This window comes from Callithrix jacchus, chromosome X, assembly GCF_049354715.1.
Source record: "Callithrix jacchus isolate 240 chromosome X, calJac240_pri, whole genome shotgun sequence".
NCBI classification, from domain to species: Eukaryota; Metazoa; Chordata; class Mammalia; order Primates; family Cebidae; genus Callithrix; species Callithrix jacchus.
Genome location: NC_133524.1, coordinates 57,318,725 through 57,876,403, shown reverse-complemented (window position 1 = coordinate 57,876,403; position 557,679 = coordinate 57,318,725). Strand labels below are relative to the sequence as shown.

The 557,679-nt window shown below is 39.8% G+C and overlaps 2 protein-coding genes and 2 pseudogenes across 4 annotated transcripts; all 4 read right to left on the bottom strand.

The window, feature by feature from the left end:
- Positions 1-32,764: 32,764 nt before the first annotated feature.
- Positions 32,765-38,281, bottom strand: ZXDB (zinc finger X-linked duplicated B). Its single transcript, XM_002763815.6, has one exon. The coding sequence runs from the start codon at positions 38,218-38,220 to the stop codon at positions 35,770-35,772; it is 2,451 nt and encodes an 816-aa protein (XP_002763861.3). The 5' UTR covers positions 38,221-38,281; the 3' UTR covers positions 32,765-35,769.
- Positions 38,282-114,084: 75,803 nt separating this feature from the next.
- LOC100406346 (G1/S-specific cyclin-E2 pseudogene) lies at positions 114,085-115,327 on the bottom strand (annotated as a pseudogene).
- Positions 115,328-219,025: 103,698 nt separating this feature from the next.
- On the bottom strand, positions 219,026-516,603 carry FAAH2 (fatty acid amide hydrolase 2). Of its 3 annotated transcripts, none has more exons than XM_078362584.1 (11): positions 516,293-516,603; positions 504,085-504,167; positions 480,602-480,738; positions 430,234-430,443; positions 417,291-417,410; positions 403,298-403,433; positions 381,227-381,344; positions 327,005-327,124; positions 282,512-282,623; positions 280,771-280,965; positions 219,026-219,465 (listed from the first exon to the last, which is right to left on the bottom strand). In XM_078362584.1, exons 1-11 carry the CDS (start codon positions 516,482-516,484, stop codon positions 219,290-219,292), a joined length of 1,599 nt encoding a protein of 532 aa, XP_078218710.1. In that variant the 5' UTR covers positions 516,485-516,603; the 3' UTR covers positions 219,026-219,289. The 3 variants fall into 3 exon arrangements, with proteins under 3 accessions (XP_078218710.1, XP_078218712.1, XP_078218711.1); XM_078362585.1 differs by lacking the exon at positions 219,026-219,465 and adding an exon at positions 230,709-230,823; XM_078362586.1 differs by lacking the exon at positions 430,234-430,443.
- On the bottom strand, positions 469,250-479,377 carry LOC128930614 (large ribosomal subunit protein uL30-like 1 pseudogene; annotated as a pseudogene).
- Positions 516,604-557,679: the final 41,076 nt, after the last annotated feature.

Genomic DNA, 557,679 nt, shown 5'->3' with positions numbered 1-557,679 from the left:
CCTTGCTAGGTTGGGGACATTTTCCTGGATAATATACTGAAGAGTATTATCCCACTTGGATTAGTTCTCTCTGTCACATTCAGGTACACCTATCAAATGTAGATTAGGTCTCTTCACATAGTTCCACATTTCTTGGAGACTTTATTCCTTCCTTTTGCACTTTTTTCTCTAATCTTGCCTTCTCGTTTAATTTCATTGAGTTGATCTTCGACCTCTGATATCCTTTCTTCTGCTTGGTCAATTTGGCTGTTGAAACTTGTGCATGCCTCGAGAAGTTCTTTTGTTGTGTTTTTTAGTTCCATCAATTCACTCATATTCCTCTCTAAGTTGTCAATTTTTGTTATCATTTCATCAAATCTTTTTTCAACGTTCTTAGTTTTTTTGCATTGAGTTAGAACATGTTCTTTTAGCTTATGGAAGTTTCTCATTACTCACCTTCTCAATTCTGATTCTGTCATTTCATCACACTCATTCTCCAGCCAGCTTTGTTCCGTTGCTAGTGGGGAGTTGTGATCCCTTGTAGGAGGAGAGGTGTTCTGGTTTTGGCTGTTTTCCTCCTTTTTTGCTGGTTTCTTTCCATCTTTGTGGATGTGTCCACCTATCGTATGTGTAGTTGCTGATTTGCAGATTGGGTCTCTGAGTGGATGTCCAGATTGTTGATGATGAAGTTATTTTTGTTTCTTAGTTTTTCTTCTAATAGTCTGGCCCCTCTGCTGTAGTACTGCTGAGGTCTACTTCGGGCTCTGCTTGCCTGGGGATCACCTGCAGCAGCTGCAGAACAATAAGGGTTGCTACCAGTTTCATTTTCTGCTATCTTTGTCTCAGAATGATGCCCACCAAATGTCAGTCTGATCAGTCCTTTGTGAGGCAACTCTTCGGATACACGGGGTCAGGGAGCTGCTTGAGGAGACAGTCTGTTCTTTATAGGTGCTCAAGTGCTGACCTGTGAGCTCCATTGTTCATTCAGAGCTGCTAGGCAGGTGCATTTAAATCTGCTGCAGCAGAACTCATAAACTCCCCTTTTCCCCCCTAGGTGCTCTGTCCTGGGGAGTTAGGGCTTTATTTACGAGTATCCATTGTGCTGCTGCCTTTTTTTTTCAAAGCTGCTTTGCCCAGTAAGTTGGCACCCTAGTCACTGCCTGCAGAGGCTTTGCTGAGTTGGGATGTGCTCTGCCCTGCTGCCCTGTGAACTTCCCTGCAGTCCTGTTTACATGGCTGTGGTTAGAACTGCCTCAGCAATGGTGGCCCGCCTCTGTATTGGCAGACTCTCTCTGTCATGGCGGATTGCCTCAGCAATGGCAGGCTGCCTCAGCAACAGTGGACTACCTCCGTAGGGGTGGAGTGCCTCAGTATTGGTGGACGCCCCTCCCCCATTGAGCTGCATCATCCTACTTGCCATGAAACTCAACCCCGAGTGTTTTCAATTGCTGTTTTCTTTTGTTTGTTTTTTTGTTTGCTTTTGTGGGAGTGAGACCCACCAAGCCTGATCACCTGGCTCCCTGCCTCAGAGCCTTTTTTTTTTAAGGTGAATGGTTGACTCTTTCTCAGATGTTCCATTCACCTGCTGAAAAGGTGCCGGGATCTGTGTGATTTCCCATGTGGTGACCCACTGTGCTGGCTGAAACAACAGTGCTGCCTGGGAATCTCCTGGCCTGGCTCTTTGTTTCAGACCCATTTAATCAGATGAATGGGTGAATCTGCCTTCTCAGAGTGCCAATGGCCAGCTTAAAAGGACAACCTGACCAGTGTATTTTGTACAAAGACCCGCCATGCCAGGGCACCAGCAAAACAGCCACACCGGCTGGATCAGCCACGCTTGCCAAAACAGCTGTGCTGGTGACCCATAGGGCTCCTCCACCTGGGAATCTCCTGGTCTGTGGGCAATAAAGATCCATCTGGAAATGTGGCGTCCACTCACCCTCTCTGCTTGTACTGGGAGCTGCAATTTTGAGCTGCTCCTAAAGAGCCATCTTGCCTGTCTCCATCCCAGAATATACATTCTTCTTAGCACCACATTGCACTTACTCTAAAATTGACCACATAATTGGAAGTACATCGATCTTCAGCAAATGAAAGAAAGTCAAAGTCATACCCAAAAATCTATCAGTCACTGTGCAATCAAATTAGAACTCAGGATTAAGAAACTCATTCAAAGTTGCACAACTACATGGAAACTGAAGAACTTCCTCCTGAATGTCGACTGGATAAACAATAAAATAAAGGCAGAAATAAAGATGTTCTTCGAAACCAATGAGAACAAAGACACAATGTACCAGAATCTCTGGGACACATTTACAGCAGTGTCTAGAAGGAAATTTATAGCACTAAATACCCACAGGAGAAGTGAGGAATAGACAGACAGCTAGCCAGACTAATAAAGAAGAAAAGAGAGATGAACTGAATAGATGCAATAAAAAAATGATAAAGGGGATATTACCACTGATGCCATGGAAATACAAGTGACCATCAGAGATTACTGCAAACAACTCTATGCACATACACTGGCAAATCCAGAGGAAACTGTCAAATTCCTGGACACTTACACACTCCCAAGACTAAACCAGGAAGAAACTGAATTCCGATATAGACCAATAACAAGGTCTGAAGTTGAGGCAGCAATTAATTACCTACCAATTAAAAAAAAGTCCAGGTCAGATGGGTTTACAGACTAATTTCACAAGATGTACAAGGAGGAGCTGGGATTAGTCCTTCTGAAACTCTTCCAAACAATACAAGAAAGGGAAATCCTCCCTGACTGATTTTATGAGACCAATATCATCATGATACCAAGTCCTGGAAGAGACTCAACTTAAAAAGAAAATTTCAGGCCAATATACAGGATAAACATTGATTTAAAAAACTTCAATGAAGAGAGGACTCAAGATGGCACTGTGAGAACAACCCAGGATTGAAGCTCTCGGTGAATCCACAGAGAGGTGAGTCACAGCTGCATTTCCAGACTGATCTTTGTTGCCCACAGAACGGGGAAACTCCCAAGTATAAAGGAGACAAAGCCAGCAGCCAGGGTGGCAGAAGCTGGCCCTACCCAGTGCTCCCCACTGGGTGTGCTTCTCCGGGTGCCCTGTTGAACTGGCAACCTAAGACTTGAGAGGGCTGAACTTGAGACTGAACGGGATTTGGACACTGGGCCAGCCCAGGGGATTGCAGGGACACAGCGTTGGGGGTAGCGCAGTAGGACAGACAAAATGGCGATTCCAAATGCTCCCCGTGCAGACGGTCCCTGAGATGCTCCGTGGGGGACGGGCGTCCACCATTACCAAGGCAACCTGCCCCTACTGAGATACACGCCCACTGCTGACACAGTCTGCCATTGCTGACGCAACCCGCTACAACAGAAAGACTCCACCGCAGGGCGTAGCCCGTGGTGGAGAGTGCAGCAGAAGAGCAGAGCCTGCAGCAACAGGGCGAATCACACAACAGGAGGGTGGAGGCTCGGCAAAGAAATAGTGACTAGACTGCCTCCTAGCAGGGCAGGACACCTCAACGGACATCCAAAAATGAAGCCCGAACCCCCCAAGACAGAGCATTTGAGAAAAAAAGGGGTTTTTAATGAGCTCTGTTGCAGCAGAATCAAACATAGCAGCCTAACAGCCCTGAATGAACAACAGAGCTCACAGCTCAGCAATTGAGCTCCTATAAAGTACAGACTATCTCCTCAAGCAGCTCCCTGACCCCTCTATATCCAAAAGACTGACATTAGGCAGGCATCATCCTGGGACAAAGATAGCAGAAAAAGAAACTTGTAGCATCCCTCACTGTTCCGCAGCTGCTATAGGTGCACCCCAGACAAGCAGGGCCTGGAGTGGACCTCAGCAGTCATACAGCGAAGGGGCTAGACTGGTAGAAGGAAAACCAAGTAACAGAAATACTTTATCACCAACAATCTGGGAGTCCACTCAGAGACCCAATCGAAAAGTCAGCAACTACGCAGACGACAAGTGGATAAATCCACAAAGATGGGAAGAAACCAGTGCACAAAGGAGGAAAACACCCGAAACCAGAACATCTCGCCTCCTAGAAAAGACCAAAACTCCTCACCAGCAAGGGAACAAAGCTGGACGGAGAGTGACTGTGATGAAATGACGAAATTAGACTTCAGAAGATGGATAATGAGAAACTTTTGTGAGCTAAAAGAACATGTATTAAATCAATGCAAAGAAACTAAGGAACTTGAAAAAAGATATGAAAAAAGATTCGAGGTAATGATAACAAGAATGGATAACTTAGAGAGGAATATGAATGAATTAAAGGGGCTGAAAAACACAATACAAGAACTTTGCGAAGCATGCACAAGTTTCAATAGCCGAATTGACCAAGCAGAAGAAAGAATATCTGAAGTCGAACATCAACTCAATGAAATAAATGAGAAACCAAGATCAGAGAAAAAAGCGCAAAAAGGAATGAACAAAGTCTCCAAGAAATGTGGGACTATATGAAAAGACCTAACCTACGTTTGATAGGTGTACAAGAATGTGATGAAGAGAATGAATCCAAGCTGGAAAATACTCTTCAGGACATTATCCAGAAAAATTTCCCCCACCTAGCAAGACAGGCCAACACTCAAATGCAGGAAATACAGAGAACACCACAAAGATATTCTGCAAGAAGAGCAACCCCAAGGCACATAATCGTCAGATTCAACAAGGTTGAAATAAAGGAGAAAATACTAAGGGCAGCCAGAGAGAAAGGTCGGGTCACCCACAAAGGAAAGCCCATCAGACTCACAGCAGACCTCTCGGCAGAATCACTACAAGCCAGAAGAGAATGGGGGCCAATATTCAACATTCTTTTTTTTTTTTTTTTGAGACGGAGTTTCGCTCTTGTTACCCAGGCTGGAGTGCAATGGCGCGATCTCGGCTCACTGCAACCTCTGCCTCCTGGGTTCAGGCAATTCTCCTGCCTCAGCCTCCTCAGTAGCTGGGATTACAGGCATGCACCACCGTGCCCAGCTAATTTTTTGTATTTTTAGTAGAGAAGGGGTTTCACCATGTTGACCAGGATGGTGTCGATCTCTTGACCTCGTGATCCACCTGCCTCAGCCTCCCAAAGTGCTGGGATTACAGGCTTGAGTCACTGTGCCCGGCTCAACATTCTTAAAGAAAAGAACTTTCAACCCAGAATTTCATATCCAGCCAAACTGAGCTTCAGAAGTGAAGGAAAAATAAAATCCTTTGTGAACAAGCAAGTACTCAGAGATTTTGTCACCACCAGGCCTGCTTTACAAGACCTCCTAAAAGAGGCACTACACATAGAAAGGAACAACCAGTACCAGCCATTCCAAAATCACACTAAATGCTAAAGAGCATCAACATAATGAAGAATCTACAACAACTAAAGGGCAAAACAGCCACTTAGCATCAAAATGGCAGTATCAAATTCACACATAACAATATTAACCCTAAATGTAAATGGACCAAATGCACCAATCAAAAGACACAGACTGGCAAATTGGACAAAAAGCCAAAACCCATCAGTGTGCTGTATCCAGGAAACCCATCTCACATGCAAGGATACACAAAGGCTCAAAATAAAGGGATGCAGGAAGATTTACCAAGCAAATGGAGAGAAAAAAAAGCAGGAGTTGCAATTCTCATCTCTGATAAAATAGACATTAAAGCAACAAAGATCAAAGGAGACAAAGAAGGACATTACATAATGGTAAAACGATCGATACAACAAGAAGAGCTAACGATCCTAAACTTATATAGACACAATGCAGGAGCACCCAGATACATAAGGCAAGTTCTTAATGACTTACAAAGAGACTTAGACTCCCACACAATAATAGGGGGAGACTTTAACACCCCACTGTCAATATTAGACAGATCAACCAGACAGAAAATCAACAAGGATATCCAGGGCTTGAACTCAGACCTGGAGCAAGCAAACCTGATAGACATTTACAGAACTCTCCACCCCAAATCCACAGAATATACATTCTTCTCAGCATCACAACACACCTATTCTAAAATTGACCACATAATTGGAAGTAAAGCACTGCTCAGCAAATGCAAAACAACTGAAATCATAACAAACGGCCTCTCAGACCATAGTGCAATCAAGTTAGAACTCAGAATTCACAAACCAACCCAGAACTGCACAGCTTCATGGAAACTGAACAACTGGCTCTTGAATGTTGACTGGGTAAACAATGAAATGAAGACAGAAATAAAGAAGTTCTTCAAACACAATGAGAACGAAGACAAAACATGCCAGAATCTCTGGGACACATTTAAAGCAGTCTCTAGAGGAAAGTATATAGCAATAAGTGCCCATATGAGGAGAATGGAGAGATCCAAAATTGACACCCTATCATCAAAATTGAAAGAGCTAGAGGAGCAAGATCAAAAAATCTCAAAACCCAGCAGAAGACAAGAAATAACTAAGATTAGAGCTGAACTGAAGGAAATTGAGACACGAAAAACTCTTCAAAAAATCAATAAATCCAAGAGCTGGATTTTTGTAAAGATCAAGAAAATAGACAGACCACTAGCCAGATTGACTAAAAAGAAAAGAGAGAACAACCAAATAGATGCAATAAAAAATGATAAAGGGGAAATCACCACAGATTCCACAGAAATTCAAACCATCATCAGAGAATATTACAAACAACTCTATGCACATAAACTAGTAAACCTGGAAGAAATGGATAAATTCCTGGACTCCTGTGTCCTCCCAAGCCTAAACCAGGAGGAAGCTGAAACTATGAATAGACTAATAAGAAGGTCAGAAGTCGAGGCAGCAATTAAGAGCCTACCACACAAAAAAAGCCCAGGTCCAGACGGCTTCACAGCTGAATTCTACCGGACACACAAAGAGGAGCTGGTACCATTCCTTCTGAAACTATTCCAAATAATCCAAAAAGAGGGAATCCTTCCCAAATCATTTTACGAGACCCAACATCATCCTGATACCAAAACCCGGCAGAGACCCAACAAGGAAAGAAAACTTCAGGCCAATATCCATAATGAACATAGATGCAAAAATCTTTAATAAAATATTGGCAAGCTGATTGCAACAGCAAATAGAAAAACTTATCCATCATGATCAAGTAGGATTCATCCCGGGGATGCAAGGCTGGTTCAACATACGCAAGTCTATCAACGTAATTCACGACATAAACAGAACCAAAAACAAAAACCACATGATTATTTCAATTGATGCAGAGAAGGCATTTGACAAAAGTCAACAGCCCTTTATGCTAAAACCCCTCAATAAACTCGGTATCAATGGAACGTATCTCAAAGTAATAAAAGCTATTTATGACAAACCAACAGCCAATATCATACTGGATGGGCAAAAACTGGAAGCATTCCCTTTGAATCCGGCACTAGTCAAGGATGCCCTCTTTCACCACTCCTATTCAATATAGTACTGGAAGTTCTAGCCAGAGCACTCAGGCAAGCAAAAGAAATAAAGGGTATTCAAAAAGGAAAGTTGGAAGCCAAATTGTCTCTATTTGCAGACGACATGATAGTATACCTAGAAGACCCCATCGCCTCAGCCCAAAAACTCCTGAAACTGATAAACAACTTCAGCAAAATCTCATGATATAAAATCAATGTGCAAAAATCACAAGCATTCGTCAACACCAATAACAGACTTAAAGAAAGCCAAATCAAGAACGAACTACCATTCACAATTGCTACAAAAAGAATAAAATACCTAGGAATACAACTCACAAGGAACATAAGGGACCTCTTCAAGGAGAACTACAAAGCACTGCTCAACAAAATCAGAGAGGACACAAACAGATGGAGAAACATTCCATGTTCATGGTTAGGAAGAATTAATATCATGAAAATGGCTATACTGCCCAAAGTAATTTACAAAATCAATGCTATCCCCATCAAACTACCATTGACTTTCTTCACAGAACTGGAAAAAACCACCATGAACTTCATATGGAACCAAAAGAGAGCCCGCATAGCCAAGTCAATTCTAAGCAAAAAGAACATAGTGGGGGGCATCACACTACCGGATTTCAAACTATACTACAAGGCTACAGTAATCAAAACAGCATGGTACTGGTACCAAAACAGAGATATAGACCAATGGAACAAAACAGAGGCACCGGAGGCAACACAACATATCTACAACTATACAATCTTTGATAAACCTGACAAAAACAAGCAATGGGGAAAGGATTCCCTGTTAAATAAATGGTGTTGGGAAAACTGGCTAGCCATGTGCAGAAAACAGAAACTGGACCCTTTCCTGACACCTTACACTAAAATTAACTCCAGATGGATTAAAGACTTAAACATAAGACCTGGTACGATAAAAACCCTAGAAGGAAATCTAGGCAAAACTATCCAGGATATAGGAGTAGGCAAGGACGTCATGAACAAAACACCAAAAGCATTGGCAACAAAAGCCAAAATAGACAAATGGGACCTAATCAAACTCCACAGCTTCTGCACAGCAAAGGAAACAGTCACTAGAGTGAATCGGCAACCACCAGAATGGGAAAAAATTTTTGTAGTTTACCCATCTGACAAAGGGCTGATATCCAGAATTTACAAAGAACTCGAACAGATTTACAGAATAAAACAAACAAGCCCATTTAAAAGTGGGCAAAGGATATGAACAGACACTTTACGAAAGAAGACATATATGAGGCCAACAATCATATGAAAAAATGCTCATCATCACTGGTCATCAGAGAGATGCAAATCAAAACCACATTGAGATACCATCTCATGCCAGTTAGAATGGCGATCATTAAAAAATCTGGAGACAGCAGATGCTGGAGAGGATGTGGAGAAAAAGGAACACTTTTACACTGTTGGTGGGAGTGTAAATTAGTTCAACCATTGTGGAAGACAGTGTGGCGATTCCTCAAGGCCTTAGAAATAGAAATTCCATTTGACCCAGCAATCCCATTACTGGGTATATATCCAAAAGACTATAAATCGTTCTACTATAAGGACACATGTACACAAATGTTCATTGCAGCACTGTTTACAATAGCAAGGACCTCGAATCAACCCAAATGCCCATTGATAATAGACTGGATTGGAAAAATGTGGCACATATACACCATGGAATATTATGCAGCAATCAGAAATGATGAGTTCGTGTCGTTTGTAGGGACATGGATGAATCTGGAGAACATCATCCTCAGCAAACTGACACAAGAACAGAAATTGAAACACCGCATATTCTCACTCATAGGTGGGTGATGAAAAGTGAGAACACATGGACACAGGGAGGGGAGTACTAAACACTGGGGTCTATTGGGGGGAAAAGGGGAGGGCCAGTGGGAGGGGGAGGTGGGGAGGGATAGCCTGGGGAGAAATGCCAAATGTGGGTGAAGGGGAGAAAGGAAGCAAAACTCACTGCCATGTGTGTACCTATGAAACTGTCTTGCATGCTCTGCTCATGTACCCCAAAACCTAAAATGCAATAAAGAAAAAAAAAAACTTCAATGAAATACTGGCAAACCAAATGCAACAGCACATCATAAAGCTTATTCCTCACGATCAAGTAGGATTCATTCCAGGGATGCAAGTCTGGTTCATCATACACGAATCTATAAATGTAATCCATCACATAAACAGAACCAAGACAAAAACCACATGATTATCTCAATAGATGCAGAGAAGGCCTTTGACAAAATTGAAAAGCCATTTATGCTAAAAAAAGAAAACTCTCCATAAATTAAGTATTGGTGGAACATATCTCAAAGTAGCAAAAACTATTTATGACAAGTCCACAGCTAATATCGTGCTGAATGGGCAAAAACCAGAAGCATTCCCTTTGAAATCTGTCACTATACAAATATGCCCCCTCTCACCATTCCTATTCAATATAGTATTGGAAGTTCTAGCTAGAGAAATCAGGCCAGAGAAAGAAACAAATGTAGTGAATTAGGAAAAGAGGAAGTCAAATTGTCTCTATTTGCAGATGACATGATTGTCTATTTAGAAGACCCCATCATCTCAACACCAAATCTCCTTAAGCTGATAAGAAACTTCAGTAAAATCTCGGGATGCAAAATCAGTGTGCAAAAATCACAACATTCCTATACACCAATAACAGATAAACAGAGAGCCAAATAATGAGCGAACTCCCATTCACAATTTCTACAGAGAATAAAATATCTAGGAATACAACTAACAAATAATGTAAAGGACCTCTTCGAGGAGAGCTACAAACCACTGCTCAAGGAAATAAGAGAGGACACAAACGAAAGAAAAAACATTCCATGCTCATGGTTAAAAAGATTCAATATTGTAAAAATGGCCATACTGTCCAAAGTAATTTATAAATTTCATGCTATCCCCATCAAGGTACTGATGACCTTCACAGAACTGGAAAAAACGACTTTAAACTTTATATGGAACCAAACGAGAGCCTACATAGCCAAGACCACCCTACACAAAGAGAGCAAAGCTGGAGGCATCATGCTACCTGACTTCAGGCTATACTACAGGGCTACAGTAATCAAAACAGCATGGTTGATTTGATACCTATCAAAACAGAGATATAGACGAATGGAACAGAACAGAGGCCTCAAAATTAACACCACACATCTACAACCATCTGATCTTTGACAAACATGACTAAAACAAGCAGTGGGGAAAGTATTCCCTGTTAAATAAATTGTGTCGGGAAAACTGGCTAGCCATGTGCAGAAAACAGAAACCAGACCCCTTCCTTATACCTTACACTAAAATTAACTCTAGATAGATTAAAAATTTAAACATAAATTCTAACACCATAAAACACCTAGAAGAAAACCTAGGCAATACCATTCAGGACATAAGCATAGGCAAGAACTTCATGACTAAAACACTAAAAGCAATGGCAACAAAAGTCAAAATAGACAAATGGGATCTAATTAAACTTAAGCGTTTCTGTGCTGCAATAGAAATAATCATTAGAGTCAACCAGCAAACAACAGAATTGAAAAAATTTTTGCCATCTACCCATCTGACAAAGCTCTAGTACCCAGAATCTACAAAGAACTAAAACAGATTTATAAGAAAAAAACAAACAAACCAATTCAAAAGTGGGTAAAATACATGAACAGACACTTCTCAAAAGAATACATTTATGAGGCAACAAACATAAAAAAATGCTCTTTAGAGAAATGCAAATCAAAACCACATTGAGATTCCTTCTCATACCAGTTAGAATGGCGATCATTAAAAAATCTGGAGACAACAGATGCTGCAGAGGATGTGGAGAAATAGGAACACATTTACACAGTTGATGGGAGTATAAATTAGTTCAACCATTGTGGAAGACAGTGGGGCGATTCCTCAAGGATCTGGAGATAGAAATTTGATTTGACCTAGCAATCCCATTAGTGGGTATATACCCAAAGGATTGTAAATCATTCTATTATAAAGACACATGCACACGTATGTTCATTGTGGCACTGTTTACAATAGCAAATACCTGGAACCAACCCAAATGCCCATTAATAATAGGTTAGACAAAGATAATATGGCACATATACACCATGGAATACTATTTAGCCATTAAAAACGATGAGTTCATGTTCTTTGTAGGGACATTGATGAATCTGGAAACAACCATTCTCAGCAGACTGACACAAGAACATAAAATCAAATACCACATGTTGTCACTCATAGCTGGGTGTTGAACAACAAGAACGCATGGACACAGGGCAGGGAACGTCACACACTGGGGACTGTTGGGAGGAGGCTAGGGGAGGGACAGTGGGGTTGGGGAGGTGGGGGAGGAATAACATGGGGAGAAATGCCAGATATAGGTGATGGGGGATGGAGGCAGCAAACCACTTGCCATATATGTACCTATGCAATAATCCTGAATTATCTGCACATGTACCCCAGAACCTGAAGTATAATTAAAACAAAAAAGAGGTCCATGAAAAAAAATGAATGCTCATCTGCCTTAATTTGACACAGGTGCAACTGTATCTTTTATACATCCAAATTTATTTAGAAACTCCATTCCTCAGTGTAATAAAAGTATTAACATGGTTGGTGTATCTAATCAAACTTTCACATGTTTATAAATCCATATCTATACCTTATAATTTTGTTGGATTGAGCTTTTCCCTTGAGGGCTCTAAATGCGACACCCTTAGTCCCATCTGTTTCTAATATACTGTTGTGCCTTCATCAACCTTTTGGACTATGATCTCCTCAACAGCCATAATTCCCATATATCTTTTTCATCCAAAGGTAAACTTGTTTTTAAGAATTGGAGACAGAAGACCAAAAATGCCAAATTAAAAACACGTTCTGACAATGTACCAGGATTTAGTACTCATGATTTTAAAACATTTTCTTCTGGCTGGGAATATAAAATAGTGACAAAAATTAAATATTACAGAAGAGAGAACATTGGAATAAAGGGCTGGGAATGGTAAACTTTTTTTAGCCTCCCCAATCTTTCTATTAACTCCAGAAGCAGAGCATTTACTTAAGGGTATGCTGTCTAACTGAAGGTCCTAGTCAAATACAGACATGGAGAAAATATTCTCAGGACCCCAGAAAAGGTTGAGATACACTGAAAGAAACCACTACTCAACTGTAAACAATATCCTCTATGACCGAAAGCCATAGTTGGAATTGCCCCATTATAATATATTATCTCAAAAAGGGGCTCATTATTCTTTGTGCTTGTCCCTGAAATAGCCCAATATTCTTTGTAAAGCAAAAAGTGAAACAAACGGGAGAGGAGGAAGATTTATACAGGACTTGAGGGCAGTAAACAATATCATAATACCCAGACTCCTAGTAGTCCCCAACCCACGTAACCTATTAGTTATATTGACTACTAGCCAATATTTCTCAGTTACGGATCTCTGCATTGCCTTTTTTAGTATTCCTGTAGATTCAGAGAACCAATATTTGCTTGCCTTTACCTGGAAAGAATGATGATATATGTGTGCTGTAACACCACAAGGCTAAGCAGAAAGTACCACTTATTTTTTCCAAATATTAAAGACTGATTTAGAGGATTTAATTTTTCTCAAGGTGCAACAGTCATCCAGTATGTGGAAGACCTTCTCACTTTTTCAGACACATATCTACTTTTCAGGAAGATATCTAGATTTACTCAGCCACAAAGAAACACAAAGTGTCTAAAGACAGACTTCATCTATACCTGCTCCAAGTTAAGTATTTGGGGCATATTGTCTCAGTCAAAAGACTTAGTGTTATTCCTGATAGAGTAAAAGGAATTTAATCTTTTCCAATGCCTATTACTAAAAAACAACTTAGAGGATTTTTGGAACTGGCTGGCTACTGTGGGAATTGTATTCCGAATTTCTCTCTTATGGCTCAACCTCTGTATGGTTGTATACCTATACAAATGAACAACTTGACTCCAACCATGTGGTCTCCAGAGAAACAATCAACTGTACAACAATTAAAGAAAACCCTTCTAAATTTTTATCATATTCAAAACCTGTCTGGCTGGCCTCTTATGAAGCTTCACTTTTATCATCTCCAAATATTAAAAGTTCCTTCTGTAATAATCTTAATCTGGGCACTCTATTTCTGGGACCTTTTGACAAAATCTGTTGTGACTGTGTTCTTATGACTGCCTAACTTCTCACCATGAAGACAGACCTACAAGAGATGCCACTGCATAATGCTGTGATAGATTTATATATAAATGGGTCTTATTTAAGAGGGGAGCATGGAAATTTTAGAGCAAGATATGCTGTGGTTTTCTTACTAGAGGTAACTGAAGCCACTCATTTTCCCTAAGCAAGATCAACTCAAGTGACCGAATTGATTGCCCTGATCTGAGCTTGTCAATTGGTAAAAGACAGGACTGTGAACTGATAGCCATTATTCATTTGGGGTTGCTGATGATATTGGGATGCTAAGGAAGAAGAGAGAATATTTAACCTAAAGAAAACCCATTAAAAATAAAACAGAAAACAAGTATCAGAGCTGTTAGGAAATATTCTAAACCCAGAACTTTTGGCAGAAGTAAAAATCCCAGGTCACTCTACATTGAACATCACTGAAAGTTGTGGTAACAAATTTCCTGATTCTAGAGTTTAAAGAGCAGCAGTAGAGCCACCAGCCTAAATCTGGGAAATGGCCATAAAATCCAAAGCACTTAAGAACACATTGAAGGAAACTCAAAGCATTGCCACAACTAAAGATATATCTACTTGGAAACAGAAGGACACCTATCTCCTGAAACTCAAATATGGTGTAAACCTAATAATAAGCCCATTATTTCAATGGGATGTTAAGTGCCTCTTACAAAATATGTTCATAATCTAACCCATTTGAATTCATATGAAATGATATCTTGTTGTAGATAATATTTTGTGCTATATTGCTGTAGAAATATACCACAAAATGTTTACTCCCAATGTGTTATTTGTTCCAAATATAACCCAGGGAATTTCCTACATAGGGAACAGGATTATTTTCCTCTTCCAGCTGACCTTTTGAGGTATGGCATCTTGATTTTATTCAGCTGCCATTATCTCAAGGTTACAGATATGTTGTAGTGATGGTCTGCGTGTTTTCCCGTTGGGTTGAAGCTTTTCCCTGAAGGCAAGTAACAGCAATGTCAGAAAAATTATATTAGAAAACATTTGTTTCATTATGGGGAGTCTTCTGTTAACTTCACAATGTTACTGTGAAGTTTTACTGGCAGGGTTATTAAAAATATTTGTAAAATTTGGTCTATATTTTAATATATTCATTGTACCCCTTATCTCAGTCCTCAGGACTGGTGTAAAGTACCAATGGAATAATTAAAACACAGTTCGCTAACTTAATAGAGGCATTTCACCTCCTGTGGCCCAAAGCACTCTCCCTCATGCTGCTTACATTCAAATCCACCCCTTTTGGAAAACATCAGCTATCCCCATATAAAATTATAATGGGAAGGCCAATGTGTATGGGAAGCAAAATAACCAACCCAACTTTTTTAAAGGGAGGTATATTGCAATATTGTAAGGTAGTCATTCATCATCTTGTTTTATTAAGCCAGGATTTGGCTTATTTGAATTTGTAGCTTCCTTTCACAGTCGACTACCTAAAGACAGGGTACCTGGTCATAATCTGTAGCCTGGAGACTTTGTCTGTTAGAAGAAACATTTAATAAAAGACTCCCTTCAACTCCAATGGAAGGGCCCATACCAGGTACTATTGACTAATCCATGTGCCATGAAATTAGTGGATATGGACTCAGAGAATCACAGCTCTTATCTTAAAAAGGCAAAATCCCCAGAGCGGTCTGTAACTTTAGGCAAGAATCTTCATTTTCGGTTTACTAAACACTGATTTGATCCAGGATGAGAATCAACTGAGAACTGTTGTGGACTGTGTAAACAGACAGAGAATCAGGCGTGTATACAAAAGAACACCTATGTTTATAGCATAATAGTCATTACAATTATTGTCCAGGAGATACTGGCAATTGCTGTTTTATGCAAAAGAGGGTGCTTGCCTTTTCTTATTTAATATCCTCTTAGTAGTTAAATCTACAGACTTCCACCAAGATGGCCAAATAGGAACAGCTTCAGTCCACAGTTTCCAGTGAGAGTGACCCAAAAGGCAAGTGATCTCTGCATTTCCAACCGAGGTACCAGGTTCATCTCATTAAGAATGATGAGACAGTGAGTGCAGCCCAAGGAGGGCAATCCAAAGAAGGGTGGATCGTCCCCTTGTCTGGGAAGAGGGGGCTGGAGAACTCCCACTTCTAGCCAAGAGAAGCCATTAGGGATGTTTCCTGACACTATGACACTCTGTCTCAGATACTGTGTTTTTCCCATTGTCTTCACAACCTACAGACCAGGAGATTCCCTCCAGTGCCTACAACACCTGCACCCCAGGTTTTTAGCACAAAACTGGGTAGTCATTTTAGCTACAGCATTTTTTTTCTCATACCCCAGTGGCTCCTGGAATGCCAGCGAGAGAGAACTGCACATTTCCCTGAAAACGTGGGCTGAAGCCATGGAGCTAAGTAATCTGGCTTGGCAAGTCTCACCCCGGCAAAGACCAGCAAGCTGAGGTCCACAAGCTAGAAATTCTTGCAGCCAGAACGGCAGACTGAACTCGACCTGGGACATTTGAGTTCAGTAGAGGGAGGGACGTCTGCCATTGCTGACATAGGTTATATTAACCTCCCCTGTGTAAATAAAGATGCCAGGATGTTTACACAGCAACTGGGTGGGGTCCACAGCAGCTCAGCAAGGCCTCTTCAGGCAGACTGTAAACTAAACTCCCTTTCTTCTGGGCAGGACATCTCTGACAAAAGGCAGCAAGCCCATCATGAACTTATAAATAATGCCTCCAACTTCCTGGGATAGAGCACCTAAAAAAAGGTGTTTGTGGGTTCCCCTTCAGTGGACATAAACATCCCTGCCTGGCAGCTCTGAAGGGAGCAACAGTCTCCCAGCACAGTACTTAAGCTCTGATAAGACACAGACTGCCTCATCAAGTGGCTCCCTGGCCCTTGTGTATCCTGACTGGAAGACATCTCATACAGGAGAGATCTGGTTAACATCTTTTGGGTACTCTTCTGAGACCAGAGGAAGAAACAGGCAGCAATCTTTTTGCTGTTCCACAGCCCCTGTGGGTGATTCCCAGGCAAGCAGGGTCTGAAGTGGACCTCCAGCAAACTCCAGCAGACCTGCAGCAGAAGTGCTTGACTATTAGAAGGAAAACTAGTGAACAGAAAGAAATATCATCAACATCAACAGAAAGGATGTCCACTCAGAGATCCCATCCAAAAGTCACCAACTTCAAAGACCAAAGAATAAGTCCATGAAGATGAGAAGAAACCAGTACAAAAAGGCTGAAATCACCAAAAACCAGAACAACTCTTCTCCAAGGGATTACAACTCCTCACCAGCAAAGGAACAATACTGGATGGAGAATGAGTTTGATAAACTGACAGGAATACACAAGTGCATTTGCCTTTCAAATAAAGGAAATTGAAGGAATTCAAATATTGAGACTTCTTGTCTTTTCCTCAATATATCTTATGAAATTTCCCCAAACTGTGCTATTTCATTTTAAGTACTGCATGACTCATTCACACATATACACACAAAACACACATACACACACATACACACAGTTTCATATATTTATTTATTACTTTCTTACTCCTCTCATAAAAGTGAAATTCTGGGAATTTTTTAAGAAAAGAATTGTGTAGTATAGATGACAAAGGCTCATTATAATTCTACATTTTATTTTACAGCATTCTCTGAGAGACTCCAAAGTCTGTACTTAAGATTTAGCTTGCCTTTTTATAATTTTTACATTTCTATTTAACATATTTTATTAAAATGTTACAGAACATTTTAAGAAATGCAACTGTTCAACATAAAAATTATATTAATGTAAGAGGATTAAATAATCAATTATGTTTTAGATAGAGTAGTTGTCAAGGGAGTAGGAATGGTAGTAATATGTTACCTGAAGGTAAAATTCATTCAATTACAGGAACCGTTGAGGTTACTTGGGTTGTAGTTGCGAAAAAGAAAAGGATAATCTTTCCTCTTAAAGAGCCTGTGCTTTGGTAGGAAACAAAGATAATGATAAGATATAACATGATAAGAGCTATGGTATGGTGGTATATTAGGGTTCTCCAGAGAAACAGACCAACAGCCTATTGCTCCTAGGCTACAAAATTGTACAGTATGTTACTGTACTGAATATTGTAAGCAATTGTAGCACAATGGCAAGTATTTGTGAATCTTACCATATCTAAATATAAAAAAAGCATACTAAATATATTGTATTATCATCTTATGGGATCACCATTGTGTACGTAGCCTATCACCGACTGAAATGTTACATGCCACATGACTGTATATATACATATATATCTAGAGAGAGAAAGACAGAGAAATACTGGTAGAGACACAGAAATAGAGACAGAGAAAGATAGAAACCAAAAGAGATTTATTGTAAGGAATTGGCTTACACAACCATGGAGGCTGGGAAGCCCAAATTTCTGCAGTGTGGGCAAGCAAGTTCAAGACCCAGGAGAGCCAGTGGTGCAGTCCCAGTCCGAAGGCTGGCAAGCAGAGACCCAGGAGAGCTGATGGTGTAGATGAAACTCTGAAGGCCATCTACTGAAGAATTTCTTCTTGCTTGGGGATATTGGTCTTTTTCTTCTATCTAGACCTTCAACTTATTAGATGATGCTCATCTGTCTTATGGAGGGCAATTGTTTATTCTGAGTTCAATGATGTAAATGTTAATCTCATCTAGATAAAATCAGCTATCACAAATGAAGACGCCAAATTCAGACTTGCTAAGCATCGGCCAGCAAAGGTTTTTCCTGGATGAAGATCATTCTTTGCTGTGATGACGAAACTGATTAGAAGGTGGCCAACAAATATTGGAGGCAGGGGAAGCAATGTGTCTGAAGTGCCAGAAATAAAAGAAGTTCATTTCAAGAAATAAAATAAGTTCAATGTTATATATTCATGGATAAGGGGAGAAGAAGCTAGTGACATAAAAAATGTAAGCTTTACTCCAAGACTAACAGAAAAGAATACGTCATTCTTGAGTTAATGACAAACATGGAGAAGTGTGGACACTTTCCAGGGATAGTTAAGATATTTAAGTGACAGACATGGTGATGACTAATTGTGAGGTTGTGCAGAGAGGGAGTCAGGCAATGGTGATGTCGAGTTTTGGCTTGATAATTGGAGAGACATAATAAATATACCATTAAATGAGATAAAAATACCTTTACTTTGTCCATATTCAGTTTGAGGTATCTTCTGTGAAGAATATGAACCTATATAATTGACACTGAAAAGACAAAACAAAAATTATAATTTCAAGTAGATTATTATTATAGAAAAACATAAGTAGATAAAAACGGGATTTGAATTACAGAAAAATTTGGGAAAATTGCATACAGATATCCTCAATATATTTTATAGAGTAATTCCTTTATTTCATTATTGCTACTTGTACAAGCTCATTTGAAAGGAGCCTAGAAATCTTTTTCAGTTAGTCTGACAAAGTAGAACTAAATACATGTTGACTATACATTTTTGTTCTTTTGTTCTTTATATGTTTGTACATATCAACATATTTGTGTAACATTGCAGGACAAAGTATAAACTATTGAGTTCATTTACTCCTCTGAAATTTGTATATGACAGGTGACAGTAATTAGGCCTATTCTAAAGCATGAACATGTGTCACAGAGGTAATGTTTAAAAAGTAGAAAATGTGAGGAAAACACAATAGATTTTTAAACCATGAAAAGAATGTACAAAAAAGAATGCATTGGACATTAGTGGATAATAATTCAATGAATGTAAGTTTAGTAGATACTGAGCTTTCATGTAATTGGAATCTAATTCAGCAGACATTTATTCATGGCTAAAATTTTAGACACAAAACATTTCTACTTTATTCATTTTTAACTAGGTTCTGGGAGCTGGGAAAGCCCATAATGCTAAAATCTTTTAACACAAATGGAGTAGATAACTATTCATCTGAATCCTTAGAACAGGAAAACAGGGATATTTCTTTTGTTCATTTCTATAACAAACATCTTAAAGTATTCTTTAAGACTAATGTAGAGGTATAAGAGCAAGCTCTCCTGACCAAAGGCACCGAGATTAAATACAATGAGACAGAAAAACCCATATTTTTTATTGAGCATGTTTTAGTTAATAATATTTTATGTAACAATTTTATTTGAGTCTATTATTTAGTACACATTTGTAAGCAATGTCCTTCTCATTCCATCCCAATAAGAAGCACTGACACATCTAGATACTAAAAACATCACAATAAAAATCACGTCTTCTTATTTTAAGGAATTGCTGCATTGTTGGAGAGACAAACAGAATAATTTTGTCAAAATATTTGCTCATACTTTAAAGATCATGTTTTCCTTCATGCAGCATATAAAAATTTCAAGTGAAAAGGAATTAAAATATCTCATTTAATATAATCTACAAATTTACAGAACTTAGTTTGTCCAGCATTATACTCCATAAAAAAGAAAAATAAGTATTAAAAATGTTTGTTGAAAGTATCAATATTATATCAAAATAATTTTCACAAAATATCTGATTTGGATACAGAAATACATTAACTGTTAAGACACATCCAGAAAAATAAGTGGTGTTTATTGTTATTTATCCAAAAACATTAGAAATAGTCTAATGTTAACCAAAACACCAGTAAGCACCATTTCACAAATTGTCTTGAGATCAAGGACTTGAATTAAAGAACAACAAAAACAGAATGAAAGGAGTCTATAGTGATATGTGTCAGGGCTAAACATTATACTGTAATATGAGAAAAAAAAGTTTTAAAAATATTCAAATTTGTGCAAATCTCTACAGATAAAAATATACACATACACACACACACACACAATGAGGTAAATGAAGAAACACCTAAATGGAGGGAATATACTATGTTCATAGATTAGAACACTCAATACTGAATCCCAAATAAAATCCAAGTAGTTTTGTCATTGAAATGAACGAGTTTATTCTAATTGTATATTAAAAAAAATAAAAAGAATGGGTCAATAGCGGTCAAGAAGAACTTATAGAAGAGAGTTAGGGAATTTATACTACCAAATATCAAAATTGTTATAAAACTAACGTATTTAAGACTGTGTGGTACTGGTGCAAGGATAGATAGAGAACAAAACAGAGAGTACTGAAGCAGACTTAAACATATATTGACACTTGATTTATAATAGAATGGTCATGATCATGGCAGAACAATCAGGCCAGAGTAGTGTTGTTGTTGTTGTTTGTTTGTTTGTTTGTTGAGATGGAGTCTTGCTCTGTCACCAGGCTGGAGTGCAGTTGTGTGATGGCTCACTGCAACCTCCGCCTCCTGAGTTCAAGCCATTCTTCTGCCTCAGTCTCCTGAGTAGCTGGGACTACAGGCATGAACCACCATGCCCAGCTAATTTTTGCATTTTTAGTAGAGATGGGGTTTCACTATGTTGTCCAGCATGGTCTCGACCTCCTGTCCTCGTGAACTGCCACCTCAGCCTCCCAAAGTGATGAGATTACAGGCCTCAGCCACCACTACCGGCCCAGAGTAGTGTTTTTTAATAAATAGGAATGGGTAAGTCAGATATCTAAATGGTGAAAAAATGGTATAGCAGCCTACCTCCTGCAATTTATGAAAGTTAATTCCAGGTGGATTAAGAATAGAAATGAGAAAAGAAAAACAAGTTTCTAAAAAGCAGTGACAGGAAAATATCTGCATAGTCTTTGGATTAGCAACATTGTTTTTAAAGGCACAAAAAGCACAAACCAAAAAGGAAAACACTGTAAAACTGGAGTACATTAAAATAAAAAAATTTCATCAAATCCACCATTTACAAGAGTAAAAGGAGTAGAAGAGAGGGAGGGAACAAGATGGCTGAGTAGAAACAGCTCTGGTCTGCAGCTCCTACCGAGATGAACGTAAACATTGAATGAATTCTGCATTTCCAACAGAGGTAGCCAGATCCTCTCATTGGGACTGATTAGTCAGTTGGTGCAACTCATAAAGAGCAAGAAAAAGCAGGGTGTGGTGATGGTTCACCCAGGAGCTGCATTGGGTGAACGGATTTCCCTCCCCTAGCCAAGGGAAGTGGGGAGGGATTGTGCTACCTGGCCAAGGAATGCTTTTCCCACAGATTTTTGCAACCCGCAGATCAGGATATTCCCTCGTGAGCCCACACCACTATGGCCTTGGGTCACAAGCACAAAGCTGTGCAGATCCATGGCAGCTGCAGGGGCTGGCAGCTTCTCAGTTAGGCACTGAGCTGCAGGAGTTTTTGCATACCTGGGTGGCTCCTGGAACTCCAGTGAGGCAGGAGATCCATGCACTTCTGTGGAAAGGGGGCTGAAGCCAGGGAGCTAAGCAGCCTGGCTCAGTGTGTCACAATCACACAGAACCCCATAAACAAAGACTCACTAGCTTGGAATCCCCACTGGCCAGCATAGCATCCTGGAGTCTGCCTAAGATGACCAAGTTCCTGAAGGTAGGGGCGACCACCATGACCATGGCTCCAGTCAACAGTTTTTCCCTACCAGTGCTAGGAAGACTGGGCAGAATTTTCCACAGAGCAGCACAGCTGTTGTGGCAGATGGTGGCCAGACTACTTCTTTAGATGGGGCCCAGATGTATCCCTACTTATTGGGCAGAGCCTCCTAGCTGGATTTTAGCAACTCCAGCCAGGGGTTTATAGACAGAAATATAATTTCCCCAGGACAGAGCACTTGCAGGGAGAGTCGGCTGTGCTCTTGGTTTCAGTGAACTTAATCTTTCCTGCCTTCTAGCTTTGAAGAGTCTGGGAGATCTGGCCAAGGGAGATTCCTGTACACCAGCTCCACTAAGGGTCAGCCAGACTGCTTCCTTAAGTGGGCCCCTAATCCTATGCCTCCTAACTGGTGAGACCTCCCAACAGGGGTCACCAGACACCTCATAAAGGAGAGTTCTGGTTGGCATCGGGTTGGTACCCCTCCGAGATGAAGCTTCCAGAGGAAGGAACAGACAGAAATCTTTGCAGTTCTGCAGCCTCCACTGGTGATACCCAGGTGAACAGGGTGTAGAGTTGACCCCCAGCAAACTGCAGCAGACCTGCAGAAGAGGGACCTGCCTGGTAACAGGAAAATAAACAGAAAGCAAAAACAACAACATCAACAAAAAGACCCCACAGAACTCCATCCAAAGGTAAACAGCCTCAAAGGTTAGATATAGATAAGTACATAAATATGAGGAAAAACAAATGTAAAAATATTGAAAATTCCAAAAGCCAGAATGCTACTTCCCGTCTAAATGATTGCAACACCTCTGCAGCAAGGGCACGGAACTGGGCTGAAGCTGAGACAGATGAACTGACAGAAGTAGACTTCAGAAAGTGGGTAATAATGAACTTACACTGAGATAAAGGATTATGTTCTAACTCAAAGCAAAGAAGCTAAGAACAATGATACAAGATTGCAGGATCGGTTAACTAGAATGAACAGTTGACAGAGGAGTATACATGACCTGATGGACCTGAAAAACACAGCACAAGAATTTCATGATGCAAACATGAGTATCAAGAGCCGAATTGAACAAGCAGAAGAAAGAATATCAGAGCTTGAAGACTGTCTTGCTGAATGAAGTCAGGCAGACATGATTAAAGAAAAAAGAATGAAACAGAACAAACAAAACTTCTGAGAACTATGGAACTACATGAAAAGACTGAACCTATGACTGATTAGAGTACCTGAAAAAGATGGGGAGGATAAAAACAAGTTGGAAAACATGCTTCAAGATATCATGCAGAATAACATCCCCAACCTAGCAAGACAGGCCAACATTCAAATTCAGGAAATCTAGAGAACCCCAGTATGATACTCCATGAGAAGATCACCCCAGGACACAAAACCATCTGATTCTTCAAGGTCAAAATGAATGGAAAAATGTTAAGGGCAGCTAGAAAGAAAGGCCAGGTCACCTACAAAGGGAAGCCCATCAGACTAACAGTAGGAATCTTGGTGGAAACCCCACATGCAAGAAGAGATTGAGGGCCAATATTCAAGATTCTTAAATAAAAGAATTGTCAACCCAGAATTTCATATCTGGCCTAGTGATATTTCTCTTTTTGCTTCTTAAGTGAAAGAGAAAGAAAATCCGTTTTGGACAAGAAAATGCTGAGGGAATTCGTCACTGTCAGGTCTGCCTCGCAAGAACTACAGAAGGAAGCACTAAACATGGAAAGGAAAAACCATTACCAGCCACTAAAAAAACACACTTAAGTACTCAGGCCAACAACATTATGAAGCAACTATATTAACAAGTCGGCAAAATAAACCAGCCAGGATCGTAATGAAAGGATCAAATTAGCATATAACAATATTAACCTTAAATGTAAATGGGCTGAATGCCCCAATTTAAAAACACAGGATGGCAAGCTGCATAAAAAGACAAGACTTATCAATGTGCTGTATTCAAAATAAACATGTCACCTGCAAAGACACACATAGGTTCAAAATAAAGGGATAAAGAAAAATTCATTAAGCAAATAGAAAGCAGAAAAAAGCAGAGGTTGAAATCCTGGTTTCTGACAAAATAGACTTTAAGTCAACAAAGGTCTCAAAAAAGATAAGGAAGGGCATTACATAATGGCAAAAAGTTCAATGAAACAAGAACAGCTAACTATTATATATATATATATGTACACACTCAATACAGGAGCACCCAGATTCATAAAACAAGTTCTTGAAGACATACAAAGAGACTTAGACTCCCACACAATAAGAGTGGGAGCCCTAGTTAGATTAATAAAGAAAAAAGAGAGAATATTAAAATAAACACAATTAGAAATAATAAGGGGCATACCACCAGTGACCACCCAAAAATACAATCATTAGAGAATACTATGAATGGCTCTATGCAAATAAACTAGAAAATCTAAAAGAAAAGGATAAATTCCTGGACACATATATCCTTGGAAGATTGAACCAGGAAGAGGGTGAATTCCTGAATAGACCAATAATGAGTTCTAAAACTGAGGCTGTAATAGCCTACCAACCAAAAACAAAACAAAACCCAGGTCCAGAAGGATTACACTTGAATTCTAGCAGAGGTACAAAAAGAAGCTGGTACCATTTCTTCTGAAACTATTCCAAAAAATTGAAAAGGAGAAACTCCGCCGTAACTCATTTTATGAGGCCTACATCATCCTGATACTTAAACCTGGCAGAGATACAACAAAAAAGAAAACTTCAGGCCAATATCCTGGATAAACATCAAGGCAAAAATCCTCAATAAAATTCTGACAAACTGAATCCAGCAGCACATCAAAAAGCTTATTCACCATGATAAAGTCAGCTTCACTCCTGAGATGCAAGGCTGGTTCAACATATGCAAATCAATAAATGTAATTCATCACATAAACAGAACTAAAGACAATAACCATATAATTATATCAATAAATGCAGAAAAGGTCTTCAATAAAATTCAACATCCCTTCATGTTAAAAACTCTCTGTAAACCGGGTATTGAAAACATAACTCTAAATAATAAGAAACATATCCAGAATCTAATAATAATATACAAAAATATATTGTATTCAACCATTGTAGAAGACAGTGTAGTGATTCCTCAAAGATTTAGAACTGGAAATACCATTTGACCCACCAATCCTATTACTGGGTATATACCCAAGGCAATATAAATAATTCTATTATAAAGATATATGGACACATATATTCAATGCAGCAGTATTCACAAAAGCGAAGACATAGAATCAACCCAAGTGCCCATCAGTGATAGACTGGATTAAAAAAATGTGGCACATATACACTATGGAATACTATGTAGCCATTAAAAGAAGCAATATCATGTCCTTTACAGGGACATGGATGAAGCTGTAAGCCATTATCCTTAACAAACTAATGCAGGGACAGAAATTGAAACACCATGTTCTCACTTATAAGTGGGAGCTGAACAATGAGAACCCATGGACACAGGGAAGGGAACATCACACACTGGGGCCTGTCAGAGAAGGGCGGTGGGGGGCAGAGAGCATCAGGAGAAATAGCTAACACATTCCAGGCTTAATACCTAGGTGATGAGTAGATAGGTGCAGCAAATCACCATGGCACACATTTACCTATGTAACAAACTGGCACATCATGCACATGTATCCCGGAACTTAAAATTAAAAAAAAAAATAAAAGGAGTAGGATAATAATTTTGTCATATATATCTAATAAATGATTTTACCTTGAATTAATAAGGAACCACTAAAAATCAATCGAGAAAAAAGAAAAAACCCTCACCCACTTAAATAACACAAGACTGGAACAGACACTTCCAAAATAAGATATCCAAATATCCAATAAACATGAAAAGATTCTCAAGCCCATTAGTAATCACAGATATGTACATTTAAAACTACAATGAAATACTATTAGAGAACCAGTAGGAATGGTTTAAATTCCAAAGATGAAAATGCCAATTTTGGAAAAGACATGGAGCAATTGGAACCATTACACATGCTACTACATAACCTTTCAATTCTTCTAGGTATTGACTCACAGAAATCCATATGGAAATGCAATAAAACATATATTGAAGAATAGTGTTTTCTGTTACAGCCAACATCAAGAAACAATGCAAATACTCACTGACATGTAAATGAATATCATGTGATTCTAGAGAAATTCAAATGAATGAACTGCTACACTCAATAACATGAATAAATCTCACAACGTTGAGCAAATGAGTTCAGATGCAAATTATTACAAATGATAATAATATCAAGCAGAATACCATGCACCAGTTACCAATTCTAGAGGAGGACTCCAAACACTTCTGCTCACTGCATCTGAGTATTGGAGTCACCAAAAAACAAACAAACAAACAAACAAAAAACAAACCCACAACACAGTTAAGCACTGGATGGAGCAAGCTTTACTACATAGAGAGCATGATAAGCTTCAATAGTGTGCATTGATGTCCTGTGACTAGCTGATCTCTCTTGGCCATCAACAAGGAAATTTGCCTATGGCATACCCCTCTCCTGCTGCAGAGAAAGGATCCTAATCCTTTCCTAGGGAGGCCAGGTATGACAGTGAGGTTTGCCAGGTGCCATGTAATCCACATGCTTAAGCAGAAAAATAGGCACACATTTAGCTTGCACCAGAGAAAGATATTCCTGCATAGGTGGTAAGTCCAGCACAGGTCATGTGGGCATTTTATCTCTTGGCTAGGGAGTGTTCCAGGCCCAAGATCCATAAATAAGTCGCTAAGTGAGAACCAAAAACTGCAGACATGAGATTGCCTTTCCCAACAAATAATAATAACAACAATAGAGAGGACAGGCAGAAATTTTACGAGAGTGAATTAGCAATTTTCATTATCTGAATCAAATATTCACTGTAAGTGGAAAACTCCTTTGAAGAGTATTTCTTTGTAGAAAGCACCATCTACTCTCAGTGTCAAGTAAAATAACATTTAATCTGACAACTTTTGACATTTCATATGCAAGATGTCAATTAAGGAAATTTCTGTCTTCACTAGGTATTATGTACCCTGGATGATTCTTCATGTAGTTAATGTTAGACAATCATTAAATATTGCAATAATGTCTATTTCAAGTCTTTATATTGCTCAGTATAAACGGAAAATACTGAAGAATATTTAACACGTGTCTCTCATCTTTCTTTCCAGATGCTGTTGATCAAAGGCTTTCAAGAAAGTAAAAATCATGTGGCTCTATTGTAAAATCCTTCTTACGTTTTGTAGCCATAGTATATCCTGTTTTCTATCTTTGAAAAGAATTCTCAATGCTTTTTACTATTGTCTTATACGAATATATGAGTGAAAAGTAAATGCAATGTTGGCTGTGGATGCTTATGATATTTTACCTTTGTAAAATATTTTTGTTGTTGTTGCAAAAGAATCTATTATGAATCCTAGTCAAAATTACCTTACAAAATTATGAAATGTTATATTTAATGATTGTATATATTTTGTATTCAAATTTCAAAGTCTAAATGCTACCAGATACCCATTGTAAAAATAAAATATAATACCAGTTAGCCTATTTCTTAAAGTACCAATTAATGACATAATACTTCAAATGGAGTTTTAAAAATTAGCTTCTATGCATTTATATGATATATAAGATTATACTCAGCAGCAAACTTGATAAATATTATGAACAACTTTAAATGACAGAATCAAATAACCTTTTTTCTTGTGAATTTGATCTTAACTCTAAGATCTACTTAATGTCTCACTTGTCAAATTTTTCCAGGGACTTTATCACTGATCTATGAACGTGGGGGATGCCTGCCTTCCTTTTTCCATTTTCAAAGTAGCCAACATTCTAAGGCTATATTTCTAAACATTTATCTAAATAAATGTTAACAGAGCTCTAAATTGTATTGCTTCCAAAATACAGAGATGACTGAAACATACTCAGATAATGTAGAAAAATGTACCCCTATGATAAGAAAAATTTTAGTCAAAACAATTTTTAAATGAAGATAAAATATTAAAATGTAATTATAATCATAAGACATGCCAACTGATTGTCAAAATTATAATGAGATAATTAATAATTAGCACCAGGAAGCCCACAATCATAGATGAATTGAAGAAGAAAATGCTAAACTTTCTTACACATAGCAACTGCTAAAACTTGACTGTAATTTGTGTTAACTAGCTAATGTTGGCACTTTGGACAGGAAAGGACTCACTAACCCAGCACTCAAGTTGGAACTAGCTTGGGATGAACTGCTGATGCTCCTTCAGTAGTATTTCCACTAGGGTTCTCTGTTCTGGAAAATTTCTAAGCAGACAAGTGAACAGTTTCTTTCTGTCACTTAAAGAGAGAAGATAATTCTGAAGTTAGCTTCTATGCTGTACTGTAAACAGAAAAGAGAAGTTAGTCTTGTTTAAAATAAATCGCTTTCTTTTGCTATTATGCTATAAGAAAAATGTCTGAGATTTGAAATTCGGTTTATTTTTTTTATCCTTTGTGAGTGTTTTACATCTTGAATATAAAAATCTCTTAGCATTAAATAAAGTTTTATTTTGCTATTTTGAAACAAACTTTTTCCTAATTTTCAAAGATGTTAAGCTAGTATTTTTTACCAGAAATCAAAACACTTAACTTGTTTAGAGAACCCCCACCCCAGAGCACTGGTGAACTCTTAGGTTCCTCCATATTTAACTCTAACTTTCAGCCCGAAATGTTACCTAAAATTAATTACTATTTCATTCTTTACACCTAGCGTGTTTATATAATACATTTATCTTCAAAATAATGTCCTTATTTTTCCAAAGAATTACATTTTGCAATAATGTCTTATAATAAGAAGAAAATTAATTTAAACACAAAGTGTAGGCTTAATACTTTCCTTATTCCTAAAATAAGGGAGGTAAGTACACAATCCCCAGGATCACATATGGCTATAAGATTCATCAAACCAAAAGTTGCAATGTAAAAATAAATAAAAATAAAATCTGTTTCATAATTGATTTTCATATTTTGCTATAGTTTATCAAATCTACTCAGAAACCTGTCAAAGTTTTAGTTTAGAATAATTTTGTTCCAATATTTATACTTTAAACAAACTTGTAGTTTCTGATGAAATACGATATTTCATGATATTGTGTACATTGGTTTTCCACCACCAAAATTTATGCTCACTTACAGAAAATGATACTTCTTATTCTGGTAAATCTGTAATGTACCTTTTAAAGCTGTGTTATACATTGGTTTTAATAGTTTCCCATATAGATTGTATCTTTAAACATAAGGACAATACTTGTTACATATTTGATACTGAAAAATATTTTGTAATGGATTAATGAGTCATACTTTAGGTGCAATAATTCACAATACCTCATATATTAGGTACTCAATATATAACTGGTGATTGATAACTTAGTAAACAAATAGAAAGAATGGTCTTAAAGAATTCAGAAATTGTTGGTGCTGTTAGGTATCTCTGTATGGCTTGTTTTAAAATAGCAAATTAGAATATTGTCTTTAGAAAAATAAAAATTAAAAAAGTTTTGTATGTCTTTAAATGTCAGCAATTGTCAGAGTGAGAAATTATCCTACGTGACAATGTGGGACTCCTATCAAATTTACCATCAAATACAATATAATTCCTGGAGAGTTATTTACACTCCTTCTTTACTTTTTTACCCCTTATTTTTGTTTCATTCCTTCTAGAGTTGTCTCTTTTGGTGGACAGGGAAACTACAAAATGGAAAGATTGTTGTAGGGGTTCTCACGCTATCACTTGGCTGATGATTCTCTTTAGTGACAGAAGAGATTATGAGTAAGATGCCCCAATGAGGCAATCTCCCAGAGATCCAGGAATATTGGACTTTTCACAAGCCTACTCTTCCTGGCTCCAACTGAGAAGAATGCAGGTAAAACTCATTTCTATTTTAATAGTGAACTGCTGAAATTCATGACAAAATACTGTTCCTGAAGCTATGGTGCAGTCCTTTATAATACATAAACTATTATACCCTAAACATAAAATAGAATAGCCAGTGAATCTTAAAAATTATTATACAGCACAGAAGGCATAGAGTAGTCTCAGGAAGTGATGTAATGTCCAGATGGTATTGTCCAAAGGAAATATAATGAGAGCTTATCTATAATTTTATTTCTTAAAACAGTCATATGTTTAATTTTAAATTTTCTTTTCTTTATTTTATTTTATTTTTTTGAGATGGAGTTTCGCTCTTGTTACCCAGGCTGGAGTGCAATGGCGCCATCTCGGCTCACTGCAACCTCTGCCTCCTGGGTTCAGGCAATTCTCCTGCCTCAGCCTCCTGAGTAGCTGGGATTACAGGCACGTGCCACCATGGCCAGCTAATTTTTTGTATTTTTAGTAGAGACGGGGTTTCACCATGTTGACCAGGATGATCTCGATCTGTTGACCTCTTGATCCACCCGCCTCGGCCTCCCAAAGTGCTGGGATTACAGGCTTGAGCCACCGTGCCCGGCCTACTTTTCTTCTTTTTTATGGAGATAGGGTCTCACTCTCTCACCCAGGCTGGAGTGCAGCAATGGAATCATAGCTCACTCACTGCAACCTCCTATTCCTTGTCACAGTCATCCTCCTGCCTTGGCCTCCTAACGTGGTGGGATTATGGGCATGAGCCACTGTGCCCCACCTTAATTTTAGATGTTTTAGTAGCCATTTAAAAAAGTAAGGAGAAACTGGTAAAATTAATTTGAATATTTTCTTTTCAAAACATTATTCAAATCTATTCCAAAGATCATTCAAAACATTATTCAACATGTAATTAATATTAAAATACTAATGAGATATTTAATTTTTGTATTAAGCCTCTGAAAACTTTTTGTATTAAGGTTTGTATTTTACATTCATAGCACATCTCAATTTAGATACTAAATTTTCAATGGCTAAAGTGAAATTTAGTCCTGCCAAAACAATAGAATTGTGTCTAACAGAAAAATATTTTATACTGCTTTGGTTTTAAAATTTAAATTTAAATAAGTTAAATTAAGAATTCAGTTCCTCTGTTGTACTAGACACATTTCAAATACTAAATAGGCACATATGACTAGTAACTACCATATTGACCAGTGCAGATCTGGATCATTCAAGATAAGATGGGGAGGTGTCTGGTAATTCAAAAGGAGGTAAGAGGATCACAACTGTGTAGGTAGTTCTGAGAATGCCTAAAGAAAACTGCTGCCAAAAAAAAAAAAAAAAAAAGAAGTAGCCTTTTGCTGTCTTCTAGAAAGTGGATAGACCACAATGTGGACAGCTCATGCAGGATAACAACACTTTAACAATTATTATTTAACTAAGCACACCATCTTTCTACACTGCTTCTGAAAAAAAACTCTCCCTGACTTCCCTCATTCTGTTAGCAAAAACATGATTATTATACTCCCCAAGAAACCTTGAGTTACCATTCCTGGTTTCTATGATAATCTGTCTCTCTCCCTTCCTTCTTCCCACTCTAATGAGGCACTAAGTAATACTCCCTCCTCTCTTCAGTATTTGAAGAGATATTTGAAATTATCTGATATTTGAAATCTGTCTTCAAATACTGGAAATATTTAAAAATATTTTTCAATATCTCTTTCTTCTTTTTGATTTCCACTGACTCTATCCTAGTCCTGGCTTCATCCTTCATATCATACCTTGATAGCTGCAAAAGCTTTCTCGTTAATTTTCTTATTCCAGTTTTTCCCATCTAATCCACATTGTACACTTCCATGACATTGTACACTTCCATGACATTGTACACTTCCATGACTTGAATCTTCTATTAAAATATACTTGCTGGCTCATCTCTGTGTCCAGAATAAACATCTCACTATTCTTACTGCTTTTATTTTTCACCTCTTAATCATTTTCATTTTGGTACCCAAGTAAACATTTTTCTGTTTTTTGTCTCCAAGTTTTAGATATATTATTTTTCTATCTCTTCCCATCAACAGTGATCTCCTTAAAGGTCAGGGTCATATTGTAGACCCCTCAGTATGTTATGGTATCATAGACCATAACCTACTTCTATCATAGACCCCTCAGTATGTTATGGTATAATCTGCACAATGATGTTCAGTAAATATTTGTTAATTTGAAATATATACAGTGTAATCTCCAGCTTACAAATTACTTTCTCATATGTTTCCCGGATATGAACATGAAAAATGTAAGTCACAGAGACAAACTTCATAGACTATCCATGTTTTCATCTACTGCTCAAGCATTTTGTTGTACTAATTATACTAACTGGTTAAAAAAAACCCACCAATATCAGTATATTTTTAGCATATGGCAAACATGATAAATGGAGCCCCTACAAACAATTGTTTTTAAGCCATTATGTTACTGTGTTTTCAATTGATGAGAAGTTTTAATAAGTCAATGCCAGAGGTGAAGCAGAAAGGAAACAGAATAAAATTAAAACAAGTACCATTACTTAAAAAGAGGGATGGCAAATTTTTTTCAGACCAGTCATGTGCATCCTGTCACCACCAACAGAATTAAACTTATTACCTCGAAAGTGTAAAGCTGTTCTCCACGATTTTGCTAGAAAATCATGTTGAAAGAGAAATCATTTGAAGAAATCTGTTCAGTGAAACTTTGTGAGCCCATGAACAAATAAAAGCTGTTCCCTTTGAGAATGTAACATTTGTCTTTTGACAATTCAAGGAATAAGTAGGAAAATATATAGTTTATAATTTTTTATTGGGAGAAAGTTGGTTTAAAGAATTTAAAAAATGAAGTCACAGCATTAAATTATCTTTATGTTTATATATTTATTTAATTTCAATGACTTATGTGTTCATCTCAATCCTTGACATACTTATCTGCCAGACACAAAAAACAGTGGTCTATTTAAGAGGCCTTAATGAATGACAACATTTTTTGAAATATGCTGAGTACAAATATTTCCAGAGCAAAGAGGGAAAACTGTTGAATTGGTAGACACAATCAAATTCCAAGCATTTATCTGATTTACAAAAGTATGTCTACTTTTTGTTTTTTACTAAATGAATACAACCACTTTTAATATATATGTGAGTGTAGCTGTGTGTGCATCTCAACACACACACAATACAGAAACTTTTCATAGTGGCAAATTTTTAGTGCACTGCCAAAGTGCCACAATAACTGTCATCCACAGACATCCACATGCAAACACTACTGGACTAGTACACTAGAACAAATAAGAGAGTATTAGCAAAACTCTCTGGCAAAAACTTAAAAATGGAAGTAATGAAACAGAAATCCACTTCTCATTTGAAGGGTATAGAAAATAATCTTCATCATTTGAATCACATATACACATAGTATTACCTAAGCTCAGAAAATAATTTCTTCCTATATGCACAGAACTCCAATATACACTCTTAGTAAATGTTAGCGTTTGAAGAAAATGTGCCATGAGGAGAATGTCTGAGGGATAATGGCAGGAAAAAGATATATCCATTAAAAAAAAGGACAGAAAGGCATGGCAAGGACGTGAATGTGCAGAAAAGGGAGTGGAGAAGAAAGTAAACCGACCATAAGAGAAACCAATTCAAATGGAAAATAGCAACTAATGTTGACACAAGAATGAATCATGAAGGCTGGATAGGTAGACTAGGATGGGTGAAAAGAATGTAACTTCTTTGTTTTAAGCTATATAGAGAATTGTCAGATTTAGTCAAAGCCGAGTTGGAATGGGAGTTGGCTAAATTACATAAAACATAACATAGACATTGCCAAAACTACTTCCCAGGGTCGTTCTGAACAACAATGAGACACAAGATGTAAAGATGCTCCCCAAATTGCAAAATGCTACACTAATGTAAGACAGACAGTTTACACAATATTTCAATTCAATCTTTCCTTTCAACTCTGGGAAACTGCAAGTGCAAACAATGAGATCTACAGAACACAGAAAGAAAGAAACCTCCACAGCTCCATTATCAGATTTTCAGGGAACAGGAGGCTTTACAGTTACAGAGAAGCCTTACTTTCAAAACAGAGCAAAGATGGTGACAAATTGATCGAATGGAGAGATATGCTGTTATGCATGTGGCAATGTCTCCACTCCTGGTATTTCCCAGAACAATTCTTGGAGAGAAAATTATTCGGTAGAGGTAAGAGGGAATAAATAGATTCCCTTTGCTACTCATAAAGATCTTTTGCCTGTACATGAATAAGATTAAAATACTCCAATTACTGCCTTATAGAAGGAAGCACTGAGAAAGTAAAAATGGTACAAGTTTACCAAAATATGCCAAAACATATAGTATTTTTCCTTAACGTAAGAAACAGGAAAAGAAGAAAATTTAACAGTGTCAGGTATGTGTGTGCACTGCTATGATCAGTTAAAAGTTAGAAAACTGAGGCTTAGTAACTAATTTATTCAAGGCCACTTATCCAACACCACAGAGCCAAAATTTAACCCTAGGTCTATTTCATGTCAAAGTCTTGGCTGATAATTTCCACAAAACAGCCTTCCATCATCAAAAGAATCAGGAAGATAAACAATGAGAACAGCCAACACATTTTTTGCTATCTATTTTTTTCTTGTTAGTTCTTTGAGTATTTAAGAAAATATTTTGGCATTGAATAATATTTCTATTACATAGCATTTCCTCCTCCCCTAATGATTAGTAACAACACCAGGATGATTCATCATATCAGAAGCATCATGAATTAATGCATTTATCTGAAGTAGCTTCTAATACCACAAAGAGAGGAAACCAGATTATGTGCCACCTAGTAAATGAACACAACATAATCTATGAAACATTCATGCCAAAAGCCATGTTTCAATCTCATCAAGTCTCTAGACATAACCAGCAAATTAAAGAAACAGAGAATAGAGGACAGTAAACATTACCATAGGGATATAATTAGCAAAACTTAAATTGTGGCAAATGCTACATGTGAAACAACCTCATTTGATAAAATGGCAAGAAAAAAAGAAAGATGAAGGGGAAACATAAGGATTAAAAAGACACTTAGGAGATTAACGGGATTCTACTAATTAAAAATAATAAAACAAATAGCATTTATGAAGAAATTGAAAGTTTCAACCCTCACTGGATATTTACAGATATTAAAGCATTACTGTAAATATCACTTATGATAATGGAATTATCATTTTTCCATATCAGCTGACAGCTTTCAGATATATATATATGTATATATATACATATATAATATTTATGGATAAAATGATCAGATATCTGCTATTTGTTACAAAATAATGCTACAACGGGAGATTGAGTAGGGCTACTTTAAACAGATTGTTCATGGATTCATAATTGCTGAAGTTGGGTGAAAAGTACATGGATGTTCATCATAATATGATGCAACATTATGCATGTTTGCCAACAAAAGAACATGCCAGGGGTGGGGAGCAGTTAAAAAAAAAAGACATGCCACATCACTGAAAAGCGTTCTCATATTTTTCAAGGAAAGAAAAGTATTATCAAGGGATCACAGAGCAGCAACACCTTACAAGCAATCAGAGCAGCAACACCTTACAAGCAATCGGTTCAAACCACCTCAATTTATAAATAAGGAAATTAAGGCTCAGATAGGTTAAGTGACTTGCTCAGGGTCACACAACTTGTCAGTTCCAGACTCAAGGTCAGAATTTAGACCTCCAAACTTGTATTCCAGGGCGGTGCTCTTTTTGAAAACCACAAATAAATGACTGCACTTAAACATTTAGTCCAGAATATCCTCAAAATTGACTGTAATAAAAGTAAGCCACATGGCGAGGAATGAATAGAGTCGGTTCATACCAAAAATGAGCAGCTGCCAGTCACAGTGATAAGATCTGTTTCTTTCTGAGAACCGTGGTTTCCTGCTGCATTGGGGAATCCGAACTGGGTCTCTCCCTCCCGTCCAAAGAAGTCAGAGTCAGGATGTACGTTCCACTCCGCTTTGGTTGGTGTCAGTAGTTCCGAGACACTGTTTTCACAAAGGGTGCTGGAAGGAGTCAGAGCATCTGTGTCCACTGTTAGCTTACTGCTGGGTGTCAAAGCCTGGGGCTCTGGACTGGAGTTTTTCATGGCCAAAGGGCCCAGAGATACCAGTGGCCCCACAGTTACACTTGAGACCTCGTCCATATCTAAGGGGCTCTGCTGAAAACCAGTGGCGGCCGTTCCAAAAAAGAGAGAGGTATCCAGACTTTGAGGAGGGTCGCTGGTGGCCACCAAGGCCGGAGGGTCCACAGCCTGCCCTACGGAATTATTATTATTAGCAGGGAGGTTCCCTGCCAGAGTCGAGCTCACAGAAGCCACGTCAATAGTCAAGATTCCCGAGTTCACCAATGCCGTGTCCAGCACTGCAGCAGAAGTACCATCAGGTATATCAGAGAAGAGAGACACTATCTCTGCATCACTGAGATCATTCTGTCCCTGGCTGGTAAGTTCACTGCTGGGTGTAAGAGAATTTGCTGCTTCTAGCTGAGCTAAGAGATCCTGGCCAACCTTGTGCCTTTTGGCCATGTGCGTCTTCATGCTGTGCTTGGATGTGAAGAGTTTATTACAAGTGGAGATCGGGCAACGGCTTTTCCAAGTGTCCACATCCTGCAGGTGTTTCTTGGAGTGAATGTAGAGGCTACTGCGAGCGGAGAACCTGGCACAGCAGCCTTCCACAGGGCACACGAAAGGCTTCGTGCCCAGGTGGGTTATGCTGTGGCCTTTCAGATGTTCGGCCCTCGTGAAAGATTTCCCACAGCCTTCCACAGGGCAGGTGAACCTCCGGTCATCGTCGTGCTTCCTTTTGTGCCTTAAGAGTTTGGACATGCTGGTGAAGTTCCAGCCACAGCCATCAAAGTCACAAAGGAAAGGTCTCTCGCCGGTGTGACTCCGCAGGTGAATTTTCAGCCTACAGGCCTTGTCATATTGTTTGCTGCAGCCCGGAAAAGAGCAGGAGAAGAGTTCCTGTTCCCTGAAATGGGCGCGGTTATGGGAAAACAGAGCACTCACTGTGATAAACGTCTTCTTGCAGCCGGAAAACGCGCACTGGTAAGGCCTCTCGGGCTCAAAGTGGCTGCGCTGGTGGGCGCTGAGTTTGGCCTGCGTGGGGAAACTCTCCTCGCATACCTCGCATTTGAAAGAGTTCTCCTGCTCGTGGCCCTTCATGTGCGCCTTGAGGTTGTACACGGTGGTGAAGCTCTTGCCGCAGCCCTCCGCCGGGCAGCCGAAGGGCCGCAGTTTGTCGTGCGACTGCAGGTGCCTCTTGAGCTTGTAAGAGGTGGTGAAGGTCCAGCCGCAGCCACCCAGGGGGCATTTGAAGGGCCTCTGGCCCTGGCTGCTGCTGTGCGTCAGCAGGTGCACCTTCAGCTGGTGCTTCTTGGCGAAGGTTTGCCCGCACTGCGCCTCGGGGCACAGGTACAGCACCACGCCTGGGGCAGAGCCCAGCGGTCCGCGGGGGCCCCGGGCGGCGGCCGGGCCCTCCGCCTCCTCCTCGGGCGCCGGAGCAGGCGCGGGTTCGGCCGACTCGGCTAGCAGGAGGGTGGGCGGCAGCTCTGGGCAGTCACCCGACTGCACGGCCTGCGGGAACCCGGCTTGCGGGGCGATCAGACACCCGGGCTGCTGGGCAGGCGCGGCCCCCGGGTCCCAAGCGTGTGGTGGGGGCGTGGCCAGGGTGAGGACGCCGTTCTCAAAGCGCAACAGCAGGTCCTGGTTGTGGATAGTGACTGTGCCCGCGAAGGCCGCGGCGGGGCCGGGGGCGGAGATCGGGGCCGGAGTGGAAACCGCGGACAGGCAGCGAGGGCCCAGCGCAGGGCGGCCCGCGGGGTTCGCGCCGCTCTCGCCCCTCTGGAGCCCTAGGCCCGCCTCGGCCTCCTCCCTCAACACAGGCCCTGCGGCCTGACCCGAGCCCGCGGTCTCCAGGTTGCCACCCACCGGGTCAAGCAGCACCAGGAAGAAGTCGCCGCCGCCGCCGCCGCCGCCGCCGCCGCCGCCGCCGCCGCCGCCGCCGCCGCCGCCAGGTTGATCGGGCCTCGGCGCCAACAGGCTCGGGCCAGGGCCCCGTGAAGCCGTGCGGGCCTCCTCGCGCCGCCGCCCGGGCCCGCCATCTTGGGGGCCCCGGAGCAGCAGGAGGCGGCGCGTGGGGACCTGGCCAGCCAGCGGGTCAGGGCCTCGGTGGACCCGGCCGCCGCCCGCGGGGATACCGCCGCCGCCGCCGCCGCCGCCCTGTAGGGTCCCGCGAGCCGGGAGCAGCTTCGGGATTTCCATCTCTGCGTCCGTGAGGCTCGGCTGGAACCAGAGCCGCAGCGGAGGCGCGACCCCGCCCCCTGCCGCGGGCCCGAACACGTTCCTGAAAGGGAAAAAAAAAAATGTGCAATGCGCAGAAACTGGCCCTATCAGATATTAAAACGTATTTAACGCCACAGTGATTTAAATATTCTGGTACTGGGTCTCTGGAACAGAAGAGAAAGCCCAGAGGTAGAGCCTGGTATGCGTAAATACGTTCTACCATTAATATAAGTAAGCAACTAAGGAGGTCTTCTGAGGTAATGGGGAAATGACGACAGCTTGTTCATTAATGCTGTGGAACACCTAGGTAGCTATCCGCTAAAAGCAATTTTAATCCGTGACTCATTGTATATACCCAAATAAACACAACCCAGCCCCTCCCAGTGTTAGACGTGTTGCTTCGTACTTTTCGTGTGTTAAAATTTGTTTACTAGCTGGCTGGCTGGATTGATGGATGAAAGACAGTTCCTGAGAGAATAAACTGTCTGTGTCAGCGTTAGACCACCATAGTGTTGGCATTTCTGCTGAAAATGTCCTTCCCCTTCCCACCTCCCCGCGGGACAACTTCCATACTCACGATTGTCTTGAGCAAAGTCCTCGGTAAAATTTGCCACATAGTTCAATTTTTGTCTTGCTGATACAGAGATTAGAACGAGTGAGCGATGCGGCCAAAACATATTAGCACTGTTCAGTGTAGAAATGCAAAGCCTGGAGGATGAAACAATTTATATCGAAATCCAGAAAAAAACCCAACCCACTCCAGGCTTCTCCCTATACAGTGCACAACGTAAACCAACTCTTTGCCCTTCCACCATCGGTTGTACCATGATAAATTTCATGTCCACGCTCAAAGCACAATGAGGGCATTCCTCAGTTGACTCTGCATTCTCCAGCACACGGAGGCCTCTGGGCAGGAGTTCCAGTTAAATGTGTTAAGGTTAAACCCTCAGTCACTGCAATGGACTCTGCCAAGTAAGAGGCACACACGATCATGTCCAATCGCCCTGGTGTACCTGCTCGCATTTAAGTGTGGCGGCCCAGGCTTGCTGGGCCTGTGGTGCCTAATGATCTTATTAATGATGACGACAATCCTCCAATTTGTATGTCAGGAATGAGTTGGGAATTGACACAAATATAGGGTGGAATATCTGAGATGAGAAGACTTAGAGAGATGACTAGATTGGTGGTGGTGGTGGGGCGGGGGGCGAGTAACCCGTTGTTTAACTACTCCCAGCTCTCTCGCCCTCTTTTAATGACAGTGGACACTTGGTCTCTTGACTGGAAGATCAAGTTTTTCATCGATAACTATTCAAACCTCTTCAAAATGTCTACTCCACATACTTTTCTTTCTGGTACTTTTCCTGGAGGAAGCGTTTGTCAAATCCGAGCTATAGAAGAGTGCATAAAATGTATCTGTATGGTTTAGATTATTTTACAAAAGTAGACACCTATGTAACCGGAACCAAGGTCAAGCAATAGGCCACTGCCAGCCTTCCAGAATACAGCCACCATATTCCTCCCAATCACAACCCACACTCTCCTATATGGATAGAGTCACTGCCCTGACTTTGTAATAATCATTTCACCACTTTCCTTTATAGCTTTATCACTTTTGTATGCATCCCTAAACAATAGAGTTGATATGCAGTTGTATAAATGAAATCATAAGGCATGCTTCCTTTTATAGCTTGCTTCTTTCACTCCGTATTATACTTGAGAGACTCGTCCATGTTGTTCATAATAGCTGTAAGTAAGCACAGCCTTTGTCTCCATCGTTGACTGTCGTTCCAGCATATGCTTATAGCAAAGTGATTGTGGTATGATTATGCCACTCCATTCTACAACGGATGGACATTAGGATTGCTTCTAATTTTCAAGGATTATCATGCACATTCTTGCACATTTCTCATGGGACACATGTGTAAAAGTCTCTCTAGGGTATATATCCAAGAATAGAATCACAGGGCCATAGGATATGGATATCCTTAGCTTTACCAGATGATGCCAAATTGTTCTCTGTAGTGATTGGGCCAGTTGTCAATCCCACCAGCAGCACAGAGAGTCCCTACTGCTCCACATCTTCACCTACACCAAGTATTGCCAGAATTTAAATTTTGCCGGTCTACTCTTGAGCAATACCCAAATTACTATTAAGCTTTAGCACATTTTCGTGTTTATGAGCCTTTTGGAGTTTCTATTCTGAGGAAGACCTATTCAGATTTACCTCTTTTAACCCATGTTTCTATTCTATTTTTCACCTGGTACTTACTGACTTAATGAGTCTGTTAAATATTCTAAATACTAGTCCACACCTGTGGCCAAAGTATTCCCCGGCTCTGTTTGTGTTTTCCCTTGCACTGTGCTGTGTTTGGTGAGCAGAAGATCTTAACTGTAATATAGTCAAATTCATCATTTTACCCTGATGGTTAGGGATTTTTTAAGAAATCTGTTTTAATAAATCTTTTCTTTTTTAAGAAACCCTGGGCCATGAAAGCAATCTCTATATTTTCTTCTAAAATATGTATGCTATTGCCCTTCACAGTCAGGTCTTAATCCAACCGCAATTGACATCTGTTTGTGTATTGTGTTGAGTAGAGTTTATTTATTTATTTATTTATGTGAATATCCAGTTTTCTCAGAAACCACTTATTGAAAAGTCTGCCTTTTGCCAAGTGATTTACAGTGCTGTAAATGAAGTATCTACACACATATGGGCCAGTTTCTATACTCTTTATTAAATGCTCGGCCTCATTTGTCTGTTTGAAATACCACACTGTCTTAATTACTACAGACCGATAGTCAAGTTTGATATTTGAATAGGGCAAGTCAATTCCACCTTGTTCTTCAAAAGTGTCTTGGCTAACTTTGGCCCATTTCAATTCCATTTAAATTATAAACTCATCATGAAAACGTCAACCAAAAGCTAGTTTGGAGTTCTAATTCAGATTGTGCTGAAATTGTAGATTTGACTTCTCAATACTGAATGATTCATGGTTATGGTCTGCCTCTCCTTTTAATAAGATATCCTTTAATACGCCCAAATAACATTTTATATTTTTCCCACAGGCAATTTTTTTTATCCTAGGCATGTCATAGTTTGCAAATCCTATGTTTGAAATTTTCGTTGTCTAAATTTGTAGCTGGTAAATAGGATGCAACTGGTTTATGTTCATTAACATTTTATCCTATGAGTGCATAAACTCTTCTATTGATCCTAATAATTGGTCTGTAATACTTTGTAGAATTTGATGTACACTGTCATATCGTCTGCAAATAGTGCCAGTCTTTCTTCTTCCTTTCCAAATATCTCATTCCTTTTTCTTGCACCACTGCTCTGTTTGGAACCCCACCCCCACCCCCACCCCCAGCATACTATTGAGTAGAAGTGGTGGTAGTGGACATCCTTACTTGATGCAGCTCTTAAAGAGAAAGCTTTCAGTGATTCTCCGTTAAGAATAATGCTTGCTGTAGATATTGCGTTCTGTAGCAGTATGGATCCAGTCAGGAGATAGAAAGCACACAGTGATCTAGAAGGGGAAAGTTTAACATAAAGAATCATTAAACTATGAAAAAAGATCTTATATAGGATATAAGAACAACTCTATCTGGGGTTTTCTGGGGCTGGGGGCGAGTACCCAAGGAAAGACAAATTTAGAATGAAAACTTCTCCCAAAGGCTGGATTTTACACCACATTGGAGAAGAACCCACTGGATGGCAGAGAAGTTCCACTGGTTTGCCAGTCAGTACCTGAGCTGATCTGCAAAGCCAAAACTGGTCTACAGTCTAAGAGGAAGCAAGAAGGCACCCTTTGGAGCATGGTAGTGTGGACAAGCCATAGCTGGTGTCTAGTATATGGCTGTGAAGTAGGGATTGGGGGGTCCTGGCTCAGTTGGAGGCCTGGAGTAAACAATGACCCATGCACAGGATCAGGGTGGGAGCTCCGTATTGAGAGGTATTGAAAGGATTACAGGAACCTGGTCGTGTGTGTGTGTGTGTGTGTGTGTGTGTGTGTGTGTGGCTATGGAGCAAGTGAGCAGAGGGAAGCAGTGGACAAATGGCTTGGAGTACAGGATGTCCCTCTCAATAGGGCCACAAGAAGCCGATCATCAGGCCACACCAGGACTGAAGGTTTGCTGAGCGACAGTTGTTCTGGGCCGAGGCCTGGGACAAAGCATCCTCAATGTCCTCACCTCTGCACCTCAGAGAGTCAGAAATCATAGAAGTACCACTTCCGTTTTCAATGCCTGTCCCTCCAGAGCCCTCTATTACATAAGTGTAACATCCTGCTCTTTGGTGTTACTTTAAAGGAGAGATACTTTTAAAATCTCTCTATTATCAGAGAATATATATCGAAGGGTGAATTTGGAGGTGAGAGGCAACAAATTGATAACCAGCTTCATATCTTTTATCAGGTTAGAGAAGTACATGCTCTCTGTAGTCGGTATGAACAGTAGGCACCCTACCTGCCACGGTTACAGCTGTTGGCTGCACAAGGGAGATGATCTACCACCCTGTTGTTGCTCTGGCAAGCCTAGACTTCACCACTGGGTAATATGTCCATGTAACAAAACTGCATTTGTACCCCCTAAAGGTATACAGATAATGCTAATGATTAAAGAAATAGGTCTGGCTATTTCAGGGGGTTTAGTTGACTACTTAGGTTTCTTGGTAGACCCAGTGCTCCCTGGCCTGGACTGAGTTTGCTACAAAACCCAGCCTCTGGCACAAAGGAGCATCACTGGCTTAGGGCATTAGAGCCTCTGAGCCCTGTAGTCTCACCCTACCCAGGGCTTGCCTGCTCCACTCACAAGGAGAGCTTTGTTGTGTTGTGAGATTGCTTCTTCCACCACAAATGTGACTAGCAAATGTTCTCTTCAGGAATAGACTAATTTCATTTATACCTTAAATGCTGATCTGTTCTCCTGCACTGGAGCTAAACAGATAGAGAAAAGGTGCTTGGATTTCATTTAAAGTCCTGCCTTACAGAGCCCTATCCATGGAGAAGCAGGGCAGTAGATTCTCGAGTTAGTCTCACAAAGTGTATACATGTTACTATATTGGCATTTTGAGTGTTTTAATCGTGCTTTTCTCAATTTGGTTTAGGGTCTAAAATAGGCAAAAATTCATGGGAGCAAATAGCCCATGATTTTGCCCTTCTTATGTGGCAAATAATCCATCATTTAGTCATTGAATTTGCAACTTGTATTGAGAAAGAGAGACATTTTAGTAACCAAAAAAAAAAAAAGAGGAAAAAGAAGAAATCAACAAACCAAAATAACAACAGAAAGAAAGCAAACGAAAATTCCCTTTTCTTTTGGTGTGTCTATAGTCAAGAGATATAATGAGATACCACCAAATCATGAGAAAAAAAAATACTAAAATAGTACTCAATCTTGAATACTCTCTTCCTGGGGCTGTACAGAGCATAGTCACCTCTTGTGTTCAGAAGGCACAGATGACAAATTAACCCACAGCCTTCCACTCACATGCAGGACTGCGCTGGCTTCCCGCATATTGCTGCATGACCTTGAACACAAGGACGTGTATATGAACTGGGAGTTTATCTTTTAAATGTTGGTCCTGCCTGCTGCCAGGTCCAACTCTCTTAATTGTCACTCTGGCAATGCTGCAATGCAAATGTAAAATCTGAAATTCGTTCACTACCAGGATAATCCACTACTTAAGCCTGACCCCTGGGTAGCTGTCACCATTAGGCTTCCAATCAGTCACTCTCACTTGCTAGAAATGGCTCAGAACTAGGTTCTGTGGAAAAACAGACCTCCAATCTGCAGTTTCTAAAGGAGGGATGCACAGCTGTGGTGTCTTTCCTTACAGGAAACGGGAAAGGGGAATTGGGAGCCTCCCATGTTGAACTGGCTGGGAGGGACTAACCAGGGGTTGCATCCTCCCACTGACAATCTTAGTGACCCCTGCCTAGTAACCTCTGACCCCACACGTAAGAGCAAAAGGCGAAAAGAGGAAGTGCTAGCAGCGCGTGGGTGCAGTTCTTGTTCACCCTGTTCCTCACTCCAACTTTCCTTTCTGTGGCCGAGGATGTGGAGCTAGAGCCAAGGTTTGGTAATTTCTGAAAATTTAAGTAGTTGTTTTTCTCTCTGGTCCAGGTGGAGCATGAGGGTGGGGTTAGGGGTAATTCCGCATTTCTGCCAAGGGTAATTCAGTGATTCTGTAGGAATTTGGGGAGCTTGACAATTACTGCAACACGGAAACCAGCCCACACACAGAACCCTGGGACCCCTCCCGAGAATGTAATAAAATTTCCTAGCGTGACTGGTCTCTGTTACATTAAGCTCCAGCTTTCTCTCTAAGTTTGTATGGGTGCAGAGTTTTTCTTTCTCCCTCTGCTTCATCTTAGTGAAAACACTCCGAACCACATTCAGGGATCATTCGACCACTCCAAGATTTTGCCCAGGTTCTGATTCCTTTCATCTGCAAACTTGTCATCTTCTGGCTGCCTTAGAAGAATTTCTAAAAAGGGAATCATTTGTGCAATACTCTCACTATGGAGGATGTTCTCTTTGATCAGCCTCTTTGTGGGGCCAGAAGATGGACCAGGGACTGATGGTCTGAGCCTTCTCCAGGAAAATTCCACACTGTCTGCCAGTAGAGCACATCAGTGGTAAGAACTGTCTCTGTCATTTGCACACTGGGGGACTTTACAAGACGTGGCCCCCTGCCTTCCATGTCTGTGGAACAATCAGCCATCTTTGTGTCCTGACTACCAGCTTCTGTTGTCTTTCATCCATGTGACCCAGTGAAGATAGAATATCCACATGTATCTTTACCTTCTGGTCATTTCACTGTCATCCTCCCCTCTGCCCTCCTAATGCCAGGAGTGTGGTCCCTGGGACCCCAAACAGCAATCAGATGGCCTCACTTGGGCCTGGGCTTTGACTCTGGGTTCTCCAGCAGGTGAACTGTGGACTCAGGCTCAGCTCAAGGATCAGGGCCTGGTGCAAAATGAGGTTCAACAGCCAGATGGTCACCTTGATCAGAAGAAAAGCCTTTCCCTGCAGCTGGTTCAGCAGCAGAGTTAGTGGTTTTCACATCATTTATCTCACATGGACAGATGCAAGACCCCTGCTTCAAAGCCCAGTGGACTCAGATGGTTGGCTTTTCTTCCTGAGCTTTTCCCAAACTCTCAAGGCCCAGGAGGAGGAGAGGTCTTTAAGTCCTGACCGCTGGCTGCATTTTGCCTCACTCTGCTCTGCACATGACTTACCTTTCAATTAAAAAAAAAAAAAAGCACGTCCCCAAAGGTCTGACAAGCTATGAGACCTTTGAGTGGGACCTTGTAGGATGAGGAGGCATTAGGAATGAGAGTTTACAAACTGTCCACAGAAATTGATTGGAATATTTTGATAATAGAATAGTCTAAACCCAGTTAGTATGTCTGAGTACTTGACTCATCACGTGGTATTTAGATAAAGTGCTCATCACTTTTTCATTTTCTCACCAGTGGAAAACTAATCCAGAGTGTTCCTTACATATCAGACTTCCCACCCATAACTCTGCCCATGAGTGGCTCATGTGTGAGTCAAATATGCTTTCATACCATTAAGGTAGAAAGCAGGACCTTGCTTGAGATGCTCTTTATTAATAGTGGGGGGAAAAATCCCATACATGTACAGAATGTGAAACGATACTTTGAAAATATGACCCGGGATGTGAAAAAGCAATAGCACACTAAAATAAACAAATAGAAACAAACAGGTGCTCACAACTTTTATTTATTATTGATGTTTAAAGAAAAGTTAACTGGTGAATAAATCATGTTAAGGTGTTGTTTTGAGGGTTCTTTGACACAAGACATTTTGCCACTCCTTAAATTTAAAACTAAATGAAATTATATGTAATTTATATAATTTATAACACATAAGTTATAGTTTTATAAGCATAAGCCCTTACCACAGTCAAAAAGATGATCATTTCCATCACCTCCAAAGCTTTTCTCATGCCCCTTCATGTTACTTCCCTCCCTACCCATCCCCATCCCTGTCCCTAGGCAACTACTGATCTGCTTTCTCTCACTTTAGTTTGTGCTTTATAGAGTTTTATATAAAGAGAATTATATACTATATACTCTTTTTTGTCTTCTTAAAATCAGCATAGTTATTTTCAGATTCACCCATGCTGTTAATTCTATCAATAGTTTATTACTGTTTGTCGTAGTATAGTATGTCACTATATGGTTATTTGGGTTGTTTCCAGTTTTCCACTAGTACAAATAAAGTTGCTATAAACATTCACCTGCCAGTCTTTATGTGGACCTATGCTTTCATTTCTCTTAGATAGAAACTCAATAACAGTATTGTACATGTGCTCTTAAGGTTTTAACTTTGGGTTAACAATGCTGCAGATTGATCTCACCTTGCTGCTTAGAGTTCTGTTGATAGTACAAATTGAGTGGATCTCATCTCAGACCACGCCAGACAGGTTAATCAGATGGCTGAGGAAGTGGCATATTGCTATAGCAGTGGGTTAAAGATGGCCTCCATATATTGGCCTCTGTGTTGCCATTATACATCCTCACAGTGGGCTCAAAGACTGCCAGTGCCAAACTCAATGTTTTACACATGCAATTGCTTTAAATATAGCTCAAGTAAGCATATGTGTGGCCATTTAGGGCTTGCCTGCTTTGCATGCCCCACAGAAGTGCACCGACATTTGCTAGCCACAGTTAAGGCAAATCCAGGGGCTATAAATGACCCCATGCCACTGCTTGCCTCCAGAGCCCTCTGACCCAGAGACTCCCTCTTTTGCTGCCGAGTCATATCTCCCAGACACAAAAGGTTCTCTCCTATTCTCCTCTATCCCAGGAGTTGCTTTGCCCTCTTCCCCTTCTGGGCAGTGGCCCTTTGCTGCTGCCTCTGGAAGGTCTCCTGATGTGACAGACTTCCCCTCTCTGGCAACCTGTCAAAGCACCGCCAAAATCAAAAGCTTCTGGACTGGGCGCGGTGGCTCACGCCTGTATTCCCAGCACTTTGGGAGGCCCAGGCAGGTGGATCACCTGAGGTCAGGAGTTCAAGACCAGCCTGGCCAACATGGTAAAACCTCATCTCTACTGAAAAATATGAAAATTAGCTGGGTGTGATGGCAGGCGTCTCTAAATCCAGCTACTCGGGAAGCTGAGGCAGGAGAATCCCTCAAACCTGGGAGGCAGAGGTTGAAGTGGGGGGAAATCTCCCCACTGCACTTCAGCCTGGGCGATAGAGTTGAGACTCCTCTCAAAAACAAAAACAAAAATCGAAAACGTTCTTGTGTGCTGCTGCCATCTCATGGTCATGTGGTTTTTCTTGATCAGCCCAGAAATCTTGGAACTCACTGCAAGTTGTGAGAGGGATGGAATTTTGGGGAACAAGAAATTGGCAGGCAGTCTACCCAGTCAGTAGGACAGTCGATTGGAAAGTCAGTCCTAGGCAGCCTTAAGTTCTAAGACTCTACATTTAGAATATCTCTGTAGCACTTTGGCTTAGCATCGCTTATGACTGTACTGCAACAATATACTTTTTGCAGTCTCGTCCTATGCCTCATTGACCTGGCCTAGAGGTAGCACCAGTAGTTGAGTGAATCCACACCATTAGAACTGACTTTTGGGGTATGATATGCCAAAATACTGGGGAAGGAGGTCAGCCCACTGGCCTGGGTCCTCCCCCGCCCCTCAGTAGACATTGGACATTGTGCACCTGGGTAGAAAAAGAGAGGGAGTGCATGCCTCTGGAATGAGGGTGAGCTACTCTGGACTGCATAACAGGCTATAGTGGGAAGAGTTCCCTGTGGCTGACTTGAGAATTTCGGGTAGTCTGAGATGTGAGGATGTCCTCCTCCCCGGAGACAGCTAGGCAAGTAAATGAGCCAATAAGGCAGAGACATCAGGCCAAGGCTTGTCTCTTAAGGGCAGCTGGTGGAGAGGTCTTTGCAAGCAGGTATAGCATGTATCTGCTGTTGTGACACTCAGTTATGATGTTGCAGTTGTCACCATGCTATCCCCTGCCCAGAGGGATATTAATATCCCAACCTTTGGGCTGAGCCACCTAGAGTGTTATTCATAGTGACTGAAGGCAAAAATGTTTATATCCGTGCCCACCCCGGGACTCTGCAGAAGGCTGCTCTCAGGTCGAACAGGCATTCCTAACCATGAGGCATGTGCTGGCCTTGCTGGCAGTAACTTATCACCAGGTTCCACCCAAAGAGGAGGTAAGAGCCCAAACTCCTGGGAGAGACAGTTTGGACGAGAGGTCTCTGGAGAGGAGAATAGGTGCTCTCCAGAAGAAAAGGCAGCACAGCGTCACCATGGTAGGGACTGGGATATTTACCCTCTGCTTTGCCTGCAGCCACCCAGAAAGTAATAAAAATGGGGGGGAAAAGGGGGAGCGCCAAGAAGGAAGGGTCAGTTCTAGCTCTGAGAAGGAGTCCCATCCTCTCTCTTACCCAAGGCCCAGCCTCTCTTTAACCGAGACATGAACCAAACAAGGGGCTGCTTGGCTCTATTGAATGTGACCGGCAGGGAGTGAATTCCACCTAATGGGGAACGAAACCAATTGGCAGCGATAGTACATGATGGAAAAATTGTGTCCCCACTGAAGGATCCTGTATAATTAGCGCAGAATTTGGGAAGACGCCACACAGAGGCATTGGACCTCTGTTCACATTTGTATTGCTGATGTGTATTTTTGTGGCTTAGAAGGCTGCCCACCCTACATTAGACCTCATGATGGCCTGGGAGGTCTGTCAACGGAAAAGTTTAGCCAAGGCCAAAGATCTCCTCCACCAGTTAGACATGTTGGAGTGAAGGCAACTAATGAGGTGGGGCAGGATGACTTGACAAGACTGGAGGAGTCTGAATCCAGTCCTGAGTCCACTTGATTGGTTCTCGGTGGGCAGGGCTCCTAAGAAAACCTTTACTAGGTGTGGTGGTTAGTGCTTAAATGATTCAAGAGACCATAGCTGCACTGGATTTAATAGAAACTCATGAAAGACAAACTCAGAGTCAGGTGTTGCCTACTAACACTACAATATCTTACCTGGCCTAAATCAAAGTTACTGTCAACACTGAGGCTGCCCGCTCCTGGGCCAAACAAACCACCTACGGCCAGGCCTTCATGTATGCATCAACCCTGAGATGAACAAAAGAAGTTATGTTAGACTCTAAGGCACAAGAAGGTCCCAAGTTGGATGATCTCTGGTGAGATCATCTTGGAGCAATTGCAATACTTACTAGGATTAGATTACGATCCCCCAGCTGGCTTTCCCTTCAGAGGCAACCATATATTCCATACCTGTCTCTGATCACTGCCAAGTGCCTAAGAATCCTCTTCCATACAGGGATCCTGCAGTGTGGGAAGGTCCCTTCTGACAGACAGTTGCCCTTTTACCGTATTAACTGTGGCTTGGGCTCCGAGGAACAACTCTGGTTAACTCTGTCAGTGAGGGGTGACCAGATCTCCCTAATGCCAAGAAACATTCATGCTTCAAAAGGAACTCCCTCTCCCTCCAGTAGATTACCCGCTAGGGAAGGGGTTAAAGGGTTAATTCTCCTCTTAACTACTAAAATTGACCCAGTTTTGCTAAATATATGCTTCTGTCCTGCTCGCCGCCCCCCCCAAGATGATCTGTTTCCCCATTATTGGAACAGACCTCCCGAGGCAGTAGATAAACTCATGACACAAGACTAAAGTTTTTATGCTACTGGTGGGCACCTCCTGGTGGGAACCAGTTAACCTTCCCCTACTGGTTCATACACCACAGCAGAAGCTGAGGCAAGACACTGAAGGATTATGGCCTGTCACAGGTGACATAGATAAACGAGCACTGATTCCTACTACCTCCCCTTTCAATTCCCCATATGACCTGCACTAAGAGACACTAGCAGTGAGTGGAAACCAACTGTAGACCATAGAGAGTTCAACAGGGCTATTCCCTTTATTAGAGCACCTCTATCAGACATTGTTGCCATAATGGGTGTCATTCAAAATATCAGTGGTAAGTTTCTACTAATCCAGGGCATCTAACACCCCCTGAATTTGAATCTCGAGTTATAGATTTGGCTAACGTGTTCTATTCTGTACAAATTTCACAGCTAAGTCAAATACATTTCACCTCCACCTTTGAGAATCAATAGTACATCTTCACCCACTTGCTTTTGGGGTATTTATTTTGTTTTCCCTCATCTTCATTGTGATGCTAGCTTGATTGGGGTTGCTTAAATGGCCCTCCAATTGCACAGCCTTTCCAACAGGACATAGACACCTGCTCCACAATTTCACCAGAAACTAAGCTTTGGCATTATATCGGTGACATCCTCCTAGCAGAACCTGACCAAGACTCTGTTTCACGGTTCATCACAAGCCTGAGTAAACAACCTCTCATTGGGAGTGGATGGGCAATACCTACACCATGTGAGGTATTCGTCTGTAAAATGTGGGGACTACACTAGGAACTCAGAAGGGTGAACCATTTCCAATCTGATAAAAGACAAGCTCCTCGTGCTTAAACCACCCACATCAGTAAAGAAGCCCCAACATTCGATCGGAATGATAGCCCAACCCATCCCTCACCTCCAATATTTGCTGATCTTTGCCGAATGTCTACCAAGACACCTGTAAAGCTTCCCTTTTGCAGTGGGGACCTAAGCAGCAACAGGCACTGGGTGACCTAAAGGAGGCTAATACTTTGGCTCTCCCCCTAGTGCTCCCAAGGACAAGATTTGCAATGACAAGTTTCCACCGCTCTCAAATTTGCTTCCTGGAGCCTCTGGACCAATTGGACAAGTAAATGCCCATCCATGGGCTTTTGGTGTAAGTAGCTCTCAGACTCAGCCTAAAGTATTCACTAAACAGACACCCATGGCAGCATACGGGGCACTTATCAAAACTGAAGAAGCCCTCACAGAGCAGAGACAATACCCTATGAACTGAGATTCTTGTTATGCCCTGGGTAATGGACAGAACTGCCTGGTAAACTGAATCAGCAGCAGAAGCTTCTTTATTAATATGAAGATGATATCTACAGGATAAAACTAAACCTGGCCCTCCTGGAGTGCCACAACTGTGTGAGGAAAGAGCCGCACACTCTGTCAGTGAGGTTAACTTGCCAAAACCCCTGGAAACGCACCTGGCTCTTGCTCACTGGAGAATGGAGGGAAGATGGCCAGCACTCTCAAAACAAGAAAATTAATGCTTTTCTTTACCAATGGAGTGAGCACAGGGTATAAGAGAGCCAGATAAAGGACAGCCACAGCCTATCACCCTTATTCAAAGACTGCAATTTCCATATGGGGATGGGCCAAAGTGCCCAATGGGCCAGGCTGTGTGCAACACTGCTAGAAATAGAGAAGGCCTTTGACAAACATTTTACTAAGCTTCACATTTTTGGCAACTCCTGGTCAGTGGCTAATGGGCTCTTCTGTTTGGATTTGGGCAAAATCGGGGCTGGAACATACAAGGTTGAGACATTTGAGGTAACGAGATGTGGGGGGGGAAATATCAGCACATTGGCCTCCACCCTGCACATCTTTATATACTATACCTCAGCTCACACCAAATAGACATGGAGAAGGTGTGATACAACGTGGAAGCTGACAAACTAGCTAAACTACCAGAGCAGTCAATGCTCTTGAAGGGAGGGGAGACACCGGAACTTTGGTAAGAGCTACCCTATACCCTGCACAGGAGAGGTCAGAGCATTTCGGCATCATGAGAATATGAAAATCAACTCATAATGAAAGATAGACCCAGCAAAGAGACATTTACAAGAAACTGTTAGGGACTATACCACAGACCACAAATCTAGAGACTTGGACCTACTGCACGACGGGAGAAGGTTCGTATCAGAACTGGCAAATCCAGTCAATTTCATTGGGCCTCTCTCTGAAGCAGCAGGAACTATTACATATGCCACAACAATGTATTAATACCTACACAGGCTTACTCTTGGCTCACCCACGAAAGGCACCAACCTCCGTTAATATTATTGAGGAGTTGATAAAATAATTTGTATGGCCTTTGCGTGTACAAAAGTTATACAAAGTTACTCAGTGAGAGCAAGACTCTCACTTCTGTGCAAAGAAGATTCAACCGTAGGCATTACCAAACAACACTGCTTGGATTTCTCATTTATTCTCTGGTCCTACAGTAACAGGTATCACAGAACGACACAATGGGCTTTTTAAAACAAGGGATACTGGAAGAACATGCCAGACAATAGCATTCCCAGCAGCCAAAGATACTGCCCATAGTCATGCTTACATTAAATCCGTACCCTTCTGGCATAACCGCACCATGTTTTAATTCACAGAAAATGAGGAAACCACCAACAGAGATGCTGCAACCTCTGCTGATATATGTACCCACTGGACACAATATGATTTACCAGGATTAGCGAACATGGGGGGCCCTGACGTGACCACTCCCAGCAAAGAAACTTGCCTCTTTCACCTCTTCCTTTTTTCCCTCATAGAAAATCCAGAGACTGGCCATTTCTTTTCCCCTTGTCCCCTTTCTCTTTTCTCCTTATCCCCTCCAGGACAAGGACCTGGAATGAACTATGGGTTCATTCTCAGTCTTAGTCTGCTCATCATCCAGCATAAACCTAGCAAACCACCTACCAGTATCTAGAGAGGGAAGCTTCCTCATTTTCTGCCCATGTGCTTTGCTCCACTAAGGGCACTGTGGAGCAATCCTTGACCTATGCTGTTGCTCTGCCCTTTCCTTACCTGAGAAAGTTCCTACCCTCATCAATGTCAATTTTACCTTGATTGGTGGATCGCCCTCGCCCTGGAGATCCACACCCTACTGCAGGCAAAGTATGTATGGGAACAGCATGCCACATACACACCACAGGGAGACCCAACATAGGTCAGACTGGGGACAAAGGGAAACATGCTCCTGTTTCACTGGGTCAGTCCACAGACATCAGCACTGAGGCTAGCACTTCTCCTCCTCTCTCTGCCACCACTTAGTACCATCCTTCCAGCTAAGTCAGATTCTACAATTTCGCTTGTGACTCATAGATGCCTTCTAAGCTCTGTGGGTCACCTTTTCCTCCGCATCAGATGAAACCCACTATTATTAACTCATGTGCCATTAAACAAATGGAGTAATGGGCCACTATCTGTGGAGCCTCATTTAATGAATGTCCAGTGATAGTATGCACCAAATATTGCAACCAGGATGCTTGTGATTGGTGCTAATGTTATTAATGCTAATGTTTTATTGCATTAAAAATACTGTAACCCAGATCCAATAACCACAAGCCCTATGGGATTGCAGACATAAAATGATAGCTTTTTCTGATGCCTGGAATGAAAATAAATGCAATCACCACCCACAGTGTGTACCTTTACAACTGTTGGCTTCTTTTTCTATTAATTATAATAATCTTTCTCTCCCTCCAATAGAAGCCCCGCTATGGAGATGGAAATAAATTGTATTAGCCAAGCAGCCAAGTAAACCTTACCATGGACCTCCTCCCTGGTTGCTAATCAATGTATACAATGAAGGCAATGCATACTACACGACATTACCTGGCCAAGGCATTTCTTAAACACACACACGGACATGCACACACACACGCACATACACACCAGCTTGGCAAGTCTTTCCTAATGTAATCTCAGTATACTAACTGCGAGTTTCACTTAACACTCAAGGGAAGTGGACTCTACAGCAATTGCAATGCTGGCTGCTCACAGTGAACAAATCATAGTTCATGGGTGTCACAGCAAAGACAATTCCTACAAAAAACATATTTGATCCCATGGAGAAATCTAACTAACTACTCTTTGCATGGGAGTTTCTCCAGCCACATTGACAACTATCTGCTTGTGGCTATTATGAAATTTGTCAGGCCTACCAAAACCACAATTTTTAAAAACTTAGAAAATATTTGAGGGAAGCTGTTGCTCAATGTTACTTTCCTAGGGGCTCCTTAAAAATCCATTCACACGCTAAAGCTGCAGAGGCTAGAAACAGTAATGACAAGATCTGTAGTGAAACTAACTTGGGAGGAACTTTTAAAATCTTTATTAAAACATTTTTATGCCTTGTCATTTCTTTTTCAACTTTTATTTAAGATTCAGTGGGCACATGTACAGGATTGTTACCTGGGTATATTGCATGATGCTGAGGTTTGGGGTACAGATGACCCCATCACCCAGGTATTGAGCATAGTACCCAACAGTTTGTTTTTCAACCCTTGTCCCCTTTCCCTGCACCCTCTAGTAGTCTCCAGTGCCTCAATAGACACCTTATGTCCCTGAGTACTTGGGAGGAAATGTATCGGTGTGGTCACACTGCCACCTCCCAAGGGGCCACTCCTGAGGTTATTAAAGGTATACAAACCACTTCCTTATGAAAGTTTCCTCTGAAATGGAGTCCGTGGAGCATTTGGTCCCACACTGAAACACCACAATGTTGCAATACAAAGGAGCATAAATGAGACAAATGTCATGATACAATTCATATTTCTTTTTCCTTTTTTTTTCTTTTCTTTTCTTTTCTTCTTTTTTTTTGAGACAGAGTCTCTCTCTCTCTGTCACCCAAGCTGGAGTGCAGTGGCACGATCTCGGCTCACTGCAACCTCTGCCTCTCGGGTTCAAGTGATTCTTCTGCCTTAGCCTCCTGAGTAGCTGGGACTACAGGAACACGCCATCACTCCTGGATAATTATTTTTTTTTGTATTTTTAGTAGAGACGGGGTTTCGCCATATTGGCCAGGCTGGTCTCGCACTCCTGACCTGATGATCCGGCCGCCTCAGCCTCCCAAAATGTTGGGATTACAGGTGTGAGCCACCAACCAAGCCAATATCCATTTTAAAAAAAATACTTGGTTCACCTGTTTTGTTCGCTCATATGTGAGTGCCTCATAATTCAGGATCTAATTTGGTGTGTCGCTAGACTAACAACTTTTTTCTTGGACTGCCCAGAGCACCTGCAAAACCTATCCTACACTTATGAGAGCACCCCAAAGCTATTGGCAATCAGCAGAAACTCAAGTACAATGCACGACAGTCACAGCAAGGAGGAACATAGAATCACCGATTACACCGAATGTGCCTATAGCCTTAGCCACAGCAACATATAACATGGTGCATCTAACCTAATGCAGGGCTTACTTTTGCCAACCTGATTTTAGAAAACATAGCGTAATACTTCTTCTCTGGCCATGCTCCATTATATACCTCACTTATCTATAAGAGACTTTTCCCCTAGACTCTGACATTCAACAACCTTATCCAGAGGCTTATCTCACAGAAATATATAGGGAATGGTGGGATGAGTTCACAACAAATTTAGTCAACCCAGGTGCTGAATGCAAAGTCAAGATTTTTTGACTATAACATTTTCTGCTCCTATTAACAGAACCTCAAACTTCTGGAACTTCACGAAGCCACATGAACTTCCCTTCAGTGGAACACAGAGAATGCAGGCAGCAGAGGGAGCCTGGTGGTCCTGTAAAGGAATCAAATGGCTTCCCCATCACAATCTCCTCCTCATCCAACCCTGAAGAATATTTCCTGCACTTGGAATTGGTGCAAAATTCCAGTAGAATTTTGTTCAACAGTAAAACCCCCTCCCCCAAGTACCTGCCCCCACCAAATCATGCTAGCTGTGACTCTTCAGTGTCACAAATAAGCTTTCTAAATAGTTTGTTATGGTACTAACTTCCCTAGGATCACTAATTTTGGAGGCAGTAGGAACCGCGTATGTGTGGAACAGCACACCAAAATTAAAAGATTCACAGATAGCCACGTTGAAGGAATCACCAACATAAATTAGATAAACAGCCCAAGGACTGAAGCACTTGACTGAATCTCACTGTACTAAAGTACCATGGGGCCATGGTGTGAGATAACTGCATAGCCCTAGGTCAGGTATTGGCTGCTGGAGGCGGCGAAGGGCACAGGGGCTGTAAGCTTGCTAAAATTATCTTGCTGCATGTGCGTAGATAACACCAAGTTTTACAGATAGCTGGGGCCATGTACCAAAGGGGATATAAATGCCACTCTATCGACTAAACGGATTGGACAAATCAAAATTCTCTCCTTTTCTAATCTATTCTGCTGGCTGATCAAGTGCACAGACTGACTGAGAACTAGCTTTAAAATCTTACTTTGTAGTTTTATAGCGTTCTGGGTCTTGAGGACGCTTCATCGCTGGCTCCCAACTCGAACTCTGTGAAATAGCATACAACTTATATTGTAGAACCACAAGGGGCCAAGGCATGGACTGTTATATAAGTGGGCTAATACCTTAACATGGTGCTGTGTATCTTGTTCCCTGTATTCAGAGAAGGGTAAGACCGTTAGCTCAAAGTCCATTGGAACCAAAATCAAGTGTTTACACATCCAATTGCTTTAAATATGACCCCCCCATAAGCACATTTAGCCATTTAGAACCCACCCACATTGCACCCTTTCTAAAACTAGACAGAACATCTGCTAGCCATAGATAGGACATACTCCAGGGTTGGAAGAAAGCCCCAAGCCTCTGATGCTCATGGGAGCTCTATGGCCCAGAGACTCTACACCTGGCTGCTGAGTAACATCCCATAGACAAGTAATTCTCCTGTCTGGTTCTTCTCTCCCTTGGAAGTTGCCTTGCACTCTTCCTCTTCTGGGTGGTAGCCTCTTGCTGCTGCCTCTGGAAGGTCTCCTGCTGTGAGGGAAGTTCCCCTTTCTTGAAATCTTTCAAAGGGCTGCCCAAATAAAGCACATTGTGTGATACTGCCATCTCGTGGTCATGACAGTTTCTTTGCTAGGCCCTGATATCCAGAAATTCATCACACACACTTCATGGCAAAATTTGTCAGAAGCCTTTTCTTTTTGCTTTGAATTGTTTTGGTTATATGTGCTCTTTTTTGCTTCCATATGAAATTTAAAGTAGTTTTTTCCTAATTCTGTGAAGAAAGTCAATAGTAGCTTGATGGAGATAGCATTGAATCCATAAATTACTTTAGGCAGTATTGCCATTTTAACAATACTGATTCTTCCTATCCGTGAGCATGGAATGTTTTCCCATTTGTGTGTGTCCTCTCTTATTTCCTTGAGCTGTGGTTTGTAGTTGTCCTTGAAGAAGTCCTTCACATCACTTGTAAGTTTCATTCCTAAGTATTTTATTCTCTTTGTAGAAATGATGAATAGGAGTTCACTCATTATTTGGCTCTCTGTTTGTCTCTTTTTGGTGTATAGGAATGTCTGTGAGTTTTGCACATTGATTTTGTATCCTGGGACTTTGCGGAAGTTGCTTATCAGCTTACAGAGATTTGGGGCTGAGAAAGTGGAGTTTTCGAAATATACAATCATGTCATCTGCAAACAGAGTCAATTTGATTTCCTCTTTTCCTGTATGAATATGTTTTATTTCTTTCTCTTGCCTGATTGCCCTGGCCAGAACTTCCAATACTATGTTGAATAGGAATGGTGAGAGAGGTCGTCCTTGTCCTGTATTGGTTTTCTAAGGGAATGCTTCCAGCTTTTGCCCATTCTGTATGATATTACTGTGGGTTTGTCATAACAGCTCTTATTATTTTGAGATACAGTCCATCAATACCCAGTTTATTAAGAGTTTTTAGCATGAAAGTGGTGTTGAATTGTATCGAAGGCCCTTTCTGCATCTATTGAGATAGATAAACATGTGATTTTTCTCATTGGTTCTGTTTATGTGATGGATACATTTGTTGATTTGCATACGTTGAACTAGGCTTGAATCCTAGGGATGAAGCCGACTTGATCGTGCCAGATAAGCTTTTTGATGTGCTGCTGGATTTGGTTTGCCAGCATTTTTTTGAGGATTTTTTCATCAATGTTCATCAGGGATATTGGCTTGAAATTTTCATTTTGTTGTTGCTGTGACTCTGCCAAATTTTTGTATCATAAAATGAGTTAGGGAGGAGTCCCCTTTTTTCTATTGCTTGGAATAGTTTCAGAAGGAATGGTACCAGCTCCTCTTTGTACCTGTCGTAGAATTCAGCTGTGAATCAATCTGGTCCTGGGCTTCTTTTGGTTGTTAGGTTATTAATCACTGCCTCAATTTTAGAATTGCTATTGGTCTATTCAGTGACTCAATTTTTTCCTGGTTTAGTCTTGGGAGGGTGTATATGTCCAGGAATTTATTCACTTCTTTTAGATTTTCTGATTTATTTGTGTAGAGGTGTTTATAGTATTCTCTGATGGTAGTTTGTATTTCTGCAAGATCAGTGGTGATATCCTCTTTATCACTTTTTATTGTGTCTATTTGATTCTTTTCTCTTCTTCTTTATTAGTCTGGCTAGCATTCTATCTATTTTGTTAATCCTTTCAAAAAACCAACTCCTAGATTAATGGATTTTTTGAAGGGTTTTTTGCATCTCTATCTCCTTCAGTTCTGCTTTGATCTTATTTCTTGTCTTCTGCTAGCTTTTGAATTTGTTTGCTCTTGCTTCTCTAGTTCTTTTAATTGTGATGTTAGGTTGTTGGTTTTAGATCTTTCCCACTTTCTTCTGTGGGTATTTAATGGTGTAAATTTTCCTCTTAAGTCTGCTTCCCCTGTGTCCCAGAGATTCTAGTACATTGTGTCTTTGTTCTAATTGGTTTCAAAGAACTTACTTATCTCTGCCTTAATTTTGTTATTTACCCAGTAGGCATTCAGAAGCAGGCTGTTCAGTTTCTATGTATTTGTGCAGTTTTGAGTGAGTTTCTTAATCCTGAGTTCTAATTTGATTGCACTGTAATCCAGAAGACTGCCACAATTTTCATCCTTTTGCATTTGCTGAGGAGTGTTTTACTTCTAATTATGTAGTCAATTTTACAATAAGTGTAATGTGGTGCTGAGAAGTAAGTATATTTTGTTGATTTGGTGTGGAGAGTTCTGTAGATGTCTGTTAGGTTCACTTGGTCCAGAGCTGAGTTCAAGTCCTGAATATCCTTGATAATTTTCTGTCTCATTGATCTGTGTAATATTGACAGTGGGGTGTTAAAGTCTCCCACTATTAAAACTGTGTGAAAGTCTAAGTCTCTTGTACGTCTGTAAGAACTTGCTTTATGAATATGAATGCTCCTGTATTGGGTGCATATATATTTAGGATAGTTAGCTCTTCCTGTTGCATTGATCACTTTATCATTATGTGATGTGCATCTTTGTCTTTTTTTATCTTTGTTGGTTTAATTTGCTTGGAAAATATCACTCTAACCCTTTATTTTGAGCCTATGTTTGTCTTTGCACATGAGATGGGTCTCCTGAATACAGCACACCAATGAGTCTTGACTCTTTATTCAGTTTGCCAGTCTGTGTCTTTTAATTGGGGCATTTAGCCCATTTACATTTAAGATTAATATTGTTATGTGTGAATTTAATCCTGTCATTATGATGCTAGCTGGTTATTTTGCCTGATAGTTGATGCAGTTTCTTTATAGTGTCTATGGCCTTTACAATTTGATATGTTTTTTGCAGTGGCTGCTATTAATTTTTTCTTTCCACATTTAGTGCTTCCTTCAGGAGCTCTTGTAAGGCTGGCCTGGTGGTGCCAAAATCTCTCAGCATTTGCTTGTCTGTAAAAAAAAATATATTTCTCCTTTGCTTACAAAGCTTAGTTTGGCTTGATATGAAATTCTGGGTTGAAAATTCTCTTCTTTAAAATTGAATTCTCTTCTTTAAAATGTTGAATATTGACCCCCAGTCTCTTCTGGCTGCAATGTTTCTGAAGAGATTCACTATTAATATGATGGGCTTTTCTTCGTGGGTAACCCGACCTTTCTCTCTGGCTTCCCTTAATGTTTTCTCCTTCATTTCAACCCTGTTGAATCTGACAATTATGAGTCTTATGGTGGCTATTCTCCGGGAATATCTTTGTAGTGTCCTGTATATTTCCAGAATTTGAATGCTGGATTGTCATGCTAGGTTGAGGAAGTTCTCCTGGATAATATCTTGAAGAACATTTTCCAACTTAGTTCCATTCTCAGCATCATTTTTGGTACACAAAGCTGTAGGCATCATGCTACCTAACTTCAAACTACATTACAAGGCTACTGTAAACAAAACAGCATGGTACTGGTACCAAAACAGATATATAGACCAATGGAACAGAATAGAGGTCTCAGAAATAATGTCACACATCTACAACCATCTGATCTTTGACAAACCCGACAACATCAAGCAATGGGGAAAGGATTCCCTATTTAGTAAATAGTGTTGGGAAAACTGGCTAGCCATATACAGAAAATTGAAACTGGATCCCTTCCTTATTCCTTACACAAAAATTAACTCAAGATGGATTAAAGACTTAAACATAAGACCCAAAGCCATAAAAACTATAGAAGAAAACCTAGGCAGTTCCATTCAGGACATAGGCATTGGCAAATACTTCATGACTAAAACAACAAAAGCAATGACAACAAAGGCAAAATCAACAAATGGAACCTAATTAAACTAAAGACCTTCTGCACAGCAAAAGAAACTACCATCAGAATGAACAGGCAACCTATAGAATGGAGAAAATTTTGCAATCTATCCATCTGACAAATGGCTAATATCCAGAATCTTCATGGAACATAAACAAATTTACAAGTAAAAGGAAAACAACCCCATCAAAATGTGGGTGAAGGATATGAATAGGCACTTCTCAAAAAAAGACATTTGTTCAGCCAACAAACACATAAAAAAAGATTGTCATCATTGGTCATTAGAGAAATATAAATCAAAACCACAATGAAATAGTATCTCATGACAGTTAAAAGGATGAACTCAACTCCTTTGCATGGATGAAGCTGGAAACCATCATTCTCAGCAAACTAGCAAAGAAATAGAAAACCAAACACCACATGTTCTCACTCATAAGTGGGAGTTGAACTATGAGAACCCATGGAAACAGGGAGGGGAACATCATACACCAGGGCCTGTCAGGTGGTGGTGAGCTATGGGTGTGACAGCAGTAAGAAAAATACCTAATGTTGATGAGGATTGATGGGTGTACCAAACCACCATGGCACGTATATACACATGTAACAAACCTGCACGTTCTGCACATGTATCCCAGAACTTTAAAAATATAATTTTTAAAGGACACTGTACTAGTAAAATCAAAGGAATGTGCTATCAGTTATAAAATCATTCAAAATAAATTAAAATAAATATATTTATAAACTAAATATTTTCTTGATAGTAATTGAATATCTGATTAATTTACCATAATTGTTATAGGTAAAATGTTATTGTGAAATTTAAACATCAAATGAAGGAAAAAACCTTTCTAAATAAACACATTTCTTAACTCTGAAAAGGAAGCAAAAGGGAATTTCTAGTTGTGAGGATTGTGGTTTTCTACTTCTGGCTCCAACTAATTCTCTTTACTTAACTGGGAATCTTGTGACCAGTAGCAAGCCATAGTACTAAATATGTATTCCTATATGAGATAAAAATTAGAGGTGTGATGAACCGTTTTTCAACCTCTGAATTCAAACAGATTACCTGGTTACCTCTAGCTATCCCTACTAAACCAGTAACCTACTGTGGTGATTAATTTTATGTGTCTACTTGACTGAGGTAAGTCTAGTTACCTCTAAATAAATAAATAGATACCACTACTTATCAATGATACTAACAAACACTCTATTACTAAAAAATGAAAGTCAGATTTCAGAAAAAAAGTGTCAGAAGCAAAGATAGTGGAGGAACAATGATCTGATATTCTTGAGGTAATTCTCCATGGCCTTTCTACATTTATTGTAACAGCTTTTGTCTCTAAATTTAGTTTGAAGAAGATTTGTATGTCAACATTTGAATGACTGCTCCTCATTTGTCCTGTGGGATTTGGGGCAGGGGGCAAAGGAAACTAATGCAAACATGAACCAAAACAAACTCTGACACAAGAATTATATATTCTGCTAACATCTATGAAATTATGGTATGCCAATTCATGAGCTTGCAAGTAGGGTACAGTCTCAAACTCTTCACATTTCTTTCCAGGTTTGGTAATAGGGATGAAACATAACCTTCTGGAAAGTGATAATACAAGGGTATTTAACTGGCCAGATTAGGGAATATGAGAAGACTCCTCAGGAATGGAGAGTGAATGCTTTTTCCCAAGCAGATTGGCACTAAGTGGAGTAAGGCCTCTTGCCCCCTCACTCTCCTACCTATTAATGAAGTTGAGGGGTAGAATGCAGAATTAAAGCAAGCTGCTTGAATCATGGTTTGGTTGTTGTTCCCTCTCCTCTGGGTGGGAGGAAGAAGGGATGGTGTCATGCTGCTGAGTCAATTACTTGCCAAACCTGAATAAATAGTGTCAGCAGTGAGGTTACAGAGTTTTCACTGGAACAAAACCATCCAAAGTTTGTTTAGTTGAACCACACTTCTGGCCACTGGAAAGCAAATGCAAACATGCTTTGCTTACTAGTATAGACAGTCTTCTCTCTGTCTCTTACTCTCTGCATTTCCTAACTCCTGGTTCTCTTCCTTTTTCTCACTTCAGCCGCTATAAGGAGAAAGATGATTAGTGGTGAGCCTGAGGTCTCTCTGTCCTCAAAAGAGACTAAAAGGCACATATGCATGGTAGAGTACTTCAGGAAAGGGTGGGGCTCACATGTTTACAGAGCTGTTAGATATAAGCTCCCAGGACACTATCTTACCTGAGTTTCTGGAGGGTGGGGGAGGGGATACTAGCTATTGGGGTAGATGAAAGCACCAAGACTGTGGAGCAGAGCTGCTGGGGCAATCAAGGGACAGAATGGAAGAATCCCTGAGCCCTTACACTTCTACACAAATGGAGGTACACAGAAGAGGATTTAGCATACGACCTGGAGCAAAGAGCCAGAGGGATTACAGAAAAGGTTTACAATTCTCCCCTCAACCCTGACTCATCCTGAAACTCCCCCACAATCCCTATATTCTGGTGAGGATATAGGGGAATCCCCTAACAGCTCTTGCTGTAACCCCCTGAAATACCTGTGGTGAACTCTAGGCCTGAATTCTTTTGAGGGAAAAAAAGTCGACCAAGGCAATTGTTGGGGTTTAGGCATGGTTCACAATGGGGTTTGGAGCCAGTATGACTTTGTGTGGGGGCGCCTTTGGGACAGTTCAATAAATTGTTCTTGTTGCTTCAGGATTTGATGGATTGTATGGTTGTAATTTCTCATTCTACAGATCTCAGATGAAGTCTTCCCCATCGTGGAGAGACAGAGCTAGAGGAAGTGTTTGTGGAACAAACTCCAGTGATATTTGTCACCAGTGGTTGTCTCAAAATTTAGTACTAGTGCCTCTACCCTCTAATGTTCAACATTTTCACTATATAAATGATAATTCTGTCAGTTGGCCAGTTAGAATTCTCAGTCTCAAGAGTCCTCAATGCAGTGTTCTTACATATCTGTCAGTAAGTGTCAGATTTATGCTCCCAAATACAGGGGCCTGCTTGCCAAGTGATATCTTGGGACTAAGTGGGCAAATTCACAACATATGATCCCTCTGACAATTAAGAAAAAATTGACATCTCTTCATACAACCTGCCACCGAAAAAGACGCTCAGAACCTTAACCAACTCCTTGGATATTACATACAGGACAAATCTCTGTAACTGATGAGGGCAGCTGGCAAAGGGAAGCTGTCAAGACCCAGAGACATCCCTTGGGGAATTGGACGTGTTGCCTCCCAGATATGGCTACACAGTACATCCATTTTGAAAAGCAGCTAATGGCTTGCGATTGGGTTTCTGTCAAAACTGAACAACTGATTCATGGATGACTTGTGACCATCTGGCTTGATATTTCCATCTTTGAGTTGGTCAACTCAGACTCAATGACTAGCTAGGTGGGAAGGGGTCAATAAGCTTGGTTTATCAAATGGAAATGGTAAAATCAAGAACAGTAATGTGATTCCATGGACATTTATTTTTTAATTTAATTTAATTTCTTTATGTTTGAGAACTATTTTATTTCAAGATGTTTCAGAAGGCAGCATTTTAAAATTGGTCTATCAATAATATAACATTTCAGATAAACTTGCCTTTCAAAGTGAATCAGACCCTTGCAAGAGGAGAAGCGCCCGAGAGGTTTTTTTTTTTTTTTGTCTTATACAAAACAGTTAACTCCACTTTGCAAAATGCATAAAAAATACAACATACCAAAAAAGACGGCCCAACATAATACACAACAGAAGTTTATAAAACCAAGCTATTCATGTAAGACATTCATAACCTACACCTGGCCTGTCCTCCCTCCATAGATAATTCCAGAAGTCAGTTGATTTCTGTAAACCACCATGCTCCTGAAGGGTAAAGAGGCTATTTCTTAACATCTCCTGGGATTCTCTGAGGCCAACAATCAACATCAAAAACAAACCATTATGGACAATAGATTTGAAAGTAGTAGCTGGTTTTCCAGAGCTACAGATAGTACTTACCATCCCCCACCCCTTTCCAAATCCAGAACCATCAACCACCTGCTATTTTGGGAAGAGTTCAGAAGAGACTGGTCCTTCTTCCAGGACAGGATTAGGAATTCCTGAGGTTACCCACATGCTGGGCTGGATGACTTTACCAGATTGGAGGCTGCACCTAGATTCTACCTGTATATGCAGAGTCCAGCTGGGGCAAAAATCCATCATGGTTGGTAAAGCAGAGCTCCTGAAAGCTCCTTTAAAAACTACCAGAAATCAAGTCCACCTTCTAGAAAAGAAATATGACTCATGGCAGGCTGGTGGGAGCCCAAGGGTGGCTGCAGAACCAACAACTTTCTTGGAGATGAACAAGCTGGACATGTTTGCATGGTTCCCATAAAACTTCAAGCTCATCAGTCCAAGATTGAGATGAGAGGCTTGTGGAGAAGAGGAAGTGGTACAGTTCTCCCTTCTGAGGTACCGTACGTCTGCCCCGAGAAGAGATTAAAAGATGGGTGGCCTCAAGTTCCCCTAGGAAAACACCTGGGCAGGGAACAAGTTTAGGAGCCAGGACTCCAAGCTTTCCCCAGGCCCCAGGCTAGGACCTCTACTTCTGTGTGACTTGGGGAAATATTTCTGACCTGTGGAAAAGGATGCTGTAAAGTCCATTGTACAACAGAGGCAAAATGAAACAAAAGTCTCTTGTGAGGATAGAAGGGTCCCTGTCTCAGAGGAGAAGGCCCAGAGAGCTCTGAAACAAAGAACATGGAGGGCAAGCTCTTTAAATGTTCCCAAGGTCTCAGCATTGAGAGTGGGAGGAGGGTTGTCAGCTAATATCACATTATATACATTAAAGGTTTCCAACTCCTCACCTACTAAAAAATTCTGATGGTGAAGTAATGATTCATGTTGATCAAATCTTCAAGTTTGTCTCCACTCAAGACAGCTTGTGTGTCTCCTGGAAAAAAAAAGCCACCGGGAGAGCATTGTCCAGGCCCAGTTGTCCTTTCATCACCCCAGAGATAGCAGGGAACATTCTATCCTAGCCTAAAGCTCACATGAATGTGAGATTTCATGCAGGCTGGAGTGCCCAACAACATACACCACCTGCTGCATGGCATCTGTCAGCCTTTTCTTCAGAGTTAGTGAGCTAGACAGACCCCAAAGCTCCTCATTCAGCTACTTGCTGAGAAGCCAAAGGCACCAGAGAAGGCACAGCATCTTCATGAGTCAGGGAAGAGGAAGAGCTGGGTTTCAAGGTTTCTGAGACTGCAAAGCCTTATTGTGTGCATATCAGCTGCAATACTTTCTGGGAGTTACTCCAAGACTGTGTTGTCATAACCAAAATGTGAAAATTACCAAATGAGAGAGGGAGGTCAAAAAATAAACTTGCGTCTTTGTAAGATAGAACAGTCAGGCTTTTGGGTCAGTTAGTAGCCACTGAGGTACACAATTCTTTTCTGCCATTGCTGTTGCTGATGTCAGAGCTGCCTTTTCTCCACAACCATCAACTTCTTGGTTCTGCCATGGCTTGCAAGTAGCCCAAGGTCTTGCTTAGGCTCACTGGCCTTAGAGAAGCTGGCCAAGATGGGTACCTGGTCCCTCAGAGACAAGAACTGAGAACTCACAGGTAATTCCACCTCTTGCATTCGAGGAAGTTGTGGTTTTTCCTCTAGGTCAAATCCTCAGTATCAGATCTGGCAGAACTGGGCAGCCTCGCTTTCTATAGGTGAGGAGCTCACAATCCCTTCATCCTCCTCATCTTTCCTTTCCCCTGGAGCATCTCCCTCCAGAGACTCTTCTGGGAGACTCCTCTCTGGAATCTCTTCTTGGGAGCAACTTTCTGGATAAATACGGGCAGTGCAGTTGCGTTGTTGCTGGTGGATGGAGGTGTGGAAGTGTTTCATGTAGGGGTTCGGATGGTCAGCTCACACCATGATGGTGATCCATTTCTGTAGACCCAGTCTGCCTCCTCTACTATCACAAGGTCAATTTCTTCACCCTGTGTCATTTGGGCTCTCAGACCTGGAGCAGACCTGGGTCTTGGACTTGCCCAGACTCCAGGGGTCAGGGGGAACTGGGTTGCAGGCTTCAAGGCTGGGAGTCCAGTCTGGGAGTTACCCTTGGGGCATGCTGGCATTTGGCCAGTCGCTCACTGCTCTCTCCACCTGTTCCCAGGCCAAGTAGACTGCTCCACATACAGTCACGACAGACAATGGACTCATGGTTCCTGCCCCAAGCTTTCGAGTAACCCCAGGATTCCACTTTGTCGTGCACCTTCAGAATCACTGCTCCTGGGACCAATGTTGGGGGCTGGGGCTTCTGGTATGGGGACCCGAGCCCTTGGGCAGTAACTCAGGGGTGGGGAGCAATGGCATGAACTCGATTTTCTTCTGCATCTCCACTTCATATGTAAAAGTAGCAACTATCTCTCTGGGAGAAACTTAACCTTTAACTCTCCTGCTTAAAACAATACCACTAGCTCAATTATACCCTCTGTTTACAGAGATTTCCCTATGTATCTGGGCTTGGTCCAGTGAAGGATTGGCTAAACTGAAAACTGATGGTGTTCACTAACAGCTGTGGCTATTTAGCCTCTGAACTACCCATACAGAGATAAAAAAAGAGGATGTGCTTACTCTGCTCAATAATCAGAACCCAATTCTTGGGACACTGTCAATGTCCAGTCTGTAGTATGCCCCTTGGAAATTTAGTCTGGCAGATTAAAGACTCTTCTTTGGGACTACAAAATTTGGAAACAAATCTAGACTGCTGATTGAACTGCCTAATTCATCATTTATAGATCTATGACAAGGGTTCATTATCTGATGAGACTAACTGAAATCAAGGGGATGATTGAATCTGACTTCATACATCTAATGCAGAATCTCCTGCTGCATGCCAGATCTGTGACTCCTGGTAAAAGCTGATACATGCTTTCTAAGTTGTGCATGCAGCAGTGGCGTGATAGGGTGCATTAGCACCATAGGGTGAGCTAATGGACTTTGCCTTCCCTTCCCCACAAGCACTGCACGCTTGTGGGGAAGGGAAGGCAAAGTCCATTAGCTCACACAATCCTGAGACAAGCAATGTGGCATGTGGCCATAGGCAAGTTCATGCAGGCAAAGTGGCATGGAGGAGGTTTCATTGGGGCCCGGGCACATGCAGGCTCATGCATTTCTGCAAGACCCGCTCTGCTGGAGTTCTCTGCTTGTCAGGCATGGGTCACCAGTGCAGGATCTATGATGTGGACCCCTAGGAGGTATCTCCACTGGACACTCAAGGCTGTACTGCAAGCAGGACCAAACAGTCTGGGACCCCAGAAGAGGATGGCAGACTGAGGGATGCTCAGGTTGGACTGGCCCTATCTTATAGGCAAGACCACCTGGCACTGTTCAGTTCCCTTAGGGCTAAAGTCTCCTTTGGGAACAAGTCAAGCCTAGGGGATTGGGTTTCCCTGATTCTGCTCCACTACAGATGTTTCCACACCAAACCCTCTGGTCTCTGCACTGGCTGTAGTTATGCCCCTACCACTTCTCTAAGCAGCTGTCCCTGACAACTGAAGTGTCTCTGGTGGTTGTGGGATCTTCTGCTGTGTTTACAGTGTTCCATGGTAAGAGTGTAGTGTTCCTTGACTGTTCAACTTACCCTTTCCCCAAGAGTTACTGGAGGCCAGGAATGCATCCTGGCACATGGTGAACAGCAGCCTCTAGTAGGATTGCCAGCTGACTCTCCCTTCAGCCAGGCATTTGTGTTTTCCTTCCATCCATCCTCAATGCCTTCCCTCTGAAGTCATGCTAGAAGCGTACCAGTCTTCCTGATTTCCCACTCCCTTGGTGGCAGATGTTTCTCCTGGTTATGTCTAGTTGACCATCTTGCCACAAATTAAAATTCTTTTCTTTAAGAATTCTCAAAATGGGTTGTCGATCTATTCTGGCAAAAGTTCCTGCTTAGAAGATCACTGTTAGTCTGATGGGATTCCATTTATAGGAAATTGAGCTCTATTCTCTAGCTGACTCTAAGATTTTTCTTTTATGGTTACCTTGGATACTCTGACATATGCCTTGATGGTGGTCATCTTGTATAGTGTCTCACAGGAGTTCTCTGTATTTCTTGCTACTACATGTCAGCTCTAGCAAGATTGCAGAAAATTTTCTGAATTAAACGGTCAAGTACGCTTTCAAAGTTTCTTACTCTGTCTTCTTCTCACTCAGAAATACCAATATGTTTTAGGTTTGGTAATTTACAAAATCCTATATTTTTGAAGACTTTGTTTATTATTTAAATGCCTATTTTATTGTTTTAGTCTGGCTAGAAACTGTTCTTCAAGGTTTGATATGCTTTCTTCTGCTTGGTACAGTCTGGTATTAAAGCTTCTAACTGTATTTTTAAATTTCTGTAGTAAAATTTTCAATTCCAGAAGTTCTATTTAGTTCTTTATTTTTATTTTTCCATAGGTTATTAGGGTACACGTGGTATTTGGTAACATGAGTAAGTTCTTTTTTTAATTGAATTTTAGGTTTTGGGGTACATGTGAAGAACATGAAGATAGTTGCATAGGTACACACGTGGCAGTGTGACTTGCTGCCTTCCTCCACTTCACCTATACCTGGCATTTCTCCCCATGCTCTCTCTCCCCAACTCCCCACCCACAACAGTCCTGCCCCTATTCCTCCCAACAGACCCCAGTGTGTAGTACTCCCCTCCCTGCATCCATGTGTTCTCATTGTTCTCACCTATGAGTGAGAACATGCGGTATTTCATTTTCTGTTCTTGTGTCAGTTTGCTGAGAATGATGGTTTCCAGGTTCATCCATGTTCCTACAAAGGACAGGAACTCATCGTTTTTGATTGCTGCATAATATTCCATGGTGTATATGTGCCACATTTTTCCAATCCAGTCTATTATCAATGGGCATTTGGGTTGATTCCAGGTCTTTGCTATTGTAAACACTGCTGCAATGAACATTCATGTGCATGTGTCCTTATAGTAGAATGATTTATAGTCCTTTGGATATATACCCAGTAATGGGATTGCTGGGTCAAATGGAATTTCTATTTCTAGGTTCTTGAGGAATCACCACACTGTCTTCCACAATGATTGAACTAATTAGCACTCCTACCAACAGTGTAAAAGTGTTCCTATTGCTCCACATCCTCTCCAGCATCTGTTGTCTCCAGATTTTTTAATGATTGCCGTTCTAACTGGCATGAGATGGTATCTCAATGCAGTTTTGATTTCCATTTCTCTAATGACCAGTGATGATGAGCATTTTTTATATGTTTGTTGGCCTCATGTATATCTTCTTTTGTAAAGTGTCTGTTCATATCCTTTGCCCACTTTTCAATGGGCTTGTTTGATTTTTTTTCTCGTAAATCTGTTTTAGTTCTTTGTAAATTCTGGATATTAGACCTTTGTCAGATGGGCAAACTGCAAAAATTTTTTTCCATTCTGTTGGTTGCTGATTTTGTGGTGCAGAAGCAGTTTGCACCACAAGAGTGCAAACAAGAGTTTGATTTGGTCCCATTTGTCTATTTTGGCTTTTGTTGCCAATGCTTTTGGTGTTTTGGTCATGAAGTCCTAAAGCCTACTCCTATGTCCTGAATGGTTTTGCCTAGATTTTATTCTAGGGTTTTTATGGTGCCAGGTCTTATGTTTAAGTCTTTAATCCATCTGGAGTTAATTTTAGTGTAAGGTGTCAGGAAGGGGTCCAGTTTCTGCTTTCTGCACATGGCTAGCCAGTTGTCCCAACACCATTTATTAAACAGGGAATGCTTCCCCCATTGCTTGTTTTTGTCAGGTTTATCAAAGATTGTATGGTCATAGATATGTTGTGTTTCCTCCGATGCCTCTGTTCTGTTCCATTGGTCTATATCTCTGTTTTGGTACCAGTAACATGCTGTTTTGATTACTGTAGCCTTGTAGTATAGTTTGAAGTCCCATAGTGTGATACTTCCCACTGTGTTCTTTTTGATTAGAATTGACTTGGCTATGCGGGCTCTCTTTTGGTTCCATATGAAGTTTAAGGTGGTTTTTTCCAGTTCTGTGAAGAACATCAAAGGTACCTTTATGGGGATAGCATTGAGTCTGTAAATTACTTTGGGCAGTATGGCCATTTTCATGATATTGATTCTTCCTAACCATGAACATGGAATGTTTCTCCATCTATTTGTGTCCTCTCTTATTTCGTTGAGCAGTGGTTTGTAGTTCCATTTGAAGAGGTCCCTTACATTCCTTGTGAGTTGTATTCCTAGGTATTTTATTCTCTTTGTGGCAATTGTGAATGGCAGTTCGTTCTTGATTTGGCTCTCTTTAAGTCTGTTATTGGTGTATAGGACTGCTTGTGATTTTTGCACATTGATTTTATATCCTGAGACTTTGCTGAAGTTGCTTATCAGTTTCAGGAGATTTTGGGCTGAGACGATGGGGTCTTCTAGATATACCATCATGTCGTCTGCAAATAGAGACAATTTGGCTTCCTCCTTTCCTATTTGAATACCCTTTATTTCTTTTTCTTGCCTGATTGCTCTGGCTAGAACTTCCAGTACTATATTGAACAGGAGTGGTGAGAGAGGGCATCCTTGTCTAGTGCCAGATTTCAAAGGGAATTCTTCCAGTTTTTGCCCATTCAGTATGATATTGGCTGTTGGTTTGTCGTAAATAGCTTTTATTATTTTGAGATATGTTCCATCAATACCTAGTTTATTGAGGATTGTTAGCATAAAGGGCCTTTCAATTTTGTCAAATGCCTTCTCTGCATCAATTGAGATAATCATGTGGTTTTTGTCTCTGGTTCCGTTTATCTGATTAATTATGTTCATAGACTTGCGTATGTTGAACCAGCCTTGCATCCCCAGGATGAATCCTACTTGATCATGGTGGATCAACTTTTAGATGTGGTGTTGCACTTGGCTTGCCAGTATTTTATTGAAGATTTTTCTGTTTATGTTCATCTTGGATATTGGCCTGAAGTTTTCTTTTCTTGTTGAGTCTCTGCTGTATTTTGATATCAGGATGATGTTGGTCTCATAAAATGATTTTGGAAGGATTCCCTCATTCTGTATTATTTGTAATAGTTTCAGAAGGAATGGTACCAGCTCCTCTTTGGGTGTCTGGTAGAATTCGGCTGTGAACCCACCTGGACCTGGGCTTTTTTTGTATGGTACACTCTTAATCGCTGCCTGAACTTCGGATCTTGTTTTTGGTCTATTCAGGGTTTCGACTTCTTCCTGGTTTAGGCATGGGAGTAGGCAAATGTCCAGGAATTTATCCATTTCTTCCAGGTTTTCTAGTTTACGTGCATAGAATTGTTTCTAATAATCTCTGATGAAGGTTTAAATTTCTTTGTAATCTGTGATTTCCCCTTTGTCATTTTTTATTGCATCTATTTGGATATTCTCTTTCTTTTTTTATAAATTTGGCTAATGGCCTGTCTATTTTGTTGATCTCTTTGAAAAATCAGCTCCTAGATTTATTGAATTTTTGAAGGGATTTTTGTGTCTCTATCTCTTTCAGTTCTGCTCTGATATTGGTTACTTCTTGTCTTCAGCTAGGTTTTGAGTTTTTTTTATCTTGCTCCTCTAGCTCTTTCCATTTGATGATAGGGTGTCAATTTTGGATCTCTCCTTTCTTTTCATGTGGGCACTTACTGCTATATATTTTCCTCTAGGGACTGCTTTAAATGTGTCCCAGAGATTCTGGTAAGTTGTGTCTTCATTCTCGTTGATTTCGAAGAACTTTTTTATTTCTGCCTTCATTTCATTGTTTATCAAGTCAACATTCAAGAGCCAATTGTTCAGTTTCCATGAAGCTGTGCCGTTCTGAGTCAGTTCCTGAATTCTGAGTTCTAACTTGATTGCAGTGTGGTCTGAGAGTATGTTTGTTACGATTTTCATTCTTTTGCATTTTCTGCGGAGTGATTTACTTCCAATTATGTGGTCAATTTTAGAGGAGGTTTGATGTGGTACTGAGAAGAATGTTTATTCTGTGGGTATGGGGTGGAGAGTTCTGTAAATGTCTATCAGGTTTACTTGTTCCAGGTCTGAGTTCAAGTCCTGGATATCCTTGTTAATTTTCTGTCTGGTTGATCTCTCTAATACTGACAATGGAGTGTTAAAGTCTCTCACTGTTATTGTGTGGGAGTCTAAGTCTCTTTGTAAGTCGTTGAGAACTTGCCTTATGTATCTGTGTGCTCCTGTATTGGGTCCATATATATTTAGGATCGTTAGCTCTTCTTGTTGTATCGATTCTTTTACCATTATGTAATGGCCTTCTTTGTCTCTTTTGATCTTTGTTGCTTTAAAGTCCATTTTATCAGAGATGAGAACTACAACTCCTGCTTTTATTTCCTCTGCATTTGCTTGGTAAATCTTTCTCCATCCCTCTATTTTGAGCCTTTGTGTATCCTTGCATGTGAAATGGGTTTCCTGAATACAGCACACCAATGGATTTTGGCTTTTGATCCAATTTGCCAGTCTGAGTCTTTTGATTGGGGCATTGAGCTCATTTATATTTAGGGTTAATATTGTTATGTGTGAATTCATTCCTGCCATTTTGAAGCTAGCTGGCTGTTTTGCCCATTAGTTGATGCAGATTCCTCATTTTGTTGATGCCTTTTACCATTTGGTCTGTTTTTGGAGTGCCTGGTACTGGTCGTTCCTTTCTATGTTTAGTGCCTTTTTCAGGAGCTCTTGTAAAGCAGGCCTGGTGGTGACAAAATCTCTGAGTACTTGCTTGTTCGCAAAGTATTTTATTTCTCCTTCACTTATGAAGCTTAGTGTAGCTGGATATGAAATTCTGGGTTGAAAGTTCGTTTCTTTAAGGATGTTGAATATTGGCCCCCACTCTCTTCTGGCTTGTAGGGTTTCTGCTGTGAGTCTGATGGGCTTCCCGTTGTGGGTAACCCAACCTTTCTCTCTGGCTGCCCTTAGCATTTTCTCCTTAATTTCAACCTTGGTGAATCTGATGATTATTTGCCTTGGGATTGCTCTTCTTGAGGAATTTCTTTGTGGAGTTTTATATATTTCCTGGACTTGAATATTGGCCTGCCTTGCTAATTTGGGGAAGATTTTCTGGTTAATATCCTGAAGAGTATTTTCCAGCTTGTATTCATTCTCTTCGTCACATTCAGGTACACCTGTCAAACATAGAGTAGGTCCTTTCCCAAAGTCCCATATTTCCTGGAGACTTTGTTCATTCCTTTCTGTGCTTTTTTTCTCTGATCTTACCTTCTTGTTTTATTTCATTGAGTTTATCTTCGACCTCTGATATCCTTTCTTCTGCTTGGTCAATTCAGCTGTTGAAACTTGTGCATGCTTCGTGAAGTTCTCGTGTTGTTTTTCAGTTCCATCAATTCACTTATATTCATCTCTAAGTTGTCTATTCTCATTAGCATTTCATCGAATTTTTTTTCAAGTTCTTAGTTTCTTTGCATTGGGTTAGAACATGTTCTTTTAGCTCAGAGAAGTTTCTTATTACCCACCTTCTGAAGTCTGATTCTGTCATTTCATCACACTCATTCTCCATCCAGCCTTGTTCCCTTGCTGGTGATGAGTTGTGATCTTTTGTAGTGGGAGAGGTGTTCTGGTTTCAGGTGCTTTTCTCCTTTTTGTGCTGTTTTTTTCTCACCTTTGTGGATTTGTTCACCTGTCGTCTTTGTATTTGCTGATTTTCAAATTGTGTCTCTGAGTGGATGTCCCATTTATTGATGATGACGTTATTTCTGCTTCTTAGTTTTCCTTCTTACACTCTGGCCCCTCTGCTGTAGGACTGCTGAGGTCCACTGCAGGCTTTGCTTGCCTGGGGATCATCTGCAGCAGCTGCAGAACAGTAAGGGTTGCTACCAGTTTCTTCTTCTATCTTTGTCCCAGAATGATGCTCGCCAAATGTCAGTCTGATCAGATTTTTGTGAGATGATTCTTTGGATATACAGGGGTCAGGGAGCTTCTTGAGGAGACAGTCCCTCCTCTATAGGAGCTCTGTTGTTCATTCAGAGCTGCTGTGCAGGTATGTTTAAGTGTGCTGCAGCAGATCTCATAACCTCCCCCTTTTTTTCCGGGTGCTCTGTAAAATGGAGTTAGGGCTTTATGAGTTTTTGTTGTGCTGCTAATTTTTTTCCCAGGGCTGCACTGCCCAGCAAGGAGGCAGCCTAGTCACTGTCTGCCTGCAGAGGCTTTGCTGAGCTGCTGTGGGCTCTGCCCTGCTGCATTGTGAACTTTCCTGCATCCTGTTTATATGGGTGTGGTTAGAACTGCCTTGGCAATGGTGGCCCACCTCTGTAATGGCAGACTCTCTTTGTTGTGGTGGGTTGCCTCAGCAATGGCGGGCTTCCTCAGGAATGGTGGACTACCTCCATAGGGGTGGAGTGGCTCCGTGGTGGCATATACCCCTCCCCCACAGAGCTGGACCATCCTAGGTTCAGCTGTACTTGCCATGAAACTCTCAACCCAGAGTATTTCCAGTTGCTGTTTTTGTGTGTGGGGAGGGGTGGGACCTGCCGAGCCTGATCACCTGGCTCCCCGCCTCAGAGCATTTTCTTTTAAAGTTGAATGGTTGACTTACTCCCAGGTGTTCCAGTTGCCTGCTGAAAAGGTGCCAGGATCTGTGTGCTTTTCCTGGTGGTGACCCACTTCGCTGGCTGAAACAAGGGTGCTGAGGTTCATGGCACTCTTTTGTCTGGGAATCTCCTGGCCTGGCTCCCTGTTTAATCAGATGAATAGGCAATTCTGCATTCCTGGAGCACCTATTGCCAGCTTAAAAGGGCAACCAGATTAGTGTATTTTGTACAGAGAACCGCCGTGCTGGGGCACCAGCAAAACAGCTGCGCCAGCCAAAACAGCCGTGCTGGTGACCCATGGGTCTCCTCCACCTGGGGATCTCCTGGTCTGTGGGCAATAAAGATCCATCTGGAAATGCGATGTCCACGAACCCTCTGTGCTTTCACTGGGAGCTGCAATCCTGAGCTGCTCCTAAACCACCATCTTGGATCTTCCCCACCCTGAGTAAGTTCTTTAGCAGTGATTTGTAAGAGTTTGGTGCACCCATCACCCAGCCAGTATACACTGCACCCTAGTTGTGCCTGCTGACCCCTGGCATCTGGACAAGTCCAAGACCCAGGTCTGCTCTGCATTCCAGAGGTTTTGATAACTTGTATCACTGTTATTGTTTAAAGAATTTTTTTGAAACAGAGTCTTGCTCTGTTGCCCAAGCTGGAATGCAATGCCATGATCTCGGCTCACTGAAACCTCCATTGCTTGGGTTCAAGCAATTCTCCTACCTCAGCCTCCTGAGCAGCTGGGATTACAAATTCCCACAACCATGCATAGCTAATTTTTGTATTTTTAGTAGAAACAGGGTATCACTATGTTGGCCAGTCTGGTCTCAAGCTCCTGACCTCGTGATCCACCTGCCTCGGCCTCCCAAAGCTCTGAGATTACAGGTGTGAGCCACTGCACCTGGCTAAATCATTTTTTAATTTCCATTTTGATTTCATAGTTGACTTGGTGATTATTCAGGAGCAGGTTTTTTAATTTCTATGTATTTGCATGGCTTTGAAGTTTCCTTTGGAGTTATTTCCAGTTTAATTCCACTGTAGTCTGAGAGAGTACTTGATATAATTTCAATTTTCTTAAATTTATCAAGACTTGTTTTATGACCTTTAATATGGTCTACCTTGAAGAAAGTTCCATATGCTGATGAATACAATGTATATTCTGCAGTTGTTGTATAGAATGTTCTGTAAATATTTATTAAGTCCTTTTCTTCTGAAATGTAGTTTAAATCCATTGTTTCTTTGTTGACGCTCTGTCTTAATGACCTACCTAGTGCTGTCAGTGGAATATTAAATTCTCTCACTACTATTGTGTTACTGTTTATTTCATTTCTTAGGTATAGTAGTAATTGTTTTATAAATTTTGTAGATCCAGTGTTAGGTGCATATATATTTAGGATTGTGATAATTTCCTGTTGGACAAGGTCTTTCATCATCATATAATGTCCCTTTTTGCCTTTTTTAACTACTGTTGCTTTAAAGATTGTCTTGTCTAATGTAAGCATAGGTACTTCTGGTCACTTTTGGTGTCCATTTGCATAGAATGTCTGTTTCCACCTCTCTAAGTATACATGTGTCGTTATGTATGGTGAGTCTCTTGAAGGCAGCAGGTTGTTGTTTGGAGAACTCTTTTCCATTCTGCAATTTTGTATCTTTTAAGTGGAGCATTTAGGAAATTTACATTCGACATTACATTTACATTTAACCTTTTTTTCTTTAAAGATATGAGGTACTATTTTATTCGTCATGATATTTTTTGCCTGTATACCTTTTGTTTTTTTAAATGTATTTTTATTACATAGGTCCTGTGAAATTATGCTTTAAAGAGATTCTGTTTTGATGTGTTTCCAGGATTTGTTATAATTGTTAGAGCTCTTTTTACCAGATCTTGTAGTGCGGGCTTGGTACTGTTGAATTCTCTCAGCATTTGTTTGTCAGAAAAGACAGTATCATTCCTTCATTAATGAAGCTTAGTTTTGCTGAATACAAAATTCTTGGCTGATGACTGTTATTTTTAAGGAGGCTGAAAATAGGACCCCAATCTCTTCTAGCTTGTAGGGTTTCTGCTAAGAAATGTGCTCTTAATCTGATAGGTTTCCCTTTATAGGTTACCTGGTAACTTTGCCTCTTACTAGTATGGAATGTTTTCCCAGGCATTTATGTTATCTCTGATTTCATTCAGCGGTATTTTGTAATTCTCACTGTAGAAATCTTTCATCTCCCTGATTAGCTGTATTCCTAGTTTATTTTGTTTTGGTGAATAAAACAATGAAATATTCATCTTCTGCATATTGGTAGCCAGTTGTTTGTGACTATTGTGAATGGGATTGTGTTCTTCATTTGGCTCTCAGCTTGAAAGTTATTGCTGTATAGTTATACTACAGATTTTTGTATATTATGTTTGCCTCCTGACACTTTGCTCAAGTTGTTTAGCAGATCTAGGGTTTTTAGGCAAAGGCTGTAAAGTTATCTAGGTATAGAATTATATTGTTTGGGAAGATAGGTAGTTTTACTTCCTCTTTCTACTTGGATGCCTTTATTTTATTTTTCGTCGGCATCACTTCTCTGGCTAGCACTTTCAGTACTATGTAAAATAGGAACAGTAAGAGTAGACATCCTTGTCTTATAGAAATTCTCAAGGGGAATGCTTCCAGCTTTTGTCCATTTAGTATTATGTTGGCTGTGGGTTTGTCACTGATGGTTCTTATTATTTTGGTGAGGTATGTTCTTTCAGTCCCTAGTTTGTAGATGGTTTTTAACATAAAGAGTTATTAAATTTTATTAAAAGGCTTTTTTGCATCTATTGAGATGATCATGTAATTTTTCTTTGTGGTTATATTTTTAATAAATCACATTTATTCATTTATAAATGTTGAAAGTATCTGCATCCCATGAATAAATCCTCCTTCATTTGGTGGATTAGATTATTCATGTGCTGCCAGCTTTGGTTTGCCAGTATTTTTTTTTTTAGGATTTTTGCATCTATATTCATCAGGTATATTGTCCTGAAGATTTCTTTTTTTACATTTTGTCTATATCAGGTTTGGGTAACAGAGCAATGCTGGTTTCACAGAATTAGTTAGTGAGAAATTCCTCCTTCTAAATTTTTTGTTAAAGTTTGGGAAAGATCGGTAAGATGTCTTCTTTGTACATCTGTAAAATTTGGCTGTGAATCTGTCTTGTACAGGGCTTTTTCTAGTTAAGTTTTTTTTCTTTTTTTTACTTACTGATTGGATTTTGAAAGTCATTATTGGTATGTCAGGGATTTAATTTCTTCTTGGTTCAAGGCTGAGAGGTTGTATGTCTTTGTATTTATCCATTTCTTCAGATTGTTTGGCGTAAATTTTCTGTGAATTTGTGTGTGTTTCTCAATTTTATTATGTTCAGCTCTAATTTGTCTTATATCTTTTCTATTGCTAATTTTTATTCGAGTGTAATCTTGTTTTTCTAGATGCAGGTACAATGTTTACTTGTTAATTTGATATCTTTCTATCTTTTTCTTTTGAGTATATGTGACTGTAATCTTTCCCCTTAATATTGCTTTAGCTGTGTCCCAGAGATTCTGATATATTGTATTAATTACATTATCCTTAGAATCAATTTTTTATTTCTACCTTAATTTTATTGTTTACACAGAAGTAATTCATAATTATGTTTTAAATTTTGATGTATTATATGGCTTTCACAAATTTTCCTGTTATTGATTCCTATTTTTATTGTGCTGTTGTCTAAGAGTGTGGTTGGTATAATTTCAGTTTCTTTAAATTTCTTGAGAACTGCTTTATGTCTGAGAATGCAGTAGATTTTAGAGTAGGTGCCATGTGCACATAAAAAATGTATAATCTGTTGTTTGGAATAGAATGTTGTATAGATATCTGTTAGGTCCATTTGGTCAAGTGTTGAATATCGGGCTTGAATATCTTTGTTTGTTTTCAGCTTTAATGATCTATCTAACACTGTTGATAGGGTTTGGAAATTCCCTAGTCTTATTTGTATGGTTATCTAAGGCTGCTCAAAGATTTTATGACTTCTTTTATAAATGAGGGTGCTCCAGTGTTGGGTGAACATATATTCAGTATAGTGAAGTCTTCTTGTTGAATTGAATCCTTTACAAGTATGAAATGCCATTCTTTGTCTTTTCTGATCATGATTGTTTTAAGTGTTGTTTTGTCTGAAATAAGAATAGCAATCCCTGCTTATTTTATTTTTTATATGCTTAATTAACTGATCTTCATCCCTTTACCTTTAGCCTACGGCTGTTACTGCATGTTGGATGGTTCTCCTGAAGAGAGAACAGAGTTGGATCTTGTTTCTTTATTCAACTTGCTGTTTTTGCCATTATTTATTAAGCTAGTTAAAACAATTTTATCTTTTTAATTTTTTAATCTTTATGGATACATAATGGGTGCACATATTCATGATTTACAAACAATGCTTTAATACAGGCATGTAATGCATAAAAATCACATCATGAAAATGGGATATTCATCCTCTCAAGCACGTATCCTTTGAGTTGTAAATAATCCAATTATACTATATTAGTTATATTAAAAAATAAAATTAGGCCAGGCATGGTGGCTCACACTGGTAATCACAGAACTTTTTCCAGAGGCTGAGGAAGGCAGACCCCTTGAGGTTAGAAGTTCAAGACAAGCCTTGCAAACATGGCAAAATTCAGTCAATAAATCCAAGAGCTGGTTTTTTGAAAAGATCAAAAATAGACAGACCACTAGCCAGAAGAATGAAAAAGAAAAGAGAGAACAACCAAATAGATGCAATAAAAAATGATAAAGGGGAAATCACCACAGAATCCACAGAAATTCAAACCATCATCAGAGAATATTACAAACAACTCTATGCACATAAACTAGCAAACCTGGAAGAAATGGATAAATTCCTGGACTCCTGTGTACTCCCAAGCCTAAATCAAGAGGAAGCCAAAACTATGAATAGACCAATCACAAGGTCTGAAGTCGAGGCAGCAATTAAGAGCTTATTACACAACAAAAGCCCGGGTTCAGATGGGTTTACAGCCGAATTCTACCAGACACACAAAGAGGAGCTGGTACCATTCCTTCTGAAACTATTCCAAATAATCCAAAAAGAGGAAATCCTTCCCAAATCATTTTATGAGACCAACATCATTCTGATGCCAAAACTCGGTAGAGACTCAACAAGAAAAGAAAACTTCAGGCAAATATCCATGATGAACATAGATGCAAAAATCTTCAATAAAATATTGGCAAACCGAATGCAACAGCAAATCAAGAAACTTAACCATTATGATCAAGTAGGATTCATCCCGGGGATGCAAGGCTGGTTCAAAACATGCAAGTCTATAAACGTAATTCACCACATAAACAGAACCAAAAACAAATACGACATGATTATCTCAATTGATGCAGAGAAGGACTTTGACAAAATTCAGGAGCCCTGTATGCTAAAAACCCTCAATAAACTCGGTTTTGATGGAATGTATCTAAAAGTAATAAAAGCTATTTATGACAAACCAACAGCCATTATCATACTGAATGGGCAAAAACTGGAAGCATTCCCTTTGAAATCTGGCACTAGACAAGGATGCCCTCTCTCACCACTCCTGTTCAATATAGTACTGGAAGTTCTAGCCAGAGCAATCAGGCAAGAAAAAGAAATAAAGTGTATTCAAATAGGAAAGGTGGAAGCCAAATTGTCTCTATTTGCAGAGGACATGATGATATATCTAGAGGACCCCATCGTCTCAGCCCAAAATCTCCTGAAACTGATAAGCAACTTCAGCAAAGTCTCAGGATATAAAATCAATGTGCAAAAATCACAAGCATTCCTATACACCAATAACAGACTTAAAGAGAGCCAAAGCAAGAACGAACTGCCATTCAAAATTGCTACAAAAAGAATAAAATACCTAGGAATACAACTCACAAGGAATGTAAGGGACCTCTTCAAGGAAAACTACAAACCACTGCTCAACGAAATAAGAGAGGACACGAACAGATAAAGAAGTAGGATTCATCCCGGGGATGCAAGGCTGGTTCAACATACGCAAGTCTATCAACGTAATTCACCACATAAACAGAACCAAAAACAAAAACCACATGATTATCTCAATTGACACAGAGAAGGCCTTTGACAAAATTCAACAGCCCTTTATGCTAAAAACCCTCAATAAACTCGGTATCGATGGAACGTATCTCAAAGTAATAAAAGCTATTTATGACAAACCAACAGCCAATATCATACTGAATGGGCAAAAACTGGAAGTATTCCCTTTGAAATCTGGCACTAGACAAGGATGCCCTCTCTCACCACTCCTATTCAATATAGTACTGGAAGTTCTAGCCAGAGCAATCAGGCACAAAAAAGAAATAAAGGGTATTCAAATAGGAAAGGTGGAAGCCAAATTGTCTCTATTTGCAGACGACATGATAGTATACCTAGAAGACCCCATTGCCTCAGCCCAAAAACTCCTGAAACTGATAAACAACTTCAGCAAAGTCTCAGGATATAAAATCAATCTGCAAAAATCACAAGCATTCGTCTACACCAATAACAGACTTAAAGAAAGCCAAATCAAGAGCGAACTGCCATTCGCAATTGCTACAAAAAGAATGAAATACCTTGGAATACAACTCACAAGGAACGTAAGGGACCTCTTCAAGGAGAACTACAAACCACTGCTCAACGAAATCAGAGAGGACACAAACAGATGGAGAAACATTCCATGTTCATGGTTAGGAAGAATTAATATCGTGAAAATGGCTATACTGCCCAAAGTAATTTACAGAATCAACGCTATCCCCATCAAGCTACCATTGACTTTCTTCACAGAACTGGAAAAAACCACCATGAACTTCATATGGAACCAAAAGAGAGCCCGCATAGCCAAGTCAATTCTAAGCAAAAAGAACACAGCGGGGGGCATCACACTACCGGATTTCAAACTATACTACAAGGCTACAGTAATCAAAACAGCATGGTACTGGTACCAAAACAGAGATACAGACCAATGGAACAAAACAGAGGCACCGGAGGCAACACAACATACGTACAACTATACAATCTTTGATAAACCTGACAAAAACAAGCAATGGGGAAAGGATTCCATGTTTAACAAATGGTGTTGGGAAAACTGGCTAGCCATGTGCAGAAAGCAGAAACTGGACCCCTTCCTGACACCTTACACTAAAATTAACTCCAGATGGATTAAAGACTTAAACATAAGACCTGGCACCATAAAAACCCTAGAAGGAAATCTAGGCAAAACTATCCAGGACATAGGAGTAGGCAAGGACTTCATGAACAAAACACCAAAAGCATTGGCAACAAAAGCCAAAATAGACAAATGGGACCTAATGAAACTCCACAGCTTCTGCACGGCAAAAGAAACAGTCACTAGAGTGGATCGGCAACCAACAGAATGGGAAAAAATTTTCGCAGTCTACCCATCTGACAAAGGGCTGATATCCAGAATTTACAAAGAACTCAAGCAGATTTACAGGAAAAAAACAAACAAGCCCATTCAAAAGTGGGCAAAGGATATGAACAGATACTTTACAGAAGAAGACATATATGAGGCCAACAATCATATGAAAAAATGCTCATCGTCACTGGTCATCAGAGAGATGCAAATCAAAACCACATTGAGATACCATCTCACGCCAGTTAGAATGGCGATCATTAAAAAATCTGGAGACAACAGATGCTGGAGAGGATGTGGAGTAAAAGGAACACTTTTACACTGTTGGTGGGAGTGTAAATTAGTTCAACCATTGTGGAAGACAGTGTGGCGATTCCTCAAGGCCTTAGAAATAGAAATTCCATTTGACCCAGCAATCCCATTACTGGGTATATATCCAAAAGACTATAAATCGTTCTACTATAAGGACACATGTACACGAATGTTCATTGCAGCACTGTTTACAATAGCAAAGACCTGGAATCAACCCAAATGCCCATTGACAATAGACTGGATTGGGAAAATGTGGCACATATACACCATGGAATATTATGCAGCAATCAGAAATGATGAGTTCGTGTCGTTTGTAGGGACATGGATGAATCTGGAGAACATCATCCTCAGCAAACTGACACAAGAACAGAAAATGAAACACCGCATATTCTCACTCATAGGTGGGTGATGAAAAATGAGAACACATGGACACAGAAAGGGGAGTACTAAACACTGGGGTCTACTGGGGGGAAAAGGGGAGGGCCAGTGGGAGGGGGAGGTGGGGAGGGATAGCCTGGGGAGAAATGCCAAATGTGGGTGAGGGGGAGAAGAAAAGCAAAGCACACTGCCATGTGTGTACCTACGCAACTGTCTCGCATGCTGTGCTCATGTACCCCAAAACCTATAATCAAATAAATAATTAAAAAAAAAAAAAAAAAGAAACATTCCATGTTCATGGTTAGGAAGAATCAATATAGTGAAAATGGCTATACTTCCCAAAGTAATTTACAGATTCAACACTATTCCCATCAAGCTACCATTGACTTTCTTCACCGAACTGGAAAAAACCACCGTGAACTTCATATGGAACCAAAAGAGAGCCCACATAGCCAAGTCAATTCTAAGCAAAAAGAACACAGCGGGAGGCTTTACACTACCATACTTCAAACTATACTACAATGCTACAGTAATCAAAACAGCATGGTACTGGTACCAAAACAAAGATACAGACCAATGGAACAGAACAGAGGCATTGGAGGCAACACAACATATCTACAACCATACAATCTTTGATAAACTTGACAAAAACAAGCAATGGGGAAAGGATTCCCTGTTTAATAAATGGTGTTGGGACAACTGGCTAGCCATGTGCAGAAAGCAGAAACTGGACCCCTTCCTGACACCTTACACTAAAATTAACTCCAGATGGATTAAAGACTTAAACATAAGACTTGGCAAGATAAAAACCCTAGATGGAAATCTAGGCAAAACCATTCAGGACATAGGAGTAGGCAAGATTTCATGACCAAAACATCAAAAGCATTGGCAACAAAAGCCAAAATAGACAAATGGGACCTAATGAAACTCCACAGCTTCAGCACAGCAAAAGAAACAGTCAGTAGAGTAAATCGGCAACCAACAGAATGGGAAAAAGTTTTTGCAGTTTACCCATCTGACAAAGGGCTGATATCCAGAATTTACAAAGAACTCAAACAGATTTACAGGAAAAAACCAAACTTGCCCTTTCAAAAATGGGCAAAGGATATGAACAGACACTTTACAAAAGAAGACATACATGAGGCCAAGAAACCTATGAAAAAATGCTCATCATCACTGTTCATTAGAGAGATGCAAGTCAAAACCACACTGAGATACTATCTCACACCAGTTAGAATGGTGATTATTAAAAAATCTGGAGACAACAGATGCTGGAGAGGATGTGGAGAAATTGCAACACTTTTACACTGTTGGTGGGAGGGTAAATTAGTTCAACCATTGTGGAAGACAGTGTGGCGATTCCTCAAGGCCTTAGAAATAGAAATTCCATTTGACCCAGCAATCCCATTACTGGGTATATATCCAAAGGACTATAAATCGTTCTACTATAAGGACACATGCACACGAATGTTCATTGCAGCACTGTTTACAATAGCAAAGACCTAGAACCAACCTAAATGTCCATCGATGATAGACTGGACTGGCAAAATGTGGCACATATACATCATGGAATATTATGCAGCAATCAAAAATGATGAGTTCGTGTCGTTTGTAGTGACATGGATGAATCTGGAGAACATCATTCTCAGCAAACTGACACAAGAACAGAAAATGAAATACCACATATGCTCACTCATAGGCGGGTGAGGAAAAATGAGAACACATGGACACAAGGAAGGGGGTACTACACACTGGGGTCTATCGGGGGGAATAGGGGAGGGACAGCAGAAGTGAGAGCCGGGGAGGGTTAGCCTGGGGAGAAATGCCAATTGTGGGTGAATGGGAGGAAGGCAGCAAAACACACTGCCATGTGTGTACCGATGCAACTATCTTTCATGTTCTGCACATGTACCCCAAAACCTAAAATGCAATTAAAAAAATATGAAAAGTAGCCAGGCACGGTGACATGTGCCTATAGTTGCAGTTGCTCAGGAGGCGGAGCATGAGAATTCCTTGCACCAAGGAGGTGAGGGTTACAGTGAGCTGAGGTTATGCCACTGCACTCTAGCCTGGGTGACAGTGCAAGAGTTTTTCCGAAATAATAAAATAAAATATACAATTAAATTATTTTGACTACAGTCAACCTGTTTTTCTATCAAATACCAGGACTTATTCTTTTTTTTTTTTTTTTTTCATCACAGTATAGCCATAGAATCACGGTACACAGGATACCAGGTCTTATTCATTCTTTGTAACTGATGTTTTTGTACCCATTAACCACCCCCCTTCCCCATCCTGCCTCACTACACTTCCCAGCCACTGGTAACCATCCTTCCAATCTTTATGTCCATGAGTTCAATAATTTTGATTTAGAGATAACATAAATAATATTTGTTTTTCTGTGTCTGGTTTATTTAATATAAAATAATGACTCTATTCTATCCTTTCTTTTTTATTTTTTTCAAATGACTCAAACTCATTATTTTTAATGACAGAATATAGTACTACATTGTGTATAGGTACCACATTTGTGTGTGTGTATGTCTGCATTTTCCAACAGAACTTTATTTATAAAAATGGTTACTGGGCTGCTTTGGCCCAGTAAGCATTTGGTCATTGTTTGCTGATCGTTGATATGAGGAAAAAAAATATTTTTCTTTTAATTACTTTTTGTTTATGTTTTTTATTTGTATTTTATTTTTATATTTTTATTTTTTCTTTCCATTCTAGAAATATTTATTAAGCACAGACTGTGTTCTAGCACTGTAGGGAATATAAAGATAAAGCAGATATGGCCCGGAACTTCTAGGGGCTAAGAATATAGTGGGGTGTGGGGGGGTCATCCACAAACTCTCAACAAACCTGAAATTCGGTGTCATGATTCTACGAGTTAATGTCATGAAAGCGCAGATGGAACTCATGTCAGCCACATCATTAATATAACCTGCTTTCCTTCATAAAAATGAATGCTAAAAGAACTATTGCCTAATTTAAACAAAGATTTAAACAATGTAAAGAAAGTAATTTCAGTTGCAGGATTGGTCACAGCCCCTTCCGAGTCTGCCTGACAGCTAGCAATGCTTTTCACCCTTCCTCTCTCTCTTTGCGCTTCTCCAGCCTACTTCCTGCCCAAGAAAAGGAAATACAATGTGCTCATCCTAGTTTGGAGCCACTGGGTTGGGCCACATTTACTAGATAGCACGGTCACTGTGCTGCAAGTCATGCATCCCTTTATGGCCTCTTCCTAGTCTTCCTGGGTCCTTGCTACTCTCACTTTAAAAGAGGAGCGTAGAACAGAAACAATGAGCATTCCTGTAGTGTGTAAATACATCCCATTCATTATTCCAGCTCCATTCCTGCCTTTAGGTTACACGACACAGAGATATCTCCCAGGCTTATTCACATCGGATCCATGCAATGATAGTGTCTTTGGGGTCCAAGTTCAATCTGAGAGGGGTGTCTCCCTGCTGTGACTTGTTTGCCATAAAGAATATGAACAATGGAGAAGTGTGTTACATGGAGGTGAACTCATAGTTGTCATTCATTACTGGGAAGGTGCAATTGGCAGGGTGCAAATTCTTCAATTCTACTTGTTTTTCTCCCTGTATTTTAATGGTACCAATGTGAATGAAGACCACCAAATCTTCCAGTAGACACTCATCCATCTTTGTTTCTCTAGGTTCTCTTGAAATTGATCATTGCTGCTTCTTTTCTTTCTCAGAACTCCTTCCAAAGCTGTATATCTGTCTGAAATTCTTCTTTTGTGCTCCAGACCCATATATATAACGCTTTCTCCACTTGATTTCCCAAAAGCTGTTTGAAAATAACAGGTGCAAAACCAAATTTACCACTTCCTCTACCAGATTTCCCTTCACACCTAATCCTTTTTCCACACTTTCTTTCCTGAACTTTCCTGCTCATTCCAATGAATGGGGAAAAGTAGCCGCCTAATTACTGGTTTAGGGAAGATGGCCACAATCTACATTTCTGCATTCTCTCCATCCTCAATCGATCATGATGCCACATCCATTCTCTCCCTAAATACCTATTGAATGTACCTCCTTTACTTATCCCTAATGCCTCTTCCTTACTTCAAACTCTTATTGATTTTTTTCCCCTGGTTTTTTCCATGTGTCCATTGAGTGGTCTTCTTCCTCTTAGACTTTTTCTGTTCCAGTCCATCTTCCATGCTCTCATCAAAGTGATAATCCCATATCATAAGCCGGATCACGTTGCTTTTGCCTAAACTCTTTCGGCTCTCTTGTGCCAAATGATAATGTCCATGCTCCTACGTGTGACATGGAAAGCCGCATGTACTATGGCCCTTTTTAACTTCTCTTACTTTATTTCCTCCCCTTTCTCCCCAACTTTTTTCTCTTCATACTAGCAACAACAAATAGTTTTAAAACACACACACACACTGAGAGCTCTTCTATTTCTTCTGTACCTATGATGTAGATGTTTCTTTGGCCTGAAATGTCTTTCTTCCCCCTCTCTATCTAGAAATATTCTATTTATGCTTTAAAAACCATTTCAGACTTTATCTTATTTAAGAACTCTTCTTTGACAGCTCAAACACAGTTATTATACTCTCTTTGCTTTGCTGGTTTTTCTGTCTCTCACATGTTTGTGTCGCTCTTTCTTTTTCTTTCTATTTTCTTCTCTCTCTCCTTCTTTCTTTCTCTTTCTCTCTCTCTATCTTTCCTTCTTTCTTCCTTTTTCTTTCTTTCTTTCCTTCTTGCTTTCTCTCTCTCTTCCTTCATTCTCTCTTCCTCTCCCCCTTTCTCTCCTTCCTTCCCTTTCTCCCTCCTTCCCTCCATTACTGGGTAGGTGCAATTTCTTCCTCCCTCCCTTCCTCCTTTCCCCCCTTCCCTTCCCTTCCGTTCCCCTCCCGTTCCCTCCCTTCCCCTTCCTTCCCTCAATCTCCTCCCCTCCCCTCTCCTCCCCTCCCTTCACTTCCCTTCCTTCCTTCATTTCTCTCTCTCTCTCTCCCTCTCTCCCCCTTTGCTTCCCTTCCTTTCTCTCTCTCTGTCTCTCTCTTTCTTGATGAAGATTCACTCCTGTTGCCCAAGCTAAAGTGAAATAGTGTGATCTTGGCTCATTGGAACCTCCGCGTACTGGGTTCATGTGATTCTCCTGCCTCAGCCTCCTGAGTAGCTGGGATTACAGGCACCTGCCACCAGACCTGGCTAACTTTTTTTATTTTCTGTAGAGATGGGGTTTCACCATGTTGACCATGCTGGTCTTGAACTTCTGAACTAAAGTGATTCACCCGCCTCAGCCTCCCAAAGTGCTGGGATCACAGGTGTGAGCCACCACACCCAGCGTGTTATTGCATTTTTAAAGTCTCATCAATTATTTTTATTTTTTAACTTTACTTTTTTTAAAAAAAATTTTATTGCATTTTAGGTTTTGGAGTACATGTGCAGAACATGCAAGACAGTTGCATAAGTACACACATGACAGTGTGTTTTGTTCCTTTTTCCCCTTCACCCATTTGGCATTTCTCCCCAGGCTATCCCTCCCCAGCTCCCCCCACCGCTGGCCCTTCTCTTTTACCCCCAATAGACCCCAGTGTTTAGTAATCCCCTCCCTGTGTCCATGTGTTCTCATTTTTCATCACCTGCTTATGAGTGAGAATATGTGGTATTTCATTTTCTGTTCTTGTGTCAGTTTGCTGAGAATGATGTTCTCCAGATTCATCCATGTCCCTACAAACGACATGAACTCATCATTTCTGATTGCTGCATAATATTCCATGGTGTATATGTGCCACATTTTCCCAATCCAGTCTATCATCGATGGATATTTGGGTCGATTCCAGGTCTTTGCTATTGTAAACAGTGCTGCAATGAACATTCATGTGCATGGGTCCTTATACTAGAACGAATTATAGTCCTTTGGATATATACCCAGTAATGGGATTGCTGGGTCAAATGGAATTTCTATTTCTAAGGCCTTGAGGAATCGCCACACTGTCTTCCACAATGGTTGAACTAATTTACTCTCCCACCAACAGTGTAAAAGTGTTCCTTTTCCTCCACATCCTCTCCAGCATCTGTTGTCTCCAGATTTTTTAATGATCGCCATTCTAACTGGCGTGAGATGGTATCTCAATGTTGTTTTGATTTGCATCTCTCTGATGACCGGTGATGATGAGCATCTTTTCATATGATTGTTGGCCTCATATATGTCTTCTTTCATAAAGCATCTGTTCATATCCTTTGCCCAATTTTGAATGGGCTTGTTTGTTTTTTTCCTGTAAATCTGTTTGAGTTCTTTGTAAATTCTGGATATCAGCCCTTTGTCAGATGGGTACACTGCAAAAATTTTTTCCCATTCTGTTGGTTTCCGATTCACTCTACTGACTATTTCTTTTGCTGTGCAGAAGCTGTGGAGTTTCATTAGGTCCCATTTGTCTATTTTGGCTTTTGCTGCCAATGCTTTTGGTGTTTTCTTCATGAAGTCCTTGCCTACTCCTATGTCCTTGATGGTTTTGCCTAAATTTCCTTCTAGGGTTTTTATGGTGCCAGGTCTTATGTTTAAGTCTTTAATCCATCTGGAGTTACTTTTAGTGTAAGGTGTCAGGAAGGGGTCCAGTTTCTGCATTCTGCACATGGCTAGCCAGTTTTCCAAACACCATTTGTTAAACTGGGAATCCTTTCCCCATTGCTTGTTTTTGTCAGGTTTATCAAAGATTGTATGGTTGTAGATATGTTGTGTTGCCTCCGGTGCCTGTGTTCTGTTCCATAGGTCTATATCTTTGTTTTGGTATCAGTACCATGCTGTTTTGATTACTGTAGGCTTGTAGTATAATTTGAAATCTGGTAGTGTGATAACCCACGCTGTGTTCTTTTTGCTTAGAATTGACTTGGCTATGCGGGCTCTCTTTTGGTTCCATATAAAGTTCATGGTGGTTTTTCCAGTTCTGTGAAGAAAGTCAATGGTAGCTTGATAGGAATAGCATTGATTCTGTAAATTACTTCGGGCAGTATAGACATTTTCACGATATTAGTTCTTCCTGACCATGAACATGGAATGTTTCTCCATCTGTTTGTGTCCTCACTTATTTCGTTGAGCAGTGGTTTGTAGTTTTCCTTGTTGAGGTCCCTTACGTTCCTTGTGAGTTGTATTTCTAGGTATCTTGTTTTTTTTGTAGCAATTGTGAATGGCAGTTCGTTCTTGCTTTGGCTCTCTTTAAGTCTCTTATTGGTGTAGAGAAATGCTTGTGATTTTTGCACATTAATTTTATATCCTGATACTTTGCTGAAGATGCATATCAGTTTCAGGAGTTTTTGAGCTGAGATGATGGGGTCTTCTAGGTTTACTATCATGTCGTCTGCAAATAGAGACAATTTGGCTTCCACCTTTCCTATTTGAATACACTTTATTTCTTTTTCTTGCCTGATTGCTCTGGCTAGAACTTCCAGTACTATATTGAATAGGAGTGGTGAAAGAGGGCATCCTGGTCTAGTGCCAGATTTCAAAGGGAATGCTTCCCGTTTTTGCCCATTCAGTATGATATTGGCTGTTGGTTTGTCATAAATAGCTTTTATTACTTTGAGATACATTCCATCGATACCGAGGTTATTGAGGGTTTTTAGCATGAAGGGCTGTTGAATTTTGTTGAATGCCTTCTCTGCATCAATTGAGATAATCATGTGGTTTTTGTTTTTGGTTCTGTTTATGTGGGGAGTTACGTTTATAGACTTGCGTATGCTGAACCAGCCTTGCATCTCCAGGATAAATCCTACTTGATCATGATGGATAACTTTTTTGATTTGCTGTTGCAATCGGCTTGCCAATATTTTATTGAAGATTTTTGCATCTATGTCCATCATGGATATTGGCCTGAAGTTTTCTTTTCTTGTTGGGTCTCTGCCGGTTTTAGTATCAGGATGATATTGGTCTCATAAAATGATTTGGGAAGGATTCCCTCTTTTTCAATTATTTGGAATAGTTTCAGAAGGAATGGTACCAGCTCCTCTTTGTGTGTCTGGTAGAATTCGGCTGTGAACCCATCTGGACCTGGGCTTTTTTTGTGTGTGGTAAGCTTTTAACTGCTGCCTCGACTTCAGACCTTGTTATTGGTCTGTTCATAGTTTCAGCTTCCTCCTAGTTCAGGCTTGGGAGGACACAGGAGTCCAGAAATTTATTCATTTCTTCCAGGTTAACTAATTTATGTGCATAGAGTTGTTTGTAAGATTCTCTGTTGATGGTTTGAATTTCTGTGGAATCTGTGGTGATTTCCCCTTTATCAGTTTTATTGCATCTATTTGGTTGTTCTCTCTTTTCTTTTTAATCAATCTGGCTAGTGGTCTGTTTATTTTGTTAATCTTTTCAAAAAACCATCTCTTGGATTTATTGATTTTTTGAAGGGTTTTTCATGTCTGTATCTCCTTCAATTCAGCTCTGATCTTAGTTATTTCTTGTCTTCTGCTGGGTTTTGAGTTTTTTTGATCTTGCTCCTCTAGCTCTTTCAGTTTTGACGATCGGGAGTCAATTTTGGATCTCTCCATTCTCCTCATATGGGCATTTATTGCTATATATTTTTCTCTAGACACTGGTTTAAATGTGTCCCAGATATTCTGGCATGTTGTATCTTCATCCTCATTGGTTTTGAAGAACTTTTTTATTTCTGCCTTCATTTCATTGTTTATCCAGTCAACATTCAAGAGCCAGTTGTTCAGTTTCCATGAAGCTGTGCGGTTCTGGGTTGGTTTCTGAATTCTGAGTCCTAACTTGATTGCACTATGGTCTGAGAGACTGTTTGTTATGATTTCAGTTGTTTTGCACATGCCGAGGAGTGCTTTACTTCCAATTATGTGGTCAATTTCAGAGTAGGTTTGATGTGGTGCTGAGAAGAATGTATATTCTGTGTATTTGAGGTGGAGAGTTCTGTAAATGTCTATCAGGTTTGCTTGCTCCAGGTCTGAGTTCAAGCCCTGGATATCCTTGTTGATTTTCTGTCTGGTTGATCTGTCTAATATTGACAGTGGAGTGTTAAAGTCTCCCACTATTATTGTGTGGGAGTCTATGTCTCTTTGTAAGTCATTAAGAACTTGCCTTAGGTATCTGGGTGCTCCTGTATTTGGTCCATATATGTTTAGGATTATTAGGTCTTCTTGTTGTATCGATCCTTTTACCATTATGTAATGGCCTTCTTTTTCTCTTTTGATCTTTGTTGCTGTAAAGTCTATTTTATCAGAGGTGAGAATTGCAACTCCTGCTTTGTTTTGCTGTCCATTTGCTTGGTATTTCTTCCTCCATCCCTTTATTTTGAGCCTTTGTGTATCCTTGCATGTGAGATAGGTTTCCTGGATACAGCACACTGATGAGTTTTGGATTTTTATACAATTTGCCAGTCTGTGTCTTATAATTGGTGCATTTAGTCCATTTACATTTAGGGTTAGTATTGTTATGTGTGAATTTGATACTGCCATTTTGATGCTAAGTGGCTGTTTTGCCTGTTAGTTTTTGTAGATTCTTCATTATGTTGATGCTCTTTAGCATTTAGTGTGATTTTTGAATGGCTGGTACTGGTTGATCCTTTCTATGTGTAGTGCCTCTTTTAGGAGCTCTTGTAAAGCAGGCCTGGTGGTGACAAAATCTCTGAGTACTTGCTTGTTCGCAAAGGATTTTATTTTTCTTTCACATATGAAGCTCAGTTTGGCTGGATATGAAATTCTGGGTTGAAAGTTCTTTTCTTTAAGGATGTTCAGTATTGGCCCCCACTCTCTTCTGGCTTGTAGGGTTTCTGCCAAGAGATCTGCTATGAGTCTGATGAGCTTCCCTTTTTGGGTGACCCGACCTTTCTCTCTGGCTGCCCTTAGTATTTTCTCCTTTATTTCAACCTTGTTGAATCTGATGATTATGAGCCTTGGGGTTCCTCTTCTTGCGGAATATCTTTGTGGTGTTCTCTGTATTTCCTGCATTTGAGTCTTGGCCTGTCTTGCTAGGTGGGGGAAATTTTCCTGGATAATGTCCTGCAGAGTATTTTCCAGCTTGGATTCATTCTCTTCATCACATTCTGGTACACCTATCAAACGTAGGTTAGGTCTCTTCACATAGTCCCACATTTTTTGGAGACTTTGTTCATTCCTTTCTGCGCTTTTTTTCTCTAATCTTGGTTTCTCATTTTATTTCATTGAGTTGATCTTCGACTTCTGATATTCTTTCTTCTGCTTGGTCAATTCGGCTGTTGAAACTTGTGCATGCTTCACGAAGTTCTCGTATTGTGTTTTTCAACTCCTTTAATTCATTCATATTCCTCTCTACGTTATCCATTCTTGTTATCATTTCCTCAAATCTTTTTTCAAATCTGTTTTCAAGGTTCTTAGTTTCTTTGCATTGATTTAAAACATGTTCTTTTAGCTCACAAAAGTTTCTCATTATCCACCTTCTGAAGTCTAATTCTGTCATTTTGTCACAGTCATTCTCCGTCCAGCTTTGTTCCCTTGCTGGTGAGGAGTTTTGGTTTTTTCTAGGAGGCGACGTGTTTTGGTTTCGGGTGTTTTCCTCCTTTTTGCACTGGTTTCTTCCCATCTTTGTGGATTTATCCACCTTTCGTCTGTGTAGTTGTTGACTCTTCAATTGGGTCTCTGAGTCGACGCCCAGATTGTTTATGATGCAGTATTTCTGTTACTTGGTTTTCCTTCTACCAGTCTAGCCCCTCCACTGTATGACTGCTGAGGTCCACTCCAGGCCCTGCTTGTCTGTGGTGCACCTATAGCAGCTGCGGAACAGTGAGGGATGCTACCAGTTTCTTTTTCTGCTATCTTTGTCCCAGAATGATGCCTGCCAAATGTTAGTCTTTTGGATATAGAGGGTTCAGGGAGCCTCTTGAGGAGACACTCTGTACTTTATAGGAGCTCAAGTGCTGATCTGTGAGCTCTGTTGTTCATTCAGGGCTGTTAGGCTGCTACGTTTAATTCTGCTGCAGCAGAACTCATACAAAAACCCTTTTTTTCTCAGATGCTCTGTCTGGGGGGGGGGCTTTCTTTGTGAGTGTCTGTTTTGCTGTCCTGCCCAGCTAGGAGGGAATCTAGTGACTATTTGCCTGCTGAGGCTCCGCCCTGCTGGGGTGAGGTTCACTCTGTTGCTGCAGGCTCTGCCCTGCTGCTGCGGTCTCCGCCCTGCTGCCACGGGCTACGCCTTGTGGCGGAGTCTCTCTGTTTTACCAGGTTGCTTCGGCAATGCAGGCTGTGTCAGCAATGGTTGTGTACCTCAGTAGGGGCAGATTGCCTCGGTAATGGCGGACGCCCCTCCTCCATGGAGCTGCACTGTCCTGGGTTCAGCTGTGCCCGCAGGGAACCTCTCCACCCAGAGCATTTGGAATCGCTGTTTTGTTTGTCCCACTGCGCTACCCCAAACGCTGTTTTCCTGGAATTTCCTGGCCTGGCTCACTGTCCAAGTCCTGTTCAGTCTCAAGTTCAGCCTTCTCATGTCTCAGATTGCTGGTTCAACAGGGCACCCATACCAGTGTGCTTTGTGCGGAGCGCTGCCGGCTGCACCAGCCAAAACCTCTGCCTGGTGTTTCATGTCTCTTTTATACCTGGGAATTTCCCCATTCTGTGGGCAACAAAGATCCGTCTGGAAATGCAGCCCTTACTCACCCTCTCCGCACATTCACTGAGAGCTTCAATCCTGGGTTGTTCTCACCGCACCATCTTGAGTCCCCCCCTGTATTTTATTTTAATAGTTTTTGTGGAAGAGGTGGTTTTTGGTTACATGGTGCTCTTTAGTGGTGATTTACAAGATTTTGGTGCATCTGTCACCTGAACAGTGTACACTGTACCCAATGTGTAGTTTTTCATACCTTACCCTCCTCACACCCTTCCCCCTCACATCTCCAAAGTTCAATATATCATTCTTATGCCTTTGTGTCCTCATAGCTTAGCTCCCACTTACAAGTGAGAACATAACAATGTTTGGTTTTCTATTCCTGAGTCACTTCGCTTATAATAATGTTCTTCAACTCCATTCAGGTTGCTGCAAATTCCATTATTTCAGTCCTTTTTATGGCTGAGTAGTATTCCATGATATTATTTGTCTGGTTATATATATGCCACATTTTATTTATTCACTCGTTGCCTGATAGGCATTTAGGCTGGTTCCATATTTCTGCAATTGTGAATTGTGTTCTGTATAAAAATTTGTGCCAGTGTAAGTGTCTTTTTTGTATAATGACTTATCTGCCTCTGGGTAGATACCCAGTAGTGGGATTGCTGGGTCAGATGGCAGTTCTACCTTTAGTTCTTTAAGGGGTCTATAGTTGTTGTACGAGTTTACATTCCCATCAACAGGGTAAAAGTGTAGCCTTTTCAGCACATGTATGCCAACATCTATTTTTATTTATTTATTTTATTTATCCTAATGCAATCCCTCCCCAATCCCCCAACCCCCTGATATCCCTCCCCTAACCCTTTCACCCCCAACTGGCCCTTGTGTCTGATGTTCCCCTCCTCGTGCCCATATGTTCTCATTGTACAACAACCATGTATGAGAGAGAATATGCGGTGTTTGGTTTTCTGTGCCTGTGTCAGTCTGCTGAAAATTATGGTTTCCAGCTTCATCCGTGCCCTGCAAAGGACATGAACTCATCCTTTTATATGGCTGTGTAGTATTCCATAGCGTATATTGCCACATTTTCCTTATCAAGTCTATCATTGTTGGGCATTTCGGCTGGTTCCAGGTCTTTGCTATTGTAAACACTGCCACAATAAACATATGTGTGAATGTGTCTTTACAATAGCATGTTTTATAATCATTCAGGTATATACCCAATAATGGGATTCCTGGGTCAAATGGTATTTCTAGTTATAGATTCTTGTAGATTCGGCACACTGCCTTCCACAATGATTGAACTAATTTACACTTCGACCAACAGTGTAAAACATTTCTATTTCTCCACATCCTCTCCAGCATCATTTGTCTCCTGATTTTTTAATGATCACCATTCTAACTGGTGAGAGATGGTATCTCAATGTGGTTTTAATTTGCATTTCTCTAATGACCAGTAATGATGAGCATTTTTTTCTATGTCTGTTGGCTGCATAAATGTCTTCTTTTGATTTTTAAATTATGGCCATTCTTGCAGGGATAAGGTAGTATCTCATAGCGGGTTTAATTTGAATTTCCCTGATAATTAGTGGTGCTGAGCATTTTTTTTATGTTTCTTGGCCATTTGTATATCTTCTTTTGAGAATTGTCTGTTTATGTTCTTTACCCACTTTGTGATAGAATTGTTTTTTTTTTTCTTGCTGATTGTTTTAGTTCCTTGTAGATTCTAAATGTAACTCTTTTTTGGATGCATAGTTTGTAAATATTTTCTCCCACTTTGCAGGTTGTTTGTTTACTCTGTTGATTATTTCTTTTACTGTGCAGTAGTTTTTTTAAATTTCACTAGGTCTTATTTATTTATTTATTTTTGCATTTGCTTTTGAGTTCTTGGTCATAAATTTGTTGCCTGACCCAATGTCTAGAAGAGATTTTATGGTGTTATCTTCTAACACTCTTATGGTTTCAGAACTTAAATTTCAATCTTTGATCTATCTTGAATTGATTTTTGTATAAGGTGAGAGATGAAGATCCAGTTTTCTTCTTTGACATGTGGCTTGCAAATTAACGTAGCATGATTTGTTAAATAGGGTGTCGTTTCTCTCTGTTTTATTTTGCTTTGTCAAAGATCAGTTAGTTGTAAGTATCTGGCTTTATTTATGGGTTCTCTATTCTATTTCACTGGTCTATATGCCTACTTTTATATCAATACCATGTTGTATTATAGCCTTATAGTTTGAAGTAATGTAATGCCTTCAGATTTTTTTTTTCTTTTGCTTAGTCTTGCTTTGTCTATGCAGGCAATTTCTTCATTCCATATACATTTTGGGATTGCTTTTTCTAGTTCTGGGAAGAATGATGATGGTATTTTGATGAAAACTGCATTGAATTTGTAGATCCCTTTTGGCAATGTGGCTTTTCTTTTCTTTTTGACGGAATCTGGTTCTGTTGCCAGGCTGCAGTGCAGTGGCATGATCTTCACTCACTGCAACCTCTGCCTCCCGGGTTCAAGTGATTTTACTGCCTCAACCTCCTGAGTAGCTGGAGCTACAGGTGTGCACCACCACACCCACCTAATTTTTGTATTTTTAGTAGAGATGGGGTTTCACCATGTTGGCCAGGATGGTCTCGGTCTCTTGACCTTGTGATCCACCTGCCTTGGTCTTCCAAAGTGCTGAGATTACAGGCATGACCCGCTGCACCCATCTGGCAACATAGGTCACTTTTGCAGTATTGATTTTACCCACCCATGGGCATTGAGTGTCTTTCCATTTGTTTGTGTTATCGATGATTTCTTTCCGCAGTGCTTTTTAGTTTTCTCTCTGTTAGAAAACTAACATAGAAAAAACTATGTTTAGATCTTTCACCTCCTTGGTTAGGTATATTTCTAATTATTTTACTTTTTTTGCAGTGGTTGTAAAATAGATTGAGTTATTTTATTTGATTATCATCTTGGTCATTGTTGGTGTATAGCAGGATTACTGATACATTGATTTTGTATCCTGAGCTTTACTGAATTCATTAATCAGATCTAGAATATTTTTGGATGAATCTTTAGGGTTTTCTAGGTATGCAATCTTGTCACTGGTGGACTGTAAATATTTGACTTTCTCTTTACTGATTTGGATGTCACTTATTTCTTTCTCTTGTCTGATTGCTGTAGGTATGAATTCCAGTACTTTGCTGAATAGAAACGGTGAAAGTGAGCATCCTTGTCTTGTTCCTTTTCTCAGGAAGAATACTTTTAATATTTTCCTATTCAGCATACTGTTGGCTTTGGGTTTGTCATAGACTCCTTTTATTACCTTGAGGTATGCCTCCTTTATGCCAATTTTGGTAAGGGTTTTAGTCATAATGCAATGTGGAATTTTTGTCAAATGCCTTGTCTGCATCTATTTAGATAATCATATAATTTTCTATTTTAATACTGTGTATGAGATATATCATATTAATTGACTTGCATCTGTTATATCATCCCTGCATCCCTGGTATGAAACTCACTTGATTATGGTAGATTCTTTTTTATATATTTTTGAATCTGTTTAGTTAGTATTTTGTTGAAAATTTAGCATCTATGCTCATCAGGGATATATGTCTGTAATTTTTTTTTAAATTTTTTATTGGATTATAGGTTTTGGGGTACATGAGCAGAGCATGCAAGACAGTTGCGTAGGTACACACATGGCAGTGTGCTTTGCTTTTCTTCTCCCCTTCACCCACATTTGGCATTTCTCCCCAGGCTATCCCTCCCCACCTCCCCCTCCCACTGGCCCTCCCCTTTTCCCCCCAATAGACCCCAGTGTTTAGTACTCCCCTTTCTGTGTCCATGTGTTCTCATTTTTCATCACCCACCTATGAGTGAGAATATGCGGTGTTTCAATTTCTGTTCTTGTGTCAGTTTGCTGAGGATGATGTTCTCCAGATTCATCCATGTCCCTACAAACGACACGAACTCATCATTTCTGATTGCTGCATAATATTCCATGGTGTATATGTGCCACATTTTTCCAATCCAGTCTATTATCAATGGGCATTTGGGTTGATTCCAGGTCTTTGCTATTGTAAACAGTGCTGCAATGAACATTCGTGTACATGTGTCCTTATAGTAGAACGATTTATAGTCTTTTGGATATATACCCAGTAATGGGATTGCTGGGTCAAATGGAATTTCTATTTCTAAGGCCTTGAGGAATCGCCACACTGTCTTCCACAATGGTTGAACTAATTTACACTCCCACCAACAGTGTAAAAGTGTTCCTTTTCCTCCACATCCTCTCCAGCATCTGTTGTCTCCAGACTTTTTAATGATCGCCATTCTAACTGGCGTGCGATGGTATCTCAATGTGGTTTTGATTTGCATCTCTCTGATGACCAGTGACGATGAGCATTTTTTCATATGATTGTTGGCCTCATATATGTCTTCTTCTGTAAAGTATCTGTTCATATCCTTTGCCCACTTTTGAATGGGCTTGTTTGTTTTTTTCCTGTAAATCTGCTTGTGTTCTTTGTAAATTCTGGATATCAGCCCTTTGTCAGATGGGTAGACTGCGAAAATATTTTCCCATTCTGTTGGTTGCTGATCCACTCTAGTGACTGTTGCTTTTGCCGTGCAGAAGCTGTGGAGTTTCATTAGGTCCCATTTGTCTATTTTGGCTTTTGTTGCCAATGCTTTTGGTGTTTTGTTCATGAAGTCCTTGCCTACTCCTATGTCCTGGATAGTTTTGCCTAGATTTCCTTCTAGGGTTTTTATGGTGCCAGGTCTTATGTTTAAGTCTTTAATCCATCTGGAGTTAATTTTAGTGTAAGGTGTCAGGAAGGGGTCCAGTTTCTGCTTTCTGCACATGGCTAGCCAGTTTTCCCAACACCATTTGTTAAACATGGAATCCTTGCCCCATTGCTTGTTTTTGTCAGGTTTATCAAAGATTGTATAGTTGTATGTATGCTGTGTTGCCTCCGGTGCCTCTGTTTTGTTCCATTGGTCTATATCTCTGTTTTGGTACCAGTACCATGCTGTTTTGATTACTGTAGCCTTGTAGTATATTTGAAATCCGGTAGTGTGATGCCCCCCGCTGTGTTCTTTTTGCTTAGAATTGACTTGGCTATGCGGGCTCTCTTTTGGTTTCATATGAAGTTCATGGTGGTTTTTTCCAGTTCTGTGAAGAAAGTCAATGGTAGCTTGATGGGGATAGCGTTGATTCTGTAAATTACTTTGGGCAGTATAGCCATTTTCACGATATTAATTCTTCCTAACCATGAACATGGAATGTTTCTCCATCTGTTTGTGTCCTCTCTGATTTCGTTGAGCAGTGGCTTGTAGTTCTCCTTGAGGAGGTCCCTTACGTTCCTTGTGAGTTGTATTCCAAGGTATTTTATTCTTTTTGTAGCAATTGCGAATGGAAGTTCGCTCTTGATTTGGCTTTCTTTACGTCTGTTATTGGTGTAGACGAATGCTTGTGATTTTTGCACATTGATTTTATATCCTGAGACTTTGCTGAAGTTGTTTATCAGTTTCAGGAGTTTTTGGGCTGAGGTGATGGGGTCTTCTAGGTATACTATCATGTCGTCTGCAAATAGAGACAAATTGGGTTCCAGCTTTCCTATTTGAATACGCTTTATTTCTTTTTCTTGCCTGATTGCTCTGGCTAGAACTTCCAGTACTATATTGAATAGGAGTGGTGAGAGAGGTCATCCTTGTCTAGTGCCAGATTTCAAAGGGAATGCTTCCAGTTTTTGCCCATTCAGTATGATATTGGCTGTTGGTTTGTCATAAGTAGCTTTTATTACTTTGAGATACGTTCCATCGATACCGAGTTTATTGAGGGTTTTTAGCATAAAGTGCTGTTGAATTTTGTCAAATGCCTTCTCTGCGTCAATTGAGATAATCATGTGGTTTTTGTTTTTGGTTCTGTTTATGTGGTGAATTACGTTGATAGACTTGCGTATGTTGAACCAGCCTTGCATCCCCGGGATGAAACCTACTTGATCGTGATGAATAAGTTTTTTGATTTGCTGTTGCAATCGGCTTGCCAATATTTTATTGAAGATTTTTGCATCTATGTTCATCATGGATATTGGCCTGAAGTTTTCTTTTCTTGTTGGGTCTCTGCCGGGTTTTGGTATCAGGATGATGTTGGTCTCATAAAATGATTTGGGAAGGATTCCCTCTTTTTGGATTGTTTGAAATAGTTTTAGAAGGAATGTTACCAGCTCCTCCTTGTGTGTGTGGTAGAATTCGGCTGTGAACCCGTCTGGACCTGGGCTTTTTTTGTGAGGTAGGCTCTTAATTGCTGCCTCGACTTCAGACCTTGTTATTAGTCTATTCATAGTTTCAGCTTCCTCCTGGTTTAGGCTTGGGAGGACACAGGAGTCCAGGAATTTATCCATTTCTTCCAGGTTTACTACTTTATGCGCATATAGTTGTTTGTAATATTCTCTGATGATGGTTTGAATTTCTGTGGAATCTGTGGTGATTTCCCCTTTATCATTCTTTATTGCATCTATTTGGTTGTCCTCTCTTTTCTTTTTAATCAATCTGGCTAGTGGTCTGTCTATTTTGTTGATCTTTTCAAAAAACCAGTTCTTGGATTTATTGATTTTTTGAAGGGTTTTTCGTGTCTCAATCTCCTTCAGCTCAGCTCTGATCTTAGCAATTTCTTGTCTTCTGCTGGGTTTTGAGTTTTTTTGATCTTGCTCCTCTAGCTCTTTCAATTTTGACGATAGGGTGTCAGTTTTGGATCTCTCCATTCTCCTCATATGGGCACTTATTGCTATCTACTTTCCTCTAGAGACTGCTTTAAATGTGTCCCAGAGGTTCTGGCACGTTGTGTCTTCGTTCTCATTGGTTTCGAAGAACTTCTTTATTTCTGCCTTCATTTCGTTGTTTACCCAGTCAACATTCAAGAGCCAGTTGTTCAGTTTCCATGAAGCTGTGCGGTTCTGGGTCGGTTTCTGAATTCTGAGTTATAACTTGATTGCTCTATGGTCTGAGAGGCTGTTTGTTATGATTTCAGTTGTTTTGCATTTGTTGAGCAGTGCTTTACTTCCAATTATGTGGTCAATTTTAGAGTAGGTGTGATGTGGTACTGAGAAGAATGTGTATTCTGTGGATTTGGGGTGGAGAGTTCTGTACATGTCCACCAGGTTTGCTTGCTCCAGCTCTGAGTTCAAGCCCTGGATATCCTTGTTGATTTTCTGTCTGGTTGATCTGTCTAGTATTGACAGTGGAGTGTTAAAGTCTCCCACTATTATTGTGTGGGAGTCTAAGTCCTTTTGTAAGTCATTAAGAACTTGCCTTATGTATCTGGGTGCTCCTGTGTTGGGTCCATATATGTTTAGGATCGTTAGCTCTTCTTGTTGTATCGATCCTTTTACCATTATGTAATGGCCTTCTTTGTCTCTTTTGATCTTTGTTGCTTTAACGTCTATTTTATCAGAGATGAGAATTGCAACTCCTGCTTTTCTTTTGCTTTCCATTAGCTTGGTAAATCTTCCTCCATCCCTTTATTTTGAGCCTTTGTGTATCCTTGCATGTGAGATGGGTTTCCTGGATACAGCACACTGATGGGTTTTGGATTTTTATCCAATTTGCCAGTCTGTGTCTTTTGATTGGTGCATTTAGTCCATTTACATTTAGGGTTAATATTGTTATGTGTGAATTTGATACTGCCATTTTGATGCTAAGTGGCTGTTTTCCTTGTTAGTTGTTGTAGATTCTTCATTATGTTGAAGCTCTTTAGCATTCAGTGTGATTTTGGAATGGCTGGTACTGATTGATCCTTTCTATGTGTAGTGCCTCTTTTAGGAGCTCTTGTAAAGCAGGCCTGGTGGTGACAAAATCTCTGAGTACTTGCTTGTTCGCAAAGGATTTTATTCTTCCTTCACTTCTGAAGCTCAGTTTGGCTGCATATGAAATTCTGGGTTGAAAGTTTTTTTCTTTAAGAATGTTGAATATTGGCCCCCAGTCTCTTCTGGCTTGTAGTGTCTCTGCCGAGAGATCTGCTGTGAGTCTGATGGGCTTCCCTTTGTGGGTGACCCGACCTTTCTCTCTGGCTGCCCTTAGTATTCTCTCCTTTATTTTAACCCTGTTGAATCTGACGATTATGTGCCTTGGGGTTGCTCTTCTTGCAGAATATCTTTGTGGTGTTCTCTGTATTTCCTGCAATTGAGTGTTGGCCTGTCTTGCTAGGTGGGGGAAATTTTCCTGGATGTTGTCCTGAAGAGTATTTTCCAGCTTGGATTCATTCTCTTCGTCCCCTTCTGGTACACCTATCAAACGTAGGTTAGGTCTTTTCACATAGTCCCACATTTCTTGGAGACTTTGTTCATTCCTTTTTGCGCTTTTTTCTCTGATCTTGGTTTCTCGTTTTATTTCATTGAGTTGGTCTTCGACTTCAGATATTCTTTCTTCTGCTTGGTCAATTCGGCTATTGAAACTTGTGTTTGCTTCGTGAAGTTCTCGTATTGTGTTTTTCAGCTCTTTTAATTCATTCATATTCCTCTCTAAGGTATCCATTTTTGTTATCATTTCCTTGAATCTTTTTTCAAGGTTCTTAGTTTCTTTGCATTGATTTAATACATGATCTTTTAGCTCACAAAAGTTTCTCATTATCCATCTTCTGAAGTCTAATTCCGTCATTTCGTCACAGTCATTCTCCGTCCAGCTTTGCTCCCTTGCTGGTGAGGAGTTTTGGTCTTTTCTAGGAGGCGAGGCGTTCTGGTTTTGGGTGTTTTCCTCCTTTTTGCGCTGGTTTCTTCCCATCATTGTGGATTTGTCCGCTTGTCATCTGCGTAGTTGCTGACTTTTCGTTTGGGTCTCTGAGTGGACACCCAGAATGTTGATGATGAAGTATTTCTGTTGCTTGGTTTTCCTTCTACCAGTCTAGCCCCTTCGCTGTACGACTGCTGAGGTCCGCTCCGGACCCTGCTTGTCTGGGGTGCACCTCTAGTAGCTGTGGCACAGCGAGGGATGCTACCAGTTTCTTTTTCTGCTCTCTTTGTCCCAGGGTGATGCCTGCCTAATGTCAGTCTTTTGGATATAGAGGGGTCAGGGAGCTGCTTGAGGAGACAGTTTGTACTTTATAGGGGTTTAATTGCTGAGCTGTGCACTCTGTTGTTCATTCAGGGCTGTTAGGCTGCTATGTTTTATTCTGCTGCAACAGAGCTCATTAAAAAACCCTTTTTTTTTCTCAAATGCTCTGTGTTGAGGGGTTTGGGCTTTATTTTTGGATGTCCGATCAGGTGTCCTGCCCAGCTAGAAGGCAGACTAGCCTCTGTTTGGCTGTCGAGGCTCCGCCCTGCTGTTGTGTGATTCGTGCTGTTCCTGCTGGCTCTGCTGTGGTCTCCGCCACGCCCTGCGGCGGAGTCTCTTCGTTGTAGCGTGTTGCCTCAGCAACGGCAGGCTGCGTCAGCAGTGGGCGTATATCTGAGTTGGGGCGGGTTGCCTCGGCAACGGCTGGCTGCGTCAGCAGTGGGCGTGTATCTCAGTTGGGGCGGGTTGCCTCGGTAGTGGTGGATGCCCCTCCCCCACAGAGCGTCTGGGACCATCTGCTCAGGATAGTTTGAAATCGCGGTTTTGTTCGTCCCACTGGGTATCCCAATCCCTGCAATCCCCTGTGCTGGCCTACTGTCCAAGTCTCGTTCAGTTTCAAGTCCAGCCCTCTGAAGTCTCAGGTTGCTGGTTCAACAGGGCACCCGGACAAGCGCGCCCTGTGGGGATTGCTGGGTAGGGCCGGCCGCTGCTGCCCCGGCTGCCGGCTTCGCCAGGCAGACCTACTGCCTGGCGTCCCGTGTCTTTTTTATACTTGGGAGTTTCCCCGTTCTGTGGGCAACAAAGATCAGTCTGGAAATGCCGCTCTGACTCACCGTTTGCAGATTCAACGAGAAGAGCTTCAATCCTGGGTTGTTCTCACAGCGCCATCTTGAGTCCTCCCCTGTATTTTTTTTTCTTTCCCTTCTAGGTTTTGGTATTAGGGTGATACTGGCTTCATAACATGATTTATGGAAGATTCCCTTTATCTTTTGGAATAGTTTAAGTAAGATTGGCACCATTTCTTCTTTGAATGTTTGATAGGATTCAGTTGTAAATCCATTTGATCTTGAACTTTTTTGTTGACAATTTTAAAAAATATTGTTTAAATCCCACTACTCACTATTGGTCTGCTCAAAGTTTCTATTCCTTTCCGTTTCAATCTAAAAGGGTTGTATATTTCCAGAAATTTATCCATCTCCTCTAGATTTTCTAGTTTGTGTGCATAAAAGTATTCATAGTACCCTTGAATTGTGTTTTTTATTTCTGTGGTGTTAGTTGTAATATCTCCTGGTTTGTTTCTAATTGAGCATATTTGAATATTTTCTCTTCTTTTCTTGGTTTGTTTTGCTAACGGTGTATCCATTTTTTAAAATCTTTTTGAAGAATCAGCTTCTTGTTTTGCCTTTTTTTTTGTTCTGCTCTTGTCTTTGTTACTTTTTTTCTTCTTCTGGGTTAGGGTTTTGTTTGTTCTTTTTATCCAGTTCCTTGAGGTGTAACCTTAGATCTTTGTTCTTTCACGGTTTTTTTAAATGTTGGTATTTAATGCTAAGGACTCTCATGTTAGCATTGCTTACTGCTTTTTCTGTATTCCAGAGGTTTTGGTAAGTTAATCATTCAGTTCAAATAATTTTTAAATTTCCATCTTGATTTCATTGTTGACTCAATGATCATTCAAAAATAGATTATTTAATTTTTATGCATTTTTGGTTTTGAAGGTTCCTTTTGGACATGATTTGCAGTTTTATTTTACTGTAGTCTGAGATAATACATAATAGAATTTCAATGTTTTAAATTTATCAGGGCTTGTTATGTGACCTATTTTATGGTCTGTCTTGGAGAATGTTCCATGTGCTGATAAAAAGAATGTATTTTCTGCAGTTGTTGGACAGAATGTTCTGTAAATATCTGTTAAGCCCTTTTGTTCTTGAGTATAGTTTAAGTCTATTGATTCTTTGTTGACTTTGTATCTTGATGCCCTGTTTAGTACTGTCAGTGTAGTATTGAAGTCCCCTACTATTATTGTATTGTCATTTATTTCATTTCTTAAGTCTAGCAGTAACTGTTTTATGAATTTGGAAGCTCCAGTGTTAAAGAGCTATATTGGAAGCTGCATATATACTTGGGATTGTGGTATTTTCCTGCTGGACTAGTCTTTCTATCATTAAATAATGACCCTTTTTGTCTTTCTTTACTGTTGTTGCTTTAAACATTATTTTGTTTGATATAAAATTAGCTATTCCTTCTTGCTTTTAGTTTCCATTTGTGAGTAATATCTTTTTTCACTCCTTACCTTAAGTTAATGTAAGTCCTTATGTGTTAGGTGAGTCTCTTGAAGACAACAGATACTTAGTTGGTGGATTTTTATCTTTTCTTCCATTATGTATCATTTAAGTGGAGTGTTTAGGCCATTTATATGAAACATTAGTATTGAGATGTGAGGTATTGTTCTATTCATCAAGCTCGTTGTTGTCTTTTGTTACTGTTTTATAGACTCTGGTAGATGTGTGCTTTGAGGATCTTCCATTTTGTTGCATTTAGAGGTTTTGTTTCAAGCTTTAGGATTCCTTTTTAGCATTTCTTGTAGTGATGGCTTAGTAGTGGCCAATTCTCCAGCATTTATTTGTCTAAAATAGATTTTTCACTCTTTTATGGTGGTTGGTTTTGCTGGATACAAACTTTTGGAATTTTCTTAATCTATTCATCTGCCGGTAGGTGTTTAGTTTGCGTGCGAATCTTGTCTGTTGTAAATCGTTTTATAATAAACATGAGAGTGCAGACATCTCTTCAATAAACTGATTTCCTTTCTTTTGGGTTTATATTCAGTAGTCAAATTGCTCAATCATATGGAAACTCTATTTTTAGTACTTTGAGATTTCTTTAAACTGTTTTCCATAGTGGTTGTACTCATTTACATTCCCGCTAACAGTGTATAAGTGTTCCTTTTCTTCCCATCCTCACCAGCATTTGTTATTACCTCTGTTTTGGATTTATGCCATTTTAACTGGGGTGAAATAATATCTCATTGCAATTTTGATTTACATTTTATGATAATTAGTGATCTATATGTGTTGTTTTTAAAAATGCCTTTTCAAATATTTTGCTCGTTTTTAAATCAGATTATTATATTTTTTCCTACAGATCTGTTTGAGCTCCTTATATGTTCTGGTTATTAATCCCTTGTCAGATGGGTAGTTTGCAAATATGTTCTCCCATTTTGTAGGTTGTCTCTTTACTATGTTGATTGTTTCTTTTGTTGTGCAGAAGCTTTTAAACTTGGTATTATCTTTTTTTTCTTTCATTTTTACTTTGGTTGCTTGTGCTTGTGCAGTAATACTCGGAGAATATTTGCTACTACACTATCCAGAAGAGTTTCCATCATGTTTACATTTAGAATTTCCAAAGTTTGGGGTTTTAGATTTTAGTCATTAATCCAATTTGATTTGATTTTTTATATGGTGAGAGATGGGAGTCTAGTTTCATTCTTCTACATATGGATCTCCAGTTTTTGCAACACCATTTAGTGAAGCAAAAATAAAACTAACAAAAATTATATACTTCAACTTCATCTCCATACATTTTACTATTTGTTGTTTCTCTTTTTTATTTTTATTTTACTTTAAGTTCTGGGATACATGTGCCGATCTTGCAAGATCGTTACATAGGTATATACATGCCATGGTGGTTGGCTATATCCATCCCCCTGTCACCTACATTAGGTATTTCTTCTAATGTTATTCCTCCACAATCTCCTCACCTTCTGCTATCCCTCCCCTAGGCCCCCATCCCCAAAAGATCCTACTGTGTAATGTTCCCCTCCCTGTGGCCATGTGTTCTTATTCTTCAACATCCACTTACGAGTAACAACAAGCGGTGTTTGGTTTTCTGTTCTTTTGTCAGTTTGCTGAGAATTATGGTTTCCAGATTCATCCAGTTCCCTGCAAAGGACATGAACTCATCCTGTTTTATGGTTTCATAGAATTCCATGGTGTATATGTGTCACATTTTCTTTATCCGGTTTATTGTTGATGGGCGTTTGAGTTGGTTCTGATCATCACTGGTCATTAGAGAAATGCAAATCAAAACCACATTGAGATAGCATCTCACACCAGTTAGAATGGTGATCATTAAAAAATCTGGAGACAACAGATGCTGGAGAGGATGTGGATAAATAGGAACACTTTTACACTGTTTGTGGAAGTGTAAATTAGTTCAACCATTGTGAAAGACAGTGTGGCAATTCCTCAAGAATCTAGAAATAGAAACACCCTTTGACCCAGCAATATCATTACTGGGTATATACCCGAAGGATTATAAATCATTCTATTATAAAGACACGTGCACATGTATGTTGTTTTTGTACTAAGTCTTGAAAATTGTTGTAGTTATTTTGATAGGTTCATCTGTTAGTCTTTCTACTTAAGTTCGGAGTAGTTTGCATATCACAATTACAGTGTTATAATATTCTGTGTTTTCCTATGTAGTTACTGTTACCAGTGAGTTTTGTACCTTCAGATGATTTCTTATTGCTCACTAACATCCTTTTCTTTCTGAATGAAAAACTCCCTTTAGAATTTCTTGTAAGACAGGTCTAGTGTTAATGAAATTCTTTGCATCTTATTTGTCTGAGAATGTCTTTATTTCTCCTTTGCGTTTGAAGGGAATTTTCACTGGATATGGTATTTTAGGATGAAAGTATTTTTTTTCTTCAGCACTTTAAATATGTCATTTATCTCTCTCCTGACCTTCAAGGTTTTCGCTGAGAAGTCTGCTACCAAGCATATTGGAGCTTCTTTGTACCCTATTTGTTTATTTTCTCTTGCTGCTTTTAGGATCTTTTCTTCATGCTTGATTTTGGAAGTTTGATTATTAAATTACTTGATGGTGGTTTCTGACAAGATGGCTGAATAGGAGCAGCTCTGGTGCACAGCTCTCAGCAAGAGCAATGCAGAAGATGGGTGATCTCCACAATTCCAACTGAGGTACCTGGTTCATCTCATTGAGACTGTTTAGACAGTGCACGCAGCTCAAGGAGGGGGAGTCAAAGAAGGGTGAGGTGTCACCTCACATGGAAAGCACAAGGAGCAGAGAACTTTTTCCCTAGCTAAGGGAAGCCATTAGGGACTTTTCCCAGCACTCTGGGATCCTGGCTCAGATCCTGCCATTTTCCCATGGTCTTCACAACCCACAGACCAGGAGATTCCCTCTGGTGCCTACAACACCAGCACCCTGGTTTTTTGGAACAAAACTGGGCAGCTGTTTGGAAAGACACTGAGCTAGCTGCAGTAATTTATTTTCATACCCCAGTGATGCCTGGAATACCAGTGAAACAACTGCTCATTCCCCTGGAATAAGGGGGCTGAAGCCAGGGAGCCAAGTGTTCTGGCTCAGCAGGTCCCACCCCACAAAGGCCAACAAGCTAAGATCCACTGACTTGAAATTCTTTCAGCCAACACAGCAGTCTGAGCTCAGCCTAAGATGTTCAAGCTTGGTGTGGGGAGGGGTGTCTGCCATTGCTGAGGCTTGGGTAAGTGGTTTTAACTTTATCTGTGTAAAGCAAGTCACTGTGAAATTTACACAGTGATTGAGTTAAGTCCATCAAGGCCGCTTCAGGAAGACTGTGTCACTAGACTCCCTTCTTTCTGGAAGGGGAATCTCTGAAGAAAGGCAGAAGCCCATCAAGGACTTATAAATGAAGCCCCCACCTTCCTGGGACAGAGAACCTGGGAAAGAGGGTGGTTGTGGGTTCAGCTTCAGCAGACTTAAATGTCCCTGCCTGACAGCTCTGTAGTAAGCAATGGATCTCCCTGCACAGTGCTCGAGCTCTGATAAGGGACAGACTGCCTCCTCAAGTGGATCACTGACCCCAGCTATTCTGACTGGGAGACACCTACCAGCAGGAGCTGTCATCTTACACAGGAGAGCTCTGGGTAGCGTCTGGCAGGTACCCTTCTGGGATGAAACAACCAGAGGAAGGAACAGGTAGCAAAATTTGGTGTTCTGCAGCCCTGCTGATGATCCCTGACAATCAGGGTTTGGAGTGGCTCTCCAGAAGACTCCAGCAGACCTGCAGAAGAGAATCCTGACAGTTAGAAAGAAAACTAACAAACAGAAAGAAAGAGTTTCAACATCAACAGAAAGGACATCCACTCAGACAGCCCACCCAAAGGCCACCAACTTCAAAGACCAAAGGTAGATAAATATGTGAGGATGGAAAGAAACCAGCTCAAAAAGACTTAAATCTCCAAAAACTAGAACACCTCTTCTCTAAGGCATCACAACTAACCAACAAGGGAACAAAACTGGATGGAGAATCTGTTTGACAAATTGACAGAATCATGTTTCAGAAGGTGGGTAATAACAAACGTCTCTGAGCTAAAGAAGCATGTTCTAACCCACTGCAAGGAAGTTAAGAACCTTAATAAAAAGTTAGATGAAGTGATAACTAGAATAACCAGCATAGATAAGAACATAAGTAATGTGTTGGCGCTGAAAAACACAGCATGAAAACTTTGTGAAGCATCCACGAGATTCAATAGTCAAATCAATCTAGTGGAAGAAAAAATATCAGAGACTGAAGATCAACACAATAAAATAAAGTGAGAAGGCAAGATTAGGAAAAAAAAGAGTGAAAAGAAATGAACAAAGCCTCCAAAATATATTGGATTTTGTGAAAAGATAAAATCTACATTTGATCAGTGTACCTGAAAGTGACGGGGAGAGTGAAACCAAGTTAAAAACACTCTTGAAGATATTATCCAGAACTTTCCCAACCTAGCAAGGCAGACCAACATTCCAAATTTAGGAAATACAGAGAACATCACAAAGATACTCCTCAAGAAGAACAATGTCAAGACACAAAATTGTCAGATTCACCAGTATTAAAATGAAGGAAAAATGCTAAGGGCAGCAAGAGAGAACGGTCGAGTTACCCACAAAGGGAAGCCCATCAGACTCACAGTGGATATGTCAGCAGAAACCCTACAAGCCAGAAGAGAGTGAGGGCCAATATTCAACATCCACCAACAGGCCCCAGTGTGTGATGTTCCTTTCCCTGTGTCCATGTGTTGTCATTGTTCAACAACCAATTATGAGTGAGAACTTGCTGTGTTTAGTTTTCTGTTCTTGTGTCAGGTTGCTGAGATTGATGGTTTCCAGCTTTATCCATGTCCCTGCAAAGGACATAAACTCATCCTTTTTTATGGCTGCATAGTATTCCATGGTGTATATGTGCCACATTTTCTTTATCAAGTCTATCATTGATGGGCATTTGCATTGGTTCCAGGTCTTTGTTATTGCGAAGAGTGCTGCAATAAACATAGCTGTGCATGGGTCTTTACAATATAATGATATATAACCCTGTGGGTATATACTCAGTAATGGGACTGCTGGGTCAAATGGTATGTCCATTTCTAGATCCTTGAGGAATCGCCACACTGTCTTCCACAATGAATGAAATAATTTACACTTCAGGGCAGTGGTGGAAACTTCAAGAGGCTGATTTTTGGTCTATTCCACTGTGGCTGAGATAGTACTCAAGCTACAGGAGAGGCATCTTTACTGTTTCCTCTCTTTTCCTCAGGAAGGAGTCTCTCCATAGCCACCACAGCTGGTAATGTGCTGGGTCACATCTAAGTCAGCGTGGTTCTGAGTCTTACCCAAGGCCTGAGGTAAGTATGGCCTGGGTATCACTGCTTATTATTCAAGCACAAAATGCTCTTTAGTCAGCAGGTGGTTAATTTTGTCATATATGCATCCTTCCCCTTGAGGCAGAGTTCCCTTCTGGCCCAGAGTGTGTTTAGATATGTTATCCTGGAGCTAGGGCCTCATGAATCTGCCTGGTTCCCTATTCTACTGTACCTGAGCTTGTATCCAAGTTGCAAGGCAAAGTCCTCTTGATTCTCTACCAAGCAGAAGAGAAAAGTTTCTCCTGGAGCTGTAAACTGCATTGTATAGGGTTGGAGAAGTGAGGCAAGCACTACCTTGTCCGTACCAGCTGGTATCTCATTAAGTGACATGCCCCCATGTCCACTGATTCTGAGCTCAGCACAGCACCAGGACTTGCCCATAAATTGCAGCCCTTGTGGCCTAGACTGTATTTCATTCAATAAACTTGAGTGAGCCATAGCTTATCTAGGATGTTGGAGCATTTAAGCCCACAGTGGGAGGGCTTGCCAAAACTAAGTTTTCAACTGCTGAGATTAGCAATTTGCCTCCCAAGGGCTGGTCCAGATTCTCCCTTGGTGGGCACTGGCTGAGTTCTGCTTCATCTTGTTTTCTGCATTGTGAATTTCAATGTAATATTCCACAATCACTACACTCACTCTCCCTTCCCCAAGTGCATAGAGTCTTGTCTCCACACCACACAACAACTGCTGGGGTATAAGGAAGAGAAGCATAAATGATTCAAGACTTTATCTTCTACCCTCTTCAGTACCTATTTACTTAATATGATGTTAAGGTACTGTAATTACTCAATTAATTTTTTGGTCCTTATGAAGGTGCTTTTCTTGTGTACATACTGCATGACTGATAATCACTAGAGACTTCTATTTAGCTATCTTGCTCTGCCTGCCCCCTCACTCAATTTTAGCAGCTAAACATTGTCGTCCCACAGGCTGCTTGCCAACCTGCTCTTTCCTGAGATCTGAAGTGTCCTTCCGTTTTCAGGTGAATTCCCATGTTTTTCTTGAATGAAAGCTCGCAGTGTCGATCTTTATGCACAATTTTGTTATTTCTGAATGCATGAGGCACTACTTTGGATTTAATTTGCTCTTCATTTTCTAGTTTTCTAAGTTGGAAGTTTAGATTGTTAGTTTTTAGACCTTTGTACTTTTCTACTATTTGGTGCTCTAAATTTTTCTCTAAGCACTATTTTTGCTTAATTCCAAAAATTTTAATAATATATTTTTATTTCTTTTTTTTCTTTACAGTATTAAAAGGTTAAGTTTATATAATACATATGTACACATTTACTGGTGTTTTCTTTTCAGACAAAATACTGAAACAAATTAGTTTGAAAACAAACTATACAGAAGACTTCATAACAATAGCTTAAATTTATAATTTTTTCAAATGAAGAAGAGATTCACATATCATATAATAAACTAGCAATCTAGTTTTCTAATTAAATCTACTTTATGAGGCTGGATTTTGTAACAAAATGCTAATTTAAAATATGTAGAAGTAGCTAGCCTATGTACAGCAAGTTTTGTGCCTTAATAAATAGATTCTAGGAGTCAGAATATATTTAATACTCTTCTTCCTTAAGAAAATAGAAGTTTAGGTCAAGTGTTAGGCTTTTATCATTTTGACACTGTCCTTATCTCACAATGTAGGAATTTAAAAAGGACCTTAACTGTTTTACAAACATAAATAAAGCCTTAGTCACAATAAATTAAAAAAAATGATTTAGGGATATCTTAGAGTAATAAAGTGACTTCCTCATATAAATAGTTTGAAAGGGTACTTAAGTTTTTCACCCAAATTGTGATATACAAAGAGGTTATTATCAAGCAACCTACATGTCAATAAAGCCCCACATAGGAAGGAGCCATAGCATTTATCTTGTTGATAATTTATTTGGTACTCCCACTGTTTAGAGCACAGGTTGAAGACCATGTTCAACTAAGCCTTATTAAAAAATGTGTTATGGCAAGGCAAATAAACTAGTTAAAAAACATTAAATTTCACCATTTGTAGAAATTCAAGTTTTAGAATAGCTTGCTATAGCAGCTATAAATTAATCACCTTATTACAAAACTAAACCTTTGTAAACAAGTTTAATTTTCAAGAACCAAATTGGACTAGTCAAGAGTGTAGGAATTTTGAGAATCTAAGAACTAGATTCAAAGTACTGTATCATTTAGTATACCCTTTAAAGTAGCACTTACCCAGTCCAACACTCCAATGGTAAAATTTCTAGTTTATCATGATAAACACAGTAACACTGGATCAAAGGAAAAACATTGCTATGGTATAAAATGTGGCCAGCTTCTATCCAGTAAACCTTGGGAATGAAGTCACATTTTTGTAAACAAGTCCTGCTGTTTCTTTACAGCTGACATAGGAATTATATTCTTTAGTGCCAATTTTAAGTTTTAAAATCAAAGAATGGCAGTGTAACTTCTGAATTGGCTAGGACAATCACAGCACTATTTTCCTGTAAAACTACTTGAGTAGTTCAGTGATACCAGTTTTACCCAATACATGGTAAATTCCAACGTGTTTGCTTAGTATCTCCTTCAGTGTTTTCCTGGTGGTTTTTTGGTGCTCTTTGGTGGTGTCATAATGCCTCATTGCACACTGGTGACAACTGTCCCCCTTTTCTGAAAGTGTTTATGTAATTTACTTCTTCCAGCATAGCCAGGTAACTTGTATGTGTCCGTATATTATGTCTGTCTTCCATAGGAATCTTCTTAAAAGTCTTCAGCTTCACTGGACTAGTACTTTTTACTACATTGACAAAAGGTACCATCCAATCTACACATTCTGAAATACTGTCCCACTGCAAACCTGAGGCTTTCTTAACCACTTCAATGGAGGTTAAATGGCATAAGGCAGCAGGAGTCAGTATTCTGTATTGCAACTCTAATGAATCAATGGCTAGAATACACAGATCTAAAAGCTGAGCTATTTGAATGAATGTTTCCTGAGAATACTGAGGTAGAAGAAATTTAGGAGCATCTTTAAGAGCATCAACTTGGAGAAAAAGATTTAACCAGGAGATGACTGTTACAGGACAAAGTTCCCATTTTAAAGCCTCTAATATAATGAGTTCCATCTTTAAGACATCCTCTTCACTGCAAGCACCATCAGTGACATAAGCAAACTCTTGGAGTTTAGGAGCATAGATTTCCTCAAGTTTGGAAGCAATGAATAATCAGGTAATTCCAATGAGTTGAAGCATATTTTTATTTATATCCTTTTGTGTCAACATAAATCTATCAAAAAAGACTTGTGCAAGATAAAATGTTTCCCTATGCAGTGTGTATACTTCACATACATCTAAAAGCCAGTCTAGAAGTACGGACCTCATCTGTGGTTCCAAGTCAGAATGCAGAACTTCAAAATGTTTGTCATGAACATATCTGTTCTCCTTTTTTAACATGTTTAGCCAGACTTCCTTTGAACATCCCCAGCTTAAATCAGGCAAATATGAAGGATTAATAAAAAGATTTTTAAATCTGTAATTTGTAAATCTGGAGAAATCACTTGTTCCTATTTCTTTGTGAGGTGTTTCAATGATAATGCAAGAACTGATCCTCCCAGATAATACAGGTGGCCAACAATTCCTAATTTCATACTGATATTTCTTGGTGACCTCCTGTCTTCTTTTTTTGACATCCTGGATTGTTTTCCTCTTCTTGGCCTGGATTATTTGGGCTTCTTGGGGGGATTCCGTCTGGCTGGGCTGGGGCTGCTGTTTGGCCTGTAAACGGCTACTTCGTCTTGACATTCTCTTCTTTCAGGTGTATAAAACCTCACCAAACCCGCTACTGCTCAGCTCTAATATATTTTTATTTTATTCAAATATTTTAATATTTCTCTTGACATTTCTATTTTACTCATTTGTAATTTTGGAGTGTTTTGTTTAATATCCACGTATTTTGAGATTTTCTCAACACTTTGTTATTGATTTATGGTCCAGAATGTGGTTTATAATAATGAATAGGCCATGTGAACTTGAAAATGTGTATTCTGCTGTTTTGGATAAAGCATTTTATGAATGTTGTTATATACTTTAAAAAATATACTTTTGGTTTTTGCCTTTGGCTCATGGAATACAGCTCCTAGAACCCCTGGAATCTTTGGAGTAATCACACTGCCACTTGTGTACCTATGCAATATCTTGCATGTTCTGCACATATACCCCCAAACCTAAAATGCAATAAAAAATAAAAATAAAAATAAAATAAAAAGAGTGTCTTACATACGCTAATAAACTCACAAGAAGGTTGAGGATTCCTAGAAAACTTCAAAATGGAACTTGGTTACCAGAAAGACAAAACCATGTGATTATAAGTTTGGTACCTTCAGCTCCACCCCCTCTGACCTTTGGGGAAGGGAGAGGGGCTACAGGTTGAGTTCAATTACCAATGGCTTCTGATTTAATGAATCAATCTTCTGTAATTAAGTTTCCATAGAAACCCTAAATAATGGGATCCAGAAAGCACCTGGGATGTTGTGCACATTGAAGTGCTAGGAGTGTGGTATACCCAGAGAAGGCATGAAAGCTCCACAGCCTTTTACCTACACTTTGCCCTATGGAACTTTTCAATTTGACTTTTCATGAATTGTATTCTTTATAATAAACCTGTAATAGTAAGCAAAACATTTCTGAGTTCTTCAAGTTGTTCTAGAAAATTTTTGAAACTTGGATAGCAGGAATAAAAAGCCATGGGAACCTCTGCATTTACTCTCAGTTAGAAATATGGGTGGCTTAAGATTTGCAATTCAAGTCTGAAGTGGGGGTAGTGTTTTAACTTGTAAGATCTGATGCTAACCTCAGATGCCAGAATTGAACTGAATTTTGAAATATCCAGACTTGGTGTCAGTAACTTGGAAAAGTGGTATGAGAAAAACCCCACATATTTGGTATTAGAAAGAAAATAAAACCTTTTCTCATGTCAGCAAGATGGTAGAGTAGAGGATCCTGGCCTTTCTTTTCCCCACAACAAATAACAACTTGGGAGCTATTTGCTGTTGACATAAAAGGAAGGAGATGAGGCAAAAATTAATATGAATAGAGAGTTTATTGGGGCCAAACTTGACAATTGCAACCTGGGAGCATAGGTTCAAATTGGCCTAAAGATACACTCTGATTAGCAGCAGTTGCATGTGAATATTTAAAGGCAAAAAAGGAGGACAGAAAGTAGATGAATACAAAGTTGTTTCTAAGGGATTGCCATTGATTTACAGAAATAACATTGATTACTGATTGTTTATAAATTTTCAAGCTCTAGGATGTGGGTTATAGTGTCTGATGTGGCATTATTAGATTAGTTTATAGCAAGTTACGGCAATAGAAAGCAGTTCTAAGAGATGAATACATAGCTCTAAGGGGAAGTAGAATGTGCTGGTTTCTTTTTTTAATGTTTGTATAAGACTGAAATTAGGAAAAAACTCTTACATTACTCAGATATAGGGTTTTGTTTTTTCTTTTTTCAATAAGTGGCTCAGTGGCCACTTAAGGAGCTGCAACAATACAGTGAGAAAGAAACTCAAGAATAACTACACAAAAAGGGTAGAAAAAACAATTTCATTTTGCATGAATTACCTCATCCTCCAGGCCAGCACAGGTCAGCACTGAGAAGGAACTCCCTGACTCACTGGTTTCCCTTGCAGAGAAAAGAACAGTGTAAATTATACACTTCCCTGGCCTTTCAGGCCATTTCCTGAATGACCAGCTTCTGTTTCAAACTACCCAGGTTGTTGGGGGAAATGATAAAGCTGAGATATCTAGAGATGACAGAAAACAAAGCAGAGAGATGGAGTCAGATAGCTTAAGGCACTCAGCAAGAGTCACTATACTCCCCAGTTGCCTGATCTGTACAGGACTAAAGCAGCTTATTTTGCTGAAGACTTCTACAGCCCTAATGGCCACTGTACATCCTCTGAAACTTGTACTACCAATAGCATTCATGTTATTTGTTGTTGTGGATCTCAGTGGCTTGCTCAGCAGAGAATCCCAGCAGCTTTCACTGCTGAGGGAAACTACGGCAAGCATTGGTGCAGTAGACCCTGTGCAGCTTTCACCACTGGGATCCCTGCAGTTTTCTGCCCTACAAAGACCCCAGTTGTTTAAGTCACCCCTTGTCTTTCTCTCCCTTCCTTGGAGCTTCCCCAGCTGCTGCTGCCACAAGTGCCCCAACCCATGGAATTAAAAGAACAGCCTTTAGTTTCCATGTGCCTGAACCACCATCCCTCTCTATATATTCTCTGTTAAGTCACTATACCTGCTATAACTACAGTGTCTGTAGCCATCACAGGCATTCTTTCAAACATCCCCAGGCCACCTACTGTAGGCTATAGCTCCCACTGCTGCACATATACCAATTTGACCCTGCAGCTACACCTACTTGCAATCTCCAGTTTTTGCCACAGTGGCACAGACACATGCAACCAGCAGGAACATTATTAACAGCCTGCATCTAGTTTCGACCACCACACACACACCTGTAGCTGGTTCCTGCAGCTTAGTGTGTACATACTGACACCTCTGTCCAGTGCCACTGCCTGGCTTGACCCCATGTCAGAGACATGGCATAGAGGCACTGCTGAGGACATAGAGGCACTGCTGAAGACACTTACAGTAGTCTCTACTGTCATGGAAATTCAATAGCTCTTGTCATCAATTACCATGTAAAAAGCTCACCACTCCTCCACATCTGGAGCCACTATATGAGCTCATATTTGGTGCCCTGTACCACTACAACCTGCACCATAGTGTGTGCCAGTGTACTCATGTCCCAGGTGCAAGTCATTACTTACCAAGGTCATTTCATAAATTCTGGAAGAGGTATCCACTGATTTAGTTACACAGACTGTTATACAGACTGTTGCAATGCAAGGTGGATCACAAAGAATCGGGTGAAAATGACATCATGAAAGAAACACAAATTCAGTAACCAACTCCAAAGAATTATAGATTTGATTCAATGTCATTTATCATGAAATAGAAAAGAAAATCTTAATATGTACATGGAATCACACACCCAAAAAAACAATTAGCCAAATCTTCAGCAAAAAGACAAAAGTTGAAGGAATCACACTGCCTTACCTTAAAACAAATTACAAAGCTATTGCAATCAAAACAGCATTGTACTGGCATAAAAATGAGAACATTAAAAAAAAATGAGAACATTGACCAGTGGAACAAAATAGACAGCACAAAAATAAATTTATAAAATTATGGTCAATTGATTTTTGATGAAGGTACTAAGAACATACAATAAAGAAAGAACACTCATGATAATAAATGGTGTTGGGGAAACTGAATATTCACAAGCAGAAGAATGAAATTGGACTCTTATCTTTACCATATTAAAAAATCAAGCTAAAGTTGGCTAAAGACTTAAGTGCAAAGCCTAAAATTGTAAACTTACAAAAAAAAGAAAAAGAAGGAGAGAAAGAAAGACAAGAAAAAAAAACAGAAAAAAAGTTTCCATGCTAGTGGTCTAGGCATAGATTTCTTGTACATGACCCCCGAAGCATAGAAAACAAAAGCAAAAATAAACATAAGAATTTAGATAACAGTGAAAAAAACTACTGCACAGCAAAGGAAGCAACTAATAGAATGAAAAGACAGCCCAAAGATTGAAAGAAAATATTTTCAAGTCATTCATCTGATGAGGGAAAAATATACAAACTATATAAGAAACTCAAAGAACTCAATAAAAAGAAACTAAATAATCTAGTCCAGATAGGCAAAGGGCTTAAATAGGCATTTGTCATGAAACTCAAAATACATACACTTGTTATTTGCTCATGAAAATTTAAAAAATTAAAGAAAAAAGAAAAGTAAATCAAATACATGGAAAAAGCCAACACAGATTTAAAAAAATGCTCATCAAAACTGATCATACAGAAAATGTAAATCAAAACTGCAATAACATGTTACCTAATGCCTATTAAAATGACAATTAATAAAAGGTTAAAGGTAAGTGTTGGCGAGGGTGTGGAGATAAAGACACTCTTGTGCCTTTTGGTGAAAATGTAAATTAATACAACCATTTAGGAAAACAGTATGGAGGTTACACAGAAAATGAAAAATAGAATTACCATATGTTTTAGCCACTAGATATATATTTAAAAGGATTTAATATGTCTGCTTTTGGATATATATCAAAAGTTGCACATGTCCACTTGTGGGGTGGGTATATATCCAATGGAATTGAAACCCATATGCTAAAAGTATATCTGCACTCCTATGTTCTTTGCAGCATTATTTGCAATAGCTAAGATATAGATGCAACCTAGGTATTCATCATGAGAAGAATGGATAAAAAATGTGCCAAATGTGGGTGAAGGGGAGAAAGGAAGCAAAACACGCTGCCATGTGTGTACCTATGCAACTGTCTTGCATGTTCTGCACATGTACCCCAAAACCTAAAATGCAATAAAAAATTTTTTTTAAAAAATGTGGCATATAAATGCAGTGGAATAGTATTCAACCTTTTAAAATGAAAAAGTTATGTCATTTGCAACAACCTGGATGAATCTGGAGGACATTATGCTAAATGAAATAAGACAGGCACAGAAACACAAATACAGCATGAATTCACTTACATGCGGAATCTTAAAACATTGAACTCACAGAAGGAGAGAGCAGAATTATGGTTACCAGAGGCTGGGAGAGGTGGATGGATGAGAAGAGGAAAAATGTTAATCAAAGGGTAAAGGTTTCAGTTAGGCAATAGAAATAACTGTATATCCTTGTTCTACTGCTGCCCTTTCTTGATTAATATGACTTTGTGAGTCCTCTCACTTTATTTTCTATTGGAAGATTTTTTAAAATTTATTTTTATTTTTTATTTTTTTATTCTTTTTTAATTACATTTTAAGTTTTGGGATACATGTGAAGAACATGCAAGATTGTTGCATAGGTACACACATGGCAGCGTGATTTGCTGCCTTCCTCCCCTTCACCTATATCTGGCATTTCTCCCCATGCCATCTCTCCCCAACTACTCCCAATGTCCCTCCCATATTTTTCCCCAACAGATCTCAGTGTGTGATGCTCCCCTCCCTGTGTCCATGTGTTTTCATTGTTCGATACCCACCTATAAGTGAGAACATGTGGTGTTTGATTTTCTGTTCTTCTGTCAGTTTGCTGAGAATGATGGTTTCCAGGTTCATCCATGTCCTTACAAAGGACATGAACTCATCATTTTTGATGGCTGCATAATATTCCATGGTGTATATGTGCCACATATTCCCTGTCCAGTCTATCATCAGTGGGCATTGGGTTGGTTCCAGGTCTTTGCTATTGTAAACAGTGCTGCAATGAACATTCATGTGCATGTGTCCTTTATAGAACAATTTATAATCCTTTGGATATATACCAAGTAATGGGATTGCTGGGTCAAATGGAATTTCTATGACTAGGTCCTTGAGGAATCACCACACTGTCTTCCACAATGGTTGAACCAATTTTACACTCCCACCAACAGTGTAAAACTGTTCCTATTTCTTCACATCCTCTCCAGCATCTGTTGTCTCCAGATTTTTTAATGATCGCCATTCTAACTGGCGTGAGATGGTATCTCAATGTGGTTTTGATTTGCATTTCTCTAATAACCAGTGATGATGAGCATTTTTTCATATATTTGTTGGCCTCATGTATGTCTTCTTTTGTAAAGGGTCTGTTCATTTCCTTCACCCACTTTGAATGGGCTTGTTTGTTTCTTTCTTGTAAATCTGTTTTAGTTCTTTTGTCAGTTCTGGGTCTCTTCTATTTCTACAGAAATTTTGTAATCAATATGGCAATTTCTTCAGAAATTTCACCTAGACTTCTGATTGGTAAGGCATTTAATGTATAGATCAACTTTGGGAGTGTTGCGATCTTAACAATAATACAACTTCTGGTCCACAAATACATGGTATTTTCAAGTATATTAAGATATTTAATTTGTTTCAGTATTTTTGTAGTTTTCAGAGTATGTTTCTTTTGTTAATTGTGCTATTATGCTGCTCTTTTGATACTAGTAAATGCAATTTTGATACTAGTAAATGGAATTCAATATTTTGGTGATTCATACCAAGTGTATGCAAATATATTGACTTTGTTGGATATTGATCTTGTGCCCTACAACCATGCTTAACTCATTAACTAGTTTTAATAATTTGGGTGGATTCCTTAGGCTCTTCTATGTACAAGATTATGCCATCTGTGAATAGAAATAATTTGACTTCTTCCTTTCCAGTTTGGATGCTTTTTTTCTTTTTAACATACCTAGCTTCCCTGGCTAGAATTCCCACTACCATGGTACTTGTATTGTGTCTGATTTTAAGGAAAAAGTGTCCAGTTTTTGCCTTAACTATGACATCAGCAGTGAATATTTTGCAGATGCCAGCTGTTCCTTTTCAGAATGTTTGCTTATATTCCTAGTTTCCTGGGTGCCTTATCATAGAAAAGTTATTGAATTTTGTCAGATGCTTTTTTTACATTCATTTAGACAATTATGTGACTTTTCTTTTTTATTGCAATGATATAATGTATTACATTAATAGATTTTTAGTTATGAAGCCAAATTTGCATTTCTGGGTTAAATTTATTGTATAGTAATGTCTAATTTATCTTATGTGTTGCTTGATTTGATTTGCAAGCATGTTGTTGAGAATTTTTGTACCTATATTTAGATGACATTTTCATCTGTGGTTCTCTCATGATATCTGGGTTTGGTATGTAAAAATAGCACACATAGGAATTTCTTTAATATTTCTATGAGCTAGTTCTGCCAGAAACAAATTTGCTTAGCTTTTTGTTTTTGATTTGTGAATGTTTATTGAACCCAAATTTTTGAAAGTTAGTGTAGCTTGGTGTTGGACTGTTGGTTCAGAGTTTTTGTCTTTTAGCACTTTTACTATGTAATCTTATTGTCTTCTGACCACAGGTGTTTTGACAGACAAGTTATCTTTTAGTCTACTGAAGTTCCCTGAAACAATGAGTTTTCTTGTAAGCAATGAGTCATTTTTACCTTGCTCCTTTCAAGATTTATTTATTTTTATTGTCGTTGACTTTAGGCATTTTTACTTTGTAGATCCCTTTGGGTTTATCCTATTTTGAGTTTGCTGAGCTTACTGAATATGTTGTTTTTATCGTTTTTCAATAAATTTGTCAAGTGTTCAGTCTCTATTGCAAATTTTTTCATGCTGTTTTCTTTCTCTTCTCTCCTTCTGTTTCTCCAATTATATGCATTTGGTGTCTTTAATGGTGTCCCATATTTCTCTGCAGTTCTGTTTATTTTTTAAATGTTTTCTTTCTCTTTATTGGATCTTCATGTTCACTCATTCTTCTACTAGTTCACATGTGCTATTGAGTCACTCTAGTAATTTTTTAAATTTATTCATAATTTTAATGCATGAATTTCCATTTTGTTCTTTTTTTCTATCCCACATATATCCCTTTAATGATATCTGTTTGATATGACAATGTCATCATAACATCATTTGCCATATTCATATTTTAATTTAGCATATATATAATAATTATGTTAAAGTAATTTACTCAAAGCAACATCTGATTTTTCTCATAGGCAATTTCTGTTTTCTGCTCATATTCCAGGATGTGAGTCATACTTTCCTGTTTGCTTTCACGTTTGTGGTTTATTGCTAGAAATTGGATATTATGTCAACTCTGGGTACTGTCCCCTGGGGTACTTTCTATTGTTGTTTGCTTATTTATTTGTTTTAGGGTCTTGGAGGATTATTTTTGTGAAGTCTGTCCCTCATGTCCCTGCATTGCACTTGCTGTGTAAAGCTGTTAAGTGGAGAAGGGAAGTTATGGGATAAAAGACATTTATTTTTTCTTATGTTAATAACTATTTTTCTCACAAAATAAATGATTTCCAAATATTCTTGATATGCCATGTATATGAGCAAATTATTGCAAATCTTCTTCCCCTCTACTAAATGCATTTCACTATGTTTCTGAGCCTCATTTTTCTCTTCCTAGAAGAATTTTGTATGGTGCATATTGCACTGATTTAGAAAACATAAATAATGATGCACAGGATATATTCAGTTTGCCAAAGACTGAGCAGTCAAAGTTTCTGTTCTTAACTATTTATACAGAAAAATATGAGAAAATGCACAATTATGTTGCTATCTAACTCAAGCTTTTAGAAAAACATAAGGTAAATTTATTTTTTAGTTTCTGAAATCTTTCTGGGAAAATTAAAATAATGTCACCAGGACCAACCAAAAGCTAAATAGAAAGATCTGATAGTCTTTTTTATTATTCTCTTATGATGATTACAGTAATGAGCTCCATTTACAATAAATGGAAATCTTTAAATACCTACAAAATATACTTTTCTTTTAGTTCTAAAAATATGATCAACTCCACTATTTATACTTTCAAATTTTACAATTATCACAAAGAAATCTGATGTTTAAATATCAACTTGTCAGTAGTAATTACCTTTAAAGTTTAAATCATGCCAAACTGTCCTCTGAATTATATAAACAAATCTCAAAACTTCTCATTCATGCAGTGTATGGTGCATATTTGGAGAAGAGAAAAGCATTTTGTTACTGATAACTGAGGAATAGCTAAGCAGTCTAACTTGCAGGGATGCAGCTACATAACCTAGAAAGCATGAGTGCAGAAAACAACTGCCAATATGGAATTTAGGTTTCATGAATATTTCTGAGAAATATGAGGAGTGAGGGTCTCAGACAGAATTTCTGTAGGCTCATACTGGAGAAGATTTGTGTCCCAGCGCCTAGGTAACAATAAAAGTACAGAATATTTCTGTTATTTTATAAATTTCCTATTTTGTGTGGAACCTGTAGTTGAGGAAATGGGAGAGCAAAGAGTGAGTGCTATACAGGTTATGGTAGAATAGTCCCTTTGGAAATACTATTCCAGCATTACACATGGACAGACACTCTTCAGTGCCCTTTATATTTCTGAAGATATCACATGACTTTAGTCATAGTTTCTTGCATGTGACAATTTTTAAAGTTTTGCACAGAATTTTTCCAGTGGCAGTAATGTTTTCAACATGCTTTATTACATCAAAGATTTTCTCCAATTTCGTATAAATTAATTGTCTGATAAGACTCTCAGATTTCCCTTTTGTTTTTTTATAAACTTCGCTTGTTCCTGTAAACCCCCACTTTCACAATCAGAATATATTTCTTTGGAATCTTATAACAACTTCATCCTTATCACTTGCATACCTTTGTCATAAACTATGGTTCTAAATACTTTTGGATAAAATGTAAAAATTGCAGATTGAGGGCCCTGGGCAAAGTGATAGGACATATTTTCCAGAGATATCCAATCTGAGGAAATCAATTACAGTGAACTCAATGACTGAGCACAAATATTTAAAACGTGCTTGCTCTGCTCTGCTGGGTGACAGGCCATAAGATAAACATTTGTCGTCTGTCATGTTCAACACTGGAAAAATATATATAAATATATCAATATACATATGAGATTTATATTTTTAAATATAAAAATATTTCTGAATATTTGTCCTATAATGCATCAATATAGCATTAAAGCAGGCTTATCAACATTTTACCATCTGCTGTTGAACACTTAATTAAAGAAGTAGAAAGGAATCCACATAATTCAGAATTTAAAAAATATATTCAGAGTTTTTGAGTTAAGATGGCTGACTAGGCATGGCCAGGAAGAGCTTCTCCCATCAAGAAAAAACAGACCATCAGGTAGCTGCCTCAGCTGCCCAGCCAAAGTGCTTGCCAGGGACCACTTCCATAGCTTTTCCACTGGCAGAACCTACCTACACACCAGAGTACTTTTTCTGATGGACTCCTGCCAGCACAGTCTCATCCACAGCCTTCCACTGCCAAAGTGTGGTGGCCTGGCCACTACCCCACCAGAGCATTATTGGTGACAGCCACCATTGGAATGTTGTTCTCAGTAAACTAGCAACACCTCGGCCCCTCCAGTGCAGCAGATGCTTAATCTTGGATCCCAGAGAACAAAGACACAGGACTGATTCCAGTGCACTATGAGTAGAGCATGTAGCCCAGGAGAGCTGAGCTGAAACTTGGCCCCCTAAAAGCATCCAGAAAGGAAACCAATTGACTAAACCTAACTTATGCCACAGTCAAATCCTCAAGAACACCAAATAATATAAAGGCAAAAAGCCCCATCCAAAAGACAGCAATTTCACAGATTAGAGATATATCAGCCCATGCAGATGAGAAGGAAACAGTGTAAAAATTCTGGCAACTTTAAAAGCCAGAGTGTCTTAACTCTGAGTGAGCACACTAGTTCCCCAGAAATGGGTCTTAACCAGGTTGAAAGGGCTGGAAAAAAAAAATCTTACAGTCAGATAGAGAGAAGGGGCTGTTCATATGAAAACAGAACCCCATCAGGCCAACAGTGTAACTTTCAGTAGAAACCCTACCAGCCAGAAGAGATTAGAGGACTGTATTCAGCATCCTTAAGTGAAATTCCAACTGATATTTTTGTATCCAGCCAAACTAAGCTTCAGAAGCAAAGTAGAAATAAAATTCTTTTCAGACATGCAAATGCCAAGGAAATTTGTTACCATCAGACTTGCTTACAAAATGTCCGTAGGGAGTGCTAAAAATTGAAATAAAAGATTGTTACTTACCACCACAAAAACACACTTAAGGACATAACCAACTGACACTGTAAAGCAACTATGCAATCAAATCTGCAAAACAACCAGTTACAAACAGAATGATTAAAACAAATCCTTACATATCAAAACTAACCTTGAGCTGAAATGGGCTAAACAGTATGCCTAAAAGACACAGAGTGGCAAGTTGTATAAAAAAGCAAGACCCAACTGTACACTGTCTTCAAGAGACTCATGTTATGTGTAATGACACTCATAGGCTCAAAGTAAATCAAGGTCTATCAAGCAAACAGAAAACATAAAACAACATGGTTTGCTATTCTTATTTCAGAAATAAAAAACAGACATTAAACTAATAATGATCAAAACGTGCAAAGAAGGGCATTACACAATAATAAAGAGTTCAATTTGACAAAAGGCTTAACTATCCAAATATATATGCACTCGACATTGGAGCACCCAGATTCACAATAAAGCTTTTAGAGACCTACAAAAGACTCAGATAACCACACAATAAGACTGGAAGACTTCTATACCACACTGACAGTGTTACATCAATGAGACAGAACACTTGACAAAATGTCTAACAGACATCTTCAGAACACTGCACAACAACAGGATGTACATTGTTCTCATCTGCATGTGGCACATATGCTATGTAAAAAGAGATCTCTCAAAACCATACGACTATATGGAAATTAAACAACCTGATTCTGAATTATTTGTGTGTAAACAATGAAACCAAGGCAGAAGTCAATAAATTCTTTGAACTGAGTGAACAAAAAGATACAACATAAATGAATCTGTTGGATGCTGCTAAAGTATTGTTAAGAGGAAAGTTTATAGTTCTAAACATCTACAACAATGAGTTATAAAGATCTCAAAGTGGCAATCTAATATTGCACCTACAGAAACTAGAAGAAAAACAGAACAAACTAACTCCAAAACTAGCAGAATAAAATAAATCAGTAAAATTAGATAACTGAACAAAATTGAGATGCAAATATCCAGACAAATGTCAATCAAGCCAAGAATTAGTTTTTCAAATGAATAAATAACATTGATAAACCACTAGCTATACTAACAAATAAAAAAAAGAGATCCAAATAAGTGCAATCAGAAATGGCAAAACAACATTACAACTTTTTCCACCTAAATACAATAGATCCTCAAAGGCTAGTAGGAATGCCTGATTGAACACCAATCCAAAAATAAAAATAGAGGAAATTGATAATTCCTGGAGACACAACCTCCCAAAATTGAACCAGAAAGAAAGTTAAAACCTAAACTGACCAATAACAAATTCTGAAATTGAATCAGAAATAGAAAAACTATAAGCCAAAAAAGTCTTGGGCCAGATGGATTCACAGCTGAATTCTACCAGATGTACAAACAAGAATGGATATGTATTCTACTGAAGCTAAACCAGAAAAAGTGAGGAAGAGGAGTTCCTCCCAAACTCATTCTATAAAGTCTGCATCAGCCTGATACCAGAATGTGGCAGAGAGACAAAGAGAACGATAACTTCAGGCCAATATCCCTGATAAACATAGACACAAATACCCTATTTTTGCAAATAACAAAATACTGGCAAAGTGTTTCCAGCAGCACATCAGTTATTAAAGCATAATTGACTAGGCTTTATTCCTATGTTGCATAGCTGATTAAACATATGAAAATCAATAAATGTGATTAACTACATAAACAGAATTAAAAGCAAAACTCATATGATTATCTCAATAGATATCAAAAAGGCTTTTGGTAAAATCCAACATCTCTCCATGAAAACCCCCAACAGACTACACATTGAAGGAAGTTGCCTCAGAATTATAGGCGCCATCGCTGATGAACCCATAGCCAATATTATACTGAATGAGCAAAAGCCAAAACCATTCTCCTTGACAAATGTTACAAGACAAGAATGCCTCCTCTTAATCCTCCTATTCAATATAGTAATGGAAGTGCTAGCCAGAGAAATAAGGCAAGAGAAAGAAGTGACAGGCACTCAAAGCAGAAAAAAAGTCAAACTAGCTTGATTCACTGACAAAACAATTCCATTGTCATTGACCTAAGAATCCCTAAGGACTCCACCAAAAGTCTCCAGAAACAGATAAATGACATCGGTAAAGTTTCAGGATACAACATTAATGTACAAAAATTAGTGTACAATTTCTACACACCAATAACATTGAAAGTGCAAGTCCCTTTGAGAACATGATCACAGTTAAAAATAGCTACCAAAATTTATCTCAGGCACTGCGGTTCATTCCTCTAATTCCAGCACATTGGATGGCTGAGAGGTGGACAGATCACCTGAGGTCAAGGGTTTGAGACCAACCATGGCAACATAGTGAAACCCAGTCTCCACTAAAAATACAAAAATTAGGCAGGTGTGATGGCACAAGCCTGCAATCCCTGCTACTCAGAAGGCTGAGGTGGAGAACTGCTTGAACCCAGGAGGTGGTGGTTGTGGTGAGCTGAGATCGTGCTACTGCACTCCAGCCTGGGTGACAGAGCGGGACTTCAACTAAAAAGAAAGAAAAACAAAGGAGGAAAGAAAGAAGGAAAGGAAGGAAGGAAGGAAGGAAGGAAGGAAGGAAGGAAGGAAGGAAGGAAGGAAGGAAAAAGAGAGAAAGAAAGAAGAAAGAAAGAAAGAAGAAAAAGAAAGAAAAAAAAAGAAGAAAGAAAGAAAATAAAATAGCTACCAAAACCATAAATATTTAGACATACAGCCTACCAAGGAGATGAAAGATCTCTACAAAGAGAAGTGCAAAAGATGCTGAAGGAAAATATAGATGACATAAACAAATGAAAAACATTCTATGCTCATAAATTGGAAAAACAAAATCAGTATTGTTAAAATAGCCACAATGCCCAAATCAATTCACAGATTCAGCACTAGTCTTATCAAACTACTAACATCATTTTTTAAAGAATTAGAAATATATAATCACAAAATTTCCATGAAATCAAAGAAGATTCTGAGTAGAAAAAGCAATTCTAACCAAAAAAAAACAAAATGCCAGAGGCATCAAATTACCTGATTTCAAACTATACCATAAGGTTGCAGTAACCAATACAACGTGGAACCTGTATGAAAACAGACACATAGACCAATGGTACAGAATACAGAACTCAGGTATAAAGCCACACACCTAAAACTACCTTCAATGTTGAAGAAAACAAGCAATGAGGAAAGGACTTTCTGTTTAGTTAATGGTGCTGAAATAACTGGTTAGCTATATACAGAAAAACGAAACTAGATTCCTACCTTTCATTACATACAAAAATAAATGCAAGATAGATTAGACATTTAAATGCAAGACCTTAAGTAATAAAAATTCTAGGAGAAAACCTAGAAAATGTTCTTCTTAACATAGGTGTTGGCAAAGAATTTTTGATCAAGTCCCCAAAAGCAATTGCAACAAAACCAAAAATTGAAAGGTGAAACCTAATTAAACTAAAGAGGTTCTGCACAGCAAAAGAAACTATCAACAGAATAAACAGACAGCCTACAGAATGGAAGTCAATGTTCACAAACTATGCATCTGACAGACATGTAGTATTCATAATCCATAAGAAACATCAACAAATCAACAAGCAAAAAACAAATAACTCCATTAACAATTTGGCAAATGTCCCGAACAGATACTTCTCAAAAGAAGACTTGCAAGGAATGAACAAACATACAAAAGAAAGTTTATCACTAATTATCAGAAAAATGTAAATCAAAATCACAATAAGGTAACATCTCACACCACTCAGAATAGCTATTCTTAAGAAGTTAAAAACGACAGATGCTAATGAGGCTGTGGAGGAGAGGCAATGCTTATACACTCTTGATGTGAAGGTAAATTAATTAAGCCACTGTGGAAAGTAGTGTGGAGATTTCTTGAACTTTAAGTGGAGCTACAATTCAACCCATTGTTGATAAATAACCAAAAGCAAATAAATAATTCTACCAGAAACACACAGGCACTTGTATGTTCAATGCTGCACTATTCACAATAGGAAAGACATGGAATCAAACTTGGTGCCCATCAATGGTAGCCTGGATAAAGAGAATATAATACATTTACACATCAAATACTAGGAAGCCACTAAAAGAATGAAACAATGTCCTTTGTAGCAACATGAATGCAGCTAGAGGACATTATACTAAGCAAATTAACACAGGCACCAAATTCCACATGTTCTTACTTATAGTTGGGAGCTAAACACTGAGTACATGTGAGCATTAAGATGGAAAAAAATAGACACTAGAGACTATTAGAGTAGGAAGGGAGGGAGGAGAGTGTGGGCTGATAAACTACCTGTGGGGTACTATGCTTACTACCTGTGACAGTATCCTCTATGCTGCAAACTTTAGCATTATGCCACATACTCATGTAGAAAACCTAAACATGTAACACCTACCTCTAAATAAAAGTAGAAATTATTTTTAAAAGTCAACTTTAGGGAGATCTGGCAAGATGATCAAATAGGAATAGCTTCGGCAAGACAAATACAGAAGGTGGGTGTATTTTTCATTTTCAACTGAAGTAGCCAGTTCATCTCATTGGCACTGGTTAGGCAGCAGGTGCAGCCCACGGAGAGTGAGCAGAAGCAGGGTGGGTTGTCACCTCACTGGAAAAGTGCAAGGAGGGTACATCCATTCCCTCAGCCAAGTGAAGCTGTGAGAGACTGTACTATCCGGCCAAGATACTACACTTTTCACATGGTTTTTGCAATCCACAGACCAGGAGATTCCCTCATGTGCCTACACCACCAGGGCCCTTGGTTTCAAAACTGGGAGGCTATTTGAGTAGACATGGATCTGACTGCAGGAATTCTTTTTTCTTTTCTGGTTTTTCATATTCCAGTGGTGTCTGGAACCTTAGTGAGACAGAACCATCACTCCCCTGGAAAGGGGGTTAAAGTCAGGGAGCCAAGTGGTCTTGCTCAGTAGGTCCTACTCTCACAGAGCCCAGCAAGCTAAGAATTACTGGTTTAAAATCCTCACTGCCAGCATAACAGTCTATAGCTGACCTGGGATGATTGAGTTTTGTATGAAGACAAGCATCAGTCATAACTGAGGCTTGAGTAGGTGGTTTTTTCTTGAGTGTGCTAAGGAGGCTGGGAAGTTCAGATTGGGTGGAACGCAACACAGTGCAGCAAGGCTGTTGTGGCCAAACTGCCTCTCTAGATTTCTCCTCACTGGGCAGAGCATCTTCGAAAGAAGGCAGCAGCGTTAGCCAGGGGATCATAAATAAAACTCCCATCTCCCTGGGACAGAGCACCTGGGGGAAAGTGCTTTTGTGGGCACAGCTTCAGCAGACTTAAACATTCCTGTCTGCTGGCTCCGAAGAGAGCAGTGGATTCTGACAAAAAGGATTCTCCCAGCAGAGTATTCAAGCTTGGCTAAGAGACAGACTGCCTCCTAAAGTGAATCCCTGACCCTCCTGCCACCTGACAGGGAAAGACCACCCAGCAGAGGTTGACAGACACCTCAAACAGGGGAGCTCTCACTGGCATCATGGCAGTGCCCCTCTGGGATGAAACTTTCAGAGGAAGGAGAAGTCAGAAATCTTTCATGTTTTTTAGCCTCTGCTGGTGATACTCAGGCAAACATAGCCTGGAGTGGACCTCCAGCAAACTGCAGCAGACCTGCAGAAAAGGGGACTGTTAGAAGAAAAACTAACAAACAGAATGCAATAACATCAGCATCAACAGAAAGAACTCCCACACAAAACCCTATCCATAGGTTATTAGTCTCAAAAATCAAAGGTAGATAAATCCGCAAAGATAAAGAAAAACCAGGTCAAAAGAGGTGAAAATTCCCAAAACCAGAATGCCTCTTCTCCTCCAAATGATTAAAACTTCTCTCCAACAAGGGAACAGAACTACACAGATAGTGAGTTTAATGAATTGACAGAAGTAGGCTCCAGAAGGTGGGTAATAACACACCTCTCTGAGCTAAAGGAGCATGTTCTAACCCAATGCAAGGAAGCCAAGAACATAGATTAAAGGTTTTGGGAACTGCCAATTAGAACAGTTTAGAGTAGAACATAAATGACCTGATGGGGCTGAAAAATCACATGAGAACTTCATGAAACATACACAAGTATCAATAGCCAAATCAATCAAGCAGAAGAAAGGATATCAGAGATTAAAGATCAAGGTTGAAATGAAGGAAAAAATGTTAAGGCCAGCCAAAGAGAAAGGTTAGGTTACCTACAAAGGGAAACCCATTAGACTAACAGCATATCTCTCTGCAGAAACCCTACAAGCCAGAAGAGAGTGTGGGCTACTATTCAACATTCTCAAAAAGAAGATTTTCTTGTGTGTGTGTTTGTTCACCATGTACAACATGTTGTATTGAAGTATATATACACTGGTAATGATTAAATCTTGCCAGTTATCATGTGCATTACCTCCAATAGTTATACTTTTGGTGAGAACATTACATTCTTTTTCCCAGCATTTTCATGCATACAATATATTCTTAACTATAGTTACCATGTTGCACAATAAATTTCTTAAACTGATTTCTCTTATTTAACTGATATGTTTTTTATTTTTAGTAGGGAGAATTAAGCCTCTTACTTTGAAATTTTAAGTGTTCTTATAATATTTATGTTATGGTTAACATTGTTTTAATTTTGATTTACATGCAGGTTTTGTGTGTGTGTGTGTGTGTGTATGTGTGTGGATGGGAGAGGGAATAAAATGTACTATTTTCAGAAATTAGTTTGGCACTAGAATGAGACAGGGCCTGGTATCTGTCCTTGGCTTTGAGGGACAGACTCAGAGTGGGGAGTGGCTGTGGGAGCCAGGGACTGTATAATCTGTAACACTTGATTAGCACTAGGAGGCTGGGATTAGGGAGCTGGAGGGCTCATCATGGGGTGGAACTAAGGAACTAAGTCCAGAAATGTTTTGGGAACAAACCCCAAGTCCACAGGAGCAAGCAGACTTGTCATTCTATCTGTGGGTCTCAAGCCCCCAGTCACTGGAAGGAGACTCACAGACAGGACTCTAGACCTTCCAGTGAAACTCTAATGAGAGCAGAGGAGGGTATGGTCAGTGGAGGGAGACTGGAACCTCAAAACTTAAGGTAGGATGAAAGTAACTAATTCAATTGCTTCCACTCTGTCTGCCACCATCAGTCCATCACCAGAAACATCATGCTTGCATTGAGTTCAAATGACAATTTTACATAGTGACTTATAGGCTACCCTTTTAATTACTACTCATGTTTTCTGATTGTAGAACTACCACATTTTTAGTAAATATTACTGTGGAAACAAATAACTCCATTAACAACAGGGAACAACTCAAACTGGCCTCAGCCAGAAGGAGAATTGATTTAGTAAAAGGGAGAGAGGAGCTATCTTCAACAATAAACCCAGGGGTTCAGACAATACCATCAAATTACTATCTCCCCTTTTGATTTCTTTTTTATTTTTAATTGATATACTAATTTTATAGACTTATGGGTATGGTGTTTCAATATGTATAAATATTGTATAATAATTCAGTAAGAACATTAAGTATATCCATCACTTCAAATATTTATCATTTATTTGTGGTTATAACAAACATAATTCTTCTAGAAATTCTGAGATATACAATACTATATTATTGACTCTAGTCACCTAACTATGTAATGGAATACCAGGATGTATTCTTCCTTTCTCATTGTAACTTTGTACCTATTAACTATTTTCTCCCTATTCCCACCTTCCCCCACCATCCCCAATCTCTGGTAACCACTCTCTATTCACTAATTCTATGAGATCAACTATTTTAGATTCTGCATTTGAGTGTGAACATATAATATTTATCTTTCAGTGCCTGGCTTATTTTACTCAATATCATGACCTCCAAGTTCATCTTTGCTGCCAAAAATGACAGAATTGCATTTTTTAATGGGTGAATAATATTCCACCATGAATATACATCATACTTTCTTTATTCTTTATAAAAATTTATATACTTAAAGTTTTGGGCTACATGTGCAGATCGTACAGGATTGTTACATAGGTATATACATGCCATGGTAGTTTGCTGCATCAGTACCCCCGGTCATCTAAGTTAGGTATTTCTCTTAATTTTATCCCTCCCCAATACCCACACCACCTGCTATCTCTCCCATACCCCCATCCACCAACAGGCTCTGGTGTGTGATGTTCCCCTCCCTAGGACCATGTGTTCTCATTGTTCAACACCCACTTATGAGTGACAACATGCAGCATTTGGTTTTCTGTTCTTGTGTCAGTTTGCTGAGAATGATGGTTTCCAGATTCATTCATGTCCCTGCAAAGGACATGAATTCATCGTTTTTTATGGCTGCATAGCATTCCATGGTGTATATGTGCCACATTTTCCCTGTCCAGTCTATCATTGATGGGCATTTGGGTTGGATTCAAAGCTTTCCTATTGTAAACAGTGCCACAATGAACATATGAGTGCATGTGTCTTTATAATACAATGATTTCTAATCCTTTGGGTATATACCCAGTAATGGGATTGCTGGATCAAATGATATTTCTATTTCTAAATCCTTGAGGAATCGCCACACTATTTTCCATAATGGTTGAACTAATTTACACTCCCATTAACAGTGTAAAAGCATCCCTAATTCTCCACATACTCTCCAGCATCTGTTGTATCCAGATCTTTTAATGATCACCATTCTCAATGACATGAGATGGTATCTCAATAAGGTTTTCATTCACATTTTTCTAATGAACAGTAATGATGAACATTTTTTCATGTGTTTATTGGCTGCATAAATGGCTCTTTTGGGAAGTGTCTGTTCATATCCTTTGCCCACTTTTTGATGGGGCTGTTTGATTTTTGTGTGTGTAAATTTGTGTTAGTTCTTTGTAGAGTCTGCATTTAGCCCTTTGTCAGATGGGTAGATTGCAAATTATTTTCCCCATTCTATTGGTTGTTGGTTCACTCTAATGATAGTTTCTTTGGCTGTGCAGAGGCTCTTAAGTTTAATTAGATCCCATTGGTCCATTTTGGCTTTTGTTGCCATTACTTTGGGTGTTGTAGTCATGAAGTCCTTGACTATGTCTATGTCCTGAATGGTATTGCTTATATTTTCTTCTAGGGTTTTTATGGTGTTAGGTCTTATGTTTAAATCTTTAATACATCTTGAATTAATTTTTGTATAATGTGTAAGGAAGGGGTCCAGTTTCAGATTTCTGCACATAGCTAGTGAGTTTTCCCAACACCATTTATAAAACAGGAAATCCTTTCCCCTTTGCTTATTTTTGTCAGGTGTGTCAAAGATCATATGGTTGTAGATGTGTGGCATTACCTCCAAGATTTCTGTTCTGTTCCATTGGTCTATATCTCTGTTTTGGTACCAGTACCATGCTGTTTTGATTATCGTAGCCTTGTAGTATAGTTTGAAGTGAGGTAGCGTGATGCCTCCAGCTTTTTTGTTTGTTTGGTTTTTTTTAGAATTGTCTTGGTATAACCATACAAAGTTTATGGTGTTTTTGGTTCCATATAAAGTTTAAGGTTTTTGTTTTCCAATTCTATGAAGATCAATGGTAACTTGATGGTAGCACTGAATCCATAAATTACTTTGGGAAGTATGGCCATTTTCAAGATATCGATTCTTCCTAACCATGAGAATGGAATTTTTTTTCATCTGTTTGTATCCTGTCTTTAGCAGTGGTTTGTAGGTTCTCTTTGAATAGGTCCTTTGCATTCTTGTAAGTTGTATTCCTAGCTATCTTATTCTCTTTGTAGCAACTGTGAATGGAAATTGACTCTCCAAGAGAAGAATTAACCCAGAATATTATATCAAGCCAAACTAAGCTTCAAGTGAAGCAATGAAATACCTTACAGACAAGCAAATGCTAAGGAATTTTTGTCACCACTAGGCCTGCCTTACAAGAGCTCCTGAAGACATCACTATATATTGGAAAGAAAAAGCCAACACCAGACACTTCAAAAACACACCAAAGTATAAAGAACAATAACACTAGGAATAAACTGCATCAACTAATGTGCACAATAACCAGCAAGTGTCATGATAACAAGATCAAATTCACACATAGCAATATTGACCTTAAATGTAAATGGGCTAAATGCCCCAATTAAAAGACAGAGACTAGCAAATTGGATAAAGAATCAAGACCCATCAGTGTGCTGTATTAAGGAGACACAGGCCATATGCAAAGACACACATAGGCTCAAAATAAAGGAATGGAGGAATATTTACCAAGCAAATGGAAAGGGAAAAAAAGCAGAGGTTGCAATCCTGTCTCTGACAAAACAGTTTTTAAAATAACAAAGATAAAAAAAAAAACAAAGAAAGGCATTACATAATTTTAAAAGGATCAATGCAACAAAAAGCTTACTAACCTAAATATATATGCACTCAATACAAGAGTACTTAGATTTATAAAAGAAGTTCTTAGAGATCTACAGAGAGACTTATACTCCTACACACTAATAGTGGGAGACTTTAACACCCCGCTTTCAATATTAGACAGATCAATGAGACAGAAAATTGACAAGGATGTTCAGGACTTAAACTTAGCTCTGGATCAAGCGGACCTAGTAGACATCAGCAGAATTCTTCACCCAAATCAACAGAATATGCATTCTTCTCAGCACCACATAACACATATTCTATAATTGACCACAAATTGGAAGTAGAACACTCCTCAGAAAATGCAAAAGAACAGAATTCATAACAGTTTTTCAGACCACAGTGTAATCAAATTAGAACTCAGGATGAAGAAATTTACTCAATACCACACAACCTCATGGAAACTTGCTTCTGAATGACTATGGAGTAAATCACAAAATTAATGCAGAAATTTAAAAAAAAGTTTTTTGAAAACAAAAAGAAAATGTACCAGAATCTGTGAGATACAGCTAACGCAATGTTAAGAGAAAAATTTATAGCAATAACAGCCCACATCAGAAAGCTAGAAAGATCTAAAATCAACATCCTATTATCACAATTAAAAGAACTAGAGAAGCAAGAGCAAATGAGTTCAAAAGCTAGCAGAAGACAAAAAATAACTAAGATCAGATCAGTACTGAAGGAGAGACACAAAACATTCTTTAAAAAATTAATAAACCCAGAAGCCAGTTTATTGAAAGGATTTTAAAAAATAGATAGACCACTGGCCAGACAAATATAGAGGAAAAGAGAGAAGAATAAAATAGACACAATAAATTATTAGAAAGGCATATCACCACTGATCTCACAGAAATGCAAACTACCATCAGAGAATACTAAAAAAAAATTGATGCAAATGAACTAGAAAATCTATGAGAAATTGATAAATTCCTGGAGATATACACCCTTCCAAGATCAAACCAGGAAGAAGTTCAACCCCTGAATAGACCAATAACAAATTCTGAAATTGAAACAGCAATTAATAGCCTACCAAACAAACAAAAAATAGACAATCAGATGAATTCACAGGTGAATTCCACCAGAGGTACAAAAAGAAGCTGATAACATTTTTCTGAAGTTATTTTTTTTTTCAGTTTTGCATTTTAGCTGTGAATTTATTTTTTTTTATTTTTTTTTATTTTTTATTGGATTATAGGTTTTGGGGTACATGAGCAGAGCATGCAAGACAGTTGGTTAGGTACACACATGGCAGTGTGCTTTGCTTTTCTTCTCCCCTTCACCCACATTTGGCATTTTTTTAAGAGTAGAAAAAGAGATTTTCCTCTCTAACTCAGTTTTATGAGGTCAGCATCATCCTGATACCAAAACCTCACAGAGACGCAACAAATAATGAAAATTTCTAATAAATATCCCTGATGAACATCTATGTGGAAATCCTCAGTAAAATACCGGCAAACCAAACCTAGCAGCACATCTAACAAAAGCTTAACCACTAAGATCACATCAGCTTCATCCCTGGGATGAAAGTCTGGTTCAACATACACAAATCAATAAATGTAATCGATCACATAAACAAAACCAATGACGAAAACACATAATTATCTCAATAGATGTAGAAAAGGCCTTTGATAAAATTCAACACCTCTTCATGCTAAAAACTCTCAATAATTTAGGTAAGGATTGAACATATCTCAAAATAGTTAGAGGTGTTTATGACTAACCCATAGTCAATATCATACTGAATGGTCAAAAGCTGGAAGCATTCCTTTTGAAAACTGGCACAGTACAAGGGTACACTTTCTCACCAACCCTATTCAACGTAGTGTTTGAAGTTATGGCCAGGAAAATAAGACAAGAGAAAAAAGAATAAACTTTTCAAATAGGAAGAGAGGAAGTAAAATTGTCTCTATTGGAAGATAACATGATTGTATATTTAGAAAATCCTACTGTCTCAGCCCCAAATCTCCTTAAGCTGTTAAGCAACTTCAGCAAGGTCTCATGATGCAAAATCAATCTACAGAAATCACAAGAATTCCTATACACCAATAATAAACAAAAAGAGAGCCAAATCATGAGTGAACACATTCACAATTGCTACAAAAAGAATAAAATACCTATGAAGAAAACTTGCAAGAGATGTGAAGGATCTCTTCAAGGAGAAGTACAAACCACTGCTCAAGGAAATAAGAGAGAACAAAAACAACGGATAAACATTTCATGCCCATGGATAGCAATAATCGATATTGTGAAAATGACCGTACTTCCCAAAGTAATTTATAGATTCAATGCTATTCCCATCAAGATACCATTAACTTTCCTCACAAAATTAGAAACAATTACTTTAAATTTCATGTGAAAAAAAAAGAGCCCACATAGCCAAGACAATCCTAGGCAAAAGGAACGAAGCTGGAAGTACCACATTATCTGACTTTTAACTATACTGCAAGGCTACAGCAACCAAAACAGCATGATACTGGTACCAAAACAAATATATAGATGAGTGGAACAGAACAAGGGCTTCAGAAACAACACCACACATCTAAAACCATGTGATCTTTGACAAACTTGAAAAACAAGCAACATTAAAAAACCCCTATTTAATAAACAGTGTTGGAAAAACTGGCTAGCCATATGCAGAAAATTGAAATTGAAACCTTACACCTTATACAAAACCTAACTCAAGATTGATTAAAGATTTAAAGGTAAGACCTAAAAGCATAAAAATCCTAGAAGAAAACCTAGGCAGTACCATTCAGGACATAGGCATGGAAAGAGACTTCATGACTAAAACACCTGAAGCAATGGAAACCAAAGCCAAAATTGACAAATGAGTTTAATCAACTAAAGAGCTTCTGCACAGCAAAAGAAACTATCATCAGAAAACAGGCAAATCTACAAAATGAGAGAAAATTCTATCCACCTGACAAAGGACTAATATCCAGAATCTACAATAAACTTAAACAAATTTACAAGAAAAAAAACCCAACAACTCCAAATTAAAACCACAATGACATACCATCTCATGTCAGTTAGAATGGCAATCACTAAAAAGTCAGAAAACAACAGATGCTGGAGAGAATGTGGAGAAATAGGAATACTTTTACACTGTTTGTAGGTGTAATTCAATCATTGTGGAAAACAGTGTGATGATTCCTTAAGAATCTAGAACTAGAAATACCATTTGACCTAGCAATGCACATGTATGGTTATTGCAGCACTATTCACAATTGCAAAGACTTGGAACCAACCCAAATGTCCATCAATGTTAGACTGGGTAAAGAAAATGTGGCATATATACACCATGGAATACTATGCAGTTAAAAAAATGAGTTCATGTCTTTTGCAGGACACAGATAAAGCTGGAAAGTATCATTCTCAGCAAACTAACACAGGAACAGAAAACCAAACACCACACGTCCTCACTCATAAGTGGCAGTTGAACAGTGAGAACACAAGGACGCAGAAAGGAAAAAATCACATACCAGGGTTTGTCGGAGGGGCAGGGTGCATGCAATAGGAGGGAACGCATTTGGAGAAATATCTAATGTATATGATGGGTCGATGGGTGCAGCAAGTCACCATGTCGCATGTATACCTATGTAACAAACCTGCACGTTCTCCACATGTATTTCAGAACTTAAATAATAATAATAAATATAATATTACACCTAGGGAATCTAGAAAAAAAGAAAACTAACACCAAAGCTAGCAGAAAGAGAGAAATAACAAATTTCTTAACAAAAGTAAATAAATTTGAAATACAAAAAACTTATAAAAAGAATCGATGAAATTACAAGTTGTTTTTTTAAAGGATAAACAAGATTTATAGACCACTAAATACATTAACAACAGCAACAACAACAACAACAAAAGATGGGAAGACTCAAATAAGTGTAATCAGAAATGACAAAGGTGACATTTCAACCAATCTCATGGAAATACAAGAGATTCTCAGGGAAAACTATGAACACCTCTAAGCACACAAAACAGAAAGATGAATAAATTCTTGGAAAGACAATATCTCCCAAGACTGAGTCAGGAAAAAATTGAAACACTGAACAGATCAATATCAAGTTCTAAAATTGAATTGGTAATAATAAATCTACCAAAAAGAGCTCCAGAACATATGGATTCACAGCCAAAATCTACCAGATGTACAAAAGACTGATACAAATTCCACTGAAACTGTTCTAAAAATCAAGAAGTAACTCCTCACTAACTCATTCTACAATACCGAAAATGGTCAAAGATATAATAAAACAAAAAACTTCAGGCGAATATATTTCATAAACATAGGTGCAAAAATCTTCAACAAAATACTCTCAAACCAAATTTAACAGCAGGTGAAAAAGTTAATTTACCATGATCAACTAGGCTTCACTTCAAGGAAGTAATATTTGCTCAATTTATGCAAATAAATATGTTTTACCAAATAAATAGCACTAAAAACAAAAATCATAATCATATTTTGGTAGACGCATAAAAAGCTTTTGATAATATCTAACATACTTCTTGATTAAAAAAAAGAAAACCTTCAGTGAACTAGACATTGAAGGAACATACTTCAAAATAAGAAGAGTCATTTATAAAATATTGACAGCCAACATCATACTAAATGGATAAAATCCAGAAGCATTCCTCTTGAAAACTGGAATGAAACAAGAATGCAGACTCTCAGAACTCCTTTTCTAGATAGTATAGGAAGTACTAGCCAGAGCAATCAGGCAAGAGAAATTAATAAAGTGCACACAATTTGGAAATAAATTATTTAGACTATCTACTTTCACTGACAATATGCTAAACATAGAAAATCCTAAAATGTCTGCCAAAAGACTTCTGGAACCGAAAAAAAAGACTTCACTAAAGTTTTAGGATACAAAGATAATGTACAAAAATTAGTAGCATTGCTATACACCAATTATGTTCCAACTTAGATCCAAATCAAGAATGTAATTACATTTACAATAGACACAAACAAAATAAAATACCAATGAATAAAGCTCATTAAGGAGGTAAGTAATCTCTACAAAGAGAATTGTAAAACACTGCTGAAAGCAATCACGGATAACACAAATAAATTTAAAAATGTAATATTCTATGCTTATAAATTGTAAGAATCAATATTCTTATAATAACCATGTTGCCCAAAGCTATCTACAAATTCAACACTCTTCCTGTCAAATTATTCATGTCATTTTTCACAGAATTGGATAAACAAAAAAACTTATTCTAACATACACACACACAAAAAAAAAATCACTTGAATAGACAAAGTAACCCTTACCAAAAAGACCAAAGCAGCAAGCATCACATTACCTGACTTCAAACTACACTATAAAGCTACAGTAACCAAAAGAGCATAGTACTCCTAAAAGACAGACACACAGACCAATGGAACAGAATAAAGATATCAGAGACAAAGCCATACATCTAAAGCCACCTTATCTTTCACAAAGTTGACAGAAATTAGCAATCAGAGGACTCCCATGTCAATAAATTGAGCTGGGATAGTTGACTAGCCATATGCAGAAGAAAAGTACTGGACCTCTTTTTTTAATGCTGCAGAAAAATTAACTCAAGATAAATAACAAAAATAAATGTAACAAACTGAACCATAAGAATCATATAGTAGGAAACTTGATTTTGAGACATTGGCCTTGACAAAGAACTTATGACTAAGTACTCTAAAGCAATTACAACCCACCCCTGTCATTACACAAGTGGTACCTAATTAAACTACAGAGCTTCTGTGCAGCAAAAGGAACTATCAACAGAGTAAACAAACCTCCTACAAAGTGGAAGAAAATATTCACAAACTAAGCTTCCAACATAAGTCTAGTATCAAAAATCTGTAAGGATTTAAACAACTGAACAATCATAAAATGTAACAAATAAATAACGACATTAGAAAACAGGCAAAAGACATGAACAGACGCTTCTCAAAAGAAGACATACATGCAGCTAACAGACATTTTAAAATATAGGATATAGGTTATGGGGGGATGGAGGCAGCAAAACACCTTGCCAGGTATATGCCTATACAACAGTCCTGCATGATCTGCACAAGTACCTCAGAACCTAAAGTACAATAAAACAAGAAAGCTTCAAATTACTAATAATCAAAGAAATGCTAATCAAAACCACAATGAGTTACTATCTCATACCAATCAGAATGTTTATTGTTTTTATTTTTTAAAAAGTCAAAAACCAACAGACGTTGGAGAGGGTGCAGAGCAAAGGGAAGTTATATACTGTTTGTGGAAGTGCAAATTAGTTCAACCACTGTATAGAACAGTTTGGATATTTCTGAATGAACCCAGAACAATCATTCAACCCAGCAATTGCATTACTGGACATAAATCCAAAAGAAAATAAATCGTTCCACTGAAAAGATACATGCATATGTATGTTTATTGCAGTACTAGTCACAATAGCAAAGACATGAAATCAACCTAGGTGCCCATCAAGCATGGATTAGATAAAGAAAATGTGGTACATACACACCATGAAACACTATGCATCCATAAAAATATACAAAGTTGCGTCCTTTGTGGCAACATGATTGCAGCTTGAGGCCATTATCCTAAGCAGATTAACACAGGATCCAATAATAATAATATATTAAATACCACATGTTCTCTCTTATAAGTGGGTGCTGAACATTGAATAAACATGGACATAAATATGGAAACAACAGACACTGGGGAGTACTAGAGGAGAAAGGTTTAGAAAAGGTATGGGTTGAAAATCTGCCTGCCTGTTAGACACTATGCTCACTGCCAGGGCAATGGAATCATTTGTAAACCTAGTCTGAGCAATACAGTTTACATATGTAACAAATCTACTGATGTACCCCCGAACCTAAAATAAAAGTCAAAAAATAAAAGAAGGAATTCTCTCTCTCTGCCTAATTGTCTTTTAGCTGGGACATCTGTCTTCTCCTGCATCTAGACTTAGACTCTGGAAATTATATTATTGTTTGTCCTGTTTCTTGGGCCTTTGGACTCAGATTGGAACTATATCATCAGCTTTCCTAGGTCTCGACTTGGTCTCCATAGTAATGTGAACCAATTTTTGTTGTATGTAAATAAATCATGTGTTTTGCAGCAACATGGATAGAATTTGTTACCATTGTCTTATGTGAAACAAGTCAAGCACAGAAAGATGATTGCATCTAATGTTTTTACTTATAATTGCGCTCTAAATAATGTGGATACATGGACATAGAGTGTGGAATAATAGACAATATTGTGAAAATGTCTGCACTACCCAATGCAATATGCAAATACAACACTCTCCTTATCAAAATTTCTATATTTTTCCCAAAGGAATAATAAACTCTTTTAAAATTGGGATAAAACCACCAAAGACTTGAATAGCCACTTAATCATGAGCAATAAAAATAAAGGTGGAGGTATAACAGTTCATTATTTCAAATTATCTTACAAATTCATAGTAATTAAAATGATGTGGCAATAGCATAAAAGCTGACACAGAGATCCATGAAGCAGGATAGCCCATAACTAAACCTAAATATACAGCCAACTAAGTTTTGACAGTTATTGAAATTAAGTTTATTAAGCAAACTTCAACTAAATATGAAATATGGTAAAATTTTAAAGAAATATAAGCTTGAAAATAAACATTCTATTTATAAGATGCTATATTAATCAACACACTTTCTTGGGAAATGAAATGTATTTACTTCTAGAAAATGTTTTGTATGAAAGTGAGTAGCATTTGTAACGGTTAATTGTCTTGCTTTAAAACTTTAGTGGGCAGAAGGAAGGCTCTCAGGTAATTTTCAGTCTCTTTGCTTCCTATGTTTGACGACCTTCTCTCTTAGTGGTGGGGACATTCTTTTTTGTTCTCCAAATGTATGACCAGACACATTTATCTGGAAACACCGAGATTTCGTGCCTGTGTCAGCACTGAAAACCAAGGCCAGCAATCCGTATCAGTATATGGAAAGCTAAGTATGTTTAGACCAGCGTGGTAGGCCTGGAAGTAAGGGTGGACGCTGAGAATATGCTAAGAAAAGGAGAAAAATCCAAAAGGCAAATACAGTGGCCTTATTTTTGCTTGTGTAGTTGAAATGAATTCCCTCAGCACTTGCTTGTCTGAAAAGGTTTTGATTTTGCCTTCACTTATGAAGCTTAATTGGGTGGCATATAAAGTTCTTTGAATTTCTTTTCTTTAAGGGTGCTGAAATGCAGACCCCAACTTCTCCTGGCTCATAAGGTATCTGCTGAGAGATGACCTGCTTGCCTAATGATGTTCCCTCTGTACATGACCTCACTCTTCTCTTTAGCAGCCTTTGAGATTTTAAATTTCATGTTGACCTTCATGAATCTGATGATTCTACTTATTGAGGGAAGTCATCTTTTATAGTATCTCACAGGGGTTCTATACATTTCTTGAATTGTTATGTCAATCTTTCTAGTGAGATTGAGAAAATTTTCAGGGACTACATTCTTAAATATGTTTTCCACATTGCTTACTCTCTTTCCTCTATCAGGAATGTCAATGAGTCATAGGTTTAGTCTTTTTATAGCATCCCACATTTCTCAGGTTTTGTTCATTTTTCAAAATTCTTTTTATTATTATTTTTTATTGCATTTTAGGTTTTGGGGTACATGTGCAGAACATGCAAGACAGTTGCATAGGTACACACATGGCAGTGTGTTTTGCTGCCTTCCTCCCCTTCACCCACAATTGGCATTTCTCCCCAGGCTATCCCTCCCCAGCTCCTTCCCCCCTGCTGTCCCTCCCCTATTCCCCCCAATAGACCCCAGTGTTTAGTATTCCCTTCCCTGTGTCCATGTGTTCTCATTTTTCATCACCCACCTATGAGTGAGAATATGCGGGGTTTCATTTTCTGTTCTTGTGTCAGTTCTTTTTTATTTTTATCTTAATTGATTTAAAGATTTGTTGTTTGAGCTCTGAGATTTGATACTCTCCTTTGTCTATCCCACTGTTAGGACTTCTTACTGTATTATAAAATTCTTTAAGTAAATTTTTTTTCTCCTCTTTATCATTAATGGACATTTAGGTTGATTCCATGTCATTGCTTCTGTGAATAGTTCTTCAGTGAACATATGTGTGTATGTATCTTTGTAATAGAATAATTTATATTCCTTTGGGTAAATACCCAGTTATGCAATTGCTGGGTCAAATGCTATCTCTACCTCTAGGTCTATGAGGAATTTCTACACTGTCTTCCACAATGGTTGAACTAATTACACTCTCGCTAACAGTGTATAAGTGTTTCATTGTATTTACAATCTCACCAGTATCTGTTATTTTTTGACTGTTTAATAATAGCCATTCTGGCCAGTGTGAGATGTTACCTCATTGTGGTTTTTATATTCATTTCTCTAATAATAAGTAATGTGAGCTTTTTTTCTTTTATATGTTCGTTGGCCACATGTATGTCTTCTTTTGCTAAGTATCTGTTCATGTATTTTGCCCACTTGTTACGGGGGTTGTTTGATTTTTTTCTTGTAAATTTGTTTAACTTCCTTGTAGATCCTGGATTTTAGACTTTTGGCAGATGAATAGATTGTGAAAACTTTCCGCCAATCTGTAGATTGTCTGTTTACTCTGATGATGGTTTCCAGTTTTGTTCACAAGCTATTTAGTTTAATTAGATCCCAGTTATCAATTTTTTATTTGGTTGCAATTGCTTTTGGAATTGACATCATAAAGTATTTGCCCATGCCTATGTCCTGAGTGGTATTGTCTAGGTTTTCTTCTAGGGTTTTTATAGTTTTGGATTTCACATTTACGTATTTAAGCCATCTTGAGTTGATTTCTGTATAAGGTGTAATAAAAGGGTTCAGTTTCAATTTTCTGCATAAGGCTAGCCAATTGTCTCAGCAACATTTATTAAATAGGTAACACTTTATTCATTGCTTGTTTTTTTTTCAAGTTTGTCAAAGATCAGATAGTTGTAGGTGTGCAGTCTGATTTCTGGGTTCTATAGTCTGTTTCATTGGCCTAAGTGTCTGTTCTTGTACCAGTACCATGCTGTTTTGGTTACTGTAGCCTTGTAGTATAGTGTAAAGTTAAGTAGTTATTTGGGGCTCTTTTTTGGTACCATATGAATTTTAAAATAGTTTTCTAATTCTATGAAGAATGTCAAAGGTAGTTGAATGGGAATAGCATTGAATCTATATATTACATTGGGCAATATGGTCACTTTCAAAATAGATTTGACAATAGATTCTTTTTATCAATGAGCATGTAATTTTTTTTTTGTAGGTCGCCTTGAAGAGGTTCTTTACTTCCCTTTTTATCTATATTCCTGGGTGTTTTATTTTTTTGTGTGGCAATTGTGAATGGGAATTTGTTCATAATTTGGCTCTTGGCTTGCCTGTTTTTGGTGTATAGGAATGCTGGCTATTTCTTCCATTGATTTTGTAACCTGGGACTTTGCTAAAGTTGCATATCAGCTTAAGAAGCTTTTGGGCTGAGACGATGGTGTTTTTTAGATATAGGATTTTGTCATCTTCAAACAAAGATAGTTTGACTTCCTCTTTTTCTATTTGAATACCCTTTATTTTTTTCCATTGCCTGAAATCAATTGCAAGAATTTCCACTACTATGTTGAATAGGAGTGATGAGAGAGTGAATGCCCTTTATTTCTTTCTCCTATCAAATTGCTCTGGCTAGGAATTCCAGTATTACATTTCATAAAAATAATGAAAGTGAAAATCCTTGTCTTATGTCAGATCTTTGAGAAAAGACTTTGTTTTTTTCCTCTCAATGTGATATTGGCTGTGAGTTTGTCATATATGGATCCTATCATATTGAGGGGTATTCCTTCTATAGAGAATTTATTAAGACTTTTAGAAAGGGGAGTACTAAACACTGGGGTCTATTGGGGGGAAAAGGGGAGGGCCAGTGGGAGGGGGAGGTGGGGAGGGATAGCCTGGGGAGAAATGCCAAATGTGGGTGAAGGGGAGAAGAAAAGCAAAGCACACTGCCATGTGTGTACCTACGCAACTGTCTTGCATGCTCTGCTCATGTACCCCAAAACCTATAATCCAATAAAAAAAAAAAAAGACTTTTGGTCATGAGGGATTTTGAATTTTATGAAACGTTTTTTTCACATCTGCATTTATCATTTGTTTTTGTTCTTTATTCTCTTGATGTGATATATTTCATTTATTGATTTGTGAATGTTGAAATATCGTTGCATTTCTGGTGTGAATTTTACTTTATCATGATGAATTATCTTTTTACCGTATTGGTAAATTCAGTTTGGTAGTACTTTTGAGAATTTTTGCATCTATGTTTATTAGAGATACTGTGTTGCAGTTTTGTTATCTTTTGTGTCTTTGTCTAATTTTGGCATCAGTGTAATACTGGCTTTGTAGAGTAAGTGTAAAAGCATTACTTCCTCCTAAATTTATGGAATAGTTTGAGTATAAATGATATTAACTTTTATTTAAATATTTGACTAAATTCATTAGTGCATCTTTTAGGTCCTGGGCTTTTCTTTGATGGGAAAGTTTTATTACCGGTTATGTGTCACTACTTGCATTGGACTATTTAAATTTTGTATTCTTTCTAGCTTCAACCTTGATTAAGTTGTATGTGTCTAGGAATTTATCCATTTCTTATAGATTTTCTAATTTATTGGCTTATAATTGCTCATAGTCTCTAATAATTCTTCATATTTTTAGTATCAGTTATAATTTCTCCTTTATTTCTGATTTTATTTTAATCAAATTGCTTTTTTGCTTAGTTACTGTGGCAAAATGTGTGTTCATGGTGTTTATTATTAAAATAACTACTTGTCTATTCTTTGACATATTGTGGGGGTTTTGTCTCAGTTTCTTTTATTTGTATTCTGAGCTTTATTATTTCTTTTGTATTATTAAATATAAATTTGGTTTGTTTTAATACTTTTCTACTTTAAGATGCATTATTAGGTTGTCTAATTCATCTTTCCACTTTTTGGATGCAGGTATATATTGCAATAAACTTTTCTCTTAGTATTCTTTTCCTGTATCCCATAGATGTTGGTGTGTTATGCTTGCATTTTAATTTGTTGTAATAAATTTTCAATTTGACATTTTAGTTTTTTATTAACTTAATGGTCATTCATTAATATGTATGTATTTGTATAGTTTTCAAAGTTTCTCTTTATTAATTTTGAATTTTATTTTATTGTTGTCAAGAAAAGTACAGGATATGATGTTATTTTTTTTGAAGAATGTTCAACAATTTTTTGTGGGGCTTGCTTTGTGGTCTATTTTAAAGGCATTCCAAGTGTTGATAAGAAACAAATGTGTATTCTGAAAAATAAAGTTATTTTCATGTTGATTAAGTCCATTTTGTCTTGGATGCAGATGAAGTCCAGTGTTTCTTGATTGATTTTCTGTCTTCATTATTTATATAACATTTTGGTGAATTTACTCTATTATCATTATTTAATGACAGTATTAGGGTTTTCTAGAGGGACAGAACTAATAGGATAGATGTATATATACAAGGAGAGTTTATTATAGAGTATTAAGTCACATGAACACAAGATGAGGTACCACAATAAGCCATCTGCAAGGTCCGAAGCAAGGAAGCCCTTTATTTCTTTTCCTTGCCTAATTGCTCTAGCTGGCACTTCCAATACTATACTGAATCAGAGTGGTGAGAGAGGGCATCCATGTCTAGTGCCATATTTTAAAGGGAATGCTTCTAGTTTTTGCCTTCCCAGCATAATATTGGCTGTGGGTTTGTCATAAATAGTTTTTATTATTTTGACATATGTTATATCAATGCCTAGTTTATTCAGTGTTTTTACCATAAAAGGCTGTTGAATTCTGCCAAAGGCCTTCTCTTCATCTATTGAGATAATCATGTGGTTTTTTTTGTAAATTTTTTATTGGATTTTAGGTTTTGGGGTACATGAGCAGAGCATGCAAGACAGTTGCGTAGGTACACACATGGCACCGTGCTATGCTTTTCTTCTCCCCTTCACCCACATTTGGGATTTCTCCCCAGGCTATCCCTCCCCACCTCCCCCTCCCACTGGCCCTCCCCTTTTCCCCCCAATAGACCCCACTGTTTAGTACTCCCCTTTCTGTGTCCATGTGTTCTCATTTTTCATCACCCACCTATCAGTGAGAATATGCGGTGTTTCATTTTCTCTTCTTGTGTCAGTTTGCTGAGGATGATGTTTTCCAGATTCATCCATGTCCCTACAAACGACACGAACTCATCATTTCTGATTGCTGCATAATATTCCATGGTGTATATGTGCCACATTTTTCCAATCCAGTCTATTATCAATGGGCATTTGGGTTGATTCCAGGTCTTTGCTATTGTAAACAGTGCTGCAATGAACATTCGTGTACATGTGTCCTTATAGTAGAACGATTTATAATCTTTTGGATATATACCCAGTAATGGGATTGCTGGGTCAAATGGAATTTCTATTTCTAAGTCCTTGAGGAATCGCCACACTGTCTTCCACAATGGTTGAACTAATTTACACTCCCACCAACAGTGTAAAAGTGTTCCTTTTTCTCCACATCCTGTCCAGCATCTGTTGTCTCCAGATTTTTTAATGATCGCCATTCTAACTGGCGTGAGATGGTATCTCAATGTGGTTTTGATTTGCATCTCTCTGATGACCAGTGACGATGAGCATTTTTTCATATGATTGTTGGCCTCATATAAGTCTTCTTCCGTAAAGTATCTGTTCATATCCTTTGCCCAGTTTTGAATGGGCTTGTTTGTTTTTCTCCTGTAAATCTGTTTGAGTTCTTTGTAAATTCTGGATATCAGCCCATTGTCAGATGGGTAGACTGAGAAAATTTTTTCCCATTCTGTTGGTTGCCGATCCACTCTAGTGACTGTTTCTTTTGCCGTGCAGAAGCTGTGGAGTTTCATTAGGTCCCATTTGTCTATTTTGGCTTTTGATGCCAATGCTTTTGGTGTTTTGTTCATGAAGTCCTTGCCTACTCCTATGTCCTGGATAGTTTTGCCTAGACTTCCTTCTAGGGTTTTTATGGTGCCAGGTCTTATGTTTAAGTCCTTAATCCATCTGGAGTTAATTTTAGTGTAAGGTGTCAGGAAGGGGTCCAGTTTCTGCTTTCTGCACATGGCTAGCCAGTTTTCTCAACACCATTTATTAAACATAGAATCCTTTCCCCATTGCTTGTTTTTGTCAGGTTTATCAAAGATCGTATAGTTGTATGTATGTTGTGTTGCCTCTGGTGCCTCTGTTTTGTTCCATTGGTCTATATCTCTGTTTTGGTACCAGTACCATGCTGTTTTGATTACTGTAGCCTTGTAGTATAGTTTGAAATCCGGTAGTGTGATGCCCCCCGCTGTGTTCTTTTTGCTTAGAATTGACTTGGCTATGCGGGCTCTCTTTTGGTTCCATATGAAGTTCATGGTGGTTTTTTCCAGTTCTGTGAAGAAAGTCAATGGTAGCTTGATGGGGATAGCGTTGATTCTGTAAATTACTTTGGGCAGTATAGCCATTTTCACGATATTAATTCTTCCTAACCATGAACATGGAATGTTTCTCCATCTGTTTGTGTCCTCTCTGATTTCGTTGAGCAGTGGTTTGTAGTTCTCCTTGAAGAGGTCCCTTACGTTCCTTGTGAGTTGTATTCCAAGGTATTTTATTCTTTTTGTAGCAATGGCTAATGGCAGTTCGCTCTTGATTTGGCTTTCTTTAAGTCTGTTATTGGTGTAGACGAATGCTTGTGATTTTTGCACATTGATTTTATATCCTGAGACTTTGCTGAAGTTGCTTATCAGTTTCAGGAGTTTTTTGGCTGAGGCGATGGGGTCTTCTAGGTATACTATCATGTCGTCTGCAAATAGAGACAATTTGGCTTCCACCTTTCCTATTTGAATACGCTTTATTTCTTTTTCTTGCCTGATTGTTCTGGCTAGAACTTCCAGTACTATATTGAATAGGAGTGGTGAAAGACGGCATCCTTGTCTAGTGCCAGATTTCAAAGGGAATGCTTCCAGTTTTTGCCCATTCAGTATGATATTGGCTGTTGTTTTGTCATAAATAGCTTTTATTACTTTGAGATACGTTCCATCGATACCGAGTTTATTGAGGGTTTTTAGCATAAAGGGCTGTTGAATTTTGTCAAATGCCTTCTCTGCGTCAATTGAGATAATCATGTGGTTTTTGTTTTTGGTTCTGTTTATGTGGTGAATTATGTTTATAGACTTGCGTATGTTGAACCAGCCTTGCATCCCTGGGATGAATCCTACTTGATCATGATGAATAAGTTTTTTGATTTGCTGTTGCAATCGGCTTGCCAATATTTTATTGAAGATTTTTGCATCTCTGTTCATCATGGATATTGCCCTGAAGTTTCCTTTTCTTGTTGGGTCTCTGCCGGGTTTTGGTGTCAGAATGATATTGGCCTCGTAAAATGATTTGGAAAGGATTCCCTCTTTTTGGATTGTTTGAAATAGTTTTAGAAGGAATGGTACCAGCTCCTCTTTGTGTGTCTGGTAGAATTCGGCTGTGAATCCGACTGGACCTAAGCTTTTTTTGAGTGGTAGGCTCTTAATTGCTGTCTCGACTTCTGACCTTGTTATTGGTCTATTCATAGTTTCAGCTTCCTCCTGGTTTAGGCTTGGGAGGACACAGGAGTCCAGGAATTTATCCATTTCTTCCAGGTTTACTAGTTTATGTGCATAGAGTTGTTTGTAGTATTCTCTGATGATGGTCTGAATTTCTGTGGAATGTGTGGTGATTTCCCCTTTATCATTTTTTATTGCATCTATTTCGTTATTTTCTCTTTTCTTTTTAATCAATCTGGCTACTGGTCTGTCTATTTTGTTGATCTTTTCAAAAAACCAGCTCTTGGATTTATTGATTTTTTGAAGGGTTTTTCGTGTCTCTATCTCCTTCAGTTCTGCTCTGATCTTAGTTATTTCTTGTCTTCTGCTGGGTTTTGAGTTTTCTTGATCTTGCTCCTCTAGTTCTTTCAATTTAGATGATAGAGTGTCAATTTTGGATCTCTCCATTCTCCTCATATGGGCACTTATTGCTATGTACTTTCCTCTAGAGACTGCTTTAAATGTGTCCCAGAGGTTCTGGCGCGTTGTGTCTTCGTTCTCATTATTTCGAAGAACTTCTTTATTTCTGTCTTCATTTCATTGTTTACCCAGTCAACATTCAAGAGCCAGTTATTCAGTTTCCATGAAGCTGTGCGGTTCTGGGTTGGTTTCTGTATTCTGAGTTCTAACTTGATTGCACTATGGTGTGAGAGGCTGTTTGTTATGATTTCAGTTGTTTTGCATTTGTTGAGCAGTGCTTTACTTCCAATTATGTGGTCAGTTTTTGAGTAGGTGTGATGTGGTGCTGAGAAGAATGTGCATTCTGTGGATTTGGGGTGGAGAGTTCGGTAAATGTCTATCAGGTTTGCTTGCTCCAGGTCTAAGTTCAAGCCCTGGATATCCTTGTTGATTTTCTATCTGGTTGATCTGTCTAATATTGACAGTGGAGTGTTAAATTCTCCCACTATTATTTTGTGGGAGTATAGTCTCTTTGTAAGTCATTAAGAACTTGCCTTATGTATCTGGGTGCTCCTGCATTGGGTCCATATATGTACAGGATCGTTAGCTCTTCTTGTTGTATCGATCCTTTTACCATTATGTAATGGCCTTCTTTGTCTCTTTTTATCTTTGTTGCTTTAAAGTCTATTTTATCAGAGATGAGAATTGTAACTCCTGCTTTTTTTTTGCTCTCCATTTGATTGGTAAATCTTGCTCCATCCCTTTATTTTGAGCCTTTGAGTATCCTTACATGTTAGATGGGTTTCCTGGATACAGCACACTGATGGGTTTTGGATTTATATCCAATTTGCCAGTCTGTGTCTTTTGATTGGTGCATTTAGTCCATTTATATTTAGGGTTAATATTGTTATGTGTGAATTTGATACTACCATTTTGATGCTAAGTGGCTGTTTTGCCTGTTAGTTGTTGTAGATTCTTCATTATGTTGATGCTCTTTAGCATTTAGTGTGATTTTGGAATGGCTGGTACTGGTTGTTCCTTTCTATGTGTAGTGCCTCTTTTAGGAGCTCTTGTAAAGCAGGCCTTGTGGTGACAAAATCTCTGAGTACTTGCTTGTTCGCAAAGGATTTTATTTTTCCTTCACTTCTGAAGCTCAGTTTGGCTGGATATGAAATTCTGGGTTGAAAGTTCTTTTCTTTAAGAATGTTGAATATTGGCCGCCACTCTCTTCTGGCTTGTAGTGTTTCTGCCAAGAAATCTGCTGTGAGTCTGATGGGCTTCCCTTTGTGGGTGACCCGACCTTTCTCTCTGGCTGCCCTTAGTATTTTCTCCTTTATTTCAACCTTATTGAATCTGATGATTATGTGCCTTGGGGTTGCTCTTCTTGCGGAATATCTTTGTGGTGTTCTCTACATTTCCTGTATTTGAGTGTTGGCCTGTCTTGCTAGGTGGGGGAAATTTTCCTGGATGATGTCCTGAAGAGGATTTTCCAGCTTGGATTCATTCTTTACATCCCCTTCTTGTACACCTATCAAACTTATGTTAGGTCTTTTCACATAGTCTCACATGTCTTGGAGACTTTGTTCATTCCTTATTGCGCTTTTTTCTCTAATCTTGGTTTCTCGTTTTATTTCATTGCGTTGGTCTTCAACTTCAGATATTCTTTCTTCTGCTTGGTATATTCGGCTATTGAAACTTGTGCATGCTTCGCGCAGTTCTCGTATTGTGTTTTTCAGCTCCTTTATTTCATTCGTATTCTTCTCTAAGTTATCCATTCTTGTTATCATATCCTCATATCTTTTTTCAAGTTTCTTAGTTTCTTTGCATTGATTTAATACATGTTCTTTTAGCTCACAAAAGTTTCTCACTATCCACCTTCTGAAGTCTAATTCCATCATTTCGTCACAGTCATTCTTTGTCCTGCTTTGTTCCCTTGCTGGTGAGGAGTTTTGGGCCTTTCTAGGAGGCGAGGTGTTCTGGTTTCGGGTGTTTACCTCCTTTTTTCACGGGTTTCTTCCCATCTTTGTGGATTTATCCACTTGTCGTCTGTGTAGTTGCTGACTCTTCGATTGGGTCTCTGAGTGGACACCAGATTGTTGATGATGAACTATTTCTGTTACTTGGTTTTCCTTGTACCAGTCTAGCCCCTTCACTGTACGACTGCTGAGGTCCGATCCAGGCCCTGCTTGTCTGGGGAGCACCTCTAGCCGCTGTGGCACAGTGAGGGATACTACCAGTTTCTTTTACTGCTATCTTTGTCCCAGAATGATGCCTGCCAAATGTCAGTCTTTTGGATATAGAGGGGTCAGGGAGCTGCTTGAGGAGACTGTCTGTGCTTTACAGCAGCTCGGTAGCTGAGCTGTGATCTCTGTTGTTCATTCAGGGCTGTTAGGCTGCTATTTTTGATTCTGCGGCAACAGAGCCTATTAAAGAAAACCTTTTTTTTCTCATATGCTCTCTGTTGGGGGTTCAGGCTTTATTTTTGGATGTTCGTTGAGGTGTCCTGCCCAGCTAGGAGGCAGACTAGCCACTGTTTGCCTGCCGAGGCTCCGCCCTGCTGTTGTGAGGCTCGACCTGTTAGGGCAGGGTCTGCTGTTCTGCTGTAGTCTCTGCCACGCCCTGAGGCAGCATCTCTCTGTTGTAGCGGGTTGCCTCGGCAACGGCAGGCTGCATCAGCAGTGGGCGTGTATCTCAGTAGGGACGGGTTGCCTCGGCAACAGCTGGCTGCCTCAACAGTGGGCGTGTATCTCAGTTGGGGCGGGTTGCCTCGGTAATGGTGGACCCCCTCCCCCACAGAGCATCTCAGACCGACTGCACGGGGATCGCTTGAAATCATGGTCTTGTTTGTCCCACTGGGCTAGCCCAAACGCTCTGTCCCTGCAATCACTTGGACGGGCCCACTGTCCAAGTCTCGCTCAGTCTCAAGTCCAGCCCTCTCAAGTCTCAGGTTGCCGGCTCAACAGGGCACCCGGACAAGCGTGCCCTGTGGGGGGTGGTGGGCAGGGCCGGCTGCCACCACCCCGGCTGTTGGCTTCGCCAGGCAGAGGCACTGCCAGGCGTCCAGCGTCTCCCCTATACTTGGGAATCTCCCCATTCCGTGGGCAACAAAGATCAGTCTGGAAATGCAGCTCCGACTCACCTCTCCGTGGACACAAAGAGAGCTCCAATCCTGGGTTGTTCTCACAGCGCCATCTTGAGTCCTCCCCCCCATCTCTGATTTCTTTAAGCAGTGTTTTGTAATTCTCTTTCTAGAGATCTTTCACCTCCCTAGTTAGCTTTATTTCTAGGTGATATACTTTTGGCAACTATTGTAAATGACATTACATTTTAGATTTGGCTCTTATCTTAGATGTTATTGATGTATAGAAATAGTACTCATTTTGTATATTCATTTTGTATTCTGTAACTATTCTAAAATTTTCTTTGGTTTTATTTGTCTTTTTTAATTATACATTAAGTTCTTGGGTACATGTGCAGAACGTGCAGGTTTGTTACATAGGTATACACGTGCCATGGTAAATTGCTGCATCCATCACCCCATTATCTCCATTAGGTATTTCTCCTAATGCTGTCCCTCCCCTAGCCCTAGCCCCCTACACCCCTGCTGTCCCTCGTGTAATTCCCCACCCCCTGACAGGCCCTGAGGTGTGATGTTCCTCTCCCCTTTTCCATGTGATCTCATTGTTCAACAGCCACTTGTGAGTGAGAACATGCGATCTTAGTTTTCCGTTCTTGTGTCAGTTTACTGAGAATGATGGTTTCCAGTTTCATCCATGTCCCTGAAGAAAACATAAAGCAGTCTCTTAAAAAAAGTATAGAGCAATAAGTGCCCATGTGAGAAGAATGGAGAGATCCAAAATTGACACCCTATCATGAAAATTGAAACAGCTAGAGGAGCAAGATCAAAAAAACTCAAAACCCAGCAGAAGACAAGAAATAACTAAGATCAGAGCTGAACTGAAGGAGATTAAGACACGAAAAACCCTCCAAAAAATCAATAGATCCAAGAGCTGGTTTTTTGAAAAGATCAACAAAATACACAGACCACTAGCCAGATTGATTAAAAATAAAAGAGAGAACAACCAAATAGATGCAATAAAAAATGATAAAGGGGAAATCACCACAGATTCCACAGAAATTCAAACAATCATCAGAGAATATCACAAACAACTCTATGCAAATAAACTAGTAAACCTGGAAGAAATGGATAAATTCCTGGATTCCTGTGTCCTCCCAAGCCTAAACCAGGAGGAAGCTGAAACTATGAATAGACCAATAACAAGGTCAGAAGTCAAGGCAGCAATTAAGAGCCTACCACACAAAAAAAGCCCAGGTCTCGACGGGTTCACAGCCGAATTCTACCAGACACACAAAGAGGAGCTGGTACCATTTCTTCTGAAACTATTCCAAATAATCCAAAAAGCAGAAATCCTACCCAAATTATACTACGGGACCAATATCATCCTGATACCAAAACCCGGCAGAGACCCAAGAAGAAAAGGAAACTTAAGGCCAATATCCATGATGAACACAGATGCAAAAATCTTCAATAAAATATTGGCAAGCCGATTGCAACAGCAAATCAAAAAACTTATTCATCATGATCAAGTAGGATTCATCCCAGGGATGCAAGGCTGGTTCAACATACGCAAGTCTATAAATGTAATTCACCACATAAACAGAACCAAAAACAAAAACCACATGATTATCTCAATTGATGCAGAGAAGGTATTTGACAAAATTCAACAGCCCTTTATGCTAAAAACCCTCAATAAACTCGGTATCGATGGAACGTATCTCAAAGTAATAAAAGCTATTTATGACAAAACAACAGCCAATATCATACTGAATGGGCAAAAACTGGAAGCATTCCCTTTGAAATCCGGGACTAGACAAGGATGCCCGCTGTCACCACTCCTATTCAATATAGTACTGGAAGTTCTAGCCAGAGCAATCAGACAAGAAAAAGAAATAAAGCGTATTCAAATAGGAAAGGTGGAAGCCAAATTGTCTCTATTTGCAGACGACATGATGGTATAGCTAGAAGACGCCATCTCCGCAGCCCAGAAACTCCTGAAACTGATAAGCAACTTCAGCAAAGTCTCAGGATATAAAATCAATGTGCAAAAATCACAAGCATTCGTCTACACCAATAACAGACTTAAAGAGAGCCAAATCAAGAACGAACTGCCATTCGCAATTGCTACAAAAAGAATAAAATACCTTGGAATACAACTCACAAGGAAAGTAAGGGACCTCTTCAGGGAAAACTACAAACCACTGCTCAATGAAATCAGAGAGGACACAAACAGATGGAGAAGCCTTCCATGTTCATAGTTAGGAAGAATTAATATCGTGAAAATGGCTATACTGCCCAAAGTAATTTACAGAATCAATGCTATACCCATCAAACTACCATTGACTTTCTTCACAGAAATGGAAAAAACCACCATGAACTTCATATGGAACCAAAAGAGAGCCCGCATAGCCAAGTCAATTCTAAGCAAAAAGAACACAGTGGGGGGCATCACACAATACCGGATTTCAAACAATACTACAAGGCTACAGTAATCAAAACAGCATGGTACTGGTACAAAAACAGAGATATAGATCAATGGAACAGAACAGAGGCATCAGAGGCAACACAACATAGCTACAACCATACAATCTTTGATAAATCTGACAAAAACAAGCAATGCGGACAGGATTCCCTGTTCAAAAAATGGTGCTGGGAAAACTGGCTACCCATGTGTAGAAAGCAGAAACTGGACCCCTTCCTGACACCTGACACTAAAATTAACTCCAGATGGATTAAAGACTTAAACATAAGACCTGGCACCACGAAAACCCTAGAAGGAAATCTAGGCCAAACCATCCAGGACATAGGAGTAGGCAAGGACTTCATGAACAAAACACCAAAAGCATTGGCAACAAAAGCCAAAATAGACAAATGGGACCTAATGAAACTCCACAGCTTCTGCACGGCAAAAGAAACAGTCTCTAGTGTGAATCAGCAACCAACAGAATGGGAAAAAATTTTTGCAGTTTACCCATCTGACAAAGGGCTGATATCCAGAATTTACAAAGAATTCAAACAGATTTACAGGAAAAATCAAACAAGCCAATTCAAAAGTGGGCAAAAAATATGAACAGACACTTTATGTAAGAAGACAGGGGAGGACTCAAGATGGCGCTGTGAGAACAACCCAGGATTGGAGCTCGCATTGAATCCGCAAACGGTGAGTCAGAGCTGCATTTACAGACTGATCTTTGTTGCCTACAGAACGGGGAAACTCCCAAGTATAAAAAGACACGGGACGCCAGGCAGTAGGTCTGCCTGGCGAAGCCGGCAGCTGGGGCGGCGGCGGCCGGCCTTACCCAGCAATCCCCACAGGGCGCGCTTGTCCGGGTGCCTTGTTGAACCGGCAACCTGAGACTTGAGACGGCTGGACTTGAGACTGAACGAGACTTTCACAGTAGCCCAGCCCAGGGGATTGCAGGGACAGATCTTTTGGGATACCCAGTGGGACAAACAAAACCGCGATTTCAAACTATCCCGAGCAGACGGTCCAAGACGCTCTGTGGGGGAGGGGCATCCACCACTACCGAGGCAACCCGCCCCAACTGAGATACACGCCCACTGCTGACGCAGCCAGCCGTTGCCAAGGCAACCCGCCCCAACTGAGATACACGCCCACTGCTGACGCAGCCAGCCGTTGCCGAGGCAACCCGTCCCTACTGAGATACACGCCCACTGCTGATGCAGCCTGCCGTTGCTGAGGCAACACGCTACAATGAAGAGACTCCACAGCAGGGTGTCGTGGAGGCCAGAGCAGAGCCTGCAGGAACAGGGCGAATCACAAAAGAGCAGGGCGGAGCCTCGGCAGCCAAACAGTGGCTAGTCTGCCTTCTAGCTGGGCAGGACACCTCATCGAACATCCAAAAATAAAGCCCAAACCCCTCAACACAGAGCATTTGAGAAAAAAAGGGGGTTTTTTAATGAGCTCTGTTGCAGCAGAATCAAACATAGCAGCCTAACAGCCCTGAATGAATAACAGAGCGCACAGCTCAGCAATTAAGCCCCTATAAAGTACAAACTGTTTCTTCAAGCAGCTCCCTGACCCCCCTATATCCAAAACACTGACATTAGGCAGGCATCATCCTGGGACAAAGATAGCAGAAAAAAAAACTGGTAGCATCCCTCACTGTGCCACGGCTGCTAGAGGTGCACCCCAGACAAGCAGGATCTGGAGCGGACCTCAGCAGTCGTACAGCAAAGGGGCTAGACTGGTAGAAGGAAAACCAAGCAACAGAAATACTTCATCATCAACATTCTCGGTGTCCACTCAGAGACCCAAACGAAAAGTCAGCAACTACGCAGACGACCAGTGGACAAATCCACAAAGATGGGAAGAAACCAGCGCAAAAAGGAGGAAAACACCCGAAACCAGAACACCTCGCCTCCTAGAAAGGACCAAAACTCCTCACCAGCAAGGGAACAAAGCTGGACGGAGAATGACTGCGACGAAATGACAGAATTAGACTTCAGAAGATGGATAAAGAGAAACTTTTGTGAGCTAAAAGATCATGTATTAAATCAATGCAAAGAAACTAAGAACCTTAAAAAAAGATTTGAAAAAAGATTCGAGGAAATGATAACAAGAATGGATAACTTAGAGAGGAATATGAATGAATTAAAGGAGCTGAAAAACACAATACGAGAAATTCGCAAAGCAATCACAAGTTTCAGTAGCCAAATTGACGAAGCAGAAGAATGAATATCTGAAGTAGAGGACCAACTCAATGAAATAGAACGAGAAACCAAGATCAGGGAAAAAAGCGCAAAAAGGAATGAACAAAGTCTCCAAGAAATGTGGGACTATGTGAAAAGACCTAACCTACGTTTGATAGGTGTACCAGAAGGGGACAAAGAGAATGAATCCCAGCTGGAAAATACTCTTCAGGACATCATCCAGGAAAATCTCCCCCATCTAGCAAGACAGGCCAACACTCAATTGCAGGAAATACAGAGAACACCACAAAGATATTCTGCAAGAAGTGCAACCCTAGGCACATAATCGTCAGATTCAACAGGGTTGAAATAAAGGAGAGAATACTAAGGGCAGCCAGAGAGAAAGGTCGGGTCACCCACAAAGGGAAGCCCATCAGACTCACAGCAGATCTCTCGGCAGAAACACTACAAGCCAGAAGAGAGTGGGGGCCAATATTCAACATTCTTAAAGAAAAGAACTTTCAACCCAGAATTTCATATCCAGCCAAACTGAGCTTCAGAAGTGAAGGAAAAATAAAATCCTTTGCGAGCAAGCAAGTACTCAGAGACTTTATCACCACCAGGCCAGCTTTACAAAAGCTCCTAAAAGAGGCACTACACATAGAAAGGATCAACCAGTACCAGCCATTCCAAAATCACACTGAATGTTAAAGAGCTTCAACATAATGAAGAATCTACAACAATTAACAGGCAAAACAGCCACTTAGCATCAAAATGGCAGTATCAAATTCACACATAACAATATTAACCCTAAATGTAAATGGACTAAATGCACCAATCAAAAGACACAGACTGGCAAATTGGATAAAAATCCAAAACCCATCAGTGTGCTGTAACCAGGAAACCCATCTCACATGCAAGGATACACAAAGGCTCAAAATAAAGGGATGGAGAAAGATGTACCAAGCTAATGGAAAGCAAAAAAAAGCAGGAGTTCCAATTCTCATCTCTGATAAAATAGACTTTAAAGCAACAAAGATCAAAAGAGACAAAGAAGGCCATTACATATATGGTAAAAGGATCGATACAACAAGAAGAGCTAACGATCCTAATCATATATGGACCCAATGCAGGAGCACCCAGATACATAAGGCAAGTTCTTAATGACTTATAAAAGGACTTAGACTCCCACACAATAATAGTGGGAGACTTTAACACTCCACTGTCAATATTAGACAGATCAACCAGACAGAAAATCAACAAGGATATCCAGGGCTTGAACTCAGACCTGGAGCTAGCAAACCTGATAGACATTTACAGAACTCTCCACCCCAAATCCACAGAATACACATTCTTCTCAGCACCACATCACACCTACTCTAAAATTGACCACATAATTGGAAGTAAAGCACTGCTCAACAAATGCAAAACCACTGAAATCATAACAAACAGCCTTTCAGACAATAGTGCAATCAAGTTAGAACTCAGAATTCAGAAACCGACCCAGAACCGCACAGCTTCATGGAAACTGAACAACTGGCTCTTGAATGTTGACTGGGTAAACAACGGAATCAAGGCAGAAATAAAGAAGTTCTTCGAAACCAATGAGAACGAAGACACAACGTGCCAGAACCTCTGGGACACATTTAAAGCAGTCTCTAGAGGAAAGTATATAGCAATAAGTGCCCATATGAGGAGAATGGAGAGATCCAAAATTGACACCCTATCGTCAAAATTGAAAGAGCTAGAGGAGCAAGATCAAAAAAACTCAAAACCCAGCAGAAGACAAGAAATAACTAAGATCAGAGCTGAGCTGAGGAGATTGAGACACGAAAAACCCTTCAAAAAATCAATAAATCCAAGAGCTGGTTTTTTGAAAAGATCAACAAAATAGACAGACCACTAGCCAGATTGATTAAAAAGAAAAGAGAGAACAACCAAATAGATGCAATAAAAAATGATAAAGGGGAAATCACCACAGATTCCACAGAATTTCAAACCATCATCAGTGAATATTAGAAACAACTCTATGCGCATAAACTAGTAAACCTGGAAGAAATGGATAAATTCCTGGACTCCTGTGTCCTCCCAAGCCTAAACCAGGAGGAAGCTGAAACTATGAATAGACCAATAACAAGGTCTGAAGTCGAGGCAGCAATTAAGAGCCTACTACACAAAAAAAGCCCAGGTCCAGAGGGGTTCACAGCCAAATTCTACCAGACACACAAGGAGGAGCTGGTACCATTCCTTCTAAAACTATTTCAAACAATCCAAAAAGAGGGAATCCTTCCCAAATCATTTTATGAGACCACCATCATCCTGATAGCAAAACGCGGCAGAGATCCAACAAGAAAAGGAAACTTCACGCCAATATCCATGATGAACATAGAAGCAAAAATCTTCAATAAAATATTCGCAAGCCGACTGCAACAGCAAATCAAAAAACTTATTCATCATGATCAAGTAGGATTCATCCCAGGGATGCAAGGCTGGTTCAACATACGCAAGTCTATCAACGTAATTCACCACATAAACAGAACCAAAAACAAAAACCACATGATTATCTCAATTGACGCAGAGAAGGCATTTGACAAAATTCAACAGCCCTTTATGCTAAAAACCCTCAATAAACTCGGTATCGATGGAACGTATCTCAAAGTAATAAAAGCTATTTATGACAAACCAACAGCCAATATCATACTGAATGGGCAAAAACTGGAAGCATTCCCTTTGAAATCTGGCACTAGACAAGGATGCCGTCTCTCACCACTCCTATTCAGTATAGTACTGGAAGTTCTAGCCAGAGCAATCAGGCAAGAAAAAGAAATAAAGGGTATTCAAATAGGAAAGGTGGAAGCCAAATTGTCTCTATTTGCAGACGACAGGATGGTATAGCTAGAAGACCCCATCGCCTCAGCCCAAAAACTCCTGAAACTGATAAGCAAATTCAGCAAAGTCTCAGGATATAAAATCAATGTGCAAAAATTACAAGCATTCGTCTACACCAATAACAGACTTAAAGAAAGCCAAATCAAGAGCAAACTGCCATTCGCAATTACTACAAAAAGAATAAAATACCTTGGAATACAACTCAGAAGGAACGTAAGAGACCTCTTCAAGGAAAACTACAAACCTCTGCTCAACGAAATCAGAGAGGACACAAACAGATGGAGAAATATTCCATGTTCATGGTTAGGAAGAATTAATATCGTGAAAATGGCTATACTCCCCAAAGTAATTTACAGAATCAACGCTATACCCATCAAGCTACCATTGACTTTCTTCACAGAAATGGAAAAAACCACCATGAACTTCATATGGAACCAAAAGAGAGCCCGCATAGCCAAGTCAATTCTAAGCTAAAAGAACACAGCGGGGGGCATCACACTACCGGATTTCAAACTATACTACAAGGCTACAGTAATCAAAACAGCATGGTACTGGTACCAAAACAGAGATATAGACCAATGGAACAGAACAGAGGCACCGGAGGCAACACAACATACGTACAACTATACAATCTTTGATAAACCCGACAAAAACAAGCAATGGGGAAAGGATTCCATGTTTAACAAATGGTGTTGGGAAAACTGGCTAGCCATGTGCAGAAAGCAGAAACTGGACCCCTTCCTGACACCTTACACTAAAATTAACTCCAGATGGATTAAAGACTTAAACATAAGACCTGGCACCATAAAAACCCTAGAAGGAAATCTAGGCAAAACCATCCAGGACATAGGAGTAGGCAAGGACTTCATGAACAAAACACCAAAAGCATTGGCAACAAAAGCCAAAATAGACAAATGGGACCTAATGAAACTCCACAGCTTCTGCACGGCAAAAGAAACAGTCACTAGAGTGGATCGGCAACCAACAGAATGGGGAAAAATTTTCGCAGTCTACCCATCTGACAAAGGGCTGATATCCAGTATTTACAAAGAACTCAAACAGATTTACTGGAAAAAAACAAACAAGCCCATTCAAAAGTGGGCAAAGGATATGAACAGATACTTTACGGAAGAAGACTTATATGAGGCCAACAATCATATGAAAAAATGCTCATCGTCACTGGTCATCAGAGAGATGCAAATCGAAACCACATTGAGATACCATCTCACGCCAGTTAGAATGGCGATCATTAAAAAATCTGGAGACAACAGATGCTGGAGAGGATGTGGAGAAAAAGGAACACTTTTACACTGTTGGTGGGAGTGTAAATTAGTTCAACCATTGTGGAAGACAGTGTGGCGATTCCTCAAGGACTTAGAAATAGAAATTCCATTTGACCCAGCAATCCCATTACTGGGTATATATCCAAAAGATTATAAATCTTTCTACTATAAGGACACATGTACACGAATATTCATTGTAGCACTTTTTACAATAGCAAAGACCTGGAATCAACCCAAATGCCCATTGATAATAGACTGGATTGGAAAAATGTGGCACATATACACCATGGAATATTATGCAGCAATCAGAAATGATGAGTTCGTGTCGTTTGTAGGGACATGGATGAATCTGGAGAACATCATCCTCAGCAAACTGACACAAGAACAGAAAATGAAGCACCGCATATTCTCACTCATAGGTGGGTGATGAAAAATGAGAACACATGGACACAGAAAGGGGCGTACTAAACAGTGGGGTCTATTGGGGGGAAAAGGGGAGGGCCAGTGGGAGGGGGAGGTGGGGAGGGATAGCCTGGGGAGAAATGCCAAATGTGGGTGAAGGGGAGAAGAAAAGCAAAGCACACTGCCATGTGTGTACCTACGCAACTGTCTTGCATGCTCTGCTCATGTACCCCAAAACCTATAATCCAATAAAAAATTTAAAAAAAAAGAAAGTTAATTGTTTTGGTAACAATAAATTATATGAAGAAAACAAAAAAAATAAAAAAAACAAAAAAAATAAATAAAATAAAATAATAATTATAAATAAATAAAATACTGTATACAATTGAACATAAAAAAAAGTACATGAGCTCATCTATTTTAATGGCTGCATAGTATTCCATGGTATATATGTGCCACATTTTCTTTATCCAGTCTATCATTGATGGGCGTTTGGATTGGTTCTAAATCTTTGCTATTGTTAACAGTGCCACAATAAAAATACATGCACATGTGTTTTATAATAGAATGCTTTACAATCCCAGTAATGGGATTGCTGGATCAAATGGTATTTCTAGTTCCAGATCCTTGAGGAATTGCTCCACTGTCTTCCAAAATGATTGAAATAGTTTACATTTCCACCAACAGTGTAAAATGTTCCTATTTCTCCACTTCCACTCCAGCATTCATTGCTTCCTAACTTTTTTAATGATCACCATTCGAACTGGCATGATACACTATCTCAATGTGGTTTTGATTTGCATTTCTCTAATGATGAGTTTTTTTCATATGTTTGTTGGCTGCATGAATGTATTCTTTTGAGAATTGTCCGTTCATATTTTTTGTCTACTTTTTCTTGGAATTCTTTGTGTTATTTTTTCTTGTAAATTTGTTTAAGGTCTTTGTAGATTCTGGATATTAGCCCTTTGTCAAATGGGAAAACTGGAAGAAAATTTTCCCCACTCTGTTGGTTGACAGTTCACTCTAATGATAGTTACTTTTGCTATTCAGAAGCTCCTTAATTAAATTAGATCCCATTTGTCTATTTTGGCTCTTGTTGTCGTTGATTTTGGTGTTTTAGTCATGAAGTCCATGCCCATGCCTATGGCCTGAATAATATTGCCTAGGTTTTCTTCTAGAATTTTTATGTTGTTAAGTCTTATGTTTAAATCTTTAATCCATCTGGAGTTAATTTTAGTATAAGGAGTAAGAAAGGGATCCAGTTTCAGCTTTTTGCATATGGCTAGCCATTTTTCCCAACATCCCAATTGCTTGTTTTTTTTTCAGGCTTGTCAAAGATCAGATGGTTGTAGATTTGTGGCATTATTTCTGAGTCCACTGTTCTGTACCATTGGTCTGCATCACTTTTTTGGCACCAATTCCATGATGTATTGCTTACTGTAGCCTTGTAGTATAGTTTGAAGTCAGATAGTGTAATGCCTTCAGCTTTTTTTATTGTCATTGTTTGGATTGTCTTTGCTCTGGGAGCTCCTTTGTGGTTACCTATAAAATTTAAGGTGTTTTTCTTTTTTCCAATTTTGTAAAGAAAGTCAATGGTAGCTTGTTTGATGGGAATAGCATTGAATTTATAAATTACTTTGGGCAGTATGGCCATTTTCATATTGATTATTTTTAACCATGAGCATGGAATGTTTTCTTATCTGTTTGTGCCCTCTCTTATTACATTGAGCAGTTGTTTGTAGTTCTTGAAAAGTTCTTTCACATCTCTTCTTAGTTGTATTCCTAGGTATTTTATTGTCTTTGTAGCAATTGTGAATGTGATCTCACTCATGATTTGACTCTCTGTCTCTTATTGGTGTAAAGGAATGCTTGTAATTTTTGAACATTGATTTTGTATTCTGAGATTTTGGTAAAGTTGCTCATCAGTTTAAGAAGATTTGGGGCTGAGATGACAATTTGACTTCTTCTTTTCCTAGTTGCATATATATATGTATATACATATATATATATATATATATTCTGTTTGTTCTAGACAGAACTTCAAAAAATATGTTGGATAGGAATGCAAAGAGAGGGAATCCCTGTTTTGTGCTGGTTTTCTAAGGGAATGCTTTCAGTTTTTGCCTATTTAGTATGATACTGCCTGTAGGTTTGTCATAAATAGCTCTTATTATTTTGAGAAACATTCCACTGATAACTAGTTTAATGAGATTTTTTTTAGCATAAAGAGCTGTTGAATTTTGTCAAAGGACTTCTCTGCATCTATTGAGATAATCATTGGTTTTTTGTCTTTTGTTCTGTTTATGTGATGCATTATGTTTATTGATTTCCATATGTTGAACCAGATTTTCATCACAGGGATGAAGCCGACTTGATTGTAATTGATAGGCTTGTTGATGTGCTGTTGGATTGGTTTGTTGGTATTATATTGAGGATTTTCACATCAATGTTCATAATAAATATTGACTTCAATTTTTTTTTTAGTTGAGTCTCTGCCAGATTTTGGCATAAGGATGATGTTGGTCTCAAAAAAATGAGTTAGGGAGATTTCCTTTTTTTTCTATTGTTTGGAAGAGTTTCAGAAAGAATGCTATCAGCTCCTTTTTGTGCATCTGGCAGAATTTGACTGTGAACACGTCTGTTCTTGAAATTTTTTTGGTCGATAGGCTATTAATTCCTGCCTCAATTTCAGATCTTGTTTAGGAATTTCACTTCTTCCTGGTTTAGTCTTGGGAGGATGTAAATGTCCAGGAATTTACCCATTTCTTCTAGACTTATGCTTCGTTTGCATAGAGGTGTTTATAGTATCCTCTGATGGTAGTTTGTATTTCTATGGGTTTGGTTGTGATGTTTTTATCATTTTTTATTGTGTATATTTGATTCTTCTCTTTTCTTCTGTAGTAGTCTGGCTATTGGTCTATTGATTTCGTTGATCATTTCAAAAAACCAACTCCTGAATTCATTGACTTTTTTGAAGGGTTTGTAGTGTCTCTATCTGCTTCAGTTCTGCTCTGAGATTACTTTTTTCTTGTCTTCTTCTAGGTTTAGAATTTGTTTGTTCTCCTCTAGTTCTTTTAATCACGACATTAGGGTGTCGATTTTAGATCTTTCCTCCTTTCTCTTGTGCACATTTAGTGTTATAAATTTTTCTCTACTAGCTGCTTTAAATGTGTTCCAGAGATTCTGGTGCATTGTGTCTTTGTCCTCTTTGGTTTCAAAGAAAGTCTTTGTTTCTGCATTTTCATTATTTACATAGTGGTAATTCAGGAGCAGGTTGTTCAGTTTTCATGTACTTGTGCAGTTTTGAGTGAGTTTCTTAAACCTGAGTTCTAGTTTGATTGCACTGTGGTCTGAGAGGCTGTTTGTTATTATTTCCATTTTTTTATGTTTGCTGAGGAGTGTTTCACTTTTAATTATGTGGCCAATTTTAGAATAAATGTAATGTGGTGCTGAGAAGAAGGTACATTCTGTTGATTTGGGGTGGAGAGTTCTCTATATGTCTATTAGTTTTGCTTGGTCCAGATCAGAGTTGAAGTACTAGAAATCATCGTTAATTTTCTGTCTTGTTGATCTGTCTGATATTGATGGTGGGGTGGTAAAGTAGCCCACTATTATTTTGTGGGAGTCTAAGTCTCTTTGTAGGTCTATAAGAACTTGATTTATGTATGTGAGTGCTCCTGTTTTGGGTGCATATATATATATAGGATAGTTAGCGCTTCTTGTTGCACTGATTCCTTTACCATTAGGTAATGCCCTTCTTTGTCTCTTTTAATCTTTGTTGGTTTAAAGTCTGTTTTATCAGAGACTTAGACTGCAACCCCTGCTTTTTTTTCTTTACATTTTCTTGGTAAATCTTCCTCCATCCTTTTATTTTGAGCCTTTGTGTATCTTTGTACATGAGATGGGTCTCCTGAATACAGCATACCAATTGGTATTGACTCTTTATCCAATTTGCCAGTCTGTGACTTTTGATTGTGGTATTTAGTTCATTTACACTTTTAGTTTAATATTGTTACATGTAAATTTTATCCTGCTATTTTTTATGCCAGTTGGTTGTTTTGCCTATTCATTGATATAGTTTCTTCATAGCATTGATGGTCTCTACAATTTAGTATGTTTTTACAATGGCTGGTACTGGTTGTTGCTTTCCATGTTTAGTACTTCCTTCAGAAGCTCTTGTAAGGCAGGCCTGGTGTTGAGAAAATTTCTCTGCAGTTGCTTGTCAGTAAAGGATTTTATTTCTCCATCACTTATAAAGCTTAGTTTGGCTGGATATGAAATTCTGGGTTGAAAATTCTTTTCTTTAAGAATGTTGAATATTGGTCACTACTCTCTTCTGGGTTATATGGTGTCAAGAGATCCACTTTAGTCTGATGAGGTTCCCTTTGTGAATAACCAGCCATTCTCTTTGGATGCTTTTAGCATTTTTTTCTTCATTTCAAACCTGGTGAATCTGACAATTATTTGTCTTGGAGTTGCTCTACTCAAGGATTATCTTTATGGTGTTCTCTGTATTTTCTTAATTTGAATATGGGTTTGCCTTGCAAGTTTGGGGAAGTTCTCCTGGATAATGTCCTATAGAGTGTATTTCTATTTGGTTTCATACTCTCCTTCATGTTCAGGTACACCGATCAAATGTAGATTTGGTCTTTTCACATAATCCCAACGTTTTTGGAAGATTTCTTTATTTCTTTTACTCTTTTTTCTCTAATCTTGTCTTTCACTTTATTTCATTGAATTGATCTTCAAACTCTGACGTCCTTTATTCCACTTGATTGACTTGATTTTTGAAATTTGTGTATGTTTTATGAAGTTCTTGTGCTGTGTTTTTTAGCTCCAGAATGCCACTTTTGTTTTTCTCTACACTGGTTATTCTAGTTAGCATTTCATCTAACTTTTTTCAAGGTTCTTTTCTTCCTTACATTGGGTTAGCACATATTTCTTTAGCTCAGAAAAGTTTGTTATTACCCACCTTCTGAATCTTGCTTTCGTCAATTTGTCAAACTCATTCTCCATCCACTTTTGTTTTCTTGCTGGTGAGAAGTGGTGATTCCTTGGAGAAGAAGAGGTGTTCTGGTTTTTGGAATTTTCCGCAATTTTGTGCTGGTTTCTTCCCATCTTTGTGGATTTATCTACCTTTGGTCTTTGAAGTTGGTGACCTTTGGGTGGGGTCTCTGAGTGGACATCCTTTCTGTTGATGTTAAAATTATTTATTTATATTTGTTACTTTTTTTTTAACAATAGGGCCCTCTTCTGCAAGTGTGCTGGAGTTTGCTAGAGGTCCACTCCAGATCCTGGTTGCCTGGAAATCACCATCCGAGGCTGCAGAAAGGCAAAGATTGTTGCCTGTTTCTTCCTCTGGTAACTTCATACCAGAAGGATACCCACTAGATGCCAGTCAGAGCTGTACTGTATGAGGTGTCTTTCGGCCCATGCTGGGAGGTATCTCTCAGGCAGGATACACAGGATTCAGGGAGTCACTTGAGAAGGCAGTCTGTCCCTTATTAGAGCTTGAATGCTGTGCTGGGAAATCCACTGCTCTCTTCAGATCTGCCAGGCAGGGACGTTTAAGTCTGCTAAAGCTGAAACCACAACCACCTCTTTTCCCAGGTGCTCTGTTCCAGGAAGATACGGCTTTATTTATAAGTCCCTGATGGGCTAATGCCTTTTTTCAGAGATGGCCTGCCCAGCAAGGAGAGAGTCTAGTGACACAGTCTGCCTGCAGAAGCTTAGCTGAGTAGCCATGGGCTCCACCCTGTTCAAAATTTCTGGTGACTTTGTTTATACAGGTGAGAGTAAAACCACCTACTTGAGCCTCAGCAATGATGGGCGCCCCTCCCCCCATCAAGCTTGAATGCCCCAGGTCAAGCTTAGACTGCTGTGCTGGCTGAGAATTTCAAGCCAGTGGATCTTAGCTTGCTAGTCTTCGTGGGGTTGTGACCCACCAAGCCAGATAACTTGGCTCCCTGGTTTCAGCCCCCTTTATTCAGGGAGTTAATAGTTCTGTCTTACAGGTGTTCCAGGTGTCATTGGGGTATGAAAAAAAAATGCTGCAACTAGCTCAATGTCTTCCCAAATGGCTGCCCAGTTTTGTGCTGGAAACCCAGGGCACTGGTGTGTAGGCACCACAGGGAATCTTCTGGCCTGTGGGTTGTGAAGACCATGGGAAAAATAAACTATCTGGGCCAGAATGCCAGGAACGGTCCCTAATGGCTTTCCTTGGCTAAGAGAGAGGGTTCCCCAACCCCTTGCACTTTCTGGGTGAGGCAACACCCACCCTACTTCACCTTGCCCTCCTTGGGTTGCACCCACTGTCCAACCAGTCCTAGTGAGATGAACCAGGTCCCTCAGATGGAAATGTGGAGATCACCTACCTTCTGCATCACTCTTGCTGGGAGCTGCACATTGTAGCTGTTTCTATTCAGTCATATTCCCAGAAAAATTTTATTCTAAATTTTTTAACTGATCAAGGAGCTCAAGGAGCTATAGGGCAGACTATGGGATTTTCTGGGCATAGAATAGTATCAGCAAAGAGGGATAGTTTGACTCTCTCTTTCTATTTGGATGCATTTTATTTTTTTCTCTTGCCTGATTGTTATGGCCAGGACTTCCAATACTATGTTGAATAGGTATAATGAGAGAAGGCATTCTTGTCTTGTGCCAGTTTTCAAGAAGAATTCTTCCAGCTTTTGCCTATTCAGTATGATGCTGGCTGTGGGCTTGTTATACATGGTTCTTATTCTTTTGAAGCATATTCCTTCAATGCCTAGTATTTTTAATGTTTTTAAACTATGTTGAATTTTATTGAAAGCATTTTTTCTATCTATTGAGATAATCATGTGGATTTGTTTTAAGTTCTGCTTTTGTGACAAATCTCAGTTTTTGATTTGCATGTGTTTTACAAGAGTTGCATTCCAGGGATAAAGTTGATAATTATGATGGCTTAACTTTTTGATGTACTGTTGGATTTGCTTTTTATTATGTTGTGACTATTTTTCATCTAGGTTCATCAAGGAGATTAGCCTAAAAATGTCTTGTTTTTTGTGTGTCTCTGTCAGTTTTGGAGATAACCAGGATGCTGGCCTCATAAAATGCATTAGATTGACCCAGGTCAATATTGGGAGGTCGTATGTGTCCACAAATGTATCTTTTTATTTTGGGTTTTTGTAGTTTATTTGAATAGAGGTGTTCATGAAACTCACTAAGGATTTGGGCATTTCTGTGGGGTTAGTGCTAACATCCCATTTGTCATTTCTGACTGATTTTTTGGATTTTCTCTTTTCTTTCTTATTATCTTAGTCAGCAGTCTATGGATCTTATTAATATTTTTAATGAAACAACTGTTAGATTTTCTAATATTTTCTATGTTTTTAGCATCTCAGATTCCTTCAGTTTACCTCTAAGTTTGATTATTTCTTGTCTTCTGCCAGCTTTGTGGTTTGTTTGCTCTTATTTCTCTAGTTCCCCTATTTGTGATGTTAATAGGAGACTTCATAAATTTATATATTTTTATTTTTTTATTATACTTTAAATTCTGGGATACATGTACAGAACGTTCAGGTTTGTTACATAGGTATACTTGTACCATGGTGGTTTGCAGCACCCATCATCCCATCATCTGCATTAGATATTTTTCTTAATGCTATCACTCCCCTTCCCCACCGCCATTGTGAACAGGCCCTGGTGTGTGATGTTTTTCTCTCTGTGCCCATTTGTTCTCATTGTTAAACTCCTACTGCCAAGTGAGAACATGCAATTTTAGGTATTACGTTTCTATTCATTTTGTTAATTTTTTCAGAATCTAGCTTCTGGATTTATTTGGTATTGCCAAACACCTGAATGATATCGCCTAGGCTTTCTTCTAGGATTTTTATAATTTTAGGTCTTATGTTTCAATCTTTAATCCATTTGGAGTTAATTTTTGCATAAGTGTTAGGAAGGTGGCCAGTTTCAGTTTTCTGCACATGGCTAGCCAGTTTTTTCAACACCATTTATTAAATAGGGAATCTTTTCCCCCATTGCTTGTTTTTGTAAAGTTTGTCAAAGATCTTCCCTGTCTTGTGCTAGTTTTCAAAAGAAATGATTCCAGCTTTTGTCCATTCAGTATGATACTGGCTGTGGGTTTGTCATAAATAGTTCTTATTGTTTTGAGATATGTTCCATTAATACCGAGTTTATTGCGTTTTTTTAGCATTAAAGGCTGTTGAATATTATCAAATGCCTTTTCTGTATCTATTAAGATAATCGTGTGTTTTCTGTTATAGGTTCTGTTTATGTGATTGATTGCATTTATTGTTTTGGGTATGTTGAACCAGCCTTGCATCCCAGAGATAAAGCTGACTTGATCTTGGTGGATAAGATTATTAATGTGCTGCTGCATTCAGTTTGTCAGTATTTTTTGAGGATATTCACATTGATGTTCATCGGGAATATTGGCTTGAAATATTTTTGTGGTTTTTGGGTCCCTGACAGGCTTTGGTATCAGAATGATGCTGGCCTCATAGAATAATTTAGGGAGGAGTATCTTTTGTTCTATCGTGTGGAATAGTTTCAGAGGGAATGGTACCATCTCCTCTTTATACCTCCAGTGTAATTCAGCTGTAGGTCCATCTGGTCCTGGGTTTTTAGTTTGTAGGCTATTAAGTACTGCCTCAATTTCAGAAATTCTTCTTGGTTTATTCAGGGACTCGACTTCTTCCTTGTTTAATCTTGGGAGAATGTATGTGTCCAGGAATATATCCATTTATTTTAGATTTTCTTCTTTATCTGTTTAGATGTGTTTATAGTATTCTCTGATAGTGGTTTGCCTGTCTGTGGGGTCAGTGGTGATCTCCCCTTTATCAATTTTATTGTACCTATTTAATTATTCTCTTTTCATTTGTATTATTTCTTTATTGGTCTGGGTAGCAGTCTACTTTGTTAATCTTTTCAAAATCCAGCTTCTGGATTCATTGAGCTTCTGAAGGTTTTTTTGTGTATCTATCTCCTTCAGTTCAGCTCTGATCTTAGTTATTTTTTGTGTTCTGCTAGCTTTTTAATTTGTTTGCTCTTGTTCTCTAGTTATTTCAATTGTAATGTTAGGGTGTTAATTTTAGATTTTTCCTGCTTTCTCCTGTGGGCAACTAGTGATATAAATTTCCCTCTAAACCCAGCTATAGCTGTGTTACAGAGATTCTGGTATATTGTGTCTTTGCTCTCATTGGTTTCAAAGAGCTTATTTATTTGTGTGTTAATATTGTTTAAACTCAGTAGTCATTCAGGTGCAGATTGCTTCGTTTCCATATAGTTTTGCAATTTTGAGTGAGTTTCTTAATCCTGAGTTCTAATTTGATTGGACTGTGATCTGAGAGACAGTTCGTTATAATTTCTATTATTTTGCATTTACTGAAGAGTGTTTTACTTTTAATTATGTGGTTGATTTCAGAATAAGTGCTATGAGGTGCTGAGAGGAATCTACATTTTGTTGAGTTGGGGCAGAGAGTTCTGTAGATGTCTATTAGGTCCACTTGGACCAGAGCTGAGTTAAAGTCCTGAAAATCCTTGTTGATTTTCTGTCTTGTTTATCTGTCTAATATTGGCAGTGGGGAGTTAAAATATCCCATTATTATTGTGTAGGAGTCTAAGTCCCTCTGTAAGTCTCTAAGAACTTGCTCTCTGAATCTTGGTGCTCCTGTATTGGGTACATATATATTTAGGATAGTTAGCTCTTCTTGTTGCATTGATTTATTTACCATTATGTAATGTCATTCTTTGTACTTTTTTATCTTTGTTGGTTTAATATCTGTTTTCTCAGAAACTAGGATTACAACTCTTCCTTTTTAATTTCCTTTCCATTTTTTTTGGTGAATCTTCCTCCATTCCTTTATTTTGAGCCTATGTGTGTCTTTGCACGTGAGATGGGTCTCCTGAATATAGCACATTAATGGGTCCTGACTCTATACAATTTACCAGTTTATGCCTTTTAATTGAGGTACTTAGCCTGTTTACATTTAATGTTAATATTGTTATCTGTTAATTCAATTCTATCATTATGATGCCAGCTGGTTATTTGGCTCATTACTTGATGCAGTTTTTTTTTAATGTGTCAATAAGTCTTTTCATTTTGGTTTGTTTTTACAGTGGCCGATACCAATTTTTCCTTTTCATGTTTACTGGTTCCTTCAGGAGCTCCTGTAAGGCAGGCTTGGAGGTGACAAAATGCCTCAGCATTTGCTTGTCTGCAAATAATTTTATTTGTTCTTCACTGATGAAGCTTATTTTGACTGAATATAAAATTTTGTGTTGAAAATTCTTTTCTTTAAGCATGCTGAATATTGGCCCCCACTATCATCTGGCTTGTACAATTTCTGCAGAGAGATCCACTGTTTTTCTGATGGGCTTCCCTTTTGAAGTAACCAGACCTATATCTCTGGTGGCCCTTAACATTTTTTTTCTTCATTTCGACCTTGGTGAATTTGATGATTATGTGTATTGCGGTTGCCTTTCTCTAGGAGAATCTTAGTGATGTTCTCTGTATTTTCTTAATTTGAATGTTGGCCTTATTTGCTAGGTTGGGAAAGTTCTCTTGGATAATATCCTGAAGTGCGTTTTCCAACTTAGTTCCATGCTCTTCTTCAGTTTTAGGTATGCCAATTATATATAGGTTTGGTCTTTTCACATAGACCCATATTCCTTGGAGGATTTGTTTGTTCCTTTTCATTCTTTTTGCTCTTATCTTGTCTTCATGCTATACTTCATTAAGTTGATCTTCAATCTCTGATATTTCTTCTTCTGCTTGACTGATTTGATTATTAATGCTTGTGTATGCTTCATGAAGTTCTCATGCTGTGTTTTTTAGCTCCATCAGGTCATTTATGTTCTTTGGTAAACTGGTTATTCTAGTTAACAATTCCTTTAACATTTTATCAAGATTCTTAACTTTCTTGCATTGGGTCGATACTGCTTCTCTAGCTTGGAGAAGTTTGTTATTACCCACTTTCTGAAGCCTACTTCTGCCAATTTGTCAAACTTATTCTTTGTCCACTTTTGTTCCCTTGCTGGAGAGAAGTTGTGATTTTTTGGAAGACAAGAGGCATTCTGGTTTTTGGATTTTTTTAGCCTTTTATTCTGGTTTATTCTCATCTTCCTGGATTTATCTATCCTTTGTATTTGCTCTTGGTGAACTTTGGATGGAGTTTTTGAGTGGCAGTTTTTATCCAGACCCTGTTTCCCTGGGTATCACCAGTAGAGGCTGTAGAACAGCAAAGATTGCTGCCTGCTTTTTCCTCTGGAAGCTTCATTCTAGAGATGTCAGCCAGAGCTCTCCTGTATGCAGTGTCTGTCAACCCCTGCTGGGAGGTATCTCCCCATCAGGAGGCATGAGGGTCAGGGATCCACTTGAAGAAGCAGTCTGTCTCTTAGCAGAGCTCGAGCACTGTGCTGGGAGATCCACTGCTCTCTTCAGAGCTTGGATGCAGTAATGTTTACATCTGTTGAAGCTGGGCCCACAGATGCCCCTTTCCCCAGGTGCTCTGTCCCAAGGTGATAGGAGGTTTATCTATAAGGCCCTGATTGGGGCTGCTGCCTTTCTTTCAGAAATGCCCTGCCCAGAGAAGGAATCTGGAGAGGCAGTCTGGCTACAGTGGCTTTGGGGCTCTATGGTGGGCTCTGCCCAGTTTGAACTTTCAGGCAGCTTTGTTTAAACTGTGAGGGAAAACTACCTACTCAAGTCTCAGTAATGGATAATGTCCCTCCCCCCACCAAGCTCAAGCATCCCAGGTTGACTTCAGACTGCTGTGCTGCCAGAGAGAATTTCAAGCTAGTGGATCTTAGCTTGCTTGGCCTTTTGAGGGTGGGGATTTGCTGAACAAGACCACTTGGCTCTCTGGCTTCAGCCCCCTTTCCAGGGGGAGTGAACGATTCTGTCTTTCTGGTGCTCCAGGTGCTGTTGGGGAAACAAACAAACAAACACTCCTACAGTTAGCTTGATGTCTGCCCAAATGGCTGCCCAGTTTTCTGCTTAAAACCCAGGCCCCTTGTAGTGTAGGCACCCGAGTGAATCTCCTGGTCTTTGGGTTGCAAAACTATGAGAAAATCATAGTTTCTGGGCCAGATAGCACCATTCATCTTGGCAGGGTCCCTCATGGCTTTACTTGGCTAGGGCAGGGAGTTCCTTAAACCCTTGCTCTTCCCTGGTGAGGTAACATACCAGCCTGATTCTGCTCACCCTTCATGGGCTGCACCCATTGTCTATCCAGTCCCAATGAGATGAACCATGTACCTCAATTGGATATGCAGAAATCACCCACCTTTTGCATTGGTCTCACTAGGGGCTGCAGACTAGAGCTGTTTTTATTTGGCCAACTTGCCAGGAAATCCCAAATGGAGATCTTTAAAACTTTTTGATGTGGGCATTTAGCCCTATATAATTTTATCTCAACACTGTCTTATAAGTGTCCAAAGACTCTATGATGTTGTATCTTTGTTCTAATTAGTTTCAAAGAATTTCTTAATTTCTGCCTTAATCTAATTATTTACCAAACAGTCATTCAGAAGCAGATTATCTAATTTCCATGCAATTTTGTACTGTTGAGCAGTTTTCTCTGTATTGATTTCTATTTTTTTTTGTGCTGTGGTCCAAGGGTGTGGTTGGAATGATTTTAGTTTTAGGTTTTTTTTTAATTTGCTGAATAATACTTTGTCTGAGATTGCAAGGACAAGTTGAGAGCATGTGCTATTTGTTGATGAGAAAAAATGTACATCCTGCTGTTTTTAGGTAACGTGTTCTGTAGGTGTCTACTAGGTCCATTTATCCCAGCATTTATTACAATTCTTGAACATATTTATTAATTTTCTGCCTTGATGATCTGCCTAATACTGTCAGTGGGATGTTGAAATCTCCCTACCCCCACTTTACTGTGTGGAAATATAAATCTCTTCTTAAATCTTTACAAACCTGCTTTATGAATCTGGTTGTTTTTATATTAGGTGCATATATATTAAGAAGAGTTAGGATTTCTTGTTTAATTGAACCCTTTACCATTATGCAATGCCCTTCTTTATCCTTTCTGATCATTGTTTGTTCAAAGCCTGTTTTCACTGAAATTAGGGTAGCAACTATTCCTTATTTCTGTTTACCATTTACCTGATAGATTCTTCTCTATCACTTTATTTTATTTCTATGGGTGTCATTCCATATAAGCTGGGTCTCTTGAAGACAGCACACCATTGGGTGTTGCTTCTTTATTCAACTTGCCACTCTGTGCCTTTTATTTGGGGCATTTAGCCAATTTACTTTCAATTTTAATATTGGTAAGTGTGGACTTGATCATTCATTGTTTTGTTAGCTTGTTATTATGCAGAATTCTTTGTGTAGTTGCTCTGTAGTATCAATGGTCTGTGTTTTTAACTGTGTTTTGTAATAATCTTTCCTTTCCATACTTAGAACACTTTTTCAGGACTTCTTCTAAAGCAGGTCTGGTAGTATCAAATTCCCTCAGCATTGCTTGTCCTAAAAGAATCTTATTCTCCATCCACATATAATGCTTAGTTTGACAGGATATGGAATTATTGGTTGGAAATTACTTTCCTTAAGAATGCTGAATATAAGCCTGTAATCTCTTCTACCTTGTATGATTTCTGATGAAATGTCCACTGTCAGCCTGATATGTTTCCCTTCATAGGTGACTAGCCCTGCCTTTCTCTCTTTGTATAATTTTTAAAAATTTGATTTCAACTTTGGAGAATACAATTATTACAAGTCTTGGGAATGGTCTTTTTCTGTAGTACCTCACAGGTGTTTTCTGCATTTACAGAATTTGAATACTGGCCTCTCTAGCAAGGTTTGGGACACTTTTATGGGCAATATTCTAAAATATGTTTTTCCAGTTTCCTGCATTATTTTAATCTCTTTTAGGGAGTTCAGTGATTTGTGTTTTGGTGTCCTTACATAATTCTGCATTTCTCAGTGATTATGTTGATTCTTCTTTATTCTGTTTTTAAATTTTATTTTTGTCTGACTAAATTAAGTCAGAGAGCCGGTCTTCAAGCTCAGAGATTATTTTTTTGGGTTGATCTACTCTGCTCTTAATATTTGCCATTGCATTGTAACATTTTTGTAGTCTGTTTTTTAACTCTATTGGATCAGTTTGGTTCATTGATATAATGGCCATTTCATCTGTCATCTCTGGTATCATTTTGTTGTAATTCTTCGATTCCTTGGGTTAAGTTCAACTTTCTCCTGAATCTCAATGATCTCTGTTTCTATCCATATTCTGAATTCTATTTCTGTGATTTCAGTCATTTCAGCCTGGTTAAGATCCCATGAGTAAAAACTAGACAATTTGTTTGGAGAACAAAAGACACTGTAACTTTCTGAATTGCCAGAGTGCATGCATTGTTTTTTCTCATCTGTGTGGGCTGATGATTATAGTATAATTTGAATACAGTTGGTAGACTTCTTTTCTGAATGTTTTCACAGAGCCAGGGCATTCTGCAGGGTCTTTATTTGTAGCTCAGTTCTTGTCCTTGTTTTCACAGTGTAGTATATTAGCAGAGTATTTTTGTTATTGATGTTTGGGCTGCATCCCAGTAGATGGCATTTGAACATATGGCCAGTAGGTAGGTTTTTGCTCAGACATGTAGCCATTTGTTTTCTCATGGTTAGAGTCAGACTTGAGTTCTGACTCCAGATCTTGGCTTGGTGCTCCCCAACAGCACACCACATTTCTGGGATAAGCTCAGGCTTTTCGTTACCTCCCCAACATGGAGGACTGGCACGGAAAGAAACCTTGGCAATGATTGTGGCAGAAGGCCTTTCACTTGTCTTTTGGTTCTCCACCATAAGGAGATACAGAGCTTCTCTCAATTGGTGTGATAAGCCAGGGTGAGACAGCTGATCTATGGGCTCAAACCAAAGGGAATCTGGTGATGAGTAGGAAAACTGGGTGTGTCACTGGGGAGACAGAATGACCTCTTCTCCTTAGGCAAACTGCAGTTTGCTGAATGTGTTAATAAAGCACTCACTATCTTTGTGCCTTCCCCGTCTGAGGGTAGCATGGGTACTACCACTGCAATGGCAGTGGCAGAGAGGTTTTTGTTTGCCTCTGGGAGCTCCACCTCAGAAAAACACAGAGCTGCTGTTACTGTGAATGTTCAGCTAATGGATGGAGTGGCTCTACTGCTAGCAGAAGCTGGGGACTCCACTTTATGAGGAGCCAAGCATAAGGCCTGAGAGATAGAGAGTAGGCTCTCCTCTGTATGGTGACTGTGGCATGCTGGAAATGCAAGTGAAGTCCACATGGTTTTTGTTTCTTCCCCAATCTGAGGGCAGCAGATGTTGAACAACTGCCATAGCAGTGGCAGAGGGGCTGATGTTTGCCTCTGGAAGCCCTTCCTTAGGGAAACAGAGAAAATATTAGTGGGTATTCTCATGCAGGGGTGGGGCAGCCATTCTATCGCTTGGAGCCAGTGGCACTGTATAGTGAAGAGTTGGGGGTATGGGATTACAGAAAAAAGAGACTAGGCTCCTCTCCATATGGTGGCTGCAGAGTGCTGGATGAGCTAGCTTAGCAACTAAGCCATTTGTTCATTCCCCAGTCCAAGGGCAGTTAGGGAAGTACCACTGTGGCTGCAATGATGGAGGGGCTATGGGTTCTCCGATTTTCTTCTCAGAGAAATGCAGAGCTGCCTCTGACTGAAGTGCTCAGATTGGGGAAGGGGAGTTGTGCTGGATTCCCATGTCAGGAGACTGCACCCAATGAAAAGAGGTGGAAATGGGGACCCACATAGAAAATAGTCTGGCTACTTTTCTGTGGATTAACTGCTTTGTTTATGATTCCTGCCCATCTCTAAGCACCATAAACCCTCCAAGGCCTAAAGGCAACAGTGGTGAGGGCTGCATGTCAGCAACAATGGTGGTCTGTCTCTCCCTTTGGGAACTATTTTTCAGAGAAGTACAGAGCTGCTACACACCAGAGAGCCAAGAAAGGGAGTGGCTGGAATACCAAGACAGGAAGACCCTCCCAATGAGGAGATGCCTAAATGATGACCAGTGTGGAAAACAATCTGGACTCTTTTCTGTGTGGTGGCTGTGCTGTGCTGGGGATCTTTGCCATATTCTAATTACCATGAACCTTCTGGAACCTGAGGGCAACAGCAGTAAGGAATGAGGGAGGGCAGTAAAATGGTGAACTGCCTCCCACTCTAGGAGCTTCAACCCAAAGATGTGCAGAGCTGTTACTGGCCCAAGAGCCCAGGTGGGGCTGGTGTGACCATGCTATGATCCCTTGACAGTAGGTCTTATCTTGCAAGGTGCAGTAAAGTCAAGGCCTGCAGTCCATTGTTGGTTAGCTCCATGAATTAAGTCTCTTTCCTGAGATTGTGCAAGGGAGCCTGACCTCCCCATTTGCCAGAGCAGCAGCTGCTAATGTTGAGATGCCTGGAGAACCAAGGCTCTAAGAAATCCATGTGTGCCTGAGAGAAGGTTCTGCCCAGACTCCAGATAACTCTACATGTCAGACTGGAGAACCTGGTAGTGGGGCTCATGGAGTATTTTCTAAGTCCAGGATTGCAAAGTCCCATTGTAGAAGTGTGAGTCTCCAGGGACTCTCACTCACCATTTCCTCATGGTGGGGAAGGGGTCTTCCCTGTCTTCCTGCCACTCTAGGGTGGGCAGTCATTCTGTCTTACTCCTCTCGATTCTCTGTGGGTCGAGTCATTTCATAGATGAATTCCAGTGTGTCCAGCTTGATGTTTCAGTTGAAAAGTTAATATAGGCCAGGCAAAGTGGCTCACGCCAGTAATCCCAGCACTTTGGGAGGCCGAGGTGGGTGGATCACGAGGTCAACAGATCAAGATCATCCTGGTAAACATGGTGAAACCCCATCTCTACTAAAAATACAAAAAAATTAGCTGGGCATGGTGGTGCACACCTGTAGTCCCAGCTTCTCAGGAGGCTGAGGCAGGAGAATTGCCTGAACCCAGGAGGCAGAGGTCGCGGTGAGCAGAGATTGCATGATTGCCCTCCAGCCTGTGTAACAAGAGCGAAACTCCATCTCAAAAAAAAAGAAAAGAAAGGGAAAAAAAGGTTAATATATACTTACCATTCATTCTTCTCTCCGTGAGTGTGACATACAATAGTTGCTTCTAGTTATTCATTTTGACCCTTCCCCCTTGATATAATTTGTATAATTTTACCCACCCAAATATCATGTTGAATTGTAATCTCCAGCATTGGAGGTTGGACCTCTTAGGAGGAAATTCCATCATGAGGGTGAATTTCTCAAGAAAGGCTTAGTACCATTCTCTTCTTGTTGTTCTTGTTAGTGAGTTTTCATAAAATCTGGTAGTTTAAAAGTATGTGACACCTCCCTTTCTCTCTCTCTTGCTCCTGCTTTTACCATGTGATGTGACTGTTTCTCATTCATTTTCTCCCATGATTGAAGGCACCCTGAGACTTCACCAGAACCTGAGCAGAGAATGGCACTATGCTTTGTGTAAATCCTACAGAATAATGAGTCAATTAAACACCTTTTCTTTTAAAAAATACAATCTAAGATACTTCTTCTTAGAAATGCTTAACACTCCTGTTTATTTCTGATTTTATTGGATCTTTTCTATTTAAAAAACTCTTTATTGTATTTTAGGTTTGGGGGTACATGTGCAGAACATGCAAAACAGTTGCTTAGGTACACACATGGCAGTGTGTTTTGCTGCCTTTCTCCCCTTCACCCACATTTGGCATTTCTCCCCAGGCTATCCCTCCTCAGCTCCACCCCCGCTGTCCCTCCCCAATTCCCCCAATAGACCCCAGTGTTTAGTACTCCCTTTCCTGAGTTCGTGTGTTCTCATTTTTCACTACCCGCCTATGAGTAAGAATATGCGGTATTTCATTTTCTGTTCTTCTGTCAGTTTGTTAACAATGATGTTCTCCAGATTCATCCATGTCCCTAAAAATGACACGAACTCATCATTTTTGATTGCTACATAATATTCTATGGTGTATATGTGCCGCATTTTCCAATCCAGTCTATCATCGATGGGCATTTGGGTTGGTTCCAGGTTTTTGCTATTGTAAACAGTGCTGCAATGAACAATCGTGGGCATGTGTCCTTATAGTAGAACAATTTATAATCCATTGGATATATACCCAGTAATGGAATTCCTGGGTAAAATAAAATTTCTATTTCTAAGGCCTTGATGAATCACCAAACTGTCTTCCACAATGGTTGAACTAATTTACACTCCCACCAACAGTGTAAAAGTGTTCCAATTTCTCCACATCCTCTCCAGCATCTATTGTTTCCAGATTTTTAATGATTGCTATTCTAACTGGCCTGAGATGGTATCTCAATGTAGTTTTGATTTGCATCTCTCTAATGACCAGTGATGATTAGCATATTTTCATATGATTGTTGGCCTCATTTATGTCTTCTTTTGTAAAGTGTCTGTTCATATCCTTTGCCCAATTTTGAATGGGCTTGTTTCTTTTTTCATGTAAATCTGTTTGAGTTCTTTGTAAATTCTGGATATCAGCCCTTTGTCAGATGGGTAAACTGCAAAAATTTTTTCCCATTCTGTTGGTTGCCGATTCACTCTAGTGACTGTTTCTTTTGCTGTGCAGAAGCTGTGGACGTTGATTAGGTCCCATTTGTCTATTTTGGCTTTTGTTGCCAATGCTTTTGGTGTTTTGGTCATGAAGTCCGAGCCTACTCCTATGTCCTGAATGGTTTTGCCTAGATGTTCTTCTAGGGTTTTTATGGCGCCAGGTCTTTAAAAGGGGACCCCTTTTAAGGAGTCCAGTTTCTGCTTTCTGCACATGGCTACCCAGTTTTCCCAACACCATTTATTAAACAGGGAATCCTTTCCACATTGCTTGTTTTTGTCAGGTTTATCAAAGATTGTATGGTTGTAGATATGTTGTGTTGCCTCCGAAACCTCTGTTTTGTTCCATTGGTCTATATCTTTGTTTTGGTACCAGTACCATGCTGATTTGATTACTGTAGCCTTGTAGTATAGTTTGAAATCCGGTAGTGTGATGCCCCCTGCTGTGCTCTTTTTGCTTAGAATTGACTTGGCTATGCCGGCTCTCTTTTGGTTCCATATGAAGTTCATGGTGGTTTTCTCCAGTTCTGTGAAGAAAGTCAATGGTAGCTTGATGGGGATAGCGTTGATTCTGTAAATTACTTTGGGCAGTAGAGCCATTTTCAAGATATTAATTCTTCCTAACCATGAACATGGAATGTTTCTCCATCTGTTTGTGTCCTCTCTGATTTCGTTGAGCAGTGGTTTGTAGTTTTCCTTGAAGAGGTCTCTTACGTTCCTTGTGAGTTGTATACCTAGGTATTTTATTCTCTTTGTAGCAATTGTGAATGGCAGTTCGTTCTTGATTTGCCTCTCTTTAAGTCTGTTATTGGTGTAGAGGAATGTTTGTGATTTTTGCACATTGATTTTATATCCTGAGACTTTGCTGAAGTTGCTTATCAGTTTCAGGAGTTTTAGGGCTGAGGTGATGGGGTCTTCTAGCTATACTATCATGTCATCTGCAAATAGAGACAATTTGGCTTCCACCTTTTTTATTTGAATACCCTTTATTTCTTTTTCTAGCCTGATTGCTCTGGCTAGAACTTCCAGTACTATATTGAATAGGAGTGGTGAAAAAGGGCATCCTTGTCTAGTGCCGAATTTCAAAAAGAATGCCTCCAGTTTTTGCCCATTCAGGATGATATTGGCTGTTGGTTTGTCATAAATAGCTTTTATTACTTTGAGATAAGTTCCAGCGATACCGAGTTTATTGAGGGTTTTTAGCATAAAGGGCTGCTGAATTTTGTCAAATGCCTTCTCTGCGTCAATTGAGATAATCATGTGGTTTTTGTTTTTGGTTCTGTTTATGTGGTGAATTACATTTATAGACTTGCGTATGTTGAACCAGCCTTGCATCCCTGAGATTAATCCTACTTGATCATGATGGATAAGCTTTTTGATTTGCTGTTGCAATCGGCTTGCCTGTATTATACTGAAGATTTTTGCATCTATGTTCATTATGAATATTGGCCTGAAGTTTTCTTTTCTTTTTGGGTCTCTGCCGGGTTTTGGTAACAGGATGATATTGGTCTCATAAAATTTTTTGGGAAGGATTCCCTCTTTTTGGATTATTTGGAATAGTTTCAGAAGGAATGGTACCAGCTCCTCTTTGTGTGTCTGGTAGAATTCGGCTGTGAACCCATCTGGACCTGGGCTTTTTTTGTGTGGTAGGCTCTTAATTGCTGCCTCGACTTCAGACCTTTTCATTGGTTTATTCACAGTTTCAGCTTCCTCCTGGTTTAGGCTTGGGATAACACAAGTGTCCAGGAATTTATTCATTTTTTCCAGGTTTACTAGTTTATTTGCATAGAGTTGTTTGTAATATTCTCTGATGATGGTTTGAATTTCTGTGGATCTGTGGTAATTCCTCCTTTATCGTTTTTTATTGCATCTTTTGGTTGTTCTCTCTTTTCTGTTTTATCAGTCTGGCTAGGGATCTGTCAATTTTGTTGATCTTTTCAAAAAAACAGCTCTTGGAGTTATTGATTATTTGAAGGGCTTTTCATTTCTTTATCTCCTTCAGTTCTGCTCTTATCCTAGTTATTTCTTGTCTTCTGCTTGGTTTTGAGTATTTTTGCTCTTGCTCTTCTAGCTCTCTCAAATTTGACGATAGGGTGTCAATTTTGGATCCCTCCACTTCTCTTATGTGGGCACTTATTGCTATGTATTTTTCTCTAGAGACTGCTTTAAATGTGTTTCAGAGATTCCTGTATTTTGTGTCTTCATTCTCATTGGTTTCGAAGAACATCTTTATTTCTGCCTTTATTTCCTTGTTTATCCAGTCAACATTCAAGAGCCAGTTGTTCAGTTTCCATGAAGCTGTGTGGTTCTGTGTTAGTTTCTGAATTTTGAGTTCTAACTTGATTGCACTATGGTCTGAGAGAGTGGTTGCTATGATTTCAGTGGTTTTGCTTTTGCTGAGGAGTGCTTCACTTCCAATTTTGTGTCAATTATAGAGTAGGTGTGATGTGGTGCTGAGAAGAATGTATATTCTGTGGATTTGGGGTGGAGAGTTCTGTTAATGTTTATCAGGTTTGCTTGTTCCAGGTCTGAGTTCAAGCCCTCGATATACTTGTTAATTTGCTGTCTGGTTGATTTCTCTAATATTGACAGAGGAGTTTTTTTTTTTAATTTTTTATTGTATTTTAGGTTTTGGAGTACATGTGCAGAACATGCAAGAGAGTTGCATAGGTACACACATGGCAGTCTGTTTTGCTTCCTTTCTCCACTTCAACCACATTTGGCATTTCTCCCCAGGCTATCCCTTCCCACCTCCCCCTCCCACTGGCCCTCCACTTTTCCCCCCAATAGACCCCAGTGTTTAGTACTCCCCTCCCTGTGTCCATGTATTCTCATTTTTTATCACCCGCCTATGAGTGAGAATATGCAGTGTTTTGTTTTCTGTTCTTCTGTCAATTTGCTGAGAATGATGTTCTCCAGATTCGTCCATGTCCCTACAAACGACACAAACTCGTCATTTCTGATTGCTGCATAATATTCCATGGTGTATATGTGCCACATTTTCCCAATCCAGTCTATCATCAATAAGCATTTGGGTTGATTCCAGGTCTTTGCTATAGTAAACAGTGCTGCAATGAAAATTTGTGTGCATGTGTCCTTGTAGTAGAAAGATTTATAGTCCTTTGGATATATACCCAGTAATGGGATTGCTGGGTCAAATGGAATTTCTATTTCTAAGGCCTTGAGGAACTGCCACACTGTCTTCCACAATGGTTGAACTAATTTACACTCTGACCAACAGTGTGAAAGCGTTCCTTTTTCTCCACATCCTCTTCAGCATCTGTTGTCTCCAGATTTTTAAATGATCACCATTCTAACTGCATGAGATGGTATCCTAATGTGGTTTTGATTTGCATCTCTCTGATGACCAGTGAGGATGAGCATTTTTTCATATGATTGTTGGCCTCATATATGTCTTCTTTAGTAAAGTGTCTGTTCATATCCTTTGCCCAATTTTGAATGGGCTTGTTTGTTTTTTTCCTGTAAACTGTTTGAGTTCTTTGTAAATTCTGGATATCAGCCCTTTGTCAGATGGGTAGACTGCAAAATTTTTTTCCCATTCTGTTGGTTGCCGATTCACTCTAGTGACTGTTTCTTTTGCCATGCAGAAGCTGTGGAGTTTCATTAGGTCCCAATTGTCTATTTTGGCTTTTGTTTCCAATGCTTTGGTGTTTTGGTCATAAAGTCCTTGCCTACTCCTATGTCCTGGATAGTTTAGCCTAGATTTCCTTCTTGGGTTTTTATGGTGCCAGGTCTTATGTTTAAGTCTTTAATCCATCTGGAGTTAATTTTAGTGTAAGGTGTCAGGAACGGGTCCAGTTTCTGCATTCTGCACATGGCTAGCCAGTTTTTCCAACACCATTTGTTAAACAGGAAGTCCTTTCCCCATTGCTTGTTTTTGTCAGGTTTATCAAAGATTGTATGGTTGTAGATATGTTGTGTTGCCTCCGATTCCTCTGTTTTGTTCCATTGGTCTATATCTTTGTTTTGGTACCAGTACCATGCTGATTAGATTACTGTAGCCTTGTAATATACTTTGAAATCCGGTAGTGTGATGCCACCCGCTGTGTTCTTTTTGGTTAGAATTGACTTGGCTATGCGGGCTCTCTTTTGGTTCCATATGAAGTTCATGGTGGTTTTTTCCAGTTCTGTGAAGGAAGTCAATGGTACCTTGATGGGGATAGTGTTGATTCTGTAAATTACTTTGGGCAGTATAGCCATTTTCACGATATTAATTCTTCCTAACCATGAACATGGAATGTTTCTTCATCGGTTTGTGTCCTCTCTGATTTCGTAGAGCAGTGGTTTGTAGTTTTCCTTGAAGAGGTCCCTTACGTTCCTTGTGAGTTTTATTCCAAGATATTTTATTCTTTTTGTAGCAATTGTGAATGGCAGTTCGTTCTTGATTTGGCTTTCTTTAAGTCTGTTATTGGTGTAGAGGAAGGCTTGTGATTTTTGCACATTGATTTTATATCCTGAGACTTTGCTGAAGTTGCTTATCAGTTTCACGAGTTTTTGGGCTGAGGCGATTGGGTCTTCTAGTTATACTATCATGTCATTTGCAAATAGAGACAATTTGACTTCCACCTTTCCTATTTGAATACCCTTTATTTCTAATTCTTGCCTGATTCCTATGGCTAGAACTTTTAGTACTATATTGAATAGGAGTGATGAAAGAGGGCATCCTGGTCTAGTGCTGGATTTCAAAGGGAATGCTTCCAGTTTTGCCCATTTAGTAATGGTTTTTCTAGGAGGTGAGCTGTTTAGGTTTCGGGTGTTTTTCTCCTTTTTGCACTGGTTTCTTCCCATCTTTGTGGATTTATCCACCTGTCGTCTGTGTAGTTGCTGACTTTTCGATTGGGTCTCTGAATGGACACCCAGATTATTGATGATGAAGTATTTCTGTTATTTGGTTTTTTTTTCTGCCAGTCTAGCCCCTTCCCTGTATGACTGCTGAGGTCCACTCTGGGCCCTGCTTGTCTGGTGTACACCTATGGCAGCTGTGGAACAGTGAGGGTTCTACCAGTTTCTTTTTCTGCTATCTTTGTCCCAGAATGATGCCTGCCAAATGTCAGTCTTTTGGATATAGTGGGGTCAGGGAGGTTTTTGAGGAGACAGCCTGTACTTTATAGGACCTCAAGTGCTGAGCTGTGAGCTCTGTTGTTCATTCAGGGCTGTTAGGCTGCTATGTTTACCTGCTGCAACAGAACTCATTAAAAAACCCTTTTTTTCTCAGATGCTCTGTCTGGGGGTGTTGGGGCTTTATTTTTGAGTGTTCATTATGCTTTCCTGCCCAGCTAGGAGGCAGTCTAGTCACTATTTGCCTGCCGAGGCTCTGCCCTGCTGTTGTGAGGTTTGCCCTGTTGCTGCAGGCTCTGCCCTTCTGCTGCGGTCTCTGCCCTGCTGCCATGGGCTACACCCTGCAGCAGAGTCTTTCTGTTGTAGCGGGTTGTCTCGGGAATGGCAGGCTGCATCAGCAATGGGCGTGTACCTCAGTAGGTGTGGATTTCCTCGGTAATGGTGGACGCTCCTCCCACACGGAGCTGCGCCCTCAGGGAACCTCTCCACTAGGAGCGTTTGGTATCACCGTTTTTTTGTCCCACTGCACTACCCCTAACGCTGTGTCCCTGGAATCTTTTGGGCTGGCTCACTGTCCAAGTTTCATTCAGTCTCAAGTTCAGCCCTCTCAAGTCTCAGGTTGCCAGTTCAACTGGGCCCCCGGATTAGTGCACTTTGTGCGGAGTGCTGTGTAGTGCCACTGTGCTACAGTGCAGGCCACTGCTGCACCGGCTGCCGGCTGCCAGCTGCACCAGCCAAAACCTCTGCCTGGCGTCCTGTATCTCTTTTATAGCTGGTAAATTCCCCGATCTGTGGGCAACAAAGATCCATCTCGAAATGCGGCCCTGACTCACCCTCTCTGTGCATTAACCAAGAGCTTCAATTCTGGGTTGTTCTCACAGCGCCATCTTGAGTCCTCTCCATGACAGAGGAGTTTTAAAGTCTTCCAGTATTATTGTGTGGGAGTCTACATCTCTTTGTAAGTCATTAATAACTTGCCTTATATATCTGGGTGCTCCTGCATTGGGTCCATATATATTTAGGGTCGTTAGCTCTTCTTGCTGCATCGATACTTTTACCATTATGTAATGACCTTCTTTGTCTCTTTTGATCTTTGTTGCTTTAAAGACTATTGTATCAGAGATGAGAATTGCAACTCTTGCTTTTTTTTTTTGCTCTCCATTTGCATGGTAAATCTTTCTCCATTCCTTTATTTTGAGCCTTTGTGTATCCTTGCATGTGAGATGGGTTTCTTGGATACAGCACCCTGATCAGTTTTGGTTTTCATCCAATTTGCAAGTCTCTGTCTTTTGATTGCTGCATATAGCCCATTTACGTTTAGGGTTAATATTTTTATGTGTGAATTTGATACTGCCGTTTTATTGCTAGCTGGCTGTTTTGCCCGTTAGTTGATGTAGATTCTTCATTTTGTTTATGCTCTTTAGCATTTAGTGTGTTTTTGGAATGGCTGGTACTGGTTGTTCCTTTCTATGTGTAGTGCCTTTCAGGAGCTCTTGTAAAGCAGGCCTGGTGGTGACAAAATCTCTGAGTACTTGCTTGTTCACAAAGGATTTTATTTTTCCTTCACTTCTGAAGCTCAGTTTGGCTGGATATGAAATTCTGGGTTGAAAGTTCTTTTCTTTAAGAATGTTGAATATTGGCCCCCACTCTATTCTGGCTTGTAGAGTTTCTGCTGAGAGATCTTCTGTGAGTCTGATGGGCTTCTCTTTGTGGGTGACCCGACCTTTCTCTCTGGCTGCACTTAGTATTTTCTTCATTTCAACCCTGGTGATTCTGTGCCTTGGGGTTGCTCTTTTTGCGGAATATCTTTGTGGTGTTCTTTGTATTTTCTGGATTTGAGTGTTGGCCTGCCTTGCTAGGTTGGGGAAATTTTCCTGCATAATACCCTGAAGAGCATTTTCCTGCTTTAATTTGTTCTCTTTGTCATATTCTGGTACACCTATCAAACGTAGGTTAGGTCTCTTCACATAGTCCCACATTTCTTGGAGACTTTGTTCATTCCTTTTCTCATTTTTTTCTGTGATCTTGGTTTCTCGTTTTATTTCATTGAGTTGATCTTCGACTTCTGATATACTTTCTTCTGCTTGGTCAATTCGGCTGTTGAAACTTGTGTGTGCTTCACAAAGTTCTTATGTTGTGTTTTTCAGCTCCTTCAATTCATTCATATTCCTCTCTAAGTTATCCATTTTTGTTATCATTTCCTCGAATCTTTTTTCAATCAATTTTCAAGGTTCTTAATTTCTTTGCATTGATTTAGAACATGTTCTTTTAGCTCACAGAAGTTTCTCATTACCCATTTTCTGAAGTCTAATTCCATCATTTCGTCAGAGTCATTCTCCGTTCAGCATTTTTCTTTTGCTGGTGAGGAGTTTTGGTCCTTTGTAGGAGGCGTGGTGTTCTGGTTTTCGGTGTGTTTTTTTTTTGCGATGGTTTCTTCCCATCTTTGTGGATTTATCCACCTGTCGTCTGAGTAGTTGCTGACTTTTCGATTGGTTCTCTGGGTGGACTCCCAGATTGTTGATGATAAGGTATTTCTATTACTTTGTTTTCCTTCTACCAGTCTAGCCCCTCTGCTGTATGACTGCTGCCGTCCACTCCAGGCCCTGCTTGTCTGGGGTACACCTGTATTAGCTGCAGAACAGTGAGGGATGCTACAAGTTTATTCTTCTGCTATCTTTGTCCCAGAATGATGCCCACCAAATGTCAGTCTGATCAGTCCTTTTTTAGGTGACTCTTTGGATATACAGGGGTCAGGAAGCTGCTTGAGGAGACAGTCTGTACTTTATCAGAGCTCAAGTGCTGAGTTGTGAGCTCCGTTGTTCATTCAGAGCTGTTAGGCTGCTATATTTTAGTCAGCTGCAATAGAACTCATAAAACCCCTTTTTTTCTCAGATTCTCTGTCTCGGGGAGTTGGGGCTTTCTTTATGAGTGTCCGTCGCACTCTCCTGCCCAGCTAGGAGGCAGTCTAGTCACTATTTGCCTTCCGAGGCTTTGCCCTGCTGGCGTGGGGTCCACCCTGTTGCTGTGGGCTCTTTCCTGCAGCCACAGTCTCTGCCCTGCTTCCACAGGCTCTGCCCTGCAGCGAAGTCTATCTGTTATGGTGGGTTGCCTCAGCAACGGCATTCTGCATCAGTAATGGGAGTGTACCTCATTTGGGGCCGATTGCCTCAGTAATGGCAGACCCCCCTCCCCCACCAAGCTACACCATCCTGGGTTCAGCTGAGCCTGCAGTGAAATTCTCCACCCGGAGTGTTTTGAATCACCGTTTTGTTTGTCCCTGTGGGGTTGAAACCCACCGAGCCTGCTCACCTGGCTCTCTGCCTCGGAGCGCCTTTTTTTTTTAAGTTGAACGCTTTCCTCTCTCCCAGGTGTTTCAGTCGCCTGCTGTTAGGGCACCGGGATCTGTGTGATTTCTCGTGCAGCCACCCACTGCGCTGGCTCAAATGCCACTTCCCAGGAATCTTCTGGTCTGGCTCACTGTTCAAGTCCTGTTTAATCAGATGGATATGCCAATCTGCCCTCCCAAATCTCAGATTGCCAGTTTAACAGGGCACCCGGATCAGTGTGTTTTGTGCAGAGTGTTGCAGAATGCTGCTGCACTGCGGCACCGGCCTAAGCAGCCGCATCAGCCAAAACAGCTGCGCTGGTGTTCCGTGTCTCTCCTACACCTGAGAATTTTTCCATTCTGTGGGCAGCAAAGATCCAGCTGGAAATGTGGCTTTGACTCACCCTCTGTGTGTTCACTGAGAGCTGCAATCCTGAGTTGTTCTTACCACGCCCATCTTGAATCCCCTCTCCAGATCTTTTCTTTTTTGGTTTTTCTAGTTGGCACTTTATCAATCTTGCTTATCTTTTCGCATTATCATCTTTTTTTGTTTTATAAATTCTCTCTCTCTCTCTCTCTCTCTGGCTGTGTGTGTGCCTGTTTGTGTGTGAGAGAGAGAAAGAGAGAGAGAGAGAGAAAGAGAGAGAGAGAGAGAGAGAGAGAGAGAGAGAGAGAGAGAGAGAATCTGTGTGTCTATTTAATTTTGTCCTGCTCTGGTTTATTTTATTTCTTTTCTTCTCATAATGTTGAGAGCTTGTTGTGTTCTTGTTTTTCCAGTTTGTTGCAGTGCATTGTTATACTGCTAATTTGCATTTAAAAAAATTTTTTTAAATGTTGGCATTTTTTGCTATAAATTTCAGTCTGAACACTGCTCTTGCTGTATCTCACAAGATTTGGTATGTTGTGTTTCCATTTTGATTTGTTCCAATAAATCTTTTAATTTCTATCTTAATCATTCTGTTAATGCCTTGGTGATTCAAGAACCTGTTATTTAATTTACATGTATTTTTATGGCTTTCAAAGTTCCTCTTGCTATTTATTTTCAGTTTTATTTCATGTGATCTTAGAATATATAATATATGATTTTAATTTTTTAAATATGTTGAGACCATTTTTTGGTCTAGCTTACAGTGTAAAATCCTGTAGAATGTTCCATGTGCTGATAAAAAATGTATACTAAGCAGTTCTTAAATAGAATGTCCCATAAATGTCTATCAGGTTTATTTGGTCTAAAGTGAAGTTTAAATCCAATTATTATTTCTTTAATTTTCTGCCTAGATTTTGTGTCTAATGCTTAGAGTGGGATGTTAAAGTCCCCAACTAGTAGAGTATTGAAACCTTTTCCTTGCTTTACATATAATATGTGCTTTATACATCCAGGCATTTTAGTGTTTAGTGCATATATGTTTATAAAATCGGCATAGACTAATAATGAATAATGAGATTACTTGAGTAATAATATGCCTCCAAACACAGAAAACTCTAGGAATAGTTGACTTCACTGCCAAGTTCTTCCAAACTTTCAAAGAACTAACACAGTACTTTTCCAAAAAATTGAGGAGGAGAGATTCTTCCTAACTCAGTCTATGATGTCAAGATTACTACAATACCAAAACAAGACAAAGAAGTTACAAAAAAGAAAACTACAGGTGAATATTTCTAATAAACATAGATGCAAATATCTTCAACAAAGCAAATTCAACAGCAAATCAAATAGATAGCATCATGATCAAGTGGATTCATCACAGGAAAGTAAGGATAGTTTAATATGCACAAATCAATAAACATGATACATCATATCAATAGAATGAAAGAAAAACACACATTATCATCTTAAATAGAAACATAAAAAGAATTTGATAAATTTTAACTTGCCTTCCTTATGCAAACTCTCAAAAAACTTGTCATAAAAGGAGCTTACATCCATTTAATAAAGGTAATGTATGAAATCTAACATCAAACTGAATGAAGAAATACTGAAAGCCTTTACTCTCAAAACTGGAATGAAGCAAGTTTCACAACTCATACTGAACATTGTACTAGATTCCTAGCCAGAGCAATTATACAAGATAAATAAAGGCACATGTATTGAAAAAAAGTCTCTCTTTCAGATTATATAATTTTATATCTAGAAAAAACCTCAAGTTTCCACCAAAAACTTCTTAGATCTGAGAAACAAATCCAGTGAATTTTCAGGCTACACAACGTACAATAATCAGTAGCATTTCTATGCACTAGTAATAAACCAGCAGAATAAAATAAAAAACCAATCCCTTTTAATTTATAGTACTTACAAAAAGCTGAAATACCTAGAAGTAAATTTAATCAGGGAGGTAAAAGATTTCTACAAATAAAAATACAAAACAGGGTGGGAGAAGAGTGTAGAGTAGAAGCAGCTCATGTGTACTGCTCTCATGAAGGAGAAACAAAAAGGCTAGTGAATGCTGAACCTGCAGGACAATGGTCAGAGAAATGACACCAGGTTCCATCAAGGCAGGAGAACACAGAGAGGACAGAGGAGAAAATCTTGGCACCAGTCTGTCTGGGCTCACCATGGAGCCAGGAGAACCTTTCAAACACAGGAGAAGGTTAGTGAGTGAAAGGCCCTGGGATGACTCATGCACTTCAGAGGGACCTACACAAGATGGGAAATGGAAGAATCTCAATGGCTCCCCCACACACCCCCACCTTGCTTTTACTGAGGAAGAGAGCCACCCAGACATTTTGCAGGGGCAACTCTTGAGTCTAAGGAGACTTCTATGCACCTTGGGCCTGGGAGCAGACCAACACTAGTGCCATAGTCCCAGTAGAGGTTGCAGCTGTGGTGCATGGGTGATGGGTGCATGATGCAGTAAGATTACTCCACCTCACCTTGCTGGATGGGACTTGGTGCCAGCTTCTGATCGACAATCTTTGTTTGGCCTAAACTTGGCTGGCTACTCCATGCAACCCAGCCACTGGTAACCAGGCAGGCAACACTTGCTAGAGTTTCTAGCCAGCAGTTCTGCTTTTGTATAAGCTCACCTATAGGGAACAGCCTTCTGATGTCATAGAAAACACTCCAACATCAAGGTGCATTACCCCAATCTTTGCCACTATTGATATCCAGGATATCAATATTGCTAGAGCTTCTGGCCTAACAGTCTCACATCTGTGCAAACTCAGTTGGAAGGAAGGCAGAGCTTCCTGTGGTCCTGGAAAGCACTTAGACGACAGAGCAAATGACTTAATTTGCCCTTGTTACTATTGGTCTGCTGGGCAACACTTGCCAGAGCAACCAGCCCAGTGGACCAACTTCCATGTGAACTCAGCTGGAGGGTGTAGCTTCCTATTGTTAAGGGAAACACCCAGACATCAAAGAATGAAACTCTACCTGCCCCCACAAGTAGCAGCAAGACAGGCAACACCTGCTAGAACTTCCATCCCAGTGGCCCCACTTCTGTGTGAGGTCAGCTAAAAAATGCAACTTTCTATTATTCTGGGCAATACTTAGATGGCAAAGCATGGGACATCACCCACCACCACAATGAGAAGCTAGGTGAGCAATGCTTACTGGCTCTTCCAACACAGCGGCTCTGCTTCTGTATAAACTCAGCTGAAGTGCATAGCTTCCTGTGGTCCTGAAAAAAAGACTGCAGAGCATGTGACCTTATCTGCCCTGCCACTGGTAGTCAGGTGAACAACACCTACTAGAGCTTCCAGCCCAGCAGCTCTGTTTCTGTGGGAGCTTAGCTAGAGGGCACGGCTTTCTGTTGTCCAAGGAAATACCCAGACAGTAGAGAGCACAACACTGCTTGTCCTTGCCACTGGTAGACAAGCAGTCAAAGCCACTTCTGTGTGAACTCAGCTAGCCTCCTGTTGTCCAAGGATGCACCCAGACAGCAGGACAGGTGACCCCACTCACACTCACCTCTGATAGGTGAGTTTGGTTAGAGATTCTGTCCCAATGTTTCTGCTTCTCTGGTACTTCTGCTGAAGGGTGAGGCCTCCTGATGTCCCAGAAAACACTCAGATGGTAGGGTGTATGACTCCACACAACCCTATTACTGATAGCCAGGAGGACAACACCTGCTAAAGCTTTTGGTGCACGGGCCCCATTTATTTGTAAACATAGCTAAAGAGCACAGGGTCATGTTATCCTGGGAAATACCTGGATGGCAGAAAATATAACTCCATCAATTCCTACCACTGATAATCAGTCGAACAATGTCTGCTAGAGCTTCTGTCCAAGGACTCCTTCTGCCAGTGGGTGCAGCCTCCTGTTTTTTCAAAAAGCATCTGGATGACCAGGAGACCATCCCCACCCACCCTCAATCACTGGCAGTCAGGTGAGCCATGCCTGCTATAACTTTCAGTTCAGCAGTTCAATTTCTGCCTGAATTTGATCAGGGGTACGATCTCCTATTGAATTGGAAACACCTGGAAGGAAGGGTGGGTAAATCCACCCACCCCTGCTTCCTGTAGCCAGATAGATCACACCTGGAGAGTTTCCAACTCAGTGGTCCTACTTCCACCTGAACTCTGTGGACAGGTACAAAGTCCTTGTTCCCCAAGAAACACACAGACAGCAGTTAGGGCCAACCTGGAAGGGATATGACTTGTTTACCAACTGCAGACCCTGCCTGAGGGAGCCCTGTAGACCAGAAAACCCCAGAAATGCAGGCATAGAGACAATGTCTAGACATTGGTCTAAGCAAATATTTTATGGCTGGGACATAAAAAGCACAGGCCACAGAAATAAAAATAGACAATAACATTACATCTGCAAAGCAAAAATAAAATTTAACCAACTGTGCAGAATGCAACTGAATGGTAGAAAATATTTACAATGGGAGGGAGGATCCAAGATGGCAGATTAGACACAACTCCAGCATACAACACCCAGCAAGACAGATGCAGAAACTTAGAGATCTCCTAGCTCCAACCGAGGTACCAGGTGCATTTCAACGGGTTTGGTCCCAGGGTGAGCAAAGCCCACTCAGGGCAGACCAAGGCAGGGAGGGGTGCTGCTTCACCCAGAAAGTGCATCTGACCAGTGAGTCTGAGGCTCCACTTCTGGTGCTCCAGTCCAAGTACAGCACTCCCCACAAAGCCTAAGCAATACACAGAGCAGGGGATTTTTGCCAGTCAAGCGCCTAGAATACAAGTGAGGAGTTGAATAAGGGTCTACAGACTGAGTTACCATGCCCTCCCCCTGCCTGGAGAGAGAGGGAGCTGTAAGCGGGAGCAGCTGGGATGCCCCTACCCCATGACCAAAGACAGAGAAAGCTGAAAGGGGGAGACTGCTGGGTGTGGCTGGGAGGGTCCCTAACCTCCCCCACATACCCCAGAGGGCTGATGCTCTGACTCTAGTGAGTTGCATAGCCAGTGCCACAGTTTGAGATGAACCCTGAATAATCTAGCCCATTGGAGGAAGTGCTAAACCCACCACTAGAGGGGTTGGACTGGACTACATGTTTTTTTTTGTTTTTTGTTTTTTGTTTTTGAGACCAAGTTTCACTCTTGTTACCCAGGCTGTAGTGCAATTGCACGATCTCAGCTCACCACAATCTCTGCCTCCCGGGTTCAGGCAATTATCCTGCCTCAGCCTCCTGAGTAGCTGGGATTACAGGCACACGCGACCATGCCGAGCTAATATTTTGTATTTTTAGTAGAGACGAGGTTTCACCATGTTGACCAGGATGGTCTCGACCTTTTGACCTCATGATCCACCCACCTCGGCCTCCCAAAGTGCTGGGATTACAGGCTTGAGCCACCACGCCCAGCCAGTGGTTTAGCAAAAAAAACAGGAAGCCTACATAGCAATAGGATGGCATTCTTGACAACCCAGCAGCATCTACAGGTCAGCGGAAGAGGATGGCCTAATCTCCCAGTACAAACAAAAAAGATACAGAAATCTTCTCTAGTAACTGGAGTTCCTAGAAACCCAGTAGCACCCCAACAGGCAGACAAGCAACCTCATCAAGCAGCTCTCTGACACCACAGCCAGGTAAATCCACAGATGGAAATAAAAACAGCGAGAAAAATGTGAAACCACCAAAGACCAGAACACCTCTTCTCCTCCAAGGGATCACAACTTTTCAACAACACAGGATCACAACTTGACCAAAAAGGAGTGCAAATAATTGACAGAAACAGGATTTAGAAAGTGTATAATAACAAACTTTTCAGAGCTAAAAAAAAAACACGTTTTAACTCAACGCAAAGAAACAAAAAATTTTGAAAAACGGTTAGACTAAATTCTTACTAGAATAACCAGCTTAGAGAAGAACATAAACGACTAGATGAAGTTGAATAACACAGCACAAGAACTACGTGAAGCAAACACAAGTTTTAACAGCCAAATCGGTCAAGCAGAAGAAAGGATATCAGATATTGAAGATCAACTCAATGAAATAAAAAAGAAGGCAATACAAGAGAAAAAAGAGTGACAAGAAATGAACAAAGCCTCCAAGAAATATGGGATTATGTGAAAAAACCTAATCTATACTTGATAGGTGTACCTGAATATGATGGGGAGAATGAATACAAGCTGGAAAACACACTCCAGAATATTATCCAGGAGAACTTCCCAAGCCTAGCAAGGCCGTCCAAATTTCAACCTCAATAAATACAGAGAACTGCAAAAAGATATTCCTCAAGAAGAGCAACCCCAAGGCACATAATCGTCAGATTCACCAGGATTGAAATGAAGGAAAAAAATGCTCTACTCACATAAATCAGTAAACCAGGAAGAAATGGATAAATTCCTAGACACATGTTCTCTACCAAAACTAAACCGGAAGGAAGATAAAACCCTGTATAGACCAATAATAAGGGCTAAAACAGAGGTAGCAATCAATAGCCCACTAACCAATAAAAGTCCAGGTCCAGAAGGGTTCACAGCTTAATTCTACCAGATGTACAAAGAGGAGCTGGTTCCATTCTTTCTGAAACTCTATCAAATAATACAAATGGAGGGAATCCTCCCTAACTCGTTTTAGGAGACCAACATCATCCTGATACCAAAACCAGGCAGAGACTCAATTAAAAAGGAAAACTTCAGGCCAATATCCATGATTAACATCGACGCAAAAATCTTCAATAAAATACTGGCAAACAGATGGCAACAGCACATCAAGAAGCGTATACAACACGGCCAAGTAGGCTTCATCCCAAGAATGTAAGGCTGGCTCAACATACGCAAATCCATAAATGTAATTTATCACATAAATGGAATGAAAGACAAAAACCATATGATTATCTCAACAGATGCAGAGAAGGCCTTTGATAAAATTCAACACCCCTTCATGCTAAAAACTCTCAATAAACTAGGTATTGATGGAACGTACCATAAAATGATAAAATCTTGCCTGATTGCTCTGGCTAGAACTTCTGGTACTATATTGAATAGGAGTGGTAAGAGACGGCATCCTTGTCTAGTGCCAGATTTCAAAGGAAATGCTTCCAGATTTGGCCCATTCAGTATGATATTGGGTGTTGGTTTGTTGTAAATAGCTTTTATTATTTTGAGATATGTTCTGTCAATACCTAGTTTATTGAGAGTTTTAGCATAAAGGGTTATTGAATTTTGTCAAAGGTCTCTGCATCAACTGAGATAATCATGTGGTTTTTGTCTTTGGTTCTGTTTATGTGGTGAATTATGTTTTTCGACTTGCATATGTTGAACCAGCCTTGCAACCCCGGGATGAATATGATGGATAAGCTTTTTGATGTGCGGTTGCAATCGCTTTGCCATTATTTTATTGAAGGTTTTTGCATCTATATTCATCATGGATATTGGCCTGAAGTTTTCTTTTCTTGCTGAGTCTCTGGCGGGTTTTGGTATTAGGATGATGTTGGTCTCATAAAATGATTTCGGAAGGATTACCTCTTTTTTGATTGTTTGGAGTAGTTTCAGAAGGAACAGTACCAGCTCCTCTTTGTATGTCTGGTAGAATTTTGCTGTAAATCCTTCTGGATCTTGGCTTTTTCTAAGTGGTAGGCTCTTAATTGCTGCCCCAACTTCAGACTTTGTTATTGGTCTATTCAGGGTTTCGACTTCTTCCTGGTTTAGGCTTGGAAGGATGCAAATGTCCAGGAATTTATCCATTTCTTCCAAGTTTACTAGTTTATGTGCATAGAGTTGTTTGTAATAATCTCTGATGATTATCTGAATTTCTGTGCAATCTGTAGTGATATCCCCTTTATCGTCTTTTATTGCATCTATTTGACTATTCTCTTTTCTTTTTTTTAACAATGGTATATGTTTTAATAGTTTTCAGAATATAAGCTGCATAGCTTTTTAGAATAAAAAATAATGATATAACTTCAGGTATATGCTTTGAGACACTTGGTTAAACAACAAGCAATCTGTCTTTGATGACAGGGTGGCAGACTTCACAGTGTAACTTGGAAACAGGGAGATAGATGATTACATCATGACATATTGCCTACGAAAGAACATTCTGACAGAACATTAAGTAGAATAGAGCACACAGTTTCAAGGATTCAAGCACTGCTTTCTGGCCACGTTTCTTTTTTATTAATCTGGTTAGGGGGTCTATTTTGCTGATCTTTCAGAAAACCCAGCTCCTGGATTTACCTATTTTTTGAAGGGTTTTTGTGTCTCTATCTCCTTCAGTTCTGCTACTATCTTAGTTATTTCTTGTCTTCTGCTAGTGTTTGAGTTTTTTTATCTTGTTTTTCAAGCTCTTTCAATTTTGACACTAAGGCGTCGATTTTATATCTTTCCTTGCTTCTCATGTGATCATTTATTGCTATGTATTTTCCACTAGAGACTGCTTTAAATTTGTCCCAAAGATTCTAGTATGTTGTGACTTCATTCTCACTCATTTCAAAGAACATCTTTATTTCTGCTTTCATTTCGTTGTTTATTCAGTCAACATTCAAGAGCCAGAGGTTCAGTTTCCATGAAGCTGTGTGGTCCTGAGTTAGTTTCTGAATTCTGAGTTCTAACTTGATTACACTGTGGTCTGAGAGACTGTTTGTTATGATTTCCATTCTTTTGCATTTGCTGAGGAGTGCTTTACTTCTAATTATGTAATCAATTTTATAGTAGGTGTGATGTGGTGCAGAGAAGCATGTATATTCTGTGGATTTGGGGTGGAGAGTTCTGTAAATGTCTATTAGGTTTGCTTGTTCCAGGTCTGAGTTCAAGTCCTGGATATTATTGTTAATTTTCCATCTTGTTGATCTGTCTAATATTGACAATGATGTGTGAAAGTCTCCCATTATTATTGTGTGGGCAAGAAAAAGAAATAAAGGGTATTCAAATAGGAAAGAAGGAGGTCACATTTTCTCTATTTGCAGATGACATCATTATATATCTAGAAAACCCCATCATCTTAACCCAAAATCTCCTGAAACTGATAAGCAACTTTAGCAAAGTCTCAGGATATAAAATCAATGTGCAAAAATCACAAGCATTCCTGTACACCAATAACAGACTTAAGGAGAGCCAAATCAAGAATGAACTGCCATTCACAATTGCTACAAAGAGAATAAAATAGCTAGAAATACAACTAACAAGGAATGTAAAGAACCCCTTCAAGGAGAACTACATACCACTGCTAAAAGAAATAAAAGAAGACACAAACAGATGGAGAAACATTCCATGTTCATGGTTATGAAGAATCAATATCGTGAAAATGGCCATACTGCCCAAAGTAATTTACAGATTCAATGCTATCCCCATCAACCTACCAATGACCTTCTTTACAGAACCGGAAAAAATCACCTTAAACTTCATATGGAATGAAAAGAGAGCCCACATAGCCACGTCAATTCTAAGCAAAAAAGAGCAAAGCGGGAGGCATCACACTACCATACTTCAAACTATACTACAAGGCTACAGGAGTCAAAACAGCATAGTACTGTTACCAAAACAGAGATATAGTCCAATGGAACAGAACAGAGGCCTCAGAAGCAACACCACACGTCTACAACCATTTGATATTTGACAAACCAGACCAAAACAAGCAATGGGGAAAGGATTCCCTGTTTAATAAATGGTGTTGGGAAAACTGGCTAGCCATGTGCAGAAAGCAGAACCAGGACCCCTTCCTGACACCTTACACTAAAATTAACTCCAGATGGATTATTGACTTAAACATAAGACCTAACACCATAAAAACCCTAGAAGAAAATCTAAGCAAAACCATTCAGGACATAGGCGTAGTCAAGTACTTCATGACTATAACACCAAAAGCATTGGCAACAAAAGCCTAAATAGAAAAATGGGACCTAATGAAACTCCAGAGCTTCTGTACAGCAAAAGTAATCATCATTAGAGTGAATTGGCAACCAATAGAATGGGAAAAAATTTTGCAATCTACACATCTGAAAAAGGGCTAACATCCAGAACCTACAAAGAACTAAAACACATATACAAGAAAAAAACAGAAAACTCCATTCAAAAGTGGACGAAGGAGATGAAGAGACACTTTTCAAAAGAGGACATATATGAGGCCAACAAATTTATGAAAAAATGCTTATCACCACTGGTCATTAGAGAAATGCAAATCAAAACTACATTGGGATACCATCTCACACCAGTTAGAATGGCGATCATTAAAATATCTGGAGACAACAGATGGTAGGGAGGATGTGGAGAAATAGGAACACTTTTACACTGTTGGTGGGAGTGTTAATTAGTTCAACCATTGTGGAAGACAGTGTGGTGATTTCTCAAGGATCTACAAATAGAAATTCCATTTGACCCAGCAATCCCATTATTGGGTATATACCCAAAGAAATATAAATTATTCTACTATAAAGACACATGCACACATATGTTCATTGCAGCACTGTGTACAATAGCAAAGACCTGGAATCAACCCAAATACCCATCAATGATAGACTGGAAAAAAAAATGTGATACATATACACCATGGAATACTATGCAGTCATAAAAAAAGATGAGTTCATGTCCTTTGTAGGGACTTTGATGAATCTGGCAACCATCATTCTCAGCAAACTGACCCAAGAATGGAAAGTCAATCACCATATGTTCTCACTCATAGGTGGGTGTTGAACAATGAGAACACATGGACTCAGGGAGAGGAGCATCACACACAGGGGACAGTTGAAGGGGGTAGGGGAGAGACAATGGAGGGTGGGGAGGGAGAGGAGTGTGGAGAGTGATAACATGGGGAGAAACGTCATAGATACTATCACCTAAAGTAAAATAAATAAATTTTAAAAATGAAAAAAAAAGAAGAGAAAATATTTACCATGTATGCATCTGGCAAGAGAATTCACAAGCAATCCAAACAAGTTATAGTAAAATATAAAATTTAAAAATGGACAAAGGGCATGAATAGACATTTCTCAAAAAATACATGAAAATGGCTAAGGGGTATATAATATAATGACCAACATCACTAATCACAAGGAAAATGCATATCAAAATCTCAATAAGATATTGAGTTATCCAAGTTAGAATGTCTGCTATTATAACAAATAAAAGTAATAGACGCTGGTAAGGATGTGGATAAATATACTCTTGGTTGAAATATAAACTGGTGGAGATCGATCCAAGATGGCCGACCACTAACAGCTCAGGATTGTAGCTCCCAGTGAAAGCTCAGAGAATGAGACTACGCCACATCTTTAGACGAATTTTTGTCACTCACTGATTAGCCGATTCCCAGTGGAGGAGCCCCACAGGTCGCCAGCGCGACTCTTGTGGCCGTTGCAGCGGTTTTGCTGGCGTCTCGGCGCAGCAGCTCTTCATGCAGAGCCAACGGGACTGCTTCCCCTACTGACCGGAGTTTGGAGCTCCGGGAAGTCAGAGCCGCTTGTTGCAGACCCAAGAGGGAAGCCAGACCAGAGATTCCTGGGCAGAAGAGCACCATCAGTCTTATCGCTGCTATTTAGGCTGCCACAGTGGGTTGCTCGGATCCCAGCACTGGGAATCAATAAGTCGGACGTCGACTCAGAAACCTAATTAGTAAGGCGGTTCATCTACAATGAAGGGAAAAAAACAGCCTAAGAAGGCCGAGCATACTCAAAATCAGAACCCATCAGCAACGGAACAAGCCCTGATGGAAAAGGACTCATCAGCAACGGAACAAGCCCTGATGGAAAAGGACTCATCAGTAATGGAACAAGCCCTGATGGAAAAGGACTGTGTTCCATTATCTGAAGTAGGCTTTAAAAGGTGGATGATAAGAAACTTCTGGAAGTTAAAGGAACTTGTTCTAACACAATGTAAAGAAACTAAGAACTTGGAAAAAAGGTTAGATGAAATGTTGAAAAGAATAGACAATATAGAAAGGAATACAAATGAACTTATGGAGTTGAAAAATACAACACGAGAACTTAGTGAAATATGTACAAGCTTAAACAGCCGAATGGATCAAGCAGAAGAAAGGGTATCAGAGGTCGAAGACCAACTTAATGAAACAAAACGACAAGACAAAAATAGAGAATAAAGGATAAAAATGAATGAGCAAAGTCTCCAAGCAATATGAGACTATGTGAAAACACCAAATATACGCTTGATTGGTGTACCTGAATGTGACGGAGAGAATGAATTCAAGCTGGAAAATACTCTCCAGGACATTATCCAGGAAAATTTTCCTAATTTAGCAAAGCAGGACACTATTCAACCCCAGGCAATACAGAGAACACCACAAAGATATTCCTCAAGAAGACCAACCCAAAGGCACATAATCATTAGATTCACCAAGATCGAAATGAAGGAGAAAATATTAAGGGCAGCCAGAGAGAAAGTTCAAGTTACCAATAAAGGTAAGCTTATTAGGCTTACAGCAGATCTCTCAACGGAAACCCTACAAGCTGGAAGAGAGTGCGGGCCAATATTCAATATACTTAATCAACAGAACTTTCAGCCCAGAATTTCATATCCTGCCAATTTAAGCTTTACATTTGAAGGAAAAATAAAATTTTTTAGAAACAAGCAAGTACTCAGAGATTTTATTACCACCAGGCCTGCTTTACAAGAACTTCTAAAAGAAGCATTATACACAGAAAGGAACAACCAGTATGACCCTTTCTAAAAATAAACCAAAAAGTAAAGAGCATTAACACAAAGAAAAATTTTTATCAACGAAAGGATAAAATAGCCAGTTAATAGCAAATGGCAGCAACCCTAAATTTAAATCGACCAAATCTCCCAATCAAAAGATACAGACAAAATCTAACGGTATATCCAAAGATATACATAGACTCAAAATAAAGGGTTGAAAAAAAAAACGTACAAACCAAATGGAGAGCAAAAATAAATAAATAAAAAGCAGGAGTTGCAATTTTCACATTTGACAAAATAGATTTCAAAGCTACAAGGATACAAGGGTAAAAGGATTAATGTAATAATAAGAGATCTTAACACAGATACATAAGACCCATAATGAGATTTAGATTCAATGAGACAGAAAATAGATAATGATATCCGGGACTGGAACTAAGATCCAGAACAAATAAACTCAGTAGAGTTCTCCATTTTAAACACACAAAATATGCATTATCCACAAAATCTAACGATATATCTAAAGATATACAAAGACTAGGAGGGAGGACTCAAGATGGCGCTGTGAGAACAACCCAGGATTGGAGCTCTCGTTGAATCCGCAAACGGTGAGTCGGAGCTGCATTTCCAGACTGATCTTTGTTGCCCACAGAACGGGGAAACTCCCAAGTATAAAAAAGACACAGGACGCCAGGCCGTCGGTCTGCCTGGTGAAGCTGGCAGCCGGGGCGGCGGTGGCCGGCCCTACCCAGCAATCCCCACAGGGCGCGCTTGTCTGGGTGCCCTGTTGAACCGGAAACCTGAGAATTGAGAGGGCTGGACTTGAGACTGAACGAGACTTGGACAGTAGGCCAGCCCAGGGGATTGCAGGGACAGATCGTTTGGGATACCCAGTGGGACGAACAAAACCGCGATTTCAAACTATCCCGAGCAGACGGTCCGAGACGCTCTGTGGGGGAGGGGCGTCCACCACTACCGAGGCAACCCGCCCCAACTGAGATACACGCCCACTGCTGACGCAGCAAGCCGTTCCGAGGCAACCCGTCCCTACTGAGCTACACGCCCACTGCTGACGCAGCCTGCAGTTGCTGAGGCAACACGCTACAACGAAGAGACTCCGCCACAGGGCATGGCGGAGACCACAGCAGAGCCTGCAGGAACAGGGCGAATCACACAAGAGCAGGGCGGAGCCTCGGCAGCAAAACAGTGGCTAGTCTGCCTTCTATCTGGGCAGGAAACCTAATCAGACATCGAAAAATAAAGCCTGAACCCCCCAACATAGAGCATTTGAGAAAAAAAGGGTTTGTTTTAATGAGCTCTGTTGCAGCAGAATCAAAAATAGCAGCCTAACAGCCCTGAATGAACATCAGAGCTCACAGCTCAGCAATTGAGCTCCAAAAAAGTACAGACTGTCTCCTCAAGCAGCTCCCTGACCCCTCTATATCCAAAAGACTGACATTAGGCAGGCATCATCCTAGGACAAAGATAGCAGAAAAAGAAAAGAGTAGCATCCCTCACTGTGCCACAGCTGCTAGAGGTGCACCCCAGACAAGCAGAACCTGGAGTGGACCTCAGCAGTCGTACAGCGAAGGGGCTAGGCTGATAGAAGGAAAACCAAGTAACAGAAATATTTCATCATCAACAATCTGGGTGTCCATTCAGAGACCCAATCAAAAAGTCAGCAACTACGTAGACGACAAGCGGATAAACCCAAAAAGATGGGAAGAAACCAGCGAAAAAAGGAGGAAAACACCCGAAACCAGAACAACTCGCCTCCTAGAAAGGACCAAAACTCCTCACCAGCAAGGGAGCAAAGCTGGACGGAGAATGACTGTGACAAAATGACGGAATTAGACTTCAGAAGGTGGATAATGAGAAACTTTTGTGAGCTAAAAGAACATGTATAAATCAATGCAAAGAAACTAAGGAACTTAAAAAAAGATATGAGGAAATGATAACAAGAATGGATAACTTAGAGAGGAATATGAATGAATTAAAGGAGCTGAAAAACACAATACAAGAACTTCGAGAAGCATGCACAAGTTTCAATAGCCGAATTAACCAAGCAGAAGAAAGAATATCTGAAGTCGAAAACCAACTCAATGAAATAAAACGAGAAACCAAGATTAGAGAAAAAATTGCAAAAAGGAATAAACAAAGTCTCCAAGAAATGTGGGACTATGTGAAAAGACCTAATCTAGGTTTGATAGGTGTACCAGAAGGGGACAAAGAGAATGAATCCAACCTGAAAATACTCTTCAGGACATCATCCAGGAAAACTTCCCCACCTAGCAAGACAGGCCAACACTCAAATGCAGGAAATACAGAGAACACCACAAAGATATTCTGCAAGAAGAGCAACACCAAGGCACATAATCGTCAGATTCAACAAGGTTGAAATAAAGGAGAAAATACTAAGGGCAGCCAGACAGAAAGGTCGAGTTACCCACAAAGGGAAGCCCATCAGACTCACAGCAGATCTCTCGGCAGAAACACTACAAGCCAGAAGAGAGTGGGGGCCAATATTCAACATTCTTAAAGAGAAGAACTTTCAACCCAGAATTTCATCTCCAGCCAAACTGAGCTTCAGAAGTGAAGGAAAAATAAAATCCTTTGCGAGCAAGCAAGTACTCAGAGATTTTGTCACCACCAGGCCTGCCTTACAAGAGCTCCTGAAAGAGGCACTACACATAGAAAGGAACAACCAGTACCAGCCATTCCAAAATAACACTAAAAGTTAAAGAGCATCAACATAATGAATATTCTACAACAACTAACAGGCAAAACAGCCACTTAGCATCAAAATGGCAGTATCAAATTCACACATAACAATATTAACCCTAAATGTAAATGGACTAAATGCACCAATCAAAAGACACAGACTGGCAAATTGGATAAAAAGCCAAAACCCATCAGTGTGCTGTATCCAGAAAACCCATCTCACATGCAAGGATACACAAAGGCTTAAAATAAAGGGATGGAGGAAGATTTACCAAGCAAATGGAGAGCAAAAAAAAGCAGGAGTTACAATTCTCATCTCTGATAAAATAGACTTTAAAGCAACAAGATCAAAAGAGACAAAGAAGGCCATTACATAATGGTAAAAAAATCCATAAAACAAAAAGAGCTAATGATCCTAAACATATATGGACCCAATGCAGGAACAACAAGATACATAAGGCAAGTTAGTAATGACTTACAAAAGGACTTAGACTCCCACGCAATAATAGTGGGAGACTTTAACACTCCACTGTCAATATTAGACAGATCAACCAGACAGAAAATCAACAAGGATATCCAGGGCTTGAACTCAGACCTGGAGCAAGCAAACCTGATAGAAATTTACAGAACTCTCCACCCCAAATCCAGAGAATATACATTCTTCTCAGCACCACATCACACCTACTCAAAAACTGACCACATAATTGGAAGTAAAGCACTGCTCAACAAATGCAAAACAACTGAAATCATAACAAACAGCCTCTCAGATCATAGTGCAATCAAGTTAGAACTCAGAATTCAGAAACCGACCCAGAACCGCACAGCTTCATGGAAACTGAACAACTGGATCTTGAATGTTGACTGGGTAAACAATGAAATGAAGTCAGAAATAAAGAAGTTCTTCGAAACTAATGAGAACGAAGACACAACATGCCAGAAACTCTGGTACACATTTAAAGCAGTCTCTAGAGGAAAGTATACAGCAATAAGTGCCCATATGAGGAGAATGGAGAGATCCAAAATTGACACCCTATCGTCAAAATTGAAAGAGCTAGAGGACCAAGATCAAAAAAACTGAAAACCCAGCTAAAGACAAGAAATAACTAAGATCAGAGCTGAAATGAGGAGATTGAGATACGAAAAACCCTTCAAAAAATCAATAAATCCAAGAGCTGGTTTTTTGAAAAGATCAACAAAGTAGACAGACCACGAGCAAGATTGATTAAAAAGAAAAGAGAGAACAACCAAATAGAAGCAACAAAAAATGATAAAGGGGAAATCACCACAGATTCCACAGAAATTCAAACCATCATCAGAGAATATTACAAACAACCCTATGCACATAAATTAGTAAACATGGAAGAAATGGATAAATTCCTGGACTCCTGTGTTCTCTCAAGCCTAAACCAGGAGGAAGCTGAAACTATGAATAGACCAATAACAAGGTCAGAAGTCGAGGCAGCAATTAAGAGGCTACCACACAAAAAAAGCCCAGGTCCAGACAGGTTCACAGCCAAATTCTACCAGACACACAAAGAGGAGCTGGTACCATTCCTTCTAAAACTATTTCAAACAATCCAAAAAGAGGGAATCCTTCCCAGATCACTTTATGAGACCAACGTCATTCTGATACTGAAACCCGGCAGAGACCCAATGAGAAAAGAAAACTTCAGGCCAATATCCACGATGAACATAGATGCAAAAATCTTCAATAAAATATTGGCAAGCCGATTGCAACAGCAAATCAAAAAACTTATTCACCATGATCAAGTAGGATTCATCCCGGGGATGCAAGGCTGGTTCAACATACCCAAGTCTATAAACGTAATTCACCACATAAACAGAACCAAAAACAAAAACCACATGATTATCTCAATTGACGCAGAGAAGGCATTTGACAAAATTCAACAGCCCTTTATGCTAAAAACCCTCAATAAACTCGGTATCGATGGAACGTATCTCAAAGTAATAAAAGCTATTTATGACAAACCAACAGCCAATATCATACTGAATGGGCAAAAACTGGAAGCATTCCCTTTGAAATCTGGCACTAGACAAGGATGCCCTCTCTCACCACTCCTATTCAATATAGTTCTGGAAGTCCTAGCCAGAGCAATCAGGCAAGAAAAAGAAATAAAGTGTATTCAAATAGGAAAGGTGGAAGCCAAATTGTCTCTATTTGCAGACGACATGATAGTATCCCTAGCAGACCCCATCACCTCAGCCCAAAAACTCCTGAAACTGATAAGCAAATTCAGCAAAGTCTCAGGATATAAAATCAATGTGCAAAAATCACAAGCATTCGTCTACACCAATAACAGACTTAAAGAAAGACAAATCAAGAACGAACTGCCATTCACAATTGCTACAAAAAGAATAAAATACGTTGGAATACAACTCACAAGGAATGTAAGGGACCTCTTCAAGGAGAACTACAAACCACTGCTCAACGAAATCAGAGAGGACACAAACAGATGGAGAAACATTCCTTGTTCATGGTTAGGAAGAATTAATATCGTGAAAATGGCTATACTGCCCAAAGTAATTTACAGAATCAACGCTATCCCCATCAAGCTATCATTGACTTTCTTCACAGAACTGGAAAAAACCACCATGAACTTCAAATGGAACCAAAAGAGAGCCCGCATAGCCAAATCCATTCTAAGCAAAAGAACACAGCGGGGGGCATCACACTACCGGATTTCAAACTATACTACAAGGCTATAGTAATCAAAACAGCATGGTACTGGTACCAAAACAGAGATATAGACCAATGGAACAAAACAGAGGCACCGGAGGCAACACAACATATCTACAACTATACAATCTTTGATAAACCTGACAAAAACAAGCAAGGGGGAAAGGATTCCCAGTTTAACAAATGGTGTTGGGAAAACTGGCTAGCCATGTGCAGAAAGCAGAAACTGGACCCCTTCCTGACACCTTGCACTAAAATTAACTCCAGATGGATTAAAGACTTAAACATAAGACCTGGCACCATAAAAACCCTAGAAGGAAATCTAGGCAAAACTATCCAGGACATAGGAGTAGGCAAGGACTTCATGAACAAAACACCAAAAGCATTGGCAACAAAAGCCAAAATAGACAAATGCGACCTAATGAAACTCCACAGCTTCTGAATGGCAAAAGAAACAGTCACTAGAGTGGATCGGCAACCAACAGAATGGGAAAAAAAATTTTCAGTTTACCCATCTGACAAAGGACTCAAACAGATTTACAGAATTTACAAAGAACTCAAACAGATTTACAGGAAAAAAACAAACAAGCCCATTCAAAAGTGCGCAAAGGATATGAACAGACACTTTACGAAAGAAGACATATATGAGGTCAACAATCATATGAAAAAATGCTCATCGTCACTGGTCATCAGAGAGATGCAAATCAAAACCACATTGAGATACCATCTCACGCCAGTTAGAATGGCGATCATTAAAAAAGCTGGAGACAACAGATGCTGGAGAGGATGTGGAGAAAAAGGAACACTTTTACACTGTTGGTGGGAGTGTAAATTAGTTCAACCATTGTGGAAGACAGTGTGGCGATTCCTCAAGGCCTTAGAAATAGAAATTCCATTTGACCCAGCAATCCCATTACTGGGTATATATCCAGAAGACTATAAATCGTTCTACTATAAGGACACATGTACACGAATGTTCATTGCAGCACTGTTTACAATAGCAAAGACCTGGAATCAACCCAAATGCCCATTGATAGTAGACTGGATTGGAAAAATGTGGCACATATACACCATGGAATATTATGCAGCAATCAGAAATGATGAGTTCGTGTCGTTTGTAGGGACATGGATGAATCTGGAAAACATCATCCTCAGCAAACTGACACAAGAACAGAAAATGAAACACCGCATATTCTCACTCATAGGTGGGTGATGAAAAATGAGAACACATGGACACAGAAAGGGGAGTACTAAACACTGTGGTCTATTGGGGGGAAAAGGGGAGGGCCAGTGGGAGGGGGAGGTGGGGAGGGATAGCCTGGGGAGAAATGCCAAATATGGGTGAAGGGGAGAAGAAAAGCAAAGCACACTGCCATGTGTGTACCTACGCAACTGTCTTGCATGCTCTGCTCATGTACCCCAAAACCTATAATCCAATAAAAAATTAAAAAAAAGAAAAAAAAAAAGATATACAAAGACTTAAAACAAGGGGATGGAAAAAAACTCACCAACTAAATGGAGAGCTAATAAATAAATAAATAAATAAATAAATAAAAAGCAGGAGTTGCAATTCTCACACTTAATAAAATAGATTTCAAAGCTACGAGGATGCAAGGGTAAAAGGATTAATGTAACAATAAGAGATCTTAACACCCAGATACATAAGACACATAATGAGATTTAGATTCAACGAGACAACAAATTGATAACGATATCCATGACTTGAACTCAGAGCCAGAACAAAGAAAGACAATAGAGGTCTCCATTTTAAACACATAAAATATGCATTAACCACTTTAAACACTCAAAATATTGATCGGCCATTATTGAAACCCATTTTAGGAATGAAGTAATATTCCTTTTTCCCTCTTTTTCTTTTTTTCCCCTTCTTTTTCTTTTTCCCTAAAAAAAAATATATATATATATATATATATAAACTGGTACAGACACTATGGAAATCAGTATAGTGATATCTCTATAAACTACAAATGCAACCACAACCACCATATGCTCCAGAATCCCACTACTGGGTATTTGTCCACAGAGAAAGAAATTCATATTTCAAAGGGATTGCTGCACTTCCATGTTTATGCAGCACTATCTACAAGAGCAAAGATATAGAATTGACTTATGTGTCCATCAATAAATTAAGTGATTTTTGAAATGGCGGTACATATGCACAATGGAATACTATTTGATCACAACAAAGAATAAAATTCTGTTATTTGTAGCAAATTGTTAGAACTAGAGGTCATTATGTTAACCAAAATAAACCAGGCACAGAAAAAAGGTAAACATTGTGCCTACTCAGGTGTAAGAGCTAAAGAATTTGCTCTTTAGGTAGAAAGTAGAATGACAGAAATAAGAATCTGGAAAGGGTGTGTGGGAGTGGGAAGGCATGAGAAAAAGAGTTATTAACTAGGGACACATATGCACTTAGTTAGAAGGAAAAAATTATAATGTTGGATAGCAGAGCAGTGTGACTATAGTTAGCAATGTATTGTATATATTAAAATAGCTAGAAGAAAGGGCTTGAAATATTTCTGAAACATAAAAATGATTAATATAGTCCAGATGCTCAATACCTCAAACACCCTCAACTGATAATTACATCTTCTATGAATATGACAAAACATCACACATAACCCATAAATATATGTAAATATTATTTATTAATTTTAAAAATCAGAGATGTGCTAAAACATCAGGTCTAAGCTTCACTGTAATTATTTATCTTTTTTCAAAATTTTCTTTTTTTTTAAATTTTTTATTGGATTATAGGTTTTGGGGTACATGAGCAGAGCATGCAAGACAGTTGCGTAGGTACACACATGGCAGTGTACTTTCTTTTCTTCTCCCCTTCACCCATATTTGGCTTTTCTCCCCAGGCTATCCCTCCACACCTCCCCCTCCCACTGGCCCTCCCCTTTTCCCCCCAATAGACCCCAGTGTTTAGTACTCCCCTTTCTGTGTCCATGTGTTCTCAATTTTCATCACCCACCTATGAGTGAGAATATGCGGTGTTTCATTTTCTGTTCTTGTGTCAGTTTGCTGAGGATGAAGTTCTCCAGATTCATCCATGTCCCTACAAACGACACAAACTCATCATTTCTGATTGCTGCATAATATTCCATGGTGTATATGTGCCACATTTTTCCAATCCAGTCTACTATCAATGGGCATTTGGGTTGATTCCAGGTCTTTGCTATTGTAAACAGTGCTGCAATGAACATTCGTGTACATGTGTCCTTATAGTAGAACGATTTATAGTCTTTTGGATATATACCCAGTAATAGGATTGCTGGGTCAAATGGAATTTCTATTTCTAAGGCCTTGAGGAATCGCCACACCGTCTTCCACAACGGTTGAACTAATTTACACTCCCACCAACAGTGTAGAAGTGTTCCTTTTTCTCCACATCCTCTCCAGCATCTGTTGTCTCCAGCTTTTTTAATGATCGCCATTCTAACTGGCGTGAGATGGTATCTCAATGTGGTTTTGATTTGCATCTCTCTGATGACCAGTGACGATGAGCATTTTTTCATATGATTGTTGGCCTCATATATGTCTTCTTTCGTAAAGTATCTGTTCATATCCTTTGCCCACTTTAGAATGGGCTTGTTTGTTTTTTTCCTGTAAATCTGTTTGAGTTCTTTGTAAATTCTGGATATCAGCCCTTTGTCAGATGGGTAAACTGCAAAAATTTTTTCCCATTCTGTTGGTTGCCGATCCACTCTAGTGACTGTTTCTTTTGCCGTGCAGAAGCTGTGGAGTTTCATTAGGTCCCATTTGTCTATTTTGGCTTTTGTTGCCAATGCTTTTGGTGTTTTGTTCATGAAGTCCTTGCCTACTCCTATGTCCTGGATAGTTTTGCCTAGATTTCCTTCTAGGGTTTTTATGGTGCCAGGTCTTATGTTTAAGTCTTTAATTCATCTGGAGTTAATTTTAGTGTAAGGTGTCAGGAAGGGGTCCAGTTTCTGCTTTCTGCACATGGCTAGCCAGTTTTCCCAACACCATTTGTTAAACACGGAATCCTTTCCCCATTGCTTTTTAAGAAAGAAATAAAAGGAGTGAAGGAGAGGAAGAAAGAGGAAGAAAAAGAGGGAGAGAGAACGGGAATGTAGGTTTATTCTAAAAATGGGTATTAATAATTGCCGATCAATAGTTTTTGTATTTAAGGTGGAGAATATATATTTTGTGTATTTAAAATTGAGAGCTCTATAAATATTTATTGAGTTTACTTGTTCCAAATCTGAGTTCAAGTCCTGGATATTTTTATTAATTTTCTGTCTCGTTGAGTCTAAATCTCTTTATGGGTCTTATGCACTGGGTGTTAGGATCGTTAGCTCTTATTGTTGCATTGATCCTTTTACCACTATATATTTGTTGCTTTGAAATCTATTTTATCAGATGCAAGAATTGCAACTCCTGCTTTTTATTTATTTATTTATTTTTGCTCTCCATTTAGTTGGTAGATCTTTCTCCAACCATTTGTTTTAAGTCTTTGTATATCTTTGGATGTGAAATGGATCTGGATGTAGCATACCATTAGGTTTTGGCTTTATCTTTTGATTGGGGGATTTAGTCGACTTAAATTTAGGGTTACTGCCATTTAATGTTAACCGGCTATTTTATCCATTTGTTGATGTAAATTCTTCTTTATGTTGATGCTCTTTACTTTTTGGTATGTTTTTAGAAAGCCTAATACTGATTGTTCCTTTCTATTTATAATGCTTCTTTCAGAAGCTCTTGTAAAGGCAGCCTGGTGGTAATAAAATCCCTGAGTACTTGCTTGTTCATAAAAGATTTTATTTTTCCTTCAATTGTGAAGCTTGGTTTGGAAGGATATCAAATTCTGGGCTGAAAGTTCTGTTCTTTAAGGATGTCGAATATCGGCCCCCACTCTATTCTGGTTTGTAGGGTTTCTGCTGAGAGATCTGCTGTAATTCTAATAGGCTTCCCTTTATGAGTAGCCTGACCTTTCTATTTATCTTTTTAATAAAGAAGTTGCAGACTTCTTAGAAAGCAGGACCAACTTCTCAGGCTCTTCTCAGTAAAGACAAATGCATAAATTAGTTTTAAGTGCAAGAAACAAAACACTCTTCTTGCCTTTTATGAGGTTAAATTTTCACTGTTGGCAGCTCCTCTAAAAGAGCTGAAACCTGGGAAAGGACACATAAAGGTCTTGCTTCCAAGCCTTGGAAAACTTACAACTCGGTAGAACATTTATTTTTAGATTTCCCCTGCTAGGAGGCACCAATAAAATAAAAAGTACAAAATACATGATGACTTTTCAGAGCCTGACAGATCTAGAATTTAAAACTAGTTTCATCACTACCCAAAAGTAAGAGTTAAGTGAGTATTTTGGGCTCTTTTATTCACAGTTTACTTATCTTTTAAGAAATCAACTATCTTTGGAATACTAATTATCAGGCAGCAAAATCTCTCTTCTGTAGTAATACAGCCACAGTGTTACAATATTCTCAAGATCTCTGATATCTGTCCATGAAATGTCCATCAGCTTATCCTGCCCTGACATTTGAGATCTTATGTCAGTATAATTTTAGGGAGAGGAACTTCTATCACTAGCATCTCTAAGTGGTGGTAGCCAGAAAAATAACCAAGAAGTAGATACGTTGTTTTCATAATAGGAAAAGTGGGAGGCAATTATGAAAGCACCCCAAGGGGACTCAGAAATAAGAAAAATTAGGTTGCCCTGTAATATTATACTAATAATTTCTGTCCAAAAATATTTTAAAACATTTTAAGAAACAAACAATTTTCTCCATCTGGGAAAGACCTAATCTTTATTAAAGATATTATAAAAGCTATCAAAAGAATTTGCCATTCTGAAGGAGAATAGTTGATTACCCTTAGAATTATAGCTGGGTAATACTCAACTAAAGCACTTTCAATCGAGTAGAAAATACAGGCCTAAAAAATGAGTTTCTGTACTTACTGGTTAAACATCACAATCTGCTGCTATTAAGCATTAAATTACATGGAAACAAGATACTAGTTTCCTCACACTCTCATTCTTTGATTTTTGTATTACCATATATCACAGTACATTTTCACAATGCCAACCTTGCCCCAGAAATTAGCCTTACTTCATGTACATACACATACACTCCACAATACACTTTGTAATATTAGTGCACTTGGTTTGTGCAGTGATCATTGGGGTTAACATTCTAAGTTCATTGTAGCCCAAAGTTCTTAGTTGAAGCCAGTCAACACACTGCCATTCCTGTTGTCAGTGACTGGCCTAGAAATAGGTGTATGATCCAGTGTTGCAAAATGTGTTGGCAGGGAATGTCTTCTGGATGAGTTTGGACTGGGAAAGGTTTCTCTTCCCATAAAGAAGAGACTCGGGCCAGGCGCGGTGGCTGACGCCTGCAATCTCAGCACTTTGAAAGGCCAAGTCAGGCGGATCACGAGGTCAGGAAGTTGGGACCATCCTGGCTAACATGGTGAAACCCTGTTTCTATTGAAATAAAAAAAAATTAGCCAGCTATGGTGGCACTCGCCTATTGTCCCAGCTACTCAGGAGTCTGAAGCAGGAGAATCTCCTGAAGCCAGGAGGCAGAGGTTGCAGTGAGATGAGATAACATGACTGCTCTCCAGCCTGAGTGACAGAGTGAGACTCAATCTCAAATAAAATTAAAAAATAAAAATGAAGAAGAAATTCAAGAAGAGACAATTATTTCTGTTCCTGGATATTACCCTAACTGGATGTGAGGGCTGTAATTGAGACATCCAATTAGGAACCAGCCTGTGGAGGAAGCCAACACTGAAAATGGCAAAGAAGAGATATGAAAGGGCCTGGGCCTTTCATATTATATGATATTTAATACACTAAAAACCACTTCTACTGAAACCCACCCAACTGCTGGCCTGTCTATTATGTGAGATTATAAAATAACTTGATTTAAGGATTTATGTTTATTAAAGACCAAATAATCTTAACATAGTAAAAATTATAGATTTTTTTGATGAAAGTACCCTCTGGGTCACAGGCCTGACAATAAGAGTTACACTCTGCCATTTACAAAGTGTTTTATCTTGGACAAAGAATTTTTATCTTTGCCTCAATTTCTTCAGCTACAAAGTGATAATAATAAACATGCTTATCTTACAGAGTTGCTCTTGTGAGCTTGAAAATGAGCTAATGCATGTTAAATGTATTTCAGTAACCTTAATTCTCATTACTATAGTTAAAGATATCTTGGAGACAGAATATGAAAAAAAAAAGTCAGTTATACATTTGTGTTGTCATTTATATCCTATTGTTTACTCTGCCATATTGTCACACCAATGCAGCAAACTCCCTCACCTGGCTCTCATTGCTCTTTTTCAAAATAAAGATTTTCTCTTCGTGTTTACGTACTTCCATTACAATTATAAAATTCAGAAATTGCCACAGTATATTATTACCTACAAAAATCCCACATTCACATTTGACCAATTGTCTTAACACTACCTTCTTTTTTGAGAAAGAGTCTCACTCCACCACCAGGCGCCAGGCTGGAGTGCAGTGGTGCGACATCAGCTCACTGCAACCTCCACCTCCTAGATTCAAGCAATTCTCCTGCCTCAGCCTTCTGAGTAGCTGGGACTACAGGCACGTGCCACCATGCCCAGCTAATTTTTTTGTATTTTTAGTAGTGTTGGGGTTTCACCATGTTGGCCTGGATGGTCTCGATCTCTTGACCTTCTGATCCACCCACCTCGGCCTCCCAAAGGTCTTAACACTATCTTTAAAAAAAAAAAAAAACACCTTATATATCCAATTTGACATCACACATTTGAATTTAGTTGTCATGTGTTTTTAGTCATCTTTAATCTGAAGCAGTTTCTTAGCCTGTCACAGGCAATAATTCTTTGACATTTTTGAATGGTAAAGGCCCTTAATTTTGTAAGATGTTTATAAAGTTTGGTTTTGTCTGATTATTTCTTATAATTAAATTGTCAGAGACATCACAGAAGTATGATCTGTCCTTCTTGGTGTATATCAACAGAATACATTTGGCATCAATTTGTCTTATTATTTGTTGTTCAGATTAATGTTGATAATTTTATTACGGTAGTGTTTACCATATGTCTGCACTCTAAAGGTAATATTCCCCACCCTTAAAATTAATAAGTGATATGTGACAAGATATTTTGCGATTATAAGTATTCGGTTTCTTAAACTTTTATCCAGTGATTTAACATTCCATTGATGAGTTATGTATGAATTAAGTATTATTTTGATGGTTGCAAAACAATGACTTTTTAAATCCATATGTAAAATGTTGTTCTGGGGAAAAATGCCAAATGTGGGTGAAGGGGAGAAAGCAAACAAAACACACTGCCAAGTGTGTACCTATGCAACTGTATTGCATGCTCTGCACATGTACCCCAAAACCTAAAATGCAATAAAAAATAAAAATTAAAAAAAATGTTCTAGGGCTTGTTGCTTCTAGGATCTCTTAGTGAACAAAATTATAAAATACTTTTAGGGTATATTGGAAGAGCTTTTCTTAATATGATCTCATTAATTATATACCCCCTTTCAGTTCCCTATCAGCAATATGAACTTACAGCAGCATCTCCTTTCCTTTTTCACTGTAGCTTCTTCTAGCTGGAATTCCCTTACTTAATGTCCTGCCTGGAAACCACGTAACTCTCCAGTTGTCAGTTTCAGCATTATATCTTCTTTTTCTTAAGATTCCCCTCCTTAGCGTTGGACGTTTCCTTCTTTGATCTCTCTAATATACCCAAAGAAGACAGGATTCCAGCATTTAAGAAACTTTATTACACTTATCCATTTACATGTCCTCTTTTTCCAGTAACATAAAGGCAGGAAGCAAATATTACCATTTTAGTAAGGCCACAGTTAGTGAAGAAAATAAAAGTAGAAAAAATAACTAAATGAGTAAATAAATTCCCCAGTTGTTTCTTCAGTTGCCTGCTGGTGTTTGATCTAACCCAATTAATAGAATATCACCACACAGACACACACACACACACTCTCACATATTAACCTTGGAAAAGATCCTCCTAAAACTTTCCTGGACAGACCCATCCCCCAAAAGTTTTCTCCAAGTACTCGGCCACAGCCAGGGTCAGGTGATCATTAAAGGGTGCAGCCACAACCTGGATGCCTAGTGGAAGTCCTTTGGCATTCAGCCCCAGTGGGCATTGGGTCACAGGAAAACCTAGGGCACTGAAGACACCTAAAGGAAACAAAAAAAAGTGAGAAATCAAGACCTGTTTCTGAAAACGTATTTCTCCATTTATTTTGTCAATAATGAAGATAATAGATGAAAACATATAATTACAATTTACTGTCTACTTAGAACTTAATAACATTTAAGAACTTTACCTATATTAAAAATTTGACATCACGAAAAGCTCATGATGTAGAAGCTATTCATTATCTCTATTTTACTGAAGAAATAACTGAAGAAAAGCAAAGTTAAATAACACGTCCAAGATCCCTTGGCTAGCAAAAGCTGTAATTGAGATCTGAATGCAGAAAGTGTGAATGAGAGCCTAAAGTGCTTTCCCATGATACTGTTTCTAACTTGTCTTCTGTAATACATTCAGAAAAACCAGAGTAAATTATAGAGTAGTATAACATATTCATAAATATGTGGATTTTCTTTTAACTTAAAACATTTTTGTAATATTACTTCACACTAACCTAGATCAGTAATTGCTCATCATTCACTTCATTCGTGTCATAAAACTTTGTTGTAGCATAATTTATATAAAATAAGATTCCCCATATCAAATATATAGTTTAATGATTGCAAATAAATTTACATAATTGTGCAACCATCACCACAATCTAGGTAAAGAACATTTTTACCACCCACTTCAAAAACCACATAGCATTTAGCAACTACTCTTCATTTCTCTATTCCCTATCCTGTAGTATCCACTAATTTAATTTTTATCTATACAGCTTTATATTCTGAACACTTTCTAGAAATTAAATCATAATATGTAATCTTTTCTGTCTGATTTGGTCTACTCTGCACAATGTTTTCAAGATTTATATAAATGGTTCTTTTTTATGAATAAAGAGTATTCCATTAAAAAAATATACCCAATTTTTATTGTCTATTCACTAGTCACTGAACAGTTGGATTAACGGTTTTGGCTATTACTAATTATGCTGCGAAAATCAGCAGTATAATTACACATTTGTGTATAAGTCTTTGCATGAATATTTGTTTTTCTTTCTTGAGCATATATATAGATATGTAGATGAATAAAATAGTTCAGTCTGATGACAAACTTACATTTAATATTTTAAGAAAATGCCAAACTGTTTTTCAAAGAGTTTGCACCAATTTCACAACACCCTTACCAGCAATGTATGAGAGTTCAGTTTCTTCACATGCTCATTAGACCTCATCCTCTTTGTTTATTTTAGTAAATGTTCATTGATAATTCCTGTGGTGTTATTTTATTTGTTTCACTTTTTTTCGTTTTGTTTCTGTTTTGTATTGCATTTTAGGTTTTGGGGTACATGTGCAGAACATGCAAGATAGTTGCATAGGTAGAAACGTGGCAGTGTGATTTGCTGTCTTCCTCCCCTTCACCGTCATCTGGCATTTATCTCCATGTTACCCCTCCCCAGCTCCCCGCCCCGCTGTCCCTCCCCTATTCCCCACATGAATCCCAGTGTGTAGTGCTGCCCTCCCTGTGTCCATGTGTTCTCATTTTTCATCACCCACCTATCAGCGAGAATATGCAGTATTTCATTTTCTGTTCTTGTATCAGTTTGCTGAGAATGATGTTCTCCAGATTCTCCATGTCCCTACAAAGGACACGAACTCATCCTTTTTGATTGCTGCATAATATTCCATGGTGTATATGTGCCACATTTTCCCAGTCCAGTCTATCACAGATGGGCATTTGCGTTGGTTCCAGGTCTTTGATATTATAAACAGTGCTGCAATAAACATTGGTGTGTATGTGTTTTTATAGTAGAACGATTTATAGTCATTTGGATATATACCCAATAATGGGATTGCTGGGTCAAATGGAATTTTTCTTTCTAAGGCCATAAGGAATCGCCACACTGTCTTCCACAAAGGTTGAACTAATTTACACCCCCACCAGCAGTGTAAAAGTGTTCCTATTGCTCCACATGCTCTCCAGCATCTGCTGTCTCCTGATTTTTTAATGATCACCATTCTAACTGGCATGAGATAATATCTCAATGTAGTTTTGATTTGCATTTCTTGAATTTCTCTGATGAGCAGTGATAATGAGCATTTTTTCATATGTTTGTTGGCCTCATGTATGTCTTCTTTTGTAAAGTGTCTGCTCATATCCTTTGCATATTTTTGAATGGGCTTGTTTGTTTTTTCCTGTGAATCTGTTTGAGTTCTTTGAAAATTCTGGATATCAGCCCTTTGTGAGATGAGTAAACTGCAAAAATTTTTTCCCATTTTGTTGGTTGCCAATTCACTCTAATGACTGTTTCTTTTGCCATGCAGAAGCTGTGGAGTTTGATTAGGTCCCATTTTGTCTATTTTGGCTTTTGCTGCCGATGCTTTTGGTGTTTTGGTCATGAAGTCCTGGCCTATTCCTATGTCTTGAATGGTTTGGCCTAGATTTTCTTCTAGGGTTTTTATGGTGCCAGGTCCTATGTTTATCTCTTTAATCGATCTGGAGTTAATTTTAGTGTAAGGTGTCAGGAAGGGGTCCAGTTTCTGCTTTCTGCACATGGCTAGCCAGTTTTTCCAACACCATTTATTAAACAGGGAATCCTTTCCCCATTGCTTGTTTTTGTCTGGTTTATCAAAGACTGTATAGTTGTAGATATGTTGTGTTGCCTCCGATGTCTCTGTTCTGGTCCATTGGTCTATATCTCTGTTTTGGTACAAGTGCTGTGCTGTTTTGATTACTGTAGCCTTGTAGTATAGTTTGAAGTATGGTAGTGTGATGCCTCCAACTGTGTTCTTTTTGATTAGAATTGACTTGGCTATGCGGGCTCTCTTTTGGTTCCATATGAACTTCAAGGTGGTTTCTTCCAGTTCTGTGAAGAAAGTCAATACTAGCTTGATGGGGATAGCATTGAGTCTGTAAATTACTTTGGGCGGTATGGCCATTTTCACGATATTGATTCTTTCTAACCATGAACATGGGATGTTTCTCCATCTGTTTGTATCCTCTCTTATTTCGTTGAGCAGTGGTTTGTAGTTCCACTTGAAGAGGTCCCTTGCATTCCTTGTTAGTTGTATTTCTAGGTATTTTATTCTCTTTGTAGCAATTGTGAATAGCAGTTCGTTCTTGATTTGGCTCTCTTTAAGTCTGTTATTAGTGTATAGAAATGCTTGTGATTTTTGCACATTAATTTTATATCCTGAGACTTTGCTGAAGTTGCTTATCAGTTTCAGGAGTTTTTGGGCTAAGACAATGAGGTCCACTAGATATACTATCATATCATCTGCAAATAAAGACAATTTGGCTTCCACCTTTCCTATTTGAATACCCTTTATTTCTTTTTCTTGCCTGATTGCTCTGGCTAGAAGTTCCAGTACTATATTGAATAGGAATTATGAGAGAGGGCATTCTTGTCTAGTGCCAGATTTCAAAAAGAATGCTTCCAGTTTTTGCCCATTCAGTACGATATTGGCTGTTGGTTTGTCGTAAATAGCTTTTATTACTTTGAGATACGTTCCATCAATACCGAGTTTATTGAGGGATTTTAGCATAAAGGGCTGTTGAATTTTGTCAAATGCCTTCTCTGCATCAATTGAGATAATCATGTGGTTTTTGTTTTTAGTTCTCTTTATGTGGTGAATTACATTCATAGACTTGCATATGTTGAACGAGCCTTGCATCCCCGGGATGAATCCTACGTGATCATGGTGGATAAGCTTTTTGACGTGCTGTTGCAATCGGCTTGCCAGTATTTTATTGAAGATTTTTGCATCTATGTTCTTCATAGATATTGGCCTGAAGATTTTTTTCTTGTTTAGTCTCTGCCGGGTTTTGGTATCAGGATGATGTTGGTCTCATAAAATGATTTGGGAAGGATTCCCTCTATTTGGATTGTTTGAAATAGTTTTAGAAGTAATGGTACCAGCTCCTCCTTGTGTGTCTGGTAGAATTCGGCTGTGAACCCGTCTGGACCTGGGCTTTTTTTGTGTGGTAGGCTCTTAATTGCTGCCTCAACTTCAGACCTTGTTATTGGTCTATTCATAGTTTCAGCTTCCTCCTGGTTTAGGCTTGGGAGGACACAGGAGTCCAGGAATTTATCCATTTCTTCCAGGTTTACTAGTTTATGTGCATAGAGTTGTTTGTGATATTCTCTGATGATGGTTTGAATTTCTGTGGAATCTGTGGTGATTTCCCCTTTATCATTTTTAATTGCATCTATTTGGTTGTTCTCTCTTTTCTTTTTTGTCAGTTTGGCTAGTGGTCTGTCTATTTTGTTGATCTTTTCAAAAAACCATCTCTTGGATTTATTGATTTTTTGAAGGGTTTTTCGTATCTCTATCTTCTTCAGTTCTGCTCTGATCTTAGTTATTTCTTGCCTTCTGCTAGGTTTTGAGTTTTGTTGATCTTGCTCCTCTAGCTCTTTCAATTTTGACGTTAGGGTGTCAATTTTGGGTCTCTCCGCTCTTCTCATGTGGGCACTTATAGCTATATATTTTCCTGTAGAGACTGCTTTAAATGTGTCTCAGATTCTGGTATGTTGTGTCTTCATTCTCGTTGGTTTAAAAGAACTTCTTTATTTCTGCCTTCATTTCATTGTTTATCCAGTCAACATTCAAGAGCCAGTTGTTCAGTTTCTATGAAGCTGTGCGGCTCTGAGTTAGTTTCTGAATTCTGAGTTCTAACTTGATTGCACTATGGTCTGAGAGACTGTTTGTTATGATTTCAGTTGTTTTGCATTTGCTGAGGAGTGCTTTACTTCCAATTATGTGGTCAATTTTAGAGTAGGTGTGATGTGGTGCTGAGATGAATGTATAATCTGTGGATTTGTGGTGGTGAGGTCTGTAAATGTCTATCAGGTTTGCTTGTTCCAGGTCTGAGCTCAAGTCCAAGTATCCTTGTTAACTTTCTGTCTGGTTGGTCTGTCTAATAATGACAGTGGAGTGTTAAAGACTCCCACTTGTGTGGGAGTCTAAGTCTTTTTGTAAGTCATTAAGAACTTGCCTTATATATCTGAGTGCTCCTGTATTGGGTCCATATATATTTAGAATTGTTAGCTTTTCTTGTTGTATCGATCCTTTCACCATTATGTAATAACCTTCTTTGTCTCTTTTGATCTTTGTTGGTGTAAAGTCTATTTTATCAGAGATGAGAATTGCAACTCCTGCTTTTTTTGCTCTCTATTTGCTTGGTAAATCTTCCTCTATCCCTTTATTTTGAGCTTTTGTGTATCCTTGCATGTGAGATGGGTTTTGTGGATACAGCACACCGATTGGTTTTGGCTTTTTCTCCAATTTGCCAGTCCGTGTCTTTGGTGTGGTGCATTTAGCCCATTTACATTTAGGGTTAATATTGTTATGTGTGAATTTGATACTGCCATTTTGATTCTAGCTGACTATTTTTCCTGTTAGTTGATGCAGTTTCTTCATTTTGTTGATGCTCTTTAGCATTTGGTATGTTTTTCGAATGGCTGGTACTGGTTGTTCCTTTCTATGTGTAGTGCCTCTTTCAGAAGCTCTTGTAAAGCAGGCCTGGTGGTGACAAAATCTCTCAGTACTGGCTTGTTCGCCAAGGATTTTATTTTTTCTTCACTTATGAAGCTCAGTTGGGCTGGATATGAAATTCTGGGTTGAAAGTTCTTTTCTTTAACGATGTTGAATATTGGCCCCCACTCTTTTTTGGCTTGTTGTGTTTCTGCCAAGAGATCTGCTGTGAGTTTAATGGGCTTCCTATTGTGGGTGACCCGACCTTTCTCTCTGGCTGCCCTTAGTATTTTCTTCTTCACTTCAACCCTGGTGAATCTGACCGTTATGTGCCTTGGGGTTGCTCTTCTTGTGGATTATCTTTGTGGTGAGTTCTCTGTATTTTCTGGAGTTGAATATTGGCCTGCCTTGCTAGGTTGGGGAAGTTTTCCTGGATAATATCCTGAAGAGTATTTTTTAGCTTGGATTCATTCTCTTCGTCCCATTCAGGTACACCTATCAAATGTAGATTAGGTCTCTTCACATAGTCCCACATTTTTTGGAGACTTTGTTCATTCCTTTTTGCGCTTTTTTCTCTAATCATGGCTTCTTGTTCTATTTCATTGAGTTATTCTTCGACTTCTGATATGCTTTCTTCTGCTTGGTTAATTTGGCTGTTGAAACTTGTGCATGCTTCGCGAAGTTCTCATGTTGTGTTTTTCAGCTCCTTCAGTTCACTCATATTTCTCTCTAAGTTGTCCATTCTTTTTATCATTTCCTCAAATCTTTTTCACATTGATTTATAACATGTTCTTTTAGCTCACGGAAGTTTCTCATTACCCCCCTTCTGAAGTCTGATTCTGTCATTTTATCACACTCATTCTCTGTCCTACTTTGTACCCTTGCTGGTGAGGAGTTGTGGTTTTTTTAGGAGGCGATGTGTTCTGGTTTTAGGTGTTTTCCTCCTTTTTGCGCTGGTTTCTTCCCATCTTTGTGGATTTCTCCACCTGTCATCTGAGTAGTTGCTGATTTTCCGATTGGATCTCTGAGTGGACGTCCAGATTGTTGATGATGAAGTATTTCTGTTTCTTAGTTTTCCTTCTAACAGTCTGGCCCCTCTGCTGTAGGCCTACTGAGGTCCACTCCAGGCTCTGCTTGCCTGGGGCACACCTGTATCAGCTGCAGGACCATGGTGGTTGCTACCCATTTCTTCTTCTGCTATCTTTGTCCCTGAGTGATGCCCACCAAATGTCAGTCTGATCAATTCTTTGTGAGGTGACTCTTTGGATATACTGGGGTCAGGGACCTGCTTGAGGAGACTGTCTGTACTTTATACTTGAGGAGACAGTCTGTAGTTTATCGAGCTCAAGTGCTGAGCTGTGAGCTCTGTTGGTCATTCAGGGCTGCTAGGAAGGTACGTTTAAGTCTGCTGCAGCAGAACTCATAAAGCCCCCTTTTTTTTCCTCAGGTGTTCTGACCCAGGGAGTTAGGGCTTTGTTTATGAGTATCCATTGCACTGGCCTGCCCAGCAAGGAGGCAGTCTAATCATTGACTGCCTGTAGTGGCTATGCTGAGCTTCTGTGGGCTCCGCCCTGCTGCTGTTGGCTCCACCCTGGTGCCATGTGTAATTCCCTGTTGTCCTGTTTATATGGGTGTGGCTAGAGCTGCCCTGGTGATGATGGCCCGCCTCTGTAGTGGTGAACTCTTTCTGTTATGACAGGTTGCCTCGGCAACAGTGGTTGCCTTGGCAAAAGCAGGATGCATCAGCAATGGCAGTGTACCTACATAGGGGTCTAGTGCCTCGGCGATGGCTGACCCCCATCCCCTTCTGAGCTGCACTGTCCTGGGTTCAGCTGTGCTTGCCATGAAACTCTCAAACCCGAGCATTTCCAATTGCTGTTTTGTTTGTTATTGTGGTGGGTGGGACCCACTCAGCCTGATCACCTGGCTCCCTGCCTCAGAGGCCCCCCCTTTTTTTTTAGTTGAATGGTTGACTGTCTCCCAGGTGTTCCAGTAACCTGCTGAATGGGTGCTGGGATTTGTGTAATTTCCCGTGCAGCAACTTACTGTACCAGCTGGAACCACGTTGCTGCCTGGGAATCTCCTGGCCTGGCTTTCTGTTTAAGTACAATTTAATCAGATGAATGTGCTAATCTGCCTTCCAGAATCTTCATTGGCTAGTTTCACAAGGCAACCAAACCACTGTATTTTGTACAGAGTGCTGCTGCACTGCGGCCCCGGCCCAAACCGCTGTGCTTGCCAAAACAGTCCTGCTGGCAGCCCGTGGGGCTCCTACACCTGGGAATCTCCTGGTCTGTGGGCAATAAAGATCTTTCTGAAAATGTGACATCCACTCAATATCTGTGGTTTCACTGGGGGCTGCAATCCCGAGTTGGTCCTATAGCACCATCTTCTTTCTCCTCCCTTCTGTGGTTTTAATGTGCATTTCCCTAATGAGTAATTTTGTTAAACATTCTCTCATGAATTTATGGGCAATTAGTATGCTTTATATAGGGAAATGTCTATTGAAATCCATTGTGCATTATAAGTTGGGTTATATTCTTATTATAAAGTTGTAAGAGATCTTCATATGTTTGGAATATCTCTACAGGTTATATAATTTGCAAATATTTTCCCCTGGTCAGTGTCTTATTTTTAACTTTATTAAAGCTGCGTTTTGAAGTAGAATATTTGGTAAATGTTGACAAATTCTAATTCATCATGTTTTCTTTTATTCCCTGTGCTTTTGAAGCTGTATCTAGGAAAACTTTTAGTATCCCAAGGTCATGAAGATGTACTCATGTTTGCTTATAAAAATATTAGTTTTAGCTTTTACATTTATGTCTTGGATTCATTTTACATTAGTTTTTGTATATGGTGTGTATGTGGCAGGGCTCCAACTTTATGCTTTTGCATGTAGATATCTAGTTGTCCTTGAACCATTTGATGAAAAGACTATTAATTCTTCATTAAATTGTCTTGAAACCTTTACTAAAAGTAAGCTGAGGGGAAAGTAAAGAGAGTGATGTCAGCAATATAATGGAATAGGAGTTCTCAAGATCCAGTCCCCATCACAGAAATCCAACTACCAAATATCCCCAGATAAGAATATTTTCATCCATATTCCTAAATTTTGGAGATAGCCCTTCCAACCATAGAACTGATAACAGCTGTACTCAAAGGATAAGAGGAATAGTTTCACTTTATATCACCCTCTCTCAAGCTGTAACAGTGCCACAGAGAATTTCCTTAGGCACATGTTTCTGCAGAGAAAAAGAGTAAATGAACATCCAGCTTCCTCACCATTGGAAGGTGCTTTACAGGATGCTCACACTTGTCTCACTCCATGAGAACAGAACATCAAACACCACATGTTCTCACTCATAGAGATAGGATCTCACTCTATTGTCCAGGCTGGTCTTGAACACCTGGCTTCCAGTGATCATCCCACCTTGGCCTTGAAATGTTCTGGAATTACATGAGCAAGCCACTACACCTCATTTTATTCACTTTAATAATTTTGATATGCTTAGTTTTATTCTATCTGAATGAATTACTTTGAACTTTTAGAATAATACTAATTATGAAAATGCAAAGAATGCCTGGCCTTGTTTTTAGACTGTAATGAGAATGCATGTAATGTTTCACTATAGTCTGATTATTGCTGTAGAGAACTGGTAAATATCACCTATCATGTAAATAATTCCTCTATTCAAAGTTTTAAAACAAGAAAGATTATCATTTCCGAAGAACACTTATAAAGGCTGAAAGAGGTAGCCATGTCCTCAAATGCATAGGCACAAAAACAAGGACACAAAAATTACAAATAATTTTTAGAAATTACAGAAATAGATTAATAAACCTCAAATATTGGACCCTGAATGAACACAGTTCTATGTAATGACTGATAATGAATTCAGAAGTAGTTAAGATAAGTTATACGTGAAAGTATTCGGGAGCTTGTCCAAGATAGTCCAAGAGCAACAGCTCTCGGGCAAATAGACACAGAAGGTGGGTGATTTCTGCATTTCCAACTGAGCTCTGAAAAAGCAGTGTATCTCCAAGCACAGCATTCAACCTCTGATAAGGGACAGATTGCCTCCTCTAATGGCTCCCTGAATCCTGTGTACCCTGACCAGGAGGCACCTCTTAGTAGGTGCTGAAAGACACCTCATACAGGAGACCTCTGGCTGGCATCTTGCAGGTACCCCTCTGGGATGAAGATACCAGATGAATGATTAGGCAGAAATCTATGATATTCTTCAGCCTCTGCTGGTGATACCCATGCAAGTGAGGTCTGGAGTGTACCTCCAGCCAACTCCAGCATACCTGCAGCAGAGGGGCATGACTATTAAAAGGAAAACTAACAAACAGGAAGAAATAGTATCAAAACTAACAAACAGAAAGAAGTAGTATGAACATCAACAAAAAGGACGTTCTCTAAGAGACCCCATCCAAAGGTCACTGACTTCAAAGACCAAAAGTAGATAAATCCATGAACGTAAGTAGAAACAAGTGCAAAAACGCTAAAAATTCCAAAAACCATAAAGCCTATTTCTCCTCGAAGAAATCACAACTCTTCACCAGCAAGGGAACAAAACTGGACAGAAGATGAGTTTGATGAATTGACAGAAGCAGGCTTCAGAAGGTGGGAAATAATAAACTTTTTTGAGCTAAAGGAGCATGCTGTAACCCAATACAAGAAAGCTAAAAATCTTCAAGAAAGTTGGACAAACTGCTAACTAGAATAACCAGTTTAGAGAAGAAGACAAACAACCTGATGGAGCTGAAAAACATAGCAAAACAACTTCATAAAGCATACACAAATTTCAATGGATGAATCAGTTAAGTGGAAGAAAAGATATCAGATATTGAAGATCAACTAAATAAAATAAAGCTAGAAGGCAAAGTTAGAGAAAAAAGTGAACACAAATGAACAAACTTCCAAGAAATATGGGATTTTGTAAAAAGACCAAATATTGTGCATAAAAGTGATGGGTAGAATGAAATCAAGTTGGAAAACACTCTTCAGGATATTATCTAGGAGAACTTCCCAACCTAATCAAGGCAGGCAAACATTCAAAATCAGGAAATACATAGAACACCACAACGATACTCCTTGAGAAGGGCAGCCCCAAGACACATTATCATAAGATTCACCAAGGTTGAAATGAAGTAAAAAAATGTTAAGAGCAGCCAGAGAGAATCGTCGTGTTACCAACAAAGAGAAGCCCATCAGACTAACAGTGGATTTTATGGCAGAAACCCTACAAACCATAAGAGAGTGGGGGCCATTATTTAACCTTCTTAAAGAAAAGAATGTTTAACCCATAATTTCATATCCAGCCAAACTAAGTTTCATAAGCAAAGGAGAAAAAAATCCATTAAAGACAAGCAAATGGTGAGAGATTATATCACCACCAGGCTTGCCTTCCAAGAGCACCTGAAGAAAGCACTAAACATGGAAAGCAACAACTGGTACTAGCCACTGCAAAAACATAAAAATCGAAAAGAGCATTAACACAATAAAGAAACTGCATTAACAAATGGGCAAAACAACCAGCTAGCATCAAGATGATAGAATCAAATTTATACATAACAATATTAACTTTATTTTTTTTATTTATTTTTTATTGGATTTTAGGTTTTGGGGTAAATGAGCAGAGCATACAAGACAGTTGCGTAGGTACACACATGGCAGTGTGCTTTGCTTTTCTTCTCCCCTTCACCCACATTTGGCATTTCTCCTCAGGCTATCCCTCCCCACCTCCCCCTCCCATTGGCCCACCCCTTTTCCCCCCAATAGACCCCAGTGTTTAGTACTCCCCTTTCTGTGTCCATGTGTTCTCATTTTTCATCACCCGCCTATGAGTGAGGATATGCGGTGTTTCATTTTCTGTTCTTCTGTCAGTTTGCTGAGGATGATGTTTTCCAGATTCATCCATGTCCCTACAAACGACACAAACTCATCATTTCTGATTGCTGCATAATATTCCATTTTGTATATGTGCCACATTTTTCCAATACAGTCTATTATCAATAGGCATTTGGGTTGATTCCAGGTCTTTGCTATTGTAAACAGTGCTGCAATGAACATTCGTGTACATGTGTCCTTATAGTAGAACGATTTATAGTCTTTTGGATATATACCCAGTAATGGGATTGCTGGGTCAAATGGAATTTCTATTTCTAAGGCCTTCAGGAATCGCCACACTATCTTCCACAATGGTTGAACTAATTTACACTCCCACCAACAGTGTAAAAGTCTTCCTTTTTCTCCACATCCTGTCCAGCATCTGTTGTCTCCAGATTTTTTAATGATCGCCATTCTAACTGGCGTGAGATGGTATCTCAATGTGGTTTTGATTTGCATCTCTCTGATGACCAGTGACGATGAGCATTTTTTCATATGATTGTTGGCCTCACATATGTCTTCGTTCGTAAAGTATCTGTTCATATCCTTTGCCCACTTTTGAATGGGCTTGTTTGTTTTTTTCCTATAAATCTGTTTGAGTTCTTTGTAAATTCTGGATATCAGCCCTTTGTCAGATGGGTAGACTGCGAAAATTTTTTCCCATTCTGTTGGTTGCTGATCCACTCTAGTGACTGTTTCTTTTGCCGTGCAGAAGCTGTGGAGTCTCATTAGGTCCCATTTGTCTATTTTGGCTTTTGATGCCAATGCTTTTGGTGTTTTGTTCATGAAGTCCTTGCCTACTCCTATGTCCTGGATGGTTTTGCCTAGATTTCCTTCTAGGGTTTTTATGGTGCCAGGTCTTATGTTTAAGTCTTTAATCCATCTGGAGTTAATTTTAGTGTAAGGTGTCAGGAAGGGGTCCAGTTTCTGCTTTCTGCACATGGCTAGCCAGTTTTCCCAACACCATTTGTTAAACATGGAATCCTTTCCCCATTGCTTGTTTTTGTCAGGTTTATCAAAGATTGTATAGTTGTATGTATGTTGTGTTGCCTCCGGTGCCTCTGTGTTGTTCCATTGGTCTATATCTCTGTTTTGGTACCAGTACCATGCTGTTTTGATTACTGTAGCCTTGTAGTATAGTTTGAAATCCGGTAGTGTGATGCCCCCCGCTGTGTTCTTTTTGCTTAGAATTGACTTGGCTATGCGGACTCTCTTTTGGTTCCATATGAAGTTCATGGTGGTTTTTTCCAGTTCTGTGAAGAAAGTCGATGGTAGCTTGATGGGGATAGCGTTGATTCTGTAAATTACTTTGGGCAGTATAGCCATTTTCACGATATTAATTCTTCCTAACCATGAACATGGAATGTTTCTCCATCAGTTTGTGTCCTCTCTGATTTCATTGAGCACTGGTTTGTAGTTCTCCTTGAAGAGGTCTCTTACGTTCCTTGTGAGTTGTATTCCAAGGTATTTTATTCTTTTTGTAACAATTGCGAATGGCAGTTTGCTCTTGATTTGGCTTTCTTTAAGTCTGTTATTGGTGTAGATGAATGCTTGTGATTTTTGTACATTGATTTTATATCCTGAGACTTTGCCGAAGTTGCTTATCAGTTTCAGGATTTTTTGGGCTGAGGCGATGGGGTCTTCTAGGTATACTATCATGTCGTCTGCAAATATAGACAATTTGGCTTCCACCTTTCCTATTTGAATACCCTTTATTTCTTTTTCTTGCCTGATTGCTCTGGCTAGAACTTCCAGTACTATATTGAATAGGAGTGGTGAGAGAGGGCATCCTTGTCTAGTGCCAGATTTTAAAGGGAATGCTTCCAGTTTTTGTCCATTCAGTATGATATTGGCTGTTGGTTTGTCATAAATAGCTTTTATTACTTTGAGATACGTTCCATCCATACCGAGTTTATTGAGGGTTTTTAGCATAAAGGGCTGTAGAATTTTGTCAAATGCCTTCTCTGCGTCAATTGAGATAATCATGTGGTTTTGGTTTTTGGTTCTGTTTATGTGGTGAATTACGTTGATAGACTTGCGTATGTTGAACCAGCCTTGCATCCCCGGGATGAATCCTACTTGATCATGATGAATAAGTTTTTTGATTTGCTGTTGCAATCGGCTTGCCAATATTTTATTGAAGATTTTTGCATCTATGTTTATGATGGATATTGGCCTGAAGTTTTTTTCTCGTTGTGTCTCTGCCGGGTTTTGGTATCAGGATGATGTTGGTCTCATAAAATGATTTGGGAAGGATTTCCTCTTTTTGAATTGTTTGAAATAGTTTTATAAGGAATGGTACCAGCTCCTCCTTGTGTGTCTGGTAGAATTCGGCTGTGAACCCGTCTGGACCTGGGCTTTTTTTGTGTGGTAGGCTCTTAATTGCTGCCTCAACTTCAGACCTTGTTATTGGTTTATTCATAGTTTCAGCTTCCTCCTGGTTTCGGCTTGGGAGGACACAGGAGTCCAGGAATTTATCCATTTCTTCCAGGTTTACTAGTTTATGTGCATAGAGTTGTTTGAAATATTCTCTGATGATAATCTGAATTTCTGTGGAATGTGTGGTGATTTCCCCTTTATCATTTTTTATTGCATCTATTTGGTTGTTCTCTCTTTTCTTTTTAATCAATCTGGCTAGTGGTCTGTCTATTTTGTTGATCTTTTCAAAAAACCAGCTCTTGGATTTATTGATTTTTTGAAGGGTTTTTCGTGTCTCAATCTCCTTCAGCTCAGCTCTGATCTTAGTAATTTCTTGTCTTCTGCTGGGTTTTGAGTTTTTTTGATCTTGCTCCTCTAGCTCTTTCAATTTTGACGATAGGGTGTCAATTTTGGATCTCTCCATTCTCCTCATATGGGCACTTATTGCTATATACTTTCCTCTAGAGACTGCTTTGAATGTGTCCCAGAGGTTCTGGCACGTTGTGTCTTCGTTCTCATTGGTTTTGAAGAACTTCTTTATTTCTGCCTTCATTTCATTGTTTACCCAGTCAACATTCAAGAGCCAGTTGTTCAGTTTCCATGAAGCTGTGCGGTTCTGGGTCGGTTTCTGAATTCTGAGTTCTAACTTGATTGCACTATTGTCTGAGAGGCTGTTTGTTATGATTTCAGTGGTTTTGCATTTGTTGAGCAGTGCTTTACTTCCAATTATGTGGTCAATTTTAGAGTAGGTGTGATGTGGTGCTGAGAAGAATGTGTATTTTGTGGATTTGGGGTGGAGAGTTCTGTAAATGTCTATCAGGTTTGCTTGCTGCAGGTCTGAGTTCAAGCCCTGGATATCCTTGTTGATTTTCTGTCTAGTTGATCTGTCTAATATTGACAGTGGAGTGTTAAAGTCTCCCACTATTATTGTGTGGGAGTCTAAGTCTCTTTGTAAGTCATTAAGAACTTGCCTTATGTATCTGGGTGCTCCTGCATTGGGTCCATATATGTTTAGGATCGTTAGCTCTTCTTGTTGTATTGATCCTTTTACCATTATGTAACGGCCTTCTTTGTCTCTTTTGATCTTTGTTGCTTTAAAGTCTATTTTATCAGAGATGAGAATTGCAACTCCTGCTTTTTTTTGCTTTCCATTAGCTTGGTAAATCTTCCTCCATCCCTTTATTTTGAGCCTTTGTGTATCCTTGCATGTGAGATGGGTTTCCTGGATACAGCACACTGATGGGTTTTGAATTTTTATCCAATTTGCCAGTCTGTGTCTTTTGATTGGTGCATTTAGTCCATTTACATTTAGGGTTAATATTGTTATGTGTGAATTTGATACTGCCATTTTGATGCTAAGTGGTGGTTTTGCCTGTTAGTTGTTGTAGATTCTTCATTATGTTGAAGCTCTTTAGCATTCAGTGTGATTTTGGAATGGCTGGTACTGGTTGATCCTTTCTATGTGTAGTGCCTCTTTTAGGAGCTCTTGTAAAGCAGGCCTGGTGGTGACAAAATCTCTGAGTACTTGCTTGTTCGCAAAGGATTTTATTTTTCCTTCACTTCTGAAGCTCAGTTTGGCTGGATATGAAATTCTGGGTTGAAAGTTCTTTTCTTTAAGAATGTTGAATATTGGCCCCCACTCTCTTCTGGCTTGTAGTGTTTCTGCCGAGAGATCTGCTGTGAGTCTGATGGGCTTCCCTTTGTGGGTGACCCAACCTTTCTCTCTGGCTGCCCTTAGTATTCTCTCCTTTATTTCAACCCTGTTGAATCTGATGATCATGTGCCTTGGGGTTGCTCTTCTTGCGGAATATCTTTTGGTGTTCTCTGTATTTCCTGCAATTGAGTGTTGGCCTGTCTTGCTAGGTGGGGGAAATTTTCCTGGATGATGTCCTGAAGAGTATTTTCCAGCTTGGATTCATTCTCTTCGTCCCCTTCTGGTACACCTATCAAACGTAGGTTAGGTCTTTTCACATAGTCCCACATTTCTTGGAGACTTTGTTCATTCCTTTTTGCGCTTTTTTCTCTGATCTTGGTTTCTCGTTTTATTTCATTGAGTTGGTCTTCAACTTCAGATATTCTTTCTTCTGCTCGGTCAATTCGGCTATTGAAACTTGTGTTTGCTTCACGAAGTTCTCGTATTGTGTTTTTCAGCTCCTTTAATTCATTCATATTCCTCTCTAAGTTATCCATTCTTGTTATCATTTCCTCGAATCTTTTTCAAATCTTTTTTCAAGGTTCTTAGTTTCTTTGCATTGATTTAATACATGATCTTTTAGCTCACAAAAGTTTCTCATTATCCATCTTCTGAAGTCTAATTCCATCATTTCGTCACAGTCATTCTTTGTCCAGCTTTGTTCTCTTGCTGGTGAGGAGTTTTGGTCCTTTCTAGGAGGCGAGGTGTTCTGGTTTCGGGTGTTTTCCTCCTTTTTGCGCTGGTTTCTTCCCATCTTTGTGGATTTTTCCGCTGGTGGTCTGCGTAGTTGCTGACTTTTCGATTGGGTCTCTGAGTGGACACCCAGAATGTTGATGATGAAGTATTTCTGTTTCTTGATTTTACAATATTAACTTTAAATGGTAATGGTCTAAATGCCCGCAATTAAAATACAGACTGAAAAATTGGATTAGAAGTCAAGAACCATCGATGTGCTGTATTCAGGAGACACATCACAGAAGCGGAGACACATATGGACTCAAAATTAATGAATTGAGGAACGTTTGCCAAGCAAATGGAAAGCAAAAGTAAGCAAGGTTTGCAATCCTAGTCTCTGATAAAACAGAATTTAAACCAACAAAGATCAAAAGAGACAAAGGAGGGCATTACATAATGGTAAAGGAATCAATAAAACAAGAAGTGCTAACTATGCCAAATATATATAGACCCAATACAGGAGAACACAGATTCATAAAGCAAGTTTTTAGAGACCTAAAAAAAGAATTAGACTCTGACACATTAATAGCAGGAGATTTTACACTTAATTCTCAATATCAGACAGACCAATGAGACAAAGAATTAACAAGGATATTAAGAACCTGAGCTCAACTCTGGACCAAGTGAACCTAATAGACATCTACAGAACTCTCCACCTCAAATCAATAGAATATACATTTATATCAGCAACACATAGCACTTATTCTAAAGTTGACCACACAATTGGAAGTAAATCATTCCTCAGCAAATGCAAAAGAATACAAATCATAACAAACAGTCTCTCAGAACACAGTGAAATAAAATTAGAACTCAGAATTAAGAAACTTACTCAAAATCACAAAATTCCATGGAAACTGAACAACCTGCTCCCGAATGACTACTGGATAAATAATAAAATATAGGCAGTAATAGAGGTTCTTTGAAACCAACGAGCATGAAGACACAAGGTACCACAATCTCTGGGATACACTTCTGAGAGAAGTGTATGGAAGGAAATATATAGCACTAAATGCCCACATGAGAAACAAGGTAAGATCTAGAATCAACATTATAACATCACAATTAAAGAAACTAGAAATGCAAGAGCAAACAAATTCAAAAGCTAACAGAAGACAAGAAATAGCTAAGATCATAGCAGAACTGAAGGAGATATAGACACAAAAAACCCTTAAAGTAAATTAATGAATCCGGGATCTATTTCTTTTAAACATCAACAACATAGATAGATTAGTAGCCAGACTAATAAAGAAGAAAAAGGAGAAGAATCAAATAGATGCGAAAAATGATATAGAAGCTATCACCACCAATTCCACTGAAATAAAAACTACCATGAGAAAACACTATAAACACCTTGATGCAAATAAACCAGAAAATCTAGAAGAAATGGATAGATTCCTGGACATTTACACCCTCCTAGACCTAAACCAGGAAGTAGTTGATTCCCTGAATAGAAAGATAACTAGTTCTGAAGTTGAGGCAGCAAGTAGTATCCTACCAACCAAAAAAAGTCAAGGACCAGAAGGGTTCACAGCCGAATTCTACCAGAAATACAGAGGAGCTGGTGCCATTCCTTCTGAAATTATGCCAAACAGTGGAAAAAAAGGGAATCCTCCCCAACTCATTTTATGAGGCAATCATCATCGTGATTACAAAACCTAGCAGAGACACAACAAAAAAAAAGTAAATTTCAGGCCAATATCTTCGATGAACATTGATGAGAAAATTCTCAATAAAATACTGGCAAACCAAATCAAACAGCACATGAAAAAGCTTATCCATCATGATCAAGTCACCTGCTTAGCTGGAGTGCAAGGGTGGTTCAACATATGCAAGTCAATAAATGTAATCCATCACATAAACAGAACCAAAGACAAGAAAAAAAATGATTATCTCAAGATGCTGAGAAGGCATTTGACAAAATTCAACAGCCCTTCATGCCAAAACCTCTTAATAAACTAGGTATTTATGGAACATACCTCAAAATAATAGGAGCTAACTATGTCAAACTCAAAGACAATAATATACTAAATGAGAAAAAGCTAGAAACATTCTTTAACAAAATCTTCACAAGACAGGCATGCCCTCTCTCACCACTTCTATTTAACATAGTAGTGAAAGTTCTGGCCAGGGAAATCAGACAAAATAAAGAAATAAAGGGTATTCAATTAAGAATAGAGGAAGTCACATTGTCTCTATTTGCAGATGATATAACTGTATATTGAGAAGTCCCCAATATCAAGAAAGATTTTTTAAACTCGATGAACGTATGGAAATTTGTTAAAATATGATCATTTGGAAAAATAAAAAAAGAAGACCCCATCATCACAGTCCAAAATCTCTTTAAGCTGATGAGAAACTTCGGAAAAGTCTCAGGATACAAAATCAATGTGCACAAATTACAAACTTTTCTATACACCAATAACAGTCAAATACAGAGCAAAATTATGAATTAACTCCCATTTACAATTGTTTCAAAAAGAATAAAATATCTATGAATACAACTAACAAAGGACTTAAAGGACCTCTTCAAGGATAACTACAAACCACTGCTCAACAAAATAAGAGAGGACACAAACACATGGAAAAACATTCCAAGCTCATAGTAAGGAAGAATCAGTATTGTGAAAATGACCATGCTACCCATAGTAATTCAGTGCTATCTCCATCAAGCTACCAATGACTTTCTTCACAGAACTGGAAAAAAACCACTTTAAACTTCATATAAAATCAAAAGAGAGCCCACACAGCCAAGACAATCCTAAGCAAAAAGAACATAGCTGGAGGCATCATGCTACCTGATTTAAAGCTATACTACAAGGCTACAGTAGTATATCAAAACAGCATGGTGCTGTTACCAAAACAGATACATAGACCAATGGAACAAAACAGAGGCCTCCAAGGCAACAACACACATCTACAATAATCTGATCTTTGAAAAACCTGACAATAAAAAGCAATGGAGAAAGGATTCCCTGTTTAATAAATTGTGTTGAGAAAACTGGCCAGCCATGTGCAGAAACAGAAAATGGCCCACTCCTGGCACCTTACACTAAAATTAACTTCACATGGATTAAAGACTTAAACATGACACCTAACACCATAAAAACCCTAGAAGAAAACCTAGCTAATACCATTCAGGACATAGGCATAAGCAAGAACTTTATGACTAAAACACCAAAAGCATTGGCAACAGAAGCCAAAATAGAGAAATGGGATCTAATCAAACTCCAGAGCTTCTGTACAGTAAAAGAAATAATCAGTAGAGTTAGCCAGTGACCAACAGAATGGGATAAGAATTTTGCAATCTACCCGTCTGTCAAAGGCTAATATCCGGAATCTACAAAGAACTAAAACAGATTTACAAGAAACAAACAAACAAACCCATTTAAAAGTGAGAGAAGGATATGAACAGATACTTTTTAAAAGAAGACATTTATGAGGCCATCAAACATATGAAAGAATACCCATCATCACTGGTCATTAGAGAAATGAAAATCAAAACTGCATTGAGATACCATCTCACGCCAGTTGGAATGGTGATCATTAAAAAATATGGAGATGACTTACTAGAGAGAATTCAAGATGGCACGGTAAGAACAACTCAGAATTGCAGCTCTCAGTGAAGGCACAGAGGGTGAGTCAAAGCCGCATTTCCAGATGGATCTTTGTTGCCCACATAACAAGGAAATTTCCAGGTGTAGGAGAGACATCGGATGCCAGCGCAGCTGTTTCAGCTGGCAGGTCCACTTGGGACAGCGCCACAGCACAGCAGCACTCTGCACACTCTGCCCAAAACACACTGGTCTGGGTGCCCTGTTAAACCGGCAATCTGAAACTTGGGAGGGCAGATTAGCATATCCATCAGATTAAACGGGACTTGGACAGTGAGCCAAACCAGGAGATTCCTAGGAAGCAGCGTTTGAGCCAGCACAGTGGGTCGCTGCACGGGAAATCACACAGATCCTGGTGCCCTATCAGCAGGCGACTGAAACGCCTGGGAGAGAGTCAACCATTCAACTTAGAAAAAAAAAGCACTCTGAGGCAGGGAGCCAGGTGTTCAGGCTCGACGGGTTTCACCCCCACAGGGACAGACAAAACAGTGATTCAAATCACTCGAAGTGGAGAGTTTCACTGTGGGCAGAGCTGAACCCAGGATGGTGCAGCTCAGTGAAGGAAGGGTGACTGCCATTACTGAGGCAATCCGCCCCTACTGAGGTACACTCCCACTGCTGATGCAGCCTGTCATTACCAAGGCAACCCGCCATAACAGAGAGACTCCACCACAGGGCAGAGCCCAGGGCAGCAGGGCAGAGTCCACAGCAAAAGGGCGAACCCCACACGAGCAGGGTGGAGCCCCGGCAGGAAAATAGTGACTAGACTGCCTCATGGCTGGGCAGAACAGTGAAACGGATACTCATAAAGAAAGCCTTAACTCCCCGAGACAGAACATCTGAGGAAAAGAGGGGGTTTTATAAGTTCTGCTGCAGCAGACGTAAATGTACCAGCCTAACAACCCTGAATGAACAACAGATCTCACAGCTCAGCACTTGAGCTCCTATAAAGTACAGACCATCTCCTCAAGCAGCTCCCTGACACCTGTATATCCAAAGAGTCACCTCAAAAAGGACTGATCACACTGACATTTGGCGGGCATCATCCTGGGACAAAGATAGCAGAAGAACAAACTGGTAGCATCCCTCACTGTTCTGCAGCTGCTACAGGTGTACCCCAGAGAAGAAGGGCCTGGAGTGGAACTAAGCACTCGTACAGTGGAGGCGATAGACTGGTAGAAGGAAAACCAAGTAACAGAAATACTTCATTAACAACAATCTGGGCATCCATTCAGAGACCCAATCAGAAAGTCAGCACCTAATCAGACGAAAGGTGGGTAAATCCACAAAGATGGAAAGAAACCAGTGCAAAAAGGAGGAAAACACCCAAAACCAAAACATCTCGCCTCCTACAAAGAACCAAAACTACTCACCAGCAAGGGAACAAAGCTGGACAGAAAATGACTGTGACGAAATGACAGAATCAGATTTCAGAAGGTGGGCAATGAGAAACTTCCGTGAGCTAAAAGAACATGCTCTAAATTGATGCAAAGAAACTAAGAACCTTGAAAAAAATTTTAAAAAATATTCGAGGAAATGATAACGAGAATGGACAACTTAGAGAGGAATATGAATGAATTAAAGGAGATGAAAAACACAACACGAGAACTGGGTGAAGCATGCACAAGTTTCAAAAGCTGAATTGACCAAGCAGAAGAAAGAATATCAGAAGTCGAAGATCAACTCAATGAAATATAACAAGAAACCAAGATAAGAGAAAAAACACAAAAAGAAATGAACAAAGTCTCCAAGACGTGTGGGACTACGTGAAGAGACCTAACCTACGTTTGATAGGTGTACAAGAATGTGGTGAAGAAAATGAATCCAAGCTGGAAAATACTCTTCAAAATATTATGCAGAAAAATTTCCCCAACCTAGCAAGACAGGCCAATATTCAAGTCCAGGAAATACAGAGAACACACAAAAAAATATTATGCAAAAAGAGCAACCCAAAGGCACATAATCGTCAGATTCACCAGGGTTGAAATGAAGGAGAAAATACTAAGGACAGCCAGAGAGAAAGGTCGAGTCACCCACAAATAGAAGCCCATCAGACGCACAGCAGATCTCTCAGCAGAAAATCTACGAGCAAGAAGAGAGTGGGGGCCAATATTTAATATCCTTAAAGAAAAGAACTTTCAACCCAGCATTTTGCATCCAGCCAAACTAAGTTTCATAAGTGAAGGAAAAATAAAATCCTTTGCGTACAAACAAGTACTCAGAGATTTTTTCACCACCAGGCCTGCTTTACAAGAGCTCCTGAAAAAGGCAGTACACATAGAAAGAAACAACCAGTGCCAGCCATTCGAAAAACACACCAAATGCTAAAACATTTGGTCAAAACATATCGGTCAAAACAGCCAGCTAGCATGAAAATGGCAGTATTAAATTAACACATAATATTAACCGTAAATGTAAATAAGATAAATGCACCAATCAAAAGACACAGACAGGAAAATTGGATAAAACGCCAAAACCCATCGGTGTGCTGTATCCAGGAAACCCATCTCACATGCAAGGATACACAAAGGCTCAAAATAAAGGGATGGAGAAAGATTTACCAAAGAAATGGAGAGCAAAAAGAAGCAGGAGTTGCAATTATCGTCTCTGATAAAATAGACTTTAAACCAACAAAGATCCAAAAAGATAAAGAAGGTCATTACATAATGGTAAAAGAATCAATACAAAAAGAGCTAACGATCCTAAATATATATGGACCCAATACAGGAGTACCCAGATATATAAGGCAAATTATTAACGACTTACAAAGAGCCTTAGATTCCCACACAATAATAGTGGGAGACTTTAACACTCCACTGCCAATATTAGACAGATCAACCAAACAGAAAGTAAACAAGGATATCCAGGGCTCGAACTCAGACCAGGAGGTAGCAAACCTGATAGACATTTAAGGAACTCTCCGCCTCAAATCCACTGATCGTACATTCTTCTCAGCACCACATAACACCTACTTTAAATTTGACCACATAATTGGAAGTAAAGCACTCCTCAGCAAATGGAAAACAACTGACATCATAACAAACAGTTTCTCAGACCATAGTGCAATCAAGTTAGAACTCAGAATTCAGAAACGAACTCAGAACCACACAGCTTCATGGAAACTGAACAACTGGCTCTTGAATGTTGACTGGATAAACAAAGAAATGAAGGCAGAAATAAAGAAGTTCTTCGAAACCAACGAGAACGAAGACACAACATACCAGAATCTCTGGGACACATTTAAGGAGTATCTAGAGACAAATATATAGCAATAAGTGCCCATATGAGAAGAGTGGAGAGATCCAAAATTGACACCCTATCATGAAAATTGAAAGAGCTAGAGGAGCAAGATCAAAAAAACTCAAAACCTAGCAGAAGAAAAGAAATAACGAAGATCAGAGCAGAACTGAATGAGATAGAGACACGAAAAACCCTTCAAAAAATCAATAAATCCAAGTGTTGGATTTTTGAAAAGATCAACAAAATAGACGGACTACTACCCAAACTGATAAAAAAGAAAAAAGAGAACAACCAAATAGATGCAATAAAAAATGATAAAGGGGAAATCACCAGATTCCACAGAAATACAAACCATCATCAGAGAATATTACAAACAACTCTATGCACATAAACTAGTAAACCTAAAAGAAATAAATAAATTCCTGCACACCTGTGTCCTCCCAAGCCTAAACCAGAAGGAAGCCAAAACTATGAATAGACCAATAACAAGGTCTGAAGTCGAAACAGCAATTAAGAGCCTACCACCAAAAAAAGCCCAGGTTCAGATGGGTTCACAGCCGAATTCTACCAGACACGCAAAAAAAACCTGTTACCCTTCCTTCTGAAACTATTCCAAATAATTCAAAAAGAGGGAATCCTTCCCAAATATTTTATGAGACCAACATCATTCTGACACCACAACCCGGCAGAGACTCAACAAGAATAGAAAACTTCAGGCCAATATCCATGATAAACATACATGCAAAAATCTTCAACAAAATACTGGAAAGCCGATTGCAACAGCACATCAAAGAACTTTTCCATCATGATCAAGTAGGATTCAACCCGGGGATGCAAGGCTGGTTCAACATAGGCAAGTCTATAAACGTAATTCACCACATACACAGAACCAAAAACAAAAACCACATGATTATCTAAATTGACGCGGAGAAGGTGTTCAACAAAATTCAACAGCCCTTTATGCTAAAAACCCTCAATAAACTCGGTACTGATGAAATGTATCTCAAAGTAATAAAAGCTATTTATGACAAATCAAAAGCCAATATCATACTGAATGGGCAAAAACTGGAAGCAGGAGGAGAACTCAAGATGGTGCAGTGAGAACAACCCAGGATTGAAGCTCTCGGTGAATGCGTGGAAAGAGTGAGTCAGGGCCGCATTTCCAGATGGATCTTTGTTGCCAACAGAACGGGGAAACTCCCAGGTATAAAAGAGATGCGGGACGCCAGGCAGAGGTTTTGGCTGGTGCAGCCAGCAGCTGGTGCAGCCGGCGGCCGGTGCTGTAGTGCAGTGGCGCTACACAGCGCTCAGTAAAAAGCGCACTGGTCCAGGTGCCCTGTTGAACCGGCAATCTGAGACTTGAGGGCTGAACTTGAGCCTGAATGGGACTTGGACAGTGAGCCAGCCCAGGAGATTCCAGGAAACACCGTTTGGGGTAGCGGAGTGGGACAAACAAAATGGTGATTCCAAATGTTCCCGGTGGAGAGGTTTCTTTACGGCACAGCTGAACCCAGAACAGTGCAGATCCGTGGGGATGGGCGTCCGCCATTACCGAGGCAATCTTCCCCTACTGAGGTACACGCCAATAGCTGATGCAGCCTGCTATTGCCGAGGCAATCCGCTACAACAGAGAGACTCCGCCGCAGGGCGTTGCCTGTGGCAGCAGGGCAGAGAACGCAGCAGAAGAAACCAGCGCAAAAAGGAGGAAAACATCCGAAACCAGAACACCTCGACTCCTAAAAAGGACCAAAACTCCTCATCAGCAAGGGAACAAAGCTGGACGGAGAATGACTGGAACAAAATGACGGAATGAGACTTCAGAAGGCGGATAATGAGAAACTTTTGTGAGCTAAAAGAACATGTTTTAAATCAATGCAAAGAAACTAAGAACCTTGAATAAAGATTCGAGGAAATGATAACAAAAATCGATAACTTAGAGAGGAATGTGAATGAATTAAAGGAGCTGAAAAACACAATACAAGAACTTCGTGAAGCATGCACAAGTTTCAACAGCCGAATTGACCAAGCAGAAGAAAGAATATCAGAAGTCGAAGATCAACTCAATGAAATAAAACGAGAAACCAAGATCAGAGAAAAAATTGCAAAAAGGAATGAACAAAGTCTCCAAGAAATGTGAGACTATGTGAAGAGACCTAACCTACGTTTGAAAGGTGTACTAGAATGTGACGAAGAGAATGAATCCAAGCTGAAAAATACTCGTTAGGATATTATGCAGAAAAATTTCCCCCACCTAGCAAGACAGGCCAACACTCAAATGCAGGAAATTCAGAGAACACCACAAAGATATTCTGCAAGAAGAGCAACCACAAGGCAAATAATCGTCAGATTCAACAAGGCTGAAATAAAGGAACAATGCAACAAAACAGAGGCATCGGAGGCAACACAACATATCTACAACCATACAATCTTTCATAAACCTGACAAAAACAAGCAATGGGGAAAGGATTCCCTGTTTAACAAATGGTGTTGGGAAAACTGGCTACCATGTGCAGAAAGCAGAAACTGGATCCCTTCCTGACACCTTACACTAAAATTAACTCCAGATGGATTAAAGACTTGAACATAAGACCTGGAACCATAAAAACCCTAGATGGAAATCTAGGCAAAACCATCCAGGACATAGGAGTAGGCAAGGACTTCATGAACAAAACACCAAAAGCATTGGCAACAAAAGCCAAACTAGACAAATGGGACCTAATGAAACTCCACAGCTTCTGCACGGCAAAAGAAACAGTCACTACAGTGAATCAGCAACCAACAAAATGGGAAAAAATTTTCGCAGTTTACCCATCTGACCGCAAAAATTCTGATATCCAGAATTTACAAAGAACTCAAACAGATTTACAGGAAAAAAACAAACAAGCCCATTCAAAATTGGGCAAAGGATATGAACAGACACTTTACGAAAGAAGACATATATGAGGCCAACAATCATACAAAAACATGCTCATCATCACTGGTCATCAGAGAGATGCAAATCAAAACCACATTGAGATACCATCTCACGCCAGTTAGAATGGCGATCATTAAAAAATCTGGAGACAACAGATGCTGGAGAGGATGTGGAATAAAAGTAACACTTTTACACTGTTGGTGGGAGTGTAAATTAGTTCAACCATTGTGGAAGACAGTGTGGCGATTCCTCAAGGCCTTAGAAATAGAAATTCCATTTGACCCAGAAATCCCATTACTGGGTATATATCCAAAGGACTATAAATCGTTCTACTATAAACACACATGCACATGAATGTTCATTGCTGCACTGTTTACAATAGCAAAGACCTGGAACCAACCCAAATGCCCATTGATAATAGACTGGATTGGGAAAATGTGGCACATATACACCATAGAATATTATGCAGCAATTAGAAATGATGAGTTCATGTCGTTTGTAGGGACATGGATGAATCTGGAGAACATCATTCTCAGCAAACTGACACAAGAACAGAAAATGAAATACCACATATTCTTACTCATAGGCGGGTGATGAAAAAGGATGAGAACACAGGGACACAGGGAGGGGAGTACTAAACACTAGAGTCTATTGAGGGGAAAACGGGAGGGCTAGCGGGAGGGGGAGCTGGGGAGGGATAGCCTGGGGAGAAATGCCAAATGGGTGAAGGGGAGAAAGGAAGCAAAACACACTGCCATGTGTCTACCTATGCAACTGTCTTGCATGATCTGCAATGTACCCCAAGACCTAAAATGCAATTTAAAAAAAGAAAAAGAAACTGGAAGCATTCCCTTTGAAATCTGGCACTAGAAAAGGATGCCCTCTCTCACCACTCCTGTACTGGAAGTTCTGGCCAGAGCAATCAGGCAAAAAAGAGAAATAAAGGGTATTCAAATAGGAAAGGAGAAAGCCAAATTGTCTCTATTTGCAGACGACATGATAGTATACCTAGAAGACCCCATCACCTCAGCCCAAAAACTCCTGAAACTGATAAGCAACTTCAGCAAAGTCTCAAGATATAAAATCAATGTGCAAAAATCACAAACATTCCTCTACACCAATAACAGACTTAAAGAGAGGCAAATCAAGAACGAACTACCATTCACAATTGCTACAAAAAGAATAAAATACCTAGGAATACAACTCACAAGGAACGTAAGGGACCTCTACAAGAAAACTACAAACCACTGCTCAATGAAATAAGAGAGAACACAAGCAGATGGAGAAACATTCCATGTTCATGGTTAGGAAGAATTAATATCGTGAAAATGGCTATAATGCCCAAAGTAATTTACAGAGTCAATGCTATCCCCAACAAGTTACCATTGATTTTCTTCACAGAACTAGAAAAAACCACCATGAACTTCAAATGGAACCAATAGAGAGCCCGCATAGCCAAGTCAATTCTAAGCGAAAAGAACACAGTGGGTGACATCACACTACCGGATTTCAAACTATGCTACAAGGCTACAGTAATCAAAACAGCATGGTACTGGTACCAAAACAGAGATATAGACCAATGGAACAGAACAGAGGCATCAGAGGCAAAACAACATATCTACAACCATACAATCTTTGATAAACCTGACAAAAACGAGCAATGGGGAAAGGATTTCCTGTTTATAATAAATGGTGTTGGGAAAACTGACTAGCCATATGCAGAAAGCCGAAACTGGACCCCTTCCTGACACCCTACACTAAAATTAACTCCAGATGAATTAAAGACTTGAACATAAGACCTGGCACCATAAAAACCCTAGAAGAAAATCTAGACAAAACCATTTAGGACATAGGAGTAGGCAAGGACTTCAAGACCAAAACACCAAAAGCATTGGCAACAAAAGCCAATATAGACAAATGGGACCTAATCAAACTCCACAGCTTCTGCATGGCAAAAGAAACAGTCACTAGAGTTAATTGGCAACCAACAGAATGGGAAAAAGTTTGTGCAGTTTACCTATCAGACAAAGGGCTGATATCCAGAATTCACAAAGAACTCTAAAAGATTTACAGGAAAAAAAGCAAACAGGGTTATTTAAAAATGGGCAAAGGATATGAACAGACACTTTACGAAAGAAGACATACAACATATGAAAAAATGCTCATCATCACTGGTCATTAGAGAGATACAAATCAAAACCACATTGAGATACCATCTCACGCCAGTTAGAATGGCGATAATTAAAAAATCTGGAGACAACAGATGCTGGAGAGGATGTGGAGAAATAGGAACACTTTTACCCTGCTCGTGGGATGCAGGAGTGTAAATTAGTTCAACCCTTGTGGAAGACAGTGTGGCGATTCCTCAAGGCCTTAGAAATAGAAATTCCATTTGACCCAGCAATCCTATTATTGGGTATATATCCATAGGACTATAAATTGTTCTACTATAAGGACACATGCACACGAATGTTCATTGCAGCACTGTTTACAATAGCAAAGACCTGGAACCAACCCAAACGCCCATCGATGATAGACTGGACTGGGAAAGTGTGGCACATATACACCATGGAATATTAGGCGGCAATCAGAAATTATGAGTTCGTGTCGTTTGTAGGGACATGGATGAATCTGGAGATCATCATTCTCAGCAAACTGACACAAGAACAGAAAATGAAATACCGCATATTCTCACTCATAGGCGGGTGATGAAAAATGAGAACACCTGGACACAGGACAGGGAGTACTACACACTGGTGTCTATTGGGGGGAATAGAAGAGGGACAGCTGGGGGGAGCTGGGGAGGGATAGCCTGGGGAGAAATTCCAAATGTGGGTGGAGGGGAGGAAAGCAGCAAAACACACTGCCATGTGTGTACCTATGCAACTATCTTGTATGTTCTGCACATGTACCCCATACCCTAAAATGCAATAAAAACATATGGAGACAACAGTTGCTGGAGAGGATATGGAGAAATAGGAACACTTTTCACTGTTAGTGGGAGTGTAAATTAGTTGAATCATTGTGGGAAGACAGTGTCGCGATTTCTTAAGGACCTAGAAATAGAAATTCCATTTGACCCAGCAATCTCATTACTGGGTATATATCCAAAGGATTAGAAATCATTCCATTATAAAGACACATGCACAAGTATATTTATTGTGGCACTGTGTACAATAGCAAAGACTTGGAACCAACCTAGTATCCATCAATAATAGAGTGGACAAAAAAAAATATGGCACATGTACACCATGGAATACTATGCAACCATAACAAATGATGAGTATGTGTCCTTTGTAGGGATTTGAATGAGTCTGGAAACCATCATTCTCAGCTACCTGACACAAGAACAGAAAATCAAACATGGCATGTTCTCACTCATAGGCAGGTGTTGAAAAATGAGATCACATGGACACAGGGAGGGGAGAATCATACACTGGGTTCTGTTGCAGGGTCTAGTGGAAGGACAGTGGGAGGTGAGGAAGTTGGGGAGGGATAACATGGGGAGAAATGCCAGATATATGTGACATGGTGATGGAGGCAGCAAACCCCCTTGCCATGTATGTACTTATGCAACAATCCTTCATGATCTGCACATGTATCCCATAACCTAAAGGACCTTTAAAATTTTTGTTTTAAAGGATGAGTTCATGTTTTTTGCAGGGACGTGGATGAAGCTGGAAACCATCATTCTCATCAAACTAACACAAGAACAGAAAACCAAAAAACACATGTACTCACTCAGGAGTTGAAGCTGAACAATGAGAACACATGGACACAGGGTGGGGAACTTCATGCACCTGGATCTGTCTGGGTTTGCAGGGCTAGGGGATGGATAGCACTAGGAGAAATATCTAATGTAGATGACGGGGTGATGGATGAAGCAAACCACCACGACATGTGTATACCTATGTAGCAAACCTGCTCGAAGTGCACATGTATTCCAGAACTTAAAGTATAATAAAATAAATAAATAAATAAAATTAAAATATATTACATAGCAATGAAAATAATATGAACTCTTGGCAAAGACAAAGCACTGAGAAAAAGAATAATAAATTTTTAAAAATTATTTAAGGAAAGTTTAATAAAGAAGATCTGAGAATTATGGGACACTATCAAAATAGCCAACTTTTAATAACAGAAGTCACACCATCCCTCTTTTGCCTATGCTAAGGAGGAATTGGGAAAGCTAGGTACTTCTGCAGCCTTCAGCACAGATACCACAAACGAGATACAAAGGAGCAGGAGGCAGACTGCAATGCACACAACTCCCCACTTCTACTGCTTCCCACCAAATAAGTCTTGCATGCTCCAGGTCACCAGTGCTCCTTCCCCTACCCCTGCTTGAACACTGTGGCCATGGCTTGACATTTCTTTGACAGTCTAACTCTCTGAGGTTGCTGCCAAACACTTTGCAGCCACCACTGCCACTAACTTTGCACCTGCCAACTCTAGACCAGGATGGGAGTAAGGAGTCCTGGCATCTACCTGTGCATGCCTTCCACAACAAAATTCAACACTGATTTTTTTAGCAGGAAAGGGTCAGTGTACCAACTACCTCACAGATTTCAGTCTCCATATTTCCAACTTCAGGGACTTGCCCTACCCAGTGAAAAGTCTACAGCATGGCTGACCTTTTCCCAACTAAATATTTCAGCTGCAACTCAGAGTTTTTGGAAAGCCCGATAATTACCAACCTGTTATCTGCCCTCAGGTTCTCACTGCCTGACTGATCTGCCTGACCTGCCAGAGAGTTCAGTGACCCAGGAAAGAACCCAACTCTCCCTGTTACAGAGAGCACTGAATTCTAGGCTGGCCCAACCCAGGTCCAGCCCCTTCAAGACTCATTAATCTCATACAGTTGCCCATTTAGGGGCCTGGGGACTGGGAAGCTATTTAGCCCAGTCTAACACAGAATCCAGTTCTTTTGGCATCTGAGATCAGACTAACCTAACGAGCTCACACAACCACAAATGACACCCACCACATTGGCTGAAAGGTAGACCTCTCCCTTATATGAAGCAGCAACATTAATATGTCGAAGAACAGGTGAGCCATAAAGCTGCCTGTATTTGGGCTAAGTAAAGATATTCTGCCTTAAAAACACCCCCATGGAGAGTTGCAAGAGAGGCATTTTCCCTGGCTCTCAGACACATTGTGGCCTAGAGAGAGACAACAATGTGCCTTTGAAGTGTACATGATGAGCCCTAGAATACGGGTGTGAAAAAGGAACACACTGTATTTCTGGCTATTTAGGAGGCAGTGCAACACCCTCACTTCCAGCAGAGGCCTAAGTGTGTGCACCAGAAGTTCCCCCAACCACCTCTACCAGGACTAGTACCTGTGCTCATTATTGGAGTATTTGTGGTTAAGTTAAGGGAGCAAAACCAGACCACGTGTGTCTCCCCAGCCACAGCCAAAAAGGAAGTTTAGGGCACTGAGAACACTACTATCCAGCTCATTACCTGAAACAAAAAAAAGCCCCTCACAGTAAATAAAGATCAAATATTCATTTGCTTGTGCCACATCTGAATCTTACCCTTAAATACTACCTCCTGGCTGGCAGATCAGATTGCATAGCCCAATAAAATAGTTGCCAGCAGAAGTGCACAGACAACAGAAGAAAAGCCAAGGACTTTACCCAGGATACTCTACAGTAACATCCTCAGGAGAGGAGAAGAAAAAATGGTGAAAGAAAAACAAACACCATCTGGGCAAAAATAAATTTCAAAAGTGACAATATCTCCAGATGATAAGGACTCATCATAAGAAATCTGACACCCTAAAAAATCTGCAGGTTGTGATATCAATAAGAATCAAACTAGCTTTCTAGCAATAAACCCTAACCAAAATGGAAAATCAGAAATGACAAATAAGTAATTCAAACTGTGGATTGTCAGGATGCTCAATAAGATTCAAGACAAGATTGAAAACCAACAAAAATAAACTATGAGGGCAATTCAGTATATGAAGGAAAAGATAAATAACTTCTTAAAAAATCAAACAAGACTTTTTGAAATAAAACGTTCGCTTAAGGAATTTCAAAATACAGTTGAACACTTTAATAGTAAACCAGACCAAGTAAAAAAAGAATTACGGAGATTGAAGATCAGTCTCTCAAACTAACTAAGTCAGACAAAAATGAAGACAAAATAATTTTTTAAAAACTGATCAATGCCTTTGTGAAATATGGGATTATGTAAAACAACAAAACCTATTACATATTGACATTCCTGAGAGAGAGGAAGAAAAACATAAGCAACCTTGAAAACATATGTAAGGAAATAATTCAAGAATATTTTGCTAATTTTGCTGGACGCCTTGTGCTATTTTTTAAAGGCAATGCTTCCAGTTTTTGCCCATTAAATATGATATTGGCTATAAGTACATAAAATAGCTTATATTTTGAATAGTTTTACATCAATATCTAGGTTATTGAGAGTTTTCAGCATAAAGGGATCTTAAATTTTTTGAACACTTTTTACACATCTATTGACATAAGCATGTAGTTTTGGAATTGGTTCTGTTTAGGTTATTGATTACATTTATTGATTTGCATATGTTGAACCAGCCTTGAATCCCAGGGTTGACGCCAACTTCATTTTGTTGGATAAGCTTTTTGATGTGCTGCTGGATTTGGTTTGTCAGTATTTTATTTGGGATTTTCACATTGGTGTTTATCAGGAATATTGACCTAAAATTTTCTTTTTCTTTTTCTTGTGTCTTGCTGGGGTTTTGTATCAGGATAATGCTGGGAGGAGTCCCTGTTTTTCTATTGTCTGGAATAGTTTCAGAAGGAATAGTATCAACTTCTCATTGTACCTCTTGTAGAATTTGGCTGTGAATCCATCTAGTCCTGGGCATTTACTGGTTGGTAAGCTATTAATTACTGTCTGAATTTCAGAATTTCTTATTGGTCTATTTAAGGAGTCAACTTCTTTCTGGTTTATTTTTTGGAGGGTGTGTGTGTCCAGAAAGTCATCCATTGATTCTGGACTTTCTAGTTGTTTTTTTTTTTTTTTTTTTTTGAGAGGTGTATATCGTATTGTCTGATGGTACTTTTTATTTCTGTGGCATCAGTGGTGATATCACCTTTATCACTTTTTATTGGGTATATTTGTTTCTTTCTTTTTTATTGTTTATTCATCTGGATAGCGGTCTATTTGTTTTGTTAAAATTTTTTAAAAACTGGCTCCTAGATTCACTGATCTTTTGAAGTATTTTTCATGTATCTAGCTCCTTCAGTTCTGGTCTGATCTTAATTACTTTTTATCTTCTGCTAGCTTTTGAATTTGCTTGCTCCTCTTTCTCTAATTCTTATAATTGTGATGGTAGAATGTCTATTTTAGAGTTTTTTGCTTTCTCATGTGCACATTTAATGCTATAAATTTCCCTCTAAAAACTGCTTTAGATATGCCCCAGACATTCTGGTACGTTGTGTCTTTGTTCTTATTGATTTCAGTGAACTTATTTATTTGTGCCTTCATTTCTTTTTTTACCCAGTAGTCACCTGGGAGCAGGTTATTCTGTTTTGATGTAGTTGTGCAGTTTTGAGTGGGTTTCTGAATCCTGAGCTCTAATGTGATTGCACTGTGGTCTGAGAGACTATTTGTTATAATTTCTATTCTTTTGCATTTTCTGAGGAGTGCTTTGCTTCCAATTCTTGGGTCTATTTTAGAATAAGTGAGAAGTGGTGCTGAGAAGAATGTATATTCTGTTGATTTGGGGTGGAGGGTTCTGTAGATGTCTATTAGGTTCACCTGGTCCAAAGCTGAGTTCAAATCCTTAATATCCATGTTAATTTTTTTGTCTCATTGATCTAATATTGAGAATGGGGTATTAAAATCTCTCACTATTAGTGTGTGGGAGTCTAATTCTCTTTTTAGGTCTCTAAAAACTTGTTTTATGAATTTAGAATCTCCTGTATTGGGTTAGTACACATTTCCCATGGTTTTTGCAATCTGCAGATCAGGAGATTCCCTTTTGTTCCTAAACCACTGGGGTCCTGAATTCAAGCATGAAATTGGTTGTCTGTTTTGGCAGACACTGAGCTAACTGCACAAGTTTTTTTTCCATACCCAAATGGCACCTGGACCCCCAGTGAGACAGAACTATTCACTTTCCTGGAAAGGGGGCTGAAGCCAGAGAGCCAAGTGGTATTTTTCAGCAGGTCCCACTCCCAAGGAGTCCAGCAAGCTAAGAACCACTGGCTTGAAATTTACACAGCCAGCACAGCAGTCTGAAGTTGACCTGGGACAATAGAGCTTGGTGGGGGTGGTGTTCACCATTACTAAATCCAGTTACTGTATACACCCAAAGAATTATAACTCATTCTAATATAAAGACACATTCACACACATGTTTATTGCAGCACTTCTTACATTACCAAAGACTTGAAACCAACCCAAATGTCCAATCAGTGATAAACTGGATGAGGAAATGTAGCACATATATACTATGAAATACAATGAAGCCATAAAAAAGAATAAGTTCACCGCAAAGATATTCCTCGAAAAGAACAACCCCAAGACAAATAATCTTCAGATTCACCAGAGTTGAAATGAAGAAAAAAGTGCTAAGGGCAGCCAGAGAGAAAGGTCGGGTTACCCACAATTGGAAGCCCATTAGACTCATAGTGGATCTCTCTGCAGAAACCCTACAAGCCAGAAGACAGTTGGAGCAAATATTCAACAATTTCAAAAAAATAATGTTCAACCCAGAATATCATATCCAGCCAAACTAAGTTTCATAAGCGAAGGAGAAAAAAATACATTAAAGATAAGCAAATGATGAGAGATTACATCACCACCAGGCCTGCCTTACAAGCACACATGAAGAAAGCAGTAAACATGGAAAGGAACATCTGGTACTAGCCACTGCAAAAACATACCAAATCGTGAAGACCATCGACGCTATAAAGAAACTGCATCAACTAATGAGCAAAACAATCAGATGGCGTCAAAATTGTAGAATCAAATCACACATAACAATATTAACCTTAAATGTAAATTGGCTATATGCAATAATTAAAAGATACAGACTGGCAAATTGGATAAAGACTAATGACCCATCATTGTGCTGTATCGGGAAACGCATGTCATATGCAAAGACACAAATAGGCTCAAAATAAAAAGATGGAAGAAGATTAACCAAGCAAATGGAAAGGGAAAAAAACAAGGGTTGCAATCTTAGTCTCTGATAAACAGACTTTAAACCAACAAAGATCAAAGGAGACAAAGATAGGCATTACATAATGGTAAAGGAATTATTGCAACAGGAAGAAATAAGTATCCTAAATGTATATGCACCGAATAGAGGAGCACCCAATACATAAAGCAAGTTCTTTTTTTTTTTTTTAATTTTTTATTGGATTATAGGTTTTGGGGTACATGAGCAGAGCATGCAAGACACTTGCGTAGGTAAACACATGGCAGTGTGCTTTGCTTTTCTTCTCCCATTCACCCACATTTGGCATTTCTCCCCAGGCTATCCCTCCCCACCTCCCCCTCCCACTGGCCCTCCCCCTTTCCCCCCAATAGACCCCAGTGTTTAGTACTCCCCTTTCTGTGTCCATGTGTTCTCATTTTTCATCACCCACCTATGAGTGAGAATATGCGGTGTTTCATTTTCTGTTCTTGTGTCAGTTTGCTGAGGATGATGTTTTCCAGATTCATCCATGTCCCTACAAACGACACGAACTCATCATTTCTGATTGCTGCATAATATTCCATGGTGTATATGTGCCACATTTTTCCAATCCAGTCTATTATCAATGGGCATTTGGGTTGATTCCAGGTCTTTGCTATTGTAAACAGTGCTGCAATGAACATTCGTGTACATGTGTCCTTATAGTAGAACGATTTATAGTCTTTTGGATATATACCCAGTAATGGGATTGCTGGGTCAAATGGAATTTCTATTTCTAAGGCCTTGAGGAATCGCCACACTGTCTTCCACAATGGTTGAACTAATTTACACTCCCACCAACAGTGTAAAAGTGTTCCTTTTTCTCCACATCCTCTCCAGCATCTGTTGTCTCCAGCTTTTTTAATGATCGCCATTCTAACTGGCGTGAGATGGTATCTCAATGTGGTTTTGATTTGCATCTCTCTGATGACCAGTGACGATGAGCATTTTTTCATATGATTGTTGGCCTCATATATGTCTTCTTTCGTAAAGTATCTGTTCATAACCTTTGCCCACTTTTGAATGGGCTTGTTTCTTTCTTTCCTGTAAATCTGCTTGAGTTGTTTGTAAATTCTGGATATCAGCCCTTTGTCAGATGGGTAGACTGCGAAAATTTTTTCCCATTCTGTTGGTTGCCGATCCACTCTAGTGACTGTTTCTTTTGCCGTGCAGAAGCTGTGGAGTTTCATTAGGTCCCATTTGTCTATTTTGGCTTTTGTTGCCAATGTTCTTGGTGTTTTGTTCATGAAGTCCTTGCCTACTCCTATGTCCTGGATAGTTTTGCCTAGATTTCCTTCTAGGGTTTTTATGGTGCCAGGTCTTATGTTTAAGTCTTTAATCCATCTGGAGTTAATTTTAGTGTAAGGTGTCAGGAAGGGGTCCAGTTTCTGCTTTCTGCACATGGCTAGCCAGTTTTCCCAACACCATTTGTTAAACATGGAATCCTTTCCCCATTGCTTGTTTTTGTCAGGTTTATCAAAGATTGTATAGTTGTATGTATGTTGTGTTGCCTCCGGTGCCTCTGTTTTGTTCCATTGGTCTATATCTCTGTTTTGGTACCAGAACGATGCTGTTTTGATTACTGTAGCCTTGTAGTATAGTTTGAAATCCGGTAGTGTGATGCCCCCCGCTGTGTTCTTTTTGCTTAGAATTGACTTGGCTATGCGGGCTCTCTTTTGGTTCCATATGAAGTTCATGGTGGTTTTTTCCAGTTCTGTGAAGAAAGTCGATGGTAGCTTGATGGGGATAGCGTTAATTCTGTAAATTACTTTGGGGAGTATAGCCATTGTCACGATATTAATTCTTCCTAACCATGAACATGGAATGTTTCTCCATCTGTTTGTGTCCTCTCTGATTTCGTTGAGCAGTGGTTTGTAGTTCTCCTTGAAGAGGTCCCTTACGTTCCTTGTGAGTTGTATTCCTAGGTATTTTATTCTTTTTGTAGCAATTGCGAATGGCAGTTCGCTCTTGATTTGGCTTTCTTTAAGTCTGTTATTGGTGTAGACGAATGCTTGTGATTTTTGCACATTGGTTTTATATCCTGAGACTTTGCTGAAGTTGTTGATCAGTTTCAGGATTTTTTGGGCTGAGGCGATGGGGTCTTCTAGGTATACTATCACGTCGTCTGCAAATAGAGACAATTTGGCTTCCACCTTTCCTATTTGAATAACCTTTATTTCTTTTTCTTGCCTGATTGCTCTGGCTAGAACTTCCAGTACTATATTGAATAGGAGTGGTGAGAGAGGGCATCCTTGTCTAGTACCAGATTTCAAAGGGAATGCTTCCAGTTTTGCCCATTCAGTATGATATTGGCTGTTGGTTTGTCATAAATAGCTTTTATTACTTTGAGATACGTTCCATCGATACCGAGTTTATTGAGGGTTTTTAGCATAAAGGGCTGTAGAATTTTGTCAAATGCCTTCTCTGCGTCAATTGAGATAATCATGTGGTTTTTGTTTTTGGTTCTGTTTATGTGGTGAATTACGTTGATAGACTTGCGTATGGTGAACCAGCCTTGCATCCCCGGGATGAATCCTACTTGATCATGATGAATAAGTTTTTTGATTTGCTGTTGCAATCGGCTTGCCAATATTTTATTGAAGATTTTTGCATCTATGTTCATCGTGGATATTGGCCTGAAGTTTTCTTTTCTCGTTGGGTCTCTGCCGGGTTTTGGTATCAGAATGATGTTGCTCTCATAAAATGATTTGGGAAGGATTCCCTCTTTTTGGATTGTTTGAAATAGTTTTAGAAGGAATGGTACCAGCTCCTCCTTGTGTGTCTGGTAGAATTCGGCTGTGAACCCGTCTGGACCTGGGCTTTTTTTGTGAGGTAGGCTCTTAATTGCTGCCTCAACTTCAGACCTTGTTATTGTTCTATTCATAGTTTCAGCTTCCTCCTGGTTTAGGCTTGGGAGGACACAGGAGTCCAGGAATTTATCCATTTCTTCCAGGTTTACTAGTTTATGTGCATAGAGTTGTTTGTAATATTCTCTGATGATGGTTTGAATTTCTGTGGAATCTGTGGTGATTTCCCCTTTATCATATTTTATTGCATCTATTTGGTTGTTCTCTCTTTTATTTTTAATCAATCTGGCTAGTGGTCTGTCTATTTTGTTGATCTTTTCAAAAAACCAGCTCTTGGATTTACGGATTTTTTGAAGGGTTTTTCGTGTCTCAATCTCCTTCAGCTCAGCTCTGATCTTAGTAATTTCTTGTCTTCTGCTGGGTTTTGAGTTTTTTTGATCTTGCTCCTCTAGCTCTTTCAATTTTGATGCTAGAGTGTCAATTTTGGATCTCTCCATTCTCCTCATATGGGCACTTATTGCTATATACTTTCCTCTAGAGACTGCTTTAAATGTGTCCCAGAGGTTCTGGAACGTTGTGTCTTCGTTCTCATTGGTTTCAAAGAACTTCTTTATTTCTGCCTTCATTTCGTTGTTTACCCAGTCAACATTCAAGAGCCAGTTGTTCAGTTTCCATGAAGCTGTGCGGTTCTGGGTCGGTTTCTGAATTCTGAGTTCTAACTTGATTGCACTATGGTCTGAGAGGCTGTTTGTTATGATTTCAGTTGTTTTGCATTTGTTGAGCAGTGCTTTACTTCCAATTATGTGGTCAATTTTAGAGTAGCTGTGATGTGGTGCTGAGAAGAATGTGTATTCTGTGGATTTGGGGTGGAGAGTTCTGTATATGTCCACCAGGTTTGCTTGCTCCAGGTCTGAGTTCAAGCCCTGGGTATCCTTGTTGATTTTCTGTCTGGTTGATCTGTCTAGTATTGACAGTGGAGTGTTAAAGTCTCCCACTATTATTGTGTGGGAGTCTAAGTCCTTCTGTAAATCATTAAGAACTTGCCTTATGTATCTGGGTGCTCCTGTGTTGGGTCCATATATGTTTAGAATCGTTAGCTCTTCTTGTTGTATCGATCCTTTTACCATTATGTAAGGGCCTTCTTTGTCTCTTTTGATCTTTGTTACTTTAAAGTCTATTTTATCAGAGATGAGAATTGCAACTCCTGCTTTTTTTTGCTTTCCATTAGCTTGGTAAATCTTCCTCCATCCCTTTATTTTGAGCCTTTGTGTATCCTTGCATGTGAGATGGGCTTCCTGGATACAGCACACTGATGGATTTTGGATTTTTATCCAACTTGCCAGTCTGTGTCTTTTGATTGGTGCATTTAGTCCATTTACATTTAGGGTTAATATTGTTATGTGTGAATTTGATACTGCCATTTTTATTCTAAGTGGCTGTTTTGCCTGTTAGTTGTTGTAGATTCTTCATTATGTTGAAGCTCTTTAGCATTCAGTGTGATTTTGGAATGGCTGGTACTGATTGATCCTTTCTATGTGTAGTGCCTCTTTTAGGAGCTCTTGTAAAGCAGTCCTGGTGGTGACAAAATCTCTGAGTACTTGCTTGTTCGCAAAGGATTTCATTCTTTCTTCACTTCTGAAGCTCAGTTTGGCTGGATATGAAATTCTGGGTTGAAAGTTCTTTTCTTTAAGAATGTTAAATATTGGCCCCCACTCTCTTCTGGCTTGTAGTGTTTCTGCCGAGAGATCTGCTGTGAGTCTGATGGGCTTCCCTTTGTGGGTGACCCGACCTTTCTCTCTGGCTGCCCTTAGTATTCTCTCCTTTATTTCAACCCTGTTGAATCTGACGATTATGTGCCTTGGGGTTGCTCTTCTTGCGGAATATCTTTGTGGTGTTCTCTGTATTTCCTGCAATTGAGTGTTGGCTTGTCTTGCTAGGTGGGGGAAATTTTCCTGGAAGATGTCCTGAAGAGTATTTTCCAGCTGGGATTCATTCTCTTCGTCCCCTTCTGGTACACCTATCAAACGTAGGTTAGGTCTTTTCACATAGTCCCACATTTCTTGGAGACTTTGTTCATTCCTTTTTGCGCTTTTTTCTCTGATCTTGGTTTCTCGTCTTATTTCATTGAGTTGGTCTTCGACTTCAGATATTCTTTCTTCTGCTTGGTCAATTCGGCTATTGAAACTTGCGTTTGCTTCGCGAAGTTCTTGTATTGTGTTTTTCAGCTCCTTTAATTCATTCATATTCCTCTCTAAGGTATCCATTCTTGTTATCATTTCCTCGAATCTTTTTTCAAATCTTTTTTCAAGGTTCTTAGTTTCTTTGCATTGATTTAATACATGATCTTTTAGCTCACAAAAGTTTCTCATTATCCATCTTCTGAAGTCTAATTCCGTCATTTCGTCACAGTCATTCTCCGTCCAGCTTTGTTCCCTTGCTGGTGAGGAGTTTTGATCCTTTCTAGGAGGGGATGTGTTCTGGTTTCAGGTGTTTTCCTCCTTTTTGCGCTGGTTTCTTCTTATCTTTGTGGATTTGTGTGCTGGTCGTCTGCGTAGTTGCTGACTTTTCGTTTGGGTCTCTGAGTCAGACACCCAGAATGTTGATGATGAAGTATTTCTGTTGCTTGGTTTTCCTTCTACCAGTCTAGCCCCTTCGCTGTACGACTGCTGAGGTCCGCTCCAGACCCTGCTTGTCTGGGGTGCACCTCTAGTAGCCATGGCACAGCGAGGGATGCTACCAGTTTCTTTTTCTGCTCTCTTTGTCCCAGGATGATGCCTGCCTAATGACAGTCTTTTGGATATAGAGGGGTCAGGGAGCTGCTTGAGGAGACAGTTTGTACTTTATAGGGGTTTAATTGCTGAGCTGTGCACTCTGTTGTTCATTCAGGGCTGTTAGGCTGCTATGTTTGATTCTGCTGCAACACAGCTCATTAAACAACCCTTTTTTTTCTCAAATGCTCTGTGTTGAGGGGTTTGGGCTTTATTTTTGGATGTCCGATCAGGTGTCCTGCCCAGCTCGAAGACAGACTAGCCACTGTTTGGCTGCCGAGGCTCCGCCCTGCTTTTGTGTGATTCGTGCTGTTCCTGCCGGCTCTGCTGTGGTCTCCGCCACGCCCTGCGGCGGAGTCTCTTCATTGTAGCGTGTTGCCTCAGCAACGGCAGGCTGCGTCAGCAGTGGGCGTGTATCTCAGTAGGGACGGGTTGCCTCGGCAACGGCTGGCTGCGTCAGCAGTGGGCGTGTATCTCAGTTGGGGCGGGTTGCCTCGGCAACGGCTGGCCGCCTCAGCAGTGGGCGTGTATATTAGTTGGGGCAGGTTGCCTCCGTAGTGGTGGACGCCCCTCCCCCACAGAGCGTCTCGGACCGTCTGCCCGGGATAGATTGAAATCGCGGGTTTGTTCGTCCCGCTGGGTATCCCAAACGATCTGTCCCTGCAATCCCCTGGGCTGGGCTACTGTGCAAGTCTCGTTCAGTCTCAAGTCCAGCCCTCTCAAGTCTCAGGTTGCCGGTTCCAACAAGGCACCCGGACAAGCGCGTTCTGTGGGGATTGCTGGGTAGGGCCGGCCGCCGCCGCCCCGGCTGCCGGCTTCGCCAGGCCGACCTACTGCCTGGCGTCCCGTGTCTTTTTATACTTGGGAGTTTCCCCGTTCTGTGGGCAACAAAGATCAGTCTGGAAATGCAGCACTGACTCACCGTTTGCGGATTCAACACGGGCTCCAATCCTGGGTTGTTCTCACAGCGCCATCTTGAGTCCCCTCTCCATAAAGCAAGTTCTTAATGACCTACAAAGAGACTTGCATTCCCACACAATAATAGTGGGAGACTTAAACACTCCTCTGTCAATATTAGACAGATCAACAGTACATAAATTTAATAAGAAAATTTAGGACATGAACCCAGATCTGAACCAAGGGAACCTAATAGACATATACATAAGTCTCCTCCCCAAGTCCACAGAATATACATTCTTCTCAGCACCACATCACACTTACTCTGAAATTGATCATATAATTGGAAGATAATAACTCCTCAGCAAATGCAAAATAATATGTCATAAGTCTCTCAGACCACAGTGCAATCAAATCAGACCTAAAAATTAAAAAAACTCACTCAAAACCGCACAAGTAAATGGAAACTAACAACCAGGTCCTCAAGGACTACTGGACAGATAATGAAATGAAGGCAAAAATAAAGAAGTTCTTTGAAACCAATGAGAATGAAGACACAATGTACCAGAATCTCTGGGACCCATTTAAAGCAGGGTAGAGGGAAATGTATAGCATTAAACGCCTACCTGAGAAGCAAGGAAAGATAAAAATTCACACCCTAACATCATGATTAAAAGAACTAGAAGAGCAAGATCAAACAAACTCAAAAGCTAGCAAAAGACAAGAAATAACTAAGATCAGAGAAGAACTGAAAGAGATAGAGACACACAAAAAAAAACCTTCAAAACATTAATAAATCCAGGAGCTGGTTTTTGAAAAAATCAACAAAATAGATAAACCACTAGTCAGACTAATAAAAAAAAGAAAGAAAAAAATAAAACAGCTGCAACTTTAAAAGGGGGATATCGCCACTGATTCCACAGAAAGACAACCATCAGAGATTACTACAAACACCTCTATGCCCTTAAAACAGTAAATCAAGAAGAAATAGATAAATTCCTGGACACTTACATCCTCCCAGGACTAAACCAGGAAAAAGTCAAATCCCTGAAGAGACCAATAACAAGGTCTGAAATTGAAGCATCAATTAATAGCCTACCAACTGAAAAAACTCTGCAGACCAGATGCATTCACAGCCAAATTCTACTAGATGTTCAAAGAGGAGATGGTACCATTCCTTCTGAAACTATTTCAAACAATATAAAAAGAGGGAAACCTCCTTAAATTATTTTATAAGACCAACATAATCCTGATATCAAACCTGGGAGAGACATAACTAAAAAAGAAAATTTTAGGCCAATATCCATGATGAACATTGATGTGAAAATTTTCAATAAAATACTGGCAAACTGAATCCAACAGCACATCAAAAAGCTTATTCATTACTATTAAGTAGGCTTCATCCCGGTGATGCAAGGCTGGTTCAACATATGCAAATCTATAAACGTAATCCATCACATAAAAAGAACTAAAGACAAAAACCACAAGATTATCTCAACAAATGCTGAGGAAGCCTTCACCAAAATTCATCAGCCCTTTAGGCTAAAACTGTCAATATACTAGGTACCAATGAAAAATGTCTCAAAATAATAAAAGATATTTATGACAAACCAACGGCCAATACCATACTGAATGTACAAAAACTGGAAGCATTCCCTTTGAAAACTGGCACAAGAAAATAATGCCCTTTCTCACCACTCTTACTCAACATTTTACTGGAAGTTTTGGCCAGGGCCATCAAGCAAGACAAAGAAATAAAGATTATTAAATTAGTAAAAGAAAAAGTCAAATTGTCTCTATTTGCAGATGTGATTATTGTATATTTAGAAGACCCATCCCATCGTCTCAGCCCTAAATCCCCTTAAGATGACAAGCAACTTCAGTAATTTCTCAGGATTCAAAATCAATATGCACAAATCACAAGCATTTAATATACATAAATAACAGACAGAGTGAACTCCCATTTACAATTACTGCAAAGAGAATAAAATCATGAGTGAACTCCCATTTACAATTTCTGCAAAGAGAATAAAATCATGAGTGAACTCTCATTTACAATTCCTACAAAGAAAATAAAATACCTAGGAATACAACTATCAAGGGATGTTAAGTACCTCTTCAAGGAGAGCTCTGAACCACTGCTCAAGAAAATAAAAAAGGACACAAACAGATGGAAAAACATTCCATAATTATGATTAGGATGAATCAATATTGTGAAAATGACCATACTGCCCAAAGTAATTTATAGATTCAATGCTATCCCCATCAAGCTACCATTGACTTTCTTCACACAATTGGAAAAAATGGCTTAAACTTCATACGGAATCAAAATAGAGCCCTCATAGCCAAGACAATTCTAAGAAGAAAAAAACACAACTGGAGGCATCCCACTACCTGACTTCAAACTATACTACAAAGCTACAGTAATAGAAACAACATGGTGCTGGTACCAAAACAGAAATACAGACCAATGGATCAGAACAGAGGCCTCAGAATTAACACCACACATCTACAACCATTTGATCTTTGAAAAATCTGAAAAAGAAAAGCACAGGGGAAGATATTCCCTCTTTAATAAATGGTGTTGCAAAAACTGGCTAGCCATATGCAGAAAACTGAAACAGGACCCCTTCCTTACACCTTATGCAAAAATTAACTCAAGGTGGATTAAAGATTTAAACATAATATCTAACACCATACAAATCCTAGTAGAAAACATAGGCAATACCACTCATGACATAGGCATAGAAAAGGACTTCATGGCTGAAAAACCAAAAACAATTGCAACAAAAGTCAAAATAAACAAATGGAAACTAATTAAACTTAAGAGCTTCTGCACAGCAAAAAATAAAAAAATATTATTAGAATGAACCAACAACCAAAAGAATGGGAAAAAAATTTTGCTACCCATCTGACAAAGGGCTAATATTCAGATTCTGCAAAGAACTAAAACAAATTTACAAAACAAAACAAACAACCCCATCAAAAAGTGAGTGAAGGATATATACAGATACTTCTCAAAAGAAGATATTTATGCAGTCAACATATGAAATAAAGCTCATTATCACTGATCATTAAAGTAGTGCAAATCAAAACCACATTGAGATACCATTTTATACCAGTTAGAAAGGTGATCATTAAAAATATGAGATTAAAGATGCTGGAGAGGATGTGGAGAAATAGGAATGCTTTTACACTGTTGGTGGGAATGTAAATTAGTTCAACAATTGTGGAGGACAGTATGGTAATTCTTCAATGATCTAGAACTAGAAATACCATTTGACCCAGGAATCCCATTTCTGGATATGTACTCAAAGGATTATAAAACATTCAATTATAAAGACACATGCACATGTATGTTTACTGTGGCACTGGTTACAATAGCAGAGACTTAGAACCAACCCAAATGACCATCAATAATAGACTGACTCAAGAAAATGTGGCAAATATACACCATGGAATACTACTATGCAGCCATTCAAAATAATTAGTTCATGTTCTTTGAAGAACATGGATGAAGCTGGAAGCCATCCTCAGCAAACTGACACAAGAACAGAAAACCGAACACTGCAATTCTCACTCATAAGTGGGTGTTGAATAATGAGAAATCAGAAACACAGGAAGGAGAACATCACACACTGGGGGCTGTTGGGGGTGCTAAGGAAGGGATAGCAGGGTCTGTGGGAATTGGCGAGGGCTAACATTAGGAGGAATACCTAATGTAGATAACAGAGTGATGCATGCAGCAAACCACCATGGCATGTGTATACCTATGTAAGAAACCTGCATGTTCTGCACATGTACCCCAGAACTTAAAGTATAATAATAATAAAAGAATAGGTTCATGTTTCTTGCATATACATAAATGAAGCTGGAAGGGATTATTCTCAGTAAACTAAAACAGGAACAGAAAACCAAACACCACATGTTCTCACTCATAAATGGGAGCTGAACAATGAGAACGCATGGACAAAGGTAGGGTAATAACAAAAACCGAGCCCAGTCAAGAGATGAGATAAGGGGAGGGAAAGAATTAGGACAAATACCTAATTAATGCAGAGCTTAAAACCTAGATGACAGGTTGATAGGTGAAGCAAACTGTCATGACACATGTATACCTATGTAATAAACATGCACATTCTGCATATGAATATTAGAACTTAAAGTAAAATTGAAGAAAATTTTACCACTAGATTGGACATACCAAAAATGCTCAACTGAGTTGTAAACATGAAACCAAATGGAAGATAATTGATGTCAGAAAAAGACATAAGTACAAAGTTCACAGATCCCACAAACAATTCACAATGGAAACTCCAAAATAACTAACACTAATATGAGAGGAAAAAATTCTCCCAGGGAGGACTCAAGATGGTGCAGTGAGAACAACCCAGAATTGAAGCTCTCACTGAATGCGCAGAGAGGGTGAGTCAGGGCCGCATTTCCAGACGGATCTTTGTTGCCCACAGAACGGGAAAATTCCCAGGTATAAAAGAGATGCAGGACACCAGGCAAAGGTTTTGGCCGGCGCTATAGCACAGCGGCACTACACAGCGCTCTGCACAAAGAGCACTGGTCCAGGTGCACTGTTAAACCAGCAATCTGAGACTTGAGAGGGCTGAACATGAGACTGAACAAGACTTGGACAGTGAGCCAGCCCAAGAGATTCCAGGGAAGTAGCATTTGGGGTAGCGCAGTGGGACAAACAAAACGGCGATTCCAAATGCTCTGGGTGCGGGCACAGCTGAACCCAGGACAGTGCAGCTCCATGGGAAAGAAGCGTCAGCCATTACCGAGGCAATCAGCCCCTACTGAGGTACACGCCCATTGCTGACGCAGCCTTCCGTAGCCGAGGCAACCCACTACAATAGAGAAACTCCGCCACAGGGTGCAGCCTGTGGCAGCAGGGCAGAGACCACAGCACACGGCAGAGCCTGCAGCAACAGGGCGAACCTCACACCAGCAAAACAGAGCCTCGGCAGACAAATAGTCACTAGACTGCCTCCTAGCTGGGCAGGACAGCACAATGGGCACTCACAAAGAAAGCCCCAACCCGCCCCCGAGACAGAGCATCTGAGAAAAAAAGGACTTATTTACGAGTTCAGCTGCAGCAGAATTAAATGTAACAGCCTAACAGCCGTGAATGAACAACAGAGCTCAAAGCTCAGCACTTGAGCTCCTATAAAGTACAGACTGTCTCCTCAAGCAGCTCCCTGACCTCTCTATACCCAAAAGACTGACATTTGGCAGGCATCATTCTGGGACAAAGATAGCAGAAAAAAAAACTGGTAGCATCCCTCACTGTTCCGCAGCCATTATAGGTGCACCCCAGACAAGCAGGGCCAGAAGTGGAACTCAGCACTTGTACAGTGGAGGGGCTAGACTGGTAGAAGAAAAACCAAGTAACAGATATACTTCATCATCAACAATCTGGGTGTCCACTCAGAGACCCAACTGAAAAATCAGCAACTACACAGACGACAGGTGGATAAATGCACAAAAATGGATAGAACCCAGCGCAAAAAGGAGAAAAACACCCAAAACCAGAACACCTTGCCTCCTGCAAAGGACCAAAACTCCTCACCAGCAAGGGAACAAAGCTGGACAAAGAATGACTGTGATGAACTGACGGAATTAGATTTCAGAAGGTGGATAATGAGAAACATTTGTGAGCTAAAAGAACATGTTTTAAATCAATGCAAAGAAACTAAGAACCATGAAAAAAGATTCGAGGAAATGATAACAAGAATGAATAACTTAGAGAGAAATATGAATGAATTGAAGGAGATGAAAAACACGATACAAGAACTTCGCGAAGCATGCACAAGTTTCAACAGCCGAATTGACCAAGCAGAAGAAAGAATATCAGAAGACGAAGATCAACTCAATTAAATAAAACAAGAAACCAAGATTAGAGAAAAAAGCGCAAAAAGGAATGAACAAAGTCTTCAAGGAATGTGAAACTATGTGAAGAGACCTAACCTACGTTTGATAGGTGTACCAGAATGTGAGGAAGAGAATGAATCCAAGCTGGAAAATACTCTTCAGGACATCATCCAGGAAAATTTCCCCCACCTAGCAAGACAGGCCAACACTCAATTGCAGGAAATTCAGAGAACACCACAAAGATATTCCGCAAGAAGAGCAACCCCAAGGCACATAATCGTCAGATTCAACAAGGTTGAAATAAAGGAGAAAATACTAAGGGCAGCCAGAGAGAAAGGTCAGGTCACCCACAAAGGGAAGCCTATCAGACACACAGCAGATCTCTCAGCAGAAACACTACAAGCCAAAAGAGAGTGGGAGCCAATATTCAATATCCTTAAGAAAAAGAACTTTGAACCCAGAATTTTATATCCAGCCAAACTGAGATTCATAAGTGAAAGAAAAATAAAATCCTTTGCAAACAAGCGAGTACTCAGAGATTTTGACACCACCAGGCCTGCTTTACAAGAGCTCCTGAAAAAGGCACTACACATAGAAAGGAACAACGAGCACCAGCCATTCGAAAATCACACTAAATCCTAAAGAGCATCAACATAATGAAGAATCTACAACAACTAACGGGAAAAACAGCCAGCTACGATCAAAATGGCAGTATCAAATTCACACATAACAATATTAACCCTAAATGTAAATGGATTAAATGCATCAATCAAAAGACACAGACTGGCAAATTGGATAAAAATCCAAAACCCATTAGTGTGCTGTATTCAGGAAACCCATCTCACATGCAAGAATACGCAGAGGTTCAAAATGAAGGGATGGAGATAGATTTACCAAGAAAATGAAGAGCAAAGAAAAGCAGGAGTTGCAATTCTCATCTCTGATAAAATAGACTTTAAAACAACCAAGATCAAAAGAGACAAAGAAGGCCATTACATAATGATAAAAGGATCGATACAACAAGAAGACCTAAAGATCCTAAACATATATGGACACAATACAGAAGCACCCATATACATAAAGCAAGTTCTTATGACCTACAAAGAGACTTAGACTCCCACACAATAATAGTGGGAGACTTTAACACTCCACTGTCAATATTAGACAGATCAACCAGACAGAAAATCAACAAGAATATCCAGGGCTTGAACTCAGACCTGGAGCAAGCAAACCTGATAGACATTTACAGAACCCTCCACCTCAAATCCACAGAATATACATTCTTCTCAGCACCACATCACACCTACACTAAAATTGACCACATAATTAAAACTAAAGCACTCCTCAGCAAATGCAGAACAACTGAAATCATAACGAACAGTCTTTCAGACCATAGTGCAATCAAGTTAGAACTAAGAATTCTGAAACCGACCCAGAACCGCACAGCTTCATGGAAACTGAAAAACTGGCTCTTGAATGTTGACTGGATAAACAACAAAATGAAGGCAGAAATAAAGAAGTTCTTCAAAATCAATGAGAACGAAGACATAACATGCCAGAATCTCTGGGACACATTTAAAGCAGTGTCTAGAGGAAAATATATAGCAATAAGTGCCCATATGAGGAGAATAGAGAGGTGCAAAATTGACACCCTATCATGAAAATTGAAAGACCTAAAGGAGCAAGATCAAAGAAACTCAAAACCAAGCAGAAGACAAGAAATAACTAAGATCAGAGCTGAACTGAAAGAGATAGAGACACGAAAAACCCTTCAAAGAATCAACAAATCCAAGAGCTGGTTTTTTGAAAAGATCAACAAAATAGACAGACCACTAGACATATTGATTAAAAAGAAAAGAGAGAACAACCAAATAGATGCAATAAAAAATGATAGCCTGGGGAGAAATGCCAAATGTGGGTGAAAGGGAGAAGAAAAGAAAAGCACACTGCCATGTGTGTTCCTGCGCAACTGTCTTACATGCTCTGCTCATGTACCCCAAAACCTAAAATCCAATAAAAAATTTTAAAAAAAATAAAAAATAAAATAAATTAAAAAAGTTAAAAAAAAATGATAAAGGAGAAATCACCACAGATTCCACAGAAATTCAAACCATCATCAGAGAGTATTACAAACAACTCTATGCACATAAACGAGTAAACCTGGAAGAAATAGATAAATTCCGGGACTCCTGCGTCCTCCCAAGCCTAAACCAGCAGGAAGCTAAAACTATGAATAGACCAATAACAAGGTCAGAAGTCGAGCTAGCAATTAACAGCATACCACACAAAAAAAGCCCAGGTCCAGATGTGTTCACAGCCGAATTCTACCAGATACACAAAGACGAGCTGGTACCCTTCTTTCTGAAATTATTCCAAGTAATCGAAAAAGAGAGAATACTTCCCAAATCATTTCATGAGACCAATATCATCCTGATACCAAAACCCGGCAGAGACCCAACAATAAAAGAAAACTTCAGGCCAATATCCATGATGAACATAGATGGAAAAATCTTCAATAAAATATTGGCAAGCCGATTGCAACAGCAAATCAAAAAACTTATTCATCATGAACAAGTAGGATTCATCCCGGGGATGCAAGGCTGGTTCAACATACGCAAGTCTATAAACGTAATTCACCACATAAACAGAACCAAAAACAAAAACCACATGATTATCTCAATTGACGCAGAGAAGGCATTCGACAAAATTCAACAGCCTTTAAGTTAAAACCCTCAATAAACTCGGTATCGATGGAACTTATCTCAAAGTAATAAAAGTTATTTACGACAAACCAACGGCCAATATCATACTGAATGAGCAAAAACTGGAAGCATTCCCTTTGAAATCCGGCACTAGACAAGGATGCCCTCTTTCACCACTCCTATTCAATATAGTACTGGAAGTTCTAGCCAGAGCAATCAGTCAAGAAAAAGAAATAAAGGGCATTCAAATCAGAAAGGTGGAAGCCAAATTGTCTCTATTTGCAGACGCCATGATAGTATACCTAGAAGACCCCATCGCCTCAGCCCAAAATCTTTTGAAACTGATAAGCAACTTCAGCAAAGTCTCAGGATATAAAATCAATGTGCAAAAATCACAAGCATTTCTCTACACCAATAACAGACTTAAAGAAAGCCAAATCAAGAATGAACTGCCATTCACAATTGCTACAAAAAGAATAAAATACCTAGGAATACAACTCACAAGGAACGTAAAGGACTTCTTCAAGGAGAAATACAAACCACTGCTCAACGAAATCAGAGAGGACACAACAGATGGAGAAACATTCCATGGTCCTGGTTAGGAAGAATTAATATCGTGAAAATGGTTATGCTGCCCAAAGTAATTTACAGAATCAACGCTATCCCCATCAAGCTATCATTGACTTTCTTCACAGAACTGGATAAAACCACCATGAACTTCATATGGAACCACGAAGGAGCCCGCATAGCCAAGTCAATTCTAAGCAAAAAGAACACAGCGGGGGGCATCACACTACCGGATTTCAAACTATACTACAAGGCTACAGTAATCGAAACAGCATGGTACTGGTACCAAAACAGGGATATAGACCAATGGAACAGAACAGAGGCATCAGAGGCAACACAACATATCTACAACTATACAATCTTTGATAAACCTGACAAAAACAAGCAACGGGGAAAGGATTCCCTGTTTAACAATTGGTGTTGGGAAAACTGGCTAGCCATGTGCAGAATGCAGAAACTGGACCCCTCACTGACACCTTACGCTAAAATTAACTCCAGATGGATTAAAGACTTAAACATAAGACCTGGCATCATAAAAACCCTAGATGGAAATCTAGGCAAAACCACCCAGGACATAGGAGTAGGCAAGGACTTTATGAACAAAACACTAAAAGCATTGGCAACAAAAGCCAAAATAAACAAATGGGACCTAATCAAACTCCACAGCTTCTGCACGGCAAAAGAAACAGTCACTAGAGTGAATCGGCAACCAACAGAATGGGAAAAAATTTTTGCAGTTTACCCATCTGACAAAGGGCTGATATCCAGAACTTACAAAGAACTCAAACAGATTTACAGGAAAAAACCAAACTTGCCCTTTCAAAAATGGGCAAAGGATATGAACAGACACTTTACAAAAGAAGACATATATGAGGCCAACAATCATATGAAAAAATGCTCATCATCACTGTTCATCAGAGAGATGCAAATCAAAACCACACTGAGATACTATCTCACGCCAGTTAGAATGGCGATCATTAAAAAATCTGGAGACAACAGATGCTGGAGAGGATGTGGTGAAAAAGGAACACTTTTACACTCTTGGTGGGAGTGTAAATTAGTTCAACCATTGTGGAAGACAGTGTGGCAATTCCTCCAGGTCTTAGAAATAGAAATTCTTTTGACCCAGCAATCCCATTACTGGGTATATATCCAAAGGACTATAAATTGTTCTACTATAAGGACACATGCACACGAATGTTCATTGCAGCACTGTTTACAATAGCAAAGACCTGGAATCAACTCAAATGCCCATTGATGATAGACTGGATTGGGAAAATGTCGCCCATATACACCATGGAATATTATGCAGCAATCAGAAATGATGAGTTTGTGTCGTTTGTAGGGACATGGATGAATCTGGAGAACAACATCCTCAGCAAACTGACACAAGAACAGAAAATGAAATACCGCACATTCTCACTCATAGGCAGGTGATAAAAAACGAGAACACATGGACCCAGGGAGGGGAGTACTAAACACTGGGGTCTATTGGGGGGAAAAGGGGAGGGCCAGCGTGGGGGGGACTGGGGAGGGATAGCCTGGGGAGAAATGCCAAATGGGTGAAGGGGAGAAAGGAAGCAAAACACATTGCCATGTGTGTACCTATGCAACTGTCTTGCATGTTCTGCACATGTACCCCAAAACCTAAAATGCAATAAAAAATTTTTAAAAATCTCCCATATTAATATTAATTTTGAATGTAAATGGCCTAACTACTCCACTTAAAGCATACAGAGTCACAAAACATGACTCAACCATTTGCAGGGTACAGGAGACACATCTGCTGATAAAGGCACTATTAGACTCAAAGTAAAATGGTGAAAAAAGATATCTCATGCAAATAAATAACAAAAGCAAGGAGTAATAACCACTTTCATATTAGATAAAAAGGACTTTAGATCAACAATGGTACTAAAATATAAGGGAGGTCATTATATATTAAGAAAAGATACAATGAAAGAAGAAGATTGAACTTTTATAATGTATATGCAACAGACACTTGAGCATCTGGATTGAAATAGACTGACGGCAATACAATAATAGCGGGAGACTTTAACACCCCACTGATATTACTAGACAGATAATGAAGGCAGAAAATCAATAAAGATTTCACTGGATTATAGATCAAATGGACTTAGTAGACATTTACAAAATAGCATACCCAACAACCACAGAATATACATTTTTCTGACTCGTGCATGGGCATTCTTCAAAACTGATCACATTGAGTACATTTTGGACTGAAAGCAAGTCTCAATGTACTCAAAAAAAAGTAAAATAATATCAAGTGTCTTCTCAGACCACAGTGGAATAAATTTAGAAAACAAAACCAAGAAGAACTCTCAAAACTACACTAATACATGGAAACTAAATAACTCACTCTTAGATAATTTTTGAGTGAACAACAAAGTAAAGACTGAAATAAAAAACAATTTGAAGTATATATAAACAGACACAATATAACAAAATATTTGCAAAACAACAAAGGAAGTGCTAAAAGGAAAGTTAATAAAATTAAATGCCTACATTAAAAAGACAGAGAGCTCTAAAATTAACAATCTAATGTCACACCTTAAGGAAATATAAAAACACGAACAAACCAAATCCAAAGCTAGCAGAATAAAAGAAATAACAATAACCAAGGTTAACTAAATAAGATTAAGACCAAGGAAACCTAAGAAGAATTCATAAAAAAGTCAAATCTTTGAAAGGATTAGAAAAATACCTGACAGACCTCAGGCAGACTAAAAAAGAGAGAGAGAGAGAGAAGAAAGAGAGAGAGAAGAAAGAGAGAGAGAGAGAGAGAGATTCAAATAAGCACAATCAGAAATGATAAAAGTGATATTACAATTCGTACCACAGAAATATAAAAGATTATCACAGACTAATATGAACAACATCATGCACACAAACTAGAAAATCTAGAGAAAATGGATAATTTCTTGGAAACATAGGACTTCTCAAGATTGACTCTGGAAGAAATGGAAACCCCGAACTGACCCCAAATAAGTTCAAAAAAAATCTAATCGGTAATACAAATCTTCCAACAAAGAAAAGCCCAGACAGATTCACAGTCAGATTTTGTGAGATGTACAAAAAAGATGTGGTGTCATTCTACTGAGTCTATTCCAATAAATCAAATGGAGAAATGCCTCTGTGAATCATCATACAAATCCCATATCCCCATTAAAGGACACAAGAACAACAAAAAACTATAGACCAATATTTCTGCTGAACATAGATGCAAAAATCCTTAACAAAATGCTAGTAAACAAAACTCAGAAGTACATCAAGAGATAATCTATCACAATCAACTGTGCTTTATTTCCGATTTTCAAGGATATAATTATGTCAACAGATGCAGAGAAAGCATTTAATATAACCCAATATTCCTTTATGATAACAAATAAATAAACTAGGCATGGAAGATACAGAAGCCAAAATAATGAGTCATCTAAAAGAAATTCACGGCCAACATCATACTGAATGGGCAAAAGATTAAAGCATTTTCCCTAAGGATGAAAATGAGACAAAAATGTCTACTGTCATTTCCTATTCAACATTGTACTTGAAGTCCTAGCCAGAGCAATCCAGCAATAGAAAATAAGAAAAGTCATCCAAATTGGAAAATAGAAATTTAAATTATTTCCATTTGCTGATGATGTGATCATATACTAGAAAACCTCACAGACTCCAATAGATTCCTGTACTTAATTCACAATTTTAGTATGGTCTCAGAATACTAAATCAACACGCCAAAAATCAGTAGAACTTCTATACAGCAAGGTGAGAAGCAAATTAAGAACTGAATCTCATTTACAATTGCCATATACACAAAATAAAATACTGATAAATATATTTAACCAAATAAGTGAAAGAGCTCTACAACGAGAATTACAAAACATTGATGAATATATACCACAAAGAATGAAAATAAGGGAGGACTCAAGATGGCGCTGTGAGAACAACCCAGGATTGGAGTTCCCGTTGTGTCGGTGGAGCGGTGAGTCTGAGCTGCATTTCCAGACTGATCTTTGTTGCCAACGGAACGGGGAAATTCCCAAGTGAAGAGGAGACGCGGGACGCCAGGCAGATATTCCGCCTGGTGAAGCCGGCAGCCGGGGTGGAGGCGACCGGCCCTACCCAGTGCTCCACACAGGGCGCACTTGTCCGGGTGCCCCATTGAACCGGCAACCGGAGATGTGAGAGGGCTGGACTTGAGAATGAGCTAGACTTGGACAGTGGGCCAGCCCAGGGGATTGCAGGAACAGAGCGTTAGGATTGGCCCAGTGGGACGAAAAAAACCGCGATTTCAAACAAGCCCCGTGCAGATGGCCCGAGATGCTCTGAGGGGGAGGGGCGGCCACCATTACCGAGGCAACCCGCCCCAACTGAGATACACGCCCATTGCTGACGCAGCCAGCCATTGCCGAGGCAACCCGTCCCTACTGAGATACACGCCCACTGCTGACGCGGCCTGCTGTTGCCGAGGCAACACACTACAACAGAGAGAATCCACTGCATGGCGTGGCGGAGAACAGCAGAACAGCTGAGCCAGGGTGAGCCTCAAAACAGCAGGACAGAGCCTCGGCAGGCAAACAGTGGATAGTCTGCATCCTAGCTGGGCAGGACCTCAACGGACATCCAAAAATAAAGCCCAAACCCCTCAACACCGAGCATTTGAGAAAAAAATGGTTTTTTTAATGAGCTCTGTTGCAGCAGAATCAAACATAGCAGCCTAACAGCCCTGAATGAACAACACAGCTCACAGCTCAGCAATTAAACCCCTATAAAATACAAACTGTCTCCTCAAGCAGCTCCCTGACCCCTCTATATCCAAAAGACTGACATTAGGCAGGCACCATCCTGGGACAAAGATAGCAGAAAAAGAAACTGGTAGCATCCCTTGCTGTGCCACAGCTGCTAGAGGTGCACCCCAGACAAGCAGGGTCCGGAGCAGACCTCAGAACTCGTACAACGAAGGGGCTAGAGCAGTAGAAAAAAAACCAAGCAACAGAAATACTTCATCATCAACATTCAGGGTGTCCACTCAGAGACCCAATCGAAAAGTCAGCAACAACGCAGACGACCAGTGGACAAATCCACAAAGATGGGAAGAAACCAGCGCAAAAAAGAGGAAAACACCCGAAATCAGAACACCTCACCTCATAGAAAGGACCAAAACTCCTCACCAGCAAGGGAACAAAGCTGGACGGAGAATGACTGTGACGAAATGACGGAATTAGACTTCAGAAGATGGATAATGAGAAACTTTGGTGAGCTAAAAGATCATATATTAAATCAATGCAAAGAAAGTAAGAACCTTGAGATAAGATTTGAAAAAAGATTTGAGGAAATGATAACAAGAATGGATAACTTAGAGAGGAATATGAATGAATTAAAGGAGCGGAGAAACACAATATGAGAACTTCGCGAAGCATGCACAACTTTAAATAGCCGAATTGACCAAGCAGAAGAAAGAATATCTGAAGTCGAAGACCAACTCAATGAAATAAAACGAGAAACGAAGATCAGAGGAAAAAAATGCAAAAAGGAATGAACAAAGTCTCCAAGAAATGTGGGACTATGTGAAAAGACCTAATCTACGTTTGATAGGTGTACCAGAAGGGGACGAAGACAATGAATCCAAGCTGGAAAATACTCTTCAGGACATCATCCAGGAAAATTTCCCCCACGTAGCAAGACAGGCCAACACTCAATTGCAGGAAATTCAGAGAACACCACAAAGATATTCCGCAAGAAGAGCAACCCCAAGGCACATAATCGTCAGATTCAATAGGGTTGAAATAAAGGAGAGAATACTAAGGGCAGCCAGAGAGAAAGGTCGGGTCACCCACAAAGGGAAGCCCATCAGACACACAGCAGATCTCACGGCAGAAACACTACAAGCCAGAAGAGAGTGGGGGCCAATATTCAACATTCTTAAAGAAAAGAACTTTCAACTCAGAATTTCATATCCAGCCAAACTGAGCTTCAGAAGTGAAGGAAAAATAAAATCCTTTGCGAACAAGCAAGAACTCAGAGATTTTGTCACCACCAGGCCTGCTTTACAAGAGCTCCTAAAAGAGGCACTACACATAGAAAGGATCAACCAGTACCAGCCATTCCAAAATCACACTGAATGCTAAAGAGCATCAACATAATGAAGAATCTACAACAACTAACAGGCAAAACAGCCAGTTAGAATCAAAATGGCAGTATCAAATTCACACATAACAATATTAACCCTAAATGTAAATGGACTAAATGCACCAATCAAAAGACACAGACTGGCAAGTTGGATAAAAAGCCAAAACCCATCAGTGTGCTGTATCCAGGAAACCCATCTCACATGCAAGGATACACAAAGGCTCAAAATAAAGGGATGGAGGAAGATTTACCAAGCAAATGGAAAGCAAAAAGAAGCAGGAGTTGCAATTCTCATCTTCGATAAAATAGACTTTAAAGCAACAAAGATCAAAAGAGACAAAGAAGGCCATTACATAATGGTAAAAGGATCGATACAACAAGAAGAGCTAACGATCCTAAACATATATGGACCCAATGCAGGAGCACCCAGATACATAAGGTAAGTTCTTAATGACTTACAAAAGGACTTAGACTCCCACACAATAATAGTGGGAGACTTTAACACTCCACTGTCAATACTAGACAGATCTACCAGACAGAAAATCAACAAGGATATCCAGGGCTTGAACTCAGACCTGGAGCAAGCAAACCTGATAGACATTTACAGAACTCTCCACCCCAAATCCACAGAATACACATTCTTCTCAGCACCACATCACACCTACTCTAAAATTGACCACATAATTGGAAGTAAAGCACTGCTCAAAAAATGCAAAACAACTGAAATCATAACAAATAGCCTCTCAGACCATAGTGCAATCAAGTTAGAACTCAGAATTCAGAAACACACCCAGAACCGCACAGCTTCATGGAAACTGAACAACTGGCTCTTGAATGTTGACTGGGTAAACAACGAAATGAAGGCAGAAATAAAGAAGTTCTTCAAAACCAATGAGAACGAAGACACAACGTGCCAGAACCTCTGGGACACATTTAAAGCAGTCTCTAGAGGAAAGTATATAGCAATAAGTGCCCATATGAGGAGAATGGAGAGATCCAAAATTTACACCCTATCGTCAAAATTGAAAGAGCTAGAGGAGCAAGATCAAAAAAACTCAAAACCCAGCAGAAGACAAGAAATTACTAAGATCAGAGCTGAGCTGAAGGAGATTGAGACACGAAAAACCCTTCAAAAAATCAATAAATCCAAGAGCTGTTTTTTTGAAAAGATCAACAAAATAGACAGACCACTAGACAGATTGATTAAAAAGAAAAGAGAGAACAAACATATAGATGCAATAAAAAATGATAAAGGGGAAATCACCACAGATTCCACAGAAATTCAAACCATCATCAGAGAATATTACAAACAACTCTATGAGCATAAACTAGTAAACCTGGAAGAAATGGACAAATCCCTGGATTCCTGTGTCCTCCCAAGCCTAAACCAGGAGGAAGCTGAAACTATGAATAGACCAATAACAAGGTCTGAAGTTGAGGCAGCAATTAACAGCCTACCACACAAAAAAAGCCCAGGTCCAGACGGGTTCACAGCCGAATTCTACCATACACACAAGGAAGAGCTGGCACCATTTCTTCTAAAACTATTTCAAACAATCCAAAAAGAGGGAATCCTTCCCAAATCATTTTATGAGACCAACATCATTCTGATACCAAAACTCGGCAGAGACCCAATGAGAAAAGAAAACTTCAGGCCAATATCCATGATGAACATAGATGCAAAAATCTTCAATAAAATATTGGCAAGCCGATTGCAACAGCAAATCAAAAAACTTATTCATCATGATCAAGTAGGATTCATTTCGGGGATGCAAGGCTGTTCAACATACGCAAGTCTATCAATGTAATTCACCACATAAACAGAACCAAAAACAAAAACCACATGATTATCTCAATTGACGCAGAGAAGGCATTTGACAAAATTCAGCAGCCCTTTATGCTAAAAACCCTCAATAAACTCGGTATCGATGGAACGTATCTCAAAGTAATAAAAGCTATTTATGACAAACCAACAGCCAATATCATACTGAATGGACAAAAACGGGAATCATTCCCTTTGAAATCTGGCACTAGACAAGGATGCCCTCTTTCACCACTCCTATTCAATATAGTACTGGAAGTTCTAGCCAGAGCAATCAGGCAAGAAAAAGAAATAAAGGGTATTCAAATACGAAAGGTGAAAGCCAAACTGTCTTTATTTGCAGACGACATGATAGTATACCTAGAAGACCCCATTGCCTCAGCCCAGAAACTCCTGAAACTGATAAGCAACTTCAGCAAAGTCTCAGGATATAAAATCAATGTGCAAAAATCACAAGCATTCGTCTACACCAATAACAGACTTAAAGAAAGCCAAATCAAGAGCGAACTGCCATTCGCAATTGCTACAAAAAGAATAAAATGCCTTGGAATACAACTCACAAGGAACGTAAGAGACCTCTTCAAGGAGAACTACAAACCACTGCTCAGCGAAATCAGAGAGGACACAAACAGATGGAGAAACATTCCATGTTCATGGTTAGGAAGAATTAATATCGTGAAAATGGCTATACTGCCCAAAGTAATTTACAGAATCAACGCTATCTCCATCAAGCTACCATCAACTTTCTTCACAGGACTGGAAAAAAACACCATGAACTTCATATGGAACCAAAAGAGAGCCCGCATTGCCAAGTCAATTCTAAGCAAAAAGAACACAGCGGGGGGCATCACACTACCGGATTTCAAACTATACTACAAGGCTACAGTAATCAAAACAGCATGGTACTGGTACCAAAACAGAGATATAGACCAATGGAACAAAACAGAGGCACCGGAGGCAACACAACATACATACAACTATACAATCTTTGATAAACCTGACAAAAACAAGCAATGGGGAAAGGATTCCATGTTTAACAAATGGTGTTGGGAAAACTGGCTAGCCATGTGCAGAAAGCAGAAACTGGACCCCTTCCTGACACCTTACACTAAAATTAACTCCAGATGGATTAAAGACTTAAACGTAAGACCTGGCACCATAAAAACCCTAGAAGGAAATCTAGGCAAAACTATCCAGGACATAGGAATAGGCAAGGATTTCATGAACAAAACACCAAAAGCATTGGCAACAAAAGCCAAAATAGACAAATGGGACCTAATGAAACTCCACAGCTTCTGCACGGCAAAAGAAACAGTCACTAGAGTGGATCGGCAACCAACAGAATGGGAAAAATTTTTGCAGTTTACCCATCTGACAAAGGGCTGATATCCAGAATTTACAAAGAACTCAAACAGATTTACAGGAAAAAAACAAACAAGCCCATTCAAAAGTGCGCAAAGGATATGAACAGACACTTTACGAAAGAAGACATATATGAGGCCAACAATCATATGAAAAAATGCTCATCGTCACTGATCATCAGAGAGATGCAAATCAAAACCACATTGAGATACCATCTCACGCCAGTTAGAATGGCGATCATTAAAAAATCTGGAGACAACAGATGCTGGAGAGGATGTGGAGAAAAAGGAACACTTTTACACTGTTGGTGGGAGTGTAAATTAGTTCAACCATTGTGGAAGACGGTGTGGCGATTCCTCAAGGCCTTAGAAATAGAAATTCCATTTGACCCAGCAATCCCATTACTGGGTATATATCCAAAAGACTATAAATCGTTCTACTATAAGGACACATGTACCCGAATGTTCATTGCAGCACTGTTTACAATAGCAAAGACCTGGAATCAACCCAAATGCCCATTGATAATAGATTGGATTGGAAAAATGTGGCACATGTACACCATGGAATATTATGCAGCAATCAGAAATGATGAGTTTGTGTCGTTTGTAGGGACATGGATGAATCTGGAGAACGTCATCCTCAGCAAACTGACACAAGAACAGAAAATGAAACACCGCATATTCTCACTCATAGGTGGGTGATGAAAATTGAGAACACATGGACACAGAAAGGGGAGTACTAAACACTGGGGTCTATTGGGGGGAAAAGGGGAGGGCCAGTGGGAGGGGGAGGTCGGGAGGGATAGCCTGGGGAGAAATGCCAAATATGGGTGAAGGGGAGAAGAAAAGAAAGCACACTGCCATGTGTGTACCTACGCAACTGTCTTGCATGCTCTGCTCATGTACCCCAAAACCTATAATCCAATAAAAAATTAAAAAAAAAAAAGAAGACAAGTGGTTGAAACTCCCTGAGCCACAGTTCTGTAAAATGTAAATACTCATATGCACTTGTAGAATTCTTGTGGGCAGATCAGATATTGGCAAAGTATCTTTCACATATGACATTAGCAACTGTTTTTTGGAGTTTTCAATCAGACGGCATTTTTATACCTGCATGTTTAAAACTTGTCCAACTGCAAAAGAAAATTATGGTTCTTTTTAAAAATATACATCTCTGTCTCTTCAGGATTTATAGAATGCAAGAAATACAATTTTGTACCTGTGTAAGCAAAGTTGAAAGGCCGTGTCAGAGGAACATGATGCTTAGGTGCCACTGTGGGATGTGAGGGGTATAAGAACACACCATCATCACCTAGCATCTCCACCAGCTCTTTACGCAGACTTTGTTCCACTGCCTTAAACTTTTGGTATTTCTCATTGTTGTATTTGAGCTTTTCTTCCAACAAAGCCAGTCCTACAGAATAATAACACATATAAAATTAAAGTAATAAACTTTATTTTAATTTCTAGTGTTCTTTATCTTATTCAAGTAATATATGCTCATTATAGAACACTGAGAAAGTGAGAAAGTAAGAAAGCAATGAAAAAAATACTTTATAATCTTACCAACCATTGTCAATCATTTAACTCCTTCTAATTTGTTTCAGTAATGCTACATATAAAATTTTTAGCCTCTGCTACAGCATAGTGTATCATAAGTATTGTTTACATTATTAAAAACCCATTATAGCTGGGCACAGTGGCTCATGCCTGTAATCCCAGCACTTTGTGAGACAAGGACCAGCAGATCACTTGAACCCAGGAGTTTAAGACCAACTTTGGAAATATGATGAAACACCATTTCTACTAAAAATACAAAAATTAGACAGGTGTGGTGGTGAACCCCTGCAGTCCCAGATTTCTTAAGCCCAGGAGGTTGATGCTAAGAATCATGATTGCCCCACTCCACTCCAGCCCAGACATCAGAATGAGACCCTTAGAAAGGGGAAACAAAAAAAAAGTTTGGAAAATTTGCAGCCTGAGGATAAATAGAAAAAGAAGAAAAGAAAGCGTTTTCTAAGGAAAAAGTCAAGGCAGCTACAGAAATTTGCATAAGTAAGGAAGAGCCAAATGTTAATCTTCAAGACAGTGGGAAAAATGTTTCCAGGGCATGTCAGAGACCTTTGTGGCAGCCCCTTCCATCACAAGCTCAGAAGCCTCTGACAGAACAGTGCAGGGTCAGAGGATTAAAAGAGTAGGAAAGATGATCTTGCCTAACAGGAAAAAAATGGTTTTATGGGCCAGGCCCAGGGCCCCACTGCTGTGTGCAGTCCAGGGAATTGGTGCCTGCATCCAAGCCCCTCTAGCCATGGCTAGAGCTATGGCTAACAGGGGCCAATATTGAGCTCAGGTCATTGCTTCCAAAGATGCAGGCCCCATTCCTTGGTGGCTTCCACATGGTGTTGGGCCTGTGGGTGAACATAAAGCAAGAATTGAGATTTGGGAACCTCTGCCTAGATTTTAGAGGATGTATGGAAATGCCTGACTGACCAGTCAGAGGTGTGCTGAAGGTACAAGTCCCTTATAGAGAACCTCTGCTATGGCAGTGCGGAAGAAAAATGTGGGGTTGAAGCCCTCACACAGAGTCTCCAATGAAGCACTGCCTACTGGAGCTGTGAGAGTAGGACCATGTCCTCCAGACCCCAGAATGGTAGATCCACTGGCAACTTGCACAGTACACCTGGAAGGGCTGCAGACACTCAATGCCAACACATGAAAGTCACTGGGAGGAAGGCTATATTCTGCAAAGCCATGGGGCGGAGCTGCCCAAGACTATGGGAACCCACTTCTTGCATCAGTGTGACCAGAATGTGAGACATGGGGTCTAAGGAGATCATTCTGAAGCTTTAAGATTTCACTGCCCTGCTGGATTTTGGACTTGCATGGGGCTTTTTTTCAAACACTTTTATAGAAATATTACAGGACAAAAAACTGGTTTAGGTAGAAGATTATTTACATACCAATGGAAGGGATGGTGTACACTGACAGACCCAGGCACCATTTGATCAACTCCCACAGAGGAGTTACATGTTTCCCATGGTCACCAAGCAAATCCACAAATTTTATGGGTTCCTGAGATAAAGACAAGAAATAAAATACAAGAGTATTTTCTCAAAATATTATTGTTAGGACAAAAACATCTATAAAAGTTTTATAGTGGGATTATTCTTAATAGCCAATACCAGTCAATTGATAAGTACATAAATAAAATTCATTGATGCAATAAAATATTATTCAGCCACACTAAATAATTAAGTACTGATAGATAATGCAATATAGATAAAACTTGAAATATTGTGCCTAGTTAAAAAGCCAGTAACAAGACATCACACATGTGTGAGTCTTTTTGCATGAAATATCCAGAATAATCAAATCTATTGAGACAGAAAGTAGATTCTTGGTTGCTTAAGAGTGTGGAGGGGCGAGTGGATTGTAGAGTGACTGATAATGAGAATGAAGTTTTTTTAGGAATGATAAAAGTGTTCTAGGCCAGGCACAGTGGCTCACACCTGTAATCCCAGGACTCTGGAAGGCCGAGGTGGACAGATCATGAGGTCATGAAATCGAGACCATCCTGGCCAACATGGTGAAATCCCATTTCTACTAAAAATACAAAAAAAATAGCTGGGCGTGGTGGCACACTTTTGTAGTCCCAGCTACTCAGGAGGCTGAGGCAGGAGAATTGCTTGAACCCAGGAGGTGGAGGTTGCAGTGAGCCAAGGTCATGCCACTGCACTCCAGCCTGGCGTCTGGTGACAGAGTGAGACTGTCTAAAAAAAAAGTGTTCTAAAATTGTGATGATTTTTGCACAACTCTGAATGTGCTAAAACCCATTAAATTGTATGCATTAAATAGGAACATTGAATGGTATGTGAATTATAACTCAATAAACCTCTTATAGGGAAGTGACAACAGAGCAGGATTGCTGAATAGAATGCTTCACCAGTCAGTCTCCCTGCAAGAACCCCAAATTAAACAACTATACATACAAGAAAACACATTCATAAGAGCCAATGAAGTGAGCAATCACAATAACTGGTTTTAAAACAATATCAATTAAAGAGGCATTGAAAAGTGCGGGTAAAATGGTCTTTCACTGCCTACAACAACCCCACCCCCCACTGCACATTGTCCATGGGCACCTCATTGAAAGAGAATTTGTATGCTTACAGGACAGTGAGTAAAATGAATGGGCTACTTTGCATTGGAACTCAGTCTTGCCCTGTCCCAGTGCAATGCAACACAGAGAAAAATTATGCTGGCACCAAAGCAGGGAACATTTAGATCAGTTCTGAATGAGAGGAAAATTCTCAGCTCCAGTGGGAGATCAGTCCTGACTGGCTCCACCACTAGCTGACTAACATGGCCTGAGGCCTGAAATAAATATGAGTGGCAATCAGGCCACAAGAACAACAGTCCTTGGAAAAACCCTAAAGCTGCACTGTTACCTTGTAGGCAGTTGATTTGGGATGCATCCAACCTAGTGCAACACCAGTTGTGGTGACCAAAGCAGTGTATGCATAATCTTTCCTTTAACTCTAGGCAGTCTAGCTGGTGAAGATACTTCTGTGGCTTTGGGAAATAAGTGGGAAGAGTACAGAGGACTTGACCTTGCAACTTGCATACCAGTTCAGCTATAGTAAAATGAAGCAACAAGGAGATTCCTGAAGCCCCTGATATGGTCAGGGCTTCTGAATGGTCTTTCTAGACCCATTCTAGCCAGAAACGAATTGACTATCCTGAAGGAAAGAACTCAGTACCAGGAGGATTCCCAACCTTCTGACTCAAGAGCACTTGAGTCTCCTATAAACATTAGTCAGGCACTAGTTGCCATGAGCCTTGTATGAGACCCAGTACTGTGCTAGCTTAATGTTTAAACCAGCACATTGCCAACTGTAGCGGCCACAGGGGTACTCATGTTACCCCTTTCCCAATTCTAGACAACTCAGCAAGAAAACAGACTCCTTCATATTGGGGGAAAGAGAGAGAAGAGAGTGAGGTATTTTATGTGGTGACCCAAAAAGTTTTCCCTTATATTACCCAATCCCACAAAGCAGTACCTTTAGGAGTTGGCAAGAGTTGCAGCATTCCTGAGCTTAAGACGTTTCCTAGTGTTGTTATGGATTCAGTGAACATATGCCTACAGGACAACACTCAATCCTCTTTGAATACATGGAAAGCCTTTTCAATAAGGATGGATAAAACCAAGTCCTGACTCTGACTATTAAAAAAGAAAACCTAACTCTTTAATGTTCAGACATTATTAAATGTCCATAAGCATCAAAAACATCCAGAAAAATATAACTTAACCAAATGAACTAAATAAGGCACCAGTGACCAATTCTGGAGTGGCAGAGATATGTGAATTGTCTGGCAGAGAATTGAAAATAGGTGTCTTGAAAAAGGTTAATGAACTTAGAGATAACACAGAGAAGGAATTTGAAATTCTGTCAGAGAAATTTTTAAAAGATTAAAATTTTAAAAGTTAAGCAGAAATTCTGAAAAATAAAAATTTAGTTGACAAACTAAAAATTCATCAGAATCTCTCAAATGCATTAATTAAATAGAAAAAGTAATTAGTAAGCTTGAAGACAGCTTGTATAAAAAGTTATTCAATGGAATAAAATTCTGTCATAAAAAGAAAGAAATTGTGCATTTTTCAGCAACATGTATGGCCTTGAGGCCAGTATCTTGAGGGAAATAACAAAAAACAGTAAGTCAAATACCTCGTGTCCTCAATTACGAGTGGGAGCTAAGTAATGTGCACCCTTAGTGAAATAATAGATATCTGAGACTTGGAAAAGTTGGAGGGTTGAAGAGGAGTGAGAAATGAGAAATAACTTAATGAATACGAGGTACATTATCCAGGCGATGGTTACAATGAAAGCCCAGACTTTACCACTAAGCAATATATTTATGTAACGAAATTATAGTCCTTACATTTATAAAAATAACACAAACAAAATTAATCAGTGAGAAGAGAAAAAAGAATAAAACACACCCACAGTATCTATAAAATAGTCTCAAAAGGGCAAATCTAAGATAATTGGACTTAAAAATGATGTAGAGAAAGAGACAAGGGTAAAAATTTTATTCAAGAAAATAATAACTGAACTTTCAAACCTAGAAAAAAGCAAAACTATCCATCTACAAGAAGATCATAAAACACCAGGAAGATTCAACCCAAATAAGACTATCTCAAGGAAAATATTAGTCAAACTCTAGAAAATCATGGATAAAGAAAAGATGCTAAAAGCAGCATAAAATGTAGCAAGTAACAAATAAAGATGCTCTGAGACATCTGGCAGTAGGTTTCCCAATGAAAACCTTAGAGGCCAGGAGAAAGTGAGAAGACATATTCAGTGTACTGAAGGAAAATAAACTTCCAAACTAGATTATTATATTGAGTGAAATTATCCATCAACCATGAAGGAGAAATAAACACACTCTCAGATAGACAAAACCTGTGGGATTTCACAACCACCAGACTTATCTTTAAAAAATGGGAAAGAAAGTTTTTCAATCTGAAAAAAATGAAATTAACAAACAACAGGAAATCATGAGGAGATATAAAACTCACTGGTAATATTTTGTACTCCAAAAAATATAAAATACATTAACACTGTAATTGCAATGTGTAAACCACACATGTGTTTAATAGGAAGACTAAAATACAAATTAATCAAAAATTAATAACTACAACAACAATTTTTATTTGTATAAACTTATGGGGTAAAGGAGTAATTTTGTTACATGTGTAAATTGTGTAATGGTATAGTCAGAGCTCTTAAGATATCTATCTCATGAATGAAGTATATTGTACCCATTAAATAATTTAGCATAATCCAGTCCCCTCCAAAACACATCACCTTTCTGAGTCTGCATTAACTATTATTGTTCATGCTACATCCATGTGTACACAATTATTGAAAACATCTTCTTGTCTTTCTGTATCTGACTTGTTTAATGTAAGATAATGGCCTCAAGTTCCATCCATGTTGCAAATGACAAAATATTATTAGTTTTTTGTGGCTGAATGTATGTTTTGTTCACAAATACCACATTTTCTTCAGACAATTATCTACTGATGAACACTTCAGTGGATTCCATATTTTGGCTATTGTGAGTAGTCCTGCAGTAAACACAGAGTGCAGTGCCTTTTTGATATGTTGATTTCTTTTCCTTCAAAATGATACCCAGTAGTGAAACTGCTGGATTGAGCAGTAGTTCTATTTTAGTATATTTGGAAATCTCTATCTTGTTTTTTGCAGGAGTTGTTCTAATTTACATTTTCACCAAAAGTATGTAACAGTTTCCTTTCTCCACTTGATTGCCAACACCTGATATTGTTTGTCATTTTAATAGTAGCCACTCTGGTATAAGAAAAAAATCTCATTGTAAATTTAATTTGCATTTCTCTGATGATTAGTGATTTTTGAGCAGTTGTTCACTTGCCTATGAGCCATTTGTATGTCTTCTTTTGAAAAATGTCTATTCATATCCTTTGCCCAAATTTCAATAAAATTGTTTGAGGTTTCCATTCTTAATGTTTTTCTGAGCTTTCTTGTAAATTTTGGGTATTATTCACTATCAAATGCATAGCTTGCAAACATTTTCTCCCATTATACAGGTTGTTCACTCTGCAGATTTTTTATTTAACTACACAGGATATTTTTAGATTAAGCATTATTTGTCGATTTTTGTTTGTGTTACCTGTGTTTTTGAGGTCTCAGTGCTAAATTCTTTGCTAGACCGATGTTCACAAGAGTTTACTCTAGGTTTCTGTCTACTGTTTTTATATTCTTAGGTCATATATTTAAGACTTTAATACCTCTTGACTTGATTTTTTCATATGGTGAAAACCAGGAATCCAGTTTCATTGTTCCATATATAGCAATCAAATTGTCACAGCATCAATTATTGAACAGTGTATCCTCTCCCAATTGTATGTTCTCAATTTTGTCAATGTCATATTGGCTATCAATATGTTGCTTTGTTTCTGGGTTCTCTATTCTATTCCATTGGTTTATGTGTCTATGTACAATGGCATAATTTCAGCACATTGGAACCTCTGCTAACCAGGTTCAAGCGATTCTCTTGCCTCAGCCTCACGAGTAGCTGGTACGAAAGGTATGGGCCATACATCGGGCTAAATTAGTGTATTTTAGTGGAGATGAGTTTTACCATGTTGCCCACGGTGGTCTTGAACTTCTGACCTCAGGTGATCTGCCTGCCTTGGCCTTCAAAAACTCTGACATTACACATGTGAGCCATTGCATCCAGCCTATTTTTTAATAGTGGCACCATGCTCTTAATTACTATACATTATAGTATAATTTGAAGATTGGTAATGTGAAACATCCAAATTTATTCTTTTTGCTAAGAACTATTGGGCTTCTGGCAACTCAGTCTCCATTTTGGTTGTATGTAAATTTTTTATTGCATTTTAGGTTTTGGGGTACATGTGCAGAACGTGCAAGACAGTTGCATTGGTACACACATGGCAGTGTGTTTCGCTTCCTTTCTCCCCTTCACCCACATTTGTCATTTTTTTCCAGGCTATCCCTCCCCAGCTCCCCCCACGCTGGCCCTCCCCTTTTCTCCCCAATAGACCCCAGTGTTTAGTACTCCAATCCCTGTGTCCCTGTGTTCTCATTTTTCATCACCCTCCTAAGAGTGACAATATGCGGTATTTCATTTTCTGTTCTTGTGTAAGTTTGCTGAGAATGATGTTCTCCAGATTCATCCGTGTCCCTACAAACGACATGAACTCATCATTTCTGATTGCTGCATAATATTCCATGGTGTATATGTGCCACATTTTCCCAATCCAGTATATCATCGATGGGAATTTGGGTTGGTTCCAGGTCTTTGCTATTGTAAACAGTGCTGAAATGAACATTCGTGTACATGTGTCCTTATAGTAGAACGATTTATAGTCCTTTGGATATATACCCAGAAATGGGATTGCTGGGTCAAATGGAATTTCTATTTCTAAGGCCTTGAGGAATCGCCACACTGTCTTCCACAATGGTTGAACTAACTTAGACTTTCACCAACACTGTAAAGTGTTCCTTTTTCTCCACATCCTCTCCAGCATCTGTTGTCTCCAGATTTTTTAATGATCGCCATTCTAACTGGCATGAGATGGTATCTGAATGCGGTTTTGATTTACATCTCTCTAATGACCGGTGATGATTAGCATTTTTTCATATGATTGTTGGCCTCATGCATCTCTTCTTTTGTAAAGTGTCTGTTCATATGCTTTGCGCATTTTTGATTGGGCTTGCTTGTTTTCTTCCTGTAAATCTGTTTGAGTTCTTTGTAAATTCTGGATATCAGCCCTTTGTCAGATGGGTAAACTGCAAACATTTTTTCCCATTCTGCTGGTTGCCGATTCACTCTAGTGACTGTTTCTTTTGCCATGCAGAAGCTATGGAGTTTGATTAGGTCCCATTTGTCTATTTTGGCTTTTGTTGCCAACGCTTTTGGTGTTTTCATCATGAAATCCTTGCCTACTCCTATGTCCTGGATGATTTTGCCTAGATTTTCTTCTAGGGTTTTTAAGGTGCCAGGTCTTATGTTTAAGTCTTTAATCCAACTGGAGTTAATTTTAGTGTAAGGTGTCAGGAAGGGGTCCAGTTTCTGCTTTCTGCACATGGCTAGCCAGTTTTCCCAACACCATTTATTAAACAGGGAATACTTCCCCCATTGCTTGTTTTTGTCAGGTTTATCAAAGATTGTATGGCTGTAGATATGTTGTGTTGCCTCCGATGCCTCTGTTTTGTTCCATTGGTCTATATCTCTGTTTTGGTACCAGTACCATGCTGTTTTGATTACTGCAGCCTTGTACTATAGTTTGAAATCTCGTAGTGTGATGCCCCCCGCTGTGTTCTTATTGCTTAGAATTGACTTGCTATGCAGGATCTCTGTTGGTTCCATATGAAGTTCATGGTGGCTTTTTGAGTTCTGTGAAGAAAGTCAATGGTAGATTGATGGGGATAGCATTGATTCTGTAAATTACTATGGGCAGTATAGCCATTTTCAAGATATTAATTCTTCCTAACCATGAACTTGCAATTTTTCTCGATCTGTTTGTGTCCTCTCTTATGTCCTTCAGCAGTGTTTTGGAGTTTTCCTTAAAGAGGTCCCTTACGTTCCTTGTGAGTTGTATTCCAAGGTATTTTATTCTTTCTGTAGCAATTGTGAATGGCACTTTGTTCTTGATTTGGCTTTCTTTAAGTCTGTTATTTGTGTAGACAAATGCTTGTGATTTTTGCACATTGATTTTATATCCTGAGACTTTGCTGAAGTTCCTTATCAGTTTCAGGAGTTTTTGGGCTGAGGCGATGGGGTCTTCTAGGTATACTATCATGTCGTCTGCAAATAGAGACAATTTGGCTTCCACCTTTCCTATTTGGATGCCCTTTATTTCTTTTTCTTGCCGGAATGCTCTGGCTAGAACTTCCAGTACTATATTGAATAGGAGTGGTGAAAGAGGGCATCCTTGTCTAGTGCCAGATTTCAAAGGGAATGCTTCCAGTTATTGCCCATAAAATATGATATTGGTTGTTGGTTTGTCATAAATACCTTTTATTACTTTGAGATACGTTCCATCGATACCGAGTTTATTGAGGGCTTTTAGCATAAGGGGCTGTTGAATTTCGTCAAATGCCTTCTCTGCGTCAATTGAGATAATCATGTGGTTTTTGTTTTTGGTTCTGTTTATGTGATGAATTACGTTGATGGACTTGCGTATGGTGAACCAGCCTTGCATCCCCGGGATGAATCCTACTTGATCATGGTGAATAAGTTTTTTGATTGGCTGTTGCATTCGGCTTGCCAATATTTTATTGAAGATTTTTGCATCTATGTTCATCATGGATATTAGCGTGAAGTTTTCTTTTCTTGTTGCGTCTCTGCCGGGTTTTGGTATCAGGATGATGTTGGTCTCGTAAAATAATTTGGGAAGGATTCCCTCTTTTTGGATTATTTGGAATAGTTTCAGAAGGAATGGTACCAGCTCCTCTTTGTGTGTCTGGTAGAATTCGGCTGTGAACCCCTCTGGACGTGGGCTTTTTTTTGTGTGGTAGGCTCTTAATTGCTGCCTCGAATTCTGACCTTGTAATTGGTCTATTCATAGTTTCAGCTTCCTCCTGGTTTAGGCTTGGGAGGACACAGGAGTCCAGGAATTTATCCATTTCTTCCAGGTTTACTAGTTTATGTGCATAGAGTTGTTTGTAATATTCTCTGATGATGGTTTGAATTTCTGTGGAATCTGTGGTGATTTCCCCTTTATCATTTTTTATTGCATCTATTTGGTTGTTCTCTCTTTTCTTTTTAATCAATCTGGCTTGTGGTCTGTCTATTTTCTTGATCTTTTCAAAAAACCAGCTCTTTGATTTATTGATTTTTTGAAGGGTGTTTCGTGTCTCAGTCTCCTTCAGCTCAGCTCTGATCTTAGTTATTTCTTGTCTTCTGCTGGGTTTTGAGTTTTTTTGATTTTGCTCCTCTAGCTCTTTCAATTTTGACGATAGGGTGTCAATTTTGGATCTCTCCATTCTCCTCATATGGGCACTTATTGCTATATACTTTCTTCTAGAGACTGCTTTAAATGTGTCCCAGAGGTTCTGGCATGTTGTGTCTTCATTCTCATTGGTTTTGAATAACTTCTTTATTTCTGACTTCATTTCATTGTTTACCCAGTCAACATTCAAGAGCCAGTTGTTCAGTTTCCATGAAGCTGTGCGGTTCTGGGTGTGTTTCTGTATTCTGAGTTCTAACTTGATTACACTATGGTCTGAGAGGCTGTTTGTTATGATTTCAGTTGTTTTGCATTTGTTGAGCAGTGCTTTACTTCCAATTATGTGGTCAATTTTTGAGTAGGTGTGATGTGGTGCTGAGAAGAATGTATATTCTGTGGATTTGGGTGGAGAGTTCTGTAAATGTCTATCAGGTTTGCTTGCTCCAGGTCTGAGTTCAAGCCCTGGATATCCTTGTTGATTTTCTGTATGGTTGATCTGTCTAATATTGACAGTGGAGTGTTAAAGTCTCCCACTATTATTGTGTGGGAGTCTAAGTCTCTTTGTAAGTCATTACGAACTTGCCTTATGTATCTGGGTGCTCCTGCATTTGGTCCATATATGTTCAGGATCGTTAGCTCTTCTTGTTGTATCGATCCTTTTACCATTATGTAATGGCTTTCTTTGTCTCTTTTGATCTTTGTTGCTTTAAAGTCTATTTTATCAGAGATGAGAATTGCAACTCCTGCTTTTTTTTGCTCTTCATTTGCTTGGTACATCTTCCTCCATCCCTTTATTTTGAGCCTTTGTGTATCCTTGCATGTGAGATGGGTTTTCTGGATACAGCACACTGATGGGTTTTGTTTTTTTTTTTTTCCAGTTTGCCAGTCTGTGTCTTTTGATTGGTGCATTTAGTCCATTTACATTTAGGGTTAATATTGTTATGTGTGAATTTGATACTGCCGTTTTGATCCTAAATGGCTGTTTTGCCTGTTAGTTGCTGTAGATTCTTCATTATGTTGATGCTCTTTACACTTTAGTGTGATTTTGGTATGGCTGGTACTGGTTGTTCGTTTCTATGTGGAGTGCCTCTTTTAGGAGCTCTTGTAAAGCAGGCCTGGTGGTGACAAAATCTCGGAGTACCTGCTTGTTCGCAAAGGATTGTATTTTTCCTTCACTTCTGAAGCTCAGTTTCGCTGGATATGAAATTCTGGGTTGAAAGTTCTTTTCTTTAAGGATGTTGAATATTGGCCCCCACTCTCTTCTGGCTTGTAGTGTTTCTGCCAAGAGATCTGCTGTGGGTATGATGGGCTTCCCTTTGTGGGTAACTCGACCTTTCTCTCTGGCTGCCCTTAATATTGTCTCCTTTATTTCAACCTTGTTCAATCTGATGATTATGTGCCTTGGGGTTGCTCTTCTTGCGGAATATCTTTGTGATGTTCTCTGTATTTCCTGCATTTGAGTGTTGGCCTGTCTTGCTAGTTGGGGGAAGTTTTCCTGGATGATGTCCTGAAGAGTATTTTCCAGCTTTGATTCATTCTCTTCGTCTTCTTCTGGTACACCTATCAAACGTAGGTTAGGTCTTTTCACATAGTCCCACATTTCTTGGAGACTTTGTTCATTCCTTTTTGCGCTTTTTTCTCTGATCTTGGTTTCTCGTTTAATTTCATTGAGTTGGTCTTCGACTTCAGATATTCTTTCTTCTGCTTGGTCAATTCGGCTATTGAATTTGTGCATGCTTCGCAAAGTTTTCGTATTGTGTTTTTCAGCTCCTTTAATTCATTCATATTCCTCTCTAAGTTATCCAATTTTTTTTTATCATTTACTCGTATCTTTTTGTAAGTTCCTTAGTTTTTTTGCATTGTTTTAATACATGTTCTTTTAGCTCACAAAAGTTTATCATTATCCACCTTCTGAACTCTAATTCCGTCATTTCGTCACAGTCATTCTCCATCCAGCTTTGCTCCCTTGCTGGTGAGGAGTTTTGGTCCTTTCTAGGAGGCGAAGTGTTCTGGTTTCGGGTGTTTTTCTCCTTTTTTCGCTGGTTTCTTCCCATCTTTGTGGGTTTATCCACTTGTCGTCAGCGTAGTTGCTGACTTTTTGATTGGGTCTCTGAGTGTACACCCAGATTGTTGATGATGAAGTGTTTCTGTTACTTGGTTTTCCTTCTACCAGCCTAGCCCCTTCACTGTACAACTGCTGAGGTCCACTTTAGGCCCTGTTTGTCTGGGGTGCATCACTAGCAGCTGTGGCACAGTGAGGGATGCCACCCGTTTCTTTTTCTGCTATCTTTGTCCCAGGATGATGCCTGCCAAATGTCAGTCTTTTGGGTATAGAGGGGTCAGGGAGCTGCTAGAGGAGACACTCTGTACTTTTTTGGAGCTCAATTGCTGATTTGTGAGCTCTGTTGTTCATTCAGGGCTGTTAGGCTGCTATGTTTGATTCTGCTGCAACAGAGCTCATTAAAAAATCCCTTTTTTTCTCAAATGCTCTGTGTTGGGGTTTCGGGCTTTATTTTTCGATGTCCGTTGAGGTGTCCTGCCCAGCTAGAAGGCAGACTAGCCACTGTTTGGCTGCCGAGGCTCCGCCCTGCTGTTGTGTAATTTGCTCTGTTCCTGCAGGCTCTGCTGTGGTCTCCGCCACGCCCTGCGGTGGAGTCTCTTCGTTGTAGCGTGTTGCCTCAGCAACAGCAGGCTGCGTCAGCAGTGCGCGTGTATCTCACTAGGGACGGGTTGCCTCAGCAATAGCAGGCTGCGTCAGCAGTGGGCGTGTATCTCAGTAGGGACGGGTTGCCTCGGTAGTGGTGGACGCCCCCCCCCACAGAGCGTCTCTGACCATCTTCTCAGGATAGTTTGAAATCGCGGTTTTGTTCGTCCCACTGGGTATCCCAAACGATCTGTCCCTGCAATACCATGGGCTGGCCTACTGTCCAAGTCTCGTTCAGTCTCAAGTCCAGCCCTCTCAAGTCTCAAGTCTCAGGTTGCTGGTTCAACAGGGCACCCAGACAAGCGTGCCCTGAGTGGATTGCTGGGTAGGACCGGCCGACGCCACCCCGGCTGCCGGCTTCGCCAGGCAGACCTACTGCCTGGCGTCCCGTGTCTTTTTTATGCTTGGGAGTTTCCCCATTCTGTGGGCAACAAAGATCAATCTGGAAATGCAGCTCAGACTCACCTCTTTGCGAATTCAACGAGAGCTCCAATCCTGGGTTGTTCTCACAGCGCCATCTTGAGTCCTCCTCCCCAGTGTCATTTTTTAAAGAATTAGAAATCACTCTTAAAATTTACATACAGAGCGGGGGTTTTCAAGATGGCGCAGTAAGAACAACTCGGGATCACATCTCTCAGCGAATACTCACAGGATGAGACAAAGCCACATTTCCAGATGGATATTTGTTGCCCACAGAACGGGGAAAGTCCCAGGTGTAGGAAAAATATGGGATGCAAGTGGAGCCGGTTCGGTTGTCGCTGCCGCTTCAGCTGACACTGCAGCGCAGGCACTCCCCAAATATCCTCACAAAACACACAGGCCCGGGTGCCCTGCTAAACTGGCAATCTGAGATTTGGGAGGGCAGTTTAGCATATCCATCTAATTAAACAGGACTTGGACAGTGAGCCAAACCAGGAGATTCCTGGGGAGTTGCGTTTGAGCCAGTGCATTGGCTAGCTGCATGGGAAATAACACAGATTCCAGTGCTCTAACAGCGGGCGAGTAAAACACCTGGGAGAGAGCCTTCCATTCACCTTAAAAAAAAAAAAAGAAAGGTGCTCTCAGGCAGGGGGCCAGGAGAGCGGGCTCGGCGGGGTTCTCCCCCACAGGGACAAACAGAATGGCATCTCAAAACGCTCTGGGTGGAGATTTTCACTGCGAGCACAGCTGAACCCAGGATGGTGCAGCTCGTTGGGGGAGGTGCGTTCATTACTGAGGATATCCGCCCCTACGGAGGTACACTTTCATTTTTGACGCAGCCTGCTGTTGCCGAGGCAACACGCCATAACCGAGAGAGTTCACTGCAGGGCGGAGCTGGGGGCAGCAGGGCGGAGCCTGCCATGGAGCCCGTGGCTGCAGGGCAGAGCTTGCAGCAACAGGGCCCACACCACATCAGCAGGGCGGAGCCTAGGCAGGCAAATAGTGAATAGACTGCCTCCTAGCTGGGCAGGGTAGTGCCATGGTCACTCATAAAGAAAGCCCCAACTGCCCCGAGAAAGAGCATCTGAGGAAAAAAGGCGGTTCTAAGACTTGTGCTGCACCAGAATTAAATGCACCTGCTTAACAGCCCTGCATGAACGACGGAGCTTACAGCTCAGCACTTGAGCTCCTATAAAGTAAAGACTGTCTCCTCAAGCAGCTCCCTGACCCCTCTATATCCAGAGTCACCTCAAGAAGGACTGATCATACTGACATTAAACGGGCACCATTCTGAGACAAAGAAGGCAGAGAAACAAACTGGTAGCATCCCTCACAATTTTGCAGCTGCTACAGGTGTATCCCAGACAAGAAGGGCGTGGAGTGGACCTCAGCAGTCGTATAGCAGAAGGGCTACACTGGTAGAAGAAAAACCAAGTAACAGAAAGACCTCATCATCAACAACCTGGGCATCCACTCAGGGACCCAATTGAAAAGTCGGCAACTACACAGACGACAGATGGATAAATCCACCAAGATGGGAAGAAACCAGCTCAAAAAGGAGGAAAACACCCGAAACCAGAACACCTCGCCTCCTAGAAAGGACCAAAACTCCTCAGCAGCAAGGGAACAAAACTGGGCAGAGAATGACTGTGATGAAATGATGAAATTAGACTTCAGAAGGTGGGTAATGAGAAACTTCTGTGAGGTAAAAGAACATGTTCTAAATCAATGCAAAGAAACTAAGAACCTTGAAAAAAGATTCAAGAAAATGATAACAAGAATGGATAACTTAGAGAGGAATATGAATGAATTGAAGGAGCTGAAAAACACAATACAAGAACTTCACAAGCATGCACAAGTTGCAACAGCCGAATTGACCAAGCAGAAGAAAGAATATCAGAAGTCGAAAATCAACTCAATGAAATAAAACGAGAAACCAAGATTAGAGAAAAAAGCGCAAAAAGGAATGAACAAAGTCTCCAAGAAATGTGGAACTATGTGAAGAGACCTAACCTACGTTTGATAGGTGTACCAGAATGTGACGAAGAGAATGAATCCAAGCTGGAAAATGCTCTTCAGAATATTATCCAAGAAAATTTCCCCCACCTAGCAAGGCAGGCCAACTATCAAATTCAGGAAATACAGAGAACACCACAAAGATATTCTGCAATAAGAGCCAACCCAAGTCACATAATCCTCAGATTAAATAGGGTTGAGATAAAAAAGAAAATACTAAGGGTAGCCAGAGAAAAACGTCAGGTCACCCACAATGGGAAGCCCATCAGACTCACATCAGATCTCTCGTCAGAAACTCTGCAAGCCAGAAGAGTGTAGGGGCCAAAATTCAACATCCTGAATTAAAAGAACTTTCAACCAAGAATTTCATATCCGGCCAAACCGAGCTTCGTAAGTGAAGGAAAAATAAAATCCTTTGCGAAAAAGCAAGTACTCAGAGATTTTGTCACCACCAGGCCTGCTTTACAAGAGCTCCTAAAAGAGCCACTACATATAGAAAGGAACAACCAGCACTAAATGCTAAAGAGCATCAACATAATGAAGAATCTGCATCAACTAATGGGCAAAACAGCCAGCTAGCATCAAAATGGCAGTATCAAAATTACACATAACAATATTAACCCTAAATATAAATGGACTAAATGCACCAATCAAAAGACACAGACTGGCAAACTGGAAAAAAAAAAAAAACAAAACCCATCAGTGTGCTGTATCCAGGACACCCATCTCACATGCCAGAATACAAAATGGCTCAAAATAAAGGGATGGAGGAAGATTTACCAAGAAAATGGACAGCAAAAAAAGCAGGAGTTGCAATTCTCATCTCTGATAAAATAGACGTTAAAGCAACAAAGATTAAAAGAACTAATATCGTGAAAATGGCTATACTGCCCAAGGTAATTGACAGAATCAACGCTATCCCCATCAAGCTACCATCGACTTTCTTCACAGTACTGGAAAAAACCACCATGAACTTCATATGGAACCAAAAGAGAGCCCGCATAGCTAAGTCAATTCTAAGCAAGAAGAACACGGCGGGGGGCATCACACTACCGGATTTCAAACTATACTACAAGGCTACAGTCATCAAAACAGCATGGTACTGGTACCAAAACAGAGATGTAGACCAATGGGACAAAACAGAGGCACCAGAGGCAACACAACATATGTACAACTATACAATGTTTGATAAATTTGACAAAAACAAGCAAGGGGGAAAGGATTCCCTCTTTAACAAATGGTGTTGGGAAAACTGGCTAGCCATGTGCAGAACGCAGAAACTGGACCCCTTCCTGACACCTTACACTAAAATTAACTCCAGATGGATTAAAGACTTAAAACTAAGACCTGGCACGATAAAAACCCTAGAAGGAAATCTAGGCAAAACTATCCAGGACATAGGAGTAGGCAAGAACTTCATGAACAAAACACCAAAAGCATTGGCATCAAAAGCCAAAATAGACAAATGGGACCTAATGAAACTCCACAGCTTCTGCACGGCAAAAGAAACAGTCACTAGAGTGGATCGGCAACCAACAGAATGGGAAAAAATTTTCGCAGTTTACCCATCTGACAACGGGCTGATATCCAGAATTTACAAAGAACTCAAACGGATTTACAGGAAAAAAACAAACAAGCCCATTCAAAAGTGGGCAAAGGATATGAACAGACACTTTACGAAAGAAGACATATATGAGGCCAACCATCATATGAAAAAATGCTCATCGTCACTGGTCATCAGAGAGATGCAAATCAAAACAACACTGAGATACCATCTCACGCCAGTTAGAATGGCGATCATTAAAAAATCTGGAGACAACAGATGCTGGAGAGGATGTGGAGAAAAAGGAACACTTTTACACTGTTGGTGGGAGTGTAAATTAGTTCAACCATTGTGGAAGACAGTGTGGCGATTCCTCAAGGCCTTAGAAATAGAAATTCCATTTGACCAAGCAATCCCATTACTGGGTATATATCCAAAAGACTATAAATTTTTCTACTATAAGGACACATGTACACGAATGTTCACTGCAGCACTGTTTACAATAGCAAAGACCTGGAATCAACCCAAATGCCCATTGATAATAGACTGGATTGGAAAAATGTGGCACATATACACCATGGAATATTATGCAGCAATCAGAAATGATGAGTTTGTGTTGTTTGTAGGGACATGAATGAATCTGGAGAACGTCATCCTCAGCAAACTGACACAAGAACAGAAAATGAAACACCGCATATTCTCACTCATAGGCGGGTGATGATAAATGAGAACACATAGACACAGAAAGGGGAGTACTAAACACTGGGGTCTATTGGGGGGAAAAGGGGAGGGCCAGTGGGAGGGGGAGGTGGGGAGGGATAGCCCGGGGAGAAATGCCAAATGTGGGTGAAGGGGAGAAGGAAAGAAAAGCACACTGCCATGTGTGTTCCTACGCAACTGTCTTGCATGCTCTGCTCATGTACCCCAAAACCTAAAATCCAATAACATTTTTTAAAAAAAAATGACACTGATATTATGTTTGCAATCGTATAAAATCTGTAGATTGTTTATAGCACTATGGTAATTTTATTTACACTAATTCTTCCAATCCACGTGCATGGAATGTTTCTTGATTTATTTGTGTCATATACATTTTTTATCAGTATTTTGTGGTTTTACTGGCATACATCTTTCATCTTCTTGTTAATTTATTAACAAGTTCTACTTAATTTATTTTTTTTTTGCTATTGTAAATGGAATTGCTTTTTTGATTTTATTTCTTTCTTTTGCCAGGTTGCTCTGGCTAGAACTTCCAGTACTATGCTGAATAAGAATGGTAAAAGTGGGCATCCTCGTTTTGTTCTAGATCTTAAAAAGAATGCTTTCAACTTTTCTCCATTCAGTGTGATGTTAGATTTGGGTTTGTTATATGTGGACTTTATTACATTGAGACATGTTCTTTGCATGCCTAGGTTTCTGAGAGTGTTTATCATAAAAAGATGCTACATTTTCCCAGGTTTGTCAAATATCAGATGGCTGTAGGTGTGTGGCATAACTTTAGAGGCCTCTGTTCTGTTCCATTGGTCTGTATCTCTGCTTTGGTACCAATACCATGCTGTTTTTATTATTGTAGACTTATAGTATAGTTTGAAGCCAGATAGTGTGATGCCTCCAGCTTTGTTCTTTTTGCTTAGGATTGTCTTGGAGATGTGGGCTCCTCTTTCGTTCCATATGAAGTTTAAGTTAGTTTATTCCAGTTCTGTGAAGAAGGTCATTGGTAGCTTGATGGGGATAGCATTGAATCTATTAATTACTTTGGGCAGTATGGCCATTTTCATAATATTGATTCTACCTAACCATGAGCATGGAATGTTTTTCCATCTGTTTGTGTCCACTCTTACTTCCTTAAGCAGTGGTTTGTAGTTTTACTTGAAAAGGTCCTTCACGTTCTTTGTTACCTGTATTCCTAGGTATTTTATTCTCTTTATAGCAACTGTGAATGGGAGTTGGCTCATGATTTGGCTCTCTATATGTCTTTTATTGGTGTATAGGAAAGCTTGCAATTTTTGCAAATTGATTTTGTATCCTGAGAGTTTTCTGAAGTTGCTTATTATCTTAAGGAGATTTTGGGCTGAGACAATGGGGTCTTCTAAATATACAATCATGTTGTCTGCAAATAAAGACAATTTAACTTCCTTTTTTTAATTAAATAAGCTTTATTTCCTTTTCTTGCTTGATTACTCTGGCGGGAACTTCTAATACTATATTGAATAGGAATAGTGAGGGCCCACTTATCCAGTGACAGTCTTCTAAGGGAATTCTTCCAGCTTTTGCCCATTTAGTATGATATTGGCTGTGGGTTTGTCATATATAGTTTTTATTATTTTGTGATACATTCCATCAAAACTTAGTTTATTAAGAAAGGTTTCCTTGTTTAATAAATGATGTTGGGAATACTGGCTAACCTTGTACAGAAAGCTTAAGCTGGATCCACTGGTTACACATTATACAAAAATTAACTCCAGATGGATTAAAGATTTAAACATAAGGCCTAAAACCATAAAAACCCTAGAAGAAAACATAGGCAATACCATTTAGGACATAGGCATAGACAAGGACTTCATAACTAAAACACAAAAAGCAATGGCAAAAAAAGTCAAAATAGACCAATGGGATCTAATGAAACTGAAGAACTTCTGCACAGCTAAAGAATCAATCATTAGAGTGAACCAGCAACCAACAGAATAGATAAAAAAAAGTTTGCAAGCTACCCATCTGACAAAGGGCTGATATCCACAAAATACAAAGAACTAAAATAATTTACAAGAACAAAACAAATAACCCCATTAAAAATTGGGTGAAGACTATGAACAGGGACTTTTCAAAAGAACACACTTATGCAGCCAACAAACATATGAAATAATGTTCACCATCACTGGTAATTACAGAATTGCAAATCAAAACCACATTGAGAAACAAAATCATGCCAGTTAGAATGACAATCATTAAAAATTCTGGAGAGGAGGGACTCAAGGTGGCGCTGTGAGAACAACCCAGGATTGGAGCCCGCGTTGAATTCGCAAACGGTGAGTCAGTGCTGCATTTCCAGACTGATCTTTGTTGCCCACAGAACGGGGAAACTCCCAAGTATAAAAAGACACGGGACGCCAGGCAGTAGGTCTGCCTGGCGAAGCCGGCAGCCGGGGCGGCGGCGGCCGGCCCTACCCAGCAATCCCCACAGGGCGCGCTTGTCCGGGTGCCTTGTTGAACCGGCAACCTGAGACTTGAGAGGGCTGGACTTGAGACTGAACGAGACTTGCACAGTAGCCCAGACCAGGGGATTGCAGGAATTGGGATACCCAGTGGGACGAACAAAACCGCGATTTCAAACTATCCCGGGCAGACGGTCCGAGACGCTCTGTGGGGGAGGGGCGTCCACCACTACGGAGGCAACCTGCCCCAACTGATATACACGCCCACTGCTGAGGCAGCCAGCCGTTGCCGAGGCAACCCACCCCAACTGAGATACACGCCCACTGCTGACACAGCCAGCCGTTGCCGAGGCAACCCGTCCCTACTGAGATACACACCCACTGCTGACGCAGCCTGCCGTTGCTGAGGCAACACGCTACAACGAAGAGACTCCGCCGCAGGGCATGGCGGAGACCACAGCAGAGCCGGCAGGAACAGCGCGAATCACACAACAGCAGGGTGGAGCCTCGGCAGCCAAACAGTGGCTAGTCTGCCTTTGAGCTGGGCAGGACACCTGATCGGACATCCAAAAATAAAGCCCAAACCCCTCAACACAGAGCATTTGAGAAAAAAAAAGGGTTGTTTAATGAGCTGTGTTGCAGCAGAATCAAACATAGCAGCCTAACAGCCCTGAAAGAACAACAGAGTGCACAGCTCAGCAATTAAACCCCTATAAAGTACAAACTGTCTCCTCAAGCAGCTCCCTGACCCCTCTATATCCAAAAGACTGTCATTAGGCAGGCATCATCCTGGGACAAAGAGAGCAGAAAAAGAAACTGGTAGCATCCCTCGCTGTGCCACGGCTACTAGAGGTGCACCCCAGACAAGCAGGGTCTGGAGCGGACCTCAACAGTCGTACAGCGAAGGGGCTAGACTTGTAGAAGGAAAACCAAGCAACAGAAATACTTCATCATCAACATTCTGGGTGTCCACTCAGAGACCCAAACGAAAAGTCAGCAACTACGCAGACAAGCAGCGGACAAATCCACAAAGATGGGAAGAAACCAGCGCAAAAAGGAGGAAAACACCCGAAACCAGAACACATCGCCTCCTAGAAAGGACCAAAACTCCTCACCAGCAAGGGAACAAAGCTGGACGGAGAATGACTGTGACGAAATGACGGAATTAGACTTCAGAAGATGGATAATGAGAAACTTTTGTGAGCTAAAAGATCATGTATTAAATCAATGCAAAGAAACTAAGAACCTTGAAAAAAGATTTGAAAAAAGATTCGAGGAAATGATAACAAGAATGGATACCTTAGAGAGGAATATGAATGAATTAAAGGAGCTGAAAAACACAATACGAGAACTTCGCAAAGCAAACGCAAGTTTCAATAGCCGAATTGACCAACCAGAAGAAAGAATATCTGAAGTCGAAGACCAACTCAATGAAATAAAACGAGAAACCAAGATCAGAGAAAAAAGCGCAAAAAGGAATGAACAAAGTCTCCAAGAAATGTGGGACTATGTGAAAAGACCTAACCTACGTTTGATAGGTGTACCAGAAGGGGACGAAGAGAATGAATCCCAGCTGGAAAATACTCTTCAGGACATCATCCAGGAAAATTTCCCCCACCTAGCAAGACAAGCCAACACTCAATTGCAGGAAATACAGAGAACACCACAAAGATATTCCGCAAGAAGAGCAACCCCAAGGCACATAATCGTCAGATTCAACAGGGTTGAAATAAAGGAGAGAATACTAAGGGCAGCCAGAGAGAAAGGTCAGGTCACCCACAAAGGGAAGCCCATCAGACTCACAGCAGATCTCTCGGCAGAAACACTACAAGCCAGAAGAGAGTGGGGGCCAATATTCAACATTCTTAAAGAAAAGAACTTTCAACCCAGAATTTCATATCCAGCCAAACTGAGCTTCAGAAGTGAAGGAAGAATAAAATCCTTTGCGAACAAGCAAGTACTCAGAGATTTTGTCACCACCAGGCCTGCTTTACAAGAGCTCCTAAAAGAAGCACTACACATAGAAAGGATCATCAATCAGTACCAGCCATTACAAAATCACACTGAATGCTAAAGAGCTTCAACATAATGAAGAATCTACAACAACTAACAGGCAAAACAGCCACTTAAAATCAAAATGGCAGTATCAAATTCACACATAACAATATTAACCCTAAATGTAAATGGACTAAATGCACCAATCAAAAGACACAGACTGGCAAATTGGATAAAAATCCAAAACCCATCAGTGTGCTGTATCCAGGAAACCCATCTCACATGCAAGGATACACAAAGGCTCAAAATAAAGGGATGGAGGAAGATTTACCAAGCTAATGGAAAGCAAAAAAAAGCAGGAGTTGCAATTCTCATCTCTGATAAAATAGACTTTAAAGCAACAAAGATCAAAAGAGACAAAGAAGGCCATTACATAATGGTAAAAGGATCGATACAACAAGAAGAGCTAACGATCCTAAACATATATGGACCCAACACAGGAGCACCCAGATACATAAGGCAAGTTCTTAATGACTTACAGAAGGACTTAGACTCCCACACAATAATAGTGGGAGACTTTAACACTCCACTGTCAATACTAGACAGATCAACCAGACAGAAAATCAACAAGGATACCCAGGGCTTGAACTCAGACCTGGAGCAAGCAAACCTGGTGGACATATACAGAACTCTCCACCCCAAATCCACAGAATATACATTCTTCTCAGCACCACATCACACCTACTCTAAAATTGACCACATAATTGGAAGTAAAGCACTGCTCAACAAATGCAAAACAACTGAAATCATAACAAACAGCCTCTCAGACCATAGTGCAATCAAGTTAGAACTCAGAATTCAGAAACCGACCCAGAACCGCACAGCTTCATGGAAACTGAACAACTGGCTCTTGAATGTTGACTGGGTAAACAACGAAATGAAGGCAGAAATAAAGAAGTTCTTCGAAACCAATGAGAATGAAGACACAACGTGCCAGAACCTCTGGGACACATTTAAAGCAGTCTCTAGAGGAAAGTATATAGCAATAAGTGCCCATATGAGGAGAATGGAGAGATCCAAAATTGACACCCTATCATCAAAATTGAAAGAGCTAGAGGAGCAAGATCAAAAAAACTCAAAACCCAGCAGAAGACAAGAAATTACTAAGATCAGAGCTGAGCTGAAGGAGATTGAGACACGAAAAACCCTTCAAAAAATCAATAAATCCAAGAGCTGGTTTTTTGAAAAGATCAACAAAATAGACAGACCACTAGCAAGATTGATTAAAAAGAAAAGAGAGAACAACCAAATAGATGCAATAAAAAATGATAAAGGGGAAATCACCACAGATTCCACAGAAATTCAAACCATCATCAGAGAATATTACAAACACCTCTATGCACATAAACTAGTAAACCTGGAAGAAATGGATAAATTCCTGGACTCCTGTGTCCTCCCAAGCCTAAACCAGGAGGAAGCTGAAACTATGAATAGACCAATAACAAGGTCTGAAGTGGAGGCAGCAATTAAGAGCCTACCTCACAAAAAAAGCCCAGGTCCAGATGGGTTCAAAACCGAATTCTACCAGACACACAAGGAGGAGCTGGTACCATTCCTTCTAAAACTATTTCAAACAATCCAAAAAGAGGGAATCCTTCCCAAATCATTTTATGAGACCAACATCATCCTGATACCAAAACCCGGCAGAGACCCAACGAGAAAAGAAAACTTCAGGCCAATATCCATGATGAACATAGATGCAAAAATCTTCAATAAAATATTGGCAAGCCGATTGCAACAGCAAATCAAAAAACTTATTCATCATGATCAAGTAGGATTCATCCCAGGGATGCAAGGCTGGTTCAACATACGCAAGTCTATCAACGTAATTCACCACATAAACAGAACCAAAAACAAAAACCACATGATTATCTCAATTGACGCAGAGAAGGCATTTGACAAAATTGAACAGCCCTTTATGCTAAAAACCCTCAATAAACTCGGTATCGATGGAACGTATCTCAAAGTAATAAAAGCTATTTATGACAAACCAACAGCCAATATCATACTGAATGGGCAAAAACTGGAAGCATTCCCTTTGAAATCTGGTACTAGACAAGGATGCCCTCTCTCACCACTCCTATTCAATATAGTACTGGAAGTTCTAGCCAGAGCAATCAGGCAAGAAAAAGAAATAAAGGTTATTCAAATAGGAAAGGAGGAAGCCAAATTGTCTCTATTTGCAGACGACATGATAGTATACCTAAAAGACCCCATCGCCTCAGCCCAAAAACTCCTGAAACTGATAAACAACTTCAGCAAAGTCTCAGGATATAAAATCAATGTGCAAAAATCACAAGCATTCGTCTACACCAATAACAGACTTAAAGAAAGCCAAATCAAGAGCGAACTGCCATTCGCAATTGCTACAAAAAGAATAAAATACCTTGGAATACAACTCACAAGGAACGTAAGGGACCTCTTCAAGGAGAACTACAAACCACTGCTCAACGAAATCAGAGAGGACACAAACAGATGGAGAAACATTCCATGTTCATGGTTAGGAAGAATTAATATCGTGAAAATGGCTATACTGCCCAAAGTAATTTACAGAATCAACGCTATCCCCATCAAGCTACCATTGACTTTCTTCACAGAACTGGAAAAACCACCATGAACTTCATATGGAACCAAAAGAGAGCCCGCATAGCCAAGTCAATTCTAAGCAAAAAGAACACAGCGGGGGGCATCACACTACCAGATTTCAAACTATACTACAAGGCTACAGTAATCAAAACAGCATGGTACTGGTACCAAAACAGAGATATAGACCAATGGAACAGAACAGAGGCACCGGAGGCAACACAACATACATACAACTATGCAATCTTTGATAAACCTGACAAAAATAAGCAATGGGGCAAGGATTCCATGATTAACAAATGGTGTTGGGAAAACTGGCTAGCCATGTGCAGAAAGCGGAAACAGGACCCCTTCCTGACACCTTACACTAAAATTAACTCCAGATGGATTAAAGACTTAAACATAAGACCTGGCACCATAAACACCCTAGAAGGAAATCTAGGCAAAACTATCCAGGACATAGGAGTAGGCAAGGACTTCATGAAAAAAACACCAAGAGAATTGGCAACAAAAGCCAAAATAGACAAATGGGACCTAATGAAACTCCACAGCTTCTGCACGGCAAAAGAAACAGTCACTAAAGTGAATCGGCAACCAACAGAATGGGAAAAAATTTTCGCAGTCTACCCATCTGACAAAGGGCTGATATCCAGAATTTACAAACAACTCAAGCAGATTTACAGGAAAAAAACAAACAAGCCCATTCAAAAGTGGGCAAAGGATATGAACAGATACTTTACGAAAGAAGACATATATGAGGCCAACAATCATATGAAAAAATGCTCATCGTCACGGGTCGTCAGAGAGATGCAAATCAAAACCACATTGAGATACCATCTCACGCCAGTTAGAATGGTGATCATTAAAAAATCTGGAGACAACAGATGCTGGAGAGGATGTGGAGAAAAAGGAACACTTTTACACTGTTGGTGGGAGTGTAAATTAGTTCAACCATTGTGGAAGACAGTGTGGCGATTCCTCAAGGCCGTAGAAATAGAAATTCCATTTGACCCAGCAATCCCATTACTGGGTATATATCCAAAACACTATAAATCGTTCTATTATAAGGACACATGTACAGGAATGTTCATTGCAGCACTGTTTACAATAGCAAAGACCTGGAATCAACCCAAATGCCCATTGATAATAGACTGGATTGGAAAAATGTGGCACATATACACCATGGAATATTATGCAGCAATCAGAAATGATGAGTTCGTGTCGTTTGTAGGGACATGGATGAATCTGGAAAACATCATCCTCAGCAAACTGACACAGGAACAGAAAATGAAACACCGCATATTCTCACTCATAGGTGGGTGATGAAAAATGAGAACAAATGGACACAGAAAGGGGAGTACTAAACACTGGGGTCTATTGGGGGGAAAAGGGGAGGGCCAGTGGGAGGGGGAGGTGGGGAGGGATAGCCTGGGGAGAAATGCCAAATGTGGGTGAAGGGGAGAAGAAAAGCAAAGCACACTGCCATGTGTGTACCTACGCAACTGTCTTGCATGCTCTGCTCATGTACCCCAAAACCTATAATCCAATAAAAAATTAAAAAAAAAAAAAAAAAATTCTGGAGACAAAAGATGCTGGAGAGCATGTGGAGAAATAGGAATGCTTTTATACTGTTGGTGGGAGTGTAAATTAGAGAAACCATTATGGAATAAGTGTGGCAATTAGTCGAGAATCTAGAAATAAAAATACCATTTGACCCAGCAATTCCATTACTAGGTATATACCCAAAGGATTATCAATTGTTCTGTTATAAACACACATGGAAATGTATGTTCATTGTGGTACTGTTGACAATAACAAAGACTTGGAACCAACCCAAATGCCCATCAATGATAGACTAGATTAAAAAATTGTGGCACATATACACCGTGAAATACTATGCAGCCATCAAAAAAAAATGAGTTCGTGTCATTTATAGGGACATGGATGGAACTGGAAACTATTATTCTCAGCAAACTGACACCAGAACAGAAAACCAAACACTGCATGTTCTTACCCTTAAGTGAATATTGAACAGTGAGAAGACATGGACACAGAAAGAGGAACATGTGACACTTATGTCCATTGGGGGTGAGGGGACTAGGGGAGAGACAGCAGGGAATGGGGACGTTGTGAAGGGTTAACATAGGAGAAACACCTAATGTAGGTGAAGGGGGAATGCAGGCAGCAAATGAACATGGTATGTGTATATATATGTAGCAATCTTGCAAGATATACACGTGTATCACAGAACAAAGTATAATAAAAAATGCTACATTTTATTAAATGCCTTTCCTGCATCTGTTCAGATAATTATACAGTTTTGTTTATATTGCTGTTTATGCAATATATCACTTTATTGATTCATATATGTTAAACCATCCTTACATTGCTAATATGAAACCCGCTTGTTTACTGTATATTATCATTGTGATGTGCTGTTGAATTTTGTTTTCTAGCATTTTGCTGAGGATTTTTGAATCTATGTTTTTCCAGATGATTGATCTGTAGTTTCTCTGCAGTTGTTGTGTTCTTGTATGATTTTGGTATCAGGGTGATAGTGGTGTCATAGAATGAGATACAAAGAATTCTGGCCTCTTTGAACTTTTGAAACAATTTCAAAAAGTTGTTTATGATTCTTTGTATATATGGCATAATTCATCTGTAAATCCATTTAGTTCTGAAAAGTAAAGTTGATAATAATAATTATTGAGAATCTTTGTATTTATGTGATAAAATTTATAATGTCTTCTTTTGCATTTCTGATTTTGTTGTAATCTCTCTTTTCTTATTTCTGAATTGGATATAATCTCTTTTTTTCATGTTTAATCTGGCCACTGTATTATATTTGTTTAGTTTTTAAAGAACTAACACTTCTTGTTTCACTGATCCTTTGTATCTTTACCTTTTCTTTTTGATTTCTATTTTATTTAGTGTTACTGGGATTTTTTTTGTCATTTTCTTACACTGACTTTTGGTTTCTTTTTTTATTGTATTTGTAGTTTTTGGTAGTCCATAATTAAGTTGTTAATTTGTAATGTTCCTACTTTTTTAGTATAGGCATTTAATACTACAAACATCCCTCTTGGAAATCCTTTTTCTGTGCCCCACAGAATTTGATGTGTTTTGTTTTCCTTTTCATTTCTTTCAAATATTTCTATCATTTCCACCTTAATTCCTTTATTGACACAATAATCATTAAGAAACATGTTTAATTTTTACATATTTGTATAGTTTCCAAAGATCCCAAAGGAAGTGATACTCAGTTTTTTAAATAGTGGTCTGAAAAGATTATTAATTTTTTTTAATGTTAAAAAATTTAGGGAAATGAATCCAAGATGGCTGAATGGAAACAGTGATGGAGTGCAGTTCCCGGTGGGAACAATGCACAGGGTGAGTGATCACTGCATTTCAAAATGAGTTATTACTGCCCACAGACCAAAATATTCTTCAGCTGAAAAGGACCATGAATTTTCAGCAAAGTGGAACACTCGGTCTTCACACAAAAACACAAATCTGGGAGGCCATTTCAACTGGTGCCTGGAACGCCTGGGAGACAGAGATGCCCATCCAAATAAAAAAAAACAGGGCTGAAACAGGGAGCCTGGTGATCTGGCTCAGCAGGACCCACCCACACAAAGACCAGCAATCTGAAAAGCTCTGGATTGAAAGTTTCACCACAAGTACTGCTAGACCCGGGACAGTCCAGCTTTCAGGGAGGAAAAGAATCTACCATTACCGAGGCAGTCCACCATTACCAAGGCAGTCCACAATTACCGAGGTAGTCTGCCATTACAGTGGCAGTTTGACATTACTGAGGCACACTACCATTACAGAGGAAGTCCGAAATTACTGAGGCACACTGTCACTAACAAGGCAGTTCTAACTATACCTCTAGAAAATACACACAGCAAACCTCAAGAAAGTATACACAGCAGATAAGCAAAGCCCACAGAAGTGCAACCACGCCTCTGCTGGCAGACTGTGACTAGGCTACCTCCTAGCTGGGCAGGGCATCTCTGAAAAAAGGGAGCAGCATGTCAGGAACTTAAAAATAAAGCCACAACTTTTCAGGACAGACAAAAGGGAAAAAAAAGCAGTTATAAATTCCACTGCAGGAGACTTAAACATAGCTGCCCAGCAGCCCTGAACAGAACAACAGAGATCAGCTCAGAAATTGAGTTCCTATAATGGGCAGACTGTCTCCTCAAGCAGCTCTTTGACCCTCATATATCCAAAAAGACACCTCATAAGAAAGAGCTCAGGCTGAAATATGACTGGTATCCTTCTGGCACTAAGATAACAGAAGAAGAAATTGGCAGAAACCCTTACTGTTCTGCAGCTGCTGCAGGTGATTCCCAGGCAAGCAGGGTCTGGAGTGGACTTCCAGCAGTCCTACAGCAGAGGGACCTGACTGTTAGAAGGAAAACTAAAAAAACATAAAGAAATAACTTCATCTATATATATTGGGGATTTCCAAGATGGCATGGTAGGAACAACTCAGGATTGCAGCTCTCAGTGAAGGCACAGAGGGTGAGTCCTAGCTGCATTTCTAGACGGATCTTTGTTGCCCACAGAAAGAAGAAATTCCCAGGAGTAAAAGAGACATGGGACACCAGTGCAGCCCTCTCAGCTTGCGCCACCATTTCGGCTGGTGCCGCAGTGCAGCAGCACCCTGCACAAAACACGATGGTCTGGGTGCCCTGGTAAACTGACAATCTGAGATTTGGGAGGGCAGATTAGCATATCCATCTGATTAAATGGGACTTGCACAGAGAGCCAGACCAGGAGATTCCTGGGAAGTGACATTTAAGCCAGTGCAGTGGGTCACTGCACGGGAAATTGCACACATCCCGGTGCCCTTTCAGCAGGCGACTAAAAAATCTGGGAAAGAGACAACCACTCAACTTAAAAAAAAAGAGAGAGAGAAAAAGGGCTCTGAGGCAGGGAGCCAAGTGATCAGGCTTGGCGGGTCCCACCCCCACAGGGACCAACAAAACGATAATTTGAAACGCTCGGGGTTGAGAGTTTCACCGCAGGCACAGCTGAATCCAAAATGGTGCAGCTCAGTGGGGGAGGGGTGTCGGCCACTACTGAGGCATTTCACCCCTACTGAGGTACACTCCCATTGCTGATGCAGCCTGCCATTGCCGAGGCAACCCACCATAACAGAGAGACTCCACCAACTAGGAGGAGCCTACGACAGCAGGGCAGAGCCCACAGGCAACAGGCTGGAGCCCACAGCAACAGGGCAAAGCCCACAATAGTACGACAAAGCTCACAGCAGCAGGGCAGAGCCCACAGCAGCTGAGCAAAGCCCACAGCAACAGGGCGGAACCCACAGAAGAAGGGTGGAGTTTCGGAGGCAAATAGGGACTAGACTGCCTCCTAGCTGGGCAGGACAGTGCAACGGATACTCATAAAGAAAGCTCTAACTCCCCAAGAAAGAGCATCTGAAAAAAAAATGGGATTTATAAGTTCTGCTGCAGCAGACATAAATGCACCTGCCTAACAGCCCTGAATGAACAATGGAGCTCACAGCTCAGTACTTGAGCTCTTATAAAGTACAGTCCGTCTCCTCAAGCAGCTCCCTGACACCTGTATATCCAAAGATTCACCTCAAAAAGGACTGATCAGACTTTTGGCGGGCATCATTCTGGGACAAAGATAGCAGAAAAAGAAACTGGTAGCATCCCTCACTGTTCTGCAGCTGCTACAGGTGTACCCCAGACAAGTAGGGCACAGAGTGGACCTCAGCAGTTATAAAGCAGAGGAGCTACACAGTTAGAAGGAAAACTAAGAAACAGAAATACTTCATCATCAACAATCTGGGCATCCAATCAAAGATTCAATCGAAAAGTCAGCAACTACTCAGATGACAGGTTGATAAATCCACAAAGATGGGAAGAAACCAAAGCAAAAAGGAAAAAAACACCGGAAACCAAAACACCTCCTCTCCCACAAAGAAACAAAACTCCTCACCAACAAGGGAACAAAGCTAGGAAGGAGAATCAGTGTGATGAAATGTCAAAATCAGACTTCAGAAAGTGGATAATGAGAAACTTCCGTGAGCTAATAGAACATGTTCTAAATCAATGCAAAGAAACTAAAAACCTTAAAAAAAGATTGGAAAAAAAGATTCGAGAAATAATAACAAGAATGGACAACTTAAAGAGGAATATGAATGAATTGAAGGAGCTGAAAAACAACACGAGAACTCCACGAAGCATGCACAAGTTTCAACAGCCGAATTGACCAAGCAGAAAAAAATATATCAGAAATCGAAGATCAATTCAATGAAATAAAATGAGAAACCAAGATTAGGAAAAAAGCACAAAAAGGAATTAACAAAGTCTCTGAGAATTGTGGGACTATGTGAAGAGGCCTAACCTACGTTTCATAGGTGTACCAGAATGTGATGAAGAAAATGAGTCCAAGCTGGAAAATACTCTTCAGAATATTATCCAGTAAAATTTCCCAAACCTAGCAAGGCAGGCCAATATTCAAGTCCAGGAGATACAGAGAACACCACAAAGATATTCCACAAGAAGAGCAACCCCAAGGCACATAATCGCCAGATTCACCAGGGTGGAAATAAAGGAGAAAATACTAAGGGCAGCCAGAAAGAAAGGTCGGGTCACCCACAAACGGAAGCCCATCATACCCACAGCAGATCTATTGGCAGAAACACTACAAGCCAGAAGAGAGTGGGGGCCAATATTCAACATCCTTAAAGAAAAGAAATTTCAACCCAGAATTTCATATCCAGTTAAACTGAGTTTTATAAGTGAGGAAAAAATAAAATCCTTTGTGAACAAGCAAGTACTCAGAGATTTTGTCACCAACAGGCCTGCTTTACAAGAGCTCCTGAAAGGGGCACTACACATAGTAAGAAACAACCAGTACCAGCCATTCTAAAAACATACCAAATGCTAAAGAGCATCAACAAAAAGAATCTACATCAACTAATGGGCAAAACAGCCAGCTGGCATCAAAATGGCAGTATCAAATTCACACATTACAATATTAAACCTAAATGTAAATGGGCTAAATGCACCAATCAAAAGAAACAGACTGGCAAATTGGAGAAAAAGCCAAAACCCATTGGTGTGCTGTATCCAGGAAACCCATCTCACATGCAAGGATACACAATGGCTCAAAATAAAGAAATGGAGGAAGATTTGCCAAGCAAATAGACAGCAAAAAAAGCAGAAGCTGCCATTCTCATCTCTGATACAATAGTCTTTAAAGCAAGAAAGATAAAAAGAGACAAAGAAGGACATTCCATAATGGTTAAAGGATCGATACAACAAAAAAAGCTAAGGATCCTAAATATATATGGACCCAATACAGGAGCACCCAGATGTATAAGGCAAGTTCTTAATGACTTTCAAAGAGACTTAGACTCACAAACATTAACAGTGGGAGACTTTAACACTCCACTGTCAATATTAGACAGATCAACCAGACGGAAAATTAACAAGGATATCCAGGGCTTGAACTCAGACCTGGAACAAGCAAACCTGATGGACATTTACAAAACTCTCCACCCCAAATCCACAGAATATACATTCCTCTCAGCACCACATCAACCCTACTCTAAAATTGACCACATAATTGGAATTAAAGCACTCCTCAGCAAATGCAAAACAACTGAAATCATAACGAACAGTCTCTCAGACCATAGGGCAATCAAGTTAGAACTCAGAATTCTGAAATTAACACAGAACCGGACAGCTTCATGGAACCTGAAAAACTGGGTCTTGAATGTTGATTGGATAAACAATGAAATGAAGGGAGAAATAAAGACAGTCTTCAAAACCAAGAAGGACAAAGACACAACATACCAGAATACCTGCGACACATTTAAAGCAGTCTCTAGAGAAAAATTTACAGCAATAAGTGCCCACAAAAAGAGTGGAGAGATCCAAGATTGACACCCTATTGTCAAAATTGAAAGAGCTAGAGGAGCAAGATCAGAAAAACTAAAAACCTAGCAGAAGACAAGAAATATCTAAGATCAGAGCAGAACTGAAGGAGATAGAGACATGAAAAACCGTTCAAAAAATCAATCAATCCAAGAGCTGGTTTTTTGAAAAGATCAACAAAATAAACAGACCACTACCCAGATTGATTAAAAAGAAAAGAGAACAACCAAATAGATGCAATAAAAAAACAATACAGAAGAAATCAAAACAGATTCCACAGAAATTCAAACCATCATCAGAGAATATTACAAACAACTCTATGCACATAAACTAGTAAACCTGGACGAAATGGATAAATACCTGGACATTTGTGTCCTCCCAAGACTAAACCAGGAGAAAGCCGAAACTGTAAAAAGACCAATAAAAAGATCTCAAGTTGAGGCAGCAATTAAGAGCCTACCACACAAAAAGCCCAGGTCCAGATGCGTTCACAGCCGAATTCTACCAGACACACAAAGAGGAGCTGGTACCATACCTTCTGAAACTATTCCAAATAATCCAAAAAGAGGGAATCCTTCCCAAATCATTTTATGAGACCAATATCATCCTGATACCAAAACCCGGCAGAGACCCAACAAGAAAAGAAAACTTCAGGCCAATATCTATGATGAACATAGATGCAAAAATCTTCAATAATATATTGAGAAGCCGATTGCAACAGCAAATCAAAAAACTTATCCATCAAGATCAAGTAGGATTCATCCCAGGGATGCAAGGCTGGTTCAACATGTGCAGGTCTATAAACATAATTCACCAAATAAAAAGAACCAAAAACTAAAACTAAATGATACTCTCAATTGATGCAGAGAAGGCATTTGACAAAATTCAACAGCCCTTTATGATAAAAACCCTCAATAAACTCGGTATTGATGGAACGTCTCTCAAAATAATAAAAGCTATTTATGACAAACCAACAGCCAATATCATACCGAGCAAATGGGCAAAAACTGGAAGCATTCTTTTTGAAATTAGGAACTAGGCAAGAATGCCCTCTCTCACCACTCCTATTCAATATGGTACTGGAAGTCATAGCCAGATCAATCAGGCAAGAAAGAGAAATAAAGGGTTTTCAAATAGGAAAAGAGGAAGCCAAATTGTCTCTATTTGCAGACGACAAGATTGTATATCTAAAACACCCCATTGCCTCAGCCGAAAAACTCCTGAAACTGATAAGCAACTTCAGCAAAGTCTCAGGATATAAAATCAACGTGCAAAAATCACAACCATTCCTATATACCAATAACAGACTTAAAGAGAGCCAAATCAAGAACGAAATGCCATTCACAATTGCTACAAAAAGAATAAAATACCTAGGAATACAACTTACAAGGAACATAAGAAACCTCTTCAAGGAAACTAAAAACCACTGCTAAACTAAATAAAAGAGGAAACAAACAGATTGAGAAATATTCCATGTTCATAATTAGAAAGAATCAATATCGTGAAAATGGCCATACTGGCCAAAATAATTTACAGAATCAGCGCTATCCCCATCAAGCTACCATTGACTTTCTTCACAGAACTGGAAAAAAACACCATGAACTTCATATGGAACAAAAAGAGAGCCCGCATAGCCAAGTCAATTCTAAGCAAAAAGAACACAGCAGGAGGCATCACACTACCGAACTTCAAACCATACTACAAGTCTACAGTAATCAAAAAAGCATGGTACTGGTACCAAAACAGAGATATAGACGAATGGAACAGAAGAGAGGCATCAGAGGCAACACAGCATATCTACAACCATACAATCTTTGATAAACCCAACAAAAACAAGCAATGGGGAAAGGATTCCCTGTTTAATAAATGGTGTTGGGAAAACTGGCTAGCCATGTGCAGAAAGCAAAAACTGGACCCCTTCCTGACACCTTACACTAAAATTAACTCCAGAAGGATTAAAGACTTAAACATGAGGAGGGGACTCAAGATGGCGCTGTGAGAACAACCCAGGATTGGAGCCCGCGTTGAATTCGCAAACGGTGAGTCAGTGCTGCATTTCCAGACTGATCTTTGTTGCCCACAGAACGGGGAAACTCCCAAGTATAAAAAGACACGGGACGCCAGGCAGTAGGTCTGCCTGGCGAAGCCGGCAGCCGGGGCGGCGGCGGCCGGCCCTACCCAGCAATCCCCACAGGGCGCGCTTGTCCGGGTGCCTTGTTGAACCGGCAACCTGAGACTTGAGAGGGCTGGACTTGAGACTGAACGAGACTTGCACAGTAGCCCAGCCCAGGGGATTGCAGGGACAGATCGTTTCGGATACCTAGTGGGACAAACAAAACCGCGATTTCAAACTATCCCGGGCAGTCGGTCCGAGACGCTCTGTGGGGGAGGGGCGTCTACCACTACGGAGGCAACCTGCCCCAACTGATATACACGCCCACTGCTGAGGCAGCCAGCCGTTGCCGAGGCAACCCGTCCCAACTGAGATACACGCCCACTGCTGACGCAGCCAGCCGTTGCCGAGGCAACCCGTCCCTACTGAGATACACGCCCACTGCTGACGCACCCTGCCGTTGCTGAGGCAACACGCTACAATGAAGAGATTCCTCCGCAGGGCGTGGCGGAGACCACAGCAGAGCCGGCAGGAACAGCGCAAATCACACAACAGCAGGGCGGAGCCTCGGCAGCCAAACAGTGGCTAGTCTGCATTTGAGCTGGGCAGGACACCTGATCGGACATCCAAAAATAAAGCCCAAACCCCTCAACACAGAGCATTTGAGAATAAAAAAAGGGTTGTTTAATGAGCTGTGTTGCAGCAGAATCAAACATAGCAGCCTAACAGCCCTGAATGAACAACAGAGTGCACAGCTCAGCAATTAAACCCCTATAAAGTACAAACTGTCTCCTCAAGCAGCTCCCTGATCCCTCTATATCCAAAAGACTGTCATTAGGCAGGCATCATCCTGGGACAAAGAGAGCAGAAAAAGAAACTGGTAGCATCCCTCGCTGTGCCACGGCTACTAGAGGTGCACCCAGGACAAGCAGGGTCTGGAGCGGACCTCAACAGTCGTACAGCGAAGGGGCTAGACTGGTAAAAGGAAAACCAAGCAACAGAAATACTTCATCATCAACATTCTGGGTGTCCACTCAGAGACCCAAACGAAAAGTCAGCAACTACGCAGACGACCAGCGGACAAATCCACAAAGATGGGAAGAAACCAGCGCAAAAAGGAGGAAATCACCCGAAACCAGAACACATCGCCTCCTAGAAAGGACCAAAACTCCTCACCAGCAAGGGAGCAAAGCTGGACGGAGAATGACTGTGATGAAATGACAGAATTAGACTTCAGAAGATGGATAATGAGAAACTTTTGTGAGCTAAAAGATCATGTATTAAATCAATGCAAAGAAACTAAGAACCTTGAAAAAAGATTTGAAAAAAGATTCGAGGAAATGATAACAAGAATGGATACCTTAGAGAGGAATATGAATGAATTAAAGGAGCTGAAAAACACAATACGAGAACTTCGCGAAGCAAACGCAAGTTTCAATAGCCGAATTGACCAAGCAGAAGAAAGAATATCTGAAGTCGAAGACCAACTCAATGAAATAAAACGAGAAACGAAGATCAGAGAAAAAAGCGCAAAAAGGAATGAACAAAGTCTCCAAGAAATGTGGGACTATGTGAAAAGACCTAACCTACGTTTGATAGGTGTACCAGAAGGGGACGAAGAGAATGAATCCCAGCTGGAAAATACTCTTCAGGACATCATCCAGGAAAATTTCCCCCACCTAGCAAGACAAGCCAACACTCAATTGCAGGAAATACAGAGAACACCACAAAGATATTCCGCAAGAAGAGCAACCCCAAGGCACATAATCGTCAGATTCAACAGGGTTGAAATAAAGGAGAGAATACTAAGGGCAGCCAGAGAGAAAGGTCGGGTCACCCACAAAGGGAAGCCCATCAGACTCACAGCAGATCTCTCGGCAGAAACACTACAAGCCAGAAGAGAGTGGGGGCCAATATTCAACATTCTTAAAGAAAAGAACTTTCAACCCAGAATTTCATATCCAGCCAAACTGAGCTTCAGAAGTGAAGGAAGAATAAAATCCTTTGCGAACAAGCAAGTACTCAGAGATTTTGTCACCACCAGGCCTGCTTTACAAGAGCTCCTAAAAGAGGCACTACACATAGAAAGGATCAATCAGTACCAGCCATTCCAAAATCACACTGAATGCTAAAGAGCTTCAACATAATGAAGAATCTACAACAACTAACAGGCAAAACAGCCACTTAGAATCAAAATGGCAGTATCAAATTCACACATAACAATATTAACCCTAAATGTAAATGGACTAAATGCACCAATCAAAAGACACAGACTGGCAAATTGGATAAAAAGCCAAAACCCATCAGTGTGCTGTATCCAGGAAACCCATCTCACATGCAAGGATACACAAAGGCTCAAAATAAAGGGATGGAGGAAGATTTACCAAGCTAATGGAAAGCAAAAAAAAGCAGGAGTTGCAATTCTCATCTCTGATAAAATAGACTTTAAAGCAACAAAGATCAAAAGCGACAAAGAAGGCCATTACATAATGGTAAAAGGATCGATACAACAAGAAGAGCTAACGATCCTAAACATATATGGACCCAACACAGGAGCACCCAGATACATAAGGCTAGTTCTTAATGACTTAAAGAAGGACTTAGACTGCCACACAATAATAGTGGGAGACTTTAACACTCCACTGTCAATACTAGACAGATCAACCAGACAGAAAATCAACAAGGATACCCAGGGCTTGAACTCAGACCTGGAGCAAGCAAACCTGGTGGACATATACAGAACTCTCCACCCCAAATCCACAGAATATACATTCTTCTCAGCACCACATCACACCTACTCTAAAATTGACCACATAATTGGAAGTAAAGCACTGCTCAACAAATGCAAAACAACAGAAATCATAACAAACAGCCTCTCAGCAATCAAGTTAGAACTCAGAATTCAGAAACCGACCCAGAACCGCACAGCTTCATGGAAACTGAACAACTGGCTCTTCAATGTTGACTGGGTAAACAACGAAATGAAGGCAGAAATAAAGAAGTTCTTCGAAACCAATAAAAATGAAGACACAACGTGCCAGAACCTCTGAAACACATTTAAAGCAGTCTCTAGAGAAAAGTATATAGCAATAAGTGCCCATATGAGGAGAATGGAGAGATCCAAAATTGACACCCTATCGTCAAAATTGAAAGAGCTAGAGGAGCAAGATCAAAAAAACTCAAAACCCAGCAGAAGACAAGAAATTACTAAGATCAAAGCTGAGCTGAAGGAGACTGAGACACGAAAAACCCTTCAAAAAATCAATAAATCCAAGAGCTGGTTTTTTGAAAAGATCAACAAAATAGACAGACCACTAGCCAGATTGATTAAAAAGAAAAGAGAGAACAACCAAATAGATGCAATAAAAAATGATAAAGGGGAAATCACCACAGATTCCACAGAAATTCAAACCATCATCAGAGAATATTACAAACAACTCTATGCACATAAACTAGTAAACCTGGAAGAAATGGATAAATTCCTGGACTCCTGTGTCCTCCCAAGCCTAAACCAGGAGGAAGCTGAAACTATGAATAGACCAATAACAAGGTCTGAAGTTGAGGCAGCAATTAAGAGCCTACCTCACAAAAAAAGCCCAGGTCCAGATGGGTTCACAGCCGAATTCTACCAGACACACAAGGAGGAGCTGGTACCATTCCTTCTAAAACTATTTCAAACAATCCAAAAAGAGGGAATCCTTCCCAAATCATTTTATGAGACCAACATCATCCTGATACCAAAACCCAGCAGAGACCCAACGAGAAAAGAAAACTTCAGGCCAATATCCATGATGAACATAGATGCAAAAATCTTCAATAAAATATTGGCAAGCCGATTGCAACAGGAAATCAAAAAACTTATTCATCATGATCAAGTAGGATTCATCCCGGGGATGCAAGGCTGGTTCAACATACGCAAGTCTATCAACGTAATTCACCACATAAACAGAACCAAAAACAAAAACCACATGATTATCTCAATTGACGCAGAGAAGGCATTTGACAAAATTGAACAGCCCTTTATGCTAAAAACCCTCAATAAACTCGGTATCGATGGAACGTATCTCAAAGTAATAAAAGCTATTTATGACAAACCAACAGCCAATATCATACTGAATGGGCAAAAACTGGAAGCATTCCCGTTGAAATCTGGCACTAGACAAGGATGCCCTCTCTCACCACTCCTATTCAATATAGTACTGGAAGTTCTAGCCAGAGCAATCAGTCAAGAAAAAGAAATAAAGGGTATTCAAATAGGAAAGGTGGAAGCCAAATTGTCTCTATTTCCAGACGACATGATAGTATACCTAGAAGACCCCATCGCCTCAGCCCAAAAACTCCTGAAACTGATAAACAACTTCAGCAAAGTCTCAGGATATAAAATCAATGTGCAAAAATCACAAGCATTCGTCTACACCAATAACAGACTTAAAGAAAGCCAAATCAAGAGCGAACTGCCATTCGCAATTGCTACAAAAAGAATAAAATACCTTGGAATACAACTCACAAGGAACGTAAGGGACCTCTTCAAGGAGAACTACAAACCACTGCTCAACGAAATCAGAGAGGACACAAACAGATGGAGAAACATTCCATGTTCATGGTTAGGAAGAATTAATATCGTGAAAATGGGTATACTGCCCAAAGTAATTTACAGAATCAACGCTATCCCCATCAAGCTACCATTGACTTTCTTCACAGAACTGGAAAAAACCACCATGAATTTCATATGGAACCAAAAGAGAGCCCGCATAGCCAAGTCAATTCTAAGCAAAAAGAACACAGTGGGGGGCATCACACTACCGGATTTCAAACTATACTACAAGGCTACAGTCATCAAAACAGCATGGTACTGGTACCAAAACAGAGATATAGACCAATGGAACAAAACAGAGGCACCGGAGGCAACACAACATACATACAACTATACAATCTTTGATAAACCTGACAAAAACAAGCAATGGGGCAAGGATTCCATGTTTAACAAATGGTGTTGGGAAAACTGGCTAGCCATGTGCAGAAAGCAGAAACTGGACCCCTTCCTGACACCTTACACTAAAATTAACTCCAGATGGATTAAAGACTTAAACATAAGACCTGGCACCATAAAAACCCTAGAAGGAAATCTAGGCAAAACTATCCAGGACATAGGAGTAGGCAAGGACTTCATGAACAAAACACCAAGAGCATTGGCAACAAAAGCCAAAATAGACAAATGAGACCTAATGAAACTCCACAGCTTCTGCACGGCAAAAGAAACAGTCACTAGAGTGGATCGGCAACCAACAGAATGGGAAAAAATTTTCGCAGTCTACCCATCTGACAAAGGGCTGATATCCAGAATTTACAAACAACTCAAGCAGATTTACAGGAAAAAAACAAACAAGCCCATTCAAAAGTGGGCAAAGGATATGAACAGATACTTTACGAAAGAAGACATATATGAGGCCAACAATCATATGAAAAAATGCTCATCGTCACTGGTCATCAGAGAGATGCAAATCAAAACCACATTGAGATACCATCTCACGCCAGTTAGAATGGTGATCATTAAAAAATCTGGAGACAACAGATGCTGGAGAGGATGTGGAGAAAAAGGAACACTTTTACACTGTTGGTGGGAGTGTAAATTAGTTCAACCATTGTGGAAGACAGTGTGGCGATTCCTCAAGGCCTTAGAAATAGAAATTCCATTTGACCCAGCAATCCCATTACTGGGTATATATCCAAAAGACTATAAATCGTTCTACTATAAGGACACATGTATACGAATGTTCATTGCAGCACTGTTTACAATAGCAAAGACCTGGAATCAACCCAAATGCCCATTGATAATAGACTGGATTGGAAAAATGTGGCACATATACACCATGGAATATTATGCAGCAATCAGAAATGATGAGTTCGTGTCGTTTGTAGGGACATGGATGAATCTGGAGAACATCATCCTCAGCAAACTGACACAAGAACAGAATATGAAACACCGCATATTCTCACTCATAGGTGGGTGATGAAAAATGAGAACACATGGACACAGAAAGGGGAGTACTAAACACTGGGGTCTATTGGGGGGAAAAGGGGAGGGCCAGTGGGAGGGGGAGGTGGGGAGGGATAGCCTGGGGAGAAATGCCAAATGTGGGTGAAGGGGAGAAGAAAAGCAAAGCACACTACCATGTGTGTACCTACGCAACTGTCTTGCATGCTCTGCTCATGTACCCCAAAACCTATAATCCAATAAAAAATTAAAAAAAAAATGAGTGCATGTCCTTTGCAGGGAAATGAGTTAAGCTGGAAACCATCATTCTCAGCAAACTATCAAAGGAACAGAAAACTAAACACCACACATTCTCACTCATAAGTTTGAGTTTAACAATGAAACAATGAGAACACATGGACACAGGGAGGGGAACATCACACACTGGGGCCTGTCAGTAGGTGGGGAGCTAGGGGAGGGATAGCATTAGGAGAAATACCTAATGTAGATGATGGTTTGATGGGTGTAGCAAACCACTACAGCACATGTATGCAAACCTGCACATTCTGCACATATACCCCAGAAATTAAAGTATAATAAAAAAATAAAAGAAAGAAAATCAGTGCATCAAACAGATATATGCCCTCGTGTATGTGTTTATTGCAGCACTTTTCACAATAGCCAAGATGTAAAATCAACCTAAGTGTCCATCAGCAGACGAATGGGTAAAGAATATGTTGTACATATACACAATTCATTAGTATTCAGCCATCAGTACTAACAGAATCTTGTCATTTGTAACAATATGAATGGAACTAGAGGTCATTATGTCAAGTAAAGTAAGCCAGACACACAAAAAAACATATAATGCATGGTTTCATTAAAATTTGAGAGCTAAAGAAAACCCTCATGGAAATAAAAAGTAGAATGATGATTACCAGAAACTGGGAAGGGTAGCTGGGAAAGGGGGATTAATTGAGAATAACTAATTCACAATAGGCACAAAGAGAATAAATATCTAGAAGTAGAGCTAACCAGGGAGGTAAAATATCTCTACAGTGATAATTCAAAAACTCTGCTAAAAGAAATCAGAGATGACACAAACAAATGGAAAACCATTCTATGATCATGCATAAAAAGAATCAACATGGTTAAAATGGCCATACTGACCAAAGCAAATTATAGGTTCAATACTATTCTTTTTTCTTTTTTCACTATATACAAAAAAGTTTTAATTGAAATACCTGTATAAAAAATATGATCTCCAGACATCTCACTTTTGAACTGAAAGAACCCCCAACTGCGATGCCCACACACACCGTGTTCACAGAAACACAGGTGCTGAATAAATTAAACGCTCGGGCTCTGGCCCCACCCCAGCCTTCAGAGCCAACAAGCGGACCGTACAAAGTCAATAATTTAAAACCCACACCGCAGGTACAGTGCTTGGAAGTGCGGGGTCACCCTCTCCTTTTAAATTAGTCACTGTACAAGTTCATCTTCTGACAGGCCGGGCCAGGACAGACACCAACTGCAGGGACCAGGGCCTGGGATCCGGGGACCATGGCCACCCCCTCCCCTACACTCCCCACTGTCCCCTGGGCTCTGGGGGAGGCAGGCTGCTCAGAGGAAGTAACCTCGACGAGTAAATTAAAACAATAAATAGCCCCAGTGGGCCGACGGCGCCTCCAGGGGGTCACACCATAAATAACAGACATGGGCGGCAGACAAGGCTCATGTTGATGGCGGGCGCGGAGACCCAGACTTGCATTGTGTATGCAGGACGCACCCCCATGCACACCGCAGGACTGAGGCTGGAGTTGGGCTCGGGACCCTGCGCTGTTGGAGAGAGTTCCAGGGCGACAGGCAGATGGGAAGGCAGCCTCTGGAAACAGCAGCACGTAGGGGTGTCTGGGGTTCAAGTATCCACCTGGGGCAGGTGGGACCTCAACCAGAACGTCTTTGGACAGGCAGAGCTTGAGAAAACTAAGTCCCGTGGGACCAGCATTCAAAAAGCACTCAAAGCAATACTATTGTCATCAAACTACCAATGTTACTCTTCAGAGAATTAGAAAATAAATATTTTTAAATTCACATGGAACCAATAAAGAGTTTGAATGCCAAGGCAACCCTAAGCAAAAAGAACAAAGCTGATCCAACTTCAAATTATACTAAAAGGCTACAGTAACTATATTGTGGCTATATTATTTGATCTAACTTTAAACTATACTACAGGGCTACAGTAACTAAAATAACATAATACTGGTACAAAAACTGATGTATAGGACAATGGGAAAAAATACAGAGCTGAGAAATATTGCCAAACATCTACAGTCCTCTGATTGTAAGCAAACTCAATAAAAACAAGCAATAAAGAAAGGAACCCCTACTCAATATATAGTTCTTGGAAAACTTGCTGGATACATGCAGAAGGTTAAAATTGGACCACTTCCTTATGCCATACACACACACACACACACACACACACACACACACACACACACACACAAACACACACATAAACCCTCCAGACAGATTAAATATTTAAATGTAAAACTTAAAGCTATAAAATCCCTGAAAAATAACCTGAACAAATTACCTGAATAGGAAAAACCATTATGGATGTAGATTTGGAACAGGTTTTAGAATTAGGAGGCTAAAAGCAATTATAAAAGAAAAAATTGCCAATTGACCAAGTAAAAAATTGACTGAAAACCATAAGAAACTACCCACAGAGTAAACAGACAACCTATAGAATGGGAGAATATATTTGCAAACTATGCATCCAACAAAGATTTAATAGAAGAATCTATAAGGAACTTAAAAATTAACACACAAGAAAACAAACAACTCCATTAAAACGTGAACAAATTACCTGAATAGACACTTCCCAGACAAAGTTCAATACATGGTCGATAAGAATATAAAAGTGCTCAATATCACAAATTACTAGAAACATGCAAATCAAAACCACAATGAGATACTATCTCACCTCGGTTAAAATGGCTATTAGTCAGAACAATAACAGATGGTGGTGAGGTTGTGGAGAAAAGAAAATGCTTATGTGCTTATACACAGTGGGGAATGTTAAGTTTTGCCAGCCATTGTGCAAAGTGGTTTGGTGATTTCCCAAATAACTTAAAACAGAATTACCACTAGATCCATCAGTCTCGTTATTGGGTATATACCCAAAGAAATATAAATTATTCTACCACAAAGGCACATGCACATGTATGTTCATTACAGCACTATTCACAATAGCAAAGACATGCAATCAACTGCAATGTCCATCAGTGGTATACTGGAAAAAGAAAAAGAAATACTAGGCAGCCAAAAAAATAAATGAATCAAGTCCTTTGCAGCAACATGGATGAAGCTGGTTGCCATTATCCTAAGCAAACTAACACAAGGACAGAAAACCAAATGCTACATGTTCTCACTTATACTTGGCAGTTAAACATTGAGTATATATGGACACAAAGAAGGGAGAAATAGACACCAGCACCTATTTAAGGGCAGAGGATGGGAGGAGGGTGAGGATCGCAAACTATCAGGTACTCTGCTGATTACCTGGGTGATGACATAATCAGTACACAAAACCCATGCACCACATAATTTCTTTATATAACAAACCTGCACATGTACTCTTGAATCTAAGATAAAGGTGAAAAAAGGAGGATATGTTAACATGCAAATGCACAAGAAACTGCAAGAGAAGTGGGGATAATTATTGAGTAGAAAGTAAGAGGAATAATATTTAGTATTTGGTAGCACAATTGGGTAACTATAGTTTAAAGTACATTATTGTATTTATAAGAAAACTAAGAGAGTGGAATTAGAATGTTACAACACAAAAAATAATAAATGTTTAAGCTGATGTATACCCCAATTACACTGATTTCATCATTACACATTGTATGTATGTATCAAAACATTTGATATATTCCATAAACACATACAACTGTTATATAGCCACAAAAACTAAAAATTTAAAGAAAGGTCTGTAATAAAAAAGCATCCACAATGACATAAGAAGTATGGTGTAGAAAACGGCAACCTCCGTTTTTCTTTTTAAAAGCTTCAAGTACTAATCACACAGTATACCTATTTTAAGAGATTATGAATAAGATACATAATAAAGTGGGGATAACCATCATCTCTAAATCAGTAGTCATAATTTAAAGTAAGAAGAGAACAGATTTTTCCCTCTTCTTTATCTTTTTCTTCAGATTTGATATTACAGGACCAATTTTGACAGTTGGCATATATGTTAACAGTTCATTCAAATTATAAGAGGGTGTCTTCTGGAAGCAAATTCAAAATGAACGTTTTGTTTTTGATTTTTGCTTTAGTTTTGTTCTAAAGTTCTGATTATAAACTTTGATGTCAGAGCCAAACATCCGCATTGTATAGATTTTTATAAACTTTTTGTTCTGTGAGATTTCCAAAGTGTTTCTACAAAGAAAACTGGCTATTTGAAAAAATAAAAAAGTGACTGTTTATTTCATTTAAAGTAGAGGGGATCATGTGAGTTTTGCTGATGGAAGGGCTGCTGTATGTGAGACACTTTATTAAAAATATTCTTAATCCGCAAAATAAAACTGTAATGTGGGTATCAATAAATTAATTTTACATATGAGTTAACTGCAGATTAGCTAAGTAACTTGCCAAAAATAATAAAACCAGGAAATAGCCTGCACTTTGAATTTGGATATGTCATGCTCTAACACAAATATTCCATTGGCATAAAACATGCCTATATTCACAAAAGTTAAATTCTTCAAAATTTTGAATTTATCTCATATTTCTCAAAGTGTTCATATTTAAAGTGTTCAGCATGCCTGAAAAAACCCGGCCTAAGGGAAGCTTCTTTCACAAGTACCTATATCAGCTTCTAATCAGAACAGATGTGAAGAGGAAGGAAAAAATAAACAGGAGATGGGCAGATAGCTCTGTACATGTATTTTTAAAACTTCTGAGGGGAAAGGTAAAGCTAGCGGTTGACAACTGAAGTTACCTAGTCACTTTATGCTTTATTAAAACCTACATGTTTTGAGTACCTAGCATACAACATACTAAGATTAGCTTTATTCTCCTATGCCCTTGTCCATGCTCTGGTTTCCCCTTTGCCTGGCATAATTTTTTATCTCTTTTCTAACTAGTTAAGGCTTCCCAATCATTCAAGATTTGAGAGACAGCAATTCTTCCACCAAAAAGCCTTGACTGACTTCCATAGAGGAGTGCGCAAACTCTCTGTGATCACACAACCAAATGCGCGTATACCAGCAAAGCATTCACGAAACTGTCCTTTCTTTAAATACTTTACTATTTACTTATCTTTCTCATGAGTTTCTTTTCTCTACACTTCTAACATATGGCCCACAATAAAAGCTCAATAAATGTTTACACAAAGAAAATGTAAGGAAAGAAAGAAGCAAACATACCTTTCCATCATGTCCCCTTGCTGACATCATTGTGATCCACAACTGAAAAGAGTACTTCATTTTCTTCAGTTTAACATGCTGAACTGAGGCTCCCAGAATAGTTTCAATGTGAACCACAACCTTATTAAAAAAGATACAAAAACAGACAAATATTGATGAGCAGAGGAGATACTATGGAATAGTGACATCAGCAAGATGGCAGACCAGGAAGATCCAGGCCCTCATTGCCCTGTGGAAACACCAAAAGACAAACAAACAAAAACAAAGCCAAACAGCCCACAATATATACAGAAAAGTGGTTTTTGTGAGAACTCTAGAACAAGCTGAGAAGCTACAGCAACCAAGGAAATGTCTAAATAAGAAAAACTACACTCAAAATGTTAGGAAAATTTTATGTCATTTCTGCTTGCCCTTGTCCCATTCCCTCTCTGACACAGTTATAGACATTACTAAAGCCAGTTATAAACATACAAAAATTAAAAAGAAATCTACAAACCAATAATACAGATAAATATAGATGTGAAAAGTCTCAACAAAATTTTAATTAACTGAATCCAACACCATATCAAAAAGATAATACATCATGATCAAGTTGCTTTTATCCCAGAGATGCAAGGATGGTTCAACATACACAAATTAATAAAAGTAATTCACCACATAAACAGAATTAAAAGCACAATCCACATGATCATCTTCATAGCTACAGAAAATTGATAGAATTTAGCATGACTTTCATTATAAAAACCCTTTAAAAAATAGTAATAGAGAAAACATACCACAAAGTTATAAAAACCATATATAACAAGCCCATAGCCAACCTTATACTAAATGGTGAAAAGTTGAAAATATTCCTTCTAATAACTGAAAGAAGACAAAAAAGCCCACTTTAACCACTCCTTTTTAAAGTAATACTGGCAGTTGTAGCCAGGGCACTCAGTCAAGGGAAATAAATAAAAGATATCTGAATTTAAAAAGAAGTCAAATTATGTCTATTTGCTGATGATATGACCTTATATATAGAAAATTCTAAAGACTCCACCCAAAGGACTCCTAGATTTGATTACTGAATTCAGTATAATCTCAGAAAACAAAATCAATGTACAAAATGAGTAGCATTTCTTCAATTAAATAATAATAATCAAGCTTAGAAACAAATAAAGAAGTCAGTTTGTTACCATTTACAATAGCTACAAAAATAAAATACCTAGGAATATATTTAACCAAAGAGGTGAAAAATATCTACAAAGAAAACTATCAAACACTGATGAAAGGAATTGGAGATGACACAAATAAATAGAAAAACATCTTATGCTCATAAATCAGAATGAATATCATCAAAATGTTCATATTGTCGAAAATAATCTACAGATTCAATGCAATTCTCTTCAAAATACCAATGTAATTTTTCACAGAGTTAGAAAAAAATGACAAAATTCATATGAAACCACAAAAGAGCTTGTGTAGCCAAAGCAATCCTAACCAAAAGGAACTAAGTTGGCTGCATCACATTTCCTACTTCAAATTATACTACAGAGCTACAGAAATTACAGCAGCATGGTATTGGTATAAAAATAGACACATATGGGGAATGGATCCAAGATGGCTGATTAGGAGCAGCTCAGGATTGCAGCTCCCAGCAAGTGTGTAGGGTGAGTGAATGCTGCATTGCCAGACGGATTTTTATTGCCAAAAGACAAGAAGATTGCCATGCAGAGGAGCCCCACAGGTCGCCAGCATAGCTGTTTCAGCCAGTGCAGCTGTATCGGCCGGCATGGCTGTTTCAGCTGGCATGGCTGTTTTGACCGGTGTGGCTGTCTTGGCTGGTGCCCCAGCGCAGTGGTTCTCTGTACAAAGTGCACGGGTCTGGGCACTGTTTTAGCTTCTGATTGGAGTTCTGGGAACACAGAATCTCCCAAGGAACTGACAGAAAAGGGGACTGAAACAGGAAAACAGAAGGGGAGATTCCTGAGCCAAAAAGCACTAGGAATCTCAGCACGGCTGTTTCAACTGGTGCAGATGCAGTGGGTTGCCGCACGGGAAATGACACAGATCCCGACGCCTTTTCAATAGGCGACTGGAACACCAGGGAGACAGTCGACTGTTCAACTTAAAAGAAAAAAAGACTCTGAGGCAGGGAGCCAGGCGATCAGGCTTGGCTTGTCCCACCCCCACAAAAAAACAGCAATCTGAAATGCTCTGAATTGAGAGTTTCACAGCAAGCACAGCTGAACCAGGGATGGTCCAGCTCTGTGAGGGAAGGTCATCCACCATTATCAATGCACTCTACCACTATGGAGGTAGTCCACCAATGCTGAGGAAGCCCACAGTTGCCGAGGTAGCCAGCCATTACAGAGAGACTCTACCATTACAGAGGTGGACAACCACTGCCAAGGCAGTTCTAACTATACCTGTATAAACAGGACTAAAGAGAAGTTCACATGGCAGCTGGGCAGATTCCACAGGAGCTCAGCAAAGCCTCTCAGGCAGACAGTGACTAGGCTGCCTCCTTGCTGGGCAGGGCAGCCCTGAAAAAAAGGCAGCAGCACAGCAGAAACTCATAAATAAAGCCCTAACACCCAGGAACAGAGCACCTCCGGAAAGAAAAGGGGGTTTATGAGTTCCATTGCAGAAGACTTAAACGTACTTACCCAGCAGCTCTGAATGAACAATGGAGCTCACAGTTCAGCACTTGAGCTCCTACAAAGGACAGACTGTCTCCTCAAGCAGCTTCCTGACCCTCGTATATCCAAAGACTCACCTCATAAAGGAGAGCTCAGACTGACATCAGGCAGATATCCCTCTGAGATAAAGATAGCAGCAACCCTTACTGTTCTACAGCCCTGCAGGTGATCCCCAAGAAAGCAGGGCCAGGAGCAGACATCAGCACTCTTACAGCAGAGGGACCAGACTGGTAGAAGGAAAATTAAGAAACAGAAAGAAATAACGTCATCATTAACAAACTGGACGTCCACTCAGAGACCCAATCTGGTAGGCAACAACTACAAAGATGACAGGTGGATAAATACACAAAGACTAAAAAAAAAAAAAAAAAACCAGAACCAAACGGATGAAAACACCCAAAACCATAATGCATCTCCTCCTAAAAGAAATTACAACTCCTCACCAGCAAAAGAACAAGGCTAAATGGAGAACAAGTGTGATGAATTGACAAAATCACGCTTCAGAAGGTGGGTAATAAGAAACTTCTGTGAGCTAAAAGAGCATGTTTAAACCCAATGCAAAGAAACTGAGAACTCTGAAAAAAGATTTAACGAAGTGCTAACCAGAATAAACAACATATAGAGGAATATAAGTGAATTGATGGAGCCGAAAACCAAACCACAAGAAGTTTGTGAAACATACACAAGATTCAACAGCCAAATTGACCAAGCAAAAGAAAGAATATCAAAGGTCAAAGATTGATTCAATGAAATAAAAAGAGAAGGCAAGATTAGAAAAAAAAGTAAAAAGGAATGAACAAATTCTCCGAGAAATATGAGACTATGTGAAAAGACCTAATCTACGTATGATAGGTGTAACTGAATGTGCTGGAGAGAATGAATACAAGCTGGAAAACACTCTTCAGGATATTATCAAGAAAAAGTTCCCCAACCTAAAGAGGCTAACCAATATTAACGTCTAGGAAACACAGAGAACATCACAAATATTTCTCAAGAAGAGCAACCCAAGGCACATAATCATCAGATTCACCAGGGTTCAAATGAAGAAGAAAATGCTATGGGCAGCCAGAGAGAAAGGTCGGGTCACCCACAAAAGGAAACCCATCAGACTCAGCATATCTCTCTGAAGAAATTCTACAAGCCAAAAGAGAGTGGTGGCCAAAATTCAACATCCTTAAAGAAAAGAACTTTCAACCCAGAATTTCATGTCCAGCCGAACTAAGCTTCATAAGTGAAGAAAAAATAAAATCCTTTATGAACAAGCAACTACTCAGAGATTTCATCACCACCAGGCCTGCTTGAGAAAAGCTCCAGAAAAAGGCATTAAACATAGAAAGCAACAATCAGTACCAGCCACTGCAAAAAGATACAAAATGGTTAAAAGCATCAACATGAAGAAGAAACTGCATCAACTAATGGACAAAACAGCCAGCTAGCATCAAAATGGCAGGATCAAATTCACACATAATAATATGAATCCTAAATGTAAATGGGCTAAGTGCCTCAATCAAAAGACACAGACTGGCAAATTGGATAAAAAGGCAAAACCCACTGGGGTGCTGTATCCGGAAAACGTATCTCACAGGCAAGCATACACATAGGCTCAAAATAGAGGAATGGTGAAACATTTACCAAGCAAATAGAGAGCAAAAAAAAGAAGAAGCTGCAAATCTCATCTCAGATAAAACAGACTTTAAACCAACTAAAATCAAAAGAGACAAAGAGGTACATCTCATAATGATAAAAGGATCAATGCAACAAGAAGAACTAACAATCCTAAATATATATGCACACAAGACAGGAGCACCCAGACACAAAAGACAACTTCTTAATGACTCACAAAGAGACTTAGACTCCCACACAATAATAGTGGGAAATGTGAACACCCCATTGCCAATATTAGACAGAGCAATGAGACAGAAAATTAACAAGGATATCCAGGACCTGAACTCGGACCTGAAACAAGCAAACCTAATAGATATTTCCAGGACCCTCCACCCCAAATCCACAGAATATACGTTCTTTTAAGCACCACATCACACGTACTCTAAAATTGACCAAATACTTGGAAGTAAATCACTACTCAGCAAATGCAAAGGAATGGAAATCATAACGAACAGTCTCTCATACCACAGTGTAATCAAGGTAGAACTCATAATTCAGAAACTAACTGAAAACCATAAAGCTTCATGGAAACTGAACAATTGGCTCTTCAATGTTGACTGGATACACAATGAAATGAAGGCAGAAATAAAGATATTCTTCAAAATCAATGAGAACAAAGACCCAACATACCAGAATCTCTGGAACACATCTAAAGCAGTGTCTAGAGAAAAATATACAACAATAAATGCTGACATAAAAAGCAAGAAAAAATCTAAAATCGACACTGTGTCATCAAAACGAGAAATAGATAGACGGCAAGATAAAAAAAAACTCAAAACCTAGCAGAAGACAAAAAATAACTAAGATCAGAGCAGAACGGAAGAACATAGAAACACAAAATACCCTTCAAAAAATCAATAAATCCAGCAGCTGCTTTTTCGAAAAGATCAACAAAATAGACAGACCACTAGCCAGATTAATAGAAAAGTAAAGAGAGAATAATCAAATAGATGCAATAAAAAATGATAACAGGGATATCACTACAGATTACACAGAAATAAAAACCATTATTGGAGATTATTACAAACATTTTTATGCACATAAACTGGTAACCCTACAAGAAATGAATATATTCCTGGACACTTTCATTCTCCCAAGCCTAATCCAGGAAGAAGTCGAAACCCTGAAGAGACCAATAACAAGGCGTGAGGATGAGGCAGCAACTAAGAGCCTGCCGACCAATAAAAGCCCAGGTCAAAAAAGATTCACAGCCGAATTGTGCCAGACACAAAAAGAGTAGCTGGTACCATTTCTTCTGAAATTATTCCAAAAAATTCAAAAAGAGGAAATCCTTCGCAAATTATTTTATGAAACCAATATCATCCCAATACCAAAACCTGGGAGAAACTCAGCAAAAAAATCAAACTTCAGGCCAATATACACGATGAACATAGATGCAAAAATCTTCAATAAAATACTTCCAAACTTATTGTAACAGCACATCAAAAAGTTTATCCACCATGATCAAGTAGGATTCATCCGAGGGATGCAAGGCTAGTTCAACATATGCAAGTCTACAAACGTAATTCACCACATAAACAGAAACGAAGAAAAAACGTATCTCAAAAGAATAAAAGCTGGAGGGGACTCAAGATGGCGCTGTGAGAACAACCCAGGATTGGAGCCCGCGTTGAATTCGCAAACGGAGAGTCAGTGCTGCATTTCCAGACTGATCTTTGTTGCCCACAGAACGGGGAAACTCCCAAGTATAAAAAGACACGGGACGCCAGGCAGTAGGTCTGCCTGGCGAAGCCGGCAGCCGGGGCAGCAGCGGCCGGCCCTACCCAGCAATCCCCACAGGGTGCGCTTGTCTGGGTGCCCTGTTGAACCGGCAACCTGAGACTTGAGAGGGCTGGACTTGAGACTGAACGAGACTTGCACAGTAGCCCAGCCCAGGGGATTGCAGGGACAGATCGTTTGGGATACCTAGTGGGACGAACAAAACCGCGATTACTAACTATCCCGGGCAGACGGTCCGAGACGCTCTGTGGGGGAGGGGCGTCTACCACTACGGAGGCAACCTGCCCCAATTGATATACACGCCCACTGCTGAGGCAGCCAGCCGTTGCCGAGGCAACCCGCCCCAACTGAGATACACGCCCACTGCTGACGCAGCCAGCCGTTGCCGAGGCAACCCGTCCCTACTGAGATACACAACCACTGCTGACGCAGCCTGCCGTTGCTGAGGCAACACACTACAATGAAGAGACTCCGCCGCAGGGCATGGCGGAGACCACAGCAGAGCCGGCAGGAACAGCGCGAATCACACAACAGCAGGGCGGAGCCTCGGCAGCCAAACAGTGGCTAGTCTGCCTTTGAGCTGGGCAGGACACCTGATCGGACATCAAAAATAAAGCCCAAATCCCTCAACACAGAGCATTTGAGAAAAAAAAAATGGTTGTTTAATGAGCTGTGTTGCAGCAGAATAAAACATAGCAGCCAAACTGCCCTGAATGAACAACAGAGTGCACAGCTCAGCAATTAAACCCCTATAAAGTACAAACTGTCTCCTCAAGCAGCTCCCTGAGCCCTCTATATCCAAAAGACTGTCATTAGGCAGGCATCATCCTGGGACAAAGAGAGCAGTAAAAGAAACTGGTAGCATCCCTCACTGTGCCACGGCTACTAGAGGTGCACCCCAGACAAGCAGGGTCTGGAGTGGACCTCAACAGTCGTACAGCGAAGGGGCTAGATTGGTAGAAGGAAAACCAAGCAACAGAAATACTTCATCATCAACATTCTGGGTGTCCACTCAGAGACCCAAACGAAAAGTCAGCAACTACGCAGACGACCAGCGGACAAATCCACAAAGATGGGAAGAAACCAGCGCAAAAAGAAGGAAAACACCCGAAACCAGAACACATCGCCTCCTAGAAAAGACCAAAACTCCTCACCAGCAAGGGAACAAAGCTGGACGGAGGATGACTGTGACGAAATGACGGAATTAGACTTCAGAAGATGGATAATGAGAAACTTTTGTGAGCTAAAAGATCATGTATTAAATCAATGCAAAGAAACTAAGAACCTTGAAAATAGATTTGAAAAAAGATTCGAGGAAATGATAACAAGAATGGATACCTTAGAGAGGAATATGAATGAATTAAAGGAGCTGAAAAACACAATACGAGAACTTCGTGAAGCAAACACAAGTTTCAATAGCCGAATTGACCAAGCAGAAGAAAGAATATCAGAAGTCGAGGATCAACTCAATGAAATAAAACGAGAAACCAAGATCAGAGAAAAAAGCGCAAAAAGGAATGAACAAAGTCTCCAAGAAATGTGGGACTATGTGAAAAGACCTAACCTACGTTTGATAGGTGTACCAGAAAGGGACGAAGAGAATGAATCCCAGCTGGAAAATACTCTTCAGGACATCATCCAGGAAAATTTCCCCCACCTAGCAAGACAAGCCAACACTTAAACGCAGGAAATACAGAGAACACCACAAAGATATTCCGCAAGAAGAGCAACCCCAAGGCACATAATCGTCAGATTCAACAGGGTTGAAATAAAGGAGAGAATACTAAGGGCAGCCAGAGAGAAAGGTCGGGTCACCCACAAAAAGAAGCCCATCAGACTCACAGCAGATCTCTTGGCAGAAACACTACAAGCCAGAAGAGAGTGGGGGCCAATATTCAACATTCTTAAAGAAAAGAACATTCAACCCAGAATTTCATATCCAGCCAAACTGAGATTCAGAAGTGAAGGAAGAATAAAATCCTTTGCGAACAAGCAAGTACTCAGAGATTTTGTCACCACCAGGCCTGCTTTACAAGAGCTCCTAAAAGAGGCACTACACATAGAAAGGATCAATCAGTACCAGCCATTCCAAAATCACACTGAATGCTAAAGAGCTTCAACATAATGAAGAATCTACAACAACTAACAGGCAAAACAGCCACTTAGAATCAAAATGGCAGTATCAAATTCACACATAACAATATTAACCCTAAATGTAAATGGACTAAATGCACCAATCAAAAGACACAGACTGGCAAATTGGATAAAAAGCCAAAACCCATCAGTGTGCTGTATCCAGGAAACCCATCTCACATGCAAAAATACACAAAGGCTCAAAATAAAGGGATGGAGGAAGATTTACCAAGCTAATGGAAAGCAAAAAAAAGCAGGAGTTGCAATTCTCATCTCTGATAAAACAGACTTTAAAGCAACAAAGATCAAAAGCGACAAAGAAGGCCATTACATAATGGTAAAAGGATCGATACGACAAGAAGAGCTAACGATCCTAAACATATATGGACCCAACACAGGAGCACCCAGATTCATAAGTCAAGTTCTTAATGACTTACAGAAGGACTTAGACTCCCACACAATAATAGTGGGAGACTTTAACACTCCACTGTCAATACTAGACAGATCAACCAGACAGAAAATCAACAAGGATACCACGGACTTGAACTCAGACCTGGAGCAAGCAAACCTGGTGGACATTTACAGAACTCTCCACCCCAAATCCACAGAATACACATTCTTCTCAGCACCACATCACACCTACTCTAAAATTGACCACATAATTGGAAGTAAAGCACTGCTCAACAAATGCAAAACAACTGAAATCATAACAAACAGCCTCTCAGACCATAGTGCTATCAAGTTACAACTCAGAATTCAGAAACCGACCCAGAACCGCACAGCTTCATGGAAACTGAACAACTGGCTCTTGAATGTTGACTGGGTAAACAACGAAATGAAGGCAGAAATAAAGAAGTTCTTCAAAACCAATGAGAACGAAGACACAACGTGCCAGAACCTCTGGGACACATTTAAAGCAGTCTCTAGAGGAAAGTATATAGCAATAAGTGCCCATATGAGGAGAATGGAGAGATCCAAAATTGACACCCTATCGTCAAAATTGAAAGAGCTAGAGGAGCAAGATCAAAAAAACTCAAAACCCGGCAGAAGACAAGAAATTACTAAGATCAGAGCTGAGCTGAAGGAGATTGAGACACGAAAAACCCTTCAAAAAATCCATAAATCCAAGAGCTGGTTTTTTGAAAAGATCAACAAAATAGACGGACCACTAGCCAGATTGATTAAAAATAAAAGAGAGAGCAACCAAATAGATGCAATAAAAAACGATAAAGGGGAAATCACCAAGGATTTCACAGAAATTCAAACCATCATCAGAGAATATTACAAACAACTCTATGCACATAAACTAGTAAACCTGGAAGAAATGGATAAATTCCTGGACTCCTGTGTCCTCCCAAGCCTAAACCAGGAGGAAGCTGAAACTATGAATAGACCAATAACAAGGTCTGAAGTTGAGGCAGCAATTAAGAGCCTACCACACAAAAAAAGCCCAGGTCCAGATAAGTTCACAGCCGAATTCTACCAGACACACAAGGAGAAGCTGGTACCATTCCTTCTAAAAGTATTTCAAACAATCCAAAAAGAGGGAATCCTTCCCAAATCATTTTATGAGACCAACATCATCCTGATACCAAAACCCGGCAGAGACCCAACGAGAAAAGAAAACTTCAGGCCAATATCCATGATGAACATAGATGCAAAAATCTTCAATAAAATATTGGCAAGCCGATTGCAACAGGAAATCAAAAAACTTATTCATCATGATCAAGTAGGATTCATCCCAGGGATGCAAGGCTGGTTCAACATACGCAAGTCTATCAACGTAATTCACCACATAAACAGAACCAAAAACAAAAACCACATGATTATCTCAATTGACGCAGAGAAGGCATTTGACAAAATTCAACAGCCCTTTATGCTAAAAACCCTCAATAAACTCGGTATCGATGGAACGTATCTCAAAGTAATAAAAGCTATTTATGACAAACCAACAGCCAATATCATACTGAATGGGCAAAAACTGGAAGCATTCCCTTTGAAATCTGGTACTAGACAAGGATGCCCTCTCTCACCACTCCTATTCAATATAGTACTGGAAGTTCTAGCCAGAGCAATCAGGCAAGAAAAAGAAATAAAGGGTATTCAAATAGGAAAGGTGGAAGCCAAATTGTCTCTATTTGCAGACGACATGATAGTATACCTAGAAGACCCCATCGCCTCAGCCCAAAAACTCCTGAAACTGATAAACAACTTCAGCAAAGTCTCAGGATATAAAATCAATGTGCAAAAATCACAAGCATTCGTCTACACCAATAACAGACTTAAAGAAAGCCAAATCAAGAGCGAACTGCCATTCGCAATTGCTACAAAAAGAATAAAATACCTTGGAATACAACTCACAAGGAACGTAAGGGACCTCTTCAAGGAGAACTACAAACCACTGCTCAACGAAATCAGAGAGGACACAAACAGATGGAGAAACATTCCATGTTCATGGTTAGGAAGAATTAATATCGTGAAAATGGCTATACTGCCCAAAGTAATTTACAGAATCAACGCTATCCCCATCAAGCTACCATTGACTTTCTTCACAGAACTGGAAAAAACCACCATGAACTTCATATGGAACCAAAAGAGAGCCCGCATAGCCAAGTCAATTCTAAGCAAAAAGAACACAGTGGGGGGCATCACACTACCGGATTTCAAACTATACTACAAGGCTACAGTAATCACAACAGCATGGTACTCGTACCAAAACAGAGATATAGACCAATGGAACAAAACAGAGGCACTGGAGGCAACACAACATACATACAACTATACAATCTTTGATAAACCTGACAAAAACAAGCAATGGGGCAAGGATTCCATGTTTAACAAATGGTGTTGGGAAAACTGGCTAGCCATGTGCAGAAAGCAGAAACTGGACCCCTTCCTGACACCTTACACTAAAATTAACTCTAGATGGATTAAAGACTTAAACATAAGACCTGGCACCATAAAAACCCTAGAAGGAAATCTAGGCAAAACTATCCAGGACATAGGAGTAGGCAAGGACTTCATGAACAAAACACCAAGAGCATTGGCAACAAAAGCCAAAATAGACAAATGGGACCTAATGAAACTCCACAGCTTCTGCACGGCAAAAGAAACAGTCACTAGAGTGGATCGGCAACCAACAGAATGGGAAAAAATTTTCGCAGTCAACCCATCTGACAAAGGGCTGATATCCAGAATTTACAAAGAACTCAAACAGATTTACAGGAAAAAAACAAACAAACCCATTCAAAAGTGGGCAAAGGATATGAACAGATACTTTACGAAAGAAGACATATATGAGGCCAACAATCATATGAAAAAATGCTCATCGTCACTGGTCATCAGAGAGAAGCAAATCACAACCACATTGAGATACCATCTCACGCCAGTTAGAATGGCGATCATTAAAAAATCTGGAGACAACAGATGCTGGAGAGGATGTGGAGAAAAAGGAACACTTTTACACTGTTTGTGGGAGTGTAAATTAGTTCAACCATTGTGGAAGACAGTGTGGCGATTCCTCAAGGCCTTAGAAATAGAAATTCCATTTGACCCAGCAATCCCATTACTGGGTATATATCCAAAAGACTATAAATCGTTCTACTATAAGGACACATGTACACGAATGTTCATTGCAGCATTGTTTACAATAGCAAAGACCTGGAATCAACCCAAATGCCCATTGATAATAGACTGGATTGGAAAAATGTGGCACATATACACCATGGAATATTATGCAGCAATCAGAAATGATGAGTTCGTGTCGTTTGTAGGGACATGGATGAATCTGGAAAACATCATCCTCAGCAAACTGACACAAGAACAGAAAATGAAACACCGTATATTCTCACTCATAGGTGGGTGATGAAAAATGAGAACACATGGACACAGAAAGGGGAGTACTAAACACTGGGGTCTATTGGGGGGAAAAGGGGAGGGCCGGTGGGAGGGGGAGGTGGGGAGGGATAGCCTGGGGAGAAATGCCAAATGTGGGTGAAGGGGAGAAGAAAAGCAAAGCACACTGCCATGTGTGTACCTACGCAACTGTCTCGCATGCTCTGCTCATGTACCCCAAAACCTATAATCCAATAAAAAATTAAAAAAAAAAAAAAAAGATTAAAAGCTATTCAAAACAAATCAACAGCCAATATCATACTGAAAGGGCAAAACCTGGAAAAATTCCCTTTGAAATCCGGCACTAGACAAGGATACCCTCTCTCACCATTCCTATTCAATATAGTACTGGAAGTTCGAGCCAGAGCAATCAGGCAAGAAAAAGAAATAAAGAGTATTCAAATAAAAAAGGAAGAAGTCAAATTGTCTCTATTTGCAGAAGACATGATTGTATATCTAGACGACCCATTATCTCAGCCCAAAGTCTCCTGAAACTGATAGGCAACTTCAGAAAAGTCTCAGGATACAAAATCAATGTGCAAAAATCACAAGCATTTCTATACACGAATAATAGACTGAAAGAGAACCACATCAAGAACGAACTGCCATTCACAATTGCTACAAAGAGAATAAAATTTTTGGGATTACAAATAACAAAAAATATAAAGGACGTTTTCAAGGGGAACTACAAACCACTGCTCAAAGAAATAGGAGAGGACACAAACAGATGGAGAAACATTCCATGTTCATGGTTAGGAAGAAATAATATCATGAAAACTGCCATAATGCCCAAAGTAATCTACAGATTCAATGCTATCCCCATCAAGATACCAATAAGCTTCTTCACAGAACTGGAAAAAAACATCGTCAACACGATATGAAACCAAAAGGGAGCCTGCATAGCCTACTTAATTCTAAGCCACACAAAAAAAGTGGTAGGCATCACACTACCGGACTTCAAACTATACTACAAGGCTACAGTAATCAAACAGCATGGTACTGGTACCAAAACAGAGATATAGACCAATGGAAAACAACAAAGGCCTTGGGGGCAACATCATGCATCTACAACCATTCAATCTTTAACAAACCTGACAAAAAAAAAGCAATGGGAAAAGAGTCCCTGTTTAATAAATGGTGTTGGAAAAACTGGCTAGCTATGTGTGGAAAGCAGAAACTGGACCCCTTCCTGACACCTTACACTAAAATTAACTCCATATGGATTAAAGACTTAAACATAAGACCTAACACCATAAAAACCCTAGAAGAAAATCTAGGCAAAACCATTCAGGACATAGGAGTAGGCAAGGACTTCATGAACAAAACACCAAAAGAATTGGCAACAAAAGCCAAAATAGGCAAATGGGACCTAATCAAACTCCACAGCTTCTGCACAGCAAAAGAAGCAGTCATTACAGTGAATCAGCAACCAACAGAATAGAAAAAAATCTTTGCAGTTTACCCATCTGACAAAAAGCTGATATCCAGAATTTACAAAGAACGCAAACAGATTTACAAGAAAACAACAAACAAGCCCATTGAAAAGTGGGCAAAGAATATGAACAGACACTTTACTAAAGAAGACATATATGAGGCCAACCATCATATGAAAAATTGCTCATTGTCACTGGTCATTAGAGAGATCCAAATCAAAACCACATTGAGATACCATCTCACGCCAGTTAGAATGGCGATCATTAAAAAATCTGGAGACAACAGATGCTGGAGAGGATGTGGAGAAAAAGGAACACTTTTACACTGTTGGTGGGAGTGTAAATTAGTTCAACCATTGTGGAAGACAGTGTGGTGATTCCTCAAAGCCTTAGAAATAGAAATTCCATTTGACCCAGCAATCCCATTACTGGGTATATATCCAAAGGACTATAAATCGTTCTACTATAAGGACACATGCACACAAATGTTCATTGCAGCACTGTTTACAATAGCAAAGACCTGGAATCAACCCAAATGCCCAATGATGATAGACTGGATTGGAAAAATGTGGCACATATACCCCATGGAATATTATGCAGCAATCAGAAATGATGAGTTTGTGTCGTTTGTAGGGACATGGATGAATCTGGAGAACATCATCCTCAGCAAACTGACACAAGAACAGAAAATGAAACACCGCATATTCTCACTCATAGGCGGTTGATGAAAAATGAGAACACATGGACACAGAGAGGGGAGTGCTAAACACTGGGGTCTATTGAGGGAAAAAGGGGAGGGCCAGTGGGAGAGGGAGGTGGGGAGGGATAGCCTGGAAAGAAATGCCAAATGTGGGTGAAGGGGAGAAAGGAAGCAAAACACACTGCCATGTGTGTACCTATGCAACTGTCTTGCATGTTCTGCACACGTACCCCAAAACCTAAAATGCAATAAATTTTTTTTTTTAATTTTTTATTGGATTATAGGTTTTGGGGTACATGAGCAGAGCATGCAAGACAGTTACGTAGGTACACACATGGCAGTGTGCTTTGCGTTTCTTCTCCCCTTCACCCACATTTGGCATTTCTTTCCAGGCTATCCCTCCCCACCTCCCCCTCCCACTGACCCTCCCCTTTTCCCCCCAATAGACCCCAGTGTTTAGTACACCCCTTTCTGTGTCCATGAGTTCTCATTTTTCATTACCCACCTATGAGTGAGAATATGCGGTGTTTCATTTTCTGTTCTTGTGTCAGTTTGCTGAGGATGATGTTCTCCAGATTCATCCATGTCCCTACAAACGACACGAACTCATCATTTCTGATTGCTGCATAGTATTCCATGGTGTATATGTGCCACATTTTTCCAATCCAGTCTATTATCAATGGGCATTTGGGTTGATTCCAGGTCTTTGCTATTGTAAACAGTGCTTCAATGAACATTCGTGTACATGTGTCCTTATAGTAGAACGATTTATAGTCTTTTGGATATATACCCAGTAATGGGATTGCTGGGTCAAATGGAATTTCTATTTCTAAGGCCTTGAGGAATCGCCACAGTGTCTTCCACAATGGTTGAACTAATTTAAACTCCCACCAACAGTGTAAAAGTGTTCCTTTTTCTCCACATCCTCTCCAGCATCTTTTGTCTCCAGATTTTTTAATGATCACCATTCTAACAGGCGTGAGATGGTATCTCAATGTGGTTTTGATTTGCATCTCTCTGATGACCAGTGACGATGAGCATTTTTTCATATGACTGTTGGCCTCATATATGTCTTCTTTCGTAAAGTATGTGTTCATATCCTTTGCCCACTTTTGGATGGGTTTGTTTGTTTTTTTCCTGTATATCTGTTTGAGTTCTTTGTAAATTCTGGATATCAGCCCTTTGTCAGATGGGTTGACTGCGAAAATTTTTTCCCATTCTGTTGGTTGCCGATCCACTCTAGTGACTGTTTCTTTTGCCGTGCAGAAGCTGTGGAGTTTCATTAGGTCCCATTTGTCTATTTTGGCTTTTGTTGCCAATGCTTTTGGTGTTTTGTTCATGAAGTCCTTGCCTACTCCTATGTCCTGGATAGTTTTGCCTAGATTTCCTTCTAGGGTTTTTATGGTGCCAGGTCTTATGTTTAAGTCTTTAATCCATCTGGAGTTAATTTTAGTGTAAGGTGTCAGGAAGGGGTCCAGTTTCTGCTTTCTGCACATGGCTAGCCAGTTTTCCCAACACCATTTGTTAAACATGGAATCCTTGCCCCATTGCTTGCTTTTGTCAGGTTTATCAAAGATTGTATAGTTGTATGTATGTTGTGTTGCCTCCGGTGCCTCTGTTTTGTTCCATTGGTCTATATCTCTGTTTTGGTACGAGTACCATGCTGTTTTCATTACTGTAGCCTTGTAGTATAGTTTGAAATCCGGTAGTGTGATGCCCCCCGCTGTGTTCTTTTTGCTTAGAATTGACTTGGCTATGCGGGCTCTCATTTGGTTTCATATGAAGTTCATGGTGGTTTTTTCCAGTTCTGTGAAGAAAGTCAATGGTAGCCTGATGGGGATAGCGTTGATTCTGTAAATTACTTTGGGCAGTATAGCCATTTTCACGATGTTAATTCTTCCTAACCATGAACATGGAATGTTTCTCCATCTGTTTGTGTCCTCTCTGATTTCGTTGAGCAGTGGTTTGTAGTTCTCCTTGAAGAGGTCCCTTACGTTCCTTGTGAGTTGTATTCCAAGGTATTTTATTCTTTTTGTAGCAATTGCGAATGGCAGTTCGCTCTTGATTTGGCTTTCTTTAAGTCTGTTATTGGTGTAGACGAATGCTTGTGATTTTTGCACATTGATTTTATATCCTGAGACTTTGCTGAAGTTGTTTATCAGTTTCAGGAGTTTTTGGGCTGAGGCAATGGGGTCTTCTAGGTATACTTTCATGTCGTCTGCAAATAGAGACAATTTGGCTTCCACCTTTTCTATTTGAATACCCTTTATTTCTTTTTCTTGCCTGATTGCTCTGGCTAGAACTTCCAGTACTATATTGAATAGGAGTGGTGAGAGAGGGCATCCTTGTCTAGTGCCAGATTTCAACGGGAATGCTTCCAGTTTTTGCCCATTCAGTATGATATTGGCTGTTGGTTTGTCATAAATAGCTTTTATTACTTTGAGATACGTTCCATCGATACCGAGTTTATTGAGGGTTTTTAGCATAAAGGGCTGTTGAATTTTGTCAAATGCCTTCTCTGCGTCAATTGAGATAATCATGTGGTTTTTGTTTTTGGTTCTGTTTATGTGGTGAATTACATTTATAGACTTGCGTATGTTTAACCAGCCTTGCATCCCCGAGATGAATCCTACTTGATCATGATGAATAAGTTTTTTGATTTGCTGTTGCAATCGGCTTGCCAATATTTTATTGAAGATTTTTGCATCTATGTTCATCATGGATATTGGCCTGAAGTTTTCTTTTCTCGTTGGGTCTCTGCCAAGTTTTGGTATCAGGATGATGTTGGTCTCATAAAATGATTTGGGAAGGATTCCCTCTATTTGGATTGTTTGAAATAGTTTTAGAAGTAATGGTACCAGCTCCTCCTTGTGTGTCTGGTAGAATTCGGCTGTGAACCCGTCTGGACCTGGGCTTTTTTTGTGTGGTAGGCTCTTAATTGCTGCCTCAACTTCAGACCTTGTTATTGGTCTATTCATAGTTTCAGCTTCCTCCTGGTTTAGGCTTGGGAGGACACAGGAGTCCAGGAATTTATCCATTTCTTCCAGGTTTACTAGTTTATGCGCATATAGTTGTTTGTAATATTCTCTGATGATGGTTTGAATTTCTGTGGAATCTGTGGTGATTTCCCCTTTATCATTTTTTATTGCATCTATTTGGTTGTTCTCTCTTTTCTTTTTAATCAATCTGGCTAGTGGTCTGTCTATTTTGTTGATCTTTTCAAAAAACCAGCTCCTGGATTTATTGATTTTTTGAAGGGTTTTTCGTGTCTCAATCTCCTTCAGCTCAGCTCTGATCTTAGTAATTTCTTGTCTTCTGCCGGGTTTTGAGTTTTTTTGATCTTGCTCCTCTAGCTCTTTCAATTTTGACGATAGGGTGTCAATTTTGGATCTCTCCATTCTCCTCATATGGGCACTTATTGCTATATACTTTCCTCTAGAGACTGCTTTAAATGTGTCCCAGAGGTTCTGGCACGTTGTGTCTTCGTTCTCATTGGTTTCGAAGAACTTCTTTATTTCTGCTTCATTTCGTTGTTTACCCAGTCAACATTCAAGAGCCAGTTGTTCAGTTTCCATGAAGCGGTTTGTTTCTGGGTCGGTTTCTGAATTCTGAGTTCTAACTTGATTGCACTATGGTCTGAGAGAGGCTGTTTGTTATGATTTCTATTTTTTTGCATTTGTTGAGCAGTGCTTTACTTCCAATTATGTGATCAATTTTAGAGTAGGTGTGATGTGGTGCTGAGAAGAATGTGTATTCTGCGGATTTGGGGTGGAGAGTTCTGTAAATGTCCACCAGGTTTGCTTGCTCCAGGTCTGAGTTCAAGCCCTGGGTATCCTTGTTGATTTTCTGTCTGGTTAATCTGTCTAGTATTGACAGTGGAGTGTTAAAGTCTCCCACTATTATTGTGTGGAAGTCTAAGTCCTTTTGTAAGTCATTAAGAACTTGCCTTATGTATCTGGGTGCTCCTGTGTTGGGTCCATATATGTTTAGGATCGTTAGCTCTTCTTGTTGTATCGATCCTTTTACCATTATGTAATGGCCTTCTTTGTCTCTTTTGATCTTTGTTACTTTAAAGTCTATTTTATCGAAGATGAGAATTGCAACTCCTGCTTTTTTTTGCTTTCCATTAGCTTGGTAAATCTTCCTCCATCCCTTTATTTTGAGCCTTTGTGTATCCTTGCATGTGAGATGGGTTTCCTGGATACAGCACACTGATGGGTTTTGGATTTTTATCCAATTTGCCAGTCTGTGTCTTTTGATTGGTGCATTTAGTCCATTTACATTTAGGGTTAATATTGTTATGTGTGAATTTGATACTGCCATTTTGATGCTAAGTGGCTGTTTTGCCTGTTAGTTGTTGTAGATTCTTCATTATGTTGAAGCTCTTTAGCATTCAGTGTGATTTTGGAATGGCTGGTACTGGTTGTTCCTTTGTATGTGTAGTGCCTCTTTTAGGAGCTCTTGTAAAGCAGGCCTGGCGGTGACAAAATCTCTGAGTACTTGCTTGTTCACAAAGGATTTTATTCTTCCTTCACTTCTGAAGCTCAGTTTGGCTGGATATGAAATTCTGGGTTGAAAGTTCTTTTCTTTAAGAATGTTGAATATTGGCCCCCACTCTCTTCTGGCTTGTAGTGTTTCTGCCGAGGGATCTGCTGTGAGTCTGATGGGCTTTCCTTTGTGGGTGACCTGACCTTTCTCTCTGGCTGCCCTTAGTATTCTCTCCTTTATTTCAACCGTGTTGAATCTGACGATTATGTGCCTTGGGGTTTCTCTTCTTGCGGAAAATCTTTGTGGTGTTCTCTGTATTTCCTGCAATTGAGTGTTGGCTTGTCTTGCTAGGTGGGGGAAATTTTCCTGGATGATGTCCTGAAGAGTATTTTCCAGCTGGGATTCATTCTCTTCGTCCCCTTCTGGTACACCTATCAAACGTAGGTTAGGTCTTTTCACATAGTCCCACATTTTTTGGAGACTTTGTTCATTCCTTTTTGCGCTTTTTTCTCTGATCTTGGTTTCTCGTTTTATTTCATTGAGTTGGTCTTCGACTTCAGATATTCTTTCTTCTTCTTGGTCAATTCGGCTATTGAAACTTGCGTTTGCTTCGCGAAGTTCTCGTATTGTGTTTTTCAGCTTTTTTAATTCATTCATATTCCTCTCTAAGGTATCCATTCTTGTTATCATTTCCTCGAATCTTTTTTCAAATCTTTTCTCAAGGTTCTTAGTTTCTTTGCATTGATTTAATACATGATCTTTTAGCTCACAAAAGTTTCTCATTATCCATCTTCTGAAGTCTAAGTCCGTCATTTCGTCACAGTCATTCTCCGTCCAGCTTTGCTCCCTTGCTGGTGAGGAGTTTTGGTCCTTTCTAGGAGGCGAGGTGTTCTGGTTTCGGGTGTTTTCCTCCTTTTTGCGCTGGTTTCTTCCCATCTTTGTGGATTTGTCCGCTGGTCGTCTGCGTAGTTGCTGACTTTTCGTTTGGGTCTCTGAGTGGACACCCAGAATGTTGATGATGAAGTGTGTCTGTTGCTTTGTTTTCCTTCTACAAGTCTAGCCCCTTCGTTGTACGACTGCTGAGGTCCGCTCCAGACCCTGCTTGTCTGGGGTGCACCTCTAGTAGCTGTGGCACAGCGAGGGATGCTACCAGTTTCTTTTTCTGCTCTCTTTGTCCCAGGATGATGCCTGCCTAATGTCAGTCTTTTGGATATAGAGGGGTCAGGGAGCTGCTTGAGGAGACAGTTTGTACTTTATAGGGGTTTAATTGCTGAACTGTGCACTCTGTTGTTCATTCAGGGCTGTTAGGCTGCTATGTTTGATTCTGCTGCAACTGAGCTCATTAAAAAACCCCTTTTTTTTTTTTCTCAAATGCTCTGTGTTGAGGGGTTTGGGCTTTATTTTTGGATGTCCGATCAGGTGTCCTGCCCAGCTAGAAGGCAGACTAGCTACTGTTTGGCTGCCGAGGCTCCGCCCTGCTGTTGTGTGATTTGCGCTGTTCCTGCGGGCTCTGCTGTGGTCTCCGCCACGCCCTTCGGCGGAGTCTCTTTGTTGTAGCGTGTTGCCTCAGCAACAGCAGGCTGCGTCAGCAGTGGGCGTGTATCTCAGTAGGGATGGGTTGCCTCGGCAACGGCTGGCTGCGTCAGCAATGGGCGTGTATCTCCGTTGGGGCGGGTTGCCTCGGCAATGGCTGGCTGCGTCAGCAGTGGGCGTGTATCTCAGTTGGGGCGGGTTGCCTCGGTAGTGGTGGACGCCCCTCCCCCACAGAGCGTCTCGGACCGTCTGCTCGGGATAGTTTGAAATCGTGGTTTTGTTCGTCCCACTGGGTATCCCAATTCCTGCAATCCCCTGGGCTGGGCTACTGTCCAAGTCTCATTCAGTCTCAAGTCCAGCCCTCTCAAGTCTCAGGTTGCCAGTTCAACAGGGCACCGGGACAAGCGCGCCCTGTGGGGATTGCTGGGTAGGGCCGGCCGCCGCCGCCCCGGCTGCCGGCTTCGCCAGGCAGACCTACTGCCTGGCGTCCCGTGTCTTTTTTATACTTGGGAGTTTCCCCGTTCTGTGGGCAACAAAGATCAGTCTGGAAATGCAGCACTGACTCACCGTTTGCAGATTCAACGAGAAGAGCTCCAATCCTGGGTTGTTCTCACAGCGCCATCTTGAGTCCTCCGTCAATAAAAATTTTTTAAAAAAAGAATATGAACTGACACTTTACAAAAGAAGACATACATGAGGCCAACATACTTATGAAAAAATGCTCATCATCACTGGACATTAGAGAAATGCAAATAAAAATTACATTGAGATACCATCTCATGCCAGTTAGAATGGCGATCATTAAAATATCTGGAGACATCAGATGCTAGTAACCATGTGGAGAAATAGGAACACTTTTATGCTTCTTGTGGGAGTGTAAATTGTTCAACCATTGTGGACGACAGTGTGGCAATTCCTCAAGGACTTAGAAATAGAAATTCCACTTGACCCAGCAATTCCATTACTGCGTATATATCCAAAGGACTATGAATCATTCTACTATAAGGACACATGCACACGAATGTTCATTGCAGCACTGTTTACAATAGCAAAGACCTGGAACCAACCCAAATGCTCATTGATGATAGACTGGAAATGGAAAATGTGGCACATATACACCATGGAATATTATGCAGCCATCAAAAACGATGAGTTCGTTTCTTTTGTAGGGACATGGATGAATCTGGAGAACATCATTTTCAGCAAACTGACACAAGAACAGAAAATGAAATACCACATGTTCTCACTCATAGGTGCATGTTGAACCATGAGAATACATGGACACAGTGAGGGCAGCAGTACACACTGGGGTCTGCTTGGGGGAATAAGGGATGGACAGCAGGGGTAGGGGAGTTGGGGAGAGATAGCATGGGGAGAAATGCCAGATATAGGTGAAGAGAAGGAAGGCAGCAAATCACACTGCCACATCTGTACCTATGCAACTATCTTGTGTGTTCTTCACATGTACCCCAAAACCGAAAATGAAATAAAAAAAAGAAAACAAAATGTGACACATATATACCATGGAATGCTACACACCCATAAAAAAGGATGAGTTCATGTTCTTTGTAGGGACATGAATGAATCTGGAAACCATCATTCTCAGCAAACTGACACAGGAATAGAAGACCAAATACTGCATGCTCTCTCTAATAGGCAGGTGTTGAATGATGACAACACATGAACAGAAGGAGTGAAGCATCACACACTGGGGTCTGTTGGTGGGGGCTAAGGGAAGGAAAACATTGGGAAAAATGCCATGTATAGGAGATGAAGGGATGGAGGCAGCAAACTACCTCATCGTGTATGTACCTATGCAACAATTCTGCATGATCTGCAAATGTACCCCAGAACCTAAAGTACAATAAATAAAAAATAAAGAAAGAAAGAAGCTCGAGAGGAAAAAAAAGCCATCTATGACAAACCGATAGCCAACATTATACTGAGTAAGGAAAGGGTTAAAGTATTCCTCCTAAGAACTGAACAAACACAAAAATCTCCACTCTCACCACTCCTATTCAACATAGTACTGGAATTTCTAGCCAGAGGAAAGGGATTCAAACTTCAAAAGAAGTAACCTGGTAATCTCTGCTTGTTGATTACATATCTAGAAAAACCTAGTCATTCTATGTAATTCCTATGCTTGGCAAACAATTTTAGTGAAGTTTCAGGATACAGAATCAATGTAAACGGAATCAATAGAATTTCTGTTAACCAATAATATCCAAGCTAAGAAACAAATAAAAATTACATTTCATTTACAACTAGCCATTTACAAAAATAAAATTCTAAAATTCTAAAAATGTGTTTAACCAAGGAAGTTAAAGATCACTGTAAGGAGAAATAGAAAACACCAATGAAAGAAACCATAGATGAGAGAAACAGAAATAATATCTTATGTTCATGGACTAAATGTATTATTAGGTAAAATGATCATACTGCCAAAGCATTCTACAGATTAAACATAATTTCTATTGTTACAAATGTCATTTTTCACAGAATTAGAAAAAATTTCTAGAATACATATGGAACCAAAAAAAAGCCTGAATAGCCAAATAAATTTTTAGTAAAAAGACTAAAGCCAGAAGTATCATATTATTCAATTTCAAAATATACTAAAAAGCTATAGTAATAAAAAGCGCATGGTAATGGTGCAAAAAATGGAAACATAGAATGTAACCAAATAGAGAACCAAGAAGTAAAGCCACTCTATAACAAATTGAAAATTCACAATGTTGACAAAAGTAAACAATGAAGAAAGAACACAAAATACTGCTTTAGTAAATAGCAATAAAGAGTTCTGGGAAAATTGCCTAGCAATATTTAGAATAAGGAAACTGGATCCCTCTCTCTCACCACATGAGATCCAAAAATAAGGTCAAGTTTTCTTTATGACTTAAATGTAAGACCTCAAACAAGAAAAAATTTAGCAAAAAAATAGAAAACTCTTCTGACATTGCCCTTGGGAAAGAATTTATGATTAAAATCTCAAAAGCAAGTGCAATGAAAACAAAATTAGACAAATGGAACTTAATAGAAACTAAAAAGCTTTTGTGCAACAAGGAAATAATCAACAGAGAAAAAAACTGAGGACCGACTCAAGATGGCATGGTGAGAAAAACCCAGGATTGAAGCTCTCGGTGAACGCACAAAGGGTGAGTCAGGGCCGCATTTCCAGACGGATCTTTGTTGCCCACACAACGGGGAAATTCCCAGGTTTAAAAGAGATGCAGGACGCCAGGGCAGCGGTTTTGGCTGCTGCAGCCGGCGACCGGCGCAGCCGGCGGCAGACCCTAGAGTGCAGCGGCGCTCCACAATGCTCCGCACAAAGCGCACTGGTCCGGGTGCCCTGTTTAACCGGCAATCTGAGACTTGAGAGGACAAAATTGACACCCTAACGTCAAAATTGAAAGAACTGGAGGAGCAAGATCAAAAACTCAAAACCTAGCAGAAGACAAGAAATAACTAAGATCAGAGCAGAACTGAAGGAGATAGAGACACGAAAACCCTTCAACAAATCAATAAATCCAAGAGCTGGTTTTTTGAAAAGATCAACAAAATAGACAGACCACTAGCGAAATTGATTAAAAAGAAAAGAGAGAATAACCAAATAGATGCAATATAAAACAATAAAGGGGAAATCACCACAGATTTCACAGAAATTCAAACCATCATCAGAGAATATTAAAAACAACTCTAGGCACATAAAGTAGTAAACCTGGACGAAACGGATAAATTCCTGGACACTTGTGTCCTCCCAAGCCAAAACCAGGAGGAAGCTGAAACTATGAATAGACCAATAACAAGGTCTGAATTTGGGGCGGCAATTGAGTGCCTACCACAGAGAAAAAGCGCAGGTCCAGATCGGTTCACAGCTGAATTTTACCAGACACACAAAAAGGAACTGGTACCATTCCTTCTGAAACTATTCCAAATAATCCAAAAAGAGGAAATCCTTCCCAAATAATTTTATGAGACCAAAATCATCCTGATACCAAAACTCGGCAGAGACTCAACAAGAAAAGAAAACTTCCTGCCAATATCCATGATGAACATAGAGGCAAATATCTTCAATAAAATACTGGTGAACCGAGTGCAACAGCACATCAAAAAGCTTATCCACCATGATCAAGTAGGATTCATCCTGGGGATGCAAGGCTGGTTCAACACATACAAGTCTATTAACGTAATTCACCACATCAACAGAACCAAAAACAAAAACCACATGATTATCTCGATTGACTAAGAGAAGGCCTTTGACGAAATTCAACAGCTCTTTATGCTAAAATCCCTCAATAAACTCGGTATTGATGGAACGTATCTCAAAGTAATAAAAAATATTTACGACAAACCAACAGCCAATATCATACTGAAAGTGAAAGAACTGGAAGCATTCCCTTTGAAATATGGCACTACACAAGGATGCCCTTTCTCACCACTTCTATTCAATATAGTACTGGAAGTTCTAGCCAGAGCAATCAGGCAAGAAAAAGAAATACAGGGTATTCAAACAGGAAAGGAGGAAGCCAAATTGTCTCTATTTGCAGACGACATGATAGTATATCTAGAAGACCCCATCGTCTCAGCCCAAAAACTCCTGAAACTGATAAGCAACTTCAGCAGTCTCAGGATATAAAATCAATGTGAAAAAATCACAGGCATCCCTATACGCCAATAACAGACTTAAAGAGAGCCAAATCAAAAACAAGCTGCCATTCAAAATTGCTACAAAAAGAATAAAATACCTAGGAATACAACTAACAAGGAACATAAAGAACCTCTTCAAGGAGAACTACAAACCACGGCTCAAACAAATAAGAGAGGACACAAACAGATGGGAAAACATTTCATGTTCATAATTAGGAAGAATCAATATCATGAAAATGGCCATATTGCCCAAAGTAATTTACAGACTCAATGCTATCCCTATCAAGCTACCATTAACTGTCTTCACAGAACTGGAAAAAACCACCTTGAACTTCATATAGAACCAACAGGTAGCCCGCATAGCCAAGTCAATTCTAAGCAAAAAGAACACAGCAGGAGGCATCACACTACCGGACTTCAAACGATACTACAAGGCTATAGTAATCAAAACAGCATGGTACTGGTACCAAAACACAGATATAGACAAATGGAACAAAACAGAGGCATCGGAGGCAACACAACATATCTACAACCATACAATCTTTGATAAACCTGACGAAAACAGGCAATGGGTAAGGATTCCCTGTTTAATAAATGATGTTGGAAAAACTTGCTAGCCATGTGCAGAAAGCAGAAACTGGACCCCTTTCTGACACCTTACACTAAAATTAACTCCAGATGGATTAAAGACTTAAACATAAGACCTGGCACCATAAAAACCCTAGAAGAAAATCTAGGCAAAACCATTCAGGACATAGGAGTAGGCTAGGACTTCATGACCAAAACACCAAAAGCATTGGCAGCAAAAGCTAAAATAGACAAATGGGACCTAATCAAACTCCACAGCTTCTGCGTGGCAAAAGAAACAGTCAGTAGAGTGAATTGGAAACCAACAGAATGGGAAAAAATTTTTGCAGTTTACCCATCTGACAAGGGCTGATATCCAGAATTTACAAAGAACTCAAACAGATTTGCAAGAAAAAAACAAACAAGCCCATTCAAAAGTGGCTAAAGGATATGAACAGACACTTTACAAAAGAAGACATACATGAGGCCAACAAACTTATGAAAAAATGCTCATCATCACTGGTCATAAGGGAAATGCAAATCAAAACCACAGTGAGATACCATCTCACGCCAGTTAGAATGGCGATCATTAAAAAATCTGGAGACAACAGATGCTGGAGAGGATGTGGAGAAAAAGGAACACTTTTACACTGTTGGTGGGAGTGTAAATTAGTTCAACCATTGTGGAAGACAGTGTGGCGATTCCTCAAGGACCTAGAAATAGAAATTACATTTGACCCAGCAATCCCATTACTGGGTATATATCCAAAGGACTATAAATCGTTCTACTATAAGGACACATGCACACGAATGTTCATTGCAGCACTGTTTACAATAGCAAAGACCTGGAACCAACCCAAATGCCCATCGATAGTAGACTGTACAGAAAAATTTTGGCACATATACACCATGGAATATTATGCAGCCATCAAAAACAATGAGTTTGTGTCCTTTGTAGCGATGTGAATGAATCTGGAGAGCATCGTTCTCAAGAAACTGACACAAGAACAGAAAATAAAACACCACATGTTCTCACTTATAGGTGAATGATGAACAATGAGAACACATGGACACAGGGAGGGGAGCACTACACATTGGGGTCTATTGGGGGAATAGGGAGGGACAGCGGGCGGGGAGCTGGGGAGGGATAGCATGGGGAGAAATGCCATATTTGGGTGAAGGGGAGGAAGACAGCAAATCACATTGCCACTTGTGTACCTATGCAACTATCTTGCATGTTCTGCCCATGTACCCCAACACTTAAAATGCAATAAAAAATAAAAAATAACAGTTGTTGGTAAGAATGCAAAAAAAGGAATGCTTATACACTGTTGGTATATTGTAAAGTAGTACAATTTCTATGAAAAACAGTATGAAGTTTTCTCAAGGAACCAAAATAAAACTACCATTCGACATAGCATTTTCATTCCTGAGTAACCAAAAGAAAAGAAATCATTATATCAAAAAACACCTAAACTTGTGTGTTGTGTTTATTGTAACACTATTTAAAATAACAGTCATGGAATGAACCTAAATTTTTATTAATGGTTGACTGAATAAAGAAATGTGATGTATAAACACCACAGAATGCAATACAGACAAAAAAATTAAATCATGTATTTTGCAGCCCCGTGGATTTAGCTTGAGGCCATTATTCTAAGTGAAATAACTCGAAAACAGAAAGTCTGTTTATTTCACTCTTATAAGTGTGAAATAAACAATGGATATACATGGACAAGTATATGTAAATAATTGAACCTGGCAACTCCCAAATAGGAAAGAGTGGGGGGTAGATGAGGGTTGAGACATTATCAATTATATTACAGGTTCACTGTTCACATAATGGGTACACTAGGAACCCGAATCTCACCATTACACAATATATTTATGCAACAACATGCACAAGTACCTTTTGAATCTAAAATGATAAAAAGTAAAACAAAATAAATATAAGACTTGACTGAAATTTCTAGAGGAAAATAGAAAATACTTGTGACATTGGTTTTGGCAATCATTTTTTTGCGTATGTCTCTGAAAACACAGGCTAAGAAAGCAAAAATAAACAAATTGATTTATATCAAACTAAAAATCATTTGCAGAGGAAACAATATAAAATAAGGCAAACTACCGAATGTGATAAAATATTTATAAAACATATTTGAAATAGAGTTAATATTTGAAATATACAAGGAATTCATAGTTATCACTAATAAATAATTTTTAAATGGGCAAACAAACCGAATAGACATTATTGCAATGAAGACGAACAACTGACTCCTAGGTATATAAAAAAACAACAACAACAACCCTAATCATCAGTTAAATGCACATCAAAACCATGATGAGCTATCACCTCTCACCCAATAGCATAGCTATTATTTTTTTATTATTATTATACTTTATGTTCTGGGGTACAGGTACAGATTATGCAGGATTGTTATGTACGTATACACATGACATGGTTGTTTGCTCCCTCCATCTCCTCCTTATCTACATTAGGTATTTATCCAAATGTTATCCCTCCCCAATCCCCCCACACCCTCCTATTCCTCCTCCAGCCCCCCACTCCCCAACAGACCCAGTGTTCGATGTTCCCCTCCCTGTGTCCATGTGTTCTCATTGTGCAACACCCACTTATGAGTGAGAGCATGTGGTGGTTGGTTTTCTGTTTTTGTGCCAGTTTGCTGAGAATGATAGTTTCCAGATTCATCTGTGCCCTGCAGAAAACAAAAACTCATCCTTTTTTATGGCAATTTCATGGTGTATATGTGCCACATTTTTTTTTCCAATCTATCATTGATGGGCATTTGGGTTGGTTCCAGGTCTTTGTTATTGTAAGTAGTGCCACAAAAAACATACTTGTGGTTGTTTCTTTATAACAAAACAATTTATAATCCTTTGGGTATATAACCAGCAATGGGATTGCTAGGACAGATGGTATTTCTATTTCTAGATCTTTGAGGAATCGCCACACTGTCTTACACAATGGATGAACAAATTTACACTCCCACCAACAGTGTAAAAGCACTGCTATTTCTTCACATCCTCTCCAGCATCTGTTGTCTCCAGATTTTTTAATAATCGCCATTCTAACTGGCATGAGATGGTATCTCAATGTGGTTTGATTTGCATTTCTCTAATGACCAGTGATGATGAGGATTTTTTCATATGTTTGTTGCTGCATAAATATCTTCTTTTGAGAAGTGTCTGTTCATATCCTTTACCCACTTTTGATGGCTTTGTCTGTTTTTTTCTTGTAAATTTGTTTAAGTTCTTGGTAGATTCTGTAAATCAGCCCTTTGTCAAATGGGTAGATTGCAAAAATTGTTTCCCATTCCGTTGGGTGCCGGTTCACTCTAATCATCATTTCTTAGGCTGTGAAGAATCTCTTAAGTTTAACTACATGCTGTTTGTCTATTTTGGCTATTTTTTTCCTTAAGGTAAGTGTTGGTGAGGACAGAGAGAAAAAGAAACCCTTGTACACTGTGGTAGTAATGTAAATGTGTACAGCCTTTGAAAACATTAAAAATAGAGCTTCCATATAATCCAGCAATGCTACTTCTAGTAATATATTAGAAGTAATTCAAATAAGAACCTCTAAGAAGTAACGAAGTAGAAAGTAGGAGGGTAGTTGCCAGGAATTGTGGGTGGGGTGAGGGGATGAAATAAAGCTGTGTTGGTCAGCGGGTACAAATGTTCATTTATATTAATGTGTGAGGTTAGTAATATTAGGGCACTCCAGAGAAGAAGAAGGAATTTCTTCTGCTTCTCTGGAGTACCCTCATAAAGCAACTTTGGAAGACAAAATCAAGGTTTTTAACAATGCAAAGTATATTCTGTTCCTTGGTACTATCTAATTGAATAGAAAACCTCTGTCTATTGAAATGGTGCACAATAATGGTTATAACAGCTTTTGTTCAAGTATAACAATATTTGGAAACAACAAAGATTTCTTTACTAGGTAAATAAATAAATCATGATAATTCATACTTATATTACTCAGAGATAAAAAGAAATGGGTTACCAAGCCACAAATAGACACGGAAGAAGCTTAAATGCTTCTTTCGAGGTGAAAGAAGCAAGTATAACAAGACTACATAATTTACATTCTAGATATATGATATTATAAAAAAGTCAAAAGTATACAAATAGTAAAAAATTCTGTGGTTTCCAGTACGAGTGAAGAGAATGTAGAAATAAGTGATGCACAGAAGTTTTTAGAGTGGTAAAAGCTATTCTGTATGATATTGTAATGACAGTTGCATACAATTATGCATGTGTCAAACGCTGTAGAACTGTACAATATAAACACTAAACTATGGACTAATAATATGTCAATATTGGTTCATCAGTCATAAAACATGTACCTTAGTAGCGCAAAGAGGGGCTATCCATGGACACTCTGTACTATCTGCTCAATCTTTTGGTAAATCTATAAATGTTCTAAAAATGAAATAGATGAAAAAAATTAATCCAACAGAACACAAAACCTTGCCATCTTTTTCTACAAAATGGGTAAAAGTGAGTTGTTTCTAGGAAATAAAGAAATATAAAAAAATACCTGGATCATACAATATCCTCAACAACGTTTGATGCCCTAACTCCTTTTATTTTCTTCTGACTTAGAAAGAATTACAAACCTACATCAGTTAGCACCTATTTGCTTTCTGCTAGAAAATCAAAACCCTTACTCTTTATATTGAATCTGGAAGTGGATGAAGTACAAATTGCTATATACATGTATTAACTTTAAAGAAATATTTAAATAAATAATGCCATATTAAAATTCTGGGGAGGGAGGACTCAAGATGGCGCTGTGAGAACAACCGAGGATTGGAGCTCTCGTTGAATCCACAAACGGTGAGTTGGAGTTGCATTTCCAGACTGATCTTTGTTGCCCACAGAACGGGGAAACTGCCAAGTATAAAAAAGACACGGGACGCCAGGCAGTAGGTCTGCCTGGTGAAGCCAGCAGCTGGGGCAGCAGCGGCCGGCCCTACCCAGCAATCCCCACAGGGCACGCTTGTCTGGGTGCCCTGTTGAACCAGCAACCTGAGATTTGAGAGGGATGGACTTGAGACTGAACGAGACTTGGACAGTAGGACAGCCCAGGGGATTGCAGGGACAGATCGTTTGGGATACCCGGTGGGACGAACAAAACCGCGATTTCAAACTATCCCGGGCAGACGGTCCGAGATGCTCTGTGGGGGAGGGGCGTCCTCCACTACCGAGGCAACCCGCCCCAACTGAGATACACGCCCACTGCTGACGCAGCCAGCCGTTGCCAAGGCAACCCGTCCCTACTGAGATACACGCCAACTGCTGACGCAGCCTGCCGTTGCTGAGGCAACCCGTCCCTACTGAGATACACGCCCACTGCTGACGCAGCCTGCCATTGCTGAGGCAACACGCTACAACGAAGAGACTCCGCCGCAGTGCGTGGCACAGACCACAGCAGAGCCTGCAGGAACAGGGCGAATCACACAAGAGCAGGGCGGAGACATGGCAGCCAAACGGTGGCTAGTCTGCCTTCTAGTTGGGCAGGACACCTCATCGGACATCGAAAAATAAAGCCCGAACCCCCCAACACAGAGCATTTGAGAAAAAAAGGGTTTTTCTAATGAGCTCTGTTGCAGCAGAATCAAACATAGAGGCCTAAAAGCCCTGAATGAACAACAGAGCTCACAGCTCAGCAATTGAGCTCCAAAAAAGTACAGACTGTCTCCTCAAGCAGCTCCCTGACCCATCTATATCCAAAAGACTGACATTTGGCAGACATCATCCTGGGACACAGATAGCAGAAAAAGAAACGGGTAGCATCCCTCACTGTGCCACAGCTGCTAGAGGTGCACCCCAGACAAGCAGGGTCTGGAGCGGACCTCAGCACTCATACAGCGAAGGGGCTAGACTGGTAGAAGGAAAACCAAGCAACAGAAATGCTTCATCATCAACATTCAGGGTGTCCACTCAGAGACCCAATCGAAAAGTCAGCAACTACACAGACGACAAGCGGATAAATCCACAAAGATGGGAAGAAAAAAGCGGAAAAAAGAGAAAAACACCCGAAACAAGAACACCTCACCTCCTAGAAAGGACCAAAACTCCTCACCAACAAGGGAGCAAAGCTGGACGGAGAATGACTGTGACGAAATGATGGAATTAGACTTCAGAAGGTGGATAATGAGAAATATTTGTGTGCTAAAAGAACATGTATTAAATCAATGCAAAGAAACTAAGGAACTTAAAAAAAGATATGAGGAAATCATAACAAGAATGGATAACTTAGAGAGGAATATGAATGAATTAAAGGAGCTGAAAAACACAATACGAGAACTTCGCGAAGCATGCACAAGTTTCAATAGCCGAATGGACCAAGCAGAAGAAAGAATATCTGAAGTCGAAGACCAACTCAATGAAATAAAACGAGAAACCAAGATTAGAGAAAAAAGTGCAGAAAGGAATGAACAAAGTCTCCAAGAAATGTGGGACTATGTGAAAAGACCTAATCTACGTTTGATAGGTGTACCAGAAGGGGACAAAGAGAAGGAATCCAAGCTGGAAAATACTCTTCAGGACATCATTCAGGAAAACTTCCTGCACCTAGCAAGACAGGCCAACACTCAAACGCAGGAAATACAGAGAACACCACAAAGATATTCCGCAAGAAGAGCAACCCCAAGGCACATAATCGTCAGATTCAACAGGGTTGAAATAAAGGAGAGAATACTAAGGGCAACCAGAGAGAAAGGTCGGGTCACCCACAAAGGGAAGCCCATCAGACTCACAGCAGATCTCTCGGCAGAAACACTACAAGCCAGAAGAGAGTGGGGGCCAATATTCAACATTCTTAAAGAAAAGAACTTTCAACCCAGAATTTCATATCCAGCCAAACTGAGCTTCAGAAGTGAAGGAAGAATAAAATTCTTTGCGAACAAGCAAGTACTCAGAGATTTTGTCACCACCAGTCTGCTTTACAAGAGCTCCTAAAAGAGGCACTACACATAGAAAGGATCAACCAGTACCAGCCATTCCAGAATCACACTGAATGCTAAAGAGCTTCAACATAATGAAGAATCTACAACAACTAACAGGCAAAACAGCCACTTAGCATCAAAATGGCAGTATCAAATTCACACATAACAATATTAACCCTAAATGTAAATGGACTAAATGCACCAATCAAAAGAAACAGACTGGCAAATTGGATAACAATCCAAAATCCGTCAGTGTGCTGTATCCAGGAAACCCATCTCACACGCAAGGATACACAAAGGCTCAAAATAAAGGGATGGAGGAAGATTTACCAAGCTAATGGAAAGCAAAAAAAAGCAGGAGTTTCAATTCTCATCTCTGATAAAATAGACTTTAAAGCAACAAAGATCAAAAGAGACAAAGAAGGCCATTACATAATGGTAAAAGGATCAATACAACAAGAAGAGCTAACGATCCTGAACATATATGGACCCAATGCAGGAGCACCCAGATACATAAGGCAAGTTCTTAATGACTTACAAAAGGACTTAGACTCCCACACAATAATACTGGGAGACTTTAACACTCCACTGTCAATATTAGACAGATCAACCAGACAGAAAATCAACAAGGATATCCAGGGCTTGAACTCAGACCTGGAGCAAGCAAACCTGATAGACATTTACAGAACTCTCCACCCCAAATCCACAGAATACACATTCTTCTCAGCACCACATCACACCTACTCTCAAATTGACCACATAATTGGAAGTAAAGCACTGCTCAACAAATGCAAAACAACTGAAATCATAACAAACAGCCTCTCAGACCATAGTGCAATCAAGTTAGAACTCAGAATTCAGAAACAGACCCAGAACCGCACAGCTTCATGGAAACTGAACAACTGGCTCTTGAATGTTGACTGGGTAAACAACGAAATGAAGGCAGAAATAAAGAAGTTCTTCAAAACCAATGAGAACGAAGACACAACGTGCCAGAACCTCTGGGACACATTTAAAGCAGTCTCTAGAGGAAAGTATATAGCAATAAGTGCCCATATGAGGAGAATGGAGAGATCCAAAATTGACACCCTATCGTCAAAATTGAAAGAGCTAGAGGAGCAAGATCAACAAAACTCAAAACCCAGCAGAAGACAAGAAATTACTAAGATCAGAGTTGAGCTGAAGGAGATTGAGACACGAAAAACCCTTCAAAATATCAATAAATCCAAGAGCTGGTTTTTTGAAAAGATCAACAAAATAGACAGACCACTAGCCAGATTGACTAAAAAGCAAAGAGAGAACAACCAAATAGATGCAATAAAAAATGATAAAGGGGAAATCACCACAGATTCCACAGAAATTCAAACCATCATCAGTGAATATTACAAACAACTCTATGCACATAAACTAGTAAACCTGGAAGAAATGGATAAATTCCTGGACTCCTGTGTCCTCCCAAGCCTAAACCAGGAGGAAGCTGAAACTATGAATAGACCAATAACAAGGTCTGAAGTTGAGGCAGCAATTAAGAGCCTACCACACAAAAAAAGCCCAGGTCCAGACGGGTTCACAGCCGAATTCTACCAGACACACAAGGAGGAGTTTGTACCATTCCTTCTAAAACTATTTCAAACAATCCAAAAAAAGGGAATCCTTCCCAAATCATTTTATGAGACCAACATCATCCTGATACCAAAACCCGGCAGAGACCCAAAGAGAAAAGAAAACTTCAGGCCAATATCCATGATGAACATAGATGCAAAAATCTTCAATAAAATATTGGCAAGCCGATTGCAACAGCAAATCAAAAAACTTATTCATCATGATCAAGTCGGATTCATCCCAGGGATGCAAGCCTGGTTCAACATACGCAAGTCTATCAACGTAATTCACCACATAAACAGAACCAAAAACAAAAACCACATGATTATCTCAATTGACGCAGAGAAGGCATTTGACAAAATTCAACAGCCCTTTATGCTAAAAACCCTCAATAAACTCGGTATCGATGGAACGTATCTCAAAGTAATAAAAGCTATTTATGACAAACCAACAGCCAATATCATACTGAATGGGCAAAAACTGGAAGCATTCCCTTTAAAATCTGGCACTAGACAAGGATGCCCTCTCTCACCACTCCTATTCAATATAGTACTGGAAGTTCTAGCCAGAGCAATCAGGCAAGAAAAAGAAATAAAGTGTATTCAAATAGGAAAGGTGGAAGCCAAATTGTCTCTATTTGCAGACGACATGATAGTATACCTAGAAGACCCCATCGCCTCAGCCCAAAAACTCCTGAAACTGATAAGCAACTTCAGGAAAGTCTCAGGATATAAAATCAATGTACAAAAATCACAAGCATTCGTCGACACCAATAACAGACTTAAAGGAAGCCAAATCAAGAGCGAACTGCCAGTCGCAATTGCTACAAAAAGAATAAAACACCTTGGAATACAACTCACAAGGAACGTAAGAGACCTCTTCAAGGAGAACTACAAACCACTGCTCAACGAAATCAGAGAGGACACAAACAGATGGAGAAACATTCCATGTTCATGGTTAGGAAGAATTACTATCGTGAAAATGGCTATACTGCCCAAAGTAATTTACAGAATCAACGCTATCCCCATCAAGCTACCATTGACTTTCTTCACAGAACTGGAAAAAACCACCATGAACTTCATATGGAACCAAAAGAGAGCCCGCATAACCAAGTCAATTCTAAGCAAAAACAACACAGCGGGGGGCATCACACTACCGGATTTCAAGCTATACTACAAGGCTACAGTAATCAAAACAGCATGGTACTCGTACCAAAACAGACATATAGACCAATGGAACAAAACAGAGGTACCGGAGGCAACAGAACCTACATACAACTATACAATCTTTGATAAACCTGACAAAAACAAGCAATGGGGCAAGGATTCCATGTTTAACAAATGGTGTTGGGAAAACTGGCTAGCCATGTGCAGAAAGCAGAAACTGGACCCCTTCCTGACACCTTACACTAAAAATAACTCCCGATGGATTAAAGACTTAAACGTAAGACCTGACACCATAAAAACCCTAGAAGGAAATCTAGGCAAAACCATCCAGGACATAGGAGTAGGTAAGGACTTCATGAACAAAACACCAAAAGCATTGGCAACAAAAGCCAAAATAGACAAATGGGACCTAATCAAACTCCACAGCTTCTGCACGGCAAAAGAAACAGTAACTAGAGTGGATCGGCAACCAACAGAATGGGAAAAAATTTTCGCAGTTTACCCATCTGACAAAGGGCTGATATCCAGAATTCACAAAGAACTCAAACAGATTTATAGGAAAAAAACAAACAAGCCCATTCAAAAATGGGCAAAGGATATGAACAGATACTTTACGAAAGAAGACATATACGAGGCCAACAATCATATGAAAAAATGCTCATCGTCACTGGTCATCAGAGAGATGCAAATCAAAACCACATTGAGATACCATCTCACACCAGTTAGAATGGCGATCATTAAAAAATCTGGAGACAACAGATGCTGGAGAGGATGTGGAGAAAAAGGAACACTTTTACACTGTTGGTGGGAGTGTAAATTAGTTCAACCATTGTGGAAGACAGTGTGGCGATTCCTCATGGCCTTAGAAATAGCAATTCCATTTGACCCAGCAATCCCATTACTGGGTATATATCCAAAAGACTATAAATCGTTCTACTATAAGGACACATGTACACGAATGTTCATTGCAGCTCTGTTTACAATAGCAAAGACCTGGAATCAACCCATATGCCCATTGATAATAGGCTGGATTGGAAAAATGTGGCACATATACACCATGGAATATTATGCAGCAATCAGAAATGATGAGTTCATGTCGTTTGTAGGGACATGGATGAATCTGGAAAACATCATCCTCAGCAAACTGACACAAGAACACAAAATGAAACACCGCATATCCTGACTCATAGGTGGGTGATGAAAAATGAGAACACATGGACACAGAAAGGGGAGTACTAAACACTGGAGTCTATCGGGGGGAAAAGGGGAGGGCCGGTGGGAGGGGGAGGTGGGGAGGGATAGCCTGGGGAGAAGTGCCAAATGTGGGTGAATGGGAGAAGAAAAGCAAAGCACACTGCCATGTGTGTACCTACGCAACTGTCTTGCATGCTCTGCTCATGTACCCCAAAACCTAAAATCCAATAAAAAATTTGAAAAAAAAGAACAGAAAATGAAACAGCGCATATTTTCACTCATAGGTGGGTGATGAAAAATCAGAACACATGGACACAGAAAGGGGAGTACTAAACACTAGGGTCTATTGGGGGGAAAAGGGGAGTGCCAGTGGGAGTGGGAGGTGGGGAGGAGGGATAGCCTGGGGAGAAATGCCCAATGTGGGTGAAGGGGAGAAGAAAAGGAAAGCACACTGCCATGTGTATTCCTACGCAACTGTCTTGCATGCTCTGCTCATGTACCCCAAAACCTATAATCCAATAAAAAATTTTAAAAATAAATAAATAAATAAATAAATAAATAAAATTCTGACATATTAAATCCTTAAAATTTTTGATTCTCTGAAATCAAAGGTTTTCATTTATTCTTGGCTATCTATTCCAGCAGGAGATTAAGATCATTTTCTCAACTTCCATAATAAAAATTGCTAATTTGCTTTAAGTTACTATAAAATATGGCCTTCCTTTCCTGAAACATGGTATTTTTCTGACGATAGCTTAGAAATGGTGGAGGTGGCCCACATCCTTATCCAAACCTGAATGATAAAATATTTTTTTTCTCTATTTATCTCCTTCTTCCTCAGATAGACATGCCATTTGTTCTCATGTTTTTCCAATTCCTACTTTTCAGAAAACATACAGAAATAAAGAGACGTAAACTAATTCATGCAATGACAGATTACAGAACAGGAAGTCTGTTTGTGTTTCAGAAATATCTTTATCACTGTGGTGAAATTTTGAAGTGCACCTAGATACTTTATAATATAGGATGATAATTTTAAACCTAGTGACACTGATTACATAAGCTATGTTATCTATCCACAGAAAACCCAAGCTATAAAATTAAGTTTCCCTTATCATTCAGAACTCATCTTAGGGCACATACTAAAGTTGTGGGATTTTTCTCTGGTAGGTTCTACTTTGTTACTTTTAGAGTCTGCAGAAATTTAACAGGATTTTCTCTTTTTCTTCTCAATTTTCCTTATTCTACTTTTTAACTGGTTATTTCTGATAGATATTGAACTACATTTTTTATATTCATTGTACATCCTATTTCAGGTTGAACTCATTTATTCTAAGAGTTTTTTATTGCATTTTAGGCTCTGGAGTACATGTGCAAAACATGCAAGATAGTTGCATAGGTACACACATGGGAGTGTGATTTGCTGCCTTCATCCCCTTCACCCAAACTGGCATTTCTCCACATGCTTTCCCTCCCCAAATCCCCCCACCGTTGTCCCTCCTTTAGTCCCCCCAATAGACCTCAGTGTGTAGTGCTCGCCTCCCTGTGTCTGTGTGTTCTCATTGTTCATCACCCGCTTATGAGTGAGAACATGCGGTATTTCATTTTCTGTTCTTATGTCAGTTTGCTGAGAATGATGTTCTCCAGATTCATCCATGTCCCTACAAAGAACAGAAACTCATCGTTTTTGATGGCTGCATACTATTCCATGGTGTATATGTGCCACATTTTTCCAGTCCAGTCTATCATCGATGGGCATTTGGGTTGGTTCCAGGTCTTTCCTATTGTAAATAGTGCTGCAATGAACATTCGTGTGGATGTGTCCTTATAGTAGAACGATTTATAGTCCTTTGGATATATACCCAGTAATGAAATTACTGGGTCAAATGTAATTTCTATTTCTAGGTCCTTGAGGAATCACCACGCTGTCTTCCACAATGGTTGAACTAATTTACACTCCCACATCCCACGAGCAGTGTAAAAGTGTTTCTATTTCTCCACATGGTCTGTAGCATCTGTTGTCTCCAGATTTTTTAATGATCGCCATTCTAACTGGTATAAGATGTTATCTCGATGTAGTTTTGATTTCCATTTCTCTGATGACCAGTGATGATGAGCATTTCTTCATATGTTTGCTGGCCTCATGTATGTCTTCTTTTGTAAAGTGTCTGTTCATATCATTGGCCCATTTTTGAATCGGCTTGTTTTGTTCTTGTAAATCTGTTTGAGTTCTTTGTAAATTCTGGATATCAGCCCTTTGTCAGATGGGTAAACTGCAAAAATTATTTCCCATTCTGTTGGTTGCCACTTCACTCTAATGGCTGTTTCTTTGGCCATGCAGAAGCTGTGGAGTTTGATTAGGTCCCATTTGTCTATTTTGGCTTTTGTTGCCAATGCTTTTGGTGTTTTGGTCATGAAGTCCTTGCCTACTCCTATGTCCTGAATGGTTTTGCCTAGATTTTCTTCTAGGGGTTTTATGGTGCCAGGTCTTATGTTTAAGTCTTTAATCCATCTAAAGTTAATTTTAATGTAAGGTGTTAGGAAGGGGTCCAGTTTCTTCTTTCTGCACATGGCTAGCCAGTTTTCCCAACACCATTTATTAAACAGCGAATCCTTTCCCCATTGCTTCTTTTAGTCAGATTTATCAAACATTGTATTTTCGTGCATATGTTGTGTTTCCTCCGATGCCTCTGTTCTATTCCATTTGTCTATATCTCTGATTTGGTACCAGTACCATGCTGTTTTGATTACTATAGCCTTGTAGTATAGTTTGAAGTCCGGTAAGGTGATGCCTCCTGCTGTGTTCTTTTTGCTTAGAATTTACTTGGCTATGCGGGTTCCCTTTTTGTTCCAGATGAAGTTTACGTTGGTTTTTTCCAGTTCTGCGAAGTACGTCATTGGTAGCTTGACAGGGATAGCGCTGAATCTGTAAATTACTTTGGGCATTATGGCCATTTTCACGATATTAATTCTTGATAACCATGAACATGGAATGTTTTCCCATCTGTTTGTGTCCTCTCTTATTTTGTTGAGCACTGGTTTGTAGTTCTCCTTGAAGAGGTCCTTTACGTTCCTAATGAGTTGTATTCCTAGGTATTTTATTTTCTTTGTAGCAATTGTGAATGGCAGTTCGTTCTTCATTTGGCTCTCTTTAAGTCTGTTTTGGTGTATAGGAATGTTTGTTATTTTTTCACATTGATTTTATATCCTGAGACTTTGCTGAAGTTGCTTATCAGTTTCAGGAGTTTTTGGGCTGAGACGATGGGGTCTTCTAGATCTATTATTATGTTATCTGCAAATAGAGACAATTTGGCTTCCTACTTTCCTATTTGAATATCCTTTATTTCTTTTTCTTGCCTGATTGCTCTGGCTAGAACTTCCAGTACTATATTGAATAGAAATTGTGAGAGAGGGTATCCTTGTCTAGTGCCGGATTTCAAAGGGAATGCTTCCAGGTTTTGCACTTTCAATATGATATTGGCTGTTGGTATGTTGTATATAGCTTTTATTATTTTGAGACACCTTCCGTCAATGGCGAGTTTATTGAGGAATTTTAGCATAAACAGCTGTTGAATTTTGTCAAAGGCCTTCTCTGTATCAATTGAGATAAGCATGCGGTTTGGGTTTTTGGTTCTGTTTATGTGGTGAGTTGCGTTTATAGACTCCCATATGTTGAACCAGCCTTGCATCCCCAGGATGAATCCTACTTGATCATGGTGGATAAGCTTTTTGATGTGCTGTTGCAATCGGCTTGCCATTATTTTATTGAAGATTTTTGTGTCTCTGTTCTTCATGGATATTGGCTGGAAGTTTTCTTTTCTTGTTGGGTCTCTACCGGGTTTTGGTATCAGAATGATGTTGGTCTCATAAAATGATTTGGGAAAAATTCCCTCTTCTTGGATTATTTGGAATAGTTTCAGAAGGAATGGTACTAGCTCCTCTTTGTGTGTCTGGTAGAATTCAGTTGTGAACCTGTCTGCACCCAGGCTTTTTCTGTGTCGTGGGCTTTTAATTGCTGCCTCAACTTCAGATCTTGTTATTGGTCTATTCACAGTTTCGACTTCTTCCTGGTTTAGGCTTGGGAGGACTCAAGTGTCCAGAAATTTATACATTTCTTTCAGGTGTACTACTTTATGTGCCTAAAGTAGTTTTTAATGTTCTCTGATGATGGTTTAAATTTCTGTGGAATCTGTGGTGATTTCCTTTTTATCGTTTTTATTGCATCTATTCGGTTATTCTCTCTTTTCTTTTTATCAATCTCGCTAGTGGTCTGTCTATTTTGTTGATCTTTTCAAAAAACCAGCTCTTGGATTTATTGATTTTTTGAAGGGTTTTTCGTGTCTCTATCTCCTTCAGTTCTGCTCTGATCCTAATTATTTCTTGTCTTCTGCTAGGTTTTAGTTTTTTTTATCTTGCTTTTCTAGCTCTTTCAATTTTGACGATAGGATGTCAATTTTGGATCTCTCCGCTGTTCTCATGTGGGCACTTATTGCTATATATTTTCCTCTAGGGACTGCTATAAATGTGTCCCAAAGATTCTGATAAGTTGTGTCTTCATTCTCATTGGTTTCAAATAACTTCTTTATTTCTGCCTTCATTTCATTTTTTATCCAGTCAACATTCAAGAGCCAGTTGTTCAGTTTCCATGAAGCTGTGCGGTTCTGAGTGAGTTTCTGAAATCTGAGTTCTAACTTCATTACACTGTGGTCTGAGGGACTGTTTGGTATGATTTCAGTTCTTTCACATTCACTGTGGAGTGATTTACTTACAATTGTGTTGTCTATTTTTGGGTAGCTGCGATGTGGTGCTGAGTAGAATGTATATTCTGTAGATTTGGGGTGGAGAGTTCTGTAAATGTCTATCAGGTTTGCTTGTTCCAGGTCTGAGTTCAAGCCCTGGATATTCTTGTTAATTTTCTGTCTGGTTGATCTGTCTAATATTGACAGTGGGGTGTTAAAGTCTCCCACTATTATTGTGTGGGAGTCTAAGTCTCTTTGTAAGTCATTAAGAACTTGCCTTATATATCTGGGTGCTCCTGTACTGGGTCCATATATATTTACAATCATTAGCTCTTCTTGTTGTATCAATCCTTTTACCATTATGTAATGTCCTTCTTTGTCTCTTTTCATCTTTGTTGCTTTAAGGACTATTTCATTGGAGATGAGAATTGCAACTTCTGCTTTTTTTTTTTTGCTCTCCATTTGCTTGGTAACTCTTCCTCCATTCCTTCATTTTGAGCCTTTGTGTATCCTTGCATGTGAGATGGGTTTCCTGGATACAGCACACCGATGGGTTTTGGCTTTTTCTCCAATTTACCAGTCTGTGTTTTTTGATTGGTGCATTTAGCTCATTTACATTTAGGGTTAATATTGTTATGTGTGAATTTGATACTGCCGTTTTGATTCTAGCTGGCTGTTTTGCTCCTTAGTTGATGCAGATTCTTCATTTTGTTGATGCTCTTTAGCATTTGGTGTGTTTTTGGAGTGGCTGGTAATGGTTGTTTTTTTCTATGTGTAGTGCCTCTTTCAGGAGCTCTTGTAAAGCAGGGCTGGTCGTGACAAAATCTCTGAGTACTTGTTTGTTCACAAAGGATTTTATTTTTCCTTCACTTATGACACTTATTTTGACTGGATATGAAATTCTGGGTGAAAGTTCTTTTCTTTAAGGATGTTGAATATTGGCCCCCACTCTCTTCTGGCTTGTAGTGTTTTTGCTGAGAGATCTTCTGTGAGTCTGTTGGCTTCCCTTTGTGGGTAACCTGACCTTTCTCTCTGTCTGTCTGTAGCATTTTCTCCCTCATTTCAACCCTGGTGAATCCGATGATTATGTGCCTTGGGGTTGCTCTTCTTGAGGAATATCTTTGTGGTGTTCTCTGTATTTCCCGGATTTGAATATTGGCCTGCCTTGCTAGGTTGGGGAAGTTTTTCTGTATGATATCCTGAAGAGTATTTTCCAGCTTGGATTCATTTTCTCATCACCTTCGGGTACACCTGTCAAACGTAGATTAGGTCTCTTCATATAGTCCCACATTTTTTGGAAACTTTGTTCATTCCTTTATGCACTTTTTTCTCTAATCTTGCCTTCCCGTTTTATTTCATTGAGTTGATCTTCAATTTCTGATATATTTTTTTCTGCTTGGTCAATTCGGCTGTTGAGACTTGTGCATGCTTTCCAAAGGTCTTGTGTTGTGTTTTCAGCTCCATCAATTCACCCGTATTCCTCTGTATGTTGTCCATTCCTGTTATAATTTCCACAAATATTTTTTCAACTTTCTTAGTTTCTTTGCATTGAGTTAGAACATGTTCTTTTAGCACACGTAAGTTTCTCATTACCCAGGTACTAAAGTCTGATTTCATCATTTCTTCACACTCATTCTCTGTCCAGCCTCGTTTCCTTGCTGGTGAAGAGTTGTGATCCCTTGTAGGAGGTGAGATGTTCTGGTTTCGGGTGTTTTCCTCTTTTATGTGCTGGTTTCTTTCCATCTTTGTGGATTTATCCACCTGTCGTCTCTGTAGTTGCTGATTTTCAGATTGGGTCTCTGAGTGGACATCCAGATTGTTGATGATGAGGTTATTTCTGTTTCTTAGTTTTCCTTCTAACAATCTGACCCCTCTACTGTAGGACTGCTGAGGTCCACTCTAGGCCCTGCTTTCCTGGGGGTCCCCTGCAGCAGCTGCAGAACAGTAAGGGTTGCTACCAGTTTCTTCTTCTGCTATCTTTGTCCCAGAATGATGCCCGCAAAATGTCAGTCTGATCAGTCCTTTGTGAGGTGACTCTTTACATATACGGGAGTCAGGGAGCTACTTGAGGAGACAGTCTGTTCTGGATAGGAGCTCAAGTGCTGAGCTGTGAGCTCCGTTGTTCATTCAGAGCTGCTAGGCAGGTATGTTTATGTCTGCTGCAGCAGAACTCATACGACCCCTTTTTTTTTGTAGGTGCTCTGTCCTGGGTAGTTAGGGCTTTAATTATGAGTATCCGTCACGTTGCTGCCTTTTTTAAAAATTTTTTTTCAAAGCTGTCCTGCCCAGCAAGGGGGCAGCCTTGTCACTGACTGCAGAGGCTTTACTGAGCTGCTTTGTGTTCCACCCTGCTGCCGTCTCTGCCCTGCTGCCATGTGTATTTCCCTGCAGTCCTCTTTATATGGGTGTGGTTAGAACTGCCTCAGCAATATTGGCCCACCTCTGAAATGGCAAACTCTCTCTGTTATGGCGGGTTGCCTCAGCAACGGCAGGCTGCGTTAACAATGGCAGACTAACTCCATAGGGGTGGAGTGCCTCGGTAATGGCAGACGCCCCTCCCCCACAGAGCTGAGCTGCCCTAGGTTTAGATGTGCTTGCCGTGAAACTCTCAACCCCGAGTGTTTCCAATTGCTCTTTTTGTTTGTTTGTTTTTGTGGGCATGAAACCTGCCAACCCTGATCACCTGTCTCCCTGCCTCAGAGCCCATTTTTTTTTAGTTGAACAGTTGACTCTCTCCCAGGTATTGCAGTCGCCTTCTGAAAGGGTGCTGTGATATGTGATTTTTCATGCGGCGACCCACTGTGCTGGCTGAAACAATGTCACTGCCCGGGAATCTCCTGGCCTGGCTTTATGTTTCAGTCCCATTTAATCAGATGAATGGGCTAATCTTCATTCCGGGATCTCCAATTGCCACTTTAACAGGGCAACCACACCAGTGTATTTTGTACGGAGAGCCACTGTGCTGTGGTGCTGGCCGAAACAGACATGCCGGCTGAAACAGCCACTCTGGCGACCCGTGGGGCTCCTCCCCCTGGGAATCTTCTGGTCTGTTGGCAAAAAAGATCCGTCTGGAAATGCGGCGTCCACTCACCATCTGCACTTCCACTGGTAGCTGCAATCCTGAGCTCCTCCTACAGTGCCATCTTCCTCGTTCCCCCGATTATAAATTTTATATTATTCTAAGAGATTTTAAATAGTACTCCTCCAGTTTTACAAGAATATACTTATATATTAATTTATAAATAATTATAGATTTGTCTTTCTTGCCACACCTCTTATTCTTAATTTCTATTTGAGATACATTCTATGAATAATACTGGTGATAGTTATCATGCTCATCTTATTTTATGTTTTAAAGGCACTGCCCCTGAATTTTATGTACATACAGCAAAGAAGAAGATAATATGGCAAAATTTAATTTTTAATTAGAAATAGACATCTGAGGGGAGGACTCAAGATGGCGCTGTGAGAACAACCCAGGATTGGAGCTCTTCTCATTGAATCCGCAAACGGTGAGTCAGAGCGGCATTTCCAGACTGATCTTTGTTGCCCACAGAACGGGGAAACTCCCAAGTATAAAAAAGACACGGGACGCCAGGCAGTAGGTCTGCCTGGCGAAGCCAGCAGCTGGGATGGCAGCGGCCAACCCTACCCAGCAATCCCCACAGGGCGCGCTTGTCCGGGTGCCCTGTTGAACCGGCAACCTGAGACTTGAGAGGGCTGGACTTGAAACTGAACGAGACTTGGACAGTAGGCCAGCCCAAGGGATTTCAGGGATTGGGAAACCCAGTGGGACGAACAAAACCGCAATTTCAAACTATCCCGAGCAGACGGTCCGAGACGCTCTGTGGGGGAGGGGCGTCCACCACTACCAAGGCAACCCGCCCCAACTGAGATACATGCCCACTGCTGATGCAGCCAGCCATTGCCGAGGCAACCTGCCCCAACTGAGATACACGCCCACTGCTGAAGCAGCCAGCCGTTGCCGAGGCAACCCGCCCCAACTGAGATACACGCCCATTGCTGACGCAGCCAGCCATTGCCGAGGCAACCCGTCCCTACAGAGATACACGCCCACTGCTGACGCAGCCTGCCGCTGCTGAGGCAACACGCTACAACGAAGAGACTCTGCCGCAGGGCATGGCGGAGACCACAGCAGAGCCGGCAGGAACAGCGCAAATCACACAACAGAAGGGTGGATCCTCGACAGCCAAAGAGTGGCTAGTCTGCCTTCCAGCTGGGCAGGACACCTGATCGGACATCCAAAAATAAAGCCCAAACCCCTCAACACAGAGCATTTGAGGAAAAAAAAAAGGGTTTTTTAATGAGCTCTGTTGCAGCAGAATAAAACATAGCAGCCTAACAGCCCTGAAGGAACAACAGAGTGCACAGCTCAGCAATTAAACCCCTATAAAGTACAAACTGTCTCCTCAAGCAGCTCCCTGACCCCTCTATATCCAAAAGACTGACATTAGGCAGGCATCATCCTGGGAAAAAGAGAGCAGAAAAAGAAACTGGTAGCATCGCTCGCTGTGCCGCAGCTACTAGAGGTGCACCCCAGAGAAGCAGGGTCTGGAGCGGACCTCAGCAGTCGTACAGCGAAGGGGCTAGACTGGTAGAAGGAAAACCAAGCAACAGAAATACTTCATCGTCAACATTCTGGGTGTCCACTCAGAGACCCAAACGAAAAGTCAGCAACTACGCAGACGACCAGTGAACAAATCCACAAAGATGGGAAGAAACCAGCGCAAAAAGGAGGAAAACACCCGAAACTATAACACCTCGCCTCCTAGAAAAAACCAAAACTCCTCACCAGCAAGGGAGAAAAGATGGACGGAGAATGACTGTGAGGAAATGATGGAATTAGACTTCAGAAGATGGATAATGAGAAACTTCTGTGAGCTAAAAGATCATGTATTAAATCAATGCAAAGAAACTAAGAACCTTGAAAAAAGATTTGAAAAAAGATTCGAGGAAATGATAACAAGAATGGATACCTTAGAGAGGAATATGAATGAATTAAAGGAGCTGAAAAACACAATACGAGAACTTCGCGAAGCAAACGCAAGTCTCAATAGCCGAATTGACCAAGCAGAAGAAAGAATATCTGAAGTCGAAGACCAACTCAATGAAATAAAACGAGAAACCAAGATCAGAGAAAAAAGCGCAAAACGGAATGAACAAAGTCTCCAAGAAATGTGGGACTATGTGAAAAGACCTAACCTACGTTTGATAGGTGTACCAGAAGGGGACAAAGAGAAGGAATCCAAGCTGGAAAATACTCTTCAGGACATCATCCAGGAAAATTTCCCCCACCTAGCAAGACAAGCCAACACTCAATTGCAGGAAATACAGAGAACACCACGAAGATATTCCGCAAGAAGAGCAACCCCAAGGCACATAATCGTCAGATTCAACAGGGTTGAAATAAAGGAGAGAATATTAAGGGCAGCCAGAGAGAAAGGTCGGGTCACCCACAAAGGGAAGCCCATCAGACTCACAGAAGATCTCTCGGCAGAAACACTACAAGCCAGAAGAGAGTGGGGGCCAATATTCAACATTCTCAAAGAAAAGAACTTTCAACCCAGAATTTCATATCCAGCCAAACTGAGCTTCAGAAGTGAAGGAAGAATAAAATCCTTTGCGAACAAGCAAGTACTCAGAGATTTTGTCACCACCAGGCCTGCTTTACAAGAGCTCCTAAAAGAGGCACTACACATAGAAAGGATCAATCAGTACCAGCCATTCCAAAATCACACTGAATGCTAAAGAGCTTCAACATAATGCAGAATCTACAAAAACTAACAGGCAAAACAGCCACTTAGCATCAAAATGGCAGTATCAAATTCACACATAACAATATTAACCCTAAATGTAAATGGACTACATGCACCAATCAAAAGACACAGACTGGCAAATTGGATAAAAATCCAAAACCCATCAGTGTGCTGTATCCAGGAACCCCATCACACATGCAAGGATACACAAAGGCTCAAAATAAAAAGATGGAGGAAGATTTACCAAGCTAATGGAAAGCAAAAAAAAGCAGGAGTTGCAATTCTCATCTCTGATAAAATAGACTTTAAAGCAACAAAGATCAAAAGAGACAAAGAAGGCCATTACATAATGGTAAAAGGATCGATACAACAAGAAGAGCTAACGATCCTAAACATATATGGACCCAACTCAGGAGCACCCAGATACATAAGGCAAGTTCTTAATGACTTACAAAGAGACTTAGACTCCCACACAATAATAGTGGGAGACTTTAACACTCCACTATCAATACTAGACAGATCACCCAGACAGAAAATCAACAAGGATTTCCAGGGCTTGAACTCAGACCTGGAGCAAGCAAACCTGATAGACATTTACAGAACTCTCCACCCCAAATCCACAGAATACACATTCTTCTCAGCACCACATCACACCTACTCTAAAATTGACCACATCATTGGAAGTAAAGCACTGCTCAACAAATGCAAAACAACTGAAATCATGACAAACAGCCTCTCAGACCATAGTGCAATCAAGTTAGAACTCAGAATTCAGAAACAGACCCAGAACCGCACAGCTTCATGGAAACTGAACAACTGGCTCTTGAATGTTGACTGGGTAAACAACGAAATGAAGGCAGAAATAAAGAAGTTCTTCGAAACCAAAGAGAACGAAGACACAATCTGCCAGAACCTCTGGGACACATTTAAAGCAGTCTCTAGAGGAAAGTATAGAGAAATAAGTGCCCATATGAGGAGAATGAAGAGATCCAAAATTGACACCCTATCGTCAAAATTGAAAGAGCTAGAGGAGAAAGATCAAAAAAAACTCAAAACCCAGCAGAAGACAAGAAATAACTAAGATCAGAGCTGAGCTGAAGGAGATTGAGACACGAAAAACCCTTCAAAAAATCAATAAATCCAAGAGCTGGTTTTTTGAAAAGATCAACAAAATAGACAGACCACTAGCCAGATTGATTAAAAATAAAGAGAGAACAACCAAATAGACGCAATAAAAAATGATAAAGGGGAAATCACCACAGATTCCACAGAAATTCAAATCATCATCAGAGAATATTACAAACAACTATATGCGCATAAACTAGTAAACCTGGAAGAAATGGATAAATTCCTGGACTCCTGTGTTCTCCCAAGCCTAAACCAGGAGGAAACTGAAACTATGAATAGACCAATAACAGGGTCTGAAGTCGAGGCAGCAATTAAGAGCCTACCTCACAAAAAAAGCCCAGGTCCAGACGGGTTCACAGCCGAATTCTACCAGACACACAAGGAGGAGCTGGTACCATTCCTTCTAAAACGATTTCAAACAATCCAAAAAAAGGGAATCCTTCCCAAATCATTTTAGGAGACCAAAATCATCCTGATACCAAAACCCGACAGAGACCCAACGAGAAAAGAAAACTTCAGGCCAATATCCATGATGAACATAGATGCAAAAATCTTCAATAAAATATTGGCAAGCCGATTGCAACAGCAAATCAAAAAACTTATTCATCATGATCAAGTAGGATTCATCCAGGGGATGCAAGGCTGGTTCAACATATGCAATTCTGTCAACGTAATTCACCACATAAACAGAACCAAAAACAAAAACCACATGATTATCTCAATTGACGCAGAGAAGGCATTTGACAAAATTCAACAGCCCTTTATGCTAAAAACCCTCAATAAACTCGGTATCGATGGAACGTATCTCAAAGTAACAAAAGCTATTTATGACAAACCAACAGCCAATATCATACTGAATGGGCAAAAACTGGAAGCATTCCCTTTGAAATCTGGCACTAGACAAGGATGCCCTCTCTCACCACTCCTATTCAATATAGTACTGGAAGTTCTAGCCAGAGCAATCAGGCAAGAAAAAGAAATAAAGCGTATTCAAATCGGAAAGGTGGAAGCCAAATTGTCTCTATTTGCAGACGACATGATAGTATACCTAGAAGACCCCATTGCCTCAGCCCAAAAACTCCTGAAACTGATAAACAACTTCAGCAAAGTCTCAGGATATAAAATCAATGTGCAAAAATCACAAGCATTCGTCTACACCAATAACAGACTTAAAGAAAGCCAAATCAAGAGCGAACTGCCATTCGCAATTGCTACAAAGAGAATAAAATACCTTGGAATACAACTCACAAGGAACGTAAGGGACCTGTTCAAGGAGAACTACAAACCACTGCTCAACGAAATCAGAGAGGACACAAACAGATGGAGAAATATTCCATGTTCATGGTTAGGAAGAATTAATATCGTGAAAATGGCTATACTGCCCAAAGTAATTTACAGAATCAACGCTATCCCCATCAAGCTACCATTGACTTTCTTCACAGAACTGGAAAAAACCACCATGAACTTCATATGGAACCAAAAGAGAGCCCGCATAGCCAAGTCAATTCTAAGCAAAAAGAACACAGCGGGGGGCATCACACTACCGGATTTCAAACTATGCTACAAGGCTACAGTCATCAAAACAGCATGGTACTCGTACCAAAACAGAGATATAGACCAATGGAACAAAACAGAGGCACCGGAGGCAACACAACATACATACAACTATACAATCTTTGATAAACCTGACAAAAACAAGCAATGGGGCAAGGATTTCCTGTTTAACAAATGGTGTTGGGAAAACTGGCTAGCCATGTGCAGAAAGCAGAAACTGGACCCCTTCCTGACACCTTACACTAAAATTAACTCCAGATGGATTAAAGACTTAAACATAAGACCTGGCACCATGAAAACCCTAGAAGGAAATCTAGGCAAAACTATCCAGGACATAGGAGTAGGCAAGGACTTCATGAACAAAACACCAAAAGCATTGGCAACAAAAGCCAAAATAGACAAATGGGACCTAATGAAACTCCACCGCTTCTGCACGGCAAAAGAAACAGTCACTAGAGCGGATCAGCAACCAACAGAATGGGAAAAAATTTTCGCAGTCTACCCATCTGACAAAGGGCTGATATCCAGAATCTACAAACAACTCAAGCAGATTTACAGGAAAAAAACAAACAAGCCCATTCAAAAGTGGGCAAAGGATATGAACAGACACTTTACGAAAGAAGACATATATGAGGCCAACAATTATATGAAAAAATGCTCATCGTCACTGGTCATCAGAGAGATGCAAATCAAAACCACATTGAGATACCATCTCATGTCAGTTAGAATGGCGATCATTAAAAAATCTGGAGACAACAGATGCTGGAGAGGATGTGGAGAAAAAGGAACACTTTTACACTGTTGGTGGGAGTGTAAATTAGTTCAACCATTGTGGAAGACAGTGTGGCGATTCCTCAAGGCCTTAGAAATAGAAATTCCATTTGACCCAGCAATCCCATTACTGGGTATATATCCAAAAGACTACAAATCGTTCTACTATAAGGACACGAATGTACACGAATGTTCATTGCAGCACTGTTTACAATAGCAAAGACCTGGAATCAACCCAAATACCCATTAATAATAGACTGGATTGGAAAAATGTGGCACATATACACCATGGAATATTATGCAGCAATCAGAAATGATTAGTTCGTGTCGTTTGTAGGGACATGGATGAATCTGGAGAACATCATCCTCAGCAAACTGACACAAGAACAGAAAATGAAACACCGCATATTCTCACTCATAGGTGGGTGATGAAAAATGAGAACACATGGACACAGAAAGGGGAGTACTAAACACTGGGGTCTATTGGGGGGAAAAGGGGAGAGCCGGTGGGAGGGGGAGGTGGGGAGGGATAGCCTGGGGAGAAATGCCAAATGTGGGTGAAGGGGAGAAGAAAAGCAAAGCACACTGCCATGTGTGTACCTACGCAACTGTCTTGCATGCTCTGCTCATGTACCCCAAAACCTATAATCCAATATAAAATTAAAATTAAAAAAAGGAAAGAAAATGCTAATAAAAAAAAAGAAAAGAAATAGACATCTGAATTTTATAAACTGCTTTCTTGAAAAATGTTGAGGTTATAAATTTCTCCTATTGACCCAACTGGTAAAGCATATGACAGCACTATAGAGCCTTGTATTCCATACATCAACGTTCACTAGAGCCTGTTCTGAAATTATCCAATATGAAATGAAACTCCTAGGATAATTCACGTGTATTTCAATCTTTCTCTTATATAGCATGTGACTATTTTAAACTACTGTTTCAAAACAAACTGTTTCATGATAGCTCTACCTGCTAGATGATGCCAGCAGATAATGAGGTCTGCAACACTGTCACATCTGACACTGCAAAGAAAGTTTCAATAACAGCGAGACACTTGAATAGTGTTTTATTTCACTAAAAAAACACGTAGAAAAATTGGTTCTCTATACACGTGAATTTCAGTCCAGCAATAATATGGTTTTAAGATCATGAAAAGAAGGGCTTTGGGTCATAATATTAAATGGGCTAGATAATTTGGTAATGAAGATTAAGAGTCTATACATTAAGTTATTAAAATTTTTGCTTAAGTTACTGAACAGGAAGAAGTAAATCTGCTGTGAGAGTAACTTACATGGGCTGAGAATTCGGTGTGAGTAATTTACTTACATTCATTTCTTTCCTTTTTTTCTCCTACTCCTGGCTTCATAATTTTGTATTTATACTCCAGCTCCCCAGAAAAGCACCAATTTGCTTTGCCACTAGCATTCTGTGATTTATCAACCCAATCAAACAAGGAATAGTATCTCAATTTTTCTATAGTTTCTTTCTTTCATTACTTGTAAGTCTTAACCCTTCTTATATTTTTTTAATTCACTTATATATATATTATTTTATAATTTTGTCTTTCTCATTTTCCTATGTCCATGGTGGTATTTCTCTTATAATGGGATATAGCCTGTACAAGGTTAATAACTCTCTATGATTTTATTGACAATATTGTCTATAATTACTTCCTTTTAGACATTATTAATTCAGATTTGTGAAGCTATCATAATACAGGTAAACCATTAATATAGTCAATAGCCATCTCCGCATGCACATGTATGTTCATTACGGCACTGTTTACAATAGCAAAGACTTGGAACCAATCCAAATGCCCATCAATAAGAGACTGGATAAAGAAAATGTGGCACATATACACCATGGAAGAGTATGCAGCCATAAAAAATAGTAAGTTCATGTCCTTTGCAGGTACATGGATGAATCTGGAAACCATCATTTTCAGCAAACTAACATAAGAACAGAACACCAAACACCACATTTTCTCACCCATAAGTGGATATCGAACAATGAGAACACATGGACACGGGGGGGAAACAGCACATATTGGGGTCTGTTGGAGGGTGGGGGATTAGTGGAGGAATAGCAGGGGGTGGGGAAGATGAGGATTAATAACATTAGAAGAAATACCTAATGTAGGTGATGGGGGATGGAGGCAGCAAATCGCCATGGAGTGTGTATACCTATGTAACAATCCTGCAAGATCTGCACATGTACCACAGAATTGAAAGTAAAATAAAAATTAAAAACAAGAAAAAGAAGCTAATTTGTTTCTAGGACTAGAGCTTATTATGAAGATCTTACTTTTCTCTTTTCATCATTAAACATTACTAACAGAAATTTTATAATCCACTATAAATTATATTTTACCTATAGATTCAAAAATAATGCATAATTTGATAGCATGATATTTAAATCTAGTAACACAATTGTGTATCTATGTATGATATGGCTTGAATGCATCAACTCCAAAATTCAGGTGTTGCCAGTGCATTAGTATTAACAGGTGGGGCCCTTAACAGGTGATTAGACCATGAGGGCTGCCCCTAAAGTGATTACAGCCATTTTTAAAATGGCTTCATGCAGCCTTAGCAGATATCTCTCCCAAACTTCCGCCATGTTTTCCACTCTGGAGAATGCAGCAAGATGGCCCTCACGAGACACTGAACCTGCTAGCACCTTGATCTTGGGCTTTCTTGCCTCCAGATCTGTGGGAAATAAATTTTTGTTCTTTATCAGTTGTGGAGTCACAGGCATTTTTTCATGGTGGCACAAAACATATAATACAAAAGCCATGTTGTTGATGTTGAGATGGAGTCTCATTCTGTCACCCAGGCTGGAGTCCAGTGGCACAATTTTGGCTCACTGCAACCTCTACCTCCCAACATCAAGCAATTCTCCTGCTTCAGTCTCCATAGTATCTGGTATTACAGGCACATGCCACCGCGCCTGGCTAATTTTTTGTATTTTCAGTAGAGATTGGGTTTTACCATGTTAGACAGGATGGTCTCAATCTCCAGACCTCATAATCCACCTGTATCAGCCTCCCAAAGTGCTGGGATTACAGACGTGAGCCACAGCATTCGGCCAAAACCCATCTTTTACTGCACTCAAGTTTCATCTAGTTTTTGCACATATGTTTCATAATTCATAAGTATAAAAAACCAATTTTCTACTAGTGATTTTCCATCTGTTTGGATGATTCTAACTTGGAGACTACTTGACTTTAACTAAGCTGCTTTCCAAACTCTTACTGTGAGTTACTACACTGACTCTCTTGAAAACTGAGATACACAATTACATTGTTTCCAAGTGATGATCTGTATTATTATTAAATTAAGTATTACTTTAAAAATTACTTTCAAAATTCGATAGGACCATTCTCCTTATTCTTCTTCTTTTCCAAATAAGCTTTTGCTTTTAAAAAGACAAATTTGTTCTATTATTTCATCTGATTTTAAAAGTATTTAAAAGAAAACTCAAGCAAAAATGATTACATATATAATATTATCTTAATTACCCAAAATTTACATCTACACATTGGCATAGAACCAATATATATATTATTATGCACCAAATTATTAAGTTGCCTATGAGCAATTTATTTGATATATCATACTTTATATACAAGATACTAGTGTCATTACTAAAAACATAAAATATCTAACATAATCATGAAAAATCACACCCAAAATTGTTCAGTATAATTGTTCTGATACCCTTAATTTTGTAAGCTGATGCAGAAATATTTGGCAGAAAGCGAAGCAAAGGGTTGAGAATGGCACCTCTTAGAATAAAAATAATTCTATTAAGCAATTTTTATTTAAAATTACCTTTTTCTGAGCCAAAATGAGATCTTGATCCACTTTGGACATTAAAAATGAGCCTCCATCATGTTCCATCCAGTAAAATTTTAAATCTTTTAAATGTACCTTTGCATCTAGTTTCAACCTGTGCAGTATTAAAAAGAAATTGACATAAACAAATTATGTAGATATTCTTAATAGTTCAATCCTAACATCTGAGCTTCTGCTCTAATATGTTTTTCCATAAATGCTGTGTACCAGAAACAGTTTTATACCTTTAGAATTTAGATTTGCATTTAAAATTTGTACTTGGGTTACAGGTGAGAGAAAGGTCTGAAATGCACCAAAATTGTAGATGTGGTGACAGGTCAAAAGACTTTGGTAGTAGTTCATGAGAGAAGCAATTGTAGCCTGAACTAGAACTGTAACCATGGGGATGAAGAGAGATGTAACAGTGTAAGAAATCATTAGTAGGTAATTTCAATATGACTCGGCATTGCTTAGAGGTAATGACTGAGAGAATTTTGAAATGAGGCTTTAGCAGCTGAGTTTATTTTGGTCACCTGGTCACTGGGATTGGACAAGAATTGAAGTAGTGGATCAGGATTCAAGAGCTTGAAAGAAAAAAAAGATCCGTTTTAGTTATGTTGAGTTTCAGTTATCTGAAATGGCCAGTCTTCCTGTAGTAGTAAATAGACTGTCCTCTAGTTTAAGTGAAAAGAGTGAGCAGATGAAGCATATTTGAGCATAATCTGTTTATGGAAAATGGTTGAAGTGTCAAGTGTAGATGGAGTCGTACTGAGAGGGTAAGTAAAGAACAGGGAGAAGTAAACCAGGTCCTTCTAAAATATACATGTATAAAAAATGAACAAAAAGAAAAGCCAGCAAGGCAGATGAAAAGGGAAAAGAACAATATCAATAGAGTGGATTGTTTATAACACAAAGAATAAATGCTTAAGGAAATGAATACCTACCCCATTTTCCATGAGTAATTATTATGCATTACATGACTAATTCAAAATACCTCACATAGCCAATAAATACATATATAACTGCTATGTACCAACAAAATGTAAAAATGATTTACATATAAATATGTATATGTGTGTGTGTGCGTGTGTGTGTGTGTGTGTGTATTTTATTGCATTTTAGGTTCTAGGGTACATGTAAAGAACATTCAGGATTGTTGCATAGATACATACATAGCAATCTGATTTGCTGCCTCCATTCCCATCAAACATATCTAATATTTCTCCTATGTTATCCCTCCCGAACTCCTTACCCTCTACTATCCCTCCCTAAATCTCCCCCAGCAGACCTCAGTGTGTGATGCTCCCTTCAATGCATCCATGTGTTCTCATTGTTCAACACCCACATATGAGGGAGAACACGGGGTGTTTAATTTTCACTTCTGTCAGTTTGCTGAGAATAATGGTTTCCAGGTTCATACATTACTCTATAAAGAACACGAACTCTCCAAAAAGAGGGAATCCTTCCCAAATCATTTTATAAGACCAACATCATCCTGATACCAAAACCGGGCAGAGACCCAACAAGAAAAGAAAACTTCAGGCCAATATCCATGATGAACATAGATGCAAAAATCTTCAATAAAATACTGGCAAGCCGATTGCAACAGCAAATCAAAAAACTTATCCATCATGATCAAGTAGGATTCATCCCAGGGATGAACATAATTCACCACATAAACAAAAACAAAAACAAAAACCACATGATTATCTCAATTGACGCAGAGAAGGCATTTGACAAAATTCAACAGCCCTTTATGCTAAAAACCCTCAATAAACTCGGTATCGATGAAACGTATCTCAAAGTAATAAAAGCTATTTACAACAAACCAACAGCCAATATCATACTGAATGGACTAAAACTGGAAGCATTCCCTGTGAAGCCCAGCACTAGACAAGGATGCCCTCTTTCACCACTCCTATTCAATATAGTACTGGAAGTTCTAGCCAGAGGAATCAGGCAAAAAAAAAAAGGGGGGGCATTCAAATAGGAAAGGTGGAAGCCAAATTGTCTCTATTTGCAGACGACATGATAGTATACCTAGAAGACCCCATCGCCTCGGCCCAAATACTCCTGAAACTGATAAGCAACTTCAGCAAAGTCTCAGGATATAAAATCAATGCGCAAAAATCACAAGCATTCCTCTACACCAATAACAGACTTAAAGAAAGCCAAATCAAGAACGAACTGCCATTCACAGTTGCTACAAAAAGAATAAAATACCTTGGAATACAACTAACAAGGAATGTAAGAGACCTCCTCAAAAAAAACTACAAACCACTGCTCGATGAAATAAGAGAGGACACAAACAAATGGAGAAACATTCCATGTTCATGGTTAGAAAGAATCAATATTGTGAAAATGGCTATACTGCCCAAAGTAGTTTACAGAATCAACACTATCCTCATCAAGCTACCATTGATTTTCTTCACAGAACTGAAAAAAAACACCATGAACTTCATATGGAACCAAAAGGGAGCCCGCTTAGCCAAGTCAATTCTAAGCAAAAAGAACACAGCAGGGGGCATCACACTACCAGATTTCAAACTATACTACAAGGCTACAGTAATCAAAACAGCACGGTACTGGTTCCAAAACAGAGATATAAACCAATTGAACAAGACAGAGGCATCAGAGTCAACACAACATATGTACAACCATACAATCTTTGATAAACCTGACAAAAACAAGCAATGGGGAAAGGATTCCCTGTTTAATAAATGGTGTTGGGAAAACTGGCTAGCCATGTGCAGAAAGCAGACACTGGACCCCTTCCTGACACCTTACACTAAAATTAACTCCAGATGGATTAAAGACTTAAACATAAGACCTGGCACCATAAAATCCCTAGAAGAAAATCTAGGCAAAGCTATCCAGGACATAGGAGAAGGCAAGGACTTCATGACCAAAACACCAAAAGCATTGGCAACAAAAGCCAAAATAGACAAATGGGACCTAATCACACTCCACAGTTTCTGCACGGCAAAAGAAACAGTCACTAGAGTGGATCGGCAACCAACAGAATGGGAAAAAAATTTGCAGTTTATCCATCTGTCAAAGGGCTGATATCCAGAATTTACAAAGAACTCAAACAGATTTACAGAAAAAAAACAAACAAGCCCATTCAAAAATGGGCAAAGGATATGAACAGACACTTTACAAAAGGAGACGTATATGAGGCCAACAATCATATGAAAAAATGCTCATCGTCACTGGTCATTAGAGAGATGCACATCAAAACCACATTGAGATACCATCTCACGCCAGTTAGAATGGCGATCATTAAAAAATCTGGAGACAACAGATGCTGGAGAGGCTGTGGAGAAAAAGGAACACTTTTACACTGTTGGTGGGAGTGTAAATTAGTTCAACCACTGTGGAAGACAGTGTGGAGATTCCTCAAGGCCTTAGAAATAGAAATTCCATTTGACCCAGCAATCCCATTACTGGGTATATATCCAAAGGACTATAAATCGTTCTACTATAAGGACACATGCACACGTATGTTTGTTGCAGCACTGTTTACAATAGCAAAGACCCGGAACCAACCCAAATGTTCATTGATTAGCATTGACTGGATTGGGAAAATGTGGCACATATACACCATGGAATATTATGCGGCAATCAGAAATGATGAGTTTGTGTCGTTTGTAGGGACATGGATGAATCTGGAGAACATCATTCTCAGCAAACTGACACAAGAACAGAAAATGAAATACCGCATATTCTCACTCATAGGTGGGTGATGAAAAATGAGAACACATGGAGACAGGGAGGGGAGTACTAAACACTGGGGTCTAAAAGGGGGAAAAGGGGAGGGCCAGCGAGGGTGGGGGAGCTGGGGAGGGATAGCCTGGGGAGAAATGCCAAATGTGGGTGAAGGGGAGAAAAAAAGCAAAACACTGCCATGCGTGTACCTATGCAACTGCCTTGCATGTTCTGCACATGTACCCCAAAACCTAAAATGCAATAAAAAATTTTTTAGAAAAAGAACACAAACTTATTTTTTATGGCTGCATAGTATTACGAAGTGTATATGTTCCATGTAAACCCTGTGCAGTCTATCATAGATGGGCATTTGGGTTGGTTTGAAGTCTTTGCTATTGTAAATAGTGCTGCAGTGAACATACATGTGCATGTGTCCCTCTAATAAAATGATTTATAATCCTATGGATATATGCCTAGTAATGAGATTGCTGGGTCTAATGGAATTTTCATTTCTAGGTTTTTGAGGTATTGCCACACTGTCTTCCACAATGGTTGCATTAACTTACACACCCATCAACAGTTGAAAAATCTTCCTATTTCTCCATATCCTCTCCAGCAAGTGTTATCTCCAGATTTTTTAATTAAGAATATGCTAATGGACGTGAGATGGTGTCTCAGTGTATTTTAGATTTGATTTGCATTTCTCTAGTGACCAGTGATGATGAGCATTTTTTCATATGTTTGTTGGCCTCATATATTTCTTCTTTTGAAAAGTGTCTGTTAATATCCTTTGCCCACTTTGGGATGGGTTGGTTTGTTTATTCCTTGTGTATCTGTTTTAGTTCTTTGTAGATTCTGGATATTAGCCCTTTGTCAGATGGGTAAATTGCAAAAATTTTTCTCATTCTGTTTATTGCTGGTTCACTCTAATGATTGTTTCTTTTGCTGTGCAGGAGCTCTAGAATTTAATTAGGTTTCATTTGTATATTTTGGCTTTTGTTTCTAATGCTTTTGGTGTTTTAGGCATGAAGTACTTGCCTACACTGATGGCCTGAATGGTTTTGCCTAGGTTTTCTTATAAAATTATTTTGGTGTTAGGTTATATGTTTAAGTGTTTAATCCATCTGGAGTTCATTTTGGTGTAAGGTGTCAGGAAGGAGTCCAGATTCTGCTTTCTGCACATGGCTAGCTAGTTTTCCCAACACCATTTATTAAACAGGGAATCCTTTTCCCATTGCTTGCTTTTGTCAGCTTTGTCAAACATCAGATGGTGGTAGATGTGTGGTGTTGCCTCCAAGGCCTCTGTTCTATTCCATTTTTCTATACCTCTGGTTTGGTATCAGTATCATGCTGTTTTGACTACTGTAGCCTTGTAGTATAGTTTGAAGTAAGGTAGCGTGATGCCTCTGGCTTTGCTCTTTTTGCTAAGAATTGACATGGCTATGCAGGCTCTCTTTTGGTTCCATATGAAGTTTAAGGTGGTTTCTTTCAGGTCTGTGAAGAAGGTCATTGTCAGCTTCATGGAGATAGCTTTAAATCTATAAATTACTTTCAGCAGTATGGTCATTTTCACTATATGAATTCTTCATAGACATGAGCATGGACTATTTCTCCATCTGTTTATGTCTTTTCTGATTTCGTTGAGCAGTGGTTTGTAGTTCTTCTTGAAAGTGTCCGTTACATCCTTTATTAAATGTATTCTTAGGTATTTTATTCTCTTTGTAGCAATTGTGAATGGCAGTTCATTCTTGATTTGGCTCTCTTTAAATCGGTTGTTCGTGTATAGGAATGCTTGTGATTTTTGCACGTTGATTTTGTAAATGGAGACTTTGCTGAAGTTGCTTATCAGTTACAGAAAATTTTCGGCTGAGACAATACGGTCTTCTAAATATACAATCACGTCGCCGGCAAATAGTGACAATTTGACTTCTTTCTTTCCTAATTAACTACCATTTATGTCTTTTTCTTCCGGATTGCTCTGGCTAGAGCTTCCAATACTATATTGAATAGGAGATGTAAGAGATTGTATCCTTGTCTAGTGCCAGATTTCGAAAAGAATGCTTCCAGGTTTTGCCCACTCAGTATGATATTGGCTGTGGGTTTGTCGTAAATAGCTTTTACTATTTTGAGATACGTTCTGTCAATGCCTAGTTTATTGAGGGTTTTTAGCATAAAGAGCTGTTGAATTTTGTCAAAGGCCTTCTGTGCGTCTATTGAGATAATCATGTGGTTTTTGTCTTTAGTTCTGTTTATGTGGGGAATTACGTTTATAGACTTGTGTATGTTGAACCAGCCTTGCATCCCCAAGATGAAGCCTACTTGATTATAATGGATAAGCTTTTTGATGTGTTGTTGCAAGTGGTTTGCCAGTATTTTACTGAAGATTTTTGCATCTATGTTCATCATGGATATTGGCCTGAAGGTTTCTTTTTTTGTTGAGTCTCTGCCGAGTTTTGGTATCAGGATGATGTTGGTCTCATAAAATGATTTCTAGTGGATTCCCTCCTTTTGGATTGTTTGGAATAGTCTCAGAAGAAGTGGTATCAGCTCCTCTTTGTATATCTGGTTGAATTCGGCTGTGAACCCATCTGGAACTGGGCTCTTTTGGTTGGTAAGCTATTAATTTCTGCCTCAACTTCAGCCCTTGTTATTGCTCTATTCAGCGTTTTGACTTCTTTCTGGTTTAGTCTTGGGAGTGTGTAAGTGTTCAGGAATTTATCTCTTTCTTCCAGGCTTACTGATTTCTGTGCATAGAATTGTTTATAGTAATCTCTGATAATGGTTTGTATTTCTGTGGAATTTGTGGTGATATCCCCTTTATCATTTCTTATTGCATCTATTTGACTATTCTTTTTTTGTTTTTATTAATCTGGTGAGTGGTCTATTTTGTTGATCTTTTCAAAAAACAAGCTCCTGGATTTATTGATTTTTGAAGGGTTTTTTATTTCTCTATCTCCTTCAGTTATGCTCTGATCTATTTCTGGTCTTCTGCTAGTTTTTGAGTTTTTTTTTTTTATCTTGCTCCTCTAGCTCTTTCAATTTTGAATACAGGGTGTCGATTTTAGATCGTACCTTGCTTCTCATGTGGGCATTCATTGCTGTAAATTTTTCCTACAGACACTCCTTTAAATGTGTCCCAGAGATTTTGGTACAGTGTGTATTCATTCTCATCGATTTCGAAGAACATCTTTATTTCTGCCTTCATTTCATTGTTTATCCAGTCCGCATTCAAGGGCCAGTTGTTCAGTTTCCATTAACCTCTGCTGTTCTGAGTTAGTTTCTGAATTCAGAGTTCTAATTTGATTGCACTGTGGTCTGAGAGACTCTTCGTTTTGATTTCCATTCTTTTGCATTTGCTGAGGAGCGATTTACTTCCAATTATGCTGTCAATTTTTGAGTAGGTGTGATCTGGTGCTGAGAAATATGTATATTCTGTGGATTTGGGGTAAAGAGATCTGAAAATGTCTCTTAGGTTTGCTTGGTTCAGGTCTGAATTCAAGTCCTAGATATCCTTGTTAATTTTCTGTCTTGTTGATTTTTCTCATATTGATAGTGGAGTGTTAAAGTCTCCTACTATTATTGTGTGGGAGTCTAAGTCTCTTTTTAGGTCATTAAGAACTTGTTTTATGTATCTGGGTGCTCCTGTTTTGGGCACGTATATATTTAGGATTATTAACTCTTCTTGTTGCTTTGATTCTTTTACCATTATGTAATGTCTTTTTTAATCTCTTTTGATCTTTGTTGGTTTAAAGTCTATTTTGTCAGAGACTAGAATTACAACTCCAGTTTTTGTTGTTGTTGTTGTTGTTGTTGCTCTCCATTTTCTTGGTAAATCCTCCTCCATCTCTTTATTTTGAGCCTATGTGTATCCTTGCATGTGAGATGGTTTTTCTGGATACAGCACACCAAAGGGTTCTGACTTTTTATCAAATTTTGCAGTCTGCTTCTTTTGATTGTAGGATTTAGCCCATTTACATTTAAGTTTAATATTATTATGTGTGAATTTGATCCTGCCATTTTGATGCAAGCTGGTTGTTTTGCCCATTAGTTGACACAGTTTCTTCACCGTATCAATGCTCTTTGCCATTTTGTACATTTATGGCGTGGCTGGCATTGGTTTTTCTTTTCTATGATTAGTGCTTCTTTCAGGAGCTCTGGTAAAGCAGGCCTGTTGTGATGAAATCTCTGAACAATTGCTTGTTCATAAAGGATTTTATTTCTCCTTTGATTATAAAGATTAGTTTGACTCGATGTCAAATTCAAGGTTGAAAGTTCTTTTCTTTAAGAATGTTGAGTACTGGCCCCCACTCTCTTCTGGATTCTAGTGTTTCTGCTCACAGATCTGCTGTGAGTCTGGTGGGCTTCCATTTGTGAGTATCCCAACCTTTCTCTTTGGCTTCCCCTAGCATTTGCTCCTTTATTTCAACCATGGTGAATCTGATGATTATGTGCCTTCAAGTTGCTCTTCTTGAGGAATATCTTCGTGGTGTTCTTTGTATTTCCTGGACTTGAATGGTGGCCTGCCTTGATAGGTTGGGAAAATTCTTTTGGATAATATTCAAAAGAGTGTTTTTTAGCTTGGATTCATTCTTTCTGTCACATTCTGGTACACCTATCAAACGTAAATTAAAAACTTTTACATAATTTTACATATTTCTTGGAGGTTTGTTCATTTCTTTTTATTCTTTGTTCTCTAATCTTGACTTCTCATTTTATTTCATTGAGTTGATCTTCAATATCTGATATCCTTTCTTCTGCTTGGTCGATTCAGCTTGAAACTTGTGTATGCTTTGTGACGTTCTCATGCTGTCTTTTTTAGCTCCATCAATTCATTTATATTCCTCTCTAAGCTGTTTATTTTCATCAACATTTTGTCAAACATTTTTTCAACGTTCTTAGTTTCTTTGCATTTTATTAGAACATGATCTTTTAGCTCAGAGAAGTTTATTACCCACTTTCTGAAGCTTGTTTCTATCAATTCATCAGACTCATTCTCCAACCAGCTTTGTTCCCTTGCTTGTGAGGAGTTTTGATCCCTTGAAGGAGGAGAGACGTTCTGGTTTTGGGTATTTTCATTCTTTTCACGCTGCTTTTTCCCATCTTTGTGGATTTACCTAACTGTGGCCTTTGTCATTGGAGACTTTCAGATGAGGTCTCTGAGTGGAGTTATTTCTGTTTCTTAGTTTTCCTTCTAAAAGTCAGGCCCCCCTGTGGTAGGACTGCAGGAGGGCCACTCCAGACCCTGCTCGCCTGGTGATCATCTGCAATGGCTGCAGAACAGTAAGTGTTACTGCCAGTTTCATTTGTTATGTTTGTCCCAGAAGGATACCCGTAAGATGTCAGCCTGAGTTCTCCTTTATGAGGTGTCTTTTTTGTTTTATGGGGGTTGGGGAGGTGCTTGAGGAGGCAGTCTTTCCCCTATAGGAGCCCAATTACTGAGCTGTGAGCTCCGTTGTTCTGTTCAGAGCTGCTGAACAGTTACATTTAACTCTGCCACAGCAGAACTCATAACCACGTCTTTTTCCCAGGTGCTCTGTCCCAGGAAGGTAGAGCATCATTTATAAGTTTCTGTCATTCTGCTGCCTTTTTCAGAAATGCCCTGCCCAATGAGAAGGTGGGCTAGTCACAGTCTGCCAAAAGAGGTGTTGCTGAGATGCCATGAACTCTGCCTAGCTTCTGTGTGAACTTCTTAGCAGTTTTGTTTATAGGGTTACAGTTAGAACTGCCTTGGTAGTGGCAGACTGTTTCAGTAATGGTGGACTGCCTCGGTAATGGCAGACTGCCTCAATAGTTGTGGACTGCCTCAGTAATGGCGTATTCCCTTCCCCCCACAGAGCTGGACCATCTTGGGTCCAGCTGTGCTTTTGTAAAACTCTCAGTTCAGAGAATTTTAGATTGCTGGTCTTTGTGGGGATGAGACCAGCCAAGCCAAATCACCTGGCTTCCTGTTTCATCCCCATTTTCTTAAGTTGAATGCACGAGTCTGTCTCCCAAGCATTCCAGTCACCAGTTGAAATGGTGCCTGCATTTGTGTAAGTTTTTGTGTAGCACCAGCTTTGCTGGCTGCAACAGCCTCACTAGAGACTTGTTCATTTCCTCACAGGAATCTCCTAGTCTGTGGGCAGTAAAACTTCATTTGGAAATGCAGTGATCAATCATCTATGGCATTTTCACTGGAAAGTGCAATCCAGAACTGTTCCTATTTGGCCATCCAAAAATGATTTTCAAAAAGATTGAATCACAAAAGCAAAGGGCAGAATGTGTTTCAAAAATGATAGTGTACTATGAATATTGCCGCCAGTTATAATGAGATAATAAATGGTAAGTATTGAGAAATCATTATTCTTAGCAAAAATGCAAAAAAAATTAATGGACCTTGGCAAAATCAATTCTGATGGTAAAAACCAGTATGCAATGGATTCATCTATGAGACGGCAATATCAGATTTTAGAGTCAATGAGAATAAATAATTCACACAGACAGTCTGGAAACGGAGTAAAATTTGACATAGAGTAGTGGCTTAAGAAGAATATAGGGCTAAAAATTTTTGTCTGTTTTTAACACAAAAGACACTTTGGCATGTTCAATAATAATGAAAAGGGTGTGTGGGGGTGTGTGAGAGAGTGATAAAAGTCATACTAAGGTAAGGTAAGTAACAGAACAAAGATCTGAGAGAATGTAAGGAAATAAGAACAAGAGCATAACTTAAACTATTTGTATATAAAACCAAAATGGAAAGATATTTTCTCCACTATAAGAGGAGAATGGGGGAGAGAAATCCAAGATGGCCGATTGCTGGTAGCACAGGATTGCAGCTCCCAGGTTAAGCATAAAAAGTGAGTGGACACCACATTTCCAGATGGATTTTTATTGCCCAAAGACCACGAGATTCCCAGGCTGAGGAGCTCCACGGATCACCAGCATGGCTGGATTGGCGAGTGTGGCTGTTTTGGCCAGTGTGGCTGTTTTGCTGGTGCCCTGGTGCAGAATTTCTCCATACAAAATACACGGGTCAGGGCGGAGTTTTAGCTGGTGATTGGAGCTCTGGGAAGGCAGAGTCACCCATTCATCTGATTAAAAAGGGGACTGCAACAGGGAGACAGGCCAAGAGATTACTGGGCAAAAAAGGGCCATCAATCTCAGCACCACTGTTTCAGCTGGTGCACTGGGTAACTGCAAGGAAAATCACAAAGATCCTGGCGCCTTTTCAACAGGCGACTGAGACACCTGGGAAACAAACAAAAAAAAGACCTGAGGCTCGGAGCCAGGTGATCAGGCTCAGCTGGTCCCACCCAACTAAAAAACAGCAATCCAAATGCTGTGGATTGAGAGTTTCACAGCAGGCACAGCTGAACCTGGGACAGTCCAGCTCTGTGGAGGAGGGGTGTCTGCCATTACCGAGGTAGTCCACCACTGAATAAATAATCTGCCATTGCTGAGGCAACCCGCCATTGCCAAGGCAGCCCACCATGACAGAGAGAGTCTGCCATTATAGAGGTGGGCTGCCATTGACAAAGCCATTCTATCTACACCCGTATAAACAGGACTGCAGGGAAGTTCACACAGCAGCTGGGCAGAGCCCACAGCAGCTCAGCAAAGCCTCTACAGGAAAAGAGTCACTAGGCAGCCACCTCGCTGGGAAGATCAGCCCCGAATAAAGGCAACAGTACAACAGAAGCTCATAAATAAAGCCCTAATTCCCCTGGACAGAGCACCTGGGAAAAAAAAGGGGAAGGTGGGTTTATGAGTTTTGCTGCAGCAGACTTAAACGTACCTGCACAGCAACTATGAATGAACAACAGAGCCCACAGCTCAGCAATTGTGCTCCTAGAAAAGACAGACTGTCTCCTCAAGCAGCTCCCAGACCCCTGTATGTCCAAAGGGTCATCTCATAAAGGAGAGCTCAGACTGATATCAGGAGGGTATCCTTCTGGGACAAAGAAAGCAGAAAAAGAAAGTGTAAGCAGCCCTTACAGTTCTGCAGCCACTTAAAGTGATCCCCAGGAAAGTAGGGCCTGGAGTGGACCTCAGAACTCCTACAGCAGACGGGCCAAACTGTAAGATGGAAAACAAAGAAACAGAAATAATTTCATCATCAACAAACTGGACATCCACTCAGAGACCCAATCTGAAAGTCAACAACTACAGAGAAAAAAGGTGAATAAATCAACAAAGATGGAAAGAAACCAGCACAAAAAGGATAAAAACACCCAAAACCAGAATGCCTCTTCTCCTGCAAAAGATCACAACTCCACTCCAGCAAAGGAACAAGGCTGGATGAAGAATCAGTGTGATGAATTGACAGAATCAAGCTTTGGAAGGTAGGTAATAAGAAACTTCTGTGAGCTAAAAGAACATGTTCTAAACCAATGCAAAAGAACTAACAACCTTGAAAAAAGATTTGACGAAATGCTAATGAGAATAAACAACTTAGAGAAGAATATAAATCAATCGATAGAGCTGAAAAACACAAGAGAACTTCATGAAGCAAACACAAGTTTCAACAGCCGAATTAACCAAGCAGAAAAAAGGATATCAGAGATCGAAGATCAACTCAATAAAATAAAACTAGAAAGCAAGATTAGAGAAAAAAGGGTAAAAAAAAAATGAACAAAGTCGCCAGGAAATACAGGGCTATGTAAAAAGATCTAATCTATATTTGATGGGTGTACCTGAATGTGATGAAGAGAATGAATCCAAGCTGGAAAACACTCTTCAGAATATTATCCGGAAAAACTTCCCCAACCTAGCAAGGCAGGCCAATATTCAAGTCCAGGAAATACAGAGAACACCACAAAGATATTCCTCAAGAAGTGCAACTTCAAGACACATAATTGTCACATTCACCAGGGTTAAAATAAGGGAAAAAATGCTAAGGGAAGCCATAGAGAAAGGTCGAGTTACTCACAAAGGAAAGCCCATCAGACTCACAGAAGATCTCTCAGCAGAAACCCCACAAGCCAGAAGAGAGTGGGGGCCAATATTCAATATCCTTAAAGAAGAGAACTTTCAAACCAGAATTTCATATTCAGCCAAACTAAGATTCATAAGTGAAGGAAAAATAAAATTCTTTGCTAACAAGCAAGTACTCAGAGATTTCATCATCATCAGGCCTGCTTTACAAGAGCTCCTGAAAGAGACACTACACATAGAAAGGGAAAACCAGGATCAGCCAATCCAAAAACATACCAAACGGTAAAGAGTATCAACACAATGAAGAAACTGCATCAACTAAAAAGCCAAACAGCCAGCCAGCTCAAAATGACAGGATCAAATTCACACATAACAATATTAACCCTAAATGTGAATGTGCTAAATGCCCCAATTAAAGAGACAGACTGGGAAATTGGATAAAAAGCCAAAATCTATCGGTGTGCTGTATCTAGGAAACCCATCTCACATGCAACGATACACAAAGGCTCAAAATAAAGGAATAGAGGAAGATTTACCAAGCAAATGGGGACCAAAAATAAGGAGGGGCTCCAATTGTCATCTCTGATAAAACAGACTTTAAACCAACAAAGAGCAAAAGAGACAAAGCAGGACATTACATAATGGCAAAAGGATCAATGCAACAAGAAGAGCAAACGATCCTAAGTAGATATTTACCCAATAAAGGAGCACCCAGTTATATAAGGCAAGTTCTTAATGACTTACAAAGAGACTAAAACTCCTGCACAATAATAGTGGGAGATGTTAACACCCAATTGTCAATATTAGACAGATAAGTGAGACAGAAAATTAGCAAGGATATCCAGGACTTGAACTCAGACCAGAACCAATCAAACTTAATAGACATTTACTGAACTCTCCACACCATTTTCACAGAATATACATTCTTCTCAGCACTACATTGCACGTACCCTAAAATTGACCACATAATGAAAAGTAAATCACTCCTCAGCAAATGAAAAAGAATGGAAATCATAACAAAGAGCCTAATAGACCACATAACAATCAAGTTAGAACTCAGAATTCAGAAACTGACTCAGAACCGCACAGCTTCATGGAAACTGAACAACTGGCTCTTGAATGTTGACTGAATACACAATGAAATGAAGGCAGAAATAAAGATGTTCTTTGAAATCCATGAGAACTAAGACACAACATTCCAGATTCTCTGGGACACATTTAAAGCAGTCTCTAGAAGAAAATATATAGCAAATGAATGCCCACATGAGAAGCAAGAAGAGATCTAAAATAGACACACTATCATCAAAATTGAAAGAGATAGAGGAGCAAGATCAAACAAACTAAAACCTAGCGGAAGACAAGAAATTACTAAGATCAGAGCAGAACTGAAGGAGATAGAGACACACCAAAGAAACCTTCAAAAAATTGATAAATTGTGGAGGTGGTGCTTCGAAAATATCAACAAGATAGACAGACCACTAGCTAGATTAATAAAAAAGAAAAGACAGACTAATCAAATAGATGCAATAAAAAACTATGAAGGAGATATTACCACAGATTCCACAGAAATTCAAGCCATCATAAGAGATAATTACAAATAACACTATGCACATAAACCAGTAAACTGGGAAAAAATGGATAAATTCCTGAACGCTTGCATCCTCCAAAGGATAAACCAGAAAAAAGTAGAAACCCTGAATTGATTAATAAAAAAGGTCTGAAGTTCAGGAAGCAATTAAGAGCCTACAACCCAAAAAGACCAGGTCCAGATGGGTTCACAGCCAAATATTACCAGACATACAAAGAGAAGCTGGTACCATTCTTCTTAAACTACTCCTAGCAATAGAAAAAGAGGGAATCTTTCCCAAATCATTTTATGAGTCCAACATCATGCTGATACCAAAACCTGGCAGAGACTCAGTAAGAAAAAAAAACTTCAGACCAATTTTCATGATGAACATAGATGCGAAAATCTTCAATAAAATCCTGGTAAACCAATTGCAACAGCATGTCAAAAAGCTTATACACCATGATCAAGTAGCATTCATCCCAGGGATGCAAATCAGGATCAACCTATGCAACTTTATAAACATAATTAACCACATAAACAAAACCAAATACAAAAACCACATTATTATCTCAATTGATGCAGAGAAGGCCTTTGACAAAATTCAACAACACTTTATTCTAAAAACCCTCAATAAAATAGGTATTGACAGAACATAGCTCAAAATAAAATAAGCTATTTATGACAAAACAAAAGCCAATATCATACTGAATGGGCAATAATTAAAAGTAATTCCCTTGAAATCTGGCACTAGACAAGAATGCCCTCTCTCACCTTTCCTATTCAATATAGTACTGTAAGTTCTAACCAGAGCAATCAGGCAAGAAAAAGAAATAAACGGTATTCAAATAGGAAAGAAGGAAGTCAAATTGTCTCCATTTACAGATGACATTATTGTATGTCTAGAAGACCCCATCATCTCAGCCCCTAATCTCCTGAAACTGATAAGCAACTTCAGGAAAGTCTCAGGATACAAAATCAACGTGCAAAACTCACAAGCATTCCTATACACCCATAACAGACTTAAAGAGAGCCAAATAAAGGATGAACTGTCATTGACAATTGCTACAAAGAGAATAAAATACTTAGAAATACAGCTAAAAAAGAACATTAAAAAACCTCTTCAAGAAGAACTACAAACCACTGCTCAACGAAATAAGAAAGGGCACAAACAGATGAAGAAACATTCCATGTTCATGGTTAAAAGAATCAATATTGTGAAAATGACCATACTGCCCAAAGTAATCTACAGATTCAACAATATACAGATCAAGCTACCAATAACCTTCTATACAGAACTGGAAAAAATCATCTTAAACTTCATATGGAATAAAAAAAGAGCCCGCACAGCCAAGTCAATTCTAAGCAAAAAGACACAGTGGGAGGCATCACACTACCGGATTTCAACTATACTACAAGGCTACAGGATTCAAAAAAGCATGGTACTGATACCAAAACAGAGATACAGACCAATAGAGCAGAACAGAGGTCTCGGAGGCAACAAAACATATCTAAAACCATACAACCTTTGAACAAACCTGACAAAAACAAGCAACAGGGAAAGGATTCCCTGTTTAATAAATGGTGTTGGGAAAACTGCCTACCCACATGCTGAAGGGAGAAACTGGACCCCTTCCTGACACCTTACACTAAAATTGACTCCAGATGGATTAAAGACTTAAACATAAGACTTAACAGCATAAAAACCCTAGAAGAAAACCTAGGCAAAACCATTCAGGACATAGGAGTAGGCAAGAACTTCATGACCAAAACACCAAAAGCACTGGGAAAAAAAGCCAAAATAGAAAAATGGGACCTAATCCAACTCCATAGCTTCTGCACAGCAAAAGAAACAGTCATTAGAGTGAATCAGCAACCAACAGAATAAAAAAAAATTTTGCAGTTTACCCATCTAACAAAGTGATGACATCTGGAATCTACAAAGAGCTCAAAAGAATTTACAAGAAAAAAACAAGCCCATTCAAAAGTGGGCAAAAAATACAAACAGACACTTTACAAAAGAAGATATGCATGAGGCCAACGAACATATGAAAAAATGCTCATCATCAATGGTCATTAGAGAAATGCAAATCAAAACTACGTTGAGATACCATCTCATGCCAGATAGAATGGCAATTATTAAAAAGTCTGGAGATCAAAAGAAACCAGGACTTCCAATTCTCATCTCTAATAAAATAGACCAGGAAGCAACAAAGATCAACAGAGACAAAGAAGGCCATTACATAATGGTAAAAGGATCGATACAATAAGAAGAGCTAACGATCTAAAACATATATGGACCCAATACAGGAGCACCCAGATACATAAGGCAAGTTCTTAACAACTTAAAAAGAGACTTAAACTCCCACACAATAATAGTGGTAGACGTTAACACTCCACTGTCAATATTAGACAGATCAAACAGACAGAAAATAAACAAGGATATGCAGGGCTTGAACTCAGACCTGGAGCAAGCAAACGTGATAGACATTTACAGAACTCTCCACCCTAAATCCACAGAATGCACATTCTTCTCAGCACCACATCACACCTACTCTAAAATTGACCACATAATTGGAAGTAAAGCACTGCTCAGCATATGCAAAACAACTGAAATCATAACAAACAGACTCTCAGACCATAGTGCAATTAAGTTAGAACTCAGAATTCAGAAACCAACCCAGAACCGCACAGCTTCATAGAAACTGAAGAACTGGCTCTTGAATGTTGACTGGATAAACAACGAAATGAAGGCAGAAATAAAGAAGTTCTTCGAAATCAATGAGAACGAAGACACAACATGCCAGAATCTCTGGGACACATTTAAAGCAGTCTCTAGAGGAAAGTATATAGCAATAAGTGCCCATATGAGGAGAATGGAGAGATCCAAAATTGACACCCTATCGTCAAAATTGAAAGAGCTAGTGGAGCAACATAAAAAAACCTCAAAACCCAGCAGAAGACAAGAAATAACTAAGATCAGAGCTGAACTGAAGGAGATTAAGACACGAAGAACCCTTCAAAAAATCAATAAATCCAAGAGCTGGTTTTTTGAAAAGATCAACAAAATAGACCACTAGCCAGATTGATTAAAAAGAAAAGAGAGACCAACAAAATAGATGCAATAAAAAAATGATAAAGGGGAAATCACCACAGATTCCACAGAAATTCAAACCATTATCGGAGAATATTACAAACAACTCTATGCACATAAACTAGTAAACCTGGAAGAAATGGATAAATTCCTGGACTCCTGTGTCCTCCCAAGCCTAAACCAGGAGGAAGCTGAAACTATGAATAGACCAATAACAAGGTCAGAAGTCGAGGCAGCAATTAAGAGCCTACCACACAAAAAAAGCCCAGGTCCAGACGGGTTCACAGCCGAATTCCACCAGACACACAAAGAGGAGCTGGTACCATTTCTTCTGAAACTATTCCAAATAATCCAAAAAGAAGGAATCCTACCCAAATCTTTCTACGAGACCGACATCATCCTGATACCAAAACCCGGCAGAGACCCAACGAGAAAAGAAAACTTCAGGCCAATATCCATGATGAACATAGATGCAAAAATCTTCAATAAAATATTGGCAAGCCGATTGCAACAGCAAATCAAAAAACGTATTCATCATGATCAAGTAAGACTCATCCCGGGCATGCAAGGCTCGTTCAACATACGCAATTCAATAAACGTAATTCACCACACAAACAGAACCAAAAACAAAAACCACATGATTATCTCAATTGATGCAGAGAAGGCATTTGACAAAATTCAACGGCCCTTTATGCTAAAAACCCTCAATAAACTCGGTATCGACGGAACGTATCTCAAAGTAATAAAAGCTATTTATGACAAACCAACAGCCAATATCATATTTAATGGGAAAAAACTGGAAGCATTCCCTTTGAAATCCGGCACTAGACAAGGATGCCCACTGTCACCACTCCTATTCAATATAGTACTGGAAATTCTAGCCACAGCAATCAGGCAAGAAAAAGAAATAAAGGGTATTCAAATAGGAAAGGTGGAAGCCAAATTGTCTCTATTTGCAGACGACATGTTAGTATACCTAGAAGACCCCATCGCCTCAGCCCAAAAATTCCTGAAACTAATAAGCAACTTCAGCAAAGTCTCAGGATATAAAATCAATGCGCAAAAACCACCAGACTTCCTCTACACCAATAACAGACTTAGAGAGAACCAAATCAAGAACGAACTGGCATGCACCATTGCTACAAAAAGAATAAAATACCTCGGAATACAACTGACAAGGACAGTAAGGGACCTCTTCAAGGAGAACTACAAACCACTGCTCAACGAAATCAGACAGGACACAAACAGATGGAGAAACATTCCATGTTCATGGTTTGGAAGAATTAATATCATCAAAATGGCTATACTGCCCAAAGTAATTAACAGAATCAACACTATCCCCATCAAGCTACCATTGACTTTCTTCAAAGAACTGGAAAAACCACCATGAACTTCATATGGAACCAAAAAAGAGCCCGCATACCCAAGTCAATTCTAAGCAAAAAGAACACAGCGGGGGGCATCACACTACCGGATTTCAAACTATACTACAAGGCTACAGTAATCAAAACAGCATGGTACTGGTACCAAAACAGAGATATAAACGAATGGAACAGAACAGAGGCATCAGAGACAACACAACATAGCTACAACCATACAATCTTTGATAAACCCGACAAAAACAAGCAATGGGGAAAGGGTTCCCTGTTCAACAAATGGTGTTAGGAAAACTGGCTAGCCATGTGCAGAAAGCAGAAACTGGACCCCTTCCTGACACCTTACACTAAAATTAACTCCAGATGGATTAAAGACTTAAACATAAGACCTGGCACCATAAAAACCCTAGAAGGAAATCTAGGCAAAACCATCGAAGACATAGGAGTAGGCAAGGACTTCATGAGCAAAACACCAAAAGCATTGGCAACAAAAGCCAAAATAAACAAATGGGACCTAATCACACTCCACAGCTTCTGCACAGCAAAAGAAACAGTCTCTATTGTGAATCGGCAACCAACACAATGGGAAAAAATTTTCGCAGTTTACCCATCTGACAAAAAGCTGATATCCAGAATTTACAAAGAACTCAAACAGATTTACAGGAAAAAAAACAAACAAGCCCATTCAAAAGTGGGCAAAGGATATGAACAGACACATTACGAATGAAGACATTTATGAGGCCAACAATCATATGAAAAAATGCTCATCGTCACTGGTCATCAGAGAGATGCAAATCAAAACCACATTGAGATACCATCTCACGCCAGTTAGAATGGCGATCATTAAAAAATCTGGAGACAACAGATGCTGGAGAGGATGTGGAGAAATTGGAACACTTTTACACTGTTGGTGGGAGTGTAAATTAGTTCAACCATTGTGGAAGACAGTGTGGCGATTCCTCAAGGCCTTAGAAATAGAAATTCCATTTGACCCAGCAATCCCATTACTGGGTATATATCCAAAAGACTATAAATCGTTCTACTATAAGGACACATGTACAGGAATATTCATTGCAGCACTGTTTACAATAGCAAAGACCTGGAATCAACCCAAATGCCCACTGATAATAGACTGGATTGGGAAAATGTGGCACATATACACCATGGAATATTATGCAGCAATCAGAAATGATGAGTTCGTGTCGTTTGTAGGGACATGGATGAATCTGGAGAACATCATCCTCAGCAAACGTGGGTGAAGGGAAAAAGGAAAGCAAAGCACACTGCCATGTGTGTACCTACGCAACTGTCTTGCATGCTCCGCTGATGTACCCCAAAACCTAAAATCCAATAAAAAATTAAACAAAAAAAGACTCACTGGAAGCAACTACTATTACTATTTCAGGATACTTAGCTTTTGCCTTGATTTGAACAAACAGAAATGGACGGATAAATATCCATAATTTATGAACAATAGAAAAACAATTTTAAGTATCAGGTAATTTCTACAATTCTCTATATAAGCGAATAAAATATTACATATCATAAAAAAAAAAGAAATTCCATTTGACCCAGCAATCCCGTTACTGGGTATATATTCAAAGAACTATAAATCGTTCCACTATAAGGACACATGCACACGAATGTTCATTGCAGCACTGTTTACAATAGCAAAGACCTGGAATCAACCCAAATGCCCATTGATGATAGACTGGATTGGGAAAATGTGACACATATACACCATGGAATATTATGCAGCAATCAGAAATGATGAGTTCGTTTCGTTTGTAGGGACATGGATGAATCTGGAGAACATTATCCTCAGCAAACTGACACAAGAACAGAAAATGAAACACCGCATATTCTCATTCATAGGCAGGTGATGAAAAATGAGAATACATGGATACAGAGAGGGGAGTACTAAACACTGGGGTCTATTGGGGGTAAAAGGGGAGGGCCAGTGGATGGGGGAGGTGGTGAGGGATAGCCTGGGGAGAAATGCCAAATATGGGTGAAGTGGAGAAAGCAAACAAAACACACTGCCTTGTGTGTACCTATGCAACTGTATTGCATGCTCTGCTCATGTACCCCAAAACCTAAAATGCAATTTAAAAAAGTCTGGAGACAACAGATGCTGGAGAGGATGCAGAGAAATAGGAACACTTTGACACTTTTGGTGGGAGTGTAAATTAGTTCAACCATTGTGCAAGACAGTGTGGGGATTCCTCAGGACCTAGAAATAGAAATTCCATTTGGCCCAGCAATCCCATTACTGCATATATATTTAACGGATTATACATCGTTCTACAATTAGGACACATGCACACGAATGTTCATTGCAGCACAGTTTACAATAACAAAGTCCTGGAATCAACTCAAATGCCCATTGATGATAGACTGGACACGGATAATGTGGCACATATACACCATGGAATATTATGTAGCCCTCAAATATGATGAGTTTTTGTCCTCTGTAGGGACATGGATGAACCTGGAAACCATCATTCTCAGCAATCTGACACAAGAACAGAAAATCAAACAATGCATTTTTTCTAGCTCATAGATGGGTGTTGAACAATGAGAACACATGGGCACGAGGAAGGGAGCATCACACACTGGGGTCTGTTATGGAAAAATAGAAGAGGTACAGTGGAGGGCGGGGAGTTGGTGAGTGATAGCATTAGGAGAAACACAAGATGTAGGTGATGGGGAGGAAGGCAGCAAATCACACTTCCATGTGTCTACCTAAGCAACAATATTGCATGCTGTTCACATGTACCCCAAAACTTCAAATGCATAAAAATAAAAAATAAAAAGAGAAGAGAATAAATGGCTGGAAACCAAGAAAATATTTATGGTCAGAAACTGAAATAAGTTACATATAGATTGCATTTTTTATGAAATAAAATATGTGATTATTTAATTGAGTGTAAATGAGAGGAGGAGATCACAGGTTCACTGAAAATGAAAGTAATTTAAAATCACTGGTATAGAAAATGTTATATATAAAAAAGAGGTGTCTATGAAAACGGGTTTTCAAGCAGCATTGATGATCCAGGTGAGACGGGAAACTATGCATGTGGTGACAGATGGCAGAAGAATCAGAAAGACTGAGCTTAAAGTGAGCTTAGTTTTATACTGAAGTTCACAAATGAACAACAAAAAGATTCCCCATTTTCATCCCAAAATAAAGTCTCTCTTTGTATTTTCCCAGTAAAATACTTTTGCACAGCATTTTCCAAATTTGAGAAGCATGATGTCCTCTTATGTTACTATATAAAAGCTCTCTCATTAAAATCCACAGTATTATTTTGCTTTAGGACAGAAAATCTACCTCTATGACACCAATAAACAAAGAGAGAATGAATGTCAGGATAACAGTCAAAGGAAATAAAAATAAATAAACATACTTTTTGATGCCAGGTCCTGCCATGACTTTCAGCATGGGGGTCAGGTCTTCAGCATAGCGGCACATTGGACCAGTGCACTGAAACAACTCCTGGACTCCCACAGCCAAGGGAAACTGTCCTTTGTTGGGTACCACACCTGAAAGGTTAGACACTCAGGTTGCTGTTCAAAATAAGAAATAATCCCTGAATGTTCTACTTCATTATGGTGTTTAATCTATCTTAAATACTTTTTCTTCTGGTTAAAACTTTTCCAAGCCTTCTTATTTTTCATTGCAGTAGTTTTACAATTTTAGTAGCTTTTTTATAAGCAGTGAATTTTTTATCCCTAATAAAGTCCAACAAAGAATTCCAAAATAAAACATGCAAAACCATCAAAGCCACACTAATGGAAACAGGGTCCCTACTCATTAGACTACTCTCTCATTCTGGAGATGATTCTAAGGGCCTGCAGAGCCTGTATGGATAAACACTAGTTAGAATACAGATAGAAATCTATTGCCTTAGAGGATACGGTCAAAATTTCATTAGCTTGTATACAAATTTTCTGCAACCTGATGCCTAAACAGAAGTCATGACAAAATGTTTGCAATTTTCCACAAATAACAGGCTATTTTGATGTTTATTTATGGCTTTGGGTGTGTCATTTCCACTGCTTATAATACATTTCACGATTTGACATGTCAGGTGGATAACAATATTTCAAGACTTAATTGAAATTATAAGGCCTTTCTTGACCACCAACAATCCCTCAGCCCAATACTTTCTTAAGCTATGAGCAACTTTAGCAAAGTCGCAGGATACCAAATCAACGTGTAAAAATCGCAAGCATTCCTATACACCAATAATAGTCAGAGAGCCAAATCTTGAGTGAATTTCCATTGACAATTGCTACAAAGAGAGTAAAATACATAGGGATACATCTTACAAGGGATGTGAAGGACGTCTTTAAGGAGAACTAGAAACAACTGCTCAATAAAATAAGAGACGACACAAACAAATGGAAATACATTTCATGCTCATGGATGGAAAGAATCAATACCATGAAAATGGCCATACTGCCCAAAGTAATTTATAGATTTAATGCTATCCCCATAAAGCTACCATTGACTTTCTTCACAGAATTAGAAAAAGAAAAAAACTACTGTAAATTTCACACAGAACCAAAAAAAAAAAACAGACCAAATAGACAAGACAATACTAAGCAAAAAGAACAAAGCTGGAGGCATCATGCTACCTGACTTCAAACTATACTACAAGAATACAGTAACCAAAACAGCATGGCATTTGTACCACAACAGATATATAGACCAATGGAAGAGAACAGAGGCCTCAGAAATAATGCCACACGTGTACAATCATCTGAACTTTGTGAAACAATCAATGCATAAAGGAAACCCTATTTAATAAATGGCGTTGAAAAAATTGGCTAGCCATAGGAAGAAAACTGAAATTGAGCTCTTCTTTACACCTTATACAAAAAGTAACTCAAGATGAATTAAAAACTTAAATGTAAGGCCTATAAAACGTACAAATGCTAGAAGAAAACCTATGCAATACTACTAGGGACACAGGCATGGACCTGAGTGAACAGACCACCTACAGAATGAAAGAAATTTTTTGAAATCTATGTATCTGACAAAGTGATAATGTCATGTCTACTAGGAACTTAAAAAATTTACAGGAAAATACAAACAACCCCATCAAAAAGTGGGTGAAGAATATGAACAGACACTTCTCAAGAAAAGACATTTGTGAAGCCAACAAACATGAAAAAAACCTCATGATCATTGGTCATTAGAGAAATGCAAATTGAAATCACAATGAGATATCATCTCACACCAGTTAGAATGGCAATCATTAAAAAGTCAGGAAACAACAGATGCTGGAGAGAATGTGGAGAAATAGGACTCCTTTTTCACTGTTGGTGGGAGTATAAATTAGTTCAATCATTGTGGAAGCTAGTGTGGCTATTTCTCAAAGATCTAGAACTAGAAATACGATTTGACCCAGCAATCCCATTACTGGATATAGACCCAAAGAATTATAAATCATTCTATTATAAAGACACATGCACACATACATTTATTGCAGCACAGTAGCAAAGACTTGGACCCAACCCAAATACCCATGAATGACAGATTGGATTAACCAAAAAAAAATTAAGAAAGACCCAAAGAAGCTCAATAGGAAATGAAACAGAAGACATTAAAAGAAATACCAGAGAAATAAAAAATATCACATAACGCTAGTATGAACACCTTTATGAGCATGAGCTAGAAAACACAGAGGAGATGAAAAAATTCCTGAAAAGGTACAACCCTCCCAGCTTAAACAAGAAAGAATTTGAAATATCAAACAGACCAATAACAAGGAGAGAGGTTGAAATGACAGTATAAAATTAACCAAAAAAAAAAGTGTAGTACCAGATGGATTCACAACTGAATTACACCAGACATCAAATAATTGGTACCAATTACATTGATGCTATTCCACAAGATAAAGATGGAATCCTCTCTACATTATTCTATGAAGCCACTATCACCTAATACCAAAAGCAGAAAAGAACATAACAACAATAACCAAAAAAAACCCTACAAACCAATATCCCTGATGAACATGGATGCAAAAATCCACAACTAAATACTAGATAAGTGGGTTACAGGATATCAAAAACATAATCCACCATGATCAAGTGGGTTTCATACCAGGGATGCAGAGATCATTTATCAGACACAAGTCATTAAATGCAATACACCACACAAACAGAATTAAAAAGAAAGTCACATGATAATCGGTGCAGAAAAGCATTAGACAAAATCCAGCATCGTTTCATAATTAAGACTCTCAGCAAAATCGACGTTCAAGGGACATACTTCAGTGTAATAAAAGCCATCTATGGGAAACCCACAGCCAACATAATTCTGAACTGGAAAAAGTAGAAAGAATTTCCTCTGAGAAGTGGAGCAAGACAAGAATGTCCACTCTCACCACTTTTCTTCAACATTAGTACTGGAAGTCCTAGCCAGAGCAATCAGAAAAAAGGAGGGATAAAAGGATATCCAAATCGGTAAAAAGAAAGTTATATTGTCACTGTTTGCTGAAGATATGATTGTATACCTAGAAAACTCTAAAGACCCCTGCAAAAACCTTCTAGAACTGATAAATGAATTTAGCAAAGTTTTGGCATACATATTTAATGTAAACAAATAAGTAGCTCTGCTTTATACCAACAGCGTCCAAACTCAGAGTTAAATCAAGAACTCAATCCATTTTATAACAGCTGCAAAATAAATAAAATATTTAAGAATATGCCTAACCAGGGAGGTGAAAGACATGTACAAGGAAAACTACAAAATATTGCTAAAAGAAATCATAGATGACACAAACAAATGGAAACACATCCCATTCTCATGGATGGATAGAATCAATATTGTGAAAATGACAATACTGCCACAGGCAGTATAAAAATGCAATGCAGTCCCCATTAAAATACCAACATCATTCTTCACGAAACTGGAAGAAACATCCTAAAATTCAAAAGAAACCAAAAAACAGTCCACATAGCCAAAACAAAGCTAAGCAAAAAGAACAAACCTAGAGGCAATGCATTATCTAATTTTAAACTATAGTATAACACCATAGTAACCAAACAACATGATACTGCTTTAAAAATGGGCACATATACCATTGAAACATAATAGAGAACCCACAAATAAATCCAAATATTTACAGCCAACTGATCTTTGACAAAGAAAAGAAAAACATAAAGTGGGAAAAGGAAACCCTATTCAACAAATGGTGCTGGGATAATCGGCTAGTCACATGTAGGATAATGAAATGATCCTCATCACTCACTTTATACAAAAATCGACTCAAGATAGATCAGAGACTTAAGTGTAAGACCTGAGACTATAAAAATTCTAGAAAATAATATTGGAAAAACCCTATTAAAAATTGGCTTAGGCAGTGACTTCAAAACTAAGAACCCAAAAGCAAATGCAATAAAAACAAAGATAAATAGGTGAGATTTAATGAAACTAAAGAGCTTCTGCATGGCAAAAAAAAAAAAAAAATCTGTAAACAGACAACCCACGGAGTGGGAGAAAATCTCCACAATCTATACATTGTCAAAAGACGAATATCCAAAATCCAGAAAGAACTCTAACAAAATAGCATGAAGAAAACAATCCCATCAACAAATGAGGTAAGAACATGAACAGACAATTCTCAAAAGCAGATATACAAATGACCAATAAGCATATAAAAAATTCTCAACATTACTAATAATCAGGGAAATGCAAATCAAAACTACGATGTGATACCACTTACTCCTGCAAGAATGACCGTAATTTTAACAAATAAAAAAATAGTAGATTTTAGTGTGGATCTAGTGAAAAAGGTACACTTTTCCATTTCTGGTGACTATGTAAACTAGTACAACCACTGTGGAAAACAGTGTGGAGATTCCTTAAATACCTAAGAGTAGATTTACCATTTGATCCAACAGTCCCACTCCTGGGTATCTACCTAGACGAAAATAAGCCATTACAAGGAAGAGATACTTGCACACATATGCTTTTACCAGCACAATTTGCAATTCCAAAAATATGGAACCAGCCCAAATGCCCACAAATCAACGAGTGGATTAAAAAACGTGATATACCATGAAATACTATTCAGAAATAAAATATTGGTATTTGCAGCAACATTGATGGAATTGGCGACCATTATTGTAAGTGAAGTAACTCAAGAATGAAAAACTAAGCAACGTATATTCTCACTTATAAGTGGAAGCTAAGCTATGATGATGCAAAAGCATAAAAATAATGTAATAGGGGGGACTCAAGATGGCGCTGTGAGAAAAACCCAGGATTGGAGCCCGCGTTGAATCCGCAAACAATGAGTCACTGCTGCATTTCCAGACTGATCTTTGTTGCCCACAGAACGGGGAAACTCCCAAGTATAAAAAGACACGGGACGCCAGGCAGTAGGTCTGCCTGGCGAAGCCGGCAGCCGGGGCGGCGGCGGCCAGCCCTACCCAGCAATCCCCACAGGGCGCGCTTGTCCGGGTGCCTTGTTGAACCGGCAACCTGAGACTTGAGAGGGCTGGACTTGAGACTGAACGAGACTTGCACAGTAGCCCAGCCCAGGGGATTGCAGGGAAAGATCGTTTGGGATACCCAGTGGAACGAACAAAACCGCGATTTCAAACTATCCCAAGCAGACGGCCCGAGACGCTCTGTGGGGGAGGGGCGTCCACCACTACCGAGGCAACGCGCCCCAACTGAGATACACGCCCACTGCTGACGCAGCCAGCCGTTGCCGAGGCAACCCGCCACAACTGAGATACACGCCCACTGCTGACGCAGCCTGCCGTTGCTGAGGCAACACGCTACAACGAAGAGACTCCGCCGCAGGCTGTGGCGGAGACCACAGCAGAGCCTGCAAGAACAGGGCGAATCACATAACAGCAGGGCGGAGCCTGGAAACCAAACAGTGGCTACTCTGCCTTCTAGCTGGGTAGGACACCTCATCGAACATCCAAAAATAAAGCCTAAACCCCTCGACACAGAGCATTTGAGAAAAAAAAAGGGTTTTTTAATGAGCTCTGTTGCAGCAGAATCAAACACAGCAGCCTAACAGCCCTGAATGAACAACACAGCTCACAGCTCAGCAATTAAACCCCTATAAAGTACAAACTGTCTCCTCAAGCAGCTCCCTGACCCCTCTATATCCAAAAGACTGATATTCGGCAGGCATCATCCTGGGACAAAGATAGCAGAAAAAAAAAACTGGTAGCATCCCTCGCTGTGCCACAGCTACTAGAGGTGCACCCCAGACAAGCAAGGTCTGGAGCGGACCTCAGCAGTCGTACAGCGAAGGGGCTAGACTGGTAGAAGGAAAACCAAGCAACAGAAATACTTCATCATCAACATTCTGGGTGTCCACTCAGAGACCCAATTGAAAAATCAGCAACTACGCAGACGACCAGCGGACAAATCCACAAAGATGGGAAGAAACCAGCACAAAAAGGAGGAAAACACCCGAAACCAGAACACCTCGCCTCCTAGAAAGGACCAAAACTCCTCACCAGCAAGGGAACAAAGCTGGATGGAGAATGACTGTGACGAAATGACGGAATTAGACTTCAGAAGATGGATAATGAGAAACCTTTGTGAGCTAAAAGATCATGTATTAAATCAATGCAAAGAAACTAAGAACCTTGAAAAAATATATACAAAAAGATTTGAGGAAATGATAACAAGAATGCATAATTTAGAGAGGAATATGAATGAATGAAAGGAGCTGAAAAACACGATACGAGAACTTCACGAAGCATGCACAAGTTTCAATAGCCGAATTGACCAAGCAGAAGAAAGAATATCTGAAGTCGAAGACCAACTCAATGACATAAAACGAGAAACCAAGATTAGAGAAAAAAGCGCAAAAAGGAATGAACAAAGTCTGCAAGACATGTGGAACTATGTGAAAAGACCTAAACTACGTTTGATAGGTGTACCAGAAGGAGACGAAAAGAATGAATCCAAGCTGGAAAATACTCTTCAGGACATCATCCAGGAAAATTTCCCTCACCTAGCAAGACAGGCAAACATTCAAATGCAGAAAATACAGAGAACAAAACAAAGATATTCCGCAAGAAGAGCAACCACAAGACACATAATCGTCAGATTCAACAAGGTTGAAACAAAGAAAAAAATACTAAGGGCAGTCAGAGAGAAAGGTCGGGTCACCCACAAAGGGAAGCCCATCAGACTCACAGCAGATCTCTCGGCAGAAACACTACAAGCCAGAAGAGAGTGGGGGCCAATATTCAATATTCTTAAAGAAAAGAACTTTCAACCCAGAATTTCATATCCAGCCAAACTGAGCTTCAGAAGTGAAGGAAAAATAAAATCCTTTGCAAACAAGCAAATACTCAGAGATTTTGTCATGACCAGGCCTGCTTTACAACAGCTCCTAAAATAGGCACTACACATAGAAAGGAACAACCAGTACCAGCCATTCAAAAATCACACTAAATGCTAAAGAGCATCAACATAATGAAAAATCTACAACAAATAACAAGCACAACAGCAACTTAGCATCAAAATGGCAGTATCAAATTCACACATAACACTATTAACCCTAAATGTAAATGGGCTAAATGCACCAATCAAAAGACACAGACTGGCAAATTGAAGAAAAATCCAAAACCCATCAGTGTGCTGTATCCAGGAAACCCATCTCACATGCAAGGATACAAAAGGCTCAAAACAAAGGGATGGAGGAAGATTTACCAAGCAAATGGAGAGCAGAGAAAAGCAGGAGTTGCAATTCTCATCTCTGATAAAATTGACTTTAAAGCAACAAAGATCAAAAGAGATAAAGAAGGCCATTACATAATGGTAAAAGGATCGATACAACAAGAAAAGCTAACGATTCTAAACATATATGGACCCAATGCAGGAGCACCCAGATACATAAGGCAAGTTCTTAACGACCTACAAAGAGACTTAGACTCCCACACAATAATAGTAGGAGACTTTAACACACCACTGTCAATATTAGACAGATCATCCAGACAGAAAATCAACAAAGATATCCAGGGCTTGAACTCAGACCTGAAGCAAGCATACCTGATAGACATTAAGAGAACTCTCCACCCCAAATCCACAGAATACACATTCTTCTCAGCAACACATCACACCTAATCTAAAATTGACCACATAATTGGAAGTAAAGCACTGCTCAGCAAATGCAAAACAACTGAAATCATAACAAACAGCCTCTCAGACCATAGTGCAATCAAGTTAGAACTCAGAATGCAGAAACCAACCCAGAACAGCACAGCTTCATGGAAACTGAACAACTGGCTCTTGAATGTAGACTGGGTAAACAATGAAATGAAGACAGAAATACAGAAGTTCTTCGAAACTAATGAGAACGAAGACACAACATGCCAGAATCTCTGGGACACATTTAAAGCAGTCTCTAGAGGAAAGTATATAGCAATAAGTGCCCATATGAGGAGAATGGAGAGATCCAAAATTGACACCCTATCGTCAAAATTGAAAGAGCTAGAGGAGCAAGATCAAAAAAACTCAAAACCCAGCAGAAGAAAACAAATAACTAAGATCAGAGCTGAACTGAAGGAGATTGAGACACGAAAAACCCTTCAAAAAATTAATAAATCCAAGAGCTGGTTTTTTGAAAAGATCAACAAAATAGACAGACCACTAGCCAGATTGATTAAAAATAAAAGAGAGAACAACCAAATAGATGCAATAAAAAATGATAAAGGGGAAATCACCACAGATTCCACAGAAATTCAAACCATCATCAGAGAATATTACATACAACTCTATGCACATAAACTAGTAAACCTGGAAGAAATGGATAAATTCCTGGACTCCTGTGTCTTCCCAAGCCTAAACCAGGAGGAAGCTGAAACTATGAATAGACCAATAACAGGGGCAGAAGTCGAGGCAGTAATTAAGAGCCTACCACACAAAAAAAGCCCAGGTCCAGATGGGTTCACAACCGAATTCTACCAGACACACAAAGAGGAGATGGTACCATTCCTTCTAAAACTATTCCAAATAATCCAAAAGAGGGAATCCTTCCCAAACCATTTTACGAGACCAAAATCATCCTGATACCAAAACCCGGCAGAGACCCAACAATAAAAGAAAACTTCAGGCCAATATTTATGATAAACATAGATGTAAAAATTTTCAATAAAATATTGGCAAGCCGATTGCAACAGCAAATCAAAAAACTTATTCATCATGATCAAGTAGGATTCATCCCGGGGATGCAAGGCTGGTTCAACATACGCAAGTCTATCAACGTAATTCACCACATAAGCAGAACCAAAAACAAAAACCACATGATTATCTCAATTGACGCAGAGAAGGCATTTGACAAAATTCAACAGCCCTTTATGCTAAAAACCCTCAATAAACTCGGTATCGATGGAACGTATCTCAAAGTAATAAAAGCTATCTATGACAAACCAACAGCCAATATCATACTGAATGGGCAAACACTGGAAGCATTCCCTTTGAAATCCGGCACTAGGCAATGATGCCCTCTCTCACCACTCCTATTCAATATAGTACTGGAAGTTCTAGCCAGAGCCATCAGGCAACAAAAAGAAATAAAGGGCATTCAAATAGGAAAGGTGGAAGCCAAATTGTCTCTATTTGCAGACGACATGATAGTATACCTAGAAGATTCCCTCGCCTCAGCCCAAAAACTCCTGAAACTGATAAGCAACTTCAGCAAAGTCTCAGGATATAAAATCAATGTGCAAAAATCACAAGCATTCGTCTACACCAATAACAGACTTAAAGAAAGCCAAATCAAGAACGAACTGCCATTCACAATTGCTACAAAAAGAATAAAATACCTTGGAATACAACTCACAAGGAACGTAAGGGACCTCTTCAGGGAAAACTACAAACCACTGCTCAACGAAATCAGAGAGGACACAAACAGATGGAGAAACATTCCATGTTCATGGTTAGGAAGAATTAATATCGTGAAAATGGCTATACTGCCCAAAGTAATTTACAGAATCAACGCTATCCCCATCAAGCTACCATTGACTTTCTTCACAGAACTGGATAAAACCAACATGAACTTCATATGGAACCAAAAGGGAGCCCGCCTAGCCAAGTCAATTCTAAGCAAAAAGAACACAGTGGGGGGCATCACACTACCGAATTTCAAACTATACTACAAGGCTACAGTCATCAAAACAGCATGGTACTCGTACCAAAACAGACATATAGACCAATGGAACAAAACAGAGGCACCGTAGGCAACACAACATATCTACAACTATACAATCTTTGATAAACCTGACAAAAACAAGCAATGGGGCAAGGATTCCATGTTTAACAAATGGTGTTGGGAAAACTGGCTAGCCATGTGCAGAAAGCAGAAACTGGACCCCTTCCTGACACCTTACACTAAAATTAACTCCAGATGGATTAAAGACTTAAACATAAGACCTGGCACGATAAAAACCCTAGAAGGAAATCTAGGCAAAACTATCCAGGACATAGGAGTAGGCAAGGACTTCATGAACAAAACACCAAGAGCATTGGCATCAAAAGCCAAAATAGACAAATGGGACCTAATGAAACTCCACAGCTTCTGCACGGCAAAAGAAACAGTCACTAGAGTGAATTGGCAACCAACAGAATGGGAAAAAATTTTTGCAGTTTACCCATCTGACAAAGGGCTGATATCCAGAATTTACAAAGAACTCAAACAGATTTACAGGAAAAAAACAAACAAGTCCATTCAAAAGTGGGCAAAGGATATGAACAGACACTTTACGAAAGAAGACATATATGAGGCCAACAATCATATGAAGAAATGCTCTTCGTCACTGGTCAGCAGAGAGATGCAAATCAAAACCACGTTGAGATACCATCTCACGCCAGTTAGAATGGCGATCATTAAAAAGCTGGAGACAACAGATGCTGGAGAGGATGTGGAGAAAAAGGAGCACTTTTACACTGTAGCTGGGAGTGTAAATTAGTTCAACTATTGTGGAAGACAGTGTGGTGATTCCTCAAGGCCTTAGAAATAGAAATTCCATTTGACCCAGCAATCCCATTACTGGGTATATATCCAAAAGACTATAAATAGTTCTAATATAAGGACACATGTACATGAATGTTCATTGCAGCACTGTTTACAATAGCAAAGACCTGGAATCAACCCAAATGCCGACTGATAATAGACTGGATTGGAAAAATGTGGCACATATACACCATGGAATATTATGCAGCAATCAGAAATGATGAGTTTGTGTCGTTTGTAGGGACATGGATGAATCTGGAGAACGTCATCCTCAGCAAACTGACACAAGAACAGAAATTGAAACACGGCATATTCTCACTCATGGGCGGGTGATGAAAAATAAGAACACATGGACACAGAAAGGGGAGTACTAAACACTGGGGTCTATTGGGGGGAAAAGGGGAGGGCCAGTGGGAGGGGCAGGTGGGGAGGGATAGCCTGGCGAGAAATTCCAAACGTGGGTGAAGGGGAAAAGGAAAGCAAAGAAAACTGCCATGTGTGTACCTACGCAACTGTCTTGCATGCTCTGCTCATGTACCCCAAAACCCAAAATCCAATAAAAAATAAAAAAAAGAAAGAAAAAATATACATATATAATCCACCACATAAAAAGAACCAAGGACAAAAACTAAATGATTATCTCAATAGATGCAGAGAAGTCCTTTGACAAAACTTAACAGCACTTATGCTAAAAACTCTCAATAAAGTACGTATCGAAGAAAGGTATCTCAAAATAATAAAAGCTATTTATGACAAACCTACAGCCAATATCATACTGAATGAGCAAAATCTGGTAGCACTCCCTTTGAAATCTGGCACTAGACATGGATATCTTTTCTCACCACTCCTATTCCATATAGTACTGGAAGTTCTAGCCAGAGCAATTAGGCAAGAATTAAAAAGTGTATTCAACTAAGAAAGGAAGAAGTCAAATTATCTCTATTTGCAGATGACATGATTGTATATTTAAATGACCCTATAGGCTCAAACCAAAATATCCTTAAACTAATAAGCAACTTCAGCAAAATCTCAGGATGCATAATCAATGTGCAGAAATCACAAGTATTCCTATACACCATCCACAGACAGAGAGCCTAACCATGAGCAAACTCCCATTCACAACTGCTTCAAAGAGAATAAAATACCAAGAAATACAACTAACAAAGGATGTAAAGGACCTCTTCAAAGAGAACTACAAACTACTGCTCAATGAAAAAAGAGAGGAGACAAAAAGATGAAGAAACATTTCATGCTCAATGTTAGAAAGAATCAATATTGTGAAGATAGCCATACTGCCCAAAGTAACCTATATATTTAATGCTATCCCCATCAAGCTACCTATGACCTTCTTCACAGAACTGGAAAAAAAACATCGTAAACTTTATATGAAACCAAAAGAGAGGCCACATAGCAAGAGAATTCTATACAAAAAGAACAAAGCTGGAGACATAACACTACCTGACTTCAAACTGTACTACAAAACTACAGTAATCAAAATAGCATGGTACTGGTACCACAACAGAGATATAGACAAATGGAACAGAACAGAGGCCTGGTAGGCAACACCACACATCTAGAAAGGTCTGATCTTTGACAAACCTCACAAAAACAAGCAATGGAGCAAGAATTCCCTGTTTAATAAATGGTGCTGGGAAAACGGGCTAGCCACGTGCAGAAAGCAGAAACTGGACACCTTCCTGATATCTTACACTAAAATTAACTCCAGATGGATTAAAGACTTAAACATAAGACCTAACACCATAAAAATCCTAGAAGAAAACCTAGGCAAAACCATTCAGGCCATAGGCATAGGCAAGGACTTCATGACTAAAACACCAAAAGCATTAGCAACAAAAGCCAAAATAGACAAATGGGATCTAATTAAATTCCAGAGCTTCTGCACAGCAAAAGGAACAATCATTAGAGTGAACCAGCAACCAACAGTACGAGAAAAAAAATTGCAATCTACTCATCTGACGAAGGGCTAATATCCAGAATCTACAAAGAACTAAAACAGATTTGCAAGAAAAAAAATAAACCCATTTAAAAGTGGGCAAAGGATATGAACAAACACTTTTCAAAAGAAGACATATATAAGGCCAGAAAACATATGAAGAAATGCTCATCATCACTGGTCATTAGAGAAATGCAAATCAAAACCACATTGAGATACCACCTCATGCCAATTAGAATGGCAATCATTAAAAAATCTTGAGACAACACAACCTGGAGAGGATGTGGGGAAATACGAACACTTTTACACTGTTGGTGGGAGTGTGAATTAGTTCAACTATTGTGGAATACAATGTGGCAATTCCTCAAGGACTTAGAAATAGAAATTCTATTTGACCCAGAAATCCCATTACTGGTTATATACCCAAAAGATTATAAATCGTTCTATTATAGGGATACATGCACACATATGTTCGTTGTGGCACTGTTTACAATAGCAAAGGTCGGGAACCAATCCCAATGCCCACCCATGATAGACTGGACAAGGAAAATGTGACACATATACAACATGGAATACTATGCAGTCATAAAAAAACAATGAGTTTGTTTCCTTTGTAAGGACATGGATGAATCTGGAAATCATCATTCACAGCAAACTGACACAAGAACAGAAAATCTAATATCACATGTTATCACTCATATGCAGATGTGAACAATGAGAACACACGGACACAAAGAGAGGAGCATCACACACTGGTATCTGTTAGAGGGGGCAGAGGAAGAACGGCGGTGGGGTGGAGAGGTTAGGGAGAAATAACATGGCGAGAAATGCCAGATATAGGTGATGGGGGGATGGAGGCAGCAAACAACATTGCCATGTATATACCTACGCAACAATTCTGCCTGATCTGCATATGTACCCCAGAACCTAAAGTGCAATATAAAAAATGAATTTTATTGATGCATGGTATGACATGATAACCTCAGGAAACATTATGCTTAGAGAAAGAAATCAGTCCCAAAAAGCCACATATTATATTATTTCATATGTATGGAATGTCAAGAATAGGCAATTTCATATTTCCTACAAACAGCAAGTAGATTAGTTGTTGCTGATAGCTGGAGAGAGGAATAAGAACAACTGTTAATGAGTGTGAGGTTTCTGAGGGGAATTATAAAAATGATCTAAAATTAATACTGATGATAGTTGCAAACAGACAATATAAAAATCACTCAATTGTACACACTTTAAGTTGGTAAATTGCATGGCATGTGAATTCTCAATAAAGCTGTTTAAAAATTTTTAAAAAAGAACATTTAGAAATATATAATAATCATCCTTATAAGAAAGATAAAACTGCTAGGAACAAAATTTCTGCATTTTTCTGAATTACAAAAGTAGAAGCATCCTTCTACTTTCATAATTTTATATTAACATTACCTGGAGAAGGCTTGTGTCCAAATATACCATTGAAGAAAGCAGGCATTCGAATGCTACCACCAATATCAGAGCCCACACCAATCACTGAGCAGGCAGCTGCCAGTGTGCAGCCCTCACCACCTACAGGAAACACAAAATATTTGCAAATAAATCATCTAATGTACTATTTGCATGGAATATCTTTTTCCGTCTTTTCACTTTCAAACTTGTTGTGTCTTTAGATCCAAAGTGAGTCTTTTGTTCACAGCATACATTTAAATAATAATTTTAATCCATTCTACTCATCTATATTATTTGAGAATTTTAAGCCATTTACATGTTAAAGCAATTACTGATAAGTTGTGCTCTGAGGATATTTCTTACCTGGGTCTGTGTCTGTGTGTCTGCTTTCTCTTAATTCTCCCACATAGAAAAGAGCTCTTATTATGTTTTTCATCATCCTTAAAGTTTTGGGGTACATGTGCAGGATGTGCAGGTTTGCTACATAGGCATACATGTGCTATGGTGGTTGGCAGCACAGATCAACACATCACATAGGTATTAAGCTCAGCACCCATTAGTGATTCTTCCTGATGCTCTCCTTTCCCTATCATCCCCCAATAGGTTCAAGTGTGTGTTGTTCCCCACAATGTGTCTATGTGTTCTAATTATTCAGCTCCGACTTATAAGTGAGAACATGCTGTGTTTGGTAATCTATACCTGCATTAGTTTACTGAGAATAATGGCTTCCAGCTCCATCCATGTCCCTGCAAAGGACCTGATCTCATTCCTTTTCATGGCTGTGTAGTATTCCATGGTAAACATGTACCAGATTTTCTTTATTCAGGCTATCATTGACGGGAATTTAAGTTGATTCCAAGTCTTTTCTATTGTGAATAGTGTTGCAATAAACACAGGCGTGCATGTATCTTTATAATAAAATGTTTTATATTCCTTTGGGTATATACCCAGTTTAATGGTTAATATTGAGTGTCAACTTGATTAAATTGAAGACTGCAATGTATCGTTCCTGAGTGTGTCTGTGAGAGTGTTGCAAAGGAGATTAACATTTGATTCAGTGGACTGGAGAGGCAGACCCATTCCCAATCACAACAGACACCATCCAATCAGCATAGCTAGAATAAAGCAGGTAGAAGTTGGAAAGAGGAAACTTTCTGAGTCTTCCAGCATTCATCTTTCTTCCATGCTTCATACCCCCTGTCCTCAAACATCAAACTCCAAGTTCTTCAGCTTTTGGATGCTTGGACTCACACAAGTAGTTGACCAGGAGCTCTCAAGCCTTTGGCCACAGACTGAAGGCTGCATTGGCTTTCCTACTTTTGAGATTTTGGGACTCAGACTGCCTTCCTTGCTCCTCGGCTTGCAGACGGCCTATTGTGGGACTTCACATCATGATTCTGTGAGCCAATACTCTTTAATAAACTCCCCTTGATGTATAAATCTATCTTATTAGTTCTGTTCCTCTAGAGAACCCTGACTAATACACGTAGTGATAGGATTTCTGGGTAAAATGGTATTTCCGCTCCTAGATTTTTGAGCAATTGCTACTGTCTTTCTCAAAGGTTGAACTAATTTACATTCCCACCAACTGTGTAAAAGCATTCCTTTTTCTCTGCAAGCTAGCTAGAATCTGTTGTTCCTTGATTTTTTAATAGTTGCCATTCTGACTGCTGTGAGATGGTACCTCATTGTTGTTTTGATATTCATTTCTCTAATAATCAATCATGTTTTTAAAAATATGTTTGTTGGCTGCATGAGTGTTTTATTCTTTATTTTAAGAAGTCTCTGGTCATGTCCTTTGACCATTTTTTCATGTTTGTTTTGGTTTCTGTTTTTTTTTTTCCTTGTAAATTTGTTTAAGTTCCTTGTAGACTGGATATTAGACCTTAGTCAGATGAACAGATTGCGAAAATTATCTCCCATTCTGTAGGTTGTCTGTTCACTCTGATGATAGTTTCTTTTGCTGTGCAGAGCTTTGTTAGTTAGCTAGATTCCGGTGGTCAATCTGTTTTTGTTGAAATTGCTCTTGGTGTTTCCATCATGAAATCTTTGCCCATGCCTATGTCTTGAATGGTGTTGCCTAGACTTTCTTCTAAAGTTTTTATAGTTTTGTGTTTTACATTTAAGTCTTCAATCCATCTTCAGACAATTTTTGTACAAGGTGTAAAGAAAGGGTCATTTCCATTTTCTGCATATGGCTAGCTAGTTCTCCCAGCACCATTTATTAAATGGAGAACACATTCCCTACTGCTTGTTTTTGTTAGGTTTGTAGAAGATCAGATGGGTGTAGCTGTGCAGTTTTATTTCTGAGTTGTCTATTCTGCTCCATTGGTCTATGTGTCTCCTTTGGTACCAGTACTATGCTGTTTTGGTTATTGTAGCCTTGTAGTATAATTTGAAGTTGGGTACCATGATGTGACTAGCTTTGTTGTTTTTGCTTAGGATTTTCTTGGCTATTCGGGCTCTTTTTTGTTTCTGTATAAATTTTGAAATAGTTTTTTTTTTCTAATTGTCTGTAGAATGCCAACGGTAGCTTAATCAGAATAGCATTGAATCTATAAATTACTCTGGGCAGTATGGCCATTTCCATGATAACGGTTCTTTCTATCCATGAGCATAAAATTTTTTTCCATTTGTTTGTGTCCTATCTGATTTATTTGGGCATTAGTTTGTAGTTCTCCTTGAAGAAGTTCTTCACTTTCCTTGTTAGCTCTATTGTTAGGTGTCGTATTCTCTTTGTAGCAATTGTGATTGGGAGTTGATTCATGATTTGTCTCTACTTGTGTGTTGCTGGTGCATAGAAATTGTAGCAATTCTTTCACATTGATTTTGTATTCTGAGAGGTTGCTGAAGTTGTCTATCAGCTTAAGTAGCTTTTGGACTGTGATGATGGGGTTTTGTAGATATATAATTGTGTAATCTGCAAGCAAAGGTAATTTGACTTTCTTCCTATTTAAATACCCTTTGTTTATTTTGCTTGCCTAATTGCCCAGAGAGAATATCAAATACTATATTGTATAGGAGTAGTGAGAGAGGGCATCCTTGTCTTCTGCCAGGTTTCAAGAGGAATGCTTTTGCCCCTTCCAGCTTCTGCCTACTCAGTGATATTGACTGCGAGTTTGTCATATATAGATCTTATTATTTAGAGGTATGTTCCTTCAATAAGTAGTTTATTGAAAGTTTTTAATATAAAGAAATATTAAATTTCAGTAAAAACCTTTTCTGCATCTATTGAAATAATCATGTGTTTTATTATCTTTAGTTCTGTTCATGCAACAAATGACATTTATTGATTTGCATATGTTGAAACAAACTTGTGTCCTAGGGATGAAACCAACTTCTTTGTGGTGGATAAGCTATTTGATGTGCTCCTAAATTCTATTTTCCAGCATTTTATTGAAAATTTTTGAATCGATGTTCATCAAGGATATTCGTCCAAAGTTTTCTATTTTTATTATTTCTCTGCCAAATTTTCTTATCTAAATGATGCTGGACTCATAAAATGAGTTAGACAAAAAAGTCCCTCTTTTTCAATTTTCTAGAATAATTTCAGCAGAAATAAAACCAACTCCTCTTTGTACCTGAGGTAGAATTCAGCTGTAAATCCATCCGATCCTAGGCTTTTTTTTAAAATAGGCTATTTATTACTTCCTCAATTTTAGAATTCATTGTTGTTCTCTTTAGAGATTCAATTATTTCTTAATTCAGTCTTCTGAGGGTGTATAAATCCAGAAATATTTTCCATTTCTTCTGAATTTTCTAGTTTTGTCCATACAGGTATACGAGGTGATCTCTAATAGTTGTTTGTATTTCTGTGGGGTCAGAGGTAATAATCTCTTTATCATTTCTAATTTTGTCTATTTAATTCTTCTCTCTTTTCTTTCTTTTTAGTCTAGCTAGTGGTCTTTTTTTTTTTTTTTTCGTTCCAGAAAAACAGTTCCTGGATTCATTAATTTTTTGAAGAATTTTTCATGTCTCTCTCTTTCCTTCAGTTCTGCTCTAATCTTGTTTTTTTTTTTTTTTTTGTTTTGTTTTTTGAGATGGAGTTTCACTCTTGTTACACAGGCTGGAGTGCAATGGCATGATCTCGGCTCACCACAACCTCCACCTCCTGGGTTCAGGCAATTCTCCTGCCTCAGCCTCTTGAGTAGCTGGGATTACAGGCACATGCCACCATGCTTAGCTAATTTTTTGTATTTTTAGTAGAGACTGGATTTCACCATGTTGGCCAGGATGGTATCGATCTCCTGACCTTGTGATCCACCTGCTTCAGCCTCCCAAAGTGCTGGGATTACAGGCTTGAGCCACTGCACCCAGCCCAATCTTGGTTATTTATTGTTTTCTCCTAGTTTTGGGGTTTGCTTGCTCTTACATCTATACTACTTTTAGTAGTGATGTTAGATTGTCGAGTTTAGATCTTTTTATCTTTTTGATGTGGGCATTTAGTGCTATAAATTTCCCCCTCAACAGGGCTTTAGTCATGGCCCAGATATTCTGGTATATTGTGTCTTTGTTCTCATTAGTTTAAAAGAGATTTGTGATTTCTGTGTTAACTTAATTATTTACCCAAAAGTCATTCAGAAGCAGGTTGTTCGATTTCCATGTAGTTGTGTGGTGTGGGGTGACTTTCTTTATCTTAAGTTCTAATTTGATGGCACGGTGATCTGAGAAATGGTTTTTTATATGTGATTGAAGTTTCTTTTCATTTAATGAGGAATTTTGTTTTTGTTTTTGTTTTTTGTTTTGGACACTCGTGCTCTGTTGCCTCCCTGGAGTGCAGTGGCATAATCTCGTGTCACTTCAACCTCTGCCTCCTGGGTTCAAGCCCTTCTCCTGTCTCAGCCTCCCAACTAGCTGAGACTACAGGTACGTGCCAAAATACCCAGCTAATTTTTGTATTTTTCATAGAGATGGAGTTTCACCATGTTGGCCAGGATGGTCTCGATCTCTTCACCTCATGATCTGCCCATCTTGGCCTCTCAAAGTGCTAAGATTACAGGCATGAGTCACCATGCCCAGCCAAAAGACGTTTTCCTTCAAATTATGTGATAAATTTCAGAGTTCATGCAATGTGATGATGAGAAGAATGTGTTTTCTATTATTTGGGGTTGAAAGTTCTGAAGATATCTATCAGGTCCACTTGATCCAGAGCTAAGTTCAGGTCCTTAATATCTTTGTTAATATTCTGCCTCAATGATCTGTCTAATATTTTCAGTGGGGCGTTAAGTTGTCCCACTATTTTTGTGTGGGAGGCTGTCTCTGGTTTTAACTGACTATATTGCATGTTTCCATTTATTCTCCTCTGTTGTCACTTAAAGAATACTTGTTTTTATTTTAGTATTTGCCCTTGAGTTTGCAATATACCTTTATAACTAAATCACGTCTCCTTCAAATGACATTCTGCCACCTCCCAAGTAGTGTAATTTTCTTATAGAAGAACATTCCCAATTCCTTTATTCCATCCCATCTAACATTGTCATTCATTTCGACTTTTTTTTTTTTACATGAATTAAAGTTTTTGGTCTCTATTATTTTTCCGCTCTCTGAAGAACATATTTTAACATTTCTTGCTTTATTACTGTGCTGGCAACAAATTCCCTCAATATTTCTTTGTCTCAGAGCATCTTTATTTCTTTTTCACTTTAGAAGAATAGTTTTGCTAGATAGTTGTTTTTTTTTTAATTTTTTATTGCATTTTAGGTTTTGGGGTACATGAGCAGAACATGCAAGACAGTTGCGTAGGTACACACTTGGCAGTGTGTTTTGCTTCCTTTCTCCCCTTCACCCATATTTGGCATTTCTCCCCAGGCTATTCTTCCCCACCTCCCCCTCCCACTGGCACTCCCCTATTCCCCCCAATAGACCCCAGTGTTTAGTACTCCCCTCTCTGTGTCCATGTGTTCCCATTTTTCATCATCCGCCTATGAGTGAGAATATGCGGTGTTTCATTTTCTGTTCTTGTGTCAGTTTGCTGAAAATGATGTTCTCCAGATTCATCCATGTCCCTACAAACGACACAAACTCATCATTTCTGATTGCTGCATAATATTCCATGGTGTATATGTGCCACATTTTCCCAATCCAGTCTATCATCAATGGGCATTTGGGTTGATTCCAGGTCTTTGCTATTGTAAACAGTGCTGCAATGAACATTCGTGTACATGTGTCCTTATAGTAGACCGACTTATAGTCCTTTAAATATACACCCAGTAATGGGATTGCTGGGTCAAATGGAATTTCTATTTCTAAGGCCTTGAGGAATCGCCACACTGTCTTCCACAATGGTTGAACTAATTTACACTCCCACCAACAGTGTAAAAGTGTTCCTTTTTCTCCACATCCTCTCCAGCATCTGTTGTCTCCAGATGTTTTAATGATCGCCATTCTAACTGGCGTGAGATGGTATCTCAATGTGGTTTTGATTTGCATCTCTCTGATGACCAGTGACGAAGAGCATTTTTTCATATGATTGTTGGCCTCATATATGTCTTCTTTTGTAAAGTGTCTGTTCATATCCTTTGCCCACTTTTGAATGGGCTTGTTTATTTCCTGTAAATCTGTTTGAGTTCTTTGTAAATTATGGATATCAGCCCTTTGTCAGATGGGTAGACTGCAAAAATTTATTCCCATTCTGTTGGTTGTCGATTCACTCTAGTGACTGTTTCTTTGGCCGTGCAGAAGCTGTGGAGTTTGATTAGGTCCCATTTGTCTATTTTGGCTTTTGTTGCCAATGCTTTTGGTGTTTTGGTCATGAAGTCCTTGCCTACTCCTATGTCCTGGATAGTTTTGCCTAGATTTCCTTCTAGGGTTTTTATCGTGCCAGGTCTTGTGTTTATGTCTTTAATCCATCTGGAGTTAATTTTAGTGTAAGGTGTCAGGAAGGGGTCCAGTTTCTGCATTCTGCACATGGCTAGCCAGTTTTCCCAACACTATTTGTTAAACCAGGAGTCCTTTCCCCATTGCTTGCTTTTGTCAGGTTTATCAAAGATTGTATGGTTGTAGATATGTTGTGTTGCCTCCGGTGCCTCCGTTTTGTTCCATTGGTCTATATCTCTGTTTTGGTACCAGTACCATGCTGTTTTGATGACTGTGGCCTTGTAGTATAGTTTGAAATTCGGTAGTGTGATGTCCCCTGCTGTGTTCTTTTTGCTTAGAATTGACTTGGCTATGCGGGCTCTCTTTTGGTTCCATATGAAGTTCATGGTGGTTTTCTCCAGTTCGGTGAAGAAAGTCAATGGTAGCTTGATGGGGATAGCGTTGATTCTGTAAATTACTTTGGGCAGTATAGCCATTTTCACGATATTAATTCTTCCTAACCATGAACATGGAATGTTTCTCCATCTGTTTGTGTCCTGTCTCATGTCGTTGAGCAGTGGTTCGTAGTTCTTCTTGAAGAGGTCCCTTACGTTCCTCGTGAGTTGTATTCCAAGGTATTTTATTCTTTTTGTAGCAATTGTGAATGGCAGTTCGTTTTTGATTTGGGTTTCGTTAATTCTGTTATTGGTGTAGACGAATGCTTTTGATTTTTGCACATTGATTTTATAACCTGAGACTTTTCTGAAGTTGCTTATCAGTTTCAGGATTTTTTGGGCTGAGGCGATGGGGTCTTCTAGGTATACTATCATGTCGTCTGCAAATAGACATTATTTGGCTTCCACCTTTCCTATTTGAATATCCTTTATTTCTTTTTCTTGCCTGATTGCTGTGGCTAGAACTTCCAGTACTATATTGAATAGGAGTGGTGAAAGAGGGCATCCTTGTCTAGTGCCGGATTTCAAAGGAAATGCTTCCAGTTTTTGCCTATTCAGTATGATATTGGCTGTTGGTTTGTCATAAATAGTTTTTATTACTTTGAGATACGTTCCATTGATACCGAGTGTGTTGAGAGTTTTCAGCATAAAGGCTGTTGAATTTTGTCAAATGCCTTCTCTGCATCAATTGAGATAATCATGTGGTTTTGGTTTTTGGTTCTGTTTATGTGGTGAATTATGTTGATAGACTTGCGTATGTGAACCAGCCTTGCATCCCCGGGATGAATCCTACTTGATCAAGATGAATAAGTTTTTTGATTTGCTGTTGCAATCGGCTTGCCAATATTTTATTGAAGATTTTTGCATCTATGTTCATCATGGATATTGGCCGGAAGTTTTCTTTTTTTGCTGGGTCTCTGCTGGGTTTTGGTATCAGGATGATGTTGGTCTCATAAAATGATTTGGGAAGGATTCCCTCTTTTTGAATTATTTGGAATAGTTTTAGAAGGAATGGTACCAGCTCCTCTTTGTGTGTCTGGTAGAATTCGGCTGTGAACCCATCTGGACCTGGGCTTTATTTGTGTGGTAGGCTCTTAATTGCTGCCTCGACTTCTGACCTTGTTATTGGTCTATTCATAGTTTTAGCTTCCTTCTGGTTTAGGCTTGGGAGGACACAGGAGTCCAGGAATTTATCCATTTCTTCCAGGTTAACTAGTTTATGTGCATAGAGTTGTTTGTAATATTTTCTGATGATGGTTTGAATTTCTGTGGAATATGTGGTGATTTTCCCTTTATCACTTTTTATGGCATCTATTTGGTTGTTCTCTCTCTTTTTTTTTAATCAGTCTGGCTAGTGGTCTGTCTATTTTGTTGATCTTTTCAAAAACCAGCTCTCGGATTTATTGATTTTTTGAAGGGTTTTTCGTGTCTCAATCTCCTTCAGCTCAGCTCTGATCTTAGTTATTTCTTGTCTTCTGCTGGGTTTTGAGTCCCACATTTCTTGGAGAGTTTGTTCATTCCTATTTGAGCTTTTTTCGCTGCTCCTGGTTTCTCGTTTTATTTCATTGAGTTGATCTTCGACTTCAGATATTTTTTCTTCTGCTTGGTCGATTTGACTATTGAAACTAGTGCATGCTTCACGAAGTTCTCGTATTGTGTTTTTCAACTCCTTTAATTCATTCATATTCCTCTCTAAGTTATCCATTCTTGTTATCATTTACTCAAATCTTTTTTCATATCTCTTTTCAAGGTTCTTAGTTTCTTTGCATTGATTTGATGCATGTTCTTTTAGCTCACAAAAGTTTCTCATTATCCACCTTCTGAAGTCTAATTTTGTCATTTCATCACAGTCATTCTCCGTCCAGATTTGTTCCCTTGCTGGTGAGGCGTTTTGGTCCTTTCTAGGAGGCGAGGTGTTCTGGTTTCAGGTGTTTTCCTTTTTTTGCGCTGGTTTCTTCTCATCTTTGTGGGTTTATTCACTTGTCCTCTGTGTAGTTGCTGACTTTTCGATTGGGTCTCTGAGTGGACACCCAGATTGTTGGTGATGAAGTATTTCTGTTACTTGGTTTTCCTTCTGCCAGTCTAGTCCCTTTGCTGTATGACTGCTGAGGTCCACTCTGGGCCCTGCTTGTCTGAGGTGCACCTGTAGTAGCTGCGGAACAGTGAGAGATGCTACCAGTTTCTCTTTCTGCTATCTTTGTCCCAGGATGATGCCTGCCAAATGTCAGTCTTTTGGATATAGAGGGGTCAGGGAGCTGTTTGAGGACACAGTCTGTACTTTATAGGAGCTCAGCTGCTGTGCTGTGAGCTCTGTTGTTCATTCAGGGCTATTAGTCTGCCATGTTTGATTCTGCTGCAACAGAGCTCATTTTAAAACCCTTTTTTTCTCAGATGCTCTGTCTTTGGAGGTTGGGGCTTTATTTTTGGATGTCCGTTGAGGTGTCCTGCCCAACTAGGAGGCAGTCTAGTCACTATTTGCCTGCCGAGGCTCCGCCCTGCTGTTGTTAGGTTCGCCCTGTTGCTGCAGGCTCTGCTCTTCTGCTGCCATCTATGCCACAGGCTACGTCCTGCGGCGGAGTCTCTCTGTTGTAGCGGGTTGCCTCCGCAATGGCAGGCTGCGTCAGCAGTGGGCATGTATCTCAGTATGTGCGGGTTGCCTCGGCGATGGCAGGCTGCGTCAGCAGTTGTCGTGTATCTCAGTAGAAGTGGGTTTCCTCGGCAATGGCAGGCTGCATCAGCAGTGGGCGTGTATCTCAGTAGGGGCGGATTCCCTCGGTAATGGTGGACATCCCTCCCCCATGGAGCCTCTCAGGGACCGTCTCCATGGGGAATGTTTGGAATCACTGTTTTGTCCATCCCACTGCACTACCCCAAACGCTGTGTCCCTGCAATCCCCTGGGCTGGCCCACTGTCCAAGTCCCGTTCAGTCTCAAGTTCAGCCCTCTCAAGTCTCAGGTTGCCAGTTCAACAGGGAACCCGGACAAGTGCGCCCTGTGGGGAGCACTGGGTATGGCCGGCCGACGCCACCCCAGCTGCCGGCTTCACCAGGCAAAGCCTCTGCCTGGTGTCCCGTGTCTCCTTCATACTTGGGAATTTCCCCATTCTGTGGGCAACAAAGATCAGTCTGGAAATGCAGCTCTGACTCACCTCTCTGTGCATTCACCGAGAGCTTCAATCCTGGGTTGTTCTCACAGCGCCATCTTGAGTGTTCTTCTTGCTAGATAGTTTTAAGTTAATAATTACATCAATGGTTTAAATATTTGACTCCCTTTTTGTTTGTTTGTTTTGTTTTGTTTGAGAAAGAATATCCCTCTATCACCCAGACTGGAGTGTGGGGGTGTGATCTCAGTTCACTGCAACCTCTACCTCTTGAATTCAAGTGACACTTCTGCCTCCCAAGTATCTTGGTATTACAGGCGCCTGCTGTCACTACCGGCTAATTTTTGTATTTTTAGTAGGGATGGGGTTTCACCATGCTGGCCAGACTGGTCTAAAACTTTTAACTGAAAGTAATCCACTTGCCTTGGTCCCCCAGAGTGGACCCCCATCTCTTATTGTTTGCATGGTTTCTGAAGAAATGACCAATAAAATTATATCTTTGTTCCTATATAGATAATGTATCGTTTTTCTTCTTTATTTTTTTTCTTTCTCTTTAGTCTTCTAAGGATGGAATAGTATGCTAGGTGTAGATTTTTTTCAAATATTTATTCTGTTATTTCTTAAAATATCTTTCTTCTTTTCCTCCTGTTCCAATTATGTATGTGTATTCTATGAACTTGTACTCCCACAGTTATTAGAGAGCCTGTTTTGTCTTTTTCATTGTTTTTCTTCCTTTTTACATTTCAGTTTCAAAAGTTCCTGTTGACAGATCTTCCACATCACTGAAGGTTTCCTATTTTGTGAACAATATATTGATGAGCACATGAAAGATGCTCTTCTTTTATGTTTTTTATTTCTAGCATTTCTTTTTGATTCTTGAAGTTCTCATCTGTCTTCTTATATTACAGATCTTTGCTTGCATGTTCAGCATTTTTTTCCATTAGAGCTCTTACCATATTTTTCACAAATGGTTTCAATTCTCAGTCTGATAATCTCAATATCTCTGCCATGTTCAAATCTAATCTTGATGCTTACATTGTCTTTTCAAACTGTGATTTTTGACTTTTAGTATGCATTATAATTGTTGTGTTGAAAGCTAAACATAATGTACTGAGATAAAAGAACTTGAGGTATTTGGCTTTTAAGGTGAGGTTTTATGTTTGCCTGGCTAGGGGTTAGTCTGTGTTTACTGTCTCCTGTAGCCATAGATGTCAGGTGTAATATTTTCAACTGGTGCCATTGTTTTCACCTCCCTTGTTGTCTTTGGGTTTCCGTAGAGGCTTCTTAAATAACATCTATGATGTAAAGTTCTTCCAGTTTATTTAGAACCCCCATTATACAAAATTTCTATTTGTGTGGTGGATTGATATGAAGGCAAGGAGAGGAAGAATTTTATAGTCATATGATTAGTTCTCACTCATTTAGTTATCCCCTGCTCTGTGACCCTAACATGTGCTTCCCAATTTTATTCTACTTTGACCCTTTCAAGAGGACAGAAAGCCTAGAGGGGACTGGAGTTGTATGTTTCCTTTCCTCTAGGTCAAGTCCATTAGTTTTTTGTAAAACTTCACTCACTTACTTTCTGATAAAATAGTTTCTCTAAGGGCATTCCTTGTTAGAAGAACAGTATGCTTTGAAAGTTGGGTTTCAAAATGGCTACTTTTTCTTTCCCTCCCCGTGCAAGAAGCAAGAGGATATTTCTCTCCAATCTTCACTTGGGAACACAACAGGGCTCCTAAGGTAAAACTTTTGAAATTGTGTGAGGTCTCTAAGACTCACCCACCATGATAAATTTTGATTCTCAAACTTTTTCACACTGAACCTCCAGCAATTCATAAATTATAACTTAGGATTTTATCTCTGTGCTGGTTCCTCTAAAGTTTTCTGCTCCTAGGCTTTGGTTCTACCAAGTTTTAATTCTTTGTATCTACCTGTCTTTTCAGTTTTGTGGAAAACCAGTGTTTTTCCATTATCTCATCATATCGATAAATCTAAAAGTGGTTAACTTTCAGTTTGTTCCACTTTTGTTCTTATTGTATTAATTGTAGTAAAAACTTCTAAACTCTATATGCTAGACCAGAAACCTGAAGTAACACAAAATTTTTTATCATCACAGTAACCTTACAAGTCTGATTTCTTTAATGTGGCCATTTTACAAGCAAAGAAAACTGACCTCCTGAACACCTATTTCATGTGATCAAGGTCACATAGTAAAAGAAGTGTCAACATCTATGTACCTTTAGTACCCAGAAGTTTAACATATTTTGCTAACCCACAAAAGCATTCATTCAAGTTTAATAAAAACTTTGTTAATTCTAGTCTCTATACACTATTATGTTTCCCATCTAGGTTACTTCTGGCTTATTCTCAGTTTCCTTTTCTGGCTACTTCTCCTGTATCCATCTTCAAAGTATCACAGTTGACAAAGGCTCTTACATGACCCCCATTTCTTCTCCATCAACACACACATATACTGGGATTTTGTGTCCATTCTTATAGGTTATAGATGCTATACTGTATCATGTTTATTAATACAATTCATAATTATTATTGTTAGCACAGACGTTGATGTCCTACTAAAATGTTCAACTCACCAGAACTTCCACCTACAGTATGCTGTAAATCGTATGGGTTGTTGGATCTGCCATAGATCTTGTTACTGGATTCATACCACATGCACAACTCACTACAGTTGGTTATGCCAAGGGGAATGGCACCAGATTCCTTTAGTAATGCTACCACAGTGGCATCTGTTTTGGAAATGGCATCACGACGATTCACGAGTCCAGAAGAATTGGGCATTCCTAAAATGATCACAGAAAAGAATGTTTAAAAAATATTTTTTAAAAAAAATTTTTTATTATATATATATATATTTTTTTTTTTTTTTTTCTTTGAGACGGAGTTTCCCTCTTGTTACCCAGGCTGAAGTGCAATGGCGCAATCTCGGCTCACCGCAACCTCCGCCTCCTGGGTTCAGGCAATTCTCCTGCCTCAGCCTTTCGAGTAGCTGGGATTACAGGCACGCGCCACCATGGCCAGCTGATGTTTTGTATTTTCAGTAGAGACGGGGTTTCACCATGTTGATCAGGATGGTCTCGATCTCTTGACCTCGTGATCCACCCATCTCGGCCTCCCAAAGTGCTGAGATTACAGGCTTGAGCCACCGCGCCCGGCCTATTTTTTATATTTTTATTGCATTTTAGGATTTAAGGTACATGTGAAGAATATGCAAGACAGTTGCATAGGTACACACGTGGCAGTGTGATTTGCTGCCTTCCTCCCATTAACATATGTCAGGAATTTCTCCCCATACTATCTCTCCCAAACTCCCCACCCACTGCTGTCCCTCCCCTATTCCCCACAACAGACCTTAGTATGTAGTGCTTCCCTTCCTGTGTCCATGTATTCCCATTGTTCAACACCCACCTATGAGTGAGAACATGCAGTAATTCATTTTGTTTTTGTGTCAGTTTCCTCAGAATGATGTTCTCCATGTTCAGCCATGTCCCTACAGAGGACACAAACTCATCGTTTTTGATTGCTGCATAATATTCCATGGTGTATATGTCCCACATTTTCCCTGTCCAGTCTACAATCGATGGGCATTTGGGTTGGTTCCAGGTCTTTGCTATTGTAAACAGTGCTGCAATGAACATTTGTATGCATGTGTCCTTATAGTAGAATAATTTATGATCCTTTGGATATATACCCAATAATGGGATTGCTGGGTCAAATGAAATTTCTATTTCTAGGTCCTCGAGGAATTGCCACACTGTCTTCCACAATGGTTGAACTAATTTACACTCCCACCAACAGTGTAAAAGTGTTCCTGTTTCACCACACCCTCTCTAGCATCTGTTCTCTCCAGATGTTTTAATGATCGCCATTCTAATTGGAGTGAGATGGTATCTCAATGTAGTTTTGATTTGCATTTCTCTAATGATGAGTGATTATGAGCATTTTTTTCATATGTTTGTTGGCCTCATGTATGTCTTCTTTTGTAAAGTGTCTGTTCATATGCTTTGCCCACTTTTGAATGGGCTTGTTTTTTTCTTGTAAATCTGTTTGGGTTCTTTGTAAATCTGGATATCAGCCCTTTGTCAGATGGGTAAACTGCAAAAATTTTTTCCCATTCTGTTGGTTGCCGATTCACTCTAATGACGGCTTCTGCTGCCATGCAGAAGTTGCAGAGTTTAATTAGGTCCCATTTGTCTATTTTGGCTTTTGTTGCCAATGCTTTTGGTGTTTTGATCATGAAGTCCTTGCTTACTCCTATGTCCTGAATGGTTTTGCCTAGATTTTCTTCTAGGGTTTTTTTATGGTGTCAGGTCATACGTTGAAGTCTTTAATCCATCTGGAGTTAATTTTTGTATAAGATGTTAGGCAGGGGTCCAGTTTCTGCTTTCTGCACATAGCTAGCCAGTTTTCCCAACACCATTTATTTAACATGGAATTCTTTCCCTATTGCTCGTTTTTCTCAGGTTTATCAAAGGTTGTATGGTTGCAGATATGTTGTGTTGCCTCCAATGCCTCTGTTCTGTTCCATTGGTCTATATCTCTGTTTTCGTACCAGTACCATGATGTTTTGATTACTGTAGGCTTGTAGTATAGTTTGAAGTCTGGTAGACTGATGGCTCCCGCCAATTTTTACGTAGAATTGACTTGGCTATGCAGGCTCTCTTTTGGTTCCATATAAAGTTTAAGGTGGTTTTTTCCAGTTCTGTGAAGAAGGTCATTGGTAGCTTGAAGGGGATAGCATTGAATCTGTACATTACATTGGGCAGTATGGCCATTTTCATGATATAGATTCTTCCTAACCAGGAACAAAAAATGTTTCTCCATCTGTTTGTGTCCTCTCTTATTTCGTTAATCAGTGGTTTGTAGTTCTCCTTGAAGAGGTCCTTTACATTCCTTGTTGGTTGTATTTCTAGGTATTTTATTCTCTTAGTAGCAATTGTGAATGGCAGTTCTTTCCTGATTTGGCTCTCTTTAAGTCTGTTATTGGTGTATAGAAATGCTTGTGATTTTTGCACATTGATTTTTCTATCCTGAGACATGGATGAAGTTTCAGGAGAATTTGGGATGAGTTGATGGGGTCTTCTAGATATACTATCATGTGGTCTGCAAACAGAGAAAATTTGGCTTCCTCCTTTCATATTTGAATACCCTTTATTTCTTTTTCTTGCCTGATTGTTCTGGCTAGAACTTCCAGTACTATATTAAATAGAAGTGGTGAAAGAGGGCATCCTTGTCTAGTGCCAGATTTTGAAGGGAATGCTTCCAGTTTTTCTCTTTCAGTATGATATTGGCTGTTGGTTTGTTGTAAATAGCTTTTATTACTTTGAGATACATTCCATCAATACCGAGTTTACTGAGGGTTCTTAGCATAAAGGGCTGTTGAATTTTGACAAAGGCTTTCTCTGAGTCAATTGAGATAATCATGTGGTTTTTGTTTTTGGTTCTGTTTATGTGGTGAATTACATTTACAGAATTGCATATGTTGAACAAGCATTGCATCCCCGGGATGAATCCTACCTGATCATGGTGGATAAGCTTTTTGATGTGCTGTTGCAATCGGCTTGCCTGTATTTTATTGAAGATTTTTACATCTATGTTCATCATGGATATTGGCCTGAAGTTTTCTTTTCTTTTTGAGTCTCTTCCGGGCTTTGGTATCACAATGATGTTGGTCTCATAAAATGATTTGGGAAGGAGTCTCTCTTTCTGGATGATTTGGAATAGTTTCAGGAGGTATGGTAACAGTTCCTCTGCGTGTCTGGTAGAATTCGGCTGTGAACCCATTTGGACCCCGGGTTTTTTTTGTGTGTGTGTGTGGTAGGCTCGCATTTGCTGCCTCAACTTCAGATCTTGTTATTGGTCTATTCATGGTTTATACTTCTTTCTGCTTTAGGCTTCAGAGAAGGGAAGTGTACATGAATTTATACATTTGTTCCACGTTTACTAGTCTATGTGCATAGAGTTGTTTGTAGTAATCTCTGATGATTGTTTGTATTTCTGTGGAGTCTTTGGTGATATCCACTTTATCATTTTTTATTGCATCTAATTTGTTATTCTCTCTTTCCTTTTTTATTAATCTGACTAGTGATCTGTCTATTTTATTGATCTTTTCGAACAACCAGCTCCTGGATTTATTGATTTTTTTGAAGGGGTTTTCATGTCTCTATCTCCTTCAGTTCTGCTCTGATCTTACTTATTTCTTATCTTCTGCTAAATTTTGAGTTTTATTTTTATCTTGCTCCTCTAGCTCTATCAATTTTGATGATAGGGTGTCAATTTTTGATCTCTCCTTTCTTCTCATGTGGGCACTTATTGTTATATATTTTCCTCTAGAGACTGCTTTAAATGTGTCCCAGAGATTCTGGTATGTTGTGTCTTCATTCTCATTGGTTTCAAAGAATTTCTTTATTTCTGCCTTCATTTTATTGTTTATCCAGTCAACATTCAAGATCCAGTTGTTCAGTTTCCATGAAGCTGTGTGTTTCTAAGTTAGTTTCTGAATTCTGAGTTCTAACTTGATTGCGCTGTTGTCTGAGAGACTGTTTGTTATGATTCCAGTTCTTTTGCATTTGCTGAGAAGAGCTTTACTTCCAATCATGTGGTCAATTTTAGAGTAGGTGTGATGTGGTCCTGAGAAGAATGTATATTCTGTAGATTTGGGGTGGAGAGTTCTGTAAATGTCTATCAGGTTTGCTTGTTCCAGGTCTGAGTGCAGGTTCTGAATATCCTTGTAAGTTTTCTGACTGGTTGGTCTGTCTAATATTGACAGTGGAGTGTTAAAGTCTCCCACTATTATTGTGTGGGAGTCTAAGTCTCTTTGTAAATCATTAAGAACTTGCCTTACATATCTGTGTGCTCCTGTATTGGGTCCATATATATTTAAAATTGTTAGCTCTTCTTGTTGTATCGATCCTTTTACCATTATGTAATGACCTTTTTGTCTCTTTTTATCTTTGTTGCTTTAAAGTCTATTTAATCAGAGATGAGAATTGCAACTCTTGCTTTTTCTTTGCTCTCCATTTGCTTGGTACATCTTCCTCCATCCCTTTATTTTGAGCCTTTGTGTATCCTTGCATGTGAGATCGGTTTCCTGGATACAGCACACCGATGAATTTTGGCTTTTTCTCCAGTTTGACAGTCTGTGTCTTTTGATTTGTGCATTTAGCCCATTTACATTTAGGGTTAGTATTGTTATGTGTGAATTTGATCCTGCCATTTTGATGCTAGCTGGCTGTTTTGCCAATTAGTTGATGCAGATTCTTCATTTTGCTGATGGTCTTTAGCATTTTGTATGTTTTTGGAGTGGCTAGTACTGGTTGTTCTTTTCTATGTGTAGTGCCTCTTTCAGGAGCTCTTGTAAAGCAGGCCTGCTGGTGACAAAATCTCTGAGTACTTCGTTGTTTACAAAAGATTTTATTTTTCCTTCACTTATGAAGCTTAGTTTGACTGGATATGAAATTCTGGGTTGAAAAGTCTTTTCTTTATGTATGTTGAATATTGGCCCCCACTCTCTTCTTGCTTGTAGGGTTGCTGCTGAAAGATCTGCTGTGACTCTGATGGTCTTCCCTTTGTAAGTGACCAGACTTTTCTCTCGTGCTGTCGTTAGCATTTTCTCCCTCATTTCAACCCTGGTGAATCTGACCATTAGGTGCCTTGGGGTTGCTCTTTTTGAGGAATATGTTTGTGGTGTTCTCTGTATTTCCTGGACTTGAATATTGGCCTGCCTTGCTAGGTTGGGAAAATTTTTCTCAGTAATAATCTGAAGAGTGTTTTCCAGCTTGAATTCATTCTCTTTATCACATTCAGGTACACCTATCAAACATAGATTAAGTCTTTTCACATACTTCCACAATTTGTGGAGACTTTGATCATTTCTTTTTGCACTTTTTTCTTGAATCTTGCCTTCTCATTTTATTTCATTGAGTTGATCTTCAACCTCTGATATCCTTTCTTCTGCTTGTTCAAAACAGCTGTTGATACTTGTGCATGTGTTGCGAAGTTCTCGTGTTGTGTTTTTCAGCTCCATCAATTCACTCATATTTCTCGCTTAGGGATCACAACTCCTCACCAGCAAGAAAACAAAGCTGGATGGACAATGAGTGTGATGAAATGACAGAATCAGACTTCAGAAGGTGGGTAATGAGAAACTTCTGTGAGCTAAAAGAACATGTTCTAGCTCAATGCAAAGAAACAAAGAACCTTGACAAAAGATTTGAGATGATAACAAGAATGGACGACTTAGCGAGAAATATGAGTAAGTTAATGGAGCTGAAAAACACAACACAAGAACTTTGCAATGCATGCACAAGTTTCAACAGTCGAATTGACCAAGCAGAAGAAAGGATATCAGAGGTCAAAGATCAACTCAATGAAATAAAACGAGAAGGCAAGATTAGAAAAAGAACTGCAAAAAGGAATGAACAAAGTCTCCAAGAAACATGGCACTATGTGAAAAGAACTAATCTATGTTTGATAGGTGTGCCTGAATGCGATGAAGAGAATGAATCCAAGTTGGAAGAGGAAATCTTTCCAAGTGATTTCATGAGATCAACATCATCCTGATATCAAAACCCGGCAGAGATTCAGCAAGAAAAGAAAACTTCAGGCCAATGTCCATGATGAACATAGAAGCAAACATTTTCAATAAAATACTGGTAAGCTGATTGCAACAGCATGTCAAAAAGCTTATCCACCATGATCAAGTAGGTTTCATCCCAGAGGTGCAAGGCTGGTTCAACATACACAGGTCTATAAACGTAATTCACCACATAAACAGAACCAAAAACAAAAACCACATGATTATCTCAATTGATGCAGAGAAGGCCTTTGACAAAATTCAAAATCCCTGTATTCTAAAAACCCTCAATAAAGTAGGTATGGACGGAACATATCTCAAAATAATAAAAGATATTAGCAACAAACCAACAGCCAATATCATACTGAATGGGCAAAAATTGAAAGCATCCCGTTCAAAATCTGGCGCTAGACAAAGATGCCCTCTCTCACCACTTCTATTCAATATAGTACTGGAAGTTCTAGCCAGAACAATAAGGCAAGAAAAAGAAATAAAGAATATTCAAATAGGGTAAAAGAAAGCTAAATGGTCGTTATTTGCAGATGACATAATTGTATATCTAGAGTTCCCGGTCATTTAACCCCAAAATTTCCTGAAAGTGATTAGCAACTTCAGCAAAGTCTCAGGATACAAAATCAATGTGCAAAAATCGCAAGCATTCCTATACACCAATAACAGGCTTAAAGAGAGTCAAATCAGGAATGAACTGCCATTCACAATTGCTACTATGAGAATAAAATACCTAGGAATACAACTAACAAGGAATGTAAAGAACCTCGTCAAGGAGAACTACAAACCACTGCTCAACGAAATAAGAGAGGACACAAACAGCTGGAGAAACATTCGATGTTCATGGTTAAAAATAATTAATATCGGGGAGAGGACTTAAGATGGTGCTGTGAGAACAACCCAGGATTGGAGCTCACGTTAAATCCGCAAAGGGTGAGTCAGAGCTGCATTTACAGACTGATCTTTGTTGCCCACAGAACGGGGAAACTCCCAAGTATAAAAAGACACAAGACGCCAGGCAGTAGGTCTACCTGGTGAAGCCAGCAGCCGGAAAGGTGGCAGCCGACCCTACCCAGCAATCCCCACAGGACGCGATTGTCTGGGTGCCCTGTTGAACCGGCAACCTGAGACTTGAGAGGGCTGGACTTGAGACTGAACGAGACTTGGACAGTAGCCCAGCCCAGGGGATTGCAGAGACAGATCATTTGGAATACCCAGTGGGACGAACAAAACCGCGATTTCAAACTATCCCGAGCAGATGGACCGAGACGCACTGTGGGGGAGGGGCGTCCACGACTACGAGGCAACCCGCCCCAACTGAGATACACGCCCACTGCTGACGCAGTCAGCCGTTGCCGAGGCAACACGCTACAATGAAGAGACTCCACCGCAGGGCGTGGCGGAGACCACAGCACAGCCTGCAGGAACAGGGCGAATCACACAACAGCAGGGTGGAGCCTCGGCAGCCAAACAGTGGCTAGTCTGCCTTCTAGCTGGGCAGGACACCTCATCGAACATCCAAAAATAAAGCCCAAACCCCTCAAACAGAGCATTTGAGAAAAAAAAGGGTTTTGTAATGAGCTCTGTTGCAGCAGAATCAAACATAGCAGCCTAACAGCCCTGAATGAACAACAGAGCGCACAGCTAAGCAACTAAGACCGCATAAAGTACAAACTGTCTCCTCAAGCAGCTCCCTAACCCCTCTATATCCAAAAGACTGATATTAGGCAGGCAGCATCCTGGGACAAAAAGAGCAGAAAAAGAAACTGGTAGCATCTGTCGCTGTGCCAGAGCTGCTAGAGGTGCACCCCAGGCAAGCAAGGTTTGGAGCTGACCTTAGCAGTAGTACAGCAAAGGGGCTAGACTGGTAGAAGGAAAACCAAGCAACAGAAATACTTCATCATCAACATTCCGGGTGTCCACTCAGAGACCCAATCGAAAAGTCAGCAACTACGCAGACGACCAGCGGACAAATCCACAAAGATGGGAAGAAACCAGCGAAAAAAAAAGGAAAACACCCGAAACCAGAACACCTCGCCTCCTAGAAAGGACCAAAACTCCTCACCAGCAAGGGAACAAAGCTGGACGGAGAATGACTGTGACGAAATGACAGAATTAGATTTCAGAAGATGGATAATAAGAAACTTTTGTGAGCTAAAAGATCATGCATTGAATCAATGCAAAGAAACTAAGAACCTTGAAAAAAGATTTGAAAAAAGATTCGAGGATATGATAACAAGAATGGATAACTTAGAGAGGAATATGAATGAACTAAAGGAGCTGAAAAACACAATACGAGAACTTCGCGAAGAAAACGCAAGTTTCAATAGCCGAATTGACCCAGTAGAAGAAAGAATATCTGAAGTCGAAGACCAAATCAATGAAATAAAATGAGAAACCAAGATCAGAGGAAAAAACGCAAAAAAAAATGAAAAAAGTCTCCAAGAAATGTGGGACTATGTGAAAAGACCTAACCTACGTTTGATAAGTGTACCAGAAGGGGACGAAGAGAATGAATCCAAGCTGGAAAATACTCTTCAGGACATCATCCAGGAAAATTTCCCCCACCTAGCAAGACAAGCCAACACTCAATTGCAGGAAATACAGAGAACACCACAAAGATATTCCGCAAGAAGAGCAACCCCAAGGAACATAATCGTCAGATTCAACAGGGGTGAAATAAAAGAGAGAATACTAAGGGCAGCCAGAGAGAAAGGTCGGGTCACCCACAAAGGGAAGCCCATCAGACTAACAGCAGATCTCTTGGCAGAAACACTACAACCCAGAAGAGACTGGGGGCCAATATTCAACATTCTTAAAGAGAAGAACTTTCAACCCAGAATTTCATATCCAGCCAAACTGAGCTTCAGAAATGAAGGAAAAATAAAATCCTTTGCGAACACGCAAGTACTCAGAGATTTTGTCACCACCAGGCCTGCTTTACAAGAGCTCCTAAAAGAGGCACTACACATAGAAAGGATCGACCAGTACCAGCCATTCCAAAATCACACTGAATGCTAAAGAGCTTCAACATAATGAAGAATCTACAACAACTAACAGGCAAAACAGCCACTTAAAATCAAAATGGCAGTATCAAATTCACACATAACAATATTAACCCTAATGTAAATGGACTAAATGCACCAATCAAAAGACACAGACTGGCAAATTGGATAAAAATCCAAAACCCATCAGTGTGCTGTATCCAGGAAACCCATCTCACATGCAAGGATACACAAAGGCTCAAAATAAAGGGATGGAGGAAGATTTACCAAGCTAATGGAAAGCAAAAAAAAGCAAGAGTTGCAAATCTCATCTCTGATGAAATAGACTTTAAAGCAACAAAGATCAAAAAAGACAAAGAAGGCCATTACATAATGGTAAAAGGATCAATAAAACAAGAAGAGCTAAAGAACCTAAACATATATGGACCCAATGCAGGAGCACCCAGATACATAAGGCAAGTTCTTAATGACTTACAAAAGGACTTAGACTCCCACACAATAATAGTGGGAGACTTTAACACTCTACTGTCAATACTAGACAGATCAACCAGACAGAAAATCAACAAGGATTTCCAGGGCTTGAACTCAGACCTGGAGCAAGCAAACCTGTTAGACATTTACAGAACTCTCCACCCCAAATCCACAGAATACACATTCTTCTCAGCACCACATCATACCTACTCTAAAATTGACCACATAATTTGAAGTAAAGCACTGCTCAACAAATGCAAAACAACTGAAATCATAACAAACAGCCTCTCAGACCATAGTGCAATCAAGTTAGAACTCAGAATTCAGAAACCGACCCGGAACCGCACAGCTTCATGGAAACTGAACAACTGGCTCTTGAATGTTGACTGGGTAAACAACGAAATGAAGGCAGAAATAAAGAAGTTCTTCGAAACCAATGAGAACGAAGACACAACGTGCCAGAACACCTGGGACACATTTAAAGCAGTCTCTAGAGGAAAGTATATAGCAATAAGTGCCCATATGAGGAGAATGAAGAGATCCAAAATTGACACCCTATCGTCAAAATTGAAAGAGCTAGAGCAGCAAGATCAAAAAAAAACTCAAAACCCAGCAGAAGACAAGAAATAACTAAGATCAGAGCTGAGCTGAAGGAGATTGAGACACGAAAAAACCTTCAAAAAATCCATAAATCCAAGAGCTGGTTTTTTGAAAAGATCAACAAAATAGACAGACCACTAGCCAGATTGATTAAAAAGAAAAGAGAGAACAACCAAATAGATGCAATAAAAAATGATAAAGGGGAAATCACCACAGATTCCACAGAAATTCAAACCATCATCAGAGAATATTACAAACAACTCTATGCACATAAACTAGTAAACCTGGAAGAAATGGATAAATTCCTGGACTCCTGTGTCCTCCCAAGCCTAAACCAGGAGGAAGCTGAAACTATGAATAGACCAATAACAAGGTCTGAAGTTGAGGCAGCAATTAAGAGCCTACCTCACAAAAAAAGCCCAGGTCCAGATGGGTTCACAGCCGAATTCTACCAGACACACAAGGAGGAGCTGGTACCATTCCTTCTAAAACTATTTCAAACAATCCAAAAAGAGGGAATCCTTCCCAAATCATTTTATGAGACCAACATCATCCTGATACCAAAACCCGGCAGAGACCCAACGAGAAAAGAAAACTTCAGGCCAATATCCATGATGAACATAGATGCAAAAATCTTCAATAAAATATTGGCAAGCCGATTGCAACAGCAAATCAAAAAACTTATTCATCATGATCAAGTAGGATTCATCCCGGGGATGCAAGGCTGGTTCAACATACGCAAGTCTATCAACGTAATTCACCACATAAACAGAACCAAAAACAAAAACCACATGATTATCTCAATTGACGCAGAGAAGGCATTTGACAAAATTCAACAGCCCTTTATGCTAAAAACCCTCAATAAACTCGGTATCGATGGAACGTATCTCAAAGTAATAAAAGCTATTTATGACAAACCAACAGCCAATATCATACTGAATGGGCAAAAACTGGAAGCATTCCCTTTGAAATCTGGTACTAGACAAGGATGCCCTCTCTCACCACTCCTATTCAACATAGTACTGGAAGTTCTAGCCAGAGCAATCAGGCAAGAAAAAGAAATAAAGGGTATTCAAATAGGAAAGGTGGAAGCCAAATTGTCTCTATTTGCAGACGACATGATAGTATACCTAGAAGACCCCATCGCCTCAGCCCAAAAACTCCTGAAACTGATAAACAACTTCAGCAAAGTCTCAGGATATAAAATCAATGTGCAAAAATCACAAGCATTCGTCTACACCAATAACAGACTTAAAGAAAGCCAAATCAAGAGCGAACTGCCATTCGCAATTGCTACAAAAAGAATAAAATACCTTGGAATACAACTCACAAGGAACGTAAGGGACCTCTTCAAGGAGAACTACAAACCACTGCTCAACGAAATCAGAGAGGACACAAACAGATGGAGAAACATTCCATGTTCATGGTTAGGAAGAATTAACATCGTGAAAATGGCTATACTGCCCAAAGTAATTTACAGAATCAACGCTATCCCCATCAAGCTACCATTGACTTTCTTCACAGAACTGGAAAAAACCACCATGAACTTCATATGGAACCAAAAGAGAGCCCGCATAGCCAAGTCAATTCTAAGCAAAAAGAACACAGCGGGGGGCATCACACTACCGGATTTCAAACTACACTACAAGGCTTCAGTAATCAAAACAGCACGGTACTGGTACCAAAACAGAGATATAGACCAATGGAACAAAACAGAGCCACCGGAGGCAACACAACATACATACAACTATACAATCTTTGATAAACCCGACAAAAACAAGCAATGGGGAAAGGATTCCATGTTTAACAAATGGTGTTGGGAAAACTGCCTAGCCATGTGCAGAAAGCAGAAACTGGACCCCTTCCTGACACCTTACACTAAAATTAACTCCAGATGGATTAAAGACTTAAACATAAGACCTGGCACCATAAAAACCCTAGAAGGAAATCTAGGCAAAACTATCCAGGACATAGGAGTAGGCAAGGACTTTATGAACAAAACACCAAAAGCATTGCCAACAAAAGCTAAAATAGACAAATGGGACCTAATCAAATTCCACAGCTTCTGCACGGCGAAAGAAACTGTCACTAGAGTGGATCGGCAACCAACAGAATGGGAAAAAATTTTCGCAGTCTACCCATCTGACAAAGGGCTGATATCCAGAATTTACAAAGAACTCAAACAGATTTACAGGAAAAAAACAAACAAGCCCATTCAAAAGTGGGCAAAGGATATGAACAGAGACTTTACTAAAGAAGACATATATGAGGCCAACAATCATATGAAAAAATGCTCATCGTCACTGGTCATCAGAGAGATGCAAATCAAAACCACATTGAGATACCATCTCACGCCAGTTAGAATGGCGATCATTAAAAAATCTGGAGACAACAGATGCTGGAGAGGATGTGAAGAAAAAGGAACACTTCTACACTGTTGGTGGGAGTGTAAATTAGTTCAACCATTGTGGAAGACAGTGTGGCGATTCCTCAAGGCCTTAGAAATAGAAATTCCATTTGACCCAGCAATCCCATTACTGGGTATATATCCAAAAGACTATAAATCATTCTACTATAAGGACACATGTACACGAATGTTCATTGCAGCACTGTTTACAATAGCAAAGACCTGGAATCAACCCATATGCCCATTGATAATAGGCTGGATTGGAAAAATGTGGCACATATACACCATGGAATATTATGCAGCAATCAGAAATGATGAGTTTCTGTCGTTTGTAGGGACATGGATGAATCTGGAGAACGTCATCCTCAGCAAACTGACACAAGAACAGAAAATGAAACACCGCATATCCTCACTTATAGGTGGGTGATGAAAAATGAGAACACATGGACACAGAAAGGGGAGTACTAAACACTGGGGTCTATTGGGGGGAAAAGGGGAGGGCCAGTGGGAGGGGGAGGTGGGGAGGGATAGCCTGGGGAGAAATGCCAAATGTGGGTGAAGGGGAGAAGAAAAGCAAAGCACACTGCCATGTGTGTACCTACACAACTGTCTTGCATGCTCTGCTCATGTACCCCAAAACCTAAAATCCAATAAAAAATTAAAAAAAAAAAAGATACAGGAGCTAAAAGGCAAAATAGTCTGTATAGAAAAGAATACAACTAACACTATAGAGCAGAAAAACACACTACAAAATGAAATCACAAGCATTAGCAACAGAACACCCAAGCTGAGAAATACGTATTGAAGCTTGAAGAATGGCTTTTTAAAATTAAAAATGCAAACAAAAATAAAAAACTCTTTTACAACAATAAACAATACCTCCATAAATTATGGGCTAATATAAAGGTACCAAATCTAGGACTTGTTGACATTCGAAAAAGGATAGGAAGAAAGAAGGCAAATTAGAAAACATATTTAAGGATATCACCAATGAGAAAGTTTTTCAACCTTGCTAGAGGCCAATATTCAAATTCAGAAAATGCTGAGGACCCACACAAAATGCTTTGTGAGGTCATACCCACGGCACATAACTATCAGATTCTCTACAGTTGAAATGAAAGGAGAAAGTGTTAAAGGCTAGAGAGAAAAGGCAGGTCACTGACAAAAGGCCCAATAAACTAACAACAGACTTCTCAGCACAAATACTACATGCCAGAAGAGATTAGGAACCTATATCTAACAATCCTTAAAAACAAAAATGTGTAACCCAGAGTTTTACATCCAGCCAAACTAAGCTTTATAAACGAAAGAGAAATAAAGTCTTTTTCATGAAGGCAAATTCTAAGAAAATTTGTTGCCACCAGATGTGCCTTACAAGAGCTCCTGGAAGAAGCACTAAATACAGAAATAAGAGATAATTGCAGACCACTACTAAAACACACTTAACTACACAGACAAGTTATGCTAAAAAGCCATAAAGCAAACCAGTCTGCATAATAACCAAGTAACAAAACGATAACAGCAGCAAATCCACACATATCAGTACTAACATTGAATGTAAACAGGCTAAATGCCCAATTAAAAGGCACAGAGTGGAAAGCCAGATAAAGAAGAAAGACTCATTGGTATGTTGTCTTCAACAGACCAATATCACATGCAATGACACCCATAGGCTCAAAATTTCAAAATGGGATGAAAATCTACCAAGCAAATGGAAACCAGAAAATAAGCAGAGGTTGCAATTTGAATTTTTTATTACACTTTAAGTTCTGAGATACACATACAGAAGGTCATTTGTTACATAGGTATGCATGAGCCATGGCAGTTTACTGCACACATCAACCCACCATCTATATTAGGTATTTCTCCTAATGCTTTTCCTTCCCTAGCTCCCCACCCCCCAACAGGCCCTGGTGTGTGATGTTCCCCCCCCGCATGTAAATGTGTTCTCATTGCTCAACTTCCACTTATGAGTAAGAACATGTGGTGTTTCTTTACCTGTCCTTGTGTTAGTTTACTGAGAATGATAGCTTCCAGCTACATCCATGTCCATGTGAAGGACATGAACTCATTTTTTGTAGCTGCATAATATTCAATGGTGTATATATGCCACATTTTCTTTATTCAGTCTATCATCGATGGACATTTGGGTTGGTTCCAAGTCTTTGCTATTGTGAACAGTGCTGCAATAAACATACATGTGCATGTGGCTTTATAGTGAATGGTTTATAATCCTTCGGGCATATACCCAGTAGTGGAATTGCTGTCAAATTGTATTGTGGTTCTAGATCCTTGAGCAATCAACACACTGACTTTCACAATGGATGAACTAAATTACACTCCCACCAGCTGTGTGTAACCATTCATATTTCTCGACATCCTCTCCTGACATTTTGATGATTGCCATTCTAACTGGCATGAGCTGATATCTCATTGTGGATTTGATTTGCATTTCTCTAATAACCACGTGATGATGAGCTTTTTTCATATGCCTGCTGTACACATAAATATCTTCTCTTGAGAAATGTCTATTCATATCCTTCACCCACTTTGTGATAGAGTTGTTTGTTTTTTTCATGTAAATATTTAAAGTTCTTTATAGATTCTGCACATTAGCCTTTTTTCAGATGGACAGATTGCAAAAATTTTCTCCCATTCAGTAGCTTGCCTGTACACTCTGATGATAGTTTCTTTTGATGCACAGAAGCTCCTTATATTAATTAGATTCCATTTGTCCATTTTGGCTTTTGTTGCCATAGCTTTTAATGTTTTAATCATTAAGTCTTTGCCCATGCCTATGTCCTAAATGGTATTGCCTAGGTTTTCTTCCAGGGATTTTATGGTCTTAGGTCTTACATTTAAATATTTAATCCATTGAGAGTTAATTTTTTATAAGGTATAAAAAAAGGGTCCAGTTTCAGTTTTATGCATATGGCTAGCTAGTTTTCTCAAAACCATTTATTAAATAAGGAATCATTTCCCCATTGCTTGTTTTTGTCATATTCGTCAAAAATCATATGGTTGCAGATATGGGATATTCTTTCTGAGGCTTCTTTTCTGTTCCATTTGTCTCTATATCTGTTTTGGTACCAGTACCATGCTGTTTTGGTTACTGTAACCTTTTAGTATAGTTTGAAGTTAAGTAGCATGATGCCTCCAGCATTGTTCTTTTTACTTAGGAATGTCTATGCTATTCGAGATCTTTTCTGGTGCATATGAAATTGAAAGTAGTTTTTTTTTCTAATTCTGTGAAGAAAGACAATGGTAACTTGATGGGGATCGCATTGAATCTATAAATTACTTTGGGCAGTTTGACCATTTTCACAATATAGATTCTTTCCACCCATAAGCATGGAATGTTTTTCCATTTTGTTGTTTCCTCTTTTATTTTCTTGAGCAGTGGTTTGTAATTCTGCATGAAGATGTCCGTCTCATCCCTTGTTAGTTGTATTCCTAGGTATTTTATTCTCTTTGTAGCAATTGTGAATGGGAGTTTGCTCATGATTTGGCTCTCTGTCGATTATTGGTGTATAGAAATGCTTGTGATTTTTGCACAATGATTTTCTATCCTAAAACATTGCTGAAGTTGCCTATCAGCTTAAGAATATTTTGAGCTGAGAAAATGGGTTTTTTTAAATACACAATCATGTCACCTCCAAACAGAGACAATTTGACTTCCTCTTTTCCGATGTGAATATCTTTTATTTGTGTCTCTTGCCTGATTGCCCTGGCCAGAAGTTCCTATAATATGTTGAATAGGAGTGGCGAGAGAGGGCATTCTTCTCTTGTGCCAGTTTTAAAAAGAAATGCTTCCAGTTTTTTCCCCTTCAGAATGGTATTGGCTATGGGTTTGCATAAATAGCTCTTATTATTTTGAGTTACATTTCATCAATACTTAGTTTATAGAGAGTTTTTAGCATGAAGCTGTGTTGAATATTATAGAAGAACTTTTCTCCATCTATTAAAATAAACATGTGGTTTTTGTCATTGGTTCTGTTTATGTGTTGGTTTAGGCTTACTGATTTGCATATATTGAGCCAATCGTGCATGCCAGGGGTGAAGATGATTTGATTACAGAGGATAAGCTTTTTGATGTGCTGCTGAATTCAATTTGCCAGTGTTCAATTGAAGATTTTCACATCAATGTTCATCAGGGGTATTGACCTAAAATGTGCTTTTGTGTGTATGTGTCTGCCAGGTGTGGTACCAAGATAATGCTAGCATCATAAAATGAGTAAGGGTAGAGTCCCTTTTATTCTATTGTCTGGAATAGTTGTAGAAGAAATGGGACCAGCTCCTTTCTGCACTTCAGCTCTGAATGCGTCTGGTCTTGGGCTTCATTTGGTTGGCAGGCTACTTCCTCGATTTCAGAAATTGTTTGATCTATTCAAAGATTAGATTTCTTCCTGGTTTAGTCTTGGAAGAGTATTTGTGACCATGAATTTATTCATTCTTCAAGATTCTCTTATTTACTTGCATAGAGCTGTTTATAGTATTATCTGATAGTAGTTTGTATTTCTGTGGGATCAATGCTGATATCATCTTTAAATTTATTTTTCTAACTATTTGATTATTATCTCTTTTCTTCTTTATTAGTCTGGCTACCGATCTCTTTATTTTGTTAACCTTTTCAGGAAACCACCGCCTGGATATATTGATTTATTTATATACGTCAAGTAATGAGGTACATGGGTGGACTGTGCATTATTGATACATAGGTATACACACGACATGGTAGTTTCCTGCATCCATGCCCCTGTCATCTACATTAGGCATTTCTTCTAAGGTTATCCCTCCCCAAATCCTGCATCCCCTGCTATCCCTCCCCTAGCTCCCCAACACTCCAAGAGACACCAGAGTGTGATATTCCCCTCCCTGTTTCCATGTGTTCTCATTGTTAAAACCCGCCCATGAGTGAGAACATGTGGTGTTTTGTTTTCTGTTCTTGTGTCAGTTTGCTGAGAATGATGGTTTCCACATTCATACCTACAAAGGACACAAACTCCTCAATTTTTATGGCTGTATAGTATTCCATGGTGTATACGTGCCACATTTCCTTTGTCCAATCTATCATCACTGGGCATTGGGGTCGGTTTCAGGTCTTTGCTATTGTAACAGTGTCACATGTGCATGTTTCTTAATAATAGAATGATTTATAATCCTTTCGGTATATACTCAGTAATGGGATTGCTGGCTCAAATGGCATTTCTAATTCTAGGACCTTGAGGAATTTCCGCACTGTCTTCCACAATGGTTTAACTAATTTACACTCCCACCAACAGTGTAAAAGTGCTCCTATATCTCCACATCCTCTCCAGCATCTGTTTTCTCCAGATTTTTGAACGATCACCATTCTAAATGGCATGAGGTTGTATCACAATGAGGTTCTGATTTGCATTTTTCTAATGACCAGTGATGATGATCATTTTTACGTATGTTTGTTGGTCTCATATATTTTTCTTCTGAAATATACTTTGTCTGTTCAAATACTTTGCCCACTTTTGGATGGGTTTGTTTTTTTTTTTTCTTGTAAATCTGTTTTAGTTCTTTACAGATTCTGGATATTAACCCATTGTCAGATGGGTAGATTGCAAAAATTTTTTCCCACTCTGTTGGTTGCTGGCTCACTCTAATGATGCTTACTTTTATGGTGCAGAAGCACTGGAGTTTCATTAGGTCCCATTTGACTCTTTTGGCTTCTTTTGCCAATGCTTTTGGTGTTTTAGTCATGAAGCCCTACTCTATGCCTATGTCCTGAATGCTTTGTTTATGTTATATTCCAGGGTTTTTATGGTGATATGTCTTATGTTTAAGTCTTTAATCCATCTGGAGTTAATTTATTTTAAGGTGTCAGAGGTATGCAGTTTCTACTTTCTGCAAACTGAGAGCCAGTATTGCTAACACCATTTATTAAACAGAAAATCCTTTCCCCATTGCTGGTTTTTTTCAGGTTTGTCAAAGATCAGATGGTTGTAGATGTGTGGCATTTCCTCTGAAGCCTGTGTTCTGTTCCATTGATCTATATCTCCGTTTTGGTACCAGTATCGTGCTGCTTTGATTACTGTAACCTTTTATTATAGTACAAAGACAGGTAGTATGGTGATGCCTCTAGATTTGTACCTTTTGCTTAGAAATGACTTGGCTATGACGGCTCTCTTTCAGTTGCATATGAAGATTAAGCTGTTTTTTTTCCAGTTCTATGAAGAAAGTCATTGGTAGCTGGATGGGGATAGTGTTGAATCTCTAAATTACTTTGGGCAGTATGGCCATTTTCACAATACTGATTCTTCCTAACTATGAGAATGGAACATTTCTCCATCTGTTTGTATCCTCTCTTAATACGTTGAAAAGTGGTTTGTAATCCTCCTTCAAGAGGTCCCTTACATTATTTGTTAGTTGTATTCCTAGGTATTTTATTCGCTTTATAGCAATTGTGAATAATAATCCATTCTTGATTTGCCTCTCTTTAAGTCTGTTATTGGTATATAGGAAAGCTTGTGATTTTTGCACATTGATATTGTATTCTGAGACTTTGCTGAAGTTGATTATCAGTTTCAGGATATTTTGGGTTGAGACAATGGGGTCTTGTAAATATACAACCATGTCGTCTGCAAATAGAGACAATTAGATTTCCTCCTTTCCTAATTGAATACCCTTTATTTCTTTTTCTTGCTTTATTGCTCTGGCTAGAACTTCCAGTACTATATTAAATAGGAGTGGTAAGAGAGAGCATCCTTGTCAAGTGCCAGATTTCAAAGAGAATACTTCCAGGTTTTGCCCATTCATTATGATGTTGGCTGTGAGTTTGTAATACATAGCTTTTATTATTTTGAGATACCTTTTGTCAATACCTAGTTTATTCTCAGTTTTTAGCATAAAGGGCTATTGAGTTTTGTCAAAGGTCTCTGCATCAATTGAGATAATCATGTGGTTTTTGTCTTTAGTTTTGTTTATGTGGTGGTTTGCGATTATAGACTTGCATATGTTCGACCAGCCTTGCGTCCCTGGGATGAAGCCTACTTGATTGTGATGGATAAGCTTTTTGATGTGCTATTGCAATCGGTTTGCCAGTATTTTATTGAAGTTTTTGCATCTATGTTCATCATGAATATTGGCCTGAAGTTTTCTTTTCTTGTTGAGTCTCTGCCGGGTTGTGGTATCAGGATCATGTTGGTCTCATAAAATGATTTGGGAGTGAGGGATCCAAGATGGCTGATTAGAAGCAGCTCAGGATTGCAGCTCCAAGGGAAAGGGCACAGAGTGAGTGGACACCGCATTTCCAGGCGAATTTTTATTGCCCACAGAACAGGAGATTCCCAGGCAGAGAAGCCTCATGGGTCGCCAGCATGGCTGGTTTGGCTGGCGACACTGTTTTGGCTGGGGTGGCTGTTTTGTCACCTCCCAAGTGCAGCAGTTTTCTGTACAAAATACATGGGTCTGGGTGCCATTTTAGCTGGCGATTGGAGCTTGGGGAAGGCAGAGTCATTCACACATCTGATTAAAAAGAGGACTGAAACAGAGAGCCAGGCCAGTAGATTCCTGGGTGAAAAAGTGCCACGAATCTCAGGGCTGCTATTTCAGCCAGCGCAGTGGGTTACTGCATGGATAATCATACAAATCCCGGCGCCTTTTCAACAGGCGACTGGAACACCTGGGAAGAGTCGACTGTTCAACTAAAAAAAGGCTCTGAGGCAGGGAGCCAGGTGATCAGGCTTGGCTGCTCCAACACCCACAAAAAAACAAAAATTGGAAATGCTCTGGACTGAGAGTTTCACAGCAAGCACAACTGAACCCAGGAAGGTCCAGCTCTGTGGTGGAAGGACATCTGCCATTACCAAGTAACTTCACCACTGCAGATGTAGTCTGCCATTGCTTAGGAAGCCCGCCATTGCTGAGGCAACCCGCCATTAGAGAGAGAGTCCACCATTACAGGTAGACCACCATTGCCGAGGCAGTTCTATCTAAACCCAGATAAACAGGACTGCAGGGAAGTGCACGTGGCAGCAGGGCAAACCCACAGCAGCTCAGAAATGCCTCTGCAGGCAGACACTGACTAGCCTGCCTCCTCGCTGGGCAGGAAAGCCCTCAGAAAAAGGCAGCAGCACAGCAGAAACTCATAAAGTCCTGACTCCCCGGGACAGAGCACCTGAAAAAAAAAAAGGGGGTTATGAGTTCTGCTGCAGCACACTTAAATGTACGATCCAAGCAGCTCTAAATGAACAATGGAGCTCACCACTCAGCACTTGAACTCCTACAATGGACAGACTGTCTCCTCAAGCAGCTCCCTGACCCCTGTATATTCCAAAGAGTAACCTCATAAACAAGAGCTCAGACTGACTTTTGGTGGATATACTTCTGGGACAAAGATAGCAGAAGAAGAAACTGGCAGCAGCCCTTACTGTTCTACAGCCACTGAAGGTGATCCAGAGGCAAGCAGGGACTGGAGTAAACCTCAGCAGTCCTACAGCAGAGGGGTCACACTGTTAGAAAAAAATCTAAGAAACAGAGAGAAATAACTTCATCATCAACAACCTGGACGTCCACTCAGAGACTCAATCTGATAGTCAACAACTACAAAGACGACAGGTAGACAAATCCACAAAGGTGGGAAGAAACCAGTGCAAAAAGTATGAAAACACCCAAAACCAGAATACCTCTCCTCTTACAAGGAATTACAACTCCTCACAAGCAGGGGAACAAGACTGAATTTTTGAATGAGTGTGATGCATTGACAGAAAGAGGCTTCAGAAGGCGGGTAATAAGAAATTTCTGTGAGCTAAAAGAACATGTTCTAACCCAATGCAAAGAAACTAAGAACATGGAAAAAAGGTTTGATGAAATGCTAATAAGAATAGACAACTTAGAGAAGAATATACGTCAATTGATGGAGGTAAAAAACACAACAAAAGAACTTCCTGAATCATACACAAATTTCAACAGCCAAAGTGACCAAGCAGAAGAAAAAATATCAGAGGTCGAAGATCAACTCAATGAACTAAAATGAGAAGGCAAGATTAGAGAGAAAATGGTAAAAAAGGAATGAACAAAGTCTTCAAGAAATATGGGATTCTGTAAAAAGACCTAATCTATGTTTGATAGGTGTACCTGAAGGTGACGGAGAGGATGAATCCAAGCTGGAAAATAGTCTGCAGGATATTATCCAGGAAAACTTCCTCAACCTAGCACAGCAGGCAAATATCCAAGTTCAGGAAATACAGACAACACCACAAAAATATTTCTCAAGAAGAGCAACCCCAAGGCACATAAATGTCAGATTCACCAGGGTTGCAATCAAGGAGAAAATGCTAAAAGCAGTCAGAGAGAAAGGTCGGGTTACCCACAAAGGGGAGCCCATGAGACTCACAGCAGATATCTCGGCAGACCTCTCAGCAGAAAGCCCACAAGCCAAAAGAGTGTGAGGGCCAATATACAACATCCCTAAAGAAAAAAACATTCAAACAAGAATTTCATATCCAGACAAATAAAGCTTCATAAGTGAAGAAAAAATAAAAGCCTTTGCAAACAAGCAAGTACTCAGAGATTTCATTACCACTAGGCCTGCTTTACAAGAGCTCCTGAAAGAGGCACTAAACATAGAAAGAAGCAACAACTACTCCAAAAACATACCAAATAATAATGAGCCTCAACACAATGAAGAAACTGTATCGACTAACAGGCAAAACAGCCAGCTAGCATCAAAATGGCAGTATCAAATTCAAACAAAACAATACTAAACCTAAATGTAAATGAGCTAAATGCCCCAATCAAAGGACACAGACTGCCAAATTGAATACAAAGCCAAAACCCATCAGGGTGCTGTATCCAGGAAACCATTCTCACATGCAAGGATACACAAAGGCTCAAAATAAAAAGATGGAGGAAAATTTTCCAAGCAAATGGAGAGGTAGAAAAAGCAACAGCTGCAATTCTTTTCTCTGATAAAATAGACTTTAAACCGACAAAGATCAAAAGAGAGATAGAAGAATATTACATAACAGTAAAAGGATTGATGCAACAAGAAGAGCTAACCATCCAAAATATATACACAACCAATACAGGAGCACCCACATATATAAGGCAAGTTCTTAATGCCTTACAAAGAGACGTAGACTCCCACACAATAATAGTGGGAGACTTATCACGCCACTGTCAGTATTAGACAGATCAAGAAGACAGGAAATTAACAAAAATATCCAGGACTTGAACTCAGACCTGGAACAAGCAAACCTGATAGACATTTACAGAACTCCCCACCCCAAATCCACAGAATATACATTCTTCTCATCACCACATCACACCTACTCTAAAACTGACCCCATAATTGAAAGTAAACCACTCCTCAGCAAATGCGAAATAACAGAAATCTTAACAAACAGTCTCTCAGACCACATTGCAATCAAGTTAGAACTCAGAATTTAGAAACTAACTCACAGCAGCACACCTTCATGGAAACTGAACAACTGGCTCTTCAATGTTGACTGGATAATAAGTGAAATGAAGGCAAAAATGAAGACGTTCTTCAAAACCAACGAGAATGAAGACACAACATACCAGAATCTCTGGGAAATATTTAAAGCAGTCTGTAGAGGAAAATATATACAAATAAATGCAAACATAAGAAGCAAGGAAAGATCTAAAATTGACACCCTATGATCAAAATGGAAAGAGTGAGAGGAGCAACATCAAAAAGACTCAAAACCTAGCAGAGGACAAGAAATAACAGATCACAGCAGAACTGAAGGAGATCAAAACACAAAAACCCTTCAAAAAATAAATAAATTCAAGAGCTGGATTTTTAAAAGATCAACAAAATAAACGACTACCTAGATTAAGAAAAAAAGGAAAGAGAGAATAACCAAATAGATGCAACATTGGTTTATAACAATACAGGAGATATTACCACAGATTCCACAGAAATAGAAACCATCATCAGAGATTATTAAAAACCACTCTATAAACAGAAACTAGTAAACCCGGGAGAAATGGATAAATTCCTGGACACTTGCATCCTCCCAAGCCTAAACCAGGAAGATGTCAAAATCCTGAATACACCAATAACAAGGTCTGAAGTTGAGGCAGCAATTAAGAGCCTACCACACAAAACAAGGCCCAGGTCCAGAAATAGAATGCATGGTTTAATTCTATGAAACATACAAACAGAAGCTAGTACCATTCCTTCTGAAGCTATTCCAAATAATCCACAAAGAGTGAATCTTTCCCAAATCATTTTATGAGACCAAAATCATCCTGATACCAAAACCCAACAGAGACTTAGCAAGAAAAAAACTTCAGACCAATATCCATAATGAACATAGATGCAAAAATCTTCAATAAAATAGGACAACATAATTGCAACAGCACATCAAAAATCTTATCCATCATGATCAAGTAGGATTCATCCCAGGGATGCAAGCCTGGTTCAACATACGCAAGTCGATAAATGTAATCCATCACATAAACAGAACCAAAAACAAAAACCAGATGATGATCAAAATTGATGCAGAGAAGGCGTTTGACAAAATTCAGCAGCCCTTTGTGCTAAAAACCATCAATAAACTCGGTATTGATGGAACGTATCTCAAAATAATAAAAGCTATTTATGACAGACCAACAGCCAATATAATACTGAATTGGCAAAAACTAGACTCATTCCCTTTGAAATCTGGCACTAGACAAGGATGCCCTCTCTCACCACTCCTATTCAATATAGTACTGGAAGGTCTAGTCAGAGCAATCAGTCAAGAAAAAGAAATAAAGTGTATACAAATAGGAAAGGAAGAAGTCACATTGTCTCTGTTTACAGATGACATCATTGTATATCTAGAAGACCCCATCATCTCAGCCCAAAAACTCCTGAAAATGATAAGCAACTTCAGCAAAGTCTCAGGATATAAAATCAATGTGCAAAAATCACAAGCATGAGACGGACTCAAGATGGCACTGTGAGAACAACCCAGGATTGAAGCTCTCATTGAATCCGCAGAGAGGTGAGTCAGAGCTGCATTTCCAGACTGATCTTTGTTGCCCAAAGAATGGGGAGATTCCCAAGTATAAAGGAGATGCGGGATGCCAGGCAGAGGTACTGCCTGGCGAAGCCAACACCAGGGGTGGCGGCGGCCGGCCCTACCCAGTGATCCCCACAGGGCACGCTTGTCCGGGAGCCCTGTTGAACCAGCAACCTGAGACTTGAGAGGGCTGGACTTGAGACTAAGCGGGACTTGGAGAGTGGGCCAGCCCAGGGGATTGCAGGGACACAGCGTTTGGGGTAGCCCAATGGGATGGAAAAAACCACGATTCCAAACACTCCCCATGCAGACGGTCCCTGAGACGCTTTGTGGGTACGGGGTGTCCAACATTACCGAGGCAACCCTCCCGTACTGAGATACACTCCCACTGCTGACGCAGCCTGCCATCGCCGAGGCAACCCGCCCCTACTGAGATGCACGCCCACTGCTGATGCAGCCTGCCATTGCCGAGGCAACCCACTACAACAGAGAGACTCCACTGCAGGGCGTAGCCAGTGGTGGAGACTGCAGCAGAGAAGCAGAGCCTGCAGCAACAGGGCAAACCACACAACAGCAGGGTGGAGCCTCGGCAGGCAAACAATGACTAGACTGCGCCCTACCTGTGCAGGACACCTCAAAGGACATCCAAAAATAAAGCCCGAATCCCCCAAGAAAGAACATTAGAGAAAAAAAGGGGTTTTTTTAATGAGCTCTGTTGCAGCAGAATCAAACATAACAGCCTAACAGCCCTGAATGAACAACAGAGCTCACAGCTCAGCAATTGAGCTCCTTTAAAGTACAGTCTGTCTGCTCAAGCAGCTCCCTGACCCCTCTACATCCAAAAGACTGACATTTGGCAGGCATCATCCTGGGACAAAGATAGCAGAAAAAGAAACTGGTAGCATCCGTCACTGTTCTGCAGCTGCTATAGATGCACCCCAGACAAGCAGGGCCTGGAGTGGACATCAGCAGTCGTAAAGTGAAGGGGCTAGACTGGTAGAAGAAAAACCAAGTAACAGAAATAATTCATCAACAATCTGGCTGTCCGCTCAGACACCCAACTGAAAAGTCAGCAACTACGCAGACGACAAGTGGATAAATCCACAAAGATGGGAAGAAACCAGTACAAATAGAAGGAAAACACCCAAAACCAGAACACCTCGCCTCCTAGAAAGGACACAAACTCCTCACCAGCAAGAAAACAAAGCAGGATGAAGAATGACTGTGACGAAATGACAGAATTAGACTTCAGAAGGTGGATAATGAGAAACTTCTGTGAGCTAAAAGAACATGTATTAAATCAATGCAAAGAAACTAAGGAACTTGAAAAAAAGATATGAAAAAAGATTTGAAGAAATCATAACAAGAATGGATAACTTAGAGAGGAATATGAATGACTTAAAGGAGCTGAAAAACACAATACGAGAACTTCACGAACCATGCACAAGTTTCAAAACCCGAATTTACCAAGCAGAAAAAAGAATATCTGAAGTCAAAGACCAACTCAATGAAATAAAATGAGAAACCAAGATTAGAGAAAAAAGCACAAAAAGGAATGAACAAAGTTTCCAAGAAATGTGGGACTATGTGAAGAGACCTAACTCACGTTTGATAGGTGTACCAGAAGGGGACGAAGAGAACAAATTCGAGCTGGAAAATACTCTTCAGGACATCATCCAGGAAAATGTCCCCCACCTAGCAAGACAGGCCAACACTCAAATGCAGGACATACAGAAAACACCACAAAGATATTCCGCAAGAAGAGCAACCCCAAGGCAAATAATCGTCAGATTCAACAAGATTGAAATAAAGGAGAAAATACTAAGGGCAGCCAGAGAGAAAGGACGGGTCACCCACAAAGGGAAGCCAATCAGACTCACAGCAGATCTCTCGGCAAAAACACTACAAGCTAGAAAAAAGTGGGGGCAAATATTCAACATTCTTAAAGAACAGAAAGGGGAGTACTAAACACTGGGGTCTATTGAAGGGAAAAGGGGAGGGCCAGTGGGAGGGGGAGGAGGGGAGGAATAGCCTGGGGAGAAATGCCAAATGTGGGTGAAGGAGAGAAGGAAAGAAAAGCACACTGCCGGAGAACAACCCAGGATTGGAGCCCACATTGAATCCGCAAACGGTGAGTCAGTGCTGCATTTCCAGACTGATCTTTGTTGCCCACAGAACGGGGAAACTCCCAAGTATAAAAAGAAACGGGACGCCAGGCAGTAGGTATGCCTGGCGAAGCCGGCAGCCGGGGCGGCGGCGGCAGGCCCTACCCAGCAATCCCCACAGGGCGCGCTTGTCCGGGTGCCTTGTTGAACCGGCAACCTGAGCCTTGAGAGGGCTGGACTTGAGACTGAAAGAGGCTTGCACAGTAGCCCAGCCCAGGGGAATGCAGGGACAGATCGTTTGGGATACCCAGTGGGACGAACAAAACCGCGATTTCAAACTATCCCGGGCAGACGGTCCGAGATGCTCTGTGGGAAAGGGGCGTCCACCACTACGGAGGCAACCTGCCCCAACTGATATACACGCCCACTGCTGAGGCAGCCAGCCGTTGCTGAGGCAACCCGCCCCAACTGAGATACACGCCCACTGCTGACGCAGCCAGCCGTTGCCGAGGCAACCCGTCCCTACTGAGATACACGCCCACTGCTGACGCAGCCTGCCGTTGCTGAGGCAACACGCTACAACGAAGAGACTCCGCCGAAGTACGTGGCGGAGACCACAGCAGAGCCGGCAGGAACAGCGCGAATCACACAACAGCTGGGCGGAGCCTCGGCAGCCAAACAGTGGCTAGTCTGCCTTCGAGCTGGGCAGGACACCTGATCGGACATCCAAAAATAAAGCCCAAACCCCTCAACACAGAGCATTTGAGAAAAAAAAAGGGTTGTTTAATGAGCTGTGTTGCAGCAGAATCAAACATAGCAGCCTAACAGCCCTGAATAAACAACAGAGTGCACAGCTCAGCAATTAAACCCCTATAAAGTACAAACTGTCTCCTCAAGCAGCTCCCTGACCCCTCTATATCCAAAAGACTGTCATTAGGCAGGCATCATCCTGGGACAAAGAGAGCAGAAAAAGAAACTGGTAGCATCCCTCGCTGTGCCACGGCTACTAGAGGTGCACCCCAGACAAGCAGGGTCTGGAGCGGACCTCAACAGTTGTACAGCGAAGGGGCTAGACTGGTAGAAGGAAAACCAAGCAACAGAAATACTTCATCATCAACATTCTGGGTGTCCACTCAGAGACCCAAACGAAAAGTCAGCAACTACGCAGACGACCAGCGGACAAATCCACAAAGATGGGAAGAAACCAGCGCAAAAAGGAGGAAAACACCCGAAACCAGAACACCTCGCCTCCTAGAAAGGACCAAAACTCCTCACCAGCAAGGGAACAAAGCTGGACAAAGAATGACTGTGACGAAATGACGGAATTAGACTTCAGAAGATGGATAATGAGAAACTTTTGTGAGCTAAAAGATCATGTATTAAATCAATGCAAAGAAACTAAGAACCTTGAAAAAAGATTTGAAAAAAGATTCGAGGAAATGATAACAAGAATGGATACCTTAGAGAGGAATATGAATGAATTAAAGGAGCTGAAAAACACAATACGAGAACTTCGCGAAGCAAACGCAAGTTTCAATAGCCGAATTGACCAAGCAGAAGAAAGAATATCTGAAGTCGAAGACCAACTCAATGAAATAAAATGAGAAACCAAGATCAGAGAAAAAAGCACAAAAAGGAATGAACAAAGTCTCCAAGAAATGTGGGACTATGTGAAAAGACCTAACCTACGTTTGATAGGTGTACCAGAAGGGGACGAAGAGAATGAATCCCAGCTGGAAAATACTCTTCAGGACATCATCCAGGAAAATTTCCCCCACCTAGCAAGACAAGCCAACACTCAATTGCAGGAAATACAGAGAACACCACAAAGATATTCCGCAAGAAGAGCAACCCCAAGGCACATAATCGTCAGATTCAACAGGGTTGAAATAAAGGAGAGAATACTAAGGGCAGCCAGAGAGAAAGGTCGGGTCACCCACAAAGGGAAGCCCATCAGACTCACAGCAGATGTCTCGGCAGAAACACTACAAGCCAGAAGAGAGTGGGGGGCCAATATTCAACATTCTTAAAGAAAAGAACTTTCAACCCAGAATTTCATATCCAGCCAAACTGAGCTTCAGAAGTGAAGGAAGAATAAAATCCTTTGCGAACAAGCAAGTACTCAGAGATTTTGTCATCACCAGGCCTGCTTTACAAGAGCTCCTAAAAGAGGCACTACACATAGAAAGGATCAATCAGTACCAGCCATTCCAAAATCACACTGAATGCTAAACAGCTTCAACATAATGAAGAATCTACAACAACTAACAAGGAAAACAGCCACTTAGCATCAAAATTGCAGTATCAAATTCACACATAACAATATTAACCCTAAATGTAAATGGACTAAATGCACCAATCAAAAGACACAGACTGGCAAATTGGATAAAAATCCAAAACCCATCAGTGTGCTGTATCCAGGAAACCCATCTCACATGCAAGGATACACAAAGGCTCAAAATAAACGGATGGAGGAAGATTTACCAAGCTAATGGAAAGCAAAAAAAAGCAGGAGTTGCAATTCTCATCTCTGATAAAATAGACTTTAAAGCAACAAAGATCAAAAGAGACAAAGAAGGCCATTACATAATGGTAAAAGGATCGATACAACAAGAAGAGCTAACGATCCTAAACATATATGGACCCAACACAGGAGCACCCAGATACATAAGGCAAGTTCTTAATGACTTACAGGAGGACTTAGACTCCCACACAATAATAGTGGGAGACTTTAACACTCCACTATCAATACTAGACAGATCAACCAGACAGAAAATCAACAAGGATACCCAGGGCTTGAACTCAGACCTGGAGCAAGCAAACCTGGTGGACATTTACAGAACTCTCCACCCCAAATCCACTGAATACACATTCTTCTCAGCACCACATCACACCTACTCTAAAATTGACCACATAATTGGAAGTAAAGCACTACTCAACAAATGCAAAACAACTGAAATCTTAACAAACAGCCTCTCAGACCATAGTGCAATCAAATTAGAACTCAGAATTCAGAAACCGACCCAGAACCGCACAGCTTCATGGAAACTGAACAACTGGCTCTTGAATGTTGACTGGGTAAACAACGAAATGAAGGCAGAAATAAAGAAGTTCTTCGAAACCAATAAGAACGAAGACACAACGTGCCAGAACCTCTGGGACACATTTAAAGCAGTCTCTAGAGGAAAGTATATAGCAATAAGTGCCCATATGAGGAGAATGGAGAGATCCAAAATTGACACCCTATCGTCAAAATTGAAAGAGCTAGAGGAGCAAGATCAAAAAAACTCAAAACCCAGCAGAAGACAAGAAATTACTGAGATCAGAGCTGAGCTGAAGGAGATTGAGACACAAAAAACCCTTCAAAAAATCAATAAATCCAAGAGCTGGTTTTTTGAAAAGATCAACAAAATAGACAGACCACTAGCCAGATTGATTAAAAATAAAAGAGAGAACAACCAAATAGATGCAATAAAAAATGATAAAGGGGAAATCACCACAGATTCCAGAAATTCAAACCATCATCAGAGAATATTACAAACAACTCTATGCACATAAACTAGTAAACCTGGAAGAAATGTATAAATTCCTGGACTCCTGTGTCCTCCCAAGCCTAAACCAGGAGGAAGCTGAAACTATAAATAGACTAATAAAAAGGTCAGAAGTCGAGGCAGCAATTAAGAGCCTACCACACAAAAAAAGCCCAGGTCCAGACGGGTTCACAGCTGAATTCTACCAAACATACAAAGAGGAGATGGTACCATTCCTTCTAAAACTATTCCAAATAATCCAAAAAGAGGGAATCCTTCCCAAATCATTTTACGAGACCAACATCATCCTTATACCAAAACCCGGCAGAGACCCAACAAGAAAAAAAAACTTCAGGCCAATATCCATGATGAACATAGATGTAAAAATCTTCAATAAAATTTTGGCAAGCCGATTGCAAAAGCAAATCAAAAAACTTATTCATCATGATCAAGTAGGATTCATCCCGGGGATGCAAGGCTGGTTCAACATACGCAAGTCTATAAACGTAATTCACCACATAAAGAGAACCAAAAAAAAACCACATGATTATCACAATTGACGCAGAGAAGGCATTTGACAAAATTCAACAGCCCTTTATGCTAAAAACCCTCAATAAACTCGGTATCGATGGAACGTATCTCAAAGTAATAAAAGCTATTTATGACAAACCAACAGCCAATATCATACTTAATGGGCAAAAACTGGAAGCATTCCCTTTGAAATCCGGCACTAGACAAGGATGCCCTCTTTCACCACTCCTATTCAATATAGTACTGGAAGTTCTAGCCAGAGCAATCAGGCAAGAAAAAGAAATAAAGGGTATTCAAATATAAAAGGTGAAAGCCAAATTGTCTCTATTTGCAGACGACATGATAGCATACCTAGAAGACCTCATCGCCTCAGCCCAAACACTCCTGAAACTGATAAGCAACTTCAGCAAAGCCTCAGGATATAAAATCACAAACATTCGTCTACACCAATAACAGACTTAAAACCAAATCAAGAACGAACTGCCATTCACAATTGCTACAAAAAGAATAAAATACCTTGGAATACAAGTCACAAGGAACGTAAGGGAGCGCTTCAAGGAGAACTACAAACCACTGCTCAACGAAATCAGAGAGGACACAACAGATGGAGAAACATTCCATGTTCATGGTTAGGAAGAATTAATATCGTGAAAATGGCTATACTGCCCAAAGTAATTTACAGAATCAACGCTATCCCCATCAAGCTACCATTGACTTTCTTCACAGAACTGGAAAAAACCACCATGAACTTCATATGGAACCAAAAGAGAGCCTGCATAGCCAAATCAATTATAAGCAAAAAGAACACGGGGGGGGCAACAGACTATCGGATTTCTAACTATACTACAAGTCTACAGTAATCAAAACAGCAAGGTACTGGTACCAAAACAGAGATATAGACCAATGGAACAAAACAGAGGCACCAGAGGCAACACAACATATCTACAACTATACAATCTTTGATAAACCTGACAAAAACAAGCAATGAGGAAAGGATTCCATGTTCAACGAATGGTGTTGGGAAAACTGGCTACCCATGTGCAGAAAGCAGAAACTGGACCCCTTCCTGACACCTTACACTAAAATTAACTGCAGATGGATTAAAGACTTAAACACAAGACCTGGCACGATAAAAACCCTAGAAGGAAATCTAGGCAAAACTATTCAGGACATAGGAGTAGGCAAGGACTTTATGAACAAAACACCAAAAGCATTGGCAACAAAAGCCAAAATAGACAAATGGGACCTAATCAAACTCCACAGCTTCTGCATGTCAAAAGAAACAGTCACTAGAGTGAATCGGCAACAAACAGAAAAGGAAAAAAAAATTGCAGTTTACCCATCTGACAAAGAGGTGATATCCAGAATTTACAAAGAACTCAAACAGATTTACAGGAAAAAAACAAGCCCATTCAAAAGTGGGCAAAGGATATGAACAGACACTTTACGAAAGAAGACATATATGAGGCCAACAATCATATAAAAAAATGCTCATCGTCACTGGTCATCAGAGAGATGCAAATCAAAACCACACTGAGATCCCATCTCTCGCCAGTTAGAATGGCGATCATTAAAACATCTGGAGACAACAGATGCTGGAGAGGATGTGGTGAAAAAGAAACACTTTTACACTGTTGGTCGGAGTGTAAATTAGTTCAACCATTGTGGAAGACAGTGTGGCGATTCCTCAAGGCCTTAGAAATAGAAATTCCATTTGACCCAGCAATCCCATTACTGGGTATATATCCAAAAGACTATAAATCGTTCTACTATAAGGACACATGTACACGAATTTTCACTGCAGCACTGTTTACAATAGCAAAGACCTGGAATCAACGCAAATGCCCATTGATAATAGACTGGATTGGAAAATGTGGCACATATACACCATGGAATATTATGCAGCAATCAGAAATGATGAGTTTGTGTCGTTTGTAGGGACATGGATGAATCTGGAGAACGTCATCCTCAGCAAACTGACACAAGAACAGAAAATGAAACACCGCATATTCTCACTCATAGGCAGGTGATGAAAAATGAGAACACATGGACACAGAAAGGGGAGTACTAAACCCTGGGGTCTATTGGGGGGGAAAGGGGAGGGCCAGTGGGAGGGGAAGGTGGGGAGGGATAACCTGGGGAGAAATGCCAAATGTGGGTGAAGGGGAGAAAGGAAGCAAAACACACTGCCATGTATGTACCTACGCAACTGTCTTGCATGCTCTGCTCATGTACCCCAAAACCTTAAATGCAATAAAAAAATTTTTTAAAAAATCACAAGCATTCCAATACACCAATAACAGACTTAAAGAGAGCCACATCAAGAACCAACTGCCATTCACAATTACTACAAAGAGAATAAAATACCTAGGAATACAACTCACAAGAAAAGTAAAAGGCCTCTTCAAGGAGAACTACAAACCACTGCTCAATGAAATAAGAGAGGACACAAACAAATGGAGAAACATTCCATGTTCATGGTTAGGAAGAATCAGTATCATGAAAGTGTCCATACTGCCCAAAATAATTTGCAGGTTCAGCGTTATCCCTATCAGGCTACCAATGACCTTCTTCACAGAACTGGAAAAAAACAACTTAAACTTCATATATAACCAAAAGAGAGCTCGCATAGCCAAGTCAATTTTAAGTGAAATGAACAAAGCAGGAGGCATCACACTACCAGACTTTGAATTATACTAAAAGTCTACAGGAATCAAAACAGCATGGTACTGGTACCAAAACAGATATAGACCAATGGAACAAAACATAGGCCTCAGAGTCAACACAACATATCTACACATCCAATCTTTGACAAACCTGACAAAAACAAGCAATGGAGAAAGGATTCCCTGTTTAATAAATGGTGTTGGGAAAACTGACTACCTATGTGCAGAAAGCAGAAACCAGACCCCTTCCTGACACCTTACACTAAAATTAACTCCAGATAAATTAAAGATGCAAACATCACACCTAACACCAAAAAACCCTAGAAGAAAATCTAGGCAAAACCATTCAGGACATAGGAGTAGGCAAGGACTTCATGACCAGAACACCAAAAGCATTGGCAAGAAAAGCCAAAATAGACAAATGGGACCTAATCAAACTCTATAGCTTCTGCACAGCAAAAGACACAGTCATTATAGTGACTCGGCAACCAACAGAATGAAAAAAAAATTGGCACTCTACCCATCTGACCAAGGGCTGATATCCAGAATTTACAAAGAATTCGAACAGATTTACAAGAAAAAAACAAACAAGCCCATTCAAAAATGGGCAAAGGATATGAACAGACACTTGACAAAAGAAGACATACATGAGGCCAACAAACATATGAAAAAATGCTCATCATAACTGGTCATTAGAGAAATGCAAATCAAAACTACATTGGGATACCATCTCATGCCAGTTAGAATGGCGATCATTAAAAAATCTGGAGATAACAGATGCTGGAGAGGATATGGAGAAATAGGATCACTTTTACACTGTTGGCGGGAGTGTAAATTAGTTCAACCATTGTGGAAGACAGTATGGCGATTCTTCAAGGTCCTAGACATGAAAATTTTATTTGACTCAGCAATCCTATACTGGGTATATATCCAAAGGATTATAAATCATTCTTCTATAAAGACACATGCACAGGAATGTTCATATCAGCACAGTTTACAATAGCAAAGACCTGGAACCAACCCAAATGCCCATGGATGATAGACTGGACAGGAAAAATGTGGGACATATACACCATGAAAAATTATACAGTCATGAAAAACGATGAGTTTGTGTCCTTTGTAGAGACATGGATAAATCTGGAAACCATTATTCTCAGCAAACTGACACAAAAACCGAAAATCAAACACCACATGTTCTCACTCATAGGTGGGTGTTGATCAATGAGATCACATGGACACATGGAGGGAAGCAGGGAAGCATCACACACTGGGGTCTGTTGGGGGGAAATAGGAGAGGTACAGTGGGGGTGGGGAGTTGGGGAGAGATAGCATTGGGAGAAATGCCAGATATAGGTGAGGGGAAGGAAGGCAGCAAATCACACTGCCATGTGTATACCTATGCAATAATCTTGCATGTTCTTCACATGTACCCCAAAACCTAAAATGCAATAAAAAATAATTTGGGAAGGATTCCCTCTTCTTGGATTGTTTGCAATAGTTTCAGAAGGAATGGTACCAGCTCCTTTTTGTATATTTCTAGAATTCCGCTGTGAACACATCTGGACCTGCGCTTTTTTTGGTGGGTAGGATATTAATTGTGGCCTCAAATTCAGCCCTTGTTATTGGTCTATTCAGGGTTGTGACTTCTTCCCTATTTAGGTTTGGGAGGATGCAGGTGTCCAGGAATTTGTCCATTTCTTCCTGGTTTCCTGGTTTATGTGCATAGAGTTGTTTGTAGCAATCTCTAATGGGGTTTTATATTTCTCTGGACTCTGTGGTGATATCCCCTTTCTATTTGATTATTCTCTCTTTTCTTTTTTATTAATCTGGCTAGTGGTCTATATATCATGTTGACTTTTTGAAGAGTTTTTTGTCTCTTTCTCCAGTTCTGCTCCAATCTTAATTATTACGTGTCTTCTGCTAGGTTTTGAGTTTCTTTGATCTCGCTTCTCTAGCTCTTTTAATTTTGATGATGGGGCATCAATTTTAGATCTTTTTTTGCTTCTCATGTGTGTATTTATTGCTACATATTTTCCTCTAGACATTGCTTTAAATGTGTACCAGAGATTCTGGTACATTGTGTCTTCTTTTTCATTGGTTTCAAAGAACATCTTTCTTTCTGCCTTCATTTCATTGTTTATCCAGTCAACATTGAAGAGCCAGTTGTTCAGTTTCCATGAAGCTGTGCAGTTCTGATTTAGTTTCTCAATTCTGAGTTCTAAGTTGATTGCACTGTGGTCTGAGACACTGTTTGTTATGATTTCTGTTCTTTTGCATTTGCTGAGGAGTTCTGTAAATGTCTATTAGGTTTGCTTGGCCCAGGTCTGAGTTCAAGTCCTGGATATCCTTGTTAATTTTCTGTCTCATTGATCTGTCTTATATTGAGAGTGGAGTGTTAAAGTCTCCCACTATTATTCTGAGGGAGTCTAAGTCTCTTTGCAAGTCACTAAGAACTTGCTTTATGTATCTGCATGCTCCTTTATTGGTTGTGTATAGTTTTAGGATAATTAACTCTTCTTTTTGCATTGATTTTTTTACCATTATGTAATGTCCTTCCTTGTTTCTTTTGATTTTCGTTGGTTTAAATTCTAATTTATCAGAGACAAAGATTGCAACTCCTCCTTTTTTTCTCTCCATTTGCTTGGTAAATCTTGCTCCATCTCCTTAATTTGAGCCTATGTATATCCCTGCATGTGAGATGGGTTTCCTGGATACAGCACACTGATGGGTTTTGGCTTTTTATCCAATTTGCCAGTCTGTGTCTTTTGATTGGGACATTTAGTCCACTTACATGTAGAATCAATATTGTTATGTGTGAATTTGATTATGCCATTTTGATGTTAACTGATTGTTTTGCCTGTTAGTTAATGCAGTTTCTTCATTGTGTCGCTGCCCTTGCCATTTGGTACATTTTTGGAGGGGCTGGTACTGGTTGTTCCTTTCTGTTTAGTGCTTCTTTCAGGAGCTCTTGTAAAGCAGGCCTGGTGGTGATGAAATTTTTCAGTAATTGCTTGTTTGTGAAGAATTTTATTTCTCCTTCCTTATGAAACTTAGTGTGGATGGATATGAAATCCTATGTTGAAAGTTCTTTTCTTTAAGGATGCTGAATATTGGCCCTCACTCTCTTTTAGGTTGTAGGATTTCTGCTGAGAGATCCGCTGTGAGTCTGATGGGCTTTCCTTTGTGGGTGACGTAACCTTTCTCTCTGGCTGCCCTTAGTATTTTTTCCTTCATTTCAATACTGGTGAATCTCACAACTATATGTCTTGGGGTTGCTCTTCTTGAGGAATATCTTTGTGGTGTTCTCTTTATTTCCTGGACTTGAATGTTGGCCTGGCTTGCTAAGTTGGGGAAGTTCTCCTGGATAATATCATGAAGAGTGTTTCCCAGCTTGGATCCATTCAATCCATCACATTCAGGTACACCTATCAAATGCAGATTAGATCTTTTCACATAATCCCATATTTCTTGGAGGCTTTGTTCATTTCTTTTGACCCTTTTTTATCTAATCTTGCTTTCTAGTTTTATTTCGTTGAGTTGATCTTCGACCTCTGATATCCTTTCTTCTGCTTGGTCAATTCGGCTGTTGAAACTTGTGTATGCTTCTCAAAGTTCTTGTGTTGTGTTTTTCAGCTTCATCAATTCATTTATATTCCTCTCTGAGCTGTTTATTCTCATTAGCATTTTGTCAATCATTTCTTCCAGGTTCTTAGTTTCTTTGCATTGTGTTAGAACATGTTCTTTTAGCTTAGAGAAGTTTCTTATTACCCACCTTCTGACATAAGTTTCAGTCAATTCATCAGACTCATTCTCCATCCAGTCTTGTTCCCTTTGTCGTAAAAAACTGTGATCCCATGGAAGAGGAGAAGCACTCTGGTTTGGGGTGTTTTCATCCTTTTTGCACTGGTTTCTTCCCATCTTTGTGGATGTATATATCTGTGTTCTTTGTATTTGGTGACTTTCAGGTGGGGTCTCTGAGTGGACGCCCTGTTTGTTGCTGATGATGTTATTTCTTTCTGCTTCTTAGTTTTCCTTCTAAGAGTCAGGTCCCTCTGCTGTAGGACTGTTGGAGGTCCACTCTGGATTCTGCTTGCCTGGGCCTCAACTGCCGTGGCTGCAAAACAGTAGGGGTTGCTGCCAGTTTCTTTTTCTGCTGTTTGTCCCAGAAGGATAGTTGCCAGATGTCAGTCTGAGCTCTCCTTCATGAGTTGACTCTAGATATACAGGGGTCAGAAAGCTGCTTGAGGAGACAGTCCATTCTTTATAGGAGTTCGATTGCTGAGATGTGAACTCCATTGTTCCATTCAGAGCTGCTGGGCAGGTACATTTAAGTCTGCTGAAGCAGAACTCATAACAGCCTTTTGTTTCCCAGGTGCTCTCTCCCTGGAAGGTGGGGCTTTATTTATAAGTTTCTGTCGTGCTGCTGCTTTTTTTCAGGGATGCCCTGCCCAGCGAGGAGGCAGCCTAGTCACAGTCTACCAGCAGATATGTTGCTGAGCTGCTGTGGGCTCTGCCCAGCTGCTGTGTGAACTTCCCTGCAATCCTGTTCATAGGGGTCTAGTTAGAACTGCCTTGGCATTGGCAGACTACCTCAGCAGTGGTGGACTGTCTCAGTAATGGACACCCCTCCCCCACAGAACTGGACCATCCCAGGTTCAGCTGTGCTTGCTTTGAATCTCTCAATCCAGAGCGTTTCAGATTGCTGGTCTTTGTGGTGGTGGGACTGGCCATGCCTGATCACCTGGTTCCCTGCCTCAGACCCCTTTGCTTTAGTTGAATGGGTGACTCTTGTTTCCCAGGCTTTCCGGTCACCTGTTGAAACAGTGCCCAGATTGCTTTGAGGGCTCATGGTGCTTTTTCACCTGGGAATCTCCTGGCCTGGCTCCCTGTTTCAGTCGCATTTTTTTCAGTTGAACAGGCCACTCTGTCTCACAGGCGTTCCAGTCCCCAGTTGAAAAGATGCCCGGATTTGTGTGAGATTTTAGGCAGAGACCCACTGAGCCAGCTGAAACAGCCACACTGGAGGCTCGTGGTGCTTTTACACCCAGGAATCTCTTGGCCTGGCTCCCTATTTCAGTCCCCTTTTAATCAGTTGAACAGGTGACTCTGTCTCCCAGGTGCTCCTGTTAACAGCTCAAATGGCGCCCACACCTGTGTGAGTTTTTTTCTGTGTGTAAAGACCTGCCGTGCTGGTTGAAACAGCCAGATTGGAGACCCGTGGTGCTCCTCTGCCCAGGAATCTCATAGTTTGTGGGCAATAAAATCCGTGTGAAAATGCAGTAACCACTCATGCTCCGTACTATCTGGGAGCTGCAATCCAGAGCTGCTCCTACTCTGCCATCTTGGATTGAGACTTTTTTGGATGGAATTTTGCTCTTGTTGCTCAGGCTGGAGTGCAATGGTGCAAGCTTGGCTCACCACAACCTCTGCCTCCCAGGTTCATGTGATTCTCCTGCCTCAGCCTCCTGAGTAGGTGAAATTACAGGTATGAACCAAAACGCCTGGCTAATTTTTATATTTTTAGTAAAGATGAAATTTCTTCATTTTGGTCAGGTGATCTACCTGCCTTGGCCTCCCAAAGTGCTGGGATTAAAGGTGTAAGCCACTCATCTGGCCACTTCCTGTCTTTTTACACTTCCTTTCCAGTTTTTGAAAATAAAGCAGGAAATAATCTACCCTGAATATATTTGATAAAAATTCCCCCCCCAAAAAAAAAACAGAAAGAAAAAAAGTGTTTCCATTTCATTGATAAAAATTTACTGCAGTTTGGTACCTGAGTCTAGTTTAGCTGGTGAATGAGCTGATTGATGCGTTCACTCCAATAGCCAGGTGTGCCCATCTCCTTGAGGAAGCCCACTCTATTTTTAGTAACATGAAGGGCCACTGAGAGGTGAAAGGGGCACAAGAACCATGAGATCTCCTGGAAATGCTTCCCTGGGAAGGCAATTTCATGAATGAGGTCTTCCAAGCAAATGAGCCCAAACTCCTCCAATTGCTCCTCAGTCACTGTGTTGTCTCTCAGAGGGATGGTCTTATTGTTGACTTTGGCTTGTCCACATTTCAAAATGAGTTCCTGGACAGAATTCAGATTTTTAAATCCCTAGATCACATAAGGTTCCATTTTATGCAGCATTTTTAGGTTCTGGGGGATGACTTTTAAAAGACACCATGAAAACTTTTCTTTAGGTGAAGTCTTGCAATAGTTCTCTGAACCAGTGAACTCACAACATGAATCCTTTTGATGCACACAACAAAGGCCAAGGAATGTTTATCTGGCGAATCCAAGGCAAGAGGTTTCACTTCTAGATGGTTGAGATGCACCTTGCCATGTTTCTGCTGCCAGGAATCATGTAGGAATGACTCCAGTCACTTAAACCTCAGCCTTTTTCCTTTACCCTGTTCCTTCTTTGCCAGAAGTGCCTGCTTTGCCTGAGTGGCTTTGAGGGCTGAATAAGCCTGCCTCTTTTTCAGGAGATTTTCTGGAAACAAAAGGATTTTCTTTGCTTTTGCTTCACCATCTTTCTAGTGTTGCAGCTACTGATTTGTGCCTTAATTTCAAGGTTTATCTAGGAGTTTTTCATAAGTAAGTTGTTTAATTTCCATGTATTTCTGTAGTTTTCAGAGATTTTGATATTGATTTCTATTTTTATTTCCCTCTGGTCCAAGAGCGTGTTTGGTAAGATTTAATATTTTAATTTATTGAGACTTGAAGTATGAGTGACCATGTAGTGTACGTTTGATGTATAGACGAGCTGAATGTATATTCCATGGTTGTTGGGTGGGGTATTTTGTAGCTGTCTATTAAGTGCAATTGGTCAAGTGTTGAGGTGAAGCCCTGAATTTTGTTGTTAGTTTTCTGCTTCAATAATCTGTCTAACACTGTCAGCTGGGTTTTGAAACCTCCTAATATTATTGTGTAGCTGTCTAAGAATTTTCTTAGGTTATGTAGATTTTGTTCTGTTAATCAGTGCTCCAATGTTGGATGCATACGTGTTTAAGATGAGTCAGTGTTCTTGTTGAATTAAAACCTTTATCATTTTATAATGTCCTTCATTGCCTTTCCTCATTGTTGCTGGCTTAAAAATCAATTTTATCTGATAAAAAGAATAGAAAATACTGGTCTTTTTGTTGTTTGTTTACATGATAGATCTTTCTACATCCTTTCACTTTGAGTCTGTGAAAGTCATTACATGTGAGATGGGCCTCTCAGAGACCACAGATGGTTGGGTCTTGTTTCTTCATCCAGCCTGATATTCTTTTATTTTTTTAAGACAGAGTCTCATTATGACATCCAGGCTAGAGTGCAATGGTGCAATCTCAGCTCACTACAACCCCCACCTCCCAGGTTAAAGCAATTCTCCTGCCTCAGCCTCCTGAGTAGCTGAGATTACAGACACACACCACGACAGGCAGCTAATTTTTGTGTTTTGTCTTTTTTTGTCATTTTAGTAGAGATGGGGTTTTACCATGTTTCTCAGGCTGTTCTCAAACTCCTGACTTCGTGATCCACCTGCCTTGAGCTCCAAAAGAGCTGGGATTACAGGCATGAGCCACCATGCCTGGCCAACACTCTGCCTTTTAATTGGAAAATTTAGCTCATTTATATGCAAGGTTAGTATTGATACACGTGATTTTCTTCCAGTCATGCTATTAGCTGTTTGCTATACAAAATTGATTGGACACTTGTTTTATACTGCATGATGGCTGTGAGCTTGAGTGTTTCTGTGATAGCTGGGGTCACTCTTTTGAATCCATGTTTAGCAGTTCCTTAAGGATGATCTAGTTAAAAAATATTCTCTCAGCATTTTCTTGTCTGAGAATAATTTTATTTCTCCTTCATTTATGAAGGTTATTTGTGAGGATATAAAGTTCTTGGTTGGAATTTCTTGTCTTTAAGGATGCTAAAAATAGACCCCCAATATCTTCTGGTTGCTAAGTTTCCTGTTGAGAGTTCTACTGCTTGCCTAATGGAGTTCTCTCTGTATGTGACTTAACCCTTCTCTCTAGCTGCATTTAAGAGTGTGTGCATGAGGAGAGGACTCAAGATGGCGCTGAGAACAACCCAGGATTTGAGCTCTCGTTGAATTCGCAAACGGTGAGTCGGAGCTGCATTTCCAGACTGATCTTTGTTGCCCACAGAACGGGGAAACTCCCAAGTATAAAAAAGACACGGGGGAGGGGACTCAAGATGGCACTGTGAGAACAACCCAGGATTGGAGCCCGCGTTGAATTCGCAAACGGTGAGTCAGTGCTGCATTTCCAGACTGATCTTTGTTGCCCACAGAACGGGGAAACTCCCAAGTATAAAAAGACACGGGACGCCAGGCAGTAGGTCTGCCTGGCGAAGCTGGAAGCCGGGGCGACGGCGGCCGGCCCTACCCAGCAATCCCCACAGGGCGCACTTGTCCGGGTGCCTTGTTGAACCGGGAACCTGAGACTTGAGAGGGCTGGACTTTAGACTGAACGAGACTTGCACAGTAGCCCAGCCCAGGGGATTGCAGGTACAGATCGTTTGGGATACCCAGTGGGACGAACAAAACCGCGATTTCAAACTATCCCGGGCAGACGGTCCGAGACGCTCTGTGGGGGAGGGGCGTCCACCACTACGGAGGCAGCCTGCCCCAACTGATATACACGCCCACTGCTGAGGCAGCCAGCCGTTGCCGAGGCAACCCGCCCCAACTGAGATACACGCCCACTGCTGACGCAGCCAGCCGTTGCCGAGGCAACCTGTCCCTACTGAGATACACGCCCACTGCTGACGCAGCCTGCCGTTGCTGAGGCAACACGATACAACGAAGAGACTCCACCGCAGGGCATGGCGGAGACCACAGCAGAGCCGACAGGAACAGCGCAAATCACACAACAGCTGGGCGGAGCCTGGGCAGCCAAACAGTGGCTAGTCTGCCTTTGAGCTCGGCAGGACACCTGATCGGACATCCAAAAATAAAGCCCAAACCCCTCAACACAGAGCATTTGAGAAAAAAAAAGGGTTCTTTAATCAGCTGTGTTGCAGCAGAATCAAACATAGCAGCCTAACAGCCCTGAATGAACAACAGAGTGCACAGCTCAGCAATTAAACCCCTATAAAGTACAAACTGTCTCCTCAAGCAGCTCCCTGACCCCTCTATATCCAAAAGACTGTCATTAGGCAGGCATCATCCTGGGACAAAGAGAGCAGAAAAAGAAACTGGTAGCATCCCTCGCTGTGCCACGGCTACTAGAGGTGCACCCCAGACAAGCAGGGTCTGGAGCGGACCTCAACAGTCGTACAGCGAAGGGGCTAGACTGGTAGAAGGAAAACCAAGCAACAGAAATACTTCATCATCAACATTCTGGGTGTCCACTCAGAGACCCAAACGAAAAGTCAGCAACTACGCAGACGACCAGCGGACAAATCCACAAAGATGGGAAGAAACCAGCGCAAAAAGGAGGAAAACACCCGAAACCAGAACACATCGCCTCCTAGAAAGGACCAAGACTCCTCAACAGCAAGGGAACAAAGCTGGACGGAGAATGACTGTGACGAAATGACGGAATTAGACTTCAGAAGATGGATAATGAGAAACTTTTGTGAGCTAAAAGATCATGTATTAAATCAATGCAAAGAAACTAAGAACCTTGAAAAAAGATTTGAAAAAAGATTCGAGGAAATGATAACAAGAATGGATACCTTAGAGAGGAATATGAATGAATTAAAGGAGCTGAAAAACACAATACGAGAACTTCGCGAAGCAAACGCAAGTTTCAATAGCCGAATTGACCAAGCAGAAGAAAGAATATCTGAAGTCGAAGACCAACTCAATGAAATAAAACGAGAAACCAAGATCAGAGAAAAAAGCGCAAAAAGGAATGAACAAAGTCTCCAAGAAATGTGGGACTATGTGAAAAGACCTAACCTACGTTTGATAGGTGTACCAGAAGGGGACGAAGAGAATGAATCCCAGCTGGAAAATACTCTTCAGGACATCATCCAGGAAAATTTCCCCCACCTAGCAAGACAAGCCAACACTCAATTGCAGGAAATACAGAGAACACCACAAAGATATTCCGCAAGAAGAGCAACCCCAAGGCACATAATCGTCAGATTCAACAGGGTTGAAATAAAGGAGAGAATACTAAGGGCAGCCAGAGAGAAAGGTCGGGTCACCCACAAAGGGAAGCCCATCAGACTCACAGCAGATCTCTCGGCAGAAACACTACAAGCCAGAAGAGAGTGGGGGCCAATATTCAACATTCTCAAAGAAAAGAACTTTCAACCCAGAATTTCATATCCAGCCAAACTGAGCTTCAGAAGTGAAGGAAGAATAAAATCCTTTGCGAACAAGCAAGTACTCAGAGATTTTGTCACCACCAGGCCTGCTTTACAAGAGCTCCTAAAAGAGGCACTACACATAGAAAGGATCAATCAGTACCAGCCATTCCAAAATCACACTGAATGCTAAAGAGCTTCAACATAATGAAGAATCTACAAAAACTAACAGGCAAAACAGCCACTTAGAATCAAAATGGCAGTATCAAATTCACACATAACAATATTAACCCTAAATGTAAATGGACTAAATGCACCAATCAAAAGACACAGACTGGCAAATTGGATAAAAATCCAAAACCCATCAGTGTGCTGTATCCAGGAAACCCATCTCACATGCAAGGATACACAAAGGCTCAAAATAAAGGGATGGAGGAAGATTTACCAAGCTAATGGAAAGCAAAAAAAAGCAGGAGTTGCAATTCTCATCTCTGATAAAATAGACTTTAAAGTAACAAAGATGACTGGGTAAGAGACAAAAAAGGCCATTACATAATGGTAAAAGGATCGATACAACAAGAAGAGCTAACGATCCTAAACATATATGGACCCAACACAGGAGCACCCAGATACATAAGGCAAGTTCTTAATGACTTACAGAAGGACTTAGACTCCCACACAATAATAGTGGGAGACTTTAAAAATCCACTGTCAATACTAGACAGATCAACCAGACAGAAAATCAACAAGGATACCCAGAGCTTGAACTCAGACCTGGAGCAAGCAAACCTGGTGGATATTTACAGAACTCTCCACCCCAAATCCACAGAATACACATTCTTCTCAGCACCACATCACACCTACTCTCAAATTGATCACATAATTGGAAGTAAAGCACTGCTCAACAAATGCAAAACAACAGAAATCATAACCAACAGCCTCTCAGACCATAGTGCAATCAAGTTAGAACTCAGAATTCAGAAACCGACCCAGAAACACACAGCTTCATGGAAACTGAACAACTGGCTCTTGAATGTTGACTGGGTAAACAACGAAATGAAAGCAGAAATAAAGAAGTTCTTCGAAACCAATGAGAACGAAGACACAACGTGGCAGAACCTCTGGGACACATTTAAAGCAGTCTCTAGAGGAAAGTATATAGCAATCAGTGCCCATATGAGGAGAATGGAGAGATCCAAAATTGACACCCTATCATCAAAATTGAAAGAGCTAGAGGAGCAAGATCAAAAAAACTCAAAACCCGGCAGAAGACAAGAAATTACTAAGATCAGAGCTGAGCTGAAGGAGATTGAGACACGAAAAACCCTTCAAAAAATCAATAAATCCAAGAGCTGGTTTTTTGAAAAGATCAACAAAATAGACAGACCACTAGCCAGATTGATTAAAAATAAAAGAGAGAATAACCAAATAGATGCAATAAAGAATGATAAAGGGGAAATCACCACAGATTCCACAGAAATTCAAACCATCATCAGAGAATATTAAAAACAACTATATGCGCATAAACTAGTAAACCTGGAAGAAATGGATAAATTCCTGGACTCCTGTGTCCTCCCAAGCCTAAACCAGGAGGAAGCTGAAACTATGAATAGACCAATTACAAGGTCGGAAGTTGAGGCAGCAATTAAGAGCCTACCACACAAAAAAAGCCCAGGTCCAGACGGGTTCACAGCCGAATTCTACCAGACACACGAAGAGGAGCTGGTACCATTCCTTCTAAAACTATTTCAAACAATCCAAAAAGAGGGAATCCTTCCCAAATCATTTTATGAGACCAACATCATCCTGATATCAAAACCCGGCAGAGACCCAAAGAGAAAAGAAAACTTCAGGCCAATATCCATGATGAACATAGATGCAAAAATCTTCAATAAAATATTGGCAAGCCGATTGCAACAGCAAATCAAAAAACTTATTCATCATGATCAAGTAGGATTCATCCCGGGGATGCAAGGCTGGTTCAACATACGCAAGTCTATCAACGTAATTCACCACATAAACAGAACCAAAAACAAAAACCACATGATTATCTCAATTGACGCAGAGAAGGCATTTGACAAAATTCAACAGCCCTTTATGCTAAAAACCCTCAATAAACTCGGTATCGATGGAACGTATCTCAAAGTAATAAAAGCTATTTATGACAAACCAACAGCCAATATCATACTGAATGGGCAAAAACTGGAAGCATTCCCGTTGAAATCTTGCACTAGACAAGGATGCCCTCTCTCACCACTCCTATTCAATATAGTACTGGAAGTTCTAGCCAGAGCAATCAGTCAAGAAAAAGAAATAAAGGGTATTCAAATAGGAAAGGTGGAAGCCAAATTGTCTCTATTTGCAGACGACATGATAGTATACCTAGAAGACCCCATTGCCTCAGCCCAAAAACTCCTGAAACTGATAAACAACTTCAGCAAAGTCTCAGGATATAAAATCAATGTGCAAAAATCACAAGCATTCGTCTACACCAATAACAGACTTAAAGAAAGCCAAATCAAGAGCGAACTGCCATTCGCAATTGCTACAAAAAGAATAAAATACCTTGGAATACAACTCACAAGGAACGTAAGGGACCTCTTCAAGGAGAACTAGAAACCGCTGCTCAAAGAAATCAGAGAGGACACAAACAGATGGAGAAACATTCCATGTTCATGGTTAGGAAGAATTAATATCGTGAAAATGGCTATACTGCCCAAAGTAATTTACAGAATCAATGCTATCCCCATCAAGCTACCATTGACTTTCTTCACAGAACTGGAAAAAACCACCATGAACTTCATATGGAACTAAAAGAGAGCCCGCATAGCCAAGTCAATTCTAAGCAAAAAGAACGCAGCGGGGGGCATCACACTACCGGATTTCAAACTATACTACAAGGCTACAGTAATCAAAACAGCATGGTACTGGTACCAAAACAGAGATATAGACCAATGGAACAAAACAGAGGCACTGGAGGCAACACAACATACATACAACTATACAATCTTTGATAAACCTGAGAAAAACAAGCAATGGGGCAAGGATTCCATGTTTAACAAATGGTGTTGGGAAAACTGCCTAGCCATGTGCAGAAAGCAGAAACTGGACCCCTTCCTGACACCTTACACTAAAATTAACTCCAGATGGATTAAAGACTTAAACATAAGACCTGGCACCATAAAAACCCTAGAAGGAAATCTAGGCAAAACTATCCAGGACATAGGAGTAAGCAAGCTCATGAACAAAACACCAAGAGCATTGGCAACAAAAGCCAAAATAGACAAATGGGACCTAATGAAACTCCACAGCTTCTGCACGGCAAAAGAAACAGTCACTAGAGTGGATTGGCAACCAACAGAATGGGAAAAAATTTTCGCAGTCTACCCATCTGACAAAGGGCTGATATCCAGAATTTACAAACAACTCAAGCAGATTTACAGGAAAAAAACAAACAAGCCCATTCAAAAGTGGGCAAAGGATATGAACAGATACTTTACGAAAGAAGACATATATGAGGCCAACAATCATATGAAAAAATGCTCATCGTCACTGGTCATCAGAGAGATGCAAATCAAAACCACATTGAGATACCATCTCACGCCAGTTAGAATGGCGATCATTAAAATATCTGGAGACAACAGATGCTGGAGAGGATGTGGAGAAAAAGAAACACTTTTACACTGTTGGTGGGAGTGTAAATTAGTTCAACCATTGTGGAAGACAGTGTGGCGATTCCTCAAGGCCTTAGAAATAGAAATTCCATTTGACCCAGCAATCCCATTACTGGGTATATATCCAAAAGACTATAAATCGTTCTACTATAAGGACACATGTACACGAATGTTCATTGCAGCACTGTTTACAATAGCAAAGACCTGGAATCAACCCAAATGCCCATTGATAATAGACTGGATTGGAAAAATGTGGCACATATACACCCTGGAATATTATGCAGCAGTCAGAAATGATGAGTTCGTGTCGTTTGTAGGGACATGGATGAATCTGGAGAACGTCATCCTCAGCAAACTGACACAAGAACAGAAAATGGAACACCGCATATTCTCACTCATAGGCGGGTGATGAAAAATTAGAACACATGGACACAGAAAGGGGAGTACTAAACACTGGGGTCTATTGGGGGGAAAAGGGGAGGGCCAGTGGGAGGGGGATGAGGGGAGTGATAGCCTGGGGAGAAATGCCAAATGTGGGTGAAGGGGAGAAGGAAAGAAAAGCACACTCCCATGTGTATTCCTACGCAACTGTCTTGCATGCTCTGCTCATGTACCCCAAAACCTAAAATCCAATAAAAAATTTAAACAATAAGAAAGAGTGTGTGCATGTGTGTCTGTGCGTGTGTGTGCGTGTGTATGTGTGTTTGCACTGACCTTGGTAAATCTGATTACTATGTTTCTCGGGGATGGTCATCTTATATACTATGTGACCACCATTATCTGTACCACTTTGATTTGCATGTCAACCTCTTCACCAAGATTGGTGTCAACCTCTTCACCTCAAATATAATTTTCCAAGTTTATTATTTTCTTTCCTTCTCTCTCAAGAATGCTGACGTGTCACAGGTTTGGTTTCCTAACATCATTCCATATTTCTTAGAGGTTTTATTCATTTTTTTAATTTCCTTTTTCTTTATTTTTTGTGTGATTGAGGTGATTTGAAAAGCAAAGTATTCAAGCTCTGAGATTCTTTACCCAATTTGGCTATTCTGCTGCTAATACTTCCAATTGTATTATGAAATTCTCATAGTGAGTTTCTAAGTTCTAGAAGCTCTGTTTGGTTGTTTCCGAAAAGGCCCATTTCATCTCTCATCTCTTGGGTCATTTCACTGAATTATTTGGACTACTGGAATTGGATTACGACTTTCTCCTGAATCTCAGTAAGGTTCATTGACACCCAGATCCTGAAGTCTATGTCATCTCAGTCATTCCAGACTCATTAAAAACCATTTCTGGAAAGCTATTGGACTTGTTTTGAGGTCAACAGGAACACTCCGGCTTTTTATATTTCTAGAGTACTTGCACTGATTTATTCCAATCTTTGAAGATTGGTATTTCTTTAACTGTGCTGTAAGTTTAGTATAGTTAAATGGCTATGTTTGCAGATCCTTTCAGAAGGACAGTGTTCTATATAGAATCTTTATGTGTGTTTGAATTCTTGCACTTGGTTTCACAGGTGTACATATTAGTAGGATGATTGAATCAGTGTTGTAGTTTGGGTTGCAATCCAGTAGATGAAGCCTAAGAGTAATGGCTGGTAGCTAGGATAATACCAAGTTGTGCAGTTCTTTTGTATGTCCTTTAGTATGTTGGCATGCCCTTGAGTTGGGAGAACAGAAAGAGACAGCACTCCCCTCATCAGATCTGCTCCTGAGATTTGGAAGAGTCCCTCTGAACAGTGGTGCTGCACTGGCATTTCTTTTATTAGCTGTTCTGTACCACCAACCCTCTCAGGAAGAGGCTGAAGCAGAGAGATATGCCACACTCTATGGACCCAACCTGTGGAGGGAGGCATGCCCATCTCACCTGGCCCAGGAACCCGTTCATCTCTCCCTCTCAGTGTTCTAGAAGTGGGAGCTCCTCCCCTGCTTCAGTACTGTCCACAGATCTCTGTTCCTTGCTCTCTAGTAGCATACTGCAGCCCTGGGTGCACCTAGCTATTCGTCCCCTAGCTGGGGTTCAGTTCTGGCTATCCTAGGGGATCGAATATCCTCCAGGCTAGCCAGGAAAGTACTCAGGTGTATCAATACACTAAGGTTGGGTGATGGGCTGTTATGTGCAACTGCTCCTACAAAGCAGCTAGGCGTGGATGCTAGGAGGGGCTGGCAGGCAAGAAACCTTGCAGGGCCAATGCACCTGGTCCTGCTCTCTCCTGGCTCAGAGGTCACTCTGGCCAGAACAACCTTGGAGGAATGGGAAGACCTGGGGATTGATGCTTATGGGTGCTTTCAGCTAAAGCTGCCCAGAGAACCAAAAGCTTCCAGGCTCCAAACCCTCTGAAGGTCCGTCTCTGTCTGCTCTCTGCCGGATCTTCCTGCGAGCTCATACACCCAGAGGGGACAAGGGTTTCCCTATAGCTAGGATCCCAGATGTTCCCAGTGAACACGAGGCTGTGGTTCCCTCACAAACCCCTTTCCCAGGAGCCATTTAAGGCCAGGCTTCAGTTATTGATTTTTACATCTTTCTTTTCAAATATACTTGCTGAAAGCCATACATTTCCCTTTACGTTCTAATATATCTACATTCCATAAGTTTTGTTACATTATCATATTTTTCTTTCAGTTCAAAAGTTTCCTTGTGATTTATTTCTTTGACCCATGGTTTATTTTAAAGTATGTCATTTACTTTCCAAATATTTCAGATTTTCATTTACTATTGACGCTAGCAAGATGTTACAAAATAAGAAATGTTTCAAAGAAAGCACAGGTATTTATCAGAATCTAAGTTTGGCTTTAGCCAAACTACTTTAAAGACATAAGCCTCAATGTCTTATCTGAAAAATAAGATCAATAATACACTTCTTGTAAGTTGGCTGTGAGGATTAATAGGTACTGATTATAGTGCCCCCATATGCCATACAGAGCTAACAGAGAATGGCCATTATTATTTCTTTTTCCAATGGAAATTGGTGAATAGTTTCTCTCATTTTAAAACGGAAGAAGCAGCATGAGTTGGTCCTTCACCTTTATAACATCCTTTTTAGTTTATATTTTTAGAAAATGTAGCCACTTGTGAGTTAAACTCATGTGGCCAAAAATAAGAGAATAGTACCTTGTAGCTGGAAAGCTTCCTTGACTGTGAAAGGAACTCCAAGGAAGGGCCATTTCTTTTCCAGGGTGGCTTCATCTTCCTGCTTCTCTGCAAGCTTTTTATCTACAGCATGAGCCTCCTTCATCGCCTCCTCAAATCTAAGAAGAAATAAAACGATGCAAACTTTACATAAACAAGTTACCTGACCAACTTTATTAAAAGAATACCCATATTAGTATGTTAATATTTCATCAACATATTAAAGTTAATGTACTTGTCAAGAGCTTTATAAAGCTGACCATTTGAGCCAGTGATTCTCTTTTTAGGAATCCATTACAAGAAAAATAATGCAGAAAAGATCCATGATGGCCGATTAGACACAACTCCAGTGCACAACACCCAGTTAGAGAGAGACGCAGAAATCCAGAGATCTAGCTCCAACAAGGTACCCGGTGCATTTCAACGGGTCTAGTTTTAGGTAAGAAAAGTTCACTGAGGGCAGACTGAGGCAGGGAGAGGCACTGCTTCACCCAGAAAGTGCATCTGACCAATGAGTTGGAGGCTCCCCCTCTGGCACACCAGTCCAGATACAGCACTTCCCCCAAAGCCTCAGCAATACACAGAACAGGGGATCTTTGCAAGTGAAGTTCCGGGAATTACAAGTGCAGAGTTGAATAAGAGCCTGCAGACTGAGCTATTACCCCCTCCCCCACCCCAGAGAGAGAGGGAGCTGTCAGCAAGAGCAGCTGGGTGAGTCCCTACCCCATTACCAGAGAGAAGGGAAGCCGAAAAGGGGAGATGGCCTGCTGCAGCAGAGCAGGTCCCTACCATCCCCCACAAAGCCCAGAGGGCTGAAACTCTGACTCTAGTGGATTGTGCATCCAGTGCCACAGTCTAAGATGAACCCTGAATGATCCAGCCCAGTGGAGGAAGGGCACAACCCACCACTAAAGGGGTGGAACTGGGCTACATATTTTAACAAAAAACACAGGAAATCTACGGAGCAACAGGACAGCATTCTTGAAAACCCAGCCGTGCCTACAGGTCAGCAGAAGAGGCGGGCCTAATATCCCAGTATAAACAAAAAAGACACAGGAAACTTCCCTAGTAACCTGAAGGAGTAACTGGACACTCAGTAGCACCTTCACAGACAGACAAGCAACTTCATCAAGCAGCTCCCTGACAACACAGCCAGGTAAATCCACAAAGATGAGAAAAAAAACTGCACAAAAACAATGAAACCATCAAAGACCAGACACCTCTTCTCCTTAAAGGGATCACAAATCCTCAAAAACACAGGATCACAACTTGACTGAGGAGTGCAACAAATTGACAGAAACAGGCTTCAGAGGTGGATAATAACAAACCTTTCTGAGATAAAGGAACACTTTCTAACTCAATGCAAAGAAATCAAAAACCTTGAAAACAGGTTAGACAAAATGTTAACTAGAATAACCAGCTTAGAGAAGAACATAAATGACGTGATGGAGTTGGAAAACACAGCACGAGAACTATGTGAAACAAAAAACAGGTGTAATAGCCAAATTGATCAAGCAGAAAAAAGAATATCAGAGATTGAAGATCAACACACTGAAAAAAAAAAGAAAAGGCACGACATGAGAAAAAAAGAGTGATGGGAAATGAACAAAGCCTCCAAGAAATATGGGATTATGTAAAAAGACCTAATCTATGATTGATCAGTGTACATGAATATGATGGGGAAAATGAATCCAAACTGGAAAACACACTCCAGGATATTATCCAGGAGAACTTTCCAAGCCCAGCAAGGCAGTCCAAATTTCAAATTCAAGAAATACAGAGAACTCCACAAAGATATTCCTCAAGAAGAGCAACCCCAAAGAACATATTCGTCAGATTCACCAGGGTGGAAATGAAGGAAAAAATACTAAGGGCAGCCACAGAGAAAGGTCAGGTCACCCACAGAGGGAAGCCAATCAGATTCACAGCAGATCTCTTAGCAGAAACCCTACAAGCCAAAAGAGAGTGGGGGTCAATATTCAACATCCTTAAAGAAAAGAACTTTCAACCCAGAATCTCATATCCAGCCAAACTAAGCTTCGTAAGTGAAGGAGAAATAAAATCCTTTACAGACAAGTAATTACTGAGAGGTTTTGTCAGTAGCAAACCTGTCCTACAAGAGCTCCTGAAAGAAACACTAAGCATGGAAAGGAACAAGTACCAGTCACTGCATAAGCAAATGAGTTGGCAAAGACCAAACATGCAATAAAAAAAATGAGTCAACAAATGGAAAAGAAAGCCAGCCAGTAACAAAATGGCAGGATCATATTCACACATAACAACATTAACATTGAACGTAAATGGTCTAAATGCCCCAATCAATAGATACAGACTGGAAAACTGGGTAAAAAGTCAGAACTCATCTGTGTGCTGTATTCAAGAAACCCATCTCGCGTACAAAGACACACATAGACTTTTCAAAATAAAGGGATGGAAGAAGATTTACCAAGCAAATGGAGAACAGAGAAAAGTAAGGGTTGCAATCCTAGTCTCTGATAAAATGGGCTTCAAACCAACAAAAATCAAAAGAGAAAAAGAAGGACACTACATAATGGCAAAATAATCAATCCAACAGGAAGAACTAACTGTCCTAAATATATACACCTTCAACACAGGAGCACACAGATACATAAAGCAAGCTCGTAAAGACCTTAAGTGAAACTTAGACTCCCACACAATAAAAGTGGGAGACTTCAATACTCCACTGTCAATATTAGACAGATCAACAAAACAGAAAATTAACAAGGATATCCAGGACTTCAAAGCAGAGCTGGACAAAGTAGACCTAATACAAATATACAGAATGTTCCACCACAAATCCAGCACAATGTGGTGCTGAGAATATACATTTTTCTCAGCACCACATTGCACTTACTCTAAAATTTACCACATCATTTGAAGCAAATCACTACTCAGCAAATGCAAAAGAACAGAAATCATAACAAACAGTCTCTCAGACCACATCACAATCAGATTAGAACTCAGGATCAAGAAACACACTCAAACCCACACAAGCACTTGGAAACTGAACAACACTCTTCTGAATGTCGACTGGATAAACTATAAAATGAAGGTAGAAATAAAGATGTTCTTAAAAACCAACCAGAATGAAGATACAACTTAATAGAATATCAGGGACACCTTTAAAGCAGTGACGAGAGGAAAATTTTAGAGCAATAAATGCAGACATGACAAGAGAGGAAAGATCTAAAATCTACATTCTATCGTCAAAATTGAAAGAGTTAGAGGAGGAAGATCAAAAAAAAACTCAAAAGCTAGCAGAAGACAAGAAATAACTAAGATCAGAGAATAACTGAAGGAGATAGAGACACAAAAAACTCTTCAAAATATTAATAAATCATATATTTGTTGGCCTCATGTATGTCTTCTTTTATAAAGTGTCTGTTCATATCCTTTGTCTGCTTTGAAATGGGCTTGTTTGCTTTTTTCTTGTAAATCTGTTTGAGTTCTTTGTAAATTCTGGATATCAGCCCTTTGTCAGATGGATAAACTGCAAAAATGTTTTCCCATTCAGCTGGTTGCCGATTCACTCTAATGACTGTTTCTTCTGCCGTGCAGAAGCTGTGGAGTTTGATTAGGTCCCATTTGTCTATTTGGCTTTTGTTGCCAATGCTTTTGGTGTTTTGGTCATGAAGTCCTTGCCTACACCTATGTCCTGAATGGTTTTGCCTAGATTTTCTTCTAGGATTTTTATGGTGTTAGGTCTTATGTTTAATTCTTTAATCCATCTGGAGTTAATTTTAGTGTAAGGTGTAAGAAAAGGGTCTAGTTTCTGCTTTCTGCACATGGCTAGCCAGTTTTCTAACACCATTTATTAAACAGGAAATCCTTTCCCCATTGCTTGTTTTTGTCAGATATGTTAAAGATTGGATGGCTGTAGATATGTTCCATTTGACCAAGCAATCCCATTACTGGGTATATATCCAAAGGATTATAAATCGTCTACTATAAGGACACATGCACATGAATTTTCATTGCAGCACTGTTTACAATAGCAAAGACCTGGAACCAACCCAAATGTCCATCGATGATAGACTGGACAGGAAAAATGTGGCACATATACACCATGAAATATGCAGCCATCAAAAACGATGAGTTCTTGTCTTTTGTAGAGATATGGATGAATCTGGAGAACATCATTCTCCGCAAACTGACACAAGAGCAGAAAAGCAAACACCATATGTTCTCACTCATAGGCGGGTGTAGAACAATGAGAAAACATGGACACAGGAAGGGGAGCACTACCTACTGGGGTCTGTTGGGGGGAAGTAGGGGAGTGACAGCGGGGGGTGGGGAGTTGGGGAGAGATAGTATGGAGAGAAATGCCAGATATAGGTGATGGGAAGGAAGGCAGAAAATCACACTGCCACATGTGTACCTATGCAACAATCTTGCATGTCCTTCACATGTACCCCAAAACTTAAATGCAATGAAAAAAAATAAATAAAAAATAAAAAACAAAATCAATAAATCCAGGAGCTGGTGTTTTGAAAATATCAACGAAATAGAGAGACCACTAGCCAGATTAATGAAAAGGAAAAGAGAGAAGAATCAAATAGATGCAATAAAAAATGACAAAGAGGATATCACCACTGATCGCACAGAAATACAAACTACCATCAGAGATTACTACAAACAGCTCTACTCACAGAGAGCCAAACCAAGAGCAAACTCCCATTCACAATAGCTACAAACAGAATAAAATACCTAGGAATACCACTGACAAAAACATAAAGGACATCTTCAAGGAGAACTACAAACCCCCGCTCAATGAAATAAGAGACGACACAAACAGATGGAGAAATATTCCATGCTCATGGTTAGGAAGAATCAATATTGTAAAAATGATCATACTGCCAAAAGTAATGTATAGATTCAATGCTATCTCCATCAAGCTACCAATGACCTTCTTCACAGAACTGGAAAAAAAAACCACTTTGTATTTCATATGGAATCACAAAAGACCTGGCATAGCGAATACATTCCTAAGCAAAAAGAACAAAGCTGGAGGCATCACACCACCAGACTTCAAATGATACTACAAGGCTACAGTAATCAAAACAGCATGGCACTGGTACCAAAACAGAGATATAGACCAATGGAACAGAACAGAGACCCCAGAAGAAACACCACACATCTACAACCATCTGATCTTTGAAAAACCTGGCAAAAACAAGCAATGGGGATAGGACTCCATGCTTAATAAATGGTTTTGAGAAAACTGGCTAGCAATGTGCAGAAAGCAGAAACTGGACCCCTACCTGTCACCTTACACTAAGATTAACTCCAGATGGATCAAAGACTTAAACATAAAACCTAACACCATTAAAACACTAGGAGAAAACAAAGGCAAAACCATCCAGGACATAGGCATAGGCAAGGACTTCATGACTAAAACACCGAAAGCAATGGCAATGAAAGCCAAGATAGACAAATGGAATCTAATTAAACTCCATAGCTTCTGTACAGCAAAAGAAACCATCATTAGAGCAAATCAGCAACCAACAAAATGGGAAAAAAATGTTGTAATCTACCCATCAGACAAAGGGCTAATATTCAGAATCTACAAAGAACTAAAACAGATATACGAGAAAAACACAAACAACCCCATTCAAAAGTGGGTGAAGGATATGAACAGACACTTTTCAAAAGAAGAAATATATGAGGCCAATAAACATATGAAAAAATGCTCATCATCACTGGTCATTAGAGAAATGCAAATCAAAACCACACTGAGGTATCATCTCACACCAGTTAGAATGATGAACATTAAAAAATCTGGAGACAACAGATGCTAGAGAGGATGTGGAGAAATAGGAACACTCTTACACAGTTGGTGGGAGTGTAAACAATAGCAAAAACCTAAAACTAACCCAAATGCCCATTGATGATAGACTGGACAGGGAAAATGTGGAACATATACACCATGAAATACTATGCAGCCATCAAAAATGATGAGTTCATGTCCTTTGTAGGGATATGGATGAACCTGGAAACCATCATTCTCAGCAAACTGACACAAGAACAGAAAATCAAACACCGCATGTTCTAACTCATAGGCAAGTGTTGCACAACGAGAACACATGGACACAGGGAGGGGAGCATCACACACTGGGGTCTGTCAGGGAGAAATAGGGAAGGGACAGCGGGGGATGAGGAGTTGGGGAGAGATAGCATGGGGAGAAATGTCAGATATAGGTGATGGGGAGGAAGGCAGCAAATCACACTTCCATGTGTGTACCTATGCAACAATCTTGCATGTTCTTCACATGTACCCCAAAACCTAAAATGCAATAAATGAATAAATAAATAAATAAAAATTTAAAAAAAGAAATCTGGAGACAACAGATACTGGAGAGGATGTGAGAAATAGGAACACTCTTACATAGTTGGTGGAAGTGTAAATTAGTTCAACCGTTGTGGCAGACATTGTGGTGATTTCTCAAGGATCTAGAAATAGAAATTCCATTTGACCCAGCAATCTTATTACTGGGTATATACCTAAAGAACTATAAATCATTCTACTATAAAGACACATGCACACGTATGTTCATTGCAGCCCTGTGTACAATAGCAAAGACCTGGAACCAATGCAAATGCCCATCAATGATAGACTTCACAAAGAAAATATGGTATATATACACCATGGAATACTATGCAGCCATAAAAACGATGAGTTCGTGTCCTCTGTAGAAACTTGGATGAATCTGGAAACTATCATTCTCAGCCAACTGACACAAGAACAGAAAGCCAAACACCGTATGTTCTCACTCATAGGTGGGTGTTGAATAATGAGAGCATGTGGACTCAGGGAGAGGAGCATCACACACTGGGGACAGTTGGGGGGGTAGGGGAGAGAAAATGGGTGGTGGGGATTGAGGGGAGGGTGAGGAGGGATAACATGGGAAAAATGCCAGATATAGGAATCACCTAAATTAAAATAAATAAATTTGTTTAAAAAGAACAGTAATCCAATATAGTGAGAAATATCCATACAGAAATCTGTTCAGTGCTTCATTATTTATATTAGAAGAAAAACATAAAATCTCCTTGTCACCAAATAAATAATCATAGATATCTACAAGAGGCAACCGTATTAGCCATTAAAAGTGGTGTTGTCCCATGGAATATTATGCAGCAATCAGAAATGACGAGTTTGTGTCGTTTGTGGGGACATGGATGAATCTGGAGAACATCATTCTCAGCAAACTGACACAAGAACAGAAAATGAAACACCACATATTCTCACTCATAGGCGGGTGATGGAAGGTGAGAACACATGGACACAGGGAGGGGAGTACTAAACACTGGTGTCTATTGGGGGGAAAAGGGGAGGGCCAGTGGGAGGGGGAGGTGGAGAGGGATAGCCTGGGGAGAAATGCCAAATGTGGGTGAAGGGGAGAAAGGAAACAAAACACACTGCCATGTGTGTACCTACGCAACTGTCTTGCATGTTCTGCTCATGTACCCCAAAACCTAAAATGCAATAAAAAATTAAAAAAAAAAAAGTGGTGTTGTCTAAAGGCCATAAACAGTCACTTCTCAAAAGAAGACATTTATATTGACAACAAACAATGAAAAAAAGCTCAACATCACTGATCATTAAAGAAATGCAAATCAAAACCAAAATGAGATACCATCTCACACCAGTCAGAATGGCAATTATTAAAAAGTCAAGAAACAACAGATACTGCTGAGGCTGCAGAGGTAAAGGAACACTTTTACGCTGTTGGTGAGAATGTAAATTAGTTCAACCATTGTGAAAGACAATGTGGCAATTCCTCAAAGACCTAGAACCAGAAATTCCATCTGATCCAGCAATCCCATTACTGGGTTTATACCCAAAAGAATATAAGTCATTCTGTTATACAAATGCATGCACACATATGTTTATTGCAGCACTGCTCACAATAGCAAGGACATGGAATCAACCCAAATTTTCAACAATGATAGACTCAATTAAAAACAATGGTACATATACAGCATAGAATACTATGCTGCCATAAAAATGAATTAGATTATATTCTTTGCAGGTCCATGGATGTAACTGGAAGCCATTATCCTGCGCAAACTAACACAGAAATCGAAAACCAAACACTATACCTTCTCACACATAAGTGGGAGCTAAAAATGAGAACACATGGACACAGGGAGGGAAACAACACACACTGGGGCCTGTCAGCTGTGGGAAGAGCTTCAGGAAAAACAGCGAATATATGCTGGGCCTAACACTTAGGTGATGGGTTGATAGGTGTAGCAAACCACCATGGCACATGTTTACCTATGTAACAAACCTGCACATCCTGCACATGTACCCCAGAACTTAAAATAAAATAAAAAGTGGTGTTTCCTAAAAGTTCTACTGCCCTTTGGAAATTCAACGATGTAATATTATTTAATGTAAGTGAAAAGAGAGGGTTAAAGCAGTATATTCCTAGTATAACCTCAATCATGTGAAAATTGTAAGCAAAACATTAACAGTGAATAACTACACTTTTGGTGCTAGGATTATAGGTAATTTTTTGTTTTTTGCAAATGTTCCATAATAGGCATGATTACAGCAATTCCCAGAATAAAGTACAATATTCAACATGCCCAAAAGAACACAGTTTAAATGTATGTGGTAATACAATCATTAACTATGCAATTCCAGTATGATTTCTCAGTATCACAAATATTAATTATTGAAAATGGAACATAAAATCCACTACTTAACCTTTGGTATGACTTAAAATAACTTTAATAATTATCTTTGGGCTCACTGGAAATAGTAATGGTGCTTATTGATTACTTCAACAAATATTGAAAGCACATAAAAATGAATATGATGATGTCTATGCCTTCAAGATGAATAAAAATTAAGAAACTCTCATTTTGTAGTTTTGTGAACTATGGAAGCTCTTTTATTTTACTGGATTTCAGTTGTTTCGATTGTAAATTGGGGACAATAATATCTACCTAGCATGGTGATTGTTAGGATGCATTAGGAAAATGGATGTAAAGAACTGTTGGAAGTTCCTAAGAAGGAGGATTTATCACTGTCATGTGTATATGACAATATGCTAGAAATGGAGGAGACATGAATTATAGAGTGTGCCAGGATGATGATGATGATGATGATGATGATGATTCTTAGCAATTAATGATATATGCCAGGTACTGGGCAGTATTTAAATATTGTACAGTCACTTAATCCTGACACTCACATGATGTAATAAACAACCTACAGAATGGGAGAAAATATTCACAAACTATTCATCCAACAGAGATCTAATATCCAGAATCTATAAGGAACTTAAATAATTAAACAAGCAAAAAACAAATAACCCCATTTAAATGTAGGCAAAAGACATGAACAGACAATTCTCTAAAGTATATAGACAAGTGGCCAAGAAATCTATGGAAAAAATGCTCATCATCAATAATCATCAGATAAATGCAAATAAAAACCACTATTAGATACCCTCTCACACCAGTCAGAATGGCTACTATTAAAAAAGTAAAGAAACAACAGATACTGGCGAGTCTGCAAAGAAAAGGGAATGCTTCTACACTGTTGACAGAAATGTATATTAGTTCATCTAGAGTAGAAAACAGTTCGGAGATTTCTCAAATAACTTAAAACAGAGCTACCATTTGACCTAGCAATCCCATTACTGGGTATATATCCAAAAGAAAATAGCGTTACCAAAAGACACATGCATTTGTATGTTCATCACTATGCTATCACAATACCAAAGACATGGAATCAATCTAGATACCCATCAATGTTGGACTAGATAAAGATAATTTGGAATACATGCATTGTGGAATACTACACTGCCATAGAAAGAACAAAATCATGTTTTTTGCAGCAACATGGATGTGCCCAAAGGTCATTATCCTAAGCTAATTAAGAAAGAAGCAAAAACCAGATATCACATTGTTCTCATTTCTCAGTGGGAGCTAAATACTGGATACACATGACCATAAAAATCACAACAATAGACACTGGAGACTAATAGAGGAGGAAGGATGTGATGAAGGGAAAGGTTTGAAAAACTGTTAGATATCATGCTACTATCTGGGCGATGGGACCATTTCTGTCTCAAATCTCAGTATCATACAATATATTCATATAACAAACCTGCACATGTGCCCCTTGAATCTAAAATAAATGTCAAAATTATATTTTTTAATGTGGCTAATACAAAATGTTGACAGTAGTTTTTGATATATTTAGTTAAATAATATATGCTATTAAAATTAATTCCACCTGTTTCTTTTCACTTTTTAAAATACAGCTGCTAGAATATGTAAAATTGCATATTTGCCTCATAATGTATTTCTATTGAGCAATATTAATATAGAGAGAGAATGCATAGTTTTACCTCTCAGCTCCCCTATTTACTGTGTCTCCTTTGGAAACTTACTTAACCTTTCTGTATTTCAGTTTCCTCATAAGTGTAATGGAGAAAAAAATAGTTACCTCGGAGTCGGACTCAAGATGGCGCTGTGAGAAAAACCCAGGATTGGAGCTCTCGTTGTGTCCGCGGAGAGGTGAGTCTGAGCTGCATTTCCAGACTGATCTTTGTTGCCCACGGAACGGGGAAATTCCCAAGTGAAGAGGAGACACGGGACGCCAGGCAGAACCTCCGCTGGGCGAAGCCGGCAGCCGGAGTGGCGGCGGCCGGCCCTACCCAGTGCTCACCACAGGGCGCACTAGTCCGGGTGCCCCATTGAACTGGCAGCCGGAGATGTGAGAGGGCTGGACTTGAGACAGAGCTAGACTTGGACAGTGGGCCAGCCCAGAGGACTGCAGGGACAGAGCGTTAGGGGTGGCCCAGTGGGACAAACAAAACTGCAATTTCAAACAAGCCCCGTGCAGACAGCCCGAGACGCTCTGTGGGGGAGGGGCGTCCACCATTACCGAGGCAACCCGCCCAAACTGAGATACACGCCCATTGCTGACGCAGCCAGCTGTTGCCGAGGCAACCCGTCCCTACTAGGATACACGCACACTGCTGACACAGCCTGCCGTTCCCGACGCAACCCGCTAAAACAGAGAGACTCTGCTGCAGGGCGTGGCGGAGAACACAGCAGAGCCAGGACGAGCCTCACAACAGCAGGGCGGAGCCTCGGCAGGCAAACAGTGGCTAGTCTGTGTCCTAGCTGGGCAGGACCTCAACGGACATCCAAAAATAAAGCCCAAACCCCTCAACACAGAGCATTTGAGAAAAAAAGGGTTTTTTAATGAGCTCTGTTGCAGCAGAATCAAACATAGCAGCCTAACAGCCCTGAATGAAAAACAGAGCTCACAGCTCAGCAATTGAGCACCTATAAAGTACACACTGTCTCCTCAAGCAGCTCCCTGACCCCACTATATCCAAAACACTGACATTAGGCAGGCATCATCCTGGGACAAAGATAGCAGAAAAAGAAACTGGTAGCATCCCTCGCTGTGCCACAGCAGCTAGAGGTGCACCCCAGACAAGCAGGGTCTGGAGCGGACCTCAGCAGTCATACAGCAAAGGGGCTAGACTGGTAGAAAGAAAACTAAACAACAGAAATACTTCATCATCAACATTCTGGGTGTCCACTCAGAGACCCAATCGAAAAGTCAGCAACTACGCAGACGACCAGCGGACAAATCCACAAAGATGGGAAGAAACCAGCGCAAAGAGGAGGAAAACACCCGAAACCAGAACACCTCGCCTCCTAGAAAGGAACAAAACTCCTCACCAGCAAGGTAACAAAGCTGGACGGATAATGACTGTGACGAAATGATGAAATTAGACTTCAGAAGGTGGATAATGAGAAACTTTTGTGAGCTAAAAGATCATGTATTAAATCAATGCAAAGAAACTAAGAACCTTGAAAAAAGATTTGAAAAAAGATTCAAGGAAATGATAACAAGAATGGATAACTTAGAGAGGAATATGAATGAATTAAAGGAGCTGAAAAACAAAAAAGCACCTGTTGCAATTCTCATCTCTGATAAAATAGACTTTAAAGCAACAAAGATCAAAAGAGACAAAGAAGGCCATTACATAATGGTAAAAAAATCGATACAACAAGAAAAGCTAACGATCCGAAACATATATGGACCCAATGCAGGAGCACCCAGATACATAAGGCAAGTTCTTAATGACTTACAAAAGGACTTAGACTCCCACACAATAATAGTGGGAGACTTTAACACTCCACTGTGAATACTAGACAGATCAACCATACAGAAAATCAACAAGGATATCCAGGGCTTGAACTCAGACCTGGAGAAAGCAAACCTGATAGGCATTTACAGAACTCTCCACCCCATTTCCACAGAATACACATTCTTCTCAGCACCACATCACACCTACTCTAAAATTGACCACATAATTGGAAGTAAAGCACTACTCAACAAATGCAAAACAACTGAAATCATAACAAACAGCCTCTCAGACCATAGTGCAATCAAGTTAGAACTCAGAATTCAGAAACCGACCCAGAACCGCACAGCTTCATGGAAACTGAACAACTGGCTCTTGAATGTTGACTGGGTAAACAATGAAATAAAGGCAGAAATAAAGAAGTTCTTCGAAACCAATGAGAACGAAGACACAACGTGCCAGAACCTCTGGGACACATTTAAAGCAGTCTCTAGAAAAAAGTATAGAGCAATAAGTGCCCATATGAGGAGAATGGAGAGATACAAAATTGACACCCTATCGTCAAAATGGAAAGAGCTAGAGGAGCAAGATCAAAAAAACTTAAAACCCAGCAGAAGACAAAAAATAACTAAGATAAGAGCTGAACTGAAGGAGATTGAGACACGAAAAACCCTTCAAAAAATCAATAAATCCGAGAGCTGGTTTTTTGAAAAGATCAACAAAATAGACAGACCACTAGCCAGATTGACTAAAAAGAAAAGAGAGAACAACCAAATAGATGCAATAAAAAATGATAAAGGGGAAATCACCACAGATTCCACAGAAATTCAAACCATCACCAGAGAATATTACAAACAACTCTATGCACATAAACTAGTAAACCTGGAAGAAATGGATAAATTCCTGGACTCCTGTGTCCTCCCAAGCCTAAACCAGGAGGAAGCTGAAACTATGAATAGACCAATAACAAGGTCTGAAGTTGAGGCAGCAATTAAGAGCCTACCACACAAAAAAAGCCCAGGTCCAGACGGGTTCACAGCCGAATTCTACCAGACACACAAGGAGGAGCTGGTACCATTCCTTCTAAAACTATTTCAAACAATCCAAAAAGAGGGAATCCTTCCCAAATCATTTTACGAGACCAATATCATTCTGATACCAAAACCCGGCAGAGACGCAACGAGAAAAGAAAACTTCAGGCCAATATCCATGATGAACATAGATGCAAAAATCTTCAATAAATTTTTGGCAAGCCGATTGCAACAGCAAATCAAAAAACTTATTCATCATGACCAAGTAGGATTCATCCCAGGGATGCAAGTCTGGTTCAACATACGCAAGTCTATCAATGTAATTCACCACATAAACAGAACCAAAAACAAAAACCACATGATTATTTCAATTGATGCAGAGAAGGCATTTGACAAAATTCAACAGCCCTTTATGCTAAAAACCCTCAATAAACTCGGTATTGATGGAACGTATCTCAAAGTAATAAAAGCTATTTATGACAAACCAACAGCCAATATCATACTGAATGGGCAAAAACTGGAAGCATTCCCTTTGAAATCTGGCACTAGACAAGGATGCCCTCTTTCACCACTCCTATTCAATATAGTACTGGAAGATCTAGCCAGAGCAATCAGGCAAGAAAAAGAAATAAAGGGTATTCAAATAGGAAAGGTGGAAGCCAAATTGTCTCTATTTGCAGACGACATGATAGTATACCTAGAAGACCCCATTGCCTCAGCCCAAAAACTCCTGAAACTGATAAGCAACTTCAGCAAAGTCTCAGGATATAAAATCAATGTGCAAAAATCACAAGCATTCGTCTACACCAATAACAGACTTAAAGAAAGCCGAATCAAGAACGAACTGCCATTTGCAATTGCTACAAAAAGAGTAAAATACCTTAGAATACAACTCACGAGGAACGTAAGAGACCTCTTCAAGGAGAACTACAAACCACGGCTCAATGAAATCAGAAAGGACACAAACAGATGGAGAAACATTCCATGTTCATGGTTAGGAAGAATTAATATCGTGAAAATGGCTATACTGCCCAAAGTAATTTACAGAATCAATGCTATCCCCATCAAGCTACCATTGACTTTCTTCACAGAACTGGAAAAAACCACCATGAACTTCATATGGAACCAAAATAGAGCCCGCATAGCCAAGTCAATTCTAAGCAAAAAGAACACAGCAGGGGGCATCACACTACCGGATTTCAAACTATACTACAAGGCTACAGTAATCAAAACAGCATGGTTCTGGTACCAAAACAGAGATATAGACCAATGGAACAAAACAGAGGCACCGGAGGCAACACAACATACATACAACTATACAATCTTTGATAAACCTGACAAAAACAAGCAATGGGGCAAGGATTCCATGTTTAACAAATGGTGTTGGGAAAACTGGCTAGCCATGTGCAGAAAGCAGAAACTGGACCCCTTCCTGACACCTTACACTAAAATTAACTCCAGATGGATTAAAGACTTAAACATAAGACCCGGCACCATAAAAACCCTAGAAGGAAGTCTAGGCAAAACTATCCAGGACATAGGAGTAGGCAAGGACTTCATGAACAAAACACCAAAAGCATTGGCAACAAAAGCCAAAATAGACAAATGGGACCTAATGAAACTCCACAGCTTCTGCACAGCAAAAGAAACAGTCACTAGAGTGGATCGGCAACCAACAGAATGGGAAAAAATTTTCGCAGTCTACCCATCTGACAAAGGGCTGATATCCAGAATTTACAAAGAACTCAAACAGATTTACAGGAAAAAATCAAACAAGCCCATTCAAAAGTGGGCAAAGGATATGAACAGATACTTTACGAAAGAAGACATATATGAGGCCAACAATCATATGAAAAAATGCTCATCGTCACTGGTCATCAGAGAGATGCAAATCAAAACCACATTGAGATACCATCTCACGCCAGTTAGAATGGCGATCATTAAAAAATCTGGAGACAACAGATGCTGGAGAGGATGTGGAGAAAAAGAAACACTTTTACACTGTTGGTGGGAGTGTAAATTAGTTCAACCATTGTGGAAGACAGTGTGGCGATTCCTCAAGGCCTTAGAAATAGAAATTCCATTTGACCCAGCAATCCCATTACTGGGTATATATCCAAAAGACTATAAATCGTTCTACTATAAGGACACATGCACACGATTGTTCATTGCAGCACTGTTTACAATAGCAAAGACCTGGAATCAACCCAAATGCCCATTGATAATAGACTGGATTGGAAAAATATGGCACATATACACCATGGAATATTATGCAGCAATCAGAAATGATGAGTTTGTGTCGTTTGTAGGGACATGGATGAATCTGGAGAACGTCATCCTCAGCAAACTGACACAGGAACAGAAAATGAAACACCGCATATTCTCACTCATAGGTGGGTGATGAAAAATCAGAACACATGGACACAGAAAGGAAAGTACTAAACACTGGGGTCTATTGGGTGGAAAAGGGGAGGGCCAGTGGGAGGGGGAGGTGGGGAGCGATAGCCTGGGGAGAAATGCCAAATGTGGGTGAAGGGGAGAAGAAAAACAAAGCACACTGCCATGTGTGTACCTGCGCAACTGTCTTGCATGCTCTGCTCATGTACCCCAAAACCTATAATCCAGTAAAAAATAAAAAAAATAAAAAAAAAGAAAAGAAAAGCACACTGCCATGTGTGTACCTACGCGACTGTCTTGCATGCTCTGCTCATGTACCCCAAAACCTAAAATCCAATAAAAAATTTAAAAAAAATAGTTACCTCATAGAATTGTTGATATGATTTAATTAGTTACTTAATTTGTAAAGCACTACAATGGCACCTGGAACACTGTAAGCACACAAGTGTTAACTATCACTGATATTACTAACACTTCTTACTACAGAGGAAAAGAACCCCAAGAAGAGAAAATAGGAAGATGAAGGGATGAGAAAACATGGCCCATTTTAATAAAATTGTATTCAGGTATTTGTATAGCCTTTGTTCTCTGAGTACTACTTGCCCACTGATAGGGGTGAAAACTGGTGTCATAAAAACTTGGCTTTGATGCATATACCTCTATTGGTGGGTCAGCAATACTCAGATAACAAAGGATATATGTACATTTGGACACCAGAGCCAAGTGAAACAGATAAAATTATCTCTAAAATGAAGGCCCACAAATCCCCTACTTTTGAGAGTCCAGAGCTGCATCAGTCCTTGAACTTCCCAGGGTCCAGTTGTCCAAATGCCTCATAAATTGTAAAATTTTGAGAATCTCTATGATTACTGGCCACAGTGCTACAGTTTTACACCCATAAACGAGTATAAGTGCAATTCTGTTGCAATGAAAAAAAACATTGTAAGCACAGCCATTCAGAAACTGTAGACATTTCTGTATGTCTATAGCTAGTTACAAGGTAGCATCATTGCCATTTGTGGAGCAAAGGCCAATACTCTATGTATTACACATTCTGGGGGTCTTGAAGGTAAATTTGGTCTACTCGGGGAAAGGGACACTTTTTGTTTTGCTTATATCCCATCCCTTACACTTTGGTTGCACAAAAAGAAGCAGAAGGGTGTGAAGTTTAAGTTACCCACTTTCTGGAAAAAAAAAGTTTTCAGTTGCCAATTTAGAAGGAGTTGCAAACCTAAGACCAATATTTCCAATAGGCACAAACTTGAAACCTCAGTAAAATACTCACATGCCTAAAATGACGCCTGGGTACTGAAAGCTTCTTTGGATGTAAGCCTCATCTAAGGCAAAAAAACAAAAAAAGGCCTGTAGCCTTGTGTTTAGGAAATGTCAGGAAAGAAAACCTTGAGGCACAATGTCCTAGTCTGACACCAGTTTGGGGAAAAGAGTACTCAGAGTGATAGATATCAGGTGGGATAGTAGCTGAAGAAGAAAGTCTGGGATTAGGAGGTGAAAATAACTTAAAAAGCTAGATTGAACTAGAAGGGACCCTTCAGATGAATAGCAAAAATAACCTAGTGGAGTAAAAAGGAATTTATATGTGGAGAATGGCATAAGATACAACTGAAAAACTAAGGTGTGCCAGGTTACGAAGGGTCCTTACCTGACATTCTAAGGAGTCTGCATATTGAAATGTTTAAAGGAGGAAAAGAGCATGATCTCTTTAGTGATTTACAGATACCCTTTGGCCTTTGCAAAGTAAAAAGTATGGGAAAGAAAGGCAAAACTAGAAACAAAGATTACTGCAGTAGGCAAAGATGATGGTGATTGAGAATAAAGTCACAGCAGTTGAGATGAAGAAAAGTAGAGTTATTTACAGATGAGATCTTGAGAGAGATATTTAGAAGGTAGAACTTATATAAAATGTTAGAAGATTAGAATGTGAGGAATGAAAAAGTTTTTTTTTTTCAGTTTTTCTGTATTGTAGTAGATGGTAGTGTCATTCACTGAAATTGACACTTCATGAGTTTGATTTTAAATATTTTGACTCTTGGTGCCCATGGGACATCCTGGTAGAGGTGTCAAGTAAGTTGATATACACATATAAGAACAGAGCTTACAGGAAAGGTCTGGGCTGCAGATAAAATTCTGGGAGTAACCAGTGTTCAGACGATATTTGAAGTCTTAGAAGACCAAGGCTAATTATATTTATAACTATATATATGAAATATACACATACACACACATAAAATATTACAGAATCATAATGTAAAGAAGAATAAAATGTATTTAGATGTGTACGAGATAAATAATAAAATAATAGAAGGGCATTGTCTAGAAGCCAAAGGCAGCATTAACTTACCATTTTGATAATAATACCAACAAGTATGATATACCGAGTCCATTTTATGTGCCGATCATTGCGTTTTAAATTCATTAAGTTGCTCACTGCTCACAATAATCCCATTAGGTACATAAATAACAACTGCTTCATTATATTTATAAGGAAACTGATACAAAGAGAAGTTAAGGACTTACCCAAAGTCATATTGTGAAGAGTTGCAGACATTGTTGGCTGCCTATCCAAGACCCACTTTTTCCCTTTATAAACATAACTTCGATTTTTTGAACATCTCTCTTAATTGTATTGCCATATGCCTTAGGGGAAATAGGCCCAACCTCTAACCTTAAGTGTGTGATTTCTTATTTGTTTAGTGCAATCACAGTGATGTTAATTCACCTTGCCAGAAATCAGTTTACCAGTGGCTTCTGGTCACAATTTTGGCTCTTGAGATAAAAGGCATGGCAGCCACTTTATGATAATGAGAAGATATAGTCTATTAAGGCTTACAAACTAGAATATCCAAGGCAAAAGACTGAGAACAGGCTAATGATGACATTTTTCATCTCCTGAGTCAATTCTGGAGCTAACCTACCAAAAGACTTAACTGGTTTGTGGGATAGTATGTTTTCCCTATTATTTTCAGTCATTTTGAATTGGGTTTTCTGTTATTTGCAGTGAAAATAATCCAAACTGAGAGATTTAGAAACTATTTTTAATTGAGTCATAGGAACAGAAGCTAGAATTCCATGAGTGTAGGTGTAAACAAGAGGTAAGGATTCAGAAGAAATAAGTATTGGCTACATTTTTAAGAAGCTTACTTATGTTTAAAAAATGAGACAGTTGTAATAGAGAATTAGGCAGAGCAAAATATTAATCTGAAACTGTTGCAATCTGGCCTTTTACAAATGCAAAGAACCTGGCCATCCAAAAGGCAGTGTAGCAGAATAGTCAAATGGTAGGCTTTTGAGAGAGACTGATCTGGATGGAGTGTTTATACAACCTTGCAGGTGAGAATTTGCTAAACTGTTTCCCCAGCTATAAAATGGTGGTAACAATAGCATATATATGCTTTGTTGTTTAAATGTGATAATGCATAAACACAGAACCTAGCCCAGAAGAGCCCCTCAGTAAATAGTGGCTATCACTACCATCATTACTAATATCATCAGGTTTTCCTGACAGTCAACAAAAATACCTGTCAGGAAAATCAAAAGATTAGAATTACAGATTAAGCCAAAACCATATCACCCAAACCACAGAGCTTAGAGAAGTGGCAACATGCAATTTAGGAAATGGGTTACAAGCCTTTATATTTTAATAATCTACCCTGGGCTACTGTAACTGGCTCCATTTTAGCTGTAAACTCCAAACTGGATTCTCCCTCCTTACCACAGCCCCTTTGGGTGCATAACTGGGTCACGCTGCACTTAGAAGCATTGAAGCATACTGTTCTTAACACTTGGAATCATTGTAACTGCATCCTGCTTGGCATACCTCCCCACTGCTATTGTAAGAAAAAAGTTTCCCTTTGATCATTGTGTAGAAGGAGCCTGATTGCTCCCCTTCTTGGTAATTGTATGGAAACCATCTGTGCCTGCAGCCCCTTCCTCAAACCTGTTTTTCTGCTTCTGTAAAATTCCGCTTCAGTTAAGTACTCCCCTCCCCTACCTAAACCAAAGTATAAATGATAATCAGGCCCCTTCCTGGGGGCCAAGAGAATTTTGAGCATTAGTCATCTCTCAGTGGCCAGCAAATCAATAAAGGACTCTTAATTTGGAACTTAGAGCATGGCACATTTCTTCTAACTCACTGGGTTACAACAATATCAGAAAAAAAATGGGAAGAATTGTAGTAGCTATTTCTTCAACAAGACCTGCTAATACTGATGTTGTCAGCACCATTTATTGGCATAATATTTGTTTATGCAAGACATGGTTTCTGCAACACTTGGCTTCCAGGAGTTTCCCAACTAGGTGAGGCAGGACGGTCAGCCTCCCCAGTCCTGTTTTTTCCAAGGATGAAGAAAAGGTGCCTTAACTATGTGCACTCTCCTAAGGTCTTGAAATACCCTTCATTAGCATTGCCCAAACTTCAGACACAAGCAGAGAACTTCCAAGGGAAGGTTGATAAAGGCATAAAGCAATTTGGATACCCTTCTATGTGGCCTCAGTGCCACAGGGCAGCACTGGACTCCTGAGACCAAGGAAATCCCCATAGTTTCAACCAAGCTAAAACAAGGCACCTCAGCCAAAAAACTTTACCATTGCTTCTATGGAAACAAAAAGAGTATAGGGCCTAAGGGTGGCTGTGGCACCAGATGATGCATAGGCTGGCCAGTGTGGGTTGAGTGAAATACTTTACTGAGGTCTGAGAGGGTTTTTTAAAAATCGACATATCCTGAAATTCTGCATTTGCTCAGTGATTCGAGTACAGCCAGTAGTAGGGAAATAAAATCCAAAAAGGATCCCACCTCTTGAATAGCTTTTTAGTGGAAAGCAACATATTGCATTACTTTCTCCAAGAAGCCTTTCCTGACACCTCTCCAGTGTTTGATTAGTGACCTCTATGCTCCCATAGTACTCTTTTCTTCCCCTATCAGAGCACTAATTCCACTGTGCTGTAAATAATGGTTACTTGTGTGCTTCAACCACCAGACTGGGAGGTGAAAGAAGTCAGGGGCTGTTTTGCTAATCTTACATATTCAACACCTAGCACACTAGGAGGCATATAGCAAGCATTCAATAACCATTTGTGAGAATGAATGAAAGAGTTTTCAAGCATTTAAATTTGTGAAACTATAAACTTTGAGTGTCCATGTTGTTTTCCCACTTAAGAAAGAATAAAACAAAGATTCAAAGAGATTCAAAAACATGCCTATGCTAATATAATAACTAACAGAGGAAGAGTTTTGTCCCAGGTTTGTGTGATTTTGTGTTTATTTTGAATCTTGAAATCTCTGGACTTCAGGGCTCCCAGAAAGTTTGCCTTGACCATTGCCTATGTCATTCAAAGATTGGAAAGCATATACCTATCGGATGAAATGAATAACAGTAGATGCTCCAGGGAGGAAAGTCTAAAATTAGTAACAAATTTGTACTTTTCCAGGCAAGCAAGAAAAACAGTGAACAATAAGTCATAATCCAGGAAGATATAGGAAGACAGCAGGTTGCAGAGTGTTCGACAAAACTGCATTCAGGAGCTCCAAAACAGATATTGTCTAAACACAGGTACATTAATTTGTTACTTACTAAAAAAATGCTACATATAAGATCATGTTCTAGACACTGAAAACAATAAGATATAAAAAAAGATATGGTCCCTGCCATTGAAAAACTAACAGTCTGGTGGGTGACACAATCAAGACCGCAATGACTATGCAATGTTGAACCAGTTTTTGTACTATTATCTCTCAGCCATGTGCAGAAAGCAGAAACTGGACCTCTTCTTGACACCTTAAACTAAAATTAGCTCCAAATGGATTAAAGACTTAAACATAAGACCTAACACCATAAAAACCCTAGAAGAAAATCTAGGCAAAACCATTCAGGACATAGGAGTAGGCAAGGACTTCATGACCAAAACACCAAAAGCGTCCATGTTATTTTCCCAGCAAAAGCCAAAATAGACAAATGGGACCTAATCAAACTGCACAGCTTCTGCACGGTGAAAGAAACAGTCATTAGAGTGAATCAGCAATCAACAGAATGGGAAAAAAAATTTGCAGTTTACCCATCTGACAAAGGGCTGATATCCAGATTTACAAGAAATAAACAAATTTACAAGAAATAAACAGATTTACAATAAATAAACAAACAAGCCCATTTAAAAGTGGGCAAAGGATATGCACAGACACTTTACAAAAGAAGACATACATGAGGCCAACAATCATATGAAAAAATGCTCATCATCACTGGTCATTAGAGAGATGCAAATCAAAACTACATTGAGATACCATCTCACACCAGTTAGAATAGTGATCATTAAAAAATCTGGAGACAACAGATGCTGGAGGGGATGTGGAGAAATAGAAACACTTTTACACTGTTGGTGGGAGTGTTAATTAGGTCAACCATTGTGGAAGACAGTGTGGTGATTCTTCAAGGACCTAGAAATACAAATTACACTTGACCCAGCAATCCCCTTACTGGGTATATATCCAAAGGATTATAAATCGTTCTACTATAAGGACACATACACACAAACATTCATTGCAGCACTGTTTACAATAGCAAAGACCTGGAACCAACCCAAATGTCCATCGATGATAGACTGGACAGGGAAAATGTGGAACATATACACCATAGAATACTATGCAGCATAAAAAATGATGAGTTCATGTTCTTTATAGGGACATGGATGAACCTAGAAACCATCATTCTCAGCAAACTGTCACAAGAACAGAAAATCAAACACCACGTGTTCTCACTCATAAGCGGATATTGAACAATGAGAACACATGGACACAGGGAAGGGAGCATCACACACTGGGGTCTGTCTGGGGGAAATAGGGAAGGGACGGCAGGGGGTGGGGAGTCGGGAAGAGATAGCATGGGAAGAAATGCCAGATATAGGTGATGGGGAAGAAGGCAGCGAATCACACTGCCATGTGTGTACCTATGCAACAATCTTGTATGTTCTTCACATGTACTCCCAAATCTAAAATACAATTTCAAAAAAAGGAAAACACAAAATAAAATAAAAATAAGGAATCTACCATGATACAAATACATTTGATGCAGTCATTATATTTCATTAAAATAGTTTGTGTTTATAATTTCATAATATTGGTTAGTTTTCATTCAAATTACATTAACAATCCATGTTAAATGGTAAGTTTTTTATATGAGTTGTGAGAGAACGTTTCATTTTTAAATGATTAAATTAGGATAAGTGACTCCATTTTAATAAGTATATTAACAACAACAGAGTTGATATGCAAACAAGAAAAAAATCCTAAAGATGGTACATGAATGGCTGAGATCTACACAGTGGCACCATATGTCGTGGTGTGCTAAGAATAACTGTGCTACCCATTAAATAGAATATTACAGAAAGAGTAATCCAAGCTTTTGGCCCTCTAATACCTCAGAGCTGCTGAGGAGTGTTTACTTAGCAGAGACATGGAAGTAACATATATGATATCTATATGAAATACTATCAACTATGCTAAATACACATTGGAAAATGTGTCCGTGGGAGGTCGGGTTCTACTATTAGAGTCACTAACAAATATTAATTCATTTGCTAAAAGCTTGATGATGCCAACCAAACCTTAGCCTTGTTCTGGATGTTGAATATGCAAAACCAATAAAATTTAGTCCTTGCCATCAAGAATATTACAGTTAATAGGAGGAGGCTTGCAGACAAATACTTATAAACACTCAACAAAAGACAAAATACAAAAATTATATGTCAGAGAAGTTCCCAGTGAAAACAAGGGAAGGACACATAGAAAAATTCAGGAAATATGATAAGACTGTCATGACGATAGAAGTAAAACAAAAACCACCATTAATGACTCCTTGAGAGAGTGAAAACACTCACCTGTACTTGACAACTCCATTGATCATTGGGTTCACATCCTTGATTCTGTTGATATAGGCCTGAACAACATCTATGCATTTCACCTGCAAAATACAATATATTAGCAGGCATTTATTGGCTAAACAATTCATTCAGCAAGTATTTTGTAAGACTGCAGTGTACATTAATAATTTTTCAAGACACTATCAGTGAATTACCAAGCATAGCTTCCCATGAGGCAAAATATGAGGTCTAAGAAGTATAAGAAGTCTATGTTGAAGGTAAGAAGTAAGAAATAATGGTTAGGAAGAATTAATATCGTGAAAATGGCTATACTGCCCAAAGTAATTTACAGAATCAACGCTATCCCCATCAAGCTACCATTGACTTTCTTCACAGAACTGGAAAAAACCACCATGAACTTCATATGGAACCAAAAGAGAGCCCGCATAGCCAAGTCAATTCTAAGCAAAAAGAACACAGCGGGGGGAATCACACTACCGGATTTCAAACTATGCTACAAGGCTACAGTAATCAAAACAGCATGGTACTGGTACCAAAACAGAGATATAGACCAATGGAACAAAACAGAGACACCGGAGGCAACACAACATACATACAACTATACAATCTTTGATAAACCTGACAAAAACAAGCAATGGGGCAAGGATTCCATGTTTAACAAATGGTGTTGGGAAAACTGGCTAGCCATGTGCAGAAAGCAGAAACTGGACCCCTTCCTGACACCTTACACTAAAATTAACTCCAGATGGATTAAAGACTTAAACATAAGACCTGGCACCATAAAAACCCTAGAAGGAAATCTAGGCAAAACCATCCAGGACATAGGAGTAGGCAAGGACTTCATGAACAAAACACCAAAAGCATTAGCAACAAAAGCCAAAATAGACAAATGGGACCTAATGAAACTCCACAGCTTCTGCACGGCAAAAGAAACAGTCACTAGAGTGGATCGGCAACCAACAGAATGGGAAAAAATTTTCGCAGTCTACCCATCTGACAAAGGGCTGATATCCACAATTTACGACGAACTCAAACAGATTTACAGGAAAAAAACAAACAAGCCCATTCAAAAGTGGCCAAAGGATATGAACAGATGCTTTACGAAAGAAGACATATATGAGGCCAACAATCATATGAAAAAATGCTCATCGTCACTGGTCATCAGAGAGATGCAAATCAAAACCACATTGAGATACCATCTCACGCCAGTTAGAATGGCGATCATTAAAAAATCTGGAGACAACAGATGCTGGAGAGGATGTGGAGAAAAAGGAACACTTTTACACTGTTGGTGGGAGTGTAAATTAGTTCAACCATTGTGGAAGACAGTGTGGCGATTCCTCAAGGCCTTAGAAATAGAAATTCCATTTGACCCAGCAATCCCATTACTGGGTATATATCCAAAAGACAATAAATCGTTCTACTATAAGGACACATGTACACGAATGTTCATTGCAGCACTGTTTACAATAGCAAAGACCTGGAATCAACCCAAATGTCCATTGATAATAGACTGGATTGGAAAAATGTGGCACATATACACCATGGAATATTATGCAGCAATCAGAAATGATGAGTTCGTGTCGTTTGTAGGGACATGGATGAATCTGGAGAACATCATCCTCAGCAAACTGACACAGGAACAGAAAATGAAACACCACATATTCTCACTCATAGGCGGGTGATGAAAAATCAGAACACATGGACACAGAAAGGGGAGTACTAAACACCGGGGTCTATTGGGGGGAAAAGGGGAGGGCCAGTGGGAGGGGGAGGTAGGGAGGGATAGCCTGGGGAGAAATGCCAAATGTGGGTGAAGGGGAGAAGAAAAGCAAAGCACACTGCCATGTGTGTACCTACGCAACTGTCTTGCATGCTCTGCTCATGTACCCCAAAACCTAAAATCCAATAAAAAAAAAAAACAGAAGTAAGAAATATACCAGTGTAAGAGAGTTCCAAACAATGAGCAGGAATATAAGGAATAAACTCTGCTGAAATTAAATATAAATTGGAGTTCAGAAATATATGTATATGTACTAAACTGGCAAATATTTGTTCCAGTAAATAATCAATAAAAAATAGATATTATTTCAGTAATATCCTGAAACTTAACAGTATACACCATCTCTGCAAAACCAAGAGTTAAGAAGTAGAGATGGACCGACTCAAGATGGCATGGTGAGAACAACCCAGGATTGAAGCTCTCAGAGAATGCGCAGAGAATGACTCAGGGCCGCATTTCCAGACGGATCTTTGTTGCCCACGGAACGGGAAAATTCTCAGGTATAAAAGAGACGCGGGACACCAGCACAGCAGATTGGGCTGGTGAAGCTGGCGACCGGTGCAGCCGGCAGCCAGCGCTGCAGCGCAGCGGCACTCCACAATGCTCTGCACAAAGTGCACTGGTCCGGGTGCCCTGTTGATATGGCAATCTGAGACTTGAGAGGGCAGATTGGCATATCCATCTGATTGAATGGAACTTGGACAGTGAGCCAGGCCAGGATATTCCAGGGAAATGGCGTTTAGGCCAAAACAGTGGCGCAAACAAAACAGCGATTCCAAATGCTCCGGGTGGAGAGATTCACTGCGGGCACAGCTGAACCCAGGACGGTGCAGCTCGGTGGGGGAGGGGCGCTTGCCATTACCGAGAAAACCCACCCCTACTGAGGTACAGTCCCATTGCTGACTAGCCTGCTGTTACCGAGGCAACCCGCCACAACTGAGAGACTCCACCAGAGGGCATAGCCCATTGCAGCAGGGAGGAGACTGCAGCAGCAGGGCAGAGCCTGCAGCAACAGGGTGGACCTCACACCAGCAGGGCAGAGCCTCAGCAGGCAAATAGTGACTAGACTGCCTCCTAGCTGGGCAGTGCAGTGCAACAGACACTCACAAAGAAAGCCCCAACACGCCGAGACAGAGCATCTGAGAAGAAAAGGGTTTTTTTATGAGTTATGCTGCAGCAGAATAAAATGTAATAGCTTAAAAGCCCTGAATGAACAACAGAACTCACAGATCAGCACTTGAGCTCATATAAAGTACAGCAGCTCCCTGAACCCTCTATATCCAGAAGACTGACATGTGGCAGGCATCATTCTGGGACAAAGATAGCAGAAATAGAAACTGGTAGCATCCCTCACTGTTCCGCAGCTGCTATAGGTGCACTACAGACAAGCAGGGCCTGGAGCGGACCTCAGCAGTCATACAGTGGAGGGGCTAGACTGGCAGAAGAAAAACCAAGTAACAGAAATATTACATCATCAACAATCTGGGCGTCCACTAAGAGACCCAATCGAAAAGTCAGCCACTACTCAGATGACAGGTGGATAAATCCACAAAGATGGGAAGAAACCAGCGAAAAAAGGAGGAAAACACCCAAAACAAGAACACCTCGACTCCTACGAAATAACAAAACTCCTCACCAGCAAGGAAACAAAGCTGGACGGAGAATGACTGTGACGAAATGATGGAATTAGACTTCAGAAGGTGGATAATGAGAAACTTTTGTAAGCTAAAAGAACATGTTTAAATCAATGCAAAGAGACTAAGAAACTTGAACAAAGATTTGAGGAAATGATAACAAGAATGGATAACTTAGAGAGGAATAGGAATGAATTGAAGGAGGTGAAAAACACAAGAACGTCGTGAAGCATGCAAAGGTTTGAACAGCTGAATTGACCAAGCAGAAAAAAGAACATCAGAAGCTGAAGATCAACTCAATGAAATAAAACGAGAAACGAAGATTAGAGTAAAAAGGGCAAAAAGGAATAAACAAAAAGTCCAAAAAATGTGGGACTATGTGAAGAGACCTAACCTACGTTTGATAGGTATACTAGAATGTGATGAAGAGAATGAATCCAAGCTGGAAAATATGCTTCAGGATACTATCCAGGAGAATTTCCCCCACCTAGCAATGCAGGCCAACACTCAAGTGCAGGAAATACAGAGAACACCACAAAGATATTCCGCAAGAAGGGAAACCAAAAGGCACATAATTGCCAGATTCACCAGGGTTGAAATAAAAAAGAAAATACTATGGGCAGCCAGAGAGAAAGGTCAGGTCACCCACAAAGGGAAGCCCATCCGACTCACAGCAGATCTCTCGACAGAAACACTACAAGCCAGAAGAGAGTGGGGGCCAAATTTCAACATCCTTAAAGAAAAGAACTTTCAAACCAGAATTTCATATCCAGCCAAACTGAGCTTCAGAAGTGAAAAAAAGATAAGTAAAGAAGCAAGTACTCAGACATTTTGTCACCACCAGGCATGCTTTACAAGAGCTCCTGAAGGAGGCACTAGACATAGAAAGGAACAACCAGTACCAACCATTCCAAAATCACACTAAATCCTAAAGATCATCCACATAATGAAGAATCTACATGAACTAACGGGCAAAACAGCCAGCTAGCATCAAAATGGCAGTATAAAATTCACACATAACAATATTAACCCTAAATGTAAGTGGACTAAATGCACCAATCAAAAGACACAGACTGAATAGACCAATAACCAAGTCAGAAGTCGAGACAGCAATTAAGAGCCTACCACACAAAAAAAGCCCAGGTCCAGACGAGTTCACAGCCGAATTCTACCAGACACACAAAGAGGAGCTGGTACCATTACTTCTAAAACTATTTCAAACAATCCAAAAAGAGGGAATACTTCCCAAATCATTTTATGAGACCAACATCATCCTGATACCAAAACCCGGCAGAGACCCAACAAGAAAAGAAAACTTCAGGCCAATATCCATGATGAACATAGATGCAAAAATCTTCAATAAAATATTGGCAAGCCGATTGCAACAGCAAATCAAAAAACTTATTCACCATGATCAAGTAGGATTCATCCCGGGGATGCAAGGCTGGTTCAACATACGCAAGTCTATCAACGTAATTCACCACATAAACAGAACCAAAAACAAAAACCACATGATTATCTCCATTGACACAGAGAAGGCATTTGACGAAATTCAACAGCTCTTTATGCTAAAAACCCTCAATAAACTCGATATCGATGGAACGTATCTCAAAGTAATAAAAGCTATTTATGGCAAACCAACAGCCAATATCATACTGAATGGGCAAAAACTGGAAGCATTCCCTTTGAAATCTGGCACTAGACAAGGATGCCCTCTTTCACCACTCCTATTCAATATAGTTCTGTAAGTTCTAGCCACAGCAATCAGGCAAGTAAAAGAAATAAAGGGTATTCAAATAGGAAAGGAGGAAGCCAAATTGTCTCTATTTGCAGACGACATGATAGTATCCCTAGAAGAACCCCTGTCCTCAGCCCAAAAACTCCTGAAACTGATAAGCACCTTCAGCAAAGTCTCAGGATATAAAATCAATGTGCAAAAATCACAAGCATTCGTCTACACCAATAACAGACTTAAAGAAAGCCAAATCAAGAACGAACTGCCATTCGCAATTGCTACAAAAAGAATAAAATACCTAGGAATACAACTCACAAGGAACGTAAGGGACCTCTTCAAGGAGAACTAGAAACCGCTGCTCAAAGAAATCAGAGAGGACACAAACAGATGGAGAAACATTCCATGTTCATGGTTAGGAAGAATTAATATCGTGAAAATGGCTATACTGCCCAAAGTAATTTAGCCATATTCTCAAAACACCACATATTCTGACTCATAGGTGGGTGATGAAAAATGAGAACACATGGACACAGAAAGGGGAGTACTAAACACTGGGGTCTATTAGGGGGAAAAGGGGAGGGCCAGTGGGAGGGGGAGGTGGGGAGGGATAGCCTGGGGAGAAATGCCAAATGTGGGTGAAGGGGAGAAGGAAAGAAAAGCACACTGCCATGTGTGTTCCTTTGCAACTGTCATGCATGCTCTGCTCATGTACCCCAAAACCTAAAATCCAATAAAAATTAAAAAAAAAAAAGACACAGACTGGCAAACTGGATAAAAAACCAATATCCATCAGTGTGCTGTGTCCAGAAAACCCATCTCACATGCAAGAATAGACAAAGGCTCAAAATAAAGTGATGAATGAAGATTTACCAAGGAAATGGAGAGCAAAAAAAATCAGGAGTTCCAATTCTCATCTCTGATAAAATAGATTTTAAAGCAACAAAGATCAAAAGAGACAAAGAAGGCCATTACATAACGGTAAAAGGATCGATACAACAAGAAGAGCTAACGATTCTAAACATATACCGACCCAAGACAGGAGCACCCAGATACATAAGGCAAGTTCTTAATGACTTACAAAAAGACATAGACTCCCACACAATAATAGTGGGAGACTTTAACACTCCACTGTCAATATTAGACAGATCAACCACACAGAAAATCAACAAGGATATCCAGGACTTGAACTCAGACCTGGAACAAGCAAACCTGATAAACATTTACAGAACTCTCCAACCCAAAGGCAGAGAATATACATTATTCTCAGCACCACATCACACCTACTCTAAAATTGACCACATAATTGGAAGTAAAGCACTCCTCAGCAAATGCAAAACAACTAAAATCATAACAAAGAGTCTCTCAGACCACAGTGCAATGAAGTTAGAACTCAGAATTCAGAAACCATCCCAGAACTGCACAGCTTCATGGAAACTAAACAACTGGCTCTTGAATGTTGACTGCATAAACAATGAAATGAAGGCAGAAATACAGAAGTTCTTCGAAACCAATGAGAATGAAGACACAACATGCCAGAATCTCTGGGACACATTTAAAGCAGTCTCTAGAAAAATATATATATCAATAAGTTCCCATTTGAGGAGAATGGAGAGATCCAAAATTGAAACCCTATCATCAAAATTGAAAGAGCTAGAGGAGCAAGATCAAAAAAACTCAAAACCCAGCAGAAGACAAGAAATAACTAAGATCAGAGCTGAACTGAAGGAGATTGAGACACGAAAAACCCTTCAAAAAATCAATGAATTCAAGAGCTGGTTTTTTGAAAAGATCAACAAAATAGAAAAACCACTAGCCAGACTGATAAAACAGAAAAGAGAGAACAACCAAATAGATGCAATAAAAAATAAAAAAGGGGAAATCACCACAGATTCCACAGAAATTCAAACCATCATCAGAGAATGTTACAAACAACTCTATGCACATAAACTAGTAAACCTGGAAGAAATGGTTAAATTCCTGGACTCCTGTGTTCTCACAAGCCTAAACCAGGAGGAAGCTGAAACTATGAATAGACCAATAACAAGGTCAGAAGTCGAGGCAGCAATTAAGAGCTTACTACACAAAAAAAGCCCAGGTCCAAATGGGTTCACAGCCAAATTCTACCATGCACACAAAGAGGGGCTGGTACCATCCCTTCTGAAACTATTCCAAATAATCGAAAAAAAGGGAATCCTTCCCAAATCATTTTATGAGACTAACATCATCCTGATACCAAAACCTGGCAAAGACCCACCAAGTAAAGAAAACTTCAGGCCAATATCCATGATGAACATAGATGCAAAAATCTTCAATAAAATATTAGCAAGCCGATTGCAACAGCACATCAAAAAACTTTCTCTTTTGACACAGAGAAGGCATTCGACAAAATTCAACAGCCCTTTATGCTAAAAACCCTCAATAAACTCGGTATTGATGGAATGTATCTCAAAGTAATAAAAGCTATTTATGACAAACCAACAGCCAATATCATAGAGAATGGGCAAACACTGGAAGCATTCCCTTTGAAATCTGGCACTAGACAAGGATGCCCTCTTTCACCACTCCTATTCAATATAGTACTGGAAGTTCTAGCCAAAGCAATCAGGCAAGAAAAAGAAATAAACGGCATTCAAATAAAATAGGTGGAAGCCAAATTGTCTCTATTTGCAGACGACATGATCGTATACCTAGAAGACCTCATTACCTCAGCCCAAAAACTCCTGAAACTGATAAGCAACTTCAGCAAAGTCTCAGGATATAAAATCAATCTGCAAAAATCACAAGCATTCGTCTACACCAATAACAGACTTAAAGAGAGCCAAATCAAGAACGAACTACCATTCACAACTGCTACAAAAAGAATAAAGTACCTAAGAATACAACTCACAAGGAACATAAGAGACTTCCTCAAGGAAAACTACAAACCACTGCTCAACGAAATAAGAAGGACACAAACAGATGGAGAAACATTCCATGTTCATGGTTAGGAAGAATCAATATTGTGAAAATGGCTATACTGCCCAAAGTAATTTACAGAATTAACGCTATCCCCATCAAGCTACCATTGACTTTGTTCACAGAACTGGAAAAAACCACCATGAACTTCATATGAAACCAAAAGAGAGCCTGCATAGCCAAGTCAATTCTAAGCAAAAAGTACACAGCGGGGTCAACACACTACCGGATTTCAAACTATACTACAAGGCTACAGTAATCAAAACAGCATGGTACTGGTACCAAAACAGAGATATAGACCAATGGAACAAAACAGAGTCATCGGAGGCAACACAACATATCTACAACCATACAATATTTGATAAACCTGACAAAGACAAGCCATCAGGAAAGGATTCCCTGTTTAATAAATGGTGTTGGGAAAACTGGCTAGCCATGTGCAGAAAGCAGAAACTGGACCCCTTCCTGACAACTTACACTAAAATTAACTCCAGATGGATTAAAGACTTAAACATAAGACCTGGCAACATAAAAACCCTAGATGGAAATCTAGGCAAAACCATCCAGGACATAGGAGTAGGCAAGGACTTTATGAACAAAACACCAAAAGCATTGGCAACAAAAGCCCAAATAGACAAATGGGACCTAATCAAACTCCACAGCTTCTGCACGGCAAAAGAAACAGTCACTAGAGTGAATCAGCAACCAACAGAATGGGAAAAATTTTTGCAGTTTACCCATCTGACAAAGGGCTGATATCCAGAATTTACAAAGAACTCAAACAGATTTACAGGAAAAAACAAACAAGCCCATTAAAAATGGGCAAAGGATATGAACAGACACTTTACAAAAGAAGACATATATGAGGCCAACAATCATATGAAAAGATGCTCATCATCACTGGTCATTAGAGAGATGCCAATCAAAACCACATTGAGATACCATCTCACGCCAGTTAAGAATGGCGATCATTAAAAAATCTGGAGACTGACCACAGATGCTTGAGAGGATGTGGAGAAAAAGGAACACTTTTACACTGTTGGTGGAAGTGTAATTTAGTTCAACCATTGTGGAAGACAGTGTGGCCATTCCTCAAGGCCTTAGAAATAGAAATTCCATTTGACCCAGCAATCCCATTACTGGGTATATATCCAAAGGACTGCAAATCGTTCTACTATAAGGACACATGCACACGAATGCTCATTGCAGCACTGTTTACAATAGCAAAGACCTGGAACCAACCCAAATGCCCATCGATGATAGACTGGATTGGGAAAATGTGGCACATATACACCATGGAATATTATGCAGCAGTCAGAAATGATGAGTTCGTGTGGTTTGTAGGGACATGGATGAACCTGGAGAACATCATTCTCAGCAAACTGACACAAGAACAGAAAATGAAACACCGCATATTCTCACTCATAGGCGGGTGATGAAAAATGAGAACACATGGACACAGGGAGGGGAGTACTAAACACTGGGGTTTATTGGGGGGAAAGAGGAGGGCCAGTGGGGCGGGAGCTGTGCAGGGATAGCCTGGGGAGAAATGCCAAATGTGAGTGAAGGGGAGAACGGAAGGAAAACACACTGCCATGTGTGTACCTAAGGAAATGTCTTGCATGTTCTGCACATGTACTCCAAAACCTAAAATACAATAAAAATTTTTAAAAATAAAATAAAGAAAATAAAATGTCTTGGAACTCATTTCATATCTTTTACATAAAGAGCCACTTCATTCTTTTGCTTGATGCATACTATCAAATATATAGACATATTGTAGCATATTTAATCAGACCTCTGATTTGCCTTTACTAGTACTTTTACAAATAAAATATGAATGAGGATATCCTCATATATATGTAATTAGATTATTTGTGAGTGGGATTTACAGTTTCAAAATTTCATCAACTTTGAAATCATCAACAAAATCAAACATCCAAATGTCCAAAAACAATGACCAGCCTATGTATGGAGGTGGGCGTAAGTTGATGTTTTTTTGTAAAGACCCAATCTCAGATACCAAGTGAGGCTGTGGCAGCTCAGATGACATACAGGTAGCCTGAAAGAAGAGTACTCATATAGGGACACAAAAGCAAACATAAAGATAGTAGACGCTGATTCATAGGAAACTGACTGTTCAGTCACAGCTCATTATCAAGAAGCATTACTCTTCCATAAAGTGCCAACAAAAATTGAGTAAGATTCACCTGATTCTACAACTTTGTAGCTGTGTGTCATTGGACAAGCTATTAGAAAGCTCTAAACTTTATTTTCCTATTCTGTAAGATGATGATAATTATAGACACATCAAAATGTTATTATGAAGATTCCATTCACAAAAATCTAAGTAAAATATTTGCCTTATCAAGTGGCACATAGTAGGTCTTTGCTAAATTTAGTTGTTTTGCAGCAACAATATTTCTTTGTATATAAAAGACAGAAACTAAAGGATAAATAAGACTTTGTATCCACTCCACCTCTCCCCTTTATAATATTTTTATAAATCTAGATAAACTATATCTAGATTATCTCTTCTCATGGGCAAACATGAATGAAAATGGCTAATTACCAAAAACCTGATAATAGTAATAGTAAAGATTTATATAGGACTATGTATAAGACTACTATGCTAGGCAATGTTCTATAAGTTTTATGTATATAAATTCATTTAATTCACCTCAACTCTAAAAGGTAGATTCCATTATCAAATCAAGTTTTCTCAAAGGATATCAGAGGCACAAAAAGTTAATCAATGTTTCTAAGATCACAGAGCTAGACTGTAGGAGAGCTAGGATTTCTGAATCCAGGCAGTCTGGCTCTAGAGTCCATTCTTCTAATCATTACGATACAAAATATCCTATGTGTCAGGTGCTTGCTGTGTATTATCTGCAATTGTCATGGCACAAGGTCACACAACCATAGACAGACAGTCAAAAATTTGAAATCTATTATCTTTCTACTATTAAGTTGGTGCAAAAGTAATTGTGATTTTCGCCATTAAAAGTAATGGCGAAAATAACAATTTAAAAAATCACAATAACTTTTGCACCAACTGAATACATCTCATTGCCTCCCTAACTGTTAGAAAAGCACGCATGAGTGAATAGAGGCTGGGGAAGGGGAACAGCAAGAAGACAGGATATGTCTTTGAAAGGTAACCAGAATGTAATACAAACATTATTAATTCATGCATTCAGGAGCACATACTGAGAGACTCATAAAGTATTTACTGCATGCCTATTCTTTGTTAAGTAGTATTGTAGATTCCGGAAATAAAGCAATGACAAAAACAAATGAAACAGCAGAGAGATAAAAACAAGTGGAGTATAAATAAAGAATACTAAACTGTAGCCCAAGGTCTCTAGGTAACCAGTCATTCATGTGACAGAGATTAATAGTCCTGCCTGCACAACTCTATAAAGAAAGAATGAGCTGCTTAAATTTTTAATTAAGAATTTTCAACAATTTTTGTGTATACGTTTTGCTTCAGTTTCATTTTACTTCAGTTTCCTTACACATAAAATGTGAATATTACCTATATAACCGCATCTGTGAAATAGAATATGTTTAAGTACCCAGGCATAGTATTTCACATATGCTATGCTCTAAATATATGGTAGACACAGCTTTTACTATCTTAGACCAAGTACTACTTTTATTTTAAATAAATTTTTTAAAGAATTGGTTAAATGGTAAGCAGCAGGTAGATCTGCGGCCTGTGAGAGAGGGAGGAAGAGAGAGAGAGAGAAAGGGAAAGAGAGAGGGCGAGAGAGACCCATTGAGATGGCTGAGAATCAATTTGAAACCCACACCTGATTTACCCCACACACAATAATTATGCACAAATAGGACAAATGGATAGGAAGGACTATGAGGGTGCCAAAATAGTCCAACCCATGCCCACAGTAAATGTCCTTGATAAAAATAAACGTACTACAGCACCCAGAAGTCTCCCTTTATCCCCAGTAAATACCTCTCTTAAGTCAAGTCGCCTTAGCAGAGGATGGAAAGGAAACCACAACCAAAGCCACCAAAAGCTTCCTGGATCCAGCTAAAAGACCTGTTCCTCCAGCCTCTTGTGAATTGCACTCTCACCTTTCTCTGTCGGATTAGTTTGGCCAGCTGCATTCCCGAAAGCAGAAGCAATGGTTCAGTCACCGGCTGGGGGGTCTTTGAGGCAAACTTGGGGCCCGTTAAGACTAAAGCTGCTCGGCCTACTAGGCCTATAAGAAAGCCTAGCGCACGCAAGAGAAACAACTGAATGCGGGCAGTGAATGAAGGTGCCATCGCAGCCTGGATTCCACACGGTCCTAGTGCTTGAGGGTTCCGTGCACCGGGGGAAAGGAGGAGAAAAAGACTAAGCAAAGAGGTGTTTGTGAAGCCTTTAGTTTACAAGTCCAGTATCTACCCACAATTCCACAGGAGCTTGTTTATCATTACCTGCAGGGCTTCTAGCCAGAGATGGGGGCGGAGACTTCCCAGCAGCTGCCTGTGTGCAATATTACCTGTTGTTAGTGCTGGTGTAACCCAAGACGGAAAGTGAGTCATAAAAAAAAAACACTGTTCTTGGAATTCCCCAGTTCTGCTACTGTGTAGCCCTGGCCAATTTACACTATGTCTCAAAGTTAGTTTACTCTTATGAAAAAATGGGAATAATTACCCTTACATCAAAGGTTGCCATAAACACCATATAATAAAGAAAAACATTTAACATAATTTATGGTAAATAGTATACGTGGTAGTTGTTATAGTAATATAAGTGGCAGTTTTTATATTTCAGCTGTACCTGTGAAAAAAGTGTTGTACTTTTGTATGCAAATATTCAGTGTGCTTAACAAACAACTAAATGGCAAGCATAAATATTTTTTTCCATATGAATATTCTTTAATGCTTATAAGATCACTAACAGGTAGTACTGATGAATATAAAATCTCCAGGCTTTCTCCTAAACTAGACACTTGAAATGCCTTTTTGACTTCTTCATTTGAATGTCTTACAGATCTTTCAAACTCAACATGTCCAAACTCATCCTTTTCTCCACAATCTGCTGCTCCTACAGGTTTACAGACAGCATTTTCATCCACCCAGTCAGCCATGCCAAAAATCTAGAATCATCTCAGATTCTTACATTTGTTTCATTCTCATGAATAATCACCAAGTCCAACTAATGCCTTTCCCTCTTAACTAGGTCTGGCTCGAATGTCACTGATGTTTACGTGAACTTCTACAAATAATCTAGCTGATCACCCTGCCTTTGTTTATAAAGTGTTGTTTGTAATATACAAATCTGACAATGTTACTCCCCTGCCAATAACTCTGCAATAATCCTCAATTTTCCTCAGGTTAGAGACCCATATACTTTATCTGGCATTCGAGTCTCATGACTGGTGTCTAAAAAACTATGTTTCATTCCTAACACCTTCCATCCCTCATATGCTAACCTCCTGACAAATAACTACCTGAAAGTTCTCTATTCCCTCTATATTCTTGCATCTGCTTTCCCAACCTCTCTATCTAGTTCAGGACAAGTGCCACCTTTTCTAGCAAGTCTTCCCTGAACTTCCAACTGGGTGTGATGCCACTCTTTTGTAACCTTGCACTCAATAGATTATCGAAATTATAGCACTTACAACCCTCTATTATGTGCTAGGTTTTCGTATCTATGCCCCATCTAGGTATGAATTCATTGAAGAACAGGGCCATTCTAATTCCTCTTTGTATTGCCAGAGCCTAACATAGAGCTTGATGTGAAGTCAATACAGGTTTGTAGGTTAAATGTATGAGATTATGAAATAACGAATGTTGAAGATAGGGATTAGACCTTAGCATCTAAGGCCTTGGGTGGGTGAAATGGCGAAGTCATCCAGGGAACTGTTTTTTCACCTGCAAAACTTAGGTGGATACTGAATGTGTCATCACAACACTTCTGGACTAATTCAAACACCTGGCAGAAAGCAGGTTAATCATGACAGGCATATCTAGCAGATCCAGTAAATCAAGCTGATAAAGTAGGTTGTCATAATCTAGGCTCCATTACAGTTCTGAGCAAAGTCTGTAGCTGAGTGAATCTTCTTTACCAGAAAAAGTTTTGTCAAAATGAAAATCTTTCTTCTGTCTAACTTTACTTTATCTAAGTTGAAAATGACCAATATGTGAAGCTGAGGTACAAAGAATGCTCACTGATTGGGCACTGACCAGACAGACCTGAATCCAAATCCTAGATCCAGCACTCATTATGTTTTTGACCTTGTACAAATCACTTAATGTCCCTGGCTGAATTTTCTCATCTGTAAAGTAGAATAACAGCTTCCATGTGGTGTTATGAAAATTAAATCACATATGCATGTAAAGTTTCAGGTTTTTTAGTCATAAATATTTTAATTATATACTAACAGTTAGATCATGTTAAGTATATCGACATTGTTGGCAATATATCACTAGAAATTTTTTATCTCTCAAAATGAATACACACTATGCATGAATCAACTACTTGTTTTCCCCATTGACTGGCCCTTTACAAATACCATTCTATTTTCTCTTTTTAAAAGTGTAACTACTTTAGATAACTCATATAAGTGGATTCATACTTTTTGTTATGGACGTATTACAATTATCATAAGACCATTAAGATTTATCTTTAAAATAGATGTTAAATTTCCTGCTTTTTAATTACTGAGTAATATTCCATTTTTGTTGTTGGTATTTTTCGTTTTTGTTTTTTGTTTTGTTTTGTTTTGAGATGGAGTCTCATTCTCTTTCCCAGGCTAGAGTGCAGTGGCACCATCTTGGCTCACTGCAACCTTTGCCTCCCAGGTTCAAGCAATTCTTCTTCCTCAGCCTTCTGTGTAGCTGGAATTACAGGCACCCACTGTCATGCCCAGCTAATTATTGTATTTTTTTTTTTTTGAGACGGAGTTTCGCTCTTGTTACCCAGGGTGGAGTGCAATGGCGCAATCTCAGCTCACCGCAACCTCCACCTCCTGGGTTCAGGCAATTCTCCTGCCTCAGCCTCCTGAGTAGCTGGGATTACAGGCACGTACCACCATGCCCAGCTAGTTTTTTTTTTTTTTTTTTTGTATTTTTAGTAGAGATGGGGTTTCACCATGTTGACCAGGATGGTCTCGATCTCTCAACCTCGTGATCCACCCGCCTCGGCCTCCCAAAGTGCTGGGAGTACAGGCTTGAGCCACCGTGCCTGGGCCAAATTATTGTATTTTTAATAGATATGGGGTTTTGCCATATTGGCCAGGCTGGTCTTGAGCTCCTGACCTCAGGTAATCCTCCTGCCCTGGCCTCCCAAGGTGTTGCGATTACAGGCATGAGCCACTGTGCCCGGCCTTATTCTATTGTTTTTACATTCCAAATTACATTTATTCACTCATATGGTGAGAGAAATTTGGGTTGCTTTCACCTATTGGCTTTTGCAAATAATGCTGCAATAAATTATGTAAAAATAACTCTTCATTTAACCATGTATGCAAGAGTTTTTATCTGTGCTGCATTCTGTTCCATTGGTGTAATTGTCTGCCTTTATGCCATTACCAAAGTATGTGTGAAAAGCTTTTGACAGTGCCTTTCTAGTACATCATAGTGCTTTATATTCATTTGCACTGGGCAAGGAAATGGACACTGTCCATTTTCCTGAGTATAAAGAAAAGACACAAGAGAAATCACCTTTTGTCCCAAAAGGGAAAAAACTAAAGTGAAATGTTATGTGATAACTCTGTGTGTGTGTGTGTGTGTGTGTGTGTGTGTGTGTGTGTGTGCACGCGCGCGCGCACACACACAATCTCCCTATTAAAGTCAGGGAGCATTTATGTTAATGATCATCTATTTAAAAATCAAAGGTAGGCTGGGTGCGGTGGTTCACGCCTGTAATCCCAGCACTTTTGGAGGCTGAGGCAGGTGGATTACGTGGTCAGAAGTTCTAGACCAGCCTGGCCAAGATGATGAAACACCATCTCTACAAAAATACAAAAATTAGCCAGGCACGATGGCACACGCCTGCAATCCCAGCTACTCGGGAGGCTGAGGCAGGAGAATTGCTTGAACCCAGGTGGCAGAGGTTGCAGTGAGCTGAGATCATGCCACTGCACTACAGCCTGGCTGATAGAGTGAGACTGCAGCTCAAAAAAAAAATCAAATGTGGATTCTCAGGAGTTATCCTTGACTTCTTCCTATACCTCAGTTAACACTATAGATGTCGGCAACCTGTTTTCTACTCTCCATTATCGTTGCTACTGGTATTATTTTCACTGCTATTATTATGTACTACTTGCCCAACTGGTACTATGCTGACATCAATCTGCCCTCTTTCAAAATCACTCACTAAAATTCAATTTTATTTTTTTCCAGTTAATTGTGCTGCTATTCGTGTTGTATGTATTTGGCCTGTGTCTTGCCCTCATGAAACTAGGTTTTATCTTCTGTAGCACTTTTGTAGGTAAAAGACTGATCCTCGTTGTTTTTATATTTATTTGATTTAGAGTAATAATAAACAATTTTGATATGCTTACAGGCCATATATATCTGTTTTAATTGTATATTGCCCATTAATGTCTACCACACATTTTTCAATTGACTTTTGAGCTACTAAGGTTTGTTAAAATTTCCATTGTTATTAATTCATAATAGTTCACATATTTTTGGAGTTTTTACCTCTTTCAAAGGTAACTTTTTTGAGTTTTTAATACAGGAAGGGTTTTAACTTCGTCAGTATATGCCTTATATGTTGATTTTCTACCATTAAAAGTTATGTTTGAACAAAGACTTTTTTTTCTTTTCAGTTTTCTTTTATATATATATATTTTTTTATTGCATTTTAGGTTTTGGGGTACATGTGCAGAGCATGCAATACAGTTGCATAGGTACACACATGGCAGTGTGCTTTGTTTCTTTCTCCTCTTCACCCACATTTGGCATTTCTCCCCAGGCTATCCCTCCCCATCTCCCCCTCCCACTGGCCCTCCCCGTTTCCCCCCTATAGACCCCAGTGTTTACTACTCCCCTCTCTGTGTTTATGTGTTCTCATTTTTCATCACCCGCCTGAGTGAGAATATGCGGTGTTTCATTTTCTGTTCTTGTGTCAGTTTGCTGAGAATGATGTTCTCCAGATTCATACATGTCCCTACAAACTACACGAACTCATCATTTCTGATTGCTGCATAATATTCCATGATGTATATGTGCCACATTTTCCCAATCCAGTCTATCATCGATGGGCATTTGGGTTGATTCCGGGTCTTTGCTATTGTAAACAGTGCTGCAATGAACATTCGTGTGCATGTGTCCTTGTAGTACAACGATTTATATTCCTTTGGATATATACCCAGTAATGGGATTGCTGGGTCAAATAGAATTTCTATTTCTAAGGCCTTGAGGAATCGCCACACCGTCTTCCACAATGGTTGGACTAATTTACACTCCCATCAACAGTGTAAAAGTGTTCCTTTTTCTCCACATCCTCTCCAGCATCGGTTGTCTCCAGATTTTTTAATGATCGCCATTCTAACTGGCGTGAGATGGTATCTCAATGTGGTTTTGATTTGCATCTCTCTGATGACCAGTGACGATGAGCATTTTTTCATATGATTGGTGGCCTCATATATGTCTTCTTTCATAAAGTGTCTGTTCATATCCTTTGCCCACTTTTGAATGGGCTTGTTTGTTTTTTTCCTGTAAATCTGTTTGAGTTCTTTGTAAATTCTGAATATCAGCCCTCTGTCAGATGGGTAAACTGCAAAAATTTTTTTCCATTCTGTTGGTTGCCGATTCACACTAGAGACTATTTTTCTTTCTTTTTTTTTTTTTTTTTTTTTTTTTGCTGCGCAGAAGCTGTGGAGTTTCATTAGGTTCCATTTGTCTATTTTAACTTTTGTTGCCAATGCTTTTGGTGTTTTGTTCATGAAGCCCTTGCCTACTCCTATGTCCTGGATGGTTTTGCCTAGATTTCCTTCTAGGGTTTTTATTGTCCCAGGTCTTATGTTTAAGTCTTTAATCCATCTGGAGTTAATGTTGGTGGAAGGTGTGAGGAAGGGATCCAGTTTCTGCTTTCTACACATGGCTAGCCAGTTTTCCCAGCACCATTTGTTGAATAGAGAATCCTTTCCCCATTGCTTGTTTTTCTCAGGTTTATCAAAGATTGTATGGTTGTAGCTATGTTGTGTTGCCTCTGATGTCTCTTTTCTGTTCCATTGATCTATATCTCTGTTTCGGTACTAGTACCAGGCTGTTTTGATTACTGTAGCCTTGTAGTATAGTTTGAAATCCGGTAGTGTGATGCCCCCCGCTGTGTTCTTTTTGCTTACAATTGACTTGGCTATGCGGGCTCTACTTTGGTTCCATATGAAGTTCATGGTGGTTTTTTCCAGTTCTGTGAAGAAAGTCAATGGTAGCTTGATGGGGATAGCATTGATTCTGTAAATTACTTTGGGCAGTATAGCCATTTTCACGATATTAATTCTTCCTAACCATGAACATGGAATGTTTCTCCATCTGTTTGTGTCCTCTCTGATTTCGTTGAGCAGTGGTTTGTAGTTTTCACTGAAGAGGTCACTTACGTTCCTTGTGAGGTGTATTCCACGGTATTTTATTCTTTTGGTAGCAATTGTGTATGGCAGTTCTTTATTGATTTGGCTCTCTTTAAGTCTGTTATTGGTGTAGAGGAATGCTTGTGATTTTTGCACATTGATTTTATATCCTGAGACTTTGCTGAAGTTGCTTATCAGTTTCAGGAGATTTGGGTCAGAGGCGATGGGGTCTTCTAGGTATACTATCATGTCGTCTGCAAATAGAGACAATCTGGTTTCCACCTTTCCTATTTGAATACCCTTTATTTCTTTTTCTTGCGTGATTGCTCTGGCTAGAAGTTCCAGTACTATATTGAATAGGAGTGGTGAGAGAGGGCATCCTTGTCTAGTGCCAGATTTCAACGGGAATGCTTCCAGTTTTTGCCCATTCAGTATGATATTGGCTGTTGGTTTGTCATAAATAGCTTTTATTACTTTGAGATACGTTCCATCGATACCGAGTTTATTGAGGGTTTTTAGCATAAAGGGCTGTTGAATTTTGTCAAATGCCTTCTCTGCATCAATTGAGATAATCATGTGGTTTTTGTTTTTGGTTCTGTTTATGTGGTGAATTACGTTTATAGACTTGCATATGTTGAACCAGCCTTGCATCCCTGGGATGAATCCTATTTGATCATGATGAATACGTTTTTGATTTGCTGTTGCAATCAGCTTGCCAATATTTTATTGAAGATTTTTGCATCTATGTTCATTATGGATATCGGCCTGAAGTTTTCTTTTCTTGTTGGGTCCCTGCCGGGTTTTGGTATCAAGATGATGTTGGTCTCGTAGAATGATTAGGGTAGGATTCCTTCTTTTTGGATTATTTGTAATAGTTTCAGAAGAAATGGTACCAGCTCCTCTTTGTGTGTCTGGTAGAATTCGGCCGTGAACCCATCTGGACCTGGGCTTTTTTTGTGTGGTAGGCTCTTAATTGCTGCCTCGACTTCTGACCTTGTTATTGGTCTATTCATAGTTTCAACTTCCTCCTGGTTTAGGCTTGGGAGGACACAGGAGTCCAGGAATTTATCCATTTCTTCCAGGTTTACTAGTTTATGTGCATAGAGTTGTTTGTAATATTCTCTGATGATGGTTTGAGTTTCTGTGCAATCTGTGGTGATTTCCTTTTTATCATTTTATATTGCATCTATTTGGTTGTTCTCTCTTTTCAGGTTAATCAATCTTGCTAGTGGTCTGTCTATTTTGTTGATCTTTTCAGAAAACCAGCTCTCGGATTTATTGATTTTTTTGGAGGGATTTTCGTGTCTCAATCTCCTTCAGCTCAGCTCTGATCTTAGTTATTTCTTGTCTTCTGCTGGGTTTTGAGTTTTTTTGATCTTGCTCCTCTAGCTCTTTAAATTTTGACGATAGGGTGTCAATTTTGGATCTCTTCATTCTTCTCATATGGGCACTTATTGCTATATACTTTCCTCTAGAGACTGCTTTAAATGTGTCCCAGAGATTCTGGCATGTTGTGTCTTCGTTCTCATTGGATTTGAAGAACTTCTTTATTTCTGCCTTCATTTCGTTGTTTATCCAGTTAACATTCAGGAGCCAGTTGTTCAGTTTCCATGAACCTGTGCAGTTCTGGGTTGGTTTCCAAATTCTGAGTTCTAACTTGATTGCACTATGGTCTGAGAGGTTGTTTGTTATGATTTCAGTTGTTTTGCATTTGCTGAGCAGTGCTTTACTTCCAATTATGTGGTCAATTTTAGAGTAGGTGTGATGTGGTGCTGAGAAGAATGTATATTCTGTTGATTTGGGGTGGAGAGTTTTGTAAATGTCTCTCAGGATTGCTTGCTCCAGGTGTGAGTTCAAGCCCTGGATATCCTTGTTTAATTTCTGTCCAGTTGATCTGTCTAATATTGACAAGGGAGTGTTAACGTCTCCCACTATTATTGTGTGGGAGTCTAAGTCTCTTTGTAAGTCATTAAGAACTTCCCTTGGGGGGGGACTCAAGATGGCGCTGTGAGAACAACCCACGATTGGAGCTCTCGTTGTGTCCGCGGAGAGGTGAGTCTGAGCTGCATTTCCAGACTGATCTTTGTTGCCCACGGAACGGAGAAATTCCCAAGTGAAGAGGAGACGCGGGACGCCAGGCAGAACCTCCACCTGGCGAAGCGGGCAGCCGGGGTGGCGGCGGCCAGCCCTGTCCAGCGCTTCCCACAGGGCGTGCTTGTCCGGGTGCTCTGTTGAACTGGCAACCAGATACGTGAGAGGGCTGGACTTGAGACTGAGCTAGACTTGGACGGTGGGCCAGCCCAGGGAATTGCAGGGACAGAGCGATAGGGGTGACCTAGTGGGACGAACAAAACCGCGATTTCAAACAAGCCCCGTGCAGACGGCCCAAGACGCTCTGTGGGGGAGGAGCGTCCACCATTACCGAGGCAACTTGCCCCAACTGAGACACACGCCCACTGCTGACTCAGCCAGCCGTTGCTGAGGCAACCCGTCCCTACTGAGATACACACCCACTGCTGATGCAGCCTGCCGTTGCCGAGGCAACCTGCTACAACAGAGAGACTCCGCCGCTGGGCGTGGCGGAGAACACAGCAGAACAGCGGAGCCAGGGCGAACCTCACTACAGCAGGGTGGAGCCTCAGCAGGCAAACAGTGGCTAGTCTGCGTCCTAGCTGGGCGGGACCTCAGCGGACATCCAAAAATAAAGCCCAAACCCCTCAACACAGAGCATTTGAGAAAAAAAGGGTTTTTTAAATGAGCCCTGTTGCAGCAGAATCAAACATAGCAGCCTAACAGCCCTGAATGAACAAAACAGCTCACAGCTCAGCAATTCAGCCCCTATAAAGTACAAACTGTCTCCTCAAGCAGCTCCCTGACCCCTCTATATCCAAAAGACTGACATTAGGCAGGCATCATCCTGGGACAAAGAGAGCAGAAAAAGAAACTGGTAGAATCCCTTGCTGTGCCACAGCAGCTAGAGGTGCACCCCAGACAAGTAGGGTCTGGAGCGGACCTCAGCAGTCGTACAGCGAAGGGGCTAGACTGGTAGAAAGAAAACTAAGCAACAGAAATACTTCATCATCAACATTCTGGGTGTCCACTCAGAGACCCAATCGAAAAGTCAGCAACTACGCAGACGACCAGCAGACAAATCCACAAAGACGGGAAGAAACCAGTGCAAAAAGGAGGAAAACACCCGAAAGCAGAACACCTCGTCTCCTAGAAGGGACCAAAACTCCTCACCAGCAAGGGAACAAAGCTGGACGGAGAATGACTGTGACGAAATGACGGAATTAGATTTCAGAAGATGGATAATGAGAAACTTTTGTGAGCTAAAAGATCATGTATTAAATCAATGCAAAGAAACTAAGAACCTTGAAAAAAGATTCGAGGAAATGATAACAAGAATGGATAACTTAGAGAGGAATATGAATGAATTAAAGGAGCTGAAAAACAAAATACGAGAACTTCACGAAGCGTGCACAAGTTTCAATAGCCGAATCGACCAAGAAGAAGAAAGAATATCTCAAGTCGAAGACCAACTCAATGAAATAAAACGAGAAACCAAGATCAGAGAAAAAAGCGCAAAAAGGAATGAACAAAGTCTCCAAGAAATGTGGGACTATGTGAAAAGACCTAACCTACGTTTGATAGGTGTACCAGACAGGGACGAAGAGAATGAATCCAAGCTGGAAAATACTCTTCAGGACATCATCCAGGAAAACCTCCTTCACCTAGCAAGACAGGCCAACACTCAATTGCAGGAAATAAAGAGAACACCACAAAAATATTCCACGAGAAGAGCAACCCCAAGGCATATAATCGTTAGATTCAACAGGGTTGAAATAAAGGAGAAAATACTAAGGGCAGCCAGAGAGAAAGGTCGGGTCACCCAAAAGGGAAGCCCATCAGACTCACAGCAGATCTCTCGGCAGAAACACTACAAGCCAGAAGAGAGTGGGGTCCAATATTCAACATTCTTAAAAAAAAGAACTTTCAAACAAGAATTTCATATCCAGCCAAACTGAGCTTCAGAAGTGAAGGAAAAATAAAATCCTTTGCGAACAAGCAAGTACTCAGAGATTTTGTCACCACCATGCCTGCTTTACAAGAGCTCCTGAAAGAGGCACTACACATAGAAAGGATCAACCAGTACCTGACATTCCAAAATCACACTGAATGCTAAAGAGCATCAACACAATGAAGAATCTAAAACAACTAACAGGCACAACAGCCACTTAGCATCAAAATGGCAGTATCAAATTCACACATAACAATATTAACCCTAAATGTAAATGGACTAAATGCACCAATCATAAGACATAGACTAGCAAATTGGATAAAAATTCAAAACCCATCAGTGTGCTGTATCCAGGAAACCCATCTCACATACAAGGATACACAAAGGCTCAAAATAAAGGGATGGAGGAAGATTTACCAAGCACACGGAAAGCAAAAAAAAGCAGGTGTTGCAATTCTGATCTCTGATAAAATAGACTTTAAAGCAACAAAGATCAAAAGAGACAAAGAAGGCCATTACATAATGGTAAAAGGATTGATACAACAAGAAGAACTAACGATTTAAACATATATGGACCCAATGCAGGAGCACCCAGATACATAAGGCGAGTTCTTAACGACTTACAAAAGGACTTAGACTCCAACACAATAATAGTGGAAGACTTTAACACTCCACTGTCAATACTAGAAAGATCAACCAGACAGAAAATTAACAAGGATATCCAGGGCATGAACTCAGACCTGGAACAGGCAAACCTGATAGACATTTACAGAACTCTCCACCCCAAATCCACAGAATACACATTCTTCTCAGCACCACATCACACCTACTCTAAAATTGACCACATAATTGGAAGTAAAGCACTACTCAACAAATTCAAAACAATTGAAATCATAACAAACAGCCTCTCAGACCATAGTGCAATCAAGTTAGAACTCAGAATTCAGAAACCGACCCAGAACCGCACAGCTTCATGGAAACTGAACAACTGGCTCTTGAATGTTGACTGGGTAAACAATGAAATGAAGGCAGAAATAAAGAAGTTCTTCGAAACCAATGAGAACGAAGACACAACGTGCCAGAACCTCTGGGACACATTTAAAGCAGTTTCTAGAGGAAAGTATATAGCAATAAGTGCCCATATGAGGAGAATGGAGAGATACAAAATTGACACCCTATCGTCAAAATTGAAGAGCTAGAGGAGCAAGATCTAAAAAACTCAAAACCCAGCAGAAGACAAGAAATAACTAAGATCAGAGCTGAGCTGAAGGAGATTGAGACACGAAAAACCCTTCAAAAAATCAATAAATCCAAGAGCTGGTTTCTTGAAAAGATCAACAAAATAGACAGACCACTAGCCAGATTGATTAAAAAGAAAAGAGAAAACAACCAAATAGATGCAATAAAAAATGATAAAGGGGAAATCACCACAGATTCCACAGAAATTCAGACCACCATCAGAGAATATTACAAACAACTCTATGTGAATAAACTAGTAAACTTGGAATAAATGGATAAATTCCTGGACTCCTGTGTCCTCCCAAGCTTAAACCAGAAGGAAGCTGAAACTATGAATAGACCAATAACAAGGTCTGAAGTTGAGGCAGCAATTAAGAGCCTACCACACAAGAAAAGCCCCGGTCCAGACGGGTTCACAGCCGAATTCTACCAGACACACAAAGAGGAGCTGGTACCATTGCTTCTGAAACTATTTCAAAGAATCCAAAAAGAGGGAATCCTTCCCAAATCATCTTATGAGACCAACATCATTCTCATACCAAAACCTGGCAGAGACCCAACGAGAAAAGAAAACTTCAAGCCAATATCCATCATGAACATAGATGCAAAAATCTTCAATAAAATATTGGCAAGCCTATTGCAACAGCAAATCAAAAAACTTATTCATCATGATCAATTAAGATTCATCCCGGGGATGCAAGGCTGGTTCAACATACGCAAGTCTATGAACGTAATTCACCACATAAACAGAACCAAAAACAAAAACCACATGATTATCTCAATTGACGCAGAGAAGGCATTTGACAAAATTCAACAGCCCTTTATGCTAAAAACCCTCAATAAACTCGGTATCGATGGAACGTATCTCAAAGTAATAAAAGCTATTTATGACAAACCAACAGCCAATATCATACTGAATGGGCAAAAACTGGAAGCATTCCCTTTGAAATCTGGCACTAGACAAGGATGCCCTCTCTCACCACTCCTATTCAATATAGTACTGGAAGTTCTAGCCAGAGCAATCAGGCAAGAAAAAGAAATAAAGGGTATTCAAATAGGAAAGGTGGAAGCCAAATTGTCTCTATTTGCAGACGACATGATAGTATACCTAGAAGAACACCTCGCCTCAGCCCAAAAATTCCTGAAACTGATAAGCAACTTCAGCAAAGTCTCAGGATATAAAATCAATGTGCAAAAATCACAAGCATTCGTCTACGCCAATAACAGACTTAAAGAAAGCCAAATCAAGAGCGAACTGCCATTCACAATTGCTACAAAAAGAATAACATACCTTGGAATACAACTCACAAGGAATGTAAGGGACCTCTTCAAGGAGAACTACAAACCGCTGCTCAACGAAATCAGAGAGGACACAAACAGATGGAGAAACATTCCATGTTCATGGTTAGGAAGAATTACTATCGTGAAAATGGCTATACTGCCCAAAGGAATTTACAGAATCAACGCTATCCCCATCAAGCTACCATTGACTTTCTTCACAGAAAAAAACCACCATGAACTTCATATGGAACAGAAAGAGAGCCCGCATAGCCAAGTCAATTCTAAGCAAAAAGAACACAGCTGGGGGCATCACACTACCGGATTTCGAACTATACTATAAGGCTACAGTAATCAAAACAGCATGGTACTGGTACCGAAACAGAGATATAGACGAATGGAACAAAACAGAGACACCAGAGGCAACACAATATATCTACAACTATACAATCTTTGATAAACCTGCCAAAAACAAGCAAGGGGGAAAGGATTCCCTGTTTAACAAATGGTGTTGGGAAAACTGGCTAGCCATGTGCAGAAAGCAGAAACTGGACCCCTTCCTGACACCTTACACTAAAATCAACTCCAGGTGGATTAAAGACTTAAACATAAGATCTGGCACGAAAGAAACTCCAGAAGGAAAGCTAGGCAAAACTATCCAGGACATAGGAGTAGGCAAGGACTTTATGAACAAAACACCAAAAGCATTGGCATCAAAAGCCAAAATAGACAAATGGGACCTAATGAAACTCCACAGCTTCTGCACGGCAAAAGAAACAGTCACTAGGGTGGATCCGCAACCAACAGAATCGGAAAAAAATTTTGCAGTTTACCCATCCTACAGAGGGCTGATATCCAGAATTTACAAGGAACTCAAACGGATTTACAGGAAAAAAACAGACAAGCCCATTCAAAAGTGGGCAAAGGATATGAACAGATGCTTTACGAAAGAAGACATATATGTGGCCAACAATCATATGAGGAAATGCTCATCGTCACTGGTCATCAGAGAGATGCAAATCAAAACCACATTGAGATACCATCTCACGCCAGTTAGAATGGCGATCATTAAAAAATCTGGAGACAACAGATGCTGGAGAGGATGTGGAGAAAAAGGAACACTTCTATACTGTTGGTGGGAGTGTAAATTAGTTCAACCATTGTGGAAGACAGTGTGGCGATTCCTCAAGGCCTTAGAAATAGAAATTCCATTTGACCCAGCAATCCCATTACTGGGTATATATCCAAAAGACTATAAATCGTTCTACTATAGGGACACATGTACACGAATGTTCATTGCAGCACTGTTTACAATAGCAAAGACCTGGAATCAACCCAAATGCCCATTGATAATAGACTGGATTGGAAAAATGTGGCACATATACACCATGGAATATTATGCAGCAATCAGAAATGATGAGTTTGTGTCGTTTGTAGGGACATGGATGAATCTGGAGAACGTCATCCTCAGCAAACTGACACAAGAACAGAAAATGAAACACCGCATATTCTCACTCATAGGTGGGTGATGACAAATGAGAACACATGGACACAGAAAGGGGAGTACTAAACACTGGGGTCTATTGGGGGGAAAAGGGGAGGGCCAGTGGGAGGGGGCGGTGGGGAGGGATAGCCTGGTGAGAAATGCCAAATGTGAGTGAAGGGGAGAAGGAAAGAAAAGCACACTGCCATGTGTGTTCCTACGCAACTGTCCTACATGCTCTGCTCATGTACCCCAAAACCTAAAATCCAATAAAAAATTTTTAAAAAATGCACATTTGTTTTTGTATTAGTTAATATTTAGGAAAGGGTAACAAGAAGAAATTTGTTTTACATAGTTGTGTATGTGCATGTGTGGATCCTCAGATAAAAGTTGATATTTTCATTATGAGTATATGTATTTTTATGTGTTTTTAAAGTTTTATTTTACGTTCAGTGGTACATGTGTAGGTTTGATATATAGGTAAATTGGATGTCACGAGGTTTGCTGTGCAGATTAATTTGCCATCCAGGTAATATGAATGGCACAAGTCAGTGAATTTTTTTGTCCTCAGTCTCCTCTCTCCCTCCACCTTTAAGTAGGCTGTGGTGCCTGTTTTTTTCCTTCTTTGGAACTGTATGTCCTCATTGTTTAGCTCCCGCTCATAAGGGAGAATATACACTATTTGATTTTCTGTTTCTGTGATAGTTTACTTAGTATAAGGTCCTCTAGCTCCATCCATGTTTCTGCAAGGGACATTATCTCATTCCTGTTTTTGGCTGTGTCATATTCCATTGTGTATATATACCACATTTTTGTTATTCAGTCAACCATTGATGGGCATTTCAGTTGATTACATGTCTTTGCTATTTTGAATAGGGTTGTAAAGAACATACACATGCATGTGTCTTTATGGTAGAACAATTTATATTCCTTTGGGTGTATACCCAATAATGAGATTGCCTGGTCAAATGGTAATTTTTCTTTCTGACTTTGAGAAATTGACAAAATGCCTTCCACAATGGTTGAACTAATTTATACTGCCAATAGCAGTGTATAAGCTTTCCCTTTTCTCTACAACCTCACTGGCATGTGTTATTTTTTGACATTTTAATAATAGTCATTCTGACTACGTGAGATGGTACCTCATCATGGTTTTGATTTACATTTCTCTGATGATTAGTGACGATGAGCATGTTTTCTTATTTTTTGGCCACTTGTATGTCTTCTTTTGAGAAGTGTCTGTTTAGGTCTCTTGCTAACTTTTCAATGGGGTTATCTGTTTATTGCTTATTGATTTAAGTTCTTTATAGATTGTGGATATCAGATCTTCGTTGGATGTTTGTGAATATTTTCTCCCATTCTGTATGTTGTCTGTTTACTCTGTTGATGGTTTCATTTTTCTGTGTGGGTTGATGCTCCTTCAACTGTGGTATAATTTGAATATAATTGCATCCACACATGACTCTTCTCTCTCAGCACAGCTGCACACTAGCTGCTTCTAGTCAGCCATCTTGGTCCCCTTCTAGGTATGTTTATTGATATGTGGGTGTATTTTCATATGCATGTGTATTTGTGTGTATCTATGTGGGTTGCAGTAGGTTGAGTACTTTGCACATCTGTGTGAGAAGACATAGACTGTCAGGAGTTACCAAACAAATTATTATGGCTCTATTCATTCATCTATGAATTAAATCAACATTATTTGAGCATCTACTCTGTTCTAGGCTCTGGTGGCATAGAGAATACTAAGACAGAGTCCTTTGCTTAAGAAACTTCCATACTTTTGGAGAGGGGAATATTTAACTACAGTGCAGTGTATTGAGTATGATGATAGGGTAAAATATGTTGTGGTGTAGAAAATATAAAGAAAGTGTATCTAATCAGACTAGGGTTCCAGTAGTCATAAAAAGCTTCCTAAAAGTTAATGTCTTAGTTAAATCTTTAGATTAGAATAGTTGTGTATGTTTCAGAAAGGCAGAAACAGGGAGGCTGAAAGTAGAAACCAGATACAGGACTGTTATACAGTATATGCAGTTTAGTGCAGGGTATTCAAGGTATAGAGAATGTGCAAGCACCTTTGGGAGTAGACAGGTGATACACTGGAGTGAAAAAAATACTAGAACTTTAAAAAAAACTCTATCTTTCAATTTATTTATTTCTTTGCATTCTACAATGTACATTTTATATGAGCCTAGTAGCATAATCTTAATATTTGTATTAGCACAGTACAATATAGTGAAAAATTAGTAAATAAAAATAAAAAGCAGTTGCAATTTGGAGACCACTGTTTTGGGGAATTTCGAGTAGTTTGATATAGTTGGAACAAGGTTTTGTGTGTGTGTGTGTGTGTGTGTGTGTATGAATAAATGGCAGGAGGTAAATCCAAGAGAAACAGCAGTCATCATGCCTTCAATCACCATGGCTCCATGCGGGAACCTATCTGTACAGCAGAAAACCTTCTGGAAAATAAAATCACAAAAGAGGGACAATAAAGGTGAATTGTTAATTGATAGTTGAGAAAATACAGTAATGACACAGGGAATGTAATCACAAAGATAAAGTTTCATAGACTTGTTTGCATAAACATTTAAAATGCCTTTGTGATCCAAATTGTCTGCAAGCCTGAATTTTTGGGGCCATGGGATGGACAAGGAGCCCGTCCTTAGCTGAACTAAGACATGAGGTTTCACCATGCTGGCCAGGCAGAGCTTGAATTCCTGACCTCAGGTGATCAGCACACCTCGGCCTCCCAAAATGCGGAGATTATAGATGTGAGCCACCATACCCTGTGAGACATAATTTTTCCGGAGGGGACTCAAGATGGCACTGTGAGAACAACCTAGGATTGAAGCTCTCGCTGGACGCGTGGAGAGGAGGAGTCGGGGAAGCATTTCCAGACGGATCTTAGTTGCTCAAAGAACGGGGAAATTCCCAGGTATAAAAGAGACGTGGGACGCCGGGCAGAGGTCTCGGCTGGTGCAGCCAGCAGCCTGTGCAGCTCCGGCCCGCGCCGGAGTGCAGAGGCGCTCCACAGCGCTCCATACATAAGCGCACTGTTACAGGTGCCCTGTTGAACTGGCAAACTGAGACCCGAGAGGGCTGAACTTGAGACTGAACGGGTCTTGAACTGTGACCCAGCCCAGGAAATCCCAGGGACTCAGCGTTTAGGGGAGCGCAGCGTGACAAACAAAACGGCGATTCCAAACGCTCCTGGTGAAAAGGTTTTTTTTAAAGCGCAGCTCCATGGGGGAGAGGCATCAGCCATTACGGAGGCAATCAGCCCCTACTGAGGTACATGCCCATTGCTGATGCAGCCTGCCATTGCTGAAGCAACCCGGTACAACAGAGAGACTCCGCCGCAGGGCGTAGCCCATGGCAAGAGGGCAGAGACCACAGCAGAAGGGCAGAGCCTGCAGCAAAAGGGCGAACCTCACACCAGCAGGGTGGAGCCTCGGCAGGCAAAAAGTAACTAGACTGCCTCCTAGCTGGGCAGGACAGTGAGGTGGACACTCACAAGGAAAGCCCAAACCCGCCTCCAGACAGAGCATCTGAAAAAATAAAGGGGTTTTCCTCCGAGTTAGGTTGCAGCAGTAATAAACATAGCAGCCTAGCAGCCCTGAATGAACAACAGAGCTGACAACTCAGCACTTCAGCTCCTAAAAAGTACAGACTGTCTCCTCAAGCAACGCCCTGACCCCTCTATATACATAAGACTGACATTTGGCAGACATCATCCTGGGATAAAGATAGCAGAAAAAGAAACTGGTAGCATTTCTCGCTGTTCCGCAGCCGCTACAGGTACAACACAGACAAGCAGGGCCTGGAGTGGACCTCAGCAGTCGTACAGCAAAGGGGCTAGACTGGTAGAAGGAAAACCAAGTAACAGAAATACTCCATCATCAACAATCTGGGTGTCCACTCAGAGATCCCATCAAAAAGTCAGCAACTACACAGACGACAGGTGAATAAATCCACAAAGATGGGAAGAAAACAGCGCAAAAAGGAGGAAAACACCCGAAACCAGAACACCTCGCCACCTAGAAAGGACCAAAACTCCTCACCAGAAAGGGAACAAAGCTGGACGGAGAATGACTGTGAAGAAATGACGGAATTAGACATCAGAACGTGGATAATGAGAAACTTTTGTGAGCTAAAAGAACATGTTTTAAATCAACGCAAAGAAACTAAGAACCTTGAAAAAAGATTTGAGGAAATGATAACAAGAATGGATACCTTAGAGAGGAATATGAATGAATTAAAGGAGCTGAAAAACACAATACGAGATCTTCGTGAAACATGCAAAAGTTTCAACAGCCGAATTGACCAAGCAGAAGAAAGAATATCAGAAGTCGAGGATCAACTCGATGAAATAAAACGAGAAACCAAGATCAGAGAAAAAAGCGCAAAAAGGAATGAAAGTCTCCAAGAAATGTGGGACTATGTGAGGAGACCTAACCTACGTTTGATAGGCGTACCAGAATGTGATGAAGAGAATGAATCCAAGCTGGAAAATACTTTTCAGGACATTATCCAGGAAAATTTCCCTCACCTAGCAAGACAGGCCAACACTCTATTGCAGGAAATACAGAGGACACCACAAAGATATTCCGCAAGAAGAGCAACCCCAAGGCACATAATCGTCAGATTCAACAAGGTTGAAATAAAGGAGAAAATACTAAGGGCAGCCAGAGAGAAAGGTCGGGTCACCCACAAAGGGAAGCCCATCAGACTCACAGCAGATCTCTCGGTGGAAACTCTAAAAGCCAGAAGAGAGTGTGGGCCAATATTCAACATCCTTAAGGAAAAGAACTTTCAACCCAGAATTTTGTATCCAGCCAAACTGAGCTTCAGAAGTGAAGGAAAAGTAAAATCCTTTGCGAACAAGCAAGTACTCAGAGATTTTGTCACCACCAGGCCTGTTTTACAAGAGCTCCTGAAAGAGGCACTACACCTAGAAAGGAACAACCAGTACCAGCCATTACAAAATCACACTAAATGCTAAAGAGCATCAACATAATGAAGAATCTACAACAACTAATGGGCAAAATAGCCAGCTAGCATCAAAATGGCAGTATCAAATTCACACATAACAATATTAACCCTAAAGGTAAATGGACTAAATGCACCAATCAAAAGACACACACTGGCAAATTAAAGAAAAAGCCAAAACCCATCAGTGTGCTGTATCCAGGAAACCCATCTCACATGCAAGGACACACAAAGGCTCAAAATAAAGGGATGAAGGAAGATTTACCAAGCAAACGGAGAGCAAAAGACAGCAGGAGTTGCAATCCTTATCTCTGATAAAATAGACTTTAAAGCAACAAACATCAAAAGGGACAAAGAAGGCCATTACATAATGGTAAAAGGATCGATAAAACACCAAGAGCTAACGATCCTAAACATATATGGACCCAATACAGGAGCACCCAGATACGTAAGGCAAGTTCTTTATTTTTTTTTTTTAATTTTTTATTGAATTTTAGGTTTTGGGGTACATGAGCAGAGCATGCAAGACAGTTGCGTAGGTACACACATGGCAGTGTGTTTTGTTTTTCTTCTCCCCTTCACCCATATTTGGCACTTCTCCCCAGGCTATCCTTCCCCACCTCCCCCTCCCACTGGCCCTCCGCTTTTCCTCCCAATAGACCCCAGTGTTTAGTACTCCCCTTTCTGTGTGCATGTGTTCTCATTTTTCATCACCCACCTATGAGTGAGAATATGTGGTGTTTCGTTTTCTGCTCTTGTGTCAGTTTGCTGAGGATGATGTTCTCCAGATTCACCCATGTCCCTACAAATGACAAAAACTCATCATTTCTGATTGCTGCATAATAATCCATGGTGTATATGTGCCACATTTTTCCAATCCAGTCTATTATCAATGGGCATTTGGGTTGATTCCAGGTCTTTGCTATTGTAAACAGCGCTACAATGAACATTCGTGTACATGTGTCCTTATAGTAGAACAATTTATAGTCTTTTGGATATATACCCAGTAATGGGATTGCTGGGTCAAATGGAATTTCTATTTCTAAGGCCTTGAGGAATCGCCACACTGTCTTCCACAATGGTTGAACTAATTTACACTCCCACCAACAGTATAGAAGTGTTCCTTTTTCTCCACATCCTCTCCAGCATCTGTTGTCTCCAGATTTTTTAATGATCGCCATTCTAACTGGCGTGAGATGGTATCTCAATGTGGTTTTGATTTGCATCTCTCTGATGACCAGTGACGATGAGCATTTTTTCATATGATTGTTGGCCTCATATATGTCTTCTTTCGTAAAGTATCTGTTCATATCCTTTGCCCAAGTTTGAATGGGCTTGTTTGTTTTTTTCCTGTAAATCCGTTTGAGTTCTTTGTAAATTCTGGATATCAGCCCTTTGTCAGATGGGTAGACTGCGAAACTTTTTTCCCATTCTGTTGGTTGCCGATCCACTCTAGTGACTGTTTCTTTTGCCGTGCAGAAGCTGTGGAGTTTGATTAGGTCCCATTTGTCTATTTTGGCTTTTGTTGCCAATGCTCTTGGTGTTTTGTTCATGAAGTCCTTGCCTACTCCTATGTCCTGGATGCTTTTGCCTAGATTTCCTTCTAGGGTTTTTATGGTGCCAGGTCTTATGTTTAAGTCTTTAATCCATCTGGAGTTAATTTTAGTGTAAGGTGTCAGGAAGGGGTCCAGTTTCTGCTTTCTGCACATGGCTAGCCAGTTTTACCAACACCATTTGTTAAACAGGGAATCCTTTCCCCCTTGCTTGTTTTTGTCAGGTTTATCAAAGATTGCATAGTTGTATGTATGTTGTGTTGCCTCCGGTGTCTCTGTTTTGTTCCATTGGTCTATATCTCTGTTTTGGTACCAGTACCATGCTGTTTTGATTACTGTAGCCTTGTAGTATAGTTTGAAATCTGGTAGTGTGATGCCCCCCGCTGTGTTCTTTTTGCTTAGAATTGACTTGGCTATGCGGGCTCTCTTTTGGTTCCATATGAAGTTCATGGTGGTTTTTTCCAGTTCTGTGAAGAAAGCCAATGGTAGCTTGATGGGGATAGCATTGATTCTGTAAATTACTTTGGGCAGTATAACCATTTTAACGATATTAATTCTTCCTAACCATGAACATGGAATGTTTCTTCATCTGTTTGTGTCCTCTCTGATTTTGTTGAGAAGCGGTTTGTAGTTCTCCTTGAAGAGGTCCCTTACGTTCCTTGTGAGTTGTATTCCAAGGTATATTATACTTTTTGTAGCAATTGCGAATGGCAGTTCGCTCTTGATTTGGCTCTCTTTAAGTCTGTTATTGGCGTAGAAGAATGCTTGTGATTTTTGCACATTGATTTTATATCCTGAGACTTTGCTGAAGTTGCTTATCAGTTTCAGGAGTTTTTGGGCTGAGGCGAGGTGTTCTTCTAGGTATACTATCATGTCGTCTGCAAATAGAGACAATTTGGCTTCCACCTTTCCTATTTGAATACGCTTTCTTTCTTTTTCTTGCCTGATTGCTCTGGCTAGAACTTCCAGTACTATATTGAATAGGAGTGGTGAAAGAGGGCATCCTTGTCTAGTGCCAGATTTCAAAGGAAATGCTTCCAGTTTTTGCCCATTCAGTATGATATTGGCTGTTGGTTTGTCATAAAGAGCTTTTTGGAGGGGACTCAAGATGGCGCTGTGAGAACAACCCAGGATTGGAGCCCGCATTGAATCCGAAAACGGTGAGTCAGTGCTGCATTTCCAGACTGATCTGTGTTGCCCACAGAACGGGGAAACTCCCAAGTATAAAAAGACACGGGACGCCAGGCAGTAGGTCTGCCTGGCGAAGCCGGCAGCCGGGGCGGCGGCGGCCGGCCCTACCCAGCAATCCCCACAGGGCGCGCTTGTCCGGGTGCCTTGTTGAACCGGCAACCTGAGACTTGAGAGGGCTGGACTTGAGACTGAACGAGACTTGCACAGTAGCCCAGCCCAGGGGATTGCAGGGAGAGATCGTTTGGGATACCCAGTGGGACGAACAAAACCGCGATTTCAAACTATCCCGGGCAGACGGTCCGAGACGCTCTGTGGGGGAGGGGCGTCCACCACTACGGAGGCAACCTGCTCCAACTGATATACACGCCCACTGCTGAGGCAGCCAGCCGTTGCCGAGGCAACCCGCCCCAACTGAGATACACGCCCACTGCTGACGCAGCCAGCCGTTGCCGAGGCAACCCGTCCCTACTGAGATACACGACCACTGCTGACGCAGCCAGCTGTTGCCAAAGCAACCCGTCCCTACTGAGATACATGCCCACTGCTGACACAGCCTGCCCTGCTGAGGCAACACGCTACAATGAAGAGACTCCGCCGCAGGGCGTGGCGGAGATCACAGCAGAGCCGGCAGGAACAGCGCGAATCACACAACAGCAAGGCGGAGCCTCGGCAGCCAAACAGTGGCTAGTCTGCCTTCGAGCTGGGCAGGACACCTGATCGGACATCCAAAAATAAAGCCCAAACCCCTCAACACAGAGCATTTGAGAAAAAAAAAGGGTTCTTTAATGAGCTGTGTTGCAGCAGAATCAAACATAGCAGCCTAACAGCCCTGAATGAACAACAGAGTGCACAGCTCAGCAATTAAACCCCTATAAAGTACAAACTGTCTCCTCAAGCAGCTCCCTGACCCCTCTATATCCAAAAGACTGTCATTAGGCAGGCATCATCCTGGGACAAAGAGAGCAGAAAAAGAAACTGGTAGCATCCCTCGCTGTGCCACGGCTACTAGAGGTGCACCCCAGACAAGCAGGGTCTGGAGCGGACCTCAACAGTCGTACAGCGAAGGGGCTAGACTGGTAGAAGGAAAACCAAGCAACAGAAATACTTCATCATCAACATTCTGGGTGTCCACTCAGAGACCCAAACGAAAAGTCAGCAACTACGCAGACGACCAGCGGACAAATCCACAAAGATGGGAAGAAACCAGCGCAAAAAGGAGGAAAACACCCGAAACCAGAACACATCGCCTCCTAGAAAGGACCAAGACTCCTCACCAGCAAGGGAACAAAGCTGGACGGAGAATGACTGTGACGAAATGACGGAATTAGACTTCAGAAGATGGATAATGAGAAACTTTTGTGAGCTAAAAGATCATGTATTAAATCAATGCAAAGAAACTAAGAACCTTGAAAAAAGATTTGAAAAAAGATTCGAGGAAATGATAACAAGAATGGATACCTTAGAGAGGAATATGAATGAATTAAAGGAGCTGAAAAACACAATACGAGAACTTCGCGAAGCAAACGCAAGTTTCAATAGCCGAATTGACCAAGCAGAAGAAAGAATATCTGAAGTCGAAGACCAACTCAATGAAATAAAACGAGAAACCAAGATCAGAGAAAAAAGCGCAAAAAGGAATGAACAAAGTCTCCAAGAAATGTGGGACTATGTGAAAAGACCTAACCTACGTTTGATAGGTGTACCAGAAGGGGACGAAGAGAATGAATCCCAGCTGGAAAATACTCTTCAGGACATCATCCAGGAAAATTTCCCCCACCTAGCAAGACAAGCCAACACTCAATTGCAGGAAATACAGAGAACACCACAAAGATATTCCGCAAGAGGAGCAACCCAAAGGCACATAATCGTCAGATTCAACAGGGTTGAAATAAAGGAGAGAATACTAAGGGCAGCCAGAGAGAAAGGTCGGGTCACCCACAAAGGGAAGCCCATCAGACTCACAGCAGATCTCTCGGCAGAAACACTACAAGCCAGAAGAGAGTGGGGGCCAATATTCAACATTCTTAAAGAAAAGAACTTTCAACCCAGAATTTCATATCCAGCCAAACTGAGCTTCAGAAGTGAAGGAAGAATAAAATCCTTTGCGAACAAGCAAGTACTCAGAGATTTTGTCACCACCAGGCCTGCTTTACAAGAGCTCCTAAAAGAGGCACTACACATAGAAAGGATCAACCAGTACCAGCCATTCAAAAATCACACTGAATGCTAAAGAGCTTCAACATAATGAAGAATCTACAACAACTAAAAGGCGAAACAGCCACTTGGAATCAAAATGGCAGTATCAAATTCACACATAACAATATTAACCCTAAATGTAAATGGACTAAATGCACCAATCAAAAGACACAGACTGGCAAATTGGATAAAAATCCAAAACCCATCAGTGTGCTGTATCCAGGAAACCCATCTCACATGCAAGGATACACAAAGGCTCAAAATAAAGGGATGGAGGAAGATTTACCAAGCTAATGGAAAGCAAAGAAAAGCGGGAGTTGCAATTCTCATCTCTGATAAAATAGACTTTAAAGCAACAAAGATCAAAAGAGACAAAGAAGGCCATTACATAATGGTAAAATGATCGATACAACAAGAAGAGCTAACGATCCTAAACATATATGGACCCAACACAGGAGCACCCAGATACATAAGGCAAGTTCTTAATGACTTACAGAAGGACTTAGACTTCCACACAATATTAGTGGGAGACTTTAACACTCCACTGTCAATACTAGACAGATCAACCAGACAGAAAATCAACAAGGATACCCAGGGCTTGAACTCAGACCTGGAGCAAGCAAACCTGGTGGACATTTACAGAACTCTCCACCCCAAATCCACAGAATACACATTCTTCTCAGCACCACATCACACCTACTCTAAAATTGACCACATAATTGGAAGTAAAGCACTGCTCAACAAATGCAAAACAACTGAAACCTTAACAAACAGCCTCTCAGACCATAGTGCAATCAAGTTAGAACTCAGAATTCAGAAACCGACCCAGAACCGCACAGCTTCATGGAAACTGAACAACTGGCTCTTGAATGTTGACTGGGTAAACAACGAAATGAAGGCAGAAATAAAGAAGTTCTTCGAAACCAATGAGAACGAAGACACAACGTGCCAGAACCTCTGGGACACATTTAAAGCAGTCTCTAGAGGAAAGTATATAGCAATAAGTGCCCATATGAGGAGAATGGAGAGATCCAAAATTGACACCCTATCGTCAAAATTGAAAGAGGTAGAGGAGCAAGATCAAAAAAACTCAAAACCCAGCAGAAGACAAGAAATTACTAAGATCAAAGCTGAGCTGAAGGAGATTGAGACACAAAAAACCCTTCAAAAAATCAATAAATCCAAGAGCTGGTTTTTTGAAAAGATCAACAAAATAGACAGACCACTAGCCAGATTGATTAAAAAGAAAAGAGAGAACAACCAAATAGATGCAATAAGAAATGATAAAGGGGAAATCACCACAGATTCCACAGAAATTCAAACCATCATCAGAGAATATTACAAACAACTCTATGCACATAAACTAGTAAACCTGGAAGAAATGGATAAATTCCTGGACTCCTGTGTCCTCCCAAGCCTAAACCAGGAGGAAGCTGAAACTATGAATAGACCAATAACAAGGTCTGAAGTTGAGGCGGCAATTAAGAGCCTACCTCACAAAAAAACCCCAGGTCCAGATGGGTTCACAGCCGAATTCTACCAGACACACAAGGAGGAGCTGGTACCATTCCTTCTAAAACTATTTCAAACAATCCAAAAAGAGGGAATACTTCCCAAATCATTTTATGAGACCAACATCATCCTGATACCAAAACCCGGCAGACACCCAACAAGAAAAGAAAACTTCAGGCCAATATCCATGATGAACATAGATGCAAAAATCTTCAATAAAATATTGGCAAGCCTATTGCAACAGCAAATCAAAAAACTTATTCATCATGATCAAGTGGGATTCATCCCAGGGATGCAAGGCTGGTTCAACATATGCAAGTCTATAAATGTAATTCACCACATAAACAGAACCAAAAACAAAAACCACATGATTATCTCAATTGACGCAGAGAAGGCATTTGACAAAATTCAACAGCCCTTTATGCTAAAAACCCTCAATAAACTCGGTATCGATGGAACGTATCTCAAAGTAATAAAAGCTATTTATGACAAACCAACAGCCAATATCATACTGAATGGGCAAAAAGTGGAAGCATTCCCTTTGAAATCTGGTACTAGACAAGGATGCCCTCTCTCACCACTCCTATTCAATATAGTACTGGAAGTTCTAGCCAGAGCAATCAGGCAAGAAAAAGAAATAAAGGTTATTCAAATAGGAAAGGTGGAAGCCAAATTGTCTCTATTTGCAGACGACATGATAGTATACCTAGAAGACCCCATCGCCTCAGCCCAAAAACTCCTGAAACTGATAAACAACTTCAGCAAAGTCTCAGGATATAAAATCAATGTGCAAAAATCACAAGCATTCATCTACACCAATAACAGACTTAAAGAAAGCCAAATCAAGAGCGAACTGCCATTCGCAATTGCTACAAAAAGAATAAAATACCTTAAAATACAACTCATAAGGAACGTAAGGGACCTCTTCAAGGAGAACTACAAACCACTGCTTAACGAAATCAGAGATGACACAAACAGATGGAGAAACATTTCATGTTCATGGTTAGGAAGAATTAATATCGTGAAAATGGCTATACTGCCCAAAGTAATTTACAGAATCAACGCTATCCCCATCAAGCTACCATTGACTTTCTTCACAGAACTGGAAAAAACCACCATGAACTTCATATGGAACCAAAAGAGAGCCCGCATAGCCAAGTCAATTCTAAGCAAAAAGAACACAGCGGGGGGCATCACACTACCAGATTTCAAACTATACTACAAGGCTACAGTAATCAAAACAGCCTGGTACTGGTACCAAAACAGAGATATAGACGAATGGAACAAAACAGAGGCACCGGAGGCAACACAACATACATACAACTATACAATCTTTGATAAACCTGACAAAAACAAGCAATGGGGCAAGGATTCCATGTTTAACAAATGGTGTTGGGAAAACTGGCTAGCCATGTGCAGAAAGCAGAAACTGGACCCCTTCCTGACACCTTACACTAAAATTAACTCCAGATGGATTAAAGACTTAAACATAAGACCTGGCACGATAAAAACCCTAGAAGGAAATCTAGGCAAAACTATCCAGGACATAGGAGTAGGCAAGGACTTCATGAACAAAACACCAAGAGCATTGGCAACAAAAGCCAAAATAGACAAATGGGACCTAATGAAACTCCACAGCTTCTGCACGGCAAAAGAAACAGTCACTAGAGTGGATCGGCAACCAACAGAATGGGAAAAAATTTTCGCAGTCTACCCATCTGACAAAGGGCTGATATCCAGAATTTACAAACAACTCAAGCAGATTTACAGGAAAAATCAAACAAGCCCATTCAAAAGTGGGCAAAGGATATGAACAGATACTTTACGAAAGAAGACATATATGAGGCCAACAATCATATAAAAAATGCTCATCGTCACTGGTCATCAGAGAGATGCAAATCAAAACCACATTGAGATACCATCTCACGCCAGTTAGAATGGCGATCATTAAAAAATCTGGAGACAACAGAAGCTGGAGAGGATGTGGAGAAAAAGGAACAATTTTACACTGTTGGTGGGAGTGTAAATTAGTTCAACCATTGTGGAAGACTGTGTGGCGATTCCTCAAGGCCTTAGAAATAGAAATTCCATTTGACCCAGCAATCCCATTACTGGGTATATATCCAAAAGACTATAAATCGTTCTACTATAAGGACACATGTACACGAATGTTCATTGCAGCACTGTTTACAATAGCAAAGACCTGGAATCAACCCAAATGCCCATTGATAATAGACTGGATTGGAAAAATGTGGCACATATACACCATGGAATATTATGCAGCAATCAGAAATGATGAGTTCGTGTCGTTTGTAGGGACATGGATGAATCTGGAAAACATCATCCTCAGCAAACTGACACAAGAACAGAAAATGAAACACCGCATATTCTCACTCATAGGTGGGTGATGAAAAATGAGAACACATGGACACAGAAAGGGGAGTACTAAACACTGGGGTCTATTGGGGGGAAAAGGGGAGGGCCAGTGGGAGGGGGAGGTGGGGAGGGATAGCCTGGGGAGAAATGCCAAATGTGGGTGAAGGGGAGAAGAAAAGCAAAGCACACTCACATGTGTGTACCTACACAACTGTCTTGCATGCTCTGCTCATGTACCCCAAAACCTATAATCCAATAAAAAATTTTAAAAAAAAGAGCTTTTATTACTTTGAGATACGTTCCATCGATACCGAGTTTATTGAGGGTTTTTAGCATAAAGGGCTGTTCAATTTTGTCAAATGCCTTCTCTGCGTCAATTGAGATAATCATGTGGTTTTTGTTTTTGGTTCTGTTTATGTGGTGAATTACGTTGATAGACTTGCGTATGTTGAACCAGCCTTGCATTTCCGGGATGAATACTACTTGATCAGGATGAATAAGTTTTTTGATTTGCTGTTGCAATAGGCTTGCCAATATTTTATTGAAGATTTTTGCATCTATGTTCATCATGGATATTCGCCTGAAGTTTTCATTTCTCGTTGGGTCTCTGCCGGGTTTTGGTATCAGAATGATGTTGGTCTCATAAAATGATATGGGAAGGATTCCCTCTTTTTGGATTGTTTGAAATAGTTTTAGAAGGAATGGTACCAGCTCCTCCCTGTGTGTCTGGTAGAATTCGGCTGTGAACCCCTCTGGACCTGGGCTTTTTTTGTGTGGTAGGCTCTTAATTGCTGCCTCAACTTCAGACCTTGTTATTGGTCTATTCATAGTTTCAGCTTCCTCCTGGTTTAGGCTTGGGAGGACACAGGAGTCCAGGAATTTATCCATTTCTTCCAGGCTTACTAGTTTATGCGCACAGAGTTGTTTGTAATATTGTCTGATGATGGTCTGAATTTCTGTGGAATCTGTGGTGATTTCCCCTTTATCATATTTTATTGCATCTATTTGGTTGTTCTCTCTTTTCTTTTTAATCAATCTGGCTAGTGGTCTGTCTATTTTGTTGATCTTTTCAAAAAACCAGCTCTCGGATTTATTGATTTTTTGAAGGGTTTTTCGTGTCTCAATCTCCTTCAGCTCAGCTCTGATCTTAGTTATTTCTTGTCTTCTGCTGGGTTTTGAGTTTTTTTGATCTTGCTCCTCTAGCTCTTTCAATTTTGACGATAGGGTGTCAATTTTGGATCTCTCCATTCTCCTCATATGGGCACTTATTGCTATATACTTTCCTCTAGAGACTGCTTTAAATGTGTCCCAGAGGTTCTGGCACGTTGTGTCTTCGTTCTCATTGGTTTCGAAGAACTTCTTTATTTCTGCCTTCATTTCGTTGTTTACCCAGTCAACATTCAAGAGCCAGTTGTTCAGTCTCCATGAAGCTGTGCGGTTCTGGGTTGGTTTCTGAATTCTGAGTTCTAACTTGATTGCACTATGGTCTGAGAGGCTGTTTGTTATGATTTCAGTTGTTTTGCATTTGTTGAGCAGTGCTTTACTTCCAATTATGTGGTCAATTTTAGAGTAGGTGTGATGTGGTGCTGAGAAGAATGTGTATTTTGTGGATTTGGAGTGGAGAGTTCTGTAAATGTCTATCAGGTTTGCTTGTTCCAAGTCTGAGTTCAAGCCCTGGATATCCTTGTTGATTTTCTGTATGGTTGATCTGTCTAGTATTGACAGTGGAGTGTTAAAGTCTCCCACTATTATTGTGTGGGAGTCTAAGTCCTTTTGTAAGTCGTTAAGAACTTGCCTTATGTATCTGGGTGCTCCTGTATTGGGTCCATATATGTTTAGGATCGTTAGCTCTTCTTGTTGTATCGATCCTTTTACCATTATGTAATGGCCTTCTTTGTCTCTTTTGATCTTTGTTGCTTTAAAGCCTATTTTATCAGAGAGGAGAATTGCAACACCTGCTTTTTTTTGCTTTCCGTGTGCTTGGTAAATCTTCCTCCATCCCTTTATTTTGAGCCTTTGTGTATCCTTGCATGTGAGATGGGTTTCCTGGAACAGCTCACTGATGGGTTTTGGATTTTTATCCAATTTGCTAGTCTGTGTTTTTTGTTTGGTGCATTTAGTCCATTTACATTTAGGGTTAATATTGTTATGTGTGAATTTGATACTGCCATTTTGATGCTAAGTGGCTGTTTTGTCTGTTGGTTGTTGTAGATTCTTCATTATGTTGATGCTCTATAACTTTTAGTGTAATTTTGGAATGGCTGGTACTGGTTGTTCCTTTCTATGTGTAGTGCCTCTTTCAGGAGCTCTTGTAAAGCAGGCCTGGTGGTGACAAAATCTCTGAGTACTTGCTTGTTCGCAAAGGATTTTATTTTTCCTTCACTTCTGAAGCTCAGTTTGGCTGGATATGAAATTTTGGGTTGAAAGTTCTTTTCTTTAAGAATGTTGAATATTAGCCCCAACTCTCTTCTGGCTTGTAGTTTTTCTGCCGAGAGATCTGCTGTGAGTCTGATGGGCTTCCCTTTGTGAGTAACTCGACCTTTCTCTCTGGCTGCCCTTAGTATTTTCTCCTTTATTTCAACCTTGTGGAATCTGACGATTATGTGCCTTGCGGTTGCTCTTCTTGCAGAATATCTTTGAGGTGTTCTCTGTATTTCTTGCATTTGAGTGTTGGCCTGTCTTGCAAGGTGGGGAAATTATTCCTGGATGATGTCCTGAAGAGTATTTTCCAGCTTGGATTCATTCTTTTTTTTTTTTTTTTTTTTAATTTTTTATTTGATTATAGGTTTTGGGGTACATGAGCAGAGCATGCAAGACAGTTGCGTAGGTACACACATGGCAGTGTGCTTTGCCTTTCTTCTCCCCTTCACCCACATTTGGCATTTCTCCCCAGGCTATCCCTCCCCACCTCCCCCTCCCACTGGCCCTCCCCTTTTGCCCCCAATAGACCCCAGTGTTTAGTACTCCCCTTTCTGTGTCCATGTGTTCTCATTTTTCATCACCCACCTATGAGTGAGAATATGCGGTGTTTCATTTTCTGTTCTTGTGTCAGTTTGCTGAGAATGACGTTTTCCAGATTCATCCATGTCCCTACAACCGACACGAACTCATCATTTCTGATTGCTGCATAATATTCCATGGTGTATATGTGCCACATTTTTCCAATCCAGTCTATTATCAATGGACATTTGGGTTGATTCCAGGTCTTTGCTATTGTAAACAGTGCTGCAATGAACATTCGTGTACATGTGTCCTTATAGTAGAATGATTTATAGTGTTTTGGATATATACCCAGTAATGGGATTGCTGGGTCAAATGGAATTTCTATTTCTAAGGCCTTGAGGAATCGCCACACTGTCTTCCACAATGGTTGAACTAATTTACACTCCCACCAACAGTGTAAAAGTGTTCCTTTTTCTCCACATCCTCTCCAGCATCTGTTGTCTCCAGATTTTTTAATGATCGCCATTCTAACTGGCGTGAGATGGTATCTCAATGTGGTTTTGATTTGCATCTCTCTGATGACCAGTGACGATGAGCATTTTTTCATATAATTGTTGGCCTCATATATGCCTTCTTTCGTAAAGTATCTGTTCATATCCTTTGCCCACTTTTGAATGGGCTTGTTTGTTTTTTTCCTGTAAATCTGCTTGAGTTGTTTGTAAATTCTGGATATCAGCCCTTTGTCAGATGGGTAGACTGCGAAAATTTTTTCCCATTCTGTTGGTTGCCGATCCACTCTAGTGACTGTTTCTTTTGCCGTGCAGAAGCTGTGGAGTTTCATTAGGTCCCATTTGTCTATTTTGGCTTTTGTTGCCAATGCTCTTAGTGTTTTGTTCATGAAGTCCTTGCCTACTCCTATGTCCTGGATAGTTTTGCCTATATTTTCTTCTAGGGTTTTTATGGTGCCAGGTCTTATGTTTAAATCTTTAATCCATCTGGAGTTAATTTTAGTGTAAGGTGTCAGGAAGGGGTCCAGTTTCTGCTTTCTGCACATGGCTAGCCAGTTTTCCCAACACCATTTGTTACACATGGAATCCTTGCCCCATTGCTTGTTTTTGTCAGGTTTATCAAAGATTGTATAGTTGTATGTATGTTGTGTTGCCTCCGGTGCCTCTATTTTGTTCCATTGGTCTATATCTCTGTCTTGGTACCAGTACCATGCTGTTTTGATTACTGTAGCCTTGTAGTATAGTTTGAAATCTGGTAGTGTGATGCCCCCCGCTGTGTTCTTTTTGCTTAGAATTGACTTGGCTATGCGGGCTCTCTTTTGGTTCCATATGAAGTTCATGGTGGTTTTTTCCAGTTCTGTGAAGAAAGTCAATGGTAGCTTGATGGGGATAGCGTTGATTCTGTAAATTACTTTGGGCAGTATAGCCATTTTCACGATATTAATTCTTCCTAACCATGAACATGGAATGTTTCTCCATCTGTTTGTGTCCTCTCTGATTTCGTTGAGCAGTGGTTTGTAGTTCTCCTTGAAGAGGTCCCTTACGTTCCTTGTGAGTTGTATTCCAAGGTATTTTATTCTTTTTGTAGCAATTGCGAATGGCAGTTCGCTCTTGATTTGGCTTTCTTTAAGTCTGTTATTGGTGTAGACGAATGCTTGTGATTTTTGCACATTGATTTTATATCCTGAGACTTTGCTGAAGTTGTTTATCAGTTTCAGGAGTTTTTGGGCTGAGGCGATGGGGTCTTCTAGGTATACTATCATGTCGTCTGCAAATAGAGACAATTTGGCTTCCACCTTTCCTATTTGAATAACCTTTATTTCTTTTTCTTGCCTGATTGCTCTGGCTAGAACTTCCAGTACTATATTGAATAGGAGTGGTGAGAGAGGGCATCCTTGTCTAGTACCAGATTTCAAAGGGAATGCTTCCACTTTTTGCCCATTCAGTATGATATTGGCTGTTGGTTTGTCATAAATAGCTTTTATTACTTTGAGATACGTTCCATCGATACCGAGTTTATTGAGGGTTTTTAGCATAAAGGGCTGTTCAATTTTGTCAAATGCCTTCTCTGTGTCAATTGAGATAATCATGTGGTTTTTGTTTTGGTTCTGTTTATGTGGTGAATTACGTTGATAGACTTGCGTATGTTGAACCAGCCTTGCATCCCTGGGATGAATCCTACTTGATCATGATGAATACGTTTTTTGATTTGCTGTTGCAATCGGCTTGCCAATATTTTATTGAAGATTTTTGCATCTATGTTCATCATGGATATTGGCCTGAAGTTTTCTTTTCTTGTTGGGTCTCTGCCAGGATTTGGTATCAGGATGATGTTGGTCTCATAAAATGATTTGGGAAGGATTCCCTCTTTTTGGATTGTTTGAAATACTTTTAGAAGGAATGGTACCAGCTCCTCCTTGTGTGTCTGGTAGAATTCGGCTGTGAACCCATCTGGACCTGGGCTGTTTTTGTGAGGTAGGCTCTTAATTGCTGCCACAACTTCAGACCTTGTTATTGGTCTATTCATAGTTTCAGCTTCCTCCTGGTTTAGGCTTGGGAGGACACAGGAGTCCAGGAATTCATCCATTTCTTCCAGGTTTACTAGTTTATGTGCATAGAGTTGTTTGTAATATTCTCTGATGATGGTTTGAATTTCTGTGGAATCTGTGGTGATTTCCCCTTTATCATTTTTTATTGCATCTATTTGGTTGTTCTCTCTTTTTTTTTTAATCACTCTGGCTAGTGGTCTGTCTATTTTGTTGATCTTTTCAAAAAACCAGCTCTTGGATTTATTGATTTTTTAAAGGGTTTTTCGTGTCTCAATCTCCTTCAGCTCAGCTCTGATCTTAGTAATTTCTTGTCTTCTGCTGGGTTTTGAGTTTTTTTGATCTTGCTCCTCTAGCTCTTTCAATTTTGACGATAGGGTGTCAATTTTGGATCTCTCCATTCTCCTCATATGGGCACTTATTGCTATATACTTTCCTCTAGAGACTGCTTTAAATGTGTCCCAGAGGTTCTGGCACGTTGTGTCTTCATTCTCATCGGTTTCGAAGAACTTCTTTATTTCTGCCTTCATTACATTGTTTACCCAGTCAACATTCAAGAGCCAGTTGTTCAGTTTCCATGAAGCTGTGCGGTTCTGGGTCGGTTTCTGAATTCTGAGTTCTAACTTGATTGCACTATGGTCTGAGAGGCTGTTTGTTATGATTTCAGTTGTTTTGCATTTGTTGAGCAGTGCTTTACTTCCAATTATGTGGTCAATTTTAGAGTTGGTGTGATGTGGTGCTGAGAAAAATGTGTATTCTGTGGAATCAGGGTGGAGAGTTCTGTAAATGTCCACCAGGTTTGCTTGCTCCAGGTCTGAGTTCAAGCCCTGGGTATCCTTGTTGATTTTCTGTCTGGTTGATCTGTCTAGTATTGACAGTGGAGTGTTAAAGTCTCCCACTATTATTGTGTGGGAGTCTAAGTCCTTCTGTAAGTCATTAAGAACTTGCCTTATGTATCTGGGTGCTCCTGTGTTGGGTCCATATATGTTTAGGATCGTTAGCTCTTCTTGTTGTATCGATCCTTTTACCATTATGTAATGGCCTTCTTTGTCTCTTTTGATCTTTGTTGCTTTAAAGTCTATTTTATCAGAGATGAGAATTGCAACTCCTGGTTTTTTTTGCTTTCCATTAGCTTGGTAAATCTTCCTCCATCCCTTTATTTTGAGCCTTTGTGTATCCTTGCATGTGAGATGGGTTTCCTGGATACAGCACACTGATGGGTTTTGGCTTTTCATCCAATTTGCCAGTCTGTGTCTTTTGATTGGTGCATGTAGTCCATTTACATTTAGGGTTAATATTGTTATGTGTGAATTTGATACTGCCATTTTGATTCTAAGTGGCTGTTTTGCCTGTTAGTTGTTGTAGATTCTTCATTATGTTGAAGCTCTTTAGCATTCAGTGTGATTTTGGAATGGCTGGTACTGATTGATCCTTTCTATGTGTAGTGCCTCTTTTAGGAGCTCTTGTAAAGCAGGCCTGGTGGTGACAAAATCTCTGAGTACTTGCTTGTTCGCAAAGGATTTTATTCTTCCTTCACTTCTGAAGCTCAGTTTGGCTGGATATGAAATTCTGGGTTGAAAGTTCTTTTCTTTAAGAATGTTGAATATTGGCCCCCACTTTCTTCTGGCTTGTAGTGTTTCTGCCGACAGATCTGCTGTGAGTCTGCTGGGCTTCCCTTTGTGGGTGACCCGACCTTTCTCTCTGGCTGCCCTTAGTATTCTCTCCTTTATTTCAACCCTGTTGAATCTGACGATTATGTGCCTTGGGGTTGCTCTTCTTGAGGAATATCTTTGTGGTGTTCTCTGTATTTCCTGCAATTGAGTGTTGGCTTGTCTTTCTAGGTGGGGGAAATTTTCCTGGATGATGTCCTGAAGAGTATTTTCCAGCTTGGATTCATTCTCTTCATCCCCTTCTGGTACACCTAGCAAAGGTAGGTTAGGTCTTTTCACATAGTCCCACATTTCTTGGAGACTTTGTTCATTCCTTTTTGCGCTTTTTTCTCTGATCTTGGTTTCTCGTTTTATTTCATTGAGTTGGTCTTCGACTTCAGATATTCTTTCTTCTGCTTGGTCAATTCGGCTATTGAAACTTGCGTTTGCTTCGCGAAATTCTCGTATTGTGTTTTTCAGCTCCTTTAATTCATTCATATTCCTCTCTAAGGTATCCATTCTTGTTATCATTTCCTCGAATCTTTTTTCAAATCTTTTTTCAAGGTTCTTAGTTTCTTTGCATTGATTTAATACATGATCTTTTAGCTCACAAAAGTTTCTCATTATCCATCTTCTGAAGTCTAATTCCGTCATTTTATCACAGTCATTCTCCGTCCAGCTTTGTTCCCTTGCTGGTGAGGAGTCTTGGTCCTTTCTAGGAGGCGATGTGTTCTGGTTTCGGGTGTTTTCCTCCTTTTTGCGCTGGTTTCTTCCCATCTTTGTGGATTTGTCCGCTGGTCGTCTGCGTAGTTGCTGACTTTTCGTTTGGGTCTCTGAGTGGACACCCAGAATGTTGATGATGAAGTATTTCTGTTGCTTGGTTTTCCTTCTACCAGTCTAGCCCCTTCTCTGTACGACTGTTGAGGTCCGCTCCAGACCCTGCTTGTCTGGGGTGCACCTCTAGTAGCCGTGGCACAGCGAGGGATACTACCAGTTTCTTTTTCTGCTCTCTTTGTCCCTGGATGATGCCTGCCTAATGACAGTCTTTTGGATATAGAGGGGTCAGGGAGCTGCTTGAGGAGACAGTTTGTACTTTATAGGGGTTTAATTGCTGCGCTGTGCACTCTGTTGTTCATTCAGGGCTGTTAGGCTGCTATGTTTGATTCTGCTGCAACACAGCTCATTAAACAACCCTTTTTTTTCTCAAATGCTCTGTGTTGAGGGGTTTGGGCTTTATTTTTGGATGTCCGATCAGGTGTCCTGCCCAGCTCGAAGGCAGACTAGCCACTGTTTGGCTGCCGAGGCTCCGCCCTGCTGTTGTGTGATTCGCGCTGTTCCTGCCGGCTCTGCTGTGGTCTCCGCCACGCCCTGTGGCGGAGTCTCTTCGTTGTAGCGTGTTGCCTCAGCAACGGCAGGCTGCGTCAACAGTGGGCGTGTATCTCAGTTGGGGCGGGTTGCCTCGGCAACGGCTGGCTGCCTCAGCAGTGGGAGTGTATATCAGTTGGAGCAGGTTGCCTCCGTAGTGGTGGACGCCCCTCCCTTACAGAGCGTCTCGGACCGTCTGCCCGGGATAGTTTGAAATCGCGGTTTTGTTCGTCCCACTGGGTATCCCAAACGATCTGTCCCTGCAATCCCCTGGGCTGGGCTACTGTGCAAGTCTCGTTCAGTCTCAAGTCCAGCCCTCTCAAGTCTCAGGTTGCCGGTTCAACAAGGCACCCGGACGAGCGCGCCCTGTGGGGATTGCTGGGTAGGGCCGGCCGCCGCCGCCCCGGCTGCCGGCTTCGCCAGGCAGACCTACTGCCTGGCGTCCCGTGTCTTTTTATACTTGGGAATTTCCCCGTTCTGTGGGCAACAAAGATCAGTCTGGAAATGCAGCTCCGACTCACCTGTTTGCGAATTCAACGAGAGCTCCAATCCTGGGTTGTTCTCACAGCGCCATCTTGAGTCCTCTCTCACAAATGTACATCTTAATAACTATAAACTTCTGGTTAAAGTAGGCAAAAGTGGGTGGGTTTTAATAAGTGTAACAAAATCGGTGAATTAATAAGCAATAAACTTAAAAACATATTTTGCATATGTTATTTTTCATTAAACTTTTTATTTTGAGATAATTGTAGATTTACATGGAGCTGTAAGATATAATACAGAGATTTCAGGTGCCCTTTACTCATTTTCCCCCAATGGTAACATCCTCCAAATTAGTACAATGTCATAATGGGAATACTGGAGTTAACACATAACATTTTCTTTACAAAAAGGATCTCTCATGTTGTCCTGTTATGTCCACACCCATACGCAATCCCCTAGATATCCCATGCCTACCACCAATCTGTTCTCCATTTCTATGATTTCATTTTAGGAACATCATATAAAACAAATCATGCAGTATTGTAACCAATTGGGGTTTGTTTATTTCACTCTGCACAATCACTGGAGATTCATTCAGGTTGTACATGTATCAATAATAATTTATTTTTCATTGTTAGCTAGTATTCTATTACATGGATGTGCAAAAGTTTGTTTAACATTTTCACTATTAAAGGATATCTGTAAAATGTTTATTCTTTTACATCTTTTGACCATTAGGAATAAAGCTGCTGTAAACATTCATGTATAACTTTTCGTGTGAACATAAGTATTAATTTCTCTAAGATAAATACCTAAGAGTGCAACTGCTTGGTCATATGGTAGATGCATTTTTAGGTTTTTGGGGTTTGTTTGTTTGTTTTGAAGCTTCAAAAAGGTCTTTTAAAGTGGCTATGCCATTTTATGCCACCAGCAATATATGTCATCCAGTTTCTCTGCATGCTCAGCAGCATTTCTTACTGTCACTATATATATATATTTTTTATTTTAGCCATTCTGATAGGTGTGGAGTGATAGCTCATCATAGCTTAAATATGCATTTCCCTAGTGGCTAATAGAGTTTCATAAGTGCATATAACATCGATATATTCATTTTGGTGAAAAGTTTATTCATGTCTTCTGTTCATATTCTAATTGGATTTCTTTTTGCTTGATGGTAAGTTTTCTTAATTAAAATCAAAATATGAAAAAAATGAAAGCCCATTTTTTTTCTTCTATTAAAGACTGTTTTTTGTGTCCTGGCACTGTGGCTCACGCCTGTAATCCCAGCACTTTGGGAAGCCGAGGCAGATGGATCACGAGGTCAAGAGTTCGAGACCATCCTGGCCAACATGGTGAAACCCCATCTCTACTTTAAAAAATTCAAAAATTAGCTGGGCATGGTGGTGCATGCCTGTAGTTCCTGCTACTTGGGAGGCTGAGGGAGGAGAATTGCTTGAACCAGGAAGGCAGAGGTTGCAGTGAGCTGAGATCATGCCACCGCACTTCAACCTGACAACAGAGTGAAACTCTGTATCCAAAAAAAAAAGACTGTTTTTTGATATTTCAGATTGTTAGCATATCCATGTAAATGTTTTAAGTAGAATACAGAATAAAAAGATCTGCTTAGATTTTTATTAGGATGCCATTCAATCTATAGACCAATTGGGAAGAGCTGACATTTTTTTCAAACTGGGGTTTTCCAATTATGATTATGATATATGCATATTCACATGCACACATAAACCATCAATTATTTGGCTGTCTTAGTTTCTTTCAGCAATATTTTATAGGTTTCACTGTAAATGCCTTATACATACTTTGTTAACTTTATCCATGAGTATTTCTTTTTATTTAACTTTTATTTTAAGTTCAGGGGTACATGTACAGGTTTGTTATATGGGTAAACTTGTGTCATGAGGGTTTGTTTTACAGATTATTTCATCACCCAGATATTAAGCCTAGTACCCATTAGTTATTTTTATCTGATTTTCTCCCTCCTCCCACTCTTCTCCCTCTGATAGGCCCCAGTGTGTGTTTTTTCCCTCTATGTGTCCATGAGTTCTCATCATTTAGCTACCATCTATAAGTGAGGGCATAAAATATTTGGTTTTGTGTTCCTTCATTACTTTTCTAGGGATAATGACCTCCAGTTCTATCCACGTTTCTGCAAAGGACATGATTTTATTCCTGTTTTTTTCTTTTTGATAATGTCTTGCTCTGTCACCCAGGCTGGAGTGCAGTGGCACAATCTCAGCTTACTACAACCTCCACCTCCCGGGTTTAAGTGATTCTCCCACCTCAGCCTCCCAAGTAGTTGGGATTACAGGCACCCACAACCATGCCCTGCTCATTTTTGTATTTTTGTAGAGACATGTTTTCACCATGTTGGCAAGGCTGGTCTTGACTACTAATCTCAGATCGTCTGCCTGCCTCAGCCTCACAAAGTGCTGGGATTACAGGCATCAGCCACCATGCCCAGACAGTCTTATTCTTATTTATAGCTGCAAAGCATTTCATGGTATATATGTCCCCCACTTTCTTTATACAGACTATCGTTGATAAGCATTTAGGTTGATTCCATGTCTTAGCTATTGTGCAACAGTCAGCTGCATCAGTCTCTATAATAGAATGATTTATATTTCTTTGAGTATATACCCAGTAGTGGGATTGCTGAATTGAATGGTATTTCTGCCTCTAGGTCTTTAAAAAAAATCACCAAACAGTCTTCCACAATTCTTGAACTAATTTATGCTCCCACCAACAGTGCATAAGCATTCCATTTTTCCAACAACCTCACCAGCATCAGTTATTGTCAGGTTCCAACCCGAGCCAGGGTTCAAGGAGGGTTGGTGGATGGGTGATGGATAGCTGAAAGAACACTCAGGGGCAGTGTAGACAGGTAGGACATGGCTTTGTTCTTCTCTCTCTCTCCTACAGGGTCAGCAGTGCAGTTATATTTCTCACAGACAACAGTGGCTCAAATCAAGTTCACACAAACAGGTTACATTCAAATGGCTGCATAAATGTAATTACACAGTGCACTAAATTGTGTACCTGCACTCCAAACCCACTGTATCATGCTGTACTGGATGTCTGCCTTGGCCTACTCTTGACTGAAACACAGCCATTTTTCATACACTTCATCCCCTAGGCCGAGGGAGTTCTCATAGTGGGGAAACATGCCCACAGAGTGGAACCCTGGGCCCAGAGGCCACAGTAGCAATACAGGGAGCAAAAACTTATTACTAATATTCCTACTATGTTGTCGATAATTATTAGGGTCCAGCATAGGCCAGAGCGCAGGGACACCCGCCATATATGTAGGGGGTCATCAGTAAGGCTCTCAACTTCTTTGATTTTCTGGGGAACTCCTTGAAAAGCTGCTGTTATTTCGTGGCTCTCAACTTCTTTGATTTCCTGGGGAACTCCTTGTAAAGCTGCTGTTACGTTTTGTTGATTGTCAGGGATGAAAGTACAGTATTTGTTCCCAATAGGGCACAGGTGCCACCTTTGGGAGCAGTTAATATGTCTAGAGCCATCTGGTTCTGCAGTACCACTTTCCTGGTTAAATCAACCTCATCTGTCAACAGAAGGAGGTCAAATAGTGTATAATTCAAGGCTTAAGCGGTGTGCTCTGCAAGGGCCGTAACTTGAATTTCTACAGTTATAACACCTGTTCCAGGGATGGTTAATGCTAAGGAGTAGAGCCAACATGGGGTTCATCTCACTTTCGAAAAAGGGAAACGTAGTGCCTCCCAGTTATGTGGGTATCTAGGCAATGGGGAAATATCAGTGGAAGCACATAAGGCCATCCCCAGGTACAGCGGACAGTTCAGTTTGCTGGCAAAAATGACCATCCTATGTCTCCACAGACCCGTAAAATCCAGGGTGCACAAAGTCCATTGGTGCCCAGCCTTGATAAGAGCTATTCCACCACAAGTTTGGTGTGGTGCCATATGTTATATTTGTGCAAGCTATGGCAGGCAACCACCTTACGGTGAAATTACCCAAATGCTGCTCTATGCATCGTTGTACCTGTAATAGGGGAACCACATGTACTCCCACTAACCAGCCCTATCCATCATAGATGCTATGGGTTAGCCGGGGGAAGGCATGCAATG

Coding starts and splice junctions, on each gene's coding strand:
- ZXDB (XM_002763815.6), bottom strand. CDS start 38,220: ATGGAAATCCCGAAGCTGCTCCCGGCTCGCGGGACCCTACAGGGCGGC.
- FAAH2 (XM_078362584.1), bottom strand. CDS start 516,484: ATGGCACCTTCATTCACTGCCCGCATTCAGTTGTTTCTCTTGCGTGCG. Junction 480,739..504,084: donor AATGGAGTTGTCAAGTACAG/GTGAGTGTTTTC, acceptor ATTTCTTCTTAG/ATTTGAGGAGGCGATGAAGG. Junction 417,411..430,233: donor TACTGTAGGTGGAAGTTCTG/GTGAGTTGAACA, acceptor TGTTTCCTGTAG/GTGGTGAGGGCTGCACACTG.